At 45.5% G+C, this 576,716-nt stretch overlaps 2 protein-coding genes and 1 non-coding gene across 11 annotated transcripts; 2 read left to right on the forward strand and 1 right to left on the reverse strand.

The window, feature by feature from the left end:
* The first annotated feature begins 146,723 nt into the window (after window positions 1-146,723).
* Window positions 146,724-404,430, forward strand: OPRL1 (opioid related nociceptin receptor 1). Of its 9 annotated transcripts, none has more exons than XM_053244344.1 (7): window positions 146,724-146,984; window positions 147,571-147,813; window positions 181,880-182,235; window positions 395,443-395,778; window positions 396,264-396,339; window positions 398,956-399,042; window positions 402,914-404,430. In XM_053244344.1, exons 2-7 carry the CDS (start codon window positions 147,593-147,595, stop codon window positions 403,401-403,403), a joined length of 1,566 nt encoding a protein of 521 aa, XP_053100319.1. In that variant the 5' UTR covers window positions 146,724-146,984; window positions 147,571-147,592; the 3' UTR covers window positions 403,404-404,430. The 9 variants fall into 9 exon arrangements, with proteins under 9 accessions (XP_053100319.1, XP_053100321.1, XP_053100320.1 ...); XM_053244346.1 differs by having other exon boundaries at window positions 402,953-404,430; XM_053244345.1 differs by having other exon boundaries at window positions 147,571-147,798.
* Window positions 259,018-261,542, reverse strand: NPBWR2 (neuropeptides B and W receptor 2). The gene is made up of 2 exons (XM_053244354.1): window positions 261,422-261,542; window positions 259,018-260,817 (listed from the first exon to the last, which is right to left on the reverse strand). The coding sequence occupies exon 2, from the start codon at window positions 260,160-260,162 to the stop codon at window positions 259,170-259,172; it is 993 nt and encodes a 330-aa protein (XP_053100329.1). The 5' UTR covers window positions 260,163-260,817; window positions 261,422-261,542; the 3' UTR covers window positions 259,018-259,169.
* Window positions 352,725-352,795, forward strand: TRNAE-UUC (transfer RNA glutamic acid (anticodon UUC)). Its single transcript has one exon. It is a non-coding gene; the product is annotated as a tRNA-Glu (tRNA).
* Window positions 404,431-576,716: the final 172,286 nt, after the last annotated feature.

Raw genomic sequence — 576,716 nt, forward strand, 5'->3', positions numbered from 1 at the left:
ATATTCTTTGGATGCTCCCCCAGAGCATGAGTACTGTAATCTAAGGCTCACAAGAAGCTTCCGTTGAGAAGAGGCTTGGAGGACAGTCTTTCTTGGAGCCCATGTCATTCACCTGGCCTGCTCTATTATTTGTTTAAGGAATAGTCCAGCCAAAGTTAAGGACCAAAAAGGTTTAACTGTAATTTTCAAAGTTCAAAAAATTGAAAGTTTAACTGTAATTGATGAGCCTGGAGATGTTTGCCCAGAGCCTCTTCTTATGCACATTCACCTTCATGTAATTTGAATGAAGGTTCTGTCTCCGGGGGTCACAGTTGCCCTTTTGCTACGCTGAGCTACAGAGACGTATGGATCATAATCCCAGCAGCTGTCTCCTTCCTGTGAAAGTCTTCGAGTTTCTAGACTTGTTAAAATTCTAAATCTGGTCTAGCATAGAAATACAAGTTGAAGGAGAAAACTGTGAAGGGTGAAAAATTCCAAGAGACAAAATGAGCTCAGAACTCAGCAAAATTGGGCAGGCAATTACCTGTTCTGTTGGCTTTGGTTTCACTGGCAGGGGATGCTGAATTACAGGAATGTAGTGTCATTATTATGAAAGAAGCCAAATTCTAGGCACAATTTAGTCCCCACAGTTCCATGCTTGGTGCCACCTGACACAAAAGGCAAATACAAATGACTGGGTTGGATTGTGCTATGACGGAGCTTGTCCAAAACTTTGTCCCCAGTGGCAGCTGCCAGCTGCTTCTGGAAGCTTGCAAGAAGGACAGAGCTGATAGCCGCCCTCTAGCATATGTTGCTCTGAGCATGGAAGTTCCATTTAGCTAACTTGGCTAATAGCCATTTATAGAAATATCCATCATAAATGTGTTTTTGAAGCAATCGAAGTTTACAACTCTCACTAAACCTGCTTGGATGCAAGCCTTCTAGTTTTTAGACTTCAGTTTCTCATGAATCCTGCCGCCTATTAAGATCACCTGGGGAGGTCTGGTTACAGTTGCCACAGGATCATCTGGTGGCGACCCTGGGCCGGGCCTTCTCTGTGGCTGCCTCAGGGCTTTGGAATATGCTCCCTATCAAAAGAAGAACTATTTCCCCCCCCCATTGCTTTTAAAAAGACCCTTAAGGCATGCCTGTTTTCTCAGGCTTTTAATTAAAATTAATGTTAAACTAATTGTTTTTATTCTGTGAAATTGTATTAATTGTTTTTTTGTTCTATTTGTTGTAGTTTGGATTATGTACACCGCAGAGATAGAGATACATATATCAGGCAGTATATAAATATGATTGATAGATAACAAACAAAAAATATATATCTTCTGACAATGAATTCTCTAAGATTATGATGTTCTGTGAAGAATTAGGTACTTCCTTTTGCTGTTTTAGGGCTACTGCCAATCAACCCCTGCTAACATGGCAAAGAGGCACCTTTTAATGTGTTGATTCTCTTTATTTAGCAGGGGGAGAGTAACTGACCCTATCCAACCCCAGCACAGTACCTCCAGTGACTGTTGCTGGTGTCTATCTTGTGTTTCTTTTTAGATTGTGAGCCCTTTAGAGACATGGAGCCCTCTTTCTTATTCATTCATTCATTCATTCATTCATTCATTCCTCTGTGTAAACTGCCCAGAGCCATTTTTGGAAGGGCGGTATAGAAATCAATCAATCAATCAAGCTCAATTTTAGTGAATTTATTCTTTAAAGTGGGAAAATCACTTAAGCGATAGGGCAATCCTTTCCCTACTGTAGCCACCTCTGAACAGCTGGGGAAGGAGGTATCTATCTGTCCGGCAAGATGAACATAGGATCATAGGAAACGGCCATAGATTGAGTCAGACCCTTGGTCCATCTAGTGCAGTATTGTCCACACAGACTGGCAGCGGCTTCTCCCCGGTTGCAGGCAGGAGTCTCTCTCAGCCCTATCTTGGAGCTGCCAGGGAGGGAACTTGGGACCTTCTGCATGCAAGCACACAGATGCACTTCCCAGAGCAGTCCCATCCCCTCAGGGGAGTACCTTGTGGCTCTCACACATGTAGTCTCCCATTGAAATGCAAACCTTGGCAGAGCCTGCTTAGCAAAGGGGGCAACTTGTGCTTGCTACTGCAAGACCAGCTCCCCTCTGCAGGTGGACCAGGGGTCCAGATTAAGTGGCACCAAACCAGCAAGTGTAAATAACAACTTACCAGGTCTGAACAGTGAAACATTACCCTAGAGTACCCTGTGGGGGCAAGTGGTAAATACAGTCCGAAGCCAAGGTTGTTTCAAAAGAAATAAATGAGGTTTATTAACAGAACACAATAACCAGGTAATGAGTATTGAATACTGTACATTAGTAAGATTGAAAACTCTTCTGAGAGAGAGAGAGAGAGAGAGAGAGAGAGAGAGAGAGAAAGAAAGAAAGAAAGAAAGAAAGGGGGAAGCGAGAGAAAAGTAGTCAAGCTGCTTGCTGGGGATGTAGAAGTAAAAGGCAGAGAGGAGTTGTACTGTATTTACCTGAAGTCAACACTAGTTTTTCCCCCCAAGTTCTTTGGTGTTAGAATTTGGTGGGGATCATCTTAAATCCAGAGTCCTCTCCCTTTTGGGTAAATAGAATAATCCATATTTTTAAGGGGGTTGTCTTAAACTTAGGGTTATCTTAAACTTCTGTATAATGCAAAAACATGAGACAAATGGCCTTCTTTCCATCCCACTCTGTCCAGCATCTCAGGAGTCTTACTCAGGAGGCACACTTAGCAGACAGGAGCCTCTCTGTGGTGATCTGATCTCTCCTATGGCGGATTAACGTAGTAGCAAATGTAGCATTTGCTCCGGGCCCCGCATTTTCACCTGCCCCGCAAGCCTGGCTTCCTATCGGGAATTAAAGTTAAAACTTTACCTGTTTTATTTGGTCCATGTTAGATAAAATATCCCTTTTCTGCTAAATGTGCCTTTTACGAGAAGGCCCAGCACAGCATTTGTCCAGTGGCTGTTGCTGGTGCCTACCACATTTTTCTTTTTAGAGTGTGAGCCCTTTGGAGACAGAGAATCATCTCTCCACTCTTTATTTTTGATTGAAAAACAGTATATAAATGTTCACTGTTGTTGTAGTAAGTGTGAGTTTGTGGCTTGGTCTCCCATACTCCAAAATATAGCAAATGAAAAAATTGAATCACTTTACTATGCAAGTAAATAATTTATGTTTTAATATTTATGTGCATTTTTAAAAATTTAGGGCCCCTTTATAACATATGCTACAGGCCCCACACTAGCTTAATCCGGCCCTGGCAAGCTGTCCTCTTCAAGCCAAAAGTTAATCAGCTTTTAATCTGAGCCAGAGAAGAACTTGCTCTGCCTCCGACTCCCCTTCCACCTACATGCCCGCCCCCAAAATCAGTGGGTCCACACAAACACTTAAGCACTGATCCTTCACTCAGTGAGTGGTGAGCATTTTTGTATGAGTCCAGCCCTCTTCATCCCTCCCAGTTAGAATTGTCTTCACTGTCAGTGAATGGGCAGGCAGCTCATCAAGCTTTCTGCAACCTTCTGGGAGCTGTGGCCTAGACACAGCCTCCGGAGAGGAATACTAATGAATCTCTGAAACACTCCCAGCATATAAAGGAGTCATTGAGTCGGCTTTAAGAGCATTGGTATTGCCCTTCTGACCAGAAGCTGTGTATTAATTTCCCTAAAAGTTCTGAATAACCCAGTGACGTCTTTGTCCAGTGCAGTGCAGTTTCAGCAGCTGCATAACAAGAAATGAACTGCCAAGGACAATTCAGGCAGGTGGTTCCCCATCTTATGGCTTTCCTCTTCAATTGGCTCATGTTTTGCTTCTTGTTTGATGGTTGGAAAGGAACACCCTCAATGCACCCTTGAGCATTGGGCAGCCATTGTTTGTGGATGGAGGGCAGGTTCTGCCAACCATGTATCTTTGGCTCCGAATGTGCAAAAACCATCCCTTCGTATCTATGCATATTTCCACCTTTCTGTGGGTGGTCATCACTAAATCAGCTGCTGTGATGTGTTTAATGAGGTTTTTTGTGGATAAAATATCTCGTATTCGGGCCAACTTGGATTTAGACCCCCACAATTACTGCAGTCTAAATTGGATGTGTCCAGCGACTCCTCTTATGTGGTTAGGATGGATCAGTTTCAGTTTGTGACTCCTGAGGATGTGGACAAGCTGCTTGGAGAGATGCGGCATACCACTTGTTCTCTTGACCCTTGCCCAACATGGCTTATACTATCTGGCAGGGAGGTTGTTGTAGAAGGCCTAGTAGAGATAATAATGCTTCTCTGAGGGAGGGCAGAATGCCTCCTTGTCTTAAGGAGGCAATTATTAGACCTCTTCTGAAGAAGCGTGCCTTGGATCCCTCAGAGTTAAGCAATTGCAGGCCTGTCTCCAACCTTCCATGGCTGGGCAAGGTAGTTGAGGGGGTGGTAGCCTTCCAACTCCAGGCAGTCTTGGATGCAACTGATTATCTTGACCCATTTCAGATGGGCTTTTGCATGGACTATGGGCTGGAGACTGCCTTGGTTGGCCTGATGGATGATCTCCAGTTGGGAATTGACAGAAGAAGTGTGACTCTGTTGGTCCTTTTGGACCTCTTGGCGGCTTTCGATACTATTGACCATAGTATCCTTCCAGAGCGTCTGAGAGGGTTGTGGGTGAGAGGCACTGCTTTGCAGTGGTTCCACTCTTACCTCTTGGGCAGATTCCAGATGGTACCCCTCAGAGATTGTTATTCTTTAAAATCTGAACTTTGATATGATGTCCCTCAGGGCTCTGTATTGTCTCCGATGTTGTTTAACATCTATATGAAACCACTGGGTGAGATCATCAGGAGATTTGGTGCAGGGTATTATCAGTATGCTGATGACACCCAAATCTTTTTCTCCTTGTCAACATCATCAAGAGAAGGAATAGCTTCCCTAAATGCCTGCCTGGAAGCGGTGATGGGCTGTATGAGAGATAACAAACTGAGACTGAATCCAGATAAGATGGAGGTACTCGTTCTGTGGGGTCGAAACTTGGGAGATGATTTTGATCTGCCTGTTCTGGATGGGGTCACAGTTCCCCAGAAGGAACAGGTACACAGTCTAGGGGTGCTTCTGGACACAAACCTCTCCTTGGTGTCCCAGGTTTAGGCAGTGGCCAGAGGTGCCTTTTATCAGCTTCGGCTGATATGCCAGCTGCGCCCGTTTCTTTAGATAAATGACCTCAGAATAGTAGTACATCTCCTGGTCACCTCCAGGCTTGACTACTGCAATGCACTCTATGTGGAGCTGCCTCTGTATGTAGTCTGGAAACTGCAGTTGGTCCAGAATGCAGCAACCAGGTTGGTCTCTGGGTCATCTCGAAGAGATCACATTACTGCTGTGTTGAAAGAGCTACACTGGCTGCCAATAAGAACTAAATAAAGAAGATGATCCAAAATATTCTTGTCCAAAAACTTTCTGTTTGAAATTCAGGGATTAAAAGAGGAAACAAGAGATCTCCTGAAATGTCTCCCTGGCTCACCTTGTTTCTTCACTGTTGCTTGTTTAAAAGATGCCTCACATCTCCTGCTACTTGCTAGGAGCTGCCGTATTTATTTATTTTTTACCCAGAAGTCCCCTTGCTGTGTGGTTATGTGTTGATGCAGCCCATTGTAGTGAGAGGGCTGTTGCAGGGCTGGAGTGATAATTGAACAGATGTGTTCAAGGATCACAAGCCACTCACCACCAGAGACTGGCACTTGGGCTGCCTCTACTCTGCCTCTGGTCCTCCCCAACTCGCTCATTGCCTTCATGAACATATGAACAGCCCTGTTGCATCAGCCCCAAGTCCTATCTAGTCCAGCCTCCTGTTTCACACAGTAGACCCATCAGATGCCTCCAAGAAGCCCACAGGCAAGAGCTGAGGGCATGCCATTTCTTCTACTGCTGCTGCCCTGCAACTGGGATTGAGACAAGGCATCTGAGGCTGGATGTGGCCTATAGCCCTCAGACGAATAGCCATTGATAGATCTGTCCTCCATGAATTTGTCTAAGCCCCTTTTAAAGCTGTCCAAGCTAGTGGCCATCACCACATTCCGTGGCCGAAAATTCCATAGACTATGGGTCTAGAGCGATGGCTCCTAAGCTTTTGCTCACAAGTCTCCCATTCATATGCAACCAGGGTGGACCCTGCTTAGCTAAGGGGAGAAGTCATGCTTGCTACCACAAGACTTGGGGTTGTGGTGGACAGCTCGTTGAAAGTGTCGACTCAATGTGCAGCAGCTGTGAAAAAGGACAATTCCATGCTAGAGATCATTAGGAAGGGGTTTGTTAATAAAACTGCTAATATTCTAATGACCTTATACAAAACTATGGTGCAGGCACACCAGGAGTACTGTGTACAATTTTGTTCACCACATTTAAAAAAGGACATTGTAGAACTGGAAAAGGTGCAGAAGAGGGCGACCAAGATGACCAGAGGCGCAGAGCACCTTTCTTATGAGGCAAGGCTACAACACCTGGGGCGATTTAGGTTAGAAAAAAGATGACTGCGGGGAGACATGATAGAGGTCTATTAAATCATGCATGGTGTGGAGAAAGTGGATAGAGAGAAAATTTTCTTCCTCTCACATAGCACTAGAACCAGAGGCCATCCCATGAAATTGATTGCCAAGAAATTTAGGACCAACGAGGGGAAGTACTTTTTCTCACAACACATAATCAACCTGTGGAATTCTCTGGCACGAGATGTGGTGACAGCCAACAACCTGGATGGCATTAAATGGGGTTTGGATAACTTCATGGAGGAGAGGTCTATCAACGGTTACTATTCTGAGGGCTGTAGGCCACCTCTAATAAGCCTCAGAGGCAGGATGTCTCTGAATACCAGTTGCAGGAGAGCAACAGCAGGAGAGGGCATGCCCTCAGCGCGTGCCTGTGGGCTTCTCAAAGGCATCTGGTGGGCCACTGTGTGAAACAGGATGCTGGACTAGATAGGCCTGATCCAGCAGGGCAGTTCTTATGTTCTGTCTTTGTTGGAAATTCTCTGTGGTGAGAGAATCCCTTTTTTATTATAGCAGAGTGCACAGAGGCACAACACAGCGGATTTAGTTAGGCATGCGTGTGTGATGAGAGTAAAGTAACTTGGAGCCAATTCATAGTTTCAAATCAATATATAAGGCATTTATTAAGGAAGTCCATTCTAGATAGGAAAGTGAGGAGTTAGGATCTCTAATCCATCTATCTAGCTGGATGCAGATGGATTCTGCATCTTCTCTGCACACATGCTGCAGGGAGAGGAGCTAGCCATGTTGCAAGGTAGAAGGGCAGGTAGGGAAGAGAGAGAGGAAGGAAGTTAATCCCTAAGAGTCCCAATCTACATTTCAAAGGGATAGTGTCAGAGCAGTGGAGAAGGGGTGACAAATCTCTTGACCCTCTAGCCCTCAGACTCACTAGTCTGTCCTCTACTGTCTGAGACAAGAGACAGCGCAAAGTCCTTTAACTTCCAACAGTCTTAATACTATATCATATGGGAGATTGGATACACTAGAGTTCCTCAGACTTCAGTCTCCAGGTATTGTTGGACTACAGCTCCCATTATCCCCAGCGGCAGTCGCCCTTCGCCATTGTGCTTAGGGATGATGGGTGTTGTTGTCCAACAAGATCTGGGGACCCAAGTTTGAGGATCCCTGAAATGCACCATTTATGTCTGAACAAAGCATGCTTTGCTTTTAGAGGATGCACTCATATGTGTTAGCAGGCAGTGTTTTAGAACAACCATTCCCTCCTATTTCGGAGAGAAGAAGGATTGCCTCTTCCAGTGATGGTCCTTTCAGCATGCAATTTTTTTGTGAGCACTTATCTGATTTTGTTTTTAAACTTGCTGCCCAGTTAATAGGGTGTGCCTTTCAAATGACCCAGAAGTTCATAATCAATGCGTCTAACTAATTCAGGGATTCTCAAATGTGGCTCCTCAAATGTTGAATTACAACTGCCACCATCCCCAGACACAATGGCCAAAGTTCACTGGGTTAAGTGTGATGGGCCCATGTTTCAGAACCTCTGCATCAATTGTTCAATTTGGCGCAGCATGATGGTTCAATTTGGCGCAGCATTCAGTTCCAGTGAATATGCTAATTGTCCCAGTTAGGCAATCAGTATATTGTATAATCGCATATTGTACCAATTAGCATATTAGTTGTTCGATGCAAATGGTATGCGAAGAATCCCAAATGGAGCCAGGCGATTTTCTCTGTCAACAGCAATCTCTCTTCCGCCAATTCCTGCATTTGACGCTATGTGCCTCTCCCAACCCATGGCCCGCATTTCCCATCTGCTCTCTCACAGGCTGCTGCTTGAGATGCTCATCACATCACATCCTGACGTTGCTGCTGTCTCAGTAAATCACATTCTGTGGGCTCTGCACAGGCATAACACATTGTGAAGAGGGGGAGGTCAAGGAGGACCTTGATCCTTCCTGACCTCCTCCTAGCCAATTTTCCTCTTAAACCACAAAGCCGTTGCTTTCATTTGCTGGAGTGGGACAAAAGTCAGAAAAGCAGACGCGTCAGAGAGAAGAATAGCAACTGAGAGGATTTCATCAGGATTTCAGGAAGACATGCATGCGAACACAAAAATAACCCATCATTATTTTTCAAGCGCTGAGAGTGAAAGGCATTGTATACACTCTCCCTTTCTTTGGCTGATTGTTTCCCATTTTTATCCAGGAAATGAGGATTTTCAATTGCAGCAGAACTGCTCTGATTCAACCCTTGTTTTTCTCAATTAATGCGGGAGCATCTCTAATAGGAAACCGGATCTTGAACCTGCTCTCTTGTGATGCAGCTCAGACAAAAAGCTTGTCTGGTGACAAAGACCGGCTGGGTTGTCCTTCTGCCACCACTGCATGTCCAGTCAGCGATCACTATTGCTGTATTTCACAGTGCATGTCATAACTCAGGGCTGGGAAGGACCTCTGCCTGAGGTGGTGGGAAATCCATGCTCCTCAGAATAATCATGAGCTGGCTGGCGGCATCATTGGCAGTTTCATATATTTGTCAGGGGTGGGCATTCATTTTGGAATGAGTGGAAAACTAACTGAATGGGGATCATTTCTTTCATTTTTCATCCTTACTAGCTGGGCTGAGCACAGAGCATCTATGACTCTGCTGGCCTGCTTCTCCCCCCCCCCCCGGATTTCCCCCCTACGCCCGGCCCACTTGAGTGCAGGGATCAGGAGAGCGTGAGTCCAGGTAAGAGGGTCCATCTAAAACTTTGGCTCCATATGTCAATTTTGAACTGGGCGGAACTGAAGAGGACTGAGCCCTGAAGTGCTGATTCAAACTGGACCTCCTTCAGATCCCAGAAGTGGGCTCTGAATCAAACTGGTGCCACTTTTCACCTCTTTTACACATGCACATACAACTCACACCTTTTTAACATTTATTTATTGATTTGATTTGATTTGATTTGTATACTGCCCTTCCAAAATGGCTCAGGGCGGTTTACAATTAAAACTGTCATGTTTACAATTAAAACATGACAAAGAGACAATTTAAAAAATCAGGAAATGGCATATGAGAAAAGAGGTGATGGGGAGGAAGGAAAGATGATGGTGGAGGAAAAGAAGGAGGACATACAATAATTTTTCACTATAGCTCATTTAAAGAAATATGAAGAGACTAGTGATTTTCGGCCCGTTAAATAACGGGCGCTAGTGCAGTTGTGAGCGCCGGGCCCCCGCCACCATTCCCCCTCCCGCCTCTGTCACCCGCCTCCATGCCGCGGCAGGTCTCCCCGGCCGGGCAAGGGCCCCAAAGTTTCCCCCTCACTTGGCTTCGGCGCCGCCGCCAGGCCTCGGTGGCGGCTCTGCCGCCACCTCGTCCGGCTTCCCCTGCCGCCTCTTCCCCCCGCCCGGCTTCGGCGGTGCGGCCAGGCCTCAGCCATGGCTCCGCCACCGCCTCGGCCACGCCTCAGCCACTTTCCCCCGCTGCCTCTTTCCTGGCTTTGTGGGGCTTCCTTGGCTTCTTCGCGGCGGCTGCTTCTGGCCGTCCAACATGGCCGCCTGGTGCTGGCGGTCGTGTCTCCCTCAGCGCTCCGCGCATGCCCAGAATGGCCGAAGGAGGCATGGACACACGCCTGGGTGTCCACGGACGGACACCAAGGCTTTTATTATAGAGGATGTAAAGCCAGGCAGGCAATATACAGCTGAATACTACATAGTCATGAGCATAAGAACAGCTCTGCTGGATCAGGCCCAAGGCCTATCAGTCCAGCATCCTGTTTCACACAGTGGGCCACCAGATGCCTCTGGGAAGCCCACAGGCACGAGCTGAGGGCATGCCCTCTCTCCTGCAGTTACTCCTCTGCAACTGGTACTCAGAGGTATCCTGCCTTTGAGGCTGGAGATGGCCTATAGCCACCAGAGTAGTAGCCATTGATAGACCTGTTCTCCATGAATTTGTCTGAACCTCTTTTAAAGATATATGAATATGAATATGAATACAATGAATATTTATATACCGCTTTTCAACAAATGTTCCCAAAGTGGTTTACATAGATATAAATAAATAATGATGGCTCCCTGTCCCCAAAGGGCTCACAATCTAAAAAAGAAACATGATAGATACCAGCAACACTACCTATCAACTGGAGGGATGTTGTGCTGGGGTTTGAAGGGGCCAGTTGTTCTCCCCCTGCTAAATAAAGAGAATCGCCACTTTTAAAAGGTGCCTCTTTGCTCACTTAGGAGGGGATAGCCAAGCTGGTGGCCATCATCACGACATCCATATGCACAGTGTGAAAAAGTACCTCCTTTTGTTGGTCCTAAATTTCCTGACCTTCTGTTTCATGGGATGACCCCTGGTTCTAGTGTTGTGAGAGAGGAAGAAAAAATTATCTCTATCAACTCTCTCTACTCCATGCATGATTTTATACACCTCTATCATGTCTCCCCACAGCCATCTTTTTTCTAAACTGAATAGCCCCAGGTGTTGTAGCCTTGATTCATAGGAAAGGTGCTCCAGGCCCCTGATCATCTTGATCTCCCTCTTCTGCACCTTTTCCAGTTCTACAATGCCCTTCTTAAGATATGGTGACCAAAACTGCACACAGTACTCAAAATGTGGCTGCCCCATAGGCAGGCCGCCAAGAACTAGTTCAGACCCCGGTGAAATTTTTTTTTCCCGGGCCCCCAGCAAGGGTGGAGCAAATCAAAATCTCATGTAATATATCACATTATTATAATTTAGATTTAATTCTAACACTTACTCAATTGCCTTCTTAATCACCAGAAGTTTTTTTGCAAAGCGTTTAACACTCTCAACTCTAGCAGACCAGTATGTATTTGAGATGGAGTGGAGTGAACTACCAATGTTTTCTTTCAAAAATTCCCACCTCTGAGGACTGCCACTAAATATATTATATAGCTTTTTTATGATTCCAAAAGTTTGATTATTGACTACTACTACTACTACTAGTAGTAGTAGTGCTGCCAATAGTTGTTGGTGCCCTTGGTGCAGTACCAAAAGAACTTGAACTCCATCTTGACACCTTGAGCATGTTGACACCTCTGCACCCGCGCAGTGATGTAGATAGGCTATCCCTCCCTCGCAGTTCAGGTGGAAGAGGAATGCTGCAAGTCCATCAAACAGTAGAGGAGGAGAAAAGAGGCCTTGAAGAATATATAAAGGACAGTGAAGAAGATGCACTTAAAATGGTCAGTAACGAGAAACTATTCAACACCAATGAAACAAAGCAGGCCTACAAGAAAGAACAAGTCAAGAACTGAGCAGAAAAATGGAGAAATAAGCCACTGCACAGTCAATATTTGCACAATATAACGGGAAAATCAAACATCACCAAGACCTAGCAGTGGCTTAAGAATGGCAACTTGAAGAAAGAAACAGAGGGTTTAATATTGGCTGCACAAGAACAGGCACTAAGAACAAATGCAATAAGAGCAAAAGTAGAAAAATCCACCACAAACAGCAAGTGCCGCCTTTGTAAAGAAGCAGATGAAATAGTGGACCACCTAATCAGCTGTTGTAAAAAGATCGCACAGACTGATTACAAACAAAGGCATGACAAGGTAGCAGAGATGATACACTGGAACATCTTCAAAAAATACAAGCTACCTGTAGCCAAACATTGGTGGGACCATAAAATTGAAAAAGTTGTAGAAAATGATGCAAAAATATTATGGGACTTCCGACTACAAACAGACAAACATCTGCCACACAAAACACCAGATATAACTGTAGTCGAGAAGAAAGAAAAACAAGTCAAAATAATTGACATAGCAATACCAGGGGATAGCAGAAAAAGAAATAGAGGAAAAAAAATACAAAGATCTACAAATTGAAATTGAAAGGCTGTGGCAGAAGACCAAAATTATCCTGGTAGTAATTGGCACCCTAGGTGCAATTCCAAAAGACCTTGAAAAGCACCTCTACACCATAGGGACCACAGAAATCACCATCATCCAATTGCAAAAAGCAACTTTACTGGGAATAGCCTATATTTTTTGATGATATCTATAATAATAACAACAATATTGTTAATAAAATTCTGGCATCCCAGGTCCTTGGGAAGGACTTGATGTCTGGATAAAACAAACCAGCCAATAACACCTGTCTGACTGTGTAAACAAGAAATAATAGTGGTGCCAATAGTAGTTGGTGCCCTTGGTGCAATACTACCAAAAGAACTTGAACACCATCTCGACACCTTGGGCATTGATAAAATTACAACATATCAGCTATAGAAGGCCACACTACTCTGGACAACATGAAAGCTATGATGACATGTTTAATTCTTCTTTAGTTATCCTAGACCCTTGGAAAGGGCCTGATAAGTAAAATAAATCCAGTCAATAACATCTGGTAGACTGTGAGCAGGGTCTCACGATCAGTCCCTCACAATCAGTGAGACCCGGTTTTTGTATTAATCACACTGCAGGGCTGTCGTAACTTAAATCACTCTCAGCTCCCACCAGCAAATTGGGAATAATACTACTGGACTACATTTCAGGCTTGATGTATGCCATCATCCCAAAAAGCCTGCATTTGCTTTCGCAGAACAATTTTTGAAATGTTTAAGAACTCAGCAAACCTCACATTTTGCAGCCTAAATAATGCCTAATTAAGAAGTGTATGAACGTCTGTTTTTGCTTCTCTCTCTCTCTGGAAGGGAAAAAGCGGGGGTGGGGGTGGGAGAACCAGTTAAGTTTCTTATCTCTATGGCTCCATAGTTCAGTCAAGGTGGATGTAGATTTCTTTTAAATAATAAATAAATACCAGACTGACAATTCTCTTGTCTGGGGAATGAGATTTCCTGTTACTTTCGATGCCATTTGGTTGCTGGAGAAGTAGACACAACTGCCCATAGAAAGCAATGGAATGGCGAATTACAGGAATTTATCGTAGTTCTGCTTAGAAAGGAGCGTGTCCTCACGCTCTTCTCTGCTCTATAGTTAGCATGGAATGCTTTCGGCGCATGCGTGCTGCTGTTGCCCCCTTCTTCCCTCCCTCCACTAGGCTTGACTCATCGGCTCTCCTGCCTGTGAAGCTGCCGAGGGGAAGGGGGGGGTCACTTTCTGGTTGCGGCATTTCTACGCTACGGCAACATGTTGTTGGTGGGAGCTGCATACATATGCACGCCCCGGGCCCCCTTCCGGACCACTAGGCCCCAGTAATTTGTAGCAGCTTCCCTCCCACCACATCGGCCTTGCCTATAAGGTTTGTCAGCCTGGAGTGTGTCTGTGTCTGTGTGTTTCCGAGAGCAAAGGCTTGTGGGACACTTTCTTAAAGCTGGCTGTTTCCCACCTCCATCAACACTGTTTACTTTGCTATCTGTTTCTCTCCATTATTTGCTGCCTGAAATATTGTGTCTTTGTGTAGACAAACACGCTTAACAAGGTGAGAGGAGTGCTGAATCAGACCTGCTGCACTCTTGCAAGAAACACAGAGCAACGCCAGTTCGGTCATCTAACGGCTCTCTTAGAGAAGCCAGTGAACCCCTGTTTCAAATGAGAGAGTGCTCAAAAAATGAAAGCCACATTTTCATACTGGATGAACATGTTCACTGCTACTGTGTGAGCTGGCAATAAAGATCCTTTGCTATGGAACGTATACAGCTCTTCAAGAAACAACCCAGGCAGTATAAGGAAACGGAACAATCCTTCCCCACCACCCAGAAAAAGTAGCTTCAAGTGGGGGGGACGGGACATAAGCACAAAAGTAGTAGAGAATGCTTAACCCTTGCCTGCCCACTGCATTTCTTCTTTACATGCCCTTCTGCAAGCTGGTTCCCCTCACTATTGGGTGTATCAGTGATTTACAGCCCCCATCAAGCCTGGATCCAGAATGGTAGGATATAGCGTATGCAGTCTGGGATTGCTTCTGGATCCAAGCCTCTCCCTGGTATCTCAGGTTGAGGCAGTGACCAGAGGTGCTTTCTATCAGCTTCAGCTGATATGCCAGCTGCATCTGTTTCTTGAGTTGAACAACCTTAGAACGTTGGTACATATGCGGGTAACCTCCAGACTTGACTTCTGTAATGTGCTCTATGTGGGGCTGCCTTTGTACATAGTCCAGAAACTACAATCGGTGCAGAATTCAGCAGCCAAGTTGGTCTCTGGGTCATCTCGGAGAGACCACATTACTCCTGTGTTGAAAGAGCGACACTGGCTACCAATAAATTTCTGGGCAAAATACAAAGTGCTGGTTATAATCTATACAGCTCTAAATGGCTTAGGCCCTGGGTATTTAAGAGAATGTCTTCTTTATTATGAGCCCCATTGCCCATTGAGATCACCTAGAGAGGTTCATCTCTAGTTGCCACTGACTTGACTGGTGGCCACATGGGGATGGGCCTTCTCTGTTGCTGCCCCGAGACTGTGGAATGCACTCTCTACTGAAATATGAGACTCCCCATCTCTGACAACTTTTAAAAAGCATTTGAAGAATTATCTCTTCACCCACGCTTTTTAATCTGACTTCAGTTTTAAATTGTTCTACATTTTTGTGTGTGTTTTAACCTGTTTTATGTTGTCTTAAACCACCCAGAGATGAAAGTTTGGGGTGGTGTATAAATTTGTTAGATAGATAGATAGATAGATAGATAGATAGATAGATAGATAGATAGATAAGCCATCAGCTTGGGTTGAGTCATGTCCCATATTACTCTTTAAAAAGCATCCATAAAAGTACAATGTGAAAATGTCTGAAATGCAAACCATCAGATTCAAATTCTGAAGTTCCGGCAAATATTGACTCTTAGCTTCAGATATTCCCTCATGGTAATGAGGTAAGCAAATGCTGAGATTTTTGGAGTGGCCCTCAAACCTCTCAGGGCTTGAAAAAGAACTTCAGGGGCTTGCAAACACTGACAGAAAGGGATCAGTTAGTCCCTCAAGCCGAAATTCTTTTCTAACTCGGAATGACATTTGAACTGCAAAATAATGTATATCTGTTAACACTAATTTATGTGGCTTCACTCCATTAGACTGACTAGGGGGGATTTAAGGCACTACAGGGGCAAAATGGGATAATGGGGGGTGGGATTCATGCACCACAGAGGACCCCTTTTTCTCTAAGGGCCATTTGCATGAGGTGGTCTCTCCCCTGACAGAATCTGCTTCCTGGAACCTTTTAAAAAATATATCTTTACATGGGGAAGGCGGACTTATTCTTTGAACCTTGGAGTGACTCAGAAAATGAGACAACATTTTTGATTTAAAACAACAACAACAACAACTCTGTTCCAAGCTGGTCCTGCACTGGCAAGCATGAATTGCCCTCTTTGTTAAGTAGGGTCTGCCCTGGTTTGCATTTGGATGAAATACTACACATGAGCACTGTAAGATATTCCCCTTAGGGGGGAGATGCCAAGCCCCACATCCAAGGGCTGGATCTGGCCCATGCAGATCCTTCCTCCTGCTCTCCAGCCTTCTTTCGATTCCCCCGCTATGCCAGTTCTTCCTTTCCCCTCCCCCTGCTGCACACCAAAGTATCAAAGCACCAACCAGCTCCTTTCTAGGGACCCAGGGCCTCACACAGGTCATTTGCACATGCGCAGTGGCCATTTTAGAAAAAAACAGAATGACTCAGGGCCTTGCAGTGGTCATTTGAGCATGCATGGTGGCCATTTTGTTTTTTCCAAAATGGCCACCATGCATGTGCAAATGCCAGGGCTCACAGAGGTCATTTACAAAATGGCCACCGCCACGCACTACAGAGGCCCGAATGGGCCCAAAATGATCAGTTTCCCAGGCCGCGGCGGTGACTTCAGCGGCTGACGGGGGAAGGGGAACCCTCGCAGACCCTGCTCCCCCGCAGCATACAGGAAGCCCCCTGAAGGTGCTAAGGGTACTTTAAATTTAAATCAGTTTAAATCACTGCCAAGTGATACGGTTCATGGAGTGACAGGTGGACTTGGCTCTTTCTCATTGTTTTCATTGATACGACTATTTTCTACATTGGCTTTATTCCTGAGTTTATGTTTTTTTACATTTTAAAACTTTGAGAACACATTTGGGTTAGTAATGTCAGCTATACATTTTGGGATGAAATGAATAAACCAGGAACAGATTTCTCAAGGAGAGTTCAAAGCGCATGGGCAAGTTTGAATGGGAGGAGGTGAGCCTGCATATCCCTCCACTATCCAAGGAGTTTAAAGGACAGCACCAGAGCTCGGAACTGGGCCCAGAAATGAATCAGCAGCCAGTGGGAAGATGGAATAATATCAGAGAGTAATGTGCTCTGCGCGACACATACCAGTTAACAATTTGGCCACCACATTTTGAACCAACTGTGAGTTTTGGACACTTTCCAAAGGCATTTGAAGGGTGCTTTACCATTATCTGAGCTGGATGTTACTGAACATCGGATCATGGCTAGCTCCGTTTTCTTCAGGAAAGGCTGCATTTGGCACACCAGGGGAAGCTAATGAAAGGTGATCCTGGTTATTGTTGCCACAGTTTCCAAAGAGTAGCATTGGACCCAGAAATATCTGCAAGCTATGACCCTGATCCTTAAGAGGGAGTTCAAGCCCATCCAAACCAGGCTGTATACCTAACCCACAATCAACAGAAGTCCCAAGTAGGGTGGTGCAGACATTTAGCAATCAATCCATCCCATCTATTTTTTTCATTCATGCCAAGGTTTATTTATGTTATTTTATTTTTTAAAAGAAAAAAATCCTGCCCTTCTTCCAATGAACTCAGGGTGGCCTAGATGATCCCCCCCCATTTATCCTCACAACTAGATGGTCCCCCCCACCCATTTATCCTTCCTACTACTCTGTGAGGTAGGCTATGCTGAGATTGTGAGTCTGGCCCAGGTTTCTCTAATAGGTTTCATTGCTGCGCGAAGAGTTGAATCTGGGTTTCTGAAGTCCTAGTGTGACATTCTAACCACTGCATCACAGATCAATATAGAGAGGTCTTTAACAGAACAAATAAATTTTTCATCCATGACATTCAGGATCCTCATTTGTTTTTGGCGGTCACTTCTTGAAGCAGCTGTGCTTCTTCTCCATGGTGCCCCAGATGTTGCATTCATCATGAACCCCACCGCCCACTGAGATCTGCTGGAGAGGTCCATCTGCAGTTGCCACCAGCTCGTCTGGTGGCCACTCAGGGATAGCCTTCTCTGCTGCTGCCCCGAGGCTTTGGAATGCGCTCCCTAGTGAAATAAGAGCCTCCCCAACCCAGACAGCTTTGCAAAAGTCTTTAAAAACACATCTCTTCACCCAGGCTTTAATTAATATTGTTTTAATGGTTTTAATGCTGTTTTAAAATATTCTTTAAAAAAATTTAAATTGTTGTAATGTGTTAAATTTTTCATTGTTGTCTTAACTAATGTTTTACTTTGTTTTTATTCTGTTGTAAACTGCTCAGAGACATAAGTTTTGGGCGGTATATAAATGTGTTAATAAAATAAATAAATGAATAAAAATTGGTCCCGGGCATTTTGTGGAATTAAAAATGGTGTCAACAGTGGCTGCAGTTATGTTTTCCCCTGCAAGGCCCTGGACCAATGTAACATCCAATGGGGCATTGCTACCAGATAGCCTGCTCTCCATATTGGAAGCTATACCTGCCTGAACATGCCCCCCCCCTCACGCCAGACCTCATTATTGAATCACTGGCATTTGGAATGAAACCACTGAGGCTGAGCTGTTCCTGCTATGGGCTTGGTTGGGGATAAACCCTGCACTAGACTGCCATGAACAACTTGGTGGTTCCCTTGGCTGGCTGTTGCCATGAAGAATGTTAGCCCTTGTAACCTGATACTTAGCTGGTGTCAGGGATGAGCATGATGCACACTGTGATGCAATTGGGACAAAAAAACCCAACTTCAAGTATACGCTGATGGGATCTGAGCTGCCGATGACTGACCAAGAGAGGGATCTTGGGGTCGTGGTGGACAGCTCGCTGGAAGTGTCAACGCAATGTGCGGCAGCTGTGAAAAAGGCCAATTCCATGCTAGGGATCTTTAGGAAGGGGATTGAAAATAAAACTCCTAATATTTTAATGCCCTTATACAAAACGATGGTGCGGCCACACCTGGAGTACTGTGTACAATTCTGGTCACCACATCTAAAGAAGGACATTGTAGAACTGGAAAAGGTGCAGAAGAGGGCAACCAAGATGATCAGGGGCCTAGAGCACCTTTCTTATGAGGCAAGGCCACAACACTTGGGGCTATTTGGTTTAGAAAAAAGATATCTGTGGGGAGATATGATAGAAGTCTATAAAATCATACATGGTGTGGAGAAAACAGATAGAGAGAAATTCTTTTCCCTCTCGCATAACACTAGAACCCATGAAACTGATTGCCAGGAAATGTAGGACCAGCAAACGGAAGTATTTTTTCATGCAATGCATAGTCAACTGGTGGAATTCTCTGCCACAAGATGTGGTGACACCCTACAACCTGGATGGCTTTAAGAGGGGTTTGGATAACTTCATGGAGGAGAGGGCTACCAACGGCTACTAATTGGACGGCTAAAGGCCACCTCCAGCCTCAAAGGCAGGATGCCTCTGAGTACCAGTTGCAGGGGAGTAACAGCAGGAGAGAGGGCATGCCCCCAACTCCTGCCTGTAGGCTCCCAGCAGCTTCTGGTGGGCCATTGTGTGAAACAGGATGCTGGACTAGATGGGCCTTGGGCCCGATCCAGCAGGGCTGTTCCTATGTTTTTATGTGCCCTGCTGTCCTTTCCTGCCTCCCACTCTGGCAGTACCTCTGCATCTAAGAGCCCTGAGTCTCCTCCAATGAGATTCACCCCTTAGATTCACTCATAAGACAGCAGACAAGGTATAAAAGTTCGGTTTTACACTAACTCCCTCTCTTCCCCCATTTTTCTGCAGACACCCTAATGCTCACCCACTGTAGGGCTAACCGAGCCTCCACCCTCTCCCCTCCCTTTCTCCCCGCAAGAGTGGCTTTCCTCCCGTTGCCAAGGTTTCACATTGTGCCTCTACATTGTACAAAAATAGATATTGTTTCTTTGCTTTCAAAAGCGTTGCCTCAGAGTCTGTCTGCTCCTCTGGGGTACCCTAAAGTTTTCTTGCCAATGTTTGGAAGTGATCCATTTCTTATTCATGCTTTGAAAGCTGGAATTGGATAATTCCCCCATTTTGGTCTCAAAGCACAGGTACACAGGCGGGTGCGAGCAGATGTGGTAACAGTACTGTGAGGATAAAACATGGCTGTCACCAGACCTGCTTCTCCTTTTCAGTGTTAAATCATGGTTCAAAGAACACACACACACACACACACACACACACACACACACACACACACACACACTTCCATGCAATTGTGCTATGAGATAAGCCCTGGTTCCAGACATAGATTGTGCTGCAGCTCAGTGGTAGAGCTTATGCTTGGCATGGTGAAAGTCCCCTGTTCAATTACTGGCAGCAACTCCAGGGAGTTATTCACACATGACTTCATGCTTTGGGGTAAATGCTGAACGAAGCTACTTAGAACTACACTCGTGGCATTGAGGGAAGCAGCCCCTCCCCTCTGCTCTCAGGTTTTGTTTTGAAACAAGTTCACGCAGCATGTGTTCATGTTTTCCTTCTAGCCAATTGGGGGGGCGGCTTCCTAAAGAGCAATATCTGCATTTATAAAGAGAACATAATGTTTCTACGTCAGTGCATCTCCCTATTTGCTCCAGCGTTTTCAGGAAAAGTAGCTTATAACCAGCATTTTAAAAATCTGGAAATACATTGAGATAAGCTAGAATTCACATCACAATGACCGATTTGTGTGTGGAGTGGGTCCAAGAATCTCGAAGGGACTTCGGGGTAAGTTTGGCTGGTGTGTGAATGCACACACTCTCTTCTGAAGGAGATTCGGGGTAACAGCCCTGTGTGTATAGCCTGCAGGGAAGGCTGAGAGGGACTCCTGCCTGAAACCTTGGAGAGTTGCTGCCAGTTGGTGCAGACAAGCCTAAGCTAGATGGATAAAAGAACAGCCTTGCTGGATCAGGCCCAAGGCCCATTCAGTCCAGCATCCTGTTTCACACAGTGGCCCACCAGATGCCTCTGGGAAGTTGGACCAGTGGTCTGACTTGGTATAAGACAGCTTCCTATGTTCCTATGAATGTGTCAATAAAGGTTGGCCACTATTCATCATGAGACAAATGGTGTCTGCAACAAATCAACAGCAAAGTAAGCCAAAGTTGAAACAACTAAAATGAATAGAGAAATGAAATGGGGTGTGTGTGGAATCTTGTACTCTAATTCCAACTGGTTTAGCTTTCTCTTCCTGTTTGTGATCCCAAGGGCAAATGTCTCCCCAATGCAATCACTAAGTTTCAAAGCTTCGATTCTTCATTCTCCCATATCGTGAGTTCCTTTCTATCTGTGCTGCTCAGCAACCTTTGTTGTTAGCCTAACCAAGCATATTCCAATCTGCTTCAAAGGTCAGCAAGGAGAGAGATGTTAACATCTTCGTGATAGAAAGATTTTCCATTATCACCGTTTCCTTCCAGAAGGGCAGCAGCTGGATAATCCAGATGTCAGAGTTAATAAAAGGTGCATGTTAAGACATGTGGTTTGGACTTGTTCAAGTGGAAACCCAACAGTTCTTTTTAAAAGTGCTGCTAACTGAGCCAAAAAGCACCTTTAAGTGGCAGTTACTGTAAGTGGTGGTTCTCTTATATTTAGGTCTGTTCTGACCACTCAAGATTTCATCAGCACATGCTCAGACATTTCCTGCTGGGAAGAGGGGACTTCCTGTTTCTAAGCAAATGCAGCTGCGCAAAAAGAGAGCCTGGCTGCTAAATACAAACAGAGCCACTCTGGGGCAGTGGGGAGCAGCGAAGGTGTAACAGAGGGGGCAGGTAAGACCTGCCTTCCTCCCTTTAAAGTGTCCTCTTGCCCGCAGCCAAAACGATTCAGCTGGAGCAGCTCGTAATGTTTCAGCACCTGGAAATAGAGCTGCCAAAATGCTTCGAGCACATCCCTAATTCAGGTCATGGGCCAGATTCCTTTAAAAAAAAAAATCTGAGGCCGTTCTTATGACAGGAGATGCTTAGATAGGAGAGAATTTACGACAGGGTAGCTGGGGATGATGGGAGTTGTAGTTAAGCAACATCTGGAGTACCACAGGTTGGTAACCTCTGGGCTGGAGGACTTGCAGTTGGGCTGTTGGCAAAGATTAGATTCCACATGGTGTGTGTGGGCAGGGGGCGGGGCGGGATGCAGCACTAATCAACTTTCATGTCTTAATGGGCTGTTGAATTTAATAATGTTGTGGCCCTTTTCTTATGTTATGCCTTGTTATCTTCTTTAGTGTGGGGACATTTCTTTCTCTTTCAGGCGCTAAATCCTAAACTGACCCCCATGTTTAACTTCTAGGTTCTCTTCTCTTGTTTTTTCATCCTTCTAGATAAGGTCACATGGCATTCTTTTTTCATGTAGGCGTCGTGTACAATTCTATGCAAAGTCTCTATGTTTTCTCTTGTCCAGTCATGTTGCAATAGGCAGGGATGTCAAACTGTGGCCCTCCAGCTGTGTTTGGACTACAACTCCCATAATCCCCAGCCACAGTGGCCAATAGCCAGGGATGATGGGAGCTGTAGGCCAACATCTGCAGAAGGGCCACAGTTTGACATCCCTGCACTAGAGCAAGGAAGTTGCATTAGCTAATTTTGCTAAGTCGGTTCCCCTGCCTTCTTCATTACTTTGTTTTTTTAGATGCGCTTTTTAGGGGTGTGCAATTCAGATTTTTGGTGATTCGGTTCAGGACCCGAACCGAATCACCCCTGTTCTGTTTTGTGCCCGAATATGGGCCACCCGAATCACCCTTGATTCGGTTCGGATTCGGATTTAATCCGAATCCGAATCTATTTGGGGGGGAAAAGGGACCTGGGGGCAAAATATTGGGGTGGGGTGGTAGTGCCCAATGGGTGGAAGCTACCACCCCAATTTCAGGGGGATTGGGCAGAGGGCTGGTTTTTGGGGAATTTTTGAAGTTTTGGTGTCTTTGGGGCAGATTGGGGGCAGAAAGTGGATCTGCCCCAAAATAGTGGGGTGGGCTGGTAGATAGTGCCTAATGGGTGGAGTCTACCACCCGTCCCCAATTTCACCCGTCCCCTCAGAAGTTTTTCTGAAGGGATGTTATTCCCTTATTTTCTGAGGTGTGAATTCTCATTCTATGATAGCAAATGAGATTTTTTCCAATTAAAAAACTCTCATGACCCCACTTTCACTTTTTCACACTCTCATTTACTAAGAATATGATGAATGGATCAATCTAGCACACTGCACCTTATGAAGAAAAACCTCAGAAATTCACCAAAATTCAGCCCTCTGCCCAATCACTCTGAAATTGGGGATGGGTGGTAGCCTCCACCCATTAGGCACTATCTACCAGCCCAGCCCACTCTTTTGGGGCAGATCCACTTTCTGCCCCCAATCTGCCCCAAAGACACAAAAACTTCAAAAATTCCCAAAAAATCAGCCCTCTGCCCAATCCCCCTGAAATTGGGGTGGTAGCCTGCACCCATTAGGCACTACCACCCCACCCCACTCTTTTTGCCCAGATCCCATGCTATGCCCCCAAACTGCCCCAAAGTCACTAAAACTTCAAAAATTCCCCCAAAATCGGTCATGAGCTGAATCACCCGAATTTTTTGGCCCCGACATTCGGGTGATTCAGCTTGGCCCCGAAAAATATCGGGGGGCATCGGGGGGTGATTCGGTTTGGCACTGAATCACCCGAAATTGCTCGTTTTGGGCACTGATCGATAGGTGCCCGAAATGTTTTGCACATCCCTAGCGCTTTTCTCTCCCCCCCTCACTTACTTTAAGAAGAGCCTTGACAGATTCTCCTTTACAAGTATACGGCTCAAGCTCCCTGAGCCAGCCCACGAGAAATATAAGCTTGGACTGGCTTCACTCTTTATTGGGCTGGTCTGTCTCCAGCGCAAGCCTTCGAGCAGAGCCAGCTTGAACTTGTCAATCATCTTGCTAACAGTCCAAGACCAGCATATGACAGAACAGTAAAGCATGATTCATAAAGATAGAATCAAATTGTGGAACCATAAAACTAAACTATTATAAAATTACTACTCTAATACTGTAAAACTATAGAACACAAGAACAGTCCTGCTGGATCAGGCCCAAGGCCCATCTAGTCCAGCATCCTGTTTCACACAGTGGCCCACCAGATGCTGCTGGAAGCCTGCAGGTAGGGATGTGTAAACAGGTTCGACCCCGCACCTGTTTGCGGTCCAACCTCGGACCGAAACATGCCCCCCCCGATGGTTTGGGGGATTCGTGATTTTTTTTTTAAAAATGATTTTTTTTATTACCTTTAGCCCATTCGGGAGACTTCCTCTAGGCTGGGGGGTGGTTTCCACAAAGGTTTCCCCTCCCCTTGCTGGCCTTATTTATTACTGTTGTGGCCCGTATAACCCTGTTTTTTGGCCTGTTCTGGCTTTGGTAAGCTGGCATGGCGGCCATGTTGCCTGCTGCTGCGCATGCGCAAATGGCCTCTGTGAGGTCTGGCATGGCCCAGGGCCTCACAGAGGCCATTTGCGCATGTGCGGCGGTGGGGAAAATAGCCACCACGCCAGGTTACCAAGGCCTGAACGGGCCAAAAGCCAGGGTTATTTAGGCCATGGCAGTGATAAATGAGACCGGCAGGGGGAGAACCTTCGCGGAGCCCCCCACAAAGGGGCAAAAGGTAATTTAAAACAAACAAACAAACAACCCCAAAGTTCTTGAAACCCCCCCCGACCGAACCGGGGGGGGCGGTTCTAAGGGGTGCCGGACTGAACTGGTCTGGTCACGTTCACATCCGGTCCATACTCGAACCGAACCGGGCCAGCCAGTTCTGTGCACATCCCTACCTACAGGCAGGACTTGAGGGCATGCCCTCTCTTTTGCTGTTACTCCCCTGCAACTGGTACTCAGAGGCATCCTATCTCTGAGGCTGGAGGTGGCCTATAGCCCTCCGACTAGTAGCCATTGATAGACTCTCCTCCATGAAGTTATCCAAACTCCTCTTCAAGCCATCCAGGTTGTTGACTGTCACCACTTCTTGTGTCAGAATTCCACAAGTTGATTATGCGTTGTGTGAAAAAGTACATCCTTTTGTTGGTCCTATATTTCCTGGCGATCAGTTTCATGGGATGACCCCTGGTTCTAGTGTTATGTGTGTGAGAGAGAAGAATCTCTCTCTCTCCACTTTCTCCACACCATGCATGATTTTCTATCATGTCTCCCCACAGTCATCCTTTTTCTAAACTAAATAGCCCCAGGTGTTGTAGTCTTGCCTCACTCTAGGCCCCTGAGCATCTTGGTTGCCCTCTTCTGCTCCTTTTCCAGTTCTACAATGTCCTTTTTTAGATGTGGTAACCAGAATTGTACGCAGTAATCCAGGTGTGGCCGCACCACAGTAATTTTTACATATATATAATATTATAATACTATAGAGCTGCTCCACCTTAGAAAGGAGGGCAGCTGTGAGATTATTAAAACCTTTTAAAAACAGCTATATTTAAAGAATTATGAGCATATAAAATATGAAAAGATATAAAATGCAAAAAGCAGTGGCTACAATGGAGTATATAAAATAAGATATCTAAATAGGAACTCTAGAAAAGATAAAATAGTCAGCAGTTTAAAGCTATGCAGAGGTGATGCAAGGGGCTGGCTGGGGACTGTCAGTCAAGACCTAGTGAGTCCTACACGTTGCCATGCAGAACTTGGCAGTGTTATACGTGAAGGCTGGGTCTTCATCCAAAAGCAACATCCAGGTATAGCCATGGCTTGGGCGACCAGGGTACTTGAGAAGTAGCGGAAATATAAACTTGGCCCAATTGTCTCCGTAAAGGGTCAAAAGAGGAGTACATGTTGTGTGGTTTCGACCTCTCCAGTGTCACAGGGACAAAGTATCTGCACAATTGGGATCTTTCTATATTTGCCTTACAATACAGCAGAGGGGAGGACATGACAATAGGCAAGGGTAAAAGCCCTTCTATTGGTTGGGATTTTCCAACTGTGACAAGGCAGGGGAGGCAGAGTATCCAGCATGAACTTGAGCCTGGCTCAATACAAGTCAGCTCGCACAGCCCTAGTTATGAGTTTTTATTTTCTCTTTTAATGCTGTGTTGTGAGCCCCCCAGAGAACAATTTGTTATGGGGCAGCTAACAAATAAAGTTTATTATTATTTAGCTTGCATTCCATACTTGTGAGGTGCATCCTGCTGTGAAACCTCTTCTTCAGTCCACATACGTTGCAAAGAATGAAGCAAAGCTTCTCACTATCCTTTGTGTATCCACATCCTTTGGTCATCATGTTAAGCATAAGGATCTCAATGAAGTCAAGCATTTGAATTCCAGGCTGGGGAGGCCTGAAGGCAGAGGCTAGAGGGGATCTGCAGACCATGCTGGAGGCAATGCCCTGGAGTTTGTCTTGGGCCTTGGACAGGGCTTAGCAAAACAAGCTATCTATGTTAAAGCTGGACCAAGATGCCACACAGTTTCATGGTCTCTTCCACTACAAATGTTGGGGAGGAGGATTCCAGCAATTTTAAAGGGTACAAACACAATTCAGGATGAGGCAGCAAAACTTGTTGGAGCTCACTGCAGTTCCAGTTGGTCAGCAGCTGCCATTTTGTATTTCCCAATCTAAAAGGCATTTAAGGAAAAAAAATGACAGCCCCTACAAACAATGGTGGCCCCTACTGGCAGTCACCATTGTTTTTGTAAGGGCTGCCATTTTCATCAAGAATGCTCCTCAGAACAAGGCATCCAGGAAAATGGAGCTGTAGACACACTTTGAAAGGTGGAAAAGAGGGGAGTCTGGGTTTCTTTGTGAGTCAAGTAAAACCTGAAGCAAAGTGACTCATGCCTATGCACTCTGTTTCTTCTACATTCCCATCCTTAGGCCTTTAACAGCACACAAATCCCAGGTTTACTTTTCCCATTTGCACAGCTTCTGAAAGAAACATCCATCCTGGGCTGTTTAGAGACCTAATCTTCAGAAGATAAACAGCAGCCGCCTGTGGAAAGCAGAGCTGCTGTAGCACATTTTCCACACAGAGGACGGCTAGTATTAAAAGCACTGTCTTTTCATCTCTTGGTTCAGTGTTTAAGAACCTTTTCCTGACCTGCTTACCAAACTGTGAATTTTTCTTTTACTGTCTTGGGATAATAGCTGCTTCCAGAGAAAACAGAAACAGATTGATTTTTTTATGCGTTTCATAACCCTCTCTGTGTATCTATAGAGCTTTTAAGTGAACATACAGCAGTTCATCTCCAGTTTTCTTTATTAGGGGGTAGAGGAATTGTTCCTCAAAGTTAGAAGCTGCAAAACACTCTGACAACAGCCTGTGGGGGAAATGCAGGAGAATATTTAGAGCTTATATTGATGCTGAGTGGGCGAAAGATGTTAAAAGGCAACCACAAGAATCCCTGCTGGTGGATATACGAATATGAATACAACAAATCTTTATATACTGCTTTTCAATAAAAGTTTCCAAAGCGGTTTACATAGAGAAATATAAATAAGTAAATAAGAAAGAAAGAAAGAAAGAAAGAAAGAAAGAAAGAAAGAAAGAAAGAAAGAAAGAAAGAAAGGCTCTCTGTTCCCAAAGGGCTCACAATCTAAAAAAGAAACATAAGATAGACACCAGCAAAAGCCACTGGAGGGATGCTTTGCTGGGGCTGGATACAGTAGGGCCAGTTGTTCTCCCCGCTGCTAAATAAAGAGAACCACCACTGTTAAAAGGTGCCTCTTTGCTCAGTGAGAAACAAGGGGGTGATGGGTACTTGTGCTGCACCCTATCTGCACCCACCAATTCTCCAGGGGTTTAGATGGCTATAATTGAACGGTGGTGGTGGGGAGACAAATGTCCCTGGGCCCCTGAGGAAGAGGGGGCACCAGCTGAGTGACAGATTACTCTTTAGCCTGATTCAGACATTATGCTGTACAAATATACAGTCTGTACACTTGTACATGAGTTTGCGTGAATGACTATATCTGTGTTCATTTAAGAAGTAAACCAGGATACAGGCCTTCAGATGCATGGTACCGACAGGGTTGACAGGTCCAGATGGTGAAAACAGTCAAAATCCATCACCAAAAAAGTGGAAATTGAAATAACTTTTTAAGTTATTCACTTAAAAAAGTATCCACTTTGCAAAAAATATGCATAAAATTTGCTTATGCTAATTATCATAATATATGCATACTTTGCTAAAAATAGGATGATTTGCAAGGGGAGGGAAACCACCACAGAACCCTTTCTCCACACAGTTCAAACACCAGCTTTCTCTGGATCACAGAATCCCATGGGATAAGTGGTGCATTTTTTTCCTTTCTTTTTGGGGCAGACGAGACGAACCTATTCTCCACCATCTTAAGTGCCGCAGCAAGGAAATGCTTGACTAAATCGACCTGATGGCATGCTTTACCTTTACTTTACTCTTCTCCACACAGTTCAAACAGCAGCCTTCCTGTTTTATAGCTGCTTCCCCCATAAACCCAAAGCAATTGTATATTTGTTGAAGTCAGCTTTATTCAGAAACAACTCCATCCTTCCCCCTTCTCCCTCCCTTTCCTTTCTGACTCCTCCCCCACACTCTCTACAGGATTCCCAATTCCCCACTGGAACAAACATCCAAACAGCAAAATACAAAAGACCGCTAGACAGAATACAACACTCCCCTCCTCAGTGGTGCATATGGTCGGGGATAGGGGAGCATAAATCTCCTGACCTGGAGGCTGGAGCTGGAGGGAGCGCTCTGCCTGCAGCCATAGAGACAGAGAAGAAGTCCCTCCTTGGGCCACTGGGCCAGTGAGTCGGAGGCTAGATGTGGACAAGGCTGCCGCTGCCAGGGTGGCTGCAAAACACTTGGCTGAGTTGACCAGTCACGGACAGCTCACTGGCTCCTGCTGCCACGCGCTCCTCTAAAGGAAGCGAATCTGCCCATGCCCTGTCACAGGCAGCTTATCTCATTGTGGTGCCAGGGCGGGAGCGCTTCTGATTGGTGGTGGTGGCGTGGCATGCAGTGGCAGCAGTACGGCTGCTGGCTGGCTGCTCAGTGGACAAGCACACGGAGTGTGGCACTGAAGCTGCTGGTTTGGCCGGGGTCGGTTGGGAGGAGGAGCAGGGTTCCTGGCGGGCACGGGGGAGCCTCTGATTGGCTGGCAGCCCACGACAGCAGTCAAAATTGCACCACGCTGAGAGCCAGCGTGGTGTAGTGGTTAGAGTGCTGGACTAGTACTGGGGAGACCCGAGTTCAAATCCCCATTCAGCCATGAGACTTGCTGGGTGACTCTGGGCCAGTCACTTCTCTCTCAGCCTAACCTACTTCACAGGGTTGTTGTAAGGAAATGACCTAGGAGGTCATTTCCAGCTACCCCGATCTGTGGATACATGAATTTAACCTCTTTTTTTGCCAACTTTCCCCTGCATATACCGAGGCCAGGTGCCAATTACCCGATCGGATATGTGAAAGTGTGGGTACTGAATAATGAGGCCCTCCTATATAGAAAAAGAGAAGGTTCAGGCCTCATTACTACTTCACAGAGAAAGAGTGGATATACACGTAATAAATAAATATATACACATATCATTCACACAGCACCATAGTAAGAGGACTTCTGGGTAAAAACAATTGGAAACAGTTGGAATGGTAGCTCAAGTTTCAGCTTTAGTGATAAATGAGCCATCTTATTTAAAGAGCCATCTTATTTATTTATTATTTAGGAGCATAGGAACTTAGGAAGTTGCCATATACTGAGTCAGACCATCTAGCTCAGTATTGTCTTCACAGATTGGCAATGGCTCTTCCAAGGTTGCAGGCAGGAATTTCTCTCAGCCCTGTCTTGGAGATGCTGCCAGGGAGGGAACTTGGAATCTAGTTGCTCTTCCCAGAGCGGCTTCATCCCCTGAGGGGAAGATCTTCCAGTGCTCACACATCCAGTCTCCCATTCAAATGCAACCAGGGTGAACCCTGCTTAGCTAAGGGGACAAAGTCATGCCTACCACAAGACTAGCTCTGAACCATTTTTTGAAGGGTGGTATAGAATGAATGAATGAATGGTAAGTTTTAACAATCTCACCATGAATACAGGAACGAGGAGTGAAAGTACATATCTGATAACCCAGGCTTTCCAGTAAATTTCAGAAGCCCAAACTCTAGAGTCACAAAATTCTCCAACACAAGCTCCAAGCAGATTTGACATGTTGTTTCCAGCAGTTTGTTCAAGGCACAGGCTGCCAAATCTACAGTCAGCACAGCAGCCACATGCACTTCATCAACACGCCATCCTTGCCAGCTGCCATAGATTCAATCCGGCTCCTGCTGCCTTCTTGTCAGTCGACTACTTCTTCGCAATCCCTTCAGCTGCTGTTGACGTTTCCCCCGCCTGCATCCTCGAGGAGATCGTGGCCATTCAAACTCTGGCTCAGATCCTGACCCTTCTCTCCCAAGATCGCCCGGCCCTGCTGGCCCCTCCTGCGCCAAACACTCCCCCTGGCCTGTCTCATTTACCTCCCCATTCACATTACCGGCCTGCTCCTCCTCAGGTGCCTCCCCACTTTCTAGTAAGTCCCCTACCCCCCTACTCCTCTCCAATGTCCTCGGGTGGGGGCATGACAGCTTCTGGCTCGCTACCACAACTTGTCTGGAGGAGCAGTGCTGTGTGTAGCTCTATCACTATTAAACAATTGCAACACAAAATTGATTTGGGGCAACTTCCAGGGAACTTTTGCTCCCTTTTGAAGGTCTTCAAAAGTTCTTTGGTGAGAACTTTCAGCTTAGTCCTCTCTTGAAGCCGTCTCCCTTGTCCTGAAAACCCAGCAATGGGGAGTCATTCTGCTAAGATATGTTTTTGCTCCTGTCTGTCTTGCAGGTTCAGACAATGCTAACAGAGAAGACAGGCTGCTTTGGCTCTAAAGCCCAACATGGGTTTCTGAAACAATTGTGTGGGGTACCTGACATGTCTGAAATTGGTTGCCAATTATGTATTTATTTAAAACATTTATATCCCACCCCTCCAGCACACTGCTGCTTGGGGCAGCTTACAATAAAACAGTAAACCACCAGAAAACAAAAAGAAGCAAAAAAGAACAAAATAACACAACAAACACAATAAAACACAGTGGCAGATGAAATAGCTATCAGGACTTAAAAAATGAATTAAATCCAGAAACCAGTTCATTTTCAAAAATCTTCTTTTAAAAGGTGTAGTTTGAGGTTCTTTTAAAAACTAACCTGGGAGGGGCCATTGCTCTAGTGGGCTGTATTAGTGGGATGCTCAGGCCACTACTGAGCCCAATTCCAGCGAGCTGCAAGTCTGAGTGGGGATTTGAATCCAGCTCTTGCCAGTACTGGTCAAATACTCTAACCACTGCAGCACACTGGCTCTTGCATGACGTATCTGAATAGGTCCATTCACACTTTAAGTTCAACACTTGTGCAATGAGTGTAGAGTGTAGCCAGGTACAGATCTGTACAGAGGTACTGTCATTCATGTGCCATGTTGAAGACAGATAGAGCAGTACAGCTCCTATCCATACCACGCATTTGAAGGGCGTCTTTCAAAGTTTACATTTAATATGCAGTCATTCTCACAAACACACGTACGAGTGTACGGACATCTGTATACAGTATTTGTACAGCAAAATGTCTGAATCGGGCTAATGTATGTCATATGATTTAATGCTTTGATTGCTTGATTAAGTGTCGTCAAGTTGGTGTCAACTCTTAGCAACCACATAGATAGATTCTCTCCAGGATGATCTGTCTTTAACTTGGCCTTTAAGGTCTCTCAGTGTGTATAATGTGTCCAAAGTATGATAGTTTGAGCCTGGTCATTTGTGCCTCGAGTGAAAATTCTGGGTTGATTTGTTCTATGATCCATTTGTTTGTTTTTCTGGCATGGTATGCTGAAAAGTCTTCTCCAGCACCAAAGTTCAAAAGCGTCAATACTTTTTCTATCTTGCTTCTTCAAAGTCCAGCTTTCGCATCCATAGTGTGTCACGGGAAAAACCATTGTCCAAATGATTCTAATCTTTGTAGGTATAGACACGTCACAACATCTAAATATCCTTTCCAAGGCCTTCATTGAAACCCTACCAAGTGCTAGTCTGCAGTGTATTTCTTGACTGCTGGATACTATTCTTTAACTGTATTCCTCAAATACATATTGTAAAACCAAAATTTTGCCCATAGATACCAAGCCAGCCCTGGGTCATTGTCTGAAGAACCAGGAAAAGGAGACTGCACATGCATGTCAAATCTCCCTTCTCCTTACTTGTTGTCATCACCCAGTGTCCTAATTACTGGGGTACTGCAGAGCACTCTCCGACTTGCCAAGGGTGCAAAAAGTGTTGCCTAATTCTAGTGTGCACAGAAGCACCCCTCTGCTGAAAGCAGCTTCAACAGAAATACTGGCCGGCATCTTGACTAAGGCTGGGCATGTGCAAGCAAAAGAAGCACATGTGTAGCAGTTTTGGTTCCACTTTGGCAGCGTGGAGGAGGTTTTATTTTCACCCATCTTCCCTCCGCTGGAAGTGCTCTCCTCTGTGCAGTGTGAAATTATGTCCCTGAGGGCTGTTGTGCAGTCCTTGGTTGTGTTCTACAGAGTTCTTCCAGGGAAGGCGAGATTGGTGAAAATCCCACCCGCCATGGGAGAGCCTCTGTTCTGCGCCATGGGAGAAGCAGCTGCCACATAGGACTTTTGCTGGCACACCTGCAGCCTTAGTGAGGATGTTGGCCACTGATCCTGTAGTGGTGAGTGGAGTCATGGAGAGAAGACCATATGGATAGCCCTCATGCCTCCTTGCTAGAAGCTCTAGAACTGATGGGCCATTAGATAGCTGTTCCCCAAGAGACAGAGTGATTTCAAATAGGTACTCAATTTGGAGAGCCAGCATGGTGTAGTGGTTAGAGACAGTGAGGCTTAGGTGTTGGACTAGGACTGGGGAGACCCGAGTTCAAATCGCCTTTCAGCCATGAATCGCACTGGTTCACTCTGGGCCAGTACATCTCTCCGAGCCAGTCTCGTATCTCTCAGACTAACCTATCTCACAATGTTGTTGTGCTCACCACTCTGGGCTCCTTGGAGGAAGAGTCAGATAGAAATGTTAATATTAGTTTGTACTCGTAATGGGATTATATGCAGGGTCTTGGCCATAGCCCTGGGCCCAAATTAAACCTTGGTTTAAAAAAAAAAAAGCAACCAACCCATCCTCACATCCCAGAGAACTGTGAGGACAAAAGCAACTTCTGAGCACACAGCCAAACACTCAGAAATAAAGAGTTCATTTATGCACAAGAGCAGAGAATTCTTGAAAGTGATTTGCTGTCCCACCACAAAACCCTTCTGCAAACCCAGCAGAGCAGATACCTGTGTGGAAATCAGTTTCTGTCATGCCTTAGATCCTTTGGTTTGTATAAAGCCCCTGGGATGCCACGCATAGCCATGGTTTTCTTCTGTAGGAGCAGACAGACACCTGCTCAGCTATTGCAGATTGTTCATTTATTGTAAACATTTCCATTGTAGCCACAGAAAAGCAGCCGTTTAATTACACAAGTGATGTGCCAAATTTTAAAAAAATCTCCATTATGCTGCTCGGAAAGATTGTGCTTTTGAATAGGGATTGATGTGCAATTATGGCCATTGTGCATGTGATACACAATAATATTTCAGCCTCCCTCTTAGAAGCGTTATGCTTTTGAATGCAGAGTGATGTCCAATTAAACTCCTTGCTCACGTGAGGCTTGATTGTGCTTTTAAATGGGGCATGATGCACAATAAAGACAGGTTTGTTTTCATATGAAGGTTGCTGGTTTTGTTTTTATAGTACAAGAGGCACCTTTTAAAAGTGGTGGTGGCTCTCTTACATTTAACAGGGGGAGAGCAATTTCCCAGCACAGTCTCCCTCCCAATGGCTGTTTGCTGGCATCTCCTTGATGTCTCTTTTCCAGGTATAAATCCTTTTGGGACTGGGAAACATCTTGTTCCTTTCACTATGCAAAATGTGTTGTGAAGATTTTTGTCGAAAAGTTGTTGTTGCTGTTGTTTGTTCATGCATTACTATTTCTATTACTATTACTATTAAAGATATTTATACCCCGCTACACTACTGCTCGGGGTGGCTCAGAACATCAACAAAAGACATACAATGTAAAATAAAACATAAATAAAGTTAAATATGTCAAAAGACCAGGCCAAAACCACATTTAAAATTACAAATTTTTAAAGTTTCAAATTAAGAGTTATTAACAGAAAGCTAAAAACTGAGTACTAAAAAACCCTACAGCATATAACCAGCATATAAAACATTTAAAGGCCTTTTAAAAATATATGTTTTTAATTTTTTTTTTAAACACGGAGGGAGGGAGCGCAGTGAAGTTCTTTGGGGAGGATTTCCAAAGCCAAGGGGCCACAGCTAAAATGTGGTATATAAATATTCTAAATATTGCTGCTGCTGCTGCGACTACTACTAATAATAATCAGGGGTCACCCAGGACATTCGCTGACTGAGGCAAAGGACAGAGCAACATGATCAGGGTCATGAAGCACGTTCCTCATGAGGCAAGGCTACAACATCTGGGTTTTTTTAGTTTAAAGAACAGATGACTAAAGGGAGACATGATAGAGGTCTATAAAATCATGCATGGTGTGGAGAACGTTGATAGAGAGAAAGATTTCTCCCTCTCTCACAACACTAGAACCAGAGGTCATCCCTGAAATTGAGTGCCAGGAAATTTGGGACCAACAAAAGGAATCAATTTTTCACACAGCGCATAATTAATCTATGGAATTTTCTGCCATGGGGTGTGCTCAGCACTCTCAGCATATGCTGTTGAGGAAATGGTGGTGCATTCAAGTGCTCTCAGACAGTGCCACCAAGCCAGGATGTGGTAGCGGGGTGTTCCTTGCCTGCAATGGGGAGTGTGAGAAGGGGAAAGGTGTCCCCCAGGTGGAGTGAGGAGTGGAAAATGAGTAGCATGTGCCAATGAGGTGAGGAAGGGCAGTGGCAGCTGTTAGAAATGAGAATTCTGCAGCATTGACTCTGAGCACCGCAGTAACCTCTTTGGGCCTCTAGAGACATGATGAGTTATAGATCTCTCTTGGCCAGTTAGAGACAGAATTGTTCAGTTGTTGAAACTGTTTTGGGTATGTTCAATGTCTATCTCTCAGTATGTGATGTATAGTTTCTTAATAAACCTTTATTAGACTCAACCTGCTATCTTCAGATAATATCTTGGGCTAAACTTATTACAAACTAGAGCTTACTCTGCTGCATGGGGAATCAATCAGTGTTTCTCCCCACACCCCTCATCAGCAGCAGGCTGCAGGAGCAGACAGCAAGAAGGCCTGTGGGGTGGCACCCATGGGTGGGGCACCCCTGTGCCCCTCTTGATGGCCTCACCTGAAGCAACTGCCTCACTCTGCCTCATGAAAGGGCCGCCCCTGGTAATAATGATGAATGTGTTTCTTTTCTATTGTGATTGCTGTCCCCCCTTTACTGTTTTCATGTGATTCTATTGTTCAACATGAAATGTGTTATAGCAATGATAAATATAACAATAAGGTTCTGATAACAAATAATAATCAGAAGAGTTTGAAGCTTACTCTGAGAAGAGCAGAAGCAGATTCAGAGAGGTAAGCAAGCTTTTCTATATAAAACAACAACAAGCCTTTTTCCTTCAAACCAACAAACCAACAGACCAACAAACAGGAGATGGGGAGATTTTGTGGGTCTGGTTTCTCTTTAAGGGAGAAGTCCCAGTGTATGTCTATGTTTGTTTCTTGCCAGGGTTAGCATTTGCCAGGGTTTGCTTTGGGGGCTCTGTGGCAATTCATTATTGTTTCTCTCTGCCTGGAGGGGGACAGTGGGAGGGGTCAGTTAGGGTTGTAGTGAGTCACACCTGGTGGGAGGGGCCACATTCCTGTGTCTCAGTTTGAAGCCTGCCCTCTATATAAGAGGTGAAGGCCCCAGGCGAAGCAAGGTTGGAGTGTGCCCAGAGACGAGATTGTAAAATGGCCCCCCCTCACTGAAGTAAAATTTATATATCTATATCTATATCTATATCTATATCTATATACAATGGAACATCATCCTAAATTATTTTTAAAAACGTTTTGTAAATTGTGGACGATGCAGGTCATTTAATGGTACTAGAGAAAGACATGCTCTTCTGGTAGCTCCAGGTCTTAGCACTCACATCAATTTTGGAGGATGAATGCAACTGAAGGAAGCCCGGGCAGGTGCATGGCTGGGGGAGTCAGTCATGTGACTTGCCTTGGGGGGGGCAAGGCAGTGGGCACCCAGACAACTGTCTCCCCTTGCCCTATTATAGTTAAGCCCCTGGAAGGCTCGAGAGCTTAGCCAACAGAACTTAGTAAACAGAGCACTGGAATTTTGTGTGGAGTTTAGCGAGGAAGTGTGTGTGGGACACTTCCCCTAGATCACAGGGAGCCCAGTGGGAAGAGAAGTTAAGTACCACTCTCTCCTTCATATTCTTGAGAAAGAAAGCTTGAACAGTTAAATAGCTGACCAATACAGCAAAGACTTACCTTTCTAATAAACAATCTCTAATTAGTGTAAACAGCCAACAAAACCAGTTATGAAGATAGTAAGCCAGAGGGGGAAGGGGCACTTCTCAGTGTATTGCACAGATTGCCACATGTATGACTATTTGACTCATGGGCAGAAGTCATGGGTTTGTCCCTGGTGCAAGGAGATCCTGGCTCTCAGGGAACAAGTCCATTCCCTCAAGACCAAGGTGGCGGATCTGGAAAAGCTCAGACAGAGACAGAGAGTCATGCAGTTGAAATCTTCAGGGATGAGGAAGAGGCATCCCACTCTAATGCTGATAGCTTCTCTGCTGTTAGAGAGAATGACGGTCTTGCAAATGTCATCCCTTAAGGTGTGAGGGTGTAAAAGATTCAGATAAAACAGAAGGCAACAGAGAAGTACTACATAAAGAGTAGACAGAAGGCTGTGCTAGCTGGTCAAAGAGATCAAAGAGCCAAGAAAAAAAGTAGGTTTTTTTTAACACAACTCATAATCAACTTGTGGAATTCTCTGCCACAAGATGTGGTGACAGGCAACAACCAGGATGGCTTTAAGAGGGGTTTGGATCACTTCATGGAGGAGAGGTCTATAGGCCACCTCCAGCCTCAGAGGCAGGATGCCACTGAATACCAGCTGCAGGGGAGTAGTAGCAAGAGAGAGGGCATGCCTTCAACTCCTGCCTGTAGGCTTCCAGCAGCATCTGGTGAGCCACTGCGTGAAACAGGATGCTGGGCTAGATGGGCCTTGGGCCTGATCTAGTAGGGCCGTTCTTAGGTTCTAAGATTTGAAAAATCACATTATTGTGAAATCACGTAGTTTTCTTTACAGCAAACCATCCCTATCATGTTTTAGAAGATGGGAATAGCCACAATAAATATCTGGAAAAGCTGTGTACATCCCCAAGAAGCCTTGCCTCTTCTCCTGACTGAACAATTAGCCAGTAGTGAACCTGCAGCTTGGTTTTTTACCCAGTCTGTCCTCATTTCTTCACTGCTACATTCTCCCAAGAACTGAAAAAGAACATGGAATATAATTACCTTCAACGAAAGAAAATGAATTAACCATCTGCTCAAAACCTGTGTGCTGCATGCTGTTGGATCACGGCCGCTGTTTTATCATTTCTTCACTGCTTCTTCAGAGAAAGCAGTGTGGCTGGGTTTTTTTGGAGTTCTGGAAACACTTAACGAAAGGAATAGAATGTACTATGCAAGGCAGGAGGGACGCAGAGTTCCCGATGAAGCTCCAAAAGAAAAAAGAAAAGAAAAGAAACAAAACCACATTACATTTCAAGATGAGATAAGAGATCTACCACTATTACAGACACAAAACTACTTTGAGATGTGTGACCCACTGGGTTAGACTCAAGAGCATAGTGGTAATAGGACGGGATTCAAAATATTTCCTAATGCAGAATTTCCCTGCTGTTCTGGGATATCAGAAGAAGATAATAGAAAGAGGAGTCTATTAGAATTCTGGCCAGGCTTGAATTACATATACTTTAGTTATCAAATTTCAAGTCCCAAAGCAAAGAGATAAATTTTGCACAGCAAGCAACTCCTTCTTCCTTGGCATCAAGAAGCTACAACAAGCCAACCTCTTACCCTTCATGCTTCATGATGCAGCTTCATAGAGATGATCTTTCTTTAGTAGTTTAAAAGGGGAGATGATTTATAACCATTACTAGGGAAACAAAAATACTGTTAATCCTCATTTTATAAATAAGAATTTCTGGCTGAGGGTCCCTTCTGTCACCTGTGGTTTCAGGTGCATGCAGACAGATGCCCCATTCACATGTAACACAAAAGTGGAGTTTACAGAGTCAGAGAATGCCAAACCTGTACGTCCAAATGCACAAAACTCCAGTTCCATGCGGAGAGCGACCTGAGGTTTTCTTCTTTAAACTCCAGTTCGCAACTTTGGGTTGTAGTGAGTTTCAACGCTCCAACCCAAGGTTTGCCGCATGTGAATGTGGAACTGCAGGCGCAGCTGTCTGGAACTGGAGTTGAGGGAGGAAGCTCCTCCCTCTTTCTAGCTGGGTGGGTAACAGAACTGCAGGTCCTTTGGAAATGCGGTTCCGCGTTATGTGTGCATCAGCAGTTTAGATGCTGTTGGAAGTTAAGGACTTTGTGCTGTCTCTTGTCTCAAAGACAGTGGAGGACAGACTAGTGAGTCAGAGGGCTAGAGGGTCAAGACATTGGTCATCCCTTCTCCACTGCTCTGACACTATCCCTTTGGATATGTAGACTGCTAATCTCAGGGATTAACTTCCTTCCTCTCTCTCTTCCCTACCTGCCCTTCTACCTTGCAACATGGCAAGCTCCTCTCCCTGCAGCATGTGTGCAGAGAAGATGCAGAATCCATCTGCATCCAGCTAAATAGATAGATTAGAGATCCTAACTCCTCACTTTCCTATCTAGAATGGAGTTCTTTAATAAATGCCTTATATATTGATTTGAAACTATGAATGGGCTCCAAGTTACTTTACTCTCAACATACATGCATGCCTAACTAAATCCGCTGTGTTGTGCCTCTATGCACTCTGCTATAATTGAAAAAGGGTTTCTCTACCAGAGAGAATTCCCAACAGATGCTGGGGAGGGACCAGAGCACAGTGACAGCACACATACTTTGCATGCAGAAGATCCCAACTTCAAGCCCTGGCAGCTTCTTAAAGAACCTTAGTAGCAAGGCTAAAAATAGGCCTCTCTCTGTCTGAAACCCTGGAGTGTTGCTCACAGTTGGAGAAGACACCTGTGCTAGATGGACCAATTGTCTGACTCAGTGGCTGACATCCAGAATAATGCTGCGCTAATGCAAACATGTTGCACTACTGCAAGGATGTTGCATTAGCTATTCCCCCAGAACTGGGAGCTTGCATCCCAGACTAGTGTTGTGCTGGTGCAATGGGATGGGCTTGCACAGCCTGAGGTGCATCTCCTGCTGTGAAACCTTTTCCTCAGTCCATGCTATATGCCGTGTAGGGAATGATGCAAAGCTATCCACTATCCTTCTTGTACAAGCACAATGCAAGCAAGCAGACCAAGAAGCAAGAGACTGAGCAGCTGCAAGATCCGCACAGCTACCTGACTGTCTTGGGTGGTTGCATCTTTGTTCATTGCACTAGTGTAGTGCCATTTTGGATGCTTTTCCAAATGGTGATTGGACACAGCTTCGCTACACTTAGGCCAGGATGGGGTGGAGTTCATACGAGGGAACCATTTTCAGTGACAACAGGACGGTGACAGAAGGTGCCATTGCCACAGCCAATAGGATTATTTATTTATTTTATTTGTCCTATTTTCCATATTATTCAGCTTTACTCCTAATGATCAGTTGATTGATTGATTGATTGATTGATTGATTAAGTGCCATCAAGTCGGTGTCAACTCTTAGCGACCACATAGATAGATTACTGATCAGTTACTGCACATTATATGCATCCTTTAAAAAGTAGCCCTTTGGTGCAGTGCTCAGAACAGCTTAACTTTAGGCACTTCCGGCCATAGTCAAGCCACTCATCTGGGAAACCTCCAATATAAGGCAGCTTCATACATGTTCGTATCAGTTTTGATTTGCAAATCCTAAACAGTTTTGGTCTGCCTTATCTCCTTCTTCCTCTCTACCCCATGCTATAAACCTGAAACAAATTTTTCCTAAAAATTCTCTTCACAGTTTTCTCCTGTGAATCTGGAGATCAAATATTCTGTGCTCAACCCTCTAATGTGTTTGACCGTATTATGTGATATTTGGTAGTTGACATCAGGGGCATAGCTAGGGGAGAGGGGGCCGGTGTTCACCCCTCTCCCCAGCTGCCCCTTGGAGTGAAGGAGAAAATGAGCTGGGGGGCCCTCAGGAGTTGGGGGCACGGGTTCTTTGAACCCATATGCTCAATTATAGCAACACCCCTGATTGACATTAAATAGTATTCAGTACTGATAGCCCCATCACCTTAAGTGGTGCACTGGGGAAATGCTTGACTAATAAGCAGAAGGATGCTGGTTCAAATCCCCGCTGGTCCTATATTGGGCAGCAGCAATATAGGAAGTTGCTGAAAGGCATCATCTCATACTGAGCAGTAGGAGGCAATGGTAAACCCCTCCTGTATTCTACCAAAGAAAACCACAGGGCTCTGTGGGTGCCCGGAGTCAAAATTGACTTGATGGCGGGCAAACTTTACCTTTACCTTACTGACAGCCCCACATAACAGCAGGTTTGGAGGTTTACTGGGAGCTGGGGACAGAACTGGGCTGGGGACAGAACTGGAGGCACAGCAGGGTCCAGTTGGGCTTGGGATAAACCAAGCTGTGTTCTGAGTTTGAAGGAAATAGTTTGGTTTTCCAAGGGGGAATTTGCCCTATCCATAAAATTCTCTAAATCAGAATCACCATGAGAACTTGTCTAAAGCAAAATGTGAATATGAAGTGGGAGGTTCTTGCTTCATAGGAAATCTGAGGAAAGTAAAAAGAGTTTGACAAGACCGAAGGTGGCCGACATGACGCATAGCATCCTGGTGATGGTGTGCTCTGTGCTGCTGGGGACTCCTAAGGCAGTCTCGACAGCACTGTTCAGAATGAGCAGCTTCGAATGCGTCGGTGCTGCTTGTGCAAACTGCTCATTCTGAACAGCGTTAGGACTGCCTTAGGAGTCTGCAGCAGGCTCAGCATGGATTGCCCAGTCACCGGAACACGGTCCATCGAGCTGGCCAATATTTCCTGAATTTGGAATCTGCACTTTCTTAGTGGTTTTGTTTGGAAGCAGATTGGAAAACGTGGCTCCCACACCAATAGCAGCTGTGCATTTGCAGTGTGCATGAGAGACAAAAATATATTTGTATTGCTATTTAAATTACTAGTGTACAGTCAGCTGGCAGCACTGATCCATTTTCACTAAGCTGCCAGCTAAACCAACTTATTTTCAATAAGCTTCAATGATGCAGGAGAAAGGAATTGAGAAGCAGGATGGAGGATTGCTTTCTTTGTTAATAGGTTTGGCCCAATGATGAAGAGAAAAACGATCAAACTCCCCAGTGGTTTTTTCAAAGATGACATAAACAGGGAATCAGACTGAACTGATGCAATTTCTTCCAGATCTTCATTTTATCTACCTTTTTTTATTGGCATGCTGCCCACAGTGGAAAGATCGGATATTGCACCATTGCTGTCTCTCCCTCCCCCCCCTTCTCAAATAGCTCTTTTCTCCAGAGTGATTTTGTTGTTGCTACAAATGTGCAAAAAGAGCCTCTGTAATTTTCAGCAGTAGCATTATCAGATTAAAACAGTAGTTGGTATTACAATGCAAAAGTAATAACATCTGCCAGGGTTGAGGAAGGCTTTGGGAGATTCACAGTTTCAGAACTATGCCCAGGGAGGAAGTCTTTACAGAGACTGTCATGCTGGGAACAGTAATTGTGTAAAAGCATTTGTTTCTATTTAAAAAGAAGAAGCATAATTCTAGTCCTTAAGGTTGTACAGAAAGCTTTAAGTAGCAAAGGCAGTGTCTGACAGGCCTCAACAACCACCAGGCTGTAGGCTGTTAGGTCCCAGTGCTCAAGAGAGCTTTTTGTGTAGCTTGAAGTGGACTGGCTCAGAAATAAAGCCCAGCTATCCCCCACATCCAAGACAGGAAATAGCTCTGCTTATTTCTGAGGTCCAGTTTGGACAAGACAGCTGCCGGCACATGTGGTCAGGAAAGGGAAATGCCAAGAGTGCACCTGTTGGGACATTCTCTGTGGACATCCCAGCGCTATCCCAGCATGTGTTCTTTCTCGAGAACGCAGCTCTGGCCTTAGTCACACCATGGCTGGATTACTGCAATGCGCTCTACACAGGGCTGCCCTTGAAGAATATTCATAATCTTTTGTTGGTGCAGAATGCAGCTGCTTGCGCAGAGCATATTACATCTCTTTTGAAAATTGAACTGGCTGCCAGTTTGTTTCCAGATCCAATTCAAGGCCAGGTCGATAAAAATCAATGATTTATTTTTTTAAAAAAATAAAATAAAATCAGATTTTTAAAATTTAAATTGGATTTTTTAAATTTAAATTGGATTTTTAAAAATTTAAATCAGATTTTTTAAAAAATAAAATGCTTTTTGAGGAAAAAATCTACTTAAAGATAGTTTTTCTATTTAAGATACATTATAGTCCAAAGGTATGCATCATGAAATAAGGATTAGTTTTTAATTATGTAGCTTAGGCTGTATATATGCAATGTTTACATTTTTTGGTAAATGAATTCCATTAATCCATTCACAATGTCATGCTCTTCCAGAGGTTTCTGTAAGATTATTTTGGGCAATTTTTCTATCTAGAAGAGGACCAAAAATGAAACCTTCATCTGGTTGTAAATATTAAGATTATCCCAGCAAGAATGAGTCTTTATGTAAAAAACCATGATTTAAATCTAGTCTTCCTGACTAGTGATTTAAATCAATTTGATTTAAATCAAATCCACCCTGATTCAAGGTGCTGGTTATTACCTTTAAAGCCTTTAACTGTTTGGACCCTGGATACCTGAAGGACTGCCTGCTCTCAACAATTTCTGCCCTCCCAACAAGGTCTACAGGGGGGAATTTGCTCTGTATGCCAACACTGAGAAAGGCTAAATTGTCAGGCACATGGGACAGGGCCTTCTCTGTTGTTGCCCCCAGACTCTGGAATGTTCTCCCAGTGAATGTCTACTCTTTGACATCTATGGCTGCTTTAAAAAAAACAACTAAAGATCTTTTTATTTGTTCAGGCTCCTTAGGAGCTGCCCAGTTTCTCAGCTTTCCTGCTTCTGTTTATCTTTTTATGGTTGTTTTTGATTTTTGTTTTTTTTTAATGGTTTTTACTGTTTAACTGATTTTAAGGTTTTAAATGTGATTTTTATGTAATTTTATTGTATTTGGACTTTTGTAAATCCCAAAAACTTTTGGGATGCCTTATTTATTGATTTGATTGATTGTTCAATTTATATACCGCTTTTCATTAAATCTCAAAGTAGTTTACAATATAATTAAAACAATACATAATTAAAATACAAAAGTACACATAATATAAATATAAATATAATATCTCTATTTAAAAATGCAATAACTCATTAAAAACAATGCAGCAAAAACCTTGCCAATTGTGAGGGTTTTGTTCCTGGAAAACCTTGCAGTTGGCTAATTCGTGGTTGGAGAGCCACTGAAGTCAATGGCAAACAGGGGTTAGGGGAATTGCGGTTGCAAAAAGACCGAAAAAACAGTTTAAAATAGGAAAATCATCCCGACCCCCAGAAATTGCCCCCTGACCCCTGGAAATTACTTCCTGACTCCCCCCAAATTCCCTCCAACCCCCCCTAATTTCAAAAAATAATATCACCACACCACAGATACTCAGGTTATGTTTGGTGAGACCTGCCACGATTTCCCAGTCATGGATACCCAAATCCCCGGTTGGGAAACCCACGGTTGGTGAGGGACGACTGAATATAAAACTCAAAGAAGCAGCAGTAAAAACAATGCTTTCATTTGAAAGCCTGGATGAAGAGCCACATCTTTATGCAAGGCAATATAAAAATTGAACAATATAAATACATACAGTGGTCCCTCGACTTACGTAATTAATCCGTTCCGAACGCACGTTCGGAGGTCGAAATTTTCGTAAGTCGAAGAGCGCACCACGGAAGTCTGGAAACATCTGTAAGTCGAGGAAACCGCATCTAAAAATTCGTAGGTCGAGTAAGCTGAATCTAAACCGGCAACTACTTCCGGTCTTTTTTGTCGCTCGTAACTCGAAAACATCGGATGTCGAGTAGTTCGTAGGTTGAGGGACCACTGTACATATAAATACACTATGTTATGTTGGTCGGAGGAAGACTATTCATCCAAATGGCTCCTCTACACATGCTTATTTAAACACATATTTGTCTCCAGGGTATTTAAGAGAGCACTTCCTTTTCTTGAACCCTGCCGCCTGTTATGATCTTCTGGAGAGGCCCGGTTACGGTTGCCACTGGCTTGTTTGGAAGTGACTCAGGACTGGGCTTTCTCTGTGGCTTCCCCAGGGCTTTGGAATATGCTCCCTGCTGAAATAAGAGCATCTCCTTCTCTGTTTGTTTTCAGGAAGACCCTCAAGACTCACCTGTTCTCACAGGCTTTTAATTAGAATTGATTTTAATAATTGTTTTGTGCTACTGTTTTAATTGTTTTGTGTATTTTAATCTCTGCTGATTTTAAAATATTGTTTTAAATATTTGTACACTGCCTAGAGATGTGTATATCAGGTGGAATAAAAATATGTTACATAAATAAATAAATTTGTATGGGGGTATTCAGATGAACAAACCCCCATGTGATAAATGGATGCGCTGGGTGGTGCTGGGCACCCCCACAATTTGTGTGTGTCCCTGTCTTGAGCACGTGTGCCAGGGGTTGTCTTGTCTGAACTGGTCTAATGACAAACTAAATTCCGCTCACCCTCCAGCATCATGAAGCAAGGGGTGGGTGTCTTGGCAGTGGGCAGAGCTGGAAGGTGCAAGGAGAGCTGTAAAGGTCTCTCTGCTGCCATGTGAACACCCCCTTCCCTCTCTTTCCAACCCTAAGCTCTGACTCTCACCTCTAGAAGCCTCCTTGATGTTGCAGTAGCCATTGGAAAAACTACATTTCCCAAGGGTTGCTTGTGACTAGCGGGAGTGAGCTCTCCAGGTAAGTGAGGTGGGAGGTAAAGGCTAGGAGAATTGGTGTGTGTAGACAGGTGATTATGGGCTGGCTGGGAAGGAGGGAGTGAGGAAATGGGAGGGGATTTCTTCTCTGGCTTTGATTAAAATTTGTGGGTCATAATGCTTGCACTGTATTTTTAGGTGAACATTACAAGCTCCCAAACTTGTGTTTCTGAGCCCAGAAGCATTTCTAGCATCAGCCCTCTGTGGAAAATCATGTCTAATTTTGCCTATAGTAATGGAAAGGTAGTTTTAAAAAAATACTTAACATTTGGGTAAGTGCTTAGGGGGAAAGTGGCTTAAACAACTGAATTTCAATTTCTTGCCCTCAATTCTCACATGTTGGTAATAATAGACCACTAAAGTGGAGAAACATGTGCAGACTGAAACAGAGGAACATTCCTTACAAGAGAATATTCCTCACACCATCTTTGTAGGCATCTTGGAAGGTAGAATTTATTTTCTCCAGATAGAATCAGGCAATGGTGGGAAGATCCTGATCCGCATATTAATAAGTCACTTGCTGAAAGGCCACATTACAGCTACAAACACACCCAGGGGCTGTTGCCAGAATGTTAAAAAGCAAATTATGAATAAATTTGGGCCTTCTGCAAATTTATGTTTTTGCGTCTATTTCTTCTGAGACAAAAGTGAATGTTAACAGCCTAATTCATAGTGCACATCCACCAACATGTTGCGAATGAAAATGGGGACACCCATGTGCTGAATGTTCTTGATGTTGGATTTTCAATGTGAAAACTGCTGTTTTGTAGGGTACGAAAGGATTTGTGGGGGGAAATCCACCTTTCACTGTTTTGTGATTTTTTTGGGGGGGGAGGGCATGTTTGCTGTCATTCTTGCTCAGATCTGCTGCTGCCCTGGTATGTCTTTGTCTTGTTACTCAAAAGGACTACATGCTTTTGTTCACGCAATTGGTGCAGATCCTTTGATTTTAGGTAAAGTGTGCCGTCGAGTTGGTGTCAACTCCTGGCAACCAAAGAGCCCTGTGGTTGTCTTTGGCAGAATACAGGAGGGGTTGACCTTTGCCTCCTCCTGCGTAGTATGAGACGATGCCTTTCAGCATCTTCCTATATTGCTGCTGCCCGATATAGGTATTTCCCATAGCCTGGGAAACACCAGCGGGGATTCGAACCAGCAACCTCTGGCTTGCAATGCAAGTAATTTCCCTGCTGCACCATTAGGTGGCTACTCCTTTGATCTTAGTGGCTGAAGTACAGAGCAAGGATGTATCTGTGCAGCAAGAGAGCAGTCTAACATAACTTTCCAATTCACTGCACTGGTGTAGCAGGGAAGTGGCAATTTTTAGGGCCCTCCCCTTCCCCAAGAAGCCGTCTGTGCCAACTGAAAATGTCCCTGAGAGTTATGCAGCCCTTGGGGACATTGTCTTGGGTGGCACAGAGGGCTTCCAGGGAGTGCCATTAAAAACTGCTACTTCCCCACTGCACTCACTGTTGCAGTTAGTTGAGAAGTTATTTTCAGCTGCTCTCTTGCTGCAATGGTGCACTCTTGTTCTGTATATGAGCCGGCAAGATCTAAGAACTTAGGAAGAGAGCCCTGCTAGATCAGATCTCCCTAGATCAGTATCCTGAACTTTGTCTGGTTATGTCTTTGTCTACCACCTTTTAAAGCTGTCAAATATTTTGGCCATTGCAGTGCTTGTTGGCTGTGAATTCCATACATTAATTACCTACTGTGTGAGAAAGTACAGTTTTCTCACCAAGTGTACGGAAAAGCTCACATTTCCTGCACTCTTTCCAATATGGTTTGCTCTATGGTCTGTGTTTGTATTGATTCACAAATATGGCCTTAGTATCAGGACCTATCTAAACCTAGATTGAGACTCTGCAGACCATTGCCCTGCTGGTGGCTTGCTGCATTGTAGTGTGGCCAATACAAGCCACAGCTTACTTGAATACCAATCTGGGGGGAAAGGATAGAACCCAAGTCAAACACTTCAGCTTTAAACAGCTTTTATCAAGGTAAGCAAATAAATAACAGCAAATTAAAACAAACATCAAAAATTCTACTGTACCGTGGATCCCCCTTCCCCCTTCACAGTATATCACTAATTTAGATCAAAGGAGGTACATTGCTATGGTGTTGCCTGGGTGGCCCAACAAGTTGAAGATCTGCACTGGTCTACATGGCAGGCTGTTGTATCCTCTGCTCCTCACAGCTGTTTTGTCCCATAAACTGCAGGTTCTCTCCTCTTCTGTCCTCAGTCTCTCTTATCCTCTCTTCCACCAACAGCACACAGCTCTATCCACTAGAGGTGTGCAATTCAGATTTTTGGTGTTTTGATTTGGATCTGAATTGAAACACCCCAATATCATTTTTGGGTCTGAATCTGACCCATCTGTATCACCCCAGATTCGATTTGGATCTGACTGAATCTGAATCTGAATCAATTCATATTAAAACATGGGTCCCAGGGCCAAGGGAGTGGGGTGGGGTGGTAGTGCCTAATGGGTGGAGGCTACCACCCAAATTGCAGAGGAATTGGGCAAAGGGCTGATTTGTGGTGAATTGTTGAAGTTTTAGTGTCTTTGGGGCAGATTTGGGGCATAAAGTGGGTGGGGTGGTAGTGCCTAATGGATGGAGGCTACCACCCAAATAGCAGTGGGATTGGGCAAAGGGCTGATTTTTAAGTGATTTTAGAACGTTAAGGTTTTTCTCCATAAGGAACAATGGAGATTTCAGCAGCCCCATAACTCCACTTGGGGGGCATTGGCATGGCCCAGAGCGAGTGGCGGTGTAGTGCACAGAGGGTGCCAGCCACCCTCATTGGTTTCTAACCCATAGGGTACGGGGTTCTGTTGTTTCTGAGGTGTTCTGAGTGTAGATTCTCTGGTAGCAAATGAGATTTTCAATACAAACCATGAATCCACTCTCATTTGCTACTAGAGAATCCACACTCAGAACACCTCAGAAACAACAGTCCACCCCTTTCCCTTTGACGACCCGAAATTCAAGTAGACGTCAGATCGGACCTTTTTGCATTGAAGTCAATGGGAGGCAAAAAGGCAGGAAATTCAAGTAGATGTCAGAACTCAAAATGGAGGAGGAAGAAGCACTTTATTGGCCACAAAATGGAAGGCCGAAACAACAAATTATTCAGAGCCAAAATGGGGGTGATTCATTTCGGCTCCAAAACATTTCGGGAGGGCAAGAGGGTGATTCGTTTCAGCAACAAATCACCCGAAACTGGCAGTTTCGGGTACAGATCGTTCTGTACCCGAAATGTTTCGCATATCCCTACTATCCACATGCCAAAGACTCTAGTACGATCTCTTCCCCTTTCAGCACTTCATCTCTCCTTTCCTTCCTCTCCAACCATCCTTTTGCAGCTGCCCCTTTCCCTTCAACATTCTCATCCTCTCAGCAACTGTTGTCAGAAGCTTCCTTTCTAAACCAGGCCTTTGTCTCAGTTTCATCATTTTCTTAACCCCAAGGATCATTTCCTGATCCTTGGCCTCTGACTTGCTGCTTGATCCCTGCTTCATCCTCGAGGCTTGAAGACTGTCTTGTTCCCGATCATCAACTTGCTGGTTCTCCTAGGCCCAGCTGAGTCCTGTGCTGCCTACAGGTAGCCATCCATGGCTCAGGCCGAATGCTGTGCCTTTGCTGTGCATTCAGCAAATTTCACGAATGCTATGCCTATCAATGGCCATTATCTATTCTAGCCAAAGGCATCACAGATCCCCTTCCCTTCCTTTCTGATGGACCTGGGTCTGCTTACATGGCTTATAGGCTGGGTTCGCACGTCACGGAAACTGAGGTTTCCCCATCTTGAGATATGGAGGGGACCTGAGGTTGGTGCTGCAGACCATCAGATATCTCAGTTTGTTGGAAGTAGCCAGGCTGTCAGAAGTATGCCCCCTGTCCTTGTCTAGCAGCGAGGCCCTGGATGCTGTCCCAGTCTGCCTTGTGCTGCCTTGCAGACATTGGTCCCAATGGCAAAGGGGGGGGAAGGCTCACATGGAACAAATCAGAGGTTCATGAAGAGCGTGGGTTCAGACATAACATCTCAGAGGGAGCAGCGCTAGGTCTGGCGTGATGTAGTGTTGGACTAGGACCGGGGAGACCCAAGTTCAAATCCCCACTCAGCCATGAAACTCATCGGGTGACTTTGGGCCAGTCACTTCTCTCTTAGCCTCACCTACTTCACAGGGTTGTTATGAAGATAAGCATAACCATGTACACTGCTCTGGGCTCCTTGGAGGTAGAGCGGGATATAAATGTAAAATAATAAAAAATAAATACACTTCAAATTTGGTTATGCATCTTGGTTTGAGGCCCTGAGTGACCCTCCAGTTCCTGATTTGGTGTGTGTTCAGACAATCACAGACAAGTTGGTTACCAACTTTACCAGTAGGTTATTCACTTACATTTAGAAGTGGGAGAGCAACTGGCCCTATCCAACCCCAGCATCCCTCTAGTGGCTGTTGTTGGTGTCTACTTTACGTTTCTTTTTAGATTATGAGCCTTTTGGGACAGGGGATCATCTTATTTATTATTTATTTATCTATCTATGTAAACTGTTTTGCAAACTTGGTTGTAAAGCGGTATATAAATATCAGCAGGAGGAGGAGGAAGTTTTGAATTCTGTGTGAACCTGACTGTATTCTCCTTCCACGTGAAACTGCTCTGAACGTTCTTTTTGATATCTGTACCCTACTCCTCTCCTTCATCTGTCTGGTTTCTGCTACAAGTTACAAAAAGGGGTTTATCCTTAAGAGGTGTCTCTCACGGAATATCTTCTGCATGGATTGATCTGTTTACAGAGAAAAGTGCATCCTTCAGAACACAACAAAAGAGCGCATATCAGATTTTTTTTTGAAAAAAACTTCCTTTTGCACAGATTGCTCAGTTAATGGCCTTGATCCATGAAACAGAAGCAAGACTATGATGCCGCTGCTCAGTTTCTGTCTCATTTGCCTGAAGCTGTCTGGCTTTTCCAGGTTCAGGTACCAGCTGCTGCTTTGAGAAAAAGTTTCTTTTCAGTTTTTTTGAACCTGAGGCTAAGGGTCATAATTTATTCTTACCATATGGGTGTGTGTGTGAACCCATTGAATAACTCAGAAATTCTGTTATTCAAGGTCATACTGTGATGAATAAACCATGAAGCTACCTTTTACAAGGACCTTTTAAAGGATCAGTAGCATTCTGATCTCAGAATTAACGATGCAGTGTTAATTACTATGGGTTATAATCTAATGGCCTTACCAAGTTGAGTGTGTTTGATTAATACTATCAGCAGCCATGCTGACTCTGACTTTTTTCAAGAGTGAGGGCTGTAGCTTTTCTTGCACCTTTCCTTATTGCACAGTATGGTACATAGGATGCTGCCATATACTGAGTCAGACCATTGGTCTATCTAGCCCAGTATTGTTTTCACAGACTGCAGTGGCTTCTCCAAAGTTGCAGGCAGGAATCTCTCTCTCAGCCCTCTCTTGGAGATGCTGCCAGGGAGGGAACGTGGAACCTAGATGCTCTTCCCAGAGTGGCTCCATCCAGGGGAAGATCTTCCAGTGCTCACACATCATCTCCCATTCATATGCAACCAGGGTGGACCCTGCTTTGCTAAGAGGACAAGTCATGCTGGCTACCACAAGACCAGCTCTCCTCCATAATGGTGGACCATACAGCCCTCCCATATATGTACAGGTCATGTGCCCCTCAGGGAGTTATTTTCAGGTGGCACAGAGCACTTCAGAGGGAAGAGGAGATCAATGGAAATCGTTCCGCCCCACCAGCCCCTTTGTGAGCGCCTGTGCTGCTTTATTCTGTAATGCAGCAGCTACACATGTGCTTTCTTTGCTGCACATGCACATCGTTAGGATATCAGCCACTGTAATGGTACAGAATGGCTCACAGCAATGTAGCCACAGTGACATATTATGCACATTCCATAGGCAATATGTTTTACTGGAGAATAATGTCTTAACTGTGCACTGTCTTCTTAATGCAACTCAGAATCCAGACTTCCATTGGATGGACAAAGACCTTGCTGCATGCTTGTGTTAAGAACCCTACATAACCTTGTTAATAAACCTGTTTCATTTTCAATGGAAGTAGCACCGTGTGATTGTCTGGAAGCAGTTTTAGGTTGGTTTGCAGCTGCCTCGTCATGCTGCGACATTAGGATTGCCTTTCAAGTTGCATAGCAGCCCCATTTGGTCCCTAACATCAATGTAGGGCTGCTCAGCCATTGTTTATCATGCACGTTTATCATGCACATGAGCAATAAGGCACCATATGGATTGCACGGCCTGCCATTTCATATATCACAGCTGACGAAGCATATTCTAAACTGCTGATAACTTACTTCAGGATATTTATGTGTGTTAGTACTATATTTACATGAAGACAACTCAATTTAAGATGACCCCCTTCAAAAGCAAAAGTTGAAACTATGGCCTTAATGCCTAGAGTGTTTAAGCTTCAGGTCTTTGCTGATCAGTCTTTTCCTCTTGGCAAGCAACTCCTTTCTCTCCTAAGCCTAACTGGAGAGTCGGATGGGAGGTTCAAGATCCATTTTCTATTTTTATATTATTGTCAGATAGATTCATTTCTGTAGTTATTTCCTTTGTTTGTTTGTTTGCTTTTAGTGACATTCTTATAGATAACACCTTCTGAACTTACAGATTTCAATATGATTCTTTGCATTGTTGTTGTTTTTTCTGTGTTCCCATTATTTTTGGACCTCCCACTGAGGTTGGTTATGGAGAGGAGAGCCAATATGAAGTGACTAATGTGATCTGCCTAAGATTTTGTGGTATAATTATGGTACAAAGTTCGATACTTATTCTATCCAGCTTGTGTTTCACTCTGATGGAATTATGAAAATTACATTCCTATCTTAGAGATTTTACAAACAGCATTGAATTTATGAATTTCTCCATCTGCTACTTACAGCATTGAGATAGCTGTATGTAAATTTATAGCTTTTTACAGCAGAAGTTTGTAACAGAAGCTTTTCAATGTCTTTGTCCTACCAGAATAAGGATTTCTAGTGATACTAAATATTTCTGGGTTTTCTCTCTCTCTAGACTTTCGGATTCTTTTTAGATTATTTAGGATTCCATTCGCTCATCAACTTAATGAACAACATAATAAAAGGAACTTATATTCACTGCATAAATCACTCATTACTCTGTATGGAACCTTTATTTACTGTTCAGAGAGAAGTTGGGATGAAAAAGATCCTTGACCTTTTAAAAATCTCTCGGTTTATTTAGAAAATTATTATTTAGTATGGTAAAACTTTTTAAATTTACCCTTTTTCATCATATTCATTAGATTTAGGATTTTGAAAGTTTCTGAATAGCTTTTAGATTCCCCTCCTCTTTTCTTCTCTTTTTCTTTTTCTTTCTTTTCTTTTCTTTCATATAGGATTTAAATCAGATGAAGGACGAATTGGCAGTGGAGAAATTTATATTTTTTATAAAGAATAAAGAATATAGTTTAATTTTTGTGACAGGTATTTTTACTGCAGAACACAATGGGTGTTTACCTAGGTGGAAGGGTTGGTTCTCCTCTCTCTGTCCGGCTGGTTCCCTGGGAGCCCAAAAATTCTATATGGATGCCTAGATTTAGATTCTGCGTGGCTAGTTAATTACATATATTTTACTCCTTATATAGAATATCACTACCTTTGTATCTTTCTTATGATTGGGTGTTTTTTTCCCCTTGGATGGATAAGATCTTGTTTGTAAACTTGTATTTTTGTCAAAATCTCAGAGATATAACATTTCTGTTTTTTACTTATATTACTAATAAAAGCATATAAAAAACCTAAAAAAACCCCACAAAAGCAAAAGTTAAATACAGGCTAGATGTGCAAAGGAACAGGATTCTGGATTTAAGATGACCTGATTTCTAATAAACACCTAGTTTTGGATTCAGGTAAATACAAGGACTATTCACATGACTGTGCACATGCACAGCCAGGCAGACAGGAAGGAAGGCATGACCTAACTCCCTCCAGATGACTGCTCACAGCCTGGGCAGTGCGCAAACCGCATGCCCACATGACCAGCACTGCCAAAAGCAGCACAGATGAATCTCCACGCTGCTCCTGGCAGTGCTGGGAAACACAGGCCAGGACCCGTTGTCCTGGCTGCCATGAATTCCACAATGCACCGCACGGCATGTCTCTAGACGGGCGCTCTGGTCTCTGTGTGGGGACAGACTAGTAGTAGCCTGAATCACACACGAGCCCGTCGCCTGGGTTAAGGGAGCGCTCACTTAACCTCGGCTAACAGCTGGGCTAAGAAGTGGGGCTAGGCGGCACTGCCTATTCAGGGGGTTCTGACATTCAGCCTAACCCAGGCTGGGCATCCCTCCCTATCCTGGGTTAGGCTGCATGTGAGAACAGCCTCACAATATACCAACCCAAAGAACAGCCTCCCTCTGTAGAGGACTAACAATTTCAGGGCAAATGAATGTTGCATATGGAGCAGAGCCTTCAGCAATGTGTAGTGGGAGGGGAGAGCTGGTCTTGTGGTAGCAAGCATGACTTGTCCCTTTAGCAAAGCAGGGTCCACCCTGGTTGCATATGAATGGGAGACTTGATGCGTGAGCACTGGAAGATCTTCCCCTCAGGGGATGGAGCCGCTCTGAGAAGAGCAGAAGGTTCCAAGTTCCCTCCCTGGCAGCATCTCCAAGATAGGGCTGAGAGAGATTCCTGCCTGCAACCTTGGAGAAGCTGCTGCCAGTCTGTGTAGACAATACTGAGCAAGATGGACCAATGGTCTGACTCAGTATATGGCAGCTTCCTATGTTCCTATAATTGGTCTGAGATTAGGGGGGCTATAAATGCATCCCTATTTTTCCTCTGTGGAATGCTGGATGGTATGCAGGCCACACAGACTAGACTGCCCTGATATGCCTCTTGCCAGTTGAAATGCTGCTGGCAGTGCCTACTCTTTGCTTCATTTAAAAAACCCAACAACAATCCGTGCATCCTGCCAGATCTATCTGCCAATCTGTCATCTGTCTTGGGTAGCAGCCACAGCGCCGGGGCCTTCTGCCTCCATCAGCAGAGAGGAACCTGCATCACAGCGGTGTGATGAATCCAAGTGTGATGCACAGTTAACTATGATTCTTCTGTTTAAGGGGGGAAATCAGCAAACCTATTGCATAACAATATTCAGGTTGGGATTGGGCATTAGAAGAGAACACACAAAATCATAGACTGTTAGAGTTGGAAGGGACCAGTGTTCCCTCTAACACGGATTCCCAGATGTTGACTACAACTCCCATAATCCCCAGCCAAAGGCCACTGCAGCTGAGGATGCTGGGAGTTGTAGTGAATGACATCTGGGAATCCCTGTTAGAGGGAACAGTGAAAAGGACCTTCAAGGTCTTCTAATCCAACCCTCTGCTCAGTGCAGGGAACAGTCCCACAAGGCTTGATACTGTCTCCAATGCTTTTTAACATCTACATGAAACTGCTGGAGAGATCAGGGAATTTGGTGCAGGGTGTTATCAGTATGCTGATGACACCCAAATCTATTTCTCCATGTCAACTTCATCAGGAAATGGCTTTACTTCCCTAAATGTATGCCTGGAGGCGGTAATGAGCTGGATGAGGGAGAACAAGCTGTGCTTGAATCAAAGCAAGATGGAGACGGTATATAAATGTACTAAATAAATAATTAAATTAAATTAAATTAAATTAAATTAAATTAAATTAAATTAAATTAAATCAAACAGTTACAGCTTCCCTGACAGATAGCTTTTGCCACTGTCATAGGATATGGTGATGGCTGTTAGCTTAGAAAGGGGTTAGGTGGTCTATCAATGACTATTAGCCTTGATGTCTATATGGAGCCTCCTGTTCAGAGGCAGGATGCTGCGAATCAACAACCTTCTAGGAAGCAACAGCTGGAGAGCCTGTTCAAGCTCTGTTTGTGGGCTTCCCAGAGGCATCTGGTTAGCCACTGTGAGAAGCAGGATGGTAGACCAGGATAGTCCAGGATGCTGGACCAGCAACCTGCCTTCCCATCTGATCCAGCCGGGCCCTTCTTATTATGTGATGCAGCGTCTCTGTTGCAGCATGGTTCCCCCCATCTTCCTGGTAACATCTACGGTAGGGGTTCCCAACTTGCCCCGATGTTGTTGGATTGCAAATCCCGTCATTTCTAGCCGCAATGGCAGAAGGCTGGAGATGATGGGATTTGTAGTCCATCAACATCTGGGTGCCCAAGCTTGGGAACTCCTTCTCTAGGCTAGCGCAATGTATGGTGTCAGTGTGACATCTTTGCTCTGTGCATTTCCCCAATGATGTGAAGCAGAGGCGGGGAACCGTGGAGCATGATGGTCGCATCACATGGTGTGCATTATTAGACATTGCCAGGTATCAGGGAGAAATGGAGACATGGAGCAACAGCAGCTGCTGCATGGCCGTTGTAGCACCTACCGTTGTAGCACCTACCTCCACCCTAAGAATCTTGAGAACATTTCTCACCGGGTGGAGATGTTCATGGCCTTCTGGGTGCTCCGATGCCCCGTCCACGGGCTCAGCACCGCCTGCCTCATCATCCTGCACGTCCTCCCCGTCTGATTCCGACGGGTTCTGGGGCGGCCACTCCTGCTGACATTCCTTTCGGTGTGGCCTCAGTACTTGCTGAGGCAGTCCTCCTCCTGCACGCCCAACTGCTAGGGAAAGGAGTGGGGGGGGGGGAGGCCAAATCTCGCAGGCTTACCTTGCCTGCTCTGCCAGGTGAAAGCTCTCTCACCAACGGGGCCTCCTTGTAGGGAAGCCTCCGATTCTGGTGCCGCCACTTGTGTCCTGCTTCGGTGGATCGCTGGTGGCATGAATTGCGCCCAGTCTCTTCACCGGTATCTGGCCACCAACGGGGCCTCCTTGTCAGGAAGCCTCCGATTCTGGTGCCACCACCTGTGTCCTGCTACGGTGGATTGCTGGTGGCATGAATTGCACCCAGTCTCCTCACCGGCATCTGGCCACCAATGGGGCCTCCTTGTCAGGAACATTTCTGAGTGCTGCTGCTGCTTGTACATTCTCCTAGTAATGCTTAGTAGCCCTGTAAGCCAGGTGGTTGTGGTGGTGGTCATCAATGTCATTCTCCCCATGTGGCACTGATGCAGGGAGACTGTGGTTTGCCTAAGGACATCCAGTCAGTTCATGACATAGATAAGATCTGAACTGAGGACATCCTGGTTTGCAGCTCAGATTCTTGAGTCTAGTTCCTACGGAGGTGGCAAACCTGTGTCTGGGCTGTACTGCTTCAAACCATAAGTAGGGTCCATTTAATGGAATGCTCCTTCATTTTGTTTTTTAATGCCCTCTTCAGTTAGAAAATAAGATGTTGGGGAAGATGGATTCTACCCAAAATTTTGCCCTTAATGGCTTGATTCCTTTGTGTAAGAAGGAATCTCTCTCTCTCTCTCTCTCTCTCTCTCTCTCTCTCTCTCTCTCTCTCTCTCTCTCTCTGTCATTTTAACATATGCCCCCCCCCCACCCCAGTCTGCAGTCTGAGATGGTACAGGCTGAACACAGGTGGATCACCTGAATGAAAACTAGCCTTAGCAACTTATTCAGACCAGCTCTTATTGCAGCATTGTGAGCAGCGCTGCAGAAAAATAGGCTATGTTTCTTTGGTTTGAAAAGCACAGTACTCTCAGTTTATTCTTTGGTATGCCAAGCAGTGCTTCTGCTACACAAGAAGCATTTCTGACACCTTGCTAACATGAAAGAACCACACTGCAGGTAGTAGGGCTCAATAAATCTGAACAAGCAGGCTGTCAACTTCTATGACACAAGTAATAGTGATAAATGTGGCCCAGCCTGAACTCCACTTCACACACCAGCACATCTCTCATTCTCTTTTCTCATAAAAGCAGATGATAGATTTCAGTATGGGTGTCATTTTGAGGCTGCCGCTGATATTAACTCACCTCCAGATTTACAGGGTTATGCTTCCCTTCCAAGAGACAACAAAGGCTAGTGATGTGCATTTATAGACATGGAAAAGAATATTCTACAATTTGATTTCCCCCCCCCAATATTTTGCACCTGAAGCAGGAAAGAACTGTCAAAAGAATATAGCTGCATCAGTAAATTATTAACCACAGATATTTTCTAAGACAGCCAACATTCAAATGTGCGAAATCCTATTGCTTCAGGGCACAAAGATGGATCTGTCTTCTTTGACGTATAATGGAAGCTGATTATTACCAGCAATTACCAGCTTAGCACCAGGAATTCATGTCTCTCAGCAAGGGAAGTAGAGTCATGCCTTCTTTGAAAAAGACAGTTTGTTTTAAAGTATGGAAATAAGAATTTTTAAAATTATTAATTAATTTGATTTTTGATTAGTCTGAACATAGGTTTGGCACAAGGTTGCCTGGTTAGCTTAGTGGTTGAGAAGAATAATTAGCCATGGGTTCTTTCTCCACTGCTCTGAAGACCATGGTGTGGCCATGCTCAGATTTATACAAACAGATTGATACTTTATGACTCTACAATTCTATTATTTCCCTGTGGGTCCCCAGCTATGGCTGGACTCTAGTGCCCATCACCCTATCGCCCATTGCAACAGGGCATAATGGGATCCACAGATGGGGAATCAAGCTTGAGAACCTGTCTTCTGGAATTTAAATCCTGCCCTTTCCCCCGAGGACCCAAGCTTGAGAACCCTTGTCTTTAATTTAAATCCTGCCTGCCTATCACTCACTCACTCACACACTCACCCTTTCCCCAAGGATTTTCAAAGCAAACTATAGAAAAGCCTTGCCTCCAGCCTTGCCTCACCTCCAGCCTCACCTTGCCTCACCTCAAGCTTTCCAACTCACCTCACCTCAAGGCTTCAGCCTCCCACTTTGCCTCATGTCTCCTGCTCCGCTTCACCTCCAGCTTCGGTTCCAGCCTAATCTCACCTACAGCCTCCCACCTCACCTACAGCCTGCCACTCCCAGGCTCTCACCTTGCCTCCAGCCTCACCTTCAGCCTCCCACACCATGGTCTTCAGAGCAGTGGGAAAAGAACCAATGTCCAATTCTCCTTCTCAACCACTAAGCTGAGCAGTTGTATAACATCTACATGAAACCGCTGGGAGAGATCATCAGGAGATTTGGTGCTGGGAGTTATCAGTATGCTGATGACACCCAAATCTATTTCTCCATGTCAGCATCATCGGGAGAGGGCATAACCTCCCTAAATGCCTGCCTGGAGTCGGTGATGGGCTGGATGAGGGATAACAAACTGAGACTGAATCCAGCTAAGACGGAGGTACTCATTGTGTGGGGTCGGAACTCGAGAGATGATTTTGATCTGCCTGTTCTGGATGGGGTCACACTTCCCCAGAAGGAACAGGTACACAGTCTTGGGGTGCTTCTGGATCCGAGCCTCTCCCTGGTGTCCCAGATTGAGGCGGTGGCCAGAAGTGCCTTCTATCAGCTTCGGCTGATATGCCAGCTGCGTCCATTTCTTGAGGTGAACGACCTCAAAACAGTGGTACATCTGCCGGTAACCTCCAGACTGGATGACTGTAATGCACTCTATGTGGGGCTGCCCTTGTACATAGTCCGGAAACTACAGCTGGTCCAGAATGCGGCAGCCAGGCTGGTCTCTGGGTCATGTCGGAGAGACCATATTACTCCTGTATTGAAGGAGCTACACTGGCTGCCGATATGTTTCCGGGCAAAATACAAGGTGCTGGTTATAACCTATAAAGCCCTAAACAGTTTGGGCCCTGGGTATTTAAGGGAATGCCTTCTTCGGTATGAACCCCACAACCCACTGAGATCTGCTGGAGAGGTCCGTCTGCAGCTGCCACCGGCTCGTCTGGTGGCCACTCAGGGACGGGCCTTCTCCGCTGCTGCCCCGAGGCTTTGGAATGCGCTTCCTAGGGAAATAAGAGCCTCCCCATCTCTGACAGCTTTTTAAAAGTCTTTAAAGACACATCTCTTCACCCAGGCTTTTAATTAATGTTGTTTTAATGGTTTTAATGCTGTTTTAAAATTATTTTAAAATTTTTAAATTGTTGTAATGTGTGTTTCCCCATCCACATTTTTGTTTTAACGAATGTTTTACTTTGTTTTTATCCTGTTGTAAACCGCCCAGAGACATAAGTTCTGGGCGGTATAAAAATGTTTTAGTAAATAAATAAATAAATAAATAAATAAATAAATAAATAATAAGCTAACCAGGTGACTTTGTGCCAATCCCAGGCTCAGCTTAATCAAAAATCAAATTGATTAATATATATATATATATATATATATATTTAAAAAAATCTTTCTTCCATACCTTAAAATAAACGGTCTTTTCCAGAGTGGACATGACTCTACCTCCCCTGCTGAGAGACACTGAGGAGATTCTCACAAATGCAAAAAATTGAGCTAAGGGAGCCTAGCCCACGCTTTGGCAATCGTGTGCAGCAGGGCGATCTGCGCGGCTCCCGGCAGCAAACCTCGATAATTGCCCCTCTCCTTAGCTGAGTTTAATGCAGCGATTGCTCCGTTAACCTCGGCGTTTTGCTCATGTGTTGCCGCCGCGTGCAACGGTAACACATAAATAAAGTGGGGAAGTAGGCATGAAGTGGGAACAAAACAACAGACACAGACACCAGTAAAATAGTTTAAAAAAAAAACAAGAATAGGTTTACTATAATAAAGTCTTCAAAAATCAAAGAAACAGAAGAAGAAGAAGAACAAACAGGAAAATTCAATTAGGCAAGAGTACAATTTAAAAATATAAAACAAACAAGCTTGCTAGCCATCTAGACTAAGGCCTAGCAGGTTCCAGTTGACCCAGCTCCCTCACGGCCACCTTCCCAGCAGCTTCCCAACTGCTTCATAGGTTCCCAGCAGTTTCCAACCTTCCAGCTCACACAGCAGTCTACATCTCTCCCTCTTTCTCCTACTGCTGTCCAATTTATCCAATTCCTCCCCTGAAGAAGTACAGGTGAAACTCGGAAAATTAGAATATCGTGCAAAAGTCCATTAATTTCAGTAATGCAAATTAAAAGGTGAAACTGATATATGAGACAGACGCATTACATGCAAAGCGAGATAAGTCAAGCCTTAATTTGTTATAATTGTGATGATCATGGCGTACAGCTCATGAAAACCCCAAATCCACAATCCCAGAAAATTAGAATATTACATGGAACCAAGAAGACAAGGATTGAAGAATGGAACAATATCGGACCTCTGAAAAGTATACAGTGTACTGTGCTTGATTGGCCAGCAAACTCGCCTGACCTGACCCCATAGAGAATCTATGGGGCATTGCCGAGAGAAGGATGAGAGACATGAGACCAAACAATGCAGAAGAGCTGAAGGCCGCTAATGAAGCATCCTGGTCTTCCATAACACCTCATCAGTGCCACAGGCTGATAGCATCCATGCCACGCCGCATTGAGGCAGTAATTGCTGCAAAAGGGGCCCAAACCAAGTACTGAATACATATGCATGCTTATACTTTTCAGAGGTCCGATATTGTTCTATTCTACAATCCTTGTCTTCTTGGTTCCATGTAATATTCTAATTTTCTGGGATTGTGGATTTGGGGTTTTCATGAGCTATACGCCATGATCATCACAATTATAACAAATTAAGGCGTGACTTATCTCGCTTTGCATGTAATGCGTCTGTCTCATATATCAGTTTCACCTTTTAATTTGCATTACTGAAATTAATGGACTTTTGCACGATATTCTAATTTTCCGAGTTTCACCTGTATACACACACACACCTATCAGGGTAATTCTTCCCCTCAGGCAACTAGATCCTTCGTTCTCAGCCTGGAGACATCTAATCAGAATACTTAGTTATATTCCCTCCAAAACTCTGCAGCACACAACTTGCTACCTTAGACTTGGCTGTCAATTAGAGGTTGTAACACTTTAATCCCTGCAGAGCTTAGAGGGAGCACAGAACAAACCAAAGAAAACAATCCACAAAACAGAAAGGGAAGGCACCATTCCTTCACACCTTGTCAGGTAGCAACACTCCGATGAACTCTTCAGAGTCTTTTGCTTGGTATGTTTGTAGGCAAGGGGAAGCTGGCTCTGTCCCTTCTGCCAAAGGCACCAGCACATGAAAAGGAGGGATTCCCAGGGGTTTGATTCATAGATCTCTGCACAGAATGGAGCTGAAGTGCTATAAATCAGGGGGACTTGAGCTCGCTGACATCACATGGTCCAGGTAGAGAACATCCTGCCCTAGCAAATTATTGATTTCCTCCACCTCCTGCTGTTGCAGATACTGTTCCGTGGCTTTTTTGATCTTGCTGAGATTTCCTGGAGCTTGAATCACTCCTTACAAATATTTCATCTCTTTGAAGAGTCCATCGTGTCTGGAAATACAAATAAAAAACAATGGGTAGGGGCTGGATGTTCCAGCTTAAACTGGGGCACATCATCCTGCATTTAAAGATTCCTTCATGGTTTCCATGGTTTAAGAGCATGAGGAGTTCAATGGTCCAGGAGAAGAAAGGGATCAAGTGGATCACCTTTTCAAATCCCCTATCCTCCACTGAGCAGGACATCTTGCATCCTAAGCATTCCTGGTGGGTCTATAGACAAAGATTTTACATAGGAATATGTAATGTTGTCTTATATCAAGGCAGACCATTGCTCCATCTAGATCAGTGGACCAGTTCAGTTGATAGTATATCTGTGTGTTTTTATACTCATTTGGACAACAAATTCAGATGAACAGGCCAATGTGGGTAGAGTGAATGATCCCATCCTGGGCTCTGTTGTGTTTACAATTCAAACTCAATGGTTTTGGGGGTGATGGAGCTAAGTACCATTTAGCACTCTGGATGATCATCTAATCACATAATAGTGAATAACGCACATTTAAAACCCTACATTAGACCTAGTATTTAAATCCTGGGTAGAGAATGTAAGTTTTTCCATTTGGGTGATCATTTGTTCACATATAGTGGAATCTATATGTCATTAAAAGTACAGGTGGCCCTCATTACCCACAGTCCCAGAACCTGGGGTTTCGCGTATCCATGGTTGGGTCATAGGGACCCAATGAGGCTATTCACACAGTCCACTGAAATTGAGCTAGGGGAGCTTAGCCTGATTTTGGTGGACCATGAGAACCATCTGGCTCACAGGTGAGCCCAGTGTCCTCTGGGCGGTTAACCCGCCAAACTCCTCCTCCCCTTAAACTGGGTTTGTGGAGTGAGCGCTCCGCAGACCCATTTTCTTAAAGCATGAGTTGCTGTGGCGCGGCTCCGCACCGCAACAACTCATGAGGAGACCCCCGACCGGGAGGCTGAAAAGTGAGCACGCAGGGCATGCTGGAGCTTCTGGACTCCCCAGCCCCCACCGGCTCCGTGATGGAACTGGCAGTCGTGTGGGCGGCCGCTGCGGTTGCCCAGAGCAGACTGACTACTCGTCTGCAGGGAGAGTGGGCTTAGCCCGCTCTCCTTGCAACCCCCCTCATGCCTCTTCTCACCAATCATGAGACGCGCCTCAGTTTCTTTCTTTGTGGGGCAAAAATGAGGTTATTTTTTGCCTATCAGCAGTTCTTGAGTAGCTGGAAATGACATGTAACCCCCTGCTAACTGGGCAAAGAGGCACCTTTTACCATGGTGATTCTCTTTATTTAGAAGGGGGAGAGTAACTGGCCCTCTCCACCCCCAGCACAGGACCTCCAGTGGACTGTTGCTGGTGTCTGTCTTATGTTTCTTTTAGATTGTGAGCCCTTTGGGGACAGGGATCCATCTTATTTATTTATTATTTCTCTATGTAAACCACCCTGAGCCATTTTTGGAAGGGCGGTATAGAAATTGAATGATGATGATGATGATGATGATGATGATGATGATGTGCAGGGGCATACTGTTAATAAGACAACGGGAGACAAATGTCTCCTGGCCCAAAGCCTCTGAGGGGCCCCCAAAGCCAGTCCTTGCCCTCATTTCTCTTTCCCCATTTCTCTTTCCCCTTTTTCTATTGTGGCGGCAGCAGCAAAGTGACCCAATGCCTACTTTTGTCAGAAGCATGAAATGAAAATAATTAAGTCTTACAGATTGTACCCACACCAGAGTGTGAGCCCACATGCTCAAGAGAAATGAGAGACACTCTTGCCCCTTTCCTCCACTCTGCCTATTGGAATGTGTCCAATCACGAGATTCAACACAGCGCACAGACCCACTCGCCCCTCACCTTGGAATCTAAAACCAAGCCCCATCCAAAAGGACAGACTCTGCAGAAGACTGGACAGAAGAACCTCCCCGCTGTGACCTAAGGTGGTGTTCTGATTGGTCAATGTGCTCAGAGGGCGTGGCAAGTGTTGAGTTGCTTGCAGCTTGTAGGAGGACGTAGATTCAACTAACTGCTAGATTTCTATATTAAAGTCGGGCAGGGGGCAGCCACTTTTTTCTTTGTCCCAGTGGCCCCCCTGTGAACTGAGATCTTTACCTAGTAGAAGGTGAAGGAGAGGAAGGCAGCGGGGGGCCCATTTTAAAACCTCATCTCCAGGCCCACTCCAACACCCCTGGACATCTGATGTCATTTCCTGCTGCCATTTTGTAGTGTTGTAGTTTTGTCAACACTACAAAATGCTGCCATTTTGTGGTGCTGAGCCATTTTCTGGCTCAAAAAGGAACAGAAATTGGAGTATTTGGAAGTTTTTTTGGGCATTGCTGAAGATCTGCAGGGCTGGAAAGCAAGGTACTATGCTCATTTCTGCCCACCCCTGCTTTTTCTTTTATTTTCAGCACACTTCAGTGTGCTTAGGAACCTAATCCCCCAATCCCCATAGGGTTAAGGTTTTTTAATCTGCAGTTTCGTTATCCGCAGGAATGGGCAGGAAGGAACCTCCATTAATAACAAGGGCCACCTCTATCGTCTGAACTTGCACAATATTAAAACGTATTTGTTTGGCCTGGCTTTCCAGGGTTTTTGAATTTGTTTTAATATTCTAACCCAATTTTGGGGCTTTTAATCACTGTAATTGTTTAATTGTTGTTTTAAAATGTTTTTAAATTGTGAATTGTTGTTATATTGTTTTTAATTTGTTTTAGCTCTTTATTGTTTTAGTGGTTTGTTTTAATTGTAAACCGCCCTGAGCCATTTTGGACAGGCGGTATATAAATCAAATAAATTAATATAATATAATATAATATAATATAATATAATATAATATAATATAATATAATATAATATAATATAATATAAAGGTAGTTCACACTATTATAATTAAGGTAGGATAAATGTCCTACCCTAATTCAGGAGCTGTGTGTGTGCTAGTTTTCTAATGGTGTGCAGGGGATACAGCAAAGTCAGAAAGGAAGTGATTGTCTGGGACAGAGGACCTGGGTCTGAAGGTGATTCCTCCTACCTTGGTAAAGAGCTGGGTATGGAAGTTGGGAGGGACAGGGCTGTCCGACCCAGCTCCAATCTCCCAGGTGAACACTTCCTCCTGCTCTGTCCTTGTGGCTTCCCTTGCACACCATTACGAAGCAGGAGCGCACACAGCTCGTGAATCAGGAAAGGACACTCGCCCTATTCTAATAATCATTGTGTGAACTGCCTCATTATCTACACAGACTGTCAGTGGCTCTCCAAGGCTTCACTTTATCCCAGCCCTATCTGGAGATGCTGGGGATTGAACGTGGGACCTTCTGCATGCAGGGCAGATGCTTTCCTACTGAGCTATGGCCCCATCTCCATAGATCCTGTTGCCAAGAGTCCTAAGAAGGAGTGGGAATGATTACAGGATAGCAGTGTTAGAAGGGAAATTACTCCCTGTATCTCGCTCATCTCTTGGTTAAGCATTTCGCTGAACACCAGTATCAAAGTTTCAAACAAAGCTTTATTTCATTGCTAGCAAAAGCTCTGGGTGTGGCCGCCTGCCTAATCTGGCAAGCCATCCAACTTTATATACTCAGCAGTCAACAACTATCGCACCTGTGCATCGTATACAAGCCAAAGTGTTACTTTAACCCCAAAGGTTCTGATTTGCATCCAAGTGTTATATTTCCCATTTACACTCTAATGATATCTGGCTTGTGACCTTGGTTTTCCCTCTCCCCTTCAAGACATTCCTCAAGGCATGAGGGGATCTACCAACAGCTGCAAGTGCCATTGATAGGGCATGTATCATAGTTAGCTAAGTGCAACCAACCGTGCTTTTGGGCTGTTTGAGAGCTATTTGCATATAATATTCCAACAGCAGGAACCTAGGTACAGGTAGCTTTAGATGTTTAACATGATTTAATTGCATTATTACTTAGTGAGCAATTGCATGGAATCATTCCTGAACACATTTCATTATATTTCCATAAGAAAGAACATTAGAAGATCATGGCCCATTTATTCCAGCATTCTGCTTCCCACCGTGGCCTCTGGGAATCCCACAAGCAGGAGATGAAGCAGTGGCACAGTGGATGCAGGGAGGCGTTCTTATTTACACGGAAGCTGAATGGTGCTCCTTATTTTATGGCCCTCCTTCATTAACTACCTTGATTATTTTTAGAGGGGGGTGGAATCAAATATTGTACAAAAGCAAAGAGCTTTGGGCTGTCTAAATCCTTGCCCTGCATATCCTGTCTGTGACTTGTGCTCAGCGGCTGATATCTGGATTAGTGTGAGAGAAGTTGTGCACACTTAAGAAGTCTGAAGAGATGTGCCAACTTGTGCCAAGTGAGGAGAGCTTGTCTTGTGGTAGCAAGCATGAATTGTTCCTGTTGCTAAGCAGGGTCCGCCCTGGTTGCATTTGAATAAGAGACTATATGTGTGCGCACTGAAAGATATTCCCGTTAGGGGATGGGGTGCTTTGGGAAGAGCACACAAATGCTTGCTTGCAGACATACCTGCCAACATTTCAGAATGAGATATAGGGACAATGTGTATCTTGTGCAATCAACTATACACTCTCAGCATTTACATTTGATAGTCTGAGATCAGATGGTTGCTTGGGCTTGTTTCCATCTACTAACTATGCACAGAATGCCTACCCAGTGGGGTGCGTGGGTGTAATATAGATATATTTTTGCAAATTATTACAAAAAAAGAAGTACCCCTCCCACTAGTGATGCATTATGTTAAGCAACCATCTGATCTCAGATGCTAAGGAAGGTCAGACCTGATTATTATTTGGATGGGAGACTGTGGTGATTGACTAGATAACACTGTCAATCAAGAGGAATTTAAAATTAGGAACCTCCTCTGGAGAGAATTCCTAAGGGGAGCTTTGGAATGGAATGAACAGGAGGCTATAAAATTCAGTGGGAGTCAACTGACAGGTGCAGATAGGGTTGGTTAGGGTTAGAGATAGAATCTCTGGTTAGGGTCTCTAGGGCAGGACTGAGAGTGGAATTGAGAGGTTGGTGGGTAGGGTTTACACACCAGGCATGACCTCTGTAGAGCAAGATTGACTATCCAATGTAAATGCTGGGAGTGTATGGTTGATTGCACAAGATATATTGACAGGGAGGTTGTATCCCAGTAAAGGTATTGAAAGTTTAGAGAAGTTTTTATTTCTAAATAGTCACCTAAACAGTAAATTGAAACTTTGTTGATGTACTGACACAATTTGTAGCTGTCCAGGGTAAATCAAGACAGTTGGCAGGTATGAGATTCCAAGTTTCTTCTCTACAATCCCCAAGACAGGGCTGGGAGAGACGCCTGCCTGCCCTGCAAACTTGCAGAAGTTGCTGCCAGTCTGTGTAGACTATACTGAGTTAGTTGGACCAATGGTCTGACTTGGTATATGGCAGCTTCCTATGTTCCTTCTTCCAAAGGGCCATAGGAATGCACTCATGGTACATTTGTGCAAATGCAACATTAGTCTGGTTGTCAACCAGTAAGTCAGGGCTTCTTTACTACCCACAACCTACTTATTACTTTTGATCAACCCTGAGCTTCTGCTGTCCCTTTTCTGCTTTGTTCTGCCATGGAGCAGTATCCTCAGATGCCACACTCTGCTTTACCCTTATGACCAGAGCACCTTCTCACACTTGGACAGTGGTCCCTATTGATGTGATTAGTAGCCAGAGCCTAGAAATCTGGGATCTTGACCATTATTAATGGCCATGCTTGTGCCACAAGGACTATATCAGAGTGACCTTCAATGTGATGATCTCACACAGCTTGCTGAAGATGTGGGAAGTCTTGCATTTGTCTGAGGGTGCAAGGATGTTTGAAAGGAGAAGTTGTGCAGGGAACATACTTTTCCAAGCTCCCCTTTGGATGTGATAATCTGCATTGCCAGCCATGTGTGGAAGCGATTGTGCATTTGTCCAACTGCTTTGTGGCATCATGTATGAACCCACTTATAGAATTATTCCAGCACATTTTTAACAGCACATCCAGTGCAAGAGTGGTAGGGATGATAACATATTTCACAAGTGCTCAAACAAGTGCACTGTCTATTTCTGAGTACAGTTCAAAGCTCTGGTGCTTTCCTTTGAACCCTGACAGGCCACCTAATGGCTCAGCAGGGAAGTGGCTTGCCTAGGGAGCAAGAGGTTGTTAGTTCAAACCCCGCTGATGTGTTTCCCAGAATATGGGAAACTCCCATATTGGGCAGCAATGCTATAGGAAGGTGCTGAAAGGCATCATCTCGTGCATGGGAGGAGGCAATGGAAAACCCCTCCTGTATTCTACCAAAGACAACCACATGGCTCTGTGGTCGCCAGGAGTCAACACCGATTTAACGGCATGATCTTTCCTTTCCTTTAACTGATGGGTTGCCTAATCCAAAATGAGCCTGCCTATACACTGAGGTTATCTTCAGCGGCCTGCCTCCAGGTAGGGTTTGCCAACTCTCTTGTATTGGCCTGGAGTCTCTGGGAATGGGCATCAATCTCCTGGTGACTCTTGAAAGCAAGCCTGGAGATCTGAATGGTTTGATATTGTGAAAAGTACTGGAGAAAATATTGGAAAAAACACTTCCAGGAACACTTTCAGTCAGAGTAGGCAATCCTGCTGTTAAGAGTTAACTTTGAAGAATTCAGATGGAGTCACAAGTGAGAAACGGTAACTAAGCTTTACATAAAACAAACCAGCAAAAATAGTAGAAGTTGAAGGTGCTGGATCCAAGCTGAGGAACTTTCAGGATGGGAAGTATAGGAATCAAGAATGCCTAGTTTAATGGGCATGTCTCCAGTTGCTAAGCAACCTTCCACCAGCCTACAAGGCTCAGCTAGATGCAAAATAATCCTTCCTTTTAATCCTTCCTTTTTTGAGTTGAGGAGATCATCTTTCACTCTCTATATTTCAACTCCTAGTCCCAAGTACCCTGCTGTCTGAAGTGAAACAGGTGATGACTGGTGGCTGGGGAGTGGGACTTATTATTGGTGGTGCCCGGTCTCCGGAATTCTATCCTCAGGAAGGCTTGCCCAGTGCCCACCTTGATTTCTTTTTGGAGCCAGACAAAGATTTTTTTAAAAAAATTCTCCTAGGCTTGCTAAGGTCTCCTAACCTTGCTGAGCTGCTTTAATGTTGCCTTTCTCAGCCGCTCCTTTTAAATTATCATTGTTTGATTGCTTATTTTGTCTTGTGCTTTTTATTGTTTTAATAAGCCACTCTGGAAACATTTTCATATGTACATGATCATATGTACCTATGAAGGATGGCATGCACATTTTCATAATAATGGTTAGTGTGTCTGTCTGATCCCATGCCATTCACTCCCTACTCCCATTTAATTTATTCTCTTTGCCTGATCTCTCTTGCTGTCAACAAAACTCTTGTTTCCCCAAGTGCTTTTTATGTTAGTTAAAAATAACTTGCCCCTGGCCTTGGGGTGATTTTTAAAAGAAGATGCTAAGTGATATAAGAGACATAATGTGTGCTGCATTCAGGGACGTACCTAGGGGAGAGGGGGCCTATGTTCGCCCCTCTCCCCAGAGGCCCCTAGGAGTGAAGGACATAAGGAAGAAAATAGGGAAGGGTGCAGCTGGGGGGTAGAGGGCCCAAATTTCTTGAACCCATCCGCTCAGTTATAGCTACACCCCTGCCTGCATTCCAAGGCCTTTTTAGTCAGAGTGAATACCCAGCTTGCTAACTCTCTGCTGCCCATTGGAACTCTGGGACGAGAATGAATTTTAGCACCTGGTGCTTGCTGGAGAGTAAAGTGGGGAAATCACTTGGAGATCTCTTTCACACTTGCTGCAGCCTGAGTCAAAGCAGTCCAATCTCTGCCAATCCTGGATCTGCAGCGTCATTCCACCACCCTTCAGCCTCCCTGGAGTGGCACCTGAGGAAAGACTCACAAGGGAATGAAGAATGTAATAAAGCAGCCATTGCCTTTTATGGATGTACAGTACGCGTTATCAGGGGTGGTCTTAGCATGAGGCCAAGTGGGGCGATTGCCTCAGAGGGCACATATTGGAGTGTCAGTAAGGTGGCAAGATGCCTGCCACGGGAGCAGCTCTTTGGGACCAATCTGAACTTTGCACTCTTTGCAAGGAGTGCTGGCAGAAGAGGAAAGCCTGCTCTCTTCTCCTGCTGCTTGCAAAAAGCACATCCATCCATGAGCTGGTTGGGGTGGTTGTTACCATCAGGGGGGATGAATGTTCATTGTGATTTGTGACAACGTCTACACCCCTAGAGATGGAAGATAGAGGTGTCATCATTGCAATACTTCCAGCTTGCAGCATGTTCTCGTGCTTTTATTGTCCTGACCATCGGGCCTGCAGGGCCCAAATTTGCAAAGGTGTTTTCAAAGCATTTAAACATTTCAAAACCACAAAAACTACCATAAAATTTCTACCAATGTTGTCAAAAGAATGGAAATAAACATTGGAAGGAAAGTCCTCCATGGAGAGACTACAACCATTTGCTCATTGTTCCCCTAGCCCCTTTCTCTTTGTGAAAATGCCTGCAATTTTATCCTAATCATTTGGGGGTCGGGATACAGAAGAGGTGATAACACAGAGAACACTATAAGTCAAACAATGCTATTGCCTATTTTCCATCCTTAGGAGTGTAGATAAGGTGAAGTGTGCTATCAAGTTGATTTCGATTCCTGGCGCCCACAGAGCCCTGTGGTTTTCTTTGGTAGAATATAGGAGGGGTTTACCATTGCCTCCTCCCACCAGTATGAGATAATGCCTTTCAGCATCTTCCTATATCGTTGCTGCCCAATATAGTACCAGCGGGGATTCAAACCGGCAACCTTCTGCTTGTGACATTGCCCAAAAATGAATGAGCATTTGTTTTCTAAGATGGCACTAATGCCCAAAATTTGTGGGCCTGGCTCATGGCCAAGTGGAAAGAAGAGGCTACTGGCAACCTTCCCTCCCACCTCCACCAATTTCAAAGCATGCAAGGGTCAGTTTTGAGGGGGCTGGTTCCCAACAGGGGCATGGGCAAGCCACAACAATACTGCCCTTGCTCTAATAGTTCTCTACCACCTTCCAACAAAACATCCCAAAGGGGTTCACATAGTAAAATTGGGCAACCATTTCCCTTCTTCAACATATTATTTATTATTTATGTATTTATTACATTTCTATACCACCCCATCCAAAGGGTCTGGGTGGTGCACAGCAAGTTAAAAAACAAAATCCCTGCTAGCTTGGCAAAGAGGCACCTTTTATCGTGGTGATTCTCTTGATTTAGTGGGGGGAGAGTAACTGGCCCTATCCACCCCCAGCATGGTACCTCCAGTGACTGTTGCTGGTGTCTATCTTATGTTTCTTTTTAGACTGTGAGCCCTTTGGGGACAGGGATCCATCTTATCTTATTTATTTATTATTTCTCTGTGTAAACCTGAGCCATTTTTGGAAGGGTGGTATAGGAATCGGATAAATAATAATAAATAAATAAAAGAAAAACACCACACCAATTAAAACAAAATGCTTAAAAAAAATTAAAAACACAGCCAGTCTGATCTTTTCACCACAGTTTCCTCTGCACTGCTCCTTGAATCTCGAGTCCGGAAAGTTTCCCAGATGATATGGACTACTTGGGTAGGAGAGATTTTACGCAAGCAGTATGTGTCATATGAATGACCTTAGTGCCTAATGAAGGCAGTATCCGTCCTTCATTATACGGTTAAAGAACTATATTCTTAATAGCTTTTTTAAAAAAAACTGTGATGTTTTAATGTGTTTTTATGGAGTTTTACTGTATTTTAATTTTTGTAAACTGCCTTGAGATGTCCTATGAAAAACGGTATAGCAATTGAACAAGCAGTAAAAGTGGATTGCAGTTTAAAAGAATGGCTTACAACAGAAGTTCTTGAGTCCCCAGATGTTGCTGGAGTGGGAAGGGTGATTGGTCCCCACAAAGACCAATGTAGCTGTGGACAATGGGAGTTGTAGTCGAATAACATCTGGGGACCCCTGGCTTACAGTTGAAGATACGGAACTCAGGAAGGAATGGGGAAGGAAGTGGAAAATAAGGAAATCCATGTACCAACGTTTTCATCTTGTTACACAATGAAGTGACCTAAAGACCAGGTACAAGGGCCGCAGTTCTGAGAATGGAGCAGCCATATGGCAGTGGAACCTAGAAGAATAGAAGCGGCCCTACCTCTCCCTCTGAGACAGCCAGGTGGAAATAGTGGCTGATGGAGGCAGCTCCTTCTTGGCAAGAATCTCAGTTTATTCTCTCTATCTAGGTTTGCCCCCCTGCTTTTTAAAAAAACACACAAACCAAGACACTCACCCAGGTGTATTCTATTTCAGGGACATCCCAGAGGGAAAGGGATCAGCCTGTGCCATGCAAAAGATGGGAGAGTGTGGGAAGACAAGTGCCTGGTCTTGCCTAAATATCTCCTAAGCCTAGGTTGAGGGTGCCGAAGGAGATCATTTAGCTTTTGGAGGGGATGTACTCTGCATTTGCTCAGAGGCATGCTCTGATTTATTAATACTGCACATGTTCCAGGCTGAGCTTGTGTATTCTAAGAATGGAGGCATGCCCTTTGACTTCTTAGAGAGCTTGGAGGAGAGATTTCTTTATCTGCCCCAGTGGCAGCAGAAGTGCACAGGCAAGAAGAGCACTGCTAATTAATATTGTCTGGAGTTAAAGTTCTAAATAAAGCAGTTTCTTTAGGAAATCCATCAGGGAGATAGATGAGGCCTACATGCCTTGCTGCTAGCTACTTACAGGAGAGAGAAGAAGGAAGTCTCTCTCTCCAGGTGAGAGAATGAAACTTGAGACTATCAGTCTAATGGGGGGGGGGAGTAGGATAGAGTAGGTCAGAGAGGGAATGCCCTTACTGACTGACTCTAACCTAATGCCCCTAGTGGTCGATAGGGTCGCTGGTGCTCAGAGTCGATGCCAACATGGCTCACCTCACCACTTACTTGTTTTGGACAAGTGCTTAACAAAACCCTGGAAGCCTTTTTGAGTTCATTAATTGTGTGCCGCCCCCCTGCCGCAATCCTCTACCCTTTCCCAGGTGTAGAAAAACCACAAAGAGCAGGAACTGCTTGCTAGGGACAGAAGAGGCTCTCTTGGACTTCTTGTTAACCCAGTGGGGCATTGATCCCATAAGTGATGATGAATGGAGCTTCCCAGTCATAGGATGATTTCATTCGTTTGCACTGTGGAAGCAGAAGCAGCCCCACTGCACTGGGCAGCCCACATTGATTTCCGTGGCAGGAATATGTTCATTTTGTATCTCTAAGGGTGGGGAGGGAAGAAAGGAAAGGTGGAAGCAGGCAGGATTGGTGACCCCAGCTGGGAAGTAGCTCCACTTCTGAGGCTGAAAAATAATTCATGCCTATTCACTCTTAAACCTCACTCACTTTTCTTCACAGGCTCCTGTAAGGGCTTTGGTTAGATTGACGTATTCAAGATAGAAGCTGCACAATCGAAAACATGTAGGTGCATTTATAGGAGTACATTTTGGCAGCGTTCAAAAATCCAGCAATCATCTGGCCCATTACAGCTTTGTTACCCTCCCAAAATTTCTTCTGTTTTGTGCCTCTTGGTCTCACGCTCCTGCCGCTGCTGTTGAAATTTCTGGTTGGTTTACTTAACTCCAAATTGTTTTCTCGGAACCTTTTGGGAGAAACTAAGTGATCCATGTCAATGGGTTGCATGGTATTGTTTTCATTTCTGCAGGGATCTTGCTGTGATTCATGAACAGCATAGCCCAACTTAGTCTAAAGGCAGAAGTTCTGAACAGAAGCTACCCTCCCCAGAGGGTACAGCCAGTGAGGGGTGTGTGTGCAAAGAGATAACACCTTCTGGTTACACACCCCAGGCATCGACACATTCATTGGTTGACATCCAGATTAATACTGCACAAGGGCAAGGATGTTGCACTAGCTAGTCAGGTGCTTGCATTCCTGACTAGTGTTGTGATGCAATGGAGTGTATCAACACAACAATTCCAGTAGAACTGGAAAAGGTGCAGAAGAGGGCAACCAAGATGATCAGGGGCCTAGAACACCTTTCTTATGAGGCAAGTCTACAACACCTGGGGCTATTTAGTTTAGAAAAAAGACGATTGCAGGGAGACATGATAGAGGTCTATAAAATCATACATGGTGTGGAGAAAGTGGACAGAGAGAAATTCTTCTCCCTCTCCCATAACGCTAGAAGCAGGGGTCATCCCATGGAATTGATTGCCAGGAAATCTAGGACCAATAAACAGAAGTACTTTTTCACAGAAGGCATAATCAACTTGTGGAATTCTCTGCCATGAGATGTGGTGACAACCAGCCACCTGGATAGCTTTAAGAGGGGTTTGGATACTTTCATGGAGGAGAGGTCTATCAACGGCTACTGGTTGGAGGGCTAGAAACCACCTCCACCCTCAGAGGCAGGATGCCTCTGAGTACCAGTTGCAGGGGAGTAAGTAACAGCAGGAGAGAGGGCATGCCCTCAACTCCTGCCTGTGGCTTCCAGCAGCATCTGATGGGCCACTGTGCGAAACAGGATGCTAGACTAGATGGGCCTTGGGCCTGATCCAGCAGGGCTGTTCTTATGTTCTTATGGAGTGTGATTGCACAACCTTTCGAGCACCTCTTGCTGTGAAAACTCTTCTGCAGTCCATATCTCTTGCAGGCAAATATGCAAAGCTATCCTCTAGCATTGTTGTGCCCACACAATGCTTGCGCAAGCGGGCCAAGAGTGCAAGAAATGGAGCAATTTTGAGCATCTGCTCAGCTACTGATGACCTTGCGTGGGTGCACCTTTGTTCATTTCACTAGTGCAGTATTATTCGGGATGCATCAGCCAGTGTTGATACTGGTCATAAAATTCATAAGACTAGTTTTCAGCATGGTAGACTGGGTAAAACCTTATTAGGGTGGGCAGCAGCCAGGGACTGCTCAGAAGGTTTCTGGGAGTTTTTCATCTGGCTTCTCCCCCCGCCCCAGTGCCCTTCTGGATGGGGGAAGGGACTGATTGAGGGGTGGGTTGTTGTTGTTTTGTTTTGTTTTTTGGTCTCTTCCACCTTTTCTCAGGCTGCTTGGTATCCGGGGCTGAGCTCTAGGGATGTGCAAATTGATTAGGGTACAAATCGATTTGTACACAAATGTAGCTGATTTGGGTGATTTGGATACAGAACAGATCACCCCTGTAGTCCATTGGCTAGATTTGGGTCCAAATCGAATCGTGCCTGATTCGATATAAATCAATTCAAGATTGAGACCCGTCCAATTAATTCCCCTAGATTCCAGCTATCATTTTTTTAAATATAAAAAGTTAAAGCTCTAGACCTTGTAAAAGTGGAGTTATGTTGCAAAATGTGTGTTCACTCTTTTTCAAGTGTTTGGATTCATAATAACTTCCCCTCAATGAATTCCTATGAGGATTCATTACATACCTTCATTTCTTCTATTCATTTTGACTGTGTTCTGGAAAGTGCCAACGGTCAACTGCCATGTGCCAACTACACCCCCTCCCACCTGCAAAGCTGTGGGGTACAACTCAGTTTATGTTCTAGGAATTTCTTCAAGTGCTTAGGCTCTTCAGTGGCCCTATCTACCCCCAGCACAGTACCTCCAGTGACTGTTGCTGGTGTCTGTCTTATGTTTCTTTTAGATCGTGAGCCCTTTGGGGACAGGGAGCCATCTTATTGATTTATTATTTCTCTGTGTAAACCGCCCTGAGCCATTTTTGGAGGGGCGGTATAGAAATTGAATTAACAACAACAACAACAACAACAACAACCTTTCCTCATAATTTATTTATTTTATTTATTGCTAAATTTATACCCCACCTTTCATTAAGAAAATCCCAAGGCGGCTCACAATAAAATTTAAAAACAAAATTATAAAAAAGGCACATTAAAATATTGAGCTAAATATATATATATATATATATATATATATATATATATATATATATACACACACACACACACACACACACACAAATCTGATTAAAAAAATTAAAACACAAGCATAAAATCTACAAAATACAAGAAGCAGCAGCTTAGACAATCATATAAAAGCCTGGGTAAAAAGCCACAATTTGACATGCTTTCTAAAAGCTATGATGGAGACTGAGGAGCGGATACCCATTGGGAGAGCATTCCAGAGTCTGGGGGCAGCAACAGAGGAGGCCCTGTCTCGAGTGCATTACAACCTAGCCTCCCTCATTGTCGGCACCCGGAGCAGAGCCCCCTCAAATGACCTCGTCAAGCAGGCAGCAACCCTTGGGTGCAGGCGGTCCCTCAAGTATCCTGGGCTCAAACCATTAAGGGCTTTAAAGGTCAAAACCAGCACCTTGAATTGGACGCAGAAACAAACTGACAGCCAGCGCAGCGCTTTCAAAATGGGTGTGATGTGCTTCCACCGGGCAGCTCCAGATAAAACCCCAGCTGCTGCATTTTGCACTAGCTGTAGTTTCTGGATATTCATCAAGGGCAGCCCCACGTAGAGCGTGTTACAGTAATCCAGCCATGACGTGACTAAGGCATGGGTAACTGTGGCCAGATCTGCCTTCTCGAGAAAGGGACGCAGCTGGCACACCAGCTGAAACGAAGGCACCCCTGGCCACTGCCTCCACCTGAGCTTCCAAAAGCAGAGCCGGGTCCAGTAGTACCTCCAAACTGCATACTTGCTCCTTCAAGGGGAATGCAACCCCATCCAGAACTGGTAAAATCTCCTCATCCTGATTGGCTCTCCTACTGACCAATATTACCTTCATCTTGTCAGGATGCAATTTCAGTTTATTAGCCTAAATCCAACCCATCATGGCCTCCAGCCCCCGATTCAGGACATTCACTGCCTCCCTAGGATCAGGTGACAAGGAGAGATAAAGCTGAGTGTCATCTGCATATTGCTGGCAACTCAGTCCAAGTCCCTGGATGACTTCTCCCAGTGGTTTCATGTAGATGTTAAACAGCATGGGGGATAAGACTGAACCCTGTGGGACCCCACAGGCCAATGGCCACGGAGCCAAGCAGTAGTCCCCTAGCACCACCTTCTGGACCCTTCCCCAAGAAAGGACCAGAACCACTGCAATGCAGTTCCTCCGATTCCTATACTCAAGAGGCGACCCAGAAGGATACCATGTTCAATGGTATCGAACGCCGCCGAGAGGTCCAGCAGAACCAACAGGGACGCACTCTCCCTGTCTAGTTCCTGGCGTAGGTCATCCACTACAGCGACCAAGGCAGTCTCAGTCCCATATCCAGGATGGAAGCCATCTGGGACACCACCACACGCTCTATCACCTTGCCCAAAAACGGCAGGTTAGAGACCGGTCTATAGTTGTCCGGGTTGGAGGGATCAGGGAAGGGCTTTTTAAATTGTGGTCTTACCACAGCCTCCTTGAGGCACGATGGCATCCTGCCGTCCCTGAATGAGACATTAATAATCACCTCCAACCATCTACCAGTACCCTCCCTGGCAGCTTTTATTAGCCATGAAAGGCAAGGGTCAAGAGCACACAATGTCGCCTGGACACTGCCCAGGATCTTGACGACATCCTCAGGCTGCACCAAATGAAAATAATCCAACACAATGAGACCAGATGGTACCAGAGGCATGTCTGCCGGAACTGCCAAAACTCTGGAGTCCAAATCAGCACAGATGCGAGCAACTTTATCCGCAAAGCGACATGCAAACTGATCACAGCAGGCTGTAGATGATTCCTCTCCCATTACCTGGGGGGATGTGTGGAGCAATGTCTTTGCTACATGGAACAGCGCCGCCCGTCTGCACTGAGCAGTTGTAATGGAGGCAAAGAAAAAACATTTCTTCGCCGTTCCCACCGCCACAGAGTAGTCCCTAAAATGGGCTCTAGCCTGACTCTTCCTCCAGCATTGTTCCAGCTGTTGTCCGAGTTGTTTCATCGCCCTAAGCTCTGAGGAAAACCAAGGAGCAGATCGAGCTCCACCAAGCCAGAGAGGGTGTTTAGGAGCAACCGTGTCAACAACCCGGGCCCTCTCTCCATTCCAGAGATCAACCAGGGCCTCAACAGGGTCACCAGCTCCGGACACTGGAAACTCCCCAAGGGCCATCTGGAATCCAAGCGGATCCATAAGCCTCCAAGGGCAGACCATACTAATTGGTCCACCACCCCTGCAGAGGGCAGACGGAGTAGTCAAACTAAACCCCACCAGATGATGGGGTTTATGATAAGGGAGTTGAATCTCTATGAGGATTCATTACACACCAAAGAGTCTAAACACCTCAAAAATTCCTAAAATATAAACTGAGTACCCAGTGGCTTGTGGGTTGGGGGGGTTGTTGGAACATGGGATGCCACTAATTCCCCACCCCCACCTACTTCCCCACCTCCACCTGCAAAGCAGTGTGGTCAAAATGAACAGAAGATATGAAGGTGTGTAATGAAGAATCTAAACACTTCAAAAATTCATAAAAAATAAACTGAGTACCCGTGTGTGTGTGTGTGTGTGTGTGTGTGTGTGTGTGAGAGAGAGAGAGAGAGAGAGAGAGAGAGAGAGAGAGAGAGAGAGAGAGTAGTTGACAGTTGGCACTGTCCAATGATAGTCAAAATGAACAGAAGAAACAAAAGCGTATATAGAATTCTCATAGGGATTCATTATGAGGAAAAGTTATTAGACACCAAAGAATCTAAACATATCAATATTCCTAAAATTTAAAATGAGTACCCCACTGCCTTGCAGGTGTGTGTGTGTTTGGGGGGGTGTAGTTGGCACATGGAAGTTGACAGTCTACTGACAGTCAAAATGAACAGAAGAAATGAAGGTGTACAATGAATCCTTATAGGGATTCATTGTGAAGAACAGTCATTATTCACCAAAGAATCCAAACCCTTGAAAAATAATGACCACACATTTTGCTCCATACCTCCACTTCTACAAGGGCTAGATCTTAGCTGCTTTTTTTTAAAATGAAAGCTTGTTAGGGTTAGGGTTAGGATTGGGCAACTTCGAATCCCCATTATTTCCTATGGCAGAAATATACAAAATCAGTAAAAACTAAAACAAAATCATTAAAAATCAATCAAGTGCCTCACCACCTTGAAATTTGGGTGGTAGGTAGCACCCATGGGGACCTACCCACCACCCAAATTTGGTACCCCCAGGACCTTTTTAAGTGGTCCCAAATAGATCCAAATCCCAATGGAATGGAATCAAATACAAATAAAATCTGGGTGATGGGGCGGGGGGGAGATTTGGAGCCAAAACTAATCAGGGGTGATTTGATTTGGGCACAAATTGAATTTTTTAAAAATCAATTTGTGCACATCCCTACCGAGCTCACTCTAATTGCATTTAATATTTTTCAACTGGACTGGATTGCCTGATTGGTGGGGGTGGGAGCCTCACCCATTGGGCTTCCGTTCTCCTGGCCCCTTATTAGTGTGGGTTGCAGTCAGGTGCACAGCCGCTCGTGCAGCCGCCTGTAGGCAGCCACCAAAGCTGGCCGCCAAAGGGGGTGGTACTGAGGGTTGAGGCCAATCTACTGTTTTGTACTCCTTCCCTTAGTGCCAGGTATTGCCGGCTACTTACAGCTATGTGTCAGGGCAATAGTACAGGTGTGAGAATAGGGGGCACTGCTGGGGTTCCTGGAGTGGCTATCACAGTAGTAGTGGGGGAATATAGGATAGATAGGAAGGTTTGTCATTGGCAGGTCAGCAGGCCATTACAGGGGAAGGGAGATCAGAAATTTGATAGCTGTTTCCCCTCCAGTTGTCCTGTCAGCTCTCATGTCTCGGTTTGTATTTCCATCCACCCTCCGAACATGACCTTGCTCCTTCGCAAGGCCAGGTTGGTTCAAAATAAGATTGAGCTCATCCATGATTTGAACATGGGTGAGGGAGCCGACTTGGCTTGTATAACTGAGACCTGGCTGGGGAAGGTAAGTGGCCCAGTACAGGCTCAGTTCTTCCCTGATGGGTACTCTGTGATAATAATAACAGATAATAAATTGAAACTGAATCCAAACAAGATGGAGGTACTCACGGTAAGGGGGCATATTTCAAGGAACGTGATCGATCTTCCTGTTCTGGATGGGGTTGAACTCTCCTCAAAGGAACATGTATGTAGCTTGGGAGTGCTTCTCGACCCAGACCTCACTATGGTTTCTCAGGTTGAGGCTATGGCCAGGAGCGTTTGCTATCAACTTCTGTTCATACAACAGCTGTGTCCGTTCCTTGAAGACACTGATCTCAAAATTGTGGTACACTCTTTGGTAACCTCTAGGCTTGACTACTGCAATGTGCTCTACATGGGGCTGCCTTTGCATGTAGTTCGGAAACTTCAGTTGGTTCAAAATGTGGCGGCTAGATTGCATTCCAGGGTGTCTCGGGAAGTCCATACTATGCCTGTTTTAAAGCAGTTGTTGGAAGTGAAGGACTCTGCGCTGCCTTATACCTCAATGAAAGAGGGGGACAGATTAGTGAGTCAGAGGGCTAGAGGAGTCAAGACATTGGTCATTCCTCCTCTCGACTGCTCTGATACTATTCCTTTGATATGTAGATTGCTACTCTCAGGGACTACCTTCCTTCCTGCCTCTCTCTCACTCACTTCCTTCCTTCCTTCCTTCCCTTCTTCCCTCTATCACACACATGCTCGCTTCTCTCTCTGCACTATGTGTGTAGAGATGCATGCAACATCTCTCTGCATCCAGCTAGCTAGCTAGATTAGAGATTCTGTCTCTCCATTTTCCTATCTAGAATGGAGTTCTCCAATAAAGACTCCTTATATTGATTAGAAACTATGACCTGGCTCCACGTTTCTTTTGCTTTCAGCAAAAGTTTTGCCTCTGTGCACTCTGCTGTTATAGAAGGGTATCTCTTACCAGAGAGAATTCCCAACAGCAATTGCATTGGTTACCAATAGGTTTCTGGGCAAAATACAAAGTGCTGGTGATTACCTTTAAAGCCCTATATGGCTCAGGACCAGGTTACCTAGGAGAGTGTCTTCTTCTGCATGATCCCCACCGCACACTGAGATCATCAAGAGAGGTCTGTCTTCATATACCACCAGCTCGTCTGGCAGTGATTCAAGAATGGGCCTTCTCAGTAGTCGCTCCTAGGCTGTGGAATGCACTTCCTATAGACATTTGTGGTTTAACATCTTTGCTAGCCTTCAAAAGAGCCCTTAAGACACATTTTTTTCCAGTCAGGCTTGTAGTACGCTTTGAATGTTCTAAAGTTTCTAATTGCTGTTTTTAACAGTTTGTTTTTCTTGTGTTTATTTTTGTGGACCACCTAGAGCCTTTGGAGTCAGGCAGTATATACATCAAGTAAATAAATAATAAATAAAACAAGCTGATTTGGGGTTGTCTGTCAGCAAAAACCTAGGGAGGAGGTGGATGTGACCATGGGGGAGGTGGGTGCAGACTCTGTTGGCGTTTCTGCTATTGATCATATGCTGGGTAAAAGTGCTGGGTAGGATGGCTCTGTCAGCCTGTGCCTACCTCCCACATGATCATTCCCCCCTCCTCCCCCCTTGATTTTTGCTAACAGATGGTCAAAAACCAGGGGCACGCACAGCTCCTGAAGCTGGGTAGGATGCTTGTCTTACTCAGTTCATGGTCATGTGAGCAGCCCTATAACCACCTTTAAGACTGAGAGCACTTCAAAGTATCTCTCAAAGCTCAGTGTGAATGGTGACACATAAAGATATCTCATACTCAAACAGCGAACTTCAGATCCTGTAATTTTGCCAAGTTTTGAACTGGTGTGAGATTTCATTTCAGTTTTGTTTTCTTTTCCTTCCTATTTCCCTCCTCAAGACACACTGGTTTTCTCTTAAACAACTCAGACTGGCTTCTGCCCCATCATCACCCATTATGGAATGAAATAAACACTACTGTTCCATCACCAAATGGATTTGATGGGAAGGTCCTCTACCCACCTGTGTCTAGTTGACTAAGACTGGCCTTTAGCCATGGGAGAGTGAAGCTCATCAGCAGGATTCATCTTTAAATTACAGGATTGGCAGTCTTTCTTAGCTCCATTTTGTTTGTGTACAGCTTCCATCAGCCCTATTTTCTTTCAAGCACTTACGTTCAGTAATAGGCAAACAGTGTTGACAGACCTAGTGAACAGGTGTCTGGGATACTTGATGTGCCCCAGTTGCGTTTGTGACTCATCAAGGGCAAAGTGCCAAGTAATTTTGCCTTCCCCCGAAGAACCATTATCTGTTCATTTCAATTTATTTTGATGGACTACCTTTCATATAGTGAATCTCGGAACAACTTACAGTGAAGTAACAATGTGAGGTTCTATGGAGAACCAAATCAGCCTTTCTAGGAAGACATTATTGCCTTTTGGAGGGAAAAGGAAACTTGCTGGCTACATTTTTCTAATTCAGCTTTCTCAACTCATAAATGTAGAGAGCTTTGATTAGTCAGCTCAGTGCTTTACTTCACTCTGAGGGGAGATACACACACACACACACACACACATACATACATACATACATATGGCTAGAAACGATTCTGCAGAAGCTGGAATTGCAGATGGCTTTGAATTTAATTAGTCGAGCAAAGTAAACCTTCAGTTTAAATTGCATTTGGCATTTGAATATCAAGATATTGGGATGAAATTTGGTGTGCATGATCAGGGCATAATTCTATGTTTTAGATTCAATTAGATTGCGGAAGGAATGCCAAATCTACCTTAAAGCGAAAGGGATGAGAGGAGTTCACTATTTGGTCCCTCCACTGGACCACTCATTAACTCTACTCTTAGTTCTACTCTTTTTGAATTCTATTTAAGATTTGGGACAGGCAATCATTCCCACCTGCCTTTTGTTTTGTAAAATGCTTTGAGAGCTTTTTTTGTTGAAAAGTGGTACTGTATATAAATATTTTCAATAATAAATAGGACTGTATGAGGGCGATGAAATATGCATTTCCACACTTCAAAACTTTTTTCAATTACTTTCTTTAATGCACAATCGAAAGTTACCTTTCAAACTTTTGAAAGTTGAAACTTTCAGACTTTTAACTTTCAGTTGTGCATTAAAGAAGGTCATTGAAAAAAGTTTTGAAATAATAAATAGTGTTATTTATTAGTAATGGATTAAGTAGGCAATTTTCCAAAATTCAGTTTTGGAACTGAAGCATTCACAGTTTGCTGAAGCTTTCCGTTCATTTGCATTCTCCACCCACTATTATATATAGTACGTATAAGAAATGCAATCTTGAAGAGATAACATATATTTGATTACCTCAAGATTCTTTTTCTGATTTTTTGCTGATTGTGCACTTGCAGTTTGCCAGATGGGTAAAGCACAACACACACATTCTTAGTGTGTGTACACCATCGATAATCCTTTCAAATCCTTTTTGAAAGGCCATAGGCCAATATCATTACACCAACATTCAATACTCTATAGTGTATACTCACAAACTACAAGCTTCCACCATTAGCTCTTGGCAAACTTTACACATAGTAACACAAAACCTTGCAGCATTGTGAGACACCTAGACAGACCTATATGTCTGTCTGAAAGGAGGGAGGAAATATAAACTTGATCGGGGTGACCCAGGAGACTACACAAAAGTGAAGATGTTGAGGCTATTCCTATGATCAGCCAAAATCGGGCTAGGGGAGCCTAGCCCGATTTTGGCTGATCGTGGGAGCCACTGAGCTCTCAGGCGAGCCTGGTTGCCTCCCGGCGGTTAACCCACCTAAGTACCCCTGCAGTGAGTGCTCTGCAAACCCGAGCTTTTTAATCACGAGTAGCTGCGGCTACTCACGAGTAGATCCCTGGAGGAGAGGTGAAAAGCCGGCTCTGGGGGTCTCTCCAGCATGCCCTGCGCATGCTGGAGCTTCTGGTTACGGAGCCGACAGTCATCTGGGCGGCTGGTTTGGCCACCCAGAGCAGACTATCTGCTTGTATGTGGGGAGAGCGGGCTAAGCTTGCTCTCGCCACTCACCCTTAGAAACCGGGTCTCACTGATCGTGAGACCTGGCTCATTAAGTTTCTTCTAAGATCATTGTAAGACAAGCAATAAAATAAAACATGTTCAAGAGTTTCAACTACCCCAGCGTCACATGAGCATATCCTCACTGTAGGGAATTTTCCGGATCATTCCCTACTGAACTGCAGATGGTAAAGTATCAGATCTTGCCAGGGAAAAGGCTCTGCACTATTTGCAGTATTGTGGGATGACAAATATGACAAATATTTATATATTGCTTTTCAACAAGTTTCCCAAAGCGGTTTTTATAGAAATAAATACAGTAAATAAATAATATAGCTCAAATGGCTCGCTGTCCCTAAAAGGCTCACAATCTAAAAAAGAAAAATAAGATAGACAGACACCAGCAACAGTCACTGGAGGGATGCTGTGCGCAGGATGGATCAGGCCAGTTCCTCTCCCCCTGCTCAATAAAGAGAATCACCACTAAAAAGTGCCTCTTTGATCAATTAGCAGGGGACAGGAATCTATATAATCAAATGAGTATACATATGTACATGACTGTACATATGTTCATACACCTATTGGTAAGTCATTTGTGGCGACTGCATCTGCACCTCTGAGGCCATGCCATATACACCCACCTAGCTAGACTATTTATTTTTTGTAGGTCCACAGCCACCATAATGCTTCAGAAATGGTAGGGAAAGGGTTAATAATCACACTCCTCCCCTCCCCCTCCAATGGCTCCCTTGCCTTCGTCCTGATCAGGGAGTGGAGTCATCAGCCTTTTCATTGGTTAGCAGAGATAGTAGAATGAAAGTGGGTGAGCATGTTCAGAACATAGTTTTCCATTTCAAGTCTGAAAGTCTTGAAAAGCCCCTGTATGCAATGCATTCCCCAGGGAGAGGGCAGGAAAGCTGTAAAAACACACTGCAATGCATTATCTGCAGTGTTATCTTTGTGTGTTTGCAAACACAGCTATTCACTGACATCCAGCTTGACTTCCACACTTGCTTTTATGTTGCAGAGAAGGGAAAATGCAATTTGCATTGCATTGCAGTACTTGAAATGAGGTTTCTCCAGCATTCTGATGTAGAGTCTAGTTTGGGTCCAAAGGGTTATTAAAATAATTCATTAAGGCAGGGAAAGGCCGTTGGATCTAGGAACCTGGCAGCATCATCTCTAAGCAGCAATGTCTCATAGTGACCACTGGGTGTGGGTGTGTGTGTATGTGTATGTGTGTGTCTGTGTGTGTTAGGGTCATGGATAAAAGTGCTGCACTCCTCCCCTCTTTGTTCTTCCAGTGTTAGTCTCCATTTTGTCTCTCCAGAGATGGCTGTTTGTTTTGGTCTCTCTTTTCAGCCATGAGCTACAGCTGAAATTAAGCTGCAGGCTTTTTCACATTCATTTGTAACCTTTTCTTTAAGTAAATCCTTGTAGTTCTTCAATGCTAAAGAACTGTCTCAGACCTCTGGCTTTGCTGCTTTTTCGCCAAACTGGTTTTGCTTTGCTTGACTGAACTGCTATTCTAATGGAGTGGCGGAAAAAAAGAACCGTTCTCTTATGGAAATGACCAGATGGATGCTTGTAAATGCTGGTTTGGCTACTAAATTTTGGGGAGAGGCAGTGATGACTGCTACTTATCTGCAAAATAGATTGCCAACAATGGCCACAGGAACAATGCCACATGAGTTATGGCATGGCAACAAGCCCACTTTACATTAGAACATAAGAACAGCCCTGCTGGATCAGGCCCAAGAAGGCCCATCTAGTCCAGCATCCTGTTTCACACAGTGACCCATCAGATGCTGCTGGAAGCCACAGGCAGGAGTTGAGGGCATGCCCTCTCTCCTGCTGTTACTCCCCTGCAACTGGTATTCAGAGATATCCTGCCTCTGAGGCTTCTTGGAGGTGGCCTATAGCTCTCCGACTAGTAACCAACGATAGACCTCTCCTCCATGAAGTTATCCAAACCCCTCTTAAAGCCATCCAGGTTGTTGGCTGGCACCACATCTTGTGGCAGAGAATTCCACAAGTGGATTATGTGTTCTGTGAAAACATACTTCCGTTTGCTGGTCCTAGATTTCCTGGCAATCCATTTCATAGGATGACCTCTGGTTCTAGTGTTGTGAGAGAGGGAGAAGAATTTCTCTCTATCCGCTTTCTCCACACCATGCATGATTTTATAGACCTCTATCATGTCTCCCCACTGTTGTCTTTTTTCTAAACTAAATAGCCCCAGGTGTTGTAGCGTTGCCTCATAAGAAAGGTGCTCTAGGCCCCTGATCATCTTGGTTGCCCTCTTCTGCACCTTTTCCAGTTCTACAATGTCCTTTTTTAGATGTGGTGACCAGAATTGTACACAGTACTCCAGGTGTGGCCACACCATAGTTTAGTATAAGGGCATAATATTAGCAGTTTTATTTTGAATCCCCTTCCTAATGACCCCTAGCATGGAATTGGCCTTTTTCACAGCTGCCGCACAATGAGTCGACACTTTCAACGCGCTGTCCACCACAACCCCAAGATCCCTCTCCTGGTCAGTCACCGACTGCTCTGATCCCATCAGCGTATACTTGAAGTTGGGGTTTCTCGTCCCAATGGGCATCACTTAACACTTGCAAACATTGAACCACATTTGCCATTTTGTAGCCCACTCCCACAGTTTGGAGAGATCCTTTTGGATCCACTTATCCCATGACTCCTAAGTTTTCTCAGGAGTCTTTGATGAGGAACTTTGTCAAAAACTTTTTGGAAGTCCAGGTATACTATGTCAACTGGATCACCTTGATCCACACACTTTTTGACACTATCAAAGAACTCCAAAAGGTTTGTTGAGGCAAGATTTACCTTTGCAGAAGCCATGCTGGTTCTCTCCCAGCAGGGCCTGTTCTTCTATGTGCTTTACAATTTTATCCTTGAGGATGCTTTCCATCAATTTGCCTGGAACAGACATTAAGCTAACCAGCCTGTAGTTTTCGGGATCGTCCCTGGATCCCTTTTTGAAAATCAGTGTTACATTTGCTACTTTCCAGTCCTCCAGTACAGAGCTTGATTGCAGGGATAAGATAAATATTTTAGCACGGTGGTCGGCAATTTCACATTTGAGTTCTTTGAGGACTCTTGGATGGATGCCATCTGGACCTGGCAATTTGCTAGTTTTCAGTTTTCAGTTTTTCCAGACAGTTTAGAACATCATCTCTTGTCACTTCTGTCTAACTCAGTTCATTAGCCTCCATCCCCAAAAAGCCTGGTTCAGGATATCCATATCCTCCTTAATAATCCATTTCACTCCCTCATTGTCTAATGGTCCAACTGCCTCCCTGGCAGGTTTCCTGCTTCTGATGTATTTAAAGAAGTTTTTGTTATTCCCCTTGATGCTTTTAGCTAAATGTTCCTCAAACTCTCTTTTCTCCTCCCTTACTGTCACCTTGCATTTCTTTTACCAGAGTTTGTGTTCCTTTCTGTTCTCTTCATTTGGACAGGACTTCCAATTACGGAAGGAAGTCTTCTTCCCTTTTATGGCTTCCTTGACAGTCCCTGTTAGCCATGCTGGCATCCTCCTCTGCTTAGTGGTACTTTTCCTCCTTTTGGGTATGCAACCTAACTGGGCTTCTAGTATTGTGGTTTTGAGTAAACGCCATGCATTCTGGAGAAAAATGACTCTCCTGATTTTCCCTTTCAGCTTTCTTTTCACCATACTCCTCATTTTGGAGAAGTTTCCTCTTCTGAAATCCAAAGTGTCTGAGTTAGACTTCCTTGGTGATTCTCTCCCCACATGTATGCTGAATTTGATTGCACTATGGTAATTGTTCCCTAAAGGGTCGATGACACCGACATCACACACCAGGTCCTGGGTGCCACTCAGGATTAAGTCCAAGGTCGCCTTCTGTCTGGTTGGTTCCAAGACTGACTTTTCTAGGGCACAGTCATTCAGTGTATCTAGAAATCTGATCTCTTTGCCATGACCTGACTGTGAATTTACCCAGTCTATGTGTGGGTAATTGAAGTCATCCATAATTACAGCCCTGCCTCTCCTTGACGCCTCCCTGATTTCCTCTTAGAATTCCCAGTCACTGTCAGCATTTTGATCCGGAGGGCAATAGCACATCCCCAGTAGCACATTCCCTTTCTGGCCTTGTATAGTCACCCACAGGGTTTCTGTGGAGGATTCCAGTACACCTAGTTTTTCTAGCTTGTTAGATTCTATGCCTTCTTTAACATACAGTGCTACTCCACCTCCAAGGTGCCTCTCCCTGTCCTTTCTATAGAGTTTATATCCAGGGATAACAGTGTCCCTCTGTTTCTCACTGTTCCACCATGTTTCTAGGGATGTGCAGAACCGGTCCGGCGGTCCGTGGTCTGACGGTTCAGTCTGGGGGTTCGTGGGTTTGTGATCAAACCGAACCCCCTTCCCACTGGTTCCATCCAGACCGGAACTGAACCGCCGCCGGTCCAGTCTGGCAGGTCCACAAACTTTAAAAAAAAATTAAAATCAAAAGTAACTATCTGTAGTCCCTTTGTGGGGCTTGCTGTAGCTGCGGGGAGGGGGGGAAGGTGTCCGCGAGGGTTCCCTCTCCCCCTGCCAGTCTCCCTCACCACTGCCATGGCCGGGTAAACGTATTCTTTTTGGCCCTTTCAGGCCTCCATAAAGGTGAGCGGTGGCCATTTTGGCTGCTGCTGCACATGTGTAAATGCCCTCAGTGAGGCCAGGCCTGCCATGTCTCATAGTGACCACTCAGGGGTGTGTGTGTGTGTGTGTGTGTGTGTGTGTGTGTGTGGTTATTGTCAAAAGTGCTGGACTCCTCCCCTCTTTGTTCCAGTGTTATACTCCATTTTGTCTCTCCAGAGATGGCCGTTTGTTCTGTCCTCTCTCTTCAGCCATGAGCTACAGCTGAAATTAAGCTGCAGGCATTTTCACACTTGTTTGTAACCTTTTCTTTAAATGAATCCTTGCAGTTCTTCAATACTAAAGAACTGTCTCAGACCTCTTGCTTTGCTGCTTTCTCACCAAACTGGTTTTGCTCTGCTATCTGGGGACTGAACTGCCATTCTTCCCCTACAAAGGAAACCTTAGCTCTCCAGCTGTTGCTGAACTACAATTCCCATCATCCCCAGCACAATAGATTAATCACAATAAAACAGCTGGAAAACTAAGGTTACCTATGCCTGTATCCAGGAGCTCGCCAGTGATCTGTTGCCAACTAAGCTAATTCCTTTTCCATATCTCCAACTGCAAATGTAAAGCATTGATTGGCAATACTGCATTCCCTCTCTGGGCACCAGAGACTACGTTTGCTGAAGCGCGCTTGTGAAATGCTTGCCCCATTAAGTAGCTTTGCGGTAGCTATGGCCACATCAAGTTTCCTTCTATCTCTCAGAGTCTTCAGATGGAGCAGTAATGGCCCTCCATTAAAAGTGGCCAGGACCTTTTTTTCACTTGGGCAAGGGAGGTTAAACAGAAGTTGTAGCTGAGATTGGCAAAGCCAAAACCTCTGAGTCCAATTACAAAATATGCTGTTGGGGAAAACACACCGTCAGAGTTGTGGGGTGTTTTAATAGCATCCTTATGGTAGCATATTTATGGCAGCTGAAAACCATAGATCAAGGAGAGATGCTGGGAGGAAAGATAATAATTCGCTGGGGAAATTACAGCAGGGTAGGCTATGGAAACACAACCCCACAAGTTTGCTTCCATGTGCTATAAAAGTATCCCGATCAGCCATTTTGCAGATAGTCTGGTACTGGTGTCTGGACTCTTAAAAAGAGAACGGATGGAACATGGGTACCTGATATACTGGCCGCATTTGCACATAATGCAGAACCACAGTTGAATAGGCCTGCGGTTCTGTGGATGTTATGTCCAAATGTGGGGAACTGGAGTTTGGCGCAGTGACGAAACCAAGGGTTCAGAATTTTGAACTTCAATCTGAACCTGCAAGTTGTAGTGAGTTTTGTCGCCGCAACCCAATTTTCCAGGCAGCCTGCAGTATGTCCAAATTTGGAACCACAGACTGCTCCCCTGGAACTGGAGTTGAGGGAGGAAACTTCTCTTTCAACGCCGGCATGATTGGCTGTGTGGGCTGTCCTTCAATAAAGAATGAAACCCACACAGCCAGCTCTGCAGTTTCGCTGACTTCAGAGAGACTGTTCTCCAGTACATCCGAATTTGGACAGGAGAGTGGGGCAGAGGGTGAGTCACTGGTTCACATCCACCCTAAGTTACTCATAAGGAGTCTTATTGAAATTAATGGGATAAATTTGCTTGTCCTCTTAATTTCAGTGTGAGTACTCCATGCTAATTTTCTGAAACCTGTCAGTCAGGCTGAGGGGAGGAGGATTCTGAGCTTCAGCACATAGCCAGCCAATCAGGAGCAGCAGAGGAGGAGGGTCTTCACCCTCCCCTTCTGCAGTGGAAACACATGGAGGAAGCATTGGCTTCAGATGGGGAACAAAAAGCATGGCTGTAGTCTGGGGAGGCAGGAGGGCTCTGAGTACCCCCTGGGAGCCCTTCAAGTACCCCTAGGGTTACAAGTATCCAATTTTGGGAACCCCTGTTGTAATGTGCAGGAAGTATTTCAAGAGCATTCTGGCATGCAATCCTCCACCTGTACTTGGAAATGCCTAGGATGGCTTTAATAATACATAGCATTTGCATTGCACTTTCGAGTGCTTGTGTTAGAGATGTGACTCCATAAACACAGTTCAAAGGGCTGTACATGTATTCACGAGCATAGCTATTAGGGGTATGAATGAATAAATTTTTGTGAGTCAATAAGAGCTCAAATCGAATCGCAAAAACTTGAACTGATTTGTTGAAAACATCCGGCTTGGCTGGCTGAATTGATGAATCAACCTCAAAACACTTGAATCGATTCGAGTGATTTGACCACCATTTTGAAGCCTGTTTTTTTCCGTGAAAAATTGACCTCAAAATGGTGCTTTTTTCTGGGTATAACTGGTCTATTAATTGGGATCGGCAGGTAGACCAGCCCTCCGCTCTGGACCTAGTATGTCAGCCCATCTCGGAGGACTGGTCTACCCATGGTCCAGAGTGGAGGGTGGGTCTACCCATCAGTCCCAATGGGTAGACCAGCTATAATGACCTGCCTTGGCTGACTGCCCAGCAGCTGCAAAAACCACTCTTTTTGGAGGGGAAAGGAGAGCCGACAGACAGGAAAGGAAAGTCAGAGGTAGCCAGTAGTCAACACCAGAGGACAGACCATCAGAGAGTCACAAACATCACCAGAGCTCTAAGCCGGGAAGTCCACAGGATCGGGGTACACACGAAATAGACAACAACACACAGGTCAAGGTTGCTCACGCTAGGGCTGGTCACACAGATGTTGTTTCCATCACAGACCCAGCTTCCAGGCTGCTCTAAATAGGCAGGGTGCTGAGAGCCCCGCCCATCACTGCAGCTGGGTCTTATCAAGGAGATATGGCCAGGCCAGAGCTGGGACACCTGTTCCTTCTGGCCAGCCTCTCTAACCTATGGCGTTCCTCCCTCTGAGCCTGTACTCTGCCCAAATGTCCCTGTCGGGGATCTGGGGCAGGCACCTCTCCTTCAGTGGCCTTGGAGGCTTCATCAGGAGAAGGGAGGGAAGGAGGCAGAGGGGCCTGCAAGCCTGTCAGCTCTGGCTCTGTTGAGCCGGCCGGAGTTTCAGCCTGCTCCCCGAGCTCTGGGTCTTCATCTGAAAAATCCTCCTCCATGACCCCCATGGGAGTCATCACACCAGCTCTCCCTGGAAAAAGCTATTTTGAGGCCCATTTCCCCCAGAAAAATGGGCCTCAAAATGGCATTTGAATCACCCAAATCGATTTGGGTCATAGGAACATAGGAAGCTGCCATATACCGAGTCAGACCATTGGTCTATCTAGCTCAGTATTGTCTACACACTGGCAGTGGCTTCTCCAAGGTTGCAGGCAGGAATCTCTCTCAGCCCTATCTTGGAGAAGCCAAGGAGGGAACCTGGCACCTTCTGCTTTTCCCAAAGCGGCTCCATCCCCTGAGGGGAATATCTTACAGTGCCCACACTTCTAGTCTCCCATTCATATGCAACCAGGGTGGACCCTGCTTAGCTAAGGGGCGGACCCTGCTTAGCTAAGGGGACAAGTCATGCTTGCTACCACAAGACCAGCTCTCCTCCTCAATTTCCTCCTCAAATCACCCCTGATTTGACTCCTCTGGGTCAAATCGGGGGTGATTTTCTTGATCTTGAATTGGGCTTTCTTTTTTGAGGGCGATTTGATTTGGGGTTGAATTTGCGAATTACCCCTAATTTGACCCGAATTGATTTTCAAGGTTGAATTGAATTGCACACCCCTAGTAGCTATACCTGAACAAGGGGGGACAAATATGCCTGGGTCTTTAGGTGGGGGGGGGACCACCAGCTGGGCAACAGCTCACTTTTCACTTTTCACTTTCCCCTTCCCGCCTCCTGGATTCACAGGCATGCTGCTGACTCCTGATTTGAGGACTCATATCAGCTTCGAGCTGCGATATATATGTTGAAAATGTTTCTTTGTCAGGGAAATGTGCATATCAGTTTGTGTGTGAAAGTGTCTGCATGTGTGGGAAGCGTGTGATATTATTTGTATAGGAGTGAGGGAAAGGCTGTGCAGAGGATGTTTTTTTCCACCATGTCCTTACAGTGCTTCTACAACAAAGATGGCGGTGGAGGGGGGGCAGACGAATCTTTCTCAGAGCACCAGGTTGGGGGCAGGGGCCCATCTTCACTTTTTGTTCAAGGGCCATAGGAAACTGGAAATAGGAAACTGTCTTATACCAAGTCAGACCATTGGTCCATCTATCTCAGTATCATCAAAGCAAAATGGCAATGGTTTCTACAAAGCTGTAGGCAGGAGTCTCTCTAAGTCTGATCTTGGAAATGCCAGGGGGTGAATCTGGGACCTTCTTGATCTTCTCAGAGAGTCCCCATTCCCCAAAGGGGAATATCTTACAGTGTTCACACATAGTCTCCCATTCAAATGCAAACTAGAGTGGACCCTCCTAAGCAAAAAGGAGCATTCACCGTTGCTACTACAAGACCAGCTCTGCTCCCACAACCTTGCTACCATCCTGCATGTGTGATATTGTAATATTTGCAGCACCACTCAAAGGTAAATACCGTCCTCGTGTTACTGCTGTGGATCTGAGAGTGAGCGGCTTACCTAAAGCCAGCTAAGGAAGCTTATGGCCGAGACAGCATTTGAACTAGCGACTTCTGGTTCTCAGACTCTTAGTTGCTATATTACACCCACTTTTGTACAGTTTGGTAGAGTGTGGCATTTCTGAATGCAGTTTGACTCCCGGGAAAGATGCATCTAATAGTTATTTTGCACATATAACAGCTCCTTTGTGCTCATTACCAGACCATCCTCATATGCAGGTGCCCATTGATGAGAACCACGCCTCTATAGGGCTCCGAGATCTGAAGGACCACCTTTCCCCACACAAACCTGCCTGTCAATTCTTCTGAGGTCATTCTCAGGGTGGCCCACCTTCTGAAGGTGGATGGAGGGCTACTGGAAAGGGGTCCTTCTCTGTGAGACCACCCCACCCCACCCCCATCAGACATGTTCACCTGGCACCAACTCTGTTATCCTTTTGGCATCAAGCAAAGGGCATTCTATTCTCTCAGGCTTTTGGGAATACAAGGTATATTTAATTGCCATTTCCCTGCTCTTTTTTCTGTTTTATCACATTCAGTTTCTTGTATTATGTTGTTTATTTTATTGTCGTATTAGTGGAAGCCACCATGAGGCCATTTTGTAGTGAAAGGCAAGGCAGAAATTCTTTCAGAACATCTGCATGTGTACATACCGGGACAAGCTGGCCTTTGAAAGAGGCCTGAGTGCCTCCCCCTCCTTCCTTTTAATTATTCACATAAGTTCTCTTCTCTGGTTTTGCAAGGCTTTATTGAGAACCACAACTGGAAACCACTACAGAGCTAATGGCATCCCATGCTGAGCTTTTTCTGTTAGCAGCTAAAGGTTGAGTCAAGAACGAACATTTGTGTGTCTGATTTCCAAAAGGTATGGCCCAGCCCTAACAACAGTGAAAGCTAAATCAGAGGGTTCCAGTGCAGGGAAAGGAAAACAGAGCTGGTTCTCATTTGCATGATTAGGCTGCGTTTGGGCTGTGCCACTTTCAGAAATATTATTTATTCGATTTCTATACCGCCCTTCCAAAAATGGCTCAGGGCCATTTCTCTTACACAGAGAAAGAATACATAAATAAGATGGCTCCCTATCCCCAAAGGGCTCACAATCTAAAAGAAACACAAGACAGACACTAGCAACAGTTGCTGGAGGTACCGTGCTGGGGGTGGAAGTATTAGAGTTGGAAGAGAACTTTGAGGTCTTCTAGTCCCCCCCCCCACAACTAGCTCAGTGCAGGAAACTGCTATGGCATCCCTGGCAGATGGCCACCAGCTTCTATTTGCAACACTCCAGCGAAGAAGAGCTCACCACTTCATGAGGCAGACTGTTCCACTGTTGAACAGCTTTTACCATTAAGAAGTTCTTCCTAATGTCTAGCCTAAAGCTGCTTCCTTGCAACTTCAACTTTACACCGCAGGTTGGAATTCCTGCTCCACCATGCCAACAAAGAAACGGAGATCATCTGGAGAGGTTTGTCTATGGCTGCCACGGGCTCATCTGATGGCTACTTGGAGACAGGCCCTCTCCTTTGCTGTCCCTGGACTTTGGAATGCACTCCCTGTTGAGATAAGGGCTTCCCCATCTCTGGCAAATTTAAAGCAGTCATTGAAGACATATTTGTTCACCCAGGCTTTTGATCAGAATTATAGTTTTTAATACTTTTAATGTTGGGTTTTAAAAGATTTTAATGTTAATGATTTTAATGTTTAAATGATTTTAATTGTAAACTGCCCAGAGATGCAAGTTTTGGGTGGTATAGAAATATGTTCAATTAAATAAATAAAATAAATAATTCCTGCTCAGACAAAACTCGGATCTCTCAGAGTAGGCTCGGCCACTCAGACAGAACTTTTCTCCTTGATGTTTAGTTTCCTGTGCACTGTTTTGTATTCTGTCACAAGAGCCCCTATCCACAGTCTGAGGTGGCACAGCCCAGATGCAGGTTTACCATCTCAGTTAGAATTCGGCTTGAGGTCCCTTCACCATCCACCATGGTTAACAGCTCTGGCATGAGTGGAATGACCTTGCTGAGGATGATGGTGCCCAAGGGCAGCGGCCAAAGACAAGAGCTGCACCACAGAAAGCTCTCAATGTAGCCAGTCCAGCTGGCAGACTCAGGGCAGTTTTGGATGTCAAGCTGAAGTGCAAACAGGAGAACCACAACTGGTTTTTGTCCCCCTAGCTAAGCAGGGTCCACCCTGGTTGTATCTGAATGGGAGACAAGAAGTGTGAGCACTGTAAAAGATTCCCCTCAGGGGATGGAGCCACTCTGGGAAGAGCAGAAGGTTCCAAGTTCCCTCCCTGGAAACATCTCCAAGCTAGGGCTGAGAGAGATTCCTGCCTGCAACCTTGGAGAAGCTGCTGCCAGTCTGTGAAGACAATACTGAGCGAGATAGACCAATGGTCTGACTCAGTATATGGCAGCTTCCTATGTTCCTATGATAGATGAGTGACAGCCATATCCTTTGATTTGATCTGCTTTTCGGATGATAGCTGCCCTCAGTGTTAAGAATTAGTGTCATAGCTGCAGGCCCTTGTGAGAGGGGGCGGGTGGAGGGGGCAATTGCCCAGGGACTCATACATGGACAAGGACCACCTCTACATTGACACACGGTGCAGGGAGAAGGAAGAGGGGTCTCAAATGAACATTCCACCGCATGGCCTCTCGGAGTCTTTAAAAAGGGCCTAACTAGCTATGCTTGAACCAGAGTGCTTAAGGTTTCCTCAGGACAGAGCGGAACTTGAGTTTTACTGCTCCCAGCTGGCCATGGGAGAGAACTACAGGGAAAACCACTTTCTCCCTCCGCACTTAACTGATTGGGAACGATTAGCCGATTGCCTTTGAAATGTGGCAGCTGGTTGCAGCTGCAGATTGGAGATAAGGAAGGACAGTTCTTCAGTGGTGAAGGAAGTCCATAACATCATCCTTTCTTGTCTGAACTGGATGAAACGTGCTGGCATGGTAGTCCTTTGGCGAGGCTTTCAGCACCCCAAATTGCAGATAAACCAGTCCAGGTGTTTTCAGGCATTTAAAGTTTGAGGATTGGGGGTGAATTCAAGTTAAAGAACCCTAAGAAGGGAGAGCAAGAGGATGTCAACAGTCAACAGATGCACATAGGCTACTGAGTCACTGTTCTGCTTGACATCCCAAACTGCCCTGTTTCCCCTGCTATGGTGAGTTGTATTGTATTCCTATTGTCTATTTTGCTGTCATGCTGGTCAAAGACCAAAATAAAGACTATGCTATGCTATTTCTATTGAAATCATAGTAATGGTTTTTGAATTGTCACCTAACGTATACATTAGCACATGCAAATTTGGGTCCTTTATTTTTGGTGATGTGCCTCCCTTTGTTTGGTGATGTGCACCTGACCACCCTATCCCCCATGACATCTGTCTGAGTAGCCCTTAGCTCTCTTTACATATTTGGGCTTTCCTCCATGCATTCAAATGAATCTGTGTAGTGAGGTGGTAGGGGTAGCATCCTCCCCGATCAGAGGCGTAACTAGGGAAAACAGTGCCCGGGGCAAGCACTGAAATGGCGCCCCCCGAGCCCCCCCCCAACATACTACATTATACGTAGGTTTTTCCTCACAAGCGCCCGCCGCCGCCGCCATGCCAGGCCACTGACTGGCCGCCAGGCGCCAGCAAAGCAATGGGGGGGGCCCCGGGCGGCACAGAAGGGACCGCTCATGGGGGAGGGGGCACTGATGTGCTCCCTTGACTGCTGCAGCGCTGCTGCACTGAGCAGGAAACATTTGTATTAACAAAAAAAATTTTAAAAAAATTTGTCATGGCGGCGCCCCCCACGTGACCAGAAAAGATGGCGCCCGGGGCACGTGCCCCCCCTGCCCCCCTATAGTTACGCCTCTGTCCCCAATGCCCCGGTGCACACAAATTCATCAGCATGTCTGCTATGTGATAGGGATGTGCAAACAGGTTCAGGGGAGTTGGCAGTCCAGAGGTTCAGTCCGGCGGTTCGGGGGTTCAGGGTCGAACCAAACCACCACCACCTGGTTCTATACGGACTGGAACCGAACCCCCACGCAAGTTCATGATTAAAAAAAATATAAAAAAAATTAAAAGTGTTTTTACCATCAGATCCTTTGGGAGGCTTCCTGCGGGCAGTGTGTGTGGGGGTCTGCGAATGTTCCCCCTCCCCCTGCTGGCCTCTCAAAACACCACCGTGGCCCATCCAGACCCTCTTTTTTGGACCATTTGGGCAACAGTAGATCATTGAGGTGGCCATTTTTCAGGCTGCCACACATGTTCAAATGGCCTCTGTGAGGCCTGGCATGGCCCTGGGCCTCCCAGAGACCATTTATGCATGCATGGCAGCCATTAAAAAAAAAATAAAAATGGCCACCAAAAACAAAATAGCCACTGTGCATGTGAATGTACTGACCAGTGTACCAATGGTCTGATTCAGAATAAGGCAGCTTCCTATGTTCACTAGGCTCACACCATGCATCTGATCATGTAGACCAGGGGTGTCAAACTGTGGCCCTCCAGCTGTTGTTGGCCTACAACTCCCATCATCCCCAGTCACCATGGCCAGTAGCCAGGGATGATGGGAGTTGTAGGCCAGCAACATCTGGAGGGCCTCAGTTTGACACCCCTGATGTAGACTCTTGGGAATGTACTAAAATGAATGACAGGGAATGTCCACTGAAATGCCGCGGTTCCTTCCAAACGGCCATAGGAATGCATGGAATTTCCAAATGGCCATTGGCCCTTCACAGTTTAGGCCCTGGGTATTTAAGAGAACGTCTTCTTCCCTATGAGCCTCATCACCCATTGAGATCATCTGGAGAGGTTCATCTGCAGTTGCCACCAGCTCGTCTGATGGCTACACAGGGACAGGCCTTCTCTATTGCCTCCCTGAGACTCTGGAATACATTCCCTGCTGTTATAAGAACCTCCCCATCTCTGACAACTTTTAAGAAGTCTTTAAAGACACATTTTATTTCACCAAAGCATTTTAACTAGATTTGTGGTTTTCATTTCTGTTTTCATTTCCTTTATGTTGTTGGGGTGGTGTACAAATATGATAGACAGATAGACAGATAGATAAAATTTTCTCTCATTCATTTTAGTGTCATGTCCTGACACTACCCCACCATAGGACATGCATGCTGACGGTTCCACTTTCAGGCCCTTGCAACATCTCAAGTGAGGGTTAGGAAGGACCCCTGATTCATTATAAGACAGCTTCATATTTTCCTATTCACTGTGATACACATCTGTAAGAGCAAAAACACACTGAAGGTATGTTGATGGATGTCCTTTCACTCTTGGCACATGCACATGCAGGAGAAGCAGACCAAACATATGAACAGAATTCTAGTTCTTCCTTTAAGAAGCAGGTGAATACTTTTTTTATTCCTCCAGATTTTGGAATATGAGTGTTGAACATTTAAAAAAAATGGCTAACCTGTCAAAGAAACTCATTGGCGGGGGGGGGGGGACACGGACCACATCTATATATTTAATTCTCTTGGGACATGCGTGCCCAGGATTTGGTGGCGGAACTCTCGTGACACGCTGCGAGAGTTCCGACGTGAGGACTGAGGAGGAGAGGGGGAAGAAAGTGCTGGTGGTGGCCGCTGGCCGGCAGGCGGAGGGGGGGGGGGAGAGAAATGCGGCAGCGGGCAGTGGGTGGGGTAGAGAAAGGCGGCGGTGGGCAGTGGGCGGGGGAGACAAAGGCAGCGGCGGGCGGGGGAGAGAAAAGCTGCGGTGGTGGCAGGCGGATGGGGGCGAGGAAAAACGGCAGCGGCGGGGCCCTTCTTGTGTGTGGGGAGGAACGGGAGAGGAGGAGGGCTGGAGAGCGCGGGCCGGAGGGAAGGGGAAGAGAGGATAGACAGGAGCAGGAGGAAGAGGGAGGGAGAAACAGCCGGCCACAAAGCACTGCACAGATGCTCTGTGCGGGGTTGGCTAGTAGACATTATTGTGTGTTTGCTTACAATATGCTGCCAACAGGCTTCGCCTGTGGTCCCGACTAGTGTGTGTGGATGTTTGATTCCTTGGTTAACTAGATCATTACATGTTCTGCAGGAGCTTTTTCCAGTCTGTCTCTTGCTTGGTTTTAATTCAGTTCACACAACTGGTCTGTTAGCAGGTTTGCTTAGGACCAGAGCACTCAAAATTCACTATATTAAAAAAACCCACAAGTTTTAAAAAGGAAGAAAACTCCCTTGGAGAGGAAAAACTTATTTAAACCCAGATTTCAGCATCAGATTGGACTCTGAGCAGAACTTCCGGTATGAAATAGTATATACTTGGTTATGTTTCCCCTGCGTGATGCTTTTTCCCTCCTCTTCCCTTTATTGCTGATTCCTTTTTCTGCCCTGGAACCAAACAGATGAATCTTACCTTGACTAGAGCCTAATTTACTCTGCAAGGAGGCATAAGCTGCAAGATCCATTTCCATATTTGACAACAACTTTCTTGGAGGCAGGGTTGCCATTGCCACTGGCATGAGGTATCAATGTATGTTTAGACCAGGAATTTTAGCTGTATTTATAGACGATTCATAGACTAGAACAGCATTGAGATACATTACTCTCATTCTAGACTGACTTTGTAATATCCAAATGTAAGTGGTTTTATAGCATCACAAAGTTCACTACAAGATCCCTGATTGGATAGGACCACTCATTTAAGTAGTGCAGGAAGGAGAAATGAAAAAACCCTGAGTGAAGAGAGCTGGGAAGAGAGCTGGTCCTGTGGTAGCAAGCATGACTTGTCCCCTTAAGCTTAGCAGGGTCTTCACTGGTTGCATCTGAATGGGAGACTGGAAGTGTGAGCACTGTCAGATATTCCCCTTAGTGTTTGTACTTAATGCCCCAGGGACGTGAAGTGGGCCACACAAGGCTCAGGCCACAGAGTCTAGATCAAGGCTGGAACCAAAACTGGAATGAGAAGCAGGCTGAACATCAGAGAGTGAAGCAGGGAACTGGACTGAGGCTAAAGCCAGGGGCTGGATGCATTCCAGACTATACCCTGCAGTGGGGTCAAGATGCATCTTGGAAGCGTGCTTCCACAGTTCCTGTGTTGTGACACCACAGTACCTACGTGGACAGCAGGGTGCTGTTCACATTTCCAATGTCTTGTTGCAAATTTAATCGCTGTGATATAGAGCAAGGATGTTGCATATCCGGCGTGAAAAAGTTGCTGTTTGTTCGGGTTGTTAGTTGCTGCTAGACTGCTCCCCCTGCTGTTTACGGCCCGAATGCTACTTGCCCGAACGGAGACATTTTGCTGCTGTTCCAGCAGCTAGTCTGGAAAGGGCCCCAGGGAGCTGAGAGCAAACTATGTGAGGAGGCTCCAATGGCCTCATTCGCACGTAACACAAAACTGGAGGTGAAGGGACCTCTGGTTTCATTTTCAGTATGTCCGAATGTGGGCAACTGCATTTCCGCAGAAAAATGGACCTGGGGGTTACCTCCCCGGACAATGATTTGTACCTTCAGTGAGGTCCGCCCCCTGGATCTCCAGTTCCAAAGTGCCAGCATTACATCTAAATGCTGGCACCACAGTCAGGTTGCTTTGCAACCACGGTTGAGGGAGGAAGCTCCTCCCTCACTCTGCCTGCTATTGGCTGCCAGGGCTGTCCTTCAGGAAAGAAGGAAGCCCAGTCAGCCAGTTCGACCTCCTCTCTGCAGTCAGTGAGGCTGAAGAGAGGGAGCTCTCCTGAACGTCTGAATTTGGATGGGAGAGCAGTGGGGTGGGGTAGAGAGCAGAGCAGAACCGCATATGTGTCCATTGGACCAATGGTTCCACATTACGTCCAAAGGTGGCCAATGTAAAGCTGTTGCAAGAAGGATCCTGCATGGCCAAGTAGGTGCTTTGCCACTGGTTCTGGTGTTTGGCCCTCATTACTGCTATTCTTGGGGTGCTGAGGATGATGGAGGAAGGTCTGGAACTGTAGCAGGAGTCCTCATAAGGGCTGGATCACCTGAGAGCTTGGACTCCTTAAAAGGAACATCCACAGGATGTTTAGTTCACCACAGCTCTTGAGAGACACCCTAGAATCCTCTTCTGACCTACAGGAGCCAGCGGCTCAACCCCAGAGGATGCCTCATCTGAGTCTGGCTAAGGGTGGATTGTGACAACTGGTCACAAGGAGGACCTCGCCCCATCAGGGAACTGGGAATTGGATGACATCATCACATTGTGCCTAATATGATGACATCAATTTATTTTTTTTAAAAACCCAGTCATACTTGGCTATAGCCAGTGTGGTGTAGTGTTTAGAGTGCTGGACTAGGACTGGGGAGACCCGAGTTCAAATCCCCATTCAGCCATGATACTAGCTGGGTGACTCTGGGCCAGTTGCTTCTCTCTCAGCCTAACCTACTTCACAGGGTTGTTGTGAGGAGAAAACTAAGTATGTAGTACACCGCTCTGGGCTCCTTGGAGGAAGAGCGGGATATACAATGTAACAACAACAACAATAACAACAACCCATCGTAATGTTGCTGAGGATAATCAGGGAGATTTAAAGACACAAGTGCACATTTTCTCAGGGAATTCTACCAACCCCCTCCCTCCTCCCTCCAAAAAATAAAACCAGTGAAGGGAAGTATTAATCAATGGTGCCAAAAATGGTGAGGCATTTCAACTCAGTTCTAGTACTGATCATACCTATGCCCTGAAATGTAACATCTGTTAAAAATAGAAACTCTTTTTTAAAGGAAGAGAGCAGATGATTGGTGTTTTGTCATGTTCCTGTTGTTTTAATTATCTGTTCACCTATCAGCTATTGTGCCCTGTGTCTCTGTCTTTGACTGTATGAATAGGAGACATTTGCCAGAAACGGCAGATCTGCTTCTGCTGGAAATGAAAACTGATGGAGATAATAAGAAGAGGTTGGCGGGAATGTTGCCAAGAGGCAGAGGTGCCAATTTCTCTCTTAGGCATTGGATTGCCAGAACAATGAGGAATGAACAAAGGGAGGGTAGAGAAATACAGAGGAAGGATTCATGATATTTGGAGCCATCTATTACTCCTGTGGTTATAATATGCACAAGTTTCAAACCCATGAAAGAGCTGCAGTGAGACAGAACACAGTAAAACTGAGTGTGTAGAGGTTCACAGAAAGGTGGTTTAGTTGTCCTTGGACTGTACCACTTCAGCATGTAGGTGGGGTGATGTGGTGTCAGTATTTCACCACAGAAGCTCCCAACTTGGAAATCCAATCATGTGCTATCCCTTAACAGGCACCCTCAAAAGAACAGGATGGTTATAGGCTATCACCAGGTTCAGAGTCAGGTTGCCTCTGAATCCCAGTTGCTGGGGAGCAACAGTAGAGGTGTGCATGAACCAAAAATTGCAGTTTGATTTGAATTTGGATCGAATTCAAACCGACCTGTATGTTACAGAGCCAGTTCGGTCTATTGGGCCTAACCGGTTCAGCAGTTCAAGCAGCCACACTTGTATAGGGGAATCTGGTAAGCATTTCCTTTTACAAGTAAAAGGGTTGGGCTCCTGGGAAGCTGTAAGGGGCAGTCAGTTGGGGGGCAGGGTGAGAGAGGTAGTTGAAGAGTCCTACTTGGCTGGTGTGGCTGCCAACGCCATTACGCATCCCCCACCCAGCACAGCCCATAGCCCAAGAATGCTCTGCAATGCCTATTTTAGCAAGCCACCCGCACAGCAGCGGTGCAGTTCCAGCCTCCACAGATGTGCAGAGGCTGGAATTGTGCCTCCACCATGTGGGAGGAGTGTGCATCCTCAAATTGGTATGTTAAGGGATGCCCAAGGACAGATAGTAACTGATTCAGAGAAGATCAAACAGAGATGGAAGGAGTATTCTGAAAAAACTGTACAGCAGGGACATCAATGTCCAAGATTCTCTAGATGATATTCCCTACTTGCAAGAACCTCTAGTACGGGAAGATGAGGTTAGATCAGCACTCCGGTCATTACCAAGTAGGAAGGCTACAGAAATTAGCCTTCCTGTAGCTAATCTGGTGGGTCACTGTGCGAAACAGGATGCTGGACTAGATGAGCCTTGGGCCTGATCCAGCAGGGCTGTTCTTATGTTTATGTTAATTGATGGAATAGCTACAGAAATATAGCAGGCAACAGAAGAAGAATCAGTCAAGGCTCTAACAAAACTATGCCAGGAAATCTGGAGAATGACACAGTGGCCTACAGATTGGAAGAGGTCAGTCTATATACCCATACCAAAAAAGGAGACTTAACAGAATGTGCAAACCATCACACAATATCCTTAATTTCACATGCTGGCAAAAATAATGCTCAGGATCATCCAACACAGATTAGAGCCCTACGAGGAAAGGGGAATGCCGGATGTACAAGCTGGTTTCAGAAAAGGCCAAGGAACAAGAGACATCATTGATGCACCCTGGATAATTGAGAAAGTCAAAGAATACCAGAAAGAAGTCAATATGTGCTTTATTGACTACTGAAAAGCCTTTGATTGCATCAACCATGTCAAGTTGTGGAATATCCTTAGGAAAATGGGCATCCCAGAACATCTCATTGTTCTCATGATAAACCTATATACAGGACAGGAAGCCACAGCCCTGATGGAACATGATGAAACAGACTGGTTCCAGATCGACAAAGAAGTAAGACAAGGCTGTCTGCTTTCTCCTTCTTTATTCAACATATGCTGAACATATACTGAGAGAAGCTGGACTGGAAGAAGATGAGCATGGTTTTAAAGTTGAAGGAAGAAACATCAATAATCTGCGCTACACTGATTACACCACTTTGATAGCTGAGAATGTGGATGATCTGCAAGCTCTAGTAATGAAAGTCAAGAAGCACAGTGAAAAAATGAGACTATGACTAAATGTCAAGAAGACTAAACTAATGACAACAGGTACAGCAACCAGGCTCAGAACTGATAATGAAGACATTGAAGTGGTGTATAGCTTCTGCCATCAACAGTAAAGGATCCAGCAGTCAAGAAATATGCTGCAGACTTGCACTTGGTAGGGTTGCAATGAAGGCATTGGAAAGGATATTTAGATGCTTTGACTTGTTTATACCTACAAAGATTAGAATTGTTCAGACAATAGGTTTTCCTGTGAAACTCTATTGATGCAAAAGCTGGACTTTGAAGAAGCAAGATAGAAAAAGCATTGACACTTCTGAACTTTGGTGCTGGAGAAGACTTTTGGGGATACCATGGACAGCCAGGAAAACAAACAAATAGATCATAGAACAAATCAATCCCGAATTTTCACTCGAGGCACAAATAACCAGGCTCAAACTGTCATACTGGAGAGAATCTATCTATGTGGTTGCTAAGAGTCAACACTGACTTGATGGCACTTAATCAATCAATCAGTGCATACTTTGGCTATGGGCTGTGCTGAGGGAGTGAGTGGCCGTGTCAGTCAGGTAAGACCCTTTAACTACCTCTCTTGCTGTCTCTCCCGATCATCAACACCAAACTGGTCTGCCTGAACTGGACTTGGTTCAGTTTGATCGCAAACTGAACCTCCCCCGGTTTGGTTCATGATTGAGCTTCCAAATTGACTTGGTTTGAGTCAAACTGATTCAGCATCACACAGTTTGTGCACACCCCTAAGCAACAGCAGGAGAAGGAGAATGCCTTCATTGCCTGGTTTTGGGCTTGCCCGAGGTATCTGTTTGGTCACTGTGGGTAACAGGATGAGAACACTGTGAGAAATCAAGCTCAAAATGTTTTTAAGATACGCCTGTCCTTTGCCTTCTGAGCTGATACTGTGGCTTTCATAGAGGAGAACTGGTCTTGTGATAGCAAGCATGAATTGTCCCCTTGCTAAGCAGGGTCCACCCTGGTTTGCATAAGAATGGGAGACTACATGTGTGAGCACTGTAAGAGATTCCCCTTTGGGGATGGGGCTGCTCTGGGAAGAGCATGCTTGCATGCAGAAGGTCCCAAGTTCCCTCCCTGGCAGTCTGCCAGTATGTGTAGAAAAATGGAGCTAGATGGACAAATGGTCTGACTCAGTATAAGGGAGCTTCCTATGTTGCCATGTTCCTATTTATGGGGATGGATCACCTGCATGAGTGCATACAATCCTAGCCCCCACCCCCCCAGCCCACCCCGTGCACCCAACTGCGGTTCCGCACATTCGGATGTTACGTCAGCAGAACTGCAGACCTATTCAACTGCAGTACCGTGTTATGTGCGAATGTAGCTGATGGGTTTCTTGGCTTTTAAATGTTTGCCTGACAAGAATGCCATACATTCAGATAGTCACACATTTAGATAGGAATGTCATTCATTTAGTTTAGCTTCACGATAACCTGAACTATACTTAAACAGTTGTTTACAAGTGCAACTTGCTCTTTTGTTTAAAAGTGATAATATTGGCTAAAGATGGATTGGATCATGGGTGGCACTGATTGGACTGAAAACATTCAGTTTTCTCAAGGTCATGGATTGAATGTTTGTCTCCCACGAAGCTATTAAACCCCCTAATTTAACCCCTGTAGGAAAGAAGCCCCAAATCCTTCGTTAAATTAAACTACAGCATACTTCAACAAACTATACTTCAAGAAACAGTTATTGGAAGTGATAATACTTCAGTATTCAAATTAGTATGGCATAGTATTATCAGACTGCAGATTTTTGCTGTCCCTACTGTTCAAAAGCTTTATCTCTTCAGTCTTTCTTGTTCTTCCAGTATTTATATATTTTGTCAAGGTCTATTGTTCCACCACTTGAGATGTGAAATTTAATCTTCATCAGCATGTCCAAGTGCTTTTCCTTCAGTCTGTTGCATGAGTGGTTTGGTTTGCATGAGAGTTGCATGAGTGGTTTGGATGTTGTTCATGAGGCTGAAACCACGCTCACAATCAGCACTTGAAGCCTGAAAGGTTGCACAGTTATCCACCAGCTGAGATATTACACTGTGTGGTTCAGAATTTTTCAGAGTGGAAGTCACAATGTCCTGGAAATTTTGCAACCACTTTGCTTCACATTTCTCTGCAACTATGAATTGCAGTGATTCATGGTATCGGTTCAGAATGAACTCCTTCTCCCCCACCATGGAGGGATGCACTTGACCAAGGTCTAAGAAGTCTCTGTATTTGTCCACGAGCTTGCCAATGTTCTCAGTGCCAAACTCATAGCTGAGTTGCTGAGGTGAAAGTGAGAGGAAGTCAAATGCTGCCCTTTCTTTTAGTTTATGTTTGGGAAACCTTTTGGCCATATGGCCACACAATAGAACAGATCCACCATTAAATTGTTCTTCTCTTGTCTTTGATGCAATGAGATTTTTTAACAAAGTTGCTCCAAAACACTGCTTCCCCAAGATATTGAACTCTTATCTTATGGATTTTTGCTCTTGCTAGCTCTACAGCTTTCACTGTTGTTAGAGAGCTATACTTCTACAACAAAACAAAACTACAACCACAAACATTCTGGAAACATTTAAACAGCACAGCTAATTCACAGAAGACCTCATTCAGTGCTGCAAGAGCAATATGATAATTAAGGACAGAGAGCTTTGTCATCAAATGGGTCATTATTTTCTGAGACTTCATGTTCAACATATTTAAGAGAAGTCTCATAATTGTGCCTCAAGGCATTTACAACGAAATGCTGGAAAGCCACCTCACCTCATGCAGAGCTTTAAATGATACATTCTCGTTTTCAGCAACTTTTGCCATTTCCTCAAACTGTCCTTTTTGAACTGTGTGGATCTTCAATATGAAAAAACGGCCTTTAACAGTGTTCCTGTTTCCTTCATCATTGGTACTTTCCCCCACGGATCAGCCAACCCCAGATCTTCATGATGAGCTGTGCAGTGCTCTTCTACTAAATGTGGAATGCACTGCTTCTGTCTTGTGGCAACACCATTGTTTTCCCCTAGCATAACAGAAGTGCCGTCTAAAGTAAACATCACAATTTCCATCATGCCCAGCCTATTCAGAGTGTAAAAATCTTACAGCAGCTGTAATAGCTTCCACATTACCAGCAGTCAGGTCAGCTATCCCACCAATTACTGTCTGCTGCACTGCAGCAGAATTTGCATCTCTGAACTTGAAGAACAACATAAGCTTTTTGGTAAAAGAAACATCTGTGCTTTCATCAATAAGGGCATGATAGGAAGACCCACGGATCCCTGACATAACAATTCTGCATGATCCCCACCGCACATTACGGTTATTTGAGGAGGTCTGTATTTACTTACCACCAACACATCTGGTGGTGATTCAGAGGCGGGCCTTCTCTGTAGCTGCTCCTGGGCTGTGGAATGCACTCCCAGCAGAAAGCCATAATCTGAGTTCATTGTGGGATGTTTCCTTGTCTTAAGGAGGCTATTATTAGACCTTATTTGAAGAAACCTGCTTTGGATCTCTCAGAGTTAGCTAATTACAGACCTGTCTCTAATCTTCCTTGGTTGGGTAAGGTGATTGAGTGAGTGGTTGCGTCTCAGCTCCAGGCAGTTTTGGATGACACAGATTATTTAGATCCTTTCCAGACTTGCTTTAGGGTGGGCTATGGGGTTGAGAATGCCGTGGTTGGCCTGATGGATGATCTCCAACTGGTGATCGACAGAGGGAGTGTGACTCTGCTGATCCTTTTGGATCTCTCGGTGGCTTTCGATACCATTAGCCATGGTATCCTGCTGGGTCGCTTGAAGGAGGTGGGATAGGGTGGCACTGTTTTACAGTGGTTCTGTTCATACCTCTCTGGCAGATTCCAGATGGTGTCACTTGGAGGCTATTGCTCTGAAAAGTCTCCAGTGCTTTTTAACATCTACATGAAACTGCTGGGAGAGATAATCAGGAAGTCTGGTCTGGGATGCTATATGCTGATGACACTGAGATCTATTTCTCTATACCAACTTCATCAGGAAATGGCATGAGCCCCCTAAGTGCTTGCCTGGAGGTGGTATTGGGCTGGATGAGGGATAACAGACTGAAGTTGAATCAAAACAAAACAGAGGTACTGTCTGTAGGGGAGATGGTAGAACTGCCTGTTCTGGATGGGGTTATACTCCCCCTGAAAGATCAGGTTCGTAGTCTGGGAGTGCTCCTGGATCCCAAACTCTCCCTGGTTTCTCAGGTTGAGACTGTGGTCAGGAGTGCTTTTTATCAGCTTTGGCTGATATGCCAGATATGTCCATTCTTGGAGACTAGTGACCTTAAAACAGTGGTACATATGCTGGTAACTCCTAGGCTTGACTACTGTAATGCACTCTACGTGGGGCTGCCTTTGTACGTAGTTTGGAAACTACAATTGGTACAGAATGCAGCAGTCAGAGTGGTTTCTGGGTTCACCCGGAGGGATCATATAACACCGATTCTAAAAGAACTGCACTGGCAGCTGATATGTTTCCGAACGAAATACAAAGTGCTAGTTATTACCTATAATAATATGGGGTTATCTTTTTAACGAAAGGCGGTATATAAATGCAAAAATAAATAAAATAAATAAAATAAATAAATATAAAGCTCTTAATGGCTTAGGTCCAAGGTATTTAAGAGACCTCCTTTTCTGTTGTGAACCATATCACCTATTAGGAACATCTGGAGAGGTCTAGTTACGGTTGCCGCAAACTCGTTTGGTGGTGACTTGGGCCGGGCCTTTTCTGTGGCTGCCCCAGGGCTTTGGAACACGCTCCCTGCTTAAATAAGTACATATCCTTCTATGTTTGCTTTGGACCCTGAAGACATACCTGTTTCCCCAGGCCTTCAATTGAGACTCAATTTTTAAATTTTAATGTGTTTTTATCTATTATGATTTTTATCTTTTTATAAATTTTAATAGTGTTATATTTTATGCTTTAATTTTGTACACCACCTAGATATTTTTATATTAGGTGGTATAGAAATTCAATACCGTATTTTATGGACTATAAGACTCACTTTTTTCCTCGAAAAATATCCGCCAAAATTCAGGTGCGTCTTATATGTTTTAACAGTTTAATATGTTAAAACTCTGAAAAACTGGATTAAAATTAAGGTGCGTCTTATAGTCCGTAGCGTCTTATAGTCCGTAAAATACGGTAAATAAATATATAATAAATAATTATTGGCCTTCAGGGTTTTTAAACTGTTTTAATTCTTTTAATAATGGTTTATGACCTCTGCATGTACAACAGCATTGAATGATTCAAAAAACTTAAAAACATAAGTTTTGCTCTGCCAGCTCACTGGCGTGTATTTTCCAATGTGAACATATATAGCTTGCAGAGAGTTCATGGAGTTGTTCACTTCCATGAAGAACATTGCAAGCAGAACATTGACTATAAGAAGTTTAAGACAGTATAATGGTGATGAAATACGCATTCTCCAAAAGAACCCAGATGTTTTTTCAAGATCTCATTAATGTGAAGATAAAATAAAACAGATGTTTTTAAAAGGATGTTAAAAATAGCAAACGTTTCAATTTTGCACATCAGCATCAGTGCTATATAGTGGTGGCTGAAACGTGCTCTTAAAACTCAACCTCATGAATTTTTTTTTAACTCTCTCTCTCTGCTAATGAGTTGGCTGGGGGCAGTTGTAATAGGACTGATTGACACTGTAACATGATTGGCTAATTACTGTCAGGTTTGCTGAGTCATGATTTTGAGTTATTATTTCAAGAGCACGTTTCAGCCATCTCTGCAAAGCACTGATGCTGATGTGTAATGTCGAAACGTTTGCTATTTTAACATCCTTTTTAAAAAAACATCTATTTTATTTTATCTACACAAAAGAGGTCTTGAAAAAAGTTTATAAGAAGTTTAATTTCTTCTGGCTTTGCTATTTAATAATGATGCTTGGCACTGATAGAGTGCTTTGGAGAGCATTGTTCAGATGCCTTGATAGATATCTCAGTAAACCTTACAATAACATTGTAAAGTAAGCTGGTATTATTCTTCCCATATAGCAGCTAGGGGAGATGACTAAACAGAAAAATATATAGGGGGAGAGTGATACTGACACAAAAATACAAAGACAGATACCACTCAATAAATCAAGCATGAATGCATATATAAAACAATGGAACCAATATAAATATGCCAAATATCACTTCATGTATCACTTCAGTACTTCATTTGACAAGGTTTCGGCATATTTATATTGGTTCCATTGTTTTATATATGCGTTCACGCTTGATTTATTGAGTGGTATCAATCTTTGTATTTATGGGAGATAACTAAGGCAGAAAGACAGTGGCTTGCTTAAGGCCACCTAGTGGGTTTGTGGCAGGAGTGGGATTTGAATCAGGGCATTGTACCTTCAACAAACAAACAACAACAAATATTTATATCCGGCTTTTCAACAAAAGTTTCCAAAGTAGTTTACACAGAGAAATAATAAATAAATAATATGGATCCCTGTCCCCAAAGGCCTCACAATCTAAAAGCCAAAACAGTGGTACATTTGTTGGTAACCTCCAGGCTGGACTTATGTGATGTGCTCTATGTGGGGCTGCCTTTGTATGTAGTCTGGAAACTTCAGTTGGTTCAGAATGCAATGCGGCAGCCAGGTTGGTCTCTGGGTCGTCTTGGAGAGACCACATTACTCCTTTGCTGATGGAGTTACATTGGCTGCCGATAGGTTTCCAGGCAAAATACAAAGTGCTGGTTATAACTTATAAAGCCCTAAACGGCTTAGGTCCTGGGTATTTAAGAGAGCATCTTCTTCACTACGAACCCCACTGCCCATTGAGGCCATCTGAGGAGGTCTGTCTCCAGTTACCCCCAACTCATTTGGTGGCTACACAGAGACGGACCTTCTCGGCTGCTGCCCCGAGATGTTGGCATGCGCTACCTGCTGAGTTACGATCCTCTCCATCTCTGGCTATTTAAAAAAAACATTTGAAAACCCTTTTTTTAACCCAAGCTTTCTCAGGTTTTGCATGTGTGTCTAAATTGCTGTTGCAACAGATCTGCAGCTTCAGTGCAATGCAAGGAGGTGAGGTAAAAAAGTCAAAAATCATCTTATGGTTAAAATATTTAACTCTTTAATAATATGCCACAGATATGCATGTTATATGTGTGATCTGACACGTAGTCTGCAGCTGGACTCATCTGCTCAAGTTATCCCCTCTGTGTGTACTTGTAGTTTTTGCTCTGTGCTTGTTGACATTTTATTTATTTATTTATTTATTTATTTATTTATTTATTTACACAGTCAGACAGGTATTATTGACTGGTTTGTTTTAGCCAGACATCGGGTCCTTCCCAAGGACCTGGGATGCCAGAATTTTATTGTCAATGTTGTTGCTGTTGTTATAGATATTGTCGCAGAATATAGGCTGTTCCCAGTAAAGTTGCTTTTTGTAATTGGCTGATGGTGATTTCTGTGGCCCCTATGGTGTTGAGGTGCTCTTCAAGGTCTTTTGGGACTGCACCCAGGGCGCCAATTACCACTGGAATTATTTTGGTCTTTTTCTGCCACAGCCTTTCAATTTCAGTTTGTAGATCTTTGTATTTTGTTATTTTTTCTATTTCTTTTTCTTCTATTCCGCTATCACCTGGTATTGCTATGTCGATTATTTTAACTTGTTTTTCTTTCTTCTCGACTACAGTTATATCTGGTGTTTTGTGTGGCAGATGTTTGTCTGTTTGTAGTCAGAAGTCCCATAATATTTTTACATCTTCATTTTCTTCAACTTTTTCAATTTTATGGTCCCACCAATTCTTGGCTACAGGTAGCTTGTATTTTTGCAGATGTTCCAGTGTATCATCCCTGCTACCTTGTCATGCCTTGTTTGTAGTCAGTCTGTGTGATCTTTTTACAACAGCTGATTAGGTGGTCCACTGTTTCATCTACCTCTTTACAAAGGCGGCACTTGCTGTTTGTTGTTGACTTTTCTACTTTTGCTCTTATTGCATTTGTTCTTAGTGCCTGTTCTTGTGCAGCCAGTATTAAACCCTCTGTTTCTTTCTTCAAGTTGCCATTCTTAAGCCATTGCCAGGTCTTGGTGATTTCTGATTTTCCACTTATATTGTGCAAATATTGACCATGCAGGGGCTTCTTATTCTTATTCATAATAATAATAATAATAATAATAATAATAATAATATACCACTTTTCAATAAAAAGTTCTGAAAGTGGTTTACACAGAATAATTTTTTTTAAAAAAAAGATTCTGTCCAACTGGGGTGTACAGCTTACAACTGGGGTGTACTCAAAGAGTCTGTGTTGTCTTCTCATTGCAACCATCATTCATGGCCACTGAAAATCTGCTTCTGAAAGTTGGGGAATACAGTATTCTAAAAACTGATGCAGCACAAGGGGCAGCAAACCGAGGGTGGAAAAGCTCACGTCAGGAGCCCTGCCAGATGGTGATTTTACTTTGGAAGTGCAGGTGTGCATTCACATATCATCCAGATTTAGGTCGAAGTCCCTGATAGCTATCAGGGAGTACACCAAACACAGTTCGGGTTTTTCATTGTGCATTGGAGCCTACCTTGATCTATGTCTGGGGTAAAAAAAAAATCACTTTTTGCGTTGGGTTTTTGGGCAAATTCGAAATATCCTATATGCCCCATAACTCGCAGTATTTCACCCCTCTTAATCCCACAGTAAAGCCTGCTGTCTGAGAAAGGCCCAGTCTGAGTAGACTATACTGAACTGGATAGACCAAGGGTCTGACTCAGTATAAGGCAGCTTCCAATGTTCCATGATATCCTTAAGTTTCTGATATTATTATTACCTGCCTTGAAGGGTCAGATCAGTTAAATGACTTGCCTTGGACGGCTGCCCAGCAGCTCTGAAACCACTCTTTCCAGAGGGGAAGGGAGAGCCAACAGATGCAGTCAGACAGGAACAGAGACGAAGTGTAGTCCAAATGTTGCTCAAGGTCAGCACCAGGAATTCCAGATGTCAGGATCAGGGTGGGACACAAATCGTAGTCAGTCAGAACAAAACAGGTTCAGATTCCAGGGTCAAGGCAGCTCAGGGTAAAGGCCGGTCGCCGCGGATGTTGTTTCCAGCACAGATCTGGCTTTCAAGCTGCTCTAAATAGGCTGTGTGCTGAGAGTCCTGCCCATCTCAGCCACTGTGCCTTGTCAGGGAGATGCAGCCAGGTCAGAGCTGGAACATCTGTTCTTTCTGGCCGACCTGTGGCGTTCCTCCCTTTGAGCCTGTACTTTGGCCACACGTCGCTGCTGGGGATCTGGGACAGGCACCTCGACTTCAGAGGTCTTGGCGGCTTTATAAGGAGGAGGAAGGGAAGGAGACAGAGGGGCCTGCAAGCCTGCCACCTCCGGCTCTGCTGAGTCAACCGGAGTTTCGACCTGCACCCCCTGCTCTGGGTCTTCATCTGAGGAATCCTCCTCCATGACCTGCCGTGAGGGTCATCATAATCACATCCAAAAGATGGAACAAAAATGTACAAATTAATCACTCTAGTTAAGGCCCTTATTTCACACTCTGACTTTGGCAAACAGCTAGTTTGGTCAGTCTCCAGGATATTTGGAAGGAATGGGAAACCTACCGTCTGTGACTAACTATCCAATTATAGGGACAACTCACACTCAGGCAATCAACATTTTACAGGATAAGAGCAAGAAAGCAAGGATGAATTCAAATGTAAATAAACCAAACTTAGACAACAGGGAGTTATTTATTTTATTTTTAATATTTTATAGGCCACTTTTAACCACCAATGGGGAATACAATTGATATTAAAACAGAAGGCAGATAAAGGCAGTTGGCCAGCTGCTGCCGGGGTGTAGCAAGGTTGGAGTGGGCCCAGAGACAAGATTTTAAAATGCCCCCCCCCACTGAACACTGAATCTCAGCTCATGAAGTAAAGAAATCTTAAGAGGCTGAATAGTGGTAACAAAAAGCATATATATATATCCTGCTGTGTGCCACAAAAGAACATCATCCTAAATTATTTTTTTAAAGGTTTTGTAAATTGTGGATGATGTAAGTCATTTAATGGTACTAGAGAAAGACATGCTGTTCTGGTAGCTCCAGGTCTTAACACTCACATCAATTTCAGAGGATGAATACAACTGAAGGAAGCCCGGGCGGGTGCATGGCTGGGGGAGTCAGTCATGTGACTTGCCTCGGTGGGGGCCCAAGGCAGTGGGCATCCAGACAACTGTCTCCCCTTGCCCTATTATAGTTACGCCCCTGAGCTGCTTCTAATACAAAATCAAATATGTTAACACTGACCTTTTCCTGTGGAAATTATTCAAGATCATAATTTTTAACATAACTTTATCTTTTTAACAGCCATGCCTAAACACAAATTGATGGCATCATCTAGCAAAGGGCCCAGACCTAAGAAATGTTGTCTCTTGTTCAAAGTAAAGGGGCTGGATGGAACAGTAGAAACAGAATTCCACAAATCTAAAGGTAAGGTCATGTAAAACTCAGGGAAATATTCCAGCACAATGCAGATACAGGGTTATTTGTCTGATCTTGTCCATCTCCATTCTGGTTTTTGAGACACACCCATCTGCTAGTTCTTTGCTGTCTAGTTCTGTTTGGGAACTAGATATGCTTTCTAGTTTGTTTCCCCACCACACCTCCTGCCCCCCGCCAAAGGCTAAGGAAAAACAAAGGATGACTTGTTGATGAAACGGTAACTGAGAAGCCCACAAATGACCAAACTTCTTTTCCGCCGTGAAAAAGGAATTGGTTGAGGTTAAGCATTGCTACCAGGGATCAGCTGTGCTTTTGTAACAAATTGTTTGATTGTCTAAATAACTGCTGCAACTGCTTCAAATCCACAGGCTGTTTGCAAGTGGGGAGGGAATGAGGAAGCCAAAGGAAGGAGATGGGCTCGCATCTGGCTGATGTGTTTTAACATCCATCTGATCATTCTGTTTGCAACCTCAGGAGAGCAGGTGTGAGCCTTACTGAGAAGCAGAAGGGACAGAACAGCTTTTCAGTAGGGTTGGCAGTAGAAAAAAATGGAGGGGGAGCAGGACGGGCAAGGTGCATTTCTGGGTGGGCAAGCTGTGAATCACATGTTAGATTTTTTTAGGCAGAAATATTAGTATATTTCACATTAACACTCTCATCCTGAACATATTTCCACTGAAATAAAACCTTTAAAGTTCATACATGGCAGGGAGGGGAAGTAGGGTGGCAGCAAACTACTTGCCTGGAGGAGCGCTTGCCAACCCTTGCCCCACCCAGACCCACCCCTGCCTTTCAAGGTGGGGCAGGGGAAGGATGGGTCACAGTAAATGGTTGGCCATTGGAAGGTCTCATCACTGGCCTTTCCAGTAAAGGCTGCTAGATAGTAGCACTTGGAGGTGGGCGTTCTATAGATTCTACCTACATTTTAGATCAGGCTGTGGGGAATCTTCCTCAGCGGCATTCAATGATTTTACCGCATCCCTGCCATGTCTCCTAGCTTTGAGATTATTTAGATTCTTTGGTCTTAAAAATCAGATTCATAAAAATCAGCATACATAAAATGAAATTTTACACAGCTCAGTTTGAGCTGTGGTTGCAATTAGCCAGGCCTGAAGGAAAAGCAGAGGAAAGAGTGTTGATTTCTAGAAAATTTGCTTAGCCGCTCTCTGAAAGGTTCTTCTTCATCGAACATGCAAATTGCCAACAATTGACTTGGCTCTAGGTCTGATAGACGAGTGAAATTTCTTAAGGGAATTCTGTGCATCCCTAGCTGAAGGCAGAGCTGGAAAAGATGTTGCTAATCTTTTCCTAGAACATAAACTGAGTAGTATCACACTGCCTTGCAGGTGGGAGGGGAGGAGGAGAGCGTAGTAGGAGAGCTGGTCTTGTCACAGCAAGCATGACTTGTCCCCTTAGCTAAGGAGGGTCTGCCCTGGTTGCATATGAATGGGAGACTTGATGTGTGAGCACTGGAAGATATTCCCCTTAGGGGATGGAGCCGCTCTGGGAAGAGCATCTAGGTTCCAAGTTCTGAGATTCCTGCCTGGAACCTTGGAGAAGCCGCTGCCAGTCTGTGTAGACAATACTGAGCTAGATGGACCAATGGTCCATATGGCAGCTTCCTATTATTTCTTGTTTACACAGTCAGACAGGTGTTATTGACTGGTTTGTTTTATCCAGACATCGAGTCCTTCCCAACCTGGGATGCCAGAATTTTATTGTCAATTGTTATAGATATTGTCGCAGAATATAGGCTATTCCCAGTAAAGCTGCTTTTTGTAATTGGCTGATGGTGATTTCTGTGGCCCCTATGGTGTTGAGGTGCTCTTCAAGGTCTTTTGGAACTGCACCCAGGGCACCAATTACCACTGGGATTATTTTGGTCTTTTTCTGCCACAGCCTTTCAATTTCAATTTGTAGATCTTTGTATTTGGTGATTTTTTCTATTTCTTTTTCTTCTATTCTGCTATCCACTGGTATTGCTATGTCGATTATTTTAACTTGTTTTCCTTTCTTCTCCACTACAGTTATATCTGGTGTATTGTGTGGCAGATGTTTGTCTGTTTGTAGTCGGAAGTCCCATAATATTTTTACATCTTCATTTTCTTCAACTTTTTCAATTTTATGGTCCCACCAATTCTTGGCTACAGGTAGCTTGTATTTTTTGCAGATGTTCCAGTGTATCATCCCTGCTACTTTGTCATGCCTTTGTTTGTAGTCAGTCTGTGTGATCTTTTTACAACAGCTGATTAGGTGGTCCACGGTTTCATCTGCTTCTTTACAAAGGCGGCACTTGCTGTTTGTGGTGGATTTTTCGACTTTTGCTCTTATTGCATTTGTTCTTAGTGCCTGTTCTTATGCAGCCAGTATTAAACCCTCTGTTTCTTTCTTCAAGTTGCCATTCTTAAGCCATTGCCAGGTCTTGGTGATGTCTGATTTTCCACTTATATTGTGCAAATATTGACCATGCAGTGGCTTATTTTTCCATTTTTCTGCTCGGTTCTTGACTTGTTCTTTCTTGTAGGCCTGCTTTCTTTCATTGGTGTTGAATAGTTTCTCATTATTGACCATTTTAAGTGCATCTTCTTCACTGTCCTTGATATATTCTTCAAGGCCTCTTTTCTCCTCCTCTACTGTTTGATGGACTTGCAGCATTCCTCTTCCACCTGAGCTGCGAGGGAGGTATAGCCTATCTACATCACTGCGGGGGTGCAGAGCATGATTGATGGTCATGATTTTCCTGGTCTTACGATCTAGCGTCTCTAGCTCTGCCTGGGTCCAGTCTTTTATTCCTGCAGTTTATCTGATAACAGGTATAGCCCAGGTGTTTATGGCTTGTATGGTGTTCCCGCCATTGAGTTGGGACTTGAGGATTTTTCTAACTCTCCTGATGTATTCACTTCCAATTTTTCTTTTAACTTCAGTGTGTGCAATGTTATTAACCTGGAGAATGCCCAAGTATTTGTAAGGTTCTTTCTCTTCCAGGTTCTTGATCTTGCTTCCATTGGGCAGTTCTATTCCTTCTGTTTTTCTTATTTTCCCTCTGTTCATTATTAATGCAGCACACTTGTCTAGTCCAAACTCCATTGTTATATCGCTACTGAATATACGGACAGTGTTTAGCAGTGATTCAATTTCTGACTGGGACTTTCCATACAGCTTCAGATCGTCCATGTACAGCAGATGGTTGATTTGACTTGATGTTTTAGATGTTTGGTATCCGAGGCCTGTTTTGTTTAGTATTTGTGAAAGTGGGGTCATGGCGATTACAAACAACAGAGGGGATAGTGAGTCCCCTTGGAAAATGCCTCTTCTAATGCTAACCTGTCCAAGTGTCTTGCCATTGATTAACTGTGTATTCCACATGCTCATTGCTTTTTAAAATAAATATCTGAATGTTTTTGCTGACACCAGTTGTTTCTAAACATTTTAGTATCCATGTGTGAGGCAATGAATCGAAGGCTTTCTTGTAGTCAATCCATGCAACACTTAGATTGGTTTTTCTTCTCTTGCAATTTTCTAAAATCATTTTGTCAATCAGCAGCTGGTCTTTTGTGCCTCTGGTGTTTGGGCAATTTCCTTTCTGTTCAACTGGAAGCTGTTTGTTAGTTAATAAGTGTTGCATCACTTCATCTGCTATTATTCCAGTTAATAATTTGAACATGGTTGGCAGACAGGTTATCGGTCTATAATTACTTGAAAGTGCACCTTTTTCTGGGTCTTTCATTATGAGATGTGTTTTCCCAGTTGTTAGCCATTGCTCAATATCACCTCCTTGCAAAATGTGATTGAACTGTTTTGATAGTTGTTTATGAAGGCTTGTTAGGTGTTTAAGCCAAAAGTCATGCAGTTCATCGTCGCCTGGTGCAGTCCAATTTTTAATTTTCTTTGCTCTTTCACTTGTTAATCCTTGTGTTATTATTAGATCTTGCATTTGTTGGTTACATTTTTTGACCTCTTTCATCCAGCCTGCTTTTTTATTATAATCTATTGGATTGTCCCATAACCGATCCGGTATAGATTTATTAAAGTTACGTCTCACCATATTGTTGATGGGAGAGGCACTCTTTGTCTGGCTTCTCTGGTGAGACCTGTCCAGTATGGTTGGACCTCTGGCATAGTTCTCACCTTCCTCAGAGCATGCAAGCCCCACAACCACGCCAAGGTAGTGCCTCACTGGGGGATGATGATGATGTTGATGATGATGATGATGATTTACATTTATACCCTGCTCTTCCTCCAAGGAGCCCAGAGCGGTGTACTACATACTTGAGTTTCTCTTTCACAACAACCCTGTGAAGTAGGTTAGGCTGAGAGAGATGTGACTGGCCCAGAGTCACCCAGCTAGTATTATGGCTGAATGAGGATTTGAACTCGGGTCTCCCCGGTCCTAGTCCAGTACTCTAACCACTACACCATGCTGGCTCTCTCAGAAGGTACAAGGTTAATCTAGATAGTGTCAGTGGAGTGCAAAATCCACAGGATGCATTCTGCTTTGCAGTACCATTTCCTGATTTTGAGCAGCTACTGCCAGTATATCTCACATGGTTCCTAAATCTCACATGGTTCCTACATTGTGCTGCTTACTTTCAGTTGCTGGCATGATGAAGAAAATTACTCAAAGTAGCCTCATTTATTTATTTATCATATTTATATACCACCCTATATGAAATATCTGGATATCTGGTTTGCAAGTAAAAACCAACAACAACTAAAGGTAAATAGACAAGTTATGTAACTTGTCCTTTTAATTTCAGTGGGACTATTTTTAATAAATGTCCTCATGTCAGCCAATATTATCGGTTGGAACAATTTAACATTCTTGCATTTATTGATCTTTTGCTTGTAATCTCACTGCATCACGGACCAATTAGTGATGTTTGGTGTGTGGATGGTCTTACCATATATCAGAGGGATAAACTAGCCATTCTTCTGGTTCCTCCAGCTAGGAATTTACAAAAAGGTTTAAACAATCAGCAATCTTTACATCAACACCAAGTAAATGCTACCGAGTTTCAACTGGTTGATAATCCCATGCCATGTGAAACGGTGGCAATTGGCAATCAGTTATGTTGCTCTAGGTTTATATCGCCTGCAAAAACTCTGAATGGGTGATAATAATGATGATTAATAACACCCACCATCAATATGCAATTATAGCAGCCCTGGATTTTTTAATTAGGTGACTTGGAGTGGGCCGCAATGGGCTGTCACTGTGCAAGTGATGGCTTTATGCTCTGACCTTTTCCTTCCAATGACTCTGAGGCCCGAGAAGCCGCTTTGATTGCTCTGCAGCAGCGGCAGCTGAGAAATGACCTCACCTCTTTCGAGATTAATCTTCCCCTCATAATCCCCTTGATTAAACATTTCGGGAAAGGATGCAAAATGCAACAGGGAGAGCCACAGCCTGGTGACATCTTCTCTGTCTCTGAAAAGGGAAAGCCAGGAGTAATATTGTCAAAGGTGCTTATCGGCGCGACATACCAATTCGTCATCCGCCTCATTAGCTCTCTTCCTTTCACTGGGCAAGAAGAAAGACCTTTTATTTGGACCAAATAATTGTTATTTATGCTTCGCTATCAAAAGGGAAGAAAACCCTTTGGCATCCCCTTCCATATGAAGCTGCGTTATTGTTGTTAATTTTTACCCTCAGTAGGTAAAACAGCAGAGCACCAAGGAATGAGCACACACTCCAGTTGCAGAGTAGGTAGCAGAGGATGGTTTAGTTGTTGCAGCTTTTTAGAGAAAAACACATGGAGATCCTTGTAGAACTAAATACTAAGTATTTATTGGTTAAGTACACTTGGATAGGAAAGACCTAAACCTAATCTAAAGGACTACATAAGGAATAGGTAAAGAGGGAGAGAGATGTTTCCATCTTCTCTCTAGGAGGAGGGGAAGGATTGTGACTCAGCACAGGAAATGCGGAAGAGTCAGACCAGGGGCCATAGAGTAGAGACAGGTAGAGCAGTTAGGGAGACCCTTACTCAATATCTCTACTCCCAATGCCCCTAGTGGTCATTAGGATAGTTGGTGCAAAAGGTCAATGCACTAGAACTCCATCTCCAACACTTATACCAAGTTAGAGCATTGGTCCATCAAGATTGGTATTGTCTACACTGCGGGCAGTGGACCTCCAGGGCTTCAGGCAGGAGCCTTTCCCAGCCCTACCTGGAGATGCCAGGATCGAGTTTGGGACCTTCTGCATGGGCTCTACCTCCAAGCTACATGCCAATTCCCATTAGATACATCAAATCAGATGATCGTCTGGCTGCTTATGTTGCATTAGTTGGTTGTCTCGTTGCTCCTTTTGTAGTCCTGGGGCTAAATCCACTCATAGAATCAATAACTGACACCATCTAAAGAGGAGTGTCACTCCTGTTAAGGAGGAGAGATCTATGGAGTACTGAATAACAACCCTGCCAACTTCCAGTCTCCATTCACCCCACTGCCAAGGAAGAGTAGCTCTAGTAACCTTTCCAAGAACTTGGCTGAGAGGACTGTGGCAACCATGGGGGTGAGATCAGATTAAACAGCATCCACCCAGATCAGCACACACACCAGTTTAATTATCCAAAAGCTCTGGATTATTAACAAATGCAAAGAACATGGAACTGCAATGGAAGAAAGAGATTGAGAAAACATTTGTTCTAACTTCCAATATTTGCCTTAGCTCAAGGGTATGCATGAGGAGGCTTGGGAGCTACTAGAGGCTCCTGGGTTGATCTGAAGTAGCTCTCCAGGACACTTTCCAGATTAGCTCATCAAAAGCAGCAAAATGCCTCCATTCAGGTAAATCGCATTTGAAACGTAAAGAGCAGGGAGAGCAGTTTCACGGAAACTAACAACCTGAAAAAAGAGAAAAAAATTTACACCGGATACACAACGTCATACACTATATTGCAGCAATTAAATCCGAAACAAGGCACTGGAAATGTGAATGGCACCCTGCTGTCAGCGTAGGGACTGTGGTGTCACAACACAGGAAGTGTGGAAGCACACTTCAGAGATCTGCCGTGACCCCATTGCAGGGTCTAATCTGGGAAGCATCCAGGTGTTTGGGCTTGCTTAGTAGCTCTCCAGGTGTTTAGGTTTGTTTCTCTCTTCTTTCCCTTCCAGCCAATACTGCAGATCTGATTGTCTGACTGAGAGGGGGTATAGCAAAGTCATTTTTAAATCTCTCTCTATTTGAAAGATCCGTTTGTGTTTACGTTCTCTCCCATTCCATTTCTTCTCCCACAAAGCGGTCTTTTTTGCTCCCCTCCTGACCTGCAGCACAATTCTCCTAGAATCCAGGGGGTTTGGTGTTAAAATCTCTTAGGGTGGTATAGAAGTTTAAAATGAATGAATGAATGAATGAATGAATGAATGAATGAATATTTATGACTGGTGCCACAAGCTGCTAATTCATGTTCGTCACTCCTAAGACTCTGCCAAAAACAAGGAGCTTCCAGAACCCTTGAGTCTGCCCATGCAGACTTTATACAATAGACAACTATGTTACAATAGACATCTTATACCTCATCAGATGATAGAAGTCAGCAATCCTTCTCTTTTGCCCTCCTGGCAGAAGATGCCGCATAAAATACATAAGTGTAGCTTCTGTTAACTTTGCTGTATATTCATAGGATCTTGCCTGCAAAATGGATGCAAAGGCATGACCTGATTTAGGATACTGAACTGAGCTGGATCTATGGTCAAACCCAAACAACATGCTGTTGTACTCTTTGGGAAGGCATAAAAGCTTGGGTCAGATTTACAGATTAAATGGAATTTCCAAGGACTCACATACTGTGCAGCATTCCACTGGCATTTTGTGCCCTGCGGATGCTGCTGTGCAAGCACTGAAAAAATTGCACAAGGGAGTTGCACAACTACACAGCTATTGGAAATAATGACCATGCAATCAAGCAACTTCCTTGCACAATTCCAGAATTTGTGCAACATGCGCTCCAGCACAACTTGCATTTGAAAGAGGAATGTGTATGAATTCACTTGAATCGATTCAAATTCAAATGGAATTTGAATAGATTATAATTTGGCATCATTGGATAGAGTGGAGATTTGCTCGAACTGATTTGAAGCAAATTTGAATCCGATTCCAGTGAATTTCATGCACATCCCTAATTAGGAAGACACAATCAGCCCTGCAGTGTGCACAACATGCAGAATGTGAGCAGTTGTTTAATCTGTTGAGTGTTTCTCTCTCTGCTTCTCCGCCCACAGAAACAGCAGCCCCTACCTCAAGAAACAAAAATGTGACAATGGAGGAAGGAACAGGAAAAGGGAGGATAGATGTTGTGAGCATAACAAGAAAGGAATGTGAGCCAATGCCATTGCATGGAGTTGTGCTGGGAATGAAGAAAAGGGCTTCAGAGAAGGAGTTGGTTTTCGGGCTGGTATCTGAAGGAGAAATGTGTCCCAGGCCTGCTTCCAAGGTTGCAGAGCATGCAGCTGCACATGATCTGAAAGCTGAGTTCCAGCAGCCTGTGCCACGTCACACAGAAGACAGTGGCTGACATCCTACTAAGGAAGAATGCTTGCCTCGAGGCTCTGTGAGCACGCAGCAGGAGCACTCAGAAACATTTGCACTCTTGAGCAGCAGCATGCATGCTAGAGGACTGGGGGAGTTTGGCAAGGGTTCCTTCTGCATGCCTGTAGAGGTCTGAAGAACAGGCACTTCAATACGATGTCAGCAACTGTGCTTAGTCACCTGATCATATTGCCACACCAGACCTCTGTTCTCTGTGTTACCCCAAAATAGAGCTGTCTGGTAACACATGGTAAAGGTGTATAAAATTATGCATGAAGTAGAGAGAGTGGACAGAAATAAATTTTTCTCCTTCTCTCACAACACTAGAACCAGGAGCGCATCCCATGAAACTGGTGGCTAGGAAATTTAGGACCAACAAAAAGAAGTACTTTTTCACACAGTGCACAATTAATCTATTGAATTATCTGCCACATGATGTGGTGATGATCACTAGCTTGGATTGCTCTAAATGGAGTGGACAAATTCATGGAGGAAGCCGCCTGAAAAGGCTAAAGGAATATAAATAAATAAATAATGGGTAGAGGCTACCACCCAAATTGCAGAGGAATTGGACAAAGGGCTGATTTTTGGTGAATTGTTGAAGGTTTAGTGTCTTTGAGGCAGATTTGGGGCATAAAGTGGGATCTGGGGTGGAAGAGTGTGGTGAGGTGGTAGTGTCTAATGGGTGGAGGCTACCACCCAAATTATTATTATTATTTCTTGTTTACACAGTCAGACAAGTGTTATTGACTGGTTTGTTTTATCAAGTGTTATTGACTGGCTTGTTTTATTTATTGTTTTATTGAGTCCTTCCCAAGGACCTGGGATGGTCCTTGGGAATTTTATTGTCAATGTTGTTGCTGTTGTTATAGATATCGTCGCAGTATATAGGCTGTTCCCAGTAAAGCTGCTTTTTGTAATTGGCTGATGGTGATTTCTGTGGCCCCTATAGTGTTGTTGTTATATTTACATTTATATCCCGCTCTTCCTCCAAGGAGCCCAGAGCGGTGTACTACATACTTGAGTTTCCCTTTCACAACAACCCTGTGAAGTAGGTTAGGCTGAGAGAGAAGTGACTGGCCCAGAGTCACCCGGCTAGTTTCATGGCTGAATGGGAATTTGAACTTGGGTCTCCCCGGTCCTAGTCCAGCACTCTAACCACTACACCACGCTGGCTCTCTAATTGCAGAGGGATTGGGCAAAGGGCTAGTTTTTGATGAATAGTTGAAGGTTTAGTGTCTTTGAGGAAGATTTGGGGCATAAAGTGTGATCTGGGGTGGAAGAGTGTAGTGAGGTGATAGTGCCTAATGGGTGGAGGCTACCACCCAAATTGCAGAGTGATTGGGCAAAGGGCTGTTTTTTGGTGAATTGTTGAAGTTTACTCATCTTTAAGGTTTTTCCCTCTAAGGTATAATGGAGGTTTCAGCAGCCCCATAAGTGCACTTGGAGGGCGCTGGGGTGGCCCAGAGTGAGTGGTGGTGTAGTGCACATAGGGTGCCAGCCACTCCCATGGGGTTCCTAACCCATAGGGTACAGGTTTTGTTGTTTCTGAGGTGGTCTGCGTGCGTGTAGAGAGCCAGCGTGGTGTAATGGTTACAGTGCTGGACTAGGACCGGGGAGACTTGAGTTCAAATCCCCATTCAGCCATGAAACTAGCTGGGTGACTCTGGGCCAGTCACTTCTCTCTCAGCCTAACCTACTTCACAGGGTTGTTGTGAAAGGGAAACTCAAGTATGTAGTACACCGCTCTGGGCTCCTTGGAGGAAGAGCGGGATATAAATGAAAAATAATTAAAAAATAATAATAATAAATAGATTCTATGGTAGCAAATGAGAGTGGATTCATGGTTTGTATTGAAAATCTCATTTGCTACCAGAGAATCTACACTCAGAACACCTCAGAAACAACAGAACCCTGAAACCCATGGGGGTGGCTGGCACCCTCTGTTCACTACACCACCACTCACTCTGGGCCACCCCAGCACCCCCCAAGTGCAGTTATGGGGCTGCTGAAACCTACATGATTTCCTATGGAAAACAATTCACCAAAAACCAGCCCTTTGCCCAATCCCTCTGCAATTTGGGTGGTAGCCTCTACCCATTAGGCACTTAACTTAAACTGAGTAGTACCTCACTGCCTTGTGGGTGGGAGTGGGGTGTAGCTGGCACATGGCAGTTGACAATTGGCACTGTCTAAAAGACAGTCAAAATGAATAGAAGAAATGAAGGTGTGTAATGAATCCTCATAAGGATTCATTGAGTGAAAGTTATTATACACCAAAGAATCCGAACACTTGAAAAATAGTGACCACACATTTTGCTCCATAACTCCACTTCTATAAGGGCTAGAGCTTAGCTTTTTTTTTTTTTTTTAATGAAAGCTGGGAATCTGGGGAAATTAATAGGACAGATCTGAAACCCGAATCAATTTGAATCGAATCAGCCAATGGACCACAGGGGTGATTCGTTTTGTCTCCGAATCACCCGAATCAGCAAGATTCGGGTACAAATCGATTTGTATCCGAATCAATTCGCACATCCCTAGTTGCCAGTCTGAGATTTCTGGTAATGTCTGGGTTCAAACAACATGCTCCATGGGAACACACACACTGTGGGAATCTCAGATTCCCATAAAACTAACATGAGATTGATTGTCTAAAGTGGCCCATAGAATCACAGAACATTGGAGTTTGGAGGGACCTTTTAGGTCTTCTAATCAAATCCTCCATTTTTCAATTATTAAATTATAAATGAACTGATATTATATAGACTGACCTAGCATAAACAATGAGCACTTGAATGAGCAGTGGGACACCAATGAGACTTTATATTATGGGATAACTGATGGTTGGAATAATTGGTGTTGATCAGCAGAAACTCCCAATCTAAAACCTAAAAATCCAAGAAACAAATATGTTCACCTGATAAGACCTATTCAGACATTATGGAGTGCACCAGCACTTACAGTTACATCTCTAAAAGCTCTGAAAGAGGCAATAAAATCTTGCCTGGAGCCTTCACTCACCTCCTCCAGCCGGCTGCTCATAGTTATGGAGCTGTTTGTGTGAAGAGGGAAGCACCGTAACTGTGATGGCTGGCTCTTCTGGAAGCTTCAGCCATCACAGTTACACCCCTTCTCATAAACAGCACCGTAACCATGAAGGGTGAGGTGGAGGGAGGGAGTGACAGCACAGGGTGGGACTTCCTATCTGCTTTCAGCCACTGTGAGTGAAATTTCTTTCTAAAAAGTTGGAATTGGGCTATAAGTTAGAACATGCTGGCCTTCCTTGCCCCCGAGTGTCCTTGGCTTGTGGTAGTCTGTTTCAGGCTCAGTTGGGCCTACTCCGGCCCATTTTGGGCCTCTGTGCAGGTGTGGAGGCCATTTTGGAGACTTCTGTGCATATGCTTGGGCCATAATGCAAATGGTCCATGCGCATGCACAGAGGTCCAAAAAATGGCCTCCATGCCCATGCCAGAATAGGCCCAAATTGGGCCTGAACTGGGCCTCTGCCAGTCCAGGAGACCCGAGTGGGGAGGCTGGCGGGAGTCAGGAAAGACACTGCCCGCCCCCCGCCATTGCAGCTGCCACTGGAGCGATTTGTAAGTTCTATTCAGTCCCCTGAGTCCCCTCTATAGTTAGGGAAGCCCCTCCCCCACTCCTTTACCGGTTAAGGGGAATCCTCACTGGAGCCAGCAGGCCTTCAAGCTGGTTCTGACCCAGCTCCAATTCGAACTGAATAGGGGGCCAGCTCAGAGGGGCCAAAGCCAAACTAGTGTGGTCCGTTTCAAATTTGAACCAAACCAGGAAAACTAGTTTTGTGCACACCCCTGCAGTGTTCACACGTGTAGTCTTCTATTCAAATGCAAACCTGCTTAGCAAAGGGGGCAATTCATACTTGCTACGACAAGACCAGTTCTTCTCCCTCAACCATCTTTCCTTGGGGTTTGGGGTAATATCAGCCACATTACAGATCCTTGGAGCAGTGAACTGTCTGTCATCCTTTGTCATTAACAAAAAAAACCTAAGCGGTCCACTTGCATAATAGGAATGCCCCACAATGCTGTCTTTCTAACAATCTGTTTATGTACCAAGGTACATGGGACAGGAGGCATAGGAACAGCAGGCTGCAAGGACAATGCTGACCCCAGGCAGTATCCTTGTGTACTGCGGAATCCAACATGTTTATATCACAGTAGGTGATGTCTGTTGCTCAGCTCCACTCACAACATCCAGCAGAGCTGTAAAATGCAAAATATACTTTCAATTTGCCACCCAATTTTGCCCAAAGCAAACATTTGAGATGAATTTGGGTGGTTTCTACTCAGGAAAACATCCCAAGAATTTTGAGGGAAGCCAAAAAAAGGGTGGGGGGGATTCTGATACCACCACAATGTCTGAAGTGGCTGCTTCACATTTCCACTTGGAATCCAAAGGAAAAAAATGAATATGGTCCGAAGTCAAGGTGGGTGTCGCCATATGCCTCATTCTTCAAAGGTCTTCTTCACACTGCATATGGAATTGCTGCAAACTGAGTTGGGCCACTGGGGCATTTAATCCATGATTGCCTAATCAAATTATGGAATTCAAGGCCCAAAAATGCAGCAGTGCCCAATAGCTTGGATGGCTTTAAATCACATTTAACAATTTCAAATCCCCACTCAGCCAGTTGGTGACCTTGGGCCAGTTATATTACACTTGGTCTTAGCCAAAAGACCAAGAAGCCAGTTATGATCTCTCTGCCTAACCTACCTCACCGTGTTGTTGTGGTAATAGAGTGGGGAAGATGATGAAATGCAGAGGATGCTGTCCTGAGAAGATGAGTACAATAAAGAAGCAAAATGAATGTACCCTTGGAAATAAAGCATATCTGGGAATTCAGGACAATCCATATTGTGTCCCTTTTAATATCAGCTGCAGGAGATGGTCTAAAAGCCCTGAAGTAAACTAGATGTCTCATTATTCCTATTAAACATAATGCAGCAAAACAAAGAAACACCATCATTCTCCAGCCTTGCCATATTAGCAGAAAATTACTAGGCAGCCATTCACATTCCATATAGAAAGGAGCCAACTTCCAGACTAAATTAACCCAAGTATTCCTACTGAAATTAAATGGTCCCTTAGAATAACTCCTGAGTAGTAATAGTCAGCAAGTTAGTCTGGACGGCAGCCACTGGCTTGAGATGGTCACATTTGCATGTAACATGGAGCTGGAGAAGAAAGGGCTTCCGGTTTCAATTTCTGTACATCCGAAGGACGGGCCACTGCAGTTATACCAGAAAATAAACCTGTAGTTTCCCTCCCCGGACTCTGATTTGTACCTTTGGTTTGTAGTGAGGTTCCCTGCCTAGACCCCCGGTTCTGCAGTGCCAGCGTTATGTCCAAATGCAGCACCGCAGTCTGGCTGTTTTGAAGCAGGAGTTGAGGGCAGGAAGCTCCTCCCTCGCTCCAGCTGGTATTGGCTACGGGGGCTGTCCTTCAGTAAAGAAGGAAGCCCCAGCATCCAGTTCCCCCTCCTCTCTGCAGTCTTGCTGACTGTAGAGAGGGCGCTCGAATCTCCGTGACATCTGAATTCAGATGGGAGACAAGGAGGAGGGAGCACAACCATGGGTCCATTGGACACATGGTTATGTGTGAAAGCAGCCACTAAAACACCACCTGATTAAGCACCAGGAACCACTAAGGAGGGAAAAAGACACACACAAGTTGTAATAGTTGTAGAAGATAACACTTAGCATTTGTATTATGCTCTAAAGTTGGGGCTCTCAACCCTGGGTCCCCAGATGTTGTTTGGACTACAACTCCCATCATCCCCAGCCACAATGGCCTTGACAATTGTAGTCCAACAACCCCTCCGGGGACCCAAGGTTGAGAACTCCTGCTCTAAAGCATTAAGAGCATTTCAAATGCATGTTCTCAGAGGTCTCATGCGTTTCCTAGAGCAACTATATAAAAAGTAGGTCAGTTTTCCCCCAAGCTGCAGACAGGGAGCTGAAAGTGGCTTGCCTAATAACACCTACTGAGTTCATGGCAGAGAGAGCAGACCTGTAATTCAGTCTCATAATAACTTTGCTGCACTGGCCTTAAGGCTTTATTATAGCACAAAGGCAGGACCTTAAAATGCACCAAGCAGTTTATAGGGCTCCAGTACAGGTAATGGAGCATGAGTGCCATGTGCTTCCGGCAACCTATTCCCATCCAGAAATAAGTCGGGGTGGTGGGGGAGAGTGAAATGGTTACGGTAGAGAACAGAATGGGTGGTTCTAGTCTACTTTCTGCCCAAACTCCAGGGGAATTTCCACAGTCCATTACTGCATCTGCAAAAAGTGTAGGCCTCCTTGAGCATGTCCAAGGGCCTTCAGCGCTCTGATCTGAACAAGGGCGTAGTGATGATGCCAGTGGCCTGTGCTCAGCTGCTATTAGCGGGCCATGGCCCCCTAGCCACACCCCTGCATCTGGCATCCAACATGAAGGGGGCATGGTCAGGTTTGCAAAATTAGAGCCAGCGCTGCATTTTCAGTGGCAGCAGGAAGCTCCATTTCCTGCTTGTGAAGGCAGGCAGACGTGTTCCAGGGCCCGGCCAGGCTGGGAACACAGCACTGGCTAAGGCTTTTCAAAAAATGGAGCCATGCAGCATTTTGTGGCCCCAACCTCTCTCTAGAACACTCATTGTCTGATGCACCACCTGCAGTCGTGTGATGGGCTCTCTAAGCCAACAGGAAGGATCTCCTGTGTTGAGCAGCTGGAAATGAACAAAGCATGCAATTGGGGGAAATGTGCAAAACAGCAGTCAGGCTTCCAATGCTGTGCACTCTCCTTTTCAAATACTTTTTTATTTTTGCGAAAGTTACAAAAGAAAATTACAAAGAAAAAAACCCCCAGATAAAACTCAGCACAGGAACAATCATCAGGATCATTACTTCACTCAATTCATTAAGAATATTTGTAAATAAAATTATAAAATAAAAATCATTTTTAACCATTCGGGTCTTGTATATGCAGGGGGTTTTTTTGTTTGTTTTTTTGGTATCAATAAAATCCTAGTCCAAAAAGTAGGGGTTTAAATTTTGTGCTCCCCCCTTTTAATGGGGGATTCAGGGATTCTCTCTGACAAATGTGGTAACCCTAACCCCTAGGGCATTTGCTATCTCTCCCCACACTCCCTTATTTCCTTCTCTCTTGTATAGGAATATAGGAAGCTGCCTTATAGTGAGTCAGACCATAGGTCCATCTAGCTCAGTATTGTCTACACCAGGGATTCTCAATGTTGAGTCCCCAGATGTTATTGGACTTCAACTCCCATAATTCCCAGCCTCGGTAGCCTTTGGTTGGGGATCATGGGAGTTGAAGTCCAATAAAATCTGGGGACCCAACATTGAGCATCCTGGGTCTACACTACTGGCAGAAGTCTCTCTCAGCCTTATCTTGGAGATGCCAGGAGGGGACTAGGAGCCTTCTGCATGCAAGCAAACAGGTGCTCTTCCCAGAACAGCCTCATTCTCTAAGGGGAATAGGTTACAGTGCTCACACATGTAGTCTCCCATTCAAATGCAAGCCAGGATGGATCTTGCTTAGCAAAGGGCATAATTCATATTTGCTACCACAAGACCAGCTCTCCTCTGTCCCCTTCTTCATCCCCCTCTCCCCTCCTCATATATTGGGGCAAGGATGCCCTTTGTTAGTCCAAGGTGGTTGCATTTCCTCTCCCCTGAGGATGGTTTCCAGCCAACAGAGATCACAACAACATGACCCCAGACCCCTCTATTCATGAACCATTTGCAACCTCCTGTATCAGTGCAAATCAAAACAGACAAACGCCTCACAATAAATAGCCTCTTTTGCAATGTATCTGCTGCATACATTTGCATGTGATGAATAATCAGATGAGCCGGAGCTGCCTGTCAGCTTGCAAGGTGGCTGAGAAGCATAGAAATAACACCGTCAGATAGCCTTGATCTACTTTTTCACTCAGCCTATCATCACCTTTTTTCATGATGTTTCCTGCAATGTCACCCGATTTGATGGCTGCTTCTTTCGTGGAGATCCAGTCCCTTGATAAGGACAGTCATGCCCAACCTGTTCCTTATTTGACACATTGATTTCCACTGACTTCCATGATGCGAACTCAAATATATGTGGAGCGCATTCAAAGTAGGGCATGCGATTCTTTAAATAGCCCGGCGTGCCTTAGTGCCATGAAATGTTTCTTGGAAGTTTTGATGGGAAGCCCATTAAAGATATTTTACATGTTTTGTTCTAGACCAGGAATAGTGGACTGATGATACATAGGTAGCTGCCCTATACTGAGTCCGACCCTTCGTCTATCTAGCTCAATATTTTCTACTCTGACTGGTAGCAGCAGCTCTCCAGGATTCCAGATAGGAGTCTTCTTCAGCCCTACTTGCAGATGACCGGGATTCAACCTGCTTCACCACTGAGCTGCAGCCATGTCTCTCCAGAATTGCATGAATTAGAGAGGAGAGCTAGTCTTATGGTAGTAAGCATGACATGTCCCCCTAGCTAAGAAGGGTCCACCACCCTGGTTGCACTTGAATGGGAGACCACATGTGAGCATTGTGAGATCTTCCCCTCAGGGGATGGAGCTGCTCTGGGAAAAGCAGAAGGTTCCAAGTTCCCTCCCTGGCTTCTCCAAAATAGTGCTGAGAGAGATTCCTGCCTGAAACCTTGGAGAAGCCGCTGCCAGTCTGTGAAGTCAATGCTGAGCTAGATAGACCAATGGTCTGACACAGTATATGGCAGCTTCCTATGTTCCTATGTTCACCCACCCGTACATTTTAACCAGGATCCTTGTGATTGTGTGAATGCAGCCAAAGAGGAACGGGCAGCAGAAAGCAGAAAGTTGGAGCCCATTTATTTTTCTCTTGATCATAAAAAATCACAGTCCTATTCTCTCCCCAATCTCTCGCCTGTGATTGCTTAATGTTTACTGCCAAGGAATGTTTCTTTGCTAAAAGGATGGAAACCACATCCTGACTGATGTTCGAAATTGCAAACTCACAATGACACTTCATTTGTGGTACTAGGTATTGTACTGGTCGAAGGGGGAAAAATAATAGCTGACCTCAGTGATGCAGTCTTCCTGCTCCAGCATACAAATATAGTGGTTAATGAGTCGCAAACAGAAGGTAGAGAGGTGAAAGGTGCTGAGCACAAACCTCCATTTTCATCTTAAATGCCTGCCTGCAGGCAGTAATGGGTTGGATCAGGGAGAATAAACTGAAGCTGAATCCAAGCAAGACAGAGGTGCTCATTGTTGGGGGTCATAATCTTCAAGAAGAGATGGAACTTCTTGTTCTGGACAAGCTTACACTCCCCCAGAAAGAACAGGTTCATAGCTTGGGAGTGCTCTTGAACCCGGGTCTCTCCCTGGTGCCACAGAATGACCTGAAAACAATGGTAAACCAGCTGGTAACCTCCAGGCTGGACTACTGCAATGTGCTCTAGGGCTGCCTTTGTACGAAAATTTCAGTTAGTCCAAAATGCAGCAGCCAGATTAGTCTCTGGGGTATCCCAGAGAGACCACATGCCTGTTCTTAAACAGTTGTACTGGCTGTTGATATGTTTCCAGGCAAAGTACAAAGTGCTGGTTATTACATTTAAAGCCCTGAATGGCTTAGGTCCGGGTTACCTGAGAGAGTGCCTTTCTCTAGAAGATGCCTACAGCTAATTAAGATCATTAGGAGGGGTCCATCTTCGGGTGCTACCGGTTCATCTGATGGCAACCTGGGATCAGGCCTTCTCAGTTGTCACCCCTAGGTTGTGGAATGCATTCTCTGTGGACATGAGAGGATTATCTTCCATGGAGGCCTTCAGGAGAGACTTACCCATCTTTTTACCATGGCTTTTAATGATATCTAGTTTTAATTTTAATTGTAATTATAATCTGCTTGAAAATTTGTTTTTAAATTTTAATCGGTATGTATGTATTATTTATTTTGGTGTAAACCGCCCTGAGCCACTTTAGGAAGGGTGGTTTAAAAATAAAATAAAATGATAAATTTTCTCTCCTTTGCCTCGATAAATAAATAAATAAAATTTCTCTCCTTTGCCTTGCTCTGACTCACTGGATGCCATTGGCTGATCTGATCTCTTGTCGCAGCGAGCTTATCCTGCTCTTGCAATGGAGCCTTAGGCACACAGGACTCTTTTCCTTTGACACCAAAGGGTTTGATGTACAGTGCACACCCAAGGTGTCACAGCCGTTCTCGCTGCCATAGGCTTTTGCTGCTGTGATGTCCCAGAGGTGGGCAGCAGATTGCCCAAGGAGAATGGAGAAAACATTGATCTGAATGTTGCTGCCCATGGGAAACCTTGTGCTTAATTAGTGTTGGCATTTTGACATCAAGGGTTTTCCTTGTGTGGGCAGATTGGCTGAGTCACTCAGCCTGAGTGATCTCAGAGCAACAGATGAAATGCACACCAGAAAATTTTTCTTTACATTGTCACTTACCGTTTGGAACCCTGGAGGGAACTCTGAAAACCTCTAGGAAAAGAGAGCCTTATCATTACATCCGAATGTGTTCAGCTCTGGTCCTGTCTGTAGTGCAACCCAAGGTTTCTCTATGGAGACTCCAATTTGAACCCGCAGTTTATAGTGAGTTTTGCTGATCAAAACCGAGGGTTTGCAGTGTCTCCATTCTGTCCGAATGCAGCACTGGAGGCTGCATTCAGCTGGACAGCAGTTGAGAGAAGAAACCCTTTCCTCTCTCCTTCCATTATTGATTGTGTGGGCTGTCCTTCAAGCCAGAAGGAAGCCTTCACAGCCAGTCCCCCCTCCTCTCTGCATTCTCCCTGACTGCAGAGAGGACACTCTTCCTGTCATCCAAATGCAGACAGGAAAGTGGGGTGGGGGGGAGGAACTGCGGGTCCATTGGAGCTGTGGTTTCACGTTATGTACAAATGTGGCCAGAGGCTTGCTTCAGGCCACCTAGTGAGTTCATGGCAGAGGCAAGATTCATTACTCTGGATGTCAGCCCCTGATGTTACTGTTGGATTTATTTATTTATTTATTTATTTGATTTTTATATCACCCTTCCAAAAATGACTCAGGGTGGTTTACACAGAGAATTTATTTATTTATTTATTTATTTATTTATTTATTTATTTATTTATTTATTTATTATTGTTGAATTTATATACCTCCTTTCATTAAAAACAATCCCAAGGCGGTTTACAAAAGTTAAAAAACATACAATAAAAATGACAATAAAAATATTAAGCTAAAAATATAAAAACAAACCTAATTTAAAATCTATACAATACAAGCATAACAACTATACACGGGTAAAAACACATAGAAGCAGCAATAAAAACAATCATGTAAAAGCCTGGATAAAAAGCCAAGATTTAACAAGCTTTCCAAAAACTGTGATGGAGTCCGAGGAGCGAATGGCCACTGGGAGAGCATTCCAAAGCCTGGGGGCAGCAACAGAGAAGGCCCCGTCCCGAGTGCACGATAGCCGAGCCTCCCATTGTCAGTACCCGGAGCAGAGCCCCCTCAGATGACCTTGTCAAGTGGGCAGCAACCCTTGGGAGCTTTAAAATAAATTAATTATTAATTTAAATAAACAAAATTATTTATTTGAAATAAATAAATTAATTATTAATAAATAAAATAATAAATAATAAATAAATAAGATAAATAAGGTGTCAGCCCCTGATGTTCTTGTTGGATTGTATGCATCTTTGACTTTCATTTTGGTGGACACTTTGAATGCTTTTGTTAAAGCAAAAGGTTAGGCTGTATAGAAACATTAAATCATTCCAGATGTTCTGCCCTCTTATAAATCACCCCCTGCCTATACACCCACCCCTAGTCCCACGCTGCAGGGGCTAGTTGCTACACAACAGTGGTAAAAGTATTCTCCACATCTTCAGCAGCATTCTTTTCTTGGGCAGTGCTGAACATATCTGTGGCTGTTCTGGCTGTAGAGTTAGTGACATCTCTATAATACAGCCACAAGCCAATCTTCAAACATAGTCCTGAGGTGAAACCTCACACTCTAGAACTTCCAGCTCAAAATTAGGGTTGCGAGAGGAATTTGGGAGCATGGGTGAAACCCGAATGATTTTTGAGATGAGATGAGAATTTCTGCCTACATTTTAGGGGGGGGGGCAGTCAAGGGAGATGCCTCCCCGGCTGAAAAAGCAGTGGGGGTGGGGGAATGAGCCAGCAGGGCATAGTGGTTAGAGTGTTCGACCAAGACCAGGGAGACCCAAATTCCAATCCCCATTCAGCCATGAAACTCAATAGGTGACTCTGGGCCAGTCACTTCTCTCACAGCTTCACCTACTTCAGTTGTTGTGAGGACAAACAATAACCATGTACATTGCTCTGGACTCCTTGGAGAAAGAGCAGAATATACATGTAAACAAACAAACAAAAAGAGAAGGAAAAGGGGGAAAGCAACCGCCATTGCTAAAGAGCGATGAGACCCTCAAAATCAGTGTGCTCCTTTGAAAATTGCCCAGTTTTACAAAAAATAAATAAATTCTCATATGCTACAAAATCACCATGATGGCTCCCCATGTGGACTGCCTGCAAATGGTATGGAGAAAACAGGGTGTGAGGGATGGGACTATTTGGGTCATCTCTAGTACAAACGACTTAAGCGGGAAATGTTATTTTTTTATTATTATTATTTTTACATTTATATCCCGCTCTTCCTCCAAGGAGCCCAGAGCGGTGTAATGCATACTTGAGTTTCTTTTTCACAACAACCCTGTGAAGTAGGTTAGGCTGAGAGAGAAGTGACTGGCCCAGAGTCACCCAGCTAGTATCATGGCTGAATGGGGATTTGAGCTCGGCTCTCCCCGGTCCTAGTCTAGCACTCTAACTGCTACACCACGGGGGTTGGGAATTATGTGAGTTGAAGTCCAATATTTTATTTTTATTTATTTAATTTATTTAACATATTTTTATACCGCCCAAAACTTACGTCTCTGCGTGGTTTACAACAAGATAAAAAACAACATTAAAACATTAGTTAGAATAAAAACATGAAATTTAAAACACAATTTTAAAAAATTTAAAACAATATTCTAAAACAACATTAAAAACAATCAAAACAGTATCAGTTAAAAGTCTGGGTGAACAGATGCGTCTTTAAAGACTTTTTTAAAATTGTCAGAGATGGGGAGGCTCTTATTTCACGAGGGAGCACATTCCAAAGCCTCGGGGCAGCAACGGAGAAGGCCTGTCCCTGAGTAGCCACCAGACGAGCCAGTGACAAGTGCAGACGGACCTCTCCTGATGATCTCAATAGGCGGTGGGGTTCATGGCAAAGAAGACGTTCTCTGGAGACCCAACGTTGAGAGAATCCCTGCTCTAAAGGGCTACTTAATTTCAGTAGGATTGCACAGCAGTAATTCAGTTTGCATGTCAGCCCTTGTATTTAATCTGATTTTGTTCCTCAAAAATTCGGTTAAAAGGGCATCAATCTAAGCCCTTTGGAGGAACACTCCAAAACATGTCATTTTCACACACAGAAATACTATTGCTGTTTTGTAAGCAGTGGATGATTGTCACATATGACAGTAAAGAAACAAATATGATAAATAAATATCTGCATATTTCCCTGTACATACCTACAGTGGGAAATATTTTGGCTGTGGCTTCTCAGAACATATATACGTTCATCTTGATCCCATGAGAGGCCATGTGTGCAGAAACAGGTGCTGAACTTGAATTCCCCCCAGCTAAAAAGCTCGGTCTTTGTACACACAGAGACCCAGGCAATTCACTTGTCTTCCCACAGCATCCTTCATCTGCTCAGGATTCGGATGGAAGAGGGAGCACAGATTCAAGCCCTCGGCACTTCTGAACGCTCTGTAATGGGAGTCGTACATCTACCTTCCAAGTCTTGATGCGGGTGTTTCAGCCTGAGGAACCAGCTGTGCCATTTCTCATATGTACGTGCATTTCCTCCTGTTAGATGGAGGTGTGTGTACATGCTGCAGAACAATACACCTCCATAACGATTAACATGTGGGTGGCTCATTACTTCCTACGCACAGTTTGGTCATGCTTGGAGTAGCTCTCATTCACTGGCCGACCCTCAGCAGGTTGGAAGTGAGCCTGATCTCCTGCAGCTTCTCTTCCAAGCTAGCTCCTCTGCCAGCAGTTAAGTTCCAGGGCTTGAAATTCAAGTAAGCGAATGTCAATGTCAAACAGTGACTTAAAGCTGAATGCATCCACTTATTACATAGACACACTCATCCTTTCTCCCATGCTGGCACTCAAGGTGGTGTGGGTTCTCAGATGGTCTCCCACTCAGACACTGGATGGACCCAGATCTGCTTAGCTTCAGCAAAATTGTTACCTATAATTTTTCAGTTGGATGATCTTTGTTCCCAGCTTGGTGTGATATCTCACTTAGTCAGAATGTGCACACAGATTTGGCTTGGACATATGAAGCTGTCTTAAACTGAGCCAGGCCACTGGTTCATCTATCCCAGGGGTTCACAACTCAAATGCACCAGCAAGCTCGAACCAACCAGAGCTTGGTGTGTGTAGGCCAAGGTTAGTTTTCAGCACACGAATCATTAGATTAAAATTAATTATTAACAATATTAATAAAAGTGAGGGTGCAGATGGTTGGAGGCAGGGGAAAACATGGGGAAAGAGTAGCAGTAGTCATAAATTTATTATTATTATTATTATTATTATTATTATTATTATTATTAGTGATAATTGATAATATTTAATGATTAATAATTAATAATTAATAATTAAGCTGCCCCATAACAAACTGTTCTCTGGGTAGCTCAGAACACAGCATTAGAACATAAAATAAAAACACATTAAATCATAACAGACCCCCCCCCAGGGGGGGAATACAATACAACTCAATTTAAAAACGCTTTTAAAATAAGTTAAAATCAAATTTAAAAACCAAAATTTAAAAGACCTGAGCGAACAAAAAGGTCTTCACCTGGCTTCTAAAGGAACACAGTGATGAAGCCAGGAAAACTTCTCTGGGGATCCTATTACATAAACAGGTTGCAACCACCAAAAAGGCCCTTTCCTATTAGCCACCCACCTCACCTTGTTTGGCAGGGTCACTTGGAGGAGGGGCTCCAGTGCTCTCTCAGGTAACCCAATCTCAAGCCGTTTAGGGCTTTAAAGGGTTACAATCAACACTTTGAATTGGGCCTGGAAATGGATTAGGAGCCTGTGCAGCTGACGAGGCACTGGAGTAATATAATCAAAATGTCTAGTCCTGGTTAATATTCTTGCAGCCCTGTTTTGTACCAGCTGCAGTTTCTGGACCATTTTCAAAGGCAGCCCCATGTACAATGCATTGCCATAATCTAAGAGAGATGTTACCAGAGCATGAGTAACTGTGGCCAAGCTATCTCTGTCCAGATAAGGCCACAGTTGGCGTATCAGCGAAAGCTGATAAAAAAGGCACTCCAAGCAACAAAGGACACTTGAGCCTCTAGTGACAGTGCTGGATCGATGAGCACTCCCCAAACTGCAAACCTGGTCCTTCATGGGGAGTGCAACCCCATCTAGAATAGGCTGAACATTGGGCAGAGGAACCACCAACCATCAGTATTTTTGTCTTGTCTGGACTAAGTCTCAGCTTGTTCACCCGCATCCAGTCCATTACTGCATCCAAGCACTGATTTACGACAATCATTGCCTCACCTGTGTCTGATGAAAAAGAGACATACATACTGTAGGAACATAGGAAGCTGCCATATACTGAGTCAGACTACTGGTCTAGCTAGCTCAGTATTGTCTTTACAGACTGGCAGCAGCTTCTCCGAGGTTGCAGGCAGGAATCTCTCTCTCAGCTCTATCTTGAAGATGCCAGGGAGGGAACTTGGAACCTAGATGCTCTTCCCAAAGCGGCTCCGTCCCCTGAGGGGAATATCTTACAGTGCCCACACTTCTAGTCTCCCATTCATATTCAAATAGGGGGGGGGCCCTGCTTAACTAAGGGGACAGATCATACTTGTTACCACAACACCAGTTCTCCTCTCTGAGAGCTACAACTGAGTGTCATCTGCATACTGATGAAACCTCAGGCCAAATCTCTAGATGACCTCTCCCAGCGGTTTCATATTGATGTTAAACAATATAGGGGAAAGAGTGGAACCCTGCAGAACCCCTGCAGAAGCATAACTGCCAAAGGGTTGAGTAGTATTCCCCCAGCACCACCTTTTGGGAACAGGCCTCAAGGCAGGAGTAGAACCACCTCCAAGCAGTGCCTCCACATCCAACTAGGCCAACCTATCCAAAAGGATATCATGGTCAATGGTATTGAAAGCTGCTGAGAGATCCAAGAAAATTAACAGGGTTGCACTCCCCCTGTCTCTCTCTCTGCACAGGTCATCCCAAAGGGTGACCAAAGCAGTTTTTTTCCAAAGCTGGGCCTGAAGCCTGATTGAAATTGATCTAGATAGTCAGTTTCCTCCAAGACTGTCTGGAGCTGGTCAGCCACTACATGCTCAAGCACTTTGCCCAGGAAGGGAATATTGGCCACAGGCCTATAGTTGTTTACATCTTCTGGGTCCAGACTGGGTTTCTTTAGGAGTGGTCGAATAATAGCTTCCTTCAATGGAGCTGGGACCACTCCCTCTCTCAATGAGGTGTTTAGAAGCTGCTGGACCCAGCTAAGAATTCCCTCCCTACTAGATTTAATAAGCCATGAAGGGCCAGGGTCAAGCATGCACATGGTTGGCCGAACTCGATTAAACACCTTGTCCACATCCTCAGGGACCAATAATTGAAACTCCTCCAGCAAAAGTAGACCAGGTGTTACTCTGGACACCTCTCCCAATGACCCTGCATCAGCCATATTCATGGCAAATGCGAGCGACTTTACCCTAGGAACATAGGAACATAGGAAACTGCCATATACTGAGTCAGACCTTTGGTCCATCTAGCTCAGTATTGTCTTCACAGACTGGCAGCGGCTCCTCCAAGGTTGCAGGCAGCAATCTCACTCAGCCCTATCTTGGAGAAGCCAGGGAGGGAATTTGGAACCTTCTGCTCTTCCCAGAGTGGCTTCATCCCCTGAGGGGGAAATCTCGCAGCACCCTCTAAGTGCTGTGCAAATGCGCCACTGCATGCTACCAATAATTCTAATATATCTTGCCCAGGACCAGATTTCAAAAGGCCCCGCACCTCCCAGAAAAGTCCTGATGGCTGACATTAAGAGGATGCAATGGTGGACGGGAGGAAAGTGTTCCTTCTGTTCCATCACTGCCACAGAGTAGGCTCAATAATGAGCCCTAACCTGTGTTTGCTCACAGTTACCCCAAGATTTCCTCCACTTATATTCCAGCCATCTCACAGCATGCTTTATCACCCTCAGCTCAGGTGTATACAAAGGAGCTGCACAGGCTCTGCTTTGCAGGAGAGGGCACTTGGGAGCGATTGTGTCAACTGCCCGAGCCCTGTCTCCATTCCAGAGAGCAACTAGAACTTTAACAGGAGCACCTGCCATACCAGTGGCAAAATCTCTCAGAACCCTCAGGAATCCATCGTAGTCCATCAGACTCCAGGGGTGGACCATTTTTATAGGCCCCCCACCCCTGCAGAGAGGTGTCGCTGCTAAGACTCTAAACCTCAGAAGAAAGTGATCTGACCATGGCAAGGGCATAGATGACAAATCCCCCATTTTCAAATCACCACCTTCCTGTCCAGTTGAAAAAACCAGATCCAGCGTATGTCCCAGTTCATGTGTTGGGCCAACCATATGTTGGGACAGCCCCATAGTTGTCATGGCAGCCATGAAGTCATGAGCACCCCAGACAAGGCAGCCTTTGCATGGATGTTGGTGACCCAGAACAATCGTTCTGCGAGTCCTCAACACCAAATCTTAGTCCACCTCCGTGAGCTCAGGCAGGAAGACACCTGAGCAATGGGGTGGGCAGTAAGTATAGTGTGCCATGAAGTCAGTGTCGACTCCTGGTGCCCACAGAGCCCTGTGGTTTTCTTTGGTAGAATACAAGAGGGGTTTCCCATTGCCTCCTCCCGCGCAGTATGAGATGATGTCTTTCAGCATCTTCCTTTATCACTGCTGCCCGATATAGGTGTTTCCCATAGTCTGGGAAACATACCAGTGGAGATTTGAACTGGCAGCCTTCTGCTTATTAGCCAAGCATTCCCCTGCTGCACCAACAGAATCCCTACTCTGTCCCGAGAGTCCAGCATCAGGTACAAACACTCTGAACCAGCTCTCACTTGGACAGGGGGACTAGAGAGGAAAATAGAGCTTTTATAAATTACAGAGATCCCACCTCCCTGGGCCTCCAGCCTATGCGGATGCTGAACTAAATACAGTGCTCAGGTAGACAAAGCTGGGAAAGACTAATCGCTCCCATCTCACCCACCCAGGTCTCTGTAATACAGCCCCTTCCTCTAGAATTAAATTGTGGATGATAGAGATTTTATTCTGGTCTGACCTGGCATTAAATAGCAGCACCAGCAGGCCAAAGGACTGCTGGTGCTGCTATTTAATGCCAGGTCGGACCAGAATAAAATCTCTACCATCCACAATTTAAAGCAGCCAGGAACCCTCCCATTGTGGGAACAGCCAGGATACAAATACAAATATGATGAATGTTTATATACTGCTTTTCAACCAAAGTTTCCAAAGCGGTCTACATAGATATAACTAAAATGGCTCCCTGTCTGCAAAGGGTTCAAAGTCTAAAAAAGAAATATAAGATAGTCACCAGCAGCAGCCATAGGAGGGATACTATGCTAGGAATGGATAAGGAAGAAGGGATTGGAATAAGACATTGTACCACACTTCCCCTCTTCTGATGGAAATGAGGCCTCACGCCATACCTTCCCCTGCCCATAACCTCTCTAACTGAAACACCCCCAGCTCTCCCCGGGTTCACATCCTCATAGGTACATAATTAAAGCAACTAGTAATTACTCTCGGGCAGTAGAGTAGAACCCTTGCCCTTGTGGTTCCCAATTTATTGATTGATTGATTGAGTGCTGTCAAGTCGGTGTCGACTCTTAGCGACCACATAGATAGATTCTCTCCAGGATGATCTGTCTTCAACTTGGCCTTTCAGGTGGTGCATTCATTGCTGTCCTAATCGAGTCCATCTACCTTGCTACTGGTTGTCCTCTTCTTCCCTTTCCTTCAAATTTCCCCAGCATTATGGACTTCTTGAGGGAGCTGGGTCTTCACCACATAATGTGTCCGAAGTATGATAGTCTGAGCCTGGTCATTTGTGCCTCGAGTGAAAATTCTGGATTGATCTGTTCTATGATCCATTTGTGGTTCCTGAAGGGCCTCCCAAAGGGGTGACCCCCGCTTGGTGTTTCCCCCCTCAGTGGTGACCCTGCTGGTAGTGAGCTCGCTGCCCAGGGCAGTGTGCTCTTTTATACTGCTGTGGTGAGCACCCTGGGATTGGGACCAGCAGCTCTGTAGTTCCAAAAAGCAAAACTCAGGCATGTGTCTAAAATGGCTGGTTTGCAAGAGACTGAAGTGTGAACTTTGGTTCGTCTGGGCCAACGTAATTGAATGGAATTATTTTTGCTGTAGTCAAGGCCTGATGACAAGGGAAAGTCTTCCCTTGGAGTTGTTATGCAAATTGCTATGCTGATGCCAATCACAGAACTAGCTTGAAACTTCCTATGTTAATCACATTGAGAAGGTCTTAGAAAACCACATTTTAGATATCAGTACATGTGCGCATGTGGAGTACATACTTTCACACAGCAACTGCTGAATTGCTTTTATAAGATATCTCCTGATAACATTTCTTATATGCTGATTCCTAGTAACAATTCTTTGCGTGCCATCTCTAAATAACATTTCTTATAACTGAAGGCGCCAATGAAACTTTGAGAATTGACCACAGACCGGTCAGCCAAGCGTAAACAGGATAGTTGCCATCTAAATTCAGTACACATGTTAGACGGACCCCACTTGAGTGAAGGGTGGGAGACCTGAAGATGTTTACACTAGGATGGCGGCATGAGGAGTTGATGTGACTGTCTTTGATGGGAGCTATGACAAACCGGAAGCTGAGGAGAGTTTATACAAGGGACATACAAACCCCTCCCACAGGCAAGTGGAAAGGGCAGGGGAACAACCTGATTGGATCATTAGGGGCATAGAGAGATGGGTTTGTAAACCGTGTGTAGAGCACATGGTGACTTGCCTGCCTGGTGTGAAGGTTGTGGATGTCACACAGCATCTAGATAAACTGCTAGACAGTGCTGGGGAGGAGTCAGCTGTCATGGTGCACATAGACACCGACGTTGGGAAATGCAGCCGGTAGGTTCCAGAAGCCAAATTTAGGCTGCTAGGTAGCATATTGAAGTCCATGACAGTCTGGCCCCCTGGTTCAATTTGATGGTTGAATTGGGTCAAACCAGTTTGGAAGTGGTTCGATTTGGTTGAAGGTGTATGCTTCTAAATGGGAATCAGGTGATTATTCTCCTTTACAAGCAAAGGGGAACCCTGCCCTTAAAATACTTCTAATGGCAGCTGGGGGGGGGGCAATAAGACAGCTCCTCTAAACTCTGGACCGGATTCCCATTTACAAGTATATACCTAAACCACCAAACTGGTTCTGAACTGGTTCCATTCAAACTGGGATTGACTTGGTTCAAATTTAGACTGGCTCCCCCTTTGGGGGGCCCCAGTCCGGTTCACGTTTGAACCAGTCGAACCAACCTGACTCAAATCAAACTGGGTTTCAGTAGAACCAGTTCCACACATCCCTAGTAGTGTTCTCTGAAATGCTACCTGCTGCACACACAGGGCCAGAAAGACAAGCCAAGCTTAGGGGTCTCAATGCATGGATAAGATGATGGTGCTGGGAGGAGGGGTTTAGATTTGTTAGGCACCAGGATACATTTGGGGGCAAGCAAAGCCTAAACAAAAGGAATGGACAGCACATGGACCAAGATGGAACCAGACAGCTGGCATTTAAAATCAAAAAGGTTGCAGAGCAGCTGTTACATGATGCCTGGGGGATTGCTAATAAGAACTGGGTCATTTCTGGTTCAGCAACCAAAATCCTCCAGAGTGTGAAGGAGCAAACTTTTCAGATAAACCAGAAGGATCAGCGTAGAACCAGGCATTGAGCAGAAGGAAACACATGACAGCTAGTCAGAAATATTCAAATGACAGTAAGGGAGATAGCACACACCAACACCAGGTTAGAGACCTGGTGTATCTATATACCAATGCCAGAAGCCTCTGAGCCAAGATGGGTGAGCTGGAGTGTTTAGTTGCTAAAGAAAACGTAGATATAGTGGGCATAATGGAAACCTGGTGGAATGGTGAGAACCAGTGGGACACTGCTATTCCTGGATACAAACTATACAGAAGGGACAAGGATGTGAAGAACTGGGGGTGGAGTAGCATTGTGTATTAAAGAAGGAATAGATTCCAACAAGCTAGAAAACCTAGGAGGACTGGAGTACTCCACAGAATCATTATGGGTGACAATATGAGGACTCAAAGGAAATATGTTACTAGGGATGTGCTATCGCCCTACAGAGCAAAATGCTGAGAGTGATATGGAGTTGGAGAAGCAAATCAAAGAGAGACAGAGCTGTAATAATGCGTGACTTCAATCACCCACACATACATTGGGCAAATTCACATCCAAGTAATGACAGAGAAGCCAAATTCCTAGACATGCTAAATGACTGTGCCTTAGAACAGTTGGTCGTGGAACCAACCATAGAGAAGGAGACCTTGAATATAATCCTGAGAGGTGCCCAGGACCTGGTGCAAGATGTCAGAGTTATAGAACTATTGGGGAACAGCAACCATAGTGTGATCCAATTCAGGTAATAAGTGAAAGAAGCATTGCTAAGGAAGTCCAACACAGATAAACTGGACTTCAGAAGAGGAAACTTCTCAAAAATGATGGAACTGGTAAAAAGGAAGCTGGAAGAGAAAGTCAGGAGGGTAGAATCACTCCAGAAAAAATGGAACTTAATTAAAACCACAACAATAGAAGCTCAGTTGGAATGTATACCAAGAAGGAGGAAAGGTACCACCAAGTTCAGGAGGATGCCAGCATGGATAACAAGTAGAATCAGGGAAGCTATAAAAGGGAAGATGACTTCTTTCAGAAAATGGAAGTCTTGCCCAAATGAAGAGATTAGAGAACAGAAAGGAACATAAACTCTGGCAAAAGGAATGCAAGGAAACAATAAGGGATTAAAAAAGAGAGTTTGAGAAGAATATAGCTAGAAGTATCAAGGGGAATAACAAAAATGAATTTAAATATACTGGGAGCCAAAAACCTACCAGGGAGGCTGTTGGCCCCTTGGATGATGAGGGCATGAAAGGGGTCGTTAAGGAGGATAAGGAGATTGCAGAGAAGCTGAATGAGTTCTTTGCATCTGTCTTCACAGCAGAGGATACTGACCATATGCCTACTCTGGAACTGAGCTTCTTAAACTTGGAGGCTGAAGAACTTGGCCAATTTGAGGTGATGAGAGAGGATGTTCTAAAGTGTCTTGAAAAACTAAAAATTAACAAATCGCCAGGGCCAGATGGCATCCACCCAGGAGTTCTAAAGGAACTCAAATGTGAAATTGCCAATCTCCTAGCAAAAATATATAACTTGTCCCTACAATCAGGCTCTGTACCAGAGGACTGGAAAGTGGCCAACATATATCCAATTTTCAAAAAGGGATCTGGGGGGATCTGAGAACCTACTTGCCTGTTTGCTTAACTTCTGTGCCTGGTAAATTGATGGAAAGCATACTTAAGGACAACATTGTTAAACATATAGAATAATCAGCCTTGCAGAAGGAGAACCAGCATGGCTTCTGCAATGGCAAATCTTGCCTCAGTAACCTTTTGGAGTTCTTTGAGAGTGTCAGTAGGCATGTAGATGAAGGTGATCTGGTTGACATAGTATACTTAAACTTCCAAAATGTTTTTGACAAAGTTCTCCACCAAAGGCTCTTGAGTAAATTTAGCAGTCATGGGATAAGGGGGCAGGTTCAGTTGTGGATTGGTAACTGGTTGAAGGACAGGAAACAGAGGGTAGGAATAAATGGACAGTTTTCACAATGGAAGGAAGTGGGGTCCTCCAGGGATCAGTACTGGAACCAGTGCTCTTTAACTCATTCATAAACGATCTAGAAGTTGGGGTGAGCAGCAAAGTGGCCACATTTGCAGATGACAAACTTAGGGTAGTGAAATCCAAAACATATTGTGAGGAGCTCTAAAATGATCTCTCCAAACTGGGTGAGTGGGCAACAAAATGGCAGATGTGGTTCAGTGCAAGCAAGTGTAAAGTGATACATATTGGGGTAAGACCCCACAATTTCACATATACACTAATGGCATCTGAGCTCTCAGTGACTGCCCCAGAAAGAGATCTTGGGGTTGTAGTGGACAGCTCATTGAAAGTGTCAACTCAATGTGCAGCAGCTGTGAAAAGGGCAGATACCATGCTAGGGATCATTAGGAAGAGGATTAAAAATAAAAATGCAAATATTATAATGCCTTTATACAAATCTATGGTGCAGCCACATTTTGAGTACTGTGTACAGTTCTGGTCACCATATCTTAAGAATGATACCGTGGAACTGGAAAAGGTGCAGAAGAAGACAACCAAGATGACCAGGGGTTTGGAGCATCTTCCTTATGAGGCAAGGCTATAGCATCTGGGACTCTTTAGTTTGGAAAAGAGGCGACTATGGGGAGACATGATCGAGGTGTATAAAATTATGCATGGAATAGAGAGAGTGGACAGAGTGAAATGTTTCTCCCTCTCTCATGACACTAGAACCAGGGGTCATCCCATGAAACTGATTGCCTGGACATTTAGGATGAACAAAAGGAACTACTTTTTCCCCACAGCACTTAATTAATCTATGGAATTCTCTGCCAGCAGATGTGATGATGGCTATGAGCTTGGGTGGCCTTAAAAAGGGTTTAGAGAAATTAATGGTCCAACAATTGCTACTTGGCTCATGGCTATAGACCACCTCCAGCCACAGATGCCCCTAAATACCAGTTGCAGGGGAGCAACAGCAAGAGAGAGGGCATGCCATCACCTCTTGCCTGTGGGCTTCCAGCGGCATCTGGTGGGCCACTGTGTGAAACAGGATGCGGGACTAGATGGGCCTTGGGCCTGATCCAGCAGGACTCTCCTTATACTGTATTCTTATTAACATATCTCTTACCAAAGTCTAAATCCTATCCACTGTCTACCTAAATACCACCTAAATAGCATAGGCTGGAGTTATGATTTTTCTGGTATGCTAAACCTGAGCTCTTCTCTTCCACTGTGCTGCTATAGTCCCTTGCCCAGTCTGGGACAGAGAAGTGGCGATGCCGATGCTCTGCGAAACAGGTGTGTGATGTATGTGGCAGTCTCTGCCTGACTAGACAGCGGGCAGTTCCACCCCCCCCACCCCCCCGCACCTCCACCCCGGCTTTCCCCAACTTTGCTGTGCAACTGGACTCCATGCCACCATGCAGTTTCTCAAAGCACAGAAACAAGGAGAAGGAAGGGGAGAAAGCAACAGCACACACACACGTACATGCACACACCCCCCCTGCCATCTCCCCCCCCCCCGCCTCCCCACAGGTATTTTATGCTTTGCAGAGTTCACAGTCCAATGGAGCCGGCTCGGGGCTGCCAGTCTGCCTGCCTGCATTGGAACTGCAGCGCGCCTCAAGCTTGTTCCCTGTGATTTCCAAGCCGGGCTCTGTGCAGCAGCCTCCCCTCCCCGCCCAGTTAGGTGAGAAATGTGTGCATGAGAGGGAGAGAGGGAGGTGTGTGTCCCTGTTCCTGCTCGTGGCTGGCATGCCCCCACCCGCTTTCCTCCTGCAAGTTGAGGTTTTCTTCTGCATCACATCCAAATCTCTGCTGAAGCATCGGCAGCTCCTCGGAACAGCCGTCAGAGAGAGGGCTCCCGTTTTGGCTGGCTTTGTCTCAGTCGCGTCGGTATGTGAGTGAGACCCATGGACCAAGGGGCTGCTGAAAGGAACATTTGGGGGCTCCAAGATCTGCGCTCTTAAAACAAGTGTTCCGCAAGGTAAGGAAGCTGGCATCTCTCTCTTTCTCTTTCTCTTTCCCCCCAAGTTTCCCCTATGCAGGATTCGAGCCAGCTGCTTGCATGCAGCCTGAGCAGTCAATGGCTGGCACGACCCCCCCCCCCAGAAGGGCTGCTGTTCAGAAAAGCTCTCCCCCCTGATCCCCACATATTTTAGGATCATTCTCCTGCCAGCATGGAGAGCTGCTCTTTGAAGGCAAGGTCTCTCTGCAGCAGAAAGCGAGATGGGGAATAGATTTTCCGTGCTCCTACAGAAGGAAGGAAGGAAGGGGGTCTTGCTAATGGACTGCTATATTTGCAATCTCATCCTTTGTGCAGAGAGGGGTGTGTGTGTTGTGTGTGTGATGGCTGCGTTCAGACCGGCTGCCAGTCTCTTCAGAAAGTGCCAGTCAACCCAATTGAGTCCCTCTTGCAGATCTGTGTGGAGCACACAGGAAGGTGTGTTATATTCACAGCCACTGCGGAATCACAGCATCCCTAGACTTGGCCCCTCTGAGTAACTGTGCTAGAGAACTGGGCGATCTGGTCATTAGCTCCCTGTCCTCTCCCCCACCGCTTGCAACTCTAGAGCCTCCTTGCCACGGTCCAGGATGGATCCGCTCTTCCACACCCCAACTGGGGACGTCCTTTACATGAGGAGATTAGTCAACTACTCATCCCTGTGGAACTTCACCTTGGACAACTGGTTCCACAACGAGACGACAGATGGCTTCCTGCCCCTGGGCATCAAGGTCACCATTGTAGTCGTCTACTCCATCGTCTGCATCGTAGGGCTGGTGGGCAACTGCTCTGTCATGTATGTGATCATCAGGTAAGCAAACGTGTGGGCGGCTAACTGGTAAAGAGGGCAGCGTTGAGTATAGCAGGACAACTGGGGGCAGCCCTTAGCTTTTGGAGCCTCTTATCAGAGATCAGACTTGGTACCCGTGAAATAGTAATAAAAATAGTATCCCTGAGCATGTGCAGAATTCACATCTCCCAGTATTCAGGAGCCGCAGTCAGCAGCACCAACGCTGCTCAGTTGTGGGGGAGGAGGGATTTTCTAGAACAAAACAATAACAGTAACAATAAACCACCTTGTGGATTTTTCCAATGGAAAGATGGGATATCAATGTTTTAATTTTTAAAAAGCAGCCAACATCGAAACTAGCAAAGAGCTACTGCGGCTAACACTGCATTGGTGCTGCAGGGGAGAGGCAAGTCCCTCTGAAGCTGGTGACAACTCCAAAGAATATGTCCCTGAAGGCTGTGCAACTCTCAGAGACATATTTTCAGCTTCAGAGGGAAGAGAACAAAAATGGCTCCTGTCTCATAGTAAATGCTGCCATAGTGTGCTGCTGCACCAGGATGCTGGCCAGCAATTATATAACACTTTTAGAGTTTTAAAAACATGTCACATACATTGCTTCATGGTAGGGTAATTACCTTACCAACCCCCCAGTAAGGTGGATCAGTATCATTAACTCCATATTTCAGATGGAGGTCTGGCTCCTGAGACATCACACCTTCTCTAAATCTACCTGGTGAGCTCATGACTGGGGTGAGATTTTAACTGAGGACTTTTTGCTTTGCAGCTTGGTCTCTTAGGGGCTGTTTCTCATGGTCTGGCCATAGCAGTTCTATTGTTATCCATGCACTGTAAATCCGGTCGTCTAGTGAAAATAACCAGGGAATGATCATGTGTGCAAGGGTTCCTTCCATTGTGGTTCCTGGGCACAGGCAACCAAGATTGATGATCTTAGCAATGGCTGATGTTGGTTGCCTGCACCAAGCAATCACGATGGAACACTTAAACATGGTCACTACCCAGTTGTTTCCACTGCCCAGATGACCAGGAATGACATGTGCCTTCGCCACCCATTATCCGGTGGCATAACTATAATGTCTGGATCATGAGAACTGGCCCTTAGTCACTAACTCTAAAATACAACATGAGATCCAGGCAGTCTTGAACTCCAGCTCCTCTCTGGAAATCCAAAACTAATGTGTAAGGAGGTGCATAACCTGTCCGATTGAGAACTGGACCTCCATGAACTGGGCCGGTTCAAGCAGTTCAAATGTGAACTGCTTTGAACTAGTTCGAGCTGGTTTGTCGAACCGACTGGCCCAGCGGATCGGTTCGACTGAACTGGTTTGCATACCCACGGTTCAATCTGAATTTGCAGCCTGTGCACACCCCTACTAATGTGCATTCATTGGAGTTCCTTGACACCATGTGAGTTCCTCCACTGTTCTGTGGAGGCCTCCATGCCGACAATGGATGGAATGCTACATTTGGATGAAGGAGACAGGGGTTTACATCTTTACACAGGAACATCGGAAGCTGCCATATACCGAGTCAGACCATTGGTCCGTCTAGCTCAGTATTGTCTTCACAGACTGGCAGCGGCTTCTCCAAGGTTGCAGGCAGGAGTCTCTCTCACAGCCCTATCTTGGAGATGCTGCCAGGGAGGGAACTGGGAACCTCAGTTGTCCTTCCTAGAGTGGCTCCATCCCCTGAGGGGAATACCTTCCAGTGCTCACACTTCTAGTCTCCCATTCATAGGCAACCAGGGTGGAACTGGCTTAGCTAGGGGGATAAGTCATGCTTGCAACCACAAGACCAGCTCTCCTTTCTTCTTTGATTAGCTTTGATTAGCTGTGACCGATCTACATGAGGTGGTGTCTCTTACTCAAACTGAAACCAACCTTGTGAAGAAACCTGAATTTGTAAAGCAGTTGAGTAAGGAAAGGCCTGTTGAAAAAAATAGCAAATGGTCATTTTTATTAAATCTTTTAGATCATTTTAGAAAAGATATTTTAGATCATTTTAGAACTACGGGGATCTACAAGAGCAGGATAACTATGTAACTACTATGGGCAGAACTAAGGGGAGTCATGAGAGAGGTTTATTAAATTATGCGTGGAGTAGAGAGAGTGGACCGAGAGAAATTTCTCTCCCTCTCTCACAACACTAGAACCAGGGCTCATCGCATGAAACTGATTGCCAGGAAATTTAGGACCAATGAAAGGAAGTACTTTTCCACAGAGCACATAACTAATCTATGGAATTCTCTGCCATGGGTTGTGGTGATGGCCACTGGCTTGGATGACTTTAAAAGGGGCTTAGACAAATTCATGGAGGTCAGGTCCATCCGTGGCCACTAGTCTGGTGGCTATAGACCACCTTGGTGCTTTCCAGACTAGACCCTACAACGGGGTCAGGACGTATCTTGGAAGTGTGCTTCCACACTTCCTGTGTCGTGACACCACAGTCCCTTCATGGACAGCAGGGTGCTGTTCACATTTCCAATGCTTTGTTGTGAATTTAATCACTGCTATATAGATCAAGGATGTTGTATATCCGGCATGAAAATGTTGCTGTTTGGGGGGGTTGTTAGTTGCTGCGAGACTGCTCCCCCTGCTGTTTATGATCCAAATGCAGCTTGCCCGAATGGAGGCATTTTGCTGCTGTTGAGCAGCTAGGCTGGAAAGTGACCTCCAGAAGAAAGGAAAGATACTTCTAAATACCAGTTGCAGGGGAGCAACAGCAAGAGACAGGGTATGCCCTCACCAATTTTCTATGGGCTTCTCGGAGGCATCTGGTGGACCCCTGTGGGAAACAGGTTTCTGGATTAGATAGGCCTTCAGCCTGATGCAGCAGGGCTGTTATTATGTTCTTATTGCTTCTAAGTTCAAATGTGAATCCTTTGAATTGCCGTTACACAAGCCAATGATGGAAGAGAATGAAGTTTGGTTGTTTGGTTCTAGTCTCCATGCTCCATGACCTTCTAAGGTTATACATTTTCTAAGGCCACATTTTCAAATGTTTGTATTGCTATTTTAAATGCTTGTTCACATTGGATTTTCAGTGGCTGACATCTTGACTAATGCTGCATGCATGCTCTTGTGCAAGAGTGCAGTTATTTTCAGCACTCTCCCCATGCTCCAGAACCGCTCTATTACCCTGGAAATGCATCCCTGACCCTTAGTGCTGAAAACAGTTACGCTCTTGCACAAGAGTGCCTGCACTTCTGAAAATGCAGGGCCCCCAACTGGGCATGTTATTCCACATATGAATACGATACGATAAATATTTATATACCGCTTTTCAACAAAATTTCTCAAAGCAGTATATATAGATGTAAGTAGAGAAATAAAATGGCTCCCGGTCTGCAAAGGGCTCACAATCTAAAAAGAAACACACCAGCAACAGCCACTGGAGGGATGCTGTGCTGGGGATGGATAAGGCCAGTTGCTCTCCCCCTGCTAAATATGAGAGAATCGCCACTTGAAAAAGGTGCCTCTTTTGTTCAGTTAGCAGGGGACACGAGGTGCAGAATGAAGTGGAATGACTGCTTCTCATGATCTGGACTTCTCTGTGCTGCTCTTAATGCAGCCCAAGATGTCATTAACTTGTTTAGCAGCAGAGTCACATTACCGGCTCATGTTCAGCTTGTGGTCCACTAAAACATCCAGGTCCTTTTCACATATAGTGCTTCCAAGCCAGGTCTCTCCCATCCTATACTTGTGCAAATTGATTTTTCTTCTCCAGATTTGGGACTTAACATTTATCACTGTTGAACTTCATCTCATTCATTCATTCATTCATTCATTCGATTTCTATACTACCCTTCCAAAAATGGCTCAGGGCAGTTGACATAGAGAAATAGTAAATAAATAAGATGGCTCCCTGTCCCCAAAGGGCTCACATTCTAATAAGAAACATAAGACAGACACCAGCAACAGTCACTGGAGGTCCTGTGCTGGGGGTGGAGAGGGCCAGCTACTCTCCCCCTGCTCAATAAAGAGAATCACCATGTTAAAAGGTGCCTCTTTGCCAAGTTCGCAGGGGATACTTGTGGATACTTGTGGATCTTGTGAGTTTCGGCTCAGTGTTCAAGCATGTTAAGATAGTTTTATCTTTAAAAGCCTGGGATGTGGTGATGGCCACTACCTTTGATGGTTTTAAAAGAGGCTTAGACAAATTCATGGAGGACAGGTCAATCAATGGCTACTAGTCTGGTGTCTATAGGTCACCACCAGCCTCAGAGGCTTCTAAATACCAGTTGCAGTGCCTGTTGGCTTCCCCGAGGCATCTGGTGGGCCACTGTGGGAAACAGGATGCTGGACTAGATGCACCTTGGGCCAGATCCAGTAGGGCTGTTCTTGTGTCCTTATTGCTCTACTGCCGTGCGGGGACTAGCATGGGGCCCACTCTCTGAAGCACGCACATAAGCATGCACATAGCGTTAGTCAGGATGACGTGTTCATAGACCATAATGAGACAAGTTAAGGTTGCATAAGGTTGAACTAAAAGTTCTCAGTGTTTGGCTCAAAACCCTTTGGGGAGGCTAAAGCGGGGGCTAAAGTTAACCCCCCTGCCCAGGCTTACATCCCCCCACCCCCTGAGCTTGCTTTCGGCTCAAACACATTTGGGAGGCAAGGGTTAATGGGAAGGCTAAAACTGACACACAGACCCAGGTTTATGTTTTTTTAATTTTTACTGCAGCTTGCTTTACATGATTTAACATTGTTCTGAGATGCATTCTGAGGAAAATTGGGCAGCCATCACCTGGTGGTGGTGGCAGAGTGTTGTGGTGGCAGTGGGTGAGTTTTGCCCCCCAACCCCTGAAATCCCCCCCAATCCCCCCTCCTTTCATAGTCTGCATATGAGGCTTTTAAATGGGAGGAGTGCAGTTTGGGGTCAGCACTAATTTTACCCTGCATATGCTGTGCTGTTGCAAAAGTCCCCAGCGCTTTACAAAGTTTCATGCGTATGGAGAAGAGGATACTCCCCCTCACTCCATCCTTGTCTTGTTCTTCTGGTTGGCTCTGCATTGCATTTTATTCCTCCTGGATTCTGGTTTAACTGGAGCAATTCTAAAATTAATTCCATAATGGTCCCAGACACAGTTTGCCACCGCTTTCATTCCTTTAGGTCATTTCAGTCTTGTTTCCTCTCTGTGTTAGCAGTGCATTTATAAAACACTTTAGAAAGCAAGCTCTGAGAGGTTGTTTGCCTGATTATTATTATTATTATTATTATTATTATTATTATTATTATTATTATTAACATTACATTTTACATTTATATCCCGCTCTTCCTCCAAGAAGCCCAAAGCAGTGTACTGCATACTTGAGTTTCTCCTCACAACAACCCTGTGAAGTAGGTTAGACTGAGAGAGAAGCGACTGGCCCAGAGTCACCCAGCTAGTATCATGGCTGAATGGGGATTTGAACTCGGATCTCCCCAGTCCTAGTCCAGCACTCTAACCACTACACCACGCATTGCATCCGGATGCTGGTTGTGTGGTGTTTTACTGATGGGCACATGAACTCCTGCACATTGGTGAAACACCACACTAAATGCATCTCGATTCACCCATAATTACCATCTTAACACTTGCAGTCTTTTATCCATGTATAGTACATGGGGGAGAGGAACCTTGAATGAGCAGAAGACTGCAGCAACCAGGGCACATACAGAGTTTTGTACAAAATTCAGATTTTAAAAAAATCTGCAGTGGAGAATTCTTAAGGAATTGATTCCACATCAAGAACAAAACTGGATAATTCAGAACTCCAAATAATTCAGAGAGAATATCAGATGATGATGATGATGATGATGATGATGATGATGTATTATGTATTATTTCTCTGTGTAAACCGCCCTGAGCCATATTTGGAAGGGCGGTTTAGAAATTGAATTAATGATGATGACGACGACAAGGAATTGTCATCAGCAAGGAATTTACAATCTATATTTTGACTGTGTGGGGGTGACCCTTGAGACAGAAGAGGAATTGGAGAGGGAAAGAAAGCAAGGGACAAATTTGAGTAAACAAAGATGCTTGCAAAAAATTTCCCCCTTCAATATTCTCGCCAGATTTTAGAGTCCAGTATTACCTGATGTAGCACCTGTGCATTAGCAATCCACCATTTTTGCATTTCTGATTACTGGGCTCTGTTCAAATTGCTTTGTGTGCAGAGAGATAGGCACAGCTTCCAGTTCACCTCTTCTAAAAATCTTGTGTCTAGTACTGATGTGCATCTGCACATATGGGTCGACTTACCTCACAAATTTATGTATGTGATGGAATGTACTTGCGTAGCTGCACCCGAGCACTGTTGTACAAGCATAAAAACTGCACAGTTGTAGTTGGACAATAGTGAACCCATTATATATAATGGCTTCACTGTGCAATTTTTGCACTTCTGCAACAGTACTCTTGTGTAACTGTGCAAATACATTCCACCACATGCGCAATGCAGCACAGTGTGTCAGTCATGTGCATTGATCAGTCCACAAGTGCAAAGAGCAAGCTGCATGGGATTACACAAACACATCATGGCTGCTTTTTGCAGGGTGATATAATTAATGTGATACACACATTGATAACTTCTAAGAAAAAGATGATACAAACATAAAATGGTGGCAAACTGCACATGCACCAGACCCAAAATCAATACTAGGATTTCTCCACAAGGCAGGAAGAGTGGAAAATGCGGCAGAATGAATTTATCTGTTTCTGAGTCTGTTTTCATTTTGATACCGGCTGAAAATGTTTTTATTTGCATTTGAACCTGGTGGTTTCCCTAGCCATAATGTACTGTTGATGGTTTTCTTCTCATTTCTTCAAAATAGTGTTTTAATATTTTTGTTGAAGGTAGCTATTTCTACTTTTGCAAGCCACTCTGGGGATCTTTCACCTGGAGGGTGGAATAAAAATATTAAAAATGCAGAAATATATATGTGGAACAACCAAGGAGTAGAATAGTGAAGCTGAGTCATCGATCGAATAAGTGCAGGCTGCTACAAGGTCCTTTAGTTTTACTTGTGGTTGGCGATGCGTACAAAAGAAGGAGGCTAGAGCTTCCATGGTGAGGTAAAGTCTTGAAGAGGGGTTTGAAGACAGAGGGAGGGAGGGAGGAACATAGGAACATAGAACATAGGAAGCTGCTGCATATTGAGTCAGACTGTTGGTCTATCTAACTCAGTATTGTCTTCATAGACTGGCAGCAGCTTCTCCAAGGTTGCAGGCAGGACTCTTTCTCAGCCCTGTCCTGGAGATGCTGCCAGGAGGGACCTGGGAACCGTAGATGCTCTTCCCAGAGCGGCAGCACCCCCTGAGGGGAATATCTTACAGTGCTCACATGTGGTCATCATTTAGAGAGGAGAGCTGGTCTTGTGGTAGCAAGCATGATTTGTCCCCTTAGCTAAGCAGGGTCCACTCTGGTTGCATATGAATGGGAGACTTGATGTGTGAGCACTGGGAGATATTCCCCTTAGGGGATGGAGCTGCTCTGGGAAGAGCAGAAGGTTCCAAGTCCCCTGCCTGGGAGCATCTCCAAGAAAAGGGCTGAGAGACAAGATTCCTGCCTGCAACCTCGGAGAAGCCGCTGCCAGTCTGTGAAGACAATACTGAGCTAGATAGACCAAGGGTCTGACTCAGTATATGGCAGCTTCCTATGTCCCTATGTGGTCTCCCATTCAAATGCAACCAGGGAAGACCCTGCTTAGCTAAGGAGACAAGTCATGCTTTCTACCAAAAGATCAGCTCTCCTCTCCCCTGAGGGAGGGACCAGGGAGGGAGAGAGATGGCAGCAAGGTCCTTTCATAAAGGAAGGTGAGACTGTCGCCTCAGGCAGTGGATCACTGGAGTGCCAGCCAGGCAGCAAGATGCCCCCTGCTGCAGCATTTGGAGAAGCCTTTCAGGACCACTCCAGCCCGTGCAAGCTCTGCGAGGCGTGTCTCTCTTCACATGCCTCGTGTCGCTTGCAGGAAGCACGCAGAGAGTAGAGGAGGCTGCTGGCAACCTTCCGTCCTCCTCCCTGCCCCCCTGCACCACTTTCATAGCTTGCAAGGGCTGGTTTGGAAAGGGGGCTGGCTGCCACAAGGGTCATGGGGCAAGGCAGCATTGGGCACCTTGTCTCAGGCACTGCAGTACCTTGGGCCACCCCTGGAGGGCACCATGGCTGATGTCTGCCATGAAAAATCAGGAGGCCTATGAAACAAAAGGAGACACAATTCCATACAATCCCCATGCACATGCTGCTGGAGATGCATGCAGGCCTGAACATGTGTTCTTTCTTCAACATGCACTCCCACCAGCTGTGGAATGAAGTGGGGGAAAGGACTGGGCAGTATGGATATTGCAGAGGAAAGGCAGGCTATCAATCAATACATTTTTATACCGCCTTTCATTAAAACAATCTCAAGGTGTTTTAAAAGTAAAGTGGTGCCGTCAAGTCAATTTCGACTCCTGGCGCCCACAGAGCCCTGTGGTTGTCCTTGGTAGAATACAGGAGAGGTTTACCATTGCCTCCTCCCCCGCAGTATGAGATGATGCCTTTCAGCATCTTCCGATATCACTGCTGCCTGATATAGGTACCAGCAGGGTTTCCAACCAGCAACCTCTGGCTTGCTAGTCAAGTCAAGTCAAGGTAAAGTCTGCTGTGACTTTACCCCAGGTAAAGGTAAAGTGTGCTGTTGAGTTGATTTCGACTCCTGGTGACCACAGAGCCCTGTGGTTGCCTTTGGTAGAATACAGGAGAGGTTTCCCATTGCCTCCTCCCACGCAGTGTGAACTGATGCCTTTCAGCATCTTCCTATATCGCTGCTGCCCAATATAGGTGTTTCCCATAGTCTGGGAAACATACCAGCGGGGATTCGAACCAGCAACCTTCTGCTTGTTAGTCAAGCATTTCACAAAGCACTTTAAACAATAAAAGACTAATAAAACAGTTACACCATAAAAATATTAAATTGGAATATAAAAATACAAATCTAAATACAAGTGGTTTTTTTTTTTTTTTTTAAGCATGTCAGGGTGCGACAATTGCTTTTGGCAAACTTTGCCATCCTCTTGGCTCATGGGGGGGGGGGGCGGGGAGACGTTCTTTCCCTGCCTCTCAGTTGTCTGAGATGATTGAAAGGATGGCTGGCTGGTAAACAGCCCTCTGGTGCCTCTTAAAGGTAACCAAATTCATCCAAAAGACGAAACAGGAGGGATGCCCATGGCTTCCAAAATGTGTCTGGAGGGAGAGTAAGCTGCCATGCTGAGTGAAGACCTGCAGTGAATTCTCAGGAGAAAAACCATGGAAATCAAAGTCTCGTATGCAAAACAGGGGCATGCAGTTAGTTCATTATGGTGCATGGTTGATTCATTTTTTAACATTTAATTATCAAGATACGTTATAGAAGGAAGAGATGGCTGCAGGGTGGCAAAGGATGAAGGAGGGAAATAGTGGAAGAGGTGTCTGTAGAAATTGGAACATAGGAAGCTGCCTTCTACCGAGCCAGACCGTTGGTCCATCTAGCTCAGTATTGTCTACACAGACTGGCAGCGGCTTCTCCAAGGTTGCAGGCAGGAATCTCTCTCAGCTCTCCTGATTACCTGATGTGCCTTGAAATCTCACCCCCCTGAGTTACAGTACTGCCTGCATATTCTTTATATCCCTGGAGGTTACCAAATCCTGTGTGTAAATCTTTCTAGATATATGATGTACAAACAACCACTTTGTATATAATTGTGCTTTGGTAACGTACTTTATGCTTTGGTAATTTGTTGGTTCAATAAAAAAAAATCTTGTCCTATATAGAAAAAATCTTGTCCTATCTGGGAGATGCTGCCAGGGAGGAGACTTGGAACCTTCTGCTCCTCCCAGAGCGGCTCCATCCCCTGAGGGCAATATCTTGCAGTGCTCACACTTCTAGTCTCCCATTCATATGCACCCAGGGTGGACCCTGCTTAGCAAAGGTGACAAGTCATGCTTGCTACCAAATGACCAGCTCTCCACTGAAATTTGGGGGAAGGGCAATGGTATGCAGCCAAATTGTAGCCATGAGACAAGGAGTTCCACAGGGGGTGTGGCTGTCACACTCTGGCTTACATCCAGACTGATGCTGCATTAGTGCAATGAATATACACATGTCCATAGCTGAGTGGATGTCCAATGTCGCACCATCTCTTATGGTCTCGGTTTTCTTGCCCAAGCATTGGACTTGCACAACAAAGGTGGCGGTGATGGTGGATAGCTTTGCACCATTCCCTGCAACGTATCTGGACTGAGAAAGAGGTTTCATAGCAGGAGGCACACCAGTGCAAATGCACCCTATTCCACCCGTGCAGCACTAGTCCAGAATGGAAGCTCCTCGGCTAGGGGAACTAGCTTGCTCAACATGCAAGCTGTTGGCACCAGTGGAGTGGTAGTCTGCACTACCAGCCTCTGTTCCCAGGAGAAGAATTAATCTGGGATAACAAGACAATCCTCTCTGAATCTTGATTCGGGATGGAAGCCCTCACAAGCACAGTGAAATCTATCTTATGCACGTTTGCTCACAAGCAATCCTGTGTCCAATGCAGCTTTCCCCTACTAAGTGGATTTAGAATTGCAGCCTTTTAGTCGTCATCTCCTGACTAATGAAAAAACTGCCTAGGCAGCCTTTGATTTTAGAGCTTTCGCCACGTTACAAGCAGTTTTCTGCAACCATGAGATTTAGAAATGTGTTTGTTTAAACAAAAGCTCAGATTTCTATAACAAAACCCAAATTTTCCTTAGAGCTTGTGGAAGATGAAAGCGAATTTCCCCAGTTCTGTTCCTTTATTGCTCTACGGACCGGGGTGGGGGGCCGATCCTACCCTCAGACATTTGAAGACTTCCACCCTCATTTTAATAAACTCCCCCAAAATCATACTTTTCTCCCCTTCCAAGTGCCTTTTCTCTCCCCCCCCCCAAATTTAAGTGAGAATTTGCTTCTCAAGCTTTCCCTTTGGCTGCATCCCTGCTGTGTCTTGCTTCCGCTGGAACTCCACTCCTCCTGAATTTGGTTTGATTTGGAGAACTTCTAAAATTGATTTCAGAAGTAGTGTAAGGTGCTGCAGGTGCCAGCTTCTTCAGTTGATTTGTATCCTTTTTGCCCCACCACATCAGTCATTCACACAAGTACATTAATAAAACTCTGCAAAATAAAAATAAAAATGGTGCAATGATGTCTAGTTATGAGCAAACATATCCCACTGAGATTTATTTATTTATTTATTGTTCGATTTATATCCTGCTTTTCATTAAAATAATCTCAAAGCAGTTTACAATATAATTAAACCAATACATAATTAAAATAAAAAGCACAGATAATATAAATATAAAGATAATATCTCTATTTAGAAATTTAAAAACCCACGGAAATAATAAGACATAAAACACAAAGCAGCAGCAGTAAAAACAGTACTTTCACAAGATGACAAAAAGAGTGTCGCTTGTTAGCTTAAATAAAGAGAAAATTGGTCTGCATTCTGGGCTTTTGATACTTTCTCATTTTATTATGCACCCATTTCTGAAGCATACCTTAGGAATTGTCAGGGCTAGGGGTGTGCATGAACGATTTGTTGCGGAACTGGTTTGCCCAAACTGGGCCTGGCTCGTAGGTCTGATCGTGGATTGAACTGAACCAGATGCAGTACAGGCGAACCGATTCCACAACGGTCAAGGGCGGCCAAGCGGAGGTGGCAAGAGAGGTCAAAAGCTCCTTTCCCAGCGCTGCCCCCCGCCCTCCCAGTACTGCCCTAGGTGTGCTTTCCCCTCCTTTACCAAGCCAGCAGCTTCATAAAGGATGGCGGAGAATGCTGGGGGCCGCACCGGGAGGGTGAGTGGCGGTGCCGGCAGCTATGCTGGCCGGGTAAGGAGCTTTTAACCTCTCTCACCACCCCTGCCTCGCCGCCTCTTGTTTCAGGAGAGTCCCCCACCCCTGCACTTGTAAAGGGAAGTCCTCACCAGATTCCCCTTTACTGTTATATTGGACACCCAAATTGCCGAACTGGTTCGCTCGATCAGACAGACCAGATCAGCCGGTCTATTCAACCAAACTGGTTCGGAGCAACGTGGTTTGGTTTGAATTGATTCCAATGCGAACTGAATCATGTTTTTTGGGTTGTGCACACCCCTAGTCAGGGCTATTATGCAATGTTACTTTCCTGCCCCATGCCTCAGAACAATGTTGTGTGCATGTTATGGTGCATCACCATGGTACCCAGCAAGTGCTCATTAATGGATCTGGGGGGATCCATCAAGAGCTGGGCCCTGTGCTCTTCCATATATTTATAAATGACGTGGATGAGAGCATAAAGAGGATGCATATCAGATCTGCAAATGATATGAGCTGGAGGTGGGTGGCAAACCCCTTACAAGGCAAAATCAAGATTCAAAGCTAGAACATTAGGCCTATCTAGTCCTCTTTCATCACTCTCAGGCTTCCTCAATGCCAATTCAAATGATTCAGATTTGAAGTTAGCAGCAATAAGAACATAAGGTAGGCCCAAGGAAGCCTCTCTAGTCCAGCACCAGTCACTGGCCCTCTGAGAAAACAACAGGGAAGAAATGAGGGCAAGCCCCCTTTCCTGCTGCTGCTGCTCCCCTACAACTGGTATCCAGAGGCATCCTGCCTCTGAGTCTGGGGGCAGCCTATAGCCATCAAGACTAGTAGCCATGGATAGATCTGTCCTGCTTGGAATTGTCTGTCCGTTTTAAAGCCATCCAGGATGTGGCCATCACCACATCCCATGGTATTTAAGGAAATATAAGAAAAGCCCTGCTTAATCAGGCCCAAAGCCCATCTATTCCAGCATCCTGTTTCACACAACAGCCCACTATATGCCTCTGGGAAGGCCACAGGCAAGAGGTGAGGGCATGTCCTCTCTCCTGCTGTTGCTCCCCTGCAACTGGTATTGAGAGGCATTGCACCTCTGAGGCTGGAGGTGGCCTCTAGCCACCAAACTAGTACCCATCAATAGACCTGTCCTCCCTGAATTTGCCTAAGCCTTTTTAAAAACATCAAAGCTAGTGGCCATCATCACATCTCATGCTTTTTAAGATAAAACTATCTGAACAGGCTTGAACACTGAGCCCAAACCCACAAAATGAAGTTCAACAGCGATAAATGTTAAGTCCTGAATCTGGATAAGAAAAATCAATTGCACAAGTATAGGAATGGGGGACACCTGTTTTCGAAGCACTATATGTGAAAAGGACCTAGGTGTCTTAGTGGACCACAAGCTGATCATGAGCCAGTAATGTGATGCTGCGGTTAAACAAGTTAATGGCATCTTGGGCTGCATTAACAGCAGCACAGAGAAGTCCGGATCATGAGAAGTAATCATTCCACTTTATTCTGCACCTCATGTGGAATAATGTGCCCAATTTGGGGCCCTGCATTCTCAGAAGCACATTGATAAACTCGAAGGGATTCAGAGGAAGGTGACAAAGATTGTGTGGCAGGTCTGGAAACATAATATGATGAGGAATGGTTAAAGGTGCTGCATATGTTAAGCTTAGAGAAGAGAAGTCCTAGAGAGTAGAAGACAGGGGAGATATGAGAACCGTCTTCAAATAGCTGAAGGGCTATCACATAGAAGAAGATGGATTGGACATATTCTCTGTTGCTCTAAGAGCAACACTAAATCCCTCCAAGGCTTCTTGGAACCCTACTGGATCCAATAACTTTCTTGGGCAGACCATTCTAATGGGCCCCTCACCCAGGGGCGTAACTATAACAGGGCAAGGGGAGACAGTTGTCTGGGGGCCCACTGGCTTGGGGGCCCCCCAGAGGCAAGTCACATGACTGACTCCCCCAGCCGTGCACCCACCGGGGCTTCCTTCAGTTGTATTCATCCTCCAAAAGTGATGTGAGTGCTAAGACCTGGAGCTACCAGAACAGCATGTCTTTCTCTAGGACCATTAAATGACTTGCATTATCCACAATTTACAAAACCTTTTTAAAGATAATTTAGGATGATGTTCTATTGTGGCACATAGGATGTGTGTGTGTGTGTGTGTGTGTGTGTGTGTGTGTGTGTGTGTGTGTGTAAATTTTTACTATGCTTTTTGTTACCACTATTCAGCCTCATTTAAGATTTCTTTACTTCATGAGCTGAGCTTCAGGGGGGGGGGCATTTTAAAATCTTGTCTCTGGGCCCACTCCAACCTCGCTACACCCCTGTCCTCACCCCTGCGAAGGTGGGGGTGTGACTGTGAGTCCAACCTTAACCGGATGGTGGTCCGTCCATGACAATAGGGAAATCACAGGAGTCTCCACCCACAGAACACCACCCTGATCAGAGTGAAAGACCAGATCAAGTGTGTGACCAGCAATGTGTGTCTGTCCTAAGACCCCTTCGGATAGGCCCATAGTTGTCATGGCTGCTATGAACTCCTGAGCTGCCCCTGACAAATTGGTCCCAAAGTGGACATTGAAGTCCCCCAGTACCACAAGCCTTGGGGTCTCCAATGCCAAACCCGAGACCAAGTCCATCAGCTCAGTTAGGGACTCCACTGGGCAGCGGGGCAATTGGTACACCAAGAGAAGTCTCATTCTATTCCTGGTCCCCAAACATAGGTACACACATTCAATATGGTCAGACACTTCAACAGGGATCCTGGTCAGGGAGTTGCTGTTCTTATAGGCCACAGCCACTCCACCTCCCTGCCCATGTCCCCGCACATGCTCTTCAACAGAGTACCCTGGAGGGGGAAAGCTGGGATCATCAGCCTCGCCCCACTAAGTCTCTGTAATACATAGCAGAGAAATTAGGAAGAATTTCCTAACTGTAAAAGCAATATGAGAGTGGGAGAGTCTGCCTAGGGCAGCAGTGGGCTCTCCTTTGCTGGAGGCTTTCAGTCAAAGCCTGGATGGTCACCTGTCAAGAATGCTGTCATGGAATCCTCTACAGAGCGTGGGGTGGGTGTGGGTGGGTGGACTAAAAGACCTCCAATGACCCCTCCAGCTCTAAAATCCAAAAGATAATCATCTTTCGTTTTTGTAGAGCACTTTTTGTGTGTGCAAAGCATTCCATGTTTTCTCTTGATGTAACCATTACAAAAACTCTGTAATCTAAGTGTTGTTATCCCCATATTGCAGCAGAGACTGTGGGGAGGGCAATCTAGGGAGTTAAGGGCAGAAGCACGATTCTAGCCAGGGAAATCTTGTTGAGCATCACAGTCATTTAACTACTGCTCACCAACTCTCTTTAAAAAAAAATCATGTAAGATAAATTTACAAGCAAAATCATACAAATAACCTCAGTTTTGCATTCATGTTTTGCTAACAGATGTCCATTTTTACTAACTCAGTACATCATTCTAGTATCTCATAATCCCTTCGTGTAATTCAGTGAAGATGCTCAGGGAGGGAGGGGTTTGGATCGAGTTTTTCTTGAGTTGGACTCCAAGCTTGGGGTTTGGTTTGTTTGTTTGTTGGCTCTAGGTTCTTGGTTCGTCTGAGACAGAGCCACTGTGGTGTAGTGGTTAGAGTGCTGGACTAGGACTGGGGAGACCCGAGTTCAAATCCCAGTCAGCCATGAGACTAGCTGGGTGACTCTGGGCCAGTCACTTCTCTCTCAGCCTAACCTACTTCACAGGGCTGTTGTGAAAGAGAAACTCAAGTATGTAGTACACCTCTCTGGGCTCCTTGGAGGAAGAGCGGGATATAAATGTAAATAATAATAATAATAACAATAATAATAAGGACCATAAAATTGAAAAAGTTGTAGAAAATGAAGATGTAAAAATATTATGGGACTTCCGACTACAAACAGACAAACATCTGCCACACAATACACCAGATATAACTGTAGTCGAGAAGAAAGAAAAACAAGTCAAAATAATCGACATAGCAATACCAGGGGATAGCAGAATAGAAGAAAAAGAAATAGAAAAAATCACAAAATACAAAGATCTACAAATTGAAATTGAAAGGCTGTGGCAGAAGAAGACCAAAATAATCCCAGTGGTCATTGGCACCCTGGGTGCAGTTCCAAAAGACCTTGAAGAGCACCTCAACAACCATAGGGGCCACAGAAATCACCATCATCCAATTACAAAAAGCAACTTTACTGGGAAGAGCCTATATTTTGTGACGATACCTAAAATAACCAACAGTACTGATGATAAGATTCAGCCATCCCAGGTCCTTGGGAAGGACTCGACGTCTGGATAAAACAAACCAGTCAATAACACCTGTCTGACTGTGTAAACAAGAAATAATAATCTGACAGCAGAAGGAAGAGACTCTCCCAGTCTTCTTCTCTGCTTCTTTAAAAAGCATATCTTCTTCTTACTGTTTATAGTCCAGTGGTTTTCATCACACTTTCCTGAGACTTAAGTGTAGAGGAGATTCTCACGATCAGCAGAAAGCGGGCTAAGGGGCCTAGCCCACTTTTTGCTGATTGTCTGCTGCCCTGGGAACCGTGTGGCTCCCAGCAACAAACCCTCCTAATTCCCCCTCCCCTTAGCCGAGGTTAGCAGAGCGAGCACTCCGCTAACCCCGTTTTTTGGATCATGTGTTGCTGCACCGTGGTAACACACAAGGAGACCCCCGCCAGGAGGCTGAAACAAGCCTCCCAACCCTGGGGGTCTCTCCAGGATGCCCCACGCACTCACGTGGGGCATCCTGGAACTTTGGGGGGCCACGTGGCCCCCGATCCCTGCAGCCCCCACCAGCTCCATGACACGGAGCCGGCAGTCATGTGGGTGGCCAATCCAGCTGCCCTGGGCTTCCCTTCCAATCGTCTGTGGGGAGAGCAAGCTCAGATCGTGAGCCTTGCCTCATAGTCGGCATTGAGTGGGGGAGCCTCTTCTGCAGGAGCCTGAAGACTTTTGTTAAACCAGGAGGTTGACGTGCATAATATATATTTTCCCCCCCCATCGCTCAGTGCACTGATATCCTTTGGTCTATATTGCTCAAGCTGCTGGCTTCCCTTTCTCCCTATTTCCTATTTAATATCCTTATTTGAGAGCAGCAATAAAAGCAGGTTTCTAAATGATGAATGTGCCTGCTGCGAGGGACAACTCAAAATGACTCTGCAGTGACGTGCTGTGCCAGTGCGCGATGGTTTGTGTGTCTCTCTTATAACTCTCATTTTTCAACCAGCCCATTAAGTAACAGACTATGTACTGAAGGGAATAGATTCCTGGAATGTTTTTCCCCTTCCCCCCCTTGATAGTAGTATTTAGCCCCGTGTAATCCTGGTTTAATTTGAAGCATACTGGCATTAATAGGGTAGCTTTATATATTCAATATACATTGCCTATAAAGATTTAGCAAAGGAGCCAGGTTTTGGAGCATGCTACTCCCGGCTTTGTTGGCTGTGTTTTTGTATAAGGCCTTAGTTCCAGAGGAGAAATAAATTCCTACTCACTTCTAGCACAGTCAGATAAACATGCTTTTTGTTGTTGGGCAGAGCACACTAACTTGGAAATTGGACACACACATTAACTGAGCAGCAGAAAGGAACAAGAAAGACAAGTCCAAGGTGGAGTCTGACTCCAGCCAGGGGCGGCTCGTGAACTCACCTCCGGGGGGGGAAGGGGCAGCGGGCGGCTTCTTTAACTGTAAATAGAGCCGGTGCTCCGTGGCACCCAGCAGCCCCCATGGCGGGGAATCGCCTCCGCCACTTACCTGGCTCCCGCGGAGGTGAGTCCCCACCAGTGGCCAGGTAAGTGGCGTGGAGGCGATTCCCCGCCACGGGGGCTGCTGGGTGCCACGGAGCACCGGCTCTGTTTACAGTTAAAGAAGCCACCCACCCACCCCGGAGGTGAGTTCACGAGCCACCCCTGACTCCTGCCCATATCAGATAGTCCCAGTATTTAACTATTAATGGTCCTGTTACTGAATCCTCATTCCCCATCCTTTTAATTAACAGCAGGTTAATCAAATAACTAGGAATTCTTCTTTCCCTCATTGGATTATTTATTTATCTATCTCTCAAATTGGTACACCGCCCCAAACTTTTGTCTCTGGATGGTTAACAATAGCATAAAACAAGTTAAAACATATACAAAAACTTAAAACAATTTGACAATTTAAAAATCACCCACAAATTAAAACCTTATAATTTTGAAGAACTGAAAAAGCTTCGGTGAAGAGGTGGGTTTTCAAATGCTTTTTAAAAATGGTCAGAGATGGGGAGGATCGTATCTCAGTAGGGAGCGCATTCCACAGTCTCGGGGCAGCAACCGAGAAAGCTCGTACCCATGTGGCCACCAGCCGAGCTGGTGGCAACTGAAGACGGATCTCTCCGGATGACCTCAGTGGGCGGTGGGGCTCATAATGAAGAAGACGCTCTCTTAGATACCCAGGGCCTAAGCCATTTGGGGCTTTATAAGTTATAACTAGCACTTTTTTGCCCGGAAGCCTATTGGCAGCCAGTGTAACTCTATCAACAAAGGAGTGATGTGGTCTCTCCGAGATGCCCAGAGACCAACCTGGCCACCACATTCTGTACCAACGGAAGCTTCCAGACTACATACAAAGACTACATACAAAGACTACATAGAGCGCATTGCAGAAGTTAAGTCTGGAGGTTACCAACAAATTAATGTACCACTGTTTTGAGGTCATTCATCTCAAGAAACGGACGCAACTGACTCGCCTTGGCTTGCCTTGGGGAAAGTCAGTTATTCTCTGGCATAGGTGGTACCTGCCTATCTCTGATGATGACCTTGTAGAGTTTCCCACATCACAAGTGAGACCATTTGATACAATAATACAGGGACTCTCTTGCTCTGGGCATTCACCATCTCAGACAGTGGCTCAGTATCAGCACACTGTTTTGTACACGGACATGACCCTGATGTTTCCTGACTACTTGGTCATCATTTCAATGCATTTTAAAAGATAAAAGCCAGAATTGCACCTGGAATCCAGATAGGTTAGCTAATACTAAAACCGTTGGTGAAGACATGATCTTGTACTCTCAAATACATCTGTTTAGCATGAAATTCATGGCTGTGTTTTTGAAGGGCTTGTTTCTTTCATACACTATTCACCATATGAAGACTCATTTGAGTTCAGATGAGTAATTTTCCATCAATAAATGGGCAGGGCTAACTCCTGTAGTTGCTGGGGTGTGGTTCTATATTTCAAAAAGGAAACACATCAGCTTTGTTTCCAACTCCCACCAGTCATTTCTTTCATCTCCTCTTTGAAGAGCTTACATGTTTCTCAGTGAGATCACTGGAAGTTCGATGGTACAGTACATGAATGTTGGACTGTTCATGGACTGGTGAAAATCTGTCAAGAGTTTTTCCTGGTTGGGTGCTGAGTTGTTGATTGCACTTCCAACCACTTTGAAAAGACATCTGCTATCATCAAAAACATCTTCTCAATGAAGAGTCCTGCAAAGTCTGGATCAACTGAAATCATGGTTTTTCTGGCCATTTCCAAGGATGGAGAGGTGCCAGTGCTGGAGTGTTGATGCACCTGACAATGGAAACCCTTGACCACGTATTCCAAGTCTTCATCCAGGTGTGGCCATCAAACATAGCAGTCAGTTAAAGTCCTTATATGTGAAATTCCTAGAATGTCTTCCTGCAGCTATGCCAGAACTTGCTGTCACTCTACAGGGAAACAAAACCCTGGTACCCCATAATATGCATCATTTCATCACCACAGGATTCCTGTTTCCTAGGAGAAATACATTTTGATTCACTTTAATTTCAGTCCAATAATCATGCTTCTTTATTGCTGGGTAGAATACACACTAACTTAGAAACAAAAAGGAACTAGAAATAAAAGCCAAGGACAGAATCTAACTATAGCCCATAGTAGAAAGTTCTAATATTTAATTCTGTAATGGTCGTGATACTACAGCTGTCCATTTCTGAGCACAATTCAAAGTGCTGGTTATTATCTGTAAACCCCTCAACAGCCTGGCCTGGGATACCTAAAGGACCATCTCCTCCCATGCAGTCTGTCCATCCATTGAGATCAACAGAGAATATGTCATGGTCCACTACCATTGGAAGCTTGGTGTGGGATACATGACCTTCTCTGTGATACATGACCAAAAATGTAGAACTGTTCTCCATGGGATTCCCACCCAGCTTCATTCCCTGGGGAGTTCCAATATAAAATTAAGACCTTTTTGTTTTATATTGATTATGATTTGCCTGAATTATTGTTTTGTTGCCTGATTTATATTTGTTTCCCTTTCCCTGGCCTTGAGTATGGTATTTTAATTGCTATATACTGCTCTTGCTGCTAGTGATGTATTGCTCATTTTTTAAATGCAAGCCACCTTGGGAGTCTTTTTAAGATGGAAAGAAGGAACATAGATGCTTAAAATAAATAGGTATATTGGTGTATTTCCAAGATTTCTCCCAGAAAATTCAAGAAAACTAAGCCTTTTTAGGCTTTTTAGACATCAGGCTTTACCATGGGTTTACTGCGAGGCTTTACTGCGAGCAGGGACGGAGCCACCATTGAGTGAACAGGTTCAAAGAACCAAGGCCACCACCAATCAGGGACCATAGGTGCGGCCCCAGACACGCTCCCCGTGTCTGGCGTCTGGCATCACACGCGGGAGGTGTTATTTCAGTCCCAAATGGCCACACGGCCCCATTTAGAGCCGAAATTGGCCCGCGCTGTGTTGGTAGCACAGCCGGAGTGACTCTGAAAGGCAGGGAGAGTTGCTCTGGCCCATGCTGCCCAAAGCAGCGCAAGCTGATCTCCCTTCCAAACGGGGCCATGCGGCCCCATTTGGAAGGGAGACCACATCCCCCGCATCTGTCATCAGATGCGGGGGCGTGGCTAGCTGGGCCCCTGCATCTGATGTCAGATGCGGGAGACAGGGCCAGGGGGCTGCGGTGGCCACTGCACAAGGGCCACCGCCAGCCTCTCTATGCTGCTGACTGTGTGTTCGGGGCTCTGTTGCTAGATTTGGCTTTTTTTAAAGCCAAATTTTGGGTTATGGGCCATTTGACTCACGAGTATACCCCTTAGGTTCTGGCCACATGGGTGGGGCATAATGGATCCTCTGATGCAAAAAGAGGAGTGTTTTTTTACCCCGGACATAAGTCAAGCTAGGTTGCAATACGGAGGGGAAACCCCCAAATCATGTGTGAAGTGCTCTCTGAAATATTGCATGGACTAGGGTAAATTGGGCCAATTTGTGAACCCACCCTCCCAAAATAATGTCACAGTAAATTCACCATCTGAAAAAGCTCCTGGAGGACTTTCCATCCTCCCTTCCCACCAATTCCTCCCTTTCCCAAAACATACCACTGGAAAGAAGGGGAGCTATAGTGGTTAGGGCCAGTGTGTGTGTGTGTGGGGGGGTTCAACAGAGGCCCCAAACTGAAAACCTGGACATCCATGCAGAGTGTCCCTTGCTGCTGGGAAGCATTGGAAATGGAGATCCTAGTGCCGCCTTCCCTCCAAGTAGTAAGTATTGGGAAAGTGGCTGAGAACAGTATTCACTGCTCCCCAGTTTCCTGAGTCGCAGAAGGTTTTAAAGAAGCCCATTATAAGATGATCACATTTCCCCACACTGGGAAATTCCAGATAATTAAGCTGTAGCAGGAATCCCAGTTTAGCTGGGCTGTTTTCTACAAGGTGTTTGGCAGAGTGGTTAAGGGAAGAAGACTGGATTGTGACCTTATTCTTTTACAGAGAGAGTCTTTTTCTTTCCTCGTTATTCATTAACCACTGAGGAGGAAGGTAAAGAGTGGAAAGACACAGACAAATGAAGTTAATGTTCTTCCAATAATCTGACTGCTCAATAAAAGGCTCTCCAACTATTAAAAAATGGCTTCATGAGATGCACATATTAGGCATTATATTAAATTAAACTTGAGTGTAATGCAAAGCTAATTCAGGCAATATGAGAAGCCCATCGAAGCCTCCTGAACTGCTCCCTTGCCCTTCATTTTTATTATTTTATTATTTTTTATTTCTTTGCATCTCGTCTACTTTCCCAGCCCTGTACAACAGGCAATTGGAGCAAATCAGATACAAATTTAATTAACATTGAGTGGACATCTTTATGCAGGGTACTCAAAAGCCATTCTGTAATGAGGAGGATAGGCAGAATAGTGAAACATCTGCTCATGGGTCAGTTGCTTGCCCCACAAATCAGCAAAGCAACAAAATCCTTTTCTGGAAGATGTCAGAAGGTAGATTCAGATGAATACTGGATGTCAGAAATTACATGCACAAAACCACACAGATAAATTTCATGACTCCTTTGGCTTCCCTCAACATTCCTTAGATGCTTTTCCTGAGAAGGAGTTCCCAAATTTGACTTGGATTCCTCTAGGGTTGTGCTTAATCCCCTGAGGAACCTGCAAATTTGCCTTGAGTTGAGTTGTAAGCAATATTTCCTGCACAACTCTAGCTGACTTTGTTGAGGCCACACAGAAACCTGGTAATGCTTGCCCTGCTTCAAGACTTGGCAGGACACTACAGAAGTCTGTCTCACCATGTGTTGATTTAAAGGGTACTGTTTGCCAGTGTTGATGTTGCCCCTTCCACATATGAGATCATTGCTCCCTGCAACGGCCCTCTGTGATGAATAGGGGTGTATGGGCCGGCTTGGTTAGAGCCAGGCTCAACGGGTTCGGGGTTGAACTGGACCATCCTTGGCCTGTCCGAGTTCGAGCCAAACCGGGCCCAGTTCAAACTGACCTGGCTCAGAGCTATACTGGTAAAGGGGAATCCAGGGAGGATTTCCCTTTACCCGTACAGGCAGGGGCAGGTTTTTTCCTCCTAAGTATAGAGGGGGCAGGAGGGGAGTAAATGTTGGAAGTGAAGGACTTTGCGCTGTCTCATGTCTCAATGACAGAGGGGGACAGACTAGTGAGTCAGAGGGCTAGAGAGGTCAAGACATTGGTCATCCCTTCTCTACTGCTCTAACACTATCCCTTTGATATGTAGATTGCTACTCTCAGGGACTTCCTTCCTGCCTCGCTGCCTCTCTCTCTTCCTTCCCCTCTTCTTCTCCCTACCACACATGCTTGCCTCTCTCTCTGCACCATGTATGCAGAGATGCAGACAGCATCTCTCTGCATCCAGCTAGATAGATAGATTAGAGATACTATCTCTCCACTTTCCTATCTAGAATGGAGTTCTCCAATAAAGACTCCTTATATTGATTTGAAACTATTAACTGGCTCCAAGTTATTTTACTCTCAGCATACACACATGCCTGGGCAGACTCCACTGTGTTGTGCCTCTATGCACTCTGCTATATTAGAAGGGTATCTCTTACCAGAGAGAATTCCCAACGGTAAATAGGTACTTACAAGTATGACTTGCTGTGGCAGTGGCCAGAAGGGGGTAGGGTAGCGGGTACTCCCCCCCACCCCTGTCAGCCTCCCCCTGAGTAGCCTGGGCCAGTGGCCCGGTTCGAGCCTTCTCTGGCCTGGTACAGGCCTCTGCACACATGTGTGGGACATTTCGCTGACCTCTGCACATGCGCAGAGGTCATTTGCCTCCCTGCCCCTGTACTGGTAAAGGGGAATGCTCACCAGACTCCCCTTTAACAGTATATCTTTGAGCTCATCAAGCCGGCTCTATTTGAACTCAAACTGAGTCTGGCTTGACCAGGCCAAAACTGAGCTGGGCCAGATCGGCTCGAATCCAGTTAGGCAAATCTGGTTTTGTACATGCCCCTAGTGATGTCTCCATGAAAGTAACAATGTGCAGTAGAAACGGAGACGAAATGTCCTTAACCCCTTAAAACATGTCCTTAAATGTCTTTAAAACAGAAATATCTGTTTCCCTGCTAGGAAACAGATGACTGAAATGTAGCTCATCACATTATGGACAGAAACCCACTTTCTGCAGCTAATTAGTCAAACGCATTATGTCATAAGGCTGTTTCGCTCCAGCCATTTCCTGTCGTGCTACTTTATGAGTGAATTGAATGAGCCGAGTGGCCCCTGAAGAGCCACAGAGAAGCAGTAACTGCAGCATTTTGGGAGCATTTGAAGCTTTCCCTTTAGATGGGATTAGACAAGCTCATCATATCAGAAAAGAGGTTTTCTATCCATGACAGCTAGGAACACAGGAACATAGGAAATGGCCTTATAATGAGTCAGACCCTTGGTCCATTTAGCTCAGTATTGTCTAAACAGACGGGCAGCGGCTTCTCCAAGGTTGCAGGCAGGAGTCTCTCTCAGCCCTGTCTTGGAGATGCAAGGGAACTTGGAACCTTCTGCATGCAAGCATGTAGGTGCTCTTCCCAGAGCAGCCCCATCCCCTAAGGGGAATATCTTCCAGTGCTTACACATGTGTCTCCCATTTAAATGCAAACAAGGGTGGGCCCTGCTTAGCAAAGGGGACAAGTCAAGTTAAGGGACAGTTCATGCTTGCTATCACAGGACCAGCTCTCCTCCTAAAGAGTGTCCAGAATCAGAGGCAGTATGCCTCTGAGGACTATTTGCTGGGGAACAAACCAAAGAGACTGTTGCCTTTGTACCTGACTTTTGGGTTTCCCAGAACATCTAACTGGCCACTGTTGGGAATAGGATTCTGCAGGCATTTTCAATATTGGGTTCTCAGATGGTTTTGAACTACATCTCCCATCGTTCCTAGTAACAATGGGAAAATTCCTAGTCATATTGGGGGAAAAGATGGGGATGATGGAATCAACAACCTGTGGGGATTCAAATTTGAGAACTCCCTAGCCAAATGCTATTAATGGAAGGATACACCTTTATACAACCCCATTCACAATGAGCAATACCCAAACCAGAACTAGGTGAATATTTTATTTCAAATAGGTAGGTAGGCATGTGATTTTAGCCTGCCTTTCATCACAAGGAAGTTTGGAAGATATATTTTAAGGAACCCATAAAGGAACATAGAAACATAGGAAGCTGCCATATACTGAATCAAACTCTTGGTCCATCTAGCTCAGTATTGTCTACACAGCACTGGCAGTGACTTCTCCATGGTTGCAGGCAGGAAACTCTCTCAGCCCTATCTTGGAGATGCTGCCAGGGAGGGAACTTGGAACCTTCTGCTCTTCCCAGAGCTGCTCCATCCCCTGAGACAAATATCTTAAAGTGCTCACACCTCTAGTCTCCCATTCAAATACAACCAAGGCAGACTCTGCTTAGCTAAGGGGACAAGTCATGCTTGCTACCAGAAGACCAGCTCTATTAAGATATATTGTAAAGAACTCCTCTACAAGAAAAGTAAGGTTCAAAATAGTTTGGCAAATGTGAGGAGAATATTCTACATAGCCACTTATCTGTTTCTTTGAATTAAAATAATATGTTGAAAGAAATGTCAACAGGATCATAACACCATTTTACAGATTGTGGGTATCCACATTCAGTCAGTTGGAATGAAATACTGACTGATCCCTGAACGATGGTGCTATGATATAGCAGAGAGGCAGAAGGTTCAGAAGAGGAATTCACAAATGACCAAGAGTGTGAATATCCTCTCTGTTATTCAGAAGGCATAATAAGCAGTTGGGGTGTTTGAATAGAAGCAGAGATCCTGATAGAGGGGAAAATAAGAAGGCTGATATGGAGAGAGTGAATGGGGGGAACAACCTGTTCTTTCAAAAGTCTAGGGTCATCCAAGAAATTGATAGGCAGTAGGTTAAATATGGGGTGGGGGGGATGGACGGTGTCTCTTCCCAAAGTGTACAGTATAACCAAGCTGCTGAATATTTATAGGATGTTGTGAAAAAATGAGAAGCTAGGGCAGGAGTGGGCAAACTTGGCCCTCCAGTTATTGATGAACTACAACTCCCATCATACCTAGCCACAATAAATTGAGGCTGGGGATGATGGAAGCTGTAGTTCAACAACAGTTGGATTATATTATTATTATTATTATTATTATTATTATTATTATTATTATTATTATTATTATTTTATTCTGCCTGGCAATTAGCAGAGCACCAGCCTTAGAATCCTGCAGACTGCCGTGAGATCTGGTCAGACCATTTAGCTCTTGGGTGCTTTACAGAGCAGCTTATAACGCTTTTCAAGGCCTGATGACATCTGGTGATAAATGACGAAATCCTAGATTAGCTTCACCACATCCCGGCAGATTTATGCAAAAGCCTTGTTTATTTATTTAGATCAACTGCAGGCAACATGTTCAGCAACATGAGTGCCATTGTGCCTGAAGCGTATCCGAAGCAGGTGAGCTGGTGCTAATTGGCAGATTTGGGTTACATGTAATTGACACAATATGCATGTCAATTACATGAAGGGGTAGATACTCGTGAAAGCTGGACAAGGTTGAACTTTTCAGTTTTGGCCCTGAGTGCAACAATACTGGATTCTAAGGCAGTGTTTCCCTAACTCTCATTACCTGAGACAGAGGTCCCCCCCGCCCGAATTAAAATGAGAAGTACACCTCACTCTTAAGCTCAAATAGATGCATATATATTAGGGGAGTGCACAAAATCGGTTTGCCCAGGTCCCTTCGAAGCCAAACAGGACTCGAACAGAACCAGGCATGTTAGGTTTTGCACACCCACAAACACCACCTGGCTTGGCTGGAATGCGAGCCATTTCGGGGGTTCTAACTTTAAAAAAAAATGTTTTAAAGGACTCGCTGCCTCTGGGCGGATGGGGGCACTGCCTGCATGGCCCCGATTGGACCAAGGGTCATGCATGTGCATTGGCCTCCAAAATGACTGCCGCCAATACACAGAGGCCCAGAATGGGCCAAAACCCACCCAAACCAGGCTGTTTTGAAACAAAGGGGAGGCTGGTGCGGGGAGGGGCACCAGGTTGTGGCAGCACCTTCTGGAGGCAGTGAGTACTTTTTTAAAAAAAGTTAGAACCCTGGAGCCGTTTGGGGGTGTGTGGGTTTTATCCCCAGCAGCCTTTCTGCCTAAAATCCTGGCAAGATGCTGCTAGTCAGTGTAGAATGAGCTCGATGGACTAAGGACCTGATTCAATACAGGGGAGCTTCCGATGTTCACCCTCCTTACAACTGCAGGATAGACCAGTAAGGAACACAGAAAGCTGCCTTCTACTGAGTCAGACCATTCATCCATCTAGCTCAGCATTGTCTACACAGACTGGCAGCGGCTTCTCCAAGATTGCAGGCAGGAATCTCTCTCAGCCCTATCTGGAGATGCCAGGGAGTGAACTTGGAACCTTCTGCTTGCAAGCGTACAGGTGCTCTTCCTAGAGCGGCCCCATCCCCTAAGGGGAATATCTTCCAGTGCTCACATATCTCTCATTCAAATGCAAACATAGGAACATAGGAAACTGCCATATACTGAGTCAGATCATTGGTCTATCTTGCTCAGTATTGTCTTCACAGACTGGCAGCGGCTTCTCCAAGGTTGCAGGCAGGAGTCTCTCTTAGCCCTATCTTGGAGATGCTGCCAGGGAGGGAACTTAGAACCTTCTGCTCTTCCCAGAGTGGCTCCATCCCCTAAGGGGAATACTGTACAGTGCTCACACATCAAGTCTCTCATTCAGATGCAACCAGGGTGGACCCTGCTTAGCAAAGGGGACAACTCATGCCTGCTCCCACAAGACCAGCTCTCCTTCCCAATGTCCCTTTTATCTGCTCAGCAATCAGATCTTGCTTTCTGGCCAGTGGTGATACTTCGGGGGTCCCCCAGTCCCTGGTGCATCCTTACTTCCTCCTTTAGCATCATACCTTGGGAGAGGGAGAGGGCAGAAATCAGTGCTATAATGGGCCCTCTTGTTCTTGCAGTCATGTTCATACCCCACCTTTCCTCCATGGAGCTTCGCAGGGGTACACAGTTCTCCCCCTCCCTTCTGTCCTCACTATGGTTATGTGAAGGAAGTTAGGCTAGGAGAGGTTGACTGATCCAAAGTCATCCAGTGAGCTTCACTGCTAAATGGGAGATTTAAACCCAGGTTTCCCCTAGGGCTGTGTGAAGCTTTGCCAGCCTATTCAGATTTCTCCCAGTTTGGCTTGATTTGGCCTGAACGGAACCACTTGTATTGAATCAGGCCTGAATCAAGTCAGATCAGTCTCTTGGGTAAAATGTCCAAGGCATTCTTTGGCCTCCACCCCACCACTCCCCTGATCTCTCCCCTGGCCTACTGGACTGGGCAGAGTGGTGGCAGAAGTGACCTTCAATTTAAAGTGACGTCCTCTCCCTCCTTCCCCCACCAGCAAAGCAGTTCAGGAAGTGAAGACAGAGAGAGGCACTTGCAAAGCGGTGAGACAGAAGATGCCATAGGGACCGTGAGTGAGTAAAATGAACTGAAAATGCCCTTAGAAATGCACCTTCCACATTATGTTGGAAGAATAAGGCTGCATAGAAAGGTATGCTGTGTGGTTGCCACTGAGCTGTGCAACTCCCTGCCTCTTGAGATTTGGGGGGAAAGCACACCAAAACACATACTCAAGTAAGAGCCTTTCCTGGAATATAGAGGAAAGTCAGCCAAGATGGATGAGCAAAAGGTTTTGCTAAGGATGTGAGCTCTGACAGTGGGGTGGTACCTATGAACATATACAGCTGCCTTATGCTGAATCGCACCATTTGGTCAGGCCTGCTACCTGGAACCCTTTTAACTAGAGTTGCTGAAGGCTGGATTTGGGTCCTTCTACGTGCAAAACGTGCTCTACCCTGGAGCTACACTCCTCCCACGGACCAATAAAGACAGTCTTTGGAGAATGAGATTTCTCCTGATGACTCATACTGTTCTCTGGCTCTATAGTTGGCTCCTATTTTGGATTCAAGTGACTCCTTCTTCTAGCCTGAAAAACTTGCAGTTATTTGCCTCAAGAAAGTACAGTAATTTGCCTTTTTGCACCAATTCAGTAGGTTTTAGAGGCAGACCCAGATTTGAATCACACAGAAGATAGTGACAGCTTCCATAAACCCCTAGACCTTTTTAAAAATCACCGTGGCAGGAGAAAATTGAAATACTAAACATTGGAGCCTAAAATACTATAATTTTCCATTTATAATATGCTTCCCCCCTTTAATAACCGTGCCAGTCCATAGTGCATACAATATATGGAAAAACAGATTTTAGGAAAGAAAGAGGAGCATTTTAAAAAGCAATTCCTGCTTCACAGAGCTGCTTCTTTCTTTGTCCCCTCAGCCTCTGTCCGATTTTTGAAAAAGCAACTTCCCATTATAGGCTCAACAATATCCCCCATGTATAAGAACATAAGAAGAGCCCTGCTGGATCAGGCCCAAGGCCCATCTAGTCCAGCATCCTGTTTGGAGGGAGGAGAGCTGGTCTTGTGGTCGCAAGCATGACTTGTCCCCTTACCTAAGCAGGGCCCTCCTTGGTTGCATAGGAATGAGAGACTTGATGTGTGAGCACTATAAGATCTTCCCCTTAGGGGATGGAGCCGCTTTGGGAAGAGCATCTACGTTCCAAGTTCCCTCCCTGGCTTCTCCAAGATAGGGCTGAGAGAGATTCCTTCCTGCAAACTTGGAGAAGCTGCCACCAGTTTGTGAAGACAATACTGAGCTAGGTAGACCAAGGGTTTGACTCAGTAAATGGCAGCTTCCTATGTTTAGGAGAGGAGAGTTGGTCTTGTGGTAGCAAGCATGACTTGTCCCCTTAGCTAAGCAGGGTCCACCCTGGTTGCATTTGAATGGGAGACTTGATGGGTGAGCACTGCAAGATCTTCCCCTTAGGGGATGCAGCAACTCTGGGACGAGCATTTAGGTTCCAAGTTCCCTTCCTGGCAGCTTCTCCAAGATAGGGCTGAGAGACAAGATTCCTGCCTGCAACCTTGGAGAAGCCGCTGCCAGTCTTTGCAGACAATACTGAGCTAGATGGACCAGTGGTCTGGCTCAGGATATGGCAGCTTCCTATGTCCCTATGTTCTCGCAGTGGCCCACCAGATACCTCTGCGAAGCCCACATCCAGGAGGTGAAGAAAGCATCCCCGTCTCCTGCTGTTGCTTTCCAGCAACTTGTATTCAGAAGCATTCAACCTCTGAACCTGAAGCTAGCCTCTAGCCATCAAGAGGAGGAGCCATTCACAGACCTGTCCTCCATGAATTGAAAAATGGAGGTAGGAGCACAGGAAGCTGCCTGACACCAGGTCAGAGCACCAGTCCGTCTAGCTCAGGAATGTCTACACTGACTGGCCGTGGTGTTCCCAGCTTCGCTCTTCCACGACCCTACCTGGAGAGGCTGCCAGGGATTTAACCAGGGGCCATGGGGGCACACAAAACAGATGCTCTACCTCTGGGCTGTGGCCACAGTTCTCACATCTGAAAGGGTGAGCTCCACATGGCTCACCTCATTATTACATACTTGGTCTGTCCAGGTTTTCTAGGCGAATTCTTATTTATTTATTTATTTATTTATTTATTTATTTATTTATTTATTTATTTGGCATATTATTATACCACCCAAAAGTTATGTCTCTGGGCAGTTTACAACAGAGTAAAAACAGAAGTAAAACATGAGTTAAAACAAAAGAACAACAAAAAAGTTAGAAGGTGCACAATATAAAAATTTTAAAATAATATTTTAAACCAGTATTAAAACAATATTCAATAAAAAGCCTGGGTGAACAGATGCATCTTTAAAGACTTTTTAAAAGCTATCAGAAATGGGGAGGCTCTTATTTCAGCAGGGAGCGCATTCCAAAGCCTCGGGGAAGCAGTGGAGAAGGCCCATCCCTGAGTAGCCACCAGACTGCAGGTGGTCTACCTACCAGCAGAGGTAAGCACCGATTGCTTTACTGTTAAATAGGAATGTGCAAATAGATTTGGGTACAAATCGATTTGTACCCAAATCTAGCTAATTTGGGTGATTTGGACCAAATCACCCCGTGGTCCATTGGCTAGATTGGGGTAAAAATCGAATCGTGCCTGGTGTGATTCGAATCAATTTGAGATTCGGATCCCTCCTATCAATTCCCCCAGATTCCCAGCTTGCTTGCTTCCTTTTTTAAAAGCTAAGCTCTAGCCCTTAAAGAAGTGGAGTTATGGAGCAAAATGTGTGGTCACTATTTTTCAAGTGTTTGAATTCTTTGGTGTATAATAATTTTCCCTCAACAAATCCCTATGAGGATTCATTACACACCTTCATTTCTTCTATTCATTTTGACAGTCTTTTCAACGGTGCCAACTGTCAACTGCCATGTGCCAACTACACCCCACTCCCACCCGCAAGGCAGTGGGATACTACTCAGTTTATGTTCTAGGACTTTTTTCAAGTGTTTTGGCTCTTTGGTGTCTAATAACCTTTCCTCATAATGAATCCCTATGAGGATTCATTACACACCAAAGAGTCTAAACACCTCAAAAATTCCTAAAATATCAACTGAGTACCCAGTGGCTTGTGGGCTGGGGGGTAGTTGGAACATGGGATGCCACTAATTCCCCACCTGCACCTGCAAAGCAGTGTGGTCAAACTGAACAGAAGAAATGAAGGTATGTAATGAAGACACCAAATAATCTAAACACTTCAAAAATACCTAAAAAATAAACTGAGTACCTGTGTGTGTGTGTGTGTGTGTGTGTGTGTGTGTAGTTGACACATGGCAGTTGACAGTTGGCACTGTCCAATGACAGTCAAAATGAATAGAAGAAACAAAGGCATATAATGAATCCTCATAGGGATTCATTATGAGGAAAGGTTATTAGACACCAAAGAGCCAAAACACTTGAAAAAAGTCCTAGAACATAAACTGAGTAGTACCCCACTGCTTTGCGGGTGGTGTGGGTGTGTGTAGTAGGCATATGCACAGTTGGCACTGTCCAGTGACAGTCAAAATGAACAGAAAAAATGAAAGTGTGCAATGAATCCTCATAGGGATTCATTATGAGGAAACGTTAGTATACACCAAAGAATCCAAACACTGAAAAATATTGACTGCACATTTTGCTCCATGACTTCACTTCTACAAGGGCTAGAGCTTAGCTTTTTTTAAAAAAATGAAAGCTGGGGATCTGTTTTAGGGTTAGGGTATGGCAACTTCAAATCCCCATTGTTTCTTATGGCTGAAATGTTTGAAATCCATAAAAACTAAAACTAAATCATTAAAAATCATTGGACCTACCTACCACCCAAATTTGGTGCCCCTTGGACCTTGTTAAGTGGTCCGAATCTGTCCAAATCTGAATCAAATCAAAGCAAATACAAATGGAATCTGGGGTGATTTGTAGGAGGTAGACTTAGATACAAAACAAATCGGGGTGATTTGTTTTGGGCAGAAATTGAATTTTTAAAAATCTATTTATGCACATCCCTACTGTAAAAAGTGCCTTTTGCTGCCTCCCGGAGAAACCAAACATGGTGGCAACTGCAGACAGACCTCTCCTGATGATCTCAGTGGGCGGTGGGATTCATGACGAAGATGACGTTGTCTTAAATACCCAGGCCCAAGTTGTTTAGGGTAGGATTCTTAGAAAAAGCTTGGAAAGAGCAGGAGCAGCCGGTGCGGTGCTGCTGAGGGTAGGCGGCGAGAGGCACCTTTAAGAGTAAAGCGATGAGTGCTTACCTCCACTCTTGCTGCACCTGAACACTGCTCAGAGCAGGAGTGTGCTGCCCAGCACCCCCTGTGGTGGGGGATCGCCTCCACCACTCACCTGGCCGCCGGCAGGGGATCAGCTCCGCGGAGACCAGGTGAGTGGTGGAGGTGATCCTCTGCAGCAGGGAGAGCTGCGCAGCACACTGCTCTGAGCAGCGTTCGGGGTGCGGCAAGAGCGGAGGTAAGCACTGGTTGCTTTACTCTTAGAGGTGCCTCTCTCTGCCCCCTCGGCAGCACTGAAACCGGCCACTACTGGGGAAAACCAAACATGGGAGAGATCACCCCAAGTCCCCATCCCCACATCCAAGAAAAGGTACCCTGGTGTAACAGAAGGGATGGGTGTGGCCAGGAACAGGATCGTTTTTGGGTGGGACTATGTTGATGCGGGGGTGGGGCTAGCCTGCATCCTCCTGACTCTCCTCGACATGTCTACTGAGCCCCACATTGCCATTCTGAAGAGTGTTCGTGCATGTAATGGCATTTCCCAGCGGCTGTTGCTTCCTCCTGCTTGGAATTAACAGAACATAGGAACATAGGAAGCTGCTGTATACCGAGTCAGACCCTTTGTCTATCTAGCTCAGTGTTGTCTGCACAGACTGGCAGTGGCTTCTCCAAGGTTGCAGGCAGGAGTCTCTCTCAGCCCTAGCTTGGAGATGCTGCCAGGGAGGGAACTTGGAACTTTCTGCTCTTCCCAGAGTGGCTCCATCCCCTGAGGGAAATATCTTACAGTGCTCACACATCAAGTCTCCGATTCATATGCAACCAGGGCAGACCCTGCTTAGCTAAGAGGACAAGTCATGCTTGCTACCACAAGACCAGCTCTCCTCTCCAATAGAGAGCTGTGTTGCTGAAGCTGCCAGAGCCCCCTGTGTGCGCTGCTTGGAGAGCAAGGCTGTGAAGTGCACCACACGCCAGGCACCTAACCTCACCCACCCCGAGGGGTGTCGCTAGGTATTCAAAAGGTCTAAGCCCCAGCAGTCCCACAGCCCCCTTTCGATCATTAAACTCAAGCATGCCCTCCCAAGCATAATTACATCTGACTCCTCCCCCAAGGGAAACTGAGGGAAAGCAGTCCTGTATTGGGGGCTAAAGCATCTGTTTTGTCCCCAGCACAGCACCTTTTGGGGAGGGGGCTAAAATGAAAAGTGATAGTTGCTGCTGGAGCAGTAGAGGTGACTACCTGCCCCCCATTTGAGAAGGAAGTGGCTGAGAGCTGGTCTTGTAGTAGCAAGCATGGCTTGTCCTCCTAGCTAAGCAGGGTCTGCCCTGGTTGCATCTGAATGGGAGACTAGAAGTGTGAGCACTGTAACATTTTCCCCTCAGGGGATGGAGCCGCTCTGAAAAGAGCATCTAGGCTCCAAGTTCCTTCCCTGGCATCTCTAAGATAGGGCTGAGAGAGATTCCTGCCTGCAACCTTGGAGATGCCGCTGCCAGTCTGTGAAGACAATACTGAGCTAGATAGACCAATGATCTGACAGAGTATACAGCAGCTTCCTATGTTCTTCTGAAATTAGGGGTTCAAGCCCCATTGGCCACCCCCTAATAAATGTCCCGGCACCCCAAACCTACCATATGTAACTCCATCCCCCCATACCAACATTGCCTCAATGAACACAACACACTTCCTTGTCTCTCTTTTGCTTTAGATTTACCAAGATGAAGACGGCCACCAACATTTACATCTTCAACCTTGCCTTGGCTGATACCCTGTGCCTGATTACCTTACCTTTCCAAGGAACGGATACCTTCATGGGCTCCTGGCCATTTGGGAATGCTCTCTGCAAGATTGCTATCTCCATCGACTACTACAACATGTTCACCAGCACCTTCACCCTCACCATGATGAGTGTGGACCGCTACATTGCCATTTGCCACCCCATCAAGGCGCTGGACATCCGCACACCCCACAAGGCCAAAGTTGTCAACATTTGCATCTGGGCTTTGGCTTCGGTCTTTGGCATCCCCGTGATGGTGATGGGATCAACTGAGTACGAAAATGGCGGTCAGTAAAACAAGATTGATTGAGCGTGCCGGGAAGATGGTCTGTTGTTGTATCCGTTTTTAAACCTGTTGCTTTACTTTCCAGTTATTACCTTTGTTAACTGGCCTAGGGATATATTATTGAAAGTTATCATAGCGATGCAAGTTTGGGGTGGTATAGACATATTTTAAATACATAAATAAGTCATAGTGGACCGCTTTGGGCCAGTTGCAACCTCTCAGTCTATCTACCTCATCTGTCCATACCAAAAAAGGCATGCACTCAGCACTAATGGCCCTGCTTCTGAAACATGGGGGCAAACACATGGAGGAAGGTTGGGGGGGGAGGATTTGAGATTTTTGCCAATTCCCCAGAGAAGGAATGTGACCCCTCCCACTTGGTGTGGCCCAGAGGAAAAAAATGAGGGGGGCACAGAAGGGGCAAAGTGCATTTCTGTGTGGGTGAGCTGTGTCCCACATGTTCAATTTCTGAAACAGAAATGTGGGGGGGGGGAGTTGGGGGGCAATTACATTTCTGAGGGGGTGCTTGCCTACCCTTGAACACCTCTGGAGTCACCCTTACGAGACCCAGAAGTTGGTCCTGAGGGCCATGCAGTCCTCGAGGGCCCACATCCAAGTCACATGGAGCACATTGGGTGGGAGGGGGGATCAGCAAACCCCACCCCATATGTGAGACCTCATGCTTCAGAAGGGAATGCTAGGGCTGCATGCATGCCCTGGCTTGGTTGTGCATGCAATGGTTTAGTCAGGAGGTCAGCTACTGTATTTTGATTTCTTTTCCTACAAGCAATTAATTAAAGACGAGAGAGATGTTAGTGAGATTCTTCTCCAAGTGACCCCCCCACACACCGCCCAGAGGTTGGGTGGAAACAACTGGTGGGGGGGTGGCTTTTCAGGATCTGGAATAGCCTCCCCAGGTTGGCTCTCTTGGTATCTTGTACCTTTCTGATCTCAGGCAAATACTCCTTTTATTTCCTCATACTTTTAAATTTCTGTTTGCCTGTGATTTGATGTGGCGGCTGGCTGGGCTTTTATGTCTGTGGCGCTGCTGTTTTTATTATGTTGAGTGGCTATGGCTGTTTTCCCTTTTTGCATCTGATAGCTGTCCTGAGAGCTCTAGTGCTGAAGAAAAATGGCATGCATGGATAAATAAATGAACAGGGGAAGCAAAATGGAAGCAAAGATTAAGTGAGCTGATTACTGCAACAATCACAGTGTCCTTAGTATGTGTATAATGCTTCCAAAGGTCCAACACACCTCACTTGTATTCTCTTGTAATATGTATAGCAAACCTGCAAGTGTGTATTGTTGTCCCAAGTTGCAGCTGAGAGGGGGCATCTTGTTTAAGGCTAGGTAGTGAGCTGATGGCAGAGATGAGATTTAAACCAGGGAATCTTCACTCGTAGCTCAACTGCCATGCTAGACTGAGCTAGGACAGTGGAACCAATGCATCACTTGTAGCTCAGTCTCCGCCTTCACTAGAGCTGATTAACGCGAAAGGAATAAACCGTTGTGTCTGCAGTGATACGTTTGCTAAGCATAAGGGCTGTTCACATGACTACTTAGGGGTGGGACCAGGGGCATAGCAAGGTTGGAGGGGGCCCAGAGACAAGATTTTAAAATGGGCCCCCCGCTGATATACACACACAAAAACACTTCACAATATATAGTGCACTCACACTCACATCCCCATGATGAATACGGTGAATACTTAGTTCACATTGAACTGAGTTTCTTTTACTCTCTGCTCCGGCCAATCTCCAAGAGACGCAACATAATTCATAGGGGGTGCAACACGGGTGGGCGGGGAGTCATGTGATGTGCCTCTGGGGGGCCCTCAAGGCAGTGGTGCCCCAAGACGACTGCCTCCCCTTGCCTAATGGTAGTTACGCCCCTGGGTGGGACAAGCATCCTACGCAGCTTTGGAAGTTGCATGGGCTCCTGATTTTCAGTCACGTGCTCACAAAAACCTAGGTGGAGGGGGGCGTGATCATCTGTGAGACAGGAGCTGAGTAGGATGGCTTTCCGTCCACCCTTGATAAAATGCTAGGGATACGTGCTGGTTGGGTAGGGCAACGCTGTCCTAACAGTCACACACACACACACACACACACACACACACACACACACACACACACACACACAGGTTTTCGCTAGGACATAACTGAAAATTAGGAGCACACACAGATGAAGAAAACTCTGGGCTATGACTAGCAGACATGGTGCAGCCATAACCCTAGCCATGGTCATCTTTTCAACTGAAAAAGAGGTAGAATGTTTTTTGAGTGGGGAGTGTGCAAATGAGTTGAGGGCTCCCAATCACCAATCCATGGCTTGGTGATTGGGCAGCATTCCTTGAGGGAGTTCACAAGTGCGGCCAAGAGCAGTCTAAGGCAGTCCAGCCCACACGTGCCTGCCCACGTGAATCCGCGGCAGCTGTTTTTGGAGATGGAGTTCCAGTGCATCAATGATCCTAATCGACTACCGAGTGCATCAACTATCCTAACTATCCTTTTGCACCAACTATCCTAATGACCACTAGGGGCATTGGGAGTAGAGTAGCTAGTGAGGGTCTCCTTACCTGTCCCTGCCTGTCTCTACTCTATGACCCCTGCTTTGACTCCTCAGGTATTTCCTGTAGTGAGTCAGTTCTACTTCCTTTCGCCTTCGAGAGCAGATGAGAGCATCTCTCTCTCTCTCTCCTCCTATTCATTATGTAGCTCATAGTTAGGATAGGTCTTTCCTATCTCAGTTGTAAAGTGTGCCATCAAGTCGATTTTGACTCCTGGCGCCCACAGAGCCCTGTGGTTTTCTTTTGGTAGAATACAGGAGGGGTTTCCCATTGCCTCCTCCCGCACAGCATGAGCTGTTGCCTTTCAGCATCTTCCTAGATCGCTGCTGCCTGATATAGTACCAGCGGGGATTCGAACCGGCAACCTTCTGCTTGTTCGTCAAGCATTTCCCCCCTGCACCATTAGGTGGCTCAAATGTACATCACCAATAAATCAATTTAGTTTAGACCCTACCGTGATCTCCACGCGTGTTACTTAAATAGTTGCGACAACTCAGCTCTGCACTCTGTAACCGGAGTGAGAGCTTCCTTGGTGCTTTGCTAAATAATCACAAACCCCAACAGCCCTGTGGCTGTTGGTAGTGCCACAGCGGCAAACCCGCCTGTGCAGCCCACCACGCAAGTGGGGTTAATGGAGTGAGCACTCCCTTGGCCCCATTTTTGTCATTTTGGGAGCTTTTAGCTGATGCAACAACATGGATGGGCACCCACCTGTCGTGGTGGGGATCCCCACAACACGCCTCACACTCGAAGCTCAGGCCAGCCCCCAAACCTGCGTGCAGCTGGCAATCATCTGGGCCCACAATCAGCACGCCCAGGAACAACAGAAGAATCACTTATGGCGGAAGTACATTTGCGCAACCTTCCCTGCCGCCAAGCCCTTTTCTTGGATCAGGAGAAAGGGCTCCTTGTGTGTGTCTGTGTGTGTCTGTGTGCATGTGTGTGTGTGTGTGTGTGCTACTCTTTTATAGGTCGCACACAGAAAAATGGGAGAATGTGGTATGGTGCAGACAATTCAGCTTCCTGAGAATCTCGCCTTTCAAGTTTTTTTTTTAAGCCCAAGTTTCCAGCCTCTGTGGCTGAGAAGAGAGGCTTGAAACTTACACAGACAACACTTTTTCCAATTTCAGAAGCCGGAGATGCAGCTGAATCCAAGTTCCAGTGGTTGGGGCAAACCTTCAGTGCATCCAATATCTCTTGAGCAGCAAAACCAGAATAAAATATGAACAATAAGAAGAAATTAGGGAAATCTTTCTTCATTTTTCCAAGTTGCATAAGTCAGTTTTTCTTCCTACGTAATTTGGAATGATTGGGCACACAAGCTCCGTGTGCAGTCTGGGTACTGCTGTGCCTTCCTGATTAAAGCTGCTAAGCGAATACTTCTAGAAGTGCAAGAAATCGTACAAGGGACTTGTGTATTCCCACAGCCACTATTTCCAATGGCCGGGAAATTGCGCTAATGCAAGTGGTGCTTTTGCTACTTGCGTTAGGAAAGTACAGCAGCAACAATATGGGTGGAACACTGTAGGCTATGTCAGCCATGATCCCATATTTTTAGCCTATTTTCCAGTAGGCTTATGAGATCACCCAGCATTCAGTGAGGCGCATCACACGATTACTGTGAAGCACCTGGATGAGGTCTGCGGGGAGAGCGGGCTTAGCCTGCTCTCCGCACAGATGATCATGCCAGGAGCCCTGGGCGGCCAGATCGGCCGCCCCCACAACTACCGGCTCCGTCATGGAGTCAGTGGCAGCTGCAGGGATATGGGGCCACCTGGCCCCTGGAAGTTCTAGGATGCCCCTCATGAGTGCACAGGGCATTCTGGGGGGACTCCTGAGCCCGGGAGGCTGCTTGGAGCCTCCCAGTCAGTAGTCTACTCATGTGTCGCCATGCACCACAGTGGCACACAAGCAATAAAATAAGGTTAACAGAGTGTTTGTTCCATTAACCTCATTTAAGGGGAAGGTGGATTAGGCAGGCTAGCCATCTGGGAGCCACTGGGCTCATCCACAAGCCTGGTGGTTCCCACGATTGTAGAGAGCAGGCTAGGCTCCCTCAGCCCACTTTCTACCGATCGTCGGAACAGCTTCAGTGTGTGTCTCCATGTGCCCATGCATGTGTGTGTCAGCCCTCCCCATCAACTTCACAATTCCTGGACCAATATGAACCAAATCGGGAACAGTTGTAGGACATTGGGACACCTCAATGGCATAGTTTGTGATTATATCATCCACCACGATTCAAGATGGTGGGTGTGTTTTGAGGTGCAAGTGGGCTAACTTGTAGACTGTCTAACAGATTTGAACCTAATTTGCGACAGCTGTAGGGATACATAGGGACACCTCAATGGTGTAGTTTGTGATGATGTCATCCACCCTAATTCAAGATGGCAGATGTGTAAACATTTGAGATGCAAATTATTTTTTTACATTTATATCCTGCTCTTCCTCCAAGGAGCCCAGAGCGGTGTACTACATACTTGAATTTCTCTTTCACAACAACCCTGTGAAGTAGGTTAGGCTGAGAGAGAAGTGACTGGCCCAGAGTCACCCAGCTAGTTTCATGGCTGAATGGGGATTTGAACTCGGGTCTCCCTAATCCTAGTCCAGCACTCTAACCACTACACCACGCTGGCAAATGGGCTAACTTGTGGGCTAACTTGTGGACCATCTAATCGATCAGAATGAAATTTGGTACAGTTGTAGTGAGTGACACACACAGAAACCTCAATGGCATGGTTTGTGATGATGTCATCCACCCCATTTCAGGATGGCACATTTTAGGTGCAATTGGGCTAACTTGTGAACCACCTAACTGATTTGAACCAAATTTGCTACAGGTGTAGGGACACATAGGGACAGCTCAAGGGCATAGTTTGTAATGGTGCCATCCACCCTGATTTAAGACAGTGGACACGTGGACATTTGGCAAGTGGGAACCAATTTGGACCAAATTTGGTACAGAAGAAAAATGGGACAATGGTGTTCCTATGAGTAGGAACACATAGTGGTACCTCAAAGGCATAACTTGTGATGATGTCATTCACCCCAACTCAAGATGGTGGATGCAAGAATGTTTGAGGTGCAAGTGGGCTAACTTTTGAACTGCCTAACCGATTTGGACCAAATTTACTCCAGTTGCAGGGATAGTGAAAGGGAAGTTGGAATATTAGTTCTTACTAGAACAACTCATTAATTATTGAAATCTATCGCTCCTGTACATTTCAGTTTTAAAGGGAAATCTGAATTTAGTAAAATTAGCTTGAGAATGTCTCTCTCCTTAAAAAAAAAAAAATTCTTCCATGCTATCCCCTTGTTACTGTCGCCTTCTTGCCCCCTCTCCTCCTTTTAGGATCTCCCTCCACTGTTACTGCCTGTGGGTGAAGAAACTGTTTTGGGGTCTCCTCCCACATTTAGTCTGGAAGTTCCTTGGGGCCTGTCCTCTTTGTTCATAGAAACAGCATGCACGTTGATGGTGCTGCTTCAATAATAGTCTTATATTATGTTTCACATTTCTGCATGTCTCCTTGTCCAGTCCAGCTTTTCCCTCTAAACCACTTTGCCCGGGTGGACAGCAGGGGATGGGTTAGAAAGACAAGAGTCAGTAGAAGGCAGCAGTCTGTGTTTGCAGAACTTGTAAGCCGACATCCTGACCCTCGGGGACATGTTTGCACCTTGCACAGAATACTTCCAGGGCAAGGGGAGGTCAGTGAAAATTGCCCTCTCCCCCGCATGCAAGTGCCTGCAATTCAGAAGCTGGAATGCAACCCCTGCACTGGTGCTTCTTTTGGCTGCACATGTGTAGTATTAATAAGGATACCAGTTGTAGTCTTCACTCTAGAAGAGTCCCTTAAATGCCCCTTCTCCCTAGGAATTGCATATGGAAATATTGTTGCTGTGGATAGTCATGGGTAACCTTATGGTAAGTTATCCACCGCAGCCATGATACCAAATCTCCTCCCTGACTATAGATTGATGACCAAACGACATGTTCACCCAAATCTGTTTCAGGCAACTTGCTTAAAGTTCTTGGCCCCTCTTCTTTCACGAAAAGCAGGACACCCCAGTCACAACAAAGACATGCAGGGAGGGCAGGTTAATTTTTTCTCCCCCAAATCTTTCAGTCTTTGGATTCTTCCACCAAAAATCGCCCCTCCAAAGTTGTCCCTGAAGCAGATTGGGGGTGGGGGCAGTAAATGGCTCCTTTGCATAGGGGCACACCTAGGTAATTTTGGCACCTGGACCTGAAGGGCTTCGGAGGCCCCCTGCCGCGAGGCCCCCCCACACCACGAGGCCCCCTTTAAATTTCTTGAGTGCAAATCTTCATCCTGGGGGGCCTCCTGCACTGCTGCCCTGCCACTGCCTGCACCACTGCTCCCCATGCCCACCTCTGCCTCAGCCGCTCCCTGTCATTTCCGTGGTCTTTTAGTGGCCGCCATGTGCGTGGCCAGGGAGTGGGGGTGAGCCAAGCAGGCCTTGGCCTCGCCCGCGGTAGCTGGGGATGTAGCAGCTGGTGGGCCCATCCGCCTGGGCCTTCAGCACCTGTGCAGTGGGAGCACTGAGACATCACAAACCTGTGACATCACGGGCTTGTGACGGCTTGATACTCCCACTGCACAGACGCTAAAGCCCAGACAGATGGGCCTACCTGCTGCTGTACCTGCCGCTGGCTGCCACCACCACGGGGGAGGCTGAGGCCTGCTCGACTCACCCTCCACCCCCTGGCTACGCATATGGTGGCCGCAGAAAGGCCACAAAAATGACAAGGAGCGGCGTGGTGGCCGGAGCAGCGGCAGGCGTGGGCAGCAGTGGGATGGCAGTGTAGGAAGCCCCTGAGGACATCTGGAAGCCCCCCGGACTTAGGAGGCCATGGACCAGGGCCCCAAAGTCTGGGGGTAAGAGCGTCTCTGCCTTTGGGAGCAGATAAGAGCTTCAGGGATGATTTTCAGTGGAAAAACAGCACGAGGAGAAAGCTAATGTGCCCACATGCTGCAGTCCCAATCAGGTTGACCTTCCACCACTTCTTGTTGTAAAAATAGAAGCATTTCTAGTTTTAAACAGGAATGCATTTAGGCAGCTGTATAGTTTGGTTTTCACCCATCTACATAGCCACCAAGGGGCAAATGTATTATTAACAGACTGGAAGGGAAAGGTCTCAGCTGAATGTGGGCATACAGAAGCAAGCCACCACCAGGCAATATCCCATCTTTCTAGGCACATTCTCACCATTCGGTGGACATTTTGCTCATAAACTATAAACATTTGGCTCTAGAGATGCTAGATTCTGGGCTTGATCCCAGAAATGTGTTTCGTTGTTCATAATGCACTCCTCAAAGAAGAGAACTGTGTGTCCCTGACTCCAGCTTGGATTATGGCAAAGGCAGGAGCACGTGTGAAATAATACCTTTCCCCAAGGAACAATGATGATTTTCTCCCAGGTGATTGAAATGAGTGCACTGGAGAGGGAAGTAATGAAAGGAGGGAGAGAGTAGATCTCCCTTCCTTGATCTTCCTGTGGCAAAGTGCTGCCAGTATTGCTGCTGCTGATACGTTTTGGTAAGAGGGGAGGGAGGAGGTTTATTTGCATATGGCAGGGCTGGGTGGGAGGGGGGAAATGGGATGACGTCTGAACATTAGATTAGTTTAGAAAATAAGCAACGCTATTTCCAGTCTTTGGGGGAAGTAACTCAAATTATCTTCCAAGTATCTTCAGTATAATGTGAAAGTAGGGGGCTCAGCCATCACGCTTTGGTTCAGCATTCCCTTGATGAAGAGGGATGGATTGTTGATTTCTGCCCCTGCCCCCCAAATGCAGCAGTGTATGCCACTCTCTGCAGCACTTAGCTTAAGCTGGGCTGTGAAACTGGGCCATACTCATTTAATACTTCAAATACAAAATCATTAATGTAAGATATAACATATTGGGATTCTAAAATAGCATGTAGCAATTGTTCCACATATAAATACATTTTTATACAAAAATTTTAAATGAAATCTTAAAAGTCCCCAAAGGTTAAAGTCTTTCACAGTTCTTGAAGAACCCAGTTCTTGTTACAAGTGACTGTGGACTGGCGGATGAGAGTTAGAGATGCGTTCTTGAGAAGGAGATGATCTGCAAAAAGTCTGCATAGTGTGACACTGAGGAAGACCCAGGGGAGTTGAAACACCTATGGCCAATAGGAGCTACAAAAGAATTGGGATTTGGAAATTGGATTTATACACTGAATCTTCTTCTCTATATACAAGGACTACAGCACATGGTCGTCTTGTACCTTGAACATTTGGATCACTGAACCTTTATAAGAATTGTGAAATAGTTTACTATTTGGATTCTTCAAGAACTGTGGAAGACATAGGGGCTATTCTGACGATCAGCAAAAATTGGGCTAGCCTCTGCTAGCCCGATTTTTGACGATCATCAGAACCACTGGGCTCAGCTGCGAGCCTGGTGGTTCTGGAGCGGGTAACCCGCTCAAGAACCCCTGCCCCCAAACCAGGTTTGCAGAGTGAGTGCTCCACAAACCTGGTTTTTAGAATCATGAGTAGCCACGGCGCGGTTTCATGCTGCGCCTACTCATGAGTAGACCCCCAGAGGGGAGGCGAAAATCTGCCTCCCAGCTCCGGGGGTCTCCCCAGTATGCCCTGCGTGCTTGCGCAGGGCATACTGGGGCTTCCAGGGGGCACACGGCCCCCGAGCTCCCCAGCCCCTGCCGGCTCTGTCTCGAAGCCAGCAATCGTGTGGGTGGCTGATCCAGCCGCCCAGGGCTCCCTCCCTGCTCGTGAGTGAGGAGAGCGGGCTTAGCCCGCTCTTCCCGCTCAAGGGAGACTTGATGTGTGAGCACTGTAAGATATTCCCCTTAGGGGATGGAGCCGCTCTGGGAAGAGCAGATGGTTCCAAGTTCCCTCCGTGGCAGCATCTCCAAGATAGGGATGAGAGAGATTCCTGCCTGCAACCTTGGAGAAGCAGCTGCCTGTCAATACTGAGCTAGATAGACCAATAGTCTGACTCAGTATATGGCAGCTTCCTATGTTCCTATGTTCCTATATGTGGCACAATTGTTACATGCTATTTTAGAATCCGAATGTGTTACATATTGGGATTCTATATTGGGACCTTTAAAGACCCATCTTCTTAGCTGGGTCTTAGCTGGCCTTTAACGATACCTTGTTTTAGTCTTAATCTGGTTCAAATGTGTTTTTTTCCTTTAACACACACCCCTTTGTATTTAAAATACTAAATGACTATTTCTTAATTTATTTGGTTTGTTAGTGTAGGTAGGGTTTAGGGATGTGCAAAACGTTTCGGATACAAAACATTTTGTACCCAAAACAGCCTGTTTTGGGTGTTTTGTAGACAAAACAAAACACCAATTTTCCAGATCCAAAAGTTTTGTATACAAAACAAAACATCCCTGTTTCGGCTACAAAACGTTTTGTTGTTTCGGACCTCCATTTTGTGGTGGTCTCTGAGTCAGTCTCCATTTTGTGTTTGACATCTCTTTGAATTTCCCACCCTTCCAGCCTTCTGATCAGTGACCTAAATCATGGGCTGACCTGCTGACAATTCCCTCCTTGTTCTCCATTGGCTCTTTTGCTTCTTCCCACTCTTTACTGACCCCACATTGGCCAGGGGAAGGGTTGCTAACCCATGGGGTGCTGGGTTCTGTTGATTCTGTGATGTTCTGTGTGTAGATTTTCTGGTAGCATATGAGAGTGGATTCTTGTTTTTCACTTAAAATCTCATATGCTACCAGAGAATCTACAATGAACACCTCAGAAACAACAAAACCCAGTACCCCACGGGCTTGTGAGTATGGGGGTGGTTGGCACCCTATGTGCACTACACAACCCCTCAGTCTGGGCAACCCCAGTGCCCCCCAAGTGGAATTATGGGGCTGCTGAAACCTAAACCTCCATTATTCCCTATGGGAGAAATCTTAGACACGTAAACTTCATCAAGTCACAAAAGATCTTTGCCCAATTTCTTTGAAATAATTCTGGAAGTTTCCTTGCCCCCATTGGGCCCTACCACCCACCACGCTCCGCTCTGGGTCATCCCTTTTCCCCTGATTTGAAGCGATACATTTGCCGGAATCTCCATTATTCCCTATGGGAAAATTCTTAAAGATGTGTAAACTTAAAAAATTCACAAAAAAATCAGCCCTTTGCCTAATTCCTTTGAAATTTGGGTGGTAGCTTCCACCCATTGGACACTACCACCACCACCCACTCTTTTTGCCCTGGGACCCTTTTAAAAAATCCAAATTGATTCAGATTCGGAAAATTCGGCTACAATACAAAACAGGGCTGATTCGGATTCAGAAATTTTGGGTACAAAACAAAACAGGGGTGTTTTGATTCGGATACAAATCGAAACAAGAAAATTCCAAAATGCACACCCCCTAGTAGGGTTTTCATTTGATTACAATTGTGATTTGGTGAGCCCTTCTAGTCTGTGTTTTCCGGTTTTTGTGTTAAACTGGGCACCACGTCATTGTCAATCCACCTCCCAGCAACAGCAGCCTGCCAGCATCCCCCAACAACTCTTATTATGACAGTAAGTGACAAAAACAGAAAGATCTTCAGCACACGTTGTTCAGTGCTAGTCTATAGGCCTCGAGGGGCCTATGTTTTCTTTCCTGACTACTTGCCAAGTGTGAAATAACTCTGACTAATCTGGTGTTTACATAGGTTTGGCTGGGGCTTTAATGCCACCCTTGACATCTCACTCAAGCTCCCAGAACAATTTGGGGAATTAAGGAGAAAGGGAAGCGAGTGCGGGGGAGGTGCTGCAAAGCCCAAGGAATCACAGGACTAATGTAGCTTATCAACATTGTTGCTAGCTAGATTTCATTCATAAGTGTCCAATGCCTGTTATACTTCTGACACACCTTTCTTCCATCATGGAACTCAAGGCAGTGGATGACATTCAAAAATGTGGCACTAGTGCATCACTAGTTCTGTAGATCAGGAGCTTGCGTTCCAGACTAGTGTTCCGCTGGTGCAACAGAGTGTGCTTGGGTAAGCTGTGGTTGTCCTCCTGCTGTGAAATCTCTTCTTCGGTCCACAGATTTGGCAGGGAATGATGCAGAGCTATCTGTTATCCTTCTTGAACGAGTGCCACACTTGGGCAAACAGCCCAAGAGTGCAAGTGATTGTGCAAGTTTGAGCATTCGTTCAGCCTTATGACCTTCTTGCATGCAGGCATTTTTCTTTTCTGATTAATGCAGTGCCAGCCACTGGAGGTCTCCTGTCAAAATACTGACCAGACTTATTAGTGTCAACAAGGCTGTAACGTTATGTGCTTTCACACCCAACCAGTGTACAGGAGAACCTTGTTAATTGTGGACTAATCATCTGCGGTTTCACATATCTGTGGCCGGGTAATGGACACCTGACCTTGGTATGCATGAAAAAATGGCAAAAAAAGAGAGTTAAACTTGCACAACTGCATGTCAGGGGTGGCCAGAAATAACCTCCGAGGTCATTCCTGGCCGCCATTTTGGATCTAGGAGCCATTTGATGGCTCATTTTTAAAAGGCCAGAACCCCACAATTTTCAACCATTTCTTGGCAAATCTTTTACTCTTGGGGGGCATCCTTGGACAGTGGAGCACAGTAGGGCACTTTACTGGTTTGTGGGGTAATTTGGGGCAATTTTTTTTGCCCCAGGAACCTAATCCCCCAATTCCCATAGCCCTAATGCCCCATGATCATCCATACACACACACTGAATTGAACCCCAATGAATAATAGGGTTCCCTTGTACAACACTGGCTGAAAATCATTACTTACACGTGAATATTATTGACAGTTCCAGATAAATATTGTGACTGTCCACAAAAACTAGGTACTCTGGTGAAAGTTGGCAGTGAACTAAAATACATTTCTTTGCATTCATTTGCATGTGTATCTGGAAAATGGGGAACGGGATATCTCTCTTGAGCGATTTACAAAATCCATGTGGGGCTGTCAGCATTCACATGGAAATGCAATGTGGGCCATTCAGAGCAACATAGATACCAGCTCTTGACTGTCCTCACTCTTGAGCTGAAGTATACTGGATATGTGAGTATGGCAGAGGAGTGGTGAAATGTGATGCATAATGTTACAGCACCTTCTCCTTTTGCTTACTTCACATTTTTCCTGGACCCACTTAGCTCAGAAAACAGCCGGACGTACTGGAGAGTAGGGGTGTGCAATTCAGATTTTCAGTGTTTTGATTCGGATCCGAACCAAAACACCCCTGTTCTGTTTTGTATCCGAATATTGCCCATCCGAATCACCCCTGATTCGATTCATATCCGAATAAATCTGAATCTGAATCTGAATCGATTTGGATTTAAAAAATGGGTCCTGGGGCCAAAAGAGTGAGGTGGGGTGGTAGTGCCCAATGGGTGGAGGCTACCACCCAAATTGTAGAGGGATTGGCCAAAGGGCTGATTTTTGGTGAATTTTTGAAGTTTTAGTGTCTTTGGGGCAGATTGGGGGCATAACGTGGGGTCTGGGCCAAAAGAGTGGGGTGCGGTGGTAGTGCCTAATGGTTGGAGGCTACCACCCCAATTTCAGAGTGATTGGGCAGAGAGCTGATTTTTGGTGAATTGTTGAAGTTTATGTGTCTTTAAGGTTTTCCCCCATTAGGTATAATGGAGGGTGTATCGCTTCACGTCAGGGGGAAAGGGGTGGCCTAGAGCGGTGTGGGGTTGGTGGTAGTGCCGGGTAGGGGCAAGGAAGCTACCTGAATTTTTTCAAAGGATTTGGGCAGAGGGTTGATTTTTGGTGAATGGTTGACGTTTACGCGTCTTTAAGGTTTTTCCTCATAAGGTATAATGGAGCTTTCAGCAGCCCCATAAGTGCACTTGGGGGGTGCTGGGGTGGCCCAGAGCGAGTGGTGGTGTAGTGCACATAGGGTGCCAACCACCCCCATGGGTTTCTAACCCATGGGGTACAGGGTTCTGTTGTTTCTGAGGTATTCTGAGTGTAGATTCTATGATAGCAATGAGATTTTCAATGAGACACCATGAATCCACTGTAATTTGCTATAATAGAATCCACACTCAGAATACCTCAGAAACAACAGAACCCTGCCTGTACCCCATGGGTTATTCTGTACCCGAAACGTTTCGCACATCCCTACTGGAGAGGTAGGAAAGTAAAGTTTCCAGGTGGGATTTGAAGGTACATGAGTCAGCAACCTTGCTGAAACTAAGTAGGTCTGGGTCTGGTCAGCACTTGGATGGGGAAACATCTGGGAACCCTATGAAAAAAGGCAAGGGGTTCCATAAATAATGCACTTGGGAAAAGACAAAAAGTGGGGGGAGCAGAATAGGAAAGATGGAAAAGTTGTGCCACCGAAAGCTTCCTTTGGCAATGGAATCTTTCATAGACATAATGTGCTGTCTAGTTCACTTTCACAAGTATAAGAGAAATGTATTATTTGAGGGGGGAACACATTAAACATTGTAAGATGAGATTCTTTTGAACCTACTGTGAACCAAACAATACATTTAAGTTGCACACAGTGAATGTATCCTTGCAGACTTTAATACTTAAAGTTGTCCAGAAGCTTGAATCAGTCTTGAGTCATGCTTACGGGTTATAGCTCCCAGTAAAAATAAATGAGCAATGCAAGAATAGCTAGAGGTGTGTTAGTGGGGAGATGTAGCAGCATCCTTCCTTAGGCCAAATCTTTTCTTTATTTCTTGCCTTTGCAGAGATCGATTGCCTAATTAGGCTCCCTGAACCCCAGGCATATTGGGACCCAATATTTGGAATCTGCATATTCCTCTTCTCCTTTATGATCCCTGTCATGGTCATCACTGTCTGCTATAGCCTCATGATCAGGCGCTTGAAGAATGTCCGTGTTCTCTCTGGATCCAAGGAGAAAGATAGAAATCTCCGACGCATTGCTCGCATGGTCTTGGTAGTGGTGGCTGTCTTCATTATCTGCTGGACACCTGTTCACATCTTTGTCTTGGTCCGGTGTCTTGGAGTCAAGGCTGACAATGAGTTCAACTTAGCTATCTTGTACTTCTGCACTGCACTGGGATATGCCAACAGTTGCTTGAACCCGGTCCTCTATGCTTTCTTGGACGAGAACTTTAAGACGTGCTTCAAGAAGTTTTGTTTTCCTTCTGCCTTCAGGAAAGAGCTCCAGATGTCCAACCGCATGTGCAGCATTGCCAAGGATGTGGCTTATGCATGCAAGAACTCAGATGGGACTAACAATCCGGCATGACTAGGCGTGGAAATTCCCATGGTGCCTGTCAGCCAGCAGAGCCCGACCACACCCACGTCGGAGCTTACTCAGATAACGGCTCTTTGAAGTGGGAGCATTTTGACCCAGAAGTGGAGACTCATATAAGCAGTTTAGGGGAGGAGCACATGTTAGAACTGCCGTACAGAAGAGTGAGCCATTGTGCATCAGAATGACACATCTCCTTCTCTTCAAATGTGTTTTAACTTGACTCTTGGATTCCTTAATGCCATGGAGGCTGTTTGCTTTGTACTGATGCATAAAGCATTTTGAAATGAAGGCACTGACATCCACCACGGATATTGCTGCGCCCCCTTGTCACTGCCATAGCAGTGGGGAAGGGGAAGCGAGAGAACATTCATCACTTTGTACAGTGTGAGTCGCTTCAATGGATCATTAGACAGTGAAGATTGAGAAGGTGTTGCATGGGAATTTCCGGTGCACTCCACAGTCAGGTTTCGCTGGAGCTACAGCACACAACAGCAGTAAGTGAGAAAAAGAGAACAACCTTTCCAGTTATTCATTTAGAGGAGATGAAGAAATGGACCGTACAGTGTTGCCTGTGAACAGTGGAGCATTGCAGCATTGCTTCATGCTTTTGACTCTTTGAAGTGCACAGCCTTTGATGGATGAGCGTGCTGGAAGAGAATCAAATCCAACGTGGTGGTGGAAGGTTGGGGAGTGCACTCTTCTTTTGCATTTTTAAAAGAAAGATTGTGATGCACGTACGAGTGCCTGCACGTCACCTACACAAAAGTCTATAGTGAGCATCCTCAGAGACCACAGTGACAACTATGATTAATGCGCATTGGAAGGATTTTACGCAATGCAGCAATGACGGCTGTGGACAAGCATGACTAGAATAAAAGGAGGGGTAAAATTGGGGATATGAAATGTTTCAAGCAATGGCGAAGGAAGGAAGGAAAAGGGAAGAGATGGCATCCCTTTCTCTGCACTTTCTTCTGTACAAATGGTGGCAGCTGTTTGTTTTATGCATATCATGTGTCTAGGGACAGCGATAAAAATAGCTGTTTAAGTCTAACTGCTGCTTCTTATGGCAATGCAGATTCTAGGCAGGTTTCCTGATGGAAACCTGAGATGAAGCATTCAGTCAATTAATTCCATCCAAGTGTCTTAATGCGGAGAGAACAAATGTTTCAAGTTTATTAGCAGGAGTGAGACAGGGAATCCAGTGCTACTTGGTTGACTCGTAAGAACTCACGAGAATCGCCTTGGTGGGCCAGACCGGATCTCATCCAGCCCTGCAGTCTCTTTCCAGCTGTGGCCAACCAGATGCCTAAAAGCGGTGGCTGCCCTTGTTGCTTATCTCCAATATTCTGAGACAGACTGCCTCTGTGCATGGAGGTTTTGTAGAAGTATCCCACCAACTGCCTGTCATTAAAGGTATTCAGATTTGGTCCAACCACATTGCAAATGTAATGGGGAGGGAGGGAGTTTGCTTTGATGTGAAATGCTCAGGGGACAATCTTCCTGATCAATAAACCATCATAAACAGTACATGGCCATATAGACAAGTGGATTTTGGACTCATGGAGGCTCAAAAGAACCTCAGGTAGGAGCAGTTTCATCAAGCTTCATATGACATGCAAATGCATGCTACAAAGCCCCAATAGAGGGTTTACTGTTTTTGTTTGCGTGAGCATGAAGAAAAGCAGCTTTGGAAGGGGACAATTTTGAGCGGAGAAGCAGTAGGGAGGGGTTGTGTTTCCTGCTGACAAAATATTTTGGAGCATTGTTGGGAACAGTGTTGAGTTTTGTGGGGTGCAGAGGGGCTGAAATCAGTAAACCAGGAGTTCTCAACCTTGGGTGCCCAGAAATGCTGGATTGCAACTCCCATCATCCTCAGTCATTGCAGCTGGAAATGATGGGAGTTGTAGTCCAACAATATCTGGGCACCCAAGGCTGAGAACCCCTACAGTAAATGTGAGCAGTGCCAGTGAGCAATGACCAAGGGAGGGGAGCCCCACACCCAGACCAGAGATGGCTCATGTAACACCATGCTGCTCCTCATGCACAAATGGGCTGGTGACATCATGCATTAGCAACACAAACCACCTCCTTCTCTGGCTGCCTCCAAAATATGACCATCAGAGGGGGTCCAGGGCACCCTTCCTCTTGGTTTGAAGTTCAGTGACAGCAGTCATTTATAGCTTCCAACCCCCATCAGCAACAACTATTGGTTGCGCTTAATCTTTTGCCCACTTCCTTGGAACGCAAAAGGTGTAGAAAGGAAGCTGTTTTATACTGATTCGGACCAGATTGTGGAATGCACTCCCTGCTGAGATACAATCCTCCCCATCTCTGACTATTTTTAAAAAACATCTGAAGACCCATCTCTTCACCCAAGCTTTTTCAGCTCTTTAAATTTGTAGGTTTTAATTGTATGCTGTTTTAAATTGTTAAACTGTTTTAACCTTTTATATTTGTGTTAATTGTTTTTATGTCATTGTTAACCGCCCAGAGATGAAAGTTTGGGTGGCATATAAATTAAATCAATCAATCAATCAATCAATCAATCAATCAATCTGTCCATCCAGGGCTGCTGCCAGTCAGTGTAGACAATACTGAGCTAGATGGACCAAGGTCCTGACTCAGTATAAGGCAACTTCCTATGTACTCCTTTTTTTTCATTTCCAAACATTTGGAACAGAAACAGTAGCTCTCTCAGTGCCATGTACTATTCCCTCTGTGGGGTTCTGGATGCCTTTTTGCAAAATGAGGCAAATGTCTGGAATCTTGCAGGGAGTAAAGTAGCTGAGAGAGATTCAGGAAGAAAATGGCAGGCAGGGGAAGGGAAGAACTCCATCCCCACTGCTTCTCTGTCAAAAGTATCCTCTCCCATGGCTTCTTATCCTTACAAAAAGTAGTCACCAGGGCTTCATTAAATGCATTGACATGTAACATATAGCTAGGCCTTTAGTGTGCCTGGGAAAATTGAACCTTTCCTTACTGTGCCTGAGAAAACAGATTTTTTTCCCCCACTAGCATGAAGAAAATAGCCACCAGAATGACTATTTTAAAAAGAAGAAAGCATCCCAAGGAAGTGACTTAAAAACTGAAGGAAGGAACTGTGATTCTTCCTCTTACCACTGATTGTACAGACTCTTTGTTGAAATATTTCTTGTAACTGGTTTGACGAGATGATGTATTTTTTCACGTGTTGGTCTGCTGGGTGTTGGAACGCTTCCTATATGCTGTATGACTACCAGCTGCTATGTTTCCATGTTGTGTAAACCTTGTCTCTTTCAGTGGGGCTTCAGAAACGCTGACTGTGACACAGGTATAACTCCTTGCTGTTTGTGTGGAATAGGAACGATCGAGGATGAGAAGTAGCACTGTAGCGCGTCTTCTGAGAACTGCTGAAATCCAATAACTGATCAAGTGCCAATGAAATGCAAATAGTTCTTGTCAACTCATGAGGAAAAAGGCAGATGTAAGAACATGTTGAAATGAAAAATTATTACCATGCAATTTCATTCCCAGAGAATAAACCACCAAATTAATTACAATAAGGTCTTTCACATGACCAAGAACCAGAAGGTAGGAGGCAATAAACCCAGCTTTTTCTACCTGTGAGAACCCATGGGATTCCCACCTACCCAGCCCATTCAAATGCAGGAAACCCTACTTCTTAACCATGGCTTTTACCGAGGTGGGATGAAAATAGCAGCTTCCCTACCTCAGTTTGCTGATTGTGTATAGAAATTCCCATTTCAAGCAGTCTCTGGGAGCCAGCAACCATGTTTGTCAGAGAGTTATGCAGCAAGAAGGGCCAATCAGAGGAGAGCTACTGGTGTACTGAGGGCTAGTGTACTGAGTTCCCAATGCATTATGGGATACCTCCCTTGATCCCTGGAGGACCCAGCTCCCTGAGGCAACAATGGAGTCCACGGCTTCCATGTTTGTGAACAGAGACTCTGCCCATCTTCCAGGAATGGGATAGGAACTCTTCTCTCTCCCAAACCAACTGGGATAGGAACTCTTCTCTCCCCCAAACCATCCCCAGATGATCATGGGAAAGACTGTACTGCCTGATATCTAGACTGGTGCCATGCTTGCGCAATGAACAAAGTGGTACTTGTGCAAGAAAGTAATACAGCTGAACAAAGTCCCAGAGACGTTCAAAGTTGCCCACTTGCATAAAAGTTGCCTGCAAAACCTATGAGAAGCAGTTTCATAGCAGGAGTCGCACCACCTCGTTGTGCTCACACACACATGCTAGTGCAACACTAGTCAGGATCACAAGCTCTTGACTTGGCACTTCTGGCTAACATGATTGTGCAAGCACAGCACCAGTCTGGATGTCAGCACATATCTTTGTTTTTATTTTTCGCATTTGTATCTCAAGGTTCCTCCAAGAAGCCCAAGGCAACATATAATTGGTGGCTGACATACCATGCAGTGTGCAGTCTTTTCAAAGAGGGATGCACGCACATGGTTTATTAGCCAACCAAGAGTCTGTCCTCACTGCTAGCAAAGGTGGGAGGGGCTTTATTCCCAAGGGCAAAAGCAACAGAGCAGTGATTATGCACAGCGGAGGGTGCACATTGGAGTCTCCCCGGCCAACACTGCCAGAAAGCTCTTGACTGGCTAACAAGCCAAGGTGGCACACTGCTCAGTATGTCAGCCAGTGTGCCGAAAAATCCTAGATCAAGAAATAAGACCAGCCGTTATCACAATCTAAAAAGCATACGTTGGACTATCCCATGTTTTCCTCACAAGAGCCCTGTGAGGTAGGTTAGACTGGGAGGTAGTAACTAGCTTACAGCAGCCATCCAGTTAGCTTCCTGGCAGTGCAGGGATTTGAGGTTGCCTCCTCATTCCAACACTTCTAATAATTGCACCATACTGACTTTCTTACTCAGTTTATTATTATTACATGTTTCTCGATGATCTTCATCGGAGCAACTCAGTGAGTCAGCTCATTGATGCAGGCCATGAACATCCTGTATCATGTACTTTCCCTCATGGCCTCTAGATGCCAGAACAACGTGCTTTTAAAAAAAGAAAAAGTTCTTGGGGACTAAAAGTCTTGGTTCCTAAATGTGGTTGCTGCTGCTGCTTAGCTGTTGTATTAGTTCTTTTGTTTTTACATCTCATTGTGCGATTGTCTTAAATTATGTTGTTGTGAGCTGCTTTGAGCATCTCCTGGTGAGCTGCAAGGCAGGATATACATATTTTAATATGTTAATTTGCATTTGAAAATTCTAAAGTTTGCAGATTCAGTGCCACCGCCCCTCCCCCAAGGAACACCTTTGAGAGCTTGAAAAGCCCCCAAATGGATGTCTGCTGCATCCTTCTGCATCAGTGTTTTGATCTTCCTGAGGAAGACAGAATAAACGCCTACAGAGTTATCCAACCACCAGCACAAGACCCTCTTGATACCTTTGAAGTCTTCAAAAATTACAAGGGGCTGGTGGGCTGGTGAATAGAAACCTGGGCGCGCACCTTGTTACCTTTAGAAAATACTTTCTCTGTAATGATTACAGATGGGAATTGTCTCCCAGGCAGACAGAACAAAGCACTTGCACAATCATCCATCCAACAGCCTACTGGGTTGTTTATTGCAGAAATTACTTGCTAGGCATAGAATTGCTTTACCACCAGACACCACCCACCTAATAGTCTAGCATCATCCTGAGGATTTAAATATACACACCCCTACACATACAAATCCCGATGCACAGCTCTAGTTAAAATTCTGATTTTATAAATGGGGAACTGAAGTTGAAGAAATAGAATAGAAACATGGAGACTGCAGTGTGAGGTTCATGAATGCAGAGAAGCAGAATTCCTCATCTTGGTTCTGCTAACAAACCACACCTGTAGTATAAAAGAACAGACAACAAGACAAGAAGAGGTCTAAGCAGGTGCTGAGAGAGAAACCTACAAGTGAATGTGTTTTGTTTTATAGCTGCTTCCCTCATAGACACATCTTATGTAGATTTGACTACAGGTTTATTCAGAAAAAAACTCCACTTCCTCCTTCTCCTTTCCCTCCTTTTTTTCCCTTTAGGAACATAGGAAGGTGCCATATACTGAGTCAGACCCTTGGTTCATCTAGCTCAGTATTGTCTTCACAGACTGGCAGCGGCTTCTCCAAGGTTGCAGGCAGGAATCTTTCTCAGCCCTATCTTGGAGATGCTGCCAGGGAGGGAACTTGGAACCTTCTGCTCTTCCCAAGGTGGCTCCATTCCCTGAGGGGGAATATCTCTTAAAGTGCTTACACTTCTAGTCTCCCATTCAGATGCAACCAGGGCAGACCCTGCTTTGCTAAGGGGACAAGTCATGCTGGCTACCACAAGACTAGCTCACCAGAGCAGCACTCCACTGCACTCCACACATACTCTCTACAGGATCCCCATGGGACAAACGTCTCACCAACAAAACAAAAGATTACTAGATAGACTCCAACAGACTGAAGAGATTTTCTTCTCACATCTGAGCAACTTAATTTTAAAAATGGCTGCCAATGGCAGACTTGGTCCCTTTTTACCATGTGGTCAAAGTGGCTTGCAAATTTAGGGGAGAAGAGCTGGACATTTGGTAGCAAGCCTGACTTGTCCCCTTTGCTAAACAGGGTCCACCTTGGTTGCAGTTGCATGGGTGACTACATGTGAGTACAGTTAGATATTCTCCTTGGAGGATGCGGCCTCAGTGGGAAAGCATAAAAGAGCAGGGGCAAAGTTTTAAAGTTATATTGAAAGCCGGGCCGGATTAAGCTAGTGCAGGGCCTGTAGCATATGTTATTAAGGGGCCCTAAATTTTAAAAAATGCACATAAATATTAAAACATAAATTATTTACTTGCATAGTAAAGTGATTCAATTTTTTCATTTGCTATATTTTGGAGTATGGGAGACCAAGCCACAAACTCACACTTACTACAACAACAGTGAACACTTATATACTGTTTTTCAATCAAAATTCTCAAAGTGGTTTACACAGAAAAATAAAGAGTGGAGAGATGATTCTCTGTCTCCAGAGGGCTCACACTCTAAAAAGAAAAATGTGGTAGGCACCAGCAACAGCCACTGGACAGATGCTGTGCTGGGCCTTCTCTTAAAAGGCACATTTAGCAGAAAGGGGATATTTTATCTAACATGGACCAAACAAAACAGGTAACATTTTAACTTTAATTCCTAGTTGGAAGCTGGCAATGTGGGGCACTCGAAAACGTGGGGCCCGGAGCAAATACTACATTTGCTACTACGTTAATCTGCCATAGTAGATTGAAAGCAGCTATAAGACAAGATACATGGATAGACCTTACTTTAAGAATGCCTGCTGAAACCACACAATTTTCAACATCCTTGCACATTTACAATATAATGAATTACTTTATATTACAGAATTATCAGCCTAATACTGGCAGGAACTGATTAAATACACAATCAATTATTCATTCATTCTATTGCCCTTTAGTATATTCAGCGACTGATAGCCTGACTATGGTTGTGTTTGTGCACTCTTTTGTAAACCGCCATGAGATGCTGGTATGAGGCAGTATATAAATGTGATAAATAAATAGTGCAAGATCATGTAGCTGTGCTAAATCAGGAGGGTTTTTGAAATGGCACTCTTGCACTATCATGCAAAAGTTCTTGCATGCTTGCATTAGCGCAACACTCAGGAATGCAAGCCCCAGCCTTGATTGATTGATTGTTAAATTTATATACCGCCTTTCATTAAAATAATCACAAGGGGGTTCACATAGAAAAAGTTAAAACAAGAATATAAAAATTGCACAGTTAAATTATGCTAAAATATAAAAACAGATCTAATTAACTTTTTAAAAAAATACATACATACATGCCTTAGTGCAACTAGCTCATGCAATGGCCTTGTGCTTGTGTAACACCCTCATGCAAGCACAGGGATATTTGTCAGGATGTTGGCCACTGGCTTACAAACTTTGGGCATGATTCTGCCACATTTAGACATTTAAAAAATAAATTAAATCCAATGGGCCTGCAAACCACTGATATTGTTATATCTGCTGGATACCAAAGCCTTCTTTGCCTCTGTAAATACAATTGGTGTCCCTTGCACCCAAGTACAGCCACATGAAACTGGCAGACTTCTACAGACCTGGTTAGGGTTTAAGAATAGTGGCTTGGATACCACACATTTTCCTATCGAAGGAAGAATGGGGCATGTGCCCTGTGAGTGTGGAAAGCCCGTGGACACTGCTTGCAAATGCACAGAGCCTCTGTGGCTCTTAAGGATTGCATCATCACTCTAGGATGCTTCTCCCATCATTCCCAATGGTCAAAGCATCCTATTGCTCGAATGCAATTCATAGGAGCCACGGGGGCTCTCTGTGTTTGCAAGCAACATTGATGGGATTTCTGCCCTCAAAAAGCCAGTATGCATGCTTCATTCTTCAGTGGGAGCAGAAATATTTAGAGTAGAGTGCCTGCACTCTGGGAGAGCTACTTAGATTGGAAATATATCACTGGATCATCAGTGACACATTTCCAGTCAAAGCAGTGGGCCCACTACATTAAGTATTTGCAAGACTGCCAGTGCTTCCTGAGTAGCCTGCCACAGCTTGAGTGGGTCATGACCACCAGCATTAGGCTACACAATGAGGCGGTATCATGAGGCGGGTCTCACGGTCAGAGCTGGGAGGCAGCCATGGGTGGCCGGATCAGCCTCCCACATGACTGCTGGCTCTGTGACAGAGCCGGCGGGGATTGGGGGCCATGTGGCCCCCGGAAACTCCGGCATGCCCTCCGTGAGTGCGCAGGGCCTGCTGGAGAGACCCCTGAGCCGGGATGCTGCTTTTTAGCAATGGCAGCACACGATCTGTTAACTCCAGTTAGTGGAGCACTCACTCTGCTAACCTGGGCTAAGGGGAGGGCTTCTCAAGCGGGTTTACACGACCAGCAAAAATCAGGTTAGGCTCTCCTAGCCCGATTTTTGCTGGTCGTGAGAATAGCCACAACATATGGGCCAATAAAACCAGCGCTCTCTCTCTCTCTCTCACACACACACACACACACATTCATAGGAATATAGGAAGCTGCTTTATACTGAGTCAGACCATTGGTCCATCTAGCTCGGTATAGTCTATACCAACTGGCAGCGGCTTCTCCAAGGTTGCAGGGAGGACTCTCTCTCAGCCCTATCTTGGAGCTGTCAGGAAGGGAACTTGGAACCTCCTACATGCAAGCAGGCAGATGTTCTTCCCAGAGCGGCTCCTTCCCCTCAGGGGAATATCATACAGTGCTCACACATGTGGGCTCCCATTCAAATGCAACCAGGGTGGAACCTACTTAGCAAAGGGGACAATTCACACTTGCCACCACAAGACCAGCTCTCCTCATTCATTCTATGTTTAATAACAATTTAGATTATTGGAATGAATACTTCAGTTCTGCATCAGGCATTGAGAGAGGTAGTCTGGTGTAGGGTAGTGGCAGAATATTGTGGTTGGACTACAAAGTCCCAGGTTCAAATCCCTGCATAACTGTGAAGCTTTTTGGGGATCATGCTATCTTCAGCCTAATCTATTTTACAGGGTTGTAGTGATAAAATAAAATCCATATGCTCTGCTCTGAGCTCCTTGAGAAAGGTATGATGCAAATTTAATAAACAAAAGATTCTTAGGAATGCACATTTAAAAAAAAAAAAAGTACATGGAGACATGTTTGTGGTATATAGGATTTTTACTATAATGCTCCAGCACTTTAAAACTCCATTTGAATTTCCATCCACCGACCTTTATAGCAGTGATGTGGTGTTTCCAGGGAACAGAAGAAAAGTGCTGATTTCTGACCACTGAACTTTTCCAAGAGGAGCAACACCAAGGAGAAGAAAAACAAAAACTGTATAGCTTTATTGCTCTGTGCCTATGGAATTCAAAGGGCCGTGACTGGCTGGCTGGTTGAAATGCAAACTTAATTATTTACAAAAATGTTTGTGACGTTGATATGAGTGAGCTTTCTGATTATTGCTGTGCAAACGGCCATTTACCTAGGCAGCTACTTGTGCTTTAAGAAAAATAAAATTATGCACTTGGAAAGCAGTTGCATTATCTTATTAATTATTATTTATTTACACAGTCAGACAGGTGTTGTTGTTGTTGTTGTTGTTGTTGTTATTATTATTATTATTATTTCTTGTTTACACAGTCAGGCAGGTATTATTGACTGGTTTGTTTTATCCAGACGTCGAGTCCTTCCCAAGGACCTGGGATGTCAAAATTTTGTTATCAATATTGTTCTTGTTGTTATTATAGGTATCGTCGCAGAATATAGGCTGTTCCCAGTAAAGTTGCTTTTTGTATTTGGCTGATGGTGATTTCTGTGGCCCATATGGTGTTGAGGTGCTCTTCAAGGTCTTTTGGAACTGCACCTAGGGCGCCAATTACCACTGGGATTATTTTGGTCTTCTTCTGCCACAGTCTTTCGATTTCAATTTGTAGATCTTTGTATTTTGTGATTTTTTTTCTATTTCTTTTTCTTCTATTCATTATTTCCTATTATTATTATTATTATTATTATTATTATTATTATTATTGATTAATTAATTGCAGATGTAGCTTTTTTAGTATACAAAGTACTCTATGTTCTTAATCACAGCACGGTTGTAAGTCAGATCACATTCCCTTTTGATAAATGGGGACATGAGGATGACAGGTGGTCACAAGATCGTGCTAATCCAGAGATCAAGATCTACAGTCCTCTTGTACTGTGCAGATGTGCAGTTCTCCAGCATACTGAAACAATGTTTGTACTAGTGACGAGGCAGACCTTCTTCCCCAAGCCCCAGCCATGATTAGGTGTGCGCATTCAATTAGGAGCAAATTAAAATGTAACTGAATGTTGTTCATTCAATTTGATTTTCATGCATTCTGAAATGAATACCAAGATCAGCAAAGGGACAGCAAATTAATGATAAGAACAGCCCTGCTGGATCAGGCCCAAGGCCCATCTAGTCCCATATTCTGTTTCCCACAGTGGCCCACCAGATGCTTCTGGGCAGCCCACAAGCCTTTGGTCATTATGGCTGGGTATGATGGGAGTTGTAGTCCAGCAACATCTAGGGGCCCACAGTTGGGAAGCCTGGATTTAGATGAACCACTTACTATGCAATTCCCCTCCCTCCAGTATTTCCTCCAATATTTGTTTCACATTACCAACTCACTAAGATCTCCAGGGTTGCTCTCAGAAGTCACCAGGAGAGTAGAATCAGGCTGACATACTGCACAGGGTGGCACCATTGAAGGAGGGCGTGTGCACAGGTCTTGGGAGCCCATCGTGAGCCCATCTTCACTGCTAGAGGAGGCTCTGTGCGCACTCATAATTGCTGCTCCATTGCTACTGCCATTGGGAATAATTTGGAACACAAATTATTGTGTCAAAATACAAATTATACACAAATTTGGAGCAAATTAAACACAAATTTGGAACACAAATGATTGTGTTGGAACACATTTGGAACACAACGGAGTGTATACAGAAGAGCCAATTTCTCTGCTAGCCACACATGCAAGTTCGTTTGTTTATTAAAATTTTCTTATATACTGCCTCCTCCAAAGACTCTAGGCAGTGAACAACAATACCAATAACAATTAATTTAAAATAATAATAATCATACTTATAATTTCTACTATTACTACTACTACTACTACTACTACTACTACTAATTATTATTAAAGGGCAAACGCCGGGCGAAACAGGTGGGTCTTAAGAAGGGCCTTATCAGCAGCCAAGGGGGGGGGGCTGAATGAATCTGGGGGGAAAGAATGTTCCACAGAAGAGGGGCAGCCACAGAGAAGGCCCTCCTATGGGCCCAGGCACCAGGCACTACCCCAGGGCCCGGGACACTAAGGAGAGCCAGCTGAGAAGACCTCACAGGCTAGGATACAACTGGCCAAGAGAGGCGATCCCGGAGATATACAGGTGCTAAGCCCATAAGGGTTTTGTAGGTGAGAACCAGCACTTTGAATTGGACCCGGAAGCGAACAGGCAACCAGTGCAGCAACCATAAAAGAGGTGTGACACTTTCAAATCTACGGCCACCCATGAGAAGGTGGGCCGCTGCATTCTGGACTAGCTGAAACTTCTGAATCATTTTCAAAGGCAACCCTAGGTTGCAAATTCTTCTATGATGGGTAGTTCTTTCAACCACCCATGTTTCACAATGCAGTATGTCACTGGGTATTTTTAGTAGGGCAATTTTTTGAGAGCATAAAATATGTGGTCCGTATTGAAAGCAGTTACACTCTTTTGGCTGGCTGGCTGCCAGCTGCCATCCCCCCCCCCGCCCCCCAAGAACTACACTATGCAATGATGTCGTGTCTTTTCCAAGGGATATCTGGGAAATAAAAAATGGTAGCAGCCAAATGGTCAGGGAGTGCCATTGCTGGAGAAGGGGGAGTACCGCCACCACAAATCAGATGGCACTAGGGCTGGGCAAGTTCAGATTGGGGAGGTTGGATATGATCTGATTTGGGCCACATCGGATGGTTTGGTGTTCTTCAACATGGTTTGTTAAATTTTGGAGCATTTCAGAACTCTGAACTGTGGCAGGAGCCACATGTTTTCCCCACCAATTGCAGCTGGGTTTTTAAAAAGCCATCTTTAGGCATCTTTCTGCTGCTTGCTTGCTAGGGATGTGCAAGAAACACATGTGATGTTCTGTTTTGAGCTTGAAACAAAACTCAAACATTCAAAATGTTTTGTTGAAACAGCGGTTAACCCAATTGCTTCAACGAAATAAAACTTGAAAGGTCTCGACTGTTTGGGCCATAGGGAACAATGAATACCCTCGAAACACAATGGATAAACAATGGATAAACTCGAAACACCCCATTGTTCCCTATGGGTAGCTCCTAGGGACACCAAAGTGGGTTGGGATGTAGGGCATAATGGATGCTACCTACCACCCAACCCACAGATGATTTTATACAATTTTTAAGAAGCAAAGGAGATCTCAAGCCAATTGGAAGCCAGTGCTAGGAAACCAACCAGCAAGGGATAAACAGGTTTCCCAAGTGGCACTCAAATGCCAAAATGTTTCTAATAGAAATGAGGTTGTTTTGTTCTGAGCTCAAAACAGGCCCTTTATTTAAAGGGCATTTTGTTTCGAGCTCAAAACAGCCCATTTAGAGTCCCAACATTTCAACATTGAAATGTTTTGGACATCCTTACTGCTTGCCTGCCTGCCCAAGCATTTTTTTAAACATTTTTTTTTAAAGTTTTAAGCCAGTTGTTAAACTTACAATTTAAAAACGACACCAACCAATTTCCTGATTTCTCCTGTGATTCTCTGATGTTACAGTCTTTCTGGTCCTGGTATCTTTTACCCTTCAGGGTGTCAGCAGGGATGCAAAGCTCTTTGCTTTCTAAATGGAAATATGCTACTCTTGCTAATCCAACAGTTTGTTACATAATTGCATATGGGGTTAGAATTGATTTTATTACCCTTCTTCCGGTCTTCTGTTACAAGGAGTATCCTCCATCCTTTGTGGCTGATTATCCAGACTGTTCTTCTTGGTGAATCACCACATGAGGCTCAAGCTCTGTAGGATTAGGAAACGGTCCTTGACTTCCTGCAACAGAACCCCCCAAATTATTGCTTCTACCTAAGTTGGCTAGGGTTTTGGAGAATGGCTCTCAGGGTGGTTGGAGCTATGGGGACGGTAATGGAGAGCACCTGCAGTGTGAATGAACCACTCTTTACAATGTTCCTCTGAGTTGCACTCACCAGTGGCCAAAATATAGATTAATACTATGATTGCATTACACATGATTGTACATGCAAAATCGTTGCTGTGCAAAATCGTGGGGATGTCCAAAGTTTGCTATTGCACTCTTGCCCTGCCAAACATATGAGGCAGAGGGGCTCTAACCACCAGACCTTGGGGCCCTGGTCCGTGGCCTCCAAGGTCCGTGCGAGCCTCCAAATGGCCAGGAGGCCTCCTACAGCCACCCCGTTAGCCTGCCCATGGCTAACCTGCATGCTTTTTTAAAAAAACAAAGCCACCGCGTGGCCGAGGGGTGGCAGTGGAGCGGGGAGCCGATAGTCAGCCTCCTCCCCTCTGATGGTGGCGGCAATGAGGGGGAGAGACCACTGGGCACATCCTCTCTGTCCAGCAGTTACTGTGAACTGCGAGGTGCACCTGCACAGTTCTGAAAAAGATTGTCACAAGCCTGTGACATCCCCGGCTTGTGACAATCATTTTCTGAACTGCGCAGGCACGTCTTGCAATTAACAGCAAGATGCGCCGGGCAGAGAAGATGTGCTCCCCCCATCGCCGCCACCACCATGCGGGTTGGGGGGAGTAGGTTGACTACTCCGCTTGCCTCCCCCCACTGCAAAAATGGCATGTAGGTTAGCCGCAGCAGGAGGCCACTCAAACGTAGGTTTTTGCGAAAGGCTGGTCCGGGCAGCAAAATCATCTAGGTGCACCCCTGATATGAGGAAGCAGTTTGACATTGGGAGGTGCTCCACCTTGTCCTTTTAGCATAAACATGTTTCCACTAGTGCAACGCTAGTCTGGAATGCACACTCCTGACTTTGCATATCTGGCTAGGTCAATATTCTTGCACCAGCACATGTCTGCACAAAAGCAGTGTCAGCCTTTGATTGGAAGTAGTTCACCCATGTATCAGACTGGTGTCTTTCCTAGTCCTGCTATCTGAAATCAGATAGGAACATAGGAAACTGCCATATACTGAGTCAGACCATTGGTCTATCTAGCTCAGTATTGTCTTCACAGATTGGCAGCGGCTTCTCCAAGGTTGCAGGCAGGAATCTCTCTCAGCCCTATCTTGGAGAAGCTGCCAGGGAGGGAACTTAAAACCTTCTGCTCTTCGCAGAGCAGCTTCATCCCCTGAGGGAAATATCTTGCAGTGCTCACACATCAAGTCTCCCATTCAGATGCAACCAGGGCAGACCCTGCTTAGCTAAGGGGACAAGTCATGCTTGCTACCACAAGACCAGCTCTCCTCTCCTTTAACTGGATCCTTTAACTGGAGTTGTCTGGAATGGAAGCTTCAATCTGTGTACAAAGCACATGCTCCATCACCACTATGATCCCTATTTTTTATTTTATTTTTAAGTCTACCTTGTATAACTATCAACAAAATGTTTGCATTGGACAGCCCAGAGGACAAGTTAGTGATTGTGATGTAGTTGCTGAAGCTCACTGATTTCCTGAAGATGTCTCTCCAGGCATATCTCTGATTTGGAACTCTCTAATCCATCTAATATTGTATAATCTGCCCTGGGAACACTTATGGGGGGGGGGAGATGTTCATAATGTGAATCATGACTGCATGAATATTTATGAAGAGAAAGCAAGATCAGTCTTACTTGCTGCTATTTATGAGATCTCAAGTTAGTTTCCAAAAGCTTGGCTAACAATAACTAAAGTGCAGATAGAGAGGGATTTATTTTCATGCAGATTTTTTTCTTTTTCTAATTAACTGGAGAAAAGATCAGTAGAATAAGGTCAAATTTCAGTGTAATGAGAGAGGTTACATGGGGCTTGGGGTTTGAGGCTTTTGTGGCTATGCAAATGATAAAGTTAGTTAATTACATTTCTCTTTTTATCAGTGGAATTCAGTCAGCACTCCTCTCTGTGATGCTGGTTCCCTTCTGACCATGGAATGGATCATTGCCCGATCCAATTTCCTTTTCCTTTGAAATGGAACTACGACATGGGAGTGCATCATTGCAGACCTCCTGGTTTTATACAGCAGCCTGGTATTCCTTGGTGCTGCTTTCTGTCTCCACGAGGCCGCCAGGGATCTTGCCCAACCTTTTTCATCCCAAGGCACACTCAGATTTGGTTGAAAAAAATTGGGGCACACCTCCCCCACAGGAACACAGGAAGCTGCCTTCTACCGAGTCAGACTTCTGGTCCATCTAGCTCAGTATTGTCTGTACAGATCGACGGTGGCTTCTCCAAGGTTGCAGGCAGGAGTATCTCCCAGAAGTATCTTGGAGATGCCCAGGAGGAAACTTGGAACCCTCTGCATGCGAGAATGCAGGTGCTCTTCCCAGAGTGGCCCCATCCCCTAAGAGGAATATCTTCCAGTACTCACACATGTAGTCTCCTTTTCAAATGCAAACCAGGGTGAACCCTGCTTAGCAAAGGAAAAATTCTTGCTTGCTACCACAAGACCAGATCTCTTCCCTCTCTTTCACCACAATACAGATGTTGCAGTGCAAAGCTGCCACATTATATATGTGCATATGTACTGCTGCACTGGTTGATTGATTCTCACTCCTTTATGCACCGGGAGGGAAGCGTTCTTTCTGGTGTATTGTGTGGGGTGAGTCAGCTTCAAATATGGGGAGTGCAAACTCTTTGCATTTGCAGCTGACTTGGAGCAGTCAGCATGGCACATCTGCCAGTGAGTGGTGGCACACTGATTGGGAAACACTGCACTAGTGTACCTGTAGAACCCACAGGCTGAATTTGTGTGCAAAGGATGCATCTCATCCCAGGGAAGGCTGTGCTGCTTCCTCCACTGCTTTGTGCCTCTGAATCTCTTTGGGACCAAGCCTTGGGTGGGCTGTACATTCTGTTCACCATGGTGTGCCAGGTGGCAGGTGCCCAATACCTTTTTATGACCACTCATAGCTAGGGGTGTGCACAAAACCGAAAAACCTGGTTCGGTTTGAGTAGAACTGGGTCTGGTCCGGTTCTGTGCACACTAGAGCCGGACTCGGTCCAGCTCTAGTCTGAACCAGTTTGGCCCAGCTCAGGGTGGGGTGTGTGTGAATTCCCCCCACCCCAATAAGGTGGGCTTACCACCATTGCAGGTGCTACTGTGGCTGCGGTGTGTGTGTGCGTGCGTGTGTGTCTCCTGATGTCTCCTCTCCCCACTGGCCTCCCCTGGTTATTTCCAGCTCTTTGGGCAATCTTTGGCCCATCACAAGCCTCTCAATGGTGGCAACAGCCATTTGGGAGGCTGCCGCACATGCCCACTGGCCATCTGCGTGGCTGGGTCATGACACCAGCCATGCAGATGACCACTGAGCATGTGCGGCAGCCTCCAAAAATGACCACCGCCACAGCAGAGAGGCCCATAATGGGCTGAAAATAGCTCAAAATGGGCTCAAAGTGACCGGGGAGGGGGCGGCATGGGGAGGGGAGACATCATGAGAGCTGCCCCCTGCGGTAGCACCCCCAAAGCCCAACAAAGGCAGTAAGTCCACCTTTAAGAACAAAACAAACCCAACTGGCCCCAGACCAGCCATGTGGGTTTGGCTCGACTTCAAGCTGAACTGAGTCGGTCCCATCTCAAGGGCTAGCCTTCGAGCCAGGCTAGTTTGAGTGCAAGCCGGCTTGACCTTGAGCTGGCTCACACATCCCTACTCCTAGCCAGTTCTGTCCTTCAGATTGGGCTGCTGCTGCTGTGGTGTGTGATGACTCTGCTAAAAAAACAAAGACGTCCTCCCGCGGCTGCAGCACCCCCAACTCCTAGAGCCTTTGGAATGGGGCAGTATATCAAATGAATGAATAAATAAATAAGTCTGGCAGCTTTACATGATCAGCTTTTTACATGATCCCCACCACACATTAAGATCATCTGAGGAGGTCCGTCTCCAGTTGCCACCGGTTCGTCTGGTGGCGACACAGAGGCGGGCCTTCTCTGTAGCTGCTCCTGGGCTGTGGAATGCACTCCCGGCAGAAATCCGTAATTTGAGATCATTACCGTCCTTCAGGAGAGCCCTTAAAACCTACCTATTTGGCCTGGCCTTCCAGGGTTTTAAATGATTAACTGTTTTAAATTGCTGCCCTGATTTTCAGGGCTTTTAGCTGTTTCATTGGTTTTATTGTGTTTTTATAGTTTTTAATTGTTAATTTGTTTTAATTGTTTTTATCATGCTGTGAACCGCCCTGACCCATTTTGGAAGGGCGGTATATAAATCTAATAAATTAAAAAATAAATAAAATAAATAATACTTCTGGCTGCCCAACTGTTCAGGCTCTTTCTCCCTGGGTCCTGGCGAACCGCTGTTCATCTCATGAACGTCTTCCTTCTCTCACTGTAGCTGCTGTTTTAGAAAGCTCTGGGGTTGTGTAGGAATGTCGGAACCCATGGCTTCCAGCTCTGTACCACTACTGGCCTGCACCATGCCATGGCAGAAGGCTGTCAGCAACCGGGTACTTTGCTTATGCCTGATAATAGGCTTGTTCATGCAGTCGTTTGAATCGAGGTTGAATGTGGGTTACCAGCATTGAAGTGATTGTGAACCCACTCCAAGGTGGTTTATCACCCAATATTCCCACCATGCAATCACACAAATGGGTTCACACAAACATACTCATGTTGCTAATCCATATTAAACTAGACCCAAATGACTGTGTGACACTGTTAATGGTTGTAAGCTGCTCTGATATTAGGTAGGTGAGATGGAGGAGGCGGAGGCGGCGATTAGGATGATGGGCACCATCCAGCTAAAATGAAACACTTACTTTTAAAATAATCCAGTTTATTTCAGTGAGAAAGATCATAATATATACTTCACTTTCCCACTGGAATAAAAAAAGCAGGCATTACGGTTCTGAACTCTGGCTGGATTGTATTCATGCTCTTGTGTAGACACCACCCCAGTCTCATGTTTTGCTCTTTGGATCTGGCATTGCTCCACCCCCCTGGAATACCTAACACAGGAATGTCTAACCTGCCTGTTCATTTGAGACAACTGTCCAAATGACTATCAGGCTCTGGGACCAGAGGCACTCTTACCCCTGGGCCTCCCCACTCCTGCCCCCTCCCCACTCCTGGGGGCCCCCAAATCCTCTTTAGTCTCTCCTGGGTGATGCGGTTTGTGCCTTCAAAGATATACGTGTTAAAAATGATGCTTAACCTGCAGTGGCCCCCCCCCCAAAGACCTTTAGGTCCAGGCTCCAAAATTATCTAGGTGCACCTCTGGCAGGGAGAGGCTTCCTTCCAATCTGCCAAATGGAAAAGCAGCATCAGCACCTGGAGGGGATGGGGGCTGGAGAATCCATGGTGGTTGGGGGCTTCAGCGCTAGTTCGGTGGAAGGGGAGAAGGAGTGGAATGCTTTCTTGGCATGGATTAAAACCTAGGTTGATTTCACCACTCACTCCCTTCCCACAGTGAGGGTGAGGCAGTTGCTTCAGGCACAGGAGGAGGAGTGCAGGGGCCTCCTGGTTGCTTGCTGCCACTGCCCAGGGGCCGAGCTGGTCCTTTTCCTCTCCTCGTCTGGCTGAGATGTGCCTCTTCTTTCCCCTCTCCCCACACTCCCACTGACATGAGCTAGGAACACTCCTGCTGCCACTGCTCACTTGGGTGGCATAGTCTGAGAGTGCGTCTGTGCTGCTGCTTTGGTCGCATGGCCTGGCCTGAGCATGCTGAGCACCCACCTGTAGATGGGGCTGTGCATGTCCTAAGGTCCTTGGCCTCTGACAGGAAAATGTGTGGGGTCACCCCTGCCCCTTCGTGCAGTCTTGGCAGCATCTCTAAGCACTCCTCCTTCCTTAGAGAAGAGGTCCGTATTGGCAGAGCACCTGCTTTGCATGCAGAAGATTCCCAGGTCAGTCCCTGGCAGCATCACTAGATAAGGCTGGGAGAGACTCATGTCTGAAACCTTGGAGAGCCAGTGCCATTCAGCCAAGACAATACTGAGACGAAGCAAGGGTCCAAGGGTCCATCTAGGACACAGCTTCCTATGTTCTTGTGTTAACGCTCCTCTGCTCCTTCTGTTTCCCTTCAGACCTCTCCAGTTTGTCTGCGAGAAGGAACCTTCAAACCCTGGAACAGGTTGAGGTGACTAAGAAGGTTAGGGGAAGTAGGCGGATGGGGGCCGGGGTGGAGTGGCTGTGGTCCATAAGAATAACATCTCCCTTAACGAGATCCCTGAGAGAGAATTGACTTATACTGAGTGCATGTACCTTAGGCTGGAGACTTGGGATAGATTGGGAATTCTGCTGGTGTTCTGTTGGGGGATTCTGTTGGCAGTCCGTCCTGCTGCCTAATAGATTCCCTAACTGAGCTGAGGGAGCTGGTCACTGAGTTGGTGTTGGAACCACCCAGGCTTTTGGTGCTGGGTGATTTCAACGTCCACTTTGGAACTGGACTGTCTGGTGCTGCTCAGGAGTTCATAGCAGCCATGACAACTATGGGCCTATCCCACTTAGTCATAGGACCAATGCATGCTGCTGGTCACATGCTGGATTTGGCCTTTTGCTCAGATCAGGGGGGTGTTCCATGCGTGAGGTCTCCTGTAGTCTCCCCATTGTCATGGATGGATCACTTCTTGATTAAGGTTGGTTTCACAGTCATGTCTGACCCCTACAGGAGTGGTGGACCTATTAGAATGGTCTGCCCAAGAAGGCTGCTGGATCCAGTAGGATTCCAACGGGCCTTGTAGGGCTTTGGAGGTGGTTCTGTTGATGATTCTGTCAATGCCGAAGTTGGCTGCCAAAGGGGGCTGGCCATTGGGGCTGGGACTTCAGGGGTGAGACTGAGGGCTGGGGGGTTGGATTGTGCAAGGCCTTTTTGCAGGTATGTGTTTCGACTCTCTTGAGTGGGATGGCGCTGGGGGTGCATCTGGCAGTTCTGGGGCAGCTATTACTATAGTGGTGGGGAACAGAAGATTTGGCACAGGCAAAGCAGCTGGTTGTTATAGGGGAAGGGAAATCAGTAATTTAGTAACTGTTTCCACTTCCAACTGCCTTGACAACTCTCAGGCCTCAAGGAGCAGCTCCAGCTACCCACAGAGTCTGGCTTTGCTCCTCTGCAATGCCAGGTCAGTTCAGAATAAGACCGAAATTGTCTATGTTTGATCATGGATGAGGGAGCTGACCTGGCATGTATAAGTGAGACCTGTTTGGGGGAGGCAAGTGGTCCAATGTGGGCTCAGCTCCTCCTACCAGGCTATTCTGATGTGGATTATAGGCCAGTCTCCAACCTCCCATGGTTGGGTAAGATGGTTGAGAGGGTGGTGGCTGACCAGCTCCAAGCAGTTTTGGAGGAAACTGATTATCTAGACCCATTTCAAACTGGCTTTAGAGCAGGCTATGGGGTTGAGATAACTTTGGTCAGCCTGGTAGATGACTGCCAGGGAACTGACAGAGGGAGTGCGACTCTGCTGGTTCTTTTGGATCTCTCAGTAGCTTCCAATGCCATCAATCATGGGATCCTTCTCTATCGCCTGAGGGATTTGGGGATAGGAGACACTGTTTTACAGTGGTTCCACTCCTATGTCTCAAGTAGAGCTCAGATGGTGGTGCTTGGTTACAGTTGCTCCTCAAAATGGGAGCTACTTATGGATTCCCTCAGGGCTCCATTCTGTGACTAATGTCTTTTAATATCGACATGAAATTGCTAGGTGAAGTCATTGGGGGATTTGGTGCTGGGTGTTATCAGTATGCTGATGACACCCAAATCTATTTCTCCTTGTCATCAGCAACAGAGACTAGGTCTCTGTGAGCTCTGTTCTCATTCAATTGGGTTTCTCTGATAAATAAGGGGTTGATTCAAATTCACCTTTGCATGGTCTAATTTGGTATAACACAGCTTCCTATGTTCTTAGAGCACCTCTCTAATTAAGAATTGCATCCTCAAAGCTATTTTGCAGAGGAGAAGTGGCCCAGGTTTCAAAACACAGGATAAGAGCCAAATTTGTGGTTCTGCCTGAATCATTTGTGAAGCATCCTCAAGAAGAATTTCAGCTGGGTTTTATACAGGCCCAAATGTATGACAGGAAAAACAAACTATGGATGTACACAGATGATTCAAAGCGAACTGGTCTGCTGTAAACTGAGCTGGTTCAAGTGGTTCAACTGTGAACTGGACCAGCCTTCAGGAAAGGGGCCCAGTCTGCAATAGAACTGAAGTGAACTTGGTTCGAAGAGAACTGGTTTGACAGTTCAAATGGCATTGTGAGCACCATTTTGGAGGGCTGCCATCTGTTTTTTTTTTCCCTTGCTGATTGGTTAGGAACATAGGAACATAGGAAACTGCCATATACTGAGTCAGACCATTGGTCTATCTAGCTCAGTATTGTCTTCTCAGACTGGCAGCGGCTTCTCCAATGTTGCAGGCTTGAATCTCTCTCAGCCCTATCTTGTAGAAGCCACCGTGGGAACTTGAAACCTTCTGCTCTTCCCAGGGTGGCTCCATCCCCTGAGGGGAAGATCTTGCCTTGCTCACACATCAAGTCTCCCATTCATATGCAACCAGGGCAGACCCTGCTTAGCTATGGGGACAAGTCATGCTTGCTACCACAAGACCAGCTCTCCTCTCTGAGGGTTTTCTGCCATTGCTTCCCAAATGGCTTGTAATCTCCTGGTTATCATTGAAAATCAAGTGTTGTCAGGGCAACTCTGCCCCATTGGCGGCCGGTGGGGGGGGGACAAGGGAGAGGGGAGCAAAAAGGAGGGAGTTTCAACTGCATTTAAAGCCCGGGCAGACACTTCCTGCCTCCGGATCTGAAGGAAGAGGGAGGAACTGATGCCTGCTGCTGCCCTGCGAACCAAGCCGGTTCGAGTGGTTCAATTGTGAACCAGACCAGCCTTCAGAGAAGGGGTCCAGTCTGCGATCGAACCTAAGTGAACTTTGAACCAGTTTGGCTGTTCAAATGGCATGGCAAGTGCCATTTTGGAGGGCTGTCATCTGTTGTTTGCCATCTGTTGCTTTCTGCCACTTCCTTCCAATGCTTGCAACTTCCTTTCTCCTGGTTGGCTTGTTACCATTCAGAATCAACTATTGTCAAGGCAACTCTGCCCCAATGGCTGGGTGGGGAGGAGCAGGGAGCAAAAAGGAGGGATTTTCAACTGCATTTAAAGTCCAGGCAGACATTGCCTGCTTTTCATTCTGCCTCTGAATCTGGAGGAAGAGGAAGGAGCTGCTGCTCCCTGTTGCCCTGATGCTGCCCGCTTCTGCTCTGCTGCCTGCTGACTCACTGAGCAGACTCCTTGCAGGGATACAGCTGCATCACTCTGCACTGCAACAGATACTGCTCTTCTGCTGGGCCTGCTGCTGGAGACTGGAGAGAGAAAGACTTGTCTTTTCTCTCTCTCTCTCTCTCTCTCTCTCTCTCTCTCTCTCTCTCTCTCTCTCTCTCTCTCCCCTTTTCCCCCCTTTTCCTTTTGCAATACCAACTGCTTTTTGTTTTTCTAAGTTACCAGTATTCCAGTGACTTTAACTGGTTGCTGTGGGTTTTTTGTCATGGCTCCTACCAGAGCCAGAGGAGGAGGTGGCAGTTCACTGGGGTGACTTCTTGACTGCAAGGGGTTCAAAGTAGGCTGCCACTATCCACTTTATTTTAATATGGGACAACCCATTCTTTCCCCATAAGATTCCTGGGGGTGGAGGGGGCAGGGGGGATAAAGTGGCAACGCCCTTCCTAGAATGGCAGAACAATCCTAGGCCTCCCAAGGCATGTGATTAAGGCAGACCCCAAATGAAGAGTAGCACACTTCAGCAACACAGATTTATTACTAGATTAATATAAAAAGGTATGCAATAAGAACAATTGTCTTTTCATAAAGCAGATTGTAAAAGAGAGAGCTTTCATGAACCAGGCAACTCAGATTCAAGCAATACAATAAAGGAAAATAACTTCCCTCATGCATCTAACTGAATTGGTCCCTGTCATATTATTCACAGGCAGGGACCTTGGACTCCCATTTCCCCAGCAGCTTCTCGGCCAGCTGCTTCCTCAGGGCACATTTGGAACAGAACAAATTATAGAAGAAACTTTCTCTTCTTCGTAGTTGGCTGTGTGTGTAGTCTCCACCCAGTCCTCTGGATTGGTCCTTCTGCTTTGATTTTCTCGGGCTTTCCCCCTTATTAGAAAAGGCCCATCCACCCAGCAGTTGCTCTAAGTGAAGCCTAGGCCTCACTCAAAGCTTTCCCTCACTACAGTAGTTCATGAATTCAAACCAAATTGCAGAAAACGGTCTGCACCCACCCCTAAACCAAATCTAAGCATCAGACGACTCACCCTTCCTTTAATCTCAGAGGGAAGGTGATTATCCCTCCGCATCAGCTCCACATATACTGAAGCAAATTGGACTGGAACAACGAGAGGAGAAGCAATCCAAAATGTCAGGCCAATCAGCTTGCTTAAAAACCCCAGAGGTGTTTGCTTTGAAATTAAGCAAGCTTGCTGTTAAACGCACCTCAACCTGCTGATATGTATGAGTCATGTTGCCGCAGCTGAGGACTTGCTTTGCAGACCTTAAAATAAAACATCCCTGCTAACCTGCTATTGCTGTGTGCACCATTCTGTGTGTGAGCAGAGTAATTTGCTTATAAAATGCTGACTATTGCAATGATTTAGTTTGATATTTGCTCCCACACCAAGGAGGCGAGACATGAGGACACAAGAGAGAAGTGGCAACAGCTTTATTCAAAAAGCATCCAGTATCGTAATTGCAGCAGCTCTAAGGCTCCACCCCTAACAGCACAGCCTATAGTCAGGCAGGAGGTCAGACAAAAGTCTTTTTTTGCCCCAGTTTGTCCTTAATTCTGGAGGATGATTGCATCTTGGCTCAGAGCAGCTTATCAGCCTAAGGCAGATTGCTCCTTGCCAACCCCAAGAGGTCAAGGTTGTTTTGGAAACTTAGTCCTGCCTCAAGCAGCCATTCAGCCTTTAAGGCTGATGAAGAGAAAAGTCATTCAAACGGCCCCCTGATTTTCACCACCCCAAAATGGGGTACTGTTCTGATCCCACCCCCTCTTTTCCCCATAGATGGCTGTGTTTCTTGCTTTGAGAACGTGTCCTTGAGCAACAGTGTTACATCAACAGGATCTCTGTATTGTTTGCTCCCTTTTGCAGTAGCAGGGGTGTGCAAAAGCACCCTGTCAAACCAAAAACAAAGAGAAAAAAGTTCAGAACATGGTAATGGCTGGGCAGAGAGCTCTGATAATTGGCACACAGGTCGTGGAGGATGGCAGGACTCTGTGTATTGAATTTCAAGTAAGTCAGTACATGTACTGATTTTAAATGAAAATTTAAATATCCAGTTATTCTCAGATGTGAAGGTTTTTTTTACCACAATTCTAAAATATTATTCATTCATTCATTCATTCGATTTCTATACCACCCTTCCAAAAACAGCCCAGGGATCCCTGTCCCCAAAGGGCTCACAATCTAAAAAGAAACATAAGATAGACACGAGCAACAGTCAATGGAGGTACTGTCCTGGTGGTGGATAGGGCCAGTTACTCTCCCCCTGCTAAATAAAGAGAATCACCATGTTAAAAAGTGCCTCTTTGCCAAGTTAGCAGGGGTTAGCAGGGGTTAGAGTGCGATTTAAGCTTCATCTTAAAAAAAAATCATTAACATCAATGCATTGACTGATTTACTTGAAACTGAATACACAGAGTCCTGCCATCCTCCACCACCTGTGTGCCAAAGACCAGAGCTCTCTGCCTAGCCAGTTCTGCATTATGATTTTCTCTCTCTTTCTCCCATAGAGTTGGGATGGTTGGGATGTGGTGCTCCATGACAGTAGCTGGAGCACTGAATTGATCTTGTGTGCTGCTACTCTTGTGCAAGAGCACCCAGAAACATTTTTAAAAGAGAAAAAACATATACATGTTTCACATTCTTCACTTCTGGGCCAGAGGAAAGTGCAGCAATGGGAAGTAGGTGGATTTGTGAGGCTGTGTGCTGTGCTATAGGCCTCTATAGCCCACCATTGGCAAAAAGAAAGAAATGTGAGCAACTACAAAGCTTTTTTCAAAGACCTTCTTTAATGCGGAATTTAAAGTTAAAAGTTTAAAAGTTTAAAAACATTCAAAAGCTTAAAAACTTAAATACAAAACCAAAGATGTAGCAAAATAGCAAACATTTCAATCATTGTTTGCTATTGTATAGCACTGAGGATGATGTCTTACATTGAAATGTTTGCTATTTTGCTAGTTTTTAAACTTTTGAATGTTTTTAAACTTTTAACTTTCAATTGCTCATTAAAGAAGGTCTTTGAAAAAAAACTTTGAAGTGTGGAAATGCATATTTCATCACCCTTATGCCGTCTTAATGTGAGCAACTATACAATTTGGTTTGCTTGGGCATCTGAATGAGCTTCTGTGCAGGTGTTCATGCACAAGACCACTGAACATTAAAAACATTTTTTTTTTTGCAGAAACCCTGAGAACTTTGCATGAGAACTACCCTGATGACTACCCTCCACCCTTCAGTGAGAGTATGAATGTTCTTTTGGATTTCTCGCTGCACTCAGTGACTGTAGATGGGTTTGGTTGATCTCCCACACAAATACTCTTGTGCTAGCATACTGGGATATAGGGGGAAATAGAAAAACTAATGTTAAAAAACACTGGTCACCATGCATGTGCACATAGGTCCTCCTTGCATACCTGGGCACAAGGTGAATGCACTGATAGGAAGTAGACAATGGGGCACCCCCACCTCCTCTTCAGCCCTATTGGCCAAAAATGGGCAGGATGGATCAGGATGGATGGGGGCAGGGGGGAACCTGCCTTGTTAACATACCAACATTTGCGAAAAAAGGTTAGTTATCAACCATCATAAAAAACAGCAATGTGAACAGCTTCAATTTACTCTGATTTATGCTCCTTAACATTAATTATTATATACGCTTTATATACTCTTGTCCACTTCACACCACAGTACTCTGCATCTTTTCCAGTTCTATGATGTCTTTTTTGAGATATGGTGACCAGAGATGTGGTGACCAGAACTGTACACAGTACTCCAAATTTGACTGACAGCTCAGTCCCAATCCGTGTATAAGTGAAATTGTGTGTGTGTGTGTGTGTGTGTGTGTGTGCATGCACCTCAATGTACATTACTTTACACTTTCATTGAACTGCATTTGCATTTTGTAGCCCACTCCCCCAGTCCCACACTGCAGAAGGAAAGAGGGCAGGGCTGCCACTGAGCAAATAGCTCCAGTGCTGTGACACTTTTCAGGTGCCTTCTCCCCCCTAATCAGTTGAGCATAATTGTGGGTATCCACCAGCTGTCTGAACACTCCAAGTTTCATCCCAGAACAGGGCAGGGCAAATAAACCCTCCAACAGCAGTTGTGGGTGGATGAATTCAAACCTAGGTTTCCCCAAACCATAGAGCTTTTCATATGATTATTAAAATGAAAGTAGGAGGCATATAGTCCAGGTCTGCAGACCAGTCAGAATCCATACAAACTCCTCCAACACTGCTCACTCAAATGTGGGTAGCCCAGGTCCTGTACTTTGTTTTTTACTGAGGTAGGATGAAATTAGGAGACATTCTACCTGGGTGTGTTGATTGTCTGGGTGCCATTGCTGTTTCTAGGAGTTCCTGGGAGTGAGCAGCCATGCTTGTAATAGAGCACTGTGGGGCTACGAGGGCTCACATCTGTGAATAAGGCTCTGCATAGTACACTCTATGGTCCTTTGCTAGCAATGCTTCTGTAGGTCTGGTCGTGTTTCCTGCCCCTTCATGGCCAGTCAGGAGGTGGCTGATGATGCAATCAGGGCTGTCAGTCTTCTGGCAGTGCAAAAACTGCAAAGCATGATGGGAAGGTTTTGCCAATCCACAGAGGACCTTTCCCCCCTCACCTTCCATTTGCAGCTATGGAGACCATGGCTTCCATGATCATCTGGGTGCTGCATTTGCAGACTCAAACAGAGTGTCTGCTCATCTGTGGGAAACAGGATAGGAGCTCTTTACCCCCACAAACCAACCCCATATGATCATGTACAAGGCCCTTCTGCCTAGTACTGCTCTGACCCAATAGTGAAATTATCAGGAGAGCTGGCATGGCCTCCCAAAACTCTTGGGTTGGGTTGGATCAGATAAAGATTCCGACAACTTTCTGACAGTCTGTAGAGATTTAAAAACTTAAAGGGGCTTTCCCTTTTAATGTGTAAATCCCAAAAGGGCAAATGAGAAACTGCCTGTAGAGAATAGTGACCAGTGAATGGCAGATTTAAGCCCAGCCTTTGTCTCAGAGAAAGTCCACATGGGGGAAAGAAAAATACTGATTCATTCCCTTCTGTTTGCTCAACAAAGACTGTTCCTTTAAAACTTAACCATTTCTTGGTAATCGCTGCCACCACACCCTAATTACAGAGTTGAACTCCTCCCTGGATTTGAGCAAGTGTCCAGGAAGACTCTTTCTTTTACCAAATGGAAAAATACTTAAGCCTCCCACGTGCAGCCTACATGTGGTGAGAAAACTTGGTAGGTTGCTGAACAATTAACCTTGAGGCGTGTCTGCACCAGAGTAAAACCCCTTTTCCCTGAGCTAAAAATCCACTCAGAGGCAGGTGAAATTACAAAGCATAAAAAGAGAAAACTTTATTCAAAAGACTACAGACTGCTTCAGTCTGAGGTTCTAGCAGCTTCAGTTACAGGAAAGAGGAATACTTAGTACTTTACAAGATTACTTCCAAAAAGCACTCTGGCTGGTTTGTTTGGAGTAGTACACTTTTAAAATTGTGGTTATTCAGTTGCATAGAACATAAATAAAATAAGTTTAAAAAGCCCCCTTGTTGGAAAGAAAGGGCTCAGGCTAGCGTTGCTGTTAGCTTGTTACGTTACAGATAAAAACACAATTAACCAGTTGTAAGGGCTTGCAATGTACAAATCAAAAGACAGGTTGAGTATCCCTTATCCGAACTGCTTGGGACCAGAAGTGTTCTGGATTTCAGATTTTTCTGGATTTTGAAATATTTGCATACTGTACTGAGATATCTAGGACATGGGATCCAAGTCTAAACACGAAAGGTTACTCTACACTGTATTTTATTTTTTCCAGTTTTGTTTAAAGTCTCTAGTGCCAAAAAGAGTGGGTGAGCTGAGGCATTTTGTTTTTTGTTTTGTTACGAGGCACTCAGTCGCAACGAGTCGGTGCTGTGAGCGCATGCCATGGAGGTTTCCAGATTTTGGAGCATTCCGGATTTTGGATGTCTGGATTAGGGATACTCAACCTGTATGAGATTGAGACTCAACACTCCATTCCTCCCCCACTAAGCCTTCCGCCTATCCTCTCTCATCTCCTGCCTGGCTGCTTCTGAGACAACAAGGAACCCATTCACTTCCTGCCTGAAGGCCTCCTAGGTCCCGGTCACCATGTGCTGAGTGGCTGATCCCTAGAGTTCACTGCCTGACAGACAGGACAGGGTTCACTTCCGGTTCACTCTTTAGGGGGAAAGGAAAAGCTGTTCCTGACTGATCATAATACTGCCTCTCAGCTGAGAAATGGTTTCTCTTTCATACAATTGAGTCCAACAGGCATGTCAGAACAGGAGGGATTTTAGTTGGAGTTTTGACCATCACAAATCCCTCCTGTTATGAAATTGAAAATGTTATGAAATCCCTCCAGAAATCTAAACTGAAAAAATAAATGAATGAATAAATAAAGCCTGATAGATTGGATTTTGGGTCCAGCATGCCTGCTGGATCAACACTACTCCACAGCTCTATTTGCTCCAATCATACATATTAGCAGTCTCCATTGTGTTCCAACAAACAAAAAACCAGAACTATCTCGGTGAATCATTGCTCTTTCGAGGTAAAGGAAGGTCATGGGAAAGCCTGCCAAATCCTTTTGTTAATACCAAGTTCTGTAGCATACGCCAATGCGGTTTCACTTGCAATGGGTCTTTTGTGTCACTGATTGGCCTTCCTGTATTTATCAAAAGGATTAGAAGAGGACAGGACACACTTCATGCATAAGAACCTTGAGATAACAACTTAATATTTTGGGAAAAGGCCTTTTCACATCAAAGGAACACTTTGCAGCTGAATAAAAGCTGACATTCATCAGATAATCACACAGCCATTATCAGGGACATGTAAACTTGCCAATGGAATAAAAATTCTGAGCAATAACAATACTCTCTAGCCCTTGTTGAACACTACATTTTCTGGTGAATGACTGTACATGCATTTGTTTTAAAAGTGAAGCTGGGTACAGACCCCCAAATGAAAGGTTCAGCTAGGAAGTGTACTGTGGTATGTGCATTAAACATAATAGCAACATAGGAAGCTGCCTTATACAGAGTCAGACCCTTAGTCCATCTAGCTCAGAACTGTCTATCCAGACTGGCAGCGGCTTCTCCAAGGTTGCAGGCAGGAGTCTCTCTCAGCCCTATCTTGGAGATGCTGCCAGGGAGGGAACTTGGAACCTTCTGCATGTCAGCATGCAGGTGCTCTTCCCAGAGCGGCCACATCCCCTAAGGGGAATATTGTACAGTGCTCACACATGTAGTCTCCCATTCAAATCCAAACCAGGGCTGACTCTGCTTAGCAAAGGGGGTAATTCATGCTTGCTATCACAAGACCTGAACTTCTCCCATATGTAATGTATGACAAACTCTTTGTACATACTGTGTACACGGATATTGTACATTCATTCATTCATTCATTCATTCATTCATTCATTCAACACACTTCTATACCACCCAAAACTCATGTCTCTGGGCAGTTTACACAACAAACCAAAAGCTAAAACATTAGTTAAAATAAATGACCAAAAAAACCCCCTTAAAACAGTAGTTAAAACAAAATAAATGACATAGTAAAAGTTAAAACATTACAATTTAAATTTTTAAAACAACATTTTAAAACGATGCTAAAACAGTTAAAACAATATTTAATTAAAAGCCTGGGTGAATAGATGTGTCTTTAAAGACTTTTTAAAAGTTGTAAGAGATGGGGAGGCTCTTATTTCAGCAGGGAGTGTGTTCCAAAGCTCTGGGGCAGAAGCGGAGAACACCCATCCCTGAGTAGCCACCGAACGAGCCGGTGGCAACTGCAGAATGACCTCTCCTGATGATCTCAATGGGCAGTGGGGTTTATAACGAAGAAGATGCTCTCTTAAATACCCAGGGCTTTATAGGTTGTAAACAGCACCTTGTATTTTGTCCAGAAACCTATCGGCAACCAGTGTAGCTTCTTCAATACAGGAACAATATGATCTCTCCGAGATGACCCAGAGACCAACCTGGCTGCTGCATTCTGAACCAGTCGTAGTTTCTGAACTACACACAAGGGCAGCCCTACATAGAGTGCATTGCAGTAATCCAGTCTGGAGGTTACCAGCATATGTACCACTGTTCTGAGGTCATTTATCTCAAGAAATGGATGCAGCTGGTGTATCAGCCAAAGCTGATAGAAGGCACTTCTGGCCACCACCTCAACCTGGGAGACCAGAGAGAGAGGCTTGGATCCAGAAGCACCCAGAGACCGCATACCTGTTCCTTCTGTGGAATTGTGACCCCATCTAGAACAGGCAGATCAATCTCATCTCCAGAGTTTCAACCCTGCACAATGATTACCTCCATTTTATCTGGATTCAGTCTCAGTTGTTATCCCTCATCCAGCCCATCACCTTCTCCAGACAGGCATTTAGGGATGTTATGCCCCCTCCCAGTGATGTTGACATGGATAAGTAGATTTGGGTGTCATCAGCATACTGATAGTTAGGGGTGTGCACGGAACTGTCTGGCCCAGTTTGGTTCCAGGCTGGACCAGCCTCAGATGGAACTGGGCCAGTTCGGTCCAGCCCCCATCGAAACCCGCCCCCATCCATCCCACCCACCCCTTTTTGTAATTTCAGCGTAAAAGCAAGTACCTGTAGCCCTTTCAGGGGGCTTGCTGTAGCTCTCTGTGTGTGTGTGTGTGTGTGTCCCACGTGGGTTCCATCTCCCCCCGTCGGACTTCCTCATTACCGCTGCGGCCAGGTAAGCGAAGCCTTTTTGGCCCTTTTGGGCCTCTGTAAAACTGAGCGGCCACCATTTGGGGGGCTGCCGTGCATGCACAAATGCCCTCTGTGAGGCCACGGCAGAAGGGGCTAAAGGTACTTACTTTTATGTTTAAATTTTTTAAAAAAATTTCGCGGACCTGCCGGACCCAGTGGTCCGGTTCCAGTCTGACGGAACCGAGGTGTGTGTGTGTTTGGTTAAATCATGAACCTCTAGACTGAACCGTCGGACTGTAGACCGCTGGACCAGTTCCGCACATCCCTACTGATAGTACCCTGCACCAAATCTCCTGATTATCTCTCCCAGTGGTTTCATGTAGATGCTAAACATCAGAGACAATACAGAGCCCTGAGGGACACTATACAAAAGTTCAGATTTTGAAGAACAGTCTCCAAGGGACACTATCTGGAACCTGCCCGAGGTAGGAGCGGAACCACCTCAAAGCAGTGCCTCCCACTCCCAACCCCCTCAGACGCTCCAAAGGATACTATGGTCGATATTATTGAAAGCCACCGAGAGGTCCAAAAGGACCAACAGAGTCACACTTCCTCTGTCAATTCCCAATTGGAGATCATCCATCAGGCCGACCAAGGCAGTCTCCACCCCATAGGCTGCCTGAAAGCCAGTTTGAAATGGGTCTAGATAATCAGTTTCCTCCCAAATCACCTGGAGTTGGGAGGCCACCACAAAGTTTGACATAATGTGCACATCTCTCCCCCTTCCCTCTCCCCACCATCTCCATCCAGGGCTGAGAGGCTGGCTGGTGGAGAGTGTCAGGGCCCCCCGGAGAGGGGCAGACACAAGGAACAAGCAGCCTGGGACAGAGGAGGCAGAGGGTGACACTCAATCCCCTCCCTGTCCCTGCTCTGAGGCTGGACCCGATATGCCTAGCCAGGGAACTTTCCAGACAAGACCCTACAACGGGGTCAGGACGTATCAGGGAAGTATGCTTCCACACTTCTTGCATCGCGATACCACAGTCCCTACGCAGACTGCCGGGTGCCGTTCACATTTCCAATGCCTTGTTGCGAATTTAATCGCTGTGACATAGAGCAAGGATGTTGTATATCCGGCATGAAAATTTGCTGTTTTTTCGGGTTGTTGCTGCAAGACTGCTCCCCCTGCTGTTTACAATCCAAATGTGACTTGCCTGAAAGGAGGCATTTTGCTGCTGTTCCAGCAGATAGTCTGGAAAGCACCCGGGCTGGTTAAAGGAGACAGGGACGTGTAGCCGGACAACCATTTTTAACAGTATCTTCAAATGACATGTGCATTTTGTGCTTCTTAGAATGTTATAGTCCATACAGATACATTTTGATGTATCTTTTGATCCATATTTACTATTTATATGTCTCAAGTCTTTGAATAAAACATTTAGACTTCAGAAGGTACGGTCATTGAGTCTGGGCTTTGATCATATGAAAAAGTCTATAAAGGCATTAAAAGAACCATTTTTTTGGAGTGGTGAACTCTTATTTGCTGGATGTTTTCCAGGGCTATGCAGGCTGGATAGCCGTTTGCCTGCCATGGATGCTGCCCCAGTTTCCTGCACTGAGCAAGAAGTTGTAGTAGATGACCTCCAAGGTCCTCTTCCAGCTCTATGATTTTATCAACAGGGGTGCTATGCTCAGTTCTACTGGGCAGCTGGCCCCGTAAGACTCCTTTCCTACAGATGTGTCCTCTGGAGTGTCCCACTGGGGTGAGATTTCCCCCCTTCTGCACCTATGGGCACCACTTGGCTTCTTGCCCTCTTGAAGGGGATTGCTGCATCTCCAAGGGGCTTCACCACCTGCTATCTGTGGCCATGGCTTATGTGGGCCTGGAAGCCAAGTTCGGCCAGCATCTCCCTGGCACCGATGTCACTGACTGCATCACTTCCAGTCCAGGCATGTCTGCTTCTGATTGGCTGGAGAAGCCTTTGCAAGATGGCACTCAACTATAGGGGTGTGCATGAAACCAGTTGGTTCAGTTCAAGTCTGAACTGGACCAGGCCGGTCTGGCACCCCCACAAACTCCTCCTGGTTCGGTTGGGAGGGAGGGGTCATGAGCTTTTACTGTTAAAAAAATTGTTTTTAATTTTTATTTTGTATTTACTCCCTCCGAGGAGCTTCTTTGAGGCCACAGGGTAGGGGTATACAGAGGTTCCCTCTCCCACCACGGGCCTCAATTATGCCTCAAATTGTCCTGTTGGGGCAACCTTCAGCCTGTTCCGGGGGTGAGCCCCCCCCTCCGTGGCCTCAGAGAAGCCCCCTGGAGGGAGTAAGTTTTTTAAAAAACACAGAAAAAGCGTGCAAACCCACCCAGTCCGATGTCAAGCCGAATTGGGAGGGTTCAGCTCAACACTGAGAAGTCGAACCAAACTTGTTTGACTTCGAACCGGTTTGCACATCTCTACTCAACAAGCAAAACAAAACAAAAACCAATTTCCTGCCCCCAAGGAACTTACAATACATTATGAGGAACACATTAGCACTTTGCAGATTCTCTGGAATACAGGTTTATGTTCATAGTAGTTGACATAGTGAGCAACACTCCACCTGTCTAGCAATGGAGCATTTGCACAGTTGCACAGGAGCGATCGTGCTCAAGATGCTAGAATTTCACAAATGCAGCTGTGCAATGGAGGACTGTTGTTTTCAGTGGTCCTCTATTGCACATGTACTTGCACAATTCTAGCATCTTGCACAACTGCAGAATTGCTCCAGTGCTATGAAGACGGAGAGGCTATGCACACGACTGGAGGCAGGGTGGGTGGGTAGGTTGGGGGGAAGGCTGTGCTAAACTTACCTTCCCCCCAGATAATCCTGGAACAGTGGTGGGATGTGCGGACTGCACTCCCACACGATCCATGCTGCTGCACACAGCGTGGATCTGTGGAGCCCAGGGAAAAGTGTCCCAGCCTCCACATATCCTACAAGACCCTAGGGATGTGCAAACAGGTTTGACGTTGTTTGCCACGCCTGTGCAATTGGCCTCTGCGTGGCCTGGGTCACGCAGAGACCAATTGTGCAGACACAGCAGCCTCCAAAACGGCCACCGTGCCAGAAGGGGAAGGCCCGAACAGGCCGAAGAGCTGGCCGGCCAGTATGGGCATCAAGGGAGGGCGGTGTGGGGAGGGGGAATCTCTGTGGAAACCCCCCCCCCCGCCACCTCCAACAACTCCCCCAGAGGAGATAAGTTAAAAAAAAAGTTTTTTAACTAAAAAAAATATGTTCACAGACACACACACACCCCGACCAGACCAAACAGGGGGTGGAAGGGTTCGAGGGGGTGCCAGACCAAACTGGCCCGGTCTGGGTCTGGACTCGAACCGAACCAGCTGGTTCTGTGCATATTCCTATAGTACACGACACAATGAGCATTGGGAGATACCCCTGTGAAATGGGTGCTCTAGGCACCCATCTCTGTGTCCACAACTTGGATCCGGGGTTAAGGGCGCACTTGAGTTCTAAACCTCGGGAGAAAAGCTGGGTCCTCAAGGTAAGCTAGGTGCTGTGGCAGCACCAGCACCTCCTCGATCCTAGCCTGGGTTAGGCTGCTCATAAGAATATTCTTGGAGATCATTCACACAATCAGAACTGTGTTCTACCCGGGTTTGGGAGCTGTGAGTGCTCCCAATTTTTGGTTGTGTGGAAGCAAGGGAGGAGGAAAAGCGACCCAGGTTTTCCTCCTACCTTGTTCCACACAACTGAAAAGTGTGTGTGTGGGGTGGGGTGGGGGTGTGCACACAGCTCCCAAACCTGGGTAGAACACAGATTTTGATTGTGTGAATGACCTTGGGGTGTGTCATGGTATATCAACCAGTGTGCCTATATACGTATTAGTAGAGGGTTAGGGATGCTGCCCGTAAATGACAGCCCTGTGTTGGATCTTTCCCCCTTCCTTCTGGATCACTAACCTTGTGCTGTAAAGTCATCACACGGTGCATTTCCCTGCTTCTCCTCCACTTGATTGCCTTTCATTAATGCACAGTGATGATGTCATGACAAAAGCACAGTGATTCTACCTGTCCTAGGGGAGGGAATGGGAATGCAGTGGGGGTGATAATGGAGGGGAGGGGAGTGGAGAGGAGAAGGGCTTGGCTGAGGGTTTCCCATCCAAAGGCGGACAGGCTAATGGCAAAGGGTCCCAAAAAGCCACATAATTAAATGTGCAATTAACATGTACCCTCAGTAATTGAAGGAGGCATCCATTGATTAGACACTTTAGTTGATTAATCTACCAAACTGATTAAAATTTGCAGTTTTTAATGGCAGCAGTTCTCCCCTTGTCAAATGTTTGACTACTGAATGCTATGGCATAGGGCATTTGGAATCTTGGGTGATAGCACCCTCTGGTGGAAATAAAATATAATTAAATTAAATTTGCGGGATGTTTACTGCACATGTACACACATCGACTTGAAAACACTTACAAGCAGACTCATACAAACAAGTCCACCATCAGGGGCATCTGCTCTCTTTCAAAATCATTTTATACCACACTTCCCAATAAAGAGTAATATGGCTACAAAAAATTACTGCTGAAACATTGTATAAAAGGCAACACTTTGCACCCTAACATTAATTCTGGTTTCACTCTTACCAATTATGACATGATAGAAACAGATGCTACAGTTTCCCTTTGTACTATCCACCTAGGTACAGTGGATTACTGGGGGACAAACTGACAGTCGAATGGCAGAACACATGCTTAACATACAGAAAGTTCCAAGTTCAATCTCGGGCATCTCCAGGAGCATTTCCAGATGGGTCTTTTAGCTTGCTTCTCCTCTGGAATGGAGGTTGTGTGCAGAGGCGTATCTAGGGAAAATAGCGCCTAGGGCAAGCACTGAAATTGCGCCCCTGTCCAAACAGGGAAGATGGGACTTGTAGTCAACAACATCTGGAAATCCCTGTTAAAAGGAACACTGTACCATCTAGACATGGTTGTTGGTCAAAACCTGAAAACATGAGCCATTTCTATTAAAGACTTAGAACAGCAGCCAGGAGTTATGTGAGGATTCCAGTGTAATTTTCTGTCTCATCTCATGCTTTTTAAAAAACATGACTTTGTCCTAGAGGATCACCTGCCCAAATTCCTGACAGCCTTTGTCTTGTGATGTCTGTTGGCTCATGGTGGGGTATATGTGCATTCACCACACTAGTGCTTACTTTGGCACCAGGAGGGAGGAGGATACATTAGTTTGCCACACTAGACAGAGGAATTTGCAACAGAAGCAGACAGCCAAGTTCTGCCAGGGCCAAAACCAGCCCTCGCCAGACTAAGAAATCTTTGTAATTTGCCCCTTCCTGTCACAAGCAGTGTGCTGTTCTTTTATTATTGACTCTAACCTCAGATATCCCAGTCAGGGATAGAAAATTTAGGGTCAATTTACAAGAGACACATTTTCTACATGGAAGTTTCTTCTGTGCAGGTGTCGTGCAGAAGCCCATGTGTAGTGATCAATACATATGTATCTATTCCGCACAGTTTCTTACAAAAATGACATTCCCACAGGAAATTTTGCTTCACATTAACTAGTTCTGGGTGATAGGCAATGGACAAGAATTTGGCAAAAGAATTTGGGCGGTATAAAAATATGTTAAATAAATAAAATATTTGTTTTTATCTTGTTGTAAACCTCCCAGAGACATAGGTTTTGGGTGGTATAAAATATGTTAAATAAATAAAATAAAATGATGTTCCATTTACCAAGAAATGCAGACAATGTAAGCATAAAGCTGGATACAACAAAGCAGGAAGTGCATCAGAGACCCTGGGCAACAGCAAGGTCTTTTATATGTTGTTCTATATGCAAGGAACTGTCATATATGCAAGGAAATTCCTGTCTCTAAAAGTCATTTCACTTTATGATATACATATGTTTAATTAAAGGATAAGCAAAGTACAGTGTTTAAGAAGCAGAGCCCCATACACTCAGTTCTTTTCCCTATGACCAGAATAGGGTCATGTTCTACTGGAATATCTTCTGTGTTTATAGATAACTTTCTGATGAACTTTACTCTTAGTGGAAGCAAGCTAGGTGTGTTATTTATGTTTGAAAATCTAAATCTAGATCAAGTTGCTTGGATTAATATTGAACACACAAAATTTGAATCTAGATTAATTTTAACCTGCTCCTTTGAAATGAAATTACATTAATATAAATGTAAAGCTGGCTTTATTTAATTGAATGACTATTTACATTTCAATTATTTTTTAAATCATGTGAAGTTCAGAATAATATCTAATTCAGCAAAGGAAATTAGTTAATTTTAATTCTGTTTTACTGAATATAAAATTTTGGCAGTTTGAGGGAAGCAAATGTTTACATCAATTGCAAACATCTTGTATTTTTAGAGCTAAATAGCTATTTAGTACAATGTGCTGGATGCAAAGAATTTTGAATTCATAAAGATGAAAATGTAAATCAGCTTTCTCAGTTTAAAAGCTGCACCTACCAAAATTCCCTTCTTCCATATACAACTAAAAGGAAGGATCCCGCTCCTCCTTTGCATTTGAGCACTCGATCTGCAGCCCTGTTCCTTCCTTTCCTCCAGCAATGGGTTTTCCCTTCTTCTATACAGTCAAGGTTTCCCTTCTCTTCCTTGAACTCACCCTCTTCTTGCAGGCTTTCCATTGAAAAACCTCCTGCCTTGCAAACTGCAAGCCACAACTGCTGGCAGGTTGGAAAATCCAAACATCTGACACCCATCTTTCAAATAACTTTACCATAATATCAGCTCAAAAATACAAGTCAAGCTTGGGAACCTTTTAATCTTTCAAAAACTATTTAGCAGTGGATGTAGCCAGACCAAAAAATGAGGGAAAACTACAAATTTCAGTATTCTGGGGCTCATGAAATACCCAAATACTATGTGGAGGTGTACTTGGAAAATTTTTTCAGCGGCATTAAAAAAATAATAATTTTAAAAAATGGCACCCCCTCTTCAAGTGGCACATGCCCTGCCTGCCCCACACTAGATACGCCCCTGCCTATTAGCAATAGCAATAGCAATAGCACTTACATTTATATACCGCTCTGTAGCTGGAGCTCTCTAAGCGGTTTACAATGATTTTAGCATATTGCCCCCAACATTCTGGGTACTCATTTTACCGACCTCGGAAGGATGGAAGGCTGGGTCAAGCTTGAGCATATATTGCTGCCCTTCATGGAAAACCACCATGCAGAGATAGCAGGTGTGCTCATTTTCTGAATGAGTGGAATGAAATTCCTTTTTATGTATGCGACTAATGCTTAAATTCATTCCCTTGCCACAAGTCTCCTCCCTATTAGCTGCCCATCCGGTTGGCTTTGGATTTATAGATGGGTCCAAATCTATTTTTTGTTTTGCTCCATCTGAAAAAACAACAACTAGAGAGAAGTTTGGCATTGCTCAAACATCATGAGAAGGGACAATCCTTTCTGAATGGCAAAAACAATTCTTTGTATACAACATCACTACAGAAGTCTCAGGGCTTCCTTCCTTCTCGCACACCTTGCATTGGTACTTCTGGATGAGTTAAAGCAGGCCTGCTCAACTTAGCCCCCCCACTCAGCAGTTTTTGGACTACAACTCCTATAACCCGCAGCCACAGCGGCCAATAGCCAGGGATTATGGGAGTTATAGGCCAACATCTGCAGGAGAGTCGAAGTTGAACAGTTCTGAGCAGGGGCATAGCTAGGGGAGAGGGGCCTCCTGTTCACCCATCTCCCCGGTGACCCCTCAGAGTGAGAGAGATAATGAAGAATATAGGGAGAAGTGGAGCTGGGGGGGACCCTCAGGAGCTGGAGAGCCCCAGTTTCTTTGAACCCACCTGCTCAATTATAGCGACACCCTTGTCCCTGAGTTGAAGCAGTGAAATTGCTGTGCTGTCAATATTCCCGATATGGTAAATCTACTGCTTGGTTTCATAAGAAAGATGGATTGGTTTTATAGACTGTACACCATTTTAAAAGACGGTATTTTCCTTTCAGCCACTTATCTGTTGAAGAGATTAACTTATAGTTATTAATTCTTTAGAGAATGGATGAAATGCTCTTTTTTTAAAAAAAAAGCCACTTTCATTAACAATAACAGACTTGCTTAAGGGTTTATTTCCATGTTGGTGACGTTTCACAGTTCCTTCTTCTTGAAGCAAAGCAACAATTTTGGTATTCCTTACCTCATGCTAGACTTTTGATTATGAGTTTGTTTAAGCTTATGGGAAACCATGAATTGTGTGGGAGGAGAGCTGGTCTTGTGGTAGCAAGCATGACTTGTCCCCATAGCTAAGCAGGGTCTGACCTGGTTGCATATGAATGGGAGACTTGATGTGTGAGCACTGCAAGATATTCCCCTCAGGGGATGAAGTCGCTCTGGGAAGAGCAGAAGGTTTCAAGTTCCCTCCCTGGCAGCATCTCCAAGCTAGGGCTGAGAGAGACTCCTGTCTGCAACCTTGGAGAAGCTGCTGCCAGTCTGTGAAGACAATACCGAGCTAGATAGACCCATGGTCTGACTCAGTATATGGCAGTTTCCTATGTTCTTATGCTTTATGATTTTCAAGCCAAGCCATTTACTGCAAATATAGATCCCCCCCCCCGCCCAGCTCTCTGCACAAGTCTTTTCTCATGCAAGTCAAAGGTCTATTTTTACTTACCCTTGAAGAAGCATCTCTCTTGGGAGGACAGATTGAAGTTCCTTGTAAACTAGAAAGCTGCCTTTAAATCTGCAAAACTGTAATCAAAATGATCAGATCAATTTTTGACCATGACAGATGTCTTCTGTGATTGGTTTGGTAAAGGCCAGTGGGCCAGAACAGAAACCAAGTCGGCAGTTTATTTGGCAAAAAAGAATGTATCACTTAAGGACTTTCCTGCATGATGTTGGTGGTAAATGTCATGCCCTACAAACAAGCAGCAGTTTCCAAAACAGAGGACTTACCTGGCTGTGGTAAAGGGCAAAGGGTTGGCTATGTAAACAAGTACTGCTGCATGTGAAAGAAGGGAATAAAGCAAGGGCAACTGAAAGAGAGGAAACTCATATCAAACTGGAAGAGGAGGAAACTCACCATTACGGAGCTGGTGGGGGCTGAGGGGATCGGGGGCTGCGTGGCCCCTGGAAACTCAAGCATGCTGGAGAGACCCCCGAGCCGGGAGGCTGCTTTTAAGCCTCCCGGTCTGAGGTCTACTCGTGAGTTGCTGCTGCACGGAGCCACACTGCAGCAACTCACGATAGTAAAGCCCGGCAAGCCTGGGCTTAGGGGAGGGTTATTTAAGTGGGTGACGTGCTTAAGAACCAGTGGGCTTGCAGCCAAGCCTGGTGGTTCTCATGGTGGGAGAAAATTGAGCTAGCCACCGCTAGCCTGATTTTCTCGCATCATGTGAATAGCCTCATTGTGTTTTTAAGAGTTTTAACCTTTTACATTATAAACTGTTGTAATGTTTTAACCTTTTTTATTTGTTGTTTTTATTGTTTTGTTGTAAACCCCCAGTGACTTGCATTTCGGGCGGGATACAAAAGTATTAAATAAATAAGTAAGTAAGTAAGTAAGTAAGTAAACGGCAGAGAGCATCATTCCGGCCATGCTGGCAATGCAGAATGGGCTGATTTCGGTCCCAAACGTTGTGCGGCACCGTTTGGGAGTGAAATAACGCCGCCCCCGCATCTGAAGTCAGATACAGGGGGCGTGTCTGGGGCTGTGAGGCGTGGCCCCTGGGGGTGGCAGCCCAGGTTCTTTGAACCCATTCACCTAGTGGTGGCTCTGCCCTGCCCCTCATTCTCTAGGAAAGAAACCAAATGGTTGCTTTCTTTAGTGCTAAAGCACTTACCTCTGTGGTGATGTTAATATCTGAAGTTTCTTGTTTCCCTTTCAGTGGAATAAGTTATGTTCCTTACCTTGCATAATTCCTTCACTTGTGCTATAATTTTTGTTATAAGTCTGTTTTCTTAAATTTGGTGTAATCTATGCTTAAAAAAAAAAAAAGATTTCCCAGATGATTCCTAGAATGATAGTTGTCTCATTTCTGTCCCTCTGTCTGTAGTTTCCTGTTCAAGTTGGTCTGTTCCCTGGCTGAAGACACTTCTCTAGGCAATGTAGTATCTTTCCCCCATCCTCTCTAGAATTAAGCCTTGGCAAAGGTTATTTACAGAGCCAAACAAAGAAAGGAAGTGAAAGAATTTGGCACTGAGGGGTGCGGAAATGCTTGCCTCATCTGCTATATCACTTGGTTTCAAACAGCCTCCAGCCATTACAATTCCTGTTCTAGAACAGATTTGAATTCGAACTGGTTCGGTTTGACGGTTCAAATTTGAACTGAACCAGGCATTGAGTTTGACCTGCCAGTTCGAATTTGAACAAACTGAGCCTGAGTGCCTACCACCCACCCCAGTTTTTTGCCCCTAGGTACTCCACATTAGGAATAATGGGCAATAATTTAAAAAAATTCAAAAATTCATTAAAAATCTTAAGCGTATCTGATTGCTTTGGAGTTTGGGTGGTAGTTGGCACCCATGGGTGCCTACCACCCAACCCAGTTTTGGAGGCTCAAACTGGTTTGAACCAGTTTAAATCAAGTTCGAATTCAAACTGAATCAAAGAGGGCTTTGAGCAAACCCAAAACCAAAACCAAACCTCTCCACCCCAGTTCCCCACCAAACCTCCCCACCTGGCAGCCACCCCACTCATCCCTCCTTTAAAGAGATCACCACTTCTTTGTCATGATTATCCCATCTGTTGTTGGGATAAGAGGCAGAAAGCCATTTCCGTGAGATGCTGCTGTTTCTCCTGTATCTTGCACACACCGATGGCTAAAGCATGGTGATGGAGCTTTAGCCATCTCCAAGGAGATAATGAGCACAGCATAATGGAGAAATAGGATTAGGGTCAGGGTTATGTCATAATCACCACCTGCAGAGGTATTATTATAAGGTGATATCATAATTGCTACCTGCAGAGGTGTGTAGCAAAATGTCATCCTTCAACAGTGGGGAGAAATGTAGCTGGTGGGCACCTATCTACACTATAAACACAAATGTGTTTTATACCGGTCCTATCCTGGGAGATCTAGTCTGGAGAGAGTGTTAGTAATTGTCAGTTCTTAATATTTTTGCATTTTCCATTCATCCCAATGGGGAAATTATCTGATGGGGACCCATGTTCAATTCTTGCACACAAGCCCCTTCGAAGCTTGTTATACCACTGCCAAATACCCTTTGGCGTCTGCTCAAAGTCCAATTTCTTCACTCCAGTTCTAATTTGGGGGATGAAAAGAAGAGTGGAACCTCCCTTCATCCCCCTCGATCCAGAGTCAGTGCACTAATTCTGAGCTCCATTCCTTCCCACAATGATCAGGAGTGGGGGTAGGGTAAAGTATAGAGATGGGCACAAAACAGGTTTTGCGTTTTGTTTCAAGCTTGAAACAAAACGCAGATGGCTGGAACATTTCGTCAAAATAGCAGCTGACCGGATTGTTTTGATGGCACAAACCTCAAATTGTTTCGAGTGTGTCAGCCATAGAGAACAATGGAGGAACTCAAAACACTCCATTGTTTCCCCTGGGTAGCACCTAGGGACACTAAAGTGGGTTGGGTGATAGGGAATGATGGGTGCTACCTACTCCCCAACCCACAAAAGAAATGGGCAAGCAGACGATTTTAAATTGTTGCCGCAGACCATTGTCCAAAAGCGGGCTACCCTTAGCCTGCTTTGGGGTGATCGTGAGAATAGCCTCATTATGTTCATCACTTGTACAACAGGTGTACAGTATATACAGGTACAGATCTGTATGCAGGTACAGTCATTCACATGTTATATTGAACACAGGTACAGCAGTACACTTCCTATCTGTACCATGCATTTGAAGGGCCTGTATCCAGGTTCACTTTTAAAGTGAACACAGGTACAGTCATTCACACAAATGTGTGCAAATGTACAGACATCTGTACACTCTTACAGCATAATGTCTGAAACCAAGCTGTTTCTTGGATCGGTTTTCTACTTCCTGTGGATAGCACTCATGAAGCACAAACGATTAATAAAGATTATGAACAGGAATTTATTTTGGACAAAGCTCTGAGAGAGTCTCAAACAAAGCTCTGTTTTTCCTGGCCAATTTCACAATTCACAGGTTTTCAAAACTAGTTTAGAGAGTCACACATACACATGCACAGTGATGTGATGCAACGTTTCAGGTCTGCTTCATGACACATGAATACTGAAGGACTCATGTGTATTTTCTGCAGGGATGTCTGAAATGCCCTCCCTGCAAAAGAAATGTTGCTAGTTTTATAAAAACCCTTTAAGCTTCCCTTGAAATTTCTCCTCCACTTTCTGTGGGCAGTGACCTTCAAACACAGTTCAAATTTTGCTTCCTATGGAATTCTCTGGTGGCTGAGGGATGGGCAGAGCCCCAAAGCAATTTTTACTAGTCTCCTTGAAATTCCTTTTGCATTCTTCAAAGCTCCTGAAATTTTTAATGCAAATAGGGACCTCCCAAATAAATTAGATTTTGATGTAAATTAGATTTTGAAATAAATTAGATTTTTGAACCCCTGCTAACTTGGCAAAGAGGCACCTTTTAACGTGGTGATTCTCTTTATTTAGCAGGGGGAGAGTAACTGGCCCTATCTACCCCCAACACAGTACCTCCAGTGACTGTTGCTGGTGTCTATCTTATGTTTCTTTTGGATTGTGAGCCCTTTGGGGACAGGGTTCCATCTTATTTATTTATTATTTCTCTGTGTAAACTGCCCTGAGCCATTTTTGGAAAGGCGGTATAGAAATTGAATAAATAATAATAATAAGTAGTATAATCTGGAGGCAGTTCTAATTTTCTGGATGCAAACTGATGCTTTCATGCAGGCTATCCTAAAAGCATCCAGAAGCTCACTCTTGCAAACAAGCAGGCTTCTGGACAAGGTGGACTCTTCATCTGATCCAGCTAGCCATTTCTGATCTTCTTTTTCTACTTTTTCTTCTTGCTTCTTTCCTTTTCTTTTCATTTTTCTGTCCTTCACACACTGTCATTCATATGATGCTGAAAATATAGAACAATTTTCCACCAGAGGGCATACTTACTAAATAATGCACAGTTCTTCAGAACACCAGCTTCCTACAAACTCCCTGGTTTGCTGCAAAACACAGTGCTCAGTTACGCCGGGGGAACATGGGCCCCCTTTGGACATAAGAAGCCCTCCCTTCATGCACTTCCAGACAATCACAATCTCCCTAAGTGGCAGCCTAAGTCTGGAAGCTAGCAAGTTCTCCCTAATTCTCCCCAAGTCTAGGAGCCAGCAAAGGGGGTGGGGCTGGCTGTGTGGGCTTCCTCCAACTCTGGAAGGACAACCCATGTCAGCCAATGTGAAGGAAGTCCGTGGGAGGAGCTTCCTTCATCTAGTTTGGTATTAATTCAGAATCCACATGCACACTGCAGGTTGAGTAGTAGAACTCACTACAAACCGAGGGTTCATTCCTAGGTTTGGGGACCAAATTGGAACCGCGGTTGGATCCAGAAACCATGGTTCCGATCATTCATATGGCACGGGCGGCAAACCAGAGTTGAGTTTGCCTCTGGTTTGGTGTGATGTTCGAAGGTGGCCAAAGAGATCTGTGACACCTTAAAGACAATTTATTGTTGCATAAGCTTTCATGAGCAAGAATTCATCTGCATGAAGTGTTATCCTCAGTTGGCAGGCATATATATTATACACACAGGTATAGAGATGAAAACATTACGCAGTAATGGTATGGCATGATGGATGGGGGAAGAGACTCACAGGCATTCTCTTCTAAACTCTGGCACTTCTCCTCCTCGCCTATATCTGGTCCGACTTAGCCTGTAAGAACATATAAACAGCCCTGCTGGATCAGGCCCAAGAAGGCCCATCTAGTCCAGCATCCTGTTTCACACAGTAGCCCACCAGATGCTGCTGGAAGCCACAGGCAGGAGTTGAGGGCATGCCCTCTCTCCTGCTGTTACTCCCCTGCAACTGGGACTCAGAGGCATCCTGCCTTTGAGGCTGGAGGTGGCCTATAGCCCTCCGACTAGTAGCCGTTGACAGACCTCTCCTCCATGAAGTTATTCAAACCTCTCTTAAAGCCATCCAAGTTATTGGCTGTCACCACGTCTTGTGGTAGAGAATTCCACAGGTTGATTGTGTGTTGTGTGAAAAAGTACCTCTGTTGGCTAGTCCTAAATTTCCCAGCAATCAATTTCATGGGATTACTCCTGGTTCTAGTGTTATGTGAGAGGGAGAAGAATTTCTCTCTATCCACTTTCTCCATACCATGCATGATTTTATAGACCTCTATCATGTCTCCCCACAGTCATCTTTCTTCTAACTAGAAAACGAGGGCCAAACTCCTCAGAAGCCTCAGGTTCTGAGGCTGCCATTTTAGGCTGTGCAGACTCTGAGGGTGTCTCAGGAGGTTCTGTATTCTGGAGTCCTTTCAGGTTCTGGTCCAATGTCATGGCCTGGGAATGCATCTATTGATAGTCTGCCTCCTCAGGGCAGACTCAAGGTCATGGCACAAGGAGACCTTGTTACAGAGGAGAAATCTTAGCTTAAAACAAACCAAAACAGCCTTTATCATCCTTCTTGTTCCAGGAGGGAGATTATGGCTGGCTGGCAAGGTCCCTACCAGGGACACAGGGATGGGTGGTCAAGTACCTCTTGCCAAATCCTAACAGTCTCTCACAATTAAAGGGAAGGAACCCAGTTCCCTGAAATATCCTTTGGCTAAGGGTCTCCCCCCCCCCCCAATATGTGGTAAAATTCTTGTTTGCAGTTTACTGGTGTTTGGGGTCACTAAAGCTTGGCCATCTGCCTCCTAGGTCCCTAAACCCAGGTTTGGTAACTGATGCTTAGGAATCAACTAAGTGATGTATGGCCGCATTTGCCCATAATGTGGAACCGGAGTTTAAGGGGCCCAGGGGTTGCCAAACCTCATCTCTGAATGCAGGAAACTCCGGTTCCATGAGGAAAGCAACATGAGATCTGCTTTTCAAAACACCAGTTTGAACCCTTGGGTTGCAGTGAGTTTCTTTGCCCCAACCTGGGGTTGGATGCAGCCTGCTTTACGTCCGAATGTTGAATTGCAGGCTGCATTCCCTTTAACTGGAGTTGAAGGAGGAGGCTCCTCCCTCTCCCCAGCTGTGATTGACTGTGCAGGTTGTCCTTCATGCAAGAAGGAAGCCCACTCAGCCAATTCCCCTTCTCTGCAGTCTCCCTGACTGCACCTCCATTACATCCAAATTCAGACAGGAGAGCAGGGGTGAGTGGGGAGGGAACCATGGGTCCATTGGACCCACATTATGTGTGCATTTGGCTCATCTCTCCTTAGACTGGTGGAGTCCGACTGTGGCCCTCCAGTTGTTTTTGGCCTACAACTCCCATCATTCCCAGTCACAGTGGCCATAGCCAAGGATGATGGGAGTTGTAGGCCAAAACAGCTGGAAGGCCACAGTTAGAGGACCCCGCCCCCATTTTAGGCTGTCATGAGACAAAGAACATTTGTTCTTCAGTTAAATATTGAAATAGTTTATGCTGTGAATTCCAAGTGAGCTTGTTTAGTAAGAATAAAGGTGTTCTAATAATAATGATAACGATAAAGGGGACCAGTTGTCCTCTAGGTCTGAATTTTCTGCTCCTGTCTATGCTCAAGCTGCTTTTTTTTTTTTTAACCAATATAGAGGAATCTTGGTTTTGCAGAATCACAATAAATACTTTTCTAGAAAAAAATGAGGTACCTCCAAATGCCTAGAAGGCAAAAAGGCTGCGATGCTGTGTCCCTTTGGAGCAGGGCGAGTGGTTATTCCATCTTTGTGTGTACCCTGAAGGTAGAGGAGGCAAGGAGGTGGATCCGAAAACCTGGCTTGGCCTGGATTCCCCATGCTAAGTCTCATGAGGACTGGCATCCTGATGGCCCTGGCAGCTTCCACTGAGGAGTGGGTTTTCCATTACATGGAGACGGGTAGTGCCAATGGCATGCTGAGCCTTGCCAGACCTGAGCCCAGCAAAGTGTGATCATGGTAATGCTTTCTGAACTCTCTCTCTCTCTCTCTAGTCATCCCAGAAATCAGCCTTATTCAAGTCTGACACTGGGGAATCTTCAATGCCGCATTATCTGTCAGGAACCTGCCCAAAGGTTAAGATCTTCATCTGAGGCCCTTTTCTGAGTACCCCCACCTTCTGAGATTTGGGGGAGGGCTACCAGAGGGAGAGTCTTTTTGGTGGTGTCATTCTAAGTGCATCCACCAGACATCTTTGGCATTGTCTTTTAGATGCCAGGCCTCCTCCCTTGAGGCCTCTTCCCACCTCCAGCCTCAATGGCAGGATGGCTCTGAGTACCAGTTGCAGGGGAGTAACAGCAGGAGAGAGGGCATGCCCTCAACTCCTGCCTGTGGCTTCCAGCAGCATCTGGTGGACCACTGTACAAAACAGGATGCTGGACTAGATGGGCCTGCTTGGGCCTGATCCAGCAGGGCTGTTCTTGTGTTCTTATGAGGTTTCAATGGCATTTAGTTACTTTTATGTGACCTTGGTCTCTCCCTCCTTTTAAAACCGGATGCCCATTTCAAAGTTTTTAACCTGTGGTTGTTACTGCTTTATTATCACAGTACTACTACTACTCTGGATATTTATAAATTGCTTTTCAGCAAAAGTTCTCAAAGCGGTTTACATAGAAAATCAAATAGATAGGAAATGATGATCTCCTGTCCCTGAAGGACTCACAATCTAAAAAGAAACCTAAGGCAACCAACAACATCCCCTCGAAGGATGCTGGGCTGGGCTGGGCTGGATAGGGCCGGTTCCTCTCCCCCCTCCACTTAAATATAAGAGAGTCGCCACTTTAAAAAGTGTGTGTTTGCTATGCTAGCAGGGGTACTGGATTTTTAACACACTCAACTCACAGATTCCTCCCTGCTCAACTGTTCAGCATCTGTGCAAGATGTCCTGAATGACTTTGCTGAATTTCTACCTTATACATAGGGTTAAAAATAAAGGGGAACACCAACAAACACCAAAATTGTTTGCCTTTATTTTTAAAGTATTAAAGAAAAATCTACTGCTGTTTGCACTTGTTTTGTATTTACTGTTCTTATTTGATTTATTCTTTAAAATATTGATTGTTTGCGGCTTCAGGGCTTTAGTGAGAAGACAGGATATAACATTTCTAAATAAATAAATTCTGGAAAACAAATGCTGCAGTAATAGACTCCACAATCTGACACCAAAATCAGTTTCTTCCCTGGAGTTCAGTGAACCATCCCTTGCCAAAGTTCATACAGAAAGACAAACTGAGTTAAGTTTACACATACTCTGGGAATCAGGCTGTTCAGACCCTGGATCTTCTCCAAAGGGGTGTCATCCATCTTTTGCATGTTAGAAACAGGAAAGGGAAAGCAGATAATACATAGCATGGAAATACAATTTATGTGACTGTTGTGTAGTCACAGGAAAAGTACATCATGTTCCCCATGAAAGCCCTTTTCCATAGAAATGCCAAATAAGTTTATATATAAATATAGTATGTCTATTTATAAAACATTGTAATGCACTTGAAAAAGAAAGACAAACATTTTTGGCAATCAGAACCATAAAAAGGCACAAATTCAGCAAAGTTATTTCAAGACATCTTGCACAGATGTGGGACAAGGGGAAAGTCTGTGTGTTGAATTTATTTTATTTATTTATTGTTAGATTTATATACTACCTTTCATACAATTATCCCATGGCTGTTTACAAAAGTTATTAACTTTTGTAAACAGCCATGGGATAATTGTATGAAAGGTAGTATATAAATCTGCAGTAAAAGACTCCACAATCTGACACCAAAATCAGTTTCTTCCCTGGATCACATAAAATGTTTTTTAAAAGATAAACCACCAAAAACAGCCATAAAAACAAAACAGAGTGGCCAGAAAGTGAAGACTGGCAACCACGAAGGGGTAAAAGCTTGAATAAATAAAAATCTTTTCCGTTGTTTTTTAAAAGCAGCCACAGATGCCAGAGAACGGACAGCCAATGGGAGACCATCCCAGAGCCTGGAGGCAACAACAGAGAAGGCCCTGACCACGTGCATGACTTAATCCTGATTGGTACCCAGGACCTGGTGCGGGATGTCAGTGTCATTGACCGTTTAGGGAACATTGACCATAGTGCAATCAAATTCAGCATACATGTGGGGAGAGAATCACCAAGGAAGTCTAACTCAGACACTTTGAATTTCAGAAGAGGAAACTTCTCCAAAATGAGGAGTATGGTGAAAAGGAAGCTGAAAGGGAAACTCAGGAGAGTCACTTTGCTCCAGAGTGCATGGAGTTTACTCAAAACCACAATACTAGAAGCCCAGTTAGATTGTATACCCAAAAGGAGGAAAGGTACCACTAAGTCCAGGAGGATGCCAGCATGGCTAAAAGGTACCGTCAAGGAAGCCATAAAAAGGAAGAAGACTTCCTTCTGAAATTGGAAGGCCTGTCCAAATGAAGAGAACAGAAAGGAACACAAACTCTGGCAAAAGAAATGCAAGGTGACAATAAGGGAGGCAAAAAGAGAGTTTGAGGAACCTTTAGCTAAAAGCATCAAGGGGAATAACAAAAAACTTCTTTAAATACACCAGAAGCAGGAAACCTGCCAGGGAGGTGCTTGGAACATTAGACAATGAGGGACTGTAAGGGATTATTAAGGAGGATATGGAGGTTGCAGAGAAGCTAAATGAGTTCTTTGAGTCCGTCTTCATGGCAGAGGATACTGAGCATATACCTGTTCCTGAACCAGGCTTATTGGGGATGGAGGCTAAAGAACTAAGACAGAAGTGACAAGAGATGATGTTCTAAACTGTCTGGAAAAACTAAAAACTAGCAAATCGCCAGGGCTGGATGGCATCCATCCAAGAGTCCTCAAAGAACTCAAATGTGAAATTGCCAGCCTCCTTGCTAAAATATATAACCTATCCCCGTAATCAGGCTATGTACCGGAGGACTGGAAAGTAGCCAATGTAACTCCGATTTTCAAAAAGGGATATATGGGTGACATGGGAAATTATAGTCTGGTTAGCTTAATGTCTGTTCCAGGCAAATTGATGGAAAGCATCCTCAAAGATAAAATTGTAAAACACATAGAAGAACAGGCCCTGCTGGGAGTCAGCCAGCATGGCTTCTGCAAAGGTAAATCTTGCCTCACCAACCTTTTGGAGTTCTTTGAGAGTGTCAACAAGTGTGTGGATAAAGGTGATCCAGTTGATATAGTAAACCTGGACTTCCAAAAAGCTGTTGACAAAGTTCCTCATCAAAAACTCCTGAGAAAACTTAGCAGTCATGGGATAAGGGGACAAGTACATGTGTGGATTGTTAACTGGTTAAAAGACAGAAAACAGAGGGTAGGTATAAATGGAGAGTTTTCACAATGGAGGGAAGTAAGAAGTGGGGTTCCCCGGGGATCTGAACTGCGACCGGTGCTTTTTAATTTATTCATAAATGATCTAGAAGTAGGGGTAAGCAGTGAGATGGCCAAATTTGCAGATGATACCAAACTCTTCTGGGTAGTGAAATCCAAAACGGATTGTGAGGAGATCCAAAAGGATCTCTCCAAACTGGGTGAGTGGGCGACAAAGTGTCAAATGCGGTTCAGTGTTGGCAAGTGTAAAGTGATGCACATTGGGATCAAAAACTCAACTTCCAAGTATATGCTGATGGGATCTGAGCTGTCGGTGACTGACCAGGAAAGGGATCTTGGGGTCATGATGGACAGCTCACTGCAAGTGTTGACTCGATGTGCAGCAGCCTTGAAAAAGGCCAATTTCATTCTAGGGATCATTAGGAAGGGGAATGAAAATAAAAGTGCTAATATTATAATGCCATTATACAAAACTATGGTGCGGCCACATCTGGAGTACTACATACAATTCTGGTCACCACATCTAAAAAAGGAGATTGTAGAACTGGAAAAGGTGCAGAAGAGGGCAACCAAGATGATCGGGGGCCTAGAGCACCTTTCTTATGAGGCAAGGCTACAACACCTGAGGTGATTTAGTTTAGTAAAAAGACAACTGCGGGGAGACATGATAGAGGTTATAAAATCATGCATGGAGTGGAGAAAGTGGATAGACAGAAATTCTTCTCCCTCTCACATAACACTAGAACCAGGGGTCACTCCATAAAATTGATTGCCAGGAAATCTAGGACCAACAAACGGATTTCACACAACGCATTATCAACTTGTTGAATTCTCTGCCACAAGATGTGGTGACAGCCAACAACCTGTATGGCTATAAGAGGGATTTGGATAACTTCATGGAGGAGAGGTGTATCATCGACTATTAGTTGGAGGGCTATAGGCCACCTCCTGTCTCAAAGGCAGGATGCCTCTGAGTACCAGTTGCAGGGGAGTAAAAGCAGGAGAGAGGGCATGCTCTCAACTCCTGCCTGTGGCTTCCAGTGGCACCTGGTGGGCCACTGTGCAAAACAGGATGCTGGACTAGATGGGCCTTGGGCCTGATCCAGCAGGGCTGTTCTTATGTTTCTTATGTTCATAATAATAACATGCACAGCAGCCAAGTTATCATATCAGATGTGAACCATGAAATTTGCGAACAAGTCCACGCAAATGTGTACTACCATGACAGGGAAAAATTCCAAAAAGGTGAGGTCCCTAGTCAGATCGCACTCCACCCAATCAACAAGCCGAGCTGCTGAATACAAGCAGCCCCTGAAGTAAATTCTGAAACCAACTCCCCCAACGGTGTCCAAGTTCTCTGTCTGACTGGCAGAGGCGTAACTAGGGAAAACGGCGCCTGGGGCAAGCACTGATATTGCGCCCCCCCCCGCTGCGCCACCCCGCCATCCCCCCAACATACATCTGACTGACACACATGTGTTTTTTCCTCACAACAACCCTGTGAAGTTGGCTTGTATCTCAAACATCAGAATTATGATGCAATGAATGATGATACATCCTACATTACACTTAGGTTTTTCCTCACAACAACCCTGTGAGTGACTGTATGTATTTTAACAAAACTAAAACCAAGGACTCCAGAGTAATTCGAGGGACTAGGGTGATAGTGCTAAAGACTCCTTATTCTCCCACTGTTAAAGAAAGACTCCCCTTTTCCAAAACCGCGCGCTATTTACACCAGAAATGGTTTCAAATGGAGGGGGAAGCAGCGAGATTGAAGTGGGGGGCGGCGGCTGCAAGTTTCAACAAGGGGTTGGGCTGCTCGTAGATGATGGGGAAGCAGCGATATTGAAGGGGGGGCGGCCGCAAGTTTCACCAAGGGGTTGGGCTGCTGCTGCTCGTAGATCATGTAAGGCTGAGATGCAGAAGGAAGGAAGTGGCAGAACAGGCGGGGAATCGGGGATTGATAAGAATAAGAAGACTACACGACACGACAGAAGAGAAAACACACACCTTGTTGTGACCACCCGCCCGCCGAATCCTTTCTTGTCCGTGCCGCCAGGTGTCCGTGTCCTCCTGCCTGCACCTGCAGCCCCAGCCCCAGCAACAATGCTCTCCTCCGCAACCGCGCCATGTGCAGGCGAGCCGAGCTGGGAGGACGCACGCATGCGCAGCGCGACTCGGCACGCCGGCCAAGTCGCACGTGCGTGCGTGACTAGAGACCCTCCCTCACCCTGGCTGGCAAGCCACTAGAGGGCCTCTTTCTGGCTGGATATAAGTTCCGTCACAAGCCAAGGAAAGGCAAGAGCATGGAACTAGGCGCCCGCCGCAGCGCCCGCCGGAAAGCCAGGCCAGCAAAGCAATGTGGGGGCACGAGCGTGGAAGGGACCGCTCGTGGGGGAGGGGGCGCCGGAGAAATTTGTATTAAAAATCTTTTTTTTAAAAAAATATTTTTTTTTCCAAAAAAAATTTTGGGATCTGGCAGCGCCCCCCATGTGACCCACAAAGATGGCGCCCGGGGCACGTGCCCCCCCTGCCCCCCCATAGTTACACCTATGCTGACTGGGGAAGAGAAGCTGCACACCAGATGGGGAACGAGCAGCTGCATTCTGCACCAACTGAAGTTTCAGAATATTAATGTCCCAATATGAATCATATCATCATTGCAGAAAGAATAGCTGACATACCATGCAAGGGTACATCAGCCCAGTAACATTATGTGCGCACAGGTGGTGCAAGTTATGTAAGTTGTGCAAATGATGTTACACTAGAGTAAGACAATTTAAAATAATGGGCTTACTCCTGTGGATGTCATTTGCATGACGTTTGTATTTGTGCGAATTTGTGTAGCTTGCACAACAGTGTGCATGCAGTAGGACTGGGCTAACACACTCTTGCATGGTATGTCAGCCAGTAGTGGAAGAACAAAAAAAAAGACTCATTTCGAGATAAAATGTGGGACAAACAAACAAGGCACAAAGTAGAACAAACTGCTATTTCCCTCTTGGAAACGGGGTGGGGGGATGTCTAAAAAATAACAGTTTTCTGTGATTCCTCTTGCTGCTGTGATGTTATGGCATGTTCACGCTTAAACATTCTGAAGTTCTGAGAATAGGTTTTTGCTGGGAATGGATTAACAATATTTTACTAATGCATGGATTACATTCCTAAGATGTTCTTCACATGTGTATTTAATGTATCCCACTGTATTGGCAAAGATGTTATTTATGAAATACCCATCTGGGCTGCTTTGGGCCATTCCAGTCCAGCATGGGGTTGATGAAAGTATAATATCGGATGGTTTTAAAGTTTAAATTTTTTTAAAAAAATTACTATTCGAACCCGGAACGGGCTCGAACTTGAGCTGAGCCAGTGTTCTAGTTCGGGGGCACAAAACTGTACATTCCCTGTCCGGTTCGAGTCTGGTCTGGATTCAAACAGAACCGGGCAAACCAGTGTTGTGCACACCCCTACTGAGCTGTGCTGAACCTGAGTACCCCAGATTGTCTATCCAGGTTAAAGGTGTGGTAACAGGACAACCAAGCCAGTCCTACCTCCTTTATTGGTTGTCTGTGCACCATTAAAAGCTGTTCCAGGGCTGCTGGTGGTCATTTTAACCATAGAGCTGGGTGGAAAGAGGGGCCAGGCAGAGCGGCGCTGCTGTACTAATGCAGGCTGTCTCTCTGCTGCTCCCAGACTGGATTGTGGTATTGCTAGAGGCCCCAGCTCCCGTTTGAAGCTCTGGAGAATACAGCTGTGGTGTTCATTTGGCGGTGTGTGTGGGGCGAAGCCAAGAGCAGGCTCCAGTCATCTGGGAGCAGGAAGGTAAGAACCTGCCTTTTCTCCCATCCACCCCCATTTGGTCATGTGAAAGAACCCAGAGGGCTGACACTGGCTGGTTGTTTTCAATCTAAAGTGTCTCCAAAAAGATTGATGTCGTGCCAAGAGTGTTCAAGGCTCTGTATAAGCCCTCACTGCCCAGAAGTCCCACAATCTTTTCAGGAGAGCAAGAGAACCTGGAGATTTACAGATGAGCGGTATGGACAAGGCAGGTGAGTTCTGCAAATACAGGGAGTTCTGCAAGGTGTGCAGAACATCTTTTGCTGGAGAAATGCATCTTGAAAGAGACAGCTCTCTTAAGCTATACAGAGGAGGGAGTTCAGGGCTTATAATAAAAGTAAGGAATTGGGATAGAAAAAACACAGTGCAAGGTAAATGCTCAGAGACCATGAAAATGCTATTGATAGCAGCAAATGCTGCAAAATTAGCCAGAGGAGCACTGCTATAACTGCAAAAATAGCCAAGGATTTTCTCCAGCTTGGCAAGAAGTTTTACTCCTTTATGATGCTATATTTTTCTACATGCATGTTTAGATATCATCTACTCCATTAGCACTTTTTTGGATTTTTCATCAATAACTGAGGGTTTATTCTTCCATCTTTCCTCATATGGACTAACATACATTGTGATGCAGTACATTTATGTGCTTGTTTATATGTATATTTCTTGTTATGATCAACTATATGAGTTACAATGTTTGGATATATGCATGTGCAGAATTACCTGCTAAACTGTTGTTATTGATTCTAGTTCTCTAGACTTATGTTTGATACGGGTTTATTACCCTCATTTATAATATAGCATCTTGAATTTGGTTCAAGGATACAAGTGTCTTGCCCTTTCCCCCCTCCATTTAGTTCCTTGGCTATTTTTGCAGTTATAGCAGTCCTTCCATTTGGCGTGCATCCCGTTTTTTTGCCCTTATAATAAAAGTGCCTGGGCAAAGGACCATAAGTCGGGGGCAGATTGCATGCTTTGGAACATGGGAAGCTGCCTTATACGGAGTCAGACCATTCAATCCATCAGCTCAGTGTTGTCTAGACTGACTAGCAGCAGCTCTCTAGGGCTTCAGGCAGGAGTCTTTCTCATGCAGGGAGATGCTGCCAAGGATTGAACCTGCAGCCTTCTGCATGCCAAGCAGATTATGTACCACTGAGCTGCCACCCCACTCCCAAAGGTGGCATACATGGGCTTCCCATCCAGGCATCGACCGCACCAAGACTTCAACAAGGTGGCTGCATTATGTGTCCTTAGACCAGGCTCTGGGACACAAATCTGAGATACAAATATGGTTTGCATGAAAGACCAGGTTTGATCCCTGGCTCCAGCAAGCAGAACTGGAGACACCCTTGCCTGCTGCTGGCCAGACTGGAATGACTTCTTGCATGGGATATGGAGTGTCTTGTTTCATGTCACTGATGGGGGCAGAGGAACGTGCCATCAGGACCAGGGCCGACGGGGGTGGGGGGAGCTGGTACAAATTACTTGGCCCGGCAGTCGGAGAGGTCCCCGGCCAGAGTGTGTGCACTGTGCAGAGGCGCTCTTCTTATGACCTCTGGGCCTCCAAACGCTCCCTTCCTCATGATGATCATTCAGCTGATAAATGTTTCCTGAAGTGCACAAGACGTGTGGGTGAAGGGCCAAGCTACACCTGGAGTAAAAGGCTGGCACAGCTTGTAGCATCGAGGCTCAGCTGTTACCAAGAAATGATGAGCAGGCCCACCATTCGGACCAGGACCTCTGCTCTGCATGGTGAGAGTCGCATTTCACTCTGCCTCAACCTCCCTCCCACTGTTTCCCCACCTTGGCTCAGTGCCAGCGAGAGAGGCAGGACAGAGGGGTCTCAATGAGTGGATGAGACGTCGGTGCCAGGAAGCAGTGTTTAGAGTTGTTATGCACTGGGGTACATCTTGGGACAAGATGAGCCCATACAAAGAGGACGGGCTCCACTTGAAGCAAGATGGAACCCGACTGCTGGCACTTAAAATCAAAAAGGTTCACAGAGTAGCTTTTAAAATGATGCCTGGGGGATAGCTGACAGGAGCTAGGCAGTATCCTGTCCAGCAAATGCTATCCTTTAAGTTGCAAGGGTATAGAGGCTTCCGATAAGCCAGAAGGAGACAGAGTAGAGCCACATAAAGAGCAGGCAGGAGGATGTTCTAGCTGCTCAAAGAGATCAAATGGCCAAAAGCAAGATAGCACACACCAGGTTAGAGATCCAGCATATAGGTGCTTATATAGCAGTGCCAGAAGCCTCTGAGCCAAGATGGGTGGGCTGGAGTGCTTGGCTGCTAATGAAAACATAGATATAGTGGGCGTAACGGAAACGTGGTGGAATGGTGAGAACCAGTGGGACACTGGTATCCCTGGATATAAACGCTATAAAAGGACAGGGAGGGGTGAACTGGGGGTGGAGTAGGACTGAATGTGAAAGAAGGGAAAGAAGCTAACAAGCTAGAAAACCTAGGAAGACTGGAGTTCTCCACAGAAACTCTGTGGGTGACAATAGAAGGCTTGAAAGGAAATGTGCCACTAGGGACATGCTATCATTTGCAAGCTCCTGTACCACTTCAGACACACACTGGGTAAAGCAAGCCAAAGAAATAAGAGTACTTTTACTGTATCCATCTGCACCTGAGGAAGACGCTATAAGGTCATGCAGACGACCTCTCACCTGGATGGTGGGTAGGGTGGGCAGGGAGGCAGGCTCCTACCTGCCTCCCCGCAGACAATGAACTCAAAACCAAAGCTTTGCCATTTGCCTGCCCACACACACACACACACAGGGCAGCGATTGGCAAAGTGCCGGCTGGAACGGGAAACCAATGCATGCTCCAGGTCTTCTGTGGACCCAGAATGCAGTGTTTGTGCATTCCATGTGGCTGCTCTTCCTCCCCAACTCGCGGCCCAAAATGGCGGCAGGCCAGTAGGGAGCCCAGGAACCCAGGGGTGGTTGTCCATACTATCACCTACCGAGGCAAAATGCATGGGTAAAACCCTTGGTAGAAAAACTGAGCTACCCAAGTCTGGAGCAGGCACTCCAGACCTCACAAGATGCCTGGGAGAAGCCTGGCAGCTCACATCACGAGAACGGACTTTATATGTCATTTGGGAGATGCCCAGCAGAAGATTGATCTCCATCTCTTTTATGTCTCTTACTGTGACATAGCAATATGGCAAGACTGCCATGCTCTTGCTCTACAGTTCGAAATGCCAGGCCAGCCTTATCATGACGTGTTGTAAAGCAGATGCATCAGAATCATATCATATGAGGAACATTATTTCCTCATCGAAATTGCACATTGTTCCTTTTAAAAACGAGTGGGAAGGGGTCCCATTTTGACTACTCAGTTCGCAAAACAATGAAGTTCAACACTGTTTACAGTCAAACTTGTAACCTCTGCTTTTTTCCCCTTGGCCTTTGTACTCACCCACCAGTGCTGTTGAGAGCAATCAAGATCTCAGAAGCCTCAGTTGATTTGGGATCACTCTATTGGAGCAGATGATGCCCTTCCTTCAGGCATCTTGGAAACGCTTTCAACAGTGATTGAAATAGGATTACGTGATCCAAATGCTATAAAGAGGGGGATAGACTACCAGTCACCACTGAAGGGATCTCCCCAAACACTGCAGCAACTTTGTAGGGAAAACAACCGTTCATTGTGGCCTCCCTCCGTCCCAGTTGCTCCCAACCTTCCCGTGCTTCTCACCAGTTTGGCAGCATGGTTATGAGCATTCATTTCTTCCAGCAAAGGGGGTGGTGAGTTCCCTCAGCAAATCTCAAAGGGGGAAGGGGAAATGCTCTCTATGCCAAAGGTCTTTTTGGTCGGGAGCATTTTCGTTTCTGAGGCTCTTCTTGGCTTTCATTTTGGGCCCAGTCAGGGTCTCCCCTGAATGGGCCCCAAATGTTTCAGGGTCCATTTGGAGGATCCTGATTAATTTCCCCTTAGTGGTTTTATTTATTTTTTAAAAAAATATATTTCTTTTCCTTACATTAAATGGTATTTTTTGTTACTGCTTATATCAGTAGCACTCCAAGGCCCAGCAGCCTCCTAGCAGACACCACCTGGAATCAGTTTAGCACCTGACATTTTTCCTTGGCAATGGCCATTTTTTAGTCACGCTGCTCCAGGATGATGCTGAGTCTGGGGAGGTGAGAGGAGGTATTCAAGGAGGTGACAATGCATCTGAGTTCCTGTTCCCTCCAACAGAGGTGGCAGCAAATGCTACAAGTTAAAAGAACAACAAACTCCAGACAGATGGTTCTGAAAATGAACCTCATTCATATCTGTTCAAGAGTATCCCGTTTGTACTCATTCGTGTGCCATCAGGTTTCAGAATGAGTGGGGCCTGAACCCAATAGGCCTTATTTTGTTTGTGATGCTTGCAGCCCAAAAATGAATGCATACCTAATTCAGGCAGATACAGACAGAACAGAAGCAGAGGATCCACTAATCTGTGACTGAAAGGTGCATACCTGTAGGGCTTCCAGTGCCCTCAAGAATCTGGCTTTTTGTGAGCCCCTCATATTCCCCCCTCCCAATGTGCAAATATTATATACTCCATTCAGTAATAAGTGATATCTCAATTGTAAGAACATAAGAACAGCCCTGCTGGATCAGGCCCAAGGCCCATCTAGTCCAGCACTCTGTTTCCCCCACTGGCCCACCAGATGCCTCTGGGAAGCCCACAGGCAGGAGATGCAAACATGCTCTCTCTCCCCTGCTGTTGCTCCCCTGTGACTGGTATTCAGAGGCTTCTAATCTTGGCTCTGAGCCTGGAGGCAACTTAGAGCCATTAGGTTGCTAGCCATTGATAGACCTGTCCTCCATGAATTTGTCTAAGCCCCCTTTAAAGCCCATTTTAATGGTCACCTATGTCCCATAGTTCCAAAAGTCCCTTTTAATGGTGTTGTTGGTGGGGAAACCCTAGACGCCCATCCAAATTATTCTATACTTGTTTATGACAGTGGTTCTCCACTACATACCCCTGACAGGACTAATGTAGGTTCATTAAAATAGTCACACATTAACTTCTGGAACTACTCTTTGGAACATAACTGGTCCCTCATGGAAGAAACACTAAACTGGCAATATTGCCATTTTACTAGGAACAGGAAAGTTCACAGTGCTGCATTGCCATAAGATATTCTGAAGGCCATGCACTTTAGGGATGTGCAAACAGGTTCGATCCCAAACCTGTTTGATGTTTAACCGGTTCGGTTCGATGGTTTGGCGTCAAACCAACCCCCCTCCCCTCGGTTTGGTCCAACATCAGACTGAACGCCCCCGCCCATGGTTCAGGGTTAGGGTTAGGATGTTGCCAGAAAATTGGCAGCAGCGTGGACCACTCTCTCAACTTGCCCACCTTGCTGGCTCTCTGAGTGGTGCCCGCTGCATCCGACATAGCAAGGCTGCTCTAGAACCTTGTACATCCACCAGGTTCTAAGGTGCTTCCCTGCGGCCCTGGACCACACTGGAAGTTCTAGAGTACCCTGGCTCCGTCTGCCTCACTTGTGCCCCCGCCCCCGGTCACAGAACAGACAGGCCTCTTGCTTGGGTTTGTGCCAAAGCAAATCCCAGAGTCAATCTGCTAGTCCTCAAGACTCACCAGACGGCCCTTTAGTTGACTAAAGAATCTGATTCCAGAGGCCCAGAATGCTGACCAAAGTATTCTCTTCATAGCAATAGCAATAGCAATAGCAATAGCACTTACATTTATATACCGCTCTATAGCTGGAAGCTCTCTAAGCGGTTTACAATGATTTAGCATATTGCCCCCAACATTCTGGGTACTCATTTTACCGACCTCGGAAGGATGGAAGGCTGAGTCAACCTTGAGCCCCTGGTCAGGATCGAACTTGCAACCTTCTGGTTACAGGGCAGCAGTTTTACCACTGCGCCACCAGGGGCTCCTCATAGGTTAATATTTAGACCTTCACTCCCAATTTTTTCAAAAAAATGCACTCCACTAGGTTTCCTCTAAGGCGTGTGCATGTGCGTGCACACACGAGTTTTTAATTGTCTGCTCGGTTAGTTTTATTTTCCAGGAGAGGAGAGCTGGTCTTGTGGTAGCAAGCATGACTTGTCCCCTTAGCTAAGCAGAGTTGCCCTGGATGCATTTGAATGGAAGACTAGAAGTGTGAGCACTGGAAGATATTCCCCTCAGGGGATGGAGCCGCTCTGGGAAGAGCAGAAAAAGGTTCCAAGTTCCCTCCCTGGCAGCATCTCCAAGATAGGGCTGAGAGAGATTCCTGCCTGCAACCTTGGAGAGGCTGCTGCCAGTCAGTGAAGACAATACTGTGCTAGACGGACCAAGGGTCTGACTCATTATATGGCAGCTTCCTATGTTCCTATGGTTTTCACCTGCCATGCTTATGAACTTGCAGAAGAATCTGGCTGACTTGTGCTGCAAATGCTGGGCTTAGCCTGATGAGTATGGTTAGGTTCTTTGCGTTTCTTACAAGCTGCATCCCTGCACCACAGCAGAGCTGAATGGACTAGCACCAGGATGCCGAGAAATTTCTCCAAAGTGGAGATTCTCTCTAGAATTTCAGGGGTTTCTTCTTTCTTTGGAATTTTTCCATATTGACCCAAGCACACAGCATGTAGAAACCGCTCCTGCTAACTTGTGGAGTCCTATATATATTTTAAAATGACATATTCTGAGCATATACAGTTTCAACATTCTTTGTTTACATGGTTAAGACAAAAGCTTTTTTGTTCTCCCTCAAGGATTTCCCTGGTGATTGCTGTAGTGCACAGTGGTCTGCATGCTCATTAGATATTAATCGAACAGAAGTGAAAGTAAAATAAGTGAGAAGAGAGAACTGCCCAGTCACTCATTGTCCCTGCTCCATTTTCATGCTCTTTATCGTCAGCTATTTTGCTTTTCTCCACCAGGGGGCAAAGGCAGACCAGGACACAAAAAAGACATTGCTACAATTTCGACCTTCCTCCCTTTTCTTTCTGGCCACATCTATTAGCAAAGCAAAATAAATGAAAAGAATTAAAACTCAAAAAGACGACTTTTACAAAGAAGACATACAGTCAGCCTCCAGACAGACACAGTAAACAGAAAACAAAAATACACGCCACAGTAAAGTTCTTCAGACAGACAAAAGTCTGCGAGACTTGCCACTAAAGCCATGGCATATGAAAAGCACCCCTAACAAATCTCTGAAAAGCTCAGGCAACATTCTAAGCAGCTCTGCATTCAAGCATCTTTCTGAAACTTTTCCGAAAGCTGTCATCCAGGAAGGCATACAAGAAGGGATTCAAGCAAGAATTGGCATAACTCAGACTCGTGATGAAGTAGGAGATGCCAATGACCACGGAGGTCTGCGGCACGTCGGTGGTCAGAGCCACGATGGTGGCCAAATGAAACGGAGTCCAGCAGAAAAGACACACAGCCAGGACAATAAAGACCATGATGGTGACTTTCTTTTTGGCTTTGTCTAGGGCTCTAGCATTGGAGTTCAAATGCATGTTTCTTAGTTTATACAGCATCATTGTGTAAAGAATGCAGATGGTAGACACAGGTATGGCAAAGCCCAGGATGAGGGTGTAGATCCTACTGGCTTTGAACCAAGCCCTTTCAGGCCTTGGGAAATTGAGTGCACAGCTTTTGATGTCCAAGTTGTCTTTATAGACATTGGCGAAGACGAAGAAAGGGGAAACGATGAGAGTGACTAGGAGCCAAATGCCGAAGCTCACGATGCGAGCCGCACGGTAGGTACGATGCGGCATCCGCTTCGACCTGACGGTAGCCAGAACCACCAGGTATCTGTCTATGCTCATCACAGTGAGAAAGTAAATGCTGGAGAAAATATTGTAGTGATCTATTGACAGGATCACTTTGCAGAGGATTTCTCCAAAGGGCCAGTAGTGCAAGAGGTGTTCTGCAATATTAATGGGCAGGACCAGAGTGAACAAGTCATCAGCTATGGCCAAGTTCAGGATGAACATGTTGGTGACTGTCTTCATCTTAGGGGCTTTGAGGATCACATAGATGACAGCTGTGTTTCCTGTCAGACCCACAGCACAGATGACAGAATAGATCACAGGGAGGACGACATAGAAGTCCGGGGACTGTTCATAGAATATGGAGTTGGTAGTGTTGTGGTAGCAGGAGCCGTTACTTGTTCCAATGCAGGTGGCATTCGGATCTCCACCCCTGGAGGAATTTGCCATACCTGCTCACTTTTTGTACAGTTCAGTTTTCAGATTCTATTGTACGTGAGCAAGTCAAGAAGCTTGGCCATGGTGAAAGGCTCTATAGACATTGGCAAAGTTGAAGAAAGGGGAAATGGTGAGAGAGGCTGGGAGTCAAATGCCAAAGCAAAGGGCTCTTTTCAAAAGGAGTAGCAGGAGGTGATATGCAGCTCTCACGAAAGTTCTTAGATAGATTAGTGGAGAAGATTCCAACCCCAATCACGAGTGCTGGTCAGATCACTGGAGCAAACGAAGACTTTGAAAAAGTAAAAGAAAACTGACTTTCAGGGTAAAGTTCCGCAGCTCTCTATGAACTGCAGCTGTTCTGTGTTAGACACCGTCATCATCTGGATCCTGATTAACTGTTTAAAGTGGATTTCCTCTTCTTCAGACTGAATATTGCTGGTCAGTGAACTCCCTGAACAAGCTCCCCTGCACAGTGTCATCCCTGGGCCCTTTTCTCTGTTGGAAATGGAAAGGAAAGTACCTCTGGCTGTAACTTGCAACAACTTCCTGCTCTGTCACAGGATCTGGCTCCCCATCAGCTCACTTGCAGACAATGAAAACAGCCTTATTCTGTCCATCCCAGCGGAGACTTCACATACTTCTGAGGCATCAGCCACTTTCTAAGACCCTGCAGGAAAGAAAAGGGACAGAAAGGGACAATAGGGACTGAATAAGCTTCTTACTCCTGTGCTCGGCTGATGCAAAGGTAAAGTAAAGGTAAAGTGTGCCATCAAGTTGATTTCGACTCCTGGTGCCCACAGAGCCCTGTGGTAGAATTTTGGTAGAATACAGGATTAGTACATCGACAGTATTTAAATACAATGTAACTCAACTGATTCTGGATATGCCCAACCCCTGAAACTTGCATGTCTAAGCAAGATTGGGAAAGCAACCTTCTGAAATAAAAGAGCCCTAAAGCAAAAGAGAAAAGCTTGGGTTCCCTCCCCCCCTTTCCTTACCTTTCATTGTGTTCATATTGCTGATCCCCCCTCTCCATCACTTCTCAACATTCCTCAACATGGGGCAAATTGGAGCCCATTTGACTCCCAAATATCCTCTCGCTGGCATTCATGCTTTGCAGAGAGCAAAAGGGATGAAAAGCCCCACCAGATTTCAGATTTCAACCTGCTGAGATTTCCAGTGTCCCCCTCTCCATTTTGTGGACCGCAGAGGTGAGGGCTTGCCCAGATGAGTCCTTAAAACTCCTCTCGATCAATCAGTGCTCCTCTTACCTGATCAAGCCAGGATTCCTTCCTTTTTGCTCCAACATCTGCTGCCCGGCTGCTTTGCACTGTTCTGACTCTTCCGTCTAAGGCAGAGTTGGAGGAGGGTCTCTTAGCTAGGCTGACGCTGTATATTCCTGTTACACGTGTGCGTGAGAGACAGAGAGGAGCGTATGTGTGTTTGGGGAAAACTGTATAAATAAATCTGCAAAATTAGCTTGTGTCTTACTGGGGAATCATTATTTATATCTACTTCCGTCTCCTTAAGTAATAACAAACCCTGCAGCATTGCAAAACACTAGATGTAACATTCTTGCTCCTTTAACAAAAAAACAAAACAAAACCAAAAACACAGAGAAGTAGAAAAAGTCAGTGTTAGATTTTTACAATAAGCACAGGGGTTTATGAAACCTATCCAGAACCAACACTTTCTGATGTCCCTTTTTTTTGGGGGGGGGGGGATAGACATGTTTGAGACGCAGCTATTTTTAGGTTGTGGGGAAAACAATTCCTCCATAAAAAAACATCTACAAAAGAGGCGGGGGGGGCAGGGGGGGCTGCTGCTCTGTTTGTGGTCCATCTGCCTGCCTTGTTTACATCATGTGAGGTAGGAGGGTACTGGAGGGGTGTCTATTTACACCAATAGGGACTGAATCTACCCAGTTGCATCCTTACATTCCATTCTTCCACGCATTTTCAATTTTCCCCTCCTGGCTCTGATCCCAGAAGTAGGCCAGGTTGTGGAGAAAAGTACCTGAAACACTAGAGTGTGGTGAAGTAAGGTGGGGGGTTATTCAGCCCCCCACCAACTGCCTACCCTTTTTGTTATAAATATTTAATTTCCCCACACTCAACCCCCCACTTTATAAACGATCAAGGCAAGCATATAAGCCAACAGACATGGGTGCAGGACATCTTTTGGGGCCCTTAAAGGTAAAGTTGTGCAGTTGAGTCGGTGTCGACTCCTGGTTCCCACAGAGCCCTGTGGTTTTCTTTGGTAGAATAGAGGAGGGGTTGACCATTGCCATCTCCTGTGCAGTATGAGATGATGCCTTTCAGCATCTTCCTATATTGCTGCTGCCCGATATAGGTGTTTCCCATAGTCTGGGAAACATGCCAGTGGGGGGATTCGAACTGGCAACCTCATGCTTGCTAGGCAAGTCATTTCTCCGCTGCTCCATTAGGTGGCTCTTTGGCCTTTCGGCAGCACTATAAATAAGGTTGCCACTGAATTTATTGAGCCAGCTGGAGGACAATTGTTATAGGGCAGCCCATAAATAAAGCTGTTGTTTTTAATTATTATTTCAACCTAAAGCAAAACTCCAGATCAAGCTCAAGACAGGGTCCTTCGGCACAAAACACTAGAATCAGGGATCATGCCAGGAAATTTAGGACCAACAAAGAGAAGTACTTTTCCAGACAGCATTCTCTGCCATGGGATATGGCGATGATCCCCAGCTTGGATGGCTTTAAGAGGGGCTTAGACAAATTCATGGAGGACCAATCTGTCAATGGCTTCCAGTATTGATGGTTATAGGCTGCCACCAGGTTCAGAGGCAGGATGCCTGAGTAACAGTTGCAGGGGAGCAACTGTGGAAAACAGGATGCTGGCCAAAAAAGACTATGGTCATGATCCAGCAAGGCCCTTCTTCTGTTCTACTGTTTTTAACTGAAATATCAGTAGAAGTGTTAAGAAGACGTAAATGTGGGAACAAGGGCATAACCACCACTGGAGAAGGGAGGACAAATGCCCTTAGGCTGCTGGGGTGGGGGAGCACTGTTTCCCACAGTGCCCCCCAGATGCCTCTAAGAAGCCCAAGAGTGGGAGATGATGCATGCCCCCTCCTGCCCCCTCTCCTGGCATGCCCCCTCTCCTGTCATTGCTCCCTTGCAACTGGTGCTCAGAGGCATTCTACCTCTGAACCTAGAGGATCACATGCCTATTGACACTTTCAAAGAACTCCAAAAGGTTTGGTTAGTGAAACAAGGCTTGCCCTTGCAGAAGTCTGCTCCTTCAGAAAGGCCAGCTCTTCTGTGCATTTAACAGTTTTGTCCTTAAGTATGCTTTCCATCAATTTGCCCCACACAGAAGTTAAGCTAACAGGACTGTAATTTCCCAGATCCCCCCTGGACCCGTTTTTGAAAATCGGTGTTAGATTAGCTACAGTCCAGTCCTCTGGCACAGAGCCTGACTTTAGGGGCACATTATATACTATTGCTAGCAATTCAGCAATTTCTCATTTGAGTTGCTTCAGAACTCTTGGTTGGGTGCCATCTGGCCCTGACAGTTTGTTACTCTTTAGTTTTTCAAGGAACATCTTCTCTCATCACCTCTAATTGGCCCAGTTTTCAGCCTCCAAGCCTGAGAAGCTCAATTCCAGAGATGGTATATGCTCAGTATATATCCTCAATATTCCGGTACTTTGTTCAATCACTGGCTGACTGGGTACTCATTTCTCTGTCTCACTGGGAATGGGGCAGAGAGAGAAGCACCCAGCAAATGCTTGAATGAAGTACTGATTGGAGAGGATTGGGAGAGGTGTCTGATAGGTCACATCCCCTGCATCTGAGATGAGAACTGGTCTTGTGGTAGCAAGCATGACTTGTCCCCTTAGCTAAGCAGGGTCTGCCCTGGTTGCATATGAAAACTGTAAGATATTCCCCACAGGGGATGGAGCTGCTCTGGGAAGAGCAGAAGGTTTCAAGTTCCCTCCCTGGCTTCTCCAAGATAGGGCTGAGAGAAATTCCTGCCTGCAACCTTGGAGAAGCTGCTGGCAGTTTGTGTAGACAATATTGAGCTAGATGGACCAGTGGTCTGACTCAGTATATGGCAGCTTCCTATGTTCCTATGATGTTGCCATGGCCCAGACCTCTGAGTCAGGGGAAGAGCAGGAGGACTTGGTTGGGAGTGCAGGCTCAGAAGCACAGCAGGAGGATTTGGCTGTGAGAACAGACTCTGACGCTGAGCTGGAACGGCAGCAGATAGGGGAATCTGAACAGCTGGCAGAGATGAAGGATGAGGACAGAGACTGATCAGGAGGAAGCTGGAATTTCATGTGTGTTAAGAAGACGTCTCAAGAGAAAGGCTCAGTGGGAGACACGCAGGTGCAAGATCTCACAGGAGAGGGAATAGAAGTGCTGAGTCAGGAAAGCCTGATTGGCTGCCGGTTATCTCGAGCCCTATATTAAGCAGACGCTGTTCCTGTTACAGTTACTGTCAGCAACGTTGCCTACCGCAGACAGTATTCATACTTAGAATGATTCAACCTTTCGTGTTTCAGCCTGTCCTTTTCTGTTCATTCCTTGCTCCATTATTTTCAGTTATTACTCAGTTATCGTGGGTGGGGGGGCGTACCTAGTTTAGTTCAAGGGACTTTAATTTTGTTTATACAACTTTTCTTGTGAGTCATTTTCCCACTTTCGTTGTGCAGCTAAGCTGCTGCTCTTATCTCCAGACTTTCTATTTAACTCACAGAAGTAGAGCTGAAGGGATTGTAAATCCTGTCAGGTTAGCTGGGCCAACAGTTTTACGATGATGTAGTTAGGACTAGTGTGCATGCACCCAGATGCAATTGAGGTAGTTGCCACCAGCTGGAGTTTGTCTCTTGGCTGATGGTGAGCTCTGTATATCCCTCTGTCAAGATTTATTTCTTTATTTATTGTTAAACACTCATATGAAAGCCCAGATAAAAAGCCAAGATTTTAATTGCTTTCTAAAAACAGTGATGGAGATTGGGGAGTGGATGCCCACTGGGAGAGCATTTCAAAGTCTGGGGCAATAACTGAGAAGGCCCTGTCCCACGTGCACAAAAGGTGAGCCTCCCTCATTAGCACATGAAGCAGGGGGCCCCGGAAACATATTGGCAGGCAATGTAGCCCTTTGAAAATGGGTGTGATATGGTCCCAGTGGTGGGCATCTCCAGATAACATCCTAGCTGCTGCATTTTGCACTAGCTGCAGTTTCTGAATATTCTTCAAGGGCAACCCCACATAGAGTGTGTTGCAGTTTTCACAATGGAGGGAAGTAAGAAGTGCCCCCCCCCAGGGATCTGTACTGGGACCAGTGCTCTTTAACTTGTTCATAAATGATCTAGAAGTTGGGGTAAGCAGCAAAGTGGCCAAATTTGCAGTTGACACTAAACTATTTAGCGTAGTGAAATCCAAAACAGATTGTGAGGAGCTGCAAAAAGATATCTCCAAACTGGGGGAGTGGGTGACAAAATGGCAAATGTAGTTCAGTGTAAGCAAGTGTAAAGTGATGCATATTGGGGCAAAATTCATCACAAACTCATCACATATATGCTGATGAGATCTGAGCTGTCAGTTACTGATCAGGAGAGAGAACTTGGGGTCATGATGGACAGCTCGTTGAAAGTGTCGACTCAGTGCATGGCAGCTGTGAAAAAGGTAAATCCCATGCTAGATCATTAAGAATGAGATCATTAGGAAGGGGGTTGAAAATAAGAATGCTAGTATTATAATGCCTTTATACAAATCTATGGTGCAGAAACATCTGGAGTATTGCAAATACTTCTGGTCACTCTATCTTAAGAAGGACATTGTAGAACTGGAGAAGGTGCAGAAGAGGGCAACCAAGATGATCAGGAGCCTGGAGCACCTTCCTTATGAGGCAAGGCTATAGCTTATGGGGTGCTTTAGTATGGAAAAGAGGCGATTACAGGGAGACATGATCGAGGTATATAAAAGTATGCATGAGGTAGAGAGAGTGGTCAGAGGAAAATATTTCTCCCTCTTTCACACTGCTAACCGGGAGCCATCCCATGAAACTGAATGTCAAGAATTTCACTACAAAAGGAAGTGATGTGATGGCCACTAGTTAGGATGGCTTAAAATGAGCTTAGACAAATTCATGGAGGACAGCTCTTTCAATGGATACTAGTCTGGTGGCTATAAGCCACTTCAGCCTCAGAGGCAAGATGCCTCTGAATACAAGTTGCAGGGGAGCAACAGCAGGAGAGAGGCATGCCCTCACCTCTTGACTGTGAGCTTTCCAGAGGCATCTGGTGGGCCACTGTGTGAGACAGGATGCTGGACTAGATGGGCCTTGGGTCTGATCCAGCAGGGCTGTTCTTTATCCAGGTGTGACGTGACTAAGACGAGGGTAACTGTGGCCAGATCTGCCTTCTTGAGTAAGGGAAGCAGCTGGCGCACCAGCTGAAACAAAGGCACCCCTGGCCACCGCCTCCACCTGAGCTTCCAAAAGCAGAGCCGGGTCCAGCAATACCTCCAAACTACACAACTGCTCTTTCATGGGGAGTGCAACCTGATTGGCTCTCCTACTGACCAACAGTACCTCCATCTTGCCAGGATTCAATCTCAGTTTGTTAGCCCACATCCAACCCATCACTGGCTCCAGCCCCCTATTCAGGACATCCATTGCCTGCCTAGGATCAGATAGAGCTGAGTGTCATCTGCATATTGCTGATAACTCAGTCCAAGTCCCTGGATGACTTCTCCCAGCAGTTTCATGTAGACATTAAACAGCATGGGGACAAAACCAGACCCTGCGGGACCCCACAGGCCAATGGCCACGGAGCCAAACATTAGTCTCCCAGCACCACCTTCTGGACCCTTCCCCCAAGAAAGGACCAAAGCCACTCCAAAGCAATGCCTCCAATCCCCATACTTGAGAGGCGGCCCAGAAGAATACCATGGTCGATGGTATTGATCGCCACTGAGAAGTCCAGGAGAACCAACAGGGACACATTCCCCCTGTCTAACTCCCAGTGTAGGTCATCCACTAGAGCATTTCAATCCCATATCCAGGACAGAAGCCAGACTGAAAAGGGACTAGATAATCCATATTGTCTGAAACCCTATGCAGCTGGGATGCCACCACACATTCTATTACCTTGCCCAAGAAGGGAAGGTTAGAAACAAGTCTATATTTGTCTAGGTTGGAGGGATCCAGGGAGGGCTTTTTAAATAATGGTCTTACCATCATGCTTGAGGCATGATTCTAACTTGCCCTCCCTTAATGAGGCATTGATTATAGCCTCCCACCCTCTGCCTGTACCCTCCCTGGCAGATTTTATTAGCCATGAAGGGAGACAGACAACATCCTCTGCGAACAACTTACATTCGATTGACTTGTAAATGGGATGAACAACTTTCAAAAATCAGAAAAAGCTCCAAGTGAATCCAATATTCAGGTTAGGTTTTCACTAGCCTTTGGAAAAACTACATTTCCCAAGGGCTAGCTGGGATTATTTTTACGGGAGAGGAGAATGAGTGAGTGAGTGAGAAGACCTCCTACCTTCCCACAGCCGGAGCGCTACCACTACTGATGCCCTGGAGAGGTAAATGTTATTGCAAGAGAAGCCATGAGGGATCTGTGGAGGGGTCAGGGGACTGGATAAGTTGGTGAGAAGGGGCTTGGGGGATGAGTGGGGAAGAGGAATGATTCTCTGCCTCAGATTTTAATCTGAGCCAGAGAAGAATAAAGCGGCATCAAAACTGGGGCGGATTAAGTTTTGTGCCACCTGCAGGCAAAAAAGATTTGCTGCTCCAACTCGAGGGCTGTGGGGGGGCATTAAATCTATTTTACAACTTTTTTTTAACCACCGTTGCACAATGGGTATGGTAACACAGACAGCGGGTGGCCAGCAGGGGGCAGACACGCGCAGAGGTGAGGGGAGAGTAAGGAGGGGGAGGCAGAATTGGCGGCAAGAGCTCCTTCCCTGAGCCCACCTGCCTCCCAAATGACAGTTCGGGTTGTTTTCGGCCCATTTTGGAGCTCTCTGTGCACACTCACTCATCCTCCCCCCTCCCCTTCACTCAGGGAGAGTCTCCTCGAGAGGGCCAGCCTCTGTCGCCCTGATGAGTCTCCTTGCAAGGAGGGTGGCCTTGCCATCTGGCCTGGGTGCACTCTTCCACCCCAGCTCGGCTGTCTTCCTCATGAAGAGACGCAGTGGGGTGATGAAGGCCCTGCAATACCGCTGCTCAATGCTTCTTTTTTCCTCCACCTCGACCCTTCCTCCTCCTCGGCAGCAACTGCTGCCCCTCTGTCTGCCACTTGCCCCTACTCCGTGCCTTCTCTCTCTCTCTCTCTCTCTCTCTCTCTCTCTCTCTCTCTCTCTCTCTCTCTCTCTCTCAACTCTCATGAGATGTGCCACGTACCTTCTATGTGCTACATAGGTCCTTAGGGTTTTATATATATAGCTAGCCTGAAATGTGGCTGGTGGGTTGATAATCTGTAAGATTGGAATAATACATTTTCTGTGTCAGTCCACTGTGGTATTCTTCTTCTTCTTTTTTTTTTTTGAACAAGAGTTTCATAGGGCTGAACAACTTGAATCTCCGTCTCAGAGGAGTGCCTTCTGGTGCACGGCAGTACTTGGAACAATCCATGAGCAATTATACTCTTGGGCTGATCCTGTCCCAGTAGCTGCAGACAAGACTTCATTTGCTAGAGATGTAAGGGAGGTCACTCTGATTACTTGCCCCGAGCATAGGAAGCCAGTTTTCTCTCCCATCTGTTCTGTAAGCACCTTTGGTAAGCACCTTCTGTAAGCACCTTTCTTCTGAGGTTCCAGGAATCTGCAGATTTTAAATTACCCTTGGTGTACAGCTAGAATAGCTTGTTAGAGCTTAAACCGATGAAGTGCAGAAGTCCCTAAGTATCCACATCAATGCCACTGGTGGCTGGCATCCAGATGAACAACAGGCTGGTGCAAAGAACATGCAGAGACAATTTTCATCGATCTCACCTTCCCTTATGTAGCCCTCAAGGGCATACTGGCTGACGTTCTGCACAACGATACATCAGCCTAGTAACATTGCACTGGCACCATTTGTGTAAGAGCGCAATTGGCACAAATGCAAACTTAGTGCAATTGGCACAAATGCAGAATTTGTGCCAGTTGCATTTTACAGAGCAAGCCCACTGGAAATAATGGGCTTACTCTTGTGTAACATAACTTTCACAGATTGCACAAATGCAGGGTTACTAGGTACCCTTGCACAGTATGTCAGCCATTTCTTGGATTCATAGGAGGGTCCAGTGGGAAGGGGACGCTGACAAAAATCACCCCTCCCCTGTGGCGTGCACTGCAGTAGTGCTTTAGTCTCAATGCCAGCCAGAGTGTCTGCCAGCTGCCAACTTTTAGCATCTGCTCATGGCAGCAAGCATTGCAACTTGATGAGGAATTAAATTCATGGACCTGAAAAGCTGGTCTGTGATAACTGCTGTTTCTTGCATAAAAGACCAGTTATAATGAAATTGCCAATGAAGGAGTGTGATTCTTTAATTGACTTCCAAGAGAGATCAACTCACAAAATGCAATCCTATTTGCAAAAAGGCAAGGAAAATAGTGAGATTGTCAGAGTGAGCATCCTGAAAGCATAAAAGAGAGCCACCGTGGTGTAGTGGTTAGAAGGTTGGACTAGGACTGGGGAGACCTGAATTCAAATCCCCTTTCAGCCATGAAACTCACTGGGTGGCTCTGGGCCAGTCACGTATCTCTCAGCTTAACCTACCTCACAGGATTGTTGTGAGGATAAACATAACCATGTACACCACTGTGGGCTCCTTGCAGGAAGAGTGGCATATAAATGTAACAACAACAATAACAACAACAAATTAATAATACATAGATAAACAAACAAATAAAAGGATGTGATACCTCAACATGGGGCTTTCTGTCTCAATGGAGACAGGAAGGGGGGATTCAGTGGATCCAGAAGAGCCATGCATTTTGCAATAACTGAATGATTGCCAGCCATTAAATCATTTGGAGCAGGGGTTCTCAAATGTGGATGTCCAGATGTTGTTAGACTGCAACTCCCATCAGCTGGTCTTGTGGTCGCAAGAATGAATTGTCCCCTTTGCTAAACAGGGTCCGCCCTGGTTTGCATTTGATTGGGAGACTACATGTGAACATAAACATAAGAACAGCCCTGCTGGATCAGGCCCAAGGAGGCCCATCTAGTCCAGCATCCTGTTTCACACAGTGGCCCACCAGGTGCCACTGGGAAGCCTACAGCAGGAGTTGAGGACATGCCCTCTCTCCTGCTGTTACTGTGAGCACTGTAAGATAGTCCCCTCAGGGGATGGAGCTGCTCTGAGAAGAGCCTCTGCCTACTTGCATGCAGAAGTTTCCAACTTCCCTTCCTGGCATCTCCAGACAGCGCTGGGAGAGACTCCTGCCTGCAACCTTGGAGAAGCCGCTGCCTGTCTGTGAAGACAATACTGAGCTAGACAGACCAATGGTCTGACTCAGTATAAGGCAGCTTCCCATATTCCCCTCCCCTTCAACCATTGTGGCTGAGGTTGATGGGAACGGTAGCCCACCAGCATCTGGAGACCTAACTTTGAGAACTCCTCCTGAGTTAGAAGATTAAAGAGTTTTGACAATGTCTGAGAATCCCTGCAAAGGAGAATCTAATTGCACATGCTGTCCTGATGAGCTGTCATTCTCTTGAAGCTCCACATGTGATTCCAATAATACGTGGTGAGAGGTCAATATGCAACACTTTCAGATTACCTCTTTCCCGTTCATGGGTTCATTCAATGGCTGGCAGGCACTGAGGCATTTAAAAAAAATCAATGACCTTATTCATTCCTGGTGTTTCGCTATTACAGAAAAAAACCCACCGTATATTCAGACACCCTGAGCCTTTGGAGGGAAATCTTGTAATTTACATCCTCAGTCAATGGCTCATTAAATGGCTCCCTGCCACTTGCATTCACTTCGTTCTCCTGGTTAAGTGTACTGGCCTCCCCAGACGCCTGGCCTGTGGTCAACTTGTTCCTCCTCAGTTCTATTTTCACTTCATTTCTTTCTTTAAGATGCACAGATGATAAGATGACAGCAGGGATCCTGACGGTTTCTTTTGCAAGGGCATTGGAGCAATGCTCTGGGCCTGGGATTTTGTACATTTCAGGAGGCAGCTGGCTCCTTTCCACAAAGCCTTCTGTCCCGAAGATGACGGGCTTGTTTTTTTAGAAGATAAATTCAACTCAGTTTAATCTCACAACACTGGAACCAGGGGTCACCCTATGAAGGTTGGGAGCATGCGGGTGCTCTTCCTAGAGGGAACATCTTACAGTACTCACACATGTATTCTCCCATTCAAATGCTTAGAACCTGTTTAGCAAAGGGGGCGATTTGTGCTTGCTAATGACCAGCTCTCCTCCCCTTGGCCCCAGTTCTGGAGTGAGCAACTGCAGCTCAGCCACACTCAGCAATCTCTGGAGAGATATGCCGGCACTCAGCTCCACCAAACAGGCAGGGTAGCTGTCAAAGTGAGTGCTGGCCATCTTAATCCCTTCCCTGGCATGGAGAGATCACTCATGTAGCTACCTAGTCAACCCCCAGATCACCTGGGCAGGGTGGGGGAAGCATAGATATAGAAAGGGGCTCCTGAGGACTAGAATAGCAGGCAGAATATGCAATCAGACAGCCCTGTCTGGATTCCAGGGTTGGAAAAGGTAAATCCATGGACCCTGGGGCATCCTGGACAGCACCATCTATGGTGTCCACCCCTTATACCAAAGAAAAGGGGGAATTCACAGAACCATGAAGGAGAAAAACCAACCAACCCATGAACAAAATGCTCACCGCTCTAAATTAATGATAAAAATAACATTGAACTATATACTAAAATTAATGTAAAGTTTAATCAAAACAACCACTGTGTAACCAAAAACCAGTAGACATGCAGTAAACGGTATGACTGAAAGCATCCTATACAGAAAAGTCAACCAGCCAGATATCTATAACCAATGTGTATAAGCAATAAAATGCAATACACATATAATGACATTTAATTGCAAACTCTATGAAAGAACCCAAGGTCTTTTAGAGGCAAGGAGATAACTCCAACAGCCAAAATTGGCAACTATATATAGCTCCAAAGTGGCTCAAAGTTCCCAACTGCAGCTCTTCTTATAAGGACCGAGTCCAGAACAGCTCAGAGGGATGCCAGCAATTCAATGATGATCTCTAGATATCTCGCCGGTGTTTGCACATACATACAGTTCTGCTCAAAGACCTCAGGACCGGGGAAGGGAAGACAACGCACTCTGTTATGTCTGCTAGTTTTTCTGTATAGGATGTTTTCAGTCATACGGTTTACTGCATGTGTACTGGTTTTTGGTTACACAGTGGTTGTTTTGATTAAACTTTACATTAAGTTTAGTATATAGTTGAATGTTACTTTTATCATTAATTTAGAGTGGTGAGCATTTTGTTCACCCCTTATACCAGGCACATGTGGATCCTGAGGGAGGGATCATTCTGTGTGGAGTGTCTCATGTGACTACCTTCACCCACCACTTCAGAGTTCACCCACCATCACCCTGGCCAAACCAGCTGTGTCACAGATTGCCACTAGTGCGGCTGACAGACACCGACACACACGCACGGACACCACTGGCACCACCCATGATGCAGATCAGCTGGTGTCCCTGCCCAGCAGCACTTGGAGGCCATGGCAGAGCAGTAGGCATTGTAAATGTAAATAGTTGATGTTGCTGTAGTTAGCACACATACTCCAAACACGCACCAGCCAGTGATGATCTGGGGCCACCATGTGTCTGTCAGTCTTTCAGCAACGCTTTGGTGGCCCTGCCCGTCTGAGGTGGAATTATTTTTGCATGCACAAAGAGAAGAAAGAAGACTTTTCAGTAGGTCTGTGTTTTTAAACTTCTTTAAGCTCTGACTGTGCTTTGTATGCCTGCTTTTTTTGTAGTATGTGTTTGTAGCTCACTGTAGTCTAAGTCTTGGTTTGCGGTTGCTTGTCGTCTTGGTAAGGTTTGTAGGTAGTTGTGGCTTGTGGTTAGGATAAGGGCTCATGCCCTTAATCTTGGCCTAAAGGTTGGGCTGCAAAGAGGGGTTAGGCAAGCTGGCAGTGCCGGGATCTGCGTGGATCATGGCATTGCATAAGAGCAGCATTTACATGTGTGAGCACTGTAAGATATTCCCCTTAGGGGATGGGGCCGCTATGGGAAGAGCATCTGCATGCTTGCAAGCAGAAGGTCCCAGATTCTCTCCCTGGCAGCATCTCCAAGATAGGGCTGAGAGAGACTCCTGCCTCTGCAACCTTGGAGAAGCCACTGCCAGTCTGGGTAGACAGTACTAAGCTAGATGGACCAAGGGTCTGACTCAGAAGAAGGCAGCTTCCTATATTCCTTTGGCCCTAAGTGCAAGGAACAAAAGAACAACCAGTTAGGGGCAATGGCCAACATGATGTGCTCCCCCCGCCCACAATCAGCCCCCACCAATTTTAAGTTACTTTGTGTTTGTGCTACCCTCCTGCCTTTCCCTGCAGCTTGGCTAGGCAAGCTGCAACGTTTACATAGAGTGGGCAATGGTAGCAGGCTGTATTGAAAAAGCTGAGCACCTGTCAATCATAATTTACATATTAATGAGGCAGCAGCCAATGGGAAGGCTTGACTTTGTTTTCAATAGGTGGGCTGGGCTTAAAACGACCTAGAAGGACATTCTGAAGGCATCATGCTGATTGGTAGCCCTGACAGCCAATCAGAGTGGCCAGGGGGAAGTCCTTGTCCTCATTTCCAAAGGAAGAAGAAGGCAGTCATTTTCTCACACAACAGAGTGAGTGCTTGTGTTTCACTCACTCTCACATGGCTGGACAGTAGGCTCTGACCTTCTCCCCTCCCCACACTGTGAGAAAGGACTGCTATGTTTGCTGTAGCCTGCAAAAATGATCACTTTTTTTTACTGTGTGTGTGAGAGTGAGTAATGGTAACAAGTATGTAATGGGGTATTTGCCTGCCTTATGTTGTTTCTATTGGCTACTGGCTGCGTGATCTTTGTTGTTTTGTGGGAGCAGGCAGAATGAGAAGGGGCTAAGAGCGGCTGCTTGCTAGGGACGTGTATGGAACCGGGTAGTGGTGGCTCGAAGGGCTTCGGGTAGGACTTTAAAGGTGGGGGAGGGTGCACTTACCCTCCCCCTGCTTTTCTGTTGTTGATGCTGGAGTTCTGTAAAGTCCCTTGGGGTGGCAGTGTACCTCCCTGCTGCCCCTTCTTCTTCTTCAGCCAGAAGTGGCCAGAAGTACTGGGTGCACGTACGCACTCCGTGCATGTGACATGTATGCACATGTGCATGTTACACACACGCTTGTGCACTTCAGATGGGCTTGTGCACGATTGCAATGTGTGCATGTGTGCCTGGTACTTCTGGCCAAGAAGAAGGGACGGCAGGGGTAAATGCACTCTCCCCTGCCCTTAAAGTCCTACCCTGCACCCCTGCCGAATGTTCGAATTGGCCAGTGTTCGAACTGGCCAGTGTTCGAACCTGTTCAGAGGCCCATAAAAGGGCCTCTGAACAGATTTGTGCACATCTCTACTACTTGCTGCCTGACAGAGCACTTTTCCTTTACTGGGCTCAGCTTCAGGAGTTTTCGTCTGGTGGGAGGAGAGCTGGTCTTGTGATAGCACAAGTATGAATTGTCCCCTTTGCTATGCAAGGTCCATCTCTCTGGTTTGTAGCTGAATGGGAGACTACATGTGAGCATAGTAAGATATTCCCCTTAGGAAAGCGCATCTGAGGTTCCTGGTTCCCTCCCTCCCTGGCAGCCTCTCCAGATAGGGCCGAAAGAGATGTCTGCCTGCAACCTTGGAGAAGCTGCCACCAGTCAGTGTAGGCAATGCTGTATTGATCTAGACCAAGGTTTTGACTCAGTATAAGTTAGCTTCTTATGTTGTATAGCAATACAGTCAAGGAGGGGGTTCTAGCGGTGACATGAAAGATTTTGGGATGGAACAATTGGGAAGAGGAAAAAGGTGAGGAGGGAATTGTGGTAGTGAGGAAATACTACCATCTCTTTGAGTACACAGAACATTTCTGATAAGAGATGAATGTTTATTGACACAATACAACAGCAGTAGTACTGTAATGGGAAGGACTGCATATAGATTATTAGATAATGCAATTGTCCATTGATGCTGTGTTGGGGGTTTTGTGGGAGGTGGCGGTGAATGGCTCTATGTTTGTTGTTAAGGGAGGAGAGCTGGTCTTGTGGTAGCAAGCATGGCTTGTCCCCTTAGCTAAGCAGGGTCTGCCCTGGTTGCATCTGAATGGGAGACTTGATGTGTGAGCACTGTAAGATATTCCCTTCAGGGGATGGAGCCACTCTGGGAAGAGCAGAAGGTTTCAAGTTCCCTCCCACCCTGGCTTCTTCAAGATAGGGCTGAGAGAGATTCCTGCCTGCAACCTTGGAGAAGCCGCTGCCAGTCTGTGAAGACAATACTGAGCTAGATAGACCCATGGTCTGACTCAGTATATGGCAGCTTCCTGTGTTCCTAGGGAGGATCCTCCTTGCTTTTCATTTGGATGGCAGGATTGCTAGGAGGGATAAGATAAGCAAAGCAGGCACATTTAGTGTTTTAAAATGTCATGCTTTTATTACATGGTGGTGCTGGGAACGGGAAATTTGGCTCTGCCCTGCACTGCTCATGCTGGTTCCACCCCTGCACCTCCCATGCTGGCTCTGCAGACCACCTGCCCTGCCTGGCGCCCACCTAGTTTCAGGAGCTGCCAGTGGCCACTGCACCACGGTAGAGAAGGGGCAGCAGCACAACCAGCATTAATGTATTTATTCCACTGTAGTGAATGGGAATAAGTGTAATAATGCTGATAGCGCTACCACCGCTTCTCTACAGCAGCACCATGGCTTCTGAGACTGCAGCAGGAGTGCCACAAGTTCTGATGGCTCTGCGCATCATGTTGGCTGCTGATTGCCCAAAGACACTCCTTCCACCGCACAAATGGAGCACCCTGCCCAGGCAAAGCATCTGTGAGCATTTCAGGAGAAGATTTCAAATAATTTGGAGACACTTAGCTAAATTCCAGAAGGGAGCGGAGGGCTTGCCTATCTCTAAGTTGCTGCAGAGAACTTTGAGGTGCAATGTGTAATTAGAATAGAATAGAATCCTCTGTAGAAATTTCAGGAGAACCTAAAAGCATTTTGATATGATGAGCAACAACTCAGGGATGTTTTACATCCCTACTGCAAGTGTGTGAGACCACCTCATGGCAGGATTCAGCTCTTCTTGTCTCCTGATAGGTCAGCAGCCTGTGTTCTGCAGCTTGGAGCAAGTGTGCAGAGACCCTTCGACCAGTTATCGTCAGACTGCTAAGTGCATATTTCAAGCCAGGTTTCCATTCCCTTTCCTCCTGCAGCAGAGGGTGACTGCAGAGGTTCGATAACATTTGTGAACTGCTTGCTAGCCAAGCCAGCAAGCCTCTGTGATGGAGAATATTCCAGGCGATGGCTCTGAAGGAAGATCTATAGTTGTCTTTTGCTGATCAGACACAAACATCCTTTGGGTAATTAAGAAATGGGGGAATCTTAGCTTAATAGGCCTTCGGCAATGGCAGGCAGTCAAGTTAATTTGAGAGCAAGGAGGTGATCAATAGGCTGATCTACAACTGAATTCCCAAATTAGTTGTAAGCATGGCAGAGCACTGGATAATTTACTCTCAGCAGAGGGCTGCCTGGAGCCTTCAGGAAGAAGAGATTGCCAGACCCCACTCCCAGAGGGCAGGGCAGGGGAGCAATTTTACACTCTGACACTTAAAGACCACCTTCTGTTGTGTACAGTGCAATTTTTACCATGTCATGGCAAATATGTCTTGGGTGGCATGATTAGAGATACCTAATCCACAGAGTGAACTGTTACATGGGAATGGCTTGCCATTACTTCTTTGAGTAGGCACAGCTCTACTACTACTACTATTACTTATTATTATGCTATTTACACACAGTCTACCAGATGGACTGGATTTGGTACTGTAATTATCGGGCCCTTTCCCAGGGTCTAGGATAACCAAAGAAGAATTAAAGATATTGTCATAGTATTTGTGCTGTCCCAAATAGTGTGGCCTTCTGTAGTTGCTGTGTTGTAATTTTATTGATGCCCAAGGTGTCGAGTTGGTGTTCAAGTTCTTTTGGTACTGCACCAAGGGCACCAACAACTATTGGCAAGTTGTTGCCTATGAAGAAGGAGGAGGAGGAGGAGGAGGAGGAGGAGGAGGAGGAGACAGAGGGTTTAATACTGGCTGCATAAGAACAGGCACTAAGAACAAATGCAATAAGAGCAAAAGTAGAAAAATCAACAACAAACAGCAAGTGACACCTTTGTAAAGAAGCAGATGAAACAGTGGACCACCTAATCAGCTGTTGCAAAAAGATCGCACAGACTGACTACAGACAAAGGCATGACAAGGTAGCAGGGATGATACACTGGAACATCTGCAAAAAATACACACTATTTGTAGCCCAAAATTGGTGGGACCATAAATTGAAAAAGTTGTAAAAAATGAACTAGAGGAGGCATATTATTATTATTACACATTGCAACTCCAAGTTTTCTGTGACAACTTAGAGATATGTAACTCCTCCTCAATAGGCTGAGGAGTTAGCTAAGCTTCTCCAAATTATTTGAAATAGGTATTATTTGAAATGCATGGCTTCTTTGGGCAGGTAAAGCACTACTATTACTACTACTACAACAAATATTTAGATACTGCTTTTCAAGAAAGGTTTTCCAGAGCAGCACCATTGTGTGGCATCCTTCTTGGGCAAGTGGGGGGCCCTAGTGCCCTGGCAGGGCCAGCTACTGATGATGCTTAGTCCTACCCATCCTGAGGAAGACTGGGGGCCCAGAGATCTCTTGGTAACTGCCATATTGTTTTACCCACAATCAGCACCTGATGCAGCAATCCAGGCATGCAGTGTTGGGGACACTGCTGCATCAGGCACGGATTGTGGGTAGAACAATCCGTGCCAGATCCTTTTTAATTTATTCATTAATGATCTAGAAGCAGGGGTAAGCAGCGATGTGGCCAAATTTGTAGATGATACCAAACTCTTCCGGGTAGTCAAATCCAAAACGGATTTTGAGCAGCTCCAAAAGGATCTCTCCAAACTGGGTGAGTGGGCGACAAAGTGGCAAATGCGGTTCAATGTTAGCAAGTGTAAAGTGATGCACATTGGGACGAAAAACCCCAACTTCCAGTATATGCTGATGGGATCCGAGCTGTCGGTGACGGACCAGGAGAGGGATCTTGGGGTCGTGGTGGACAGCTCGTTGAAAGTGTCGACTCAATGTGCGGCAGCTGTGAAAAAGGCAAATTCCATGCTAGGGATCATTAGAAAGGGGATTGAAAATAAAACGGCTAACATTATAATGCCCTTATACAAAACTATGGTGCGACTACACTTGGAGTACTGCGTACAATTCTGGTCACCACATCTTAAAAAGGACATTGTTGAACTGGAGAAGGTACAGAAGAGGGCAACCAAGATGATCAGGGGCCTAGAGCACCTTTCTTATGAGGCAAGACTACAACACCTTGGGCTTTTTAGTTTAGAAAAAAGATGTCTGCGGGGAGACATGATAGAGGTCTATAAGGTCATGCATGGTGTGGAGAAAGTGGAGAGAGAGAGATTCTTTTCCCTCTCTCACAACACTAGAACCAGGGGTCACTCCATGAAATTGATTGCCAGGAGGTCTAGGACCAACAAACGGAAGTACTTTTTCACACAACGCGTGATCCACTTGTGGAACTCTCTGCCACAGGATGTGGTGACAGCCAACAACCTGGATGGCTTGAAGAGGGGTTTGGATGACTTCATGGAGGGGAGGTCTATCAATGGCTACTAGTCAGAGGGCTGTAGGCCACCTCCAGCCTCAAGGGCAGGATGCCTCCAAGTACCAGTTGCAGGGGAGTAACAGCAGGAGAGAGGGCATGCCCTCAACTCCTGCCTGTGGCTTCCAGCGGCATCTGGTGGGCCACTGTGTGAAACAGGATGCTGGACTAGATGGGCCTTGGGCCTGATCCAGCAGGGCTGTTCTTATGTTCTTAACTGCTTCTGGGCAGCTGGTGGTCATGCATACCATTGAGTACTATGGCCTTCAGGGCCGGAGAGCAGCTGTAGTACTGAGGACTTCCACAATGCATTGTGGTGTACTTGATGACCCAGCTTGGGTTTTTCTTCTCTCCTTGACTGCTCAGCAGCCCAATCATGTGGGTTTGGGTAAGTAAACTTAACTGGGGGCTAGGGCATAGTGTGTGAGCATGATTTCTCTACAGCCCACCCCCAAATGGTCATGAGAACAAGCTGTATGTATGTATGTATGTCATATGTATGTATGTATGTATGTATGTATGTCGCTCTCTCTCTCAGTGTGAAGTAGATATGAACATTGCCTTTACTATTATAAAGTAGAGGATAAATAATATTCAAAATGATATGAATATGGTACCTAGCTATTTGAACATGGAGAGAATCAACTGCAATCTTAAACCCATGGGCTATCCTTTTAGTTTAACAGCCCCCAGTTATAGAAGAGCCTTTACTTTAGCAAGATGCAATGTTTTACCTTCAGCTGTTCTGTTTGGGAAGTACCAGAACACTCCTTATTGTGAAAGAGTATGCCCATGTGTTTTAAACACAGTGGAGTAGACTGCAAATATATTTTTTCATTGTAGGTTTTACCAGGAAATAGTGAATTGTCTTATTATTCATCTCTTTCCACCTTTTCCCGGTCATGCTGAAGCATTCTATGTTACTTATTTACTTTCTGATCAGAGTACAGAAATTAGTTTCAAGGTGGCCAAATTTTGTGTAGCTGTTTGCAAGATCAGGCACCAACTTTTGGGATCTTTAACTTGCAAGGTTTTAGTACTCACCATTAGCCTGGCTTAGCCCATCAAATACAACTAGTTGGAACAGACTGTGGGATAGTATGATAATGTTGACAGAGCAATGTATTATGATGCATTGTGTGCAAACCTTATTGCTGTATCTGGTCTTTGACCAAAATAACGATGACGACGACAACTACTATATTACCTTTAGATTTTGAAACTGTTCAAATGAAGATTATACACAGCAGTGCTGTCTCAAGTTATTACCATTAGGGAATCTTTTCCCATGCTTATCTGTCTGCTGAGGGATCCCTGGACATCTGCCACAGAACCCCTGAGTGTCACAGAGGATTCTGGGACACCCACTGAGTTAACACAGTGGCCACCTTCAGACTTCATGGCAAACCTCAGGTCCAACAGGCCTGCAATTGACCTCCATTTCCCCAGAGTGCTCCCAGATTAACGTCCTTTGCAGCCTGGGAGGCTGCAAACAGGGAGTAACTAGCTGCCTGGGCTTCTTCCAATGCAAGAAGGTCAGCCACAGCAGCCAATTGCACTTCTGAGAGGGAGGAGCTTCCTCCCTTTAACTCCAGTTTCTGCAAGCTGCACAAACTGGATGTCAGACTGGAGGCAATGGGCCAGGAGAGGAGAGCTGGTCATTTGGTAGCAAGCATGACTTGTCCCCTTAGCTAAGCAGGGTCTGCCCTAGTTGCACATGAATGGGAGACTTGGTGTTTGAGCACTGAAAGATATTCCCCTCAGGGGATGGAGCCACTCTGGGAAGAGCATCTAGGTCCCAAGTTCCCTCCCTGGCTTCTCCAAGATAGGGCTGAGAAAGATTCCTGCCTGCAACCTTGGAGAAACCACTGCCAGTCTGTGAAGACAATGCTGAGCTAGATAGATCAATGATCTGACTCAGTATATGGCAGCTTCCTATGTTCCTGACCCTCGGTTTGGTGAGTGGAACTTAATTCCAACTGAAGGTTCATTTCCAGGTTTGGGGGGAGAATTTTAATTGCTATTGGGTCTGGAAACTGCTATTCTGATCATTCAGACATCATAAGACAAACCTAAGATGAATTTGTCTCAGGTTTCCCATGATATCCAAAGGCGGTCCATGTATCAGACCTCTTCAGTAGGTGGGAGTAAAAAAATTTAACCACAGTGTTTTGTCAAATTTTAATTGACTTGTGTATGTCTAATGGAGGTTAAAAATACTGATTATGTTTGTGAGGGGACCCATGACAATGTTTTGAATTTTGACAATGATGAGATGGAAATCTTGCAGGGGAGTGGGGGGGGGGTGTTACCTAAGGTGGGAGGGTTGGTATAGTTCTTCCTTAAGCCTGATAAAGCCCCTGCATTCAGTGGAACCAGAAGCACAACTTGTCTCCTGTCAGTCAGCTCTGTTTGCCTTACCTGAATGCACTGGGGACTGATGCAGTGTTCAGTAATAAATCCACCTCATTCAGAAATCCCCTAAGCGGATCTCAAGTCTCCTCCACATTTCAGCTCATAAAGCCGAGCACTAGCCCTCTCTGCAGGCTATAACTGAGACTGGATAACAAGTGTAGCCAATGTTTCAGGGAACCTGAGATCTGAATCCAAAGGTGAGTTCCAGATCTCAGGTTCCATGAAGCAAATAAGTTACTACTATTGCCATGAATGTTATATATGAATGAATGAATGAGATTAGGGATGTGCAAACTGGTTTGGGGGTTTGGGGGCTCAGGGGTTCGGGTTAGAACCAAACCTCCCCCTGGTCTGGCCGGATCGAACCGAACCCCCCTCCCCAGTTCGTGAATTTTTTTAAAAAAATTATTATTATTAACTGTAACCCCTTTGGGGGGCTTCCTAAAGACTGTGTTGGGGGTGTCTGGAAAGGTTCCCCCTCCTCCCGCCAGCCTCTTAAGTTACCGCTGCAGCCCATCCAGGACTGATTTTCAGCCCATTCGGCCTGGGACAGGCGGCAGCGGTGACTTAAGAGGCCGGTTGGGGGAGGGGGAACCTTTGCAGACCCCCCCCCTGCAGCCTTTAGGAAGCCCCCCAAAGGGGCTACAGGAAATTTTTTTTAATTTGTGAACCCTGGCCACGTAAATGGCCCCCACAAGCTTAGTGGCACAGCTGATCTCCCACCGCAGTAGGTGCTGGGTGGCACGCTGCTGCTCAGAGTAGCTTTCAGGTGTGGCCGTAGTGGAGGTAAGCACCTACAAATGTATACCTAAGCATGCCTCTCACCACCCCGCCCTCAGCTGCCACTGCCCCAAAGGGCTCAGAGTCTAAAGAGAAAGATAAGGTAGATACCTGCAACAGCCACTGAAGGGAGGTTGTGCTGGGGTTGGAGAGGGCCAGTTGCTCTCCTCCTGCGAAATAAAGAGAATCACCCCTTTGAAAAGGTGCCTCTTTGCTCAGTTAGGGGGGACTCTGTTAGTTTAGCTCAGTTAGTTAGGATAAGTCTAGACTGGTGGGCTTGCACATCATGATCACATGTGATGTATCCTAATCTGCAAAGGAAGCAGGCACTCAAATGAGGATGGGGGTGGGGAGTCACCTGTCCCTGGGCTGAGGGAGGTTGTGCCAAACTCAGTTCCCACATTAAGTCAACCCCCTTCTCCAAAGTGTAGTGGGGTTTTTTTTAGTTTATTATTTACTCTCGGAGCAAAAAGAATCAAAACTGCAACACCTAGGATGAAGATGATGGCTGTTTTTGTTAAACACTTCCTCATGAGGTGCTGAAGCTGTCTTAGCTTGTTTGGAACTTGCACTGGTGATTTTTCCAAGCAAGAAGTTCTTTGTTCTTCCTGACTCATTTACTGTGAGGATCGATTTTAAAAAAGACAATTTCAAGAATTCCTGTGGACAATGGAGGGTTCTGGCATGCCCAGAAACCTTCATTAGAGGCCTGTCATCAGTGGGAGAGCTCTTGGCTTTTGCAAACCCTTCTCACAACATAATGGATTTGGGAATGTGTGGGAAAGGAGGGGAGGAAGAAAACTAGTACACAAAAGGGCTGGTGATGATGCTGAGCTTTGTTCTTGAGAATTCTCAAAGAACAAGCCTGGGCTTCTTCTGAGAATTTGCCAATGATCTTAGAAAGACTCAGCCAATTCTGAATTTATGATTGATTTGATTTGATTTGTATACTGCCCTTCCAAAATGGCTCAGGGCGGTTTACAATTAAAACAAACCACTAAAACAACAAAGAGCTAAAACAAATTAAAAACAATATAACAACAATTAACAATTTTAAAACATTTTAAAACAATAATTAAACAATTACAGTGATTAAAAGCCCCAAAATCGGGTTAGAATATTAAAACAGATTTAAAATCCCTGGAAAGCCAGGCCAAACAAATACATTTTAAGGGCTCTCCTGAAGGCTAATAGAGAATTCAAATTGCGGATTTCTGCAGGAAGCGCATTCCACAGTGAATTGACATGCATATGTGTGTGGTAGGGGGAGCTGTTCACTCAACTCTAGTTGAAAATAATCTTGTCTTTTGCAGAAAGGTCAAACATGTCACTGACCCACTGCTCTACTGAAGAAGTAATGTGTAATGCCCCATTTTATATAACAATTATTTTAGCTACTGTCTGTTGCAGCTTTATATAGCCAGGGTATTTGGTATATCCATAAGGCCAATGTGAGAGCTGTGCAATGCCAGATCCGGAACTGCAAAAATGGTCTGATATGGACCGTTTTAGAAGAGGTCGGAGGAGTTCCTGATCTGAACTTGAGGAGCCTGTTTTGGTTCAAACGTCTCCAATCTCCCCGCTGCCTACCTGCCACAGCATTTTTTTTATTAAAAAAATTTAAATGGAGTTTTTTTGCCCATTTTATATCTCACACAGTTTAAAAGCAACCGATTTCCAGGTTTCTGCTGTGATTCTGTGATGTTGCATCACTTCCTCTTAGATTATCAGATGTTACATTATTTCTACCTCAATCCTTTGTTGTTAGCTTCCCCCCCTACTTTAAAAAATGGATTTAAAGATTGGTTGAGAAGATACCCAATCCCGACTTCTTTGATCCTGAGCCTAATCTCTACATTGTGAAAGGACCCTGAGCCAACATTTGTGGGATTGGATCAGGCTGGGTTAGAGCTGGACCCAATCCAGACATTTGTGGTCTTGCACAGTATTAGCCAGTATGTATGCAGTCTTTTACTTTTATTGAGTAAAAGGGAGGATTTTAATATGTATCTTATTTTTAGTCTGCCTTTCATTGGATATGTGTAAGGAATCTCAAGGCTGAGGGATGGAATTAGTTAGAAACACAAATATATCAAATTTCCTGTGCTACAAATAGTTCTTGTTGTTATACAACTGATCTTGGGATTAAAAAAACATTATACAGTTGGCATGAAATATTCAAAACATTGTCTGCTCTGAAGTCCCCTTTCAAAGTAGAAGGCAGCCATTTTCGTTGTTCAAGGCTTGTTGGACATAAATTGGTACTTTCAGCTTTTAAATTCATCCAACAAAGTCCTAGTGGCCATTAGATAAATTGTCAGAAGTCATTTACAGAGTTCCAGGTGTGCTAATACAAGCATAATGGGGTTGAACTGAAAGGAAAATGTGGTCTGTTTATGGTGGAAAGTATTTTCTATGCCCAGCATCTATTTGTCTGTGGAAAGGTGACTGAGCAATTTGGAAAGAGATTGGACAATGCTGTATACTGGATATTGTATGGAAAAGGCCTGTGGTTGTGCTTTGTGGGAAACATTATGAACAAAATAACAGCTCTTTCTTTGCTGTCGGATACCAACTGTTCTTAATCACACCTTGTCAACAGTGCCCCAACAAACCTGCTTCTGGTAATAGTATATTTCATCCAACTCTGGCAATTTGGCTCAAAAGATGATAAAAATGTCTTTACTTCAAATAGAGCACCCCACACTTGCAGGGAAGATCTCATTGCAAGTAGCTTACTTATTTTCCTTTCTGGTGGAAAATTGATTCTCTCCCCCCCCCCCTTGCCTCTGTCCAGGAACCTCTATTTTTTCCTAGTTAATAGATGTAAGTCATAAGAACACAAACTACACATTGACAGCTGTGTAGTGAGATTGACAAGCTTTTGGTTTGACTTGGCAAATAGTACTGTGCTTTTCTGAATCCAAGACTACTCTGAATTTAAGACAACTCCCTTAAAAAGTAGAGATTAATCATGGCAAGGATCACACATGATTTTGCCCATCCATATTTTTGATTGGCCAGTTAGCCTGGTCTAAACTGGTTGGTTAGCCTGAAACAGGGATGTTCAGGAACCACTGGCTGCCATCCTGACATATTTTTTTAGTGCAATGGGAGTGTGCTAAACATTAAGCTAACTCAGTTTCGCTGCTGGCTAGGAAAGTGGTGACAGATTCCAAAAGCTTAAACTGAGATTGTGGATGAAATCTGTATGAGAAATTTTGCTAAACATACTTAGCAAAATTTTGTTACTACTCTTGTTTCATAAGAACAAGTTTTTTGCCACCATACCAGAAGGCACAAGACAATATTGACACTAGACAATCATATGAAAGGAAAGGGCCATGACAGCTATCTATCTATCTATTTAAAGATTTACTATACCGCCCAATCCACAGACTCAGGGCAGGGTACAAAACAAGAATAGAATCTGAGATGTTTTTTATTTTAAATATTTTAAAGGGCAAACACCTGGAGGAAAAGAAATGTCTTCAATAAGGTTTTAAAGGCTGAAAGGGAGGAGGCAGACTGAATCGGGGGGGGGGGGAGATAGAGTTCCAGAGGGAAGGGGAAGCAACAGAAAAAGCCGTTCCATGGGCCCTAGTACTTTAGACTCCTCAAAGACCAGGGACCGAAAGAATGGCAACCTGAGATGATCTCACAGGACTGGACTGGCCGGGAGAGGCAGTGCTGAAAGTAAACAGGGGCTAAGCCCTGAAGGGTTTTTAAAGTAAGAACCAACACTTGGAATTGGACCCGGAAGCAAATAGGTAAACAGTGCAGCGACCGCAGGAGAGGTGTAACACTATCATCTAGTGCCCATAAGCAGGCGGGCTGCTTTTATTGACATTAAAACTGATGTGGCTGGCACAGGCATGCTTCTCCACCCCCAGCAGTGCAGGCCAGTACTCAAGTTGGAAGTCAGACAATGGTGCCCTTCCTCCTAAACCATAAGGGTGATCACACCCTGGTTCATCACAGTGGATCTGGTTGGTGAGAGGCCCTGCTTCTCTTTGCCCAACCCAAATGGGGCCAGGGTCCTTTCAGAAGCCTCACCCCCTCAAACCATTCAGCCATTCATGCTTTGGAGCCCCCAAAACAGAGATGATGAGTCCCAGTCATTGCCCATGTGCCACCAAGCCTCAGAGACCAGACTGAGCACTCCCCACTCTCTTCAGACCAGCCCAAGGATGCTCACCAAAATCCAGCCCTAGGCTTGTGCACAAAACCGGGAAAGCCTGTTTGGCTCAAATCCGAACTGGATTTGAAGATATCCGAACCGGATATCTTAGAGAGCGCCTTCTTTTATATGATCCCCACCGCACGTTAAGGTCATCTGGGGAGGTCTGTCTCCAGTTACCACCGGTTCATTTGGTGGCAACTCAGAGGCGGGTCTTCTCTGTAGCTGCTCCCGGCCTGTGGAATGCACTCCCAGCAGAAATTCGTAATCTTAATTCTTTACTGTCCTTCAAGAGAGCCCTTAAAACCCATCTGTTTGGCCTGGCCTTTCAGGGTTTTTCATTAGTTTTAATTGTTTTAATGTTAACCTGGTTTTCAGGGTTTTAATTGTTTTGATAGTTTAATTGTTTTTTAAGCTGTTTTTAAATTGGTGTTTATATTCGTATTTCTGTTTTAATTGTTTTTATTGATGTCTGTTTTTTAACTGTAAACCGCCCTGAGCCAGCTCGGAAGGGCGGTATGAAAACCAAATACATACATACATAAAATCTGAGCCAGCCAGTTTCTGTGAACGCTAGAACCGGACCCAGTAAGTTCGCTGAGCCAGTTTGAAAAGTTCAGAGGCTTCCTGGTAAAGAGGAATCCGGTAAGGATTCCCCTTTACCAGAAAAGGGCAAGGGTGGGGCAGGGAGGCTTCCATAAAGGTAGAGAGGGTGGGAGGGGAGTCAAAAGCTAACTTAGAAGTGCTACCGATGGCTGGTGGCCGCGGCCACAGGGAGATGGCAGGGTGGTACAAATTGCCTCAATGCATGTGCAGAGGCCGTTTTAGTTACCTCCACACCTGCTCAGAGGCCTGTACTGGCCTGGGCTATTTAGGGGGAGGCCAGTGAGAGGACTGCTGCCCCCACGGCCTCCCACAGCACTTCTAAGGTACCTTTAGACTCCCCCCGCCACCTGCTCTACTTTTATGGAAGGCCCCCTGTCCCCCCCTTTACTGGTAAAGGGGAATCCTCACTGGATGATATTTGGAACAATGACCTGAATAGCCGTATGTTACTCAAAATGCTTGAAAACTTGCAGCAGCTATTCCATCCTATTTTCATGGGATGACCCCTGGTTCTAGTGTTATGGGAAAGGGAGAAGAATTTCTCTCGATCCACTTTCTCCACACCATGCATGATTTTATAGACCTCTATCATGTCTCCCTGAAGCCCTCTTTTTTTCTCAACTAAATAGCCCCAGGTGTTGTAGCCTTGCCTCATAAGAAAGGTGCTCTAGGCCCCTGATCATCTTGGTTGCCCTCTGCTGCACCTTTTCCAGTTCTACAATGTCCTTTTTTAGATATGGTGACCAGAATTGTATGCAGTACTCCAGGTGTGGCCGCACCATAGTTTTGTATAAGGGCATTATAATATTAGCAGTTTTATTTTCAATCCCCTTCCTAATGATCCCTAGCATAGAATTGGCCTTTTTTACAGCCGCCGCACATTGAGTCAACACTTTCAGTGAGCTGTCCACCACGACCCCAAGATCCCTCTCCTAGTCAGTCACCGACAGCTCAGATCCCATCAGCATATACTTGAAGTTGGGGTTCTTCGTCCCAATGTGCATCACTTTACACTTGCCAACATTGAACCGCATTTGCCACTTTGTCGCCCACTCACCCAGTTTGGAGGGATCCTTTTGGAGCTCTTCACAATCAGTTATGGCTTTCACTCCCCAAAAGAATTTGGTATCATCTGCAAATTTTGCCACCTCGCTGCTTACCCCTACTTCTAGGTCATTTATGAATAAATTAAAAAGCACCGGTCCCAGTACAGATCCCTGGGGGACTCCACTTCTTACTTCCCTCCATTGCGAAAACTCTCCATTTATACCTACCCTCTGTTTCCTGACTTTGAACCAATTAACAATCCACACATGTAATTGTCCCCTTATCCCATGACCGCTGAGTTTCCTCAGGAGTCTTTGATGAGGAACTTTGTCAAAAGCTTTTTGGAAGTCCAGGTATACTATGTCAGCTGGATCACCTTGATCCACACATGTGCTGACACTCTCAAAGAACTCCAAAAGGTTGGTCAGGCAAGATCTACCTTTGCGGAACCCATGCTGGTTCACTCCCAGCAGGGCCTGTTCTTCTATGTGCTTTACAGTTTTATCATTGAGGATGCTTTCCATCAATTTGCCTGGAACGGATATTAAGCTAACCGGCCTGTAATATCCTGGATCACCCCTGGATCCCGTCTTGAAAATCGGTGTTACATTTGCTATTCTCCAGTCCTCTGGTACAGAGCCCAATTTCAGGGATAAGTTAAATATTTTAGCAAGGAGGTCGGCAATTTCACATTTGAGTTCTTTGAGGACTCTTGGATGGATGCCATCAGGCCCTGGTGATTTGTTAGTTTTCAGTTTTTCCAGACAGTTTAGAACATCCTCTCTCATCACTTCTATCTTGCTCAGTTCTTTAGCCGCCATGCCCGAAAAGCCTGGTTCAGGAACAGGTATATGCGTAGTATCCTCTGCCGTGAAGACGGATGCAAAGAACTCATTTAGCTTCTCTGAAACCTCCATATCCTCCTTAATAATCCCTTTCACTCCCTCATTGTCTAATGGTCCAACTGCCTCCCTGGCAGGATTCCTGCTTCTGATGTATTTAAATAAGTTTTTGTTATTCCCCTTGATGCTTTTAGCTAAAGGTTCCTCAAACTCTCTTTTTGCCTCCCTTATTGTCACCTTGCATTTCTTTTGCCAGAGTTTGTGTTCCTTTCTGTTCTCTTCATTTGGACAGGCCTTCCAATTTAAGAAGGAAGTCTTCTTCTCTTTTTTGGCTTCCTTGACAGTACCCGTTAGCCATGCTGGCATCTTCCTGGACTTAGTGGTACCTTTACTCTTTTGGGGTATACAATCTAACTGGGCTTCTAGTATTGTGGTTTTGAGTAAACTCCATGCACTCTGGAGCGAAGTGACTCTCCTGAGTTTCCCTTTCAGCTTCCTTTTCACCATACTCCTCATTTTAGAGAAGTTTCTTCTTCTGAAATTCAAAATATCTGTGTTAGACTTCCTTGGTGATTCTCTCCCCATATGTATGCTGAATTTGATGGCACTATGGTCACTGTTCCCTAAAGGGTTGATGACACTGACATCCCGCACCAGATCCTGGGTGCCACTCAGAATTAAGTCCAAGGTTGCCTTCTTTCTGGTTGGTTCCAAGACCAACTGTTCTAGGGCACAGTCATTTAGTGTATCTAGAAATTTGACCTCTTTGTCCTGACCTGTGAATTTACCCAGTCTATGTGTGGGTAATGCTTTGCAACATAAGATATCTATCTTTAGAAGAAGGTGGGCTCCCCCCCCCCACTTTCTCCTGCATTGGTTGTATCTTATTATGTTTAAGTTATGCTTAAGGGATTTTTCTTTTTCTTTTCTTTTTCAGTTATACTCACTTTTATTATTACTATACTCGATCATGTTTATGCGCTTTTGTTTTCTCCTTGCAGTAAAGAAAGAAAGAGGGCGGGCAGAGGGTGAGACCTGGCTTTGAAGGATTTTTTTTAAATCATTTGGTTTTGTGAACAAAACACTGGCATTTTGAAGAAAGCTCATGGCGTTTGTTGCTCTTTCCTCTTCAGTCAGTCTCTCAATTCATGCTTATTGTTGCAGCCACTTGTGGACCTTCTCAGTTACCCTCCAGCAAAAAACCATCAAATGGGGAGCAGAGCCAAATGGGCAAGGATGCCCACTCCTTCTCGACTGTGGCAGGAGCTAATGAATGCCTTCACCGCTGTAGGCAAGATATGGGGGTGGGAGCTGTGAGAACACAAACATCACCTGTGTATACCTTCTCCAATTCTTGTTGTCTCAAGCAGTGGGAGAAAAATAAATTCGACCTTCTCCTTTCTTCATAGGAAATGATTTGTATAGAACCAACCACCAGAGGAATGCTGTCATTCCTACTTCCCCCCATCCTCGCACTACAGGTCCGAAGGGCACCAGGAGGCGAGGAATGCAAATCTGTGTTTGTCCTGCAGTCTGCAGGAGGCCAGGAAAGTCTGCTGTGAGTTGACAAACAACCACACAGTTCAGCTCAATAAAGACAAATGGAACACAGCAATGAAAGGGGGACGTTTTGATATATATATTTGTAGAAGAATTAAAATAATAACCACAGTCACAACAGTCTGACAAGCTGCTTAAGGGATGTAAAACCGCTGGCATACACAGTGTGGTTGATGCCCACCCACAAACAAAAAACAAACAAATTGTGCATCAGGATGTTAAGAAAAACTTGGGGGTGGGCGGACTGTATGGGAAGAAAGACAAGCTTCTCTATTGCTTACCTTTCAAGTCCTGCATGGTACAGGACCAGCATAACTGAATGACTACATGAAAGGCCAACCCTAGGGTTTGGGGCAACATAGGTGAAATCTGACTCTGCCCCGCACCCCGCAGCCAAGGAGTGTGGAGCTCCAGCTTTAACCTGAATTGTGCATGGATGACCAGTCCATACAGTGAATGACCAGCCCGCACTGGTTTGGAGATACAGTGGGAGAGGGGAAAGAGTTGAGGACTTCAGAGCCTGCCCAATGACTGTCCTTACTCTATTGCCGCTGCCCCCCTCAGCAGTGCAGGCCTGGTGATTCTCAGGGCCAACAAACCTTTCTGTCTCTCTGGGAGGCAGCTGTTGTACAGTCATCCCTTGCCAAGTGCAGTTTTCCCAATCGTGGTTTTGAATATCTGCGACTGGGAAATTGTGACCGGTCTCTCCAACCACGACCGAAGTATCTGTGGTTTGGTGAGATTTTTTAGTGACTTTTTGGTGGGGGGTCTGCAATTTTGGGGGGTTCAGAGCAGTGTTCCCTCTAATAGGGATTCCCAAATGTTGACTACAACTCCCATAATCCCCAAGCAAAAGTCATTGCAGCTGGGGATTCTGGGAGTTGTACTCAACAGCATCTGGGAATCCCTGTTACAGGGAACACTGGTTCAGAGGTTCAATCCACCCAATCCTCTTGCTGACCCTGTCAATGCCTCATGATTTAAAGTGACTTTGAGTGGTTTTGGGGGGTTCAAAAGTGCCTTTGAGCAATTGGGTGGAGGGGTTTCAAAGTTCTACAGAGGTTCAATTTGCTCACTCCTCTTGCTTATTTTTGTTGATTTTAAGGGATTCCAGGTGATTTTTTTCTTTTTCGGTCTTTTCACGATCTCAGTTCCCCTAACCCCCTGTTTCCCATTCATTTCAATTACTTGCCAACAGCAAGGTTTTGCCGGAACAGAACCCTCATGGTTGGTGAGGAATGACTGTATTGCATCCAGTCCATCTTTTGTTTTATTGTTTAGAAGTTTGTCCCAGTGGGGATCCTGTAGAGAGTGTGTGTGTGGGGGGGGTGGAATCAGATGGGGAAAAGGAGGAAAAGGAGATGGAGAAAATGGAGTTGTTTCTGATTAAACCTTTAGTTAAATCTATGTACATTCACTTTATGTTTGTGAGAGAAGCAGCTATAAAGCATTTGGTGATGAGATTTTGAACCTCAAACCTCATTTCATTGCATTATTGGGCCTACATTCCTGAACTGCATTCTACTATAGCTGCTGTTGATTGTTTCTGCTTCCCAGACCTTAGATGATCATTTCAGCCCTACTTTGAATGTAATTATTGAACGTTACAGTTTCAATTCTAGATCCCAACTGCTTGCTATATCTATCGATCAGTATGCCATAGCAGTGTGTGCCTTAAGTGTAACCTGTGAGTTCGCCAACTTTACTGATCAGTTACTGATACACTAATCAGGGATCAGATTATTAGGAAAACAAACTGCTACAAATTGCATGAAAAAGCTGCTATTGGAGCAGAAATTTACCTTGGATAAAGTTATAGAGATGGCTAGGAAGGTGAAAAATGTGCCAAATCGCTCTCTTTGGTGCCTCAAAACCAACCTCCTGCAATCCAGGCTGTTCAGGCTAAATACTTCCAAACCAAATCTCATATGGCACTGCCCCAGAAATAGACAGCATGAGAAAGGAGGAGCTACCAATGCTTCCAATGTGCATACAAAGTTAATTTTGCTCACTGTCCTGCACAGAAGATCACTTGCAACAGGTGCAAAAAGGGGGGCACTTTGCTAAGGTTTGCAAGTCTGTTGTCCGCTCTGTTACTGATTCACTGAGGTGAGTCTCATACTCTCCCCACAGACGATTGCCCACGGAGCCCTGGGTGGCTGGATCAGCCTCCCACATGACTGCCGGCTCCGTCACAGAGCCGGCGGGGGCTGCGGGGATCAGGGGCCACACAGCCCGTGGAAGTTCCAGGATGCCCTGTGCGAGCGTGTGGGGCATCCTGGAGAGACCCCTGAGCCTGTGAGGCTTCTTGCTCACTCTGTTAACCTCGGCTAAGGGGAGGGGGAATTAGTGAGGTTGCTGCCGGGTGCCGTGCGGCTCCTATTGCAGCACACGATCACCAAAAAGCGGGTTAGGGTCCCTTAGCCTACTGTTTGGCGATGGTGAGAATTGTCTCACTATATGATGAAGAGGCAGTTGAACCACTTTCTGAAAGCGTTTTAAGTGTGACAGAATCAGAGCCTCCTTCTCCACACTGTCAAGTTAAACTTAATGGGCATGAAGTGTGGATGCTGGCTGATTCTGGTTCTCTGTACACTGTCATTTCCTATATGCTTTACAAGAAACTCCTCAGTACATCAGATCTGTTCCTGCAGCCTCCAGACATCCACCCATGGGGATATGGAGGTTCCCCTATTGCCATAAATGGATACTTCACTGCTGTCCTGGGATACATACTGCGGAAGGGAAAGTCTATGTGTCACAAAAAGGAGTCTCAATATTGGACTGGAAACATCAGAAAGATCTACAGGTAGTGTTAAATCCAAATAGGTCAGTACCCGTATTTAAGATGGTGGAGCTTCCATATGCTGATATGATTGTGACTTCTCAGATATTTTTGCTGATACTTTTGGCACTGCCATACACTTCAAACATAAAATTCAGATGAAGCCAAATGCAATACCTAACCCTAACCCCTGCTAACTTGGCAAAGAGGCACCTTTTAACATAGTGATTCTCTTTATTTAGCAGGTGAAGAGTAACTGGCCCTATACACCCCCAGCACAGGACCTCCAGTGACTGTTGCTGGTGTCTTATGTTTCCTTTTTTATTGTGAGCCCTTTGGGGACAGAGTTCCATCTATTTATTTATTATTTCTCTGTGTAAATCACGCTGAGCCATTTTTGGAAATCACCTGGCCCTCAGTGCTGATCAAGTGCTTACTAAACTTAAAACTTACATAACTAATGGATGGCCATGCAAAAAAAAAAAAAAAAAAAGGATACCTGAACATCTCCAACCATTTTCTCTTCTCAATAAGCTGGTGCTAAAGATTGATCGTTTGGTGGTGCCAACCTTCTTACAAGCAAAAGTCATCAACATTGCCCATAAAGGTCACCTGGGCATGAGCTTGACTAAAAGGTGAATCAAAGAACATTTTTGCTGGCCAGGTGTGGACTAACATATTGAAAATGTAACTTGGCTCTGTATGGCTTCTGCTGTATCTGACAAGTCACAGAAGACTTGTGCCACCCCCTTGACTCCAGCAGAGTATCTCAATGGTCCCTGGGAAAAGCTTGCTCTGGATATAATGGGGCCTTTTGATAACCAACCCACTAACCAAAGATTTGTTATAGTGATGGTGGATTACTATTCCAGGTGGCCAGAAGTTTCAGTTGCTCACAACATTTAGTCACTAGCAAAGTGATCTAAATTGTGGCTGCAGTTTTTGCGAGAGACGGTCTTCCTAAAGACCTAGTGACTGACAACAAGACACAACTTACCTCATCTGAAATGCAGCAATATTTGCATAATCGTGGGATAAAACACAAAACTACTTCCTTGTACCATCCTCAAGGGGATGTCTTAGCGGAAAGAATGAAGAGATTAGTGAAAGAAAGTTTGCAGCTGGCTACTATGCAACAACGTGGTAGGAAAGAGATAATCAATATTAAACAACTACTCATTCCACTACAGGAACATAACCTTTTGAACCGATGAGCGAATGCAAAGCTACTACCAAACTTGCAGAATGGCAACAACTGATAGGGCTTTCCATGCCATCTCATGCTGTGGATGCAGAGATTTGTGATTGGATAAGGGAGAAGCAACAAAAATGCAAATTGTATGTGCTCTATTATATCCAGTATCTTTTATGTTTGGTTGTTTAGAAGTTTGTCCCAGTAGGGATCCTGTATAGACTGTGGGGTGTGGAGTCAGAAAGAAAAAGGGAAGGGAAGGAGAACTAGAAACTGGAGTTGTTTCTGAATAAAATCTTAGTTAAATCTATGTAAGATCACTTTGTGTTTGTGAGAGAAGCAGCCATAAAACAGCAGCTTTTAATGGTGCCGCAAGGAGCTTCCCTCCATGACCAGCCAGGCCTGACCACAGCCAAGCCAACCTTGGTGCACACCACTTACTTCTAGGCACTTGAGAAACCAGGATGGAGGCTCCCACCTGAGCAACCAAAGCAGTAATAGTGCGGAGGAGGTTGGGGAGGGTGTAGGGTAAGGAGCGTGTGTGGATGGAGCACGCTGAGTGGGGAGAAGGAGGAAAGCAAGTCAAAGACCAGATGGGAGGTGGGTCTTGCCCACCTGACTTCCACCCAGAGATCTGTGGTATCCCCCAAGAATTGGTGCCTTGGGCAACTGCCTAGGTCTGCCTAGTGGACAGGCCAGCCCTGATTAGGGGTGTGCACGGAACTGGCTGGTCTGGTTCAGTTCGAGTCTGAACTGGACCCAAACTGGACTTGGCCAGTTCGGTCTGGCACCCCCTCAAACACCCCCCCCAGCCCAGTCCAGGGAGGGAGGGGTTCATGATTTTTTTAAAAATTGCTTCGGTCCGGGGTTGGACCGAACAGGGGGTGGTTCAGTTCGACCCCGAATCGTGTTTGATGTCGTACCTGTTCGTACATCCCTTGCCCTGATCACATGTCTCTGTATGAGTTTGTCCATATACTGAGAGATAAGTCTTAGAGACCCTTCTCTGGGTGCTCCTAGCCACTGAAGTGCAGCAGGTGCTGATTAGGGAGAGGACCATCTCTGTAATAGGACCCTGCTGGCGGGACACCCTCCTCAAAAAGGAACCAACTTTCTTGTCATATTGGTAACGAGTGAGACCTTGTGTTTCCCCAGGTCTTTTAAATGGATATTTACATCCATGATATGATCGGTTTTGTGCTGCTAATTTAACTACAGCTTGGATGTTTTACTGTTTTAATATATTTTAAGCTGCTATTATATGGGGTGGGGTATAAATGGTAGGTAAGGCATAAATGCATGGAATGGAATGGAATGGAATATATTGGTCTGTTAAAAGAGTAGGAGATATGAAGCTCTTCTCTGAGGACCTCTTCATCTCTCTTTAACTCTTGTCCAGCTGAGGGAATGGAACTTCCTCCACTATTATACCTAATAGAGCCACAATTCCTGTCTCAAAGTGTATTCATTGACTTAACTCGAACTATGCTGATTTTTTTTTTTAAGCCATTCTGGATTGTTTCTAGTGGGAGGTAGAAAGCTGCCGCTGCAATAAAATCTATTAATGATGGCAGCCCTGTGGGGATTTTGGAGAGATTCGTGTTTTATGAAATCCAAGCCAAGCAGAGAGAGCTCAATAGACTGAAGGGCTGTAAATGATACCACTCAATGTGACCCATTTCAGCTGCTTTTAAGTGTTTGTAATTACTTAATATGTGCAGAACCTAATTATCCCCTTAGCAAGTGTAGCATTTTATTAGTTTCTGTATAGCGTGGCTTTAGGATCACTTTTTCATTGCCTCAATGCACCAAAGCATTGATTCCAGATCATCGTCTAAGGGCACATGATACAACCACCTTGCTGAATCTCAGCAGGTCATGGTGTGGTTGGTGCCTGGATGGGAAACTCATATATGCCACCTTTGGATATGGAGCCATAACTCAGTGGTAGAACACCTAGGGATGTGCAAATTGGTTTGGGGTCGAATCGAACCCCCCTGGTTCCGTCTGGACCGGAACTGAACCCCTGAACTAATTCACCATTTTTTTAGTACCTCCTAGCCCCTTTAGGGGGCTTCCTAAAGGCCGCGGGGTGTGGGTGTGTGTGTGTTCCCCCTCCCCCCTGCTGGCATTGTTTATCACTTCCACAGCCCATAAAATAATCCTTTTTGGCCCGTTCGGGCCTCTGTTATTCAGTGTGGGGGCCATTTTGCCTGCCACCACACATACTCGAATGGCCTCTGTGAGGCCTGGCATGGCCCAGGACCTTGCAGAGGTCATTTGAGTATGTGCGGTGGCCATTTTTAAAAAAATTGTGCCATCAGAGAGTGTAAATATAAATGCTTCTCTGAGGGATGGCAGGATGCCTCCTTGTCTTAAGGAGGCTTTTATTAGACCTTATTTGAATAAACATGCATTAGATCCCTCAGAGTTACCTAATTAGAGACCTGTTTCCAATCCTTCATGGTTGAGCAAGGTGACTGAGTGGGTGGTGGCCTCTCAGTTCCAGGCAGTTTTGGATGATACAGATTATCTGGACCCATTTCAAACAGGCTTCTGAGTGAGCTATGGGGCTGAGACTGCCTTGGTTAGCCTGATGGATGACCTCCAACTAGGTAGTGACGGATGGATTGTGACTCTGCTGATCCTCTTGGATCTCTCAGAGGCTTTTGATACCATTGACCATGTTATCCTTCTGGGTGACCCGAGGGATGTGGGATTGGGTGGCACTGTTTTACAGTAGTTACATTCCTACTTCTTGGGTAGATTCCAGATAGTGTTGGTTGGAGACTGTTGCTCTGCAAAGGGAAAACTAAAGTATGGAGTTCCACAAGACTCCATACTGTCTACAATACTCTTTAGCATCTACATGAAACTGCTGGGAGAGATTATCAGTAGGTTTGGCACAGGGTGTTTTCAATATGCTACTGATTTTTATATATTATTTAGTACATTTATATACCACCCCATACAAAAATGTCCCTGGGTGATGATGACACCCAAATCTATTTCTCCATATTGATCAAATCAGGAAATGGCTTAACTTCACCAAATGTCTGCCTGGAGATGGTAATGGGCTGGATGAGGGTTAAAAAACTGAAGCTGAATCCAAATAACACAGAGGTTCTGACTTGTGGGATCAGGACCCGAGAGATAGTTTAAATGTGCCTGTTCTGGTTGGGGTTACACTCCCTGCCAAAAGAAGATGTACATAGCTTGGGAGTGCTCCTGGATACAAATCTCTCCCTAGTTTCTCAGGTTGAGGCAATGGCCAGGAGCACTTTTTATCAGCTTTAGCTGACATGTCAGCTATGCCCATTTCTGGAGCTAAGTGAACGTAAAACAGTGGTGCATATGTGGGTAACAGGGGTGTGCATAAAACTGGCTGGCCCGGTCCCGTTCAAGTCCGGACCAGACTCGAACCTGACCGGACCAGTTCGGACCAGCACCCCTCTGGAACTCCGCCCCCCCCCCCCCGGTATGGTCCGGTCCGGTGGGGGGGGGGCTTGCAATTTTTTTAAAAAATTATTTACCTTCAGCCACTTTGGAGGGCTTCCTGTGGGCCACAGGGGGCTCTGCCAAGGCACCCCCCCGCTGGCCTCTCACATCACCGCCATGGCCCAAATTTAATCAGTTTACCGGCCTCTTAGGGTCTCTGTAAACCTGTGCATTGGCCATTTTGGAGGCTGCCATGCATGCATTTGTGCATGTGCGGTGGTCATTTTTTAAAAAATGGCCGCTGGGAAAAATTGGCCACTGCACATGTGTAAATGGTCTCTGCGAGGTCCTGAGCCATACCAGGCCTCGCAGAAGCCATTTGTGCATGTGCAGAGGCCTCCAAAATGGCCTCCGTGCCTTGGAGGCATGTTCACGGGCTGTGCCTGCCCCTGCCCCTATAGTTTTAATGGCTGCTAGCAGCCTGAAAGGAGTTGCCAAAGGCCCAGGCACCCACACAACCCGAGCATGAAGCAGGAGGTGTGCACATGTCCTTCGACCTCATTTTTAGCCCAGGTACAAAAGGAAGGTACATTTTTAGCCCAGATACAAAGGCATGTGGGTTCCTGGGCCTTTGGCAACTCCTTTCAGGCTGCCAGCAGCCATTAAAACTATAGAGGCAGGGGCAGGCGCAGCCCGTGAACACGCCTCCGGGGAGACGGCGGGCAGCTTCTTTAAGTGTAAAGGAGCTGGTGCTCCGTGCTGCCCAGCAGCCCCCGCGGCGGGGAATTGCCTCCGCTACTCACCTAACCATTGGCGGAGGCTCGCCTCCATGGGAGCCAGGTGAGTGGTGGAGGTGATTCCCCGCTGCAGGGGCTGCTGGGCTTATCAGCCAATGGCATTGCTCCCAGCCTCATGCATCTTGGCAGGGGGCTGAGGCAAATGGGCCACGCCGCCCATTCGGGTGGCGAGCAGCCAGATTGTGCACATTTACTCGGAAGTATGTCTCTCTGAGTTCAGTAGGGCTTACACCAACAAAAATGTTCAAAGGACTGGAGTCACATAATTGTTTCAGTCCTGTTTGTTTCTGTCATTTAAAAAAAAAAAAAGATATTGAGGCCATTCACACAATCCAAAACTGGGGGTGGAGTGCCGGGATCACGAATGATCCCGACACTTCTCACGATCAGCCCTACCTGGGCTAGCACTGTCCTACCCAGGCAGGGCTGGTTGTGAGAATGACCTCTAGGTTATGCTAACTGAGCAAAGAGGCACCTTTTAAAAGTGGTGATTCCCTTTATTTAGCAGGGGGAGAGCAACTGGCCCTATCCATCCCCAGCACAGCATGCCTCCAGTGGCTGTTGCTAGTGTCTATCTTATGTTTCCCTTTTTAGATTGTGAGCCCTTTGCAGAAAGGGAGCTATCTGTCTGTCTGTCTGTCTGTCTGTTAAATGTACCATCGCTAACCCCATGTGTGGCAGCTCTTGTGAGAGTTCACCAGCAGCTGCCGGATAGTGACAGGGATGGGCGGGTAGGAAAAAAGAAACTGCTGGCCAGGAGAATGGCCGAGTGGTGGCCATTGGGCAGGGAGGGCTAGAGGAAAGTGGTGGCCAGGAGGATGAGAGGAAAGCTGAGAAGAGAAAGAACTAGAGGTGCAGATGCTCTGTGCCCGTTTCATCTAGTTTGTTTGTTTGTTTGTTTATTTCTATGTAGACCGCTTTGGGAACTTTTGTTGAAAACCGGCATATAAATATTTGTCGTGTTCATATTCGTATCACGGTATGTATGAAGCCATCCTATGCAAGAGAGAACCTCTAAGTGGTTTGCTCTGATCCAGTCTTAAACCAATACTGCTCCCTACAACTGGGCTTGCCTGGGGATCTCAAACTGATGTTGAGCAATGCTGTTTATTTGTAGATAGGAACAAGAGTATTACTGTCCCAAGGGCCTTAGCAGCCTGAGTTCACCCTTGCTGTGTCTGGGTAAAGCAAATTTGTGTATGATAGACAGTTCTCTTAAGCCCACAACCACTTGGAATTTGGTTCACATAAATGTAGTAGCACTCAGCTGCTACTTAATTGATCTACACTAATTGCTATCTGTGTGCCAAAGAAATCCTCCACGGAGACAAATGAAACCTGTTACCCAAAGCATCAATGCTTTCCCCCACCAGTCCCATGACATCTCTGTGTTTTTCTTGGCTTCATTCAAATGTTTTTTCTCTTTGATTTTCCAGTATGCTGACATTTAATTCTTTGGGAGGTTGTAGGGGGTGGATAAACAACTGAAAGCGAAGTCATAACAAGCAGATGCAACTTGAAGAGGATGCCATGTACTGCAACAGCTGTTTGAAGAAGGAGCAGAACAGGGGACTTCAAAGTGGAACTGAAGGAAATCCTCTTCTCCAAAATCTTGTCAAAATTATCTGCAAATTTTGATGATGAATTTTTTAAAATCTTCTCCAGCTGGAATGATATTTGGAAAATATTGGCTGTACTCCAAATCGTGCCACAGATGTTTGCCAACCTCAGCCTGCCAAACTCCAGTTGCAGGAGAAAGTAGCCCCTCACTGTTGATCTGCCTCCGAGGTAGATCCAAGCAAGCTACATGGCTGGGTAAACTTCATATGCAGTAAACTTGGGTAAACTTCATATGCAGCTCCATAGCAGCATATCTGACAGGAGGGGCAGGGCTGGTTCTTCAAGAGGCTGCCAGCAAGAAGTGCTGAAGGCTTGGAGCATTCACATCCCCTAGCAAGTCTGCGCTGCTACCTCTATGATGGCAGTCTGAAAATCAGCACAAAACCAGTCATGGCTATGCCCAGAGTTGAACATAATGCTTCACCAGCAAAACCCCAGGTGTTGGCAGCAAAACTTAGAGATAACTGAAGATTCAGTATGGAGTTCAGCAAGGCAAACCAGAGATCGCTTTCTGCCCATAACTGCGGTTTCGTGCGTTTGGTCATACTGGAGTTCCAACCTCGGCCACGTTTATCTCTGGTTTGGCGTTACTTTTGAATGCGGCCATTCTGTGGCTATCTCGTCTACAGCATCAGTATTTGACACCCAAAGGATGTGCAGTAGTAGACTACATCCAACAATATCTGACAGATGGCATGCATTATCGGTTAGTATTTAACTAACAAAAACAAACAGCATTTCACAATTGACATGCAGTAACAGCCAGTATTTAGCAGTTACAGATATATAGCTGTTGGAAACTGTCAGTGGCTGACATTCAGACTAATCCAGTGCTGAAGCTACTAATGCTGCACTGGTGTAATGGAGGAGGAACAATTTTTGTTGACTTATGCCACCCTTAAGGACATATTTTTGTGATGTACAGAAGGAAGGAGAGAAGCAGCAGCATGTGAGATCACTGTGAAACTGGATGTCAGCCAGTGGTTGACTACTAAGGTGCAGTTGGAATGTATTTGGCTGAACAGCTTAGGCCCTGGGTATTCAAGACAACATCTTCTTCATCATGAGCCCCACCGCCCACTGAGATCATCTGGAGAGGTTCATCTGTAGTTGCCACCAACTTCTCTGGTGGCTACTCAGGAACGGGCCTTCTCCATTCCTGCCCCTGGACTTTGGACTGCGCTCCCTGTTTAAATAAGAGCCTCCCCATCTCTGGCAACTTTTAAAAAGGCACTGAAGACACATTTATTTACCCAGGCTTTTAATTAGGTTTATGGTTTTAATTTTTAATGTTGGTTTTAAAGATTAAAGATAAAGATTTTAATCTTAATTATTTTAATGTTTAAATGATTTTAATTGTTTGGTTGATTTAATGTTTGGATGATTTTAATTGTGAACCACCCAGAGACACAAGTTTCGGGTGGTATAGAATTTTTTTAAAAAATAAAAATAAAATAAAAATCATCATCATCCTCCACTGATGTTGTACCAGCTGGGAAAGGGAAATTTTCTACTATCTCCCCATCCTCTGAAGCTCACTGTGCATCACTAAAAGATGTCCCTAAAGGTTGCACAACTCTCAGGGGCATATTTTGGTGATTCACAGTAAGCTTTGGGTGGAATAGGAGATTGTCCAAAAGATGCCCTTTCTATGTGACAGCACAGAGGTAGTCTGGAATTCAGCATGTTGCACCTGTGCAGTGCAAGGCTGGATGTATTTATTATTGTTATTATTATTGGTATTGGTACTTAAAAGCCTAAGAAAGAAGGCCCTGTAGATTAATAACGTTAACATAACAACACTAACACTGCAGATTAATAACATAGAAAAAGGAAGGAAAGGGGGATATGAAAAAAATAGAGGAAGATAATTCCTGAGCTAAAGAAGTAGTGAATGCCTGGGGAAAAGAAGGCATCTTGAGCCATTTCTTAAGAGTGGGAGGGACTGAATCCCTTTAATACTGAGATGCTGCCAAAGAAATATATGAAGGCCTAAGACCACAAGTGCAATTCTTGATCAAGCTAAAAGATTGGTGGGTTTTTGTTTTTGTTTTAAATGAACATAGAGTTCTGGGAAGTGTATAAAGAAAAATTAAGACGTTAAAAGGAGCAATAGCGTATAAGCATTTTTTTTTCCAAATTCATTTTTTATTAATTTTAACAATAGCATTATTATCATTCATTACAAATACACACATAAAAGATGGACTTCCCGCTCACATTTCTTCGTGATTCATCAACTATAAAGTTTACCCTTGCTATAATAATAATTCAAAACATAAATTCAAACCCTTACAAACATAATTAATCTAACCAACCTGCGATTTATACTAAATTTCAAACCCTGCTGTCAAGTCCATAGTAGAGAAGTAATTTTTAAAATACAACAAGAATGGTTTCCAATCTTCTTTAAAACATTCCAAGTTTTGATCTCTTAATAGTGCTGTAAGTTTTGCCATCTCCGCATATTCCAAGATTTTTATCAGCCAGTCTTCTTTTGAAGGCAGTTCACTAGACTTCCATTTCTGTGCATATATAATTCTAGCTGCCGTAGAGGCATACATAAAAAATGTTAAGTTGGTTGTAGAAATAGCTCCTTGTGTTATTCCCAGCAGGAAGGATTCTGGCTTCTTAGGAAATGTCATTTTAAATATTTTCTTTAATTCATTATATATCATATCCCAATAGGCTTTAGCCTTCCCACAGGTCCACCACATATGAAAAAATGTGCCTTCAAAATGTCCACACTTCCAACATTTGTTTGAAACATTTTATACATTAATGCCAATTTTTTTGGTGTCAGATACCATCTATACATCATTTTATAATAGTTTTCTTTAATAGCATAACATGCAGTAAATTTTAAATCCTTTTCCCATAACTTTTCCCAGGCTGCCATTTCTATATTACGCCCCGCATCTTGAGCCCATTTTATCATAGTCGTTTTAACCACTTCCTCTCTTGTCTCCTCCAGAAGCAACAGTTTATACATTTTAGAAACTAATTTTTCATCATTTTGACATAATTCCTTCTCAAAATTTGAAATCTGCTCCTCAAATCTGACTTTAAGATCCTTCTTATACATCTCATTTAACTGATGATACTGAAACCAATCTCTAACTTTATCTTGTATTTCAGTTAAGCTTTTTAACTTACAATCCTTTTCGTGAAAGTGTACCAAATCCCTATAGGTACCCCAACCAGTTTGCATATTTACTTCTTTTCGTGATAAAGCTTCAATCGGAGATACCCATAACGGAGTTTTAGGTTCAAACCAATTTTTATATTTTAACCACACCCTCATTAAACTCCTTCTCACATAATGGTTCAAAAAATCTTTATGTATTTTACTTTTTTCATACCATAAATACACATGCCAACCAAACCTTCTGTCAAATCCTTCTAAATCAAGAATTCTAGGGTTTCTTAGCGTTATCCATTCTTTTAACCATGTCAAACAAACAGCATCAAAGTACAACCTTAAGTCTGGCAAGGTAAGACCACTCCTTTCCTTTGCATCTGTTAAATTCTTAAAATTAATTCTTGGTCTTTTCCCCTGCCAAACAAACTTAGTTATGTCCTTCTGCCATTGCTTAAAACAAATTAAGGTATTAATTATGGGAATAGTCTGAAAGAGAAACAACATTTTGGGCAAGACATTCATTTTCACCACTGAAATTTTTCCCATTAAAGAGAGATTCATTTTGGACCATCTTTCTAGATCAGTTTTCACTGAGTTCCATATTTTGACATAGTTATTTATAAACAACAGGGAGTTGTTGTTTGATAACCAAACCCCCAGATATTTAACTTTCTTCTCCACTTTCAGCTCACTTATTTGAGAGAATCTGTCTTTCGTTTTCTGGTCCATATTTTTAGTTAAAACCTTAGTCTTGGCCTTATTTATATAAAATCCAGCCAGTTGACCAAATTGTTGTATTTTATCCAAGAGTCTTTCGATCTTATCCATTGGATTTTCTAGAAACAGCACAATGTCATCTGCAAAGGCTCTCAACTTATAATCCTGTTTCCCAATTTTGGGACCGTGTAATTTGTCATCTTCTCTGATAGCTCTACAAAGCACTTCTAGAACCAATATAAAAAGCAATGGGGAAAGTGGACATCCTTGTCTTGTCCCTTTTTGTATTACACAATTGTCTGATAATTCCCCATTTACAATCTTAGCATATTGCTCCGAATAAATTGTCTTAATTGCCCTAATAAAATTATTGCCAGCAGTCATTACCTCTAGTAATCTCCACAAAAATTGCCACGAAATATTGTCAAAAGCTTTCTCTGCATCCAAAAAAATCATCACCATCTGTTTATCATTATGTTTTTCATAATACTCCAAAACATTCAAGATTGTTCTGACATTGTCTCTCAATTGTCTCTTTGGTAAAAAAAACCCAGCTTGGTCTTCATGAATAAAATGCCTCAGTATAACCCTCATTCTTCTTGCCAAAATAGCAGCAAAAAGTTTATAATCATTATTTAAGAGTGAAATTGGTCAATAGTTTTTAACTAACGTTAAGTCTTGGTCTGGTTTTGGGATTACTACAATATTTGCGTATTTCCACGAATCCGGCATATTCCCTTTTTGTAAAATATCATTCATAGTCCATTGAAGAGGTTGTAAGATTTGATCTTTAAATGACTTATAGTATAAAGCTGATAGTCCATCAGGCCCGGGGGCCTTGTTGGGCTTGGCTTGGTTTATTACTTCGATTACTTCCATAGCTGTTATCGGAGCATTCATAATTTCTATTTGTTCCTTAGTAAGTTTTGGAATATTTTTGGTCCTGAGGAACTGCTCAATTTTTTTTATCTTCAACTATTTTACCTTTATATAATTTTAAATAATATTTTAAAAATTCTGCTCTTATTTCTTTTCCATCATAAGAAAGCCCATTTTTTGTAAATATTTTGGATATATAATTTTTCTTCTTCTCAGATCTAATTTTCCAAGCTAACAACTTGCCTGGTTTGTTTGCAAACTCAAATGTCCTTTGCTTGACATATTTCAAATTCCGTTCTAATTCATTGGCTATCAACATAGAAAGTTGTTGTTGGAGCATTTTGATAACTTGTATGACCGTCTTCTTATCTTTGGTCCATAATAATTCCCTTTCCTTTTTGGAGATCTGCATCAATAATGTCTCTTTTCTCAGTCCTCTTTGCTTTTTAAAGTATGAATTTTGCTGTATGAAGAAACCTCTCATAACTGCTTTACTTGCATCCCAAATGATTTTATTGTCCATTCCCTGATTTAAATTCAATTCAAAATAGTCCTTTAATTTCTTTTTAGCTTTCTCCATAACGTCTGTTTTTTTCAAGAGGTATTCATTCAATCTCCAGCGAAACAATCTCGTTTCGTTTCGTTTAGCGTATAAGCATTTAAAAATAAGTAGTCAAATTTTAAATTGGACATGGTAAGGGAAATGGAACCAGTGTAAAGGGGGGTAGGGGGAGGAGAGGAGGAACATTGTCAGGCAGGAAAAAGAAGCTGATCTTCTTTTTCTGCAAAACGAAGAACAGATTTAGAGCAGGTGTTAGATGGGATGGTAGAAAATCGAGAAAAAGGATGTAATCAATAATCAAGCCTAGACAGAGAAATATCTTCAAAAAGAAAGAAAAAATACCAGTTTTAAAAATATTAAGAAATTGAGAACAACATGATATAGAAAGGGCCTGAATATAAAATAGAAAGAATATAAATGCACACCCAAATTTGTAGTTTGTGGTGTAAAGGGAAACCACACAACACCAAGAATTAAACAGAAGGAACTGAAGGAGAAACATAATGATGAAAAATAAGAAACTCAGATAATGTGACTGAAGGTGAGGTTTCACCCAAGAAGAGACAGAAGCACGGCAGCAGGCGCGTAACAACAATCGGGCAAGGGGAGACAGTTGTCTGGGGGCCCCACTGCCTGGAGGGGCCCCCAGAGGCACCTCACGTGACTCCCCATTGCCCCCTGCCCAGCCCCAAGGCCCCTCAGCCACTTGCCCTGTTCGCCGTCTCTCCAGCTTGTTCTCCTGGCCGGCAATCGAGCAGCAGGCAAGCTGCCAAGAGCTCCTTTTCTCCCGCCTCTCAGCTGATCGGCGGGTGGGCGGGGCTTCCAGGGAGGCCTCCGTGTAGGCCTCTGTGAAGCCTGAGCTCCAGTAGGGCCCAAGCCAGCCAGGAAGGAGGAGGCAGCCAGAGTGGCCACCACTGTTCTCTGCAGCAGAAGACCCCCTGCTGCCAGGTAGAGTGTGAACTCCTTTTTGTGGTTACCTTCCCCACCCACCCCCACCCAGATATATAGGGATCTGCTTGCCATAGGGCTTTGATATGGGGGGGAGGGACTGAGAAGTCTCTGAATATTTATTTTTAAACAGCTTGGAAAATTTGCTGGCTTAAAAAAAACTATCTAAAAAGTCCTATAAGTGGCTTGTTTCATGGCAGAAAATTACAAAAACTTCTGGAAGAAACAGTATTATATTTATTTTATTCATTCATTCATTCATTTATAAATGCACTTATGTTCAAGTTGTTTTGCAACCCAGAAGGTCTGAGTGAGAGCTGTGAAGCATGTGTGGTGCTTTTATTTTTTTTTTTCTTGTGTGTGAACTGCTCCCCAATAACTTGCAGGGACTTCAGGGTAAATCTGGCCAACATGTGAATGCAGCACCTCCATTCCAGAGGAGATGTGTCTTAAAGGGCTTTAAACGCCTCCTGTGAAAAACCTCCTGGAATCAAACTTGACTGAATTTGTTCAGAATTCTGAGAAAACAAACATAGGCTCACCCTGCATGGTTGAAAGTCTCCTTGGCTAATCTGCAGCGAGGGGCCCATTTTAATCATTCATCTTTCTAGTGTGTTCTAGGCATTAAAAGTAAAACAAATGTATAGTACTCAATGTATATCACTATATATTGTGACGTGTGCGTGTGTGTATTCAGTGAAATGTATTTCCAGGCAGCATACTTATTTTGGAATATCAGACTTAAATCCTTGGGGGCCTGGGGTGTGCGGAGGCCCTGGACTTTGAGTGGGGGGGGCATTTTAAAATCTCGTCTCTGGGCCCATTCCAACCTTGCTACGCCCCTGCACGGCAGGCAAAAGGATTGGCAGCTGATGATGTGATATCTGACCATTAGCAGTGAATCTCTGAGAAGATTTGACAACTGAGTGGCATGCAGGAGTGGATATTTGACTATCTGCCGAACTCAACATTTGACTCTATCTGTCAGCAACATGCAGCAGTAATCAATAAATGACAGCTTTCTTGTAATAGAATTTAATAGATTTTATATTCTATTCATTTAGCCAAATGAAATATGGCTAAACTTTGATCCTGGAACATAAATGGTCACATCTGAGATAATGTTGGGACTAATGCTAATGTTGAGACTAATGTTGAGACTAATGAATCCAGATAAGACGGAGGTACTTATTGTGCGGGGTCGGAACTTGGGAGATGATTTTGATCTGCCTGTTCTGGATGGGGTCACACTTCCCCAGAAGGAGCAGGTACGCACTCTGGGGTGCTTCTGGACAGAAAACTCTCCCTGGTTTCCTAGGTTGAGGCAGTTGCCAGAGGTGCCTTTTATCAGCTTCGGCTGATATGCCAGCTGCGTCCATTTCTTGAGATAAATTACCTCAGAACAGTAGTACATCTGCTGGTCACCTCCAGATTTGACTACTGCAATGCGCTCTATGTGGGGCTGCCTTTGTATGTAGTCCAGAAACTGCAGTTAGTCCAGAATGTGGCGACCAGATTGGTTTCTGGGTCATCTCGGAGAGACCATATCACTCCTATCTTAAAACATCTACACTGGCTGCCAGTAAGTTTCCAGGCAGAGTACAAAGTTTTGCTTATAACCTATATAGCCCTAAACAGCTTGGGCCCTGGGTATTTAAGAGAAGGTCTTCTTTGCTATGAACCGCACCACCCATTGAGATAATCTGGAGAGGTTCGACTGCAGTTGCCACCGGCTCGTCTGCTGGCTACTCGGGGACAGGCCTTCTCCATTGCTGCCCCGAGGCTTTGGAACACACTTCCTGCTGAAATAAGAGCCTCCCCATCTCTTACAGCTTTTAAAAGGGCAGTCAAGACGCATTTGTTCACCCAGGCTTTTAATTAGATACTGTTTTAATTGTTTTTTATAGTTTTAATATTTTAAATTGTAATGGTTGAAATGTTTTGATCTTTTGATTGGTTGTTTTTATTGTTTTGGGCAGAGAACTTGTGTTTTGGGCAGTATAGCAGAGAACTTGTGTTTTGGGCAGTATAGAAATATATTATAGATAGATAGATAGATAGATAGATAGTGCCGATATTTTGGTAGGAAAATACAAATTGGAAAGTTCATTTCAGCCCTCCTTAAAAGCATTGGTTTCTTCAGATCCCCGCCCCCCACATCTGTAGCTTGATGTTGTCCCTCTATATAGTTATGAAATCAGAGCACCAAATGTAAGATCCTCTAGTGCTTCAGAGCATACTTCAAGAGGCAATAAAGCTGCTGCCAGGGGGAATGGAAGGGTTAATTTGATTTGCGACATGAGTCTCTGACTCACAGCTGGTAGGTTGCAAAGAGTTGCCTTTGGCTCCCTTTTTATGATAAGATTGTCTGCAAATGACTGACACAGTCCCACAACTTAGCCAGCAGCAAGAATACAACAACTAATAGATTTGCTTGGAGCCTGTTTCCATTGCCTTCCCCTCTCCACATTATGTGGGTTTAAAATTGATAACAGTGAATTCCTCACCTGCTCAGGCATCAGCTGTCCAGGACACTCTCTATCAGCAAGTGACAAATCGCCAGACAATGTCAACATGTGTTTCTTAAGCTGAGGGTGGGGGAAAGGCTTTCAGTTTGCTCACTGTGGAGCTGTTGCAGTTCTGCCAAACAAAGCTGTACTCTTCCTCTAGCAACAAGAACCCGTTTTGCTTTAGTGTGCCACACAATAGAAGTCATAAACATAATCTGAGGAGGTTGCATTTTTCTATTAGTTTCATTAGAGGCAATAATTTCAAGAGGAAGTGCAATGACACTTGAAGTGCGGGGGCGGGAAATAGACATGGAGGGAAAGATACAGACTAGACATGGCGGTTCCTTTTGTCGGGTGGTAGCAAAAAGTAAAGAAAGATGCTAAAAGAAATCAATCTGATAAAAGAGACAATTTTCTTTATTGCTCAGGGCCAGTCATGTTTAAGGATAAGTGGTGGAGATAAACATGAGACCACTGTGGCACAGCTGCATGTGTATTCACACTTGAAGCAATTGCACATTTTATTGGCTGACAATCTTGGCGTTTTATTTATTTTTTTAGCAAAAAAAAGGAGCTTCAGCTGCCATTATTGAAACAATAAATGGCACCTTCTCTAGAAAGGCATTAACAATGGGGACCAAAGACGCATCCCAATTGTGTACAGGAAGAATGGCAGTTCAGTTCCCAAATAACAGAGCATAACCAGTTGGGTGAGAAAGCAGCAAAGCAAGAGGTCTTGAGACAGTCCTTTAGTACTGAAGAACTACAAGGATTTATTTTTTTAAAGGTTACAAACAGATGTGAAAAAGTCTGCAGCTTAATTTCAGCTGTAGCTCATGGCTGAAGAGAGAGACCAAAACAAACAGCCATCGCTGGAGAGACAAAATGGAGACTAACACTGGAAGAACAAAGAGGGGAGGTCCAGCACTTTTATCCATGACACTAAAAAACCCCAGTGGTCATTATGGGACATTGCAACTGAGAGTTGATGCTGCCAGGGTCCAGCTCCAACAAATCGATGGGGTGAACTCCCCTGAGTCATGCTAGGAACTGGGCTAAAAAAAAATCCTGAACTATTTCTCCCCCAAATATGGAAAGTGGCTTGGTTTTCTACCAATTCAGAGGCACATTGGACCCCAATGCACCCCTGATAAGTCATCAGAAGAGAAACACAGTCCAGCTCCTCCTGCAGCCCACCCCATGGTGAGCCTTAAATGTTCTCCTTACTTAAGAACCTGTGCTAGTACAACAGATTTATTTTAATAGCTGACCTCCAAACATGCACCCCACATGTTATTACCAACTATTTTTGGAACTCTGCTCAGCTTAAAAAATAGTTTGGGATTGTAGTGGGAGGGTCCTGTTTGAGGAGGGGGGAGTGTAAAGCTTCCGTGAGTTTACAGAATGATTTCCACTGCTCTTTGGATTCTGGAATGTTTGTGAAATTATTTTAAATTAGTGCTAAATAAATTTGAATATTTTAGGGCTTCTCCAAGGAAAAATCCTAGTGTTATCAGATCCCCCCGCCCCGCCCGCTTCAACAGCAATACTTTGAATGCCAGGTTGAGTAGAAAGTAGGAGTGTGGAAGGAACCGCTCTGGCAGTTCAGTTTGAGTTCAAATCCTTCCCTGATTCCCTTGTACAAGCACTAGAACTGGTTGAACCAGGCCGAACCAGTTCAATGCAAACTGGACCCGGTTTGGCTCGAACATGGACTGCATCCCCCTTTTTGGAGGGCTGGGCCGGTTCCAGCCTGAACCAGTCAAACCAGGCCAGTTTGACTTGAACCGGTTTGAGGTTGAACCAGTTTGCACACTCCTCGTAGAAAGATGGGTTAGAATAACAATAACAACCATCCTCATCCTGAATCTGTGACCCAGCACCATCAGAGATGTGCCTGGCTGAGGTGCATTAGAAGGCATTCTTTGTGGCAAAGCAAGGGATTGTCATGGCCCAGACCTCTGAGTCAGAAGTGTCAGAGGAGGAGTGGGAGGACTCGGTTGGGAGAGCAGGCTCAGAAACACAGCAGGAGGACTTGGCTGTGAGAACAGACGCTGAAGCTGGGGTGCAACGGCAGCAGACAGAACAGCTGGCAGAGATGAGGACTGAGGAGACTAATCAGGAGGAAGCTGGAATTTCACCTGTGTTAAGAAGACGTCTCAAGAGAAAGGCTCAGTGGGAGACATGCAGGTGCAAGATCTCACAGGAGAGGCAATAGAAGTGCTGAGTCAGGAAAGCCTGATTGGCTGCCGGTTATCTCGAGCCCTATATTAAGCAGACGCTGTTCCTGGGACAGTACTGTCAGCAACATTGCCTTCCGCAGACAGTGTTCCTCGTACTAAGAATCATTCAACGTTTCTTGTTTCAGCCTGTCCATGGTCTGTTCATTCCTTGCTCCTTCATTTCAGTTATTACTCAGTTATCGTAGAAGGGGGTACCTAGTTTAGTTTCAAGGGACTTTATTTTGTTTATACTACTTTATCTTTGTGAGTCATTCTTTGCTTTCATTCGTGCAGCTAAGCTGCTACTCTTATCTCCAGAATTTCTGTTTGACTCACAGAAGTAGAGCTGAAGGGATCGTAAAATCCTGTTGCGTCAGCTGTGCCAATAGATTTATGACAGGGATGTGTCATTTCCTTCTCCAGAAGGTCCATTCAGTAGGCCTATGCAAAGCACCCTTCTCCTCCTTAGAGACCACTTTGGAGCTCCCAAAGGATCCCCTATTTGACTCCCTTCCTTTTGACTGCAGCCTCAGAAAAGACTACAAATCCAAGGAGCATCTTCTCCATTCTGTGGGCTCTGTGGGAAAGAGGGGACTGTCCTTTTAAAAGTCAAGCTGTGGATCCTTGCTCTCTCACAATGGGGAGTGAAGAGGAATAATGCAGGCTTGTCTCCCGTCCCCTGCTGGTCTCAGTAAGTCATTTTAGAAGTGGGGGAGGTGAAGCAAAGTTTTAAGGGGCCAAAGGGTTTGGCCCAGTTTGCTTTGCTTCAACCCCACTTTGGCCCCCACCAGATGGTGCTTCATTTCAGGCTGAAGGAGGTCACAGTGGAATGAACCGGAATAGGTCCCTGAGACTTCATCCAACCCTACCATTCAGTTTCCTCATTGATGGTATTTAGGCACCATTTCAAGATTCTGCTGTTTCAGTAGACTTTTGAAGTACTTGGCTGGCTGGTATTCACACCCTTGACTCACTGGATTGTTTCTAAGCCGCCGTGTTCTGCTGTGTGTTTATTTTTAATATTGTGGCTTTTGTTTCTTGGTTGTTATCGATTGTCATTTTTTATTATGTGAGCTTCCTTGGGCACTTTGTCTCTAAAGTGGAAAGGTGGCCATAATAGACTATTAATATAAAACAAGCAAACACACATTGCATGCTCCCTGCCTTTGGAATGGGGAGAGGCTAGAGTTCTGATCAATAAATAAATGTGACAGCATTTCTCATGGATCATTCACAGACCATTCACAGGCCATTCACAGTTGCCTATAGAGAGAAGTTTCTGTGTGGGCAATATTGTGTCCCAGTCTACTGAGACCTTCAGAAAATACAGGCAGAAAAGCTTGAGACTTCCAAAGGCAAACACAAACTGAAAAGTGTTAATGCCTCTAGTTCTACATTTCCCTACCTCCTTCCATACAGACACACACCACCCATCAATTCTGCAATTGCCATTGTACCTTACAAACATAAATTAAGACTGTCAGCATATTCAACTGATATATCTCCTGAAGCTGCAAGGTATTGAGGCTGTTCACACAACCAAAAATTGGGTAGCACAAGTGTCCTACCCAGGTTCGGGAGCTGTGCAGGCTCTCAATTTTTGCTTGTGTGAGATAGGAGGGAGCAGTGATTGTGTGGGAGACAGGGCTGTCCTACCCACATTTCATGCACAGAATTTGACCAAGGTAGGAGGAAAAGCTGTGCTTCCCAGCTCCTGTCTCCCACACAATCACTGCTCCCTCCTCCTGCCTAGTTGTTTGCTCCCGCACAACTGAAAATTTGGAGCACAAATAGCTCCCAAACCTGAGTAGGACACTTGTCCTAACCAGTTTTTGGTAGTATGAACAGCTTCAGAGTAAAAATAAATAAATTTCAGCATTCAAGCAGATCTACAAGCCATTATAAATGGCCTAGGTAAACAAAAGGGTCTTCACCAAGTGAAAGACGTAAGATTTGTGCCAGGCAAGGTTCTCTGTGGAGAGCATTCCAGAGACAGGATGCCACAACTCAAAGGGCCCTTTCTCCAAATGACACCCACTTTGCCTCCAAATGTAAAGGCAGCAAGAGAAAGGCCTAGAGAAGATGACTTTAGCACTTGGGTAGGTTTGTTTAGGAGTAGGCAGTTCTTCAGATAGATGGACTAGCCTTCAATAAGGGTCTTCGTGAATCTTGACCAGGATCAAAGTAATGAAGCATCATAGGAGCTACAGGTGAAATCTGCCTGTATCTTTCATGGGCTAATCCTCTGTAAATGAGCCATGTTGCCTCTGTGCAAGGTTTCCAACAAAACATATGCCACTACATTTGCAGGCAGTGAAAATTAGGGGGTCATGTCAGTTATTTCTGGGGAGGCAAAATGAGGATGAAAGAGGGCCAAGGGGACCTTACTAGTGATGCTACACTCGGAAGCCAGTGGCCACCATCTCTCCTCCTCTCCAACATTGTTCCCTTGGAACAATGCTGTGTAGTGATGTCACATGATTCAGAGGGAAATTGTGGGTTTGATATGGCAGCCCTCCGGAAGAGCATTGCTGCTGCCGGCACCAAAAAAAACACCACCGTAAGCAGAGGAAGCTGCCGGGTAATGAGTCAGGCCATTGGCCCATCTAAACCCAGTATTGGCTGTGGCAGGCAGCAGCTCTCCATAGTTGGATCTTTCCCAGTCCCATACCCGGAGGCAACAGGGGTTGAACCTGGGTCTCTCTGCATGCACTGAATGTGCTCTTCCATTGAGCAACAGCTCCCTCCCCAATGAGAGGTGATGGTGAGATCCAGGTTTCACAGCAAAAGGGGCATACATGTAAAGAATGCAGAACCCTCGTGCTGCTTGTGGCTGGTCTGGTGGTAGCAAGCATGTATTGCCCCCTTTGCTAAGCAGGGTCTGCCCTGATTTGCATTTGAATGGGAGACTATACATGTGCACTGTAAAATAATCCCTGTTAGACGACGGGGACACTCTGGGAAGCGCACCTGCATGCTTGCATGCAGTTCAGTTCAAGGTTTATTACAGTCTATGACCAGCACAAGAAGGAAATAGAATAGAACACATACAACACAGTTTAAGATAAAAACATAATACCACTTATATCAACATACCCTAGGTTATATTACTGAAACCACAAAAAGCCTCCCAGTCTTAATGCTTGCATGCAGAAGGTTGCAAGTTCCTTCCCTAGCAGCATCTGGTAGGGCTGAGAGAAACTCCTGACTGCAACCTTGGAGAAGTCACTGCCAGTCTGTGTAGGTACTACCGAGCTAGATGGACCAATGGCAGCTTCCTAGGTACTCTCCCTCAGCTTCCTCCCCCACCACCCTGCCCAGTGCTTTTCTCTCATCAGCCCAGCTCACTTCCAATAATGATGTGACTGGGAGACTTCCATGATAAAATGCTACTAACTGACACCATCACATCTGGTTCGGTCCCCAGATCTGCAGAGTTCCCAAGCTGTTTGCCGCAATTAATCAGCCCGATGTCTCTGCAACCCCTCAATCAAGGTTCATTTGATTCCCATTCTTGCTCGCCAATCTGACTCGCCTTAAGTACTGTATGACTGTGCTGAGGATAATTGCAGACGAAGGGAAGCTGGATCCTAACTCTGCCGCCACTGCTTGGGGAAGATTTATTAGCCAGACGCTTCAAGGCATGCCCCTTTCTCCACAGAGGCGGAATCTGGAAAACAGGCTGGTTCAAGATAATGGAACAATTTCAGCCATGAAATGAAAATTGTCAGGGGCAGGGCTAGGAACAGGACCCAAATCTAAACCAAAAAGGCAAGTCCTCTCACTTGGGGGCTTCTGAGATCAATAGCTCGAGTTACAAGCTATCATGCAAGATATGGAATGTACTGATCTGTTGACCAGGCAAAGGCAGAGGGCTGTGGTCCTTGCGTTTATATCAAAAAGCTCCATTCTGGCTGTCAATCACAGCAGCCAAGGTTACCTGCTCCTCCTTTTCCATGCCTAAAGAGCTCCCCACTCCCATAAATTTTCAGTGGCCCCGCCACAGGCATCCTGTAAGCACATTAGTCCCTGCAATCATTTGGCATTGCAAGCCTTATGAATTCACATAGACAGATGCTGGATGAGCTGCACAAATGGAGGGGGAGACACTCACTGGCCGTTGTGAATGGCTCCTGCTGCGAGTAGCTTATTCAAGGCAGCTTCTGCCTAAGTGCTTCAAATAAATCATCACTTATATGGGAAGCAACGATTTTTCCAGGCATTTCCCAGGAACTGGTGGTGGGGGGAGTAGTAAAAAAACTCTGTTCGTGCTTGCTCCTTCTCTTCACCCCCTCCCCAGCCCACCAGCAGTTTGGCTGCCTGCAGCCCCAAGATGGTTCCATAACCATATGCGGATTATGACCCCCTTTCTTTAATCTGCGAGGCCACAGTGGGCTGCCGCAGAACACAGGCGAGAGATAGCAGTCTGTGCCTGCTTTCAACAAGAGGTGAATGATTACTGTTTTTCTTGAGGTAAGGCAGAAGGACTAAGAACGAAACTAATGACAACAGGTATAGCAACCAGCCTCAGAACTGATAATGAAGACACTGAAGTGGTGGATAGCTTCTGCCTTTTAGGATCGACCGTCAACCATAAAGGATCCAGCAGTCAAGAAATACGCCGCAGACTAGCACTTGGTAGGGTTGCAATGAAGGCCTTGGAAAGGATATTTAGATGCTGTGACGTGTCTATTCCTACAAAGAATAGAATCATTCGGACAGTGGTTTTCCCCATGACACTCTATGGATGCAAGAGCTGGACTTTGAAGAAGCAAGATAGAAAAGGTATTGATGCTTTTGAACTTTGGTGCTGGAGAAGACTTTTGAAGATACCATGGACAGCCAGGAAAACAAACAAATCAATCCAGAATGTTCAATCAAGGTACAAATGACTAGGCTTAAACTATCATACTTCGGACACATTATGCAAAAACCTATCTCCCTTAAGAAGTCCATAATGCTGGGGAAAGTTGAAGAGGAGAGCTGGTCTTGTGGTAGCAAGCATGACTTGTCCCCTTAGCTAAGCAGGGTCTGCCCTGGTTGCATATGAATGGGAGACTAGAAGTGTGAGCACTGGAAGATATTCCCCTTAGGGGATGGAGCCGCTCTGGGAAGAGCAGAAGGTTTCAAGTTCCCTCCCTGGCTTCTTCAAGATAGGGCTGAGAGAGACTCCTGCCTGCAACCTTGGAGAAGCCGCTGCCTGTCTGTGAAGACAATACTGAGCTAGATAGACCATGGTCTGACTCAGTATATGGCAGCTTCCTATGTTCCTATGTTCCTAAAGTTGAAGGAAAGAGAAAAAGAGGATGACCAGCAGCAAGGTGGATGGACTCGATTATGACAGCAATGAATGCACCACAGAGAGACCTTAAACGCCAAGTTGAAGACAGATAATCCTGGAGAGAATCTATCTATGTGGCCGCTAAGAGTCGACACTAACTTGACAGCACTTAAGCAATCAAGGCAGAAGGCAGGCAGCATGTCTCTTAAGTGGACTTCTTTGCAAATATGAGCCTTTCTGGAAGATGAATGTGAAATTATTTATGGTTTTTCTATACAGTCCTGTCCTTAACTTATGCCCACTGGGTGCAATACGCTCATTACTAAATCCGCCTGGTGCTTGTAGAATAAAAACTACACCAACATTGTGACTCTGTGCTGGTGTAGTGACATCATTGCACCAGTGGAAGCCTTGTAGAAGCTGGACAAGGAGGGAAGGGGTGGTACCTGGGGCCTAGCCAGTGCTTTCCTTATGGGGAATATATATAAGGCCATATATATGGGTCCTACAAACCCAATCCCAACTCTTTGCCATTTTAGCCAAGGAATGGATCCCACATAGCTTTCTAAAACAGTAGGGAAGGGGGGGCATCTCAAAGGGGAAAGGGATGCTCTGGTTCCCTGTATGTTGAGCGCTGGGTGAGGCCAAGGAGGAAAATAATCAGGTTTGAGACCATTGTCTGCACAAGGCCGCACGAACACCCAGTTCTGGCATGAATTTACAACTGCAAAAGAGAGGTAAGTAAAATATTGTATTTACCTGAATCCAAGACTAGTCCCCCCGCCCAAGTTCTTTGATGTTGGAAATCAAGAGGTCATCTTAAATTCAGAGTCCCCTTCTTTTCAGGTGAATGCAGTATAACTTGTATTTGAACTGTATTTTTAAAGGGAGTCGTCTTAAATTCAGAGTCATCTTTTCTTTGGGTAAATAAAGTAATCACATTGAAGTTAATGAGGAACTGACTAGATATGTGGAAGAAAATTATTTTATTCCTAAAATCTTGATTTGTTTTTATTTGCTTCATGTTCTGTTTGTTGTAATCGGATTTCTTTAGTCAGTAATTGAGTTTGTTGCTGTTTTACCTCTTTGTTTTCATTTTCCATTAATTTCAGTGCGAGTTCCCACTGGTTTTCGGCTGCCTGTGAGACAGGTTTCGATCCAAATCAGGGGCGTAGCTAGGGGTGAGGGGGCCCGTGTTCACCCCTCCCCCGGCAGCCCCTCTTAGATAATGAAGAAAATAGGGAGGGATGGAGCTGGGGTAGGGGGGCAGAAGCTTGGGGGCCCAGGTTTTTTGAACCCATCTGCTCAATTGTTTGTTTGTTTGTTTGTTTGTTTGTTTGTTTGTTTGTTTAATTTCTATACCAGTCCAATGGGTATTTCTATACTCATCCAAAAATGGCTCAGGGCAGTTTACACAGAGAAATAAATAAATAAATAAGATGGATCCCCGTCCCCAAAGAGCTCACAATCTAAAAAGAAACATAATTTAGACACCAGCAACAGTCACTGGAGGTACTGTGCTGGGGGTGGATAGGGCCAGTTACTCTCTCCCTGCTAAATCAAGAGAATCACCACGTTAAAAGGCGCCTCTTTGTCAAGTTAGCAGGGGTTATAGCTATGGCCCCGATCCAAATGGCAGATATTTTCAGGCATTCTCTTACCCAGCTATGGCATCAAATCTATCACATTTCAGAGAGCTAATCAATGATGGGAGGCTATTTTATAAGCAATTCAAAAGCACATATAGTATGAGACAAGTGTGGACCCAAAACGAAATGTAGCACTACACTCCTGGTGTGCGTGTGTTACCTGAGCCTGTGGCTGAGCCTAGGAACATAGGAAGCTGCCATATATTGAGTCGGACCATTGGGCTATCTAGCTCAGTATTGTCTTCACAGACTGGCAGCATCTTCTGCAAGGTTGCAGGCAGGAATCTCTCTCGGCCCTATCTTGGAGATGCTGCTAGGGAGGGAGCTTGGAACCCTCTGCTCTTCTCAGAGCAGCTCCATCTCCTAAGGGGAATATTTTACAGTGCTTACATATCAAGTTTCCCATTCAAATGCAACCAGGGTGGACCCTGCTTAGCTAAGGGGACAAGTCATGCTTGCTACCACAAGACCAGCTCTCCTCTCCAAGAGCATGGGGGTGGTGGGTAGAGAGAGAAACATTAGCAACAAAGCCAAAACCCCAGTAAGACATAGGTCTTACTTCATGTGCAAATTTTATTTTCTGTTTTCTGGGTTTTTGTGGAGAGGGGGAGTGGTGCTCAGTCCCACCTAAAAAAATGTGCTTTTCAGATACAACCACAAGGAGTATCTGCCTTTCAGGCTGGAGGGCCGCCTTTCTGGCTGGCTTTTTACCACGTTCCCCTTCCCTCAGCAAGGCACCCCGACAGCTGGCCAGCAGCGTGGCGACTCCTTCCATGGCTGCTCTGCTCCTGCAGCGGCGGCGGCAGGGAAGGAAGAAAACGGAACCAAATGTCTCACTCCCTCGTGCAAAGGAGAAAAAGCAAGCCCACAAGGCGCAGGAGTTGGGGGCTGACTCCCTCTCTCTCAGCGGCACTGGCAGCTTCAAAAGGCTCTCCAGTCTCCACGTGCAGGCAGGGCCAGCCAGCAGGCTGAGGCTGGCTGGCTGGCTGGCTGTGCTTGAGAAAATCACCTGGTGGCTGCTGGCGAGGCCTTTGTGCTGAGAACTGGCACGGTGGTGGGTGGCCCAATCAGATCGGGGCGCTCTCTGCCACCAGCCAATGGGAGCACCCACCATGCGCCCGGAGATCTTGCAACTCGAGTCGCAAGCGCTGCGCAAGTGGGGTGTGTGTGTGTGTGTGCCAGGTCTGGCTGGCCCTGCTGGGAACCCGCAGCCAGATACACCAGCTGTGGCGGCGATGAGCAGTGGGGCGGGTGCCCGCCTGCTCACTCGATTCATTTTGAGGGGGCAGTCATGGCAGTTGCTCCCCCTTCCGGTGAGGCACCCAGGACACGAGCCATGGCTGCACCACCCTGCAGACTCCTCTGAGCATGCCATCATTGATGGAACCGTGAATTCAGCTGCATATCAGAAAAGAGGACAATGAGGACCAAGTCAGGCCATCGGTCTGTGAGCTGAAGCTGAGCCGAAAGTGGGTCATGCAGCAAGACAGCAACCCTGAACATTCAAGTATGTCTACCACAGTATGGCTGAAGAAGAAGAAGAGCTCCTGAGGCAAGTCTCACGATCAGTGAGACTCGCCAAAAGGAGGTCTGCGGGGAGAGTGGGCTTAGCCCGCTTTCCCCGCAGACAATCAAGGCAGCAGCCCTGGGTGGCCGGATTGGTCGCCCATATGACTGCCGGCTCTATCACAAAGCTGGCGGGGGCTGCAGGGATCAGGGGCTGTGTGGCCCCCAGAACTTCCAGGACGCCCCGTGCAAGCGCGTGGGGCATGCTGGACAGACCCCTGAGCCTAGGAGGCTGCTTGCAGCCTCCCGGCAGAGGTCTTTTCATGTGTTGCTGCGGCGTGCATTGCTGCATGTGCCACGCTGCAGCAATACATGATCAAAAAACACAGTTAGTGGAGTGCTCGCTCCGTTAACCTCATTTTAGGTGAGGGCTACTTATGCAGGTTACCCACTTTGTGGAAACCGGGCTCGAGTGGTGGTTCTCACACTCGCCCAAAAGCGAGCTAGGCTCCCTTAACCTGCTTTTGGCCGATCGTGAGAATAGCCTCCTTGTGTTTTGGAGTGGCCAAGTCAAAGTCCTTACCAAAACCCTCTTGATATGCTGTGGCAAGAACTGAAGAACTGTTCGTGTAAGGAAGCCCGCATATGTCTCAGATCTGAAACAGTTTTGGAAGAATAAGTCAAGATTCCACCAAGCCAATTTGCGAGACTGATCAGCAGTTACAGGCAGGGGCGTAAATACTATTAGGCAAGGGGAGGCGGCTGCCTGGGGGGCCCCCACGCCTTGAGGGCCCCCCCGAGGCAAGTCACATGTGAAGTGTGTGTGTGTGTGTATCAGCGAGGGGCCCATTTTAAAATTTTGTCTCTGGGCCCACTCCAGCCTTGTTACGTCCCTGGTTACAGGATATGTGTAACTGTAGTTGTTGCTGCTCAAGGAGGTGCCATCAGTTACCGAATGCAGAAGTTTTCACACATGAATGTTTGTTGTTGACTTTTTCTGTTGAGTGAATATTCAAAATATATCCTCTTTGCCTGAGTTACTTATTCATTGAGGTTGCCTTTCTCCAGGTTTATCTTAGGGACTAATCATGTTTTGAATTAAGCATTGTATGTGCTGACATACAGACCATCCTGGGAGTTCACAAACTTTTTTTCCTCCGCACTGTATAAGTCCCAGCAAAAGTACACAACTCAGGTATAAAGACACATGGCAGACTGCAGTGTGGTCACATTTTATTGCTTCATTTCCAACAATGAGGACAAGAAATTCAATAATTTTAGCGCTCTCTTGAACTAAAAAAAAAATCCCTAACCCTCTCTGAAATTACAAGCTAAGTGCAAAACCTGGAAGCATCGACAATCCTCTGATATTTTTGGTAAGATTTCTTCTCTATGCCTGATAAATGAAACACCTTTTAATGATAGGAAATCCTTCTGAAATGGCACCAGCAGGGAGTAATTTAATTTTTCCCGTTCTTCTTTTGTAAGAAGCAGCCCACCCTGGCGGGCTGCATTTGGTTCCTGTGCTGTTGGCAAAGCCTGTTGACTAGTTCTTCCTTACACCAACGAGCACGGCCTAAAGTAAAAGTTTCTGTATTGTCTCCTCATTTGCCTCTCTCTTTTTTGACTTTGTGATTCTTACTGTAAACTCCCACCTACAGAAAATGCCACTTGCAGATATAATGAGTTTCATTTAAGAGGACATATATTCACCCCACCAGCCTGATTGCCCAACTGTGTCGGTGAAGCAGGATAGATTTCTTTCTCTCAGGCTTGAATGAGAAAAGTAATCGGAGAGCTGGTTTGATAATTAGGGAGCCAACCATTTAATCCTCTCTCTAGAGCACCTGCAATTAACTGCAAGAAGAGTCAATAATTAGCCAGTCTGTCAGAGGAACATATGGGGGTTGGGGGAGGAAACAAAGGAGCCTAATATCCCACCCACACCCGACCTACAAGTTATTCACTCTGAGTAATTGTCAGATCTCGGGGCTTGCCAAATGAAAAATTGTTATTAACCGTCATTCTCAGAAAAGTTCTATTTGACCCAGAGATCCATTATCTTCTGATGGAAAGAGACATTTCTGTAATTGATTTAGAAGTCTGCATGTAAAGACTGGGGTTTAAATCTCACAGAGATGGTAAACTGAAATATTTGCTGAAATTATAGTTGGCTAATTTGGGGGTGCCGAGGGCATTGGGGCAGGAGAGATCTAGCAAATTTCAAGGGGGGTCATGTTTTGGGGATGGCTTACCAGTGGCGGTAATGGTGGCATATTCCAGATAGATCTATGTTCCAGATAGATAGATAGATAGGGGGTACCTTTGTAGGTATCATTGGCTGCAGTGTTTGAAGCACTGCTGTTCTCTGCAAATGCTGGTTCCTGCCAGTTGCCATATTCCCCCTTCCCCCGGGTGTAGTGGGAACTATGATAGTGTCAGAATTTAAATTAGTTTATTTATTTATATATATATTTATTACATTTTATATCCCACTCTTCCTCCAAGGAGCCCAGAGCAGTGTACTGCGTACTTCAGTTTCTCCTCACAACAACCCTGTGAAGTAGGTTAGGCTGAGAGAGGAGTGACTGGCCCAGAGTCACCCAGCTAGTCTCATGGCTGAATGGGGATTTAAACTCGGGTCTCTCCGGTCGTAGTCCAGCACTCTAAGTTAAGTAATAACTTAAGCATTGCTATCACTGGCACCGCCTCCTGCAGAGCTGGAGGTTAAAAGGAAGAGCACCCAATTGGGCAACCCCCCCCCCCCAATCCCTGAACGATTTGGAAAATATAATTCCCCTGAAACCAGTGAAAGCCCCCTTATTTTTGCCACTTGTGAAAGGGGTGATGCTCGGGCCTAACTATAATAGGGCAAGGGGAGACAGTTGTCTGGGGGCCCACTACCTTGGGGGACCCCCACAAAGGCAAGTCACATGACTGACTCCCCCAGCCATGCACCCTTCAATTGTATTCATCCTCCGAAATGGATGTGAGTGTGAAGACCTGGAGCTACCAGAACAGCAGGTCTTTCTCTAGGACCATTAAATGACTTGCATCGTCCACAATTGACAAAACTCTTTAAAAAATAATTTAGGATGATGTTCTATTGTGGCACATAGGTTATTTTTATTTATTTATAAATGCTATTCATTCATTCATTCATTCATTCATTCATTCATTTATAGATGCTTTTTGTACCACTATTCAGCCTCATTTAAGATTTCTTTACTTCATGAGCTGAGCTTCAGTGAGGGGTGGGACCCATTTTAAAATCTTGCCTCTGGGCCCACTCCAACCTTGCTTCGCCCCTGGGGTGGTGAGACTGGAGGTGGATTCACACCTTCCAGCACTATAGTATATTGTATCAGTGATACTGTATGAGTTCAGACTGCATGATGGAATTCTCCTCAGGGATGTAACTTGTAGCCCTAAGGGGGAATGCAGAGGTCTGCCCTCTCCGGGATATATCGGACCCCTCCTTGAATTTTCTGCTTTCTATTAAAAAGTAAGTCCTCTTACATGTACACCTCACCTTTCTTTCATCATGGAATTCAAGGTGGAATCCATGGGGTTCACCTATCAGGCACCGAGCAGTCCTGACCTGCTCATCCTCAGCAAACCTACTGTATTCTGTGCCTTCAAATACCTTTGACTTGCATTACCCTTAACCTTTATTTCCTAATATGATATTGTCACCTAGCCAAATCCAATTAAGTGACAATTTCATGCTGCATTATGCCACGTTTCCAGGAAGAAGGCTGAGTTGTTGTTGTTTTCCCCGGGCGTGTGTGTGTGTCTTTTTCTTTTCAAACATGGCACAGCCAATTAGAATGGCAAAAGGTTAGAAAGGGTACCAGGGAGGGAAGTACTGAAATGGTTTTGCATAGCCACGTACAACAATGCACAATTGTCCCATTAACTCAACCAACTCCCACATCAGCATTTGTAAAACAAAGTCATGAAGCTTGCACCTTAACCAACTTGGGCTCATCACGAGTGTAAACATTATTGAGACCCAGAGGCGGTCTCACGATCAGTGAGACCCGCTTTTGCCGTTATTGTGGGGAGAGCAGCCTAAGCCCGCTTTCCCCGCAGATGATTATGGTGGGAGCCCTGGGTGGCCGGATCAGCTGCCTACACGATTGCTGGCTCTGTGATGGAGCCGGCGGGGGCTAGGGAACTCGGGGGCTGTGCTATCCCCGGAAGCTCCAGTATGCCCTGCGCGAGCGCACAGGGCATACTGGGGAGACCCCCAGAGCCTGGAGGTGGCTTTTCGTCTCCCCTCCAGGGGTCTACTTGCGAGTAGCTGCAGCGCGGAGCTGCGCCACGGCAACTCACGATCAGGCAGCCTGCAAACCCGGGCTAAGGGGAGGGCTACTAAAGCGGGCTAGCCGCTCGTAAACCACTGGACTCACCTGCGAGCCCGGTGGGTTACACGATCAGGCAAAATCAGGCTAGGCTCCCCTAGCCCAATTTTGCCTGATCGTGAGAATAGCCCAACTGACTGGTATTTGCACACTATGGCCCCAGCTAGTCATAGGCAACTAGTGATATTAATAGAATTAGTGGGTCTTAGGTGGGCATGTGAATGGCATTCACGTCTGCATCAGAAGGTCTTGTGGTAGCAAGCATGACTTATCCCCTTTGCTAAGTAGGGTCTGCCCTGGTTGACATATGAATGCGAGACTTGACATGTGAGCACTGTATGGTATTCCTCTTAGGGGATGGAACTGCTCTGGGAAGAGCATCTAGGTTCCAAATTCCCTCCCTGGCAGCATCTCCAAGATAGGGCTGAGAGAGATTTCTGCCTGCAACCTTGGAGAAACCACTGCCAGTCTGTGAAGACAATGCTGAGCTAGATGGACCAATGGTCTGACTCAGTATAAGGGAGCTTCCTATGCCTCCAGTCAGTTCTGTCCCTGGCAACTGCTTTGCATGCAGAATGTCTCAGATTCCATTCCTGACATCTGCAGGCCTGGCTGGGAAAGGAGAAGACAAGGCAACTCCATTGGTTCACATGTCTGGATCGTAGTGTGCAAGTGAATCCTCCACATCAGCTGCACGCTCAGAATGCTGCTTGCACACATGAATCTTGCTGGCTAGAGCGGATCAACTGTACTTAAGGTGATATAAAATGGCTGTATGCAATGAATCAAAGGTACAATTCTATGGAAGGAACAGTAGGGCATTTTCTACATTTTCTTCCATCTTCTGTATGCAACATACCCCATTACCCATGATGTCTCATTAGCTGTGAGGGCCCCAAGGTAAGGCACGCACTTAGATCCATTTGGTTAATCATTCAAGAACAGTTAAGCTCTTTCTGTGCAGACCATCACAAATCTGTAATAACTATCCTACAATTTGTTTGTTGATAAATGATTGTGGAAAAGCTTACTGCCAGCAAAGTGTTTAAAGGTCATAATATATTCTGACGTGGTCTGACAGCAGAAACAGGTGCGCTTCTCCTCAAAAGTGCTACAGGTTGCATTTTGCCATTTCCCCCACTTGGCGGGGGGGGGGAGCAAAATCCTGAATGTGATGAGTGAGGACATTAGGATCTGTACTTTTGAGACCCCCCCCCACACACACACAGCTAGCTCTGGGGGGGGGGGGGAAATGGCACAGGCACTGGTAATTTTGCTTAGCACTGGGTGCATCTTTCCACTTGAAGGGAGCAGTGGGCAACTTCCTCACAGAACATAATATTGAGCTGGTGCTCATCTGTGAAGAAGGCAGATAGGAGAAGGAGATGTGGTGTTGGACTGTTGTGTATCCCATGGACAGCGAGAATCACAAATAAGGAAGTTTTAGATTGAGTTAAACCAATAATATCGCTAGAAGCCAAGATTACTCAACAAAGACTGACATTTTTTGGTCATGTCATGAGAGCTGATTCACTCGAAAAGACAATTATGCTGGGAATGATCAGTGGAAGAAGGAGACGGGGATGGCCTTGTACTTGGTGGGCTGGATATTATTAAAAATGACACCGGAATGACCATGGTGGAATTAAAGGAAGCTGCGTGAGACAGAATGGCATGGAGTGTATTGATCCAAAGAGTGACTGAGAGTCAGACACGACTGTACGGATAAGAAGACGCTCATCTGTGGACACACAAATAGCCCTGCCAGTATGCACCTACAGTGTGCACCTACTTGCACGGTGTGTATGGCCAGAGATCGCAATGGCAAAAAACTTTGTCTCCACTGGCAGTTGCCCATGGATTAAAGAAGCTGCAGGAAGTGCTTTCTAGTCTTTGCTGCTGACCAGAGGAACAAGGGCCACTGCAAAACTTGGAATCTGTATCTCCTTCCAGGAAGAATATTGCACCAAGGTGAAAACCAGACTGTTAGCCCAGAAAAGAAGCATCTCCAAGGAGGCTGCTTCCCTGCTCGCTGATATCGGAAGGAACTCTGCTCCAGCTACATGATTTTGCTTGCACAACTTTGCTCCTTGTACAGGTGCACTGTTAGGATGTCAGCCATTATATGTCCAAAAAGCAGGGTGGATATAAATAAAAAGGAACTGAGGAAGGTGCCGAGTCGGACGATCTAGCTCAGTATTATACATCTGCATCTGTGCCTGTATGGAGGCCATTTTACTGACCTCCACGTCTGTGGAGAGAACCGAACCGGACCCGTACTGGCCCAGGCTACTCAGGGGAGGACAGTGGGGGTGCCCCTCGTGGAGGCCGCCCTACCCACCCCTGCTACCTACCACCCAACCCACAAAAGAAATGGGCAAGCAAGTGATTTTTAACAAAGAGTCTGGGGATTTGGGCTAAAGGTTAAAAGTTTGTTAAAGATTGCCTGCTTGCCCATTTCTTTTGTGTGTTGGGTGGTAGGTAGCACCCATCATGCCCTACCATACAACCCACTTGGGTGTCCCTAGGAGCTACCCAGAGGAACAATGGGGTGTTTTGAGTTTCCCCATTGTTCCCTATGGCTGGAACAAGCGGCACTCACAGAATGCACACAGGTTTTGCACTGCAATTTGCAATTCATTTTGCAACACTGACTTGAAAAACACTGTAGACGTACTCAGTAAAAAGGAATCTGTCCCTCCAAACTCATAACACACATTTCAGACACAGCCCCAAAATGGAATACAATTATGACTCCTTATGCTCCTAGCATTGCAATTTTGCAACAGCTGCCAGAGCAGCACCCTGAGCAGCAAGAAGAAGAATAAGCTGAACCAGAGCAACTTCAGCTCATTTTGACAAAGTACAACACATTGCAATGCAGATTGCAGAGCAGACCAGAGCACTGACTGAAGCACAAGTTAGTCTCAAGGCCAGACATGGAGCTCATCACAGCAATCACCAAGAAATATTACAGAGCGGGGGTGGGGTGGGGCGGGAGAGTGGCCACTGTCCATTTCTTGCCACACCATTTCACACACACACACAAAAAACCACAACTCAAGGAAGGGAGGAGAGCTGGTCTTCTGGTAGCAATCATGACTTGTCCCCTTAGCTAAGCAGGGTCTGCCCTGGTTGTGTATGAATGGGAGACAACATGTGAGCACTGTAAGATCTTCCCCTTGGGGGATGGAACTGCTCTGAGAAGAGCATCTAGGTTTCATGTTCCTTCCCTGGCAGCATCTCCAAGATAGGGCTGAGAGAGACTTTGCGTCCGTCTTCACGGCAGAGGATACTGAGCATATACCTGTTCCTGAACCAGGCCTTTCAGAAAATCTTCTCCCTCTCACATAACAGTAGAACCAGGGGTCATCCCATGAAATTGATTGCCAGGAAATCTAGGACCAACAAACACAAGTACTTTTTCATACAACGCATAATCAACTTGTGGAATTCTCTGCCACAAGATGTGGTGACAGCCATCAACCTGGATGGCTTTAAGAGGGGTTTGGATAACTTCATGGGGGAGAGGTCTGTCAATGGCTACTAGTTGGAGGGCTATAGGCCACCTCCAGCCTCAAAGACAGGATGCCTCTGAGTACCAGTTGCAGGGGAGCAACAGCAGGAGAGAGGACATGCCCTCAACTCCTGCCTGTGGCTCCCAGCGGCATCTGGTGGGCCACTGTATGAAACAGGATGCTGGACTAGATGGGCCTTGGGCATGATCCAGCAGGGCTGTTCTTATGTTCTCATGGCTACTGAGCTGGATGAACCAATGGCCAGACTAAAGGCAGTTTCCTATGTTAGAAGCAAAGATGAAGCTTCTAGAATGGAGTGATGGCCTCTGCTTTATTAACTGGGTTGTTCTTTTGCTCGCTCGCTCACTCTCCCTCAAGCCTTACACCAAAAGACTTGTGCACTTTGTCTGCTCCATTTCAAGAGCCATCTGCAGTGTGCCAATCTGTTAGTGGAAGGCATAAGGTGAAGGGAGTGAAAGAGAAACTGACCCAACTAGTTAGACTGTGGCAATGAGCAGTAGTCGTTGCAGTAGGCTAGATGCCCCATCCCCACTTCTTCCACCTCTACTCCACTTTGAAACACCAGCATGCCCTGAAGGTAAGACAGCCAAGAGGTGCAGAAGGGTGTGACATAGGAAGCTGCCTCATACTGAATCAGACCACTGGTTAATCTAGCTCAGTATTCTCTACACAGACTGGCAGCAGCTTCTCCAAAGTTGCAGGCAGGAGTCTCTTTCAGCCCTATCTTGCAGATATCAGGGAGAGAACCTGGGACCATCTGCATGCAAGCATGCAGGTACTCTTTGTAGGGGAAGAACGGCAGTTCCGCCCCCAAATAGCAAAGCAAAAACAGTTTGGTGAGAAAGCAGCAAAGCAAGAAGTCTTGAGACAGTTCTTTAGTACTGAGGTCTAGTATTGTAGTGCTTTAGAACTACAAGGATTTATTTAAAGAAAAGGTTACAAACAAATGTGAAAAAGCCTGCAGCTTAATTTCAGCTGCAGCTCATGGCTGAAGAGAGAGACCAAAACAAAAAACCATCTCTGGAGAGCAAAATGGAGACTAACACTGGAAGAACAAAGAGGGGAGGAGTGCAGCACTTTTATCCATGACCCCAAAACCCTTGTGTTTCCTTTTAGATTGTGAGCCCTTTGGGGACAGAGAGCCATCTTGTTTACTTACTTACTTATTGCTTCCACATAGGTCAGGCATGGGTGGTGGAGGCCTAATACATTTCTTGGCCAACAGACAGTTATTTGGCTGAGGATCCTATTTTATCTTATTGCATCCCTATATATAAATTACTGCAAAGAATCAAATATCACAACAGGTTATGCCTTGGGGGGTTCCAGTGAGGAATGGATGCCAAAAGAAAGGTGACATTTTAATACTGTTTAATATCTTTCTCTTGATAGGTTCGGTGCCCACATATGATGGGCAACCAGAAAAGATCTGGCATACTTCATACTTAATATTGATTTATGCAAACCATCTATCAAAAATACTGGATAACCTTTGATTTCTTAGGGCATCATGTAATTGTGAATGCCTCTGAGATTACTGCTATGACAGAGCTGAGGGCATACTCTGTACCCAATGGGAATTGTATCATGTTTTAATTCAGCATTTATGTATGTCAGCTGTACAAATATTCCTTTCAATTGTACAATTAAAAAGGAAAGATGGATAGGTAGCTATTAAGGCTCTCCTCACACACAGCCTAACCCAGGCTAGAGACACCCAGACTGGGTTAGGCGGTGCCTGAGAACCACCAGGATTAGCCCCATCCCAGCAGGCCAGGGCTGCCTCGCCCGGCTTTTTAGTCCATCTGCTAGTGGAGGTTAAGGGATCAAGTGCTCCTTAACCTCAGGGGAGGATTAAGGTTTTTGCCACCTATAGGCTGCCCTTCTCTGGGGGAGTGGGTGGCTGCAGGGAGAGGGGGAGAGGGGAATTTTCTTTACCTTTTAAAGAAATGTTGCTGCATGGCAGGATGGGGAAAGCGAGGGCAGCAAGAGCTTCTTCCAGCTCCCCTCCTACCTCCCAAATGACTGCACGAGCTGGTCTGCAGCCCGTTTTAGGCCTCTCTGTGCATGCATGTGTATGGAGAAAGGCCCCAAATGGATTGCAGATGGGCCCATGCAGTGATTTGGGAGGCAGGAAGGAGCTCTTTCTGCCCCATCATGCAGTGGCATTTTAAAAAAGGTAAAAGGGGGAACTTTCCCCTTTCCGACAGCTGCTGCATTGCTGCTGCCACCCCCCAGGGAGGGGTGGCAAAATTTGCCACCCCTCAAATTTTGCCGCCCTAGGCAAGTGCCTACTTTGCCTATCCATTAAACTGCCCCTGCTTAACCTGGGCTTGCTGCTTTTGTGCGAGCTGAGCTGCTTCCAGAGTGCTCATCTCTTGGGGGAATTCCCCAATGCATTGCACATGTCGCACGGTGCATTGTTGAATTCCTAGAGGTCAGGACAACAAGTCCCGGCCTCTGTTTACCAGTGCTGCCAGGAGCAGCACACAGAGTCATCCGCATTGCTCCCTGCAGTGCTGGTCAAATGGTTGCACAGCTTGCGCACCGCCCTGGCTGTGAGCAGTCGTCTGGAAGAAGGCAGGTTGAGCCCTACCTTCTCCCCATTCGCCCGACCATGCACGATCATGTGAACAGCCCCAATTAATGCAGTACTAAAGACTAACCATTTAGACACCCAGCTTTGTTTCCAACAGTGATTTATGATGCTTTCCTCAAGACATTATGAAAGTGTTATGCACATCTTAATAAAGTCAGGCCTAATCAAATTCTCAAATCCCGTTGCGAAAGTTCATTGCAGGTGATGAGCAATAAAACATTCATCAAGGCTGGGCAATTTATTTCCTGTCTCTGAGAATGAATCAAACCATTGTAACGAACCAAACAATTTGTGCCTATACTTTGAATGTGAAGCAGACAGTGGCAAGCATGCCTCTCTTCTGCTTTCTATCTCATATTAACAATGTACACTCATCTGCTCAAATGGAGAAGCGAAAGGGGATTGTATCCTATTTTGTTCCTCAGTTCTGTTGCTCAGAAGTTTGTTCTAAGGGGGACAGGGCATTTTATTAACATACAACAGGTGCTGCCCCCCAAATATGCCCTGTTCCTCTATCCAACAGACTGGAACTTTATAGCAATCTGTCAGTCCTAGTATATTATAGTCCTATAGCTACAACTAATTATTTTACAAGGCCTCCAAAGAAGCCTAGTTCACTCTGTTCTAGAACAAGCAGAGGCACTCTAACCCCCGGACCTTGGCCTGCCCCGCCGAACCTCTGTTCTCTGTTAAAATTAAAGCCACCGCCTGGCCAGGGGATGGTTGTCAGGGGGTGAGTGGAGCAGTCCTCCGTTCTCCCCTATTCCCCCTCCAGCGGTGGCGGCAACTGGAGTGACACTGGGCCCATCTGCTCAGGCCACAATCTTCTACCAACTGCGAGACACGCCTGTGCAGTTGAGAGATAGTTGCGAGCCCGTGACATCACAAGCTTGTGACGCTCTCTCAACTGCGCAAGCACGCCTCGCTGTTGGTAGAAGACGCAAGCCTGAGTGGATGGGCCCAGCGTTGCTCTGGCTGCCGCCACCGTAGGGGGCAGAAAGGAGAAGGACTGCTCCACTCACTTCCGGCAGCCCCACCTTGGCTGCGCGGTGGCTGTAATAAAAGAAGAAAAACAACAGTTATGTTCTTCAATGCTGTCTTCATGATAGTGATTAGTGGCGTTGGTTTGTCGTTGTGTTATTCTGCATCATTTAGCCTGCCTTTCTCTGCTTAGTCGTTTTTCTCTGGATGCGAAGCTCTCACCTGTCTATTTCCTTTTTTGTTTTGGTGCGGTATCCGTTGGTTGCTGGGTGTGTTTTCCTTGTTAGCCTCTTTGCAGTGGTGTGCGTGATGATGTTTTGATATTTTTTGTTGTGTTTCTTTGACTGCTTGCTCATCTAGTGTTGCGTTTTTCTCTGCTTTGTAATCAGCCTGGTGTGTTACAGTGTTAGAAGGTATTCTTTGTTTGGTGTTTTGTTGTCTGTTCTTATTGGTGTGAGTTCTGTCACACAGATTTTGTTGCTGTTTACTTTTCTTTTATTTTCATTTTTTCGCTCTGATTTTCTTTTGATATTATAGGTGATTTTATAGGTTGGTGTTTGCATGTTTGTTAGATGCTGTGGTTGAGTTTGGTTGGAAGTCATTTCTGGGCTTTGTTTCTGTATTCTATTTCACTGTTCTGCTCTTTGTTTTTTGTCACGTTGATTTCTCTCATATTTTTTTCTCTTTTCTGCCTTTTCTGCAGATTCATTTTGTCATTTTATTCTTCTTTTGGTATTATAGGTGATTTTATATATTGGTTTGGACACGTCCATCACATGCTGTGGTTGTGTTTGCTTTAAAGTCAGTTCAGCTTCTGTATTCTAGTTCTCTTATCAGCTCTTCGACTTCTGTCATGTTGATTTCTTTCTCTTTCCCCCCCTCCTATCTGCTTCTTCTGGAGATTCTTTGTTTTGTTCATCCTGTGTTTTGGCATTGTAGGCAATCTCATATGGTTTTTTTCACACACACACACCCAAAAAGCTGTTGTTCTTGACAGACCTACATTTGCTTGTTCAGGGAAAGAATAAGGTAATGGTTAGTTAGAGCACAGTCTGGCTATGGTTCTTTAAGTCTCGATTGACCAAGGAAGCTTGCCTCAGTCTTCACTAACCATCTACATTGGGAGGCTTGCTTTGCCTGATCTGGGGAGTGTATCAGGCGCTGCGTTCCATGGGGAGCCTTTCCATATCTGGCTGAATGAAAAGCTGTCCACAATTTTGGGGGGAAGTCATGCTGCGTTTGAATGGGAGGTTGTGTATGTGCACTGTAAGCAATGTGGCCGCTGAGTCTGCTCGCCTCCTTTGTAACATATTCCAAAGATGCTTGGAACTGTTGCCCCTCACAGCTGCAAGATACTGTCCCTCAGCATTCTGTTCCCCCCCCCTTTTTGGAGCGGGGGCAGACTGGCAGCTGTCCTCTCCCTCTCACTGGCTGGAACTCTCGCGTGACCTTGAGGGAACATAAGAACGTAGGAACATAGGAACCTGCCATATACTGAGTCAGACCATTGGTCTATCTAGCTTAGTATTGTCTTCACAGACTGGCAGCGGCTTCTCCAAGGTTGCAGGCAGGAATGTCTCTCAGCCCTATCTTGGAGATGCTGCCAGGCGGGGGACTTGGAACCTTCTGCTCTTCCCAGAGCGGCTTCATCCCCTGAGGGGAATATCTTGCAGTGCTCACACATCAAGGCTCCCATTCAGATGCAACCAGGTCAGACCCTGCTTAGCTATGGGGACAAGTCATGCTTGCTACCACAAGACCAGCTCTCCTCTCCTAAGTTCTACCATGCATCCCCACACATCCCCAAGCATTGGCCAAGAGAATTAAGTACATAAATAGGATTTCTGTGCTTGCAAATCCCTATGCATGGAGAGTGTAAAACAGTCATAGTTGTTTTTCAGCAGTTTGACAGTTGATTTTTTCGGGGGGGGGGGGCGACATGTTTTTAAAAATGGAGGGAATTTGTGTTTTTTCTGAATTTTTTCAAAGGATTTGGGCAGAAGGCTGATTTTTGGGGAATTGTTGAATTTCACGCGTCTTTAAAGGTTTAGATTCTATGATAGCAGATGAGAGTGGATTCATGGTGTGCCATTAAATCTCATTTGCTATCATAGAATCCACACTCAGAACACCAGTCAGAAGCAACAAAACTCCAACAAATGAAATCACCAAAAATCAGCCTTCTGCCCAAATCCTTTGAAAAAATTCAGGTAGCTCCCTTGCCCCTACCCGGCACTACCACCAACCCCACACCGCTCTAGGCCACCCCTTTCCTCCCGATGTGAAGCAATACACCCCACATTCTACCTAATGGGGAAAAACCTTTAAAACGCGTAAACTCCAGAAATTCCCCAAAAATCAGCCCGCTGCCCAATCAATCTGCAATTGGGGTGGTAGCCTCCACCCACTAGGCACTACCACCCCACCCCCTGTTTTGGGCCCAGATCCCACTTTCTGCCCCAATCTGCTCCAAAGACACGAAAATGTCAGAAATTCCCCAAAAATCAGCCCTTTGCCCAATCCCCCTGAAATTGGGGTGGCAGCCTCCTCCCATTTGGCAATACCACCCCACCCCTCTCTTCTGCTCCAGATCCCACTTTCTGCCCCAATCTGCCCCATAGACAATAAAACTCTCAGAAATTCTCCAAAAATCAGCCCTCTGACCAATCCCCCTGCAATTGGGGTGGCAGCCTCCTTCCTCCCATTAGGCGATACCACCCCACCCCACTCTTCTGCCCCAGAAATCCCACTTTCTGCCACCAAGACACACACCAACACTTCAGGAATTCACCAAAAAGTTATCTATCCACAGCAAGCATGATGATGTCATGCAGGTGCAGCAGTAGAGCAGAAGATGAGATAGGCCAGACCTAAGTACAACAACAGTGCCCTGCCCTGACCCTCTTCCAAACTTTTTTTGTCCACCACAGTCAACAGAGAGGCACAGCCAGGAACACCCATAGGATGTGGAGGATGCACGCAAAACAACATTCCGCAAGTGGAGCAGCAAGGCTTGGCATGTTGCCCCTTCCTAGCGCCCACACAACTTTGAAGAGTGATGCATGGATGATGATGGCAGAGAACAATGACAGCACACACGTTTCGGGACATTTCTTTTCCACAACCTGTGGCATGTGATCACTGCATCTATGTATAGGCAAGCAATCTTCAAATAAAATGCTGACAACTCTCAAACATGACCCGATCTTCATTGGAAAAATAAATATCCCCACACACATGCACAGACACAGTGAATTGCACCTTCCTGTCCTTTCCCAGGCTTGTTGGCACAAATGCTGTTGCTGGCAAGATCTCAGAAGTTGCCGTGCAATGTATCACACAGAGGGACTGGGACTGGGAGTTAGATGTGTGATACAACAGAAGCAGTCTGTGCTACAGAACAATATAAAAATCTTAGCTTAGCTGCTGTGCACAGGCGCAGGGCAGTGGAGGAGTTATTTAAGGCTGGAGCCTGGCTGGCACACAGTGCACTCAACAAAAGGGAAAGTAAGTTATTATTCTTTCTCTGACTGTGGTCACTTGGAATGGATAGATAACTTTTTGGTGTGGATAGATAACTTTTTGGTGAAATGACTGGGTGGGGGGCAGACTAGGGGCTTAAAAATATTTTTGCAAAAAGTAGCAACACAAAAGAGGCAGTGCTGATGAGACAGCTTAATAATTGGCTACCCTTTATTAGCGCAAGCAAGCACAAGGACAGGCACAGGCTCCTTTCCTCTTAAAAAAAATTGCTTGGGAGGGGAGAAAAGAAATATAAAGCTGCAGCACTACTAGGCTACTCTTCCAGTCTACTCTACAGTTGAACCTCCTAAAATAGCTAGCTAACGGGGATCTAGCCTATAAAGACTCTAAGGCTACACACACTGAAGAAACCTTATTTATTTAAAACCCTATTTATTTAAAACCCAATCTTCCAACTATCACAAAACTTTTAGAGAAATGTTAAACCCCCCAAAACCTTAACCTCCCTCAAAACAGGGATAAAATAATAAACCCCAAATACACAATTAAAGGGAGACTACAGATTAGAAAGCTGTGTGTGACGTTTGTGTGTGTGTGTGTGTGTGTGTGTGTGTGTGTGCGCGTGTGTAAAATATAAATGGCTGGGCCAATCTCACTCAGGTGTAGGCTTCTCCAACGCTGGGTCTCTGTAGTCCACCTCTGAGGGTCTGGTCACAGGAGGATGGCAGGCCTGGAGTGTAGGCAGGCAGGCAGGGACAGGCCGCAGTGACTCTCCACAGCAGGAAAATTTTTCAAAAAAACAGGGTGGGTGGATTTAAAAGGAGGGGAAAAAAACCCTCCTTTTCCACCAAGGGCTGCAGGCTGGCGTTGCAGCCAGGCAGATGTTTTTAAAAAAATTCTATTCCTCTTCTCTTGTTCCCAAAAAAGGATGAAAAAGGAAAGAGGTTTGCCTCTGCAAGGCAAAGGTTTCTTGAAAAAAAAATTTCCCCTCCTCCTCTCCTCTTTTTCTAAAGAAAAGGTTGGGGGGGGGGGGAAGCCGTTGCCACTGCCAGAGGTTTTTTTCTGCAAAAAAGAGATGAAAAAGAGTTTTTTTTAAAAAAAACAAAAACAAAAAACAACCTACCAACCCTCTTCTCTTTTCTCTCAAAGAAAGGATGAGAAAGACAAAAAGACAAGGCTTTCAAGGCAGAGCTTTTTTTGGAAGAAAAATTCTTCCCCTCTTCGCTTTTTCTTAAAAAGAATAATTATTCTTTTTTTAAAAAAAAAATCAAGCAGGAAAGGCAGGCAACCGGCAAGGCAGAGCAATGGCATAAATGCTGAAAAATAGCACTCACACAAATCACAAGGCAAAATGGAGGCAAGGCTGGGTAAGCAGGGCATCAGAGCTCTCTCTTCTCCCACACAAGGCAGCAGAAAGGAAGAAAATGGCTACTGGTGGCCCCTTAAATACCCTCCTGCAAAGCCCTCCAAAAATCACCCCCACCCTTGACCCTTCCTCCACCTCCACCTGGCCAATGGGAGGGTGTGATTTTTACTAATTAAGACTCTAGGTCATTTCAGTCTGTAGGTAGGAACATTTTAATTTCAATAGGAAGCAATTTCTGCATTGGAATAAATGGAGGCAAAAAGGCGGGAAATTCAAAGAGACGTCATCCAGAAAATGGAGGGGGAAGAAGAAGTCAAGGCTGCTTGCAGCAAATGGAGGCTGCTGGCACCAAAATGGAGGTCCGAATTTTTAGGGGCACCCGAAAATCATTCTCCCGAAACAGGGATGATTTGGGTCGGCCCCGAAAAATATCAGGGTGCATTGGGGGTGATTCGGCTTGGTGCCGAATCACCCGAAATTGACTGTTTCGGGCACAGATTGATCTGTGCCCGAAACGAAACGCACATCCCTAGGTTATAACCAGCACCTTGTATTTTGCCTGGGAACTTATCGGCAGCCAGTGTAGCTCTTTCAATACAGGAGTATTATGGTCACTCCGAGATGACCCGGAGACAAATCTGGCTGCCGCATTCTGAACCAGCTGTAGTTACATACAAAGGCAGCCCCACATAGAGCACATTACAGTAATCCAGTCGGGAGGTTGCCAGCAGATGTACCACTGTTCTGTGGTCATTTATCTCAAGAAATGGACCGAGCTGAAGTATCAGCCGAAGCTGATAGAAGGCACTTCTGGCCTCAGCCTGAGACACCAGAGAGAGGCACTCCCAGACTGCACACCTATTCCTTTGGGGGAAGTGTGACCCCATCCAGAACAGGCAGATCAAACTCATCTCCCGAGTTTCTACCCTGCACAATAAGTACCTCCGTCTTATCTGGATTCAGACTCAGTTTGTTATTCCTCATCCAGCCCATCACTGCCTCCAGGCAGGCATTTAGGGAAGTTATGCCTTCTCCCGATGAGGTTGACATGGAGAAATAGATTTGGGTGTCATCAACATATTGATTGCATCCTGCACCAAATCTCCTAATGATCTCTCCCAACAGTTTCATGTAGCTGTTAAACAACATCAGAGACAATACGGAGCTCTGAGGGACACCATACAGTTTTAAAAAATTGTCACAGATGGGGAGGCTCTTATTTCAGCAGGAAGTGTGTTCCAAGGCTTTGGGGCAGCAGTGGAGAAGGCCCGTCCCCAAGTAGCCACCAGATGAGCAGGTGACAACTGCAGAAGGACCTCTCCTGATGATCTCAATGGGCGGTGGAGTTCATGACGAAGAAGACGTTCTCTTAAATACCCAGGGCCCAAGCTGTTTAGGGCTTTATAGGTTATAACTAACACCTTGTATTTTGCCCAGAAACATATTGGCAGCCAGTGTAGCTCTTTCAATACAGGAATAATGTGGTCTCTCTGAGATGACCCAGAGACCAACCTGGTTGCCGCTTTCTGAACCAGCTGTAGTTTCCGGACTATATATAAAGGCAGCCCCACACATAGAGTGCAGTGCAATAATTCAGTCTGGTGGTTACCAGCATATGTACCACTGTTCTGAGGTCATTTATCTCAAGAAATGGATGCAGCTGGCATATCAGCCGAAGCTGATAGAAGGCATCTCTGGCCACCGCCTCAACCTAGGACACCAGGTAGAGGCTGGGATCCAGAAGCACCCCCAGACTGCATACCTGTTCCTTCTGGGAAAGTGTGACCCCATCCAGAACAGGCAAATCAAATTATGTAAAATGATATATTCCTTTTGGAAATAAATGTGTGTTAAAAGTGCATCTTTGCATTCTAGAAAAGTGTTGTTTTGAATTCATTTGCATACTATAAAGTGCTGTTTTGAGTGACGGTTTCATCAAAAGTGCTCTGAAATCAAGGCAGTATACATGGGAATCTCTACTGGCCACCTAGCCAGACACTGACCAGACTTAGATCTTCTTAACTTCAGCAAGGTGGTTGTATCCTGTGTCTTAAATTAACCATGCACTGAAAGGCTAAATTAACTTGAGTGTGCCAACACAGCTATCAGCCTCACTGGCCGGGAGCTTTCCTAGACAGTAGGCTTTACTGCAGGTTTACTGCAAGGCTGTACTGTAAGTTTGAAGTTGCCCCCACAAAAAAACCCACACAAAAAGTGGATTTCTTTACCTTGGATATAAATCAGGCTACACTTTTACATGCAATTAAAAAAACCTGAATTGTGTATGAAGTGCTCCCCGATAGCTTTCAGGGACTTCGGGTAAATTTGACTGATATGTGAACGCACCCACTCAATTCCGGACAGGAGGAGAGGCAAACTTAAAGCCGAGTGTGAAAAACTTCCTGGTCAACCTGGTTGAATATTGACCATCCAGGTACAAAAAGGGGCCTCAGCTAGAAATATGTCTCATTGTTACTTACAAACAGAGTAGGAGTTCAAGTGCAACAATGCCTAGTTTGTAATAAAAGCCAGTGTTATGAGCAGTGAAATTTTGCATTGTGATTCCATTATTTCCAATCATTGCCAGCGTCACGGCTTTTTAGTGTCATGTGAAAATGTCCTTGAAATCATTTGGGAGACTTTCAACCATTTTCTTTAATTTGGGGAGACTTTCTATATCATCATTCTTGGACCAATGCTTGGGAGGAATAGATGGCTACGTCTGTATGTAGTAAAATGCTCCATGGGGGAAAAACAAACTCAAAACAATAATTTCTATTTTGTTTTCATATTTTGTGGGCATAGTGGAAAGCAAATCTATCTCTTTTCCTTTCAAAGGAAACATTACTGCTGTCAGAGTGGAGATTTGCTAATGCCAGGGAAGGGATGCAGAAATGTTTGTAGGGGATTTAGAATGGCTTAAAATTAATTGGATCAAAGTGGTACCCCAGAATGGCAGATAGTGGCGAAAAACAATAAACAGAAGTCTCAAACTTCCATAGAAAATTGTCATTTTTGTCTGCAATTCTCAACTATTTTCCTTTAGAACATAAGATGCGTTGAGGGTCAGAGGGTCAGTTTACCACTGGCAACACAATGCTTCTTTCAGCAGCTAGTGGCTAATTGCTATAATCCCCCCCCCCCACCGAATGCCAAGGGAATTTGGTGTGTGTGTGGGGGGGTGGATAGCAGCCACCAGCAGGCAAAACACAGATGGCAACTACCCCTCCTTTGCAAAAGAGAATTGTTTGTTTGTTTGTTTGTTTGTTTGTTTTAAAATATTTCTATACAGCCCAAAAGTTGTGTCTCTGAGTGGTTCACAATTAAAATAATCTAAAATATTAAATCAATTAACAATTAAAATCATTTAAAAGATTAAAAACATTTAAATCCCGGGATTAAAATTATTTAAAACTATAAATCTAATTAAAAGCCTGGGTGAATAAATGTGTCTTCAGTGCCTTTTTAAAAGTTGCCAGAGATGGGGAGGCTCTTGTTTCAACAGGGAGCACATTTCAAAGTCTAGGGGCAGCAACGGAGAAGGCCTGTACCCGGGTAGCCACCAGACCCGTTGACGGCAGTCGCAAGTGAACCTCTCCAGATGATCTTAGCTGGCGGTGGGGCTCATGGCGAAGAAGACGTTCTCTTAAATACCCAGGGCCCAAGCTATTTAGGGCTTTATAGGTAATGACCAGCACCTTGTATTTTGCCCAGAAACGTATTGGCAACCAGTGCAATTCCTTCAACACAGGAGTAATATGGTCTCTCCTAGATGTTTTGAGCTCATTCATCTCAAGAAACGGACGCAGCTGGCATATCAGCCGAAGCTGATAAAAAGCACCTCTGGCCACTGCCTCAACCTGGGACACCAGGGATCCAGAAGCACCCCCAGACTGTGCACCTGTTCCTTCCGGGGGTGCGTGACCCCATGCAGAACTGGCAGATCAAAACCGTCTCCCGAGTTTCTACCCCACACAATAGGTACTTCCGTCTTATCTGGATTCAGCCTCAGTGGATAGTTTTGTTCACTCAGTCATTTGAATCTAGGTTTCATGTGAGTTAGGAACATTATTGTAATTGTGCGGGCCCACACCAAGGTAGTTCATGGCCTGAGATTCCCACATTTGTGTGGGTTCACATAATCACACTAATGTTGGTAACCCACATTAAATCTAGATTCAAATGACTGTGTGAACAAACCCTGTGAATACTTTCCCCACCCTTTCACTGCCTTCCAAATTCAGCCAAAAATTTGGTCCATAGAACACTTAGAACAGCTCTATTTATAGCTCACTGAAAGAATCCGAAGAATCAATCAATCGGTGGCATTTTCAGTTAAAATGTTCTCAGGTGGGAGGGCTGAGAAGGACCTCTTGAAAGACATTCCCAGTCAGATGAGACAATTCTGGACCACGGTTTGTCTACATAGGAACATAGGAAGTTACCTTATAATAGCCAGACTTTTAGTAATCTCTGGATGTTTTAAATTTGTAATTGCTGTTGAAAAATTTTAATTGCTGTAATTTCTGAATGTATTAAATTTTTAAATTGCTGTTTTAATAGTTGGTTTTATTTTGTTTTTATTGTGTTTAATTTTGTGAACCACCTAGAGCCTTGGGAGTCAGGTGGCACATACATTAATTAAAAAAATAATAATACAGGAAAACCTCAGTATTTGCACGGGGTTCCATGCCAGCCAGTGCTGTGGATACCGATATTTGTGCCAGCTATGGAACTACAGCAGTTAGGTTCCTAAGAGCGGGGGATGGGTCAAATATTGTATTTTGTTTTTTGTTTTTTTTTAAAGAAATTGGCCGAAAACCAGCCAAAAATCTGGTGAAAATGGCTTTTTTTAAAAAGCCCTTAAAAATCGCTGTGCGAAGCGGCAGGATTGCAGTGGGGGTGGTGCATTTTACCATCTGCTGCAATTTTTATGTGTAGAATCCTGCCTCCTTTCCCCTCACCCTCCTGCAGACCAAGCCCTTTACTTGCCAGATTTCCCTTTACAAGTATGTCCATGGCCGACCTCCGACTCGGGGATACATGAGTCTGTCTCTCCCGCCCCCGCCCACAGTGCATATTCCCCAACTACAGATACGCAAAACCACGAGTGCTGAAACCACGGATAACAAGGGTTGCCTGTATAATATACTGAGTCAGACCATCGGCCTATCTAGATCAGTATTGTCTCCATTAACGGGCAGTGGCTCTTCACAGCTTCAAGCAGGATTCTTTCTCAGCCCCACCTGAGTTGCCAAGGATTGAACCTGGGACCTTTTGCATGAAAAGCAGATGCTCTGTCACTGATCTACAGCCCCATCCCTTAAATATAATATAAATATAAGGCAACTTCATATGTTCCTATTTCTCTTTGGCTTTTGCTCCATTCATGCCCAAGCACATGTTCTGGCCAGATTTATCAAAGCATCTGCTTCCATTGTGCAGCAAAATACTTCCTGCTGATCCACGAGAAGAGGCCAAGAGAAGAGGGGTTCCTAAAAAGACAGAAGCTGACCAAAGCTGGCACAGAGAGGCTGCTGATGGATTATTACAGTTATGTATCCCTTGATGCCTTTATGCAATCCACCATGAAATTTATTGACCTTTTCAAAACAGAACAATTCCTTCAAATGTAAAAACTCCCCCCCCCCCACCATGGGAAGTCACAGTATGTGGTGTCTCTGTGCTCTGCCATCTCCATTAGCTGCAAGGACTTCCTGCACAGCCCATTGGTTCTGGGTAGGTAAGCTAAAGATGACGCCGTTTTCATATCTGGATAACCCTGGTAGGAAATGAAGTTTGGGAATGGATGAATAGGCCCGGCAAATGGTGGCTACCCAGAGGAGAACCAAAAATGAAAGTGACTTTTTATGGATAGATATTTGAAAGACATGGAGAAGTGATTAAGGAAGAGGGAGAAACACACAGAGTATCTATTGCATAAAGATAAATTAAGACATTAAAAAGGTTGCCATCCATGTTCAAAGAGGAGATTAAAAGAACAGAAAGAGTAATGATTAAGAACCTGGTCTTTTAATTGCCCTGCTAACTATTAGCAGAGTTTCTTGCTGAGATCAGAACACCACCAGGCCTTTAAAGTAATTTTTGAACTACGTACAAAGTAATGCTTGAAGAAATTACACTGCAAACCCACTATTTCTTAAGCTATCACATTGGTTTAATAAACTGCATCTCATACTCCAGAAATGGTACTGCTATAGAGCCAAATTTGATGATACACCAATGGTGTGACTGGGCACTAGGGATGTGCACAAATCAATTTTTTTTAATTAGTACCCAAATTGAATCACCTCCAATTTGTTTTGGGTCCGAATCTGGACAACTAGCACAGGGGGCAATTTGTTTTGTCCACAAATCTCCCGAAAGAGGTAGATTTCTCACAGGCAGCAGGTGCAGGGAGTGATTCTCTCAGCAGCAGGAAGGGGGTGGGGGGGAAATCATCTCTTTTCCTCAATCAGGAAAGCAGGAACAAAAAGCAGAGAATCCACTCCAGGCAGCAGGCAGGCACCCTGGGTACTGTAAGCACCGAAACGGCGAAACGGAGAAGCTGGAGGCATGGCTTTAACAGGGCGGCTCAGCTTCGGCCCTCCTGCAGAGGTTGGCCAGCAATTCCCATAATCCCTGGCTATTGGCCACTGTGGTTGGTGATTATGGGAGCTGTAGTTCAAAAACAACTGGGGGGCCTAAGTTGAGCAGGCCTGGCTCAGAAGCACCTTGGAGGAGGGACTAGCTAGCTCATTTCAACTATCCCTGTACCTCCATACAGAATACTCTATTTCTGAAAGTGGAAATAGGGGAAATGTCATCCATACCCCCATGGTAAGACACTTTTGTTCACCCAGGGTTATAATTAGACTCCTAGATTTTAACATTTTAATTTTAACTAGCCAACCTGCACAGAGCATCTGTGTGCTCTTTGGGGCTGGCTGTTCCCTTCTCCCTCCTGCCCCACTCTCCCTCCCTCCCTTCTGCCCCACACTCTTGCCTCTCTTCCCCTCCGTCCCATCCCACTCTCTCTTGCCCTCCCTCCCCTCCCTTCCGCCCCACTCTCTCTTGCCCTCCCTCCCCCTCCCACTCCTCTCTCTCACCCCCTCCTTCTCACCCTCCTGCCCCAGTCTCTCCTGCCCTCCCTCCACTCCCCCTGCTCCCCTCTCCTGCCCTCCCCTCCCCCTGCTCCTCTCTCCTGCCCCCTGCCCCACTCCCTATTGCCCTCCCCCTCCCCCTCTTGCTCTCCCCTCCCCCCTGCCCCCCTCCCTCTTGCTCTCCCCCTCCCCCAGCCCCACTCATTCTTGCCCTCCCCCTCCCCCCTCCCCCTGCATTTTAAAAAGTTCTACTTACTGGGCCGTCACTGCTCCTCTTCCCGGGCGGCAAACAGGAAAGTCCCGCCGCCCGGTTCCCTCCCACCCCAGTCTCCCATGGGCTCCTCCTGGCCTCGGCGGCCGGTCCTGGCGCCGGCTGGCCGAGAGTCGCCTCCACGGCCTGGCCCACCGCGGCAGGTGCCGCCTCCGCAGCCTGTCGTGCCCGCTGCCGCCGCTTGCCAGTCTTTGCAGCCAGCCGCAGGCCAGCCACCTCTCCTCCTACTCCCACCTTCTGCCCTGGTATCGGGCCCCGCCACCTCACCGCCTCACTGCCTCGGCCCTCGGCTGGACCCGCCACCACTTCGCCGTGGCCAGGCTGGGCCCGCAGCCACGACCCGTCGCCAGGCTGGGCCCGCCAGCGGCCCTGGCTTGCAGCTGGCCAATTCTCCTCCTCCTCAGTGTGCCAGCCAATCAAGCATCTCCGCAGCCCAGCCAATCAGCTGGGGTGCCGGGACGCATTTTCCCTGGCACACCCGGGAGAAATATATATATAGATTTAATTTTGATTTAATTTTAAACTGCTTTAATATTTTATTTTTTTTCTAATTTGTGCTGTTTTATGCTAAACCTCCCAGAGATAAGTGTTTTGGGCAGCATCAAAACATGTCAAATAAATAAATAAATAAATAAATGTTTACCATATAATAATCCTCCCTTTGGAAGCATTTTAACAGTAATAGCTTTGGGGGGCCACTCTTGGCTGAAAAGTGGGGTACAAAATAAACATCTGGGTTAATTAATCCATCAATGTTCCTATGATTAGCAGATGAGGTTTTCTTTGTCCAGTGGCAGCTCAAGAAAATAACCAGCTGCCCAGCTCTTTGTCAGGATCGAATTAAGAGCATCCTGAGAAACTGGCATTAATTTTGCATCTCACTTGCCCAACGCAAGAATGAGAGCAGCCCCTCCTCTGGATGAGTCTGTTAAAGCTTCTAAGAGCACCCAATAACATTTTCAGCCGCAGAATCCAAAGCTATTAGAATGATAATAAGCCACCACGCCAACTAAATGTGCAGTAAGAACATGGCAATTACTTTTGTTTCTCCTGTAAGCTGCCAGAAGAAGCCTTTAATGAATGGCCTAATGAATGGAATTTTAAAACAGTCAATTATTCCCTTCAGATGCTAATTTTTGCCACTTCTGAGTTCTACGTGTTTTTCATTTTGCAGAGGCAGATGCAGTTGCCTATCAGCCTCACTCACACACTGAAATTGCCGCAAAGGACTCATCTGCTCAGTTCCATCTGTTCTACCAGGACTATTGTGGCAACAGGTACCCAGCTGCTGCAGTCTCGCTAACCCTGGCCTAGATTCTGAACAGCCATTTCTCAGGGTCCAATTAGAAGTGACTAGATGCAGAGCCATCCTGAGGGCGGGGTGACCAGGGTGATCACCCCCAGCCTCTTGCTCCCCCAGGCCCTGCTCGCTCTCTCTCTCTCTCTCTCCTGTCTCTCCCAGCTACCTGTTGGAGATGGCGTTCCAGTGCATCAGCTTTTTGCACCAACTATCCTGACGGCCACTGGGACATTGGGAGTAGAGGTAGTTAGTGAGGGTCCCCTCACCTGTCCCTGCTTTGCCTCTACTCAGTGACCCCTGCCTTAGAGATCTTCAGGTATTCTCTGTAGGGAGTCAGTCCATTTCCTTTACTCTCAGAGAGTAGATGGAAACATTTCTCTCTCCCCATCTACCCTTTACGTGGCTTTTAAACAGGGCTAGATGGCACAGTGAGAAAATGACATGACTAGCAATCCAGACATTGCTGGTTCAAATCCCCAGTGGTATATCTCCCAGACTATGGTTCTTTAGAAGACTGCAGCGGCGGCGGCGGCGGCGGCAGCAACAACAACAACAAAAGCTCTGCACTCTACTCAATAGAGTGGGTAGCTTCCTTTGTTGGTGCTTTGAAAAATAATTGCGAACTCCAACACACACCCACACACTCTGCTTCCCAGCCAGTGGGTGGCGGCTGCTCAGAGAGGAGGCTTGGGCTCTGTGCTTCCCCAGGTTCACCCCCCTCCCTACCCCACCACTAAGTTTGCCAACATCCCAGTGCCCAAATAAGGGACACGAGGCAGGGAGGAGGCAGGAGTAATTGGGAGCTTGAGTGCTGTTTCTGTTTTTACCCCTTGCAACTTAAACCACAGTGCAAGCTACAACTTCGATGGCTTCTCCTCGGCTTAGTGATATACCCATGGTTAGCCAAACTGGGTGTGATGTGGTTTTGTTTCCTAGAAAGTGAAGCGTTGTTAGCATGGGCGTACCATTAATGAGTCAGAGGGAGACGAATGTCTCCTGGCCCACAGCCTCTGAGGGGCCCAAAAAGAGGCCCCCAAGGCCAGTCATTGCCCTCTCTCCAGTCCCTTAGCCAGGAGTGTGAGCTGCAGCCCCCCTCCCAAAAAAGCAGGTTCTCTGTGACTCCTGATTTCCCTTTTGTCAGTCGGAGTGGAGGAGAGCGGCAGCAGCAGCAGAGAGGCTTTGTGATTTGTTTTTCCCCCTGCTTCCCACATGTATGGAGTGTGTGTGTGTGTGTGTGTGTGTGTGTGTGTGTGTGTGTGAGAGAGAGAGAGAGAGAGAGAGAGAGAGAGAGAGAGAGAGAGAGAAATTGTTTGTGCCTGAACTATTTTCAACTTTTAAAAAATGATTTTAAATCCTTGGGTTCTTCCCTCCAAGTCCTGATGACCCATGTGAAGTGATCTTCTTCCAACTTGCAATGAGTCGTTTTCCTCTCTGTGGAAGGAAAGCGGGGTGGCAGGGGGTTTATTGATTGGTTCTTTAATGGAGCCGTGGTTGTTGAAAATATATTCAATTGTTTTTCAACCAAACACATTCTCAAAAAAAAAAATAAAAATCCTTACTCCCAGAATGGCTCACAATACTTGAGGGTTGGGGAAGAGTTGATCTAGCCTAGCATCCTTCCTGATAGTTTGCTAATTTTAAACTGGTTTTCCAAATGAAAAATATTGGTTTTAAAAAAAATAAAAATCTTGCCATGCTACAGCCCTGACAAAAATGGTTAAACTTGGAACAGAAGCTTCCTCTGGAACCCACAGAAGGGGAGGAGAGCTGATCTTGTAGTAGCAAGCATGAGTTGCCTGATCTTGTAGTAGCAAGCATGAATGAAAAGCTGATACTGTTGTATTATTTGGTTCTGCTGTTGTTTACACCTTTTAACTGTGGTCTCCTGTCCTCTGTTAATCTGCTACACTATATTACACGTGTCCTTAATGTTCTTCTGCAGCAGAGACATGGGGCCAGGAAAAGGAGAGGGGGGCAGCGAGGGGCCCATTTTAAAGTCCCGTCTCTGGGCCCACTCCAACCTTGGTACACTCCTGGTTGTTAGCCAGTGAAAATAGCTTTCACATATGAGCACAATCCGGTAGTCATCCTTTGCATGATATTCATGATCCTGATACCTGGATTAAGCTAATTTAGCCAGATGTTGATGGCTGTTGATGCTAATGTTTTTGCTAATGTCCCCAATATTGGGACTGCAGGCAACACTAAGCCTGCAGCCCACAAGAACCACAGAGTACTCTGGTAGGGAAAAGGAAGGGGGAGGAGTTGGGGCTCATTAATTATTTCATTATTAGTGAAAATTGTAGGGGAAGAATGGCATTTCTGTCCCCAAATAGCAAAGCAAAACCAGTTTGGTGAGAACACAGCCCTTTAATATTGAAGAATATAAGAATTTATTTAAAGAAAAGGTTACAAACAAATGTGAAAAAAGCCTGCAGCTTTATTTCAGCTGTAACTCATGGCTGCAGAGAGAGACCAAAACAAACAGCCATCTCTGGAAAGACAAAATGGAGACTAACACTAGAAGAACAAAGAGGGGAGGAGTCCAGCACTTTTATCCATGACCCTAACTAACAGACACATACACACACACACACACACACACCCCACACCACAGTGTATGAGACATTGCAGCTGAGAACTGGTGCTGCCCGGGTCCTAGCTCCAACAAAAATAACTGATTTGATCTAAGCCATAGGTTCTTCCCATTAGCTGAGAGTAAGGGACAAATGGCATCTTGTAAGGGAAAGACAATTTGGGGCTGAAATAAGGGACTTCCCTGCTAATAAGGGGCTGTTGCTAACCCTACCCACCACCCATGCGCTTTCTCCCTGCTCTGCTGCCCAGGAAACATACATGAGCCTCCTCTTCTATCACTTGCTGGCTCTCTTGCTGCCGCCGCTGCCGCACAGCTCGTAGGATGAGAAGCACTCATCCTCAAAGCTGTGCAGCTGCAGCAAGGGAATGATCAAGTGATGGAAGAGGAGGCACTGCGTGTGCTTCCCAGGCAACAGAGCAGGGAGAAAGAGATTGTGGGGCTTGGGGAAGCACAGATCCCAAGCCTTTTCTCTGAGCAGCAGCTGCCCACTGGCTGGGAGACAGAGTGTGCGGAGGTGGTTGGGAGATACGGGGAGAGGGAGGGCCTGGGGGAGCATGGGACTGGGGCCAATTTGGCAGCAGACAGCAGAAGCTTGGAAACATATGGTGTGACATCAGTGCACCATATTTATTTATTTATTTATTTATTTGATTTGATTTGATTTGATTTGATTTGATTTGTACACCACCCCAAGCTTTCGTCTCTGGGCGGTTAACAATAACATAAAACATACATAAAACTTAAAACTATTGATTGATTGATTGGTTTGATTTCTATACCGCCCTTCCAAAAATGGCGCAGGGTGGGTTACACAGTGAAATAACAAATAAATAAGATGGATCCCTGTCCTCAAAGGGCTCACAGTCTTAAAAGAAACATAAGATAGACACCAGCAACAATCACTGGAGGTCCTGTGCTGGGGGTAGATAGGGCCAGTTACTCTCCCCCTGCTAAATATTTATTTATTTATTTATTTATTAAATTTATACCCCGCCCAAACTTACGTCTCTGGGCAGCTAAGAACAGAATAAAGAGAATCACCACATTAAAAGGTCCCTCTTTGCCAAGTTAGCAAAATTAAACAATTTAAAAGTCAAAAACAAATTAAAACCTAAAACTTTTAAAAAGCTGGAAAGACTTAGGTGAAGAGGTGGGTTTTCAAATGCTTTTTAAAAATTGCCAGAGATGGGGAGAATCGTATTTCAGCAGGGAGAGCATTCCACGGTCTCGGGACAGCAATCGAGAAGGCCCGTCCCTGTGTGGTCACCAGCCGAGCTGGCGGCAACCGGAGATGGACCTCTCCAGTCAACCTCAATGGGTGGTGGGGCTCATAATGAAGAAGATGTTCTCTTAAATACCTAGGGCCAAAGCCATTTTTGAGTTGCATCTGGCCCTACTGCTCCTTGTTGCTGCCGTCCATCCTTCATCACCTGCCCTTCTGACCATCCATCCAACCATTTGTTTGTTTTGTTTGATTCTTTGTTTGTCTGTCTTTGCTTGCTCTTCATGATTGCTGTCTGTCTCAACCTGCCTGCCCATAATTGCTTCCTGCTTGTGCCACTTCAGAGGGAAGGAGGCCCAGGTGAGTGAAGAGGCACTCTTATCCCTGAACTTCAGGGCCGATGTCTCCACACCCCCTGGGGCCTCCCAAATCCTCTTTAATCTGTTCTGGGTGGTATGGTCACCGCAGCACCTGTGCCAGGTGGCCAGGTATGATTGTGACATGTGCTGAGTGCTTTAGAGACAGAGGGAGGAGTGGGGAAAGAAATATGTGGGGTGGGAGTATGTAAGTTGTGTGTTGAAATGTTTCTGCTAATGCATATTTGCATAAATATACCTGTTTTATATTCCTACATTCCTGTGAGTTCAGCTGTTGTTTGTGTTCTCCAGAACCCACGTGTTAAAAATGCCCCATGTGTCACGGTGTGTGTTTGTGTGTGTATGATGCTTAACTTGGCGGGGGCGGGGAGGGGGGCCTCCAAAGGCCTTTAGGTCCAGGCTCCAAAATTACCTAGGTGCTCCACTGGGTGTGTGCAGAGACACATTTATCAACAGCTTCTAAGGAGGGAGGATGGTGGATGTGGGCGGGGATTCCCTAGTGTTACTGTGTTTTCTGCTACAAGTTAAAAGATCATTAAAATTCTGAGAACTTTCTGCTCAGCCATTCTGGAAAGATATCATGGGGTGCAAAACAGAAAAGGGGGGGAGGATTAATATCATTACTCTTCTATGGAAAGGGGGGGGGCATTCCGTCCAAAGTAGGGTTGAATGTTGATGTTTATTGTGGGAACTATAGTTCCACAATAGTTCCAGAGCTATTGGTAATGTTCTGCCTATTTATTTAATTCCAGGGGGAAATTATTGTTAAACATCTTGAGAAAAAATCTACTGGATGTGCGAACTGGCTCAACCTCGAGCTGGTTCGACATTGAACTGGTCCAGCTCGAAGGCTTGCCCTTGAGTCGAACCCCCACCCCAGCTGGCTTGGGGCTGGTTTGGAGGTTCAAAAGTAAAAAAATTTAAAGGACTCACAGCCTCTGGGTGTGCTGCCATGGCCGTGGGGTGTGCATCCCCAGTGGTCCCCCCTCCCCCCACCAGCCTCCCCCAGGTCTCAAAATGGATTGGTTCAGGTGGTTTTTGGCCCGTTCTGGGCCTCTGTGTACTGGTGGCAGCCATTCTGGAGGCCACTGTGCATGCACAGTAGCCATTTGCATGACCGGGGTGGTGTTTGTGGGTGCACAAAACTGAACGTGACCAGTTCTGCTTGATTCTGGTTCAGATTCAAACTGAACCGGGCAAACCAGTTTTGTGCACACCCTTACAAGGCATTGCTGAAGTCATGTGTGTCTGTGAAATATTCTGTTCCTCATATGACACACAAGTTTATTTATTAATTTATTGTTAGATTCGTATACTGCCTTTCATTAAAACAATCCCAAGGCAGATCACAGAAAAATTAAAATGAGACTATAAAAATACACAACTAAAATATTAAGCTAAAATATAAAAACATGAATCTCACTAAAGATTTAAAATACAAGCATAAAATAACCATACAAAATACAATATAAAAGAAGCAGCAGTAGAGACAATCATATAAATGCCTGGGTAAAAAGCCAAGATTTAGCAGACTTTCTAAAAACTGTGATGGAGACTGAGGAGTGAATAGCCATTCCAGAGTCTTTAAAATGAACCATTTTAATTGGCAGGGAATAATTGATTGTAAAAACACTTTCTTTAATTATTTAAGTGCTCTTTGTGACCAAGTACTAATTTCCAATGTGTAAAGTGCTGGAGCATTCATGCTGAAAAATATTTACACGGGTAGCGGGTTAATGCTTCAGCAAGGTTAAGAACTGCAATTATGCCAAAGCCTGCAGGATGCAGCAGAAGGAGGTGGTGGACTTCTGAGCATAGGTTAGACAATGGGGAGCTGCTTTGGCCTGCAGTCACTTTTCTTTAATGATCAGCTATGTAAAAGATTCCCTTTAAGCGAAAAACTGCAGTAGCACTGCACTGAGCAAGAGCCTTTCCCCCAGGAGCATTCCCAGACGGCAGTTTTTCTATGGAAGGGCAGGTGTGCATTCACATATCCAAATTTGAATTGACGTCCCTGTGAGCTATCTGGGAGCACTCCATACACAATCTGGGTTTTTCGTCACACATTGGCGCTTAGCCTGATTTGTCTCTGGGGTAAAAAAACCAAAACTTTTTGCATTGGTTTTTTAGGCAAACTCAAACTCGCAGTAAACCCTCAGTAAACCCTGCTGTCTGGGAAAGATCCTGCTGCTTGTTTGCAGGGAGTTTTTCACAAAGCAGAATGTTAAAAATTGAGACTCTACCTGAAATCTGAACACGTACTAGATTTGTTCTGATAGGTTTGAGATGATGATGATGATGATGATGATGATGATTTCTATACCACCCTTCCAAAAATGGCTCAAGGCGGGTTACACAGATAAATAATAAATAAATATATAAGATGGATCCCTTTCCCCAAAGGGCTCACAATCTAAAAAGAAACATAAGACAGACACCAGCAACAGTCACTGGAGGTACTGTGCTTGGGGTGGACAGGGCCAGTTACTCTCCCCCTGCTAAATAAAGAGAATCGCCACGTTAAAAGGAGCCTCTTTGACCAGTTAGCAGGGCTTAGAGATAGTTCTTAGCAGTCTGTATACACTTGTGCAAATGGTCCTGTAAAAGTCTCAAAGAAGTTTAGCAAAAGGTGTAAGAAAATGATTCTCTGCTCCAAAGGAGCTTACATTCTTAAAAGAAACTCACTCACTCACACTATTTACACAGTGAGGATATTTGCACGACCACTCAAAAGTGGGCTACGGGAGCCCAGCCTGCTTTCAAGCAGTCGTGAGAACTGCCGGGAGTTGCACGGCTCCTGGTGGTTAGCCTGCTTCATTTCCCCCCTAAATGAGTTTAGCGGAGTGAGTGCTCCACTAACCCTGTTTTGGCGGTTGTGAGTCGCCATGGCGTGGCTCCGCGCCAAGGCGACTCATGAGGAGACCCCAACTGGAAGCTCCAACCAGCCTCCTGGCCTTGGGGGTCTCCACAGAATGCCCCATGCATTTGTGCGGTGCGTTCTGGGACTTCTGGGGGCCAGGTGGCCCCTGATCCCCGCCACCCTTACTGGCTCCATGATGGAACCAGTAGTTGTGTGGGTGGCCAATCTGGCGTCCCAGGGCAAGCTCCCTGATTGTCTGTGGGGAGTCTCCCTGCAGAGTCCAGTTAGGCTCTATGCACGGATTGTGTGTCGAGCCTCTGGGGCGGTCTGAAGGCAGAGCGGGTTGCACTTACCCTCCCTACAGACGATTGTTCTTGCTTCCCTGAGATGACCGGCGGCTGCTATCTGCAGCTCCAAGGGTCAGGGTGCAGGGAAGTGCCGTCGTGCATCGCCCCACCCCCTGGAGCTCCCCCCAGGTTTGTGGTGCATTATTGGGCTCCCCCTCCCCCCAAATGTGCCAGCCATGGCTGCAAGCAGCAGTGGCTGACACAAAAGCAGAAAAATTAGGTTAGGGGAGTGCTCGCTCCCTTAACCTCATTTTAATGGGAGGCTACTTAGGCGAGTTTGCCGCCTAAAGATCATATAAACAGATTAAAATGACCATAAATAAAACTTTAAAGCATCATAAACTAAGATCCTGATTTTTAAAAGGTGTGTTTTCAAACATTATTTAATAACAACCAGAGATGGGGAGATCCTGATTTAATTTTGGAGTGTGTTCCAGAGTCTCGGGGCAACTGCAGAGATGACCCAGTTTGAGGCCGCCACCAAGCAAGCCAAACCAGACTTCCCCGATGATCTTAACAGATCACGGACCAATGATTGGACTCAGTATAAGAGAGCTTCTTATGTTCCTTGAGGATAGGGCTGTAGCTCAGTGGTAGAGCATCTGCTCTTCATGCAGAAGGTCCCAGGTTCGATGCCTGGCAGCATCTCCAGGTAGGGCTGGGAAAGAGTCATGCCTGGAACCTTGGAGAGGTTCAGTCAGTGAAGACAATACTGAACTAGATGAACCAAGGGTCTGACTCAGTAGAAGGCAGCTTCCTATGTACGCAGCTTTTAAAAAATAGAGGGAGGTGCGATCATGGAGCTGGAAGCGCTCCTCCCAAAAGCTGCTGACAGCCACCCTTGTTACTTAGATTTCCCTTCACTGCAACTGTATGCCATCATGTGACACAGTGAAGGCAGGTCTAAGAAACAAAGGCAACTTTGCCCAACCGACCTCCCCACCTATGTCTTATCACATGTTGAGCAGCAGCACAACATTAAAGGATTCAGAACTGGTCAAGGTACAATTTGTATTTTGTCACTTTCAGGATTTTCCACATCTTTCTTTCCTCTCTCTTTTCCAACACTGCCTACATCCTGGGCTGAGTTGGAGCTGAGATGTCTCTTGATCTTGCCCCCTGGAATGCCAAGGATTGCATCCACCCAACTGTGCTGCCTCTGTGCACCTCCTCCAACCGTGCAACCAAGGAATCTGTCTCCAAGACCTTCACACCACTAAGGCATGCGGCCATGAAATCCTGACACTCTAGGCAATCATCTGTCTCTATGGCGCTAAAGCACTGTGGTTAGATAAGTGGATGGTTTTGAAATTGTGTTCTGGGGTTCCTCTGGGCTTTTCAGGGCTAGGAAAAATGTTATATGCAGCTCCCGAGAGCCTTTTCCCCCCCTGCGATATAATTCTCTGAGTAAACTAAGTAATTGTAATAATAATAATAATAATAATAATAATAATAATAATAATAATAATAATAATAATTCGATTTCTATACCGCCCTTCCAAAAATGGCTCAGGGCAGTTTACAAAGAGAAATAACAAATAAGATGGCTCCCTGTCCCCAAAGGGCTCACATTCTAAAAAGAAACATAAGACACACACCAGCAACAGTCACTGGAAGTACTGTGCTGGGGGTGGAGAGGGCCAGTTACTCTCCCCCTGCTAAATAAAGAGAATCACCACGGTAAAAGGTGCCTCTTTGCCCAGTTAGCAGGGGCATTTTCTCTTTACTATCTGATGTCTCTGTATGCCTCTCTGGGTGTCCAACTGCCTGGTGTCTGCATCTCATTGCAAAGGACTCCCGTGGTTGCCCTTCGATGAGATGGGGTGAGACGGTCACCTTAGGTGTAGGTACAATGCATGCACCATGGACATTTGCATGGCAGGCTGAAATGGCCCCCAAATGGACTGAAACAGCCCTTAGAAGACCAGTGGGAGGCCGACGGAGTAGTGGGAACTGCTGGAGATTCTCCTCCCACAGCCACAGCAGCACCCCCCACACCACCAAACCCAGCAGTAAGTCAAAAAACAATTACGCCCCACCACTCAAGCTGGGCCCGAACTGGTTCAGCCTCGAGCCAAACTTGGCTCACCAAGCCCAAAACCAGACTGGACCCGGTTCGGGTCAAGTCTGGTTCGATTCAAGCCGAACCATGTTTTCCAGTTTTGTGCACATCCCTGCTGCTGGGTTCTTGGCTGCAGTACCATCCTCTGGCCATCTGCAGTGGTGATGCTGCAACACACCTGTGATCAGAAGCCCAGTACCCTATATCTGCAGGTTAATATAGTAGTGCAGAAAGTAAGGTGCTGGAACCCACCGTTAGAGTCCCCAGTTTGAAATCCCTGGGCATTTTTCACATAGGGTTTTTAGCTCGCATCTCCTCTGGGGTGGAGGTGTGCATTCACATATTGGCCCTGTGAGCTAATGGGAAGCACTTCACACACAATTCGGGTTTTTCATTATACATTAGACTGTAGCCGGATTTCTATCCAGGGTTAAAAAATCAACTTTTTGTATCATTTTGGGGGGGCAACTATGAACTCGCAGTAAAGCCCCATCTCCCCACTGTCTATGCATATGCCCGCATTTATCTGCAGAGACAAGTGCTATACCCAAGGAGAGATCCTACCCATGATCAGGAATGCTGGGCCTAATGCTTTTCCCATATGAGGATCACATTTATAGTGAAATAAAACATTTTTTAAAATTAGACAGCCCTATGTGCCCTACAGCTGGAGCAAATTTGGTTCAAATTGGTTAGGTGGTTCACAAGTTAGTCCAATTGTGCCTCAGAGGTTTACGCATCCACCATCTTGGGTTTGGGGTAGATTACATCATCAAAAACTATCCCATTGAGGTGTCCCTATGTGTCCCTGTAGCAAATTTGGTTCAAATTGGTTAAGTGGTACATAAGTTAGTCCACTTGTACCTCAAATGTTTACACGTCCACCATCTTGAATCAGAGAGGATGACATTATCACAAGCTATGCCACTGAGGTGTTCAAAATAGAAAGCTGCCATATACTGAGTCAGACCATTGGTCTATCTAGCTCAGTATTGCCTTCACAGACTGGCAGCGGCTTCTCCAAGGTTGCGGGCAGGAATCTCTCTCAGCCCTATCTTGGAGGAGCCAGGGAGGGAACTTGAATCCTTCTGCTCTTAGCAGCTCCATCCCCTGAGGGGAATATCTTACAGTGCTCACACTTCTGGTCTCCCATTCATATGTAACCAAGGCAGACCCTGCTTAGCTAAGGGGACAAGTCATGCTTGCTACCACAAGACCAGCTCTCCTCTCCTGTGTTCCTGTGTGTCACTCACTGCAACTGTGCCTAATTTGGTTAAAAATGGTTATATAGTTCACAAATTAGCCCACTTGCACCTCAGAAGTTAATGCATCCGCCATCTTGAATTGGAGTTGATGATGACATCATCACACACCATGCCATTGGGGCTTCCCTATGTGCCCTACCTTTCCAGTGCATCCCTTGATTGCATTTGAGGGCTAGTCATCCAAAGTGCCCCCCACCCACTAAATACATGCTCCTAAGTACTTGTTTAAACATTTAGGGGGCTTTCAGATGAACAACCGCTCATGCATGATTAAAAGATGTGCATCTTGGAGGTGCCAGGGAGGGAACCTGGAGCCATCTGCATTCAAGCATGCAGGTGCCCTTCCCAGAATAGCCCCATCCCCTAAGGGGAATATCTTGTGGTGCTCATACATGTAGTCTCCAAATGCAAACCAAGGTGGACCCTGCTTAGCAAAGAGGGCAATTCATGCTTGCTACCACAAGACCAGCTCCCCTCCCCTCCATGGCCCTCCATGGAGGATGTCCTGATAGGTGCACTCTCTTCGTAGTCACATGTCAACTGTATTGTTGGACTGGCCCTTAGGGCAAAAAAAAACTTTTGAAGTTTGTTTGTTTGTTTGTTTAACTTGAATAGCTTGACTTGGTTAAACAAAATTACAGGAGATAAAAGGGACACAATAATATTATGTTCTGTGCTTGTTTGGGTAGGCATGTTCTGTCAAGTGTATTTCTCATTAAGTGTTACAGGGTTTCCTCTCCCATTCCATCTGCCATTGCCAGGGCCAGCACCAGGGGTCAGTTGCCAAGGGTCTCCAGGGCTCTTAGAAGGGCCAGGGGTCAGTTGCCAAGGGTCTCCAGGGCTCTTAGAAGGGCCAGGCCCACCATTGATCTCCGAAGCTACCTCTTTGCCCACAGACTTTGTGTTGGCAAAGCGACTTTATTGGGACCCACCCTGGAGGAGGGCAGTTTGCTGAGGACCCTGAAACTTGGAATTGACCTTAGGCATGGCCATAAGGAGGAGGAGGACCTGGGACTCTCACAGTCGGTGGAACTTACTCCTAAGTAAACATATAGGATCACAGCTCTAAATTAATAGCTCCATGAGCCCCACCTCTCAGAAGTGCTTGCAATGACTGAGTATTCTATACATATCGATATAGAAAAATCTATACATATATACATATAGAAAAACATCTGAAAACCCATCTTTTCACCCAAACTTTCCCAGCTTTTTAAAATTGTCTGTTTTAATTTTATGGTTGATTTTAAATTGTTGAATTGTTTTACCTTTTAATATGTGTTTTAATTGTTTTATGTTAACTGCCCAGAGACAAAAGTTTGGACGGTATAGAAGTTTGATACATACATACATACATACATACAATATAATAGTTCAGGCATGTGGTGATGCAGACATGAGGAGGACTTGTGCACATCACTAACCCCTGCCTTCAAAGGCTGTGGCCCAACCAGTCACCAGTATTGGGAGGATAAAACTAAAAAGTGGAAAGAAGGAGGAAATGTGGATTTTCACATTTCCAGTGCAAAAGAAATGGAGGGTGAGTAATACCCATTTGGCATGGATTACAAGGATAGTTGTACTGTTATTTCTGATTAACTGAAGAGGAGGAATGATCCAGCACCAGTGAGACTTGTAGGAATTGCAAGTGGAGTCATATTTTGTATTTCTGTTGTGTATACTTGCGAGAGATTTTGAGATCAAATTAGAATTATTGATCATACATATGTGCATACTTCGTTCTTATTTGCAATTGAGTTTGCTTTAATATTAGCCTCTGTAGTGTGGATTCTGGTCAAAAGAAAGAGAAGGATACATAAACATGATGTGTTGATTTCAAATTATGACCATGAATCATGAACATATTTATTTATTTATTTATTTATTTATTTGATTTCTATACCGCCCTTCCAAAAATGGCTCAGGGCGGTTTACACAGAGGAATAATAATAAGATAATAATAAGATGGACATATTACAAAACATTAAGCTCTTCCTGACTGTAGTATATTAAGGATTGCATCCTGAGAATAACGAATTATACAAACAAGCCCACGGTCCTGAAAAATGAGGTATTAATACATCAGTTGGAACATTAGTTCAGTAAATATATATGGTGTGTAAAATTCAATTCTGTAGGAACAAAGATGAATCCCTGCTTCTGTTTCTCTCCAATACACCAAGGCAGATATAGTTGTGAAGAGGCATATAATTTGATGGCTCATTATATTGTCCTGCAACTTTTAATGATAGAGATAAAATATAATGTACGTCAGCTTTTATTCTTTGTAGGAAGAATAGCAGAGAGTTTCCCTTCCCTTTGCTCCATAATAGAGGATTTAATATCTGTCCATCTGCATTTTGATGTTGTCTGGAGATCTTGAAGAGCTGTTGTCACTCAGAAAAGACAATAAGGTTATTCACACGAGCAGGCGAGGGCAGCCCAACCTGGGTTAAGCTGCTTGTGTGCAGCACCAGGATCGGGGCTGATCCTGGCGCTGCCTGCCCGCTTAACCCTACTTTTAACCCTGGCACCAGGGTCATGTGGGTTCTCAGACTGCGTGCAGCTCAGGCACGCACAGAGTCAGGCACCTAGAACATCCAACTCCTGGGGGATTCCCCAAATTGAACTGGGATTCCTACTCATTTATTCACCCAGGCTTTTAATTAGATTCAAGCTTCTAAATTTTTAATGTTGGTTTTAAATGATTTTAATGTTTAAATTATTATAATTGTTTAATTGGTTTAATTTTGATTTTAATTGTTAATTGATTTTAATTGTTTTTATTTTGATGTAAACCCCGCCCCCCGCCGCCCTGAGCCATTTTTGGAAGGGTGGTATATAAATCAAAAAAATAAATAATTTGTGTAGTGCATTGTGGGATAACTGGAGTCCCGACCCCCAGAGATCCATGCTGACCTGTGCAGTGAGGATTGTCTGGGCACACAGTGGCATGCCGAAGAGGACCTTCAAGGATCGTCTGGAGGGAAGTTTGGTTCCACCCTGCCTTCCCCCTCCCCCGCCCACCACCCATCTGCGCAGTCATGAGTATGGCTTCAAAGTGGAGGAAAGGTCAACTCAATGTAAGAGGGTTTCATGTCTACATTTCACTATACCTGCTGGCCAGCCATTTATCCATTTGACAGATTGCTGGTTAATGCTCTTGGATGGTCAGTTGATGTTGTAGCAATCACATTTAATTGTTCAGTTAAAAGAGCTATTCAGTTGCATTCATGGGGGGGGGCACTTACTGGCCACACCCATATACTCACTGGCCACACCCACTTGCCATCCATACATTCGGTATTGTTGAGAAAGGGCCTAAAGTGTAAGAGGGTCGTGCAACCAGGAACTTCTCCATGCAACGAGGAACTCAGTATCCATATGCTTGGGAACCTAGGTTATAGGTGTGTAGGGTTCCAAGGCATGGTCAGAGGGTACATGACGTAGTGACCTTGCTGAAGCTAAATAGGTTAGTGCCTGAATGGGTGACTGCCTAAGAACTTCTTATATGCCGCCTTAAGAACATAAGAGCAGCCCTGCTGGATCAGGCACAAGGCCCATCTAGTCCAGCATCCTGTTTCACACAGAAGCCCACCAGATGCCTCTGAGAAGCCCACTTGCAAGAGGTGAGGGCAGGCCGTCTCTCCTGCTGTTGCTCCCCTGCAACTGGTATTGAGAGGCATTGTGCCTCTGAGGCTGGAGATGGCCTTGAGTTCCATGATGGAAGAAAGGCATGAAATAAGTAAAAGAAACAGTAAATACAGCCCTTTCACAACAGTGTCAAATGAACAGATATCAGGATAGAGTCAGGAGGAGTCATGCTGACACCAGGAGCAGGGCCAATAGGCATGGTCCCACCCCTCCCATGGCTTCAGTGAACACTTGGAGCCTGGACAAAGGAAGAACTCTTCTAGTAACTGGGAATTTCTCTGTGCTTTTGAATAAGATGCTCAAGTTTGTTTATTTATTTGTTTGTTTCTCAAATTTGTAGACTGCCCCAAACTTCCATGTCTGGGTGGTTTACAACAACATAAAACACATTAGAATGAAAACCTTAAAACAATTTAAAACCAGTTAGCACCTGACTTGGGAAAATATAATCACACCATCCCACTGAGGACCACCAGGTTTCCTTTTACAAGTATAGTCCTCCTGACAGCTCATGCGTTGAACTGGGGAAACCGGTTCTGTGCACATGTCTACTGCTGTCCCAGTTCAGCAGTGTAGTTGTTTGTGTGCAGCAGTGGCTGTTTTTGCCAATATCTCCTTCACGCCCAGAAAATATTTCATTGAGAGCTGCATGACCCTCAGGGACATATTTCTACATTGCATAGAGCACTTCTGGGGGAAGGGGAGATTGGCTAAATTTAGATACACACACATGGTACGTGAGCATCCATGCTGCTGAAGTGGAAGCACAGCATCTGTGTGTGTGCTTTCTTTGAGTGCAGCATTGATCAGGATTTTGGCTTTAGTTTTAGGTTTGTTTGTTTTTAAAAGTGGTGTACACAGATCCCCTTTATTACCCTCAAGGGGTTTAGTCAAATCCATGGAGGACAAGTCTATCAGTGGCTAATAGTCATGATGGATGCCAGAGGGGCTCTTACCCCTGGACATTGGGGCCAAAGTCCAGGGCCTCCACAGCCCCTGGCGGCCTCTTTAGTCTGTCCCAGGTGGTGTAGTCACCTGGTGGAGCATAATGATGCTTAATTTGCAGGGAATGGGGGCCTCCAAAGACCTTTAGGTCCAGGCTCCGAAATTACCTAGGTGCCTCTCTGATTACTGCTAACTCCAGGTCTGAACCTGGAGATACAGTGTGCCTCTGGATGTGACTTGCTAGATAGCACCAGTGAGAAAGGACTATTTGCCTACATCTTCTTGTGATTTTCCCAGAGATATCTGATTGGCCACTGTTAGAAACAGACTACTGGATTATGGCAGGTGAATCTTTGATCTGATCCAGCAAGGCTTTCTTATAGTCTAATGTTCTCATACCAACCCTGTGAGGTAAGTTACACTGGAAAGAAGGGCCCGGCCCAAAATCATACAAGAAGCTCTGTGATGGAGAAGAGATTTAACTTGGGTCACCTTGGTCTACATCCAACACACTAACCATATTTGCTCTCACTAGACAAGCTAATATGGGACAGTAGCTCAGTGGCAGAGCATCTGCTTTGCATGCAAAAGGTCCAAGGTTTAGTTTCTGGCATCTTCAGACAGGGAGAGGAAAGATCCTTCTCTGAAATTGTGCTGAGCAGCTTGCAGTCAGGGCAGAGAGAACTGAGCTAGGTGAACTAATGATCTGACCAATGATAAAGCAGCTTCCTCCGTACCTAATATTGGCTGACATGACGCGTAGTGTACTGAGGACAATTCTGCACTGCCAATGCTGTTGCAGGCACCTAAAACCTAAAACAACACCAACACTGTTGTGCTAATTAGGGATGTGCACAAATCAATTTTTTCAGTTAGATTTGTACCTGAATCAAATCACCTCCGATTTGTTTTGGGTCCAAATCATGTTTTGGGTCAAAATCTGGCCAGCTAGCACAGGGGCGATGTGTTTTGTCCGCAAATCTCCTGAAACAGGTAGACTTGGATACAAATCATTAGGCTTGTGCATTTCGATTTGGGTACAGAACGTTTTGTGCCCGAAAATTGCAATTGTGGAGGTTTTGTAACCAAAACAAAATCAAGAATTAAAAAACAGAGATTTTTGTTTCTATATTGAAATGACTGTGTTTCGGACAGAATGCTTTGTTCTTAGGAAAAGCATTGCAATTCAAATTGACTTCTCTGACTCTGTCCACTCCAGCTGAGGCACTGAGTGATTAGCAGAAGATAAGATATGCAAAAAGATATGCCAAAAATGCTCATGAATGGTTTGCTTAAGTATGTGTTGTATTCAGTGTGATTGAAATGCAAACTGACCTTGCAAAGGGATTTGGAAGACAGCATTTTGAGACAGAAGTACCCAAATACCTTTGGGAGCTCAAAGCAATTCCAAAGCTCTTGCTAAAAGCCATGGTATAAATTGTGTAGAAAAGCTTTTCGAGAAGCTGGTTAGGAAAGTTCTGAAATTACACAGGTTTTTCTTTCCAAAGGTTTAGAAAGAATCTCTTGACTTGTTCAGGGGTCTTTTGAAGAGCTATTTTGTTTTTCTTCTGATTTTTATGAGTTATAGTGGTGTCTAAGTTTTGTTGCCCAAGTTGAGCAGTCTAATGTAATTTAAATTTGGTGGGACATGATGTCTAAGCCAGTGGTTCACAATTTTTGCCTTTGCAGGGACAGGTCATCCACATGGGACTATAGGAGACAAAAGGAGGGGGATGGGGAATACTTCCTGTCAACCTGACATCCCCAGGAACCTTAGTTGCTTCTGTCTTTCTTGTAACCATGGTCCATGGTTTTGCACTTTCTTAAATGCAGTGATGATAAATCTCAACAATTCTGAACAGTAGGCTGATTTGTTTGGGCTATGGCTCACTCCAGTTCAGTTAAATGAACATTTGAAGTTGTTCCATAGTACCAAGGCAGTTCATTGGTCTATCTTGCTATCTCAAATGACCTGTGGTCACTGTTCCATGGGGAGGGAGTGTTTTTATTGAAAGATTGCTTGAATCCACAAATGGGTTGTGCTGCTGTGCTAGTGCCACAGGGACAGGCCCCCACACACTACAAAATTCTCAAATAACTGTGCCAAAAAACTAAGTGTCGTTCTTGTTCATCATTCTCTTCATTCTTTAAACTTGTTTATGTGGGGCTTCAGGGGCAATACAGTAGGTTGAGTGGCAGTGCCCCAAGGGTGGTGCACCAGATTCCAAATAGGGCAAAGGGCTGATTTCTTAGGAATTTTTGAGGTTTACACATCTTTAAGATTTTTTCCCCCATAGGGAATAATGGAGGTTTCTGCAGCCCCATAACACCACCTGGGGGGCACTGGGATGGCCTGAAGCAAGTGGTGGTGTAGTGCACAGAGGGTGCCAACCACGCCCCTGGATTGGTAACCCATTGGGGTACTGGGCTTTGTTGTTTCTGAGGTGTTGAGTTTAGATTCTCTGGTAGCAAATGAGATTTTTAATGAAAAACCATGAATCCACTCTCATACGCTACTAGAGAATCTACTCTCAGAACACCTCTAGAACAACAAAACCCTGTACTTCATGGGTCGGCAACCCATGTGGGTGGTTGGCACCTTATGTGCACTACACTCCCACTTGTTCTGGGTCACCCCAGTGCCCCTCAAGTGGAGTTATGGGACTGCAGAAACCTCCATTATACCCTAGAAGGAAAATCTGAAAGACACGTAACTTCATTAATTCTTTAAAAATCAGCCCTTTGCCAAATTCCTCTTAAAAAATTGTGGTAGCTTCCTTGTACCAACTGGACACTACCACCAACCACACTCCACTCTGGGCCACCCCTCCCCCGCTCCTGCGTGAAGCTATGCTTTTCCTGAAACCTCCATCATACCCTATGGGGAAAAACTGAAAGAAGTGCAAACTTCAAAAATTCACCAAAAATCAGCAGTTTGCCCAATTCCTTTGAAATTTTTGTGGTAGCTTCCACTCATTGGGCACTATAACCCCCACCCACTCTTTTTACCATGTGGCCCATTTTTTAATCTGAATTAATTTGGATTCGGATTAATTAATTTGGATTCGGATTAATTCAGATACAAAACAAAACTGGGGTGATTCGGAAGGCTTAAAATGGGGTTGATTCAGATTTGGTACAAATCGAAACAAAAAAAATACAAAACACTCAACCCTACAAATCATTTTGTACCCAAATCGATTCACACAGACAGCAGGCACAGGCAGTGATTCTCTCAGCAGCAGGAAAGGGATGGAAAAAAATTATCTTCTCTTTTCTATCTGGCCAGCTAGCTCAGATGTGATTTGTTTTGTCAACAAATCGCCCAAAACAGGTATATTTGGGTACAAATCATTTTGTACCCAAATCAATTTGCACATCCCTAGTGCTACGGTAATATGTACAAGTGCACAGTCATGTTTCCACAACACTACATCCATTATTTCCAGTGGCCATAGTGTCACATGTGTGATTATGCAAATGTTACATAGTAATGTAAGAGCATTCTTGCACCCCAGCGCTGGTAATTATTTTAGAGATCCTCAGAAGCACAGATAATGCAGAACCGTCTGCAGCACACTGCTTATCATGTCATCCCTCCTTTTATCCTCAGCCCCTATCCCATATGGGAGGGGGGAAGTACATATTTATTTTTCATATTCTTATCATATTGATACTGACCTACTCTACAAGGTTGTTGTAATAATGAGGAGACAATGTATGTGAAACATTTTGAATGCTTCAAAAGTGCCCTTTGAGTATTAAGTATTAAAATAAGTAATTTTACCAATGATTATAAAGAAAAGTAGCAATACCAACTCCAAAATAAAATAAGGGGAGATATCCAATATAGTAAAGCCTTTTTAAAAAGGAATTTTTTAAGGGGGTGGATCAACAAGGGGGCAGTGGGGACTCCTCCCCCCCCCACGCCGCCCGGGATATTCTAGGCTCCCTCTTGAGTATTCAGCTTCCTTTAAGAAAATGTAAGTCTCTAGTACACTTACTTGTGGAGAAACAAATATGACAAATTTATATACTTCTTTTCAACAAAAGTTCCCAAAGTGGTTTACATAGATAGAAATAAAGCAAGTTGCTCTTTCCTTATAGTGTTGTAGCCAATGGAGAAGAACAACAGTGGTAACTGATAAGTGCTGAGCCCTTATGTATGAAACTGAATTATCTTGTATTCATATTTAAAACGCTTCCTCACTATTTCATACAATTGATTAACTTTAAAGATATTGGGCAGCGGGGAAGTAACTTGCCTAGGGAGCAAGAGGTTGCTGGTTCGAATGCCCACTGGTATGTTTCCCAGACTATGGAAAGGCAGCAGCGATATAGGAAGATGCTGAAAGGCATAATCTCATACTGCACGGGAGGAGGTAATGGTCAACCCCTCCTTTATTCTACCAAAGACAATCATGTGGCTCTGTGGTCACCAGGAGTCGACACCGACTCAATGGCACAACTTTACCTTTACCTATATGTGTTCTTAGCCCTGGCCTATGATGATTCCTTGTTCCCTTCAGGCTTCCTAATTACAATTTTTCTAGCGATGGGCCCAGTGATCTGTCCTGCTTGGCTTTAATTTGGGGGCTCAGTACACTCCAAAGTGAAGTCTCTTAGCAAAATAAGAATATACAAGCAAATCTCAAAAAAGACCCAAAGGCCTAAATAAAAAGAGAAACTTCCAACAATAAGATCTCCAAATAATGGAACTGAGAATAGAAAATGCAGACAGAGATGGCACAGCAGGAGGGAAACAGCTACTTTTCTAAATATCTCATGACTTTTGGATTATTGCCTTTAGAGGAAATACTTTCCCTGTTTTTTGTTTTAAATGAGGGAGTCGAAAGTTCATGAATCCATTGAAAGTGCCCACATAAAGAATCAACCATTAAGTGAGTCTCAGCTTTCGAGATGGATGTAGGAAGGGCCATTAAATATTCTTATTGTTTTTTATTCTGTCTATCCACAGCTTGAGAACAATTGCCTGATGTATTTTATAATCAACATCTTCCCGAGACACATGACAAAATGAAATGTCAGGCAGTATCAGATTCCATTCTGCTAGCAGACTGGCTGTGTGGAATGATTTCCCGCCCCACTTTGGTTATCAATACAGGAGAAATTGTTACTTCCTACATAATGAGGGGAAATTATACATCCCATTCAGGTGTGTGCGATTCAGTACCTTCTAGCCCATTGCACAATCTGTTTCAGATGAAGAACTAAGACTAAAGGTGGTGTGATCCCATTGCAGTCAGAGTCTGTGCATCAGACCCACCAATGAATATCTGGTTTCCATTACAGTAGGCAGAATGCAAAATTGCACAAAGTACATCACTATCCTTTCTAGAGCTCACAAGTTCTGATTGTGTCTCAGATTATTCTCCAGCTGAATGTGAAGGGAATTGTCATGTTTGATTGATCAAGTCTTTTGGATAGTGGTTAATGAGATGTAACAACTGTATGGGAGCATCACATTTATCTATCTTTTTATCATAGTTTTATACCACCTGATATGTGCATCTCTAGGTGGTGTACAGAGCTAAAATGCAACAAATGTAAAACTGAGTAAAACCAGTTAAAATTTCACACGATAAATAAAAACAATCTCATAATTTCATAAAATTTCACAAGGTAAATAAAAACAAGCTCATAAGATAAAATAAATAAATAAATAGTTTACATTTAGTTTCAGTTAAAAGCCTGCGAAAACAGGTGTGTCTTGAGGGTCTTTCTAAAAGCAAACAGAAAAAGAGATGCTCTTATTTCAAGAGGGAGCATATTCCAAAGCCCTGGGGCAGCCACAGATAAGCATGTGCACAAAAATGGTTTAAGTGGTTTGGTTCAAATCTGAATCAGATTTGAACTGGGTGCCACACTTCAGGTTCCGGTTCAGTCATGCCAACCCGTGGTTCAGTTTGAATTAGAACCACATTAGAACCGATGCTGAAATGTTCATCATAGGGAATAATGGGGACTCAGACTAGTCCATTATGCCCTATGGTGAGCACCTGGGGGCACAAACATTGATTGGGTGGTAGGTGTCCATGGGTGTCAACCACCATCCAACCCCCAAAGCTTCAGGGCACTTAGTTGATTCTTTTTCTTTTTTTTATGTTTTAGGCCATAGGGAATAATGGGGATGTCAAGTGGCCCCATTCTCCCTCATGGGTGGTGCTAGGTTCTCCAAGGTGGGGCTCCATGGTGCCCAAAATTCCTCTGAGCCACGAGTCAGTGGGGCACTTGATTTTTTGGGATGGGGGGGGGAATCTTATGCATTTCATATTTTTTAGTTTGTTGTAGCTTTTTCTAACAAATCTCTGTGAGGAAGCTATGTATCATCAAATAATCTAAACACAGGTGGATTATTGGATGCAACATTAGGAAGCTATTCACACGATTGCTCAAAACTAGGCTACCTGAGCCCAGCCCAGTTTTGAGCAATTGTGAGAACTACCGGGCTCGTGGGTGAGCCCAGTGGTTCTCTGGTGGCTAGCCCGCCTTAGAAACCCTACCCCTAAATGAGGTTAATGGTGTGAACGCCATTCTTTTGATTGTGTGTCAGCTGTGGCTGCCTGTAGCTGTGGCTGACACACTTGGGGTGGAGGGGAGGGGGGATCGTGCAGCCCCGTTTGGAAGGAAGATCAGCCTGCACTGCATTGGGCCTTAAAGGCAGGTAGAGCCATTCCGGCCATGTTGCCAATGCAGTGTGGGCCAATCTCCCTCCTAAATAGGGTCACATGACCCCGTTTGGGAGAAAGATCGATCGGCCCCACTGTGTTGGCAGGGAGACCAGGAGTGGCTCTCCCTGCCGTCATTCCAGCCACACTGCCAATGCAGTGTGGGCCAATTTCGGTTCCAAACGGGGCTGTGCGGCCTCATTTGGGACTGAAATAATGCCCCCCTGTATCTGACATCAGACATGGGGGGCGTGTCTGGGGTTGTGCCAGAGGCCCTTGATTGGTGGCAGCCCAGGTTCTTTGAACCCGTTCACCCAATGGTGACACCCAATGGTCCGGATGGAACAATATGCTCAATTGTTAGAATGGAATGATGCAACATCAACTTTGGTTTGTGATGAGTAGGATATAAGTGACAGGCTTCTTCTAAAACTTGTAAAAAGTTGAGATTAGTTGTTTCGTTGGAACATAAGACTTTCATAATTGTTTTTAGATTATTTCCATAACAGTTGTCATTGACAATTTAGTACAATATGAAGTCATTCTCATGACCAGCCCTACCTGGGTAGGTGAGCTACAGCCCAGGTAGTACTAGTTGTGTGAACCACTGGGATTGGGACCAGTCCTTACATTCCTCGACTGGGTAGCTCGATTTTTAAACCTGAGTTAAAAGTGAGGTAGGAGAACATAAGTATGTGCCCAACCCCAGTACCTGGTCATGTGAACATTTGGGCTGCCTGCAGTCTGAGCTTCCACAGAGTTGGGTGGCTAGAGCACCAGGCAGTGGGGAAATCCTCCCATGCACTCTACTCCTTTGAGCAGCGCATTATGGGATGCCGGAGGACTTCCTCTTCCAGCTCCTTTCTCTGCCTATCGCCTCCATGCTGCTTGTGTGGGCACACAAGCAACAGATCTCTGAGAGAAGTAGGTGATCGTATGTGGGGAGGCAGGAGGGAGCCTGCCTCCCCAAAAGCCCTCCTGACCCTGGGTAAGTTGGTTGTGTGTACAATTTCTCTGTGTACCTTTAAAAAGAAGATTAACATTACTCCATGGTCATGGCCATAGCTGGCCCCCATAGCAAGTATGCTGGCAATAGATACATTCCCTGATAATTGATGGTTCCCCACTAATTGTGATTATTTAAAAGCTTTCACAACTCCGTCATTCCAAGTAATATTTTGATGTGTTCCTATCAGCATGAGCCTGAATGGGAGCTGTCTCTGCCTTTATTAAAAAGCTGGAAGATTGCACCAGGTGGTCCTGTTTTTGAACAGCATTTGCTTATGACTCAGTTCCAATCTCCCTTGTAGATGAATCTCTCCGTATCCACCCACATAAACAGCAACTTCCAGGCAGGTTTTACTAATTAAAAATCCACTCTTGCAACCCTATGGATGTTGTCACTAGGGATGTGCATGGAACCCGATTGCCCGGTTTGGCTCGACTCTGGACTTGATACGAACCACCCTGAGCAGCTCGGGCTTGGGCTCGGTAGAGCCTGAGCCCAGGTCTGGTCTGGCCATCGAGTGGGCTCGAAGGGCTTGACAGGCATACTTGTAAAGGGGAATTGGGCAAGGATTCCCCTTGATAAGTCAAGGGCTAAAGGTGTGGGGGAAGAGGGAAAAGCTATCTTTTTTACAGTAGTAGTAACTTTAAATCCAAGCTGAATATATTCTAGTATTTCAGAAAGGCAGTTAAAATGAGAGAAAGAGAGCAAGAAACTCCCAGTGGGTCTTAATACTAAGGATTTCACACTGATTCAAAGACAAACTCACCATTCAGCTCAGTATTCACAATCCCTGATTCTCTGTACATAGTGCCAAACTAAATATGTGTACAGTGACTTATATTATATTAAATTAATTTTTTTAACCTGTAGCCCCTTTGAGGGGCTTCCTAAAGGCTATGGGGGGGGGGCATTCTGCAAAGCTTCCCCCTCCCACTTCTGGCCTCTTAATTCACCGCCGCAGCCCATCCCAGGCTGAATTTCGGGCCTGTTCGGGCCTGCAAAGATCGGTATGGTGGCCATTTTGGAGGCTGCCATGCGTATTCAAATGGCCTCTGTGAGGCCTGGTATGGCCTAGGGCAGGGGTGGGGAACCTTGGCACTCCAGCTGTTTTTGAACGACAACTCCCACTATCCCCAGCCACAATAATTGTGGCTGGGGATGGTGGGAGTTGTAGTTCAACAACTGCTGGAGTGCCAAGGTTCCCCACCCCTGGCCTAGGGCCTCACAGAGTCCATTTGAGCATGCACAGTGGCCATTTTGTTTTTGGCAGCCATTTTAAAAAAATATTTTAAAAAGTGGCGCCCCCCTTCAAGTGGTGCCCGGGCACGTGCCCTCCCTCCCCCACCCTAGATACGCCCCTGGTTTGGATAACTTCATGGAGGAGAGGTCTATCAAGAGCTACTGGTCGGAGGGCTATAGGCCATCTCCAGCCTCAAAGGCAGGATGCCTCTGAGTACCAGTTGCAGGGGAGTAACATCAGGAGAGAGGGCATGCCCTCAACTCCTGCCTGTGGCTTCCAGCGGCATCTGGTGGGCCACTGTGCAAAGCAGGATGCTGGACTAGATGGGCCTCGGGCCTGATGTTCTTATGTTCTTAAGAGGTTTGAAGCTGCCCTCAGAGCTTGGCTTCGGAGTACTTTGAAACTTCTCAGAGTAAACATGAACATGGAACTGGCTCCACCACAGCCCTGAGACAATGGAGATCTAGCCCTTTTCAGATAGGGGTGTGCCTGGTTCGGTTTGAGTCCGAACTGGACTTGAATCAAACTGGACATGTTCGGTTTTGGCACTCCAAACTAACCCCCAGCTGAAGGTGTTGATTAGCACCTCACCAGCAATTACATTGGTGTGGTGGTGGTTAATTTCAACTTTTCCCCCTTCCCGCAGAAACACTCTGTGCCACCTAAAATTATGCAGCCCTCAGGGATATATTTTCAGGTTGCACAGAGTGCTTCCAAGTGAAGGAGGGTCATTGAAATTTTCTCCCCCCATGCAAGTGCTAGTGCAGCTCATCAGGAAACTCAGCTGAAGCCCCGTGGTTCTCCCATGCTTTGTTAATATGGATGTCAGCCATTGTTCCTCAAAATGGAAGTTAAGTGTTATTACATGTAAAGTAGGGGTGTGCAATTCGGATTTTTGGTGATTCGGTTCGGGACCCGAACCGAATCACCCCTGTTCTGTTTTGTGCCTGAATATGGGCCACCCGAATCACCCTTGATTCGGTTCGGATTTGGATTTAATCCGAATCTGAATCTGAATCGATTTGGGGGGGGAAAGGGCCTAGGGGCAAAATTTTGGGGTGGGGTGGTAGTGCCCAATGGGTGGAAGCTACCACCCCAATTTCAGGGGGATTGGGCAAAGGGCTGATTTTTGGGGAATATTTGAAGTTTTAGTGACTTTGGGGCAGTTCAGGGGCATAGCATGGGATCTGGGCAAAAAGAGTGGGGTGGGGTGGTAGTGCCTAATGGGTGCAGGCTACCACCCCAATTTCAGGGAGATTGGGCAAAGGGGTGATTTTTGGGGAATTTCTGAACTTTTCATGTCTTTGGGGCAGTTTCACACCTCAGAAAATAAGGGAATAACATCCCTTCAGAAAAACTTCTGAGGTGTGAATTTTCATTCAATGATAGCAAATGAGATTTTTTTCAATTAAAGAACTCTCATGACTCCACTTTCACTTTTTTCACACTCTCATTTACTATGAATATGATGAATGAATCAAAGCACTTTATGAAGAAAAACCTCAGAAATTCACCAAAATCCAGCCCTCTGGCCAATGACTCTGAAATTGGGGATGGGTGGTAGCCTCCACCCATTAGGCACTATCTAGCAGCCCACCCCACTCTTTTGGGGCAGATCCACTTTCTGCCCCCAATCTGCCCCAAAGACACCCAAACTTCAAATATTCCCAAAAAATCAGCCCTCTGCCGAATCCCCCTGAAATTGGGGTGTTAGCCTCCACCCATTAGGCACTACCACTCCACCCCAACCTTTTGGGGCAGATACACTTTCTGCCCCCAAACTGCCCCAAAGACACAAAAACTTCAAAAATTCCCAAAAAATCACCCCGTTGTCCAATCCCCCTTAAATTGGGGTGGTAGCCTCCACCCATTAGGCACTACCACCCCACCCCACTCTTCTGCCCCAGGCCCCACTTTCTGTCCCAAACTGCCCCAAAGACACAAAAATGTCAGAAATTCCCCAAAAATCACCCCTTTGCCCAATCCCCCTGAAATTGGGGTGGTAGCCTGCACCCATTAGGCACTACCACCCCACCCCACTCTTTTTGCCCAGATCCCATTCTATGCCCCCAAACTGCCCCAAAGTCACTAAAACTTCAAAAAATCCCCCAAAATCGGCCATGAGCCGAATCACCCGAATTTTTTGGCCCCGAAATTTGGGTGATTCGGATCAGCCCCGAAAAATATCGGGGGACATCAGGGGTGATTCGGTTCGGCCCCGAATCACCCAAAATTGCTCATTTCGGGCACAGATCGATCTGTGCCCGAAATTTTTTGCACATCCCTAGTGTAAAGTGATGCACATTTGGGCAAAAGAATTATAATATCTCATATACACACATGGGAACTGAACTAGCAAGTGAATAAAATGATCTCAGGGTGATGATGGATAGTTCAATGAAAACATCATCTTCACTTATGGTGGCAGTTAAAAAGCCAAACTTAATGTTACAGACTAATAGGAAAGGTTTTGAAAATATGACTGCCAGTGCCACAATGCCTTTATCTATGCTGCAGATGCATTTGGAATACTTTATAGAGTTTATTTTATTGATGTATTTATTTAGACCCTTAGAGCAATTCACATGATTGTACATGGAGTAGGAGAAGCACTCAGGTTCAGGCGCTGTCTGTGTGCCTGATTATCGGCTGTGTGCTAGCAAAAACCTAGGTAGGAAGAGGGAGGAGTCATCATTGTGAGCCAGGAGCTGGGTGGCACAGCACCATCCTACTCAGTGCTTGTACCCAGCATTTTATCATGGGTTAACACATGACCAAAAATCAGGCGTGAACACAGCTCTCAAAGCTAGGTAAGACAATTGTCCTACCCACTTTCTGATCATATGCACTGGCTGATTGTATTCCCTGTTTTTCAATCAGAATTCTCGAAGAAGGGCACAGAATTAAAGCAACAACATAAGAAACAACAACAGTAAGAGACAAAAAAGGGACATGTAAAAACACACTATAATTGCTGGTTGGCACTAATTCACCTCCAGGTTGTGGCTCCCTGATTTTGTTTAGGACTAACATTTTAAATTGTGAGCCCTTTGGGGACAGGGAACCCTTTGTTTGTTTTTCTATGTAAACCACTTTGAGAACTTTGGTTGAAAAGTAGTATATACATACTTATAGTAGTAATAGTACTACTACTACTAGTAGTAGTATAGTAGTAGTAGTAACAACAGTCTGGCTGACATTACACCACTCGTTTATCAATGTCACTGGTTGCCATTTTCAGGTTAATTCCAGGTACAGTCTTTAACTTATTAAATGTTCTAAGGAGGCACTTTTGTACACAACGCATAATAACCTAGGGAATTCTCTGCCACAAATGTGGTGACAGCCACCAGCTTGGATGGCTTTAAGTAGGGCTTAGATACATTCATGGAGGACAAGTCTGAGGGCTATAGGCCACCTCCAACCTCATAGGCAAGATTCCTCTAAATACCAATTGCAGGGTACCAACTACATGAGAGAGGGCATTAGCAATGTGCAAATCAATTCAGATTTGAATACATTCACCTCGAATCTGAGTGATTCAAGTGATTCGAATTTGAATTGAATCACCACTTAAAAGGGCAATTCAATTTGAATTCAAATCAAATTTCCAAATTTGATTTGAATTTGATTCGAGAGCCATTCAGCCCCCTTTTATCACCAGTCAGCCCCCCCCCCCGATTAATTAAAAAGGCACCAAAATATGATAAAATTGATTCAAATTTGAAACAAATTTTAAAAAATATTTCGTGCACATCTCTAGAGAGTATGCCCTCAGATCTTGCCTGTGGGCTGGGACCCAAATATCTGAAGCAGAGATGGGTGGGCTCTATCCCAGTTGCTTTGGATTAAGTCAGAAAAATGACTTGATTTACTCATCCCCATCCCCACAAACCAGGAAACCAACCTGAGGCATGGGAAATGGCCTCCTCTGCCTTCTAGTGCCCAGCCCCCCAAATAACCTCCTGGCCAGGCCCCCCAGCCACATTCCTCCTACTTGTCATTTACCGTTCTGCTCAGTACCACTGCAACAGTAGCAGCAGTGGTGTTTGGTGCTGGCCCAGCCCTCTGAGAAGGCCAGATGGGGCAGTTGACAAGAGTAGCATATTCAGAGGGGTGGCAGAATGTGCCCCAGATCCCACCAATGGCCTGTTATATCCCACAGAGCATCCAGTAGCTGGCTTAGCAACTTTTTGTCTGCTCCTGGGCCACCTGCTTGCTTTCACTGCTCCTCCTCTTTCTCCCTTCCTTGGAATAGTGATACCTGCCACTTCCCACCCATGGATGTGTGCACCTCCACTTCCACGTAATGTGCCGGCTATGAAAAAAGGGAAGGAGCAGGAGTGGAAATGTGCAGAGGAGAATATATGATGTGGGAAATACAGTACTTGTATCTACAAAGTTCCTCTTTCACTTCCACCCCCTTTTCAAAGCCAGTCCAGCACATGGAACAGAAGGAGGCAGAGGGCACCCGTGATGGCCAAGTGAGTGGGCGCTAGTGGCTATAACTGCTGATGCAAAGAAGCATGGAGAAGAGGAGAAGGTGAAGAAAGAGAAAGGCATGTGTGTATACCAAGTGGGCATAGTCACCCTGCAGCCTGGAAGTGACTGTTCACACCCTCGGTCAGCAGCGGCAGGTACTGCTGCCCGTGCCAAGGACAATAAAGAGGAGGTTTGTGCTCATGTGAAATGTGGTAGGAGGAGTATTTGGCATCTCGCCTCAGGCATGCTGAGGTCTCTGGCCACCGCTATTGGAGAGAGGAGAGAGGGTTTTTCTTGTCACCTGGTGTGCTGTTTGGTAGGACTTCAGGAGGAACGTGAGGCAGCAGTGCATTGGGAAAGGGTCTGTCCTGTCGTTGGTTGACTTGAAGTGCTTCTGCACAGCTCATCAAGAGGAAGAACGTGGTAGCTCTTAGGACTAGGATGAGACTGTCCCAGACAGCAAAAGGAGAAGAGGGCCCCCTACTGCATATTCAGTCCACCAGAACAATGATGGGGAATCGCCATATGATGGGATGCCCTGCTAACTAGGCAATGAGTACCACTGAAATTAATTGATGAGACCAGTTTCCTAGTCCTATTAATTTCAATAGAAGGATCCAGTGCTAATTTTCTGAAGCCTGTCAGGCTAAAGGGAGACGTACACTAAGCTTCAGCATGTAGCCAGCCACTCAGAAGCAAAGGAAGAGAGTCTTTCTCCTCCTCCATCCTCACTGCCCTTCTTCAGTGGACACGTTGCTAAGGACATGATGGCTTCAGCTGGGTAATCTTCAGATGGAGAACATGGCTGCTGCAATGCAGGGAAGCAGGAGCCCTTTCCTGTTGGGAAATGCTGGGTCAGAAGAAGGATGGCAAAGGCAGGGACATGACTGAGGTTTATAACAGACTGGAGTGGCCCAAGATTTTGTGGCACCTGAGGTGAGAGGCCAAATGCTGCCTTGTCCCATGACCATAGTGGGACCAGCCCACTTTCAAAACCAACCCTTGCAAGCTTTGAAAGTGGTTGGAGTGTGGGGAGGAGGGGAGGTTTCTAGCATCCACTTGTTCTCTCCCCATGCTCCTTGCAAGTTTTGCAAGGAGCATGAGGAATGGTGCTCCTTGCAAGGCACATAGGGTCGGATTGGTCCTGAGGAGTTGTTTTGATGGTGGTGGCAGGGAGCAATTTGCCAGCCTGCTCTCACTACCACTTGAAGTGTCTGCTTCACGTTGCCTCAGGAAAGGATTGCTGATAATAGAGATTTATACAGTTATGCATGGTGCAAAGACAATGAACAGAGGAACACTTTTCTTCAAACTAGAACTCTGAATCATTCAGTGAAATTGATTGGCGGTACATTCAGGACAGAGGGACGTCCTTTCTTACGGAATGCACTTTTCATTGATGGAAGGGCTGCCACAAGATATGGTGGTGGGTCCCTGACTGAGATGACTTTAAAAGGGAATTAGACAAATTCATGGAGGATACTTCAATAATTTGTAGCTATTAGCCACCGTGGTTATATGGAACACCGTATTCCTAGTGCACCTTTGAATATCAAATCCTGGAGAATAACAAGCTATTGCTTTCATACTTCACTTGTGGGCTCCCCTTTGGGCATCTGGTTGGTCACTGTGGGAATCAGGATGCTAGACTAGACTGTCCTTTGGTCTGATCCTTCTTGCGTTCTTATATCCAAGCGAGGCCCTTAAAATACTCTTCATATTTCACTTAGGCGAAATCCAGTGGCAACTCTACACAGTGGAAATCTGAGTTTCCAAATTGCCCTGTTACCCTGTTCTTGAGAGCAGATCTGTTTGGTGGGCTTAGGAACCTACCAACATCCTGTAGGGATCTGCCTTGATTCTCTGAGGCCCACAATGCTTTACGTTTTCTTGCTGCTACAGATTAAGACAGCTATTGTTGTGGAATGTATATTTAAAGTAATGCTCTCCAAAAAAGAAAGGCATTCTTTTTGCTACCACAACATTCTAGAATCTCAGCTTCCAATATTACTGAGTTTCTGAGAGAAGATTACAAATACCCACCACAAGATATTCATGCATACAAATAAGACATTCTGAGGCAAAGTGGTGAATAAATTAGAACCCCCTGTGCATCTCTCCCTGTCAGTTGTACTCTGGCGTATTGTATATTTGCCATTTCTTCACATCCCATCTCCTCAGAATTCGGTTCCTCTTTATTCTCATGTACTTTTAGATTGCAAAGCATGTTCCATTGGAAGTCTATTAATTTTCACCACAAGTGACATTTTCTTTAATATCCAAGGTACAGAGGACCTTGGAGAATATTTTCTTATATTGTATATTTCAATGGCATTTTATTTTTAATGTCACTGAGTGACAGAGCAGTCATTTCCCCCAAAACTTGCCTTTTTGTAACCTAGAATTCTTTTCAAGTATGAGCAATCAAGAACAAAACAGTCTCTTTTCAAGACCTTGATACCATTGCTTTTAGCTGAAATGCTGAGGTTTTTTTTTCCATCCATGGGAGGATGGAAATAACTGAGACGAAGAATATGTGGTTGCTGTGAAAATACATTGCTCCCCTTTTCTGTATCGTGTAGCAATGGGAATTATTATTATTTGTGATTTCTGCTTGCACCATCAGAAAAAGATAATGCTCTCAAGGTGGAATTACAGTATCTAAAAATAAAACAATAAAATGATTATTAAATATAGTGCCATGTATATGACATGTGACAAAGAAGGAGAGAACAGGTTCCTGTCTTGAGGGACCCACAATCTAGAAGTAAGACACAAATGCTAGGGGAGTAGTATTGTTGTAATTTGATTATTTTCATCATTTTGTAACTTAGTCTCATTTTCTCCTCTCTTAACCCCAGGCTCTGTCTCTCTCCTCTAAATCTTGTGTCTATTTTTAATGTCTAGGTCCCTCAGGACATTCCCATGAGAAGGAAGAATAGGAGATTTTTTTAAAAAAAACCAGTGTGGATGCCCAGGGAACTTTCTGAACAGCTGAGAAGCACAAAGGACAGATATTGGGAAAGGAAGGAGGGGCAATAACCAAGAAAGAATACAAAAGAGTGGCCCAGACCTGTAGGGATGGTGTCAGGAAAGCTAAGGCTCAGAATGAGGTGCTGTGGCGGAATGAAGTCTATACCTCTTCTTTTTGTAAACAGAATTTTATCTTGGAAGTTGCCTTGCTATTCATTGTATCAAGAAAGCTGGGCAGGGGCCAAAGGTTCATGGCTTCTGTTCAGCAGTTTCATTTGGGAGGGTGATGAAATGTACTGGCTTGATTTTTTTAGGGAAGTGGAGGTTTGACTTTATTGCTTATGTTTTGGAAGATGGGGGAAACTTAAGTTGTGTTAATTTCTTTGTTTGGGAAAAAAAGGGGAGGGAAATGTGTGTATATAAGGAAGCTGCTTTCAGCAGAGTTCAGAGAGTTGTTGGGAAAGGAGTTCAGAAGGCAGAGTGGGAAGAAGAAAGTGAAGAACTAAAGAGTCCCAAGTGGAGGAACTTCTGGCACAGGCTGAGAGAGAATCAGAGCTGGGGCTGGGAAGAGCTGTGAAATCACTGGCAGAGAGGGGAAAGTCTCTGGAGAGCTAAAATAACTGACAAGCAAGAAGAAACAGTCTGGAGTTGAACCCCCAGAACTTTGAAGGAGATCAGGACCTGAGGCTGAACAAGAAGAAGCCAAGTTGCTGGAAAAACGGAGAAGACTGCAGAAGACTGAGTTAGGGCCCAGTGTTAGGTCAGCTGGATGAGTTTTGATCACATTTCATTTTTCCCTATGCTCATTTGGTTGCTGTTTTCGTACTAAACTTTTCAAAGAAAGTATTGGTTTAAACTGAACTATTTTAAAAGTAAAATTTCTGTCATATTATAAAAAGTAGTAGCTTCCATCTGTTTTCTCCACTCCACACTAGGGATGTGCACAGACCGGTCCGGAGCCCATTCTAAGGGCCTCCAGACCGGTCTGGACCTGGGGCCAGTTTGGTGGTTTGATGCCTGGGGGTGGACCTTTAAGGGTGGGGGAGGGTGTACTTACCCCTCCTGCCACTTTCCCCCCTCCAGAGCTCCTGGTTTTTAACACATTTGGGGAGACAGGGTACCTCCCTGCTGCCCCTTCCCCCGTTCCTCGGCAAAAGGCTTCAAAAGCCTGACTGCGCATGTGCACATTGCGTGCGCCACGTCCGTGCATTGCGTGCGTACGTCAGACGTGCGCATGCACAGTCAGGCTTTTGAAGCCTTTTGCCGAGGAACAGGGGAAGGTGTGGCAGAGAGGTACCCTGCCACCCCAAATGCGTTAAAAACTTGGCGCATTGGAGGGGGGAAAGTGGTGGGAGGGGTAAGTACACCCTCCCCCACCCTTAAAGAGATCCCCTCCCCAGTGCCGGACCACGGAGGTGTGGTTCCGTGCACACCACTACTCCACGCCTAAAGCCTTTTATCACTCTACCAAAATTTGTTTGTTGTTGATACAACAGAGGTTTGGAAGTCTGTTGTAGTAGACTCAGCCAGAAAAAGCCCAACAGTCTACTTGGTGGTAGCAGTTAAACTTAAAAGTCACAGGGCTGGTATAGACCAAGCTGTGACAAGTGGTAGCAGCATGGTGTGATTCATGACAGTGCCCAAAACAACAAAGAGTTTTACAGAACAAGAGGAAAGTAAAGGAAGATGTAGGCCAGTTGCTTGGAGAAGATGGTAAAATGTTAACAGGTGACAGAGAAAGGGCAGAGCTGCATAACACCTTTCCCCCATAGCAGTTGTGGTCCAGTTGGACAACAAATGCACAAATGAGGTAAATAAATGAAATTCTGCTGTCCTCAGGGATATATTTTTGCTCAGCACAGAGTGCTTATGGGGCAAGGGGAGAGTTTTCAAACATACATGTACAACCTACATTTAATCATTTCCCCCTACAGGATGGTGCTTCCTTTTCTTCCTGGATTAGTGATACAGATGTTCATCATGTATGTGCTTGTTTGTTTGTTTCTTCATTAACTTGAATCCTGTTTTTCTGTTAAAAACACCCAAAGCAGCTTAAAAAGCAGTGAAACAATACAATCAAAATACAGTTGGATACAATTAAAAACAATACAAGAAATATCAAAATAGCAGCCCCTAAAAAATATCAGAAAGAGCAACAGTTGATAAAAATACATAAAAGAATGGATCATTAAATACTAAAATATTGTTGAAGTAAAAAAGGTCCTCAATAGGTGCCTAAAAAGAGAAAGAAAGAGAGTCTGGCAGATTTCTGCAGGAAGGGCATTCCACAATTTTTGGTGCCACCATTGAAAAGGCCTTTTTTCTTCTTCCTGATTTATCTGATCTCACATGACCATGGGGCACAGAGTAAGAACTCTGTTGCTGATCTGACAGCTTGGGCCAATTAGTCACTTAATGTATGGGAGAAGGTGGCCAATCACATTATGGCACTCTGTATATAAATGCAACACAGGTTGCACATAGTAGTCTTTTTCCAGAAGAAGAATAAATAAGAATGTATATATAATTATGCTTCCATGTAGACTGCTTTGAGAACTTTTGTTGAAGAGTGATTTATAAAAATTAGTAGGAGCAGTCTTACTCAGTTTTGCAAGGGACGGAACCCTTTGTATGCCAAGCATGGGCTGCACCACTGAACTAGGGCCCCTTCCCCAACTCTGCAGCCAATCAGATTTGGATAGATGGCGATGTCACTGAGAGCAGGTGAACGGACCTGAGAGTCAGTCAGGGCAGAAGATGTTTGCAAAAAATAAGAATAAATGAGAAAGAGGTTTCAGCTTTTTCTAATTTCAGAGATCCCTCTCTCCACCCCCTCCTTACCTGTTAGATTATCTTCATGCTAAAAAGCCTAGAAGCTGCAGCAGGCTTTCTAGAGATCCTTACCCCACACTGTCTCCTGTCCAGAGGTTGCATAGACCATTTCACACTCAAACTGTATACACGCTTGCAATGGGGTGGGCACCTCCCTTCCCTCTTGGGAAGGAAGGAGCCAGCAATCTGACTCACCCGTTTCCCTTAGCAAACATGAATTAACCAGGAATGTTCGAGAATTATTCCTGAATAATTCATGAACCTGAATTAATCATGCATTTCACCCCCACCATGAATTATTCATGAATAACTCATGGAAATGCAAGGTTTATTCATGCTTTGCAGAAAGGAGGTTGGGAAGCAAGGCCTCCTTTTCATCCAAGACTTCTTCCTTTTTTTGCTTGCTTGCTGGCTCTTTTTATTTGCCTCTTGTCCCTTCCCATAAGGAAGTTATTTTGACACAGGCTTAGGGAAAAGAAATAAGAGGGGGGAATAAGGTGTATATTTGTTTTGCAGTGGGGGGGGGGCTGAGGAGGGGAGTGGGGGGTACTGTATTGCAGGGTGGTCCTTGCACACAAAAGGAAGCCCATCCAGGAACGGTGGTGGAGAAAGACGGCAAAAGACGTGCAAAGAAGTATTTCCTCCTTCAGCCAGCAACCGAATTTGAAATAGCCAGGAGACATTTTGCAAGAAGGCTCCAAAGCGACGCAGGCAAGGACTCTTGTCATTTGTACTTTTCTGTCATTTGTACTTTTCTGTCAATAGCTGGACATTGTTTTCTTTCTCCTTTTCTCTCCTTCTCACATTTCCTCTCTCGGTATTCAGTGCATGGTTTGGTTGCTTCCGTGTAACTCTGAGGTCAAAAATCTGGGGGAAGAAATGCAAGTCAGATTGGAAGTCTAAGTCACCTGATATGAGCAGGGGGTGGTTCTGTGGGGAGCAGCCCCATCCCAGTATTTGCAAACAGGGCTCAGTTCCTGGAAGGAGGGGTCCCCAGGCTGAAATCCACTTTAAAATATCGTGTGCGGTCCTGGAAGCCTTTTTCCTTCAGCCAATGTATGGGGAAGCTGAGGGAGCTGGGATCAGTATTCATGGGCTCCATGCTGTCCCATTCCAGGGACTGCATGGCCATTCTGTAAATAGGATTGCCACAAATAAAATGAGAAGGTTTCTATCTAGGCGAAGCTCTGAAGAAAGCAAAATGTTCCCTTAAGAGTAATTAAATTCCTCAAAGGAGAGGTTTCCACACATCCCTAAATTGTCAGCAAGTTTGTCCTAAACCAGATGAATTTGAGGAACATAACCTAAGGGTCCAGCTGGATCCAATCAAAGTTCCATCTAGTCAGCCTCCTGTTCCCAAAAGTGGCTGACCAGATGCTTCTGTGGAAGTCACAATTAGGACCTGAAGGGCTCTCCTTGATTGTTTGTCCCTTAGGAACCATATTCAGGGATACACTGCTTCTGAATATGGAAGTTCCATCTGATTAGCTATCATGGCTAATAGCAGTTGATGACCTATCCTGAGAAACTGAAATAAATCTTTTTTTCTCTCTCCAGTAAGTAGCAACATTTATTGAGAAATGGGGCTTCCACATATCCTGTTTGAAAGACTCTGAGGAGACACTGAGGCTCTCCACACGATCATTGCTGAGTGGCCAAATCAGCCGCCCACACAACTACAGGCTCCATCATGGAGGTTCTGCTGGGATTGGGGGCCACCTAGCCCCCAGAAGTTCCAGGATGCCCCACGCAGGTGCATGGGGCATCCTGGGGAGGCCCCCGACACCAGGAAGCTTGTTTTGGCCTTCTGGCAGGTGTCTCCTCGTGAATCGGCATGGAGCTGTGCCATGGTGACTCACAATCGGGAAAATGGGGTCAGCAGAGCATTCGCTCCACCAACCTCATTTAAGGGGAGGGCTTCTTTGGCGGGCTAGACATCAGAGAACCACTGGGCTCGCCCATGAGCCTGGCGGTTCTCACGATGGGAGAAAAGCAGTCTGGGCTCCTTTAGCTTGGTTTTCCCCCATCGTGAGAATATCCTCACTGTGTCAATTTACCCTTAATGGTCAGGATCAGTGTTCCCTCTAATAGGGATTCCCAGATGTTGTTGGCTACAACTCCCAGCATCCCCAGCTGCAATAGCCTTTGCTTGGCGATTATGAGAGTTTCAGTCAACAACATCTGGGAATCCCTGTTAGAGGGAACACTGCTCAGGATCCTCTTTACATTGTAAGATGTTCTGTGGCTGGGGGAAGAGTTTCATTTCCCTCAGGCTTGGATAACACAGGATGACCTCATTCACACGCAATGGGAAACTGGAGTTGAAGGAGCCAGAGGTTGCCAAACCTGAGTGTTGAAGCTACAGTCCCATACAAAAAATGACTTGAGGTTTTCCTTGCCAAACTCCCATTTGAAAACTTGGATTGTAGTGAGTTTCGCTGCTCGAACCCTTGAGGTTTTGCTGCTCAAGGTTTCCAGCTGCCTGCAGTCCATCCAAATGCGAACCTACAGGCTGGGCTGGCTGAAACCAAAGTTACTCCTCCCTCTCTTGGGCTGTGATTGGCTGTCAGGGCTGTCCATGCAATAAAGAAGCCCGCACAGCCAGTCTTCCACTCCTCTCTGCAGTCTCCCTGACTGCAGTTTGTTGTCTGAATGTGGACAGATAGGCGAGTGGGAGTAGAATCATGGGTCCATTGGAGCCTCGGTTCCATGTTATGTGTGAATCAGGCCGATGTCTCTATCTATAGCCACCAGATGGTAAGTATTATCATTTGTAATAAATGTTCTAGTTTAGTAGATCATGGGGATGCAGTGGGTGTAGGGTTGTTGTGTTTTTTTATAGCAAAGATAGAGTCTCCCACAATATCCTTGCTGACAAGTTGGTAAACCATGGGAAAGACTACTGGCTCACATACTGCGCAAGAATGCATCAGCCTAGTAACACCGAGTTTGTGCAATCTGCACAAGTTGTGCAACTGTGAAATTTGCACAATTCGTGTTACACAAAAATAAGCTCTTATTTTAGAGGATCACCAAAGTCCCTTCCAAAATTCTATGATCACTGATAGTCCCAGCTCTTCAGGTAAGGGGTTGTTTGCATCGGTGTGCTGAGTGACCTCAACTAATTTCAGGAACTTCGGTAGCTGTCTGACACAGAGTCATCTAGGTTAGTATCATCTACTTTGAGTGCCAGGGTTTCATAAAAGAGTCTTTCCCTGCCTTACCGGGGGATGCCAAAGATTGGACCTTCTGCATGCAATCCTGGAGCTCTACTACTGAACTTGAGCACTTTCCATGCTCCTGGCCACAAACTGAGCAAAGAGACACCAGTAAAAATGGTGATTCTCTTCTGTTTTGCTGAGGGAGAGCAACTGGCCCTATCCATCCCCAGCCCAGCATTCTTCCAGTGGCTGTGTGCGTGTTAAGATTTTGAGCCCTTTAAGGACAGGGAACCATCTTATGTAATATTTATTTTTCTCTGGAAATCATTTTGAGAACTTTTGTTGGAAGGTGGTATATAAAAACAGTATGCATAGTAGTTGTAGTAGTGGTTGTAGGACTCAGTGTTGGCCTGGCCATATTTCTTCATCTTGCTGAAGAAAAGCCACAGGTTGTGGCTGCCAAGCAAGCTACACTCTGGTGGTCTTCCTTCTCTTGAGACATCTATGAAGCATGGGTTGAAGGAGGTAGCCCTGTACAAAGAAACATAGGCCGAGTTCCAACATACTGGGAAACCAGAGGTCCTTTCACTTCTGGTTTCCGAAGGCACATGTCTGAACTCGGCAAACTGGAGTTAAGAGCGAAAAGGGACCTGTGGTTTCCCTCGCCAAATTCCACTCTGTACCTTCAGTCAGAGTGGAATTTAGCCGCCCTTAACTCCAGTTTAGCGCTGCCAGCACTACGTTTGAATGCTGGCACCGCAGTTTGGGCCCAATGGGACTGGAATTGAGGGACGAAGCTCCTCCCTCACTCTAGCCTGATTGACTGTGTGGGCTGTCCTCCTGTCAAGAAAGAAGCCTGTACAGTCAGCTCCCCCTCCTCTCTGCAGACTTGCTGACTGCAGAGAGGCCCCTGGCCTCTCCCCAACATCCAAATGCGGACAGAAGAGCAGGCAGCGCAGAACCATGGGTCCATTGGACCTGCAGTTCTGTGCTAGGTCTGAACCCGGCCATAGGAAGCTGCCTTATACCATGTCAGTCGCTTGGTCCCGTTAGCTCAGGATTGTCTACACTGACTGGCAGCAGGTCTCTAAGGTTTCAGGCAGGAGCCTTTTCCCAGCCCTACCTGGAGATGCTACTAAGGGTTGGACTTGGGACCTTCTGCATGCAAAGCAGATGCTCTTCCACTGAGCTACAATCCCACCCCATACACTTTCAGTGACTGTGGAAGTCACCTCATTACCTGATTTATCCCGGGCCTGATTTCTAACTAGGGTAGGCAATACTGGGTAAAGGAATTCTGAGGATAAATCCAGTCTCCTTTGCCCATGAATTTGGCGGAATTTGTCATGCCACAGCATTTCCAGAACTGCATTCAGATACTGCCTAGGAGTGGGGGCACTCTGAAATCTAGAGGGTTCCCACAGAACCTGGTGGCACAAAGGGTGGAGGAGCACCAAGTACATGATCACATGCTGGTGGCTAGAGGTCTCCACAAAAGCACAGTGCAGATTAGACCTCCCCCATCACCCTATGAAGCCCGTGAAGTCATCCGGGACACTGGCCAGAGATGCCCCTGCAGTGCATGAAAGTGGAGCAACCTGCTTCAGTTGGCTCATGTGGGGAAGCAGCAGAGTTTGTGATGGATGGCTTGCCTGTTTGCTCACCTGCTCACTCGCCCACCTGCTCGCTGGCTCATACTGCCTCTGCCGGTAGCACCACAAAGGACTAACTCTAGGCTAGAGTGGCACTCTCTCCTCCACGCCAATTACAAAGCTGAGCGGAATGGGAAGAGTCATTCACTCACCTGCCTTCTAGGCACCTGAGTTGCTGTGTCCTCCACAGCCAGGCACAGCACTGGGCTCACCAGTGCCTGCCACCTAGCCCAGGGAGGAGAGCAGAGATGGCAGCCACCCTTGACCCCAGCAACTGATCTGTGCCAGTTGAGCATCTGGGTGAGGGGGATGAGGGTGAGGGGGACAAGTTGGAGGAGAGGTCCCTGACCCCACTGCTGCCAGCCCCAGAGTGCAGCTCCCACTGTAGCAGCTGCACCCCTGACTCAGCCAAGCCCCCACGGGTCTCTCTACTTGGCTCTGTGGTTTACCCAGAGGTGAGCACAATCCAGCAGCCAAGGGCAGCATCTCCCAGCCAAGCAGAGCATGCTGCAGTGGGGCCCAGCTGGATCAGAGCACAGCTGCTTCACCTAGAGATGTGAAGGCCTGGAGAAATACTAGAAAAATCCATTTTTTCTTGGTTCTCCCCAAACATTTCCAGGTGGGGTTTTTTTGGAGGGGGGGTTCCCCTCAATTTTTCTGATCCCCCACCAGGCCTTCAGAACTCTAGCTCCACCCCACACTCCCCACGCATCCTGAGCCCCACTAGAGAGGGCCTTGAGAAAGTGCCAGAGAATGCTTCAATTAATGCTGCCACCCTCTTGGAAACATGTTGCTTGACCTGTCAGTGGTATATTTCCAGTCTAGCCAGCAATTCTGGAGAATGGGGGTGCTGCTTAAAGCAGGGGTTCTGAAACTTGGGTGCCCTGATATTGTTGGACTGCAACACAAAATCCATGGTGCCTGGGGTTGATGGGAGTTGTAGCCCAACAATGTCTGCGGGCCCCAGTTTGAGTGCACGGCCACCTGCACTTTGCTCGGAGCCTGCAGCAGCCCTGGTGGACCACCAATTCCCTCATTAGACCACACCACTTGTGGGCCAGTGTTAGTTGTAATTGTCCCTCGCTGCTCCCAGGAAGATCTGGCTCACCTCCCACTTCCCATGGCATTCTCGGCAGGTGGGCAGTTAGCCCCCTAAGAGAAAGAAGAGGGAGAGGCAGCTGGCACGACCTAAGGCCTGGGTGTGGCAAGTGTCGGAAGTCTTGTGAGAGGGGACTTTGGGCTCCTGGAAGACGAGCAAGAGCCACAAGCGACTATTTAAACCTCCGGCCAGGGATGAGAAGGGGCCAGGGGACAAGGAGGAGACCTGCTCTCTCTGACAAATGGCTAGGCAGTCAGAGAGAGAGGAAGGGAAAGGGAGGTAGTGACTTAACCACCCCATGCACTTTCTGCCCAAACTTCGGACCCTGCTGGGGCCAAGGGAGGCAAAATGGGATGGTGCAAGCCTTGGGAGGAAGGACCCACAGTTATGCCAAAGGCTGTGCAAAGGCCCTAAATGTTACAGTATAGAGCATTCCTGGTTGCAAGTTCATAGACATGGGAGGTGTGTACTTCCCATGCATCATGGTGTTCTGAATGCACACAGTACATATATTCAAGGTCTTTGCATTCAGCAGGAAAAGATATGGAGGCAGCGAGTTCACATTTCAAACCCTTCCCATACAGAAACATATTTCTAAATTTCACACCAGTGCTCTGATCCTAAATATATTCCCTCAGAAGAATGAAGTTTGTGGGAGGAGGGTGAATGCTGGGTTTGTGGAGGGGTTTTATTCCCCCTATCTGGTTAGAATGGGATGGAGCTTCTGTTCACCAATGGCTCTGGAGGGTAGGATTTACATGTGGTGGGTCCTGGGAATGATGATGCATGCACAACCCATCCCCATCTCATATAAAACTTTCAGCCTAAATCAGGGCCAAAATGCCTGTGTGTGGCTGGCCTAGTTACATATGCATTCTCACATGGAAGCCTCATTCATCTGGAGGTGCCTCCAACCCTGCAGTGCGTGCAAAACCTACATGCTGAGACAGTATGAGAATCAGATTTGAATGTCTTTAGAAGATTTAAATTGGTGTCTTTAAATGATTTGTCAGCCCAGCTGGAGGCTCTGGGTGTATTTTTGCAATTCCTATAAAATAGTGGATGCATTGGTGCATTAATCCAGAGAAGGAAAGGAAAGCAATTTGTTTGCAGGGTATAATTCTCACAGTGAACTTTTCTTGCCTCTCAGCTGAAAGGAGGTGTATCTACTGCAGAATGATGGTGCAAATGAGATGCAATTAATTCATGGGCTATACTGGGGGTGGGTGGAGAGAGAAATGCAGAACTGAAAATCTCCACAGCTGGAAACCTCCACTAAGTGATGAGAGGAGAATTAAAAGGTTGTAATGAGGGGGGGGCAGTATTTAAACTAGATTAAGGCTTTTAAGAAGCACTATCCAGAAGCACTATCCTATACAACATTATGTTGTACCTATGTTCAGATATCTGTACACTCATGCATGTTTTTGTGTGAATGACCATGCCTGCATTCATTTTAAATGTTAAGTTGGCTACAGGCCCCCTGAAATGCAGGAAACAAACAGATAATGCACTGCTGTACTTGTGTTAAACATAAAGCATGAACAGCTATACCTGTGTACAGCTCTTTCCTGTGTGCACAGATTGTATGAGTGTGGATCATAATATATGAATAGGGCTAGAGAGTCAGAAGGTTGTATACAAAGCTGCCTTCTACTGTGTCAGACCACTGGTCCATCTAGCTTAGTAATGTCTACACAGACTGGCAGCAGCTTCTCCAAAGCAGGAGTCTCTCTCAGCCCTGTCTTGGAGATGCCAGGGAGGGAGTTTGGAACCTAGATACTCTTCCTAGAGTTGCTCCATCCCCTAAGGGGAATATCTTACCGTGCAGGCACATGTAGCCTCCCATTCAAGCCAGGGAGGACCAGCTTAGCAAAGGGGGCACAATTCATAAGAACAGCCCTGATTCATACTTGCTACTTTAAGTGGTGCAGCGGGGAAATGCTTGACTAACAAGCAGAAAGTTGCCGGTTCAAATCCCCGCTGGTACTATACCGGGCAGCAGCGATATAGGAAGATGCTGAAAGGCATCATATCATACTGCATGGGAGGAGGCAATGGTAAACCCCTCCTGTATTCTAACAAGAAAACCACATGGCTCTGTGGGCACCAGGGGTCGAAATTGACTTGACAGCACACTTTACCCTTCCCTTTAGCACAATACCAGCTCTCCTCCCATAAGACCAGGTTCCAGGCTAGTGGACCAGTATCAAATCCTAGAGATTGGGAAGGCAAGCAATCAGATCTCAGGAATGTTCCTCCTCTTATGCTTCCTATAGGGTTGAAGGTACTCACACAACTGCCTTACCCACAATGGTTCACCATTACCACCAGGTGGTGAGGAAGAGGTTCCTTTTCTCATTTGCTATCAGTATAAGCCAGGATAGTTGACCAGCATAGCAAGTATAAGCTAAGACGGTCAAACCCCACTTTAGCCATAAAATCCCTGGGTGGCTTTAGGTGACCCATTTATTGCATCAGCCCTTCACTTGCAATAATACAAAGATATCCATAGTGCCCTACCTGTTACTGCTGTTGTAAAGATTGCTGAGATCATTTTTATGAAGCATTTCAAATGCTTAGTCCTATTATAATATTGTGTATATGTTTGATAACTAGTGATCCTTCACCCTCAAAATCAGGGGGAGAAACCATGTAAATGCATACAGACAATCTACAGAAATACTGAATGTGTGAAGATGGGCAGGTGGACAGTTCTGCTATCACCTGAGTCCTGTTCACACATTATGCTCAACACTCATACCAAAGGTGTACAGTGTGCACAGGTCCAGTTATTCACAGGTTATATTGAAAACAGGTACAGCAGTATACTTCCTGTCTGTATCCTGCATTTCAGAGGGCCTGTACCCAGGTTCATTTTCAAAGTGAGCAGAGGTACAGACATTCACACAAACACAAGTACTAGTGTACAGACATCTGTACACTCATATACAGACTTTATTATTATTATTATTATTATTATTATTATTATTATTATTATTATTTTACACAATCAGACAGGTGTTATTGACTGGTTTGTTTTATCCAGACATCGAGTCCTTCCCAAGGACCTGGGATGCCAGAATTTTATTGTCAAAGTTGTTGCTGTTGTTATAGATATCGTCGCAGAATATAGGCTGTTCCCAGTAAAGCTGCTTTTTATAATTGGCTGATGGTGATTTCTGTGGCCCCTATGGTGTTGAGGTGCTCTTCAAGGTCTTTTGGAAATACACCCAGGGCGCCAATTACCACTGGGATTATTTTGGTCTTTTTCTGCCACAGCCTTTCAATTTCAATTTGTAGATCTTTGTATTTGGTGATTTTTTCTATTTCTTTTTCTTCTATTCTGCTATCCCCTGGTATTGCTATGTCGATTATTTCGACTTGTTTTTCTTTCTTCTCGACTACAGTTATATCTAGTGTATTGTGTGGCAGATGTTTGTCTGTTTATAGTCGGAAGTCCCATAATATTTTTGCCTCCTCATTTTCTACAACTTTTTCAATGTTATGGTTCCACCAATGTTTGGCTACAGGTAGCTTGTATTTTTTGCAGATGTTCCAGTGTATCATCCCTGCTACTTTGTCATGCCTTTGTTTGTAGTCAGTCTGTGCGATCTTTTTACAACAGCTGATTAGGTGGTCCACGGTTTCATCTGCTTCTTTACAAAGGCGGCACTTGCTGTTTGTGGTGGATTTTTCGACTTTTGCTCTTATTGCATTTGTTCTTAGTGCCTGTTCTTGCGCAGCCAGGATTAAACCCTCTGTTTCTTTCCTCAAGTTGCCATTCTTAAGCCATTGCCAGGTCTTGGTGATGTCTGATTTTCCACTTATATTGTACAAATATTGACCATGCAGGGGCTTATTTTTCCATTTTTCTGCTCGGTTCTTGACTTGTTCTTTCTTGTAGGCCTGCTTTCTTTCATTGGTGTTGAATAGTTGCTCGTTCTTGACCATTTGAAGTGCATCTTCTTCACTGTCCTTGATATATTCTTCAAGGCCTCTTTTCTCCTCCTCTACTGTTTGATGGACTTGCAGCATTCCTCTTCCTCCTGAGCTGCGAGGGAGGTATAGCCTATCTACATCACTGCAGGGGTGCAGAGCATGATTGATGGTCATGATTTTCCTGGTCTTACGATCTAGCGTCTCTAGCTCTGCCTGGGTCCAGTCTATTATTCCTGCAGTGTATCTGATAACAGATATAGCCCAGGTGTTTATGGCTTGTATGGTGTTCCCACCATTGAGTTTGGACTTGAGGATTTTTCTAACTCTCCTGATGTATTCACTTCCAATTTTTCTTTTAACTTCAGTGTGTGCGATGTTATCAGCCTGGAGAATGTCCAAGTATTTGTAAGGTTTTTTCTCTTCCAGGTTCTTGATGTTGCTTCCATTGGGCAGTTCTATTCCTTCTGTTTTTGTTATTTTCCCTCTGTTCATTATTAATGCAGCACACTTGTCTAGTCCAAACTCCATTGCTATATCGCTACTGAATATATGGACAGTTCTTAGCAGTGATTCGATTTCTGACTGGGACTTTCCATACAACTTCAGATCGTCCATGTACAGCAGATGTTTTATTTGGCTTGATGTTTTAGATGTTTGGTATCCGAGGCCTGTTTTGTTTAGTATTTGTGAAAGTGGGGTCATGGCGATTACAAACAACAGAGGGGATAGTGAGTCCCCTTGGAAAAGACTAATTTATTAATAATAATAATAATAATAATAATAATAATAATAATAATAATAATTCAATTTCTATACCGCCCTTCCAAAAATGGCTCAGGGCGGTTTAGCAATAGCAATAGCACTTACATTTATATACCGCTCTATAGCCGGAGCTCTCTAAGCGGTTTACAATGATTTAGCATATTGCCCCCCAACATTCTGGGTACTCATTTTACCGACCTCGGAAGGATGGAAGACTGAGTCAACCTTGAGCCCCTGGTCAGGATCGAACTTATAACCTTCTGGTTACAGGGCGGCAGTTTTACCACTGCACCACCAGGGGCTCACCAGGGGCTCACCAGGGTTTACACAGAGAAATAAATAAATAAGATGGACCCCTCTCCCCAAAGGGCTCACAATCTAAAAAGAAACATAAGACAGACACCAGCAACAGTCACTGGAGGTACTGTGCTGGGGGTCAATAGGGCTATGGAACTGCACCATAGGGAAGCAGTTCCCATTGCAGATAGGACTAGCAACTGGGAAATGGTTGACCAACTGGTCAGCAGATCCTTGTGTGGCCTGTTGACACCAGTGCCCCATATAGGGGAGGTCTAGTCTTGTGGTAGCAAGCATGAATTGTCCCCTTTGCTAAGCAAGGACCACCATGATTTGCATTTGAAAGGGGGACTAAATGTGTGAGCATTGTAAGATATTCCTCTTAGGGGATGGGGCTGCTCTGGGAAGAGCACCTGCATGCTTGATAGGGCTGTGTGAGCTGGCTCAAAGTTGAGCTGGCTCAAGAGGAAGGGCTTGGGTCAAACCGAACCTAGCCTGGTTCAGCCCAAATACGAGCCGAACTGGGTTCAGTTTGGTTCAGGCCAGCTCGGAACTTACTGGTTAAAAGGAATCTGTTAAGGACTCCCCTTTACCAGTAAGATGGAGGGGGGCCTTCCCTAAAACTAGTTGGGGGCAGGGGAGTAAAGTTTTACCTTAAAAGTGCTGCCAGCTGTGGCGGCCATGGGAGGGGGAGGGGGCAGCTCCCCACCAGCAGAGCAGGCAGGGCCATTTTGGGCCCAGTTTGGTTCAGGCCTTTGTGCAGGCGTGGAGGTCACTAAAATGGCCTCCACGCATGCACAGAGGCCGTTCTCATGTCTACACAAATGGCATGGTCACACGAATGCCCTCTGCATGTGTGTGGAAGCCATTTTAGTCACCTCCACACCTGCACAAAGGCCCAAGCCAGGCCCGAACTGGCCCTGAACTGGCCCTGCCTGCTCTGATAGGGGTGGGGAGCCGCTGCTGCCCCCCCCCCCGCTGCCACTGCAGCCACAGCCACAACCACCAGTGGTGGCACTTTTAAGGTAAAACTTTACTCCATTCCCACCCCAACTAGTTTTAGGGGAGCCCCCCTTCCCCCCCTTCCCTTTTACTGGTAAAGGGGAATCCTTACCAGATTCCCATTTTCCAGTAGAGCTCCAAGCCCACCCAGAAGCCCAAACCAGAACTGGTTTGTTTTGAATCCAATTCTATTCAAGCCAAATCGGTTTTTCTGGTCTTGTGCACATCCCTAATGCTAGAATGCAGAAGCTCCCAAGTTCCCACCCTGGCAGCATCTCTGAGATACAGGGCTGAGAAAGACTCCTGCCTGCAACCTTGGAGAAGCCGCTGCCAGCCTGGGTAGACAATACTGAGCTAGATGGACCAAGGGTCTGACTCTGTATATGGCAGCTTCCACGTTTGTCTGTTCCGAGGTGCAATGGTCCAACCAGCAGCTTTCTGCCTGCATAATGTTGACGGAGCCACCCGTTTCCCTGCTGCCACTTCATTCAGCATGGACATGGACCCCCCAGCCTTGGTCTCTTGCTTCCCATGCCTTGCCAGCTGTGTCAGCAGCCTTGAAGGCAAAAGCAGTCTCTGCATCCCCAATCTGGGAGCCCGAACTGAATGCTTTGTGAATAGGGCCATGGTATGCCAACCAGTTTGTTTGCACCCTTGGCAAAGTTTGATTAGACCACAGACCACAGCCTGTGAAGTGCAGAGCCCTGGCTTTAACATGATCTGTGCAGGCTGCTCATTCTCAAGGTCAAATTACCAGCCCGCACTGGTTTGGGGATACAGTGTGGGAGAGTTCCCCATTTATTCTGGGGGCAAAACATTTCAGTTATGAAAAGATGCTGCTGTTGATCTGGAAATCCAGTTTGAGCCCATTTCTTTTTGGAAATGAATGCTGAGGCAGGCAATTCTTATTCAAGAGCAGGAGTGCAGCTTATGGTGTTTATTGGGGGCTGAGCTGCAATGAGCAAAGTGTGCATCTTTAGGTACAGAATGTGCAGGCCCTTTGGGGAACAGGGGGCAGGATTACATCTCACATTCTTACACCACTGTGCAATACTTCAGGGGTCTGATACAAGAGGCAGAGAAAGAATAATTGGCAGTGCTAGATTCTGGCACTGTTCATGTGCCCCCCTACAAGAACTGGTGCCCTAGGCAGCCACCTACATCTGCCAATGGATGGGCCGGCCCTGATGTGAAGGGAGGGGCAGAATCTCTAGGGGGGAAATAAATCTATTTTTAAAAAATAAATCTACGCAGCAAACATATACAAATAATTCAGATAGAGGCAGGATACACAAACACTCTTTCCTTAGTCTGAGTCAGTACGCAGCTGACTTAAATACACAGCTATCTGCTTTTATACATTCTCAGTGTTACAGTAACTTTACGCATAACTAGTCCTCACACCTAAGAATAGTAATAATACAATCAAACTGCTCTGAGACATTTTTGGAAGGGTGGTATATAAATTGAATAAATAAAATAAAAATAAATAAAATAAAAATAAATACATACATTGTGGGAGGGAGAAGAATTTCTCTCTATCCACTTTCTCCACACCATGCATGATTTTATGGACTTCTATCATGTCTCCCCACAGTCCTCTTTTTTCTAAACTAAAAAGCCCCAGGTGTTGTAGCCTTGCATCATAAGGAAGGTGCTCTAGGCCCCTGATCATCTTGGTTGCCCTCTTCTGCACTTTTTCCAGTTCAACAATGTCCAGTTCTACCCCCCATCCTCCCAAGCTGTCATTCACAGTGGGAAATTGTGGATGCCTTCAAAATTCCACAATCCCTGCTTGCCAATGACTGCTTCAGGATAAGGATATTCCACATTCTGGTGGAACACCATTCTCCTGCTGAAGTCCCTCAGGCCAGTGTCTCAGATGATTTCAACAGAGAGATAGAAAGAGATTGTAGTCCCCAAAGTGCCTGGCGGGAACAAGCAGAAAAACCCCACTGAAGATTTTCTTGTCCCAAAGGCCTTTAGACAAGGGCTTGGGTTCTTCCCACCAGGTATTTTAGAGGCGGATATGGGGATATTTAAAGCAAACCAGAGAAGAACTCAAGGGCTTCTAATGTTAACTTCTTCTATGCGACGAGCTGATTTCTGGGTCCAAGCCTAGCAAACTTCCCCAGCATCTCTAATTTCATTAGCTTCCATGATGTACAGCCTTTTGCCTCTGCAACACTATGCCCTGGGGCTGCTGTGAACTCCTAAGCAACCCCAGTGCTGCTCAGAGTGAGGTGCTGTGCAGTTATCACAAATGGGGGTAACTGCAGAAGTTTTGCTTCTGCCACTGCTCATTCAGAGCAGTCTCTGGGTTGCTTAGGAATCCACAGCAGCCCCAGGGCACAGCATTATGGATGTTTAATGTTGTGCATCATGTAAGCCAGTATATTACTTACTACTACTACTACTACTACTACTCATTTCAACAACAATGTTTGCAGAGTGTTTTACATAGCAAAAATGGGAACATGGTTCCCTGTCCCCAAAGGACTGACACACTTTAACACATGCACGCACACATGCACACATACCACTGGAGAGACGCTGTGCTCTCCAGCGAACAAGAACAGTTCCAGGGTGAACAGGAATGCTTGCTCCCTCCCTGCTAAATATAAGAGCCACCACTTCCAAAAGGTGCTTCTTGCCCAGTAAGAACTACTCCGCTGTTCCACACAATTGGCTGCCCCACGTGGAGGTGAGAAAGCACACCGTTCTGGCGATGCCACGACATGGATACGTGTAAGCGATCCTGTGCATTCGGGGTGGGGGGGGAAGAGAAAACAGTTGACACCATTTTTGACAGCAGCCCCTTTTCTCAGGTTATGTGCTGGGCTGTATTTTCCTTCTACTCTTTGGCCCTTTGGTGCTCCTCTTCCGGTCAAGCAAGAGGATCACTGCCCTCATCTCTCCGTCGAGTCCTTCCTCCCTTGCAACAGTCTGGCTGCCTTAACACATAATGGGAAACCACAGGCCCAACAGGCCCAAGGCTTCTCCCCATCCCCTCTGCTGTGCTTCCAGGGAATCAATCTGGAGTCTGGGAGACTTGCCGGGAGAGGGGTGGGGAGAACCAGCTGTGCAGGCTTCCTCCTCCTGAAGGAAAGACGCAGTCACCAATTGGAGATGGAGCGTGAGGACCTTCCCACCCTCAACTCTGGTTCCAAGCAGCGGCAGCCTTTGGACAACACAGTGACACTTTCTAAACAGAGTTTTCACCACTGAAACCGAAGAGAAACCAAGGGTTCAAATTCAGGTTCGTGGTCGTTAACCTCGGGTCATTTTTCTCGCAGAACCACAGGTTCCCTAATTGGACGCAGTTAGGATTGTAAGCTTTAATCAGTTCATTTGGTAGATTCATTATATTTCAAGTCATTGATTTAGCAGTGGTGGGAACTAATTTTATGCTTCTAAATCTGATGCATGGCATTTCTATCCAAAGGCTCTATTGGTGATGTTTGTACAAACTAAGACAGCACATTTATGTATCAAAATGGACCTTCAAATGCTGATACTTTTATTGATTCCCTTTCAATTCTCAAGCTAATGAGAATCTATCAGGCAGGTTGCCAAACATTATGAATCATTTGGGTCTGGCATTTTGATGTCATAATGTGCTTTGATACTATCCCTGTCTAATTATTAGACAATAAAGTCATTCACATGACCATCATTCTTGGGGGAAAGGCAGGATCCTAATTACCTTCCCCCCACATGACTGCTGGTTGCCTGTGGATGCCGCAGCTCACGCACCCACACAATCAGTGCTGCGGCAAGTGGCATGCAGATTCTTGGGCCAGGGGAAGGAAGCCCAGCCTGCGGATATCCCATAATGCACTGCACAAGCAGCACAGTACATTATGGAAATACTAGAGGCTGAGTCGCTCCTTTCTCCCGCTGCTGTCATTTAAATAACTGCTGGCAGCCCAAAAGGGCCAGTAGCCCAACTGCCCACACAGTGGGCATGCTCTAACCTCTTTTTTAACCTGGGTAACAAACCTGGGCTATCTGGTAAAAAGGCTACCAAGTTCAAACATTCAGGTAGCCCTGGTCTGGAGCAGCAGGGTAAGAGCAGGTCTTGTGTCTCCACATGAGCCTCTCTACCCTGGTTTCCCCACTCTTACCCAGCTTTGGCCGTTTGTGTGAAAGACCTTTAAGGGTGCTATCCAAGTGCTGTATTTATCACAATATAACTCAAACACTCTGCATATCTTTCCTGATTTCAGAAAAGCAGCCCCGAGTGCAGAATATGGGGCCACCACAGCCAAAGAGATCAAGGAAATCCTTTCCCAGATGGAACCCAGGGAACGGTGTGAGGAAATACCACAATGATAGGGCCTTCAAGTCCACTGTGGAAGATATGGAAGCTGGTGTCCAACCAAGTCCTGCAACAGCTTCTGGACTGAGAGGGGGACGTACCCTCAGCATCATGATGAGGCCCCATTCCTCTGAGCTAATGACTCACTCGTCGAGTCCTGTCCATGCATCACCTCCCTACCTAACAATATCCACTTCTGGAGGATCCCCAAGAGCTACAACCCAGTCAAGTCCAGCAAGCAGAGGTAAAATGAGAGACCACAGTGCATAAGATGTCCCCCAGGCATGAAAGGACATACTCAAGTGTTTCCTGTGATAGCATTCTCCTCATCTGAACTTGCTAATTCACATGCCCTGTTCTAGTAGACTGTTGTGTGCTCTGATTTGCATACAGGATTCCCTTGCACACAAGGGCTTCCTCAGTCACTTCCATGGCAGCAGCAACTCTGCATGCTTGCATAAATGCACACATGGCCCTTCTCCCTCTAATGAAATGTGCAAGTGTGCATATGCAGGAGCTTCCTGTTGTGGGGCTGATTTCACAGTGATCTTTTGCTTGGAGAAATCTGAAAATCCCCTATTGAGTTGCGATTTCAAATGCTGTTGAATGTTTAGATGTTCCATTTCTTGCATTGATGAAGCTGTGAAAGTACTTTTTCTAGTGGAAGCCATAAATGGGCTTGATTGCCATATCTGATTTTCCATATTCTTTCCTTATCCTCCTTGATAGAATGCATTACCACAGCAACAGGGAGGAAGTCAAATGATCTTCTAGCCCAATGCCAGAAACACATCTGTATAAACAGGTAATAAACAGCAAATTGTACACAATGCAAGCTGTGTCTTGTGGTTGTAGGGAGAAGAATTTCTACTTTGATTTATATTTAGGGATGAGATATTATTATTATTATTTCTTGTTTGCACAGTCAAATAGGTGTTATTGACTGGTTTGTTTTATCCAGACATCAAGACCTTCCCAAGGACCTGGGATGCCAGAATTTTGTTATCAATATTGTTGTTGTTATAGGTATCGCCGCAAAATGTAGGCTGTTCCCAGTAAAGTTGTTTTTTGTAGTTGGCTGATGGTGATTTCTGTGGCCCCTATGGTGTTGAGGTGCTCTTCAAGATGTTTTGGAATTGCACCTAGGGTGCCAATTACTACTGGGATTATTTTGGTCTTCTTCTGCCACAACCTTTCAATTTTGGTTGTGGTGGTGGTGGTTGTTGTTAATTGAATTTATACACCACTTAGTATAAAAATTTCTAGGCGGTGTACAGAATTAAAAACATAAAACATAACATTTAAAATTCACAAAAAGATAAAATCATAATAGAGAAAAACATTAATAACACATTAACATTTTACAAATTGAGTCTCAGTTGAAGGCCTGGGAAAACAAGTACATCTTCATGGTCCTCCTAAAAGCAAACAGAGAAGGAGATGCTCTTATTTCAGCAGAGAGCGCGTTCCAAAGCCCCAGGGCAGCCACAGAAAAGGCCCAGTCCTGAGTCGCCAACAAATGAGTTGGTGGCAACTATAACTGGTCCTCTCCAGATGATCTTAATAGGCAACATGGTTCATAACAGAGAAGGCGCTCTCTTAAGGACCCAGTGTGGTGTAGTGGTTAGAGTGCTGGACTAGGACCAGGGAGACCCGAGTTCAAATACCCATTAAGCCATGATACTTGCTGGGTGACTCTGGGCCAGTCACTTCTCTCTCAGCCTAACCTACTTCACAGGGTTGTTGTGAGGAGAAACTTAAGTATGTAGTACACTGCTCTGGGCTCCTTGGAGGAAGAGTGGGATATAAAATGTGAAGAATAATAATAAATGAGAGCCAGCTTGGTGTAGTGGTTAGAGTGCTGGACTAGGACCAGGGAGACCCGAGTTCATATCCCCATTCAGCCATGATACTTGCTGGGTGACTCTGGGCCAGTCGCTTCTCTCTCAGTCTAACCTACTTCACAGGGTTGTCAACATCCCCTAGTGGGACAAGGAAAGGTCGTGAAAGTGGGGTGGTACCTATGGTGGCAGGGGACCGACATTTGCCACCTCCTGTGCCTCATGGAGAGGCAAAAGGGTGGTCCATAAGAGGAGACTTCTGACGTACACTGCAAGAGGGAGAGAGGTTAAAGGACTGCCTGTCTGAGGCTGAAGCAGGTGAAGTGCTCTGCTAGAGGTGTCCTTGGGATCAGGGAGCCATATGGGAAACCCTGGGGACTGGCTTCCTCACCACTAGTTGCCTATACGAAACACAGAGCACTTCTAAGTGCCAATCTGAAGCACGTTCAGTGCTGATTTCTATGGAGGATTTTGCTGCCTGAACACATGGCACACGTGGAAATCCCTGCATTTTTGGCACAACCGGACCCAAACAACCATGCTAGAAGTGGGGAAAAACACACCTGGTTTTGCTGTGTTGAATGAGTGGGTAATAGGGGAGGAGGTGTTTTCACCACACAAACTGAACCTCTTTTCAACCCGCCAGGATAAAAGAGTCCGAGAAGGAGGGGGCACACATTCCCCTTTAAGTGTCCCCCCCCCGCAGTCTCCCCAAGCCCCTTACCATTTCCCTTGTTCTTGCTGCCCGCAAACGGGACCCCCACTCCACCTCCGCTCTGTTCCTAAGCCTAGCACTGGAGTCTTTCTCCATCCTGTTCGCTCTCTTCCCCTGCACTGTGGATCCAGCAGGGAAGTAAAAACAAAACCACATGGAGAAAAGGCAGCAGAAGAAACCAAGTGTGTATACAGCCCACACTAGCTCTGGATTAAATAAAGTGCACAAATCAACCTATCCAGCTGCAACGAACCCTCTCATTTAGAAAGGCTCATATTTATTATTATTTATTTTATTTATTCGATTTCTATACCGCCCTACCAAAAATGGCTCAGGGCAGTTTACACAGAGATATAATAAATACATAAGATGGATCCCTGTCCCCAAAAGGCTCACAATCTAAAAGAAACATAAGATAGACACCAGCAACAGTCACTGTGCTGGGGGTGGATAGGGCCAGTTACTCTCCCCCTGCTAAATAAAGAGAATCACCACGTTAAAAGGTGCCTCTTTACCAAGTTAGCAGGGGTTGATAACATCTTCCATCTTAGTTGGCTGTGAGAACTGAGTTTTTAACATTTAAGGAAATATTTCAAATTCTGACATTTTTTCTAACTAAATGATGTTAAATTGGTTTGTCACATTTCTGGCATTCAGGATACTCTGAACTCACTGCTGTGAGAATACTGTCGGGATGGTTACTCTACCCCCGATGGGTTTTTTGGGTCTCTGAGCCTAAGAAAATTGGGAAGGATCTCAGAAAAAAACATTGTATAATTTTCTTTTGGACTAGGTAACTTTTTTTAAAACGGAAGGAATACAGAGCATCTTTCTTCAGTCATAGTTTATTTGCTTGTTTCTCTAGCTGTGACGAGTCAAAGGGCACCAATTCCCTGGAAACGGATGATTTTGAAGTTGTTCAGCAAGTCTTTGGCAGTTGTGGAACGGAAAGGTAATTCGTGAGAGGAGGCCATCTGCCCCTAATTGCATTTCCAGGAGGTTGCAGAAATATAATGGGATTTAGATTAGACATGCCTGAAAACCTAATAGCAATTTTCAGACCTATGAGTAAACAAACATCTCCACTGGATGGATTCGAGCTGGAATCTTCTTTGATTTGGAATGGTCATGCATTGGTGGTAGCTGAATGGGAATATTTCAGAGTTGTACACCAGCCACTTGCCATGGATGATTCTGTCCAGACACCTAAATACTTGTACTTCTGTTTAGGGTAGAACTACATGTTACTGGCAGGTTACTCATTCACTCCACACAGGGAAACATGAGTGGTGATCACTTGCTCACACTGCTGCAGGTGTGTCACCACTATTGGGGCTGCAGCGGAACAAAGCAGTTCCACTCTGGCTTAAAGATGCACAAACTCTACTGCACAACCTGACACTCATTATTTCCAAAGTGCGTCATGCACCTACATTTGTGCAACTCTAAGTTAGAGCAAGGCCACCTAATGGGCAGTGGGGAAGTAACTTGCCTAGGGAGCAAGAGACTGCTAGTTCAAATCCCCACTGGTATGCTTCCCAGACTATGGGAAACACCTATATCAGGCAGCAGCAATATAGAAAGATGCTGAAAGGCATCATCTCACACTGTGTGGGAGGAGGCAATGGTAAACCCCTCCTGTATTCTACCAAAGAGAAACCACATGGCTCTGTGGTTGCCGGGAGTCGACAGCACAACTTTACCTTTACCTTTAAGTTAGAGCAAAACTACTCTGTTTCACAATAGCTCTGATGGTGGTTACACATACTATGTTTCTCTGTGTGTTTTGTGAGCCACTATCAAATCATTCCTGCTTCATATTATTGGCTGCCAATGGTGGGCTAGGAAAAGGCAGATAATGGTGACATGAAGTATGTGACATGGGTATGTGAGCTGCAATATTATGGAGGGTGTGTGTGTTTGACACAGGGATATCTTTTTGATGTCTGCCTGGTGCCAAGTGTAATGTGTAGTTCCACCCGTAGTCCTGGGAACTTGTTTCAGAAGGATGGATCTTGAAAAGAACTGGGGGACCATTGCTTGAATGCAGGAGTCCTCGGTTTCTTTGAGGGCTTTTATGGGGCAAAAAAGCACCTCTTGTTTTACTTTTCCGGATAATAGCAGAGATTTGCTTCACACAAGATGATTCTGTGCATGGATATTGTGTCCATGTAGAAAAATATGTGCACACTGTATTTCATGTTCATTTGGATGGTTCTCACAATGAGCATTAGGGCAGGATAAGCTGTGTGCACTCCCAATTTGGGGTTGCCGGTCAGCAAAAACCTCAGCAGGAGGAGGAGAAAGCGATCACGTGGGAGGCAGGCGCAGACCTCCAATGGCTCACCTCTTGCCTGCGAGCTTCTCAGAGGCATAGGGTGGGCCACTGTGTGAAACAGGATGCTGGACTAGATAGGCCTTGGGCCTGATCCAACAGGGCTGTTCTTATGATAATATGCTGGATAAAAGTGCTAGGTAGGATAGCTCCACAGGAGCCTGAACCTGGCTCCCACATGATCACTTGCCCCTCCTCCAAAATCGTATTTTTGCTGACAGGCAATCCAAGATCAGGAGCACACACAGCTCCTGAAGCTTGAGCAGGACACTTGTCAAGCGCGCTCTCCCCGCAGACCCCCGTTAGGCTCTCCACACTGCTTGTGTGGAGAGCCTTAATGTTTACTCCTGAGCAGTTCTGCCGTTACTTTTCTTCTTGAGGAAACCTACTAGGCTTCAGGTTCCTGGCAGCTAAGTGAGCACTTTTATGGCACTGGTGAAGGGCTTCATGAGCTTGGTCACGATGGTGTGTTGGGGACCCTGAGCAAAGTTCTCAATGACTCCTGGGGGTGGCCAGGGCCTCCTGAGCCCTGGATGTGCTTGGGGAATCAGGGGCTGGGGTACGGCTGGGAGGATCCCTTGGGGGCTGGTTGGAGCTGAGGATGGTGGCAGCCCAGCCTTCTCCCCCATGGCTACTACAGGGGGATTCAGTGAAGCATCAAGTAGGCAGATTCTGGGGTGGGAGTCCCCAGGGATGGCCACAGAGGCAAGTTCAGGGTCTTCTTCTTGGATATCTCTCCCCGCCCCCAATCCTCATCCTCTGAGGGTTGCTTGGTCTCCTGGTGTGTTAGCCCATCTAGATCAGCCAGGGTCTTTGTGGGGTGTGTGTGTCTCTGACACCCACCCTCTCTCTCCTTCCCTCTCCCCTCCAGCACCAAATTTGTGGGTTCTGCAGGGGAGAGACAGAGAGCTTGCACAACATCACAGCATTGGCAAGAAGCCAACCAATAAAGGAGCTGACACTACTCGAATGCATGCTCTATGCCAGGGATTCTCAACGTTGGGTCTCCAGATGTCATTGGACTTCAACTCCCATAATCCCCAGCCCCTTTGGCCTTTGGTTAGGGATTATGGGAGTTGAAGTCCAATGACATCTGGGGACCCAACGTTGAGGATCCCTGCTCTATGCTGTGTCTGCTATGCATTCCGGAAGACCAGCAGCAGTAGGAAGAGATTAGTGTTTGGGCACGAGTCTTATGAAACTCATCTGACATCCTGAAACATGCTTTGAATTTCCATTTGTCAAAACACTGGTGCACTACTTTCAAGTAAGAGAGTGCATGTTATTGCAATCTAAGGCTTCTAATAAGCTGATGAGGGAGATGGGGAGGGGGTCAGCAAAGAGACTGGCAAGAAAAGCCCACAGTAAGAGGTGGCAACAGCAGGGGTGAAGTGCAGTGTTCCCTCTAATTGGGATTCCCAGATGTTGTTCACTGTAACTCCCAGCATCCCCAGATGCAATGGCCTTTGGTTGAGGATTCTGGGAGCTGTAGTCAACAACATCTGGGAATCCCTGTTAGAGGGAACAGTGGTGAGGTGGGGCAGGTGGATCATGCTTGCAGTGGGTGTGGGGTGTCAGACAAGAAAGTCAGGTGCAAGAATGAAGAGGCGAGAATGTGTATTCCGCACAATTACATAGACTTAGGTTTCATTTTAGTATGGGATGGGGACGAAGAGGTATTGCCAAATAATGCTTAGAAAAGGTGGGATTTGAAGAGAGATTTGAAGGGAGGAGACCATCATGGTGGCTGAAGGTGATGGGGACTGGAGGAAAAGCAGCGGGCAGTATAGAAGTTGATAGGGACAGGACAAAAACAGAGGGCAGAGAGATAATGCCCATGGGAACCTTTGAAGGTCAGAATGGGGAGTGTATGCTATGTTGGATTCAGGAGTGGATAGAAAACCAGACAAGGGATTTAAGCAAGGCTTTGTCTGAGCTTCCTCCCATATTTGGGGGCCCCTTTCCTACTGCAGACCTTGGTGCTCCCTGAAGAGCTGCTCTAGAAAATTGGAAAATTCTCAGAGTGGCCTTCCATGAAGCACAAAGAACCGCAACTGGCAAGGGACCTCTTGGGTGCATGATGCAAAAGTGGCAAGGTCAATGCACATGTCCTTTGGATCCCAAACATAGATCAAGGGCAGTATGTTCACATACAATACTGGGAAAGAAAAGCAGTGGTGAGGAGTGTTTTGGACTTTCCATAACAACTAAGAGCCCCACCCATTGTATGTTTATGCAGAAGTAAATTCTGCTGAGCCCAGTGAGGCTCACTTTCAAGGAGGGGTGTGCTGAGATCATCTGAGAAATTTCATGTGTCTTATGAAACTCATCTGACATCCTGAAACATGCTTTCAATTTCCATTTTTCAAAACACTGGTGCCCTACTTTCAAGTAAGAGAGTGCATGTTATTGCAATCTAAGGCTTCGAATAAGATTGGTTAGCATAGCAAGACCACCATCAGTTGGGTTTCTCTCACCATAACCTCAGGTTGCCTGATGGAACCATGTGGTTGCTTGACTCCTTCAGGGAAGAGAAGCTTGAGCAACTGGAGAGGATGGTCTTGGGTCTCCAGCAGGAAGTGTTCTCCTTGAAGCAGAAAGTGCAGCACCTGGAAGCCGCTTCCTGCAAGGAACAAGAACCACCATGCCAGACCAGCAGAGTGTCCGAGCTGTTCAACGGTTACACCAGGGAGCAACTCAAGGAGGCCATTCACTTTGACCAGAAAATCAGCACCGCTTGCAAAACTCTGCTTTACAAGCTCTTCACATCAGACTATATCCAAAGCCACTCTATCACTGGGAGGCGAGGAAATACGTTCCGGGAGGCCAAGCCCATGATGGATGAGAGATGCATCAAAATCATTAGAGTTTTGCTGAAACAGAAGTTTGGGGAACACCTGAGTGACACAGTCATCACAGAGAAGATCCAGAACGTGCAGAAAGCACTGAGGCAGAAATTTAAGACCGAATGTCTCTGATCAGCCAGAGACTTGACGTATCCCATCTGTATAGGAGGCTGAGGTTTAGAATATAATGTGCCGTGTTATCCTAACTGTTGATTAGGGCCTTGAAATGCAACTCTTTTCTGTCTAATCTTGAAAATGTACCGGGATGAAGTGGTAATGTCCTGAGGGAGAAGAATGGACTGTACCACTTCAGACCACAGTTGGGAATGTTTTCCTTCATGGGGGAAAAAAAATCTCTGCAAGTGGAAAACTAGCACAACAAAGCTAGAACCTTTCTCCTCAAGTGTAATGTGCTAGTTTTTCACTTGCAGTTGGATTGAGGGTGGGGTCAGGTTTGCATGGGGAAAACGTTTTTTAAAATGCTCTGTTGAGCTTACAGGCCATGTTTCTATCTTAACATTCTGCCACCTGCATGTGGAAACGAGGCCTGATTCTTTAGTCAATAGATATACAGCTGGTAGACTGCAGTGTATAGCTTAGATCAGGGGTTCCCAACCCGTAGTACTCCAGATGTTGCTGAACTACAATCCCCATCATCCCCAGCCACAATAAATTGTAGCTGGGGGTGAAGGGAGTTGTAGTTTAGCAACATCTGGAGTACCACAAGTTGGGAACCCCTGGCTTATATTAATATTTACATTCTAGGAACCAGAGCAGTTGGTTCCTTTTAATACTGGAACCATACATTTAATAAAAACTACTACTACAACAAATATTTATATACCAGTTTTCAAAAAAAGTTTCCAAAGTGGTTTACATAGAGAAATAATAAATAAATAAGATGGACCCCTGTCCCCAAAGAGCTCAGTCTAAAAAGAAACATAAGATAGGCACCAGCAACAGTCACTGGAGAGATACTGTGCTGGAGACGGATAGGGCCAGTTGCTCTCTCCCTGCTGGATAAATAAGAAAGAGAATCACCACTTTATAAATAATAAAGAGAATCACCATTTTAAGAAGGTGCCTCTTTGCCCAGTTAGCAAAAAGCTATTTGTTTAGAGAAGCCCACTAGGGATGTGCACAGAACTGCGCGGCGCGGTCCGGCACTGAGGGGGGGTCTACCTTTAATGACGGGGGGGGGTAGAACTTACCCCTCCCGCCGCTCTTCCCCCTCCGGTGCTGCAGTTTAAATTGAAGTTTTGGGGGAGGCAGCATTCCTCCCTGCCGCCCCTGCCCCCGTCGTTGCCAGGAAGTCTCAGTAACAGGAGCACGCATGCGCCTACGTGACGTAGGCGGCGACCGCGCATGGCGGCGATGGGCGTGTGCGCGCCGTGACGCACGCATGCGTGATCCTGTTACTGAGACTTCCTGGCAACGACGGGGGAGGGGTGGCAGGGAGGAACGCTGCCGCCCCAAAAACTTCGATTTAAACTGCAGCGCCGGAGGGGGAAGAGCGGCGGGAGGGGTAAGTTCTACCCCCGCCCTCCCTTAAAGGTAGACCCCCCCCTCAGTGCCGGACCGCTGGACCAGTCTGGTTCCGAACCGGTTCGGAGGCCTCCAACATGGCATCCAAACCGGTTCGTGCACATCCCTAAAGCCCACCACTTTGCCTAATGCATTTTGAGCACAATGCAATCTTTATCAGAAGCAAGCTCCGCCCCCAAATATTTCATTCTTTGTATCATTTTCTTGTTTTGTATGCCATTTTGTGCTCTTGCTTTCTCTTTCAAAGGGCTAATACATTTTGTAGAGCATGAATCAGAGATTTGTGAAGGTGAAAGTTATATTTTGTTCTTACTAAAACATTGTCCCAAAGTGCAGCATTTAAAGAAGTATGTGTAGTGATAGTAAGGCTTTAGGAGAGGCCTCACTTAGAGCAACTGCTGGGAGGGTGGGCCTTTCCTAATAAGGGGAAACACCTGGGGAAAGCAAAACAAAAGAACCAATCCAGAGGACTGTGTGGGATCTACATTCACAACCATCAACAGAGAAAGTTTTGTTCTTTGTTTAGTCTGTCCCATGCTGAGAAGCTGCTGGGGAATTAAAGTAAAGTGTGCTGTCAAGTTGGTGTCCACTCAGCAGGAAGGCGTGTGAGGGAAGTTTCTTTCCTTTATTGTATTGCTTGCATCTGAGTTGCCTGATTAGTGAAACTCTTACAATATGCTTTATGAAGAGACCATTGTTCTTATTGCCTACTCTTGTTTTTCTTTTAATGTAATAATAAATCCTTGTTGATGAAATATGCTACTCTTCATTTTGGGTCTGCCTTAGACAAACACCTTTGAAGTCCTAGGACTGCTCACATCTTTTAGGGTGGGTTTTGCAATTTTTACCCACCCACCCCAATCCAGGAATCTTATAGGGAGAGTGGGTTTCCCCTCATCAAAATAAAATGCATGGTGGAGCAGCCTACTGTGAATCCCTTACAGATGATGATTCAACCCCAGTGAACTCCCCCTTCCTCCTCTGACTCTAGTAGGAGACATGACAGTGAGGTCATTCACACAGTCAAAAACTGTGTTCTACCCAGGTTTGGGAACTGTGTGTACTCCCAATTTTTGATTGTGTGGAAGCAAGGTTAGAGGAAAACCTGGGTAGAAGTGATTGTGTGGAAGCAAGGTTAGAGGAAAACCTGGGTAGCTTTTTCTCCTACCTTGCTTCCACACAATCACTTCTACCCAGGTTTTCCTCTAACCTTGCTTCCACACAATCAAAAATTGGGAGTACACACAGTTCCCAAACCCAGGTGGAACACAGTTTTCGATTGTGTGAATGACCTCACTGAGTGACTCTGGGCCAGTCACATATCTCTCAGCCTAACCTTCCTCATAGGGGTGTTGTGAGGGTAAACACAACCATGTACACCATTCTGGGCTTCTTGCAGGAAGAGCAGGATAGAAATGTGTAGTAGTAGTAGTAGTAGTAGTAGTAGTAGTAATAGTAATAATAATCTTTTTTTAATATATACAGGTGAAACTCGAAAAATTAGAATATCGTGCAAAAGTTCATTAATTTCAGTAATGCAAATTAAAAGGTGAAACTGATATATGAGATAGACGCATTACATGCAAAACGAGATAAGTCAAGCCTTAATTTGTTATAATTGTGATGATCATGGTGTACAGCTCATGAGAACCCCAAATCCACAATCCCAGAAAATTAGAATATTACATGAAACCAATAAAACAAGGATTGTAAATAGAACAATATCGGACCTCTGAAAAGTATAAGCATGCATATGTATTCAGTACTTGGTTTGGGCCCCTTTTGCAGCAATTACTGCCTCAATGCGGCGTGGCATGGATGCTATCAGCCTGTGGCACTGCTGAGGTGTTATGGAAGACCAGGATGCTTCAATAGCGGCCTTCAGCTCTTCTGCATTGTTTGGTCTCATGTCTCTCATCCTTCTCTTGGCAATGCCCCATAGATTCTCTATGGGGTTCAGGTCAGGCGAGTTTGCTGGCCAATCAAGCACAGTAATCCCATGGTCATTGAACCAGGTTTTGGTACTTTTGGCAGTGTGGGCAGGTGCCAAGTCCTGATGGAAAATGAAGTCAGCATCCCCATACAGCTCGTCTGCGGAAGGAAGCATGAAGTGCTCCAAAATCTCCTGATAGACGGCTGTGTTGACCCTGGACTTAATGAAGCACAGTGGACCAACACCAGCAGATGACGTGGCTCCCCAAATCAACACAGACTGTGGAAACTTCACACTGGACTTCAAGCATCTTGCATTGTGTGCCTCTCCATTCTTCCTCCAGACTCTGGGTCCTTGGTTTCCAAATGAGATGCAAAAGTTGCCCTCATCAGAAAAGAGGACTTTGGACCACTGAGCAACAGACCAGTTCTTTTTTTCTTGAGCCCAGGTAAGACGCTTCTGACGCTGTTTGTTGTTCAGGAGCGGCTTGACAAGAGGAATACGACATTTGAAGCCCATGTCCAGGATCCGTCTCTGTGTGGTGGCTCTTGATGCACTAACTCCAGCCTCAGTCCACTCCTTGTGAAAGTCCCCAACACTTTTGAATGGCCTTTTCCTGACTATCCTCTCCAGGCTGCGGTCATCCCTGCTGCTTGTGCACCTTTTTTCTTCCACACTTTTCCCTTCCACATAACTTTCTATTAATGTGCTTTGATACAGCACTTTGGGAACATCCAACTTCTTTTGCAATTACCTTTTGAGGCTTTCCCTCCTTATGGAGGGTGTCAATGATGGTTTTCTGCACAACTATCAAGTCAGCAGTCTTTCCCATGATTGTGATTCCTAATGAACCAGACTGAGAGACCATTTAAAGGCTCAGGAACCCTTTGCAGGTGTTATGGATTGATTAGCTGATTGGAGTGGGACACCTGGAGCCTAGACTGTTGAACCTTTTCACAATATTCTAATTTTCTGGGATTGTGGATTTGGGGTTCTCATGAGCGGTACGCCATGATCATCACAATTATAACAAATTAAGGCTTGACTTATCTCGCTTTGCATGTAATGCGTCTATCTCATATATCAGTTTCACCTTTTAATTTGCATTACTGAAATTAATGAACTTTTGCACGATATTCTAATTTTTCGAGTTTCTCGTGTGTGTGTGTGTGTGTGTGTGTGTGTGTGTGTGTGTGTGTGTGTGTATATATATATAGTGGTGCCAATAGTTGCTGGTGCCCTTGGTGCAGTAACAAAAGAACTTGAACATCATCTCAAGACCCTGGGCAGCAATAAAATTACAACACATCAACTACAGAAGGCCACACTACTTGGGACAGCACAAATATTATGACAATAGCTTTAATTCTTCTTTAGTTATCCTAGACCCTTGGGAAGGGTCCGATAATTAAAGTAGTAAATCCAGTCAATAACATCTGGTAGACTGTTTGTAAATAGCATAATAATGTATTTGCTTAGTATGCCCTGCCTTGCATGCCAACCACATTTCTGCCTTATTGTCCAGCTTGGAGAACTGGAAATTTGTTCAACAGGCTGCAGCTTGGAGTTCTGGGCCTGGTTTGCTTGCTTGGGACCCCTAACTTATCATACTTCACAGGCTGTTGGATTTAATAGGAATATCTGCGGGTTTGCTTGGGGCCCCCAGTTCTCACACATGGCTCAAGGGTTGAGGCTACCAGCATGTCCCTCATAATTACCTGATGTTGGCATCAAGAGGACATCTACCTCTTTTCCCTTCTTGAAGATTTCCACCGAGGTAACACCAGTACGATGGGCAGAACTAAGAACAGTGGCCTGCATTGAACATTGAAACACTGGACAAGAAACACTGGCATTACCAGCCCACTGGGGCTCTTGTACATGGGAAAGCCAACCCCAGCAGTGTTGCAGAGACGGGGAATTGGGCAACTCCTTAAAACAGTATGTGGGCACTTGCATCTTGCTGGTAAGGGAAGGTGGGAGAAGTCAAGAGAAGGGAGTGGGAGGGGTAGAGGGCAGTGTGGGGAGGGGTGGGGTATGATAACATGTTGCAAAAAATGCTGGGTCCAATCCAACTCAACCCTGAATTGGGGTTTTGGGGGGCCATTTTGGCCCTCCCAACAATTTCTATGTCAGGATGGGTTGGGTCAAATCTGACATTCTTTACCAGGCACAGGCCTATTATAAACCATAAGGGGGCTGTAGAGAAAAGGCCCCATTCAAGGGAATGGGGCACAGGTCACAGAGAGAGCCCAGATATTCTTGCAGATATGTAGTGCAACTGTAGTGGAGTGGAATCACCACCCACAATAACAGGGAGAATGTTGTGCACACTTGAGGGATGGTATCTTAAGCCTGTGCAGCCATGCCAGTGCTATATTGGCTGGATTTCATGAGGAGGCCTGTTTAGCCACTCTAATTTGCCCTCATGTCATATCTCACTGTCATTGTGAGGTAGGTTGGGATGAGAGCCCAGTGTCACCCATGAGCCAGGCATGGAGGGAGCCAAGCGGCGGCTTGGGTGCTGCCTCCGCCGCACCCCCCCCCAGCCCCACCCCTTGCATCTGACATCAGACGCAGGGAGTGTTTAGCCACACACCCCACATCTGAGATCAGATATGGGGTGTGTGTTTGGGGTGCAAGGCATGGCCTTTGAACCCGTTAACCCAATAGTGGTTCCGCCCATGCCATGAGCTTCCTGTCTGAGTGGAGAATTAAACTGAAGTTTCCCTGTTCTAAATCTGACATTCCAACCACTATACCACACTGTCTTTGATGCTCTAGCTACTGAGGGAGTGGAGGCAAGAAATTCAGCCACCACACGCACATACACACATGCACAGAAGGTGGTAGAGTGTGCTTAATCACACAGCCGATGAAATATGCTGTACATGGTTTTCTCCATCTTTCAGCTTTATACTTACCAGTGTTAATGATGCATGCTTTTGACAGCTAAGCATTTAATCAATTTCATGCTGGTAGAAACCTGTTCAATCTTCAGAATTTCCATGTGTAACTGAAAGTAACAGATGTGCTCATCAGAAAGTGCTATTTTTCTGTCTAGAGATGTGTGTATGTTTGATTGAAGATGCTGATCCTCTTTGCCAGTGCAGTAAGTCCTTTTGGCTTCACAGTGAAATCCTCTGGAAAGAAAAAAGCCATTAACTTGCTCCATGCTGCTTCTATAATTCACAAATTTTACTCTCAGATTTAGGTCCCTAGCATTATGAATAGGTTCTGAAGCAAAGCCCTGGTAAGTCTGGGCCCACCAGGGTTGAGCGCCAAAACCTGTTTGCAATATCAGGGGCCTAAACCTGGAGTACTGAGAGTAAAACAAGTATATACGCCAGTTCTAAAAAATTCTGTCACATTTTATTTAGTGTGTCCAAGAAAGAGAATTCTTACTGCTGGAGGCAGTATACTCTCCAAACCTGGGCAAGGGAAAGAAGAAGAACTCGACTCAGTTTTTTTGTAAATATTCCACACCTGCAGCAGGAAAGAACTGCGAAAAGAATAAAATTGCATCCGTAAATTCTCAGCCACAGATATTCTCAAAGACAGCCAACACTCAAATTCATAAAATCCTATTGCTTCAGGGCGCAATGAGGGTTCTGTGAAAGGTTAAATCTGTCTTTCTTTACACATGAATGGATGCTGATTATTACCAGCTTAGCACCAGGAATTAATATTTCTCAGCAGGGGAGGCAGAGTCATGCTGTTGTGATCACTCAGGAACGGCTTTTCCTTTTCCCCTAAAGAGTGAACTGGAAGTGAACCCTCTCCTGTCCATCAGGCAGTGACCTCTAGGGATCAGCCACTCCGCACACAGTGACTGGGAGGGACCTAGAGGGGCCTTGAGGCAGGAAGTGAAGAGGTTCTTTGTTCTCAGCAGGTGGCGCCAGGCAGGGGAAGCAACAGGTTGGCTGGCCAAGCCATGGCCACAACCAGGAATTCTGCAGGGGTCTGAAGTCTCTACCATGGTTCAGGAAAGAAGCTAGGGCTTGGCTTCAGAGAAATGCTTAGCCGGAGAACAATGTGTTAGGCAGCCCATGTTAGATTATTTTGATTATGTGCATTGCAAGTCCTTACAACTGGTCTATTGTGTTTTATCTGTAATGTATGAATGCTGGACCTGTGCCCTTTTTATCCATCTAGCAAAAGCCTTAGTACCTTTAAAGGTGCTTTTAAAGGTTCCTGGCAACTGGGGGTGCTTTTTGAATTATCTTTGCAACCAGGTAACCATTAGTTTTTAGTTTTTATTTTATTTTATTTTCACATTTTATATCCCACTCTTCCTCCAAAAAGCCCAGAGAGGTGTACTACATACTTAAGTTTCTCCTCACAACAACCCTGTGAAGTAGGTTAGGCTGAGAGAGAAGTGACTGGCCCAGAGTCACCCAGCAAGTCACATGGCTAAATGGGGATTTGAACTCTGGTCTCCCCGGTCCTATTTCAGCACTCTAGCCACTACACCACTCTGGCTCTTTTAAAGTGTACCACTCCAACTATCAACTGGAGTGCTTTTTGAAGTATTCTTGCATGTACTGAGTGTCCCTGTTACCTGTAACTGAAGCTGCTAGAGCCTCAGACTGGAGCAGTCTGTAGTCTTTTTTTAAAAAATGAAGTTCTCTCTGTTTATTCTTTGTAATCTCACCTGCCTCAGAGCGGATTTTTAACTCAGGAAAAATGGGTTTTACTCTGGTGCAAACACATCTCAAGGTTAATTGTTCAGCAACCTACCAAGTTTTCTCACCACATGTAGGCTGCACGTGGGAAGTTTTTTTTTATTTTTCCATTTGATTAAAGAAGAGAGTCTCCCTGGACACTCAATCAAATCCAGGGAGGAGATAAATTCTGTAATCAGGGAGTGGTGGCAGCAAATCAGCTACTGAGGAAGCTTTACATTTTACCTGAGGAACAGCCTTTGTTGAGCAACCATGGAGGAAATGAATCAGCATTTTTCTTTCCCTCACATGGACTTGCTCTGAGACAAAGGCTGGGCTTAAATCCTCCATTCACTAGTCACAATTTGGTACACATGCCTTCTCTGAAAAAGTTTGTTTTAAGGTATGGAAGTATTTTTTTTTTAATTAATCAGTTTGATTTTTGATTAGTCTATGCATGGGATTGGCACAAGGTCATCTGGTTAGCTTAGTGGCTGAGAAGGAGAATTGGAAGAAGAGTTCTTTCTCAACTGCTTTGAAGATAGTGGTGTGGCCATGCGGGGCACAGAAGATTCAGAGTGGAATTTGGGGAGGGAAACCATGGGTCCCTTTTTGCTTTCAGTTTCCTGAATTCAGATGTGTGTCTAAGGAAACTGGGGGTGAAGGGACCTCCGTTTGCCTGTTATGTCTGAATTCGCTGAAGGAGAACTTGGAAAAGAGGCAAGGTTTGCTTCATAATGGGATATCCATTCTGTTGTAAGGGGAGCTAATAGCTGATGCTACCCAAGGCCTAGAAGATAAAAAGCCTGCTGCAGTGCCACAGGTTGCCACAAGGGGCAGCAACATGCAGAGCCATAGCCCAGATAGAACATCACACTTCCGCTTGGGCTCTCAAGACTTGCCATCCACTCCCCTAAAGAAAATTATTCAAGAAGCCAACTGAGGACTTTAACATGTGACACAGGCTGCTAGAGACCTCTGCTTAGGTCGCTGTAAGCATGCATGAGATCTGTACTGTGGATAGAGTAATTGTAGACTACAAAACACATGACTGAAAATTGTAGACTACCATATTTACCTGAATAGAAAATGACCCTGGATTTAAGACTACCCCACTGAAAAATGTGGGTTAAATATAGGTTATACTATTTACCCAAAAGGAAGAGGACCCTGAATTTAGGACAATTCAGCCATTTCTAACAACAACAACATTTATATACCGCTTTTCAACAAAGGTTTCCGAAGCAATTTACATAGAGAAATACTAAATAAATAAGATGGATTTCTGTCTCCAAAGGGCTCACAATCTAAAAAGAAAATGTAAGATAGACATCAGCAACACTAATATCAAAGAAGTTGCAAAAAACCTAGCTGGATTCAGTTAAATGCAATAAAAAGCACATGACCATTCAGAGGATACCAGACAGAATCTAACAAAAGTTATAGATTCCAGCAAGACCCTTGCAAGCTCTGGAACACAATTCTGCTTAAGTGAAATCCTAAATTTCACCTCAAATGTTGTTTTGAACTTCGGTCTAATGAATATTTTAGACTTCATTCCTTATGACACACAGCAATTCAGGTCCCTGCATACCTAATATTAACCAATTTAGTCACCCTCTCTAAGGGAAAAGAAATATGAAGCAATATATTTTTAAAAAAATCCAATTTCAATACCAAAAAATGCATTGATGTAGCCGGTTGCAGGCACACAAACATACATTATTCTACTTTGAGGGGAAATGATTCATTTTGTTCGGCATAAAGCATCTAGGAAAGGAGCTTATAGATATAAAGAGATTAGCCTGACATTTTGGATTACAATTTTGGGCTTCTCAACGGCTGGCACCATCAACAGGCTCCCTGTGGCTTTACTGTGTGTGCCAGTCCCTAGGGAACCTATAAGCTAGAAACTTTAACGGTATTGATCATGCAGGCAGATTGCACATTTGTATTATCTAATATCAAGAACAGTAATCCACCTGTTGTTGGTTGGGGGCTCTTCTTTCCTTACAAATAATATCTGTGGAGGTGTCTGAAACTTACCATGAAGCAGGGATTCTTAAACCGGGCCCCCCAGATGTTGTTGGACTATAACTTCCATCATCCCCTTGAGTTAGCATTCCCAACAGTCCCGTATTATACGGGAAATCCCATATCTAAAAATCTCTTGTCCTGAACGGGATACCGTTTTCCCATATTATTGGCAGAGCCTGGGGCTCTCCATCATCCCTCAGTGCATTTGTATTGAGCCCTTTGAAGTCTGGGGGAAGACCATATTATAATGTAAAAAACCCAACAAAGTTCACAAAAGAAGCCCCAGTCGCTTTGCAAACATGCAGGAGCAATTGCCTGGTTTTATTTACATCTTGCAAGTTGTTAATTGTTACTTATCAAATGTGAATAGATCTACAGACTCCTGCTAACCGACTCACCACTTCTGGCAGATAAAAAGACCTTTCAGTGAGGCTTTCAGTGGGGAAGGTGCAGGGATGATGTGTGTGTGTGGTGTGTGTGGTGTGTGTGTGTGTGTGAACCTAGGGGATTCTCTTAATTTTTCACCTGACATTTGCTCTATGTCTTTGTAGGATGGTCTGTGTGAACAAGCTTTGTGATATCATGGGGCTTGTTTTTATTAATGTACTGCTACTCAGGCTTCTAGGATGACCTCACCCACAGATGACCCTGCCCCCAAGACCACCCCCCATGTATCCCATATTCAGGATATGGAATGTTGGCAATCCTAACTTGAGGCTGGGGATGATGCGAGTTGCAGTTCAACAATATTTGAGAACCCAAGTTTGGGGACCCCTACCATAATGACATAAGAGTCTTCCTGGATCAGACCAAGAGTCTATCAAGCCCAGCATCTTGTTTCTGATAGGGAAACAGATGGCTCTTGGAAACCAACAACACAAACCATGAAAGCAATACAGTAGCTCTCCCTGTAGTCTCCTCTGTGAAACTGGTATTCAGAGGTATAACATCACTGAGTACAAGGGTTCCACATCGGCAGCATGACTAATAGCCAATGACAGAAATTCGCTCTTCCATCAATGGTCTAATCAACTTTTAAAGGCTTCTGATCTAATGGCCATCACTCTTGGGAATTCTCTCTGGTAGGAGAAACTCTTTTTTCATTATAGCAGAGTGCACAGAAGCACAACACAGCGGAATTTAGTTAGGCCTGCGTGTATGCTGAGAGTAAAGTAACTTGGAGCCCGTTCATAGTTGCAAATCAATATATAAGGCATTTATTAAAGAACTCCATTCTAAGATTGCTAAGAGTAGCAATCTACATTCCAAAGGGATAGTGTCAGAGCTGTAGAGAAGGGATGACCAGTGTCTTGACCCTCTAGCCCTCTGACTCACTAGTCTATCCTCCACTGTCATTGAGACAAGAGACAGCGCACAGTCCTTCACTTCCAACAATCACTACATCTTGGGGCACCAAATTTCAAAAATGTGTTATGCACCAAAGCATCCTACAGAGGGAGACCAGAAAAATGGAGCTTAATGAGGCGATTCTCATGATTGCCAAAAAGCAGGGTCTGCCCTGGTTGCATATGAATGGGAGACTGGATGTGTGGGCACTGCAAGATATTCCCCTCGGGGGATGAAGCCGCTCTAGGAAGAGCAGAAGGTTTCAAGTTCCCTCCCTGGCTTCTCCAAGATAGGGCTGACAGAGATTCCTGCCTGCAACATTGGAGATGCTGCTGCCAGTCTGGGTAGTTAATACTGAGCTAGATAGACCAATGGTCTGACTCAGTATATGGCAGTTTCCTATGTTCCTATGTTCCTGTGACTGGCAGTGTCGCTGCTGTGGACCTGAAAGCAATAGCACCACTGTAGAGAACTACTATATGTACCTGAATCCAGGACAAGGTTTTTTCTAAGGTTTTTTTATGTCAGAAATCAGGAGGTCATCTTAAATTCAGAGTCCTGTTCCTTTTGAGTAAATGCAGGTATAACCTGTATTTAATCTCTACTTTTTAAGGGGGTCATCTTAAATTCATAGTTGTCTTCAATTTGAGTAAATACAGTACAGTTGTGCTACAAGCATTACCGTATTTCTTCCTGTTGTCGCAAATGGGAAATCCTGAAGGAATGTGCTGCTGCCCATCCACCTTTACTTGGGACTCTGTGAGGGCAGGAGACAGCAAGTGCAATGTCTTCTTCTAGTGGTGTGCATGCACCGAATCCAGTGGTTTGGCCCGCGAGTTGATTTGAATCGAACTGGCCCCTGGTTTGGCCTGAGTGTTTGAGAGGACATGCCTGTAAAGAGGAATCCAGTGAAGACTGCCCTTTACAAGCGGTGTGTGTGTGTGTGTGTTTGTGTGTCCTAGCTACATTAAAGAAAAAATCCTAATGGGGCTGGCACCTGTAATCTGAGAGTGCGGTGGCGGCACAGCTCCTCCTCCCCAAACCAGGCCCAGCACCCCACACTTCTTCCCATTATTGCAAATGGGAAAACCTGAATCAATGCACCAATGCTGCCCACCTTTACTTGGGACTCCATGGGATCATGGGGCAGCAAGTACAATGTCTTCTTCACTCCCCATGGAATGGCTGCTGTGGTGGAGCGAACCCCTGCAGCCACTTGCCTTTCTCATGGCTCATCTTGAAAGCCTATTTCCCCCCACTGTAAGCTAGAAAGCTTTACAACCTGGCTCGGTGGGTTGTGGGTTGTGTAGTTCAAGCCCTGGGCCTTTTCCATCACAGGAGCGACCTGCTGCCCATGGCCACCATCCTTCCTCAACCCACTGGGGTACACTGTTAATTTTCCCCTCCTTGCCCTGCTGGGAGACACCTCTTCTTTCCCCTCTCTTGACTTGAGTCGAGAGAGGAAAGCTGGTCTTGTGGTAGCAAGCATGAATTGTCCCCTTAGCTAAGCAGGGTCCTCCCTGGTTGCATATGAAAGGGAGACTAGAAGTGTAGCACTGGAAGATATTCTCCTCAGAGGATGGAGCCGCTCTGGGAAGAGCAGAAGGTTCCATGTTCCCTCCCTGGCATCTCCACAATAGGACTGAGAGAGATTCCTGCCTGCAACCTTGGAGAAGCTGCTGCCAGTCTGTGCTGACAATACTGAGCTGCCTAGACCAATGGGCTGACTCAGTATATGGCAGCTTCCTATGTTCCTATGAGTCAGAAATGCCTGGCTTGGTCACAGAGTCTGGGAGTGCTTGCATGTGGTTGCCCCTGCCTCAGCAGCATGGCCTGAAAATGCTGAGTACCCAGCTGGAAATGGAGGGACATCATATTGTGGCCACCCTGGTTAATAGCCTGTCTGCCTATGATGATCATCACAAAGAAGCCATCAGAAGAAGAAATCCCAAACTTCATGCTGCCAACATGTAGACTGGCTTGTCTCATTGCATGGAGAGATGTGATGCAATTAATGATCAAGCAATTGCCTGGGTAATGTACTCCAAGCTCCTGGGAATGCTTTAGATGGATTGTCCCAATAGCCACATGATGCTGATGTTTTCTCACCAGGAAGAAGCTGAGTTGGAAGTGAACTTATGATGCACACTGCTGGGTCTCCTGCATGAAAGGATGTCAAAAATATTATTAACATTTTTCATTTTGTGCAAAGAAACTCAAGATCTGTATATAGGATCAATTATGCAGATTGATGCAATTTATGAATTAGTCATAAAGCAGCTGAATGAGCAAGCTTTATTTGAAGTTTAGCATCTGAGCTTCTGCATAGTTTGGAATTTGTGGCAAGGAATGCATGAAGATTTCAATTTACTGGAGGCAAATGCCCTCACTTCGTGCAAGTAAAGGTAAAGTCTGCCGTCAAATCAATTTCTGGCACCCACAGAGCCCCATGGTTGTCTTTGGTAGAATACAGGAGGGGTTTCCCATTGCCTCCTCCCGTGCAGTCTGAGATGATGCCTTTCAGCATCTTCCTCTTTCGCTGCTGCCCGATATGGTACCAGTGGGGATTCAAACCAGCAACCTTCTGCTTGTTAGTCAAGCATTTCTCCCGCTGCGCCACTTAAGGTGACTTTTCTGCAAGAACTTATGGCTAAACCTTACAGGTTGGTGGCATGCCATGCTTTTAAAAGCAGGCCTTCCCCAGAGTGTGTGGGAAACTAATGAATGTGCAAAACAGACACAGATAGCTGGGTGCTAATCCCTCTTCCTGCATGTCCACCCACCCATCGCTTTCCCCCTACAGACCCTCCTTCCAGTCACTCCTGGCAGAGCTCCTGCTTTGCATGCATAAAGTCACAGGTTTTATTCCTGGTATCTTTTCAGCAGGACTGGAAAATGTCATCTCTGAAATGCTGGGGCTGTTGCCAATCAGTGTAGAGACACTGATACATAGGAACCTGCCTTATACCATGTCAAACTCTTCATCCATCTAGCTTAGGAATACTGGCACAATAGCGCCAATATAGTTAAGGTGGGGAGGGTTTTCAACATTCCACCATTATAAGCCCTGAATATTCTATTGCTTAAAAAATGAAAACCATTTGTACAATCTGCCTGGTCATCAGCACACACTAGCTAGGAGACAAGCGACACCTCCCTTGCAAATTTGGTGAAGATCCATTGGGAAATGACTTAGGTAGAGCACTTTAACTTTTCTCTCTCTTTTGAACAGGGGTTTAAAGGGTTGGAAACATTTTTTCGGAGTGAGGAAGTGGTATTTAAATGATTCTGTAATCTATTTGCATAGCCTTTAGGCTACATGACAGAAAAGTGCCTTTTTTAATACCCCTCTGGGACCCAATCGATGGTTATTTCACAACTGATCCTCAAAGTTGCATATTAAGAGGCAGAAAAATGCATCTTGCCTGCTGAAAGAGTCTATGCACTAGAACTTCTGAAGCTGCAGGGCCCACAGCATTGCCGTTAACCAGTATGGCAGTCTTGCAATGTGCAATGTTGTCAAGGATGCCACCGGCTTTCCCACCGACTGCTGCCTGCTGCCACTGCTCCTGCTCCTTGGGGGACCCACTTCCTACTTCCCTCTATTTAGAGAACTGTCCATTAGGAACGTAGGAAGCTGCCATATACTGAGTCAGACCATAGATCCATCTAGCTCAGTATTGTGTACACAGGCTGGCAGCGGCTTCTCCAAGGTTGCAGGCAGGAATCTTTCTCAGCCCTATCGTGGAGAAACCAGGGAGAGAACATGGAACCTTCTGCTCTTCCCAGAGCGGCTCCATCCCCTAAGGGGAATATCTTACAGTGCTCACATGTGGTCTCCCATTCATATGTAAGCAGGGCATACCCTGCTTAGCTAAAGGGACAAGTCATGCCTGCAGTGCTACCTCTGTTTCCTGTCCTTCAACTAGTTACCAATCCCCACATTAACTTGCCCCTTTTCCCATGACTGCTAAGTTGTCAAAAGCTTTTTGGAAGTCCAAATATGCTATGTCAACTGGATCACTTTTAGGGAAGTGCACGGAACTGGTCTATGTACTCCCTGGAGGGTGGGGGGGATTGATTTAAATGACAGGTTGATTTAAATGACAGCTGACAGGTAGGCAGCACTTTCCCTGTCATTTAAATCAACCCCCCACCCTCCCAGGAGTGCAAAGACCAGTTCCGTGCACATCTCTAAAGGTGATCCAGTTGATTTAAATGACAGGGAAAGTGCTGCCTACCGGTCAGCTCCCACCCCACCGCTTTCCCCCCACCAGCACTCTCCAGAAAAGTGGGCACACTGGGCTTCAGTGTTCATGTTTGCAGCCCCAGCAGTGTCACCACACTCATGGCCGGCACGCACGTCACATGCAGGAAGGGAGCTCCAAACCAGTTCCATGCACAACCCTGATCACCTTTATCCACATACCTGTCGACACGTCCAAAGAACTCCAAGAGGTTAGTGAGGCAAGGCTTGTCCTTGCAGAAGCCATGCTAGTTCTCTTTCAGCAGGGCCTGTTCTTCTATATGTTTAACAATTTTGTCCTTAAGTAGGCTTTCCATCAATTTACCCTGCACAGAAGTTAAGCTAAACGGCCATTAGTTTCCAGGATCCCCACAGGATTCCTTTTTGAAAATGGGTGTTAGATTGGCTACAGAGCCTGATTATAAGGATGATATTTTTGCTCGGAGATCAGCAATTTCACATTTGAGTTCCTTCAGAACTCTTAGATGAATGCCATCTGGCCCTGGTGATTTGTTCATTTTTAGAGATCCCACTGCTCTGCACTGCGGCTCTGCACCGCCTTTTCCTGCTGCTCTGCTCTACCCTCTGCCCTTTGAAAAGGCAGAGCAGGGTGAGTCAGAGGAGGAGATGGGTGTGGTGATTGGGAGGGAGTGGGAGGGCCAGGTGAGAATGGGGGAAACTGACGTGAGGATGGGGAGGGGACTGGGCAGTGTGGGGAAAATCAGAGCAGGGATGAGGAGGGCGATTGGGTGGAGTGGGAGGAAATCAGCGCAGAATGGAGGTTGTCGTAAAACTCGAATCTTTCAGATTCAACACAGGAAGCTGTCTTCTAATGAGTCAAACCCTTGGTCCATCAAGCTTAGCATTGTCTACACTGAATGGCAGCGGCTCTCCAATACTGCAGGCAGGAGTCTTTCCTACCCTACGTGGAGATGCTGCCACTAGGGATTGAACCTGGGACCTTCTGCATGCAAGCAGACACCCTACCACTACAGCCCCTTCCTCAATAACTTATGGCACAACCCAGGGCAGCTCTGCTGGGGAGGAGCACCTCCTCAGACAAGTCGTTTGTTCCCCACCTGGCTCCCATTTCTGTTTCAGAAATCTGATGTGTGCAACACAGCTCGCCCTCCCATATATGCACTTCGCCCTTTCTGTGCCCCACACCTTTCAATCCCCCCCCCCCCCCCGGTGCCGCACTGGTCACAACAGCAGGATCCTCAGAAGTGGGTGATGTCTGAGTGCAGCATGGGGAAAATGTAAAACTGTGCTGTTGGTATAGAACACCCTGAATGATATACTTTCTGGATGAGGTTCCAGCCGAAGTTCTCAAACATAACTTGGGACTATTCTCTTTTAAACTTTATATTGCATAGTCTTAAATGCTGTCTACAACTTCAATGCAAATAATATAAAGAAGGTGGGACAAACATGCTATGATGATGATGAAGATGATATTGCTTACTGTGATATAGGTATATCAGTAAGCAATGATGCTGTTATGTTCCGGACACGCTGGCAGTGTGTGCTATGTAAATACTAATGGTGGTGATGGTACCTATGATGAATGGGTTAGTAATCCAGGGTAATTGGTGGAGCAGCTGTTTTGATTGTGGTGACAGCCCTCAAAAGTCAGTATAGTACCATGGCTAAGAATGTGAGCTATGAGCCAGCAAGTCAGGAGAGCTGGACTTGTGGTAGCAAGCATGAATTGCCCCCTTTGCTAAACAGGGTACACCCTGGTTGCATTTGAATGGGAGCACTGTAAGATAGTCCCCTTCGGGGATGGGACCACACTGGGAAGAGCATCTAGGTTCCAAGTTGCTCCCGGGCATCTCCAGGATTCCTGCCTTAGAGAGATTCCTGCCTGCAAACGTGGAGAAACCACTGCCAGTCTGTGTAGACAATACTGAACTAGATGGAGATAGGAACATAGGAAGCTGCCATATACTGAGTCAGACCATTGGTCTATCAAGCTCAGTATTATCTACACAGACTGCCAGCGGCTTCTCCAAGGTTGCAGGCAGGAATCTCTCTCAGCTCTATCTGGAGAAGCCAGGGAGGGAACTTGGACCCTTCTGTTCTTCCCAGAGCATCTCCATCCCCTGAGGGGAATATCTTACAGTGCTCACACATCAAATCTCCCATTCAAATGCAATCAGGGTGGACCCTGCTTAGCTAGGGGAACAAGTCATGCTTGCTACCACAAGACCAGCTCTCCTCTCCAGGGGCTGCCTCGGTATAAGTCAGCGTCCTATGTTCCCAGTTCCCAGTTCAAGCCTTAGCTATGCACTCACTAGGTAGTCTTAGGCAAGACACTGAGGTCATTTACCCAATCAAAAACTGTGTTCTACTCAAATTTGGGAGCTGTGTGTGCTTCTAATTCTCAGTTATGTGGGTAGCTTTTCCTCCTACCTTGCTTCCACACAATCACTTCTGCTCAGTATTTTGAACACTTGAAATATGCAATATAAATGGTAAGTATTATTGCTATCTGGAAGGAGTCACTGTGGACTTGTGCAGATGAGGCAGTAAACCTGTGTCTTGACTTTACTGCTTTTGTGGGGATGTGTAAAACATGCCAACGTTGAAATGTTTTTACTCGAAATAGGCTGTCTTGAGTATTTTGAGCTCGAAACAAAACATCCTTTAAATAACCTGGTCATTGTCTGTATTTTTAAATAAATCCTTTAAATAAAGGGCATGTTTCGAGCTCAGAACAAAACATCCTCATTTTGATTTGAAATGTTTTGATGGTTTGAGTGCCATGTTGAAGACCGGTTTCCCCCTTGCTGATTGGTTTTCTGGCACTGGCTTCCAATTGGCTTGCGATCTCCTTGCTTCGTGGTTGGCTTATCATATGAATCAAGTGTTGTAATGGGCAACAGTGCCCCCATTGGCCGGGGGGGGGAGATAGGAGAGAGGGGGAAACACAAAAAGAGGGAGTTTCAACATGTATTCAAAGGGACTGGGAGGCAGAGAGAGTCCTTATAGTGTGCCTGTCAAGGTCTTGACCGGACTTGGCTGCACGCTGTCGACATATAGTTTGACGAATGTTGTTTTTCAGCAGGGAGTAGCCGACTGACAACATGATTTATAGTGCAAGCCATGAGAGCTCCCAGCTGGCAGGGATTTAAGGCTTATCAGCCCTCTGCAAGAGGCGTTTGCTTTTCCTAATAGTCTCCAATTGATCCCTGTGTCTCGTGACACGCCGCTGTTGGGGGGTCAGCGGGGGTTGGTTGCATAGCTCTTCTTCCGATTGGTCTTTCACAATTTCTGCTGCCTCAGGTTGTTGTGCCTGCTCAGAGTCATTATCCACAGCTGTTTCATGAACACTGACAGCCGGGCTCTGCCCCTCAGACACTCCTGCATTGCCTGGAAAGTTGACAGCTTCCCCTTCCTCCTCGCTGTCAGAGATCGAGGGCGTGACAGTGCCTCTCTTTAAGAGGATACATCAGGAAGTGAGGAGAAAGGAATCAAGAAAGGTTTGATTTTGTAGTTTTCTTAGCACCACTTACAATATGCTGTGCTATTACAGCAGTAACTACCTGGTTTTGTTGGATCTCAGAATGTCAAAGCCAGAGCTTGGGTGTCTGCCTTCCTTGACTTGGGTTTATTTTGTTTGTGAAATAGTGTTGTGAGAAATAGACAGTGGCAGCTCTCTGGGTCTGTCTGTAACATTCCTTAATGATTGCTGTGATGAGCTTCATTTCTGGCCTTGAGACTAACTTGTGCTTTACTCACTGCTCTGATCTGCTCTGCAATCTGCATTGTAAGGTGATATACTCAGTCAAAATGTGGCTGAAGTTCCTCTAGTTGAGTGTATGGCTATACTTGCTGCTAAGGGCGTTGCTCTGGCAGCTGTTTCAATGCTAGCGCCCTGGTGGCGCAGTGGTAAAAACTGCCACCCTGTAACCAGAAGGTTACAAGTTCGATCCTGACCAGGGGCTCAAGGTTGACTCAGCCTTCCATCCTTCCGAGGTCGGTAAAATGAGTACCCAGAATGTTGGGGGCAATATGTTAAAATCATTGTAAACCGCTTAGAGAGCTTCCAGCTATAGAGCAGTATAAAATGTAAGTGCTATTGCTATTGCTAGGAGCGTAAGGAGTCATAATTGTGTGTCAGAGAGCAACTTGTGCCAATGATGATACTGCAGCACAGGCACTGTGGCTGGCAGTGGATTCTGGGTCAGTAATTCTTTTTTAGGCCATTTTTGGGCTGTGTTTGAAATGTGTGTTCTGTGTTGGGAGGGACAGAATCCCCTTTACTATGTACTTCTGCAATTTTTTTCAAGGCAGTGCTGCAAAATACATTGCAAATTGCAGTGCAAAACTTATGTGTGCGCTCTGTGAGTGCAGCTTCTTCTGGCCATAGGAAATGGGGAAACTTGAAACACCCTATTGGTCCCCATGGGCCACTCTTAGGGACACCATAGTGGGTTGTGTGATAGGGCATGATGGGTGCTACCTACCACCCAGCACACAAAAGAAATGGGCAATTGGGCAATTTTAAACAAATTTCTTCAAATCTCCATAGGATCCTGTGTTGACTCCTGGCTTGCTTCTTGATCACAGTTTCTGGCCTGCTTCACAGCTCCTGGTTCTCTGTTGGGCCCTCCTGGTCCCAGCTTCAAGCTCTGACATGTCCTCCCATGGCTGCCCTTGTCTCAGCATTGCCAGGGGCAGATCAGGCAGTGGTTGGGGAAAGTTGATTTGCAGTGTCCCCAGCAGGGGTGTAGCAAGGTTGGAGTGGGCCTGGAGACGAGATTTTAAAATGGGCCCCTCACTGCTGATTAACAAAGGAGACTTTCAACCATGCAATGCGATCCGATGTATGTTTTCTCATAAATCCTAACAAATTCAGTACAGTTTGCTTCCAGGTAAGTGTGTAGAGAATTGCAGCCTCAGGCAGCAAATCTAACCACATTTAGCTGGAAGTACATTTCACTGAAACCTAAAGGACTTTGCAATTTTTTGTCACGAAACAAGCCACTTATAATACTTTTTTTGATGGTTTTTTAATTTAAAAAATATTAAAAACCAACAATTTGTCCAATCCACTTCAGTTTAAATATACATATTCCTCCCACATCTCTCTGCTCAAAACCAAAGCCCCATGCCCAGTCATTCCAGGTGATCTAAAGGCTGGGGCTGAAATGGGGTTGTTTTTTTATGAAGGCAAAGAGCAGATTCTTCCATATAGAGGTGGAACTACTTTTTTTAAAAAATAGTTTTTTCTTAATTTAAAATAATATTTAAAACCAGCAAATTCCTCAATCTCTGAATTAAATATTCAGAGTCATTTCAATCTGCCCTACATCCCCCCCCCCACCTTATATTAAAGCTCTATGGCAAGCAATCCCTAAATATCCAGAGCGGGGGAGAACCACACAAAAAGGAAATCACATCCTACCTCCATTACTAAGCCTGAGGAGTCAAAAGCTGGGCAGAGCTGTGGTGGGCAAGGGCAGCCAGTGCTGGCCACCCTGCCTCCCTCCCTCCTTCCTGCCTGCCTATCAGCACTCGAGTTCAGGCTTCAGGGAGGCCTGCATGGAGGCCTCTCTGGAAGCCCCGCCCACCCACTGAACAGCTTAGAGGCGGAGACTGAAGGGGCTGCAGCTGCTGGTAGGCTGCTCCACTCCCCTGGCCAGAGCAGGAGGGCTAGCAGGAGAAGGTGCCAGCAGGGAAAGCAAGGGGGACTGGCTAAGGGGCCTTGGGGGCCCTCCAGGCCCTACATAAGAACAGCCCTGCTGGATCAGGCCCAAGGCCCATCTAGTCCAGCATCCTGTTTCACACAGTGGCCCACCAGATGCCACCACTGGAAGCCACAGGCAAGAGTTGAGGATGTGCCCTCTCTCCTGCCATTACAACCCTGCAACTGGTACTCAGAGGCATCCTGCCTTTGAGGCTGTAGGTGGCCCATAGTGCTCCGACTGGTAGCCATTGATAGAATTCTCCTCCATGAAGTTATCCAAACCCCTGTGGGCCTTGAGACATTTTTCTCTCCTTGCCCAATAGAACATACGCCACTGGTCCCCAGTGCAATGTGGCAGCGGGGGGGACAGGTTGATTGGGAGTGGGAAGTAAGAAGAGATCTGATAGGATGGAAGAAAAATTGGTGCAGGGATGGGTGATTGGTCCCTCCTTGGTCCCTCTGGCTTAGTATTGTCTACACTGACTGGCAGTGGTTTCTCCAAGGTTGCAGGCAGGAGTCTCTCCCAGACTTATCAGGAAATGCTAGGGAGTGAACCAGAGACCTTCTGCATGCAAATGTTCTTCCACTGAGGAACGTAGGAACATAGGAACCTGCCATATACTGAGTCAGACCATTGGTCTATCTAGCTCAGTATTGTTTTCACAGACTGGCAGTGGCTTCTCCAATGTTGCAGGCAGGAATCTCTCTCAGCCCTATCTTGGAGAAACCAGGGAGGGAACTTGAAACCTTCTGCTCTTCCCAGAGCGGCTCCATCCCCTGAGGGGAATCTCTTCCAGTGCTCACACTTCTAGTCTCCCATTCATATGCAACCAAGGTGGGTCCTGCTTAGCTAAGGGGACAAGTCATGCTTGCTACCACAAGACCAGCTCTCCTTCTTCTAAGGGGAATATCTTCCCGCACTCACATGTAGTCACCCATCCAAATGCAAACCTTCTTAGTAAAGGGGACAATTCATGCTCAGTTCTACAAGACCAGCTCTCCTGTGAGGAATGATCGGTGGGGTGGGTGGGACTGGAGACCAAGATGGAGAGTGCAGAGGATGAACGAATAGGGTGTGGCTGAAAGCTCACCACATGGCCTCAGGCATTGTGGAGTGGGGCTTGGGCTGAGTCTTGTCACTCCTGACATAAATACAGGATATTGGGTGATTCTGCACAGTTGCCTAATAAAGGTTCTATTCTAGAAACCCAGCATGTGGGTTGCTATCATGCTTCAGAAAAGAGCAGAAATCAACCGCACTAGGCTAAGAATGCTCCCAAGGGACAGCAGAGCAGAAAATCAATGAGACTGTATTGCTTAGTAGAGGCATAAGTAAGTCACAGGCCAAGAACTTCTTTTGATAAAGCAGTAGCAGTTAAACCTTTCACAATGTGGAGAATGGAATGTAACAGAAAATGGAAGCTCTATAGAAAAGTTTATTGCTCCATCAAATGGCATCTTGGGGACTTTGGCAGGAACAATCTAAAAGATGACCAAAGCATCAGGAGACTAGAATTACTGGAAAGTCATTGATGCAGCAGAGGGAAGAAGAGCAATAGATTTTGCACCATCTGGTGAGACACAGAAATTAAAGTGAACGTCAAACATATTAAATTTGAAAGTCAGCCAGAAAATCAAGAAAAACAACAGTGGCTTTCATGATAATCTGTTTTCAAGAAACAGATTCTGCTCCACATTTTGGGACAAGTTATAAGAACTTAAGGAAAGCCTTGATGTTTTATCAAGTCCATCATCCTGTTTCCACTCAAATGCTTTTGAAAGGCCACAAGCACAGCATGAAGGTGCTTCCTCTGGTCTCAGGATATGATGTCCAGAGGTACACTGCCACTGAACATGGAAGTTCCATTTAGCTACCACAGCTAGCCATTGATAAACCCATCCTCCATGAATGTGCCTAATCATTTAAAAAACTTCATCTGCACTAGCGGCATCGAGACACCTTGCCGTAGTGAATTCCATATATTGATTATGAAATGTGTGGGGAAAGCACCTTTTGTGTGTCCTCGACCGACTGCTAAATGCCCATCAGTTTCCAATATTCTAATACTCAGTTTCAAGTCCTAGTAGGAAAAATAAATCTCTGTATCCACTTTCTCCAGCACATTCATAATTGACTACACTGAACATGCCCTGCATAATTGACTTTTTTTTCTAAACTAAAGAGTTAAATACTTTTGACCATTGGTAAGGACAGGGGGCCAGTAGTAGCCCCCATCAACCCTAGGTGCAGCTCCAACTAGTTGTCCATTGACGCTTCAGACCAAGCTGAATATTCTGCACTAGGGGTGTGCATGAAACCAGCTGGCCCCATTCGGTTCATGTCCTAACTGGGACCGGACTGGACCAGTTCAGTTTTGCCCCGCATTGAACCTCCGCTCCAGTTCAGTTCGGTCTGGGGGGGTTGCAAACTTAAAAAAATAATAATTCACTAACCCCCTCCAGGAGGCTTCTCCAACCCAGGCCACGCAGAGGCCCACTGGGCATGCACTGTGGCCTCCAAAATGGCTGCTGCAATGGAAGGAAGTCCCAGAAAGGGCCAAAGAATGCCCCAAAGGGGAGATTTTCTGCATAGGAGCCTGGTGGGGGAGGGGGAACCTCCGTGGACCATCCCCCCATGGCCTTGGAGAAGCCCCCCAGGGCCTTGGAGAAGTCCCCGGAGGGGGTAAGTGGAATTTAAAAAAAACCAAAAACAAAAAACCATGTTCACGGACCCCCCTAAATGGCTGGGTGTTTGTGTGCTGGTCTGGGGTCAGTCCGAACAGAGGGTGGTTTGGTTTGACCCCAAAATGTCGAACCGAACCAGTTCAATGTTGAACTGGTTTGACATTGAACCAGTTTGCATATCCCTACCCTGCACTGTCCTCCTAGCAACATGCAGAGATGATCCTTCTCATTGCACTGCCCAGTGCCAGTGGAGGAAATATCCTTTAAGGGAAAAGAAGCCCTCTTGAGACCCTGCACCATCTTGGAAGGTGTGCACAGAAGTGTAGCCCTCCCCAGGGCTTGCTTCCTAGAGCTCTTCAGAGAGGGCTCCATCTCTCTTAAAGGGCCCTCCCAACACTGAGAAAAGCACAGTATTGTACAGAGGTCAGTGCAGTGGGAAATGGCTCTCACACTGAAGGGTGGGTTTGTTTGTTTTTTGCAAGAGTAACACCCACTTGAAAAATAACGAAAATCACTGCTTTAGACTTTCTGCAGAGGGAAGGTGCTCCAACCTCCTGATCATTTTGGTTGCCCCTTTCAGCCTACTTTTGAGCTTTCCAATGTCCTTTTTGAGATGGGGTGACCAAAACTATACCATTTCTGCCAACACAAATTGTCCTTTTTGTTAGAACAATATTTTTTGTACAGCTGTGGAGCCTTCTAAGCTCAACGTTCTAAGCCTGCTGGAGAAGAGGAGAAGAGGATACCACCTCCCCCAGGGTGTGAGACTGGGGTGCCTGCCTCTTCTCTTCTGCCCTCCCTGGTTGCCATCTGCCTCCCCCCAGGACTGCTTGCGGAGAGGCTTTGCAGGACTGGGGCTGTAAGGGTGACTGGGCAGTTTTTCCTGGTTCCACCTGCTGAGCTTACTGCTCAGCCTATATAGGAAGGCTGCCAGTGGCGGCGGGCCCTCCACCGGTGGGGTCGCCACCGAAGGGGTGACACTAAAGGAGGTTGTCCCTTTGGGGGAGCCACTTCGGGGGAGAAACAAGGGCGAGGGCTGGACACTTTGTCCAACCATTTGTATAGAGGGAGGCATTCAATAGTGGGGCTTCTGTTCAATCAGTTTTAAGTTGTGCTGAGGTTGGGTTGAAGTTGTAATGTGTGTGGGTTTGTCTGGAGATGGGGAGGCAGGGAGTGCCTTCGTTGAAGGTGGGGCAGCTATTCCGGTGGTGGTGGGGAATAGAAGAAGAAACACTGGCAGGTCAGCAGGCTGCTTCAGGGGAAGGGTGGTCAGAAATCTAATAGCTGTCCCCCTTTCCGGCTGTCCTGCCATCTCTTTGACATCGGGGAGCACTGCCAACATCCCACATAACCTTACCTTGCTCCTCTGCAATGCCAGGTTGGTCCAAAATAAATCAGAACTCATCCATGATTTGATCATGGATGAAAGGGCCGACATGATGTGTATTACTGAGACTTGGTTGGGGGAGGCTAGTGGTCCAATTTGGTCCCAGCTTCTCCCGCCAGGATATTCTGTAGAGGAGCAGGTGAGGGGACGTGGGCGGGGAGGTGGAGTGGCTGTGGTTTATAAGGATAACATCTCCCTTACCAGGGTCCCTGTTAGGGTATCGGACCATACTGAATGTGTGTACTTGAGTTTGGGGACCAGGGGTAGATTGGGACTTCTGCTGGTGTACCGATCGCCCCGCTGCCCAGCGGAATCCCTTACTGAGCTCACGGACTTGGTCGCGGAACTCGCGTTGGAGTCTCCCAGACTTTTGGTGCTGGGGGACTTCAATGTTCATTCCAGGGCAGCTCAGGAGTTCATAGCGGCCATGACGACTATGGGCCTATCCCAAGCGGTCTCTGGATCGACGCATATTGCAGGTCACACGCTTGATTTTGTCTTCTATTCTGATCAGGGTGGTGTTCCGTGGGTGGGGACTCCTACGATTTCCCCGTTTTCATGGACGGACCACCATCTGGTTAAGGTTGGACTTACAACCACTTCCCACCTCCGCAGGGGCGAGGGGCCTATTAGAATGGTCTGCCCGAAGAGGTTACTGGATCCGGTAGGATTCCAAGACGCCTTGGAGGGATTTAATGTTGGCTCTGCTGGTGATCCTGTTGATGCCCTGGTTGAGAACTGGAACAACTTGCTTACCAGGGCAGTAGACACGATTGCTCCTAAGCGTCCCCTCCAACCTGCTTCAAAATTGGCCCCTTGGTATACGGAAGATCTACGGGGGCTGAAGCGGCGAGTCCGACAGATTACGACATGGAGCACATTTAAAGATCTATGCTCAGGCGATACGTGCGGCAAAGAAGCGGTTCTTTTCTGCCCGTATTGCCTCTGCAAGTTCACGTCCGGCGGAGTTGTTCAGGGTTTTGAGGGGACTAGTATCTGCTCCCTCTCCCTTGAACCAGAATTTGGAGGCATCAGTTACCCGCTGTGGTGTGTTTAATGAATTTTTCGCAGAAAAAATCTCTCGGATTCGGGCCGACCTAGATGGAGACTCCACAATTAATTTGATGTCTGAACTGGAGGTGTTCCACAACTCCTCTTATACGATTCGACTGGATCAATTTCAGTTTGTGATTCCTGATGATGTGGACAAGCTGCTTGGAGCAGTGAGGCCTACCACTTGTCCTCTTGATCCTTGTCCAACATGGCTTGTTCTATCTAGCAGGGAGGCTGTTGTAAGCTGCCTGGTAGAAATCATAAATGCTTCTCTGAGGGAGGGCAGGATGCCTCCTTGTCTTAAGGAGGCAATTATTAGACCTCTTCTAAAGAAGCCTGCATTAGATCCCTCAGAGCTGAGCAATTATAGGTCAGTTTCCAACCTTCCATGGCTGGGCAAGGTAATTGAGAGGGTGGTGGCCTCTCAGCTCCAGGCGGTCTTGGAGGAAACTGATTATCTAGACCCATTTCAAATTGGTTTTCGGGCGGGCTATGGGGTGGAGACTGCCTTGGTCAGCCTGATGGATGATCTCCAATTGGCAATGGACAGAGGAAGTGTGACTCTGTTGGTCCTCTTGGATCTCTCGGCGGCTTTCGATACTATCGACCATAGTATCCTTCTGGAATGTCTGAGGGTGTTGGGGGTGGGAGGCACTGTTTTACAGTGGTTCCGCTCCTACCTCTCGGACAGATTCCAGATGGTGTCGATTGGAGATTGTTGCTCTTCAAAATCTGAGCTTAAGTATGGTGTCCCTCAAGGCTCCATACTCTCTCCAATGCTTTTTAACATCTATATGAAACCGCTGGGAGAGATCATCAGGGGATTTGGAGCTGGGTGTTACCAGTATGCTGATGACACCCAGATCTACTTCTCCATGTCAACTTCTTCAGGAGCTGGCATATCCTCCCTAAATGTCTGTCTGGAAGCAGTAATGGGCTGGATGAGGGAGAATAAACTGAAGCTGAATCCAGATAAGATGGAGGTACTTATTGTGCGGGGTCGGAACTCTAGAGACGATGTTGATCTGCCTGTTCTAGACAGGGTCACACTTCCCCAAAAGGAACAGGTTCGCAGTCTGGGAGTACTTCTGGATCAATGTCTCTCCTTGGTTTCTCAGGTTGAGGTGGTGGCCAGGGGTGCTTTCTATCAGCTCTGGCTGATACGCCAGCTGCGCCCATTTCTTGAGATCAATGACATCAAAACAGTGGTACATTTGTTGGTAACCTCCAGACTGGACTTCTGTAATGCGCTCTACGTGGGGCTGCCTTTGTACGTAGTCCGGAAACTTCAGTTGGTTCAGAATGCGGCAGCCAGGTTGGTCTCTGGGTCATCTCGGAGAGACCACATTACTCCCTTGTTGATGGAGTTACACTGGCTGCCAATAGGTTTCCGGGCAAAATACAAAGTGCTAGTTATAACTTATAAAGCCCTAAACGGATTAGGCCCTGGGTATTTAAGAGAGCGTCTTCTTCTCTATGAGCCCCACCGGCCATTGAGGTCACTTGCGCAGGTCCGTCTCCAGTTGCCACCAACTCGTCTGGTGTCTACACAGAGACGGGCCTTCTCGGCTGCTGCCCCGAGATTGTGGAATGCGCTCCCTGCTGAGATACGATCCTCCCCATCTCTCACAATTTTCAGAAAACACCTGAAAACGCACTTCTTCAACCAGGCTTTTTCAGCTTTTAAAAACTTGTTTTTAAATAGTTCTGAATATTTAACTGTTGTTTTATGATGTTTTTAATTGTTAATTATTGTTTTATGTTTTATAATTTTTTTTAATGATTAATTGATTTTAATGGTGTTTTAATGTAAACCGCCCTGAGCCTTTTGGAAGGGCAGTATAAAAGTTTTAATAATAAATAATAAAATAAATAAAATAAAATAACGTAGCTTAGGGTCTCAGCATGACATAATCCAGCCCTGGGCATGCCCTCAAGTCCTGCCTGTGGCTTCCAGCGGCATCTGGTGGGCCACTGTGCGAAACAGGATGCTGGACTAGATGGGCCTTGGGCCTGATCCAGCAGGGCTGTTCTTATGTTCTTATGTTGATCTATACAAGGCCCTGTCCTCTTATCCCACAACGGCTGTCTATTCAGGTTTTCTGGGCAGAGTCAGGAGAGGTCAGGCATAATGAGCATCCCATTGATCATTTGAATTGCCCTTTTCTGTACCCCTTCCAGATAGGTTTTATGGTGTCCTGATTAAAATGAGCAAGATTCTCCATGGACAACCTGCAACCTTCACCAGGATACTCTCCTGCAAAGGTAGTCTTGCAAACTCTCTGGGAATCAGTATCATTCTCCAATGACTCTTGAAAGCAATTCTGGAGATTCTAATGGTGAAATATGGTGAAAAATATCAGGGTGGAAAGAAGTCCCACCTCAAGCCTCAGAGGCAAGATGCCTCTGACTACCTGTGCTATCACCACCCCAAAGAATACCTGTGGAGAGCCTGCAACATACCAGTTGCTGGGGGGAACACAAGCAAGAGAGAGGACATGCCCTCACCTTTTGCCTGTAGGCTTCTCAGAGGCAACTGGTGTGCCACTGTGTGGAACAGGATGCTGGACTAGATGGGCCTTGGACCTGATCCAGCAGGGCTGTTCTTATGTTCTAAGTCGTCAGGAGTAGCTTCTGTCAGAGTTGGAAAGCCCATGCACAAGCCTTCTAAACTTCCACAGTAGCTATTCATCTCAACAGCACTTGTGAAGAAGACATTCCAGGGGGAGGGAGAAGGATTTGTACTACACTCATTGGCAACATCTCCAAATAGTAAGTGACTCGATAAACCTGGAAAGCAATCTGTTCCTTTGGGGAAACATTTGCAGTTACTTCTCTCACATCCGACTCTCATGGCACCCAATTGATGTGAATTTGGTTCGTCCCTGGGTCCGCCTTTTAGCCAATCAAACAGACTCAGTGGGAATATTTAGAGGCTTTTATTGCACTGCAGTTGCAACAGGTAATCAGTGGGCTTTACGCTCTCAAACTGATTACAGTTTGGTTACAGGTGCATCTTACACTTATACAAACAATCTGAATGATGCTGACACCCTAGACATAGTATACGTGGCAATAAAATGGTGGACTAAGTATCTAGCACGCATGCAAATGATTCATTGTTCATCTAGTGATCACTCCTTATTTGGTTACATCCTGTTTTCTTAATTGTCAGCAAAGAACAGTGAATCCTGTGAGAACCAAGTTTCCTTAGATACAATTTAGTGGAGAGAGATAATGACGTTGATCATGAGAGGCCGTGATGGCTCTGAGCTGGGCTGGGGTTACTTTAAGTCAGACTGAGGTGTTCTGGGCAAACATGGAGTTTCTTTGGTTTTTCTAAAACACATCATCTCCACAAAGAGCAATGTGTTCCAAAGCTCTTTTCTCAGTCACTTCCCAGAACTGTATTTATGAGAATTCTCACAAACAACTCAATTTCTCTGTAGTTCTGTATCCCATCATCAGCTTGTTTTCTTGGTGCAGCAGGTTTTGTGAGGGATCTTTCCCCAAATAACTAATTTTTCAGTATGCTCTGCCTCAATAGTGTGTAGCTTGGGAATGCTACATATTAATAGGATGAATCACCTAAGTACACTACATTTTGATTATATTTTCAATTTCAAGGTTGCCTTTTCATGGAGGCCTCATATCGGGTTTTTTTCTGTAATCTTCAACATGACACTGAGAGGTATGTTTCTACTATCGCGGGGGCTAACATCATCTCCTATTACACCTGGCATATGAGAATAACAGATTGTACATTAAGGGTAAGTACCCACTCTGTACCCGAACCAAACCAGAGAAGTAGGTGTATTTACCATATACATAAACAGAGATAAGTGCCATCCCAACAAAACTCATTACTGCAAATAATGGAGCTCAATTTAGAAAATGTACAGGATTGCAGAGATTAAGGACCATGAAGTGTAATGATGATGATGATGATAGAATTTTGTATGCATCCATCTGTGGCACAGCTTGTGCCCCCAACGGCTGCTGAATCGGGGGTGGCTTTTGCAGGTTCAGCTTTCCTTGGATAAGAAGCTCCATTTATTAAAGGAACTCAACAATATCATAAACTCCAAATGCCCCTACATACTGGTGACAGTCCCAGTTTTCTGGAATCTGTCCTTGATAAATCAGTGTCTGCATTGTTACCTCTTCGAGATACATTGGACTTTTTTAAAAAAATGTGAATGACTAAATTTGTCAGTCTTCAGGATTCAGCTCCCTCCCAGAGTCTCTAGAAAGTAAATCTCAAAGTGGGTAGGGAGCTGCACCCTGTCTTTAGTGCACTTGCATGTAAATGAATGCACAGTGCTAAGGCCGAATGCAGTGCACAGCATCTAGCAGGTGGAATCCAGTCTTCAGCAATGTGTAATAGTGGATGGGGACTTGGCCAGTAATCCTTGGTATGAGAATTGGTTGTTATGAGTTGACATGGATTGCCTCCAGCTAGACGATCTCTCACACCCTAGCACTTAAATTAGTCTTCAGCTACATCAGGAAACTGAACTTTGTAGGGCTCCAATCCAGAGAGAGTACACCACTACGTGGGGTCATTCACAAGAGTAATGTACTAACAATATAAAAGATGGGTAATTGAGAGAAAAAGCTTCTGTAGAAATACTAGTTTACTTATATAGTTTCTAGAACAGCATATAGGCAGACATAGGGCCTTTTACATAACCATACAGGGGAGGGGTGGGTGGGTGGTGGTGGTAAGGGGCTTCTACTCTAGTAACAACAGATTATCAGAACCACTGAGGTCATTCACACAAGCAAAAACTGGGTCATACCCAGGTTTGGGAGCTGTGTGCTCCCAGTTTTCGATTGTGTGGGTACAAAGAGAGCTAGGTAGGAGGAGGGAGAAGTGATTCCACTGAATTTTTTGCTTGTGTAAATGATCTCTCTGTTTAGGTCACCAAACCCATCACTCACATGAGTAAGCCAGGTGAGGCCTCCATTGCTGAAATCAGGAGCTGGAAGCATGAACCGTCCTCCAAGGGCTGAGAAAGCCTTCCCAGCATGCTTTACACTGCTAGTAGACTAGCAAGCCTCATTATATCAGCAGCTGTCCTCCAATTTGCCATGAAGGGGCAGGAGGTGGGCCCAGCGCTGCTGAAGTGGCTGCAAGCATAGGATCATAGAGTGTGCTTTGCAGAGTGGCACATTCACAGATGACAGCACCTGTAGGCTCAGCTCCCTATTATTTCCATTCCTGCTAGTTCCCAGTAGCTGCTCGGAAAGGTAAATGGATCCACACAACTAAAACAGCAAGGTAGGAGAGCTCTCTTTTCCTCCTACCTGGGTTAAGAGCAGGGTATAAAAGTTGGGCTACCCCATTTTGAGCAATCTGGGTTGGGGGGATCTTTATGCATTCACACACCTATGCAAACCAGGGTACAAGGCCTCTTCCCTTGATGTTGATGGTCATGTGATTATGTCTACTGTATGTTACACACATTGTGGAACATAACATTTGCTCAGTTATGCAAGATTCTGATATGCAAGCCCAAAAATTGTGCAAATGGGTTGCATGACAGTGAAGCCCTTATTCACTGTCTCACAACTCTGCACAGTTTTGAACTTGCAACAGCACTCTTGCACAACTGTGAAAACTTTACATTCCACCACAGGTGTAACGTTGCTCAGTATGTCAGCCACTGACCTTATAGATAATACATAAGTTTTGGGCGGTATGAAATATGTTAAAATAAATAAAAAATATAATGCATAATACAAGCCTTTAGGTGAAAAGTGATCGCAGGGAGCATAGTTCTTAATTCAAAGCTGCCTTAGTCACACTCACAAACTGCCCAGAGCCAACTGGGGCACTAAAAACAGCCTAACCGTCCATTCTAATCTATCTCTTTTTAATCCTAAAATTTCTCATGACCATATGGAAAGTCCTAACTACGTCCGTAGTCCAATCCTTTCTTTAACAGAAAACTAGTTCTCATGCAGGCATCATCATCATCATCATCATCATCATCATCATCATCATCATCATCATCACTATTATGCTATTTACACACAGTCTACCAGATGTTATTGGCTGGATTTGGTATCTTAATTATCGGGCCCTTTCCAAGGGTCTAGGATAACTAAAGAAAAATTAAAGGTAGCGTCGTAGTATTTGTACTGTCCAAGTAGTGGTTAATCATTAAACATCAACCAAGTGTCCAACTGCCTTGAAATTTGGATGCTAGGTGGCACCCATGGGGTGGCACCCTAGGACCTTGTTAAGTGGTCCAAATTTGAATAGAATCAAAGCAAATACAAAGCAAATATGGGGTGATTTGGAGGGGATAGATTTGGATATAAAACAAATCAAGGGTGATTTGTTTAGTCACAAATTGAATAAAACAAAATTGATTTGTGCACATCCCTAGTTAAAAGGTTTGCCATGTCAGCAGGAGTTTTAGGAGTAAATACTATAGGTGTTTTAGGGGTAAATAGCAATTATTGTTTGCCTTGCCAGAATTGTGTGTATTCTATTGGGTGCAGAAGTACCTCAGCCACCAAGCTTAAGCAGGTGGGGTGATTCAGAGACACTCCATCTGCCTGTATCCAAAAAACCATAAGTATTTTGTTTTATACAATAGTCTCCTTGAATCTCTAACTCTACCCAGTTTTTCTGCACAGAGCTCTTGGTTTGGGTTTGTTTTTAAATGCTCTTGGAGTGCAAGCATCTGCCCTAGTTATGCTTTAGCTCTAAACAGGGACCAACAAATAAGGCCACTCCATGGCTAAACTTGGGGACTAATGAAGGTGGATGATTCTTGCCCAGAAGCAGCTGACTCCACCTATCAGCCTATGCATAGCTTGAAACAAGTCTTCCAATGATTGTCCTTTGATTTGGCTGGCAGAGAAGGGAAATCCCAAGTATACTCCCAATTGGAAAATACATATGTGCACAATTGACACAAGTGTAGCATGCATGCAATAGGTGTGTAACGTGTGTAATGCATTGCCAGCCTGAAGCACCAGGTGGGTGAACATGACTGTGACCTATGCCAGGCAGCAGTGTGACCTCTGCTTTCGAGACAGAGTGGGGGGAGGGGAAGGAAATATGTGGGATGGAAACAGATTTCCCTCTAAGTTGCATGTGTGTGTGTGCGCGCGCGTGCACACACACACACACACACACACACACAAATCTCCGCTAACTTGGTAGTAACTTGGTTGATGTTTAATGACCCCCCCCCCCCATTTTTACTGATTTGTCACATTTCCACCATAGGAAACAATGGTGATTTGAAGTTGCCATATCCTAACTAGCGATGTGAGGACAGGTTCGGGGATTCGGTCCAGAGGTTTGGGGGTTCGGAATTGAACTGAACCCCACCCTGGTTCCATCTGGACTGGAACCGAACCTCCGGACAAGTCCGCGGATTATTCAAATGTTTTGAAAAAGAAAATGTTTAAAATAAAATTAAAATACCTGAAGCCCCTTCGGGGGCTTCCTTTAGGCCGGGTGGGCGGGGCGTCCATGAAGGTTCCACCTCCCCCTGCGGGCCTCTGAAATCACCGCTGTGGCCAGGTAAAAAGACTATTTTTGGACCATTAGGGCCTCTGTAACTGCGTGCGGTGGCCATTTTGGCCGCCGCTCCACATGCATAAATGGCCTCTGCAAGGCTTGGCATGGCCCATGGCCTCGCAGAGGTCATTTACGCATGCACGGTGGCAGCCAAAATGGCCGCCGTGCAGTTACGGAGGTCCAAACAGGCTGAAAAGAGGTTTTTTTACTCGGCTGCAGCAGTGATTTTAGAGGCCGGCAAGGGGAGGGGGAACCTTCACGGACACACACTCAAACACACACACACACACACGCAGCCTACAGGAAGCCCCCCAAAGGGGCTATAGGTATTTTTATTTTATTTTAAACATTTTTTTAAACAAAAAATTTTGTGAAACCACCACACACACACACACACACACACACACACACACACACACATACACACACACCAGACCAGGGGGCTTGATGGGGGCCGGACTGAACTTGGCTGGTCTGGTTCAAGTCCAGTCTGAACTCAAACTGAACCGGGCCAACCGGTTCCATGCGTACCCCTAATCCTAACCCTAAAATGGATCCCCAGCTTTCTTTTTTTTAAAAAAAGCAAAGCTCTAGCCCTTCTAGAAGTGGAGTTATGGAGCAAAATGTGCAGTCATTATTTTTCAAGTGTTTGGATTCTTTAGTGTATAATAACTTTTCCTCATAATGAATCCCTATTAGGATTCTTTGCACACCTTCATTTCTTCTGTTCATTTTGACTGTCACTGGGCAGTGCCAATTGTCAACTGCCATGTGCCAACTACACCCCCCCACACACACACACAAACACACACACTTGCAAGGCAGTGGAGTACTCATTTTAATTTTTAGGAATACTGAAATGTTTAGATTCTTTGGTGTCTAATAACTTTTCCTCATAATGAATTCCTATGAAGATTAGTTATACACTTTCGTTTCTTCTGTTCATTTTGACCCCACTGCTTTGCAGGTTGGGGTGGGGAATTAGTGGCATCCCATGTTCCCAAAAGTTGGGCAAGACAGTTTACACAACTTTATAGAGAAAGGCCTCCAAAGTATTCTAATGTTTCTGCTAATGCATATTTGCATAAATAAACTTGTTTTGTATTATTACATTCTTGTGAGTGCAGTTGCTGTTTGTGCCCTCAAGAACCCACATGTTAAAAATACTGTGTGTGTGTGTGTGTGTGTGTGTGTGTGTGTGTGTGTCTAATACTTAACTTGCAGCAGAGGGCCTCCACAGGTCTTTAGGTACAGGCTCCAAAATTACCTAGGTGCACCACTGTCTGGGTATAGGGTAAGTTTTATTTAAGAGATCCTGGAGGGAAGCTATCAAATTTTAACAACGAATTGACATCGGAGGGAATTGACACCAGCAAGATTATGTTGGCTGATTTCTATAGAGATAGAGATTGTTTACATGACTGGATGGGCGGGGTGGCGAGTGGGCGGGGGGGAAGGCTGGTTGAACTCACCTTCCCCCCCGCCCCAGACGAGCACCTGATTGTTTCCGGGAGCGTGGACTGCGGTCCCAGATGATCTGTGCTGCATGGTGCAGCATGCTGGAACAAATGCCCATCCCAGTTTCCGGATATCCCACGTGTGCGGAGACTGCAGGGGAAAGCACTGCAGCCCCATGCAGTCAGTTAGAGACCGGGTTCTACGCCCAGAAAAGCAGCAGGGTGGGTTGGAGCTGGTAAGGAGCTCCTTTCCGGCTACTTAGGGGAACTGATCCCCGCCCCATTGAGCCAGCTTGAACGCCAGTGCCCAAGCCGGTTCAGCGCTTCCCAGAGGAGGCACTGAACCGGTTCGTGCACATCCCTATGACTCATGCCAAGTAATTGATACACTTGTAAGTTAGCTTTGTGTGGCTGAGAGTGTGTGTGTGTGTGTGTGTGTGTTTGCTCGCTTGAAGCTGCAGGCTAGGAGTTTTGATTTAGAACTGCTTTTAATTATTCAACTTGTGATTCTCATATTATTGGTCTTGTTATTCTGCCTGCTTGTCTATTATACTCAATAAAAGTTACATCAAAAGTGTCAAGTTTAAATGGGTTGTCCAGTGATTTCTTCCTCCAGAGGGTTTTCCTGCAAGATTACCCCATTGCTCCTTGACTGAATGAAGATATGAGACAGACATCAAATAAGGAGTAAAACAGGGCCACGACTTCAATAATCAATAATCGTAGAAGAAGATTGGCGCTCCATCTGCTTCACTGTGGAATTACAGACTTGCTGCTGACCCACGAGTCAACCTAAAAACACCTAGGGAGAAACACCTTGGTTCCAAGTAGCATCAGCCCTATGGCCGCTTGCTGCCCATCTTAGCTCACCTAATGTGCAGGCACCTGCAGTAGGATTCACCATCCTCAAGCCTTCGAGGGTGGTGAATGATTCCAGTAGCAGGTTAGAGTAAGTCATCAACCAGCATTCCCTGAGCCACAAAGCCTCAAGGGACTGACAAGGATTCCTCCCCATGCCAAACATGTGCCTAAAAGATGCTCACCAAACCTAAATCACCTCAATAAACCACACTGTACCTGCCATTGTGACCGGGAATTCAAACAGAAACCTAACTAATGTTCATAGTGCAAGGTAGGCAAAAAAAGGCCCCCAACATAAGCCAATCTGTCAGGGGTCAAAATATTCTTACCCAGCTCCTAATGGGGCAACCAGCCAACGCCTGAACTATGATCAGGGATGGGGGGGATAGGTCACTTCCCAAAATGGATACGATGGCCATCAAAACCCTGCCCCCTTTGGCCTGTCAGCTGATGGCTGGCCTCCTAATGCCTCGCACCTTTTTCAGAGGCTGGGGCAAAGAGCCTGCCCCCCATAAAAGCTGGGGAGAGCAGACAAAGTCTTTCATAATAAAGTAGTGATTGTATTCTTAATATCCATGACAAAGTATGTCCCTGTTTTCATCTGCAACAAGTCGGAAAATCTGGGCTTGGCTCATCTCCTTTGAACATCTGGAATCATGTGCTCTGCAAGCGCTTTATGGCCTGCTTTCCATTTGTGGCAAGGTTGTAGTCAGAATTGTACACCACACCTCCCAGGTTACTTGGTCACACCCCCTACATATTCACAGGCATGTCTCTATTTTCACATTGGATGGTATGAAATATGTAGAACATACAAACATGTATTAAAAATATGAGATGGAAATAATATGAGGCCACATAGTTAGTTATGACAGAGTAAGTAAGTTATGACTTGAAAGCAACAGAATTTAAGATATTTCTAACTTGTCCTTTTGATTTTAGTGGTGCTTAGTCATGACTGACTAGTCAGTATGTGACCCAGTGTATTTTGTCTTGTCTCAAGTTTTGAATTATTATTATTATTTGCATCAGCATAAAGTTTAGGGTTTGCCTGCAAAATGAACCAAATTCAATCCCCTCAGATTTAGCCCGTGAAGCTCAAATTTTATGTGGTGTGAGGCCACATGCGTTCTTTGAATGGGGTTGTTTTAGATCTGTGAAATTAAAAATATTAAATGGATGAGTAGAACATGGTTACCCCACTGTACATTGCAGATGTGTGTGTATATTTTTGTCTTTGTTTCATCACTAGAAAGTTGTGAGGAGGCATGGTACAGAGGAGAGCTGGTCTTGTGGTAGCAAGCATGACTTGTCCCCTTAGCTAAGCAGGGTCTGCCCTGGTTGCATATGAAAGGGAGACTAGAAGGGAGACTAGAAGTGTGAGCACTGTAAGATATTCCCCTCAGGTGATGGAGCCACTCTGGGAAGAGCAACTAGATTCCAAGTTCCCTCCCTGGCTCCTCCAAGATAGGGCTGAGAGAGACTCCTGCCTGCAACCTTGGAGAAGCCACTGCCAGTCTGTGAAGACAATACTGAGCTAGATAGACCAATGGTCTGACTCAGTATAAGGCAGCTTCCTATACAGTGTTGACATAATAGTATCTGCTACCACAGCCAAGTCACAATGCTTGAAAGCATTAAACTTGTAATCACCATTTATCAAAAAGATAATCCATTCATTCGTTTTCCAAAAGTTTTAAAGCATAAAACTTGAAACAATTCTTCCTTTACATTTTGCTTTATCAGACCTGCATTACTTTCATTTCCTTCTCCTGATTTATGGCCAGGCAGCATTCAAAGTGATCCATCCAATAATCCCCTTTTCAATTGGCATGCTGTCTTATCTGAGCAGCACAGATATGGCTGTACAAAGAATGCTTCCTTGATCTTCTGGCCCTGGCTTACTCAAGCTGCTTGACAGACTAGAATTAAGAATGGAGAGTCTGCAAGAAAGAAAGAAAGAAAGAAAGGAAGGAAGGAAGGAAGGAAGGAAGGAAGGAAGGAAGGAAGAGAAAACTAGGATCTTTTTAAAGGCGGGCAGTGGGGGGAAAACAGCTACCAGGGGAAAAATGAGGCAAATTTAATTTCCACCAGCTTTAAGCATCCTGGGGGAGAGAAAAAAAGGCAAAACTCCTTGGGAGAGCATTGAGGTTTTCTTTTGCTTGTTTTGTTTGAACAGAGCAACTCATGGCAGAAGCAAAGCTGTTAGATAATTTCTGGTGTCAAAGACCACAGGTTCAAATTCTCACTGGTAAAGTCTAAGGGAGCTTCTGAAGAAGGCTATATGAGTTTATTATTTTAGTACTGCTGTAGTACACTAGTTTATTACTTCCCCTGCTAACTGAGCAAAGAGGTACCTTTTTAAAGTGATGATTATCTTTATTTAGCAGAGGGAGAGCAACTGGCCCTCTCCATCCCCAGCACAGCATCCCTCCAGTGGCTGTTGCTGGGGTCTATCTTATGTTTCCTTTTCAGATTGTGAGCCCTTTGTAGACAGGGAGCCATTTTATTTATTTATATCTCTGTAAACCACTTTGGGAACTTTTGTTGAAAAGCGGTATATAAATATTTGTAGTATTTATATTCATAATTTTACTTCAAAATTGCCCCAAGGGAGTTTTTAAAGGGCAGTTTTTAAAGCTCAGACAATGGAATACTTTGAACCTTTTAAGTAAGTGTTCTCATAGTGGTCTGATGAGAACATCCGTGCAGTATGCCTATGCCTTCCTCAGTCTGATTTGGAGGCCTTGGTTCATGCTTTCTGAGCACCCAAGCTTGATTACTGCCCAAGCGTTCCCTTCCAGCCTCCACTTAAATCCTTGTGAAAAAGCATTGACATTTAAAATCCAGTGCTTCCAAGAGCTTGCCTCAGTTATGCTTCCATTTCCTTACCAAGGCTGACTCATTAAACATGGCACTCCCTCATCTCAGCTGGTGACCTGTTGGAGGAGTCAGTAACATCATGGTCATAGACGGATTGTGTCTGGTTGGAGTGCAGAGCCAGAGGTTCTTCCAGTCTCCACGGTGCTGGCGGCGATTAAAATCATCCACCCCCAGAATGCGGTGAACCAAACTAGCTTTGGTAATGCACTGAGTGATCTCCCAGCCAATATCAGCTTTCCTATCTCTGGCTTGGTGGCTGTGGCTCAATGAGAAAATGACCCCTCCCTAGGCCTCGTGCTGAAGGGAGGGGTCTTTGTCTCACCCCATCATGAGACAGCCCCAGGCACTGACTTGATAGGTTGGGGTTGTTGCTGCGGGCAGGGGCGGTGTATCGTTTGGGTGGCTCCCTTCCCCAAGCTCTCCAGTTTGTTCTGTTTGGCTTTCCCTTCCCTCCCATTCTTAGGCACAGAACGGGCTTTGGCTGGTCATCCTTTTGGGGGCCGAGTAGGAATTTTTGGCCCTTAATGAATTGGCTGGGTTGGGGGTCTTTTTGCCTACTCCATTCATTTTTTTCTAGTTTTAGTCAGTTTAGGTCACAGCTGGGCAGGGGCAGTGTGGGCTGGGTGGTAGGGCTGAAAACCAGGGAGCACTGCTGGAGAGTTAAAAGGGGTAGATTGGTCAATCAGTCCCTAGTGGCTTTGTGCTGCAGGGAACTTGATTCACCATGAAACCTGCTACAGGGCTTCACAAACCTCAAAGGCTGCACGGCTTAGGGGGTGAGAAGCCCTAGAAGTTGTCCTGACCCCTGTGGGGGGTTGACTATGAAGGGTATGAAGTGGGTTTACCCTGCTTCTATCCTGAGTCAGGGTGTGCCACCCGTTTAAGGCATGGTGGGCAGTGGAGTTTGAACCCAGCCTTTGTTAGGCCTGCACTGTTGGTGGGCAGAGTTTGACCCTGCAGAGTTCGCTGATTTAATCATAATAAAGTTGTGGTCTTTATACCCAAGTTAGACATGCCTGGGTCTTCCTTAGAATGGGGGGGTGGGGACAATGACCCATTTTCTCAGGATTGTGACATAATTTATGTATTTGATTTATATACCACCCTTCCTAAAATAGCTCAGGGCAGTTTACACTAACGGCACAGCCTTTTGCCAGGCAGTAGACCTAGATAACTGATTGGTTGAGACCAAAGCTCTGTGAGAGCAAGCTGTTGGAGATCAGGCTGCAGCATACATGGAGGGAAACTTGGGCCAAATTTGATTTAACAAAGTTTAGAACTCATTTCATAGTCTGTGTGTTGGTGACAGCAGCAAAGAAAGAACTTTCCTCCACCATCATTGTGTCCGCACAATGCCATCCAGCACAGATGTTTCAGATAGTGAAAGGATTATTACATCTATATATTTTAGAAGGTGAAGAACCCTGTATTGCCCACTGTGATCAATTTGTAAAACATTTTAGGATGAAATGGCTCACACATTCTCCAGCATGGACTCCACAGTTTGTACAGTGCAAAGAAGACTGACTGAAGCATGTGTTTATCCAGTTTTGATGGACAGGCTTTAACTTTTTGTATGTTCAACTAGTGTTTTATTATTTATTTATTTATTTATTTATTTGATTTATATAATAAATTATATAAATTTAGTGTTGCCTGAGGATATGGACAAAATCCCCCCAAATGGGTTTTCTTCCAAAGGTCCCTGCTCTGTTTGATCAGGCAAAGAAAGAAGACCAGGTTCCTGGTATTTGTTACCAGGCCTGAGTAAAGACCCTGGATATGGGACCCCCAATTGTAGGGCAAGGTGGACAGTTTAGGAGATGGGACAGGGTGGGAAGACATTAAACCCCAGGCAGCCGTACACTACCTTGACCCTCCACCTGAGGAGAACCAGAGCCAAGAACTCCACCTCAAACTGAGACACAACATTGCGCCTTCACCATGACTAAGAGAAGTCCCTGAATAACCAGCCAGTCCCATTATGGGGGGAGGGCATTGCCCCAGGCCCAGCAGATGGAGGGGGTCCCATCCAAAGTATGATTGACTGTTTGAAATGATCAGATTAATCCTTTCCATTAAGGCAGTCGAATTAATCAGTTAAAATATAACCCCAGGATCAAGAATTATTTCAGTACTAGTGGACCCAAGTGGCACTAGTGGAACCTAGTGGCAGAGCATCTGTGTCTCAAATTGGGCCCAGCTGTCCCCCCGCCAGGCTGCCGCCATTTCACCCCGGGGGGCCAGGGCCAGGGCCAGGCCCAGGCCGTCCCGCCACCACTGCCTCCCTCCACCTCACCATCCTCCTCCTTGGGGTGGCGGGGCTTCACCCACCGCCCGTCCTCTCCCATTGCCTGTCATCCTCTCGCCCTCCTCCTCAGGGCAGTGGGACTTCACCCACCACCCCAACCACCTCCTGGTGCTTACTGCCCCAACTGGCTTCTGGTGCATGCTCCTCCCTCCCGGCCTCTGGGCCTGCCATTGGTCACGGCTGCAGTGGGAGCGGAGCTTGCCACATCCCCACGCATCCCCTCTACAGGAATTAATTATATAGATTTGGGATTATTACATTGACACGGGATGCAGTGATGTTACACTGAAACATAACCTTGTGCTGTTGTACAGGTGGAAAAATTGCTCAAATAGAATTGTGCAACAGTGCAGCCATAATTCTGCAAACATTACCTTCCTCTGCATATGTTATGTTGCCCAGTATGTCAGCTAGAGAGAAGAAAGAGGAGCCAGCAAATGGACATTTTGCCCCTGGGCCTTTCAGAGCCTTAAAAAGCCCCTGATTCCAGGCAAATGTCCCCCAGCTAGATGGCGCCAGAGCTATTTTCCCTTGTGCACGCAGCTCTCTTGCATGGAACTATCCAAGGCCCTGAGACTGGTACTTGCTGTACTTAATTTGGAGCTCTCCAAGGTCTGTGTTTCTCTTGGGACCCCTAACAGCATTTATCTATTTATTTATCTATCCATCCAATTAATTAATTAATTAAAATATTAGTCTCCTGCCCCTCCACAAAGACAATAAAACAGTAAAGCAACCTAAAATTAATAAAATTCAGTTTAAAATTTGGCCCAAGGAAAACCAGATTTACAAATTAAAAACTCACCAGAGATAAAGAATTTTTTTTTTAAAAAAAAACCACCCTCAAAAAAAGATGAGTCTTTACGTGTTTCTTAAGCTTCTGTATCTCTGCTTTGGTGGACGTCCCAGTTTAGCCATTGACTTCCAGCAGGAACAGGGGTGCTTGGAATCGTTGCACAACTGCTAGTGGAAGATCTATTCTGGAAGTTTTACAAAGTTGTGCAATATGTTGTGCAAATTTTTGCACAACCTGTTGTGAAAAGTATTGTGCAATTGAAATCTGCTCATGCAAGAACAGAACACCTTTCTTTGTGCAATGGATTGTACCACATCCTTGTGCTGGCATGACTAGATTATGCTAGTGCAACACTAGTTTGGACGTAGTCCAGTATGTCATAAAGAGATAGGGCCATAGCACAGAACTCTGGGGTTAGGAACATTGGAAGCTGCCTTCTACTGAGTCAGACCCTTGGTCCATCTAGCTCAGTATTGTCTACACAGACTGGCAGTGGCTTCTCCAAGGTTGCAGGCAGGAATCTCTCTCAGCCCTATCTTGGAGAAGCCAGGGAGGGAACTTGGGATCTTCTGAGTGCAAGCATGCAGATGCTCTTCCCAGAGTGGTCCCTTCTCCTAAGGGGAATATCTTACAGTGCTCACATGTAGTCTCCCATTCAAATGTAAACCAGGGCAGACCCTGCTTAACAAAGGGGGCAATTCATGCTGGCTACCACAAGCAGCTCAGTAGTAAAGCTCATGCTTTACATACAGAAGGTCCCAAGTTCAGTCTCTCACATCTCATTCCCTCAGTGGAGACAATTCTGAGCTAGTATAGGCAATATTGAGCAGATTGGCCAATGGTTTGACCCAACTGAACAGGGCAGCTTCATATGTTTTGCCTTCGGGTAGAAGTCTCTGGCTCTCCATCTGCATACCAAAGATTTCAGCTTGCCCTAACACTAATATCTAACATGCTTCATATCTCCTGAATCCTTGCAAGCCTGGTTGCTTTCCAAGCTTTCTCCTACTACTCCTGCCACCCACGGTTCCCCTCTTTGCTCCGGCACCAGATTCTGTACATCCTTTATCTCTATTCCCAAGCTGGATGGCTCATTATTATTACTATTATCATCAACACTCTAGTGGATATTGTGCTAATTAAGAGCCAATTTACTGTGTGACTGTGGCATGCTTGGCTGATTTACATCGATTCTGGGAAACGAGATTAAAACACTTGCTCATCTTGTTTTGCATTCTTAATATGCAAAAGGAAAAATGAGCTGGCTTCCTATGAAATTTGTACAGTGTGGGCATCTTAATCACATGCCAGAAGATGCTGTGGAGCTGCCTCTTTCTCTTCAAGTCCCTCTTTAAAACCTGCTTCATCTAGGAATGTGTTGGATCCCCCACAGAGACCTTATGACTCCTGTCAAAACTCCTCTTGCTCACCTTGAAATACCTCGGATGTTTTGCTTGTAGAGATACCTCCAAATTTGCCTTTAAAATTTTGCTTTAGATCAAATATGAAGGCCGAGCTGAATGTTCACAGTTAAGAACTGAGAGTCTTATAGGTACAATTGATGAAAGGGGGCCCAAAGCAGCCCTATATGCTAACTCTTTTCCTACCCCCATTTTGCAGAAGTCGCAGTGGGGTTCCATTCTGCAGCCACTGACTGACAGCTTCCAATCTTATGTCCTAGATTACATCTCAGAACAGCACAACATTATCAGATAACATTATTCCAAGAGGCATTCAGAAGGGAACATGGTGGCAGCCTGCCAGGCCTTAGAGAGTGCCTTCTTCGGTATGATCCCCATCGCTCGTTGAGGTCACCTGGAGAGGTCCATCTCCAGTTGCCACCAGTACATCTGGTGGCGACTTGGAACTGGGCCTTTTCTGTAGCTGCTCCTGGTCTATGGAATGCACTCCCAGCAGATATCCGCAGTTTAGGCACGCTGTCCGCCTTTAAGAGAGCCCTAAAAACTTATTTGTTTGGCCTAGCCTTCCAAGGCTTGTAAAGTGTTGTTGTTTTTTAAAAGTATTTTCATTGGTTTTAATTGTTTTTGAATTATTTTTATATTGTTTTTAGCACTGTGTTTTGAATTATGTGTTTTTATGTCTTTTAAAAAGTTGTTGTACACCGCCCAGAGCCTCTGGATGGGGCGGTTTATAAATAATAATAATAATAATAATAATAAGAAGAAGAAGAAGAAGAAGAAGAAGAAGAAGAAGAAGAAGAAGAAGAATGAAAACACCAAACAGTATCTGATCCAAAAATACCACCTAGATTCAAGGAAAATTAGAGAAGTCCTGGAAATAATAAAGCAGCAAATAACAGCAGTGTCAAAGAAGATTAGCAGGTATGAAGCCAGAATTACACAACACAGGCAGAATCTCCAATTCCAGTCGAATCAGAGACGTTTCTACCAAAGCATAGAAGGAGAAACTACAAGAAACATAGAAACACCAAATAAAGAAGAAACAGTGCAATTCTGGGGGAAATTATGGGACAATCCAATAGATTATAATAAAAAAGCAGGCTGGATGAAAGAGGTCAAAAAATGTAACCAACAAATGCAAGATCTAATAATAACACCAGAATTAATAAGTGAAAGAGCAAAGAAAATTAAAAATTGGACTGCGCCAGGCGATGATGAACTGCATGGCTTTTGGCTTAAACACCTAACAAGCCTTCATAAACAACTATCAAAACAGTTCAATCACATTTTGCAAGGCGGTGATGTTGAGCAATGGCTAACAACTGGGAAAACTCATCTCATCATGAAAGACCCAGCAAAAGGTGCAGTTCCAAGTAATTATAGACCAATAACCTGTCTGCCAACCATGTTCAAATTATTAACTGGAATAATAGCAGATGAAGTGATGCAACACTTATTAACTAACAAACAGCTTCCAGTTGAACAGAAAGGAAATTGCCTGAACACCAGAAGCACAAAAGACCAGCTGCTGATTGACAAAATGATTTTAGAAAATTGCAAGAGAAGAAAAACCAATCTAAGTGTTGCATGGATTGACTACAAGAAAGCCTTCGATTCATTGCCTCACACATGGTTACTAAAATGTTTAGAAACAACTGGTGTCACCAAAAACATTCAGATATTTATTTTAAAAAAGCAATGAGCATGTGGACTACACAGTTAACAATCAGTGGCGAGACACTTGGACAGGTTAGCATTAGAAGAGGCATTTTCCAAGGGGACTCACTATCCCCTCTGTTGTTTGTAATCGCCATGACCCCACTTTCACAAATACTAAACAAAACAGGCCTCGGATACCAAACATCTAAAACATCAAGTCAAATCAACCATCTGCTGTACATGGACGATCTGAAGTTGTATGGAAAGTCCCAGTCAGAAATCGAATCACTGCTAAACACTGTCCGTATATTCAGTAGCGATATAGCAATGGAGTTTGGACTAGACAAGTGTGCTGCATTAATAATGAACAGAGGAAAAATAAGAAAAACAGAAGGAATAGAACTACCCAATGGAAGCAACATCAAGAACCTGGAAGAGAAAGAACTTTACAAATACTTGGGCATACTCCAGGCTGATAACATTGCACACACTGAAGTTAAAAGAAAAATTTTAAGTGAATACATCAGGAGAGTTAGAAAAATCCTAAAGTCCAAACTCAATGGCGGGAACACCATACAAGGCATAAACATCTGGGCTATACCTGTGATCAGATACACTGCAGGAATAATAGACTGGACCCAGGCAGAGCTAGAGACGCTGGATCGTAAGACCAGGAAAATAATGACCATCAATCATGCTCTGCACCCCCGCAGTGATGTAGATAGGCTATACCTCCCTCACAGCTCAGATGGAAGAGGAATGCTGCAAGTCCATCAAACAGTAGAGGAGGAGAAAAGAGGCCTTGAAGAATATATCAAGGACAGTGAAGAAGATGCACTTCAAATGGTCAATAACGAGAAACTATTCAACACCAATGAAAGAAAGCAGGCCTACAAGAAAGAACAAGTCAAGAACCGAGCAGAAAAATGGAGAAATAAGCCCCTGCATGGTCAATATTTGCACAATATAAGTGGAAAATCAGACATCACCAAGACCTGGCAATGGCTTAAGAATGGCAACTTGAAGAAAGAAACAGAGGGTTTAATACTGGCTGCGCAAGAACAGGCACTAAGAACAAATGCAATAAGAGCAAAAGTCGAAAAATCAACCACAAACAGCAAGTGCCGCCTTTGTAAAGAAGCAGATGAAACAGTGGACCACCTAATCAGCTGTTTTAAAAAGATCGAACAGACTGACTACAAACAAAGGCATGACAAGGTAGCAGGGATGGTACACTGGAACATCTGCAAAAAATACAAGCTACCTGTAGCCAAACATTGGTGGGACCATAAAACTGAAAATGTTGTAGAAAATGAAGATGCCAAAATATTATGGGACTTCCGACTGTGAACAGACAAACATCTGCCACACAAAACACCAGATATACTTGTAGTCGAGAAGAAAGAAAAACAAATTAAAATAATCAACATAGCAATACCAGGCGATAGCAGAATAGAAGAAAAATAAATAGAAAAAAATCACAAAATACAAAGATCTACAAACTGAAATTGAAAGGCTGTGGCAGAAGACTAAAATAATCCCAGTAGTAATTGGCGCCCTAGGTGCAATTCCAAAACAACTTGAAGAGCACCTCAACACCATAGGGGCCACAGAAATCACCATCAGCCAATTACAAAAAGCAACATTACTGGGAACAGCCTATAACAGGCCTGCTCAACTTCGGCCCTCCTGCAGATGTTGGCCTACAACTACCATAATCCCTGGCTATTGGCCCCTGTGGCCGGGGTTTATGGGAGTTGTAGTCCAAAAACAGCTGGGGGGCCTAAGTTGAGCAGGCCTGGCCTATAGGAACATAGGAAGCTGCCATATACTGAGTCAGACCATTGGTCCATGTAGCTCAGTACTGTCCACACAGACTGGCAGAGGCTTCTCCAAGGTTGCAGGCAGTTATTTCTCTCAGCCCTATCTTGGGGGCCCTATCTCTCTATCTATCTATCTTGGGAGCCCTAACTCTCAGCCCTATCTTGGGAATATCCTATATTCTGCGACAATATCTATAATAATAACAGCAACAACATTGATAATGAAATTCAACCATCCCAGGTCCTTGGGAAGGACTTGATGTCTGGATAAAACAAACCAATCAATAACCAAATCAATCAATAACACCTGTCTGACTGTGTAAACAATAATATATTATTATTATTAATAACAATAACAACAACAACAATAATAATAATACTGCCCTTCCAAAAAATGGCTCAGGCTGGTTTACATAGAAATAACAAACAAATAAGATGGAACCCTGTCCCCAAAGGGCTCACAATAAATGCATGTGTGCACACAGTGCCTTGATACTGCCGCCCAGAACAGAACTCATTCTGCACAAAGATGAAAAAAATGAGAGGGACCACTGTTTGTGCCACCAGAAAATATATCTCTGGGGTTTGTGTGACCCTCAGGGACATATTTTCAGGTGGCACAGAGCACTTCAGAAGTAAGGGGAGATCAGTGGAAAGTGATCCTCCCACACAAGTACCTACTCTGCTTAACGGAGGTTGATAAGGTTATGCATGGTATGGAGAGAGCAAATAGAAGGAAGCTCCCCCCCCCCCCCACCGCCAAACACTAGAACCAGGGGTCTGCCCATGAAACAGATTACTAGGAAGTTTAGGACAGACAAGAGGAAGTACTTTTTCACACAGCATAAAATTAATCTATGGAATTTGTTGCCACAGGATGTGGTGATGACCAGCAGTCCAGATGGCTTTTAAAAGGGATTAGACAAATTCATGGAGGACATGTCTATCAGTAGCTGCTAGTCTTGATGGCCTCCAAATTTTAAGGCAATATACCTCTGAATATCAGTTGTAGAGGATCAAAACAAGGAGGGGGCCATGCCTTCATCTGCACATGGGCTTTTTAGAGGCATCTGATGAGCCACTGCGAGAAACAGGATAGGCCTTGGGCTCGTTTTATGTTCATGTGTAGAGGGATGATTCATACTGATTTTTCCTCCCTATGATTACATGTCAGTGCATTGTGTCGGGGAGATACTTATACCCACTCTCCTCCTCCACGTGTTTACATTGGCCAGACAGAGTATCATCCATAGCAATCCACTGACCCTCAACTCTGTCAATCTTCCTCCGTTGAGGATTTTAATGATCATAAAGCCAGCTGTTTGTGAGAAGAACTGTACATTAGGAGCAGCCTTGTCCTCCTGATCTAGACATGGTTATTCTGCTCCACTTCCAATTTGGGAAGAAAAGATCATGTAGGGAGCAGATGATTCTGGAGAAGGCTTGCTTTTTTGCCCCATCACCAAGGCCAGCACTGTGGTGAGGGAATCTGGTGCCAGAGCATTAGATGAGGGAATTTGCTTTTTTGTTCAGCATGAAAAACCTATGTGTGCAAGCCCACCCTTGCCAAGTCCATAAACCACTTCATTCAAACACATTTGTAAGCTGCCTTGAAGTCCTAAATGGTAGAAAGGCAGGATACAAATAAGTTCAATAAATACATATGAATGCTATTTCTACTACACCCTTCCTGCAATGAGGTCTGAGCATCACAAATGAGGCATCCTATTTTATCTTCACAACCAGGGGTGGCTCTTTCATGAGGCAGTGGCCTCAAGTGGCGGGTTATTGGGGTGCAGCAAAATCCCCCCTGGTAGGCCATTTTCAAAGACTGCAAGGGATTGTTTTGAAATGGGGTGGGGCCCTACCAGGTTGAGGGGACCAGTAGCATTTAGCACCTCACTTCAGGTGCCATGACACATTGGGCCACCCCTGTTCACAACAGCCCAGTAAAGCAGGTAAAGCTGAGTGGTTGTGACAGGCCAAAGTCACCTAGTGAGTCTACTTAGTAGGGATTTGGGATCCAGTTCCCCCTCTGCCTACCTTGCCACGCTAGCTCTCTCCTTCTTCCCTGGAACCTGGATTGCATTTTAATGTGACTCTCACCCTCTTCAGATGTTAAATTTGCACTGCTGTACATGCTTACACTGGGACAAGTTGATTGTTAGTCCCCCAGCCCGTCACTCACCCTCCCAACCCTGCTCATTACGCTTGCGGCACCTTTCATCTGAATGCTGCTGTATGTGTGACTTCACCCATTTCTATGATTGGGCGGCTGGGGCACCTGCCCCACTGCAAGTTCCATGGCACAAAGCTAACTTCTGAAGAGGGCTTCTGTTTTTCCTGGTAGGGGCATTTCTGTGTCTAACTCTTGTAAACATGAGCCTCAAGAGAAGCTTCCTGAATAGGCTTTGTGTTCCGTATGGTCACGCCACAGCACAGAGTCCTTTCTCCACACTTTCAAAACCGCAGGGGCCTGCTCTTGTAAAACATAAGCAAAATTGGCATTGATATTTCAAAGCCTCCTACGGTTGATAGCTATTCACTACCTTGCGGAAGCACAGTTTTTAATGAGAGTAAAGAGAGAGAGCGTACTAGAAAGGAAAAGGGGTTCAGCAGCGCATTATAGGGGAGGTTAAGGGGGAATACAGAAACAATGTTTTATTTACGAGCGATGTGCCTGACAGCACGAGTCCCATATCTTCCTCGATCAAGTGACCACAAACGAAAAAGTGAAACTGAAACTGCTGGTTGGCAATGAAGAGATAGAAACAGAGAAGGCCCAGAACTGCCTCCTGAATCAGGGAAGCAGAAGAGGCTCTGCTGTTTATTATTTGTTTGTTTGTTTGATTGATTTCTATACCGCCCTTCTAAAAATGGTTCAGGGCGGTTTACACAGAGAAATAACAAATAAATAAGATGGATCCCTGTCCCCAAGGGCTCACAGTCTAAAAAGAAACACAAGATAGACACCAGCAACAGTCACTGGAGGTGCTGTGTTGGGGATGGATAGGGCCAGTTACTCTCCCCCTGCTAAATAAAGAGAATCACCACGTTAAAAGGTGCCTCTTTGCCAAGTTAGCAGGGGTTGCACTTCTGATGATGTCATCAGGTCACAGGGCATAGAGACTCTCCCAAAGCCTGCATCCATCTTGCACAAGCTAGGAACCCTGCACTTTGTTTCAAGAAACAGTGGGTGGTGACAGAGAGGGGCCCATAAGGCCAGGAGGAAAGGCACATCTGGGACATAGCTACAATTAAACAGGGCCAGGGGTGGGGTTGGGGACAAATGTCCCTGGGACCTTGAGGGGGGGGCGCTGACTGGGTGACAGCTTGCTCTTTTGCTTTCCCCCCATGCCTCTCTGGAGAAGAAGGTCCCCACCAGGCAGGGGCCCATCTTTGCTTTTCAGGGCCTACTCTAACCTTGCAACATCCTGCAACACAAGCCTTACTGAGGCTTCAGTAAAACATGCACAGTGTGTCAGAGGCATCCAGGGATCATGGGAGCTCCATGGTTCACAAATGCCTTAGACGCACCATGCATGCACAGCAGCATCTTACTGAATATGCACCATCCGTTTCCTGGATGATACCCTCTGTGCCATCTCACTCCTAATAAGTGTTTGAGAGCCCAACAGTACCTAGAAATCTAGACGATCAAGATTTTGGGAATCTCTCAAACAGAAGTAGCTTTATTAACATCAAGCTAACAATACACCTTCATGCCTGCTAGACCTCTTTCACCATCTGATGTAACTCCCCCCTCTCCCTCAAGTCCCTCCCATCCTATCAACCTTAACCCTTAAACTTCCAATACAAGAAACTCCTGCTTTTTTAAAAAATGTGGAGTGCTGTTAACATCCTCTTAATCAACCTATTTTATACAATTGGATGTGGTGAGAGGGCACCTGGGTGCGGCAGTGGTGCGGCCTCCGTTCCTCCTCCGAATTCTCCAGACCGGGACCCATGTTCTAGCACAGCCCAAATCTAGTCTCCGCACATGCTTGGAGTACGGAAGCAGGTCGTGCTGTAATGCTGGGCCCAGGACAGAAAATTTGGAGAGCCGCAGAACTGTGCCCAGGTGCCCTCTTGCCTTCCCATTACCCCCTTTGCTTGTGAAGGGAAATCCTCACCCGATTCTTTTACAAGTATTGCCCCCTCAAACAGCTGAACCAGTTCCAAACCAGGGGCCGGTCTATGTTCAGCTCAAACTCAAACTGAACAGATGGAATCAGTCTGTGCACACCCCTAGATCTCAACAGGGTGCTTAAACTCAGAAGTTGCATAGATTGTGTGTTGCATGTGTGCCTGATTTATAGGAAGCAATACATCTGGGCAATCGTGAAGACCATGTCACTGTCACAGAAGACTTGACAAACAAGATCATAAAGATGAGGAACTGAGTAGCCTGGAAATGTGGAACAGCATAGCTTGTAATTATGTAAGGAACACAACCTTTTCCTGAAGTCATGTACAAACTTCAGTCTAGTCGCCACGGATCATAGATCTTATTACCTGGAGGCCACAGCTGTCTTTTATTGGAGCACAATTTGAGGCTACATAAGGAGAATATTCGCATGGGCTGTTGGACCAAGTATCTCAAGAGTTTGGAATAGAAAAATAAAAATAATAAAAGGTTCTTCTAGCCCGAAAAGCTGAACACTCTTGAACAGAACAGCTGGAGACCCTTGCTGTGGCTTCAGCTGGAGAGCCATCTGCCACTGTCATAACAAGGTTGTAAGAATGTATAAGAAGTCCATTAGGGATTGATTCCAGTGCTGGGCCAAAATGCCTTCCTTCACAACCCCATTTGCAGACCATGAAAGTGGGTGGGCATTTCAGAAATTTTGTAATTTTTCAGGGGTGGGGGTGAACTCACCCTAACTCCAAACAGTGGATGGGGGCCACCCTATTTCCCCTAGAATCCCCTCTGGAACAATGATACATGGTGTCCTGGCCTCATTACGAGGGGTTATTCTGGGACATTGTGACTTCCAGTTGCTGGCTGCTGGGAGGATCATCATTGTCATTAAACAGGAGGTGGGAGCAGTGAGAAAGATTACATGGTTTTTATATGCCCCTCCATTTTTTATATTCCACTCCGAGCGCCCACCCAGATTTGAACCTGGAGCTCTGGCTCACCATTCATTGGTTCTGAGGATACACAACCAACCATCACCTGCCCTGAAATGAGTTGAGGATTTGTGCACATTTCAGTTGAATAGGCTCAAATCCTTGAGAACTTACTTTGGGATGCAGTGGGGATGTCAGAGGCAGTGGAAGCAACTAGAAGTACTCTTCTGGACCCCAGCAAAGTTTTTTTTTCCTGCTGGGAAAAGCAGAATCTTAGGTGGCAAGGGGTACTTTAGAACCCAGCAGAACATCTTTTCCCATGGGGTGTTGGGCTGAGATGAGCGACATCATCTATGTCTACTGGGGATGGGGCTGTGACTTAGTGGTAGAGCATCCAGTTTGCATGCAGAAGATCCCAGGTTCAATCCCTAGCATCTCCAGATAGGGCTGGGGAAAAACATCTGCCCTGAAACCCTGGAGACTAGAGCTGCTACCAGTCAGTGGAGACCCGATGGATTCATGGCCTGACTCAGTAGAAGGCAGCTTCCTATAGTTCCTATGTACACTGAAGACTTGTGTTTATAGATCTCCCTTGGTGGATCAAGGCATTTGATTTTAGCAAATGGAGATTTTAACAGTTTAATATACAATTCCCTGTAAACCAAAGAATCAGTACGACTGAAGGAAAACATTACAATAAGATGTCCAGACCAGCTGGTGCAAGAGGCTGTACAACCCCCAAGGATGTATTTTCGGGAGGCACAAGAAGCTTCAGAGAGAAGGGGTTGTTGGAAGTTAAAGGACTTTGTGCTGTCTCGTCTCAGACAGTGGAGGACAGACTAGTGAGTCAGAGGGCTAGAGGGTCAAGACATTGGTCATCCCTTCTCTACTGCTCTGACACTATCCCTTTGGATATGTAGACTGCTGATCTCAGGAATTAACTTCCTTCCTCTCTCTCTCTTCCCTACCTGCCCTTCTACCTTGCAACATGGCAAGCCTCTCTCCCTGCACCATGTGTGCAGAGAAGATGCAGAATCCATCTGCATCCAGCTAGATAGATAGATTAGAGATCCTAACCCCTCACTTTCCTATCTAGAATGGAGTTCCTTAATAAATGCCTTATATATTGATTTGAAACTATTAATTGTCTCCAAGTTACTTTACTCTCAGCATACACGCATGCCTAACTAAATCCGCTGTGTTGTGCCTCTGTGCACTCTGCTATAATGAGAAAGGGATTATCTCACCACAGAGAATTTCCAACAGGGGAAAACAATAAAACTGTGCCCCCTCTCTAGGGCTGTGCACCAGGACCGGTCAGAGCAGGGATCTTTAAAAGGTCGGAGAGCAGGCCCTTACCTGCTCTCCACTGCCCCATGCATCTTCCTGCTGCGATGGTGCTCCCCCAAGAACCCACACATGGTGCTGGCATCCACATGGCATCCACGCATGCAGGATATTGCTGACCATGCATACAGTGTTTGCACATGTGCGGACGCTATGTGCATGCCAGCATCAATCATGGGTTGTTCGGTCTCAGCAGGAAGCTGCAGATAAGAATCTATTCTCCTCCTTCTAAAAGATGCTGCTCGACATTCCACCCATGGTGGTGCTGAACATGAGCATGAACCTCGGTTTGTGCACATCCCTACCCCTCGTGAGATGGCACAGCATTATTTTAAATAAAACTGCTAATATTGTAATGCCCTTATACAAAACTATGGTGTGGCCACACCTGGAGTACTGCATATAAATTCTGGTCACCACATCTTTAAAAGGACATTGTAGAACTGGAAAAGGTGCAGAAGAGGGCAACCAAGATGATCAGGGGCCTAGAGCACCTTTCTTATGAGGCAAGGCTACAACACCTAGGACTTTTTAGTTTAGAAAAATGACGACTGCGGGGAGACATGATAGAGGTCTATAGAATCATGCATGGTGTGGAGAAAGTGGATAGAGAGAAATTCTTCTCCCTCTCCCACAACACTAGAACCAGGGGTCATCCCATGAAATGTGGATTGCCAGGAAATCTAGGACCAGCAAACGGAAGTACTTTTTCACACAACGCATAATCAACTTGTGGAATTCTCTGCCACATGGTGTGGTGACAGTGAACAACCTAGATGGCTTTAAGAGGGGTTTGGATAACTTCATGGAGGAGAGGTCTATTGACGGCAACTAATCGGAGGGCTGTAGGCCACCTCCAGCCTCGGTGGCGGGGTGCCTCTGGGTACCAGTTGCAGGGGAGTATCAGCAGGAGAGAGGGCATGCCCTCAACTCCTGCCTGTGGCTTGCAGCAGCCTCTGGTGGGCCTCTGTGCAAAACGGGATGCTGGACTAGATGGGCCTTGGGCCTGATCCAGCAGGGCTGTTCTTTCTTTCTTTCTTTCTTTCTTTCTTTCTTTCTTTCTTTCTTTCTTTCTTTCTTTCTTTCTTTCATGAATTTCTATACCGCCTCAAACTTATGTCTCTGGGTGGTTTACAACCAGATAAAAACAAAAGTAAAACATTAGTTTAAAACAGAAACAAGAAATTTAAAAACACAACAATTATTATTATTTTATTTAAAAAACTAATATTCTAAAACATTAAAAACAATCAAAACGATAGCAATTAAAAGCCTGGGTCCTGATGTCATCCCTGTTGCACCAGCACAGTGCTTTTCTTGATGTCAGCCGATGTTTTCTCCTTTCAAATGCATCCACAGTCCATTGCGGTGCTTTCTGCTGGGGAATATTGATTGAGTATCTTAAATGTGACCCTCTGTGCGTTTGATCCTTTTCGACATACGGCTTGCAGCATGTGGTGTCCTTTTGAAACTAAGAGGACGGAGGGAGCGAACAATTGCAAATGACAGGAGGCCGCCCCTCACGCGCCAGGCACAATTAGAAGTAGAGAGCCACTTGTTCGATGGGCTAGAGCTGCCTGGCACTGTTGCAGTTAATGAACGATAACAGCAGATAATCTTATGCAGTCAGATGCTGTCTTTTGTGGCTGCACAATGGAGAGAGAGCCCTAGAAGCAGATGACAATACCCTCCCGGTCAAGAGACTCCCTCTCAGCTCAAAAAAGTTTGGAACTTCACCAGCATTTTTAAGAGAGCTGGTCTTGTGGGAAAAGACATGAAATAAGCAGAGTCTGCCCTGGTTTGCATTTGAATGGGAGACTTGATGTGTGAACACTGTAAGAGATTCCCTTTAGGGAATGGGGCTGTTCTGGGAAGAGCAAGAAGGTTCCACGTTCCCTCCCTGGCAATATCTCCAAAAGAGGGCTGAGAAAAACTCCTGCCTGCAAACTTGGAGAAGCCGCGGCCAGTCAGTGTAGACAATACTGAGCTAGATAGACCCATGGCCTGACTATAGCAGCTTCCTATGTTCCTAATCTCCAGTGTCATGTCTCTTTTCAGTTTGTGAGGGCATCCAAACCACACAAATAGACACACACAAAACAGGGCATTTCAGGAGGAAAAACTGAAATTATATTTACAAAAGGCCATGGCTTTTTAATATCAAAAGCAATGAAAACAGAGACAGGTTCTAGATATGGCACTTCAGCAAGAGGAAAACCCAAGGAAGACTGGAAATATTACAGTAGTTTTAATGAAAATAAATTGATTTCTAACTTTTCCTTTGCATTCCTAAACAACAAGAGAGATGCTAGGGAAATCTAGAAAAGAGAAGAAAACCATTCCTGCAGTAGTCTTGGGGCAGGGTGGTGGTGAGATCTAGTCGGGTAGTTCCCATGGCTGCTTATTCTACTTAATGGAGTTCGTTGTGGTTGGATGCATTTTGTCTCAGGTACCTACTACTTGCCTTTACCAGAAACCTTCCAAGAGATCTCTAGATGGTGGTATCGAAGCTGGTCTCGGTGCATGCCGGCTCCTAGAAAAATCCACACAGGAGTTGTCTAGGTGAGCAAGGCCACAGGAGAGGGGTAAATCCTTCCTGTCCATGCAGTGCATTTGAGGCTTTTTTTTTTGGTCTGTTTGCAGTGCAATAACTGTTGAAGACTGAAATACTGGGATGACATTTGAGTGCACACACAGACGCAGGGTGACATTCTGCGTTTCAGGTTCCATCAGGGGTGCACCTAGGAAATTTTGAAGCCCGGACCTGAAGGAATCCAGAGCCCGGAGTTTCAATGCCGAATGGCTTAAGCAGGCCCTGCAGACCCTTGATCCATCTGGCTCAGCACTGACCACCACCAGCAGCTCTCCAAGGTTTCAGACAGAGGTTTTTGTCTTTCCCAACCCTACCTGGAGATACCAGGGATTGAAGCTGGTGCCTTCTGCATACAAAGCAGGTTCTCTACCACGGCTATAGCCCCAGCTCCCATGCTAAAGCATCACCAGGTGTGCCCAACCCGAAGATCTCCAGCTGTTGTTAGATTACAAATCTTATTATCTGTAGCCACAATTGTGGCTGAGGATGATGGGAGCAGTTGCCCAACAACAGCTAAAGGTCTTCAGTTTGGCTATCCTGTCTTAGGGAAATGTGGGCTTTAGAAGAGAATGCAGGTGGTTTTCTGTTGACTCTTCTATTGATATTGATTCACTCTGAACTTTTCAGGAATTCTCCTCCAGTGAGCCTAAATCAATTCTCCACTGACAACTAGATCATTCCCTACACTTCAGCTAATAGTTCATCACACTGAAATGAAGTTTGCTCTGAGAGAAAAGAGATAGAAAGTTCAGTCCCTGGAGTCAGCAGATCTAGCAAAAAACATCAAGGTAAATATAAAAATAAAATAAAACTTCAACCTTTAAAACAAAAAACAAAACTGGTTGAAGGACAGAAAACAGAGGGTAGGTGTATATGGAGAGTTTTCACAATGGAGGGAAGTAAGAGGTTGGGTCCCCCAGGGATCTGTACTGGGACCGGTGCTTTTTAATTTATTCATCAATGATCTAGAAGCAGGGGTAAGCAGCGAGGTGGCCAAATTTGCAGATGACACCAAACTCTTCCGGGTAGTGAAATCCAAAACAGATTGTGAGGAGCTCCAAAAGGATCTCTCCAGACTGGGGGAGTGGGCGACAAAATGGCAAATGCAGTTCAGTGTTGGCAAGTGTACACATTGATGTACACTTATGATGCACATTGGGATGAAATCCCCCAACTTCAAGTATACGCTGATGGGATCTGAGCTGTCGATGACTGACCAGGAGAGGGATCTTGGGGTTGTGGTGGACAGCTTGTTGAAAGGCAACTTTCAACAAGTCGACTCAATGTGCGGCAGCTGTGAAAAAGGCCAATTCCATGCTAGGGATCATTAGGAAGGGAATTGAAAATAAAATGGCTAATATTCTAATGCCCTTATACAAAACTATAGTGCTACCACACTTGGAGTACTGCATACAATTCTGGTCACCACATCTTAAAAAGGACATTGTTGAACTGGAGAAGGTGCAGAAGAGGGCAACCAAGATGACCAGGGGTCTAGAACACCTTTCTTATGAGGCAATGCTACAACACCTAGGACTTTTTAGTTTAGAAAAAAGACAGCTGCGGGGAGACATGATAGAGGTCTATAAAATCATGCATGGTGTGGAGAAAGTGGATAGAGAGAAATTCTTCTCCCTCTCCCATAACACTAGAACCAGGGGTCATCCCATGAAATGGATTGCCAGGAAATCTAGGACCAGCAAACGGAAGTACTTTTTCACACAACACATAATCAACTTGTGGAATTCTCTGCCACATTATGTGGTGACAGTGAACAACGTAGATGGATTTAAGAGGGGTTTGGATAGCTTCATGGAGGAGAGGTGTGTCAATGGCTACTAGTTGGAGGGCTGTGGGCCACCTCCAGCCTCAAAGGCAGGATGCCTCTGAGTACCAGTTGCGGGGGAGTAACAGCAGGAGAGAGGGCATGCCCTCAACTCCTGCCTGTGGCTTCCAGCGGCATCTGTTGGGGCACTGTGCGAAACAGTATGCTGGACTAGATGGGCCTTGGGCCTGATCCAGCAGGGCTGTTCTTATGTTCTTATGACCCCTGAAGTGGGCCAAAGTGAAGAGGGGACTCTTCAGAATTTCTGCGGTGGTCCATGAGGTGAAGCCTTATGGCAACTATCACCATTCCCTATAGTCTGAGGTTAAAGGGGGAAGCTTTTCTCGCACAGGGTGCAGTGACATGTCCTCGTAATGAATTTACACCTCTTCCCTCCCTTATGTAAGCAACCTCTCACTCCATAATCCTGCTATGCAGTGTGCCACAAGCATAAACATGTTTGCTCTGGTGCTACAGTAGGTTGGAATACAAGCCCCAGACTTGGGAACATAGGAATATAGGAAGCTGTCTTCTCCTGAGTCAGACCATTTGTCCATCTAGCTCAGTATTGTCTACCCAGACTGGCTGTGGCTTCTCCAAGGTTACAGGCAGGAGTCGCTCTCAGCCCTATCTGGAGATACCAGGGATGGAACTTGGAACCTTCTGCTCTTCCTAGAGCATCTCCATCCCCTGAGGGGAATATCTTGCAGCGCTCACACATCAAGTCTCCCATTCAAATGCAACCAGGGTGGACCCTGCTTAACAAAGGGGACAATTCATGCTTGCTACCACAAGGCCAGCTCACTCTTAAGCTCAGCTAGTTTGCATAGTAGCCTTTTACCAGTGCATCGTCCTTACACAAGTGTCATATTAGGTTGTCGGTCACTCTACTCAGGCATGCTTCAGTCTATGGCTACATCATGTTGGCACTGGGGCATGGCTAGCCAGCATGTGCCCATTTTTATTTATTTATCTGTTTTATTTATCTATTTATTTATTGTACTTTGATACTACCTTATATAAAATCTCAGGGCAGTTTATAACCATATGCAATCTATGCATAGAATGTAGGTCTAGAACAGGGTTTCTCAAGCTGTGGTCCTCCAAATATTACTGAACTCGATTGGTGGTGACTCGAAACCAGTCACACTGTGACTGGCAGTGGAGTCTGGGTCACTTTTTATGGGTTTGTGGTGTTTCCCCCCCCATTTCTGGATGTGTGTATAGCAAAATGTGGTGTTTTGTGTTGGGAGGGACTGTGTGCTTCTGTTCTGCAGTGTTTTTCAAGGCAGTGATTCAGCATTTGTACACTCTGATTGTTTCAACCATAGGGAACAATGAGGAAGTAGAAACACTTCATTGTTCCCCATAGGTAGCTCGTAGGAACACCAAATTGGGTTGGGTGGCATTCCATGATGGGTGCTACCTACCACGCAACCCACCAAAAAGATGGACACGCAGGTGATTTTTAATTTTCCTTTTACATTTTCCCCCAAATCCCATAGGATCCTATGAAATTCTTTTTTTAAAAAAAGTTTTTTAAAAAATCCTTTAAAATCGCCCGCTTGCCCATTTCTTTTGTGGGTTGGATTGTAATGAGCACCCATCATGCCCTACCACTTTGGTGTCCCTAAGACCTATCTATGGGGAACAATGGAGTGATTCAAGTTTCCCATTGTTCCCTATGGCTGAATCACTTGAATTGATTTGAGGTGATTCGTTGAAACAGCCCACAATGGCTGCTGTTCTGATGAATTGATTCAAGTATTTTGCTATTCAATTTGAGCGCAAATTCGTGCACATCTTTAATCTGTGGCATTTTCTATTCAGAACCCTTGAGATAGAATGGGCCACAGAGCTCAATAAACATCATCAAACTTTAATCTGATTATAATTAGAATGAAAGCTAATGGCTTCTTAAGCAGGAAGACAAAATATTATATTTTTCATGTCAATGCTGTTAATTTGAAAGTCCCAGTTGTCCCAGTTGCTGCTTCTTGCATTTGAATTTAATTCCTTTCAGAGCTGTTAATCAACTTTCGATGAGATGAAGGAGGTTTTAATTTAATTTTATCAAATCAGATAATCAGACTTTTCCAAATGATGAATTTCCTATTCAATTATTTGTCCCCAAACATTTGGCATCTCAGACTTTGATAACTTTTAAAAAGTGGATCCTATATCATTTATAATGACTGGAGTACTTTTTTAAAAGAGCATATCAAAACAAATTTTATTGCCATTAAAAACAGGACTTTACAAATGACTCTGTATGTAATGATAAAGGCAGATGCTTCGGATCCAATCTCTTATCATCACTGCAGCAGCAGGCATTGGGTAGTAGAACTTTAAAACAGTCTGGCTTCCAACCTGGATATGGGATGGAAACTGCCTTGATCGCCCTGGTGGATGACCAACACAAGGAGATAGGCAGACGGAGTATGACTCTGTTGATCCTCCTGGACCGCTCAGTGGCTTTCGGTACCATCAGCCATGGTATCCTTCTGGGATGTCTCTCCGGGTTGAGACTTGGGGGCATGGTTATGTGGTGGCTCCACTCCTAACTTGAGGGTCATACTCAGAAGGTGGTGCTGGGGGATGCCTGCTCCACTCCTTGTCCTTTGGCCTATGGGGTGCCACAGGGACCTATTCTGTCCCCCATTCTGTTTAACATTTACATGAAACCTCTGGGAGAGGTCATCTGTGAATGTGGGCTGCAGTGCCATCAATATGCTGATGACACCCGGCTCTGCCTAGCTTTTAAGTGGATGCTATGAATAGCTTGGAGGCTATTCTGGACTGGATGGGGGCAAACAAACTGAAATTTAATCCAGGTAAGACAGAAGTGCTCTGGGTTGGTAGAACTGATCATCCAAGGAATGAGGTAAATCTGGTCTTGGATGGGGTCACGCTCCCTCTGAAAGACCAAGTCCGCAGTTTGGGGTGCTTCTGGACACGATGCTGTCCTTGGAGGCACAGGTGGTGGTGGTGTGCAGAAGTGCCTGTACAAGTGCAGCTTGTACACCGGCTGCAACCCTACTTGGTGAAGTCAGACCTGATCTCAATCACTCATGTGTAGGTATCATCCAGATTAGACTACTGCAATGCACTCTATGTGTGGCTGCCCTTGAAGACTGTTTGGAAGCTTCAACTGGTGCAGAAGGCTGCTGCAAGGATGCTTGTGGGTGCAAGTGCCTTCATGAGTATCTCACCCATCCTTCAAGAACTTCATTGGTTACTGGTCCGCTACTGGGCTAGATTCAAGATGATGGTCTTGATCTTTAAAGCTCTACATGGCTTGGGGCCGGGGTACCTGTCAGACCGCATTTACCCATATGAACCTGCCAAGGCCCTCCGCTCATCATCTGAGGCCCTGCTCATGGCCCCACCACTAACAGAGATCCAGTTGGCAGGGACTAGAGACAGGGCCTTTTCGTTGTGGCCCTTGGCTTTGGAATGCCCTCCCTGAAGAGCTTCTCCATGCTCCCTCCCTCAGTGTTTGTTTATTAAAAAACCCAACTAAAATACTTCTTTTTAAAAAGGCTTTTAAATGCTCCATCTTCGGTTATATCTGGTAGGTTCTTTAGTTTTTAGTTTTTATAAGTCTCAATTTTTAGCTTTTAAAATAACTTTTAATTTGAAACTTAATACTGATTGTGGGTTTTAGCCTGACTTTTAACTGGTTTACTTAATTTGGTTAATTTTATTACTTTTATTTTACATTGTATCTATTTTATTGTTGTGAGCTGCCCTGAGCAGAATTGTACTGGAGGGGCAGGGTATAAATATTTTAAATACATTAAAAGCAGAATAAATGGCTGGGGTCTCATCCAGTGTCATGTTTTTTTACACACAAGTAGAACTTCCAACTCCTGAGTTGTCCCTTTGGTTACACTGAATGCCCCCACAACAATTTTAGGCGAAAGAACCCACAATTCTACAGTGTTTCTACAGTGGTTCTATTCCTACTAGGGATGTGCAAAACATTTTGGGTATGGAATCTGCCAGTTTCGGGCAATTTGTGCACAAAACAAATCACCCCTCTGCAAGTCCTGAAAGATTCAGCTCCAAAACAAATCGCCCCAGTTTCGGAGCCAAACGTTTTGTTGTTTCAGAGTCCATTTTGTGGCAATCTCCATGTAGTCTCCATTTTGTGTTTGATGTCTATTTGAATTTCTCACCCTTCCAAGCTTCAGATCAGTGAATGAAAGCATGGGCTGATCTGCTGATGATTCCCTCCTGGTTCCAGATTGGCTCTTGCCACTCCTGACTGACCCCACATTGGCCAGGGGAAGGGTCAAAAAAGGGGCATGGGTGGGGTGGGGGTTCAAGAAGGATTTTTCAATTAGATTTAAAGAGGCAGCAGCCACCATGCTGCCTTTCTGCCTCGTGGGAGAAGAGAGAGAGCGAGAGCTTTGCTTTGCCTTGCCTTGCCATGCCTATTGCCTTCTGCCTTGCCAGCCTGAGCCCAGTCTGCCTTGCCACCCAGCCTGCCTGCCCCTGCTGCTGCATGCCAGTCTGGGAATGGATTATATCTGCTGCATTACTTGTTTTTTGTTCCTGAGAAGAAGAGAATTTTTTTTCACCCCCTTACTGCTGCTGAGAGAATCACTGCCTGCCTGTGCCTGCTGTGTCTGTGCCAGCCACCAGCCCCAGACCCTGGCCACCTGGCCAGCCTCCCCCCAGATTTTCCAGGCTTTTGTCCCAGTCCCCCAGCCCCAATCTGAAGACTGAAGGAGAAGAAGATTGAAGAAGAAAGAGTAGACTCAGAGACCAGACCACAGAAGTGGACAACTGGACACACAACATGGGTGAAGCCCTAGACTGAGTGAGTGCACCAATTTTAACACACACACATACACACACACACACACACCTACCTCTCTGGAATTGTGTATTCTTGGGGCTTTTTTCCTGTTTGGAGGGAGGTTTGGGGTTGCAATTGAATTAAAAGTTGTGTGTTATTTAGTTTAGAAGTTAAACAGGCAAGAAGAAAGGCAGAAGTTTAAACATCCCTCTCTGTGTGGGAGGGATCCCCATTAGCTAGTACTAGTAGATGGTTAGAAGGGTAGTGTAGCGTCGTGGTTTTAAAAAACAATTCTGTCTTTTTCTGCATTCCAAAGATTTTTTTTTTTTGCATTTTTAAAAAACAGAAGCCTGTCCTCCAGAGTGGGCAGGAAGGCACAGACTCTAGCCTGCTCCCTACACCCATTTACCCCCCCCCCCACCTGCAGAATTCTGATGCCATGGCAAAAATTAACCCTAAACCGACTAACCCTTTTGCAGAGCACACATGCACCGGTATACTATGCTTCCCCGCTACACAATCTCAAGTCATGCACTGGATGGTTTGTTATTGTGCCTATATTTGGGGGACTTCATGGATGGGCACAGGGCAGGTTCTCTCTCTCTCGCTCTGTGGACTTCTTTGCAATGAAGATTGGGTCATATTGTGACTTCTAGCATCATCATAATTTTTATTCAGACTAGATTGTTTGCATCTACAATAGGTTGTGCTGGTGCCATAGGCTCTAATCTGTTGCAGAAATGTCTCCCCCCCCCCCAAGTGCCAAAAAATTGTGTGCCATTGTTGTCATCATCACTCTTCTACTTGTGTAAGGGGGGGGGGGGAATCTCGCTGTTCCACTGGCAGAATGTTGTTTTGCACCCTTCCGTACTTAACCCGCTTTTATGGCCGGATACCACAGATGTAGCTGTGTCTGTTGCTTGTGGATGAAAAATGCTTGGGGGAGGGCGGGCAGGGCACATTTATTTATTTATTTAATGTTGCATTTATTTTTGCATTTATATACCGCCTTTCGTTAAAAGACAACCCCAATGTGGTTTACAAAAGCTAAAACATACAATAAAAAGACAATAAAAATATTAAGCTAAAAAATATAAAAACAAACCAAATTTAAAATCTATAAAATACAAGCATAAAACCAATACAACAGATAAAAACACACAGAAGCAGCAGTAAAAACGATTATGTAAAAGCCTAGATAAAAAGCCAAGTTTTAACAAGCTTTCTAAAAGCCGTGATGGAGTCCGAGGAGCGAATGGCCACTGGGAGAGCATTCCAAATTCTGGGGGCAGCATCAGAGAAGGCCCTGTGCACGACAGCCGGGCCTCTCTCATTGTCAGCACCCAGAGCAGGGCCCCCTCAGATGTCCTCGTCAAGCGGACAACAACCCTTGGGAGCAGGCGGTCCCTCAAATACCCCAGGCCCAAATCGTTAAGGGCTTTAAAGGTCAAAACCAGCACCTTGAATTGGTCCTGGAAACGAACCGGCAGCCAGTGCAACTCTTTCAGAATGGGTGTGATGTGCTCCCAACGGGCAGCTCTGGATAAAATCCTAGCTGCCGCATTTTGCACTAGCTGCAGTTTCCGGATATTCTTCAAGGGCAGCCCCACGTAGAGCATGTTACAGTAATCCAGCCACAACGTGACTAAGGCATGGGTAACCGTGGCCAGATTTAATGCTGTTGTTGGCCCTAGTCTGCTGCACTAGTCTGCTGCATCTGTGATATCACATTTACTTACTTACTTTCTTGCTTGCTTGCTTGTTGCTGGCTACTGTTGTTACCCTGCATTAGGAGGGGGCACGTGGGGCAGTTCATTTCATTTTTGTTTCACACTGTTGTGTGTAGATCAATTGCATTTCTGTGGGGGGATGATGGGACACAGTGGATGTGGTGAGTGACACAGTGGATGTGTGCGACCTTTGGAAACCTTGTTCTCTGCAAAGTTCTGCTGTTGTTGATGATGTGTGCTGCATTCAATCTATGGGACAATGGGGATAGACAGTGCCCATTTCTGCCTGTGGGTGCCTCCTAGGAGTGCCACAGTGGGTTGGGTAGTAGTGCCCCAATGGGTGCCTGCTACCATCCAGGTTTCAGAGTGATTGGGAAAAGGGTTGATTTTTAAATAATTTAAATAATCCACATCCAGGGCCATCCCTAGGAGGCGGCGGGGCTGGGGGCGAATCAGCATGTGCGGGGCCTCCTTAACATTTCATATCATTACAGAATCATACTGATTGATGACATACAGTGTAAATTGTGTGAATGAGGTTTTGGACATGTCCAAGCAGCTTGGCCATATAATGCATTTCTAAAGAAATAAAAATAAAAAGCACAAGACATACTTCACATTTCTCAGTCCTTCTGGGTTGTAAATCAACTTGAGCATAGTGCATTCATAAACAAACAAATTATATATTGTTTGTTCCAGAAGTTTTTGTAATTTTCTGCCATAAAGCAAGCCACTTATAGGACTCTTGGGATGGTTTTTTTTTTTTTAATTAAGGGGAAAAATTATAAACCAAAGATTTGTCCAATCCACTTCAATTTAAATATGCATCTTCCTCCCACCCTGCCCTACATCTCTGCTCAATACCAAAGCCCTATGGCAATCCAATTCCTAAATATTCAAGGTGGGGGGAGATAACCACAAAAAAGAAATCACATCATACCTCCACTACTAAGGCTGGGCTGGGGGCTGGGCTGAGCAGAGGGTCTGCAGAGAGCTCTGGTGCTGGACACTCTCTGCCTGCCTGCCTGCCTGCCTGCCTGCCTGCTTGCTTTCCTGAGCTTCAGGCTTCATGGAGGCCTCTCTGGAAGCCCTGCCCACCCACCGAACAGCTGAGAGGCGGTGGGGTGGGTGGGAAGAAGGAGCTCTAGCAGTTTGCCTGGGAGCCTTTCAAGCTGCACACCGACACAAAAGATGAGCTTCGGCTGGGCTGCGGGGAAAGATAAGTGGCTGGGACTGGGGAAGAGAGGAGGGCAGGCTGCACTGCAGTGTGCCCAGAGCAGGGACTGTGCCAGCATTGGGCTTGGGGCAATTGCCCCGGTCGCCCCACCTAAGGACAGCCCTGTCCACATCTGTAGCATTGTTAGCATCTCCTTTCCTGTGTTGCCACTTTCTGCGGAAGTGCCATATGAGAAGATTGGGTTTGGAAGGAGTTGTACTGAACAGCCTGGATTTCAGGGGGTTGGTTTGGGGTACAAAGGAGCGTGATTTAGCACTGTGAAGAGCATTTTCCACCCTCCTAGCCATCTCTGTGACTTTATGTACGGCAGGTTTCTGCTCCAATAGCAGTTTTTCACACTGTTTGGAGCAGTTTGTTTTCATAACAGTCTGATCCCTGATCATTTCATCAGTAAAGTTGGCAAACTCACAGGTTACAGTTAAGGCACACAATGCTGGGATATTCTGATTGATAGATTCACTAGACAGTCGGGATCTATAATGGAACTTGTAACGTTCAGCAATCATATTTAAAGTAGGGTTGAAATGATCATCTAAGACTTGAAGAGCAGCTTCATCAGAATTGGCATCCCTTCCAAGTTGCCAAGAAAGGGCAAATGATTATATTCTTTGGCCTTCAGGGCCCAGGCAATGAAGCACTATAGACTTCTGCTTTGCTGGAGTAAAATCAGGGGGTCAGTATGGTGGGAAAGTAATTGCAGAAATAGTCCTGCCATTGTTTCCAGGGAAGAGCAGGTTCTCCTGGGGTGGATATTAAAAAGGTGGCAGCGGCGGCATCTGAGCAATGCTGCAGTGGGCATCCAGGATTGAGAAGGGGAAAGTACCTTCAGGGGCTGTGCAGGTCAGGAAGTTGGAGAAACAATCAGCAGCAGCGATAGTAGGAAGCAATTCAGGAATGTAGGTCCAGTAATACAATAAAATGAGGTTGCAGGAACATTCACAAGCCTTGCAGGCTCACATGCTTAGCTGGATCAAAATCTTGTCACCAAATGTTCTATAGCTGCTTTCCTCATAGGTACAAAGAAATCTTATGTAGATTAAACTAAAGGTTTATTCAGAAACAACTCTATTTTCTTCTTCTCCTTTCCTTCCTTTTTCCTTACTGACTCCACCCGCCACACTCTCTACAGGATCCCCACTGGGACAAACCTCTCAGCAACAAAACATGCAAGATTACTAGATAGAATACAATATCCTCATGATGGAATCTTTGGTTTTCTTGGATTCCCCCTGCCCTTGAAGAGGCAGTGGCTGAGATCCAGATTAAATTATTCATACGTAGTCCCATTAAAATTAAGTCATCCTTTAGTTTAACTCCTGAGTAGTAGCATTGAGTAACTTAGCCTGGATGTCAGCCACTGCGAGGAAAAAGAACAAAACACATCTGCTTAGCCAGAATATTGTCAATGTCCATAACAGCAATTTGTTCATTGCCGCCTGCTTCCCCACCACCACCCTTTTCTCCTCTTGATATTAGGGCTACCATGGATACTAAAGCAAGGCAGCTAATAAACAAAAGTTGTACCCACTCAGGAAGTAAATGATGTTTGAAAATCAGTGATTCTAATGTATTGAGTCTACCTGGTTTAGGAGAAACAAGGACATCCTTCAAGCAGGTGATGTCAAAGAAATGGGGGAAAGGGCCTTTTTGCACATAGATGCACATATTCAAAAGCTAATCCAAATAAGGTATCACCTTTGTATTGTGGCTGGCATCCTTTGGCAGTGTTGCAAATGCTGATGACTGCCAATTGTTTGAGGCCAGAAAAATAAAAGAGGCAAACTTCACAAGATGCCGAAGAAAAAATAGTAGGATTCAAAACTGATTTCATTTTCTACTGATTGTGCCTAACACAATCACATTCCCCCTCCTTCCTAGTTGTTTGCTCCTACACAACCAAAAACTGGAAGTGCGCACAGCTCCCAAACCTGGGGAGGACACTTGTGTGAACTTTTTGGTTGAGTGAACAGCCTCAATCTCTGAATAAGGTTCTAGTCACAGGCAATTACACAAACACATTCAGAAAATGCATAAGAGTTATGATTTTAAGATAGCATGAAAATATTTAAGAACATTTTATATTTGCTGCTTATCTATAAAAAGGGTGCACACAAGACTTCAATACACCACTTATTGAAATCATCTGAAGAAGTCCGTGTACAGATGTCACTGGTTTGGCTAGCAGCTATTTAGAGAGGGGATTCTCACAACCAGATGGAACTGGGCTAAGGGAGCCCAGCCCAGTTTCGGCTGGTCATGAGACCCAACGGGAGCGATGCAGCTCCCAGCGGTGATGGTGAGGCGGTGAGCCCTCTTAAGTGACCCACCATTTAACCTGGGTTTCGGGCACAGGAATGCCCAAAAAGTGGGTTAAATGATTGTGTGTTAGCACAGCACAGTTCCGTGCTGCACCGACTCACGAGAAGCCTCCTCGTGTCGGGAGGGTCCCCCAAAGGCACCACACATTTATGCAGTGCCTGATGGGACTTCTGGTGGTCTGATGGTCTGCTGGGAGAGCAGGTCAAACCGGTTCTCCTCGCAAACCCGTTCTCCTGCTTTCAACTCTACACACAAATCATGTGTTGATCCTCAGAGTCTGGCTTTTTCTATAGCCGCTCCTGAGATTTGGAATGCACTCTCTGCCAAGATGTGGGATCTAACTTCTTTATAGGCCTTCAGAAGAACCTTGAAGACATATTTGTTCATCCAGGCATTTGGCTGTATTTAATTGCTTTCTTAATTTCTTAAGAAATTTCTTTATTAATTTCTTTATTAATTTCTTTTTAATTTTGTTCTAATTAACAAAACTGTTGATTTTACACAAAACAAATAACAATAATTATTAATAAAAATTGTTAAAAGTTATTTTCAATTCTTTCAAACTGATTTTACTGTAATTATTGTCTATTTTGTAGACTGCCTTGAAGCATTTAGGTGGTATTGAAATGTAATAATAATAAAAATAAACACAAGCGTACACAAGTACGCAGCTTGGGGATACTACTGGACCCGGCTCTGCTTTTGGAAGCACAGGTGGAGGCAGTGGCCAGGCGTGCATTTGCATAGCTTCGGCTAGTGCACCAGCTGAGTCCCTTTCTCGAGAAGGCAGATCTGGCCACAGTTACCCATGCCTTAGTCATGTCACGGCTGGATTACTGCAACGTGCTCTACGTGGGGCTGCCCTTGAAGAATATCTGGAAACTGCAGCTAGTGCAAAATGCGGCAGCTGGGGTTTTATCTGGAGCTGCCCAGTGAGAGCACAGCACACCCATTCTGAAAGAGTTGCACTGGTTGCCAGTTCGTTTCTGGGTCCAATTCAAGGTGCTGGTTTTGAACTTTAAAGCCTTAAATGATTTGGGCCCGGGGTATTTGAGGGACCGCCTGCTCCCAAGGGTTGCTGCCTGTTTGACGAGGTCATCTGAGGGGGCTCTGTTCCGGGTGCCAACAATGAGGGAGGCTCAGTTGTCATGCATGCAGAACAGGGCCTTCTCTGTTGCCGCCCCCAGACTCTGGAATGCTCTCCTGGTGGGTATCCGCTCCTTGGTCTCCATCACAGCTTTTAGAAAGAGTGTGAAATCTTGGCTTTTTACCCAGGCTTTTATATGAATGTCTGCACTGCTACTTCTTGTATTTTGTACTGTTTTTATGCTTGTGTTTTAATTTTTTTTAAAATCAGATTTGTTTTTATATTTTTTAGCTCAATATTTTGATGTGTCTTTTTTATAATCTTGTTTTTAAATTTTATTGTGAGCCGCCTTGGGATTTTCTTAATGAAAGGTGGGGTATAAATTTAAAAAAATGAATAAAAAGCACATATATTAGATCAAGGGGTTCTCAACCGTGGGTTCCCAGAATGGCCTTCAGCTATTGTGACAGGAGAAGTTGGGAGTTGGGGTTTAACATCTGGAGACCCAAGATTTAGAGCCCCATATTGAGCAATATCCCAAAAAGGTGTTGGAGGCTACAGAGCTAAATCAGGCTGCTTGAGAAGTACCAACTTCCTCTGCCTCCATTTGCCACCTTAGGAGGAGGATGGGTGTTACTGGGTTTCTGTACTGGGAGAGGGGAGAACTAAACCCTCATGCTTCCCTCAAGAGGACTGTCCTGTAAAACGAGGTGTTGGCCAGGCCCTTTGTTGAGCTGACCTGACTGCATAGCACAGACTACTGTGTAGTGGATTCATGAAGAAAAAACTGCTTGGGATTAAGCATTTATAATTATTTACCCTCTGAGGGGTATGAAACAGCTGCTTTGGGGGATAAGCCACAAGTATGAAAAATAGTCCGCTCTGGAGTCACACTGACCAAAGGTGAAGGCTTCAAAATTCAAAGAAAGATATGGGGAAGGGGGAATCACAACAAGAACCCAACCCTGTGTCTAATTTAAACTGCCTTGATGGAGCTTCTGTGAATGGATCATCAAGGCGACTCTCAGGCAGCAATGTGGGAAATGTTTCCAACCCTATAGTGGCTGTGGAATATGAGTAGGTAGAATAAATCGGCATTTTAGTCATAGTGGGTTGCATTTGCCTTTTGCTTGACCTGAAGGGACAGATCAGTTTTAAGCTGTATTTCCTGCTCCTTTAACACGTGATAAGAGAAGAATGGATGGACGCACTAAGAACATCACATACGCTGCCCTCACAAGGCCTTTCTATGCCAACTAGCTTAACCTGCACAGAGCATCTGCACACTAGTACTTGAGTGCTCCCCTCACCCCCTGCCACAGCCCCCTCACCTCAGAGTTCTCTCCACCTTTTCCTGAGCTGCGCTCCTCCTCCTGCTGCTCCTCCTCCTGCATTCCATTGCTTCCATCCCTTTCATCTCTTCACCCCTTTTGGTTGCTCCTCCATCCCGTTGCTCCATCCCCCTCACGCCTCTTGGTCACGGCTGCAGTGTTGCCGGCACTGATTGCCCAACCGCAGCCCCCTAACCCCAGAGACCTCCCCATCCTCACCTGAGCCCTGCTCCTGCTGCTCCCCACAGCAGCAGCAGTTGACCGGACCTTTCCTCACTGCCGCCACCACCATGGCTTCTCGTCCCCCTTAGGATGCTTACAGGCTTGGGTCCATCCCTCACCTGCCTGCCTCCCTCCACCAATGGCCTCTGTTGCTCCGAGCAACAGTGATGGTTGACCAGGCCCTTCTTCACTGCCACCATGACCACTCTTTCCTCTTAGGCCACTGACAGACCCAGGCCTGTCCTTCACCCTTCTTTCTCTCTTCCCCTCCCTTATTTTTCTCTCGCCTCCACTCACTCTTCCCCTCTGTATTTCTTCCCCTCCTCTCTCTCTCTCTCTCCCGCTAACAGATCTTGTTCATCTTGTATCCTCATCTAATTTGCACAGTGGCAGCCTCCTTCTCGTGAAGGGGCTCTTTCCTCCCTAACAACCCCTCTCTTTGCAGACCCTGCCCACTATCCATAGATAGATAGATAGATAGATAGATAGATAGATCTCTCCTTTACAATCTTCCCACCAGTAACAGCTGCATTCCAATTGACCTTAACCATCACAGGCTCCTCTTCCCTGTCTCCATATGGAATTCCCACTGCCCAATCACCACGGTGCTCCTGCTCTGTTACCTCCAGTTGGAAAAGCACTGTGTGGACGTGGCTTGCCTTGCACCATTTGTCACAGACCACTTAAGCCTTTTATAGAGAGAGTTGGTTTCCTCCAGTGCTTATGCTAAGAGGTTATTTTTATCCTCACAACAACCCTGTGAGGTAGGTTAGGCTGAAAGATACATGTCTGGCCCAGAGTCACCCAGTGAGTTTCATGGTTCAATGGGGATTTGAACTCAGGTCTTCCCGGTCCTAATCCAACACTCTAACCACTACACTATGCAGCAGTAGCTCATAGGTCTTGGATATGTCATTTAGGATGGCTTAAATAAGTTTTGCTTCATAGTACGAAGGCTAATTCTGACACACTTTGAGAACCCCTTGGTTAGGAAGCTTCTTTTCTGGTGTTTGTAACATGTGAGTCTTGCAATTGTGTTTAAACAACTATAAAATCAGAGGCCTTGTCTGCATTTGTATTTTTTTTGTTTGGCATGAAAACAGGAGGATGATTGCCTAAGTGGATATTCAATCTGAAAAGAGATAATGGAGAAAAGCAAAGAATGTCTTGGCTGACATTCAAGCTCCATGAATGAAGTATCAAGGCAATGCAGGCAGGCATGTCTGTCTGTCTGTCTGTCTATCGATCATTAAACGTGTATCGCACCACAGAGGTTGCCGAGTAGGAACATATGGGATAAATTAGTGTTTGAATTGGTATTTGAATCATACTAGAACAACTTATTGAGCATCCTGGGGGGGAAAGGTATTGCAGAAATGAAAGCGGAGAGGAAGAAAAATAGATATTGAGAGAGAAATTTCTGCACCCCTTAATGGAACTGTCAAGAGAGGATTACACATACACTGGAAATTCCAGGTTTGATAGTCATTGTTTTGCAGAGGTTGATAATCATGTTTTGTAGAGGTTTGTTATTTTGTATTCTTGGGGTGGGGGGGACCCATGAGTTTAGAATTTATTTTTGCACTGCCAAGTTTCCAATGATATAAGAATTCCATATAATTGGTTGAGTCTGAGCTATGGTTCAAATTGGAGTTTGGTGAGGCAAAATGCAGGTCACTTTTACCGCGAAACCGCAGTTGCACACATTTGGACATTCACAAATTCTAACCTCTGACCCATTTAACTGTGGTTTCACATTAACATGCAAATGTGGATGATGTGTCATCTTCAAGCCAGTGATCTTGAGATGGGGAACAAATAGCATGGAATCAGCAAATAGAGGCAGGAGGGCCTCTAAGTACCTCCATACTTCTTATTTAGTTCTTATTAAAAATGTTTCTGAGGGTAAAATGTAAGGTCAACTTCTGTATTTCATAACAGCACATTTCACCCAGTTTTGAATTTTCCAGGTTTTTTTCCTGACCAAAAAGGTGGGAGCTTCATTTTCCACTTTCCTATCCGCCTCCCCTTTGCAGGCATCACCCAGAGGGCTCACTACTTCCCTCTCTGTTCTGCCACTTCTGAGAATTTGCTAGCAAAGGACATCATAAACCCTTCAAGTTTATATTACAAAACAATCAAGTCAAGATGCTGATTATTTCCCCTTTTCAGACTTAATTGGCTCAAAGTGCTATGTTCAGGAAATGCTGTCAGAGAGATTATCTTTGCGGTGCACAATTAGTTTGCAGTTGCTCCATTGTTGTCTGCTGCTGTCGCTTGTTTGCTGCGAGGAAGGCGATGGTGGTTTTATTGAAGGCCAAATATTTTGACGCCATAATGTATGAGTGGCTTGTTTATCCCCCGCCAGCTTCCCTAAACATTCTAGGAAGACACATTACAATTATTCACTGGAACAATGGAGCCATATCAATTGTACTGTTTGTACTCATGGTCTTTTAATGTCTATTTTTCGGAAGAAGTGTATCATCCCTGGAACAGACAACAAACATTTCCACTCAATATACCAAGAGGGGTTCATCTCCACTGCTGACAGCAACTGAGGAGGAACACAACAGGGAAGGGGTAGAAAGGGGCGGGTTAGAAGTAATTAGCATCATTGGAGCAAGATGAGCATGTGGGAGAGGCCTGTATCCATGGCTGGAGCTAAGGGGGAGGACATCATATTTATTTATTTATTTATTTATTTATTTATTCAGTTTCTATACCGCCTTTCCAAAAATGGCTCAGGGTGATTTACACAGAGAAATAATAAACAAATAAGATGGATCCCTGTCCCCAATGGACTCACAATCTAAAAAAGAAAGAAAGAAAGATAGACACCAGCAACAGTCGCTGGAGGTACTGTGCTGGGGGTGGATAGGGCCAGTTACTCTCCCTTTGCTAAATAAAAAGAATCACCATGTTAAAAGATGCCTCTTTGCCAAGTTAGCAGGGGTCAGGGGTTATCCCTGACCTTTTATATCTTTTGTATCTGCTTCTCTTGTATACACAAAGCCACTAGCTTATCTGGCTATATAAGGGGCTTAGACAAAGTCATGGAGGACAGGTCTGTCACCGGCTACTAGTCTGGTGGCTATAGGCCACCTCCAGCCTCAGAGGCACGATGCCTCTGAATACCAGTTGCAGGGGAGTAGCAGGAGAGAGGGCATGGCCTCACCTCTTGCCTGTGGGCTTCTTGAAGGCATCTGGTGAGGCACTGTATGAGACAGGATGCTGTACTAGATACTGTAGGCCTGGTCCTGATCCAGCGGGGCTGTTCTTATGTTCTTCTCTTTTATAGGTTTAATTGAGAACTTTGAGAAGAAACTGCATTTCACTCCCCTCCATTATCCTTCTTTCTCTCTCTGAGAAGGGCAGAGAGAGACAGAAGGAACAACTGAGGGGAGTGAAATGCAGTTTTCTCTCATAGTTCTCAATTAAACCTATAAAAGGTGACTCCACCTCCACATTTTCTACAGGATCCTTACTGGGAGAAACTTCTATGTAACAAATTGGATTATTGAAACAGATACAACACATCCTTTGCATGCAGAAAGTCCCATATTAAATCCCTGGCATCTCTTGCTAAAAGCTCTTAGGGAGAAGATCTAGAGGCTATTCTTGTTTGGAATTCTCTCTGGTAAGAGATACCCTTCTAATATAGCAGAGTGCACAGAGGCAAAACACAGCGGAATCTGCCCAGGCATGCATGTATGCTGAGAGTAAAGGAAACTTGGAGCCTGTTCATAGTTTCCAATCAATATAAGGAGTCTTTATTAGTGAACTCCATTCTAGATAGTAAAGTGGAGAGATAGGATCTCTACTCTAGCTAGCTTGCTGGATACAGATGGATTCTGCATCTCTGCACACATGGTGCAGGGATTGAGGAGCGTGGGTGTTGCAAGGAAGAAGAAAAGGGAAGGAGGAAGAGGAAGTGGCAAGGCAGGCAGGCAGGAAGTCCCTGAGAGTAGCAATCTACATACCAAAGGGATAGTGTCAGAGCAGTAGAGAAGGGATGACCAATGTCTTGACCCCTCTAGCCCTCTGACTCACTAGTCTGTCCCCCTCTGTCACTGAGACATGAGACAGCGCAAAGTCCTTCATTTCCAACAATTCTCATGATAGGGGGAAACTGGGCTAAGGGAGTCCAGCCCAGTTTCCCCCCATCGTAAGAACCACTGGGCGCACGGTGGAGCCCAGTGGTTCAATAGAGGCTAGCCCGCCAAAGTAGCCCTGCCCTATTATGAGGTTAGCGGAGTGAGCACTCTGCTAATGCTATTGGAGTTTTTTTGTTATGAGTTGGCTCCATGTGTGGCAACTCATGAGGAGACCCCTGACCGGGAGGCTAAAACAAGCCTCCCAGCATTGGGGGGTGTCCCCAGAATGCTGGGACCTCTGGGGTCCCGGTGGCCCCCAAACCCCACCACCCCTACCAGCTCTGTGATGGAGCCGGTAGTCATGTGAGTTGCCAATCCACCCTCCCAGGGCAAGCCAAGTGCTCGTGTGCAGGGAGAGTGGACTTGATCCATTCTCCCCACCAAACCCCAAGACCAGGAGGCTCTACAAATGATCAGTGTGTAGAGCCTCCTGGTCTTGTAGTAGCAAGAATGAATTGTCCCCTTTGCTAAGTAGGTTCCACCCTAGTATGTATGTGAATAGAAGACTACATGTTGTGAGCAATGTAAGATATTCCCCGAAGGATATGGGGCCATAGCTCAGTGGAAGAGCACCTGCATAATGCATGAAGAAGACAGAGAGACTCCTGCCTGCAACCCTGGAGAAGCCACTGCTAGTCTGTGTAGACAATACTGAGCTGGATGGACCAAGGGTCTGACTCAGTATGGCAGCTTCCTATTCCCTGTGTTGATCTCAGGTGGCAGGTCTTGGCAAGATCTCCAGCTAAGATCCTAGAGAGCAGCTGCTTGTCTGCATATCATGAGACTAGATGGACCAATGGCAGCTTCATATCTTCATATGTTGCTCAGATGCACAATTTTAGGTGTCAGTAGAGGTAGAAGGGGCAAGGAGATTTCAGCAGAATGTGGGCAAGATTGCAAATCTAAAACCGACAGTACATGGGCCAGAATGATCATGTCTATGTAAAATGCCTCTCCTCGGCTTACTTTCTCTTCTGCATTAACATAAATGACAAGAGAGATACCCAAAGGCATTTGGAGTTTATGGAAGTGTTCTTCTAACTCAGAAACTAGTGAGTTCAAATGCCCTTAGGCTGGTACTTTATTGGGAATCTGACACCAACCAAGCTTTGTACAAAGCACTCTCTCAGGAGGATTGTTATCATCAACTCTGCCACCAGACATTTCATTGTCATAAACTGTCAGTTACTGAGCTGGTTCAGAGGGTATATTTGTCTTCTCCACAGATAACTCAAATCTCAGATGCCATTGTTATCTAGGACACTACCCTTGCCTCCAGAATATACTGTCAGAGCTGCACTAAACCTCAAATTACATCCACATTCATGTTTGTTGTTGCCAAAAATTGGATCCAGTTTGGGAATTTGTTCCATAGGGAATCCAGAATGTAAGGCCTTCTGCATTTCGAACAGCATGGCTGACCACCCTGATGTCACAGCATAAGGACACTTTGGTGTATGGGTGAAGCAGAGCCTGCCAGTTGCTGATGTATCTCCTGTTGTTCACTGACATAATAACCTTTGGCAGTTTATACGTGGTAAAGATGTGCAAGAAGTGAACAAATGGAAAGCTATTGCCAACTCGGCCTACACAGTACTTGGTACAAAATAGGGAAATAAACCATGATACTTTGGGAAATTCCAATCCTAATGCATGAGTTCATAAGAAAATAAGAAGAGCCCTCAAGATTAGGCCTAAGGCCTATCCAGTCCAGCATCCTGCTTCACACAGTGACCCACCAGATGCCTTTGGGAAGCCCACAGGCAAGAGGTGAGGGCATACCCTCTCTCCTACTGTTACTTCCTGCAACTTGTATCTAAAGGCATCCTGCCTCTGAAGCTGGAGGTGGCCCACGGCCACCAAACTAGTAGCCACTGATAGACCTGTCCTCCATGAATTTGTCTAAGCCCCTTTTAAAGCCACCCAAGCTGGTGGCCATCACCACATCCCATGGTAAAGAATTCCATAGATTAATTATGTGCTATGTGGAAAAGTACTTCCTCTTGTCGGTCCTAAATTTCCCGACCTTCAAGTTTCATGGGATGACCCCTGGTTCTAGTGTTGTGTGTGTGAGAGAGAGAAATTGCTCTCTGTCCACTTTGGAAACAAGATTAATACATGGAGAACTCCAAAATCTGGATTTCTCCCGTTCTGGAGAAATGCATACAAGGAGGGTTTCAAAAGCATCCAAAGATCAGAATACGAAACCAGGTTACACCAGCTGGTAACTTCCAGGTTGGACTACCACAATGCACTCCATGTAGGGCTGCCTCTGTATGTAGTTTGGAAACTTCAGTTACTCCAAAATGCAGCAGCCAGATTGGTCTCTGGGGTATCGCAATGAAACCACATTATGCCTGTTCTTAAACAGTTGCACTGGCTGTTGATAGGTTTCTGGGCAAAATACAAAGTGCTGGTTATTACCTTTAAAGCCCTGAATGGCTTAGGTCTGGGTTACCTGAGAGAATGCCTTTCTATACAAGATTCCCATTGCTCATTAAGATCATCAGGAGCAGCCCCATAACTCCACTTTCAATACAAACTATGAATCCACTCTCATTTGCTACCAGAGAATCCACACTCAGAACACCTTAGAAATAACAGAACCCTGTACCCCATGGGTTAGAAACCCATGGGGGTGGCTGGCACCCTCTGTGCACTACACTGCCACTCGCTCTGGGCCACGCCAGTGCCCCCCAAGTGGAGTTATGGGGCTGCTGAAACCCCCATTGTTCCTTATGGAGAAAAACCTTAAAGACGCGAAAACTTCTAAAATCACTTAAAAATCAGCCCTTTGCCCAATCCCTCTGCAATTTGGGTGGTAGCCTCCACCCTTTAGGCACTACCACCCCACCCCAATCTTCCACCCCACATCCCACTTTATGTCCCAAATCTTCTCCAAAGACACTAAAACTTCAACAATTCACCAAAAATCAGCCCTTTGCCCAATTCTTCTGCAATTTGGGTGGTAACCTCCAACCATTAGGCACTACCACCCCATCCCACTCTTTTGGCCCTGGGACCCCTTTTTTGATCCAAATCAATTTGGATTTGGATTAATTAGGACCCGAATCGAATCTGGGGTGATTCGGATGGGTCAGATTCAGACCCAAAAATGAAATTGGGGTGTTTCGATTCAGATCCAAATTGAAACACCAAAAATCCAAATTACACACCCCTAGTGGACAACACCAAGCTAGGTGGACCAATAGTTTGACTCAGTATAAGGCAGCTTATACTGTAGGGTCCCTGTATGTCCCTGTACAGTAGATGGAGAAAAGACATATTTCAGCACTAACCTATGGAGCAGTGAAAGGGCCTGAGCTTCAAGGGAATCCATGTCCAGTGGGACAAGAGACTGGAGGGCTATTGAGAGGCGCATCTGTCGGGGCAGAGCTATAATTGGGCAAACGGGCTCAAAGAACCCAAGCCGCCCAGCTCCTGAGAGCCTCCCAGCTTGCCCCTCCCCCCGAGCTCCAGATGTTTCATTTTCCAGATGGCTTTGTTGTTGGCTGGGTAGAGTATTTTCTTTGTCCTCTCTCTCACTCCAAATGAGGGAATAAGCTCTGGAGGGCCGTGCTGACCATGCCCCATATATGTGATGTCGGATTCAGGGGATGTGGCTGGCACATGTAAGGGGCCACCAGGGAGAGGGATGAACATGAGCTCCCTCTCCCCTAGATACACTCCTGGCATCTACCACCACTACCACTCGATGGACAGCTCTCTGTTCACTGCAGCAGAAAGTGGTTGCTGCTCCCTGGGATTGCCAAAGAGCAAGCACACCATTCTCCATCCAGATCATTTGTGAGAATCACCACTGGCTATTTCTGGTCCTCAGCGGGCGATTTAAGACCAAGCAGTCACTGGAGAAATTCACTGCAGCACTAGCTCACTCATGAGGCAGAGAAAGACTACGAGCTTCAAGAGAAGCCACATGTAATGAGTTATGAGTAGCGAGCTGGTTTTAGGGGCTGGTTCATGCCACATTATTCTCTATAGCTTGTTTCTTCCCTGGCTGCTAGATAATCAATATTTGATTCCTCACCACCCATACTTGGTAGCTGATATGTAGTATTTTGGCAGCTGATATTCAGTGGCTGATCATCTGTACTTGAAAACCCTATGAAAATGGACTGGAGGAGGATGGGACACGTTCAAACAGCTAGAAAATGTCACTCAGGGGCAAAGACTGACAAATCTAAACACATATTCCCCTCAATGTCCCTGTCAAATAGAGTGAAAGTAAATTAAATACAACACAGAATCCCAGACAAACCCATACAAGTAACTAATGAGTTTTCTAATTTCACAGGCATCCAGTTAATAAACCAATCAGGAAACAGCTCCCAAAATTGCTTAGGGGTTTCCAGCCTTGGTCCCTACGTGTCCTTGGACTACATCTCCCATCATTCCAAACTGGGGGTGATGGAAGTTGGGGGTCCCATGACTGGGAACTCCAACCATAACTAATCAAGAGCCTTGTTCCATTTCCCCCTTGCAAGCTGCAGAAATGCAGGATTCTCCACATTCCACATCACAGAAATGTTATGCAATTTACAGCATGCCTTTTACTGTGCCGTTTTTCTCAATTTAAGAGACAGGAAGGTCAGATCCCTTTAAATCAGTATGACTTGGATGTATACGCTCTTAGCCCTAGCCATGGCATATAGATTGATTTCTCCATTCAGCAGGAAGTAAACAGGTCGCCTCCAACTTTCATCTTCCAGGTTGCTAAGGCAACAGTTGTCTCCAAGCCTCCCATTTCCCACACAATGAGCGCTTTGTTTTGCCTTTAGGAGATCGGTGGGTTCATTAAAGGGCCAGATCCTCTGGTGGCAAGTTCCAACCCTGCCTGCATCTCCCACCCTGTCCCAGCTCAAAACATCCGCAGATAAGGGAACTTGGAGCATATTTTAATTCGCAGCATTGAGTTTAATTGCAAACAAAAGAAAAACATATTAAGTCTGTGGCACACAGAGTTTTCGGAGAATTGTCCAGCAACCTCCTTTGGCATTATGTTTATTATGCAAGGCCATTTGTCATAACATGGACCTTTGAGGATTTGGCCTTTGTTCCATTAACTGGAGTGTAAGAGATGGATTCAGCTATGGAAAGGAACAGTGCTTGGTAGGCCTGAGAACACAGGTGGGTGTCACTGGTGTGCCCCAAGTAGTCGTGCCTCTGGAAAGCTGATTGGTTGAAAATAGCTCTCTGCTCTGACATTTGGGGGCAAGAAAGAAGGGCAAGGCAGCTTTGGGGTGAGCTTTTCTCCCACCACCCTATGGTGTTGCTCTGGTAGGAATGGGGTGCTCAAGGACTAGAAGCCTAGGCTTCCCTAGGGAGGAATTTGTTTATTTTTACATCTATATTCCACACTTCCTCCAAGGAGCCCAGAGCAATCTACATGGTTATGTTTATCCTCTCAGCCTAGATTAGGCCAAAAGATAAGTGAGTGGCCCAGAGTCACCCACTGAGTTTCATGGCTGAATGGGGATTTGAACCCGAGCCTCCCCAGTCCTAGTTCAACACTCTAACCACTACACCATGTTGAATCTCCAAATAAATGCTAAGCAGAGTAGATCCTGTTAGCAAAGGGGACAATTCATGCTTGCTACCACAAGACCAACTCGGACCCAGGTCCAACAACATTCCTCCAGGTTTCAAATCCATGCTGGAAAGGACATGTGGGGATGGACTGAGCAATGTGGGGATATTCCCTGGCCATGCTAGTCCCCCTTCTTTACAACCACAGAGACTAGGCCTGTTCTGCACAAAAAGATGGATTCTAACCTGATCTTATTTGACCTAAACTGACAGTAGCACTGGTGCGAATGGCCATGCCCGGCCCTCCCAACTGTTGAGTTGGACCAGCTTGAAGATCCACCACCTGTCAGACTCTCCCCTGACACTGCTTCCTCTTCCTCCCTCCCACTGTCTTTGCCTCCACCTTGCTGCTGCTGCATGGTGCTGTGCACAGTCCAAAACATCAGATTCCAACCTGGTCCAACACTGCCACTTTGGGGAGGAGTCACAGCTGCACGTCCCAAATGTCGGATTGGGTTGGAAATCTAATAGCTGTGTTGGACCTCTCTCCCTCTCTGCTGCCCCTTTCCATCCTTTCCATTTCCTTCCCTTTTGCTTTGCCTCTGTGGCTCAGAGCTATGGAGGTGAGGAAGAGGTGAAGGAGAGGGAGAGGAGGAGAAAGAGAGGAGGCGAGCGGGGAGGGTCTAGCACAGATCTTCCATCTCTGATGGAGTTCCACTGTGACAGTAGGGAACCTCCCTACAGTTCTGACTGTTGGAGGCTCCCTCTTGTCATGGAGGAACACCATCCAACCATTCCCAACATAGGGCAAGTCAGGTCCAAAAGTTCTGAGAGACCCAACTCAACACACAGCCCTACTGGAGTCTCTCAATATAGCAAGATGTTAACTCTTCTGGAAGTCTTGGTGAATGCAGAGAGAGGGTTGTGGAAAACATTCCAGATTCCATAATCTCCTCTGGAGTTTGGGCAATGTAAAATGAATCTATTTCTGCCTCTGCCAAAATGTTTTGGAGTGGAACCAACATTTGGAAAGCCTAAACATCAATGAGAGTGGTTTATGTGCTCTTCTTGAAAGTTTGAAAAAACATTTGAATTGAGTGTTAGGTGGCTATGTTTTGAATATGGGAGACTCAAGTCATCAGGAGCTATTTTCTCTGCTGGTACCATCAAATTGTGCTCCAGCTTTCTGCATTTGGCCTAAATAGGGCTCTGGGAATCCCTCAAAGGACTGTAATCTGACTCCCCTCAGAATAAAACAAAACAAAACATCAAGGATCAAATTTTCTCTGGAACTTTGAGATACACATCAGGATTTGGATTATCAGCTGAGAGATGGAATTTCAGATGCATATTACTTAGGAGTTAAGGAGCACAGTGACAAAATGGAACTATAACTAAATGTAAAGAAGACTAAACTAATGACAACGGGTACAGCAACCAGCCTCAGAATTGACAATGAAGACATTAAAGTGGTGGATAGCTTCTGCCTTTTAGGATTGACCATCAACAGTAAAGGATCCAGTAAAGGATCAATACATACACTGCAGACTAGCACTTGGTAGGGTTGCAATGAAGGCCTTGGAAAGAATATTTAGATGCCATGACGTGTCTACACCTACAAAGATTAGAATTGTTCAGACAATGGTTTTTCCTGTGACACTCTATGTATGTGAAAGCTGGACTTTGAAGAAGCAAGATAGAAAAGGCATTGATGCTTTTGAACTTTGGTGCTAGAGAAGACTTTTGGGGATACCATGGACAGCCAAGAAAACAAACAAATGGATCATAGAACAAATCAATCGGGAACTTTCACTCGAGGCACAAATGACCAGGCTCAAACTATCATGCTTCGGACACATTATGCGAAGACCCAGCTCGCTTGAAAAGTCCATAATGCTGGGGAAAGTTGAAGAAAAGAGAAGAAGAGGACGACCAGCAGCAAGGTGGATGGACTCGATTACGACAGCAATGAATGCACCACTGAGAGACCTTAAAGGCCAAGTTGACTTGAATCAGCACTGATTTGACGGCACTTAATCAATCAATCTATCGATCACTTAGGTTTGAATCCTCACTCAGCTGTTATTCTGACTGGATAAGCTTGGTCCAGTCACTTTCTCTCAGCAAGAGCTACTTCAAATATTTGTCATAAGAATACAGTGGAATAACTCTTGCCTTGAGGTTTCTATTCTCTTCGAAGAAGGATGAGATGCACATAGATAGATGTCAGAGTACAATGCATCATGGAATTTGGAGTATTCAAGATGGAGCAGAAATTCAAGCAGGTTTTTGCATGAAAGCAATTGTGTCAGGTCACAGGAGAGAGATCAGTGCAAAAGCATTCAAATTCAACAACATTATCATAATGTACAGGGGGTAGCTGTGTCTATCTGTCTCAGCAAAAGAAAGTTTTCTGTGTCCACTTTAAGATGAGCGCAGTTGTTGTAGCATAAGTTTATGTGGACTGAAGCCCATTTCATCAGATTCATGAAGTGTTATATTTAATTGTCAGGTATATATATTGACATGGGTATTGAGGGGGGAAATGTAGATAGTGGAGCTAATTGACCATGGAATACAATATGTGTACAGAGCATGAAAGCTTCCATGTATATAAGATAAGTACAGTGACCATTTGCAACAGCAATGGGTGAAGATTGTGTAATCACCATAGCTTTACTAAACTAATTAACACCTGTGGTAGGAGAGGAACAAGACCTTGGCCCCACATAATTCCAAACCGGTGTTGAATGGGGAGGAGGTTGGGATTCTTGTACATCCTAATGCGTGAAACCATGGTTTCACGGCAAAAGTGACCCGTGTTTTCCCTCACCAAACTCCAATTTGAACCTTCAGTTTGAAGTGAGTTTTGCTGCTCCAACCTGAGTTTTAAAGGTCCAAATGCAGAAGCTGCTATTAATAATAATAATAATAATAATAATAATAATAATAATAATTCTATTTCTATACCGCCCTTCCAAAAATGGCTCAGGGGGTGCCAGAGAAATAAGATATTAGGGATGTGTGAACAGGTTTGGTGTCCAAAAGGTTAAGGAGAGGAGAGCTGGTCTTGTGGTAGCAAGCATGACTTGTCCCCTTAGCTAAGCAGGGTCTGCCCTGGTTGCATATGAATGGGAGACTTGATGTGTGAGCACTGCAAGAGATTCCCCTCAGGGGATGGAGCTGCTCTGGGAAGAGCAGAAGGTTCCAAGTTCCCTCCTTGGCTTCTTCAAGATAGGGCTGAGAAAGATTCAAGCCTGCAACCTTGGAGAAGCCGCTGCCAGTCTGTGAAGACAATACTGAGCTAGATAGACCAATGGTCCGACTCAGTATATGGCAGTTTCCTATGTTTCCTATGTTCAACATCAAACCTGTTTGGTTCGACGGTCTGATATTGAACTGCACACACACCCTGCCCCCTGGTTCAGTTCATTATTGGACTGAACCCCCCTCTGGCCATTCGGGGGGGTTCATGAAAATTTTTAAAAACATTTTTTTACTCACCTCCTCCAAGTGAGGCTTCTCCAAAGCTGGAGGGGGTCTCCGGTGGTTCGATCTCCCTCCCGCCACCCTCAATTATGCGCCAAATTGTCCAGTTCAGGCACTTTTCGGCTCATTCTAGGTCTCACTCCCGTCACAGTGGCCATTTGGGAGGCCACCGTGCATGCCCACTGGGCCTCTGCAGGCCACACAGAGGCCCACTGGGCATGCATGTCAGCCTCCAAAATGTCCGCCATGGTGAGGGTGAGGCCTGGAACAGGCCGAAGACCACCCGAATCAGGCGATTTGTCAAATAATGTAGGCTGGTGGGGAAGGGTGAACCTCCAGAGACACCCCCACCCCCCAGCCTCAGAGAAGCTCCCCGGAAGGGATGGATTTTTTATTTTTTATTTTGCAAACCTCCCCGAACCGGGTTCAAGGGGGTGCAGAACCAAACTGGCCTGGTCCAGTTCGGGTCTAATTCAGACTCGAACTGAACTGGGCCAGCCGGTTTTGTGCACACCCCTATCTGCCATAACCATGGTTTTATGCTGGCCACCTTTCAGAGCACTTGCCCCAGCCCCTTTCTCCGCACTTCTCGAGCCATTGCCCAGCAAGAGGGACACTGCATTGTCCTGTCCCAAGCTCCTAAACCTCTCAAAGGGAAAAGTAACATTGGGGGTGCCCACTTCCCACTGTGCCTCTTCTTCCCCCATGGCATTCTGAAGAGAAAGTGGGAGGGATGGCATTATGCATTTTGTTAACCAAAAGTAAATGGATAAAGAGGTGTGTTCACAAGCACATGCAATTGTGGTGTCACCATAAACTGGGCAACCCGATGAGATCACTGCAAAGATAACACATGACTGTGCAGTGATACATGGGGTTGACTTCAAAAGGGAACTCCACTGAGGAATTCTCGAATGGGTCTGCTCTATTTTTGCACAATAAAGTTGGGGAAGGAGGGCCCAGCCCCTTCCCATTGGGTAAAAGCATGCAGTCTCTGGCGTTGCTCATGAGAAGTGTCCAGCATGCATGACAGAATACTCTAGCGCATTGATGCAGGGTTAGTTTGGGTGTTGTCCACGATGTTCAGTCCTTTGACTCCTCTTCTAATCTTCCTTCCTACCAATAACATACAATCCTTCCTGTTTTGTAAGCGGAGAACTTTCCTCCAAAACTTCTGGCCACCATACAGAGATCTGTCTTGCTTTTTTCAGACTTGCTGCAGGTTTTCACAATGGAAACCAGAGTTTTCTCTCCTTGTGATAATTTCAGAAACAGCCCATTCACATGTAATGGCCAACCTTGGGTAGATGAATCCGAGGTTAATTTGTGAAACCATGAATCGCATCCCTCTGTAGCCACCTGTTTCTTTCAAAACTATGTCCCTAAGGATTCCCCAGTACTCAGGGACATCCTTTGGAAGGCACAGGCGGCTAACTGAAAATAGCAGCTCCCTAGTTAGTCCGGTTGTCAGCCACTGATGCAAACTGATGGGGTAAATCTTTGTCTATAGGTTTTCAGTAAACTAGTAGTGAAATGGGTAGAGTTTTTGGACAATCCAAAAACCTAAACTTGCCCCAAGTCTTCTTGCCCTCTGAATCATTGTCGATGATCATGCTACAATAATCAGGGGCTACCTTGTTGCTTGTCCCTCAGCCCAGTAACGTTTAGGGGCTTGGGACTCATAACTGCGCCTTTTCCATGGAAGCACCCAGAGTTAGGGGTGTGCAAGGACCAAAAATCATGATTTGAATTTGAATTCAAGCCGAACTGCATGCTGCTGGACCAGTTTGGTTGAACCACATGGCCAGTCCTGTCTGTTTTACTGAACCAGTTTGGCGGTTTGGGTGGCTAATACTTGTAAAGGGGAATCCAGTGAGGATGCCCCTTTACAAGTACAGAGGTGGGGGACCCTGGCAAAAGTAAGAGGCAGCCGGTCAGGGGCAGCAAGAGAGGTAGTAAATCCTTACCGCCACCTTGGTGTGGCCCCAAGGACATGCTCTGCCTTGTTTAGGAAACGGTCCACGTGTGCTTGGGACCACATCAGGGAAGGTGTGCGGCGGTGAGTAGCAGTGCTTGCAAGTGCACCAGCAGCCGCACCAGCCAGTTAACAATCTTACTACTTCTCTCACCTCACCCACCTTTTCTTTAATATTTTTAATGTTCATTAGTATTTAAATTTTAATAGCCGAGAACTAGAGATGTGCAAACCGGTTTGATGTCAAACATGTTCGACATCAAACCAAACCACCCCATTTGGTCCAACCCGAACAGGGGGTGAACCGAACCCCACTGGGGGTCCATGGGTTTTTATTTATTTATTTTTAAACTTACCCCCTTCGGGGGAGTTCTCCGAGGTGGGGGGGTCCAGAGAGGTCCCCCCTCCCCCTGCCGGCCTCCCTTATTCCATAAGTCGGCCATTAGGCCACTCTTCGGCCTTTCCCCCTTGGTGCGGTGGCCATTTTGGAGGCCACTGCACATATGCAATAGGCCTCTGCATGGCCTGGGTCATGCCTCCAGCCCAGCCCTCCTTTTTTTAACGGCCAAAAAGCTTGAAAAAGCCCGATCAGCTACCTGTCACACATACCAACAATAGGCAAATTGGCCCAGGTGCTCGGTGTTAGAGCAATTGGGAAAGGCAAGCTACCAAAGGGAGGGAGAGAAAGGCCATGGCAAAGCCCAGAGCTAGCCCAAACACCCCTGCACAAAGAGAAGGGGAGGAAGGGAGATGGAATGCACACACACACACACACAAACCTCCGGCATCTTCTGCTGTACCTTTGGAAACTGCTTAGTTATTTTTCTATAGCCCTCTCCCATAAGTGCTTGGGAGGAGAGTTGGTCTTGTGGTAGCAAGCATGAATTGCCCCCTTTGCTAAGCAGGGCCCACCCTGATTTGCATTTGAATGGTTTGCATTTGCATTAGAATGGTTTGCATTTGCATTCTCACACTACATGTTTGAGAACTGTAAAATACTCCCCTTAGGGGATGAGGCCACTCTGGAAAGAGCATTTGAGGTTCCAAGTTGCCTCTCTGGCATCTCCAAGATAGGGCTGAGAGAGACTCCTGCCTATAACCTTAGAGAAGCTGCTTCCAGTCTGTGTAGACAATACTGGGCTAGATGGACCAAGGGTCAGACTTGGTAGAATGCAGCTGCCTATATTCCTATGTTTTTCTCCTAGCTGAGCTCACTTCCAGTATCAGGTCTGCTGATGCTATTAGATCCATGCTCCACGCATTGTCTGTGATTGGACAGGCCCCTCTTCAAAGAAGCAGCAAGTCTGCCACTGTCACATCCAGTTTGACCAATTCTGTCTGCCAAAGAATGATTTGTGACATTTGCTGGCATACCTTCATATAGATACAGCAGATAATTAATATATGGAATTCTCTGCCAAGGGATGTGGTGATGGCCAATAGCTTGGATGGCTTTAAAGGGGTCTTAGACAAATTCTTGGAGGTCAGGTCTATCAATGGCTACTAGTCTGGTGGCTATAGGCCACTTCCAGCCTCAGAGGCAAGATGCTGCTAAATACCAGTTGCAGGGGAGCAACAGCAGGAGAGAGAACGTGCACTCAGCACATGCCTGTGGGCTTCTCAGAGGCATCTGGTGGGCCATTTTGTGAAACAAGATGCTGGACTAGATAGGTCTTGGGTCTTATACATCTTTGTGCCTCTTGACTGAATCACTTCCCATAGAAGAGCGCACAGGGGGAATTCTCTTCCTATAACCAAAAGAGATGGAAGTTTAAACCTGCCACCTTGTGTTCAGTTCTTACAACTGATAAAATCATTAACTTCACAGTATCAGTTTGTCAGAACCTGAGCTGCTCCCTTAACCACTGTGGGAGGGTTAGCAGGTATCCAAAGCTGCCTTCTACTGAGTCAAACCACTGGTCCACTTAATCCAGAACAGCCCACTCTGATTGGCAGCAACTCCTAGAATATCAGAGAGAGAGAAGAGAGAGAATTGGCAACTCTATATCCTGAGCCCTTCCCAGGAGTATATTAAAATGGCTGCATGTTGCAACGCTCTGTTTGCACAATTTTTCTGCTTCTGCGAGAGTGCTCATGTGCAGGAGCACTCTTGCACAACTGCACAAACATGATGTTGCACAGCATGAGTAACATTGCACACTACGTCAGCCACCGTCAGATTTATTATGTGCAGAGACCCAGCACACAGCTAATAGATAAGCAGTTAAAATAGCAACCGGGGCAGTTAATAATATCTGTTGTCCTCACCAACTCCTAGCACCCTTGGCAGTCTCTGGCCTCCTTCTTGAGTTATGCAGTCTCAAGGAGGGTGCTGCTCCTTCCCAGACTACCAGGGCAACAGGAGACGTTCCAGGGGGCTTCACCTCACATCAAGGTAGTCTTCTGGGAAGGAAGCCACAGCAAAGCCACAGGGAAGAGGAGCTGCAGTGGAAGCCTCTTCCACATGGCCTGGGGCATCACATGACAGAGGGAGGAGCCATGCTGCTATGGTGCCTCCTCTGCCAACTTAGCCTAAGGATACAACTCCTGGCCTGGCTTATTTTGAGGGTGGGACTCTAGCTCTGCGGTAGACCACCTGCCTTATCTGCAGACGGTCCCAGGTCCAAACCCTGCAACCTCCAGGCAGGGCTAGGAAAGGCCTTTGTCTGAAATGCCGTAGAGCTGCTGCCAGTCTGGGCAGAGGATTCAGGGGCACCCCAGGAGAAGCCTGGCTATGGCACCCCTTTGCCCCCTTCACCCATGCACAGGGGCGTAGCAAGGTCGGAGTCGGCCCAGAGACAAGATTTTAAACACACACACACACCCCACTGAAGCTCGGCTCATGAAGTAAAGAGATCTTAAAATGAGGCTGAATAGTGATAACAAAAAGCAGAGTGAAATTTATTCCACAATAGAACATCATCCTAAATTATTTTTAAAAAGGTTTTGTCAATTGTAGACGATGCAAGTCATTGAATGGTACTAAAGAAAGACATGTTGTTCTGGTAGCTCCAGGTCTTCACACTCACATCAACTTCGGAGGATGAATACAACTGAAGGAAGCCCGGGCGGGTGCGCGGCTGGGGGAGTCAGTCATGTGACTTGCCTCGGGGGGGGGCCCAAGGCAGTGGGCCCCCAGACAACTGTCTCCCCTTGCCCTATTATAGTTACGCCCCTGCCCATGAAGGCAGGCACCCATCTGTGGTCCCCCATCACCCAGCTAGCTGTCTGGCTGTCAGTGGCTGGTAGGGATGTGCACGAGCTGGTTTGGTGTATCCTCTGAGAAGCATGGAACCGACTTGGGTGCTGGCATTCAAAGCGGTTCAGCCGGGTGGGGAGTGGTTCCTTTTAAAAGCAGGCAGGGAGCTGCCTACCTGCTCATGCCCACCCCACTGTTCTTTCCAGCGGTGGTGCCCGCCCTCCAAAAGGCCATGAGCGGCTGCGGTCCTATTCCCTGCAGTCTCTGCGCAGCGTCGGCACAATGTAGACAAGCCAATGGTCTCACTCCATTTGAAGCTGTTTCTTATATAATGAACCCTTTTCACTGTCACACCGCATTTATTCCTCTTCCATATTGAGTTCTCAGCTCCAGGCAGGCTGGCTTTGTTGCCATGACTTAAATAATCTGAAGGTGTTTGTCAGCATAAAACTAGTCCCCACCACCACCCTCTGGCTTTGTTTCCTGGGTCCTTGTAGAGATAATTCATTATATTTCTTTCCTGTCTTCCTTTTTTGTTTGTTTGCTCTGAAGAAAAGGAAGAAGAGACAGCAACTTGATGCCTTCTTCTTTCTCTGGTTTTTTCCAGGCACTGTCAAATTAGAATAAAGCCTAATTAATTGGTCTCACATGACTGATCTTTCTTAGTCAGGTCTTAGTACAAATGACTGCCAACAAAATGGCTTCCAACAGCACAAGGCTGACTAACTCACTGCGGCCTAATCCTTACTCTCTGACCTGGGCAAAATTCCCACTGAAGTTGGAAATGGCTTGCCCTGAGTATTTTTTATTTTATTTTAATTTTTATTACAATTTATATCCCGCTCTTCCTCCAAGGAGCCCAGAGCGGTGTACTACATACTTAAGTTTCTTCTCACAACAACCTTATGAAGTAGGTTAGGCTGAGAGAGAACTGACTGGCCCAGAGTCACCCAGCTAGTATCATGGCTGAATGGGGATTGGAACTCGGGTCTCCCCAGTCCTAGTCCAGCACTCTAACCACTACACCACACTGACTCCTAAGGGAGTCAAAACAAACTAAGTTTGTTTTTTAAACAAACAGTAAAAGACTTAACTTTCAGATAAAATGGTGAAATCTTGTTCACTGCACAACTCTAACCTTTCATATTAAGGCAGGTAAAATTACATCACAACAGCACTGATGGAGCCAGAAGAGTTTAGGATGCCAAGTCACAATCTGTTGACTCTGAAGATCTCCTATTATAGACAGTGGAACTGTCCTGAAATAAGTGCAGTGCCCTTTCAGTATCTAAGATTGGTCAGAACAAGTTTCTAGATCATATATTTGTTTATTCATTTTCAAGGTTGCAGTCTGATTGTTGGCACTCAGGAGGCCCTAAAATATTTGCAATTATGTCTGTGCATCATGATGAAGGCATAGAGAGAAACATTTCAATTGACAGTCTCGTGATAATGGAATCCCTTTCCCAAGGTATGAAAAGCTTCCAAAAGGGCAGAACAATATTCTGATTTGTAGTTGCAGGGTTGGCACAATCCAACAGGCAACCCTGCTAACTGGGCTCAATTCAGACATGATGTTGTATGAGTGCACAGATGTCTCTACATGGCTTTGTGTGAATGACTGTACCTGCGTTCATTTTAAAAGTGAACCTGGATACAGACCCCTCAAATGCATTGTACAGATAAGAAGTGTACTTCTGTACCTGCATTCAACATAACATGTACATGACTGTACCTGTGTACAGATCTGTACCTGTGTACACTATACAATTGTTGTACAAGTATTGAACATAATGTGTGAATGGGCATCTGGTGGGGCAGAATTCCAGGAACAACTGGAATTATGTAACAGCCCACTCTCAGGGTTATCACATAATTCGCCCATCCCTACCCCAGACCTCAGGACAATATGGCCTAGGATAGGGCAAGCTTGTTCCACTATAGTTCTGGGTGCCACGCGTTAAGAAGAATGTAGGCAAATCTGAGTGGGTTCACAAGAGGGCAACAAAGACGATCATGGGTCTGTAAAATATGAGGAAAGTCTTGGAACTGGGTCTATCCACAGGATAGAACAGGACGGTGATCGGGAAAGAAACACAAATATTTCTCCCGCTCTGCTACATGACAATGGGATGCAAAACGGCTAGAGCTCAGAGCACAACTCGACATGACACTGGACAGGAAATACATGGCTAGAATCTCCCATTAATTTTTTTGTTTAAGTCAATAGCAGTAACGTGCAAGTGATCGCATTGGGATCGTGTCAAAGGAGTGAGTGGGCGTATTTATATTGATCAAAATTGCATCCTCCCAAAGCTGCTCCACACCCCATGAGAGAAAAGATGCAGGGAAAGGCCAATGGCTGTGGGAAAGGGTAAAGCCCACCTCTCCCACAACGCAATGGTTTTGATCCAGGGTAGTCTGTAACTCCTACTAACTTTTCAACAAAGTGAAGAGAGTTTCTAGTTGTGGCATGGCAATAGGTTGTTTTTAATTGGATAAAGTTGTTGCCTGGAAATATATTGCTCAGGTTAGGTGTATGTTTTTGCTATGAGCTCTGAAGTGGTGAGGATACAAATATATACAAATAATGCCAGCTGATAAAGGATTAATCCTAGGACAAGCGTTGCTAAGCACAGGCACAAATCCAGGGGCGTAACTATCATAGGGCAAGGGGAGACAGTTGTCTGGGGCCCACTGCCTTGGGGGCCCCCCAGAGGCAAGTCACATGACTGACTCCCCCAGCTGCGTACCCGCCCGGGCTTCCTTCAGTTGTATTCATCCTCCAAAACTGATGTGCGTGTTAAGACCTGGAGCTACCAGAACAGCATGTCTTTCTCTAGTATCACTAAATAACTTGCCACTATTCAGCCTCATTTAAGATTTCTTTACTTCACGAGCTGAGCTTCAGTGAGGGGGGGGGCATTTTAAAATCTTGTCTCTGGGCCCACTCCAACCTTGCTACACCCCTGCACAAATCTTAGAGGCCACAGAAGCTCTCTGGCAGCTTTCCAGATAGACGGAAGCAGTGTTGGAAGCCTGCTCTGAAGTCGGCAGGTCCTTGAATTTGTCGGGGGTCCACTGGCTGACATTCTCCACAGGACTAGAACAACAGAAATAGCTCTGCACTGCAGAGATGCAAACAGAGTGGAGCTGACATGTGCTCCAGGCTCTCACCACAGCTCCAGCAGAAGTTGAGAGGGGAGGATGTGATTCCCCCGCCCTTTCAACCCTCCAGACTGAGTTTTCACATGCAGGATCAGTCCCTGAAGGTTCTGTGACCCTCAGGGAGAGCTTTCTGGAAGTAAAAACCTGATCTGGAGGGAGGAGACAGCAGCAAGAATTGCATCCTCTCCTGCCCTTTACCCTGCTCTTAAGCTCCAGGCTGTTTGCATCTCAACAGGGCTACTTCCCTTTCAATCACCCTGCAGAGAGAATGTCGGCCACCAAACGATTAAGCAGATGTTCTGTTCTACAGCCATTTAAAGAGGCTACCCAATGTCAGGAGCTGCCTGGGCTTAGGCTGAGTGTCTGTGTTCTGATGCCTCCCTGTGGCAGCTTGCTGCACTGCAGCAGCTTTTGAGCTCTCAAGCCCTGTGTGGATGAGCTTCCTTTCTGAAAGCTTTGCTTTCTTTCTGAAGCTTTGCTTCAGTTACAAGGTCACTTGGTCTGGACATCCTACTGCTTACTACTCCTGCTTGCTTATCTTTCTTTCTTACTTACTTATTATTTTCAATAGTTATATCCCACCAGGTACTGCTCAGATCAGCTTGCAATACTGCAGTATTGCAGCAGTATACTGTTCAGATCAGCTTGCAACAGTAAAACAACAAAAGTAATATCACATTTAACACGATAAAACAAATAAAATGCAAGGAAGATAAAAACAATTAAAACAAACCCAATTAAAGTTAGGCCGAAGTAAAACACCTTTAAAAACCCTCTCTAAATAAGTAGGTCCTTAGGTCTTTAAAAACAAAAACAAAACCCTAAGGGAGGAAGCATGGTGAAGCTCTTCTGGGAAGGCATTCTAGAAACAAGGGGCCACAACCGAAAAGGTTGTGCTTGAATCTTGGCATTTCTTTGACCTCTGGCTTGTTCCTGGCTCCTGACTTGTCCCTGATCTTTGGCTTGCTGCTGGTTTGTCCATGCAGTCTCTGACCTCTGGCTTTGACGCCTGCTTTGTTTCTGGTTGTATACTCAGTTATCCCAGGTCTGACCTGGCCCCTGCACCCTCCAGAGGCAGCTGCCCACAATGCAGTCCAGACACCAAACCATCTTACCGATCAAGCCTATACCTGTAAGGCTTTGGGGGCTTGAATCAGCTCCCAGCACTCAGGCTCCAGTGCCACATTCCCAGTGTAAGCCTGGAAGTCTGAGGTGTGGTCTTTGTAGGTGTGACGTGCTCCAGCATGCCGGCACAGTTGAAATAGAGCGTTGCAAGCCCATGCCACAGGGGAGGAGCCTGCTCAGTTCACCCCCTGGCCGCCACCCCTCGGCCACACGCTAGGGATGTGCAAACAGGGTCGACGTAGAATGTGTTCGATATCGAACCTATTTGGTTTGACGGTTCAGGGTCAAACCGAATCATCCCCTGTTCGGTCTGACCCCAGATCAAACACCCTGCAACTGTTTGGGGGGTTCATGGATTTTAAAAAAAAAATACTTACCCCCTTCGGGGGAGTTGTTGGAGGCAGCAGGGGGGAGTGACTGCAGAGGTTCCCCCTCCCCCCACCGGCCTGCCTTTTTGCTGCCACCGGCCATTCGGACAGCCCTTCGGCCTGTTGGGGCCTTCCCCCTCCGGCAAAGTGGCCATTTTGGAGGCTGCCACGCCTGCCCAATTGGCATCTCCATGGCCTGGGTCAGAGGCCAATTGCACAGGCACGGTGGCCTCCAGAATGGCCACTGTGCCAAAGGGGGACGGCCCGAACAGGCCGAAGAGCTGGCTGACCCGCCAGTGGCGGCAAAAAGGGAGGCTGGCAGGGGGAGGAGGAACCTCTGTGGACCCCCACGAAGCCTCCAAAAACTCCCCCGAAGGGGGTAAGTATGTTTGTGTGTGTGTGTGTATATATATATATATGTATATATATGTGTGTGTGTGTGTGTGTGTATATATATATATATATATATATCCTCTCTAATAAAACGCTTGGTGTCCGTCCGTGGACGGACACCAAGCGTGTGTCCGTGCCTCCCTGGCCTGATCTGCGCATGCACGGAGCGCATGCGCAGGACCGCCGAGGCAGAACGGAGACAGACAAAAGCCAGCCATATTTTTGACTCTGTCCGGCGGCGGCGGGACCAGATCACCCGCAGGCAGCGAGGACAGATGCGGCTTTGGCAGCCACTTCAAGACAAAGGCGGCGGCGGGACCCAAACACCCGTTGGCGGCATTCCCAAAATGAACAGCGGAGCAGCCAAGCAGCCGCCACAAAGCCAGAGAAGAGACGGCAGGGGGAAATGGCCGAGGCGGCGGCAGAGCCACCGCCTCAGCAAGAGGAGCCGCAGACCGGCCGGGGAGACGGAGGCCGGGACTGGGGGCCGAGCGGAGACCGTAAAAAGCACTTTTTAAAAAACAACAACCGCTGCCGCCATTGCCGCCGAACTCCCACCCTCCCTCCCAACTTCCAAACCCACCTTACCCCGGCCCGTGACAGTTGGGCGAGAAAACTCCATAACTAAAGAGGAAGAGAGGAGCTCGCAAACAGAGCTCCTCTCTGAGCAAAGGCTCTGCCCGAACTGACACTATGGACGCGAAGGACCCAATAGGCGTCCTTCGCGCCCAAAGCACCAGTTCAGGAAGAGGCTTTGCAGAGACAGGAGCTCTGCTTGCGAGCTCCTCTCTCCCTCTTCAATTAAGGACTTTTCTTCGCCCAACTGACACGGGCCGGGGTAAGGTGATCTCGGAAGTTGGGAAGGAGGGTGGGAGTTCGGCAACAACGGCGGCGGAAGCTTTTTCTTTTTAAGATTCCTATGGCCTCCACTCAGCTCCCGGTCAGCCGCAGGAAAGCAGAAGCAGCGGGGCCACCAAAGCGCATAGAGACACAGGGACAAGGGAGAGGGGAGAGGGGGGGAAAAACCTCGGAGGACAACAAAGACAAAGAGCAAGTGAGAAACAAACAGAGAGAGAGACACAGACAGAGAGATTAAAAAAAAAAAAACCACACACACACACACACACAAAGGGGTGGGGGGAAGGCTAGCACCCGTTATTATAACGGGCTTAAAAATACTAGTATATATATAATGTTCATGAACCCACCCGACCAGATTGGACTGGACCAGGGGGGAGGTTTGAGGGGGTGCTGGACCGAACTGGCCTGGTCCCATTCGGATCCGGTCTGGACTCAAACCGAACCAAGCCAGCCGGTTCTGTGCAGTCCCCTACTGCGCACATAACAGCTAAAATTATGAAAAAAGATTGAAGCAGTGGGGCAGTGGCAGGGAGGGTGCAGGAGGCCCCACCCAAGCCATTTGGAGCCCCCCCCCACCAGACCTGGGAGGCCACGGACCAGGACCCCAAGCTCTTGGGGTAAGAACACCTCTGCTGACTCTGTACCTACGGCCCCTCTTGTCTTTTGCTTGCTGCTTAGTAACTCATCCCCTGCATTGGGCCATGCACTTGCTTCTTGCTCATTTGGACTGCTTACCAGCTCCACCCTGCCCCTAATTCCAGAATCCAACTGCTGGGAGTCAAGTGCTGACGGAACTGTTATGTGGACACTAGCTGACATACTGCACAGAGAAGCGTTGGTGAAAGAGAGAGGTGCCCACAGTAGTGTGAGGCACTCTAAAGGACACTCATGCTGCTGTGGAGGTGGGTTGCTCCATTCTATCACAGCTTTGACACTACCCCCATTATTGTCTCCTGGGGGAAAATAGGGTCAGAGTTAAGACATTTTGACTTGACACAGTTTTTAGGGGAGATGTGAAGCCTTGGGCGGGAAACAGAAAAATTAGGAAGGGCAGTTTTTTTCTAGTTTTCCCCCAAGTGATTTTGTTGTTGTTTTCCTGAAAAATTGGAAACATTGCAAAAAAAAAAAATTGGATTACAAAATATTTGCTTTTGGACATGAATAAAAGCATTGCAGATATTTGAAACATTGGGAAAATTGGGAAAATTGGATTATGAAATATTTTCTTTTGGAGTTATGAATAAAATATTTAAGAAAAGGCATTCAAATATATTCATATATTTACAGAGATTACAGAGATGCTTACAGAGATGCTGCATTCCTTGGAGTTCAGCAGATTGCAGTCCACTTGTAACAAAAATTAAATAACATTTTAAAGTAAATTACTACATTTGGATTAATTGTCTGAATAAACTATGCTTCTAAATGTAATATACCAAACATGATCAATGTTATGAGCAAATCAGGTTATACATAATAAAGAAACAATGTGATTTTAGACTTGTAAAGGGTGCTTAAAAATGTACTGCCTATATTTCAATTTCTTCCCAAATTTCCAGTTGCCTCCCAAAAAGCAGGGGAAATGGGTTTTTTCGTGACTTCAAAATTTCTGGAAATTTTACATCTCTACTTTTTAGCAATCAATTGTGTCCTGCGTCTGAGGAATTTCTGTATAGTGTAGCCCCAATGGATCAATTTTATGCTTACTATAGGGTAGGCATAGTGTAAACCGCTGTGTCACCTAATCTGATGGTTTCTTCTCAATGGAGCATCTCTGCCCCCTCGTGGTGATTTTACATAACACAGAACTCCAGTAAGGCATCTTAAAGGCTTGAACACGTTATTCTTTTCTCCTCAAAGACATAAAAGCTTGTCTTTCCTTTATCATAAGGACACGCACATTTATTTGGTCTGTTGCATTGCTATCACTGGCAAGTAAGCTTTTCAGGGGGTGGGGTTAGCACCAGAAACCAGATTCCAGATGCTTGAGATGGTGGTTACATGGCAGGGGAGAAATCCACAGGTGTGGGTCCCTGAGCTAATCTTCAGACTGAGCCAGCCTGAAGGCATATGAAATTGTCTTCTAGCATGTCAGATCCCTGGTTTACCTACCACACCACGGCCCATACTGACTGAGCCAGAGATTTCAGGAGGGAGGCTTCGGTGGAGGGTAGGGGTGTGCAAACAAGTTCAAATCTGAACCAGTTCGATATTGAACTGGTTCAATTCGAAGGTTTGGGGTCCAGCTGAACCACCCCTGGTTCAGCTCAACCCTGGAATGGACACTGCCCCCCGCCCAGTTCGGGGAGGGAAAAAAATATTTTTTTAAATATACCACCTCTGGGAGGAGACTTCTCCAAGGTGGTGGTAATGAGTCCATGGAGGTTTCCCCTTCCCCTGACAGCCTTCCATTTTGTAAAAATCGCCCAGTTCAGGCATCGTTGGCCCTTTCTGGGCCTATTACCTGGTGCGGCAGCCATTTTGGAGGCCATTATGTCCCAGGCCATTCAGGGTTCCACTGAGCAGGCACGGCGGCCTCCAAAATTGCCCCCACACTGGGGAATAGGCCTGGAACGGGCTGAAGACGCCCAAACCAGGCGGATTTTTCAAAAAGGAAGGGCAGCGGATGGAGGGGGAACTTCCACCGAACCGCCACCACAAGCACCACCTTGGAGAAGCCTCCTGCAGAGGGTAAGTTAAAAGAAGAAAGAAAAAGATTTTTCCCCAAACAAAATTGCTCAACACCCCCCACCCCCGAACGGAACCAAATGGTGGGGGGTTTTCAAGGCAGCCAAAATTAAACTGGCCTGGTGAGGTTTGGGTTTGGTTCAAATTCAATTTGAACCGAGCCAGGTGGTTTTGTTCACACCCCTGGAGGAGGGGTCCTTCTCATCCCTACCTAGATAAAGACGGAGCCTGAGACCTTTTATATACAAGGCATGTATTACACAAAATGCCCAATTAAAACTTTGAGAAAAAAAGAGATGCCACATTTATTGATTAGTCATTGAGCTCATAGTCTGTCTGTCTGTCTGTCTGACTGTCTGTCTGTCTCTCTCTCTCTCTCTCACACACACACACACACACACACTTCTGCAGATGTCACAGTTATCAAGAGCTTGTTGCTCATGCTACAACTAGGGGTCAGTCTAGGAGTGCTGAGTTTGAAGCCAGGCTTCTGACAGATGCATTCCACAACTTTGATGAACACAGAATCAAAACTCAAAGTATTGGGCATTCAGCTTTGATTTGTATACTCATCCCTGCCCCCCCCCACAAGTTTAGGCTTGCACATTCGATTCCATTGACTTTCTTACCATGAAAGAAAACAGAAATCTCTGGCTGCAGGTGTTGCTGAGACAACTCTGAGCTGGAATTTGTTTACATACCAGCTCTCCCTGCTTTTTCCAGTAACTGATCTCCCACTCTCCTCTTACATCCATTCAGGCACACATCACATAAAGTATAAACTCCAGTCAAGTTAATCCTTCCTGACCCTAACCCTAACCCCATTATCAAAGTCACAAAGTATTCCTCAGCCGAATGGCTCATTGCGTTGCACATGACAAATGTCTCTGAGCTATAGCTCTTCTCATTCTGAGAAAGAGCATTCTGAAGGCTACCCAGAGGAAGAGGATTTGTTACCCGGCTGTTTTCCTGAGGCTGAGGGGGCAGGATTTCAATTCATCAAACAAGGAACTCAAATCCACAGCTCCATCATGTAAGCACCATCCAAGATTGTCTGTAGCAGATGAGCAATTCTTCCTGCCACCAAGAAAGGAGGAGAGCTGGTCTTGTGGTAGCAAGCATGACTTGTCCCTTTTGCTAAGCAGGGTCCACCCTGGTTTGCATGGGAATGGGAGACCACATGTGTGAGCACAGTAAGATATTCCCATGGGGCCGCTCCGGGAAGAGTACCTGAATGCTTGCATGCAGAAGGTTCCAAGTTCCCTCCCTGGCATCTCCAAGATAGGGCTGAGAGATTGCCTGCAGCATTGGAAAAGCCACTGCCAGTCTGTGTAGACAATACTGAGCTAGATGGACCAATGGTCTGACTCAGTAGAAGGCAGCTTCCTATGTTCCTGAACACCGGAATTTCAATTTCCAAGGTATTGTCCCATTCCAATTCCAAGGTGTTCCAAGCCAAGATACTGTCGCATTACATTCTTGTTAGGTCTCAGCTAAGACAGGGGTTCCCAACACTGAGTTCCAAGATGTTGCTGGACTACAACTCCCGTCATCATTTTGGTTGGGGGTGTTGGGACATCTGGGTACCCAAAGTTGAGGACCCCTGGCTGTGGGCATTCAATTGACCTGATTTGCTGCTTAGAAAGCAGCATCCCTTTCTCTTGGGAGTTCATGCCAGAGGTCCTGCATGACTCTCCTAGTCTTGGCTACCGACTACTTTCTACTGGAGCCTTTTTACAGGTCTGTCTCTTTCAGACTTCCAGTTCTTGTAAGAACTGGGCAGTACTTGCCAGAATCCAACACACTGTTATCAAAGCACCAGGGGCTCTGGCAAGTGTACTGCCCTGTTCTGAAAAACTGGGGTCTGGGACATAGGAAGCTGCCATATATTCAGTCAGACCATTGGTCTATCTAGCGCAGTATTGTCTTCACAGACTGGCAGTGGCTTCTCCAAGGTTGCAGGCAGGAATCTCTCTCAGCCCTATCTTGGAGATGCTGCCAGGGAGGGAACTTGGAACCTAGATGCTCTTCCCAGAGCGGCTCCACCCCTAAGGGGAATACCTTACAGTGCTCACACATCAAGTCTCCCATTCATATGCAACCAGGGTGGACCCTGCTTAGCTAAGGGGACAAGTCATGCTTGCTGACACAAGACCAGCTCTCCTATGTCTGGAAGAGACTGAGCTGCCCCTGCAGTGAGGTTATTTTCCCTCCTTGAGGTTTGTACAATTGCATTATTGTTGTGAGGATAAGTCAAGTCAAGCACCACTTTAGGTGAAATAGAGAAAGTGCTTGTATTGTCCACAAAACTTGATCATTTGTACAAGCCCTAGCTGCCTAACTGTCAAAGGACATATGAGAGCCTACAAAAAACAAGGCAGTTAAAAATCTAAGCCCCGGTGTGTCCTGACAGATGCATCCACCATTCTGGGTCTGTTGGGACCCTGTGCAGCACAGATCTTTGCCTTTCTCTGCCAACTTGTAGGACGTGACATCAATTCAAAGAGGGTAAGGACATACTAGCATTCCCTAATGCCGACTGTTCTACAACTGGCAGACACATCAGGGATTGGGAATCTCAGGCAATCATACACCCCCTTTCCTGAACATAACTTGACAGGGCAATAGAGTGGGTGGGATTTCAGGAGTAGATGGGAGAAGAGCTGGTCTTGTGGTAGCAAGCATGAATTGTCCTAGTTGCTAAGCAGGGTCCACCCTGGTTTGTATTTGAATGGGAGACTAAATGTGATCACTGTATGATATTCCCTTTAGGGAATCTTGGAAGAGCATCTGCATGCTTGCATGCAGAAGGTTCCAGCTTCCAAATTCCTCCCTGGCATCTCCAGAGAGGCTGAGAGAGACTCCTGCCTACAACCTTGGAGAAGCCGCTGCCCGTCTGTGTAGACAATACTGAGCTAGGTGGACCAATGGTCTGACTCAGTAGAAGGCAGCTTCCTATGTTCCAGGAGGCAATATAAATAGTGTTTTCCCACAGCTGTGAAGAGATGCCTGCCACCTGTACTGGGAGATGATGGGTAAAATCTTCTTTGAAAGACTGGATCAGCCTTATTTGATTTGGGGGCCACCTCCATGGTAGGCCCCCAGTTTAATTCAATGCTAGGGGGAAGGGGTCTGTACTGCTTCACTTCAGCCCAATTCAAAGGAGTGACTTTGAATCAGGGCTGAATCAAATTAACTCAGATATACCCCCAATGGACAGCTGTTTGATTCAGGTCGAATCAGGCCAGATCAGACCAATTTGATTTGGCCTGGATTCTGCCACCGAAATTTCACACAGTCCTAATATTTTCCAGACGAGCAACAATCAGTTTATGTCCTTTAGAAATCTGGCTGCTTTTCCTTATAATGAATGAAATGAATGGGCCACATTTGTTTCAGATTGTCACTTGTTACAAAACAAATGCACACCTCTAACTGACTTCACAAATTGATCATGGCAACGGAGCCCTTGAGATCAAGGGATTTCAGTAGGCCCCAAACCCCTTCCTCTGGCTTAACTGATTTATTGATGCACAGTCAGAGTGTCTTAAGGACACATACATGGGGTAAAAATGTAAGGTATATTTGGTTTTGGAACAGACTCTCCACTCAGCTCTAAGTAAATAGGGCAAGAGCCCAGAAAGATTGTTGATACTAATTAACGAGCAGTTAATTTGCTTGACCATGTGTTCATGACTGTCTGAACAGCTCTTTGGGGACTGATATAATTGAGCTGTGAAGTGGAGGAGGTGATGTACATGGTCGTTCTTCACTCCCCCTTGCAAGAGTTGATTTACAGCGCATATTTCTGAAAGCCCGTTTATAGCTGCAGGCTCAACAGATGCCGAGGGCGCTAAATCATGGCTATCTTCAACTGCTGTTCTTTGGCTCATAGGAAAAATAGATGTTTCCACTTCACTTACACACTGGGGATGGCAGGGGAAGACAAGGCCAGTGACTGCCGTTTCTTTTTTAGCTAAGTGTCAGCTATTAGGGTTTCGGCCAATATGCTCCTGTTGCTAGTACTACTGTTACTATCTCACATACACTGTACCACCCCAAGACCAGGGCACCCCACTGCTTTTACCCATATGAAAACCACTTGCACACTGCTGGAAAGCCTCCGTGGCTCTGAAGAACAGCACCAGCCCTTAGCACTTAGCAATGCCTCTCCCATAATTGGAGAGCCATTGCTAAGTGCTGCTGCTATTCTTGGGAGCCACGGAGGCCCTCCATCAGCGTGCATGAGGTTTGCAGGTGGACAGAATACGTGCAGGCACTACACTCTCGGGATGCTGTGCGGTGTGCCTGTGCACCACCAGAAATATTGGCTCAGTGCCAATCCGATAACTATCTGCAAGAAAAGAAAAGAAAAGAAAAAATAAAAAAGGAGCAGGTCAACATGGCCTCCCCAACACTATTGTTATTGTTATTGGGTCAGAACTGACCTTATATCTAACTTGTCTAACTGGGCAAAGAGGCACCTTTTAACGTGGTGATTCTCTTTATTTAGCAGGGAGAGAGTAACTGGCCCTATCCACCCCTAGCACAGTACCTTCAGTGAATGTTGTTGGTGTCTATCTGATGTTTCTTTTTAGTTTGTGAGCCCTTTGGGGACAGGGATCCAACTTATTTATTTATTATTTCTCTGTGTAAACCACCCTGAGCCATTTTTGGAAGGACGGTATAGAAATTGAATTATTATTATTGTTATTATTGTTGTTATTGTTGTTGTTATTATTAATAATAAAAATAATAATAATAATACGAAGAAGAAAGAAACAGAGAGTTTAATATTGGCTGCACAAGAACAGGCACTAAGAACAAATGCAATAAGAGCAAAAGTCAAAAAATCAACCACAAACAGCAAGTGCCGCCTTTGTAGAGAAGCAGATGAAACAGTGGACCACCTAATCAGCTGCTGTAAAAAGATTGCGCAGTCTGACTACAAACAAAGGCATGACAAGGTAGCAGAGATGATACACTGGAACATCTGCAAAAAATACAAGCTCCTTGTAGCCAAAAATTGGTGGGACCATAACATTGAAAAAGTTGTAGAAAATGAAGATGCAAAAATATTATGGGACTTCCAACTACAAACAGACAAACATCTGCCACACAAAACACCAGATATCACTGTAGTTGAGAAGAAAGAAAAACAAGTCGAAATAATCGACATAGCAATACCAGGGGATAGCAGAATAGAAGAAAAAGAAATAGAAAAAAATTGCAAAATACAAAGATCTACAAATTGAAATTGAAAGGCTGTGGCACAAGAAGACCAAAATAATCCCAGTGGTAATTGGTACCCTGGGTGCAATTCCAAAAGACCTTGAAGAGCACCTCAACACCATAGGGGCCACAGAAATCACCATCAGCCAATTACAAAAAGCAACTTTACTGGGCACAGCCTATATTCTGCGATGATATCTATAATAACAACAAGAGCAATATTGATAACAAAATTCTAACATCCCAGGTCCTTGGGAAGGACTCGATGTCTGGATAAAACAAACCAGTCAATAACACCTGCCTTACTGTATAAACAAGAAATACTAATAATAGTAATGATGATGATAATGTACCGCCCTATCTGAAGGCTCTGGGTGGTGTACAACCAAAAAACTGGGTCAGGATTGAACTTATATATTTATCAGCATTGACCCAATTTAAAAGTCTCTGGCCAAGACTAGGTCAGTGGGTGATGCCTGGAGGGTCATCTTTGCCCCGCTGCCCCACGATTCCATGACTGTATTTCTTCAAAACTAGCCCAGAACCAGCTTGGAGAGGATTTCTCCAAGCTGGCTCTGCAGACTGGTTTTGTTTCGATCGGATTTCCAATAGGATGACAGGGATTTTAGTCAGAATTCTGACTTATCAAATCTCCCTGCTATCCTATTGTGAATCCTTCAACTAATGCTTGATAGTAGGCATATTGGTCTGATATTCTGGACTGATATGATTGCACACTCCTACTGAGCTGTATGTGAGTTACAATTATTACTATCACTTCTGCTGCTACTAATAGCATATGACTATTACCACTTGAGTACCCTATTTTTCTAAATCAATGTTCACTTTGAAGGCAGTGAAATGTGCCTCTCTTGATCTTAAAATGAAGTTAATAAAGCAAAAAGTTTTAATCCATGTTTATTGGAATCCTTGGAAAAAAGTGTGGTTGCAGACTTCTAATTCAGACAAAGGAACATTTGCACATATGCTTGGGTCTTGTCCTGTTATTGCTCCATTTTGGTCTGAAATTCATAAGACAGTTAACACGACTTTAATGCAATTATTGTCAAAGACGTTCATTTTCTTTTCTGTTATATCCCCAAATATATGGAATTTATCTTTTCACATTAAGAACTATAGACTACGGATGTGTGAGCCAGCACGTTTTGAGCTGGGCTTGACATCGAGCTGGCCCGGTTCGGGTGGTTGGCATTCGCCTTGGTGTTGTGGAACTACACAACCAGTTTGGGAGGTAAAGCCGACAGCCAGTTTGGATGGTTGGCATGCGCCTTGGTGTTGTGCCAAGTGCTAAGTGTGCACTTGGTGATGCACTTGGAGTACTTGAGGTTTGATTCTCCCCCCCCTTTTTTTTTCTTTCTTCTTCTATTAAATATTTACTCTGTTTAATTCCTATTGTAAACAGCAGTAGCTTAGTAAGGCTATGAGGGAACCTAATTAAGGAATACCAATCTGAAGTTTGTTAGAGAGCTGTGAACTCTAGGGTAATAATATAATTATCTCCTCTCTGTCGCTACTGATCTTGTTCTGAAAATATTTGAAATAAAATTAAGGAAAGTTTTTATATTTTATTTTGTGTGTTTTAACTGATAGGCATATTGGAACAATATAACTATAGCTTAAGATTATTATGGTGGAAACCAGATCTCAGAAAGATAACCAAAAGATGAATTCCACCCCAGTTGATCAGAAATCTATATTAGATTTCTGTTTACCTCTGGTGGGGGGGGGAGGAAGCAAGGGATAATTACTATACATCTAAGAAAATCAACTCTAGGAACTGTAACTCCACTTATCTCATATGGCTATCCTCAACTGATTAGCCAAGATAGTGCCAGACAGCAGGGATACCTGGCAGCTTCTCAGGAAGTTGAGCACACAGGTAATTGGTCAATGGACCCAGATTTTAAAAGAAATTTAATGTTTTTGGATGTTTTGAATCAAACAAGTATATCTCAACCTATTCCAACTCCCCAAACAATTTTATTGTCCTATGGATAATTCTCTACCTGTTGACAATAAAAGGCTCATAGATACATTTAATTTTCTTCAGGGTCAGTGCTTCCTTTCAGCACAAGTCTATGATAAGATATTTAATAGATTGGATTCATTAGAAAAGGAAATATCAAGTCTCAGGGCCAACATGAAGATGATGCTAGATCATATTGAAGCAGGAATACTTACAGTTGCTTCCTCTACTAAGACCTTTGATGATGACTTAAATAACTTCCCTTTGGATTTTAGACATGAACATGCTAATAGTTCAACCCTAAATCTACAGATACCAAGGGGGGAAATAAATGAAATCATATCAGACTGGTACATGCATAGGGAACAGCATAAGCCAATAGTTAAGGATATAGTTTCAAGGGATTCCTTAAATACTGTAGATCTGACATTCTCAGACACTGACCCTACTAGGGATATCCACGAACCATGATTCTTGCATGATTTGGAGTTGGGGCACCTTTAAGAATGATGAGAGCAGGTCCATACCTGCTCCTCTGACTCTCGCCACAGTTTCCTACTGTAATGACCTGTGTTGGACTGCTCAGCAGCTGAGAAACCATTCTTTTTAGAGGGGAAGGGAGAACCAACAGACAGGAAGAGAGACAAAGTGTACTCACAAAACATTGCAAGAAGTCAGTACCGGGGATTCCACAGTAGGGATGTGCATGGAACCATGGCGGGGCAGTTCAAAGGTGGCAAGGGTCTCCATTTAAGAGTGGGGGGAGAGTGCAGTTACCCATCCCACTGCTTTTCCCCTGCCGGCATCAGTTTTTTTAAAAGCCCATCGGGGTGGCAGCATACCTCCCTGCCACCCCGTTGTCCTCGTCTGCCAGATATGACCGGAAGTCGCCGGTGCACCAGCACACGCCAGCACGTCGGTGACTTCCAGTCATATCTGCAAGACAACGGCAACGGGCTGGCACGGAGGTATGCTGCCTCCCTGATGGGCTTTTTAAAAAAACTGACTCCAGTGGGGGCAAAGCAGCAGGAGGGGTAAGTGCACCCTCCCCCGCTCTTAAAAGGAGACCCTCGCCACCTTCGTACCGGCGGAACCGCCAGTTCTTTGAACCGGTTTGGAGGCCCATAAAGGGCCTCTGAACCAGTTCCGTACACATCTCTATTCCACAGTCATCCGGATCAGGGATGAACACAAATTGTGGTCAGTCACAACAAACAGGTCCAGATTTCCAGGTCAAGGTTGCTAACAGTAAAGGCTAGTCACCATGGATGTTGTTTCCAGCACAGACCCAGCTCTCAGGCTGATCTAAATAGGCAGTGTGCTGAGAGTCCCACCCATCACTGCAGCTGAGCATTGTCAGGGAGATGCAGCCGGGTCAGAGCTGGAACACCTGTTCCTTCTGGCCAGCCTCTCCAACCTATGGCATTCCTCCCTCTGAGCCTGTGCTCTGGCCAAATTTCGCTGTTGGGAATCTGGGGCAGGCACTTTGACTTCAGTGGCCTCAGAGGCTTCATCAGGAGGAGGGAGGGAAGGAGCCAGAGGGGACTGCAGGCCCGTCAGTTCTGGCTCAGCTGAGTTGACTGGAGTTTCAACCTGCTCCTCCTACTCTAGGTCTTCATTTGAGGGATCCTCCTCCACAACCCCCATGGGAGTCATCACACCTACTGTTCCCCAGCACCCATCATGCTGCAATGGTGGGGCAGCAGCACACACATGCTTGGCAGCCATGCATGCTTGGCAGCCATTTGTGTGGCCAGCATACTTGCTGATCATGCAAATGGCCATCGCACATGTGCAGAGGCCATGTGTGTGCCACTGCTGCACAGTCGCCACACAAGGGAGTGGGGAGTGTGGCGCCACAGCCAAAAGCTGTGGTAAGTGGCAGAGGAGGAGGTGCGGACCTGCTCTCTTCGCTCTTAAAGGTGCCCAACTCTACTTTGAATCAGTGCATGATTCATGTACATCTCCACTATAGACTCTTGGAGCATGGGGAGTTGCCAAAACGATTGTTATACCACCCTGGAAGGACAAATTTAGTCCTGAATTGCAACTTTGGATCACTGATACGTGTTCCTTATCAGTATTTATACTGTTTCTTCCACCTGAATGAGTGGTAAAGGAGGTTTTAGCAATTTGGTAGAATGATGATGATGATGATGATGATGATGAAGATGATAAAAATGATGAAAACAACTTCATTGGTTAGCTGCCCCATAACAAATTGTCTTCTCATTGGCTCACAAACCAACATTAAATGCATCCAATAGAAACGCATAAAACACAACAAAACAAATATACAAAATACAATACAAAACATTTTTAAACTTTAAAAATCAATTTTTAAAAATCAATTTTAAAAAGCTAACTTTAATGAACTGTTTGTGCTTTGAAGAAATATATCCTTTTAATAAGATTTTCTGTACTCATTCTTTTCATATTACATTAGTGATTAAGGATTGTTTCTCTTTTTCATTATGTTTCCTTTTCTCTCTCCTTTTGCTTCATTCTTCTTATTTTTGGTTATATTTCTCTTTTGTGTCCTTAAAATGGTTTTTAGTTGAAATAAAGGAACTGTTACAACTTTTATTACGATTAGTTTACTATTGTTTCCACTTCTGTTAATAACATGACTACTTATCATTAATGCCACAACTGCTAATGTTAGTAGCACAGTTGATCCTGGCAGACATGATGCTCAGTGTTACAGAGACTTAACACTAAACTACCTGACTCAGTGGGAATGAAATGATCCTACAGCTAGCACACACTACAAGGGCACACTGCTGAGGAGCCAGCATGGCTGGCTGGCGCCATTTTGCACATACAGGATGCGGCTAGGGATGTGCACAGAAATGGCTGGCCTGGTTCAGTTCGCGTCTGGACCAGACTCAAACCTGAATGGACCAGTTCAGTCCTGCACCCCCTCGAAACACCCCCCCCCCCGTTCGATCTGGTCCAGTAGGGTTCGTGGGGTTTTGTGTTTGGTTTCTTTTGACTTAAAAAAAAAAATTACCTCACTCCCTGCTGGGGACAGTCCTTGAGGTAGCAGTGGGATCCACAGAGCCCCCCCCCCCCGCTGCTGGCCTCCATTATCACCCCCTCCAGCCCGTTCAGCAGGCTCGTCAGCCAGTTCAGGCATCCGTAATTCGGCATGGCGGTCAAAATGGCAGCTGCTGAGCATGCACAAATGGTCTGTGAAGCCCTGGGCCATGCCAGGCCTCACAGAGGCCATTTGCGAAGTGTGTGGTGGCAGCTATTTTGGCCACCACGCCAAATTACGGAAGCCTGAACGGACTGAAAAACTGGCCGAAACGGCAGGAAGGGGTGATTACGGAGGCCGTGGGGGGAGGGGGAAACTCCACTGACCCCTCCCCCACCCACTGCCTCGTGGACCATCCCTGGCAGGGAGTGAGCTTTAAAAAAAATTAATGTTAAAAAAAAAAATCCCCTGAACTGTCAGGGGCGTTTGGTCCGAGGTCAGATTGAACCAGAGTGGGTGGGATTCGGTTTGAGCTCAAACTGTTGAACCAAACTGGTTTGACGTTGAACTGGTTCGGGGTCAAACCTGTTTGCACATCCCTAGATGCAGCTTAAAATGTCAGATTAACAACTCAACTTGATTGTGAGGCTATCAGGATGGGCCATGTCAACCCCTACCAACTGTTGCATTCTATGTGTCAGGTTGGGGCCAGCTGGAGACACATTTCTGTCGGACCCTCCCACCCCGTGCTCTGCATTCTCTTCCTCCCCACTCCCCCTCCTTTTCCTGGGACTAGGTGGGGGCAGGAGACAGATAGTACGATATCCAGCTCACTCCATAGAGACCATTCTTTCAGCCCCCTTGCCGTCCACAACTTCTATTTAGAAGGCATTTTCCCCCACCTCAGAATTCCCTTTTAGGTCCCTGAGTGGTATGGGACACTCTGGGATTCTTAGTTTTTTCTGAGGCTGCAGCTATTACACTTCTTAAGGCTGGATTTTAAGCATAAGAACATCAGAATTGAGGGTGAGGGAAAGAGAAAAGATTGACTTGATTTAAAAAGCACAGATGTTTTCCCCATGACTTTTTTATTATTATTATTATTCCCCACCATCTGGGTTTTTTGTTTTGTTTTTGTTTTGTTGCTATTTTTTGTTGTAAAGGCTTTTCTTCCTGGTCAAATTATTTTGCTTAACATTCAGCCTAAAAAAAAGAGTTCTGGGAAACTCAAAAGCTTGGTCCCTATGAGCATTTCCAGACAAGAGTAATTTGCAAGCTTTTTAAAGCTTCTACATGAATGCTGGAAGTTTAGATGTGCAATTTCTGATTATCAGAGCATATTGGCAATAGCTATTGACATGCAGGTCACCTTAAGTGGCGCAGTGGAGAAATGCTTGACTAACAAGCAGAAGGTTGCCAGTTCGAATCCCCACTGGTATGTTTCCCAAACACCTACAACGGGCAGCAGCGATATAGGAAGATGCTGAAAGGCATCATCGAAAACCACAGGGCTCTGTGGGCACCAGGAGTCAAAATTGACTTGACGGCACACTTTATCTTTACTGATATGTAGAGTTTTTAGCTTGACTAAACTTTACCACAGGCCTGATTAGCAACTATAAGTTGGTAGGCCATGTTTTGCTGCTTCTATCCAGAAATGTTTTGCTATTATTGTGCTGATAAGTGGTAAACAGGTAGTGGTGAAATTTCAACATGGAGGCAGAAAAACAAATAAACAGATAAACACAGACATCCAGCTCATTGACGTAGTATGCATAACAAAACTGGGGAGAAAAGTGAAATACATAAGTAGGGGAGATCCAATCAGAAAGCAGAAACTACTATCATAATTAAAGTATATGAAGTAATTATATTAGATTGTACAGGGTCTTCAGATTTCACTGAAAGTCTGGGCACATCCAGCAGGCTAAATCACCTTGTTTCTGCTGCTTCCTTTCTTTGATTTGTGGTAAAGCCTAATAAAGTGTTTGTGGGGGAACAGTCTGGCTGTTTTCTTGAGTTACTAGAGTAAATACCTGGGAAGGCCTTTTCTTCTGAATCTAAATGTCTCTCCTGAGATTGTGGCCAAGCCCAGAGTGATACACTGAAATTATTTAAATAAAAATCTCACACAGGTTTCTTACACTGTCTCTTTTGCAATCCAGACACTTGTGTAGGTTTTAGTGCTCTGTCCTAGTGTGACTTGACTCTCTGGACACATGCTGAGCATGGACCCTATGCCATTTTCACAGCACCACCTAATGGTCAGTGCTTGAATTCTGAGAATCTGTTCCTTTTCATTACTACTTCAAATTAGTAATGAAAAGGGATGGGTTCCTACACACTGGCCAGCAGGTGGTTTTGTGAAAATCGTGCAACGTCTTCAGCATGTGGCCAGAGCATCAAATCACACTATGAGGAAGCATGGAAATCTACAGAATCTACACAGAGTCTGGACTGTGAGTGAGGCAGCACGAGAAGCTAATGCAGAAGCTTTAAAAAGCCTGCACTTCACTGCTATCTGAAAAGGCCCCATTTGTGATAGTTGCAATTGTTCCAAATAAAGGTTTTACCATAATCTGGCTTTTGGATTGTTATACCTTTTGTAACTTCATAGTTGTATTTTCAGCGGATTTTTTAAAGTACAAAATGAAACTGAACTTTTAATAACCCAAGTTTTTCAATTGACACTAGATAAATGTATGGTTGATGATGGTTCAGCAGATGTTTCAACAGGGTGAAATTCTGGGCACCACCATCCACCAGGGAGTTCCCCTGTGCAAGCCTCATTGAAATGACAGCAAACTGCACAAAAGCATAGCTGCATTAATTCCATTTCAATGGGACTTGCACTGGACAGCTAGACCTCCAGAGGCCTTTCTAGCCTGTCTTGGTAGCATTAAGCATCTTCCACCAGTTGAGATGCAAAGTCGCTGCCTGGTCACTATTATTCACACCCAGGTAACTTCCAGACTTGACTACTACAGTGTGATGACCTTGGAGACTACTCAGAAACATCAATTGGTTCAAAATACATCAGCTAGATTAGTGGCTGGAATCAGGCAAATGGAGCACAACTTGCCAGTATCTAAAGAATTACCCAGGCAGTGAATGTGTTTCTGGGCAAAATGCAAAGTGGTCCCCCCCCACCCCAAATAACAACCAAAATAAAAACAACTTTATTTTTTAGCTGCCCCATAACAAATTGTTCTCTGGGTGGCTCACAACACAACATTAAACGCATCCAGTAAAACCACATAAAACACAACAAAACAAAATACAATACAAAACATTTTAAAACTTTTTTAAAAAATCATTTTTAAAAAAAGGTTGATGCTTTATCTCCTCAAGATAATGGTGTTATTAGGCCTGTGCCAAGTTTCCGCTTCAAATAAACTCACTGGGTGACTCCGGGCCATTCACTTCTTTCTCAGCCTAACCTACCTCACAGGGTTGTTGTGAGGATAAACATAACCATGAGCACCTTGTAGGAAAAACCAAATATGAATATAAAAACAAATAAAACAAACAACAAATCATGTGCACATCACCACAGCCCTGTGCAGACATAGATGCTCGCACTGCTTACCCCTGCACAGAGTGGTCCTGTGCACAGTGCCAGAGAGAGTGCTGTGCTGGGAAGCAGAGCAATGGGAAATGTACACAAACCTCAGTTCATACACGTGCCTAGTTTGAAGATGCTCCTAGATCGGGTTTTGTTACTGGATGCCTGGTGGCACAGACCACATTCCACTAATTCTAGCTGGTGAGCCAACTAAGAACTTCCATAAGCAGTAAGAGCTTGACCACAGTCATCCATCCTCCGCAAGCTTTCAGGACTGACTGTCGTAATGTATTGTATGTGTGGCTCTTGTTGAAGCTGGTTCAGAAATGGCAGTTAATCCAAAGTAGCTAGAACGATAATGGGGGATTACACCTTGGAAACACCCTGGGTACCTGAAGGAATGCTCTCATGTTTATTATTGGATTCATTGATTTATCAATTGATAATGATTGACCTGGTCAGGAGAAACTAGTGATCAAATCTGGTCCCAGCTTCTCCCATCAGGATACTCTTTGGTGGAGAAGGTGGAAGGATGTGGGCAGGGAGGTGGTATGGCTGTGGTCTATAAGGACACTGTCTCCCTTACCAGGATGTCGGGGAATTGGCCCATGTTGAGTGTCTGTTCTAGGGACCAAGGATACATTGGGAGAACTGCTGGTGCACAGATCACCCCGTTGTTCAATGGGGTCCCTAACAAAGTTGACGGACCTAGTTGCATGCCCTCAACATGCTCCTCAATTCCTCAACTCCTGCCCTCAACTCCTCAGTGTCCTCAATGTCCTCAGCAACTTCCCTCAACATTGAGGGCATGCCCTGCCTGTGGCTTCCAGTGGCATCTGGTGGGTCACTGTGGGCCACTGTGGGAAACAGGATGCTGGACTAGATGGGCCTTGGGCCTGATCCAACAGGGCTGTTCTTATGTTCTTATATTCTTATGTTGCAGGATTGGCATTGGAGTTGTCCAGATTGTTGGTGGTAGGGGACTTCAATGTTCACTTTGGGAGCAGGATATCAGGAGCAGCCCAGGAGATCATAGCAATCATGATGAGTATGGACCTATCCTAGGTGGTCTCTGGACTGACCTGTTGCTGGTCACATACTCGATTTGGTCTTTTACTCTGATCATGTGGTGTTCCATGGGGAGACTCCTGTTATTTCCCCATTGTCATGGAAGGAATACCATCTGGTTAAGGTAGGACTTGCAATCACAACCCACTTCTGCAGGGGTGAAAGACCCATTTGGTTGGTCTGCCCATGAAAGTTATTGGATCCAATGGGATTCCGAGAAGCACTGGAAGGGTTTTGAGATGACTCTGCCAATGATTCGGTCGATGCTCTGGTGCAAACTTGGAATAAGGATTCCACTAGAGCAGTAGACATGATCACTCCTAAGCTTCCTCTCCAACCTGCTTCAAAATTAGCCCTGTGGTATTCAAAAGAATTAAGGGAGTTGAAGTGACAAAGTAGATGACTAGAGTGCAAATGGAGAAAGACTCAACTCGAATCCGACAGGTTACAACATAGAGCACATCTGAAGATCTATGCTCTGGCAGTGCGAGCAGCACAGAAGCAATTGTTTTCTATCCTTATGGTATCTGCAAGTTCATGCCCTGCAGAGTTGTGTAGGGTTGTGAGAGGGCTAATATGAGTCCCCTCCCATTTGAATCCAAATTTAGGACCATCAGTTACCCACTGTGATGCTTGTAATCATTTTTTCACAGACAAAATATCTCGTATTTGTTTTGAATTGGATTCTACAATTAGGGCAGAATGCCCTAATTACTCTGTTCTGGAGTAAACCAGCAATTGCTCTTATGTGTCAGACTGGATCACTTTCAGTTTCTGACTCCTGAGAATGTGGACCTGACCAGCTCCAGGCGGTTTTGGAGGAAACTGATTATCTAGACCCATTTCAAACTGGCTTTAGAACGGGCTATGGGGTTGAGATAGCCTTGGTCGGCCTGATGGATGACCTTTACTGGGGAAGCTGATAAAAAGCACGCCTGGCCACAGCCTCCACCTGAGATACCAGGGTGAGGCCTGGATCCAGGAGTACCCCCAAGCTGCATACCTGCTCCTTCTGGGGGAGTGTAACCCCATCCAGCACAGGGAGATCTAACTCATCCCTCAGATTCTGAGCCCCTACAATGAGCACTTCCATCTTGCTTGGATTCAGCTTCAATTTGTTATCCCTCTTCCAGCCCATTACTAATTTAGATTATTCACATACCACTTTTCATCAAAATGTTTACAAATCTATCTATCTATCTATCTATCTTTCTATCTATCTATCTATCAAATTTGTATGCGGCCCAAAACTTCCATCTCTGGCCGGCTTACAACCACATAAAAACAAGCCAAGACACAAAAGTAAAAACCTTTAAACGATTTTAAACCGCAGTTACATTAAAAAGCCAGGGTGAAAAGGGAAGTCTGTAATGGCTTTTTAAAAGAGATGGGGAGGCTCTAATCTCAGCAGGGAGTGCATTTCAGAGTGTTGGGGCAGCAACAGAGAAGGCCTGTCTCTCCGTAGCCACCAGACGAGCTGGTGGCAGCTGCAGGCAAACATCACTGGATGATCTCAATGTAGAATAAATCATTCTCTTAGATACCCAGGGCCTAAGCTTTTTAGGGCTTTCTAGCTTATAACCAGCACCTTGTATTTTGCCCAGAAACCTATTGGCAGCCAGTGTAATTCTTTAGAAGTATAGGAGTAATATGGTCTCTTTGAGATGACCCGGAGACCAACATGGCTGCCACATTCTGTACCAATTACAGTTTCTGGACTACCTACAAAGGCAGCCCCACATAAAGCACATTGCAGTAGTCAAGTCTGGAGGTTACCAGCATATGTATCACTGTGCTCAGGTCATTCATCTCAAGAAACGGACACAGCTGGGGTATCAGCCAAAGCTGACAAAAGGCACCTCTGGCCACCGCCTCAACCTGGGACACCAGAGAGAGGTATGAGTCTAGGAGAACTCCCAGACTGCACACCTGTTCTTTCTGGAGAAGTGTGGCCCCATCCAGAACAGGCAGTTCAAAATAATCTCCCAAGTTCCAATCCCACACAATAAGTACCTCCGTCTTATCTGAATTCAGTCTCAATTTGTTATATAGCAGAAAACTGGGGGGTAGGGGTGGGGGGAGGGTCCTGTCCCAGAGGAGTTTGCAGTCTAAAAATTCAGCCTGCCCATGTGCTAAGATAATCTTTGGAGGCCCCTACTCCCAGGTACCCCCACCCCATTGTGGCAGGGGGTGAAAAGAGAGAGAGTGCCTTTTCCAATGTGGCTCCATAGCTTTGTTGCGCGCTCCCCAGGAGGCTCACATGGTGCTAAGTTTGATGTCTCTTCATCTGATGGCCAGATGGAGATCTTTTTATTTGCTAGGCCTTTCAAGTCCTTTAATACCTACATCTTTTAGTTCAGCATCTTTCAACCTTTTAAGTAACATGTAGTACCCCTTGATTCACCTTAATTGGTGCAGCGGGGAAATGCTTGACTAGCAAGCAGAAGGTTGCCTGTTCGAATCCCCGCTGGTACTCTATCAAACAGCAGCTATATAGGAAGATGCTGAAAGGCATCATCTCATACTGCATGGGAGGAGGCAATGGTAAACCCCTCCTGTATTCTACCAAAGACAGCCACAGGGCTCAGTGGGTGCTAGGAGGAGTCAAAATCGACCCAACGGCACACTTTACCTTTACCTTTAGTATCCCTTAACTTCTGAAATCGTTAAGCACTACGTCAATTTTCCTGTAGATTTTATATTGTCAGTAGTGTCCCATATGTTGGAAGAAAGGCTGTATTTAAAGGGTCATGATAAGACAAATGGGTAAGGTTCCCTCCTTTTGCACCAAGGGTGCACAGCTCAGGTTTGTACCTGGGCTAGAGTTTATGTTGGTCAAAGCAAGGCGGGCCGAACCCAATGCCATGCAAAGCTACCTGTTTTGAGAGGAGGAAGGGGCAAGATAGAGAGACATGAAGAGAGGGAGACTAATTCTAGGCAGTAACCAGCAGCAAAAGCTAGCAGGCACTCTTCTCTCCATCCTCCTTGCTGGACTTCTTTCCCCTCTAGCCCTCATCCCATACATAGGAACATAGGAAGCTACCTTATACTGAGTCTGACCCTTGGTCCATCTAGCTCAGTATTGTCTTCACAGACTGGCAGCAGTTTCTCCAAGGTTGCAGGCAGGAGCCTCTCTCAGCCCTATCTTGGAGATGCTGCGAGGGAAGGAACTTGCAGCCTAGATGCTCTTCCCAGAGCGGCTCCATCCCCTAAAGGGTGGGGGGATATCTTACAGAGCTCACACTTCTAGTCTCCCATTCATATGCAACCAGGGTGGACCCTGCTTAGGGTCCCAGTCCTCTCTGGAGATGCTGCGGGGATTGAATCTAGAGGTACATATACCATGCAGAGAAATACTGGTGGTGCAAATGCCATCCGTGCTGCTGCAAGCTTCTCCAACGCACGTCCGGGCTGCTGCGGAGATGGGCTGCTCTGTGCCTACTAAGTGTTGCGCAGTCACAGTCCCGAGGCTGCTTCCATTGGAAATCATGGAAGTCGCGCCACAAATGTTATTGCTCAATGTGCAGTAGGCACGGAGGCCCTGCCTCTGCAGCAGCGCTGACGGTGCTTTGGAGAGCCTCTCAGCAGCATGGGTGCCCCTCTCCCCTGTCATTGTTTCTCGGCACATGATGTGAGCGGCTCCGTTTTACTTTTCGCTCCGTTTTCATGCTGAGGCATTTTTTTCCTGCCTTGCTGTTTAATGGGCTGCATTGTTTTATTGATTTATATTGTCGTTTTCAATGTTCTGTGAACTGCTCTGGGACTCCTTTTCGACAGAAGACTGAAGGATATTAAATACCTTACAGAAACAGACTTCCTGGTGGAGTGTGCTCCTGATGATCACCCGCGCCAGGTTCTAAAAGTAATGGCCTTCTTGTCCCCACTCTGAATGCAGGAGCAACTGGAAGCAGAAAAGGCATCCTCTCTGAGCAAAAGAGGGATGGGGTGAAGGCAGAGACAGTGCGGGATAGTGACAGGGGAGAAAGTGGGAACTTTGGGCTGCCGTGCATCTGGAAGAAGATGCTGTATAGTCCCTTTGTGTACATCCACAGATTCAGGCTTGTGACGGAATGGAACAGAGGGGAAAGGGTGGGGGGGCTGGACTTCCCAGAGCGCTGGCACTGTGACACAGTCTCCATTGTAGCAGCAAGGTGGCTTGGGGACTAGAGCTTTGCTCAGGCGTTTCAAAGAAACTTGTGTGGATTTTACTGACATGCTTGAATTGCATAGATCTCAATAGCCACCATTCATGGCTGTGCCCCTCCAAAACCTGCTGAGACAATAAATCCAACTACTCACATCCCCTTCACTGCTGCCTTAGTTGCTTGGTGTTAGCTGACAGAGATAATGGCGATGTTTTGACAGTGGAGCTTAAAGTGGTTGATCCTAGAGCCAATGCAAATGTGTAAAAAAAAAGGGACATGGTATAGTCCTTCCTGAGCCATGCCTCTTCTGACTGTAGGTGGGGAAGTGCAAGTTTAAATATTCTCCCATGGAAAAATAAAACCTCTTTACATATGAAAGACTGGAGATCATAGCTGTTAGATCACTTCTAACTATGGTTTGTGATTCTAAATGTGCAGAGACAAAAATCCTAATATTTCTTGAGTTATTCCATTTTAGAATGGAAGGAGGGAAAGACAAGTTTTATGACGCCAAAGATAATAAAAGAAGAAGATTAAGATGATGAAGAATCATTTATATAGGGTCTTACATTGTTAAAAGCATTTCACATTGTTAACAAACTCCCAGCATGTGGAAAGTTAGCATGTCAAGGACAACGGCTTTAACTCTGGGTCATCTTGGAGAGACCATATTGTTTGTTTGTTTGTTTGTTTTGTTTTACATATTTTTATACCGCCCAAAACTTACGTCTCTGGGCAGTTTACAACAAAAACAAAAAGTTAAAACATTAGTTAAAACCAATACATGACAAATTAAAACACTGGTTAAAAGAAATGACAACAAAAAGTTAAAAACATTATAAGAATTTAAAACCTTAAAACAATATTTCAAAATAACGTTAAAACTATTAAAACGGTACTTAATTAAAAGCCTGGGTGAACAAATGTGTCTTTAAAGATTTTTTTTAAAAACTGTCAGAGATGGGATTATGCCTATACTAAAAGAGATTATGCCTATACTACCAGTACATTTCTGGGCAAAATACAAGGGGTTGTTTATAACCTATAAAGCCCTAAACAGCTTGGGCCCTGGGTATTTAAGAGAATGTATTTTTCACCATGAGCCCCATCACCCACTGAGATCATCCAAAGAGATTCATCTGCAGATGCCACCAGCTTGTCTGGTGGCTACGCAGGGACAGGCCTTCTCTATTGCTGCCCTGAGACTCTGGAAGCGCTCCCTGCTGAAGTAACAGCCTCCCCATCTCTGACAACTTTTAAACAATCTTTAAAGACTTATTTTTCCACCTAAGGTTTTTTAACTGGATTGTACTTTTAAATTGTTTTAAGGTCTTCATTTTTGTCTTAATTTGTTTTATGTTGTAAACCACCCAGAGACAGAAGTTTGGGGTGATCTACAAATCTGATTGATTGATTGATTGATCAATTGATTGATAAATAACTGATATGCTAAGTTCCCACATTCCAGGAGTTTATTGTATATATGTGAATCTGAACCCTGTAGAGCCCTCTATAAGTTGTTTTTGTTTTCCTGCACAGTTAGAATCACAAAATTGGAGAAGGGCTCCAAAATTTATCCACCCTTGCCTTCAAATAGGCCGCTCTATGCCTGGCAAAGGCCTGTGCAATCTTTCCTGTTCCAAAATGTTATAGGTTGGTTTTTTGTTTTTTTTTACTACCCCATCATTTGGGACTGCTTCATTTTTAGGGGCCTTTGCAATTAATGAACGGTAGGTGGCAGCAGGAAGAAGAAATTCACTCAGTCAACATCATTACTGGCTGTTTCAGGCTCAGTTGTTTGCATAAGAGCACCTCTATGACAAAGCTCCTGGAAACTCCAACATCCACTTGCCACCAAAATTTTGCCTAAAATGAAATGTGAAGTGAATATGGTGGGTCCTCCTCAGACCAGAAACAAAACACACAGACACAGACACAGAGACAGACACAGACACACAGACACACACACCAAAATCCCTGTGGAATGTTCAGGGAGGACAAAAGAGCTTGAACATTCTCAGTGGGTTTTTGCACATCCCACTGTCAGCACATGAAGATGTCTGACATTACTTTTTTTTAAAAAAAATCTGCACAAGATACAACTTGCCAAATATTCATTCCAAGCTTGGAGCTCGGTCCAAGTTTGAAAAGTCCCAAGTATGTTGGATCTGTCTTTTATGCATGTTTGGATTCATTTCAAATGTTATCCACCACCCATGCAGCAGGTGTCCTTGTGTGCACATCAGGGACCAATTCTTACAACCTGACCCCTGTGTCATTCCTAGCTGATGAAAGCATCTCTTGAGATAAAGAATCCATTCCTACTTGGGATTATCAATGCCTCTTAGGAAGAGCCTGCTATGCTCTTAGTAAGCAAGCAAGCAAACAAACAACCCTAAGTGCACAGTTAAATCCTGTCTTCTACCTTCTAATAATAACAAACAACAATAATAACAGCAATAACATTTGGCCACTCAATAACAATTGTTCTCTGTGTGGCTTACAAAGTAGAAAAATAAAACAATTGAATAAAACATGCAATTAAAGCATATTAAAACTAAACAAAAGTTTGCAATAAAATACAAAAACATTTTAAAAACTTTTGACCCCCCCTTTTTAAAGATATGGGTGAACAGAGACGTCTTTACCTGGTACCTAAAAGAGCATACTGATGATGCCAGGTGAGCTTCACTGAGAAGGCCATTCCATAGGCATGGTGCCACCACTGGAAAGACCCTCTCCCTAGTAGCCACCCACCTCACCTCATTTGGCAGGAGCACTCAGAGCAGGGCCCGCCTCTGAAGAAGATCTCAAGGTCTGAGTAGAGACCTATGGGGCAAAACACTTTTGCATGGAAAGCTATAAAGCTGGTGGCCATTTTGCAGCTTCAGGTGCAGTTGTGATGCTGGAAGCTTTGATATTTACATTGCAGTGATTGCTATGGTTCAGAACCCTGCCAAATGATCAATGAGGGCCTTGTAACCTACTGATCATACTTGGGACACATTATGCAAAGACCCAGCTCCCTTGAGAAGTCCATAACGCTGAGAAAAGTTGAAGGAAAGAGAAGAAAAGGACGACTAGCAGCAAGGTGGATGGGCTCCATTATGGCAGCAATGAATGTACCACTGAGAGACCTGAAAGGCCAAGTTGAAGACGGATCATCCTGGAGAGAATCTATCTATGTGTTCGCTAAGAGTCAACAACGACTTGATGGCACTTAATCAATCAATCAATCAATCAATCAATCAATCAACCTACTGATATATATGCATATTCAGTAGCCTTTGATAATGTCAAGTTAGACTGTAAAACCCTGGGGGTAGAAAGGAGTTTGTTTTTGCTTTTTTCCCCTCTATAGTGCATCATGGACAAGAGCACCGTATCGCCATTAAATCCAAATTTGGCGAGATGATTGTGACAGCACCAGTGGCTGCTTACTCAACACTGGCATGGAAATTCCCATCTGAATTGCATGGGGATGCTGTTCCGTCCCCCTCCCTGCTTCAACATGTATTTGAAGCGGCTGGGTGAGATTATGCTATCAGCATAGGGGATAGAGCTGGTCTTGTGGGAGCAAGCATGAATTGACCCTTTGCTAAGCAGGGTTTGTCCTGGTTGCATTTGAATGGGAGACAACATGTTTGGACACTGCAAGCTATTCCCCTTAGAGAATGGGACCCCTCTGGGAAGAGCATCTGCATGTTTGCCATCTTCTGCCATCTATCTGCCTGCCTGCCCATGCATTTATTTATTTTTAATTTAATTAAAGTGTGCCGTAGAGTCAGGGTTGACTCCTGGCAACCACAGAGCCCTGTGGTTTTCTATGGTAGAATACAGGAGGGGTTGACTATTGCCATCTCCCGCACAGTATAAGATGATGCCTTTCAGCATCTTCCTGTATCACTGCTGCCCAATACATGTGTTTCCCATAGTCTGGGAAACATACCCGCGGGGATTCGAACCAGCGGCAACCTCTGGTGTGCTCATCAAGTCATTTCCCTGCTGCGTCATTAGATGGCTTTTTACTTTCCCCTTTTAAAATCAAGTGGTAGATTCTCAAATGTTATATCACTTCCCCTGTGATTCTTGAATTGGACATCACTTTTTGCTGCAATTCTCTGATGTGGATACAGTGAGTCCTGCCAACCCAGACTACGCATGTGCCTAATTTCAGAGCTCTCTGTCCAACCACCCCCCCCCCATTTTTAAAATTTTCCCATAGACTACTTCTATGGGGATTTTTTTCTGATAGTTTTCAGATTTCTGATTGGAACTCTGATAATGATATTTAGAGGGGCCAAAAGACCCAATACCAATATCTCTCATATAGTATCATATTGGATCCAATTCGATATATTCTATCGTGCTGTCTAACATCTACCACCATTGCATCTAGTTTGGTCAGAAACAAGCCAGGGAGGAAAAGGGCTCACCATCTCATCTCAAAGTCTTTAAGTCATTCATATGAGGTTTATTTCTCCTTGTCTGTACACAACTGGGGAGGGGTGTGTGTGTGTTAGGTTACCCCTCCTGTTTTCATTTTCATGGTAAATTTGTTTACCGGAGTGCTGTTGGAATCCTGGAAGCAGAGAGAATGCATTTGCTCCATAACCTTTTTGAATCTGACAAGTCTTATAAAATCTATTAAACCCTTTAATGAAATCCCCGCTCTGTGGCAGTGCCTGTGAATGAATGTGGAATCAGAAATTGAATTTAAATTAAAATGTTGGTTTTTGTAGTCTGTGTGACTTCTCCTGGATAGAAGTTAAAGGGACAGTGTACCAGTCTTTGACTCCTTTTGCTTTTCTAAACTGGGAACACTGGGTGCATATCTATAACATGTTTAATTTTGCATATTGGGATTCATCTTCAAAAACAAAGTACCATATTTTTGCACTAAGAACCCAGCCACAGAAAGTGCCCGGACCGGCTTAGAGTCCGCAGTATTGAGTGGTTCTTGTTCAAAATGAATGAGAAAGCCCACACTCAGCTGCTCTCTGTCCCCTGCCTTGCTGCCTCCTCTTCCTGGCACCCTTTACTCCCCAGTGCTCTATGTTTTGGGTTGGGCTGCTGGTGGTTGTGGTGGTGGTGGTGGGGAGATAGCCTGCATCCTCTCTCATGCATATCCCATCCCTTCAAAAGCCTGCCTTGCTGGGAATTCTTGGCAGGCTCTTTGAGCAAGTGAAGGGAAAGGACATGCCCAGTGCGGCTCCTAGGAGGATGCAGGGCCGGGGTCGAGCCACACTCCCTGTCCCTCAATCTTTGCTGGCAATACCCCCATCCCCTGCACTGCTCAGTATCCAATACGTGCAGCACTCTGGAGTTCCATCACCTCCCTCGAGATACAAGAATCAAGGTGGCACTCTTTATGAGAAGCAAAGATCTGCTGATGCTGCTGATGCACATTGAACCTTTAAAGAAGAAACCCTCATTGCCCAGGATAAGCCCGGTTGAGTGGCAATAAAGTATATTCAACCCATCTTATTTATTTATTTTCTATGCAAGCCACTTTGGGAATTTGGGCTGAAAAGCGGCATATAAATATACGTAGTCGTAAGTGTCTGATCTCCCAAGCGCGTTGTGGATGATTCCAGCACTCCATGCTCCTCCACACGAATGGACAGTGTTGGTTTGAGGTTCTCATTGATATGTATAAGACCTTTGTATCCCCTACTGCCTCCATTCTCGTCAGCAGGCAGGGGGCTGCTGCTAACAACTGATAAGCTTCCCACCCTTTGAAGTGCTCTTGTCAATGTCAAACCTCCTATTGACAGAAGAGCTGAGAAAATCAGGCAGGCAAAGCCATGGCTGGACAGAATAGACCGCATCCACTGGGAGGACATTTTCTTGAGAGCCAGAAGCTAGAGAAGAGCCCGTTATTCATAGAGAACAGCGGCTCCCATTCTTGGGTCCCCAGATGTTGTTAAACTACAATTCCCATCATCCACACTCACAGTGGCTGAAGATTGCCATTGTGGCTGAGGATGATGGAGAACCAAGATTGGAAGCTTTGTTACAGAACTTCCTTGCCGATCATGTAAGATTTTGTTAATATCTTCACTGGCTCCTGGTGCATTTCCAAAGCTACTGCCTTGAAAAGCAATGCAAAAATTTGTAATTATTCACCTAATATTTTAAGGAATTAAGATGAATTGGAAAATCCAAGATTGCTAGAGCAAAGCAGAGTACATTTCAAGTCCTCAGCTCTTCTCTGTGTTAACTAAATGAAGTTTTGCACAATCTGAATTGCCTTACCATAGCAGAACTCCGTGCAAATCCTCCACCCCTGTGCAAGTCAACTAGGATAACCCTGGCTAAACTTTCTAACTGGCCTCCTTAGAAGTCTTTAGCGCCTTTACCAGCAAGCTAAACAAGCACAATTTGTGACATCCTTGACATTCTGAGCCTTGCAGGGTAGGTAGACTAGTGTGTTACCACCCCACAAATGCATGGACTACAAAAGGAGATGTAAATGGCTGCCATTTGAGAACCTCAGTTCTAGACTATAATAGTGGCTCCACTAGACAGATCAGCCTCCACGCATGCTGGGGCTTCTCCATCTTCTCCATGGAGCAAGCCGGGGTAGACTCTGTTATGTACAGTGCACAATTTCAGCATGCATATGGAGTAACTAACTGCCTTACAAGAAGAGAAAGGGGAGTGATCCTGTTGCTTTCAGGAAGTGCATACCCACAATTAATTGTTGTCCCCTGATTACTGAGCAAAGAGGCACTTTTTTTAAAGTGGTGTTTCTCTTTAGCAGGGGGAGAGCAACTGGCCCTATCCATCCCCAGAACAGCAACCCTCCAGTGGCTCATGCTAGTGTCTATTTTAAGTTTCTTTTTTAGATGATGAGCCCTTTGGGGGAGCCTATTTATTTATTTATTTATTTATTTATTTATTTATTTATTTATTTATTTATTTGTGGGGACTTTGGGGACTTTTGTTGAAAAGCAGTAAATAAATATTCCTCATATGCTCATTTGTTGTATTGTTCCATCTTTACATTATTATAAACACAAACATACACGTATGTTCGTACACTATTCAGCCCTTCCTTTCTCTTCCATGCCCTGCTCTGAATCGGTCATCTAATTAAAATGTTAATGAAATTAAACTGTTGCCTGCATTAAGCTGTTGAGCACATTCAAGATCACTTTAAGGACCCACTGCAGATGGCAAAGATTCTCTAGTGAGCTGCTTAAACACCCCAGAGTGGATCACGGGGGACTCTGCTGTGACCCTTTTCCATTTCAAAGGAAAGTTTATTCATGGCCTTATGCGTTACAGCAGCGAACAAGAAGATTAGCTGCCTTCTTGGGCAAGACAGAAGTTTGGTGCATCCCGCAAACCTCCACTCCCGACCTGCCCGCCTGTCTCCCGGGCCAGATGGCATGCTGCTAATCGGCTGAGCCGCTGCTGAAGATGGGTTCCTCCTTTAATTAGATCCTCTTAGGGAGAGCCCAGCCTCTGCTTCAGTTGGAGCCATGTTCATATTAATGACAGACACCGGGAGCTTAACCATGCTCCTCGGGGAAGAGGCAGTATCAGTCTGCTTCGGAGCATGGGGAGCTCTTAAAGAATGGCTGAGAAAGTAATTAAAGCAATACTGAGGGGATGCAGAAGGCTCTTCCAAACGTCATCCTTACACCACAGCTAGTATGGTGTAGTGGGCAGCGTGTGGAACTAGGACTGGGGAGACCCGAGTTCAAATCCCTGTTCAGTCACGAAACTCACTGGGTGATTCTGGGCCAGTTACTCATCTCTCAGCCTAGTCTCCCTCACAGCAAAACCAAAAACAAAAACAAATGCTAATGTGACATGGAAATAACAATCGACCAAAAAAAAAAAAAGTAGCATTAAAAGCAAAGTAACATTTGGAAAAGATGGGTTGTTATGAGCATAAGCATAACCATGCACACTGCTCTGGGTTTCTTGGATGATGAGTAGTAAATAAACTAAACAAAGAAAGATACTGTATTTACCTGAATCCAAGACGTGGCAATTTCTTTGATGTTAGAAATTGGTGGTGGTGGGATCTTAAATGTAGGGTCCTCTTTCTTTGGGGTAAACTAGTATAACCTGTATTTAACCCATATTTTTAAGTGGGTTAGGGTTAGGGTTAAAGTGGGTTGTCTTAAATTCAGGGTCGTCTTCAATTTGGATAAATACAGTACCTGAGCCCTATTCACATGTTATGTTCAATATATGTGCAGATCTGTACTCATGTACACTTATTCACAGGTCATATTGATCACATGTGCAGCAGTATACTTCTTATCTGTACCCTACATTTGAGAGGGTACAGTATATTTTACAGTACAGAAGTAGGGCTTTAGTTTCCTCCTATTGCCGACACCATTTCCCCAGCTAGGTTAGATGGTAATGGTTTGGAACATCATAGTTTTAGGAGGAGTTCCATAGTTTCTATCTGTAATTCCAAAAAAGCTTGGAAAAAATGCAATAACACTTATTCGTCACTAAAACCATTCATGCCTTGTTCGTAAGTTCTCATCCTTGTGTACAGACAGTGCATGGAGGGAAATCAGCCCATTGCCAGACCCAGACCCCAAGCCCAAGATCACATGACCGTAAAGGAGGTGGGCTGGGAGGAAGGTAGGAGCCTATCTGCCTTGCCCCGAACCCGATCAGGAGGGCTCCACTGCCTACACGCCCACATGAGTGGCTCATTGGCGAGGCGAGCACCAATCAAGAGTGGAAGGGGAGGAAACTGGGTCATCATGTATCCCACAATGCACCACACAAGCAGCATGGTGCATTGGGAAAGCTTTTTCGTGTCCCACTGGGCATGAGGATGTCAGTGGGATGGGGCAGAATGCAAAGCCAGCAAAGTGGGGGCGTGGACATAGAGCCTGTTTCTCTCCACATGTGGGCTATTTGGAGGGTGGACCTGTAAATGGGGCTAGTCACACCTAGACACAATTACTGCAATAAGCTCCTTGTGGGGATGAAGGATGATTTAAAAAAAAAATTAATTCTGGAAGAGCCCCAACCTACTCTTTCTTCTCTATAGTTCAAAGTTCATGCAAGTTAACTGTTCTGGGAGTCAAGTGAAAGCTCAGTATAATAAAGTGGACACAAACGGAGCCCCTGGTGGTGCAGTGGTAAAACTGCCGCCCTGTAACCAGAAGGTTACAAGTTTGATCCTGACCAGGGGCTCAAGGTTGACTCAGCCTTCCATCCTTCCGAGGTCGGCAAAATGAGTACCCAGAATGTTGGGGGCAATATGCTAAATCATTGTAAACCGCTTAGAGAGCTCCGGCTATAGAGCGGTATATAAATGTAAGTGCTATTGCTATTGTAAGTGCTAAACTAAAGTGAAATGAAACAAAGAAAAGGTTAACATTTTTAACGATCAGAGGAATGCCCTTTTCAGATGTTACTGAGCACCAGGGCTCTCATGGTTACAAGAGCAGAAGTTGAGAGGAAGTCCCTCCTCGGAGCTGTCATTCACCCCCTCCAGCTGGGCCCTCATGGTTAGGGTGCTGTTAGGGTGCTCTTTGTCTGAAGGGGAAAGCACCATAACTGTGATGGCCAGTGCCATCACGGTAAAATTGCCAGTGCTCTGCACTGTAAAATGGGGGCAAGAAATGACATTGGAAGTCATTTCTGGCCACTCAAAACTGTAAATATGAGGATTTTGCCTATTTTTTACACCACAGATAAAGAAACTGGGTCTCTAAGACCCATCCGCAATTACATCTGACTACGGCTGCTGAAACCATGGATAATGAGGGCCACCTGTAATGTCTGAATAGGGCTAAGTTCCCTGTCATGAAAGCTGATTACAGGTGGCCGGCCTGTTTATCTGATCTCAGAAATTAATCCTCACCAATCCAAGTGAACGACGATCAGCAAGTAGCCAGATTTATATACAGACATACATTATGGTTCTCCATCAAACTTGACCAGCTCAAGGATTCAGCTCACCCTTGAGCTGAACCAGACCCAGTTTGTCTCAAATGTGAGCCGGAAAACACACACACACACACACACACACACACACACACACAAAACTGGTCAAGGGGTTCTAATGGAATTTTAAAGAAGAAACTCACCATTTCTGCAGGGAACTGTCTCCAGCAGTTCCCCCTCTCCCCACTGCCCTTCCCCCAGTCTTCAATCAGCCCAGATTGGGCCATTTTAGTCCATTTGGGGACCATTTTGGGCCTCTTCATGCTGGCAGTGGCCATTTTGGAGGCTGCTGTGCATGTGCACTGGTCATCTGTGTGACCAGAGGTCACTGCCAGCACGAAGAGGCCCAGTACAGGATCCAAATGGACTAAAACAGCCCAACCCGGGACAATTGGGGAAGGCCAGCAGGAGAGGGGGAACCACCGGAGACACATACCGCCCTTGGCCATGGCATGCCCCCTGGAGGCTGTGAGTTTCTTTTTAAAAATGTTAGAATCCTCGGACTGGCTCAAATTTCCCCCCTCTTTATTTTTATTAATTTTCTACATATCAATGTGACTTCCAGTTCATCTTTCAACACAGTTATACTACAACATCCATATTTGCTCTCATGTGTATATTTTCTTCGTATTTATATATCTAGTTATCTATATATATATATTTCTCCTGGGTGTGCCCAGGAAAAATGCGTCCCGGCAGCCCAGCTGATTGGTTGGGCTGCGGGGGCGCCTGATTGGTCCTGGCGCACCCAGGAGACTTGCCTGGCTGGGCGGCTGCAGCGGTGGGCCCGGCCGCGGAGGCATGGCGGCGGGCCCGGCCGCGGAGGCATGGCGGTGGGCCAGGCCACGGCGCAGGTGGCGGCGGGCCAGCTAGAGGCACAGATGCTCTGTGCCCGGGCCCACTAGTTATGTCCTAATCCTTGTTTTCATCACCATAGTAATCTATTAGTTTCATTATTATAACAAATTCCCCAACTGTTATTTTTACATTTCAACCCCCGTTAATAAGTCCGAATTCACATTGTTTTTCATATACCGCAAAAAGGGTTTCCAATCTTCTACAAAGTTTTCTATGTGACTATTTCTTACTAATACAGTAAGTTTTGCCATTTCTGCATATTCATATGCCTTCATCAACCATTCTTCTTTTGCTGGAATTTCTGCAGATCTCCATTTTTGAGCAAGAACCATTCTAGCCGCTGTCGTAAGATATAGGAATAAATTTCTATTTTCTTTCAAGATTTCTTCATTATTTATGCCCAACAGAAAGGATTCAGGTCTCTTATGAAATACACATTTAAAAATCTTTTTAAGTTCATCATAAATCATATCCCAAAACTTCTTTACCTCTCTGCAGGACCACCACATACTGTATGATAGAAGGACCCCTCGCTATCTTTACATTTCCAGCACTTATTAGATACATTTTTATAGATTAAAGCTAGTTTCTTAGGTGTTAAATACCACCTGTACATCATTTTTATTAAATTTTCTTTTAAATTATAACACGCTGTAAATTTAAGATTTTTCTTCCATAGCTTCTCCCAGGCCTCTAAATTAATATTATGACCTACATCTTGTGCCCATTTTATCATTGTTGATTTTACCACTTCATCTCTTGTTTCTTCACATAATGTACATTTTGGTAATTAGTTTTACATCACTTTCACATAACTCTATTTCAAATTTTGATCTCTGCTCTTCAAAGCCTATTTTCAAATCTTTTTTTTTAAAAACCCTCATTTAACTGAAAATATTGAAACCAGTTGGTCACTCTATCTTTTAGTTCTTCCTCCTTTTTCAGTTCCCATTTATTATCACACTTATTCAACACTTCATTATATGTCGGCCATCTGGTTTTCATATTCACTTCTTTACACATAACAGCTTCTAGCGGGGATAACCACAGAGGTACCTTCGGACTGGCTCAAATTTGAGCTGAACCGGGGGTTCTGTTCAGAGGGGGGTGGCTATTCGAACCGAACTGGACATACCAGTTTCATGCACACCCCTATCATGTACCATAAATTTATCTCAATTGATACTTTAGTTGTTTACCTTGATCCTTCTGGAAATTCCCACCCACTTCTACTTTCTTCCTCTTTTCCTAGAAAGGGTGGCCAGTGTCTCTGGAAGGTTGGTTTTGAAACTCCGTTCAATCTCAAATTGAACAGAGTTTCAAAACCAACCTTCCAGAGACACTGGCCACCTTCAGGCGTAATGTGGAACCACAGGTCCAATGGAGAGGGCACCTTTAAAAGTAGTTGTAAGGTGCTTACCAACCTGGGCTCCCCCCAGCAGCCCACCAGTGTGGCAGTGCCACAGTTCCTGAACTGACCTGGCCTCCATGTATGTGCAGAGGCCAAATTTGTGCCCATTTTGTGAGATTGCAAATGGCCTCCGTGCATCTGTGGAGGCCAGGTCACTTCAGGAACTGCAGCGCCACTGCATGGGTAGGCTGCTGGTGGCAGGGAGTGCTGGGCCAATAAGCACCTCACATCTACTTTTAAGGTGCCCTCTCACCGCCCCCACCTGACTGCCCTTTAGAAGTCTTTTAAAGGTAGGCTTCCCCTTTGCTTGTAAAGGGGAATCCTGACCAGATTCCCCTTTACAAGCATATCCCCTAGAATCTTCGAATCGGCTTGAACTGCTTTGATTGAATGGACCAGATCGGCCAAACAGTTCAACCGAACTGGTTCACAGACCCATAGTTTGGCTTGAATTCAGTCCAAATTTGAATCGTACAGCTAAAATTGGTCCGTACACATCCCTATTTTGCAGCTACAGCAGAGGGTGGGGGTGAGATTTTTTTGGTGCTCTCTCCTCCTCCAGATCAAGTTTTCACATGCTGTAATCTGTCCCTAAATTGTACATGCCTTCAGACAGATTTCTGCACGTGAAAAATCACTCTGGAGGGAGAAGAGAGCAGAGAAAATCACACCCTCCCCACTTCTCCCTCCTGCTAAATGAAAATTTTTTTATAACTACCTGTATTGGAAGGGAAATTAAGCTATGCTGACTAACCAAAGACACTTTTAAGTTGAGCAAAATGTTTTAATTGATTAATCTAATTAATTTATAAAACTTTGCCTAATGAGCATGTCTGCCTGCTTTTGTTGCTTTGAAACTACCACAGCTGTGATGCAAAAAGCATGTGCGTTAAGACATCTGAGGCCTCTGCTGCTAAAGAAACAGCAGCTCCAACAGCTGCATGTTGAACAAGCAACTAGAATTCTTTTCTGTACAAGATTGTGACTAAAAAATTGCTAGAGCAGATTTCACAGCTCGCTTAATAAACAAAGGGGAGAAGCAAAGTGCTTATTTTATTGACAGCAAAATAACTCCAACCAGTCAGAGGTCATTTATTTTCTCTCTTCCATGGCTTGTAGAATTTGGGCCTAGAGATCCAAACCTATTGGTGCAGCAGAATTGAAAGGTGAGATTCTGTGTGTGTGTGTTGTGTGTGTGTGTGTGTGAGAGAGAGAGAGAGAGAGAGAGAGAGAGATTTCCCTGTGAGAGTATGTAAGAGAGGGAAGAGTGGAGTGGGACTGCCTCTGTTTCTGTGCGTAGAGAGGGATTTATTTATTTATTTATTTATTTATTTATTTATTTATTTATTTATTTGAAACATGTAATATACTGCCCACTCCGAAGACTCCGGGCGGTGCACAAAAACATGCAAACAAGGCAACGTTAAAAATTACATTCTAAATTAAAAACTAAAGTAACCAACAAAAAACAAATGAAGTAAACTACGGGGCAACCAGGTGGCCAGATTTGGCTTTAAAAAAGCCAAATTCTGGCTTATGGCCCATTTGACTCACGAGTTTACCCCTTAGGTTCTGGCAACCCTGCCTGAGGGCAAAAGCCTAGCAAAAAAGAAAAGTCTTCAATAGAGATTTGAAGATCAGTAAGGAAGTGGCTAGATGCATCTGAAGGGGAAGAGAGTTCCAAAGGAGTGGGGCAGCAACCGAAAAGGCCCTTTCGTGGGTCCTAGAGCCCCAAACATCTTGGAAATCAGGAACTGACAAAAGGGCCATCTGAGATTATCTAACTGGACAGGATGTAACTGGGTCTGTGGGTAGACAGGCACCAAGCCTTGCAAGGCTTTCAAGGTCAGAACCAGAACCTTAAGTTGAACTCGGAAGCGAATGGGCAATCAGTGCAGCGACTGCAGGAGAGGTGTTACCCTGTCATATTTTCTGGCACCCATGAGTAGGCAAGCCGCTGCATTCTGGACTCGTTGTAGCTTCCCGATCGTCTTCAAAGGTAACCCTAGGTAGAGAGCGTTACAATAATCTAAGTGGGAAATAACAAGGGCATGGGTCACTGTCATTAATGCTTGCCAATCGAGGTTAGGGCGTAATTGGTGAACCAGATGAAGCTGAGCAAAAGCATTTCTGGCCGCAGCCTCCACCAGCTGTTCAAGCAGGAGGCGCGAGTCCAAATGACTCCCATATCATGAACAAGCTCCTTTGGGGATGTGGGAGATAACTATGAGAAAGTTGGCAGATTACTGGGAGTTACCAGTTTTGTATGGATTTTGTAATCTCCCCAGAAATTTGTTTGATGCGCGTTATGTGGCTTTACTAACTTTCTGGCATGATCTGTTCTGCATGTGTTTGAACTGATTTTCATGAATTCACTTAATCTAGGGCTTGATTCCTTTACTTGAGCGATCTGCTTTACATAAGTCAAGCTCTCAGCTACTGATTGATCTGGGAGTGATCTCACCTATGTGAGCTATGCACTTTTAGTTTTTGCTTTATAGTTGTGACTAGAGTTATACATGAAATGAATTTTTCGATTCATTTTGAATCAAATTCTGAAAATTTGTTTTGAATTCAAATCAAATTTGAATCTCGTCCAAAAATTCAGTTCGAATTCCAATCAAATTTTAATCGATTAGACCCTGTTTTGGTGTCTTTTTTTTAACCAATCAGGGGGCCTGGGTGGTTTTTTAAAGGTGCCAAATGGCTCGGAAATCAAATTCAAATCAGATTTTGAAAATTTGCCCTTTTAAGGGGTGATTCAATTCAAATTCAAATAACTTGAATCAGGCAGATTTGAGCTGAATAAATTCAAATTCGAACTGGTTTTCATATCCCTAGTTGTGACAGAGCTGGAGTCTGAACTATCGCCAATATCCTAATGCTTTGCATGCACAAAGGTGGTGTGTTAAGTCTGAAGCTTGTGCTTCAGAATAGTGTTGTGCTAGTGCAAATATACCTACACTTGTAAGAGGTATGCAACCGCATATGTTTTGCAGGGAACTTTTGCACAATAGTGCGATTCCAAAATTCCCCATGAGGTAGCACAGTGATACAGTCTTGCGCTAGTGCCATTTTGTGGCCAACTACAGCATTAGGCATGATGTTGGCCTGTGTTAGGTTGATCTATGTTGACTTGATATAATATGTATAACTTCAAGGCAGAAGGCTTGTAATTGTTTGAAAAAGCTATATACCACTGGGCTCTGCTTACTGCTTTTAAAATGACGATAAATCTTGAAGCTGTGAAGAAAACTGTGGAGGGTATTTTCCCCAGTCTTTTCATCTGGGGGCGGGGGATAGAAATTTCAGGTAAAATTGAATGGTATGCAGTACTTACTTTTTATCAAACCTAACCTTGTGTTTCTATTTTGAGAACATGAAATCTATAATGAAGAATGTAGCTTGCAAAACTCTACTGTTTGGTATATTTATGAAATGTAGAAATGTCAATAGCTTTACTAAACAATAATTAAAATGTCTCTAGTGTCAGAGGTGCAAGCTGCTTCAATCTAAAATTCCTAAAGCATATCTTAGTTTTAACAGGATAAAAAAAAAGCTGAAAATTGGAACCATCAACAATGTAGTAAACAAAATTATCTAGGCTTAAAAACAGTGGTTGACATCTTGATTACCACATCTACCCAAATAGAAGGTGAATCTGAATTTAATATGATGCCTTAAAAGATAAGAGGTTAAATGCAGGCTACAACAGGCTATAACTGTAATTACCCAAAAGATAGAGAACTCTGAATTCAAGACGACCCTCTTATATTCAACAGGAAAGAACTGGGGGAAACCTCGTCTTGGATTTGGGTAAATATGGTAATGGTGCAGAGATGCAACATGCAAACCACCCCCATAATGTTTAGTAATGCAGAGTCACAATGTGTGCATACAAGGGGTACAGTTTTCACCATTTCTCCTTCCCCCCAGAAGTGCTGCCTGTGAGCCAGAAGCAGGTCCCTGAGGGCTGTGTGGTCCTCAGAGACCTACCTTCAGGTCACAGAAGTGCTTCTGTCCATAGTGCACACTTCACAACTCTTCATTACTAAACACTGTGGGGGTAGTTTGCACGCAGTGCCTCTGCCCCGTTAGTCAAGATGTCAGCCAGCATGTAGAAGAAACAGAAGAAACTTTTTTTTTTTGAAGAAAAGTACAGAAAATGCAGGACTCCTATAATCTAATTAAAGAGTGACAATAAATTTGGAGAAACTATATTAGCATGCCATCAGTATGCACACAGTAAGGCCACAGTCTATGCACACTTAATTGTGAGTGCGAACCCCACTGAACTCAGTGGAAACTGCTTCTGAGTAAATATGCATTGGATTAGGCCGCAAGTCATAATAACTGTAGAGACAATTAGCTAACCTTAACTCATATCTATTTTATTTATATCTTGCGCCATCTTAGAAAAGACTATGCCTTCACTCAGTTTTATGTTCCCAAGTAGAAATGGTGAATGCTTCCAATTCTGCAGCTGAATTTTGAGCTTCACGTACTTCAGAAAATGGAAGATTGGCGTAGACTGAATGGACCTTCTTTGCACTTTTACGTTTGTTCTTTGATTGTGGGCATATGTATTTTCAATCATTCATCAGCTTATTTCGTTTGATATAGAAGATGGGAGAAGAGTAGAATGGCAGTAGCAGTGTAGCAGCAGTGGCACAGAGCTTTGGAGGCACAAATCAACCTCTGCCTTTGGAAGCTGCGTCAACAGGCTGGCACAGAAGCAGTGAGCCCACAACTCTCTTGGATGGTTGGCTGACTGTGCAATATGTCAGCCAATGTAGATAATATTGAGCCAGATGGGCCAATAGTCCAACTCAGTATAAGGGAGCTTCTGGTGTTCACTAAGGTAACTTTCTGTCTTCGACAAGCTGACCACCCTGTGACATCACAGCACTCTGCCTCCTGACATCATAATGCCACCTCATGACTCTCAGTCTTTAGCATGCTGGAGACCTGACAACCACATCAGTATCATTGGTGCACTGCAATTTCAGGTTTGAAATGAAATCGATATTGATAGCTAATACGTCAACCATGGCTACAAACATTTATCCCGTTCAAACAGTAAAATGTGAGGCAGGGCTGTGTGTTCTTTCCTGCCTTTGAAAATTCTGTGACCAAGAACCTCAGTGTATTATGCAAATAAAATCCATTTGCATTTATTGGCTGGTGTCAGAACATGTAGTCGGCTTCAGTGATTCAGTCTTGGCATGGCAATATAGCACCGGGATCCATAACTCCACAGATATTTGGCAGCCATTTTCATTTCCCTTGCTAATCTGTTGTGGAATGTCTGTCCTTTCGAAGGCCTCACGTCGGCCTCCCACAGTGAGCTGAAATCACTCCGTGAGCTTTAGAAATTTGCCATGTAGCATCATTTGGCTCCTGTTGTGGAAGGATGTGCCATCTGCTTGGCAGCACCCAGGAACATGGAGAGGACACTTCATCAGGAAGTGAAAGCTGTGGGCTCTGGGGAGGGAGGAGAAAGGAACTCTTCAATCTGTGCTTTAGGTGGGCCCTGGAAGCCCCCGTACGACGCTCCAGTTAAGATGGTTGCCACCAGTGGCAGCTGCTGCTTCTTGGAGCTAGGGAGGGTGGAGGGGAGGGGAGGGAGCCAGGGGTAACCATAGATGGGACTAATTGCACCCAGAACCAATGAAGATACGAGATGGCTGCAAAGGAGTAAAATGGGCCACAACTTTATTGATTAACATTCTATGTAAGGAAGGAGGATAGGCGCTCCACCATCCTAAGCATATAGGGTGACACACCTTGCCCCCAGGTAGCATCCACCCTAAGGCTGGTGCTGCCCATTTTAGCCAACTTAATGTCAAGGCACCTGCTTTAGAGATCACCAGCCCCAAGCCGCAAAGCCTTTAAGGCTGGTGATTCCACATCAGGTTGGAGTAAATCTTAAACCAGTGCTCCCTAAGCTGCAAAGCCTCTAGGGACTCCAGGGACTCCTCCACATGCCACACACATGCCTAAAGGTGCTCACGGACCCTACACTACCTCATATAAACTTCACTCTACCTGCCACAAGAAGTGGCTAGTCTAGCCTGGTCCCTTCTCCACCCACCACCCTTCCAAAACCACAGCCAATCCTCCCTTCAAATCAGCCAAAAAAGTATCTGAACCTAAAGGAAACAAATGCACACCATGGGCCCAAAATAATTCAGTATGGGTGAACACAATGTCAGGGTGAGGGACAAATCCCCTCACAAAAGTAAAAAAAAAATCTGCCCAGATTATGGTTAATCTTTTTATGTGCCCTGTCAATTTTACCCAGCAGCCTGATGCCTTGCCACACTCAGCACTGCAGTAAGTCAGACCAAAGTAATACCACCCCTAGGACCCAACACTGAATAACTTCAAGATCACTCATAGCCTGATGGGACATGGCCAGCCCTAGACTACATCCCAAGTCGTTTTCCCCCAGATGTAGCAAGAGAATATCCAGGGGCAGATTGCTCTCTAAAAATCCCCAAATTGCAATGAGAAGCTGCTCAAAAATCATTCCTCTCCTACTGATCCATGAGCCCGAAGCCCGGTGGCTCAGCCCAAGCTGTGGCCCAAAGCTTTCTCTTGCACACTTGTGAGCCCAAAACACAACAGAATGTCCAATGAGCAGCAACCTGGCTCACCTGAGAGGCAGAACGAGACCTGCCAAGAGAAAACAAACCGAGTTAGTCAACTCCATTTACCACACATAGAGTTTGTCTGCCTTGGAATGCCGTCCCCCAATCTGCTTGACATCCTGTTCAGAAAAGGCAAGCTGCACAGCCACTGATGATGTCCCAATATGAAAGAAATGCTACCTGATTTAGACGTTTGGGAATTAATGACCTGAACAGTGGTCTGGTTGTCACACCAAAATTTAACCATGGAATTCTCAAAGAAATCCACTCAGATGTGGACAGCAACAACTATGAGGGGAAATTCAAGATAGGTGAAGTCTCTGGTAAGACCCAGTGCCTAGGCCACCGCTCAGCACACCAACACCCCCTGAAGCAAACCCCGAAGCCTGGTCCACCTGCAGCATCCAATTGGACTTCTAATTCAGGCTCCAACAAAACAGTCAGAGTGACAAAAAGAGATTCCATTAAAGGAATAAAATTTTTTTAGCCCAGACCTCATTAGCATCCTTCTCAGGGATCCAAATATCCTGAGTCAGTGGTGGGGCTCCTTCAGACCTATAGTTGCATCACAGAAGCATCTCAAAAATGGTCTGGAAAATAGGAACATAGGAAGCTGTCTTCTACAGAGTCAGACCATTGGTCCATCTAGCTCAGTATTGTCTACACCAGGGATTCTCAGTGTCGGGTCACCAGATGTTTTCAACTCCCATAATCCCCAACCAAAGGTCACTAGGGCTAGGGATTGTGGGAGTTGAAGTCCAATAACATCTGGGGACCCAACGTTGAGAATCCCTGGTCTATACAGACTGGCAGCGGCTTCTCCAAAGTTGCGGGCAGGAGTCTCTCCAGGGAGGGAACTGGGAACCTTCTGCAGGCAAGAATGCAGGTGCTCTTCCCAGAGCAGCTCCATCCCCTGGGGGGAATATCTCACAGTGCTCACACTTCTGGTCTCCCATTCAAATGCAAACCAGAGCAGACCCTGCTTAGCAAAGGGGACAATTCATGCTTGCTACCACAAGACCAGCTCTCCTCTACTACCAGTGTAGTTGCCTGCAGGCAAAATTCAAGTACCCAGGCGACATGTACAACTGGTGAAGGGTCAGCTTCTTCAAAGCCAAGCATTCCTGAATCTTCTCACGCCGCACAAGTAACTTGTCCGAGGGCAGTCTCAAACAGCCACAGTGTCAAGCTCTATACCTTAAAAGGTGAGCCTAGGATCTGGGCCCTCAGTCTTCTCCCCCGCGCGGGGAATCCCTAAGTCACAGCAAAGCTCCATAAATGTGCACAACAAATGTGCTCCACACACTGTACTAAGAAAGCCACTCCGTAAGTGGCCACTTATGTGCGGCACTAGTGGGGCAGTGCACTTTATTTGGATTCTGAGTGTCCGAAGCAGGGATCTTAATCAATAATAACCAATAATAATAGCTAATGGTATCTTCATGGTCAGAACCAGGATATCTCTGAATACCAGGTGCCGTTGTGGCTGTGCTATCATGCAACTGCATTTGCACAGTGTTTGTGCTGTGTGAACAATACACGTGTAATGTTGTGCAGTGTGCCAGCCCTTTGCTGAGCTAGGTCTATCCTGGTTTGCATTTGAATGGGAGAATACATGAGATCACAGCAAGATTTTCCCCTTAGGGTATGAGGCCACCCTGGGGAAAGCATCTGCCTGCAACCTTGGAGAAGCCACTGCCAGTTTGGGTAGACAATACTGGGCTAGATGGACCAATGGTCTGACCCAGGATATGGCAGCTTCCTGTGTGCACAAAAGAGACAGCAGCAACAGCCAATGGGAAGGATGCTCGGCCAGTACTGGATAGGGACAGTTGTTCTCCTGCTGCTTAATATACCATATTTACCAGAACAGAAGAGGACTCTGCATTTAAGACGACCCCCTTAAAAAAAACAGAGGCTAAATCTAGCCCATAGCTGTATTTACCTGAGAGGAACAGGACTCTGAATTCAAAAGTCTCTTCCATTTAAAGAACAAGATGACAATGTTGCCGCCTGGGAGAGAGGATGCTGACCGATTGGTGAGAGGTCCAGTCAGGACACAGTAGCAGTTCACCTCTCTGCGTCCCAAGTGCAATAAAATTGTTTTATTGTAAACCACACCGGGATCTGAGCAGGGGTGGATGCACAATTGGGCGAATGGAGGACCTGTTTCCATGTCTTGGCCATGTGGGTATCTATCTATCTATCTATCTATCTATCTATCTATCTATCTATCTATCTATCTATCTATCTATTTTGCTGTTAAGGGTTCTCTCTCAGGCAAGGGATAGGCAACATTGGCTCTCCAGCTGTTGTCGAACTACAATTCCCATCATCCATAGCTAAAATAAATTGTGATTGGGCATGATGGGAGTTGCCGCAACAGCTGGAGAGCCAAAGGTTACCTACCCCTGCTGTAGAGGGCATTGTCTGAGGAGGGCCTATCAGAGATGCCTCGTGTGGTTACGTGCCGTGTATTTGCTCCTTGGGTGTATAGAGGGGAATGTTTATGCTGTTGCCTGGAAGAAGGAAAAACAATCTTTGCTTCAAAGTAAGGCCCTTTTCAGATCAGTAACCTTTATCCACAGATTAATCCAGGCCACACTGAATCACGAGTAAAGAGAAGTATTAAACAGATTGCACTAAAACAGTTGCCAGTCTGTGTAGACAGTCCTAAGCTAGATGGCCCAACAGTCTGACTTGGTAGAAGGCAGCTTCCGTCCCTATGAAGATCCAAAAGAGCCACAGAGAGCGCTTCAATTTCAGATGGCTCAAGTAAGTGAGTCAAGTCATGTTTTACAGCAAAACAAAGGAACAAAAATGCACGAGACACTCGGAACTAATCCCCATCCCTCGGCAATCCCAGCCCCAAATATCATGGAACCTGCTGCCTAAAGTACTATGTGTGTCCTTTAGTCCTTGCATTATGAGAGCAAGTAAATAATATGCCCGTATCCATTTTCTGCAACATAATTACTAAGCACATATTTAAGAAAAGGAGGCAGGTTTGGAGGCATTAGTTTCCCTCCCCCATGCAAAAGATTCTCATCTTTCAAAAGGCGCCAGATGCAACGCCAGCTCAGTTGATTGCTATGTCCGTCTCTAATGGAAGTATCAAAAGTCATCACAGCATCTCTCTTCAAATTGGATGTTTGCCCTTCAGACGGTGGTGTCATGCTAAGGAGAAAGTGGTCATTTAGGAAAGAGATTAAAAGAAGAAGAAAAAGACCCTTGTTGGCATTCTTTCTGAATCGCAGGCCTGTATTTGCTTTTCCACTCGCGCCATCAAGTAATTTAAAAGCAGATTAGAATATTTGTGCATTTGCAATAACAAAGCTTCCCAGAGGGATGGTGTTGGGGAAGAGTCAGGAAAAGATTTGTTGTGAGAAAAAGAGAATGTGCAACACATTAAAATGGGGGGGGGGTTTGTAGATCTAGGGAGTTCTCTAACTTTTTCATTCAAAAGGAAAGGTTTGCAGCATGAGTTTTTCCTTTTGGAAAGAAATAAAAGAGAGGGGAGGGGAGGGGGAAGAAGGAGGGAGGGAGGGAGGGAGGTGAATTTTATTGATTTTAACTTTAAATTTTAAATATCTATTTAAAAAATTGTTTGTTTTGTTGTTGTAAACCACCTACTTTGATTGTGGGTGGTATATTAATGTGATAGATAGATAGATAGATAGATAGATAGATAGATAGATAGATAGATAGGAAGGAAGGACGGACAGCCCTGCTGGATCAGGCCCATGGCCCATCTAGTCCAGCATCCTGTTTCACACAGTAGTCTACCAGATGTTCCTGGGAGGCCCACAGGCAAGAGCTGAGGTAAACCCTCCCTCCTACTGTTACTCCCCTGCAACTTAAGAGGCATCTTGCCTCTGAGGCGAAAGGTGGCCTATAGCCCTCAGACTAGTAGCCATTTACATACCTGTCCTCCATGAATTTTTCAAAACCCCTCTTAAAGCCATCCAGGGTGTTGGCTGTCACCACATCTTGTGGCAGAGAATTCCATAGGTTAATTATGCACTGTGTGAAAAAGTACTTCCTTTTGCTGGTCCTAAATTTCTTAGCAATCAGTTTCGTGGCATGACCCCTAGTTCTAGTGTTATGTGAGAGGGAGAAAATTTTCTGTCTATCAACTTTATCCACAGCATGCATGGATTTTATAGACCTCTATCATGTCTCCCCTCAGTTGTGCTTTTTCTAAACTAAAAAGCCCCCCAGCTCCTGAGGGGCCCCCGGCTCCACCCCTCCCTAATTTCTTCATTTTCTCCCTCATTCCCAGGGCCCACTGAGGAGAGGGGCAAACAAGGGCCCCCTCTCCTGTAGCTATGTCCCTGGCCCCAGGTATTGTAGCCTTACCTCATAAGGAAGGTGCTCTAGGCCCCTGATCATCTTGGTTGCCCTTTTTTGCACCAACTGGAAAGAAAGAAAGAAAGAAAGAAAGAAAGAAAGAAAGAAAGAAAGAGAAGTTGTTAATCTCATGGGAATATTTTATGGAATTATGGAATTAGAGAGCTACTTCACTGCCTATCTGCTTCCCCTTCCACACATCAATTAGAAGCCAGACTCTAAGGAAGGGCACATTTCTAATCCATTTATGGACTCCCCAACCCACCCCCTCCTCCACTCCATTCCCTGGCCCGAAAACAGCTTCTGTCTTCCTCTTGCTTAGAAGCCTGTTCAAACAGTGCATTGTGAAGAGTAAATAAATTATTCCCTGCCCTCTTGCCCTCTTCTCTGTTGCAGACGGCCCTGTTCCAAACAGCTGTCTTTATTGTATGTCCAGATATTGGGTAGAAGAAAAGAGAAACAAAATGCCCCGGCTGCAAAGCCTACCCACTTCTGGGCCGGGCAGGGTCTTTCTGTGCATTTCCCCCTTGCACTCTGCTAGTGTCAGCTGTAAAAGACAGCCAGAAGACAAGTGATGTTACATACTGCTCTGGGCATCTGCCAGGACTGAACTGGCAGACTGGACTTCACACCCTTTCCAGAGTGGAGTTTTTTGGAGCCCTTGCAGTGGTATGAACTTAGTAAGCCATTCCATGCAATGTCCTTCAAACTGGGTCATACATCCCAGTGTATGCTCCCAGAAAGTGGCTGGTTCTTATGGCCTAAGGCAGAGGTTCTCAACCTTGGGTCCAGTCTTCCCTCTAACCAGGATTCCCAGACATTGCGGACATCAACTCCCAGAATCCCCAAGCCAAAGTCATTGCAGCTGGTGATTCTGGGAGTTGTAGTCAACAACATCTGGGAATCCCTGTTAGACGGAACACTGCTTGGGTCCCCAGATGTCATTGGGCTATAATTCCCATTATCCCCAGCCATGATAGCTGAAGGGAGATGATGAGAGTTGTAGTCCAATAATATCTGGGGACCCAAGGTTGAGAACCCCTGGTCTAAGGTTTCAGGCAGCCCATTTTGAAGCTTTGGGCTTCCCTTACCTCTTCTGAAGGGCAGACACACAGGCAGAAGGTACTGTGGCATTGATTTAGCATTACAAGAACCAGTGGGCACACATCTCAGGCTCATCCACTCCGACTTCACCTTCCCACTTCTGCTCACCTCACACAGAACTTCAGTGCTTCACAACACAGGTAATGACTGCACGTCGTTTGCAACCCAACTTTAAGAGCAGACTTTACACAAGTCATAGTTTGCCAGATTGGGACAAAACTACAGGCTATGGTTCACATACAAAGCACTGTTATGCAGAAAGGAGAATCTGTGCAACCATCCCTTCCTCCCTAGCAGCCCTCAGAGCTTCCCCAAAAAAGACTTGCTAAGGGGCCCTCAGCAATGCCATGGGCTGCAGTATGGGTTGCTGCAGGGTAAGAAGAAAGAGCTGGGTAGAAACATGTCTTGGACTGTCCCACCAGGCAGCAGGGCATTTTCCCAGTGTGCCCTCACCTGGTGCGCACTGCCGCGTTCACTGGGCAATCCCTGTGCCAGCTGCCCAGCTCCCCTTTCCCCCTCTCCCTGTCCAGAGAGCCCCACCTCCTCTCCTTCCGATTGGTCATGAGAAGCAGTCTCGGACTGCCCTATAGGGCAACAGGGCATATTCCTGGTGCGCCCTACCCGCCCCACCCCACCCAGTCCACCCCACCCCACCCCACCTGGTGCACCCCACCCCTGCGCTCCAACTCCCACCCGTAATTACCCATTCTGCTCAAAACCCAGCACCCTCCCCACTTACATTCCACTGCCCTCTCAGTGCCCCCAGTCTGGCCCATAGGAACCTAGGAAGCTGTCTTATACCACAGGTCCATCGAGCTCTGACTGGCAGCGGCTTCTTCAAGGTTGCAGGCAAGAGTGTCTCACAGCCTTATCTTGGAGATGCCAGGGAGGGAACCTGGAACCTTCTGCATGCAAGCATCTGCAGCAGGAGCTCTACCCAGTTTCTGGGCTTTCTCTGCTGTTCTGCTGCCACCCATGACTTAGCCCATGGCATCGTTGAGCAGGGATGGTCCTTTCAGGAGGTACAATGAGGCAACTGCCTCGGGTGGTGGATTTTAAGGGCATCAGCAGAGTGGTCAGGTGCTCCCCACCTCCTCTACCACTCATTGCCAGTGGAGCAGCTCTTTGCTTGTAGTGACACAGCTACTGCTCAGCAAAGAGGCATCCCAAGATGGTCCTTTGCTACCACTGGCTGACATACTGCGCAACAGCATGTCAGCCTAGTAACACTGCATTTGCACAAGTTCCACAAATGCATTTCCTACCTAGTGGGCTTACTTTTGCATGGTGCCATTTGTGCAAGTTTTGCATGTGTGCAACTTTCATAATTTGCACAAACTGCACAAATGCAACATTACTGGGGCCAATGTCCTGTTTCACAATATATCAGTCACTTTCTCCTCCTAGTCTGGCTCACACACCCCTGCCTCCCTTGTATCACAATCGTAATGAAAAGGGGGAGGAAACAGAACAGAGGAAATAATGAAAGGGCAGTAAAGTACGGCCCTTTCATCATTTTGCTTCTGCTTCCCTTTTTCATTACTAGCTTGGCACAGGCCATGGCTGAAGCCTCAGAAAAAAGCTACAAATCTCAGCAAGCCTTGTACCAGGCAGGGACCTAGAAGCGAACATAGGGGTGAGAAAAGTGCACATTGTGCAGCACAGCTGGTGGATGGCAAGCTGGATGCTGTAGTGGACGGGGTTGTGCTGCCCTTGAAGGAGGTGGTCCGTGACTTGGGGTCCTCTTGGACTTGCAGCTCCTTCTCGAGCAGCAGGTGGAGGCCATGGCCAGAGGTGAAGGCCTTTGCCCAGTTTTGGCTGGTCCACCAGTTGTGGCATTATCTGGACCGGCAGGCCGTGGCAACGGTCACTCATGCCCTCATCATCTCTCGTCTGGATTACTGTAATGTGCTCTACCTGGGGTTGCCTTTGAAGACAACCCAGAAGTTTCAGTTGGTCCAGAATGCGGTGGCCCACCTTCTTATGGGCACTAGGAGATATGATAGTGTGACACCTCCCTTGCAGTCACTGCATTGGTTACCTATTTGCTTCTGGGTCCAATTCAAGGTGTTGGTTCTCACCTTTAACACCCTTCAGGGCTTAGCACCTGTTGACCTTCAGGACCGCCTCTCCCATCCAGTTCTGTCCAGTCCTGTGAAATCTTCTCAGGTTGCCCTTCTTTTGGTCCCTGGTCTCAGAGAGGTACATAGTACTAGGGGCCGTGGAAGTGCTTTCTCTGTTGCCGCCCCTTCACTTGGGAATTATCTTTCCCCCCAGATTCAGTCTGCCTCCGCCCTTTCAGCCTTTAAGATCCTATTGAAGGCATTTCTTTTCCTCCAGGCCTTTGTCCTTTAAGTGTGTGTGTGTGTGTGGTGTGTGTGTGTGTGTGTGTGTGTCTTTAAAATCGCGGATGCTGTTCTTGCCTTGTACACCGCCCTGAGTCTGTGGATTGGGCGGTATATTAAATCTTTTAACAAAAAACAAACAAACAAACAAACAAACAAACAAATAGTGAAGAGGACCTCATGAAGCCAATCTCCGGCTCCATCCTGTCAGTCACAAGTAGAGGAGGAGGAAAGAGGAGGAGGAGAGGGAAGGGCAGGGCATGGGGAGAGAATGGGGGTCTGACTGAGATCTCAGACTGAGTTCCAAAATGACAGCAGGGAGCTTCCTGAAAGTAATGACTGTCGAATGTTCCCTTCTGTCATTTTGGAACTTCCTCCAAGAAGCCCCAACACAAGCCATGTCAGTCTGAAATCTCTGCTGGACTGTTCCAACTGCATAAGCCTAGGATTCAGCACTCAAACTTGAAAAATGTTGACATTGGAGGTGTCAGACTGGTAAAATTGAAAATGGTCCGATTTTACCCAGGTTGGAGGGGTTTAGAGAGAGTACAAACCGAAACTTGCACAGCCCAGTTCGGATTGGATTTTTTCTGACCCCATTTGGGGGAAATTTGAGCTTTCCAGAACTCCAAATATTTTGGGGAACAAATAGCCCATTTTTAACTCAAGTGGCTGATTTCCAGGTTTCTCCTGAGATTCTCTGTTGTTGGGTTACTATTCTTCCCTGCACAGTATGAATCCCAGTTACTTTTAAAAATAGTTTTAAAGTTGGTCCATTCCCAACACATTGGAAGGGTCAGATTAGATTGGATCCGACCCAATCCCGACATTTGCTTCTGTGCACAGCCCTCGTTGACATCATCCTTGCAATGTATCCCATTGGGTTTCTTTCAACTCTCTGATTCAATTGAAAAGACATGGCAATCAAATAAATTCATCATCATCATCATCATCATCATCATCATCATCATCATCACAGCTGAGGATCAATGTGGCCATTTGCCACTTGAAATTACCTGTTTATTGATAAGTCCATTGGGGAAGGGATTAGAGACGCTGGCAAAGTCTAAAAAACAAATTCATCAAACACAAGTATACTTGTTTGCACAGGCAAAGGCAGGGCAAAGGTTTGGTGGCGGACAGGTGTTGACTGCCTGTTCCTCCAAGCCAACCAAGTCTCACAATAGCTGCACCTGCTGAAGAACCTAATGTGGAGCAAAGTTTACCTGTGATTATGTATGCCCACAGACACAAATGCAATTGGATCAGGTAGGTTTGCAGCTTATTCCTGGGAAAGAAAACTCACTAGCAAGGTGGAAACACAAACATGGTTATATCCCTTTCACAGCTCTGCTCCTGCCCTTCCCTGTGCTGCCTTCTGTCTTCCTCCTTGGGTTTCCCCTTCCCCTTGATTCTCTGAGCATCCTGGGGAAGCTACGGGAACTCTAAAAGCACAAATGTCTACATATCAACAAGGGAATGAGTTGCAGCTGTTATTGTTATTGGTGTGCTTTCTATCAGCTCTGGCTGATATGCCAGATGCACCCGTTTCTTCAGATCAATGACCTCAAAAGAGTGGTACATCTGATGGTAACCTCCAGACTTGATTTTTGTAATGTGCTCTACGTGGGCCTGCCTTTGTATGTAGTCTGGAAACTTCAGTTGGTTCAGAATGCGGCAGCCAGGTTGGTCTCTGGGTCATCTCGGAGAGACCATGTTACTCCTTTACTGATGGAGTTACACTGGCTGCCAATAGGTTTCCGGACAAAATACAAAGTGCTAGTTATAACTTATAAAGCCCTAAACGGCTTAGGCCCTGGGTATTTAAGAGAGTGTCTTCTTCATTACAAGCCCCACTGCCCAATGAGGTCATCTGAGGAGGTCCGTCTCCAGTTACCTCCAACTCATTTGGTGGCTACACAGAGATGGGCCTTCTCGGTTGCTGCCCTGAGATTGTGGAATGTGCTCCCTGCTGAGATACGATCTTCCCCATCTCTGGCAATTTTCAAAAAACACCTGAAAACCCATCTTTTCACCCAAGCTTTCTCCGCTTCCTAATATTTTGGGGTTTTAATTTCTGGTTATTTTTAAATTGTTAAAGTATTTTTAAGTTTTTGTATATGTTCTTAACTGGTTTTATGTTATTGTAAACCACCCAGAGATGAAAGTTTGGGGCAGTATACAAATTAGATAGATAGATAGATAGATAGATAGATAGATAGATAGATAGATAGGGAGGATGGGGCCATAGCTCAGGAGTACAGCAGCTGCTTTGCAGGCAGAAGGTCCCAGGTTCAATCCCTGGCAGCATCTTCAGGTAGGGTGAGGAAAGACTCCTGCCTGAAACCTTGGAGAGCAGCTGGGGACAATACTGAGCTTCTTCATGGACCACTTCTCTGACTCAGTATAAGGCAGCTTCCTATGTTCCTATGATACAGCCACATTGCTATTTTCACAGGGTGTGGAGTCAGTTACATTATACAGATAGAATGGAAATCCCCTTCCCGACCATAAGCACCCACTAAGTAGACTGCTCTTGTCAGTGTTGTGAGCCTCTATGATCCCTGGAGGTGATGGAGGCTCATTTAGTGATATCATGAGTGTGGTGATGCATACTTGTAGACCATGGCTGATGTACTGCGTAACATTCCACCTGTCTTGTAATGGGACATGCGCCCAGTTGCCCAAGAGCGCTCTTGCACAAAATACAAGAATGGCACCAATGCAGTATCATGATGGACGGCCATTAATTCCAATGGCTGTCCATTGTGCAACTGTGTTTGTGCAATTCTTGCATGCTGTACACAAGTGAGCTTGCGCAAGTGCACACATGTTCCATTACAAAGCAGATGGAACATTGCACAGTATGCCAGCTACTGTGATTGGGATCAGATGACTCACCACACAGAGGCCTTGACTGGCATCAGCATAGCAACTGTAACATGGCCCAGGAGGCTTGACTGATTAATTAATTAATTAATAAGCACCTAATTAATTAATTAACTCTTGTTAATTAATTTTCAAGCAACCATGTTACACATATCAATGCTGGATTCTATGTTTTTACACCCTGAACATGATCCATTCCATCTCAGTGCACAGAGCTGTCTGTTTGGGCGGAGGGAGGGGTCCCCATAGGGTTCAATGGTGCCATTTCACTTCCTTGCTTTGCCAACTCACCCAAAATAATAATAATGAATTGGCCTGCTCCTATGCAGTAGAAGCTTTATCAAGGCTTGTAGAAAGCATTATCATTTGCTAAAGTCTGTAGATAAAGCTGCTGTTAAATGCACAGGGTCTTGGTAAAATGTGAGCAGCCCTACATCTCTCACCAGGTATCAGGGCCAGTGCCACAAGGTAGCACCCTCAGGCAGCTGTGAAGAGCCCAGCATCTTGGGGAGACACACCATGACACCTGCACTGCCCCAGGGAGGATTGTCCTAGCTTGCAACGAGCAGCTATTGGCTGGATGGACCCCCTCCCCTTACCTTGGGGGCTGGCCACCTGCCCACCCGAAACTTAGAGCTAATCCTGCCAGACATGAGTAGCACCATACTCAGTGCCATAAGCTGGGCCTTTAAGGAGGAAGGATTGGACCTAAAATAACTGCATAGTGGCTTACGTCCTGTGCAACACCCCACCTCTCCAAGAGTATTGTGTGTGTGCTGCCTCCATGCTATTCCAAAGCCCATCCACACTGCTAGTGAGAGTGGAGAGGCTCCCTGGCTGCTGAGAATTGCATCTGAGGCCTAGCAACAACTGAGCAAAGGGGGCAATATCCATGGGCCCCCAAGAGAGAGGACTCACTGACTGGCTAATGGCTCACTCTTTGCTTGCTCTCTCGCTCTCTCCATGTCACTCTGAAGAAGAAGGTGAGGGAACGGGCCATCTTCACATTTTGTCCAAGGGAACACTCCAACTTTGCTACACCCCTGAATTGCATCCTCACTGGAGGGACACTTCTTCAATTGGGAATGATGGGTAATTCATTGCTCCAGTGATGGTGCAATTCTTAATAGCCATGGAGCCTCACTGTGCTCACTAGCAGCATGGCTGTGCTTTGGAGCAGCATGCAATCAAGTCCTCCACCCACATTTTGATCAGCAGGTGCTGCACAGAATTTACACAGATATTAATAAATGGTAGCAATGGGGGAAACATTTAATTCAAAGAGTATGCATAAAGCCCTGCAGCAAAAGGAGAGACCACCTGCTTCCCAGACAGCCCCCAGAGTGAGAGACTGGTATTGGCTGGCTGCTGCTGCTGCTGCTGCTGTTGAGTACCTGCCTGCAGGAGAGGGAGAGGTGAGACCATCTGCCAGCCCCCTGCCTGACCTGTGGGATTGTGGCCTCTGGCAGTGGCTGCTTTGCAGGATTGGGATCCAGGAGTGACTCAGCAGTCCCTGCTTTCCATCTGACCAGGGAGGCCATCTCTGCCCCTATAAGGGACGCTGCCTGTGGCGGCAGACCCACCACCGGTGGGGTCGCCACCGAAGGGGTGACACCAAAGGGGGTCACCCCTTTGGGGGAGCCACTTCAGGGGACAGCGAGGGTGAGGGCCAGGTCTCTTCATCCATTTAATAATTGGGCTTCTGTTTTAATTTGTCCTGGGTGAGTATCTTTTCTAATGTGTCTGGGCTTACCTGGAGATGGGGAGACAGGGGGTGTGTCCACTGATTGTGGGGCGGCTATTACTGTGGTGGTGGGGAACAGAAGAAGTAATGTTGGCAGGTCAGTGGGCCATTACAAGGGAAGGGGACACAGAAATTTAATAGCTGTTTCCCCTTCCGACTGTCCTGCCAGCTCTTTGACCTTGGGGAGCAGTGCCGACCACCCTTGGAACCTCACCTTGCTCCTATGTAATGCCAGGTCAGTCCGGAACAAATCAGAAACCATCTATGATTTGATTCTGGATGCAGGTGCCGACCTGGTATGTATTACAGAGACCTGGTTGGGGGAGGCTGGGGGCCCAGTGTGGTCCCAGCTTCTCCCTCCAGGGTACTGTGTTTAGGAGCAGGTGAGGGACCAGGGGCGGGGAGGTGGAGTGGCTGTGGTCTATAAGAATAATATCTCCCTTACCAGGATCCCTGTTAGAGTATCAGATCATATTGAATGTGTGTACTTACGTTTGGGGACCAGAGATAGACTGGGACTTCTGTTGGTGTACCAATTGCCCCGCTGCTCAACGGAGTCCCCAACTGAGCTGACGGACTTGGTCTCGGGTTTGGTGTTGGAGTCCCCTAGGCTTGTGGTGCTGGGGGACTTCAATGTTCATTTTGGGACCGATTTGTCCAGGGCGGCTCAGGAGTTCATAGCGGCCATGACGACTATGGGCCTATCTCAAGTGGTCTCTGGACCAACGCACATTGCAGGTCACACTCTTGATTTGGTCTTTCACTCTGATGAGGGTGGTGTTCTGGGGGTTTGGGACTCCTCTGATTTCCCCATTGTCATGGACGGATCAGCATCTGGTTAAGGTTGGACTCACAGTCACACCCCACCTTCGCAGGGGCGATGGACCTATTAGGATGGTCCACCTGAGAAGGTTATTGGATTCTATAGGATTTCAAGAAACCTTGGAGGAATTTAGTGTTGGCTCTGCTGGCAATCCTGTTGATACCCTGGTGGAGAATTGGAACAGCAAACTCACTGGGGCAGTAGACATGATCGCTCCTAAGCGTCCTCTCTGACCCGCTTCAAAATGGGCCCCTTGGAATACAAAAAAACTAAGGGAGCTGAAGCGGCAAGGTAGATGACTCGAGCACAGGTGGAGGAAGACTCGGCTTGCATCTGACAGATTGCAACATAGAGCTCATTTGAAGATCTATGCTCTGGCAATACATGCAGCAATATGTGCAAAGAAGCTATTCTTTTCTGCCCATATTGCATCAGCAAGTTCACATCCGTCGGAGTTGTTCAGGGTTGTGAGAGGGCTAGTATGTGCCCCTCCTCCCTTGAATCAGAATCAGGCTGGTCTCTGGGTCATCTAGGAGAGACCATATTACTCCTGTATTGAAGGAGTTACACTGGCTGCCAATATGATTCTGGGCAAAATACAAGGTGTTAGTTATAACCTATAAAGCCCTAAACAGCTTGGGCCCTGGGTATTTAAGAGAACAGCTTCTTCGTTATGAACCCCACCACCCATTGAGATCATCAGGAGAGGTCTGTCTGCATTTGCCACCGGCTTGTCTGGTGGCTACTCAGGGATGGGCCTTCTCCGTTGCTGCCCCGAGGCTTTGGAATGCACTCCCTAGTGAAATAAGAGAGCCTCCCCATCTCTGACAGCTTTTAAAAAGTCTTTAAAGACACATCTGTTCATCCAGGCTTTTAACTGATACTGTTTTGATTGTTTTTAATGTTGTTTTAGAGCATTGTTTTAAAAAAATCTAAATTGTTGTGGTTTTTTTTGTTGTTTTGTTTTTAAACTAATGTTTTAATGTTGTTTTTATCTGTTGCAAACCGCCCAGAGATGTAAGTTTTGGGTGGTATAAAAATATGTACATAAATAAATATGTATTTGAACATTGGCAAGCAAAATTGTGCTTCGAGAGTTGGAGAATGTTTTAACATTCTCTCACCATCCACTTTATTCTAGCTCCAGAGTGATTTTATGGATGATGGAGGGTGTATATTGTGGAGCAGTGATTTCATGAACAAAAGATTTCATGATCTTCTGAGTAAGTCACTAACCTCCGATGGTGAAATAAAAGAAAACCCATCTCTATCAAAGCGACTGGAATGCATGTTGTTCTCTGTAGCTTTATGAGGTTTGTCTCTTGGGAGGGGAGGGGAAAGGAATGGGGGTTAGCTGTGGTGACAAGCACCAAATTGCCATTCTGGAGTGCTTTTAGAAGCCAGCCTCTCCTAGCTCATTATTAGCAGTAATTGTTTCAGTAAAAGTGTCCACTCTTATGAAAAACACAGGCCCAGATGCTGCTAATAGTTGAGGCTTTCTGATGGCTGCAATTCCACCCCCCCAGCCCCCCAACACAGATATGGCGTGCATTTTAAAAGAGGGTATGAAGGAAGGAGGGAAAGAGTGTGGAATAAAAATACACACCATTACAGGGAAATAACAGCCCTGCACCTGAGAGTCCATTAGAGAGGCATAGACGAATGCCTGCATTTGGTATTCCATGAACCAAGAACATTGGTTCATTTTACTCACTCATAGTTGCAAGTTTATTAGGAAGTGTGCAGCAAAGGAGAAGTTAAGAACACAGGAACACAGACAGACACAAACACACACACATAGAGTGTGCAATGTACAACAATCATGATGTGGAATGAACATCCCCTAGCAGCTGTAGCCTACAATAGGGGTTCCCAACCTTGGGTCCCCAGATGTTGCTAGACTACTGCACCCATCATCCCTGTCATTGTGGCTGGGAATGTTGGGTGTTGTAGTCCAATGCTACAACTGCAAGGTCCCCTGCTAACTTGGCAAAGAGGCACCTTTTAATGTGGTAATTCTCTTTATTTAGCAGGGGGAGAGTAACTGGCCCTATCCACCCCCAGCACTGTACCTCCAGTGACTGTTGCTGGTGTCTGTCTCATGTTCCTTTTAGACTGTGAGCCCTTTGGGGACAGGGAGACATCTTATTTATTTATTTATTATTTCTCTGTGCAAACCGCCCTGAGCCATTTTTGGAAGGGCAGTATAAAAACTGAATAAATAATAACAACAGCAACAACATCTGGGGCCCAAGGTTAGGAATCTCAGTTATACAGGAAATGTATAGAGCCACAGCCTGAGCCCGGGACCACACCATCCCACAAGAGCACAAAGAATGTGCCATGGGAAGCAGAATTCTCTTTCCTGAGAATCTCAGCTACCAGGTGAAAACAGCAAGTTCCTTAACCCTTACAGTTTGCTGTAGGGGCAGCCCTTTCATGAGGCCGAGTGAGGCTGTCACCTCAGGCAGCAAATGCTTGGTGCACCAGCAAGGTGGCAAGTTGCTATCTGAGCAGCTCTTCAGGACCGCTCTGACTCTTGCAAGCTTTGCAAGGAGAGCCTCTGCAAGAAATATCAGGAGAGAAGTGAAGGCAATTTGTCTTCCTCTTCACCTCCTGTGCCACCTTTAAAGCTTACAAGGGTCCATTTTGAGAAGGGGCTGGGCCCCAATAGGGACGTGGGCAAGGCCAGATTAAGCATCTTACCTCAGGTGCCACAACACCTAGAACTGCCTCTGGCCTTCTGAGATAGACTTCAAAGTATGTGGGCAATGCTTCCTGAGATCTTAGAAGCCATGGGGAGGCTGAGCAAGATATCCAGGAACCAGGCAGAGTATCTGTAGCTCCTGACTACAAAGTATGTGTTTTCTCCTGCTTTTTAATGAAATGTATGCACTGTAGAACAAATGAAATGACTGGGGATCCAATTTTTAACCCTAAAACCTAATGGGTTTTATGCTGCACTAAGATTACTTTTAAATATTACTAAACTGACTGAAACAGCAATCCAAAATTTGGGACAAAATGTCTGAATTCACCAACATAAAATTTGATTTTCATCTCAAGAGAGCCTTCCAGAACCCAAGTGCTGCTGTTTCTCTTACGGATTTGATGTGAAAACATAAGTGAAGTCATCTTTTTTCCAAAAGGACAGATCCAAGGTATGCCAAGAGATTTGGTGCCACAAGATTTGTGCCTGTGAATTCTAAATCAAAAGAATTCATCCTTTGGGGGCGGGGGGGGGATCATTTTAAATTCGATTCACTTTTCAAACATCATCTGGGCTTTCAAAAACTCTGCTTTTACAAAAAACATTTTGCAACCTTTGGGACTTGCTTTAGTTTTAAAAAAATTCTTGGGAGCTTTTCTTTAAACTTGGGGTTGAAATGTGACAGTCCTCCACAACTGGCAGATGTTATGTACTGTAAATTATCTTCTCATGAAAGTTCCTATTCATAAGGATTGAGCTTTCTCTTTTTACAAAGGGCTTTCTAAAGGATGCCAGATCATGAAGCAGCAGATACAAAGGTCAAGAGAGAGAGAGAGGGCGAGAGGAAACTGGGGTAGGGACACCATGAATGAAGCATTGGCCTTTGACCTCTGGCTGTGTAATTAAAGTACAATGTTGGTCCCGGACATTGGCTGGAGTTCGGATAAAAAAACATGACTTCTGATCAAACTCCACCTTCCCTTGTACTCTTGTAAGACTGTTCTTCCCGTTAGAAAGAGCACCCTGATTTAGCTGAGTGGGTGGCCTTTACCTTTCACCCCTTGCTGGACAAAGTCCTAATAAGCTTCTGGATTGAGGTCATCAACACAGCAGGCTTCGACAGCACTGTGGACTCAAGAGTCTCTCTGGAGACTTTTTTGTTTAAAAAATGGGTCATTAATCTATTTGGAACTAAAGCTTTATACTCTCACCTTCTGGAACTCATTTGAAACTAGTTAAAATGGAAAAAGTGAAATTCTGGCCGCATTCAGATGTAACGTGGAACTGTGGATCCAATGTACCTGCGGCTCCACTCTCCCTGCTGCTCTCATGTCTGGACTGAAGGACAGCCCCAGCAGCTAATCACAGCCGGCGTGAGTGAGGAGCTTCCTCCCTCAACTCCAGTTAATGCTACATCCAGTGTTCAGACACAACAGGCCAGCAATGAAACCTCAGGTATGAGCGGCAAAACTTACAACAAACTGAAGGTTCAAATCAGAGTATCGAGAGGGAAACCTCTGGTCACTTTGGGGGCCGAACCATGGTTGCACGCATTTGGACATACAAAAATTTCAACCTGAGGCCCCTTCAACTCTAGTTTTGGATTACATGTGAATGGGCTCACTATATTTCCTTATTGCCTTATTGCTCAGTAGGAGCAGGGGTGCACAACTCAAATGTTCTGGTGGGCCACTAGATGTGTGAGGCCAAGGTCAATTCTCAGCACATTAATGGTTACATTACAATTAAAAATGTAATTAATATTTAAACTGTAAATGGAAATGAAGGGTCAGAGAATTGGAGATAGGTGAAAGGCACAAGGAAAGAGGGATGGTATCAGTGGGTTCTGGGACAGGCTAAGAGCTCTGCATGGCTCCTGCTGTTGCTGCAAAACATTCCTTCCTGTGGACCAGCAAAAATGACCCTGGGCCTTAAGTTTGTGCAGGCCTGAGTTAGAGCTGAGATTTGGACAAAGCACAAGACCCCTGATTTCCTGGTTATAACTTCACAGCCACTTGGGTTGCTACCTTATATATACTGCTGCTGCTACTACTACTACTACTACTACTACTACTACTAATAATAATAATAATAATAATAATAATAATAACTTTATTTGTTAGCTGCCCCATAACAAATTGTTCTCTAGGCAGCTTACCACACCACATTAAAACCTGAGATAAAAACACACAATGAGGCTCTTCTCACGATCAGTGAGAAGAGCCTGGATGGGGTTTGCGGGGAGAGCGGGCTAAGCCTGCTCTCCCTGCAGACGAGCAGTCAGTCTGCTCCGGGTGGCCGAACTGGCTGCCCAGTGCCCACATGACTTCCAGCTCAGCTAACTTGGCAAAGAGGCACCTTTTAATGTGATGGTTCTCTTTATTTAGCAGGGGGAGAGTAATTGGCCCTATCTACCCCCACCACTGTACCTCCAGTGACTGTTGCTGGTGTCTATCTTGTGTTTCTTTTTAGACTGTGAGCCCTTTGGGGACAGGGATCCATCTTATTTGTTTGTTATTTCTCTGTGTAAACTGCCCTGAGCCATTTTTGGAAGGGCGGTATAGAAATCAAATAAATAAATAAATATTTCTCTTGGGCAGCAGCGATATAGGAAGGTGCTGGAGGCAGATGCTCATTTCAGTGATAATGGGAAAGGCATCATCTCATACTTCACAGGAGGAAGGCAATGGTAAACCACTCCTGTATTTTACCAAGAAAACCACATGGCTCTGTGGTCGCCAGGAGTCAACACCGACTCAACGGCACAATCTTTCCTTTCCCTTTTCTCAAACTTGGCTCCCCAGATGTTGTTGGACTACAACTCCCATCATCCCCAGCCACAATGACACTACGGAGTTGTAACCCCACAACATCTGGGGATTCTAGTTCGAGAAGCCCTGAATTGAGGAATGATCAAAAAGTCACTACATGTCGAAGAAGGAACCTTGAGGAGAAGAGTTGTTCTTGCGGTAGCAAGCATGGATTGTTCCCTTTGTTAAGCAGGGTCTGCCTTGGTTTGCATTTGGATGAGCGACTGCATGTGAGCACTGTCTGCTGAAAGATATCCCCCTTAGGGGATGGGACCATATATCGGTGGCAGAGCATCTGGCTGCATGCAGAAGGTCCCAGAGTCACTCCCTGGCATCTCCAGGTAGGGCTGCGAAAGACACCTGCCTGAAACCTTGGAGAGCAGCTACCTGTTAGTGTAGGCAATACTGACCTACATGGACCAATGATCTGATTCAGGATAAAGCAGCTTCCTGTGTTCCTATGTAATCATGTGCAATGAGTGTTCAAACCTCATGCATTATCTCCTTAATAGTCATATGGTATACAAATGATGATATTATACTTTTTGGATTTCTTTTCATCCCAGTTAACTCAGCCCTGCAACTGTTTGTGCTTTTAACAAACAGGACACATTTGTAAATGTCTTCAATTTTCTTTTGGTTTTGTTTTGTTTTTTCTTCTGAATGCATATTAAGTTTCCCACGACTTGAAAGGGAGTATTCCATGCATGCGTTTCTCTGTCCTTTTCTCCCTGATTTTGCAGTAGCAATTTCAAAGTTGGAAATTTGGTCTCCAATTTTAACATAAACGCGCAAGCCAGACAATGAAATGGCTTCTGATTGTTTCCACGTTAATGGTGGAAAGGGAGGGTGGAGAACATGCTTTGGGCAAAGATCACACCAACTTCCAGATCTCTTTTAACCAAAATGGGTGGGAGAGGCAGGCTGATCATCAACTAAAACATGATAATAAATCAGAGGTGAAACCTCAGTACAAAACAACTTCTTTATCATCTGAAGATGATACAAAAATTCTCCTGGAAGCCATTTCGAGAAAGGAAACAAGATAAATTTCAAGGGAGGTGGCTTACAGCTATTTGTTCACTGCAACTGTGGGTGTTAGTTTTCTTCTATTCAGTTCTGTTCTGTGCTCTTCTTTCTTTTCTTTTCTTTCTTTTCTTTTCTTTTCCTCTTACTTTTCCTTTTGCTTCTTTTTTTCTTTTCTTTTACAGTTTGAACTGACTTTTTGGAGAAAGTGTTAGAAGGAGTGTTAGAAGTGCTAATCCTTTTCTCAGAAGCTGTCCCACTTGGCTGCCATTTTTGGATATTCCCAGAATATCCCAGAAATCATATGTCATAGGGTTGGTTCAAATGATACTAGTCATAGGAAAATAGGAAGCTGCCTTATACTGAGTCAGACCACTGGTCTATCTAGCTCAGTATTGTCTATACTGACTGGCAGCGGCTTCTCCAAGGTTGCAGGCAGGAGTCTCTCCCAGTCTTACCTGGAGATGCCAGGGAGTGAACTTGGGACCTTCCATTCTTCATGCAAGCGGATGCTCCACCTCTGAGCCATGGTCCCATCCCCTAAGGGGAATATCATACTTCAGGCAGTGCTCACATGAAGTCCCCCATCCAAATGCAAACCAGGGCAGACCCTGCTTAGCAAAGAGGACAATTCATGCTCACTACCACAAGACCAGCTCTCCTTCCAGCACACGTGAAGAAGAAGGGGGTGTCCCACGAGCATGCTTATCAGCACATCCTCTATGCCCTCCAAGTGCATCCCTTGTGTGTGTGTGTGGGGGGGGCTGTTCATTCAAATGTCCCCTAAAAACACACCCCAAATACTTGCTCCCCACCGCCTGAGAATGCCAAATGGCCCTTCCATTTTTTACTGCCATTCAGATGACCACTAGTCATGATTGTGCATACCAGTTCAGATGGTTTGAATGGTGGTTTAAACTTGCCTGTTGCCAAGATGGTGAGGGGCCAGGTTGGATGTTCTAGCCCTATGTGATGATACAGGGCAGGGGTTGGCATGCTGGGTAGTGGGGAGCGGTACCCTCTTCTCCACACATGATGGGCTACCACTCGATCAGTTTGCCTGAACTGTCATCCCAAGGAGATTCTGGGGTGGGGGGTGGGGATATAGTTGCCGGTGGATTGAGATTTGATACCCCATTTTCACTTCCTGATAATTTGGTGGCAGAAATGTGAGGACATTTTGGATCAGCTCTGATTTCATTAGAGAGTGAGACCCATTCACTTGGTTATCCTCCAAAATGATACCCAGGGGCTATTCTCACGATCAGCCAAAATTGGGCTAGGAGAGCCTAGCCCAATTTTGGCTGATCATGTAAACCACCGGGCTCGCAGGTGAGCCCGGCGGCTTACAAGCGACTAGCCCGCTTTTTTAGCCCTCCCCCTAGCCCGGGTTTGCCGATCAGCCCCTGCTCCCCCCAGCCCCTGCCGGCTCCGTCACAGAGCCGCCAATCGTGTGGGCGGCCCAAACCGGGTCTCACTGATCATAAGACCCGGCTCACACTATCCCATCATCTTCCATTAAAGCCTTTCATTGTCTACCTAGAACACATAGGTCAGCCTCTGTGGAAACTGGCACAAATCTAACACCAAAATAGTTAGCAATGTTCAGAAGCCAATGTGGGGGGCGGGACTTTTCTGTTGCCCAGAATGCTCTGCTGCCAACCTCCAAGTAGGGATGTGCATGGAACCAGTTTGGAGGCCCTTTATGGGCCTCTGAACTGGTTTGAAAGACCAGCGGTTCAGCCGATTCGAAGGGGGGGGCATCTCTTTAAGGAAGGGGAGGGTGCTCTTACCCCTCCCACCACATTTCCTCCACCAGCGCTGCCTTTTAAAACGGTCCAGCAGGGCAGCAGTGTACTTCCTTGCCACCTTGGTGACTCCTCAGACCAGAAGTGACCAGAGGTTGCTGCTGTGGGTACGCACATCACACTAGTTTACACACATCATGATGTGTGCATGCGCAGCAGCAACTTCCAGTCCAAGGAGGCACTGGGGCAGCAAGAAGGTATGTTGCTGCCCCACCGGACCATTTTAAAAGGCAGTGCCAGTGGGGGAAATGGGGTGGGAGGGGTAAGAGCACCCTCCCCCATCCTTAAAGAAATCGCCCCCAACCTTTGAACCAGCAGGCACCAGTTCCGTGCACACCGATATCTCCAAGTAGGCATTCCTCAACTTCACAGGGAAGCTCCAGCATAAAATTACTGATTGAGAATTCACCACCAAACTTGACTCAGTTTACTTGGAGATGTGGGTTTCTTTTCAATGATAAGTGTTAAATTAGCATCGCTTACTTAGAAAGTCAGTAGGATCACCACTTATTGCTGTTGTGAATGAGTTGCTGGTCTTTGCTTGTATATATTTTGAAATGGCATGTACTAACTAACTAGCCAGCGTGGTAAAGTGGTTAGAGTGCTGGACTAGGACCGGGGAGACCCGAGTTCAAATCCCCATTCAGCCATGAAACTAGCTGGGTGACTCTGGGCCACTCACTTCTCTCAGCCTAACCTACTTCACAGGGTTGTTGTGAGGAGGAACTCAAGTATGTAGTACACTGCTCTGGGCTCCTTGGAGGAAGAGCGGGATATAAATGTAATAATAATAATAATAATAATAATAACTGCTAGGGTTGTGCATTTTGGTTTTTTCCTGTTTTGTTTTGGCCCGAATCTGAAACACCTCCATTTTGTTCTTTGTTCGAAATTGCAAAATCTGAATCTGAAACATTTTGGATTTTAAAAAATGGCCCCAGGGCAAAAATAGTGGGTGGGGGTGGTAGTGCCCAATGGGTAGAAGCTACCACGCACATTTCAGAGGAATTGGGCAAAGGGCTGATTTTTGGTGAATGTTGTAATTTTAAGATTTTTCCCATAGGGAATAATGGTTGTTTCAGCAAACGTATAGCTTCACGTGGGCGGGGGGGAGGTTGGCTCAGATCAGAGTAGGTTGGGTGGTAGTGCCCAGTGGAGGCAAGGAAGCTGCCAGAATCATTTCAAAGGAATTGGGCAGAGGACTGGTTTTTAAAAGATTTAATGGAGTCTTTAAAGTTCTTTCCCATAGGGAATGATGGAGGTTTCAGAAGCCCCATAACTGCACTTGGGGGCTCTGGGGCGGGCCTATAGCAAGTGGTGGTGTAGAGCACATAGAGTGCCAACCACCCCCATGGGTTGCTAACCCATGGGGTACTGGGTTATGTTGTTTCTGAGATGTTTTGAGTGTAGATTCTCTGGTAGCATATGAGAGTGGATTCATGGTTTGTTGTTGAAAATCTCATATGCTACTAGAGAATCTACACTCAGAACACCTCAGAAACAACAGAACCCAGCACCCCATGGGTTAGCAACCCATGAGGGTGGTTGGCACCCTATGTGCACTATGCCACCACTTGCTCCCAGCCAACCCAGTGCCCCCCAGGTGGAGTTATGGGTCTGCTGAAACCTCTATTATTCCCTATGGGGGAAAACCTTAAAGATGTGTAAACTTCAACAATTCCTAAGAAATCAGCCCTTTGCCCTATTTCTTTGGAATCTGGGTTGTGGCAGGCACCCCTTGGGGCACTGCCACCCAACCCACTGTTTTGCCCCTCAGGCCCCCTTTCTGCCCCGAATCTGCCCCAAAGACATGTAAACTTCAGAAATTCTTTAAAAATCAGCCCTTTCTCCAATTCCTTTGGAATCTGGGTGGTAGCAGGCACCCATTGGGGCACTACCACCTGACCCACTCTTCTGCCCCCAAAGCCCTCTTTCTGCCCCAAATAACATCAACATCACACATCAACAACAGAGCTTTGCAAAGAACCAGGCAGATTTCCAAAGGTCATGCACATCCACATTCCCCCAGAAATGCAATTGATCTACACACAATAGTGTGAAAAAACAACAATGAAATGCACACTGCCCCACACAGTGTGCACATTGCCCCACTGGCCAATGAGGGTAAATTTTATCCTTAAATTTCCTTAAAAAGAATAAAGAGGCAATTGCCAGCAGATCAGCCCATGCTTTTGCGGGCCAATCTGCAGGCTGGAAGGGCTGGAAATTCAAACAGATGTCAAAACTCAAGCTGGAGACTGAAAGAGAAAGACTTTTCACGATTGCAAAATGGAGTTCCAAAACAGCCCAAACAACAAAATGTTTTGTATCCGAAACAGGGACATTTTGTTTCAGCTACAAAATTTTCTGTTTTGAGCATTGGGTGTTTTGTTTTGGCTACAAAACAGCTGAAATGGTCTGTTTGGGGCACAAAACATTTTGTATCCGAAATGAAACACACACCCCTACTAACTGCTGCCTCTTCCATTTCATTGCCTCCTGGCTCCACTGTTTAGGTATATTTTATATTATGTATATTTCCCTCTATAAATGTCTGTGTGGTGTGTATGTGTATCAATATATCTGTTAGTATTAACAAATCTTTTAGTGTTGTGATGTCCAGGGGGAGCTTTCAGGGGGAGCTCAGGGCAGGGAGGAAGGTGAAGAAGTCAAAGCTGAAGAAACTGTGCTTGAATTACGGCGGAGGGGGGGAGGTCCCCGGTCACTACTATTTTTTGAAAGGCATGGGGCATGATTTTACTAAAACTGGGGCAAGTCAGGGTTCATTAAAGGAACTCGTCGTCTCTTTCAAGCACTGGGAAAAACACCAGAGAGCCAGGAAGACCAACGTTGCCAAGGCAAAGCCCCAGCCTAAACAGGAAAGGTTTTATAGCCCTTCCTGTCCAGGAGGGCTCCAACGGGTGAGCCAAACTAATCCAAAGCCTGTGAATACTTCATTGCCCCAGAAGATGCTTCTCCTGCTGTTCTGGTAGTTCACCACACCGGGCAGTACACAGACAGCTGAGAGGTCTTGGTTCTACTCCCAGTAACTCCAGACAGTACTTCCAGATATGTACTTCCAGACAGTACTTCCACACTGGCTATGTGGCAGGGTCCTCCAGCATGTGCTCCCCACCACCACCACCACTGCCCCCACCCGCCTTCTGGGGCAGGCCTGTGCTTGGCCCCTCCAGGGGTGCGTGCCCCAGTGGCAAGGTGGGAGGGCATTGCTGAAGCTGCTGGCCAGCCACCTTCCTATCTTTCCCGCATCCTGCCACCACTCAGAAGAAGGTGTGGAAGAAGGCATGGGGGAGCGTGTGTCGGCAGGGGGAGGGAGCAAGTGGAGAGAGGCATGACAGGGGCCACTGGTGCCCCACAGGGCCATGCAATAAAGAATACTGAGTTAGGGACCAGGCTTGTTACATAGGTGTGTTGGAAGACACAGCCTTTTTCTGTGTTTCATATTGGCTTGGATATGATCTGACATTTTTTTGAAAAACGAGAAAGGCATTACACATCTTCCTTCCTTCTCCCATTTGCTCTGGTCTGCAGCATGAGCAGTGTCTGTGCACACGCAACACATTTTGCTCCTCCTCTTCCTGCAGCAAGGACTCCCAATCTTGGGTCCCCAGATATTGATGGACTAGAGCTCCCATCATCCCCAGCCTTTTGCCACTTGGCTGGGGATGATGGGAGTTGTAGTCCAACAACTTCTGGGGACCCGGGTGTTGAATTACCTTGCTCTGTCAACATCTGCCATGGTCATAGATCAAGAAACTCCTGCCATGATGGCCAGGATTCACACTGTGAGTTCTTCACTTGGCCGTTGTAGGCAGAGGGATATTGAAATTCGTATATGCCCTCATTCAGGTTAACCAGTTCTAAACTGTTGCAGCTGAAGTGCAAACCTTGCTGCTGCAGGGATATGTCCACCACTGCTCCAACAAGAAACTCTCATTGCAATGGCAGCAATGTGTTTCTTTCATGGGAGGGTCACTTATTGTCAGAAGAGCTTCCATTTGCCTCCCTGGCTGGTCTCCATGGAACTTCCAGGACCAGACCTACCCAGCTTAGCTTGAGTAAGCAAAACTGCATCAGACGCCTGTTCCGGATAATGTCCCTGGCCAAATCTCTGGGATTAAAGATCTGCATGATCAATTGTCATCCACCCATGTTTCAACTAAGGCTGGGTCTACACATCCAATTGAATGAGATGCCAGAAAGCTATGGTGCTGGTAGACTGTACTGGACTAAAATGGATTACAGGTGAGGGATTCCACTTTAGGCAGCATGTTAAAAAAAAACAAACCCCAAACCTCCCTGAAAATGAAACCTAAAACATCAGGGAGAAGAGCTGTAAGGAAACCCTTGCCTGGCTGTGCTGGTTTTCCATTTGCAAGGAGTTTTCAGTGTAGGAGAGCTTTCAAAATATGACTCTCCACCTGCAGTTAGAAATGAGGCCGTCCATTCTATCACCTCTGCGTGCTGCATGTGTAGACCAAGGCTGGAAACAATTGGACAGAGAGGCAGCAAACGCAGTCATCTTGTCCATTCCCAGTTTAATTTCCAAACAAAGCATTGCACCATTAGCTCTTCTCCCTTTTTGCCTTGACAGCATGTGATTTGCATACAGATGCTTATGCTGATCCTCACCAGCATCGCAGCCACCACCATCACCATGAAGGCTGATTGCTGAGAACTGGGCCTGGAGCGGGAGGGAGGGGGAGGGGGAGGGGAGGAGGAGGAGGGGAGGGAGCCTGGCAAGTCCCAAAGTCTGCCTCGTAGCTGCAGAGAAATCTGCCAGTTTCCAGAGTCCAGGTGGCTGGACAATGATTATTCAGAAGGGCTATAATAGTCTCTGGAGTTCCAGATCTTCCCCTTTGCTTGGAGAGCAAAGCGAATGCCAAGCTCTTCGAGAAACACATGGCGCGCCCCATTCATGTCGCGCTGTCCTTGAGCACACGTGCCTGTCTTTCGTGCCGGCTGGGCTGACAAGGGAGCTGGAAGCTTTTGTCAGGCTGCTTGCTCCAACCTCTTGCCCACTTTTTATCAACGTGCGCCTTTTCGTCTTGTCAGCCATGTCAGCTTGGGAGATAAGGGTTCAGACTGACCCTGTCCTTGCTGCACAGACCCTTGGAAAGTTCCCCAATTGTACAGTATTCTTCCTTTAATTGCCATGACTCTGGTTATTTCTTAAAACGGTTAAAAACACACCGCCCAGACATAAGATGTTTGTCCACGAGTTTAAAAGCTAAATTCAAGGCACTTGTTTTCCGTCTTTCCACTTCTGTTTGTTTCTGCTTGTTGTTGACCTTGATGATTCTTCCCCCCAACCTCTTTAGGAAAAGAGAGATTTGTGTGTATTTTATCTCTAAAATGGCAAAGGTTTGACAGTCAAACTGACGTATCCTTTATAAAAGCAGCTTTGTGGTTAGTTAGTTAGTTAGTTAGTTAGTTAGTTTGTTTGTTTGTTGTTGTTGTTTTAAATACAAAATCATACAGTATTATGATTTGTCATAATACCCTGCCTTGCGGCAGTAGGGGGTCCTCCAGGCAAGCGGTGCTGCTGATAATGGGGAGATGTGGGGCAATGTAGAGCTTGGGGGGTTAATTAGGTTGCCCCACCCCCTTGCATCTGATGGCAGATGCAGGGGGCGTGGCTTGGGGTGCTGTCTCCCGGCCCCCGGGAAGCTCGCTATGCCCCTGAAAAATAATACACTAAATAAAATAAATAAAATATTAAACAGCAGAAAACTGGTTAACTCGGGGTCTCTTAAACATGGGTCCCCAGATGTTCAACTACACCATGGCCAAAGGCCCTTTTGCCATACAACAAAGCAAGAGTTGTAGCCCAACACATCTGGGTAGCCAAGTTTGAGGCCTCCTGGTAATCAACACAATGAGGCTATTCGCACGATCAATGGAAAGCGGGCTAAGGGAGCAAGCAGCCTCCCAGGCCCAGGGGTCTCTCCAGGATAACCCGCACTCTCGCACGGGGCATCCTGGAACTTCTGGGGTCCAGCCGGCCCCAAATCCCCACCAGCCCTGCCGGCTCCGTGACGGAGCTGACTATCATGGGCAGCTGATCTGGCCACCCTGGTCTGGGCAGGATCGTCTGCGGGGAGAGCTTGCTAAGCCCACTCTCCCCCCAGACCTCACGGATCGTGAGAAGAGCTTCAATATCTATTAGAGCCTAGAGGAAATCAACCTAAAACTAAAACCAACTTAGAACAACTGTAAATGCAATTCACTAAAACAGACCAGCCTTTGTCTAGCCCCTCATAACTGAAGATTGTATCAAGTGGACATCACTTGGGAGAGAATTCATAGGAATTTAGGAAGCTGCCTTATACTGAGTCAGACCATTGGTCCATCTAGCTCAGTATTGTCTACGCAGACTGGCAGCAGCTTCTCTAAGGTTGCAAGCAGGAATCTCTCTCAGCCCTCTCTTGGAGATGCTGCCAGGTAGGGAACTTGGAACCTTCTGCAGGGAAACATGCAGGTGCTCTTCCCAGAGCGGCCCCATCCCTCAAGGGGAATATCTCACAGTGCTTACACATGTGGTCTCCCATTCAAATGCAACCAGGGTGGACCTGGCTTAGCAAAAGGGACAATTCATGCTTGCTACGCCATGACCAAGTCTCTTCCTTCATTCAACAATGAAGGAGCAACCCAGGACCCACACATTCAGGTGTGGGGGAGGAGGGGGGATGAGGACTCTTTAACCAGGCCCAAGGGCATCTGCAGGAATAATACTTGGGGACAGCACCGTCCAGTGGTGCTGATAAATTTTGTAGTTGGTGGAGCTGTGATTGGGGTGCATGTGTGCTGTGCATGGCTTCATACCTGCCAACATGTCCCTATTTTCCCATTCTGGTGTATGGGAAAATAGGTACATGTTGGCAGGTATGCGACTTACCTTATTTTTAAGTGGCATTGGATATGACATGTGCATGGAAGATTGGAATGGTAGTGGATGCTCTTCAGAGTGTAGAAATCTGCATAGCAGCAAGAACAGCGCATGAAACACAATATCTAAGCATGGAACACATTACAGCTGCAGAATCTGAGCTTCCTTCTTTTAAGGAGCAGGTTTCAAGCCCCATGGTCACAGAGGGCACTTCCAAATGGCATTTTTAACCCCCCCAGCGCTTGTAGCACTTTTGTAAGTGACCAAATTGCTGAGTCCTGTGCCAGATGCCTTCAGCGGAGTGGTCAGCTCTGCCGTGTCCCACTCCGCTTCTTCTTAGTCTGACTTTGCTATCATGCAAAAGCATTGCTCAAAATTTCAAATGCCTCATAGCATTGACACTGGGGCGATTCTCGCTAGCAGAGGCTAGCCCGATTTTTGGTGACCGTAAGAACCACTGGGCTCGCAGCTGAGCCCAGTAGTTGTTGAGCGGGTAACCCGCTTGGGAACCCCTGCTAAAAAGCAGGTTTGCGGAATGAGCACTCCAGCAAACCTGCTTTTTACGATTGTAGGTAGCCGCGGCGCGCCTTTGCACTGTGCCTACTCATGAGTAGACCCCCGGCCAGGAGGCAAAAAGCCGCCTCCTGGCTCCGGGGGTCTCCCTATTATGCCCTGCGTGCTCGCGCAGGGCATACTGGGGCTTGCCGTGCGGCCCCCGTTCCCCCCACCCCCGCCGGCTCCATCACAGAGCTGGCCATCGTGTGGGCGGCCGATCCGGCCGCCCAGGGCTCCCTGCCCGCTCATGAGCTGGGAGAGCAGGCTTAGCCCGCTCTTCCCACTCACCCAAGGAAACCGGGTCTCTATGATCGTGACACCCGGTCCACTGAGTCTATGGTGCTTAGTTCTGGGTGCATGCTCAATCATGTTTTGATTGTTGTTAATGTTGTTTTAGAGCATTGTGTTTTTTTTAAATTAATTGTTGTGTTTTAAATTTCTTTTTTTGTTTTTTAACTAATTATTTAATGTTGTTTTTATCTGTTGTAAACCGCCCAGAGATGTAAGTTTTGGGTGGTATAAAAATATGTTAAATAAATAAATAAATGTTCCTATTGCTATCTGCAAAAAATGGCCAGGGACCAGTCAGGTCAGGCACCAACTAGAAGTCCACAATCATAAAAGGGCCCACCAGTCAGCTGACTCGTGAGCCTCCAGTCAGTGGTGGCATGAATCAGAGAAGTTATTCATGCACTGCTGCTTCACCTGGCAGCCCACCTATACAAATGGGTGCATTCCTCAGAGGATCATAGTATCATAGGAAGCTGCCATATACTGAGTCAGACCATTGGTCTATCTAGCTCAGTATTGTCTACACAGACTGGCAGTGGCTTCTCCAAGGTTGCAAGCAGGAATCTCTCTCAGCCCTATCTTGGAGATGCTGCCAGGGAGGGAACTTGGAACCTTCCGCTCTTCCCAGAGCGGCAGCATCCCCCAAGGGGAGTACCTTACAGTGCTCACATGTTGTCTCCCTTTCATATGCAACCAGAGTGGACCCTGCTTAGCTAAGGGGACAAGTCATGCTTGCTACCACAAGACCAGCTCTCCTCTCCATCCTCTCCTCTCCAGAGGCATCTCTATCATTGTGGGACTTCTAAAGAAGGTTCCCATTGGACAGCAGGCAGGATGGAAGGAGAAAAGGCTGCCGTACAAATCTTTCCCCAAGAGACTCATGCAGTGGTTCCTTGTTCTTTTGTTGTTCTCCCAAAGGCCACTGGGATGATACAGAGATCTTGAGAAGAAGACAATTGGCCCACAAGGTGTTCCACTTTCAAAATGCATTGAAAGAGATGGCACAGGTCCTTGTCTTGTCTTCCTTACTGTGTAATTTCCTCCCCCACCCCCACCCCCAGATGCCAGAACTTCACAACGGAACATTCATGCACATAATGTGAACATGGAAGTTGCTGAACCAACGGTTAATTTTTCTAACTGTGAATTGCATCAAAGATGTTTCTCCAACCACAGCCTGGCAACATCTGTTTGCATGTTAGGGGAGTCCCTCCCTCTTCCTGGTCCACCAAGTCTACATCCCAGCAAGCTCTATAGCACTCACCCTGCCAGACTGTGGGCAATGCATCAACACGTCTTCAGGGCTGCAGCCATTGGCCACAGTCTTCAAGGGGTCATGCCAAGTGCAGCTTGTACCTTTTCAGAATGGTCCTCCCACCCGCAGCAGGGAAAGGGCATTTAAATTCCTTTAAATGCCATGCAAGCCGACCTCATAAGAGCCCCACAACAAATCAGTCTCTCACAAGCACAGTTTTCTGGCAGTGTGGGGGTGTTGAGGGGCACTGTTTTTCTGTTACTCCGGGAAGGGAACATGATTACTTCCTAGGAAGGGATATGCATATGAGGGAGCACAAAGAATCCTGGGGTCTTGCCCACTGTGACCAAGAATGCTCTTGCGATGGCTCACTCTGGCAAAGCAGTCCATGGAGACCAAACACTCATGTCCCATGTCGACTTGCCAGTTGGGGATCAACCCTTTCATTAGAGGGCCAGTCTTCTGGGGAGCATCTCATGCTTACCAAGCTTACAGTCAAAAACCTTCAGTATTCTGTCAGACTGTGTGATCATGAATTGAGACATCAAAAAAGGGGGTGTTGCTTGAGTGTGGCCTTTCTGATTAATGACAGAAGTATTGCACAGTGACACCCCCCCTCCTCTCCCGTGAAAACTTTGATGAACCCAAAGGAGAGTTTGATACTCCATGTGTACGAGTGCTGCTGAGTGGGCAGACTGGGGAAACACAAGGACCAGGGACAAATCTTTACTCTCTTTCCAATTTCCCAGGTTTGGACCAACATTGCAGCATATGCAGATAGGCCACCACGGAGAATCATGGGAGAGGGGAGCACCAGTTCAGTAACCCTCGGGGAGTGGGGTCATTGTGCTGCACAAAAATAAAGATGGATCTGTCCCGATGGGTGACTAGACTGGTAGAGGGCCAGCTTGGACTGCCTCTTCGTGGTAGTTGCCAAGACTGGGAGAGGTTTGTTGGGGTTCCTGTCCCCACAGCTTGCTTGTATAAAGCAACCTGGCTGGGCAGCATCTGCCATCCAACCCACATGTGTGTCTCCATGGCCTAACACTTGCATGAGAGAAAGTGGTCTGTGGGAGAAGGACTTACGTCACACATTATTAGTGATTCTGCTCAATCCCCCTGGACAGTCCTTCTCATGAGTTGTGAATGTGGATCCCCATGGCCTTCCACTCTCCTGAGAGAGTGGTCCTCTCCAGAGCAGCATCCATCATCATCATCATCACACATGTAGAATCTCTTATTTCACTGGAGGCAATGCTGCTGAACGGTTCGTCTCATGGGTAAGCCTAGGGACCACACAGATTCACCCAAGGGGAAGTGTCTGGGCCCTCCTTCCCCAACATCACTGTACAAAAAAATAGGACCTGAGCCATTCAAGAACTCCTGTGTGGGGCTGCCTTTTAAACCTGACCCCAGGTATCATCGCCATGCCATATGTTGCCTTCCAAGCGATCTAATGGAGCTGCCCTGTTTATGTTGCCACCGCAACTATTGTGTTTTAATTGTAAACCGCCCTGAGCCATTTTGGAAGGGCAGTATACAAATCAAATCAGATCAATCAATAAACTGCATGTGCTTGTGAACATACATCTTTCTCTCTTCATTTTCAGAAAGCAAAGCACATAGTGTCCATCTTGCCATCCCGTCCCCTTTCTATCCTGATTGCCAGGAGTGGGGAACAAGGGGCAGAGTGTGAAGTGGGCATGCTCCCATATGACTTTCCCATTTGACAGGCTTACAAGCTTGGGATGGGACACGGAAGCATCCCTGCCATGTCCCCAAGCAGAACAACTGCTTTATTAGATAGGAGACGGGGGGCAGGATGAGTGCTCAGAGAGATAGCCAGTGCCACAGTTATGGAGCAGGCACAAACCTGGGTGGGTCTGGGCCATCCTCTCTATGATTATGGTTCATAGTAACATAGAGTAATCCTCTCTATTATTATGGTTCATAAGATTATGGTTCCAGTATCAGCACCAAAGGATGGTTATGGTGCCATCCTCATTTGGATGTAACATTGCCACCCCCAAACCTCAGGCTGGAGCGGTGAAACACACTACAAACTGAAGGTTCAAATTGGAGTCTGGCGAGGGAAATCACAGGTCATTTTTGCCATGAAACCTCAGTTGCATGCATTCGGACATACACAATTTCCAACCTCTACCTCATGTAACTGTGATTTCGCATTACGTGTGAATGAGGCCATTCTTTATTTTCGCTTATCATTGTGGTCTTATTTTAGCCTTTCATTGTGATCTCTGCTATGATGTCATGGTTTGTTTCCTGATTGGAATAGCTAATTTACATTCCATAACTGTGTTAGAAAATGTTTCCTTCCTTCCTTCCTTCCTTCCTTCCTTCCTTCCTTCCTTCCTTCCTTCCTTCCTTCTTTCTTTCTTTCTTCCTACCTTGGTTGCCTTTTCATTTAAAATTTTCCCCTAACATGCTTTAAAAGGCAATGCACTTTAAACTGGGTTTGGAAACAAAGCAGTAGCCAATGCAAATGTCTTGGAAGGCATGATAGGTGAGTTTGCTGACTTGAGTCTCTCAGTATGCAAACGGGTTGAATCCTGACTAATGCTACACCTGCACAATGAACAAAGTTGTGCTAACACAAGAAGATTGTGTAGCTACACTAAAACGTGAGGATTTTCTGAATTGTGCTCTTGTGCAAGAGTTCCCAGCAATGCATGAGGCACGCCACAGGTTGCACACCAAGTGCAAACATGATTGCAATAGTCTTGAGCACAAGCCTTGGGCTAGTGCAATGCCCATGTCCCGCGTGCGACATTAGTGAGGATGTTAGTAGCATTTTGTAATAGCTGGAGTTTCCGGACCACTTTCAAAGTAGGAAGGACACCACAATTTTGAAAATTTGGGAATTGAAGGAAATTTAGAAGTCAGAAGAAACATCTGAGAATTTTCAGCTGCAGTCAAATGAGGTTCTGTACAACGTGAACTTTTCCAGGCTGTTTCTGTGCCTTCCTGGGGCTGGGACTGAAATTTCGCACAAAGTGAAATGTATAGCAAATTTGAATTTCACCTTCTCCTGAGGGAAGAAATCTAAGTCTTTTCAAGGAAAGCCCAATGAGCTTCAAGAAGACAAATAAAATTTCTTAGGGGGCTTTAGCACATCTCTGTATCAAAAACAGCTTCTCCAATGTTGCTAGTTACGTGTTCAGTGTTTTTATTATGGTTAGGGATGTGCGAAACGTTTCGGATACAAAACGTTTTGTACCCAAAACAGCCTGTTTCGGGTGTTTTGTAGACAAGACAAAACACCAATTTTCAAGATCCAAAAGTTTTGTATACAAAACAAAACTTCCCTGTTTCGGCTACAAAACGTTTTGTTGTTTCGGACCTCCATTTTGTGGTGATCTCTGAGTCAGTCTCCATTTTGTGTTTGACATCTCTTTGAATTTCCCGCCCTTCCAGCCTTCTGATCAGTGACCTAAATCATGGGCTGACCTGCTGACAATTCCCTCCTTGTTCACCATTGGCTCTTTTGCTTCTTCCCACTCTTTACTGACCCCACATTGGCCAGGGGAAGGGTTGCTAACCCATGGGGTGCTGGGTTCTGCTGTTTCTGTGGTATTTTGAGTGTAGATTCTCTGGTAGCATATGAGAGTGGATTCTTGTTTTTCACTTAAAATCTCATATGCTACCAGAGAATCTACAATGAACACCTCAGTAACAACAAAACCCAGTACCCCACAGGCTTGTGGGTGTGGGGGTGGTTGGCACCATATGTGCACTACACAACCCCTCACTCTGGGCAACCCCAGTGCCCCCAAGTGGAATTATGGGGCTGCTGAAACCTCCATTATTCCCCATGGGAGAAATCTTAAAGACACGTAAACTTCAACAAATCACAAAAGATCAGCCCTTTGCCCAATTCCTTTGAAATAATTCTGGAAGTTTCCTTGCCCCCATTGGGCACTACCATCCACCACACTCTGCTCTGGGTCATCCCTTTCCCCTTGACTTGAAGCGATACATTTGCTGGAATCCCCATTATTCCCTATGGGAAAATTCTTAAAGACGTGTAAACTTAAAAATAATTCACACACACACAAAAAAAATCAGCCCTTTGCCTAATTCCTTTGAAATTTGGGTGGTACCTTCCACCCATTGGACACTACCACCACCACCCACTCTTTTTGCCCTGGGACCCTTTTTAAAAATCCAAATCGATTCGGATTTGGATTCGGAAAATTTGGCTACAAAACAAAACAGGGCTGATTCGGATTCAGAAAATTTGGGTACAAAACAAAACGGAGATGTTTCGATTCAGATACTAATTGAAACAAGAAAATTCCAAAATGCACACCCCTAATTATGGTTGTCGTTTTAGATGTTCTATGTTCTCAAAAGCGTAGTCTTGGAAAGTGTCTCCCCCCACCCCCCACATAAACATAGCTCATCCTGTGGACGGTGCAGAAGAACCCCTACTCAAAGTAAAGTGCCTGGTTGCCATGGAGCACACAGGCATCACTGCAGCTTGCCTAGTGCAAACTGGTTCTCTTTGCCTCCTCTACAAGCATATAGGTACATGCTAGGGGGTAAAGACTGCACCCCAGATGTGTAGATTCAGATTGTAATTTAGCCTTTGCTCTGCAGAGAGAAAGAAAATTCCTCTTCCACTTTCGGTATGTGCAGGATCTCTGCTGTAGTGCGTAGCCTTTTGTTGTACAAATTGAAATCCCCACTGAAGTACTGAGAGGCACACGACCCACCGGCATTGACTTTGTCTTTGGAACATTGTGTTACATCACAATGGAGAAAGGAATGGGGAGATGAATGTTAATTACACACTGAGCAAAATAAATACCCCCTCCCCACTTCATTTGCTTATAAAAAGGAGCCAAAGAAAATGTAGCTGCCAGTGGTTTTTGTTTTTTCTTTTAAAAAAAATTCTATTCCTTTCAGATGTTGTATGTTGTTCTTCTTAAAAGGATAGCCTTGCAGAAGGGGAGATTGGGTCTCTTTGTCACGGGGACTCTTAAAAAGTGCTTGGCATGCACACAGCCTTGGCATCCCTTCACTGAATAAATATGATGGCATGGCAATTCCAACCTCTGAGAAGATAAGCCAGGAGCAGAGCCATACTTTCATCTCTTGCATCAAGTTGAGATGATAAACTACAAGCACAGTTTATCCCTGATATTTTCAAGCCACCACCAAGTAGATAGGTAAAAAAAAGTCATAGCACGTGTTATCCTGCCAAGTCAGGGGTGTTTGTTTTATTTGTTACATTTGCATTCCGTTCTTCCTCCAAACATCTAAGTGAGCCCCACATATTTTATTCCCCCAAACAGAAGAATGTAAGATACCGCCCGCCCCTCAAAAAAGTATGGTTTAAATACACTTATATCTGGATTTACTCAACAGGACTCTGAATTTAAGATGATCTCCCAATTTCTAATATCAAAACACTTAGAAAAAACTAGTCTTGGATTCAAGTAAATATAGTAGTTCTCTTCTGCCCTTTTATCCTCATAACAACCCTGTGAAATACATTACCCTGAGAGAAAGAGAGAAAGAGTGAGTGGGAGAGAGGGAGGGAGGGAAGTGGGGAGAGAGAGAGAGGTTGTCTTTAGATATTATGCAGGTTTGAGTTCTGCACACATATACATGTTTCTGTGTGAATGGCTTCAAAGTGTGCTGTTGAGTCGGTGTCAGCTCCTGGCAACCACAGAGCCCTGTGGTTGTCTTTGGTAGAATATAGGAGCAGTTTACTATTGCCTCCTCCCACTAAGGATGAGATGATGCCTTTCAGCATCTTTCTATATCGCTGCTGCCCAATATAGGTATTTTCCATAGTCGATGCTGGAGAAGACTTTTGAGGATACCATGGACAGCCAGGAGAACAAACAAATGGATCATAGAACAAATCTATCCAGAATTTTCACTGGAGGCACAAATGACCAGGCTCAAACTATCATACTTTGGACACATTATGCGAAAACCCTAAAGAAGTCCATAATGCTGAGGAAAGTTGAAGGAAAGCGAAGAAGAGGATGACCAAAAGCAATGTGGGTGGCTTCAATTATGACAGCAATGAATGCACCACTGAGAGACCTCAAAAACAGATCATCCTGGAGATAATCTGTCTATGTAGTCACTAAGTTTCAACATCAACTTGACAGCACAATCAATCAATCAAGGTATGATACAACTTTGGCTTTTGGATTATTAGTGTATAGGATCTCCTTGTCTGGAGGTCTATTAAAACCATTTGTTGTGGGGAAAACATCAAGGAAGGGGTAATATGTCAGAGAATGAAGCATTCAGAAGTGTTGTGGTGGAGGATAGGGGTGTGCATGGAACCGATTCCAGCAGTTCAGTTTGAATTTGAGCCGTATTTGAACCATTGGATCGCAAGCCAATTCAAGTTGAATTAGCCCCCAGTTTGGTCTGAGGGTAGAACCAGGCCAAACCAGTTCAGAACCAGTTCAATTCGGCTCAAAAGGGCATGCTTGTAAAGGAGAATCCAGTGACGTGCTGCACCATCACTGCCTCAGACTATGAGGTGCCCTTTCGCCGCCTCTAATAGAAGGGGATTTTTTTAAGGCAGGCAGGGTTTCCCTCTTTGTACATAAATGAAAATCCTCACTGGATTCCCTTTTACAAGCATGCCCCCCACAACCAGTTCCATTAGAACCAGGGTCAGTTCATCTCAAACTTGGACCAGCACTCCTTTTTTGGAGTCCGGGTCCGAACTGGTCAAACCGGGCCATTTCTATTTGAATAGAACCCGTTTGAATAAAACTGCTTTTGCACACCCCTAGTGGGGGAAATGGCATCAAAAAAAATCAGCCAAGCCATTTGGAAACTGGAAATACAAGGCAACATCCTAAAAATCTAGGTGTGCTTCTAACAAAAGCAGGTGCACAGCGTTCGTCCCCCCACCCTTTGAAGCATGAGCACTCAAGCAAGAGCATGATTTTCACCACTCTCCCCTTGTGCAGGAAATGCTCTTTGACAAAAGAAACACATGAGAGTTGTGTAGCCCTCAGGGACACATTCCTATTGGTCAAAGAGAGCTTTGGAGCCAAGGGAAAGTGGCAAAAATCATAATACTCTGCGCCTGTGCT

The sequence above is a fragment of the Hemicordylus capensis genome, chromosome 4 (assembly GCF_027244095.1).
Source record: "Hemicordylus capensis ecotype Gifberg chromosome 4, rHemCap1.1.pri, whole genome shotgun sequence".
Taxonomy (NCBI): domain Eukaryota; kingdom Metazoa; phylum Chordata; class Lepidosauria; order Squamata; family Cordylidae; genus Hemicordylus; species Hemicordylus capensis.

Coding starts and splice junctions, on each gene's coding strand:
- OPRL1 (XM_053244344.1), top strand. CDS start 147,593: ATGGATCCGCTCTTCCACACCCCAACTGGGGACGTCCTTTACATGAGG. Junction 395,779..396,263: donor GTCAAGTCCAGCAAGCAGAG/GTAAAATGAGAG, acceptor CCTCCTTGATAG/AATGCATTACCACAGCAACA. Junction 399,043..402,913: donor GGCAGTTGTGGAACGGAAAG/GTAATTCGTGAG, acceptor CCATAACCTCAG/GTTGCCTGATGGAACCATGT.
- NPBWR2 (XM_053244354.1), bottom strand. CDS start 260,162: ATGGCAAATTCCTCCAGGGGTGGAGATCCGAATGCCACCTGCATTGGA.